Below are 576,716 nucleotides of genomic sequence, written 5' to 3'. Positions count from 1 at the left end.
TATGCAATGTTCGATCCGCCCCCTATTCGTCATCATTGAGTAAACTTTGACCCTGTATCTAACAGTCTGCAGACACATTTCAGCCAATCGGCAGCAGACACTCCCTGCCAGCTCCTGGACAGCAGCCATTTTAGATTCATTCAGAAGCTGCATTGTTAGTGAGAGGAGGGACAGTGTAGCTGCTGCTGATTTCATAGGGAAATTCATAGCTAGGCTAGTGTATTCAGTGTCCACTACAGTCCTGAAGGACTCATCTGATCTCTGCTGTAAGGATAGCACCCCAAAAAGCCCTTTTTAAGGCTAGAACATCAGTCTTTTTTTTTTTGCCTGTGTTATTTTGACTGTGAAACATCAGTCTGCTAGTGTAATCTAATTGCAGTTGCCTGCCTGCAGTGCCACCACTCATATCTGTTGTAATAGTAGTGTAAATTTAAAAAAAAAAACTTTTTGGACTGTGAAACATCAGTCAGCTAGTGTAATCTAATTGCAGTTGCCTGCCTGCCAGCATGTGTGCCAGGCTCACAGCGTATACTGTGCCCACTTGCCCAGTGCCACAACTCATATCTGGTGTAACAGTAGTGTAAATTTAAAAAAAAAACTTTTTTGACTGTGAAACATCAGTCTGCTAGTGTAATCTAATTGCAGTTGCCTGCCTGCCAGTATGTGTGCCAGGCCCACTTGCCAACTAGTGCCACCACTCATATCTGTTGTAACAGTAGTGTAAATTTAAAAAAAAAAAAACTTTTTTGACTGTGAAACATCAGTCTGCTAGAGTAATCTAATTGCAGTTGCCTGCCTGCCTGCCAGCGTGTGTGCCAGGCCCACTTGCGAACTAGTGCCACCACTCATATTTGTTGTAACAGTAGTGTAAATTTAAAAAAAAAAAAACTTTTTTGACTGTGAAACATCAGTCTGCTTGTGTAATCTAATTGTAGTTGCCTGCCTGCAGTGCCACCACTCATATCTGTTGTAATAGTAGTGTAAATTTAAAAAAAAAACTTTTTGGACTGTGAAACATCAGTCTGCTAGTGTAATCTAATTGCAGTTGCCTGCCTGCCAGCATGTGTGCCAGGCTCACAGCGTATACTGTGCCCACTTGCCCAGTGCCACCACTCATATCTGGTGTAACAGTAGTGTAAATTTAAAAAAAAAACTTTTTTGACTGTGAAACATCAGTCTGCTAGTGTAATCTAATTGCAGTTGCCTGCCTGCCTGCCAGTATGTGTGCCAGGCCCACTTGCCAACTAGTGCCACCACTCATATCTGTTGTAACAGTAGTGTAAATTTAAAAAAAAAAACTTTTTTGACTGTGAAACATCAGTCTGCTAGAGTAATCTAATTGCAGTTGCCTGCCTGCCTGCCAGCGTGTGTGCCAGGCCCACTTGCGAACTAGTGCCACCACTCATATTTGTTGTAACAGTAGTGTAAATTTAAAAAAAAAAAACTTTTTTGACTGTGAAACATCAGTCTGCTTGTGTAATCTAATTGCAGTTGCCTGCTTGCCAGCATGTGTGCCAGGCTCACAGCGTATAATGTGCCCACTTGCCCAGTGCCACCACTCATATCTTGTTTAATAGTAGTCTAAGTGTACATTTAAAAAAAAAAAACTTTTTTGACTGTGAAACATCAGTCTGCTTTTTTGTGTCAGGCTCACAGCGTATACTGTGCCCACTTGCCCAATGCCACCACTCATATCTTGTTTAATAGTAGTGTAAGTGTACATTTAAAAAAAAAAAACTTTTTGGATTGTGAAACATCAGTCTGCTTTTTTGTGTCAGGCTCACAGCGTATACTGTGCCCATTTGCCCAGTGCCACCACCAATCTTGTTTAATAGTAGTGTAAGTGTACATTTAAAAAAAAATGACAGGCAGAGGCAGGCCACCCCGCAGGTGCCATCGTGGTCGTGGTGTTGTGATTCCCTTTGACCCTACAATAATGCCCAGTGTTCAGAGGCCACGTACCATGAACGCGAAAAGTTCTGAGGAGGACCTAGTTGACTGGCTAAAACAGGACACCCAATCTTCTACAGCTTCCGCTCGGAACCCTGACGCACCATCCACCTCCAGCTTAGCTTTGGGCACCTCTTAAGTGACCACTCGCCCGCCTGCCGCCACCACCAACACTAGCACCACAGCCGCTTCACTTGATCTGTCAGAGGAGTTATTGACACATCAGTTTGAAGAAATGAGTGATGCGCAACCATCATTGACAGAGGATGTAGATAACAGTGATATGTCTCAGTCAGGCAGCATTACAGACATGGATGTACGGTGTGATGATGATGATGTTGTACCCGCTGCTGCTTCCTTTGTTGATTTGTCAGATACAAGTGAAGCGGTTGATGATGATGCGTCCGTGGATGTCATGTGGGTGCCCTCTAGAAGAGAAGAAGAAGAGGGGGAAAGTTCAGATGGGGAGACAGAGAGGAGGAGACGAGTTGGAAGCAGGGGGAGGTCGTCGCAAGGAGCTAGTGGCACAGTCAGACAGCATGCATCGGCACCCGGGGTCAGCCAGACAGCACGCCAATGAACGCATGCTGTTGCCACCACCAGAATGCCGTCATCGCAGAGCTCAGCAGTGTGGCATTTTTTTGTGTGTCTGCCTCTGACATTAGTGATGCCATTTGCAACCTGTGCCAAAAGAAACTGAGTCGTGGGAAGTCCAACACCCACCTAGGTACAACTGCTTTGCGAAGGCACATGATCTCACATCACAAATGCCGATGGGATGAACACATGAGCAGAAGCAGCACACAAACTCAAAGCTGCCATCCTCCTCCTGGTCCAGCATCTTCAGCCACGTCAACCACTGCTGTCCTCCTTGCCCCCTCTCAACCATCCGCCACTCCGTCTCTCTTCCGTAGCAGTTCCTGCTCATCTGCCCACAGTCAGGTGTCTGTCAAGGACATGTTTGAGCGTAAGAAGCCAATGTCCCAAAGTCACCCCCTTGCCCGGCGTCTGACAGCTGGCTTGTCTGAACTCTTAGCTCGCCAGCTTTTACCATAGAAGCTGGTGGAGTCTGAGGCGTTCCAAAAATATGTAGCTATTGGGACACCGCAGTGGAAGGTACCCGGCCAAAATTTCTTTGCACAAAAGGCAATCCCCAACCTGTATTCGATTGTGCGAAAGGAAGTAATGGCATGTCTGGCACACAGTGTTGGGGCAAGGGTCCATCTGACCACTGATAGCTGGTCTGCAAAGCATGGTCAGGGCAGGTATATCACCTACACTGCGCATTGGGTTAATCTGCTGACGGCTGCCAAGTATGGAATGCGTGGCTCTGCAGAGGAGTTGGTGACACCGCCACGACTTGCAGGCAGGCCTGCTGCCACCTCCTCTACTCCTCCTACTCCATCCTCTTCCAAAACCTCCTCAACTGAGTCCTCTTCTGCTGCTGCGTCTTGCTCCACATAAACGGCACTCCCCCAGCTCCCCAGGTACTATTCCACATTCCGGATACGGCAGTGTCACGCCATCTTGGGGTTGACTTGCCTGAAAGCAGAGAGTCACACTGGAACAGCACTCCTGTCCTCCCTGAATGCACAGGTGGATCAGTGGCTGACTCAGCACCAACTGGAGATCGGCAAAGTGGTTTCTGACAACGGAAGTAATTTGTTGGCGGCATTGAAATTGGGCAAGTTGACACATGTGCCGTGCATGGCACATGTGTGTAATCTGATCGTAAAAAACGCTTTGTGCATAAGTACCCAGGCTTACAGGATGTCCTGAAGCAGGCCAGGAAGGTGTGTGGCCATTTCAGGCATTCCTACACGGCCATGGCGAATTTTGCAGATATCCAGCTGCGAAACAACATGCCAGTGAGGTGCTTGATTTGCGACAGCCCGACACATTGGAATTCAACACTCCTAATGTTTGACTGCCTGCTCCAACAAGAAAAAGCCATTAACGAGTATTTGTATAACCGGGCTGCTAGGACAGCCTCTGCGGAGCTGGGGATTTTTTTGCCATGTTACTGGACGCTCATGCGCAATGCCTGTAGGCTCATGCGTCCTTTTGAGGAGGTGACAAACCTAGTCAGTCGCACCGAAGGCACCATCAGCGACATCATACCATTTGTTTTCTTCCTGGAGCATGCCCTGCGAAGAGTGCTGGATCAGGCCATAGATGAGCATGAAGAGGAAGAGTTGTGGTCACCAGCACCACCAGAAACAGCCTTATCAGCATCGCTTGCTGGACCAGCGGCAACGCTGGAAGAGGATTGTGAGGAAGAGGAGTCAGAGGAGGAATGTGGCTTTGAGGAGGAGGAGGAGGAGGAAGACCAACCACAACAGGCATCCCAGGGTGTTCGTTGTCACCTATCTGGTACCCGTGGTGTTGTACGTGGCTGGGGGGAAGAAGATACCTTCAGTGAGATCACTGAGGACGAGGAATGGGACATGAGTAGCTCAGCATCCAACCTTGTTCAAATGGGCTCTTTCATGCTGTCGTGCCTGTTGAGTGACCCTCGCATAAAAAAGTTGAAGGAGAAGGACCAGTACTGGGTGTCCACGCTACTAGACCCCTGATATAAGCATAAAGTGCCTGAAATGTTACCAAATTCCCACAAGTCGGAAAGGATGCAGCAGTTCCAAAATAAATTAAAAAGTATGCTTTACAAAGTGTATAAGGGTGATGTCACAGCACAACGGGAATCTAACAGGCGAAGAGGTGAAAGTAATCCTCCGACTCCCATGACCACACCGGCAAGGACAGGACGCTTTATAGACGTGTTGTTGATGGAGGACATGCTGAGCTTTTTAACTCCTATGCATCGCCACAGCCCTTCGGGGTCCACCCTCAGAGAACGACTCGACCGACAGGTAGCAGACTATCTCGCCTTAACTGCAGATCTCGACACTCTGAGGAGCGATGAACCCCTTGACTACTGGGTGTGCAGGCTTGACCTGTGGCCTGAGCTATCCCAATTTGCGATAGAACTTCTGGCCTGCCCCGCTTCAAGTGTCCTGTCAGAAAGGACCTTCAGTACAGCAGGAGGTATTGTCACTGAGAAGAGAAGTCGCCTAGGTCAAAAAAGTCTAGATTACCTCACCTTTATTAAGATGAATGAGGGATGGATCACGAAGGGACTGACATTGGGTGATACATTAGAGTAAAAAAGGCCTGATGAGATGAGCTGCCTTGGGCTATAAATGGTCCACAAGCTGCTGTATGTTATCTTCAAATGCCGGATGACTTGCGTGACTTATCCGCCACCAACTAGGGTTCAAGCCGCAATGTTTTAGGGCACTTTCTGCCAGGGAAACAAACATCAATTTTTCTGGCTGCTGCTACTGTAGCAGCGGCTGCAACCATACCTAATTTTTCAGGCATGTGTACATGCCAAATTTTTCTGGCCTCTGGTGCTACACTGTGGCTTCAAAAAACAAAACAAAAAAAGGCACGTAACAGGGATTAAAGTGATAGGAATAGTACTACTTAACACACCACTCCTATCTGGTGGCACATTAGATTGCACGCGCAGTGCCCCAATATTTGAAGTAGGAGGACCGACCAAGCATCTTTTTCCATCTCCCGGTTCCCAAAATCCATGCCATATACACGTCCCCTGATAGGGGACTTAACAGGGATTAAACTGATAAGAATAGTACTACTTAACACACCCCTCATATCTGGTGGCACAGTAGATTGCGTGTGCAGTGCCCCAAATTTGAAGTAGGAGGACTGACCAAGCATCTTTTTCCATCTCCCGGTTCCTAAAATCCATGCCATTTACAAGTCCCCTGATAGGGGACACCGCAGTGGAAGGTACCCGGACGAAATTTCTTTGCACAAAAGGCAATCCCCAACCTGTACTTGATTGTGCAAAAGGAAGTAACCTTACCATGGGTCCCAGACCGCACGTCTTGTAATTCTCTGTCTGGGAAATGATCTATCTATCAAATCTATCTATTTATCTATCAAATCTTTCTATCTATCGTATCTATCAAATGTATCTATTGCATCTATTGATCTATCTATCTAATCTATGTATCTATCTATCTATCTATCAAATCTATCTATCTCGTGGCCGGACCGACCAAGCATCTTTTTCCATCTCCCGGTTCCTAAAATCCATGCCATATACACGTACCCTGATAGGGGACGTAACAGGTATTAAACTGATAAGAATAGTACTACTTGACAGACCACTCATATCTGTTGGCACAGTAGATTGCACGCGGTGCTCTGACAAAATGCAGAAGGACATTTGGCAGATGGACATTTGGCAGACGGACATTTCGCCGACAGATAGAAAGCTAAAGAATGTTCCGATTTCGGCCGAGGGCAGATACGTTCCAGAGTGCTCTGTTCTAATCAGAGCCTTGGGCACCGCAACTGCATCTGGGAACCTTACCATGGGTCCCAGACCGCACGTCTTGTAATTCTCTGTCTGGGAAATTATCTATCTATCAAATCTATCTATTGATCTATCAAATCTATCTATTGATCTATCAAATCTATCTATCTATCTATCGTATCTATCAAATGTATCTATTGCATCTATTGATCTATCTATCTAATCTATGTATCTATCTATCAAATCTATCTATCTCGTGGCAATGGGGAGTTTGCGGTTGTGCAAATGGACTGTGAAGCGGGCGTAACCCTTACACTACCCGATCGATACAACATCATACCTGATGTTTTAAAGCACGTTATTCCAAACAATTTAGGAATGTTAGGTGATTTATGCCCTTTATGGATTAAAACCAGACTCTGCATCAACTATGTAATTTTCCGTGGGAGTTTTGCCATGGATCCCCCTCCGGCATGCCACAGTCCAGGTGTTAGTACCCTTGAAACAACTTTTCCATCACTATTGTGGCCAGAAAGAGTCCCTGTGTGTTTTAAAATTCGCCTGCCTATTGAAGTCAATGGCGGAAGTTCGCGTCCGCCGTTCACGAACGGAAAATTTTAAGTTCGCGACATCACTAGTAAGGGCTTGATGGCTAGTTTGGCTTGGGTGTGTTATGTGATAACAATGAGGTCACAGTCATTACTATGACATCACAAAACCATCCTATGTACATATAAAGAATACTTCTCACTCCTGCTACATATCTTTACTTGAGTTGCTGATAAGCTACAGTGAATACTGACTTCAATTACTATTGAGTTTTAGTGAATACTGACTACAATTTCTGAAGAACTTCAAGGAATACTGAGAGGTATTTATAACTGATCTACAATATTAATTTAAAAGCTAATTATTTCACCTGTGCCCCAGCTCAGATATCCTCAAAATATGTTATAGTTAGCAATGGCAACATATTACATTCTTGATGATTTTGGAAGCTAACACAATTGTTAATTACATATTTCATGTATGGTCTGGAGACCATATATACATAGATTCAGGAAACTGCTGTATACAGGCAGTTTAGTTAATGTATTTGACCATTGAAAGAGGATACTAAAAGACATTTCTTGACTTAATTGTAAGGGCTTAAAAAAGTTGGTGGGTGTGGTGTTGATAGGGCACATACAGTATATATGATATAGCAATGCTACTATATATGTACTGTATATGCAGGTATACATATACATGTGCTAATTCTTTGCTTGAATTTCAAGACTGATCTAGTATATCTGTTGAACTTTAGGGAACATTGTGTCTTTTGTGTACCACGTGTGTAATCTGTTATATATGTGATTTGTGTAGTGTATTTGGGTGGTTTGTGTTATGCACGTGCTGCACAGTAGTAAGGGCTTGATGACTAGTTTGGCTTGGGTGTGTTATGTGATAACAATAAGGTCACAATCCTTACTATGACATCACAAAACCATCATATGTACATATAAAGAATACTTCTCACTCCTGCTACATATCTTTACTTGAGTTGCTGATAAGCTACAGTGAATACTGATTTCAATTACTATTGAGTTTTAGTGAATACTGACTACAATTTCTGAAGAACTTCAAGGAATACTGAGAGGTATTTTTAACTGATCTACAATATTAATTTAAAAGCTAATTATTTCACCTGTGCCCCAGCTCAAATATCCTCAAAATCTGGCCTGTTATAGTTAGCAATGGCAACATATTACATTCTTGATGATTTTGGAAGCTAACATAATTGTTAATTACATATTTCATGTATGGTCTGGAGGCCATATATACATAGATTCAGGAAACTGCTGTATACAGGCAGTTTAGTTAATGTATTTGACCATTGAAAGAGGATACTAAAAGACATTTCTTGACTTAATTGTAAGGGCTTAAAAAAGTTGGTGGGTGTGGTGTTGATAGGGCACATATATATGATATAGCAATGCTACTATATATGTATATGCAGGTATACATATACATGTGCTAATTCTTTGCTTGAATTTCAAGACTGATCTAGTATATCTGTTGAACTTTAGGGAACATTGTGTCTGTTGTTTACCAAGTGTGTAATCTGTTATATATGAGATCTGTGTAGTGTATTTGGGTGGTTTGTGTTTTATACATGCTGCACAACTAAGGGCTTGATGACTAGTTTGGCTTGGGTGTGTTATGTGATAACAATGAGGTCACAGTCATTACTATGACATCACAAAACCATCATGTGTACATATAAAGAATACTTCTCACTCCTGCTACATATCTTTACTTGAGTTGCTGATAAGCTACAGTGAATCTTGACTTCAATTACTATTGAGTTTTAGTGAATACTGACTACAATTTCTAAAGAACTTCAAGGAATACTGAGAGGTATTTATAACTGATCTACAACATTAATTTAAAAGCTAATTATTTCACCTGTGCTCCAGATCAGATATCCTCCACATCTAGCCTGTTGTGGAGGCCTAAGGATAGGTTTATAAAACAGTGGTCCATACAATCATTATATGACTCTAACTGATCTAATTGTTTTATGCAAGTTTTATTTGTCTTTTATGTTTTACCATAAATCCAAGTTTTACTCAATGATAGGAGCAACTCTAGGGGAAATGTGGTTGCCTACCTTTGATTAGCAGTCACTATAAATCCTAAAAATCTGAAATCAATCCCTATTTATATTTCAGAAATAAGACTGACAATTCAAAGCTACATCCAAACCAACAGCACCATGTTTTATATAAATAGTAAAAAATATGATCATATGGCAAATCATTGTTTTACAATTTCTTGACTTAATTGTAAGGGCTTAAAAAAAGTGGTGGGTGTGGTGTTGATAGGGCACATATATATATATATGATATAATATAGCAATGCTACTATATATGTATATGCAGGTATACATATACATTTGCTAACTCTTTGCTTGAATTTAAAGACTGATCTAGTATATCTGTTGAACTTTAGGGAACATTGGCAAAATATTATCTGGCTAAGCTTTCATGGAATGCTGTTTGTACCTAACCTTTATATAATCTCCAATGCAGTCAAATGATAGTATAATTCTGATGGTTGTTATTGCTGATATTCTGTTACTGTTAGCAAAATATCTGGGGCCATAATGCCCCAGTTACCAAGATCCTTAATAACCCATCTATGTTCTCTTTCCTGCAGACGCAATGGCAAACAATAACGGCTTCGGCATATGCCGGGGCTTGTTAGCTTGCTGTGCCTCAGTGGTTCCATTTGATTCATTTGTTGGAAGCTACCTTCTCCTTGACACTCTTGGAAAAGGTGGCTTTGGTGTTGTGAAGCGGGCTCGGCACATGCAGACTGGCAGAGAGGTAAGTATATTGGAGGTCCTTATGAGTCACGTGCTCTTTTTTATCATTGAAAGCAAAGAGTGAACAGTGCCTTATATGGCAGTATATGTTAGTAAATCAAACTGTCATTTTTTAATATAGATATTGTAAAGGTAACTGTCCCTGACACTCTGTATATCTTCCTTCTGAGAATAAACCTTGTATTATATAACTGATACATATTTTATATTTCCAGGTTGCTATTAAAATCATTAAGAAAGCAAATAGGGACTCTGCTTGTCTGCAAAAGGTAAGGAATTTAGTGAAGCTCCCTAGAGAAATAGAAATCAATGGGCATCATTAGTATAACATTTAATTTACTGCTATACACTACTTATTTTTCAGCAGACGTTATAGGGATTTAGAAAACTACCATACACAATAGATCTGGGGGGCACCTGGGACTTTAAGACCTCAGCACACTGAGCTTTTATAAATAGAGATTGACACATTGATTTAACCAGTGTAGTCTGGGATTGCAGACTTGTTAAGCTTTTGTTGCTAAGCTATTTTATTTAAGGGGGCTTCAGTTTGTATTATTGTTATCATTTGATCCTTCTTTTGATAGTAATTTGACATCTCCTTTTCAGCTGTACAGAGAGGTGACCATCATGCAGATGTTGGACCATCCTAATATCGGTAAGTCAGAAGTTATGACCCATTTGAGATGTTCCTTATATACATCTTATTATAAATCCCCCTGTATTTATACCCATGTATCTCTCAACAATACCTTCTCTCTCTTTTACAGTAAAATTTTACGAAGTTATTGAGTCCAGTGACAAACTTTACATCGTGATGGAGTTTGTAAGAGGAGGTAACCAGTCTTAAAATCTTTTATTTTACTTTGATGTTATTCATTTATATTCTGTTTCTTGCTCTTTCATTTTTCTTATTCTTCTCTTTCTCCTGTCTTTAAACATATTTCTTAAGTTAACCCATTGCTATGTTAATTCTCATTCCTCTCATACCTTCTGTATCGATCTTCCCTTCTCATCTTTAAAACCATAAATATTTTTTACAATTATTGTTCTATCTTTACTTTATTTTTGACATAGGAAATCTCCAACAGCATCTGTTAAATCATGGCCCAATGGACGAGGAGAAAGCCCGTCTCCTGTTCCGTCAGGTAGGTGTTTAAAAATAATTATGATTTTCAATAATATGAAATAAAAGAATGATAATATACTACATGTAACAAAGAAAAAAAAAAAACATGATTTTTACTTATAATTGTGTAACAGACTTGTGATATGAACATAACCCAACTGACTTTCTTTTCAGATGGTGTCTGCATTACGTTACTGCCATCAGAAATGCGTTGCACACCGAGACGTGAAGGTAAGAGAGAAAATAGCAAGTTAAAAGCTAAAAATATATAAACTTTATTCATTTTCTATACAGATTTTTACAATACTATGTAGTAATAAACCTAGAAGATTGCATGCACAGTTAAGCTAATTGCACAAATGAGATTAACATTTTTCTAGATACATTTTTATTATCTATTAAATGCTATATGATATTATCTGTTGTAAATAACTGCACATTTTCTTGTTTTCAGTCTCCAAACATCTTGGTAGATTCAGAGGGCAACATCAAAATCTCTGATTTTGGTATCAGTAAAATATTCAATCCAGAGAAGAAGATGGCTAACTATTCTGGTACGCCAACTCACTTCCCTCCAGAATACTACCTACGATTGAAGTACTATGGGCCAGAGGTGGATGTGTGGTGCCTAGGAGTGGTTCTCTACCAAATGGTCACTGGCACCTTGCCATTTAATGAGCTATTCCAGGAGGTAAGTGACCAACAATAGCACAGTTTGTATGTGAATGTATTTTATAGGGACAAATAAGAAAATGGCACAGGAGATATGTACTTTTCATTACTAGATACAGACCTGTATGTGAAATAATTTATATGAGGACTGTGTTAAGTAACATAAAACTTGCTGACACTTGTTACCTTTTGATTTTTATAGTACCAGAGACATCGTGTACTTCAGGTTAATTTTGATATTCCATCCTCTATGACTGTTGACTGCATCCACCTACTGAATGTTCTTATGACACCAAACCCAACCAGGAGAGTCTCTCTGGCGGTAAGATACAGCCTGGCTTCATATAAATACACATATATTCTCTATGCACCAATACTGCTGTAAATATTTTGTAGTTCCTACTAATACTCATTGGCTTATATGTACTTTCTATTAATGCTCCTTGGTTGATTGATACTATGAGGCCGAATTATCAAGCGCCTTCAGGCTCCCCGGAAACAGCAGTTATGAAGCTGTGGTCTAAAAACCACTGCTCCATAACTTGTCCGCCTGCTCTGAGGCTGCGTACATCAAACCGCTCGATCCTATACAATCAGGATGATTGACACCCCCTGCTAGCGGCCAATTGGGCGTGAATCTGCAGGGGGCGGCAATGCACAAGCAGTTCACAAGAACTGCTTGTGCAATTATAAATGCCAACATCATATGCTGTCGGCATTTATCAATGTGCAGCGGACATGATACGCTACATCGTATCATGTCCGCTCGCACTTTCAGAAATCGGCCCCTGTGTGTTAATGCTCACTAGCATCATTGTATGTGGAGCAGGTACAAACTGTAGAAATTAGAAATTCGGACAACAATCATTTTGAGGTCAACCACAATCCTTTAGAAATGTTTATCTAATAATTATCTACATAATTTATCATAAAATCTATGGAACTTTTGGTAGATGAGTCATTTGAAAAGCTTTTTCTAAAGAATTATTATTAACCCCTTTAAGTTTTAATAAACAATGAAGGTTTTAGTCATTTTAATGCAATTTATTTTTGCCTTATTTTGCAGCCAATCATGAAGCATCCATGGTTCAACAAAGGGTATTTGGATGATATAGTAACAACTAATGAAGAGCCAGGTCCATCTAGTAATGGTTCTGAACCTGAATGCGCCAGAGAGAGGGCTGAATCTGTCTCATCAATGGTAAGCATTAGTGCATTTTAATACATAGTTCAAACCCAGCAAATGCAGGGCAAGTATATTTCTGTGCTTTAGAGACTCCTCCTAAATAAACAAAACCAGTTATCTTATGGATTGTTTTCACCCTTCTCCCTCTTTAACATTGTTTTATTTTCACACAACAGGTCAGTGACCTTGATGAGGCCCTCAAATTGCTATTTGAGCTACCCCAGAGTGAGAACAACAGGTAAGATATTTAATACCACCTAATACTACGTAACACTCGGTTTTCTACAGTACAACAATAAATACGGCACATATGAGTCTCCACAGAAGGTTTTTGTAGTGTCATGGGGGGTAAACTCAATAAAGTCCTGATCTTAAAGAGACAGTCAACACCAGAATTTTTTTTTTTTTTAAAAGATAATCCCTTTATTACCCAGTTTTGCATAACCAACACAGTTATATTAATACACTTTTTACCTGTGTAATTACCTTGTATCTAAACTTCTGCAGACTGCCCCCTTATTTCAGTTCATTTGACTGACGTGTATTTTAGCCAATCAGTGCTCACTCCTAGGTAAATTCACGTATGTGAGCACAATGTTATCTATGTGAAACACTTGAAATAATGCCCTCTAGTGATGAAAAACTGGCAAAATGTTTACAGATTAGAGGCGGCCTTCAAGGTCTATGAAATTAGCATATAAACCTCCTAGGTTCAGCTTTCAACTAAGAATATCAAGATAACAAAGCAAAGTTGGTGATAAAAGTACATTGGAAAGTTATTTAAAATTACATGCCCTATTTGAATCACAAAAGTTTTTTTGGACTTGACTATCCCTTTAAGAACATTTTGACTATCCCTTTAAGAACATTAATATAGACATATTTTAGATAGATATTAAATAATATATCTCCATTACCCTCAGCTTCATCTCCTCTGATGCCAAAGACCCATCTGAAGAACAAGAGCCTTCACAGTCCTCGCCCCCTATCGAGGACAACAATAACAGCATCTCACCAAAATCCTCCGGTGAAAATAGAAGGGTCAGCAGATGGCGTCGATTTTGGAACAGGTGTACAGGAGTTTTTTCTTGCTGTAACAAGTAACTTAACATCACGCTTGTATATTTAACATCAATAAACAAGTTTTTCTCCCATCAGACCTTGCTTTGTCTTTTATGTAATATAATAAATATTAAGTAATGTTGTGTATAACATAATAATAGAATCAATACATAAGATAAAGATACCATTAAATATTCAGAGAATGGCAAAAATTATAAAGCAAAACAGCATTATCATCCTTGCAGCAAAAGTAGCAGAGGCCATGGGTTGTATTAATTCCTCAAAATGCCTTTTATACTTCACTGGTAATGGAGAATTGTCACAGGTTGGGAAGTCTGCACTGCATTCTTCCAAGAGCCTTTTGGTGTCATGGTTTTATGGGACTGCCTGAGCCATCCCTACAGTCTACACAGATATGCTCATGGCCTACCTGCACCCCCATGCCAGTGACGTGCCGTCATAGGAGGCAGGTGAGGCAGGTCTCCTATGTGTGTAATTACACTTTTTTATTAAGTTTAATTTTAAAAAATCTTTTAAGTTTATATCTAAAAACAATGTATGTAGCCCCAAAGGTACCCCCCCATTACCCCCGTCATCTTTTCTGTCACCATAGTAAATTAAAGGCTGCCTAGCGACATCCATATCCATATTGTGCTAAGAAGGAGAGGCTGTGAGCCGTTCAGCTCCACCTCCATTGCACAATATCGTTGTCTTAGTATTTTTTGTATGGGGCGCTAGAGACTGCGCCACCCAGTGGTGCTTAAGTCTCTTCGCTGCCCATACCGCTTCCGATCAAGGCTGCTCTCTATGCAGCCTCTGGAGCCAATCAGTAGCCCACTCTCTTCTCTCTGATTCTAGAAGCCAGGTCTGGGTGGTAAGATCTGACAGCGAGCGGCCGTGGAGTGAGACAAGTGGTGTCACGTGTGGTGCAAAATGCGAAGGTGAGGAAAGGAGTCTGAGCCATTAGTTGTCCATTTTGTTACCTTGACTGACTCTCTTTGTGACGAGTCAACTGGCAGAGAAGAAGTTTGTTTAAGTCAGTCAGTGTGCACTACTGCACTGTGACTTCTCCCGGCCGAGTTACTACCAGTGAGTGGACGCCGGAGTGCTGTGCTACTAGTGTGCTGTGCTGCCTGTTACCGGTGTTAGGTTACCATAATACTGACCGTGTCTCAGTCTGAGTCTACAGTCTGACAGGTGAGGAAGACACAGTGTGGAGTGGACACCGATTTGATTCTGTCAGTCACAAATTCTGATCTAACCTAGGAGGATGATTGCCAATTGTTTGCTGTGGAATTATGAATAGTTCAGATTAGCTCCTGAATTCCCAACCACTTTAATAGCTTTTAGATTTCAAGGCTGGCTAAAACGAAACCTCTCTCAGCAATAATGTATTGCTATGTTCTGTTATAACTGACATACAGGTAGATTATGAGTTGTGCGCTATAGAGGGTAGTTAATGAACGCAACAAAATAATACCTGCGATCGCGGAATGCATAGCTCCATAACGCAGCCCCATTGATGGGGAAAAAAAATTACATTTAAGCCCAACACCCTAACATAAACCTCAGGTCTAAACACCCCTAATCTGCTGCCCCAGACATCACAACCACCGAAATAAAGCTATTAACCCCTAACTGCCGCTCCCGATATCGCTACCACTATACTAAAGTTATTAACCCCAATTCCCCTGCACCCCAACATCGCCCACACTATAATAAAGACATTAACCCCTATTCTGCAGCTTCCCGACAACACCGCCACTAAATAAAGTTATTAACCCCTAAACCTCTGGCCTCCCACCTCACTACCACTAAATAAACCTATTAACCCCTAAACCGACAGCCCCCCACAACGCAACAACCTAAATTAAACTATATTAACCCCTAAACCTAACCCTAACCCTAACCCTAAACCTAACACCCCCTAACTTTAACATAATTAAAATAGAGCTAAATTAAAATTACAATTATTAACTAAATAATACCTGTTTAAAACTAAATACAAACTTACCTGGGAAATAAAATCTAAGCTAGCTACAATATTACTAATAGTTATATTGTAGCTAGCTTAGATTTTATTTTTATTTCACAGGTAAGTTTGTATTTATTTTAACTAGGTAGACTAGTTAGTAAATAGTTATTAACTATTTACTAACTACCTAGTTAAAATAAATACAAACTTACATGTGAAATAAAACCTAAGCTGTTTTACACTAAAACCTACCATTACAAAAATAAAAACCTACCATTACAAAAAATAAAAAACACTAAAATTACAAGAAATAAAAAAACAAAATTATCCAAAACAATAAAAATGATTCCTATTCTAATACCCTGTTTAACAAAAAAAACACCCCAAAATAAAAAACCCTAATCTATAATAAACTACCAAGGGCCCTTAAAAGGGCCTTTTGTGGGACCTTAAAGGGGCCTCTTGTAGGGCATTGCCCTAAAGATATCAGCTCTTTTTCTACAAAAGAAAAACAAACACCCCCTAACAGTATACAAAACCCCACCCCCCAAATCCTCGAAAACCTAATCTACCCATTGCCCTGAAAATGGCATTCAGCTCTTTTGCTGCCCATTAAAAAAATGGCTATTCTAAAAAACACCCCCCCCCAAAAAAAAAAACTTTACACAAAATAACAAACGCCTAGATTTAGAGTTTTGTCGGTAAAGACTCGCGGTGCTAACGCTCCTTTTTTTCTTACCGCTCCCTTTAAACAACGCTGGTATTTTGAGTTTTCTGAATGGCTGCCTCAGAAAAGTGAGCATTTAGCAAAATTTAGCTCCACTTCTACTCTCAATACCAGCGCTGCTTACGGTAGCGGTAAGCTGGAAAAACGTGCTCGTGCACGATTCCCCTATAGGAAATAATGGGGCTGAGACGGCTGAAAAAAACCTAACACCTGCAAAAAAACAGCGTTCAGCTCTTAACGCAGCCCCATTGTTTCCTACGGGGAAACACTTTCTATGTCTGCACCTAACACCCTAACATGAACCCCGAGTCTAAACAACCCTAACCTTACATTTATTAAACCGTAATCTGCCGCCCCCGACATTGCAACCCCTGCATTATATTATTAACCCCTAATCTGCCGCTCCGGACACCGCCGCCACCTACATTATCCCTATGAACCCCTAATCTGCTGCCCCTAACATCGCCGACACCTACATTATATTTATTAACCCCTAATCTGCCGCCCCCAACGTCGCCGCCACCTACCTACAATTATTAACCACTAATCTGCCGCCCCCAACGTCGCCGCCACCTACCTACAATTATTAACCACTAATCTGCCGCCCCCAACGTCGCCACTAATATAATAAAGTTATTAACCCCTAAACCTAAGTCTAACCCTAACACCCCCTAAGTTAAATGTAATTTAAATACATCTAAATAAAATTTCTCTAATTAAATAAATGAATCCTATTTAAAACTAAATACTTACCTATAAAATAAACCCTAATATAGCTACAATATAACTAATAGTAACATTGTAGCTATTTTAGGATTTATTTTTATTTTACAGGCAACTTTGTATTTATTTTAACTTGGTACAATAGCTCTTAAATAGTTAATAACTATTTAATAGCTACCTAGTTAAAATAAGTACAAAATTACCTGTAAAATAAATCCTAAGTTACAAATACACCTAACACTATACTATCAATAAATTAATTAATAAACTACCTACAATTATATAAACTCAAATACAATTAAATAAACTAAACTATAGTACAAAAACAAACACTAAATTACAAAAAATAAAAAAATATTACAAGAAGTTTAAACTAATTACACCTAATCTAAGCCCCCTAATAAAATAATAAAGCCCCTCAAAATAATAAAATACCCTACCCTATTATAAATTACAAAGTAATCAGCTCTTTTACCAGCCCTTAAAAGGGCTTTTTGCGGGGCATTGCCCAAAAGTAATAAGCTCTTTTACCTGTAAAAAAAAATACAATAACCCCCCCAACATTACAACCCACCACCCACATGCCCCTACTCTAAACCCACCCAAACCCCCCTTAAAAAAACCTAACACTAACCCCCTGAAGATCACCCTACCTTGAGCCATCTTCACCCAGCAGAGCCGAACTCTTCATCCAATCCGGGCGATGTGGTCCTCCATCCGGGCGAAGTCTTGATCCAAGCGGCAAAGAAGAGGTCCTCCATCCAGGCGAAGTCTTGATCCAAGCGGCAAAGAAGAGGTCCTCCATCCGGGCGATGTCTTCCTGCAAGCAGCATCTTCTATCTTCTGGCTCCATCTTCAGACCGCCAACGCGGAACATCCACCTTCCCCGACGGACTAACGACGGTTCCTTTAAGTGACGTCATCCAAGATGGCGTCTCTCAAATTCCGATTGGCTGATAGAATCCTATCAGCCAATCGGAATTAAGGTAGGAAAAATCTGATTGGCTGATTCAATCAGCCAATCAGATTGAAGTTCAATCCAGTTGGCTGATCCAATCAGCCAATCGGATTGACCTCGCATTCTATTGGCTGTTAATTATAGTAAATGTATTTCGTTTTATTTAAATTATATTTAAGTTAGGGGGGTGTTAGGGTTAGAGTTAGACCTAGGTTTAGGGGTTAATAACTTTATTATAGTAGCGGAGATGTTGGGGGCGGGAGATTAGGGGTTAATAATTGTAGGTAGGTGGTGGCAATGTTAGGGAGAGCAGATTAGGGGTGAATAAAATTTATTATAGTGTTTGCGAGGCTGGAGTGCGGCGGTTTAGGGGTTAATACATTTATTATAATGGCGGCGATGTCCGGTCGGCAGATTAGGGGTTAATACTTGTAGTTAGGTTGCGGCGACGTTGGGGGGGGCAGATTAGGGGTTAATAAATATAATGTAGGTGTCGGCTATGTTAGGGGCAGCAGATTAGGGGTTCATAGGTATAATGTAGGTGGTGGCGATGTCTGGTCAGCAGATTGGGGGTTAAATAATTTTATTATAGGGTTTGCAATGTGGGGGGGGGCTCGGTTTAGGGGTTCATAGGTAGTTTATGGGTGTTAGTGTACTTTGTAGCACTGTAGTTAAGAGCTTTAAATTCCGACGTTAGCCCATAAAGCTCTTAACTACTGACTTTTTTATGCTGGTAAGACTCGTAATACCAGCGTTAGGCAAATCCCATTAAAAAGATAGGATATGCAATTGACATAAGGGGATTTGCGGTAGCCAAAAGTCGCGGAAGAAAAGTGAGCGGTACACCTTTACCTGCCTGACTCTAAATACCAGTGGGCGTTAAAAAGCAGCGTTAGGACCCCTTAACGCTGCTTTTCCCTTTATCCCTTCTTTATCCCTGTGGAGGCGGAGCAGTCAATGCGCGGAGGTGGAGGTCCAAGCTAAGGTCCAAGGCGGAGGTCCAGGTGAAGGTCCAAGGCGGAGGTCTAGCTACTGACAGTTCAGCAAAGAAAGAACATAGTGGGCTTGATTTTCTTTCCCTACGACTGCAGGTTCTCATGTCGGTTATTTGTGGGTTATTTCTATATCATTATGCTTCCCCACTCCTATGCTCTGCAAGTGTCTTATTTAGTCATTTTATCCTTGATGTCAATTGGGGTACATGACTACAACTGTTAGAGGTGGGTGGATCAGTGAGCAGCAGGTTTCACAGTGTCTAGTTAATCAGATAAATAACACCCCAAGCAAATGCCAATAATGTTCAGACATCAAATAACCCAGGTAAAATGTAGCAGTTTGAAAAATTATTTGGAAGATTATATTGGTTTAGTATCTATCAAATAAGGAAAATTACAGAGAGAGGTATTGATTTCTGAAGTAAACAGACATGTTTCTACAGAGCTTCTGTGGAAGAAAAAAAACTTTAAAAACTTGTTAAACCAGTTTTAAAGATCCCTAAATCAAAGGGTTGAGTATGCAACCCTCTGTATCTACAGTAAGAATAATTAGAACAGGATTTTTGATCCATGTTCAATGGCTTTAGGCCCAATCTTACAATGCACATCGGCCTCCACATCTGAGACAACCAGTGCTGTAGTGTTTGTGTGTATTATTCCCAACCAGTGCAGAGCAAATCTCTTCCCTTAGTCTGGTTGTATTGAAGCTGCAGTGAGAGTGACAATGCTGCACATTAAGTCTTAGATACCATCTTGGAAATATGCAAGAACTCATATGGATCACTACTGAGACATAAAGCTGGCAATGAGTCTCATGATATCACAGAAAATCTCTGCATCTTGACTGAGCTGCATGCCATAGCGCCCTTCAAACAAACCCCTTACTTTATTCATATGAAGAAAATTGCATATATATATATATATATATATATATATATATATGAATATATATATACCTATAAATATCCTCTATGTGTATATATATATATATATATATATATATATATATATATATATATATATATATATATATATACTTATAAATATCATCTATGTGTGTATATATATATATATATAAAATGTAGATTGGTTTAGCTGTTTTAGTGGCATCTTATAAAGGATAATACCAAAATTCAAAAACATGGAAGCATGACTATAATGACTTTAATGGATCATCTTGAATACACTTGAAGAAACAAGACTTTTAAATTAACGTCACATATGAACAAAATGAGAATAAATCAGCTGTGAATACACCACAATGGACCAAATTTTACTTTTTTGTTTTTTAAATCCCTAAAACCAAATTTTATTGGGGTAAATATCTTAAAAATATATAAAACTGAAGATAACCTTATTTATAATATATTTAAAATATATTTTGTCAATCATATTTATGTTTCTTTTGTAGGTATGTTTATATTTATGTTGTAGAAATTATACAAGGAATAAGTGTTGCAAGAAAAGGAAATAAATCATAGCACTGTTCTGTGAATAGATTATAGACCAATAAATAGTGGGGAAAACTATAAGATTATGGGAAAGAATATGAGTGCCGCACAATTATTTGCACGCAAGCGATATTGGGTTTTCGAGTTCATTTGCATGCAAGTTAAATTGCACGTTGAAAGTGAATGCGAATGCATGAATGCAATTGCGATTTATGCTAGAATGATTATTGCAATCTCAGAGCTAGCTGTATCGTAATACTAAAAAGGGTAAAAAAACACATTAAAAATACATCACACATCAGTTAAACTCATACACTAAAAAAAAAATATCATACAAAAAAGTTATAAAGGCTCCATGATATGAGATTTCAGGTGTTAGAAAAATAAAGTCAGGCAAAGGGCTTTAACATCGAGATACATAAATATGCATCTCTAAAAATGTTTGTGTGTGTGCACATATGTATTTATATGTATATATATGTATAAATACATATGTACACATGTATAGACATAGAAATATAAGTGCATTGAAGCCCTTTGCTGTCAAGTAGATGAAAACATATAAAAGCATATCTCTAACTATGTATTTACTGTAAATATTTAACATTTCAATGTTCTTCACATAGCAGAATATGGTCTATGTATTTATAAATATATATTCATATATATATATATAACAAAATTTATGCTTAACAGATAAATGTATTTCTCTTGCGATGTATCGAGTCCACGGATTCATCCAATACTTGTGGGATATTCTCCTTCCCAACAGGAAGTGGCAAAGAGAGCACCCACAGCAGAGCTGTCTATATAGCTCCTCCCTTAACTCCACCCCCCAGTCATTCGACCGAAGGCTAGGAAGAAAAAGGAGAAACTATAGGGTGCAGAGGTGACTGAAGTTTTATAATAAAAAATACTACCTGTCTTAAATAGACAAGGTGGGCCGTGGACTCGATACATTGCAAGAGAAAGAAATTTATCAGGTAAGCATAAATTTTGTTTTCTCTTGCAAGATGTATCGAGTCCACGGATTCATCCAATACTTGTGGGATACCAATACCAAAGCTTTAGGACACGGATGAAGGGAGGGACAAGAAAGGTACCTAAATGGTAGGCACCACTGCTTGTAGAACCTTTCTCCCAAAAATAACCTTGGAAAAAGTATGAAGCGAAGACCAAGTCGCCGCCTTACAAATCTGTTCAACAGAAGCCTCATTTTTAAAAGCCCATGTGGAAGCCACCGCTCTAGTAGAGTGAGCTGTAATCCTTTCAGGAGGCTGCTGGCCAGCAGTCTCATAAGCCAAACGGATGATGCTTTTCAGCCAAAAAGAAAGAGAGGTTGCCGTAGCCTTTTGACCTCTCCGCTTTCCAGAATAGACAACAAACAATGAAGATGTTTGACGGAAATCTTTAGTTGCTTGTAAGTAGAACTTTAAAGCACGGACCACATCTAGGTTGTGCAACAGACATTCCTTCTTGGAAGAAGGATTAGAACACAGAGAAGGAAAAACAATTTCCTGATTGATATTCCAATTAGAAACAACCTTAGGAAGAAATCCAGGTTTGGTACGCAAAACCACCTTATCCGCATGGAAAACAAGATACGGTGAGTCACACTGTAAAGCAGATAACTCAGAAACTCTTCGAGCCGAAGAGATAGCTACTAAAAACAGAACTTTCCAAGATAAGAGCTAAATATATATGGAATGCATAGGTTCAAACAGAACCCCTTGAAGAACTTTAAGAACCAAATTTAAACTCCATGGCGGAGCAACAGGTTTAAACACAGGCTTGATTCTAACTAAAGCCTGACAAAACGCCTGAACGTCTGGAACATCCGCCAGACGCTTGTGTAAAAGGATAGACAAAGCAGATATTTGTCCCTTTAAGGAACTAGCTGATAATCCCTTCTCTAATCCTTCTTGGAGAAAAGATAATAGCCTAGGAATCCTGATCTTACTCTATGAGTAACCCTTGGAATCACACCAGTAAAGATATTTACGCCATATCTTATGATAGATTTTTCTGGTGAAAGGCTTTCGAGCTTGAATCAAGGTATCAATGACCGATTCAGAGAAACCACGCTTTGCTAAAATCAAGCGTTCAATCTCCAAGCAGTCAGACGCAGAGAAAGTAGGTTTGGATGCTTGAATGGACCTTGAATCAGAAGGTCCTGCCTCAGCGGCAGAGTCCATGGTGGGACGGATGACATGTCCACCAGGTCTGCATATCAAGTCCTGCGTGGCCATGCAGGTGCTATCAAAATCACCGAAGCTCTCTCCTGCTTGATTCTGGCAATCAGACGAGGAAGGAGAGGGAATGGTGGAAACACATAGGCCAGATTGAAGGACCAGGGCACTGCTAGAGCATCTATCAGCACTGCCTGGGGATCCCTTGACCTGGACCCATAACAAGGAAGCTTGGCGTTCTGATGAGACGCCATCAGATCCAATTCTGGTGTGCCCCATAGTCGAATCAGTTGGGCAAACACCTCTGGATGGAGCTCCCACTCCCCCGGATGAAAAGTCTGACGACTTAGGAAATCCGCTTCCCAGTTCTCTACCCCTGGGATATGGATTGCTGAAAGATGGCAAGAGTGAGTCTCTGCCCATCGGATTATTTTGGAAACCTCTATCATCGCTAGAGAACTCCTTGTTCCCCCTTGATGATTAATATAAGCTACAGTCGTGATGTTGTCCGACTGGAATCTGATGAATTTGGCCGCAGCCAGTTGAGGCCACGCCTGAAGTGCATTGAATATCGCTCTCAGTTCCAGAATGTTTATCGGGAGGAGAGTCTCCTCCTGAGACCCTAACCCCTGAGCTTTCAGGGAGTTCCAGACTGCACCCCAGCCCAGCAGGCTGGCATCTGTCGTAACTATGACCCACTCTGGTCTGCAGAAACACATTCCCCGAGACAGGTGAACCTGTGATAACCACCAGAGAAGAGAATCTCTGGTCTCCTGATCCAGATCTATCTGAGGAGATAAATCTGCATAATCAGAACAGAAAACTGGAAAGCAGGCACTGTACAAATAGCCTTATATATAAAAATTCAAAATTTTATTAAGCATAGACTATGATTAAGCACCACCAGGGGGCGCGAAACATGTCAGACTGTCTGTATCCTTTGTCCTGCCATATCTGTCTTATGGACTTTTAATTTATGCTTAATAAAATTTTTAATTTTTATATATATAGGGCTATTTGTGCAGTGCCTGCTTTCCAGTTTTCTGTTCTGATTTGTTGCGGCCTTATCCACCGCTTATTACCGCTACGGCACTCCGGGTGTCCTTTTTGCACTTTATTTCTTACGCTCCGAGAGGGGCCTTGTAGTCCCGGCAGCAGTGGATGTGCGCATGTGTGCTACGGTTGCCCTTTGCTTACCAAATCTGTATAATCCCCATTCCACTGTTCGAGCATGCGTAGTTGCAGTGGTCTGAGGTGTAAGCGAGCAAACGGAACTATGTCCATTGCCACTACCATTAGTCCGATTACCTCCATACACTGAGCCACTGACGGCCGAGGAATGGAATGAAGAGCTCGGCAGGTGATTACGAGTTTTAATTTCTTGACCTCCGTCAGAAATATTTTCATTTCTACCGAGTCTATCAGAGTTCCTAGGAAGGAAACTCTTGTGAGAGGGAAGAGAGAACTCTTTTTTATGTTCACCTTCCACCCATGAGATCTCAGAAAAGCCAACACAATGTCTGTGTGAGACTTGGCTAGTTGGAAAGATGACGCTTGAATTAAGATGTAGTCTAGATAAGGCACCACTACTATGCCCCGTGGTCTTAGAACCGCTAGAAGGGACCCTAGCACTTTTGTGAAAATTCTGGGAGCCTTGGCCAACCCAAAGGGAAGGGCCACAAACTGGTAATGTCTGTCCAGAAAGGCGAACCTGAGAAATCGGTGATGATCTCTGTGGATAGGTATGTGCAGATACGCATCCTTTAAGTCCACAGTGGTCATATATTGACCCTCCTGGATCAGTGGCAGAAGTCCGAATAGTCTTCATCTTGAAAGACGGGACTCTGAGGAATTTGTTTAGGATTTTGAGATCCAAGATTGGTCTGAAAGTTCCTTCTTTTTTGGGAACCACAAACAGATTGTAAACCCCTTGCCCCTGTTCCGCTCTTGGAACTGGGTGAATCACTCCCATGGTATGTAGGTCTTCTACAGAGCGTAAGAACGCCTCTCTTTTTGTCTGGTTTGCAGACGATTGAGAAATGTGAAATCTCCACCTTGGGGGGGGGGGGGGGGAAATCTTTGAAGTCCAGAAGATATCCCTGGGAAACAATTTCTAAAGCCCAGGAATCGTGAACATCTCTTGCCCAAGCCTGAGCGAAGAGAGAAAGTCTGCCCCCTACTAGATCCGGTCCCGGATCGTGGGCTACCCCTTCATGCTGTCTTGGAGGCAGCTGCAGGCTTCTTGGCCTGTTTACCCTTGTTCCAAGCCTGGTTAGGTCTCCAGACTGACTTGGATTGAGCAAAATTCCCCTCTTGCTTTGCAGCAGGGGAAGCTGAAGCGGGACCACTCTTGAAGTTTCGAAAGGAACGAAAATTATTTTGTTTGGTCTTTAGTTTATTTGTTTTATCCTGAGGGAGGGTATGGCCCTTCCCTCCAGTGATGTCTGAAATAATTTCCTTCAGTCCAGGCCCGAATAGGGTCTTTCCTTTGAAAGGGATGGTCAAAAGCTTTGATTTTGATGACACATCAGCTGACCAGGACTTAAGCCATACCGCTCTACGCGCTAAAATGGCAAAACCTGAATTTTTTGCAGCTAATTTAGCCAGTTGAAAAGCAGCATCTGTAATGAAAGAATTAGCCAGCTTAAGAGCCTTAATTCTATCCAGAATATCATCTAATGGGGTCTCCCCCTGGAGAGCCTCTTCTAGAGCCTCAAACCAAAAAGCAGCTGCAGTAGTTACAGGAACAATGCATGCAATAGGTTGGAGAAGAAAACCTTGATGAACAAAAATTTTCTTTAGGAGACCCTCAAATTTTTTATCCATAGGATCTTTGAAAGTACAACTGTCTTCAATAGGTATAGTTGTACGCTTAGCTAGTGTAGAAATAGCTCCCTCTACCTTAGGGACCGTCAGCCACGAGTCCCGCATGGTGTCAGATATGGGAAACATTTCCTTAAAAGTAGGAGGGGGACCGAACGGTATACCTGGCCTATCCCACTTCTTAGAAACAATATCTGCAATCCTCTTAGGGACCGGAAAAACATCAGTGTAAACAGGGACCTCTAAGTATTTGTCCATTTTACACAATTTCTCTGGAATCACAATAGGGTCACAATCATCCAGAGTCGCCAATACCTCCCTGAGCAACAAGCAGAGGTGTTCTAGCTTGAATTTAAAGGCCATCATATCAGAGTCTGTCTGAGGGAGTGTCTTTCCTGAATCAGAAATCTCTCCCTCAGGCAGCAAATCCCTCATCCCTACCTCAGAACATTGTGAGGGAATATCGGATACGGCTACTAAAGCGTCAGAAAGCTCAGCATTTGTTCTTAACCCAGAGTTATCACACTTCCCTTGCAACCCAGGCAGTTTAGATAAAACTTCTGTGAGGGTAGAATTCATAACTGCTGCCATGTCTTGTAAGGTAAATGAAGTAGACGTACTAGAGGTACTTGGCGTCGCTTGTGCGGGCGTTACTGGTTGTGAAACTTGGGGAGAACTAGATGGCATAACCTCATTTCTTTCTGTCTGAGAATCCTCTAGTGCTACATTTTTAAGTGCTACAATATGCTCTTTAAAATTTATAGACATATCAGTACAAGTGGGACACATTCTAAGAGGGGGTTCCACAATGGCTTCTAAGCATATTGAACAAGGAGTTTCCTTGATGTCAGACATGTTTAACAGGCTAGTAATGAGACAAGCAAGCTTGGAAAACACTTTATTCAATGTAAAACAACAATTTAAAAAAAAACGGTACTGTGCCTTTAAGAGAAAAAAACATGTACACGTTCTGCAAAACTGCTTAAAAATGCAACAAATCCTTCGACTTTTTTACAGTATATGTAGTAAGCCTTAGTAAGGTTGCACCACTCGTAAAAAATGAAATGAACCCCTTAATAACCAAACCGGATTGACAAGAGTAAAAAAAAACGGAAAATACACAGTCAGCACCTTGCCACAACTCTGCTGTGGCGCCTACCTACCCTTAGGGGGTGAATTTGAGGGAATAAAGCTTCGTTTTGGCCCCAAAATCGAGTCAGGACCCTCCTGTGTTGCAGCTTGCTGTCCAGAATGAAAAAACAACTGCGCATCTAAGGCGCAAAATTAGGCCCCACCCACCTCTTACTCGATGTCTGTTGGGCCTTAAAGTAACACCTCAAGTGTTTCAAACAGCCATGTGGGATGAAAACCTCAAAATAAGCCAAATGAACCCTCTAAATAAAAAGTCCCAAAAACGTTTTACCATATGTCTCAAAAAAACGTTTGCTCTATTATATAAGTGTCAACCAGCAAAGTAACTTAGCCCTTATGCAAGCTTGTAATACTACCATAAGTCTTTGATTACAGCTTCCCCTTCCCCTCATGGGGATAATGTCAGCCCTTTTCTTGAAATATCACAGTCTTTCTAGAAAAAAAAATGACTAACCATACCTCGGTGCAGCATAGCCTGCAAACCGTTCCTCAACTGAAGTTTCCTGTACTCCTCAGTCTCTGTGGGAACAGCAGTGGATCTTAGTTACAAATGCTAAGATCATCATCCTCCAGGCAGAAATCTTCATCTTTTTTCTGCTTGAGAGTAAATAGTACACACCGGTACCATTTAAAATAACAAACTCTTGCTTGAAGAAAATAAAACTAACATTTTGTCACCACAATCACTTTACCCTTCCTTATTGCTTAGAGCTGGCAAAGAGAATAACTGGGGAGTGGAGTTAGGGGAGGAGCTATATAGACAGCTCTGCTGTGGGTGCTCTCTTTGCCACTTCCTGTTGGGAAGGAGACTATCCCAAAAGTATTGGATGAATCCATGGGCTCAATACATCTTGCAAGAGAAATATATATATATATATATATATATATGTGTGTGTGTATATATCTATACCTATAAATATTATCTGTATATATATATATATACATATACAAAACACAGAAGGGGACTGCACTCCAAGACCGGACCGGGTACACACCCAATGACACAGCAATATCTCAGCCCTGGGTGCTCAAATAGCACTCACAAAAAGCTGTGCTGTCACCAAGGTCACAGGCAGTTAACCCCAGTCCGGAGTAGGTGCAAGAAACATAGGGGGATTACAAACAAATAATAATACAACACATAGAGAAACCCAGCACTCACCAGCTAGCTCACAGCTAAGATTTAAAATCACAAATGGAAAGGTTAGTTACCACATCTGGCCAAATGGGAAAAGCTCAGGCACCTCGTCAAGGTCCTTTCCAATACCTGAGTCCCTAACACAGCCACACAATGCAAGCTCACAAAGCCAAACAACCTGGGAACAAGGGATGGGTGCACAGGTATATGTAATCACCCAGAAATATACAAAACACGGAAGGGGGCTGCACCCCAAGACCGGACCGGGTACACACCCAATGACACAGCAATATCTCAGCCCTGGGTGCTCAAATAGCACTCACAAAAATCTGTGCTGTCACCAAGGTCACAGGCAGTTAACCCCAGTCTGGAGTGGGTGCAAGAAACATAGGGGGATTACAAACAAATAATAATACAACACATAGAGAAATCCAACACTCACCAGCTAGCTCACAGCTAAGATTTAAATCACAAATGGAAAAGTTAGTTAGCGCATCTGGCCAAATGGGAAAAGCTTAGGCACCTCGTCAAGGTCCTTTCCAATACCTGAGTCCCTAACACAGCCACACAATGCAAGCTCACAAAGCCAAACAACCTGGGAACAAGGGAGGGGTGCACAGGTATATGTAATCACACAGAAATATACAAAACACGGAAGGGGACTGCACTCCAAGACCGGACCAGATACAGACCCAATGACACAGCAATATCTCAGCCCTGGGTGCTCAAATAGCACTCACAAAAAGCTGTGCTGTCACCAAGGGCACAAGCAGTTAACCCCAGTCCGAAGTGGGTGCAAGAAACATAGGGGGATTACAAACAACTAATAATACAACAAATAGAGAAACCCAGCACTCACCAGCTAGCTCACAGCTAAGATTTAAAATCACAAATGGAAAGGTTAGTTACCACATCTGGCCAAATGGGAAAAGCTCAGGCACCTCGTCAAGGTCCTTTCCAATACCTGAGTCCCTAACACAGCCACACAATGCAAGCTCACAAAGCCAAACAACCTGGGAACAAGGGAGGGGTGCACAGGTATTTGTAATCACCCAGAAATATACAAAACACGGAAGGGGACTGCACTCCAAGACCGGACCGGGTACACACCCAATGACACAGCAATATCTAAGCCCTGGGTGCTCAAATAGCACTCACAAAAAGCTGTGCTGTCACCAAGGTCACAGGCAGTTAACCCCAGTCCGGAGTGGGTGCAAGAAACATAGGGGGATTACAAACAAATAATAATACAACACAGAGAAACCCAGCACTCCCTAGCTAGCTCACAGCTAAGATTTAAAATCACAAATGGAAAGGTTAGTTACCGCATCTGGCCAAATGGGAAAAGCTCAGGCACATCGTCAAGGTCCTTTCAAATACCTGAGTCCCTAACACAGCCACACAATGCAAGCTCACAAAGCCAAACAACCTGGGAACAATGGAAGGGTGCACAGGTATATGTAATCACCCAGAAATATACAAACATGGAAGGGGACTGCACTCCAAGACCGGACCGGGTACACACCCAATGACCTCAATATCTAAGCCCTGGGTGCTCAAATAGCACTCACAAAAAGCTGTGCTGTCACCAAGGTCACAGGCAGTTAACCCCAGTCCGGAGTGGGTGCAAGAAACATAGGGGGATTACAAACAAATAACAATACAACACATAGAGAAACCCAGCACTCACCAGCTAGCTCACAACTAAGATTTAAAATCACAAATGGAAAGGTTAGTTGGCGCATCTGGCCAAATGGGAAAAGCTCAGGCACTTCGTCAAGGTCCTTTCCAATACCTGAGTCCCTAACACAGCCACACAATGCAAACTCACAAAGCCAAACAACCTGGGAACAAGGGAGGGGTGCACAGGTATATGTAATCACCAAGAAATATACAAAACACGATAGGGGACTGCACTCCAAGACCGGACCGGGTACACACCCAATGACACAGCAATATCTCAGCCCTGGGTGCTAAAATAGCACTCACAAAAAGCTGTGCTGTCACCAAGGTCACAGGCAGTTAAACCCAGTCCGGAGTGGGTGCAAGAAACATAGGGGAATTACAAACAAATAATAATACAACACATAGAGAAACCCAGCACTCATCAGCTAGCTAACAGCTATGATTCAAAATCACAAATGGAAAGGTTAGTTACCGCATCTGGCCAAATGGGAAAAGCTCAGGAACCTCATCAAGGTCCTTTCCAATACCTGAGTCCCTAACACAGCCACACAATGCAAGCTCACAAAGCCAAACAACCTGGGAACAAGGGAGGGGTGCACAGGTATATGTAATCACCCAGAAATACACAAAACACAGAAGGGGACTGCACTCCAAGACCGGACCGGGTACACACCCAATGACACAGCAATATCTCAGCCCTGGGTGCTCAAATAGCATTCACAAAAAGCTGTGCTGTCACCAAGGTCACAGGCAGTTAACCCCAGTCCGGAGTGGGTGCAAGAAACATAGGGAGATTACAAACAAATAATAATACAACACATAGAGATACCCAGCACTCCCTAGCTAGCTCACAGCTAAGATTTAAAATTACAAATGGAAAGGTTAGTTACCGCATCTGGCCAAATGGGAAAAGCTCAGGCACCTCGTCAAGGTCCTTTCCAATACCTGAGTCCCTAACACAGCCACACAATGCAAGCTCACAAAGCCAAACAACCTGGGAACAAGGGAGGGGTGCACAGGTATATGTAATCACCCAGTAATATACAAAACATGGAAAGGGACTGCACTCCAAGACCGGACCGGGTACACACCCAATGACACAGCAATATCTCAGTCCTGGGTGCTCATATAGCACTCATAAAAAGCTGTGCTGTCACCAATGTCACAGGCAGTTAACCCCAGTCCAGAGTGGGTGTAAGAAACATAGGTGGATTACAAACAAATAATAATACAACACATAGAAAAACTTAGCACTCACCAGCTAGCTCACAGCTAAGATTTAAAATCACAAATGGAAAGGTTAGTTACAGCATCTGGCTAAATGGGAAAAGCTCAGGCACCTCATCAAGGTCCTTTCCAATACCTGAGTCCCTAACACAGCCACACAATGCAAGCTCACAAAGCCAAACAACCTGGGAACAAGGGAGGGGTGCACAGGTATATGTAATCACCCAGAAATATACAAAACACAGAAGGGGACTGCACTCCAAGACCGGACCGGGTACACACCCAATGACACAGCAATATCTCAGCCCTGGGTGCTCAAATAGCACTCACAAAAAGCTGTGCTGTCACCAAGGTCACAGGCAGTTAACCCCAGTCCGGAGTGGGTGCAAAAAATATAGGGAGATTACAAACAAATAATAATACAACACATAGAGATACCCAGCACTCCCTAGCTAGCTCACAGCTAAGATTTAAAATCACAAATGGAAAGGTTAGTTACCGCATCTGGCCAAATGGGAAAAGCTCAGGCACCTTGTCAAGGTCCTTTCCAATATCTGAGTCCCTAACACAGCCACACAATGCAAGCTCACAAAGCCAAACAACCTGGGAACAAGGGAGGGGTGCACAGGTATATGTAAACACCCAGTAATATACAAAACACGGAAGGGGACTGCACTTGAAGACCGGACCGGGTACACACCCAATGACACCGCAATATCTCAGTCCTGGGTGCTCATATAGCACTGATAAAAAGCTGTGCTGTCACCAAGGTCACAGGCAGTTAACCCCAGTCCGGAGTGGGTGCAAGAAACATAGGGGGATTACAAACATATAATAATACAACACATAGAAAAACCTAGCACTCACCAGCTAGCTCACAGCTAAGATTTAAAATCACAAATGGAAAGGTTAGTTACCGCATCTGGCCAAATGGGAAAAGCTCAGGCACCTCGTCAAGGTCCTTTCCAATACCTGAGTCCCTAACACAGCCACACAATGCAAGCTCACAAAGCCAAACAACCTGGGAACAAGGGAGGGGTGCACAGGTATATGTAATCACCCAGAAATATACAAAACACGGAAGGAGACTGCACTCCATGACCAGACCGGGTAAACACCCAATGACACAGCAATATCTCAGTCCTGGGTGCTCAAATAGCACTCACAAAAAGCTGTGCTGTCACCAAGATCACAGGCAGTTAACCCCAGTCCGGAGTGCGTGCAAGAAACATAGGGGGATTACAAACAAATAATAATACAACACATAGAGAAACCCAGCAGTCACCAGCTAGCTCACAGCTAAGATTTAAAATCACAAATGGAAAGGTTAGTTACCGCATCTGGCCAAATGGGAAAAGCTCAGGCACCTCGTCAAGGTCCTTTCCAATACCTGAGTCCCTAACACAGCCACACAATGCAAGCTCACAAAGCCAAACAACCTGGGAACAAGGGAGGGGTGCACAGGTATATGTAATCACCCAGATATATACAAAACACGGAAGGGGACTACACTCCAAGACCGGACCGGGTACACACCCAATGACACAGCAATATCTAAGCCCTGGGTGCTCAAATAGCACCCACAAAAAGCTGTGCTGTCACCAAGGTCACAGGCAGTTAACCCCAGTCCGGAGTGGGTGCAAGAATGCCAGATGCGGTAACTAACCTTTCCATTTGTGATTTTAAATCTTAGCTGTGAGCTAGCTGGTGAGTGCTGGGTTTCTCTATGTGTTGTATTATTATTTGTTTGTAATCCCCCTTTGTTTCTTGCACCCACTCCGGACTGGGGTTAACTGCCTGTGACCTTGGTGACAGTACAGCTTTTTGTGAATGCTATTTGAGCACCCAGGGCTGAGATATTGCTGTGTCATTGGGTGTGTACGCGGTCCGGTCTTAGAGTGCAGTCTCCTTCCGTGTTTTGTATATTTCTCGGTGATTACAAATACCTGTGCACCCCTCCCTTGTTCCCAGGTCGTTTGGCTTTGTGAGCTTGCATTGTGTGGCTGTGTTAGGGACTCAGGTATTGGAAAGGACCTTGACTAGGTGCCTGAGCTTTTCCCATTTGGCCAGATGCGGTAACTAACCTTTCCATTTGTGATTTTAAATCTTAGCTGTGAGCTAGCTGGTGAGTGCTGGGTTTCTCTTTTGTGTTGTATTATTATTTGTTTGTAATCCCCCTATGTTTCTTGCACCCACTCCGGACTGGGGTTAACTGCCTGTGACCTTGGTGACAGCACAGCATTTTGTGAGTGCTATTTGAGCACCCAGGGCTGAGATATTGCTGTGTCATTGGGTGTGTACCCGGTCTGGTCTTGGAGTGCAGTCCCCTTCCGTGTTTTGTATATTTCTGGGTGATTACATATACCTGTGCACCCTTCCCTTCTTCCCAGGTTGTTTGACTTTGTGAGCTTGCATTGTGTGGCTGTGTTAGGGACTCAGGTATTGGAAAGGACCTTGACAAGGTGCCTGAGCTTTTCCCATTTGGCCAGATGCGGTAACTAACCTTTCCATTTGTGATTTTAAATCTTAGCTGTGAGCTAGCTGGTGAGTGCTGGGTTTCTCTATGTGTTGTATTATTATTTGTTTGTAATTCCCCTATGTTTTTTGCACCCACTCCGGACTGGGGTTAACTGCCTGTGACCTTGGTGACAGCACAGCTTTTTGTGAGTGCTATTTGAGCACCCAGGGCTGAGATATTGCTGTGTCATTGGGTGTGTACCCGGTCCGGTCTTGGAGTGCAGTCCCCTTCCGTGTTTTGTATATTTCTGGGTGATTACATATACCTGTGCACCCCTCCCTTGTTCCCAAGTTGTTTGGCTTTGTGAGCTTGCTTTGTGTGGCTTTGTTAGGGACTCAGATATTGGTTAGGACCTTGACAAGGTGCCTGAGCTTTTCCCATTTGGCCAGATGCGGTAACTAACCTTTCCATTTGTGATTTTAAATCTTAGCTGTGAACTAGCTGGTGAGGGCTGGGTTTCTCTATGTGTTATTTATATATATATGTATATATATATATATATATATATATATATATATCATCATTTATGTAAGAAATTACCTAATAAATTCATTTCCTTCATAGTGGCAAGAGTCTATGGGGCCCATTTATCAAAGGGCTTGCGGACCTGATCCGACACTGCGGATCAGGTCCGCAAGACCTCGCTAAATGCGGAGAGCAATACGCTCTCCACATTTAACATTGCACCAGCAGCTCACAAGAGCTGCTGGTGCAACGCCGCCCCCTGCTGACTCGCGGCCAATTGACCGCCAGCAGGGAGCTGTCAATCAACCCGATCATATTCGATCGGGTTGATTTCCGGTGATTCCTGTCCGCCTGCTCAGAGCAGGCGGACAGGGTTATGAAGCAGCGGTCTTTAGACCGCTGCTTCATAACTTGTGTTTCTGGCGAGTCTGAAGAAACACGGCCCTTCAAGCTCCGTACGGAGCTTGATAAATGGGCCTGTATGAGCTAGTGACGTATGGGGATATACATTCTTACCAGGAAGGGGCAAAGTTTCCCAAACCTCAAAATTCCTATAAATACACCTCCCACCTTACTCATACCTTAGTTTAATGAGTAGCCAAGAAGTGAGGTGTAAAAGAAGGAGTAAAAAGCATACAAAAAGAGGTACTGGAAAAAATAAAGTGCTTTATATAAAAAAGCATAACTAATAATGAATTTATCAGGTAAGTTTTAACATAAATTATGTTTTCTTTCATGTAAGTGGCAAGAGTCCATGAGCTAGTGACGTATGAGATATAATACCCAAGATGCGGAAATCCACGAGTCACTAGAGAGGGAGGAATAAAATAACAACAGCTAAATCTGCTGCTTTGCATATCTGATGAACTGAAGCTTCATTCTTTTTTTTTTTTTTTAAATAACTTTATTTATAACAAAGACAAAAAGATCTGTTACATACATGACCAAGAACAAGGAAAAGTAAAATGACAAGAGACTTTTGTTTGTTCCATAAGATCCATCATAACAATAGGTATGTTTAAAGTAACTCGTAGCAGGATCACTGGTTTGTCATGCAGAGGTAAGGATCCAAATTGTCCATAAGTTTTTGTTTTTACATTAAAGAAACAAAACAAACCAGTAAACATATATATATATATATATATATATATATATATATATATATAAAAATAAATATATATATATATATATACATATAAAACTTACCCGAAGTGCCTCCAGCTCACCCCCCACAGACCAGTGGAGATTACCTTTGTGTTTACATAGGGACCCAGTTGGACCTAGCTATTAGAAAGACACCAGTTGCCTCTGAGGTTCTCATTCAGAATATAAAGACTGTTTCTAAATGGAAAGATGACACTATCTCTAACACTAGTTGGTAGAAAGAACAGATAAGCCTCCCATTTATGAAGAAATCTCTTAATTCGTTTTTCTGTGTCCCCTTTTGTGTCTGCCTGTTCAATCAGCATTTGGGTGTGTACCGTACTGAGCAGCTGTTGAAAAGGAAGAATCTTCTCGCTAGCCCAACCTGCCAAAATGAGCTGCTTAGCTAGCATCAGGACTGTGGTTATAAAATGTTAGACTTATATACTCTGTCTCTAGGTATCAGGAAAATCACATGCTGTGCTGTGAGCATCACTTGTTGTTTCGTCACCCTTGTCAACCAGTAAGAGATTCTGTGCCAGATTTTTTTCAGTTTGGGACAGTCCCATAGCAAATGAGTCCAGTCCGGAAGTGAATATCTACATTTGTTACAAATGTTCTCAGCTCCCGGAACCCATTTGGAGTGAAGATTAGGGGTGATGTAAGAGTGATGTATAAATTTCATATGTGTCTCCCTCAAATTGCAGAAATTGTACTAATATGTACCTTTCTAAAGCTGGCATTGAGGAGTTCAGAATCTATCAAAAGATCTCTGTGATTCGACCATTTCATTAAAATCCCCTGCATTGTGTAATCTTCAAAGTGTCTAAGAAACAGGTCATAAGTATAGGAGATCTTATAAGATCCCAGCTTGGCTAGAGTACACAACCTATCAGTGGCAGAAGGTTTGTTAGTTAACAGCTTATCTGAGATCAACTTATGTATGTAGTGCCTACACTGAAAGTATGCGAACCTATGTGAGTTAGGGAGACCATACAAGTTTTGTAGCTCTTGAAAGGATGTAATTTCCAGAGTTAGTGGGTTAAATAGCTGATGAAGCCTAGTGAGATGTTCCCGTTGCCAGGCAACAAACACCTCCGTTGTATAGCCCGGAAAGAAATGCAAGTTACCTTGAATAGGTAGATATTTGCTCACTGAATTCTGTACCCCTAATATTTTACAGATCTTGGACCATGCCCTCAGGGGATCCCTAAATAATATGTGAGATTGTATACGTGGGGGAAGAGAGTTGAAGCCTGCATGGGGCAAAAAAGCCAAGTGTATTGGCTTGATGAGCCTAGTCTCCAGTTCAGGAATGGTGAAATGGCTATTACCCACCAGCCAGTTCAACGTGATTTTAGACAAGGCGACCCAGTTGTACCATAAAATATTTGGGAGAAGAAGTCCACCCCTACACAATGGCATAAATATAGAAGATTTGCTTATCCTATGTTTTTTACCCTGCCAAATAAAGTGTCCAAGAGAGGTTTGGAGTGAATCAGAGTCTCTCCGTGTCAGAAGGAGAGGCAACATCTGTAACGGGTAATGGAGCTTAGGCAAAGCAACCATCTTAAACAGCTGGATCCTACCCGAGAGGGAAAGGGGAAGCCTCGGCCAGTTTAAAAGCAATTGTTTGATGTTTGCAATAATGCAAGTGAGATTGAAGTGGTAAAACTTAGAAGGATTAACTTGTATTTAGATACCCAAATATTTAAAAAGACCCTCCGTAACCTTAAAAGCTGTGTCTGTCAATATAGTGTTATGAAAATTCTGCAACCAGGTAACCTCAGACTTATCAATATTAATTTTATAGCCCAAAAAGGAGCCAAAATTGTTGATAACATCCAGGAGGGGTTGTAAGTTATTATGAGGGTTACCAACAAATAATAATGTCATCCTCATATAGTGACAAATGGTATTTGTGACTAAGAATGTCAAGGCCTTCACAGTGCTGCCTAATATATGAAGTCAAGGGCTCTATGGCCAAGTCAAACAACAGAGGGGAGAGGGGGCAACCCTGTCTGGTGCCCGTCTGCAGCTCAAATGGGGGGAAAGCCCTCCATTAACCACCAGGGAGGGCGTAGGGGCACAGTACAATCTCCGGAGGAAATCAGAAAAGCTTCCAGTGATTCCAAATTGTTCTAACGAGGTGTGTAGATGGTCCCACTCTATCCTGTCAAATGCCTTTTCTGCGTCAAGCACCAAAAGACATGCATCCTTCAGCCTGGAGGGGGCTTGTGAGAGAGCATTATACCAGTAGTGTGATGTGATTGCTAATGTTTTCCTAATATTAACTACCGAAGATCTACCCTTGACAAAGCCAGTTTGGTCCGCGTGGACAACAGAGGGCAGAACTCCAGCTAGCCGATCCGCCAGAATTTTTGTCAATAACTTATAATCTCCATTGAGTAAGGAGATTGGACGTTATGACGATTTTTGAGTAGGGTCCCTATCTGGTTTGGGTATCAGACAGATGTTCGCCTCCGAGAAGCGCCCGTCCATCTGTGCAGTGCCTTCCAGGTATGCCGAATATAAAGAAGACAAGGTGGGAGCGATTTCCTCGCTCAACAGTTTAAAATATTCGGAGGGTAGCCCATCAGGGCCTGGGGCCTTCCATTGTTTGCTGTTTTGTATGGCTCTTATTACCTCTTGTACGTGTATAGGGGTGTTTAGGAGTGAGTTTTGCTCCTCGGAAATGGTGGGAAGCCTCACCGAACCCCAGAACTTCTGCTTCGCCTCATGGTCAACCATCTGACTAGTATATAAAGTTGTGTAATACTGCACAAATTCTGCCATGATTTCTTTAGTGTCTGAGGTTAATTTAAACTGAGAGTTAATGGCTGTTATAGAAGACTTAGGCTGATATGAATTGACCAATTTGGCCAATAATTTGCCAGCTTTGTTGCCATGTCGATAATATCTACCTTGTCTGTATGTATTAAACTTAATATCCTTTTGAGCCAGAAAAGTGTCTCTAGTCTGTTTAAGCTCATAATATGTTTTCTTGGATAAGGGGGTAGGATCAGAGAGGTAGTTATTGTATGCGTCAGTGAGTTGTAATAGAAAATCGTTATCCATCTTTTTGCTATTTTTATTATAGTGAGCTGTAAATGATGTGACCCCTCATCACCGCCTTAGAGGCATGCCAAAACAAATCTGGGGTAGCTTTGTGGAGGTCATTGTCAGATGCGTAGTGTAACCAAGAAGATTTTAAGTGTTGACAAAAGTTTATGTTGCTATAGAGGTAGGAAGGGAATCTCCATGATTTCTCAGGGGTTCTTTTTGGTGAAGGTTGTAGCCATAGGGTAATCGGGGCATGGTCCGAGACTGTGACCTGTCCTATATCTGTGGAGTGAACCTGGGGTGTTAGTTCGGGAGAAGTTAGGAAATAATCAATCCTCGACATAGTGTGATGTGTTTTTGATAAGCAAGTGAAGTCCCTCCCATCCGGGTTCCGTGCCCTCCAGACATCAGTCAAGTTTAGTGTTTCCTTGAATGAGTTAATTAAAGTCAGTTCTCTTTTATGTATTGATAAGTGTTTTTTTGACGTGCTCGCTATTGCAGGGTCTTTAAATCTGTCTAGGGGAAGAGCCTGAGCTAAATTGAAATCCCCTCCCATAATTATAGGAGCATTGTAAACCGATAGCTTTGCCAGCAGGGTTGACCAAAAGTCAGAGCTAAACGTTTGTGCCATAGACATTACAAATAGTGTATGTGAACGTATTGACATGTAAGTGGGAAATAATGTATCTGCCCTTCCGATCCAACTCTGTCTGTGAAAACGATATTGAAAGGCCCTTCCTAACCAAAATGGCTACCCCCTCTTCCTTCCTTCAGATGGGGAGTGTAAAACTTGTCCCACCCAGCGCATTTTTAATTTCTCATGCTCCTCCGCTGTTAATTTAGTTTCCTGGAGCAACGCTAAGACTGTGTGTAAGGAATTCAGATGTCGTAAGATGATACTTCTCTTTGCAGGCGAAGTAATGCCACCTACATTCCATGATGTTATCTTAATAGGTAAGGCCATCGATGGAATACAAAAATGTTGTGCGCGGGTATACTATGTGAGTGAGTTTTAAATGTGCAGAAAGTCTGTGACTAGTAACCTGTAGAATTGGAGTAAGTGGCATGTGATAAGCATGTAAATGAACGAGAAGACCCCTGGGACAGGCTAGACCTGTAGCAAAACTCACTGTTAGAGAGGAGGGCCAGTCATTTTTCATAAAATGATGGTCTGCAGAGGGTGTGGTCGGAGGCCCCCGAGGATCCATGTGGTAGTAGCTAAAAGAGAAACAAAGATCAATATAACGTTGTCACTGTCTTCCATAGTGCAACAATTTCAAAAATAGAAAACAACTGAGCAGTGTTGAAGTCACTAAATATAGAACAATAAAACCTTTGTCTATATAAGTATATAAAGGATGTAGGGTGGCATAGCGTCTTACACTGGGCGAGAAAAAAGGAAAACCAAGCGAGATGTGAGGTTAAGATTATGGGTTGGGGGTGTTGGCCCACCCTAGGAGCCAAAATGGGGAAGATGATTGTGCTTTAGGAGGTTAAGGATCCCAAGCTGCACTAATGGGGTGGGATAAGGCAGCATTTATGATAAGCCTGGGAAGTGCCTTGTGGTATTTGGGAGACAGACTCGTGAAGGGACAAGAACTCCTGAAGCTGCTGACTTCCAGTGTGTAACCTGTAGGGATACAAAAACAGGACAGTGCAAATAAAATAATGAACAACCTGAGGGGGAAAAACTTAGTCAATTGACGAGGTGCTATACGCCCCCAACAGCAATGAGCATATGATAATGTAAGTAATGATGCCAGTGCAAGGTGCAACAAGCATATGAAATTCAATAAATATGTCAGGGAAAGGCTCGAAGGGTTAAATCAGCAGCCTTGGGGCAAAGAATCTAATTCGCTATGGGGCATTAGACTATAGGTTTGACCACTCTCATATGTAAAGAAGAAAACTGCCAAAAATAGAAGTATCTGAAAGAAAAAGATGGCATACATCTCATGACAAAATATAGGCCATGATTGAAGATACAAACACACAACAAGGAAAAAACGTCAACTATTGCCTTGTCCTCGCTCAGATGTCAAATAGGCCTGCACCGCCGCAGGTGTATGGAAAATCTTGGGTCCAGAAGGAGTCTGTAGTTTAAGCTTGGCTGGGTACAGGAGAGCAAACCGCCGACCCTGTTCATGAAAGAGAGAGCAAAGTGGTGCAAAGTCTTTGCGTCGTCTGGTAACCTCCACCGAAAAGTCCTGGAAGAGTAAAAGGCGATGGTCTTCATATTTAAGTTCTTTTTCAGCTCTATAGGCCCTTAATATGGCAACTTTGTTTTGATAATCTAAGCATTTAAAGATCACTTGACGTGGTTTCTCTCTAGAATTTCCTAGATGCCTGTCAGGGCCAATACGATGTGCTCTTTCAATGTCAAGAGGCTGATAATCTTGAGACATTCCAAGAAGTGCAAGGAGGACAGAGGCTGTGAAATCAAGCAGGTCTTTATCTTTGACAGTTTCTGGCACCCCTACAATGCGTAAATTATTTCGTCTGCTGCGATTTTCTAAATCCTCCACCTTGTTCTGTAAATACTGGTTTTGCTTTAATAGATTTCTTAAAGATACTTCAGATTCCTGTTGCCTATACTCAACTCCAGAAATTCTCTGCTCTGCGGTCGTGAGTGTCTGTCCCTGGCTGGGATAACCTATGAAAATATTTGTCAACTTTCATAGAATATAATGCAGGGGGGGTAGTGTAGATGCAATATATCCTGCAGATCACTGGGGGTCTAACTTGGTTTAAACCAGGGACCTAAGCCCTTGGGAGATGGTGAACATAACACAAGACAGTCTTGAATAAGGATTCATTTTTATTTTTTATTTTTTTCCCCCTTTCTGCTATTAGGCAAGTGTGAGATCTTATTCAAGCCACTAGATGGCGTAGTTCACTCACTCTGAGAAGCTGGGAGTTATAGCAAGTGAAAGACCATCCATGTGCCTACACAGACAGTGAAAGGCAAAAGAGACAATTGTAGTACATAATATGCATGTTCCTTTTAGTTAACAACTCCTTTCTCCTCCTTCAACCTTCAATAAACAGTAAATTTGCAAAAACCAAGCCTCTGTTGAATTATTAGTGTAGTCAACGAGATCTGCTCCTAAGCAGATGTTCAAGGGGGGACACTGCAACACATTCAAAGCCGAACCAAAAGCAGATTTATAAGAGAGTCTATTGTATTTATTTTCCCCCTCTGTCTGTCCTGTATGGAGGCAACAGTCTGCAGTGTGCATCATAAAGCAAATGTGAAAATAGTGGAGGGCAAATGTTTCCCCGCACACACCTACTCTATAGTGCTGAGATCTGTAAATGAGACAGTAGTGGCGTATTTTACATTTGCAGCTGAGCGCCTTGCCCTCCTCACCCCACAGAAATGAAAGCCCTTGGAAGTATCCTCCGTGTCACAGAGCACTTGCGGTGCCTCTAGGCGCTGTGCCAACAGATCTGTGGTGGTAGCTGGGGCAGAGGATCATCGGAGCCGTTTCCAAGATGGCGCCTGATCGCTCCTTTACTTTGTTCCTCCCGGGGACCAGGACTAGTTATGATGTCCTACGTGCGTGGATTTCGGCCAGATGATGCCCAAGGTAATAAAGACCTCAGACCTGGCAAGAAGGAGAAGCACAGGGGGGCATGCAGGCAGCAATAATGTTTTTTCATGTGTGAGTTACGGAGCTCTATACTGCTGCTGCTTCCCAAATGCTCCGTCCACCGGAAATTCCGAAGCTTCATTCTTAAAAGCCCAAGAAGTGGCAACTGATCTAGAATGAGCTGTAATTCTTTGAGGTGGAGACTGCCCCACCTACAAATAAGCTTTGTGAATCAAAAGTTTCAACCAAGATGCCAGAGAAATAGCAGAAGCTTTCTGACCTTTCCTGGAGCCAGAAAAAAAAAAAATAGACTAGAAGTCTTTCTGAAATCTTTAGTAGCCTCAACATAATATTTCAAAGTTCTTACCAAATCCAAAGAATGTAAAGAACTTTCAAGAGTATTCTTAGGATTAGGACACAAAGAAGGAACAACAAATTTTCCTATTGATGTTGTTAGAATTCACAACTTTAGGCAAAAATTTAAATGAAGTCCGCAAAACAGCTTTATCTTGATGGAAAATCAGATAAGGAGACTCACAAGAGAGAGCAGACAATTCAGAAACTCTTCTAGCAGAAGAGATAGCCAAAAGAAATAACACTTTCCAAGAAAGTAATTTAATATCCAGAGAATGCATAGGCTCAAAAGGAGGAGCCTGTAAATTCTTCAAAACCAAATTGAGACTCCAAGGAGGAGAAATAGATGTAATAACAGGTTTGATACGAATCAAAGCCTGAACAAAACAATGAATATCAGGAAGCTTAGCAATCTTTTGAAGAACCTGTAAAATCCTAGGAATGCTGAAATAATGCCAAGAATAATTATGAGTGAAACACCATGAAAAATAGGTTTTCCAAACCTGATGATAAATCTTCCTTGAAACAGACTTACGAGCCTGTATCATAGTGCTAATCACTGAGTCAGAGAAACCTCTATGACTAAGTACTAAGTGTTCAATTTCCATGCCTTCAAATATAGAGATCTGAGATCCTGATAGAAAAATGGCCCTTGAGACAGAAGGTCTGGCCTTAAGGGAAGTGGCCAAGGCTGGCAACTGGACATCCGGACAAGATCCGCATACCAAAACCTGTGAGGCCATGCTGGTGTTATCAGAAACACATGAGATTGTTCCATTATGATCTTGGAGATCACACTTGGAAGAAGGCGGAAAAATATAAGCAGGTTAGTAAAACCAAGGAAATGCTATGGCATCTACCATCTCCCCTGAGGATCCCTGGACCTGGAGAGGTATCTAGGAAGCTTATTGTTTAGATGAGAGGCCATCAGATCTATTTCTGGAAGAACCCACATCTGTACAAGATGAAAAAACACATATGGATGGAGAGGCCACTCCCATGGATGTAAAGTCTGACGGCTGAGATAATCCGCTTCCCAATTGTCTCTACCTAGGATATGAATCGCAGAAATTAGACAAGAGCTACATTCCACCCAAGAAAATATCTGAGATACTGCCTTCATTGCTGAAGGACTGCAAGTCCCTCCTTGATGGTTGACATATGCCACTGTTGTGATATTGTCTGTTTGAAAACTAATGTAAAGTTCTCTCTTCAATAGGAACAAAGGGGATTGCGTCCAGTGCTGCAGTCATGAGACCTAAAACTTCCATGCACATAGCCAATGAAGGGAATGATAGAGACTGAAGGTTTAGACAAGCTAAAACTAACTTAATTTGTCTCTTGTCTGTCAGAGAAAGAGTCATGGACACTGAATCTATCTGGAAACCTATAAAGGTGACCCTTGTCTGAGGAATCAAGAAACTCTTTTGTAAATTGATCCTCCAACCATGTTTTTCCAGAAACCACACTAGTTGTTTCATGTAAGATTCTGCTAAATAAAAATATTGAGCTAGTACCAAGATATCGTCCACTTAAGAAAACACTGCAATACCCTGCTCTCTGATTACAGATAGAAGGGCACTGAGAACCTTTGAAAAGATTCTCTGAGCTGTTGCTAGACCAAACGGAAGAGCTACAAATTGGTAATGCTTGACTAGAAAAGAGAATCTCAGAAAACTATAGTGGTCTGGATAAATTAGAATGTGAAGATAAGCATCCTGTAAGTCTATTGCGGACATGAAATGACCTTGCAGAACAAAAGGCAGAATAGTCCTTATAGTCACCATCTTGAAAGTTGGAGCTCTTACAAAACGATTTAAAAATTTCAGATCCAGAATTAGTCTGAACGAATCTTCTTTCTTTGGGACAATGAATAGATTTGAATAAAAACCCAAAGTAAACAATACTTCCTTTAATAAAGAACAAATATATTAAATCTTAAAAAGAAAGTTTGATTTATCAATTTCAGTCTCTGAAGTAGGATCCTCTGAGCCAGAGAAATCCTTATTAGCAGAAGATACTTCAGTATGCTGTTGATCAATACAAACTTCATCAGATTTATGAGAAGTTAAGATAGACCTTTTACGTTTATTTGAAGGTGGAATAACAGTCATAGCCTTCTCTATGGCTGCAGCAATATAATCTTTTATATCTACAGGAATAGCATTTACATTAGACTGTGAAGGTTTACCAATAGATGTATTTGTACTAATAAAAACATTATCAGCATGTAATAATTTTTCCTAACAAGTGCCACATATTTGAGCTGAAGAAGTAAGATCAGCTAATTTACAACATATACACTTAGCTTTGGTAGAATTGTGTTCAGGCAGCTTGGTCCCTACAGTAACATCAGAGGCAGAATCAGTTTGAGACATCTTGCAAAATGTAACAAAAAAGAAAAAATAACATTTAAACAAAATATCCAATTTCCTCAAAATAGCAGTTTCAGGAATGGGAAAAATGATTATATTTTTTTTATACAAAAGTAAAATTAAAAGCAAGCAACCTAGCCCTCTATGAATCAAATGAGAGCAGAGAGCAAAAGAGGGAGAGACTTAATATAACAAATTTTGTCGCCAAGAATGGCGCAAATGCAGAGAAAAAAATGTTTGCCGCCAAAGCTTAACAAATTAAATGACGCGACTCGCGCCATGACAGGCGCAATTTTGTTCCAAAAAAACTTGCTTGCGTCAAGAAAGTTGCAAGAAATGACGCAACGCCTCATGGCAGATGTCACAATAAAAAGTAACATTCTGTGTCATCACGAGCCTAAGCCCACGAAAATTTGGAAAAAACAAACTTCAAGTTACAACTAACTGGAACCCCTGGTAAGCCTAAAAACTCCCATAAACATAATTTCCATGCTGAAACTGTTAGACTGCAAATGGAAATACACAGACATGACTCATGGCAAATATATACAATATACATTTAAAACTTTATAAGATAAAGTGCCAAACATAGCTGAGAGTGTCTTGATAAAATGATATATACTTACCAGAAGACACGCACCCAGAAGACACCCATCCACATATAGCAGACAGCCAAACCTGTACTGAAACATATCAGCAGAGGTAATGGTAGAGGAGTATAATGTAAATCTGTAAAGGGAGGCAGCAGATGAATCCCTGCGACCGATTTTACAGAGAGCCTTAGAATAGATTTCCCATAGGTGAAAACATGGTATCATTAGGCAATACTCCCTTGACATCCCTCAGACAAACACTGTACTTTGAGAGGAACTGGGCTTCAAAATGCTTAGAAGCGCCTTTCACAGAAGAAAATCAAGCACAACTTGCTTCACCACCTCCATGAGAGGCAAAGTTTGTAAAACTAAGGTATGGGTGAGGTGGGTGGTGTATTTATAGGCATTTTGAGGTTTGGGAAACTTTGCCCCCTCCTGGTAGGAATATATATCCCATACGTCACTAGCTCATGGACTCTTGCCACTTACATGAAAGAAATGGTGCTGACAATAAAGAAATCACACTGGCAACCAGTTAAAATGGTAAAAAATGTACTCAACCTTTGTGTTGTGTGTCACTGTATGCCACACTGAGCATGGATAAGAGAAAGAGCAGCAAAGAATTGTCTGAGGATTTGAGAACAAACATACGGCTAGATTACGAGTTTTGCGTTATGAGCGGTGCGGTAATAACTTGCACGTTATTGCACCGCTCATTTTTCTCTAGCGCTGCTATTACAGGTTTCTAAAAAGTTTGCAGTGTTAAGCTCCAAACCGCACCATAGCGCAAACCAATACCAGCGCTGCTGAGAGCTGGTTTTACGTGCTCATGTACGAGTAGGGTTTGGGCTGCAAAAGAGCTAAATGCCCTTTTAAGGGCAATGCCCATCCAAATGCCCTTTTCAGGGCAATGGGGAGCTTAAGTTTTTTAGATAGTATTTTATTTGGGGGGTTGGTTGTGTGGGTGGTGGGTTTTACTGTTGGGGGGTGTTTGTATTATTTTTTTACAGGTAAAAGAGCTGATTTCTTTGGGCCAATGCCCCGCAAAAGGCCCTTTTAAGGGCTATTGGCAGTTTAGTGTAGGCTAGGGTTTTTTTTTTGGGGGGGGGGGGCTTTTTTATTTTGATAGGGCTATTAGATTCGGTGTAATTAGTTTAAATATTTGATCATTTCTTTTTTATTTTTTGTAATTAAGTGTTTTTTATTTTTTGCAATTTAGATAATTGTATTTAATTAATGTACTTTAATTCTATTGTATTGTTAGGTGTTAGTGTAGAACAGGTTAGGTTATATTTTACAGGTAAATTTGTATTTATTTTAACTAGGTAGTTATTAAATAGTTAATAACTATTTACTAACTAGTATACCAAGTTAAAAGAAATACAAACTTAGCTGTAAAATAAAAATAAAACCTACGCTAGATACAATGTAACAATTAGTTATATTGTAGCTAGCTTAAGGTTTATTGTATAGGTTAAGTATTTAGTTTTAAATAGGTAATATTTAGGTATTGTAATTTTTATTTAGATTTATTTCAATTATATTAAAATTAGGGTGTGTTATGGTTAAGGGTTAGTAACTTTAGTATAGTGGCGGCGGTGACGTTGGGGGCGACAGATTAGGGGTTAATAATATTTAACTAGTGTTTGCGATGCGGGAGTGCGGCGGTTTAGGGCGGGGTTAATATGTTTATTATAGTGGCGGCGATGTCCGGAGAGGCAGATTAAGGGTTAATAATTTTATTTTAGTGTTTGCGATGCGGGAGGGCCTCGGTTTAGGGGTTAATTGGTAGTTTATGGGTGTTAGTGTACTTTTTAACATTTAAGTTATGAGTTTTATATTACAGCTTTGTAGCGTAAAACTCATAACTACTGACTTTAAATTGCGTTACGAATCTTGTCGGTATGGGCTGTACTGCTCACTTTTTGGCCTCCCAGGAAAAGCTTGTAATACCGGCGCTATGGAAGTCCCATTGAAAAAGGACTTTTTGAAAGTTGCGTTATTTAATTTGCGTTAAGGCCAAAAAAGTGTGCAGTACAGCTTTTTTTACAAGACTCGTAATAGCAGCGGTAGGTGAAAAAGCAGCATTATGACCCATAACGCTGCTTTTTCACGCGTAACGGAAAACTCGTAATCTAGCCAATTGTGTAAAAGCATGGACAATCTCAAGGTAACAAGTCCATCTCCAGAGATCTTAATGTTCCTGTGTCCACTGTGTGCCACATTGTCAAGAAGTTTACAAGGTGCAAGAAGTTTGGCACTGTAGCTAATCTACCTGGACATGGACGAAAGAGAAAAATGTATCAAAGATTACAACGAAGGATTGTTTGAATGGTGGCTAAAGAATCTCGATCAACTTCCAGACAAATTCAAGCTGACCTTCAGGCACAGGGTACAAATGTGTCAGCTTGCACTATACGCCGTCATCTGAATGAAAAGGGGACGCTATTGGTAGGAGACCCAGGAGGTCCCCACTACTGACACAGAAACATAAAAAAGCCAGATTGGAATATGCCAAAACGTACTTGAGGAAGCCAAAATCCTTTTGGGAGAATGTGCTGTGGACAGGCAAAACAAAATGACAGCTTTTTGCTTAAGCCCATCATTCTACTATTTTCAGAAAAATAAATGAGGCTTTTAAAGAAAATAATACAGTCTCTACAGTCAAACATGGTGGAGGTTCACTGATGTTTTGGGGTTGCTTTGCTGCTTCAGGCACTGGATGTCTTGACTGTGTGCATGGAATTATGAAATCTGAATGTGTAGAAACCTTGCGGTATGACCCTGGGTGCACTTGTACCAGATATAGTCCTTTATGTTTATTGAACAAATAGAATGACCCCAAACCTTGCCACTGCTACTATTGTGCAGTAATACTATTTTGCAAACCTGTGTGTAGAAAAAAAGTCTGCTTACCCCCGCTTCACGGCCCACGAAAAGTGGAAACTGCTTGAAAGTCTAAGGAGGTCCTCTCTCCCAAGTATCAGCTTTCCCTGGTTTTCTTCTGCTGGTGTGTATGCTTGCAGCGGCTCCTGCTCAACAAGTTAATCCTCTTTTAGCTTACGCAGGTTTGCCACTGCGTCCCTCGGAGTAGTCTGAACGCCGCTCTGGGTGATGACGTAAGCATTGGTGGCCAACTTCAGGGGGTAATGGTAGCAAATTTCACTGGTACTATTACCTGCAATGTAGCAGGATATACTCAGTAAGGTGTGCTGAGTATAGAAAGCTCGTCTGGAATCAGTGCTGCTTCTCTCCAAATTAGGCCATCATTTAAAGTGAAAAAATCGGAGGAGCAGCTATGTAGAAGTAAAACTTGAATTGTATTGTCATCTTTAAAACTTTTTACAGCATACAACATATGCCCATAGCGTAGTGAAAAGCAGCTTACGCGTTTCGGGTACAACACCATACTTATAGCTCGCTTAATAGTCCCTCTAGCATACAGGCTTTAAAAAGAGGTTAAAAACATCCTATTGGCTAATAGGCTAACAATATGGGCTTGTTATTAAAGGTACACTTCCTAGAAATACATTACCTCAATAACATACAACTGAAAGACTAATCTTACAGTGGTATAAACGCAAACTTATATTTGTAAATATGCTATAAAACTATACTCATTATTCCAATTGCATCCTTTGCATATTATAAATTAGATCATAAATTATAATGTTTTACAAAAAGCATATGTATATATCTCTTATACAAAATGGCCTAATTTCAGGGCTCAATCTACAGCAAACATTTTTGTTTTATTGGCATGTATACTTTATAAACATTCATTGTAATTTTGTAATTTATAAGAACATTTATCAAGATCAATACAGAGGATGGATAAAAGCTGAAATAAAAGCTAAATCTAAATGTCTAAAGATTGGAGAATATTGGATAAGGGTGTATGGACTTATCCCTTTTATTTTACCACATACTTAGCTCAAAACTTGTCTCAAATTTTGTTAAAAACTAGACTGCAGGAATGTTAAAAAAATAAAATATATATATATATATATATATACAGGGAGTGCAGAATTATTAGGCAAATGAGTATTTTGACCACATCATCCTCTTTATGCATGTTGTCTTACTCCAAGCTGTATAGGCTTGAAAGCCTACTACCAATTAAGCATATTAGGTGATGTGCATCTCTGTAATGAGAAGGGGTGTGGTCTAATGACATCAACACCCTATATCAGGTGTGCATAATTATTAGGCAACTTCCTTTCCTTTGGCAAAATGGGTCAAAAGAAGGACTTGACAGGCTCAGAAAAGTCAAAAATAGTGAGATATCTTGCAGAGGGATGCAGCACTCTTAAAATTGCAAAGCTTCTGAAGCGTGATCATCGAACAATCAAGCGTTTCATTCAAAATAGTCAACAGGGTCGCAAGAAGCATGTGGAAAAACCAAGGCGCAAAATAACTGCCCATGAACTGAGAAAGTCAAGCGTGCAGCTGCCAAGATGCCACTTGCCACCAGTTTGGCCATATTTCAGAGCTGCAACATCACTGGAGTGCCCAAAAGCACAAGGTGTGCAATACTCAGAGACATGGCCAAGGTAAGAAAGGCTGAAAGACGACCACCACTGAACAAGACACACAAGCTGAAACGTCAAGACTGGGCCAAGAAATATCTCAAGACTGATTTTTCTAAGGTTTTATGGACTGATGAAATGAGAGTGAGTCTTGATGGGTCAGATGGATGGGCCCGTGGCTGGATTGGTAAAGGGCAGAGAGCTCCAGTCCGACTCAGATGCCAGCAAGGTGGAGGTGGAGTACTGGTTTGGGCTGGTATCATCAAAGATGAGCTTGTGGGGCCTTTTCGGGTTGAGGATGGAGTCAAGCTCAACTCCCAGTCCTACTGCCAGTTTCTGGAAGACACCTTCTTCAAGCAGTGGTACAGGAAGAAGTCTGCATCCTTCAAGAAAAACATGATTTTCATGCAGGACAATGCTCCATCACACGCGTCCAAGTACTCCACAGCGTGGCTGGCAAGAAAGGGTATAAAAGAAGAAAATCTAATGACATGGCCTCCTTGTTCACCTGATCTGAACCCCATTGAGAACCTGTGGTCCATCATCAAATGTGAGATTTACAAGGAGGGAAAACAGTACACCTCTCTGAACAGTGTCTGGGAGGCTGTGGTTGCTGCTGCACGCAATGTTGATGGTGAACAGATCAAAACACTGACAGAATCCATGGATGGCAGGCTTTTGAGTGTCCTTGCAAAGAAAGGTGGCTATATTGGTCACTGATTTGTTTTTGTTTTGTTTTTGAATGTCAGAAATGTATATTTGTGAATGTTGAGATGTTATATTGGTTTCACTGGTAAAAATAAATAATTGAAATGGGTATATATTTGTTTTTTGTTAAGTTGCCTAATAATTATGCACAGTAATAGTCACCTGCACACACAGATATCCCCCTAAAATAGCTATAACTAAAAACAAACTAAAAACTACTTCCAAAACTATTCAGCTTTGATATTAATGAGTTTTTTGGGTTCATTGAGAACATGGTTGTTGTTCAATAATAAAATTAATCCTCAAAAATACAACTTGCCTAATAATTATGCACTCCCTGTATATATATATATATATACACATACACTTCAAGGTCAACCTCCACTCTAGTTCTTAGTATGAATGTGAATATAATTGTAAGTGTATAGGCGATTGTCCATGTATAGTAGGTCTATAGTCCCTGCACCCAGACTACTCAATTCAAGAAATTAATAAGGTCGTATTCCAAATTAAGACCCTTAGGATATCTTGTCTGCAGCTGAAATATCCAGTATACTTCCCTTTTGGCTAAAATATGATCTCTATTGCCCCCTCTTTTCCAACATCACTAGTTTCAATTATTTTCCATTTAAAACTTGAAGAGTCCTTGTTATGGACCCTATTAAAGTGTTGGACTAATGGAGTGGTAAATGTGTCTGCCTTTATATTGGATAGGTGCTCCCGGATGTGAGAATGCACCTCCCTGGTTGTCAAACCTACATACTGTAGGTGACAACTAGTACAACCTACTAGATAAACTGCATATGCGGTTCTACAGTTCATGCATCTTTTATGATTGAATGTTTTATTGGTGACATAGCGTGGTCACATGATTTACAGGTGGAATTACTGCCCTTGCAAACACCTTTAAATCTTAACCAAGAGCTCCTATTCTCTCTTTGTATTATTTTTAACTGTGTAGGTGCTAGGATATTACCCAGGGAGAGGCCTCTTCTAAATGAACATTTACAGTGGTACTGTTCACCATAATCTGTGACAAAGAATGCCCCTTTTTGTTATTTGGACCCTCTGATCCCTTACTACTTGGTTTGGTTAAAAGATCCTGTCTCCTGGCCTCTCCCACCTCCTTTCTTACCACTTGAATGATACTCTGTTTGTAGCCTCTCTCCTTTAGTCTCTCTGTCAAAAGATTAGCATGTACCTCATATTGCTGCTTCGAGCAACAATTCCTCTTCAACCTTGTAAACTATATATATATGTACACATGTTATTGCATGAAAGTTCTTGTATGTAGTGTGTGTGTATATATATATATATATATTAATTAACATTCCTGCAGTCTAGTTTTTAACAAAATTTGAGCCAAGTTTTGAGCTAACTATGTGGTAAAATAAAAGGGATAAGTCTGTACACCCTTATCCAATATTCTCCAATCTTTAGACATTCAGATTTAGCTTTTGTTTCAGCTTTTATCCATCCTCTGTATTGATCTTGATGAATGTTCTTATGAATTACAATAAATGTTTATAAAGTATACATGATGACAATAAAATTCAAGTTTTACTTTTACTTCTACATAGCTGCTCCTCCAATTGTTTTTTCACTTTATTATGAAATCTGAAGACTACCAATTAATTCTGTGGTGCAATGTAGGGCCCAATGTCGGAAAGTTGGGTCTCCTTCAGAGGTCATGGGTCTTACAGCAGGACAATGACCCAAAGCACACGTCAAAACGCACTGGCAAGAAGTGAGTCCAGATCTCAATCCCCTGGGGCATCTGTGGAGAGATTTTAAAACAGCAGTTTGGAAAAGGAACCCTTCCAATAAGGGAGACCTGGAGCAGTTGGCGAAAAAAGAGTGGTCCGAAATTCCAGCAGAGTGGTGTAAGAAACTCATTGGTGGTTACAGGAAGGGATTGATTTCAGTTTTTTTTTTTTAAGGGGTGTGCTACCAAATATTAAATTGAGGGTGCCAATAATTTTGTCCAGTCCATTTTTTGAGTTTTGCGTGAAATGTGTCAGATTTGCCTTTTTTTCCTCCACTTTTTTGGTGTCATACCAATACAAACTAAAGAAATAAACATGAGAATGTCTAAACATTTATAATTGCAACAATTTTCTGGGGGAAGTGGTGCATTATCTGACAGAAATGCAGGGGTGCCAATATATTTTGCCATTACTGTATATATATATACAGGGAGTGCAGAATTATTAGGCAAATGAGTATTTTGACCACATCATCCTCTTTATGCATGTTGTCTTACTCCAAGCTGTATAGGCTCGAAAGCCTACTACCAATTAAGCATATTAGGTGATGTGCATCTCTGTAATGAGAAGGGGTGTGGTCTAATGACATCAACACCCTATATCAGGTGTGCATAATTATTAGGCAACTTCCTTTCCTTTGGCAAAATGTGTCAAAAGAAGGACTTGACAGGCTCAGAAAAGTAAAAAATAGTGAGATATCTTGCAGAGGGATGCAGCACTCTTAAAATTGCAAAGCTTCTGAAGCGTGATCATCGAACAATCAAGCGTTTCATTCAAAATAGTCAACAGGGTCGCAAGAAGCGTGTGGAAAAACCAAGGCGCAAAATAACTGCCCATGAACTGAGAAAAGTCAAGTGTGCAGCTGCCAAGATGCCACTTGCCACCAGTTTGGCCATATTTCAGAGCTGCAACATCACTGGAGTGCCCAAAAGCACAAGGTGTGCAATACTCAGAGACATGGCCAAGGTAAGAAAGGCTGAAAGACGAGCACCACTGAACAAGACACACAAGCTGAAACGTCAAGACTGGGCCAAGAAATATCTCAAGACTGATTTTTCTAAGGTTTTATGGACTGATGAAATGAGAGTGAGTCTTGATGGGCCAGATGGATGGGCCCGTGGCTGGATTGGTAAAGGGCAGAGAGCTCCAGTCCGACTCAGACACCAGCAAGGTGGAGGTGGAGTACTGGTTTGGGCTGGTATCATCAAAGATGAGCTTGTGGGGCCTTTTCGGGTTGAGGATGGAGTCAAGCTCAACTCCCAGTCCTACTGCCAGTTTCTGGAAGACACCTTCTTCAAGCATGGTACAGGAAGAAGTCTGCATCCTTCAAGAAAAACATGATTTTCATGCAGGACAATGCTCCATCACACGCGTCTAAGTACTCCACAGCGTGGCTGGCAAGAAAGGGTATAAAAGAAGAAAATCTAATGACATGGCCTCCTTGTTCACCTGATCTGAACCCCATTGAGAACCTGTGGTCCATCATCAAATGTGAGATTTACAAGGAGGGAAAACAGTACACCTCTCTGAACAGTGTCTGGGAGGCTGTGGTTGCTGCTGCACGCAATGTTGATGGTGAACAGATCAAAACACTGACAGAATCCATGGATGGCAGGCTTTTGAGTGTCCTTGCAAAGAAAGGTGGCTATATTGGTCACTGATTTGTTTTGTTTTTGAATGTCAGAAATGTATATTTGTGAATGTTGAGATGTTATATTGGTTTCACTGGTAAAAATAAATAATTGAAATGGGTATATATTAGTTTTTTGTTAAGTTGCCTAATAATTATGCACAGTAATAGTCACCTGCACACACAGATATCCCCCTAAAATAGCTATAACTAAAAACAAACTAAAAACTACTTCCAAAACTATTCAGCTTTGATATTAATGAGTTTTTTGGGTTCATTGAGAACATGGTTGTTGTTCAATAATAAAATTAATCCTCAAAAAATACAACTTGCCTAATAATTCTGCACTCCCTGTATATATACTGTACATATTTATATTTAGACATGTGTATGTTTGTATCTATATGCTAAAGCCCTTAGCTTTCCTTTTTTTTTTCCAAACCCCCGAGACCACATATTTTTGAGCCTTTATAACTTTTTTGTGCAACATTTTTTTGAATAATTTTTATTACATGGTGTTATTATGAGTGTAACTATACTTTTATATGTAATTTAAATGTGTTTGGTGCAACTTTTTATTAAAGTTCTTGGAAACTGACACATAGACCTTGCTAGTTTGACAGTCAACCAGAATTTAAAAACAAAAAATACACCATATATACCTAATATGAACGCAAGAGTTGATGCAAGAAACTGTCCTTTTTAACATTCAGGAAAAAGACAGCACAAGAAACCTCCCTAATGGTCTATTTCAATATAGATAGTCTTACACTAGATATCCTTACAAATTAGTATAGCCACCCTTATTTTCTTCAAAGAAAATGAAGCCATTTTACAAATCTGAAAAAGGTGGGACTTAATGAAAGGGCAAACTCTATCCCTCAATCTGTGATTGGTTGATAGCTGTCACTTGATACTGGGGGCCAGCAAATTTCAGTACATTATGAGATTTGTCACATAAAATCTACTGCTCATTTTAAATTATTTTGCATTATCTTTTTATAATGCATTTGTTGATTATGCAATTTTACAAAATGTAATGGTCCTTTAATCGCAAAACAATATGTTCTGCATACTTTTCAAAGTAAGCTAAGTTTTATAAGCTGAAATGTATGCGGGAAGCCTCCTTTTATCTTATTGAGACCACTTGGGTAATGGCTTCCATTCTGAAGCAGATTGTCTTAGTTGCAGTCCAGTAGCTTCACAAGGAAGCTTTAGAGTCGGATTTGCAGGGATCAAGTCCCACAATTGCTAAAGTTCTCTCAGTTGCTGAGGGTAATAAATAACTTATTGCTGCTTTAGATATAATTAGCTGTACTAGGAATCCCCATACATACAGTACTTTAGGCCTGTGGCTCCAAATCATCTAGTATATTCAATATCGGAATATCTCAGGGCCAGTGAATGAGAGGATAGATCCAGGAATATTTGAAACACTCAAATATTCCAAATGAGGAGGCTCATCTAGTGATGGTTTGTGGATTCTGAGGACTTCCTGTTTATGGCGGAGCTTTGTCACACTGGTAGTGATTCTCCGTGGTGGTGGAAGCAACTCTTCTACCGCGCTGCCATCTCCCTCTGCGATTAGCCCCGTGGCCCCTCTCTTCATTGGGCTTGTCTTGGGCGTAAGCTTTGTTATTGCCTGTAGCTGTGGAAGTCGGAGTGCGGTGTGTCCCGCAAACATTTCCTGTGCCACACATGGAAACCGGAGAGGTCCCAAAAGGGAAAAATCCTTACGCTGGGAGCTGTGCTGCTGGTTATAAACCAGCTTGGTATAAAAAGAGGAAAAAGGGGGCGCAAAATTGGAGCTTGAAGTCCTGCTGGTAGGTTGGAGCAGGTGGTGCATGGAGGGATCCAGCATACATCTCCTCTGCCTTGCGGGTGGCGGAATACCCTTTCGAGCCATCGGCCCTCTCATCAGAGTCAGCTAGCCCAGCCTGAATGTATCTTCTCTTTCCAGTTTATCTCCCAGAGATACTTTGCTGCTAAAGATTTACCTTAAAAGGATTCACTGAGAAGTTCTGGGCGCTGTATCGCCCCTGGAGCCGCAAGTATTGTAAAAGCTTTGTGCTGGTATTATTTATATAATCCCTGGGGTTCAGTGCAGAATCACTCTGTTAAATTTTAAAGTCTTTAAATTACTCAGGTTTCAGGATAATATTGAGCTTTTGAGACTTACTTTTCGAGTGAAACATCAGCTAAAAGAAGGTTGATGGCCCCCTTTTGCACACAACTTATCATTAAAGGCTTAAAGGCTCATCTTATTTATCCAGCTAAGATTGTTATAGAAGATAAGGAAAATAGGCTGACTTTTAATAATGTAACTGAGGTACAAGATTATATTGCAACTAAGTAAAGGAACTGTTATGTATCCCAGGCCCTGAGGTACAAGATTATATTCCTATTAAGTAAAGATGCCCTTAAGTACTTTATAATTAAGATAAAGCTATATAGTGTTTTTGATTTTTTTACAATGTTGTTTTTAGGACATTTATTTTTTGTAGCCCACAATGGCTTCAGGCCATATATTGAGAAAAGGATAGTCCCTTACCAGTCCTACTTTGTGAATTTCTTGTGGCGGAGCCCACATCGTTTAGACAATGTTGAGAGTTTTTTTTATTTTTTTTATGAAAAAAAAGTTTTTATTGATTTTTCAACAGTTTACAAATTACAAGTAGCAAGTCAGACCAACCGCATTACATCTTCAAGTATTTTACAAATCTTCTTACCACCATCTAAGGTGACCAAAGGTACGTAACAAAAAGAAAAAAGAAGAACGAAAACAAAAGACAAAGAATAAACTCAGCACAACCTTTTTTTTGACAGCCATCTTTCATCAACCCTTTAGTGCTCCATCTCGAGCCCATATGGAGGAGGACCCGGCCAATGGAGATACTAATGTATTCCCTGAACAATTTATCTGAAATTCCAGCCCCTGCCTAAGGGAAAATTGGATTCGACTCTAAGAGAGAGGGAAAGGAAGTGTGCTGTGACCCACCCAGACTAGCTGGGCAGGAGCGGAGAGGGCAGGGGCTGTGTCTGTTGCCCCTATCATATCCTCCCTTATCCCTTTTATTTATTTCTGGCCTCACTGTACATTATCCAGGGTTCCCACATCTGCAAAAACTGTTCTTTATTATTTAATATATCTGCAGAGGCGCTGCTCATTTGATAATAGTAATAAGGTTTATTCCGAATTATCAAAAAAGAGGTGATCATGGTCTTCCAATACCTTGCAATGGTTATCTTAGTTATAGTGCAAATCAATGCCACTAACTTATTTGCTCTCGGGGACAAACCTGGAAGAGGTTCGTGTAATAATGCCTGAGTGGGGGTTAAATTAATCTGCTTGTCCATGACTTCACTAAGGAGTGCTGGTGTTTGGGACCATGTGTGTGATACATGGCAACAATACCACCAGATATGTGCATATGTTCCACTTTCATTGCAGCCCCGCAGACAACATGTGTTCACCCGTGCTGAATGTAATCTTGAAGGAAGGAAGTACCATCTATAAGCTACCTTGATAAAATTTTCCTTTAAGTGTGCACAAATAAAGAAGTGCCAGATTTTAAAATGTCACACCACCTTTCAGCGGTCCAAGTAAAGTTAAATTCCGCTTCCCATTTAACCATAAATGGTAATTTGCTCAGCTTAGATGGGGTGTTAAACTGTATGTATAAGTTAGAAATCGCCCCCCTTATCCTTTACGCGGCTAAACAGAGTCTCTCTAAATAGGAGCTAATGGTTAATTTATTGTGTCCAAGAATTTCGTTTACTCTTGCTCTTAATTGGAGGTAGTGAAACCAGCTCACTCTCTCCTGTCTATTTAATTCAGCATATTGTTGAAAGGTTATTAGCTTAGTACCTACAAGAGCATCTGCAATCCGATACAAGCCTTTATTTGCCCATTTCTCTTGTGTGGTCTGGTCGTAATTGGTGGATAATGTCACCAAAGGGGTCGCCTTCGACCCCTTCGGTATCAGAGAGTACTTGGATGTCAGTGTTTCCCACAGGATCAACGTATGTGATATGGTAATAAAACTTCTCCAATTAGGGGGCCTATCCTTTTTAGCAGTCCATAACAATTTATATATAGGGTGTATCCTCATCATATCTGATTCTATTTGAACCCATTGAATCTTGTCTAACTGGTTATGCCATAGAGCGGATTGTGCCATCCTGGCCGTGTAATAGTACGCTGCCAGATCTGGCATTCCCATCCCTCCTCCTATTTTATGTTTAAGAAGTGTTTGTTTATTGACTCTGGATCTACCATACTTCCAAATAAACGCTACCAGATCTTTCTGTGTTTTCTGTAATATGGAGACAGGTATATTTATAGGTAATGAGCGGAAGAGGTACAAAATTTTAGGTAAAACCGTCATTTTAATCGACGTCAGCCTACCATACAAGGAAATATTAAGCTTGTTCCACCTTAATAACAAATTTTTGATATGAGTGAACATGGGAGTGTAATTTAATTTGTAGAGAAGGTCTAAATTATTTGGAATTATGATACCCAAGTACTTTATACCTTTATCTGCCCAATTAAAGTCGAAATTCAAGGTTAATAGTTTTTTTGTGTGTTCTGGGAGATGTGTGCTGATCGCTTTGCATTTATCATTATTGATCTTGTATCCTGAAATGCCTTCAAATCTGCTAATGGTTAAGTATACCAGGGGAAGGGAAATCATAGGTTTGGTAATAGACAAAACGACATCGTCTGCGAATAGGCTGATCTTATGTTCTCTGTCACCTATCTTAATCCCACTAATATCTACATTTTGCCTAATACTAGTTGCCAATGGTTCAATGCATAAGGCGAACAATAATGGCGACAAAGGGCACCCTTGTCTGGTTCCATTAAGAATTTGTATGGGAGAGGACTTATAACCCGCTATTTTGATGAAGGCAGAGGGGTTAGAGTAGATTGCCGAAACTGCCGTACAGAAATTCCCCGTGAAGCCCATATTTTTTAACACCGCAGCTAGATACTTCCAGATTACTCGATCAAATGCCTTCTCTGCATCTAATGAAAGAAACAGAGAAGGCACATTTTGTTTTGAGTCAAAGTCCACAAGATTTATAATTTTCCGAACGTTATCCGGGGCCTCTCTATTGCGAATAAATCCCACTTGATCCTGATGGATAAGTTTTGGGAGAATATCGTTTAATCTGGTTGCTAAAATTTTAGTAAATTATTTAATATCTAAATTAATCAGTGAGATAGGCCAATAGTTTTTACAGTGTTGTTTACATTTTCCAGGCTTAGGAATTACTGATATACGAGCCTCTAAAAGTTCTTTGGGAATAACTCCCCCCTCTAACATATGATTAAATATTTTAAGTAAAATGGGGCAAAGATCCTGTACAAATGTTTTATAAAAGATACCTGAGTACCCATCAGGTCCAGGTGCCTTACCAATCTTCAATTTCGTATTGCTAGTTTCATCTCATGAATGGTTATTGGCGAATTTAGTTTATCTAGATCTTCTGTTGCTATCCTAGGCAAGTTACATTCCTGTAAAAATTCATTTGTGTCCTTATCTAATGTGATAGGATTTTTGAGCGAGGGCAGGGCATAAAGTTTCTGATAATACTGGGCAAAAGTGTCAGCAATGATCTGTGGGTGATTCGAAATCTGCCCATCTGTCTTTGGTATTTGTGGTACTGAGGACGTCCTAGTTATTTCTTTTAATTTAAACGCTAATAGTTTATCAGGTTTGTTGGCTTGTATAAAATATTGGGCATCAACAAGTTTTAGGGACCTGGTAGCTTCTTTTGTCAATAATTGATCCAGAGCATATCTTTTCTCCCCCAATAGCTTTAATGTGTTGTTATCAAGTGATATCTGGTGTTGTGATTGCAAATGTTTGATCTCATTTCTAAGGTGTTCTAGTTGCGCCAAATAGGCTTTATTCTGTTTACTGGATTCTTTTATCAAAATGCCTCTGGTGAAAGCTTTTAGGGCTCCCCATATATGTAACAAAATCAAAGAAAGTCCAGCAGCACCACAGTAGTTTATCTTTCAAACTTTATTAGTACCTGGAGGTAAAAACATGACGTTTCGGGCTCAATAGCCCTTAATCATATGACCCTCATGCTGTATACAACATCCTTAAATACCCCACACCACAGGTGTGTACAATCACATTTTAATCTTGTACCTGTTACAATTCTATACTACTCTCGCCACCTAGTGGTGTAAATCAATAAATACATCAAATAAACTATATAAAAAAGTCTAACAGTGTTACATACTCGTATTTCAACTGCATCTTACATTTCATATCAAAGTCACAGAACAATGCACAATTTAATATTTACAAGAATGGTAATGAGGGATAACTCTTCATCTTGGTCCTTTATATACAGAAAGGGAATTATTGTAGAATCTGCAAAATCACAAAAAGATATTAAAATCAATTTCACGGTTCATTCCCTTTGGATACAGACAATCTAGCCTATAAATCCTCATAGATTCTCTCTTTTTTAAGATCAGTTCTCTATTCCCACCTCTCCGTGGGACAGGGACATGATCTATAATTTGGAATTTTAATTGTGCAATTGAATGGCCAAAGGTCAGAAAATGATTGGAGACAGGGGCATTAAAATCTTTGCACCTAATATTGGACTTATGCTGTATGATTCTGTCCCTCACCCTTTGGGTGGTCTCTCCAATATAAATCCACCCACATGGGCATTTAATTAAGTAAATTGCATACTCTGTATTGCAAGTATAGGAGCCATTAATTTTAAATACTTTACCAGTTAGAGGATGTGTAAAATTACGGCCCTTAGCCATGTTATTACAATTACCACACCCTAAGCAGGGATAACAACCCAAATTCTTTCCAGAGATAAAACTTTGTTTCAATTTCTTACTCCCTACATCTGCTCTTACAAGTTTATCTTTTATACTGGTACCTTTCCTATATGCCGGCATTGGTCCATTAGCAAAAATCTTACAATCTTGGTGGCAATCTCTTAGCAAAAACCAATATTTATTCACAATTCTTTGTATTTTATGACTTTGATTGCTATACTCTGAAACAAAGATAATTCTATCTTCTCTACTGGCCACTTTCTTTTTATTGCCACTGTTGTCTTGCTTAGCTCTCTTTATTTCATTACTAATAAGATCAACCGGATAGCCTCTTTCTCTAAACTTTTCTCCCATCTCCTCTAATCTAGTTCCCATAAACTGTTCGTCTGATACAATTCTTTTTACCCTAGTCATTTGACTTCTAGGCAAAGATTTAATAAGCGACAGTGGGTGTGCACTAGTGTAATGTAGTAAGCTGTTCTTGTCTGTAGTTTTCCTGTATAAATCTGTTTTAAGGCCCCCACCTTCCTTATATACCAAAGTATCTAGAAAACTGATAGATTGCTCATCCCAAGTAAGGGTAAATTTAATACATCTTGTGGCTCTATTCAAATCTTCTACAAACTCCAATAGGGATCCAATGTCACCCCACCATACTCCAAAGACATCGTCTATATAACGCCACCAGGTGGCGCCATATAGAAGAAACATCTTATTCTGATAAACAAACTTCTCTTCAAATATTGACATAAATATATTCGCATAGGTAGGGGCGACATTGGATCCCATTGCAGTACCTTTAACCTGCATATAGAAATTGTCCTCGAAAAGAAAGTAGTTACAATATAAGATTATACTCAAAAGATTCAGCAAACATTCTTGTTGTTGGACAGTATAGATACCACTCGTTGCTAAAACATTTCTTACAGCGCCCAATCCGCCTTCATGTTCGATAGAGGTATATAGACTGACTACATCAAGACTATACAATATGCATCTATCTGGTACCATAAGGTTCTGTATTTTATCTAAGAAATCTCCAGTATCTTTTATGTAGGAAGTGGATTGTTCAACAAATCCCCTCAGGATTTTATCCAAATATATAGATATATTAGAAAAGATGGACTCTGTACTCGCCACTATAGGCCTCCCTGGTGGCTTGTCTAGTTTTTTATGTACTTTTGGTAAAGTATAAAAAACGGGTATTATCCCATTTTCTACAAGTAAAAACTTTTTAGTTTCATTATCAATTAACTCATTTTTAATGGCATTATCTAAGCAACTAGTAATTTCTCTCTGTATAGCCCATGTAGGATTAGAATTCAGTAACTGGTATACCCCTGTATCACATAATTGTGATCTTATCTCATCTACATAATATCCTTTGTTAAGTACCACTAAGGCACCACCCTTATCCGCCTGCTTATATATTGTATCTTTCTTATCCTTCAATGTTATTAAGGCCTCTCTCTCTGCTTTTGCAAGGTTATTTCTATTAATTGATCCCCTTTTATGATAAACGTTCTCTCTCAATTTGTCAATATCCTTACATACCAAATCTATATAGGTATCAACACAATGATTATAGCTGTTAGGTGTAAAATTACTTTTGTTTTTTAACCCAAATTTTCGGATGTTTAACTCAGTATATTCTTTCACATTCATCTGCAATTCATTACTCGAGAAAAAGGATTTCAATTTAATGTTCCTAAACAGTCTATTAAGATCTTGCTGCAAATCAAAGAAATTACAGTCTTTGCTAGGGCAAAAAGAAAGACCCTTACTCAGTACTTTTTCCTCTGCGGTCGTCAAGGGTGATCCTGATATATTCACTATCAAGTCCTGTTTTTCTGTCTCGTTTGGCGTTGTTGTGGCTTTTCCCTCTGCATTGTCCGTCCTCGTCCTTGTGGGCCCTTTGTGGTGGTGTCTCTTACCCCCGCGTCGCTTCCTGCGTCCGATTCCCCCGGAGAGCTATCCGTCTGTGAATCAAGCGTGTTCATCTCGCGTCTGGTGTAGCGGTTGCCCTGTCTGGCCCAACCGGAAGTGCGCTGGCGTTCCCTTCCGGTGCGCTCCCTGGTTTTTTAGATACTTTGGTATATAAGGAAGGTGGGGGCCTTAAAACAGATTTATACAGGAAAACTACAGACAAGAACAGCTTACTACATTACACTAGTGCACACCCACTGTCGCTTATTAAGTCTTTGCCTAGAAGTCAAATGACTAGGGTAAAAAGAATTGTATCAGACGAACAGCTTATGGGAACTAGATTAGAGGAGATGGGAGAAAAGTTTAGAGAAAGAGGCTATCCGGTTGATCTTATTAGTAATGAAATAAAGAGAGCTAAGCAAGACAACAGTGGCAATAAAAAGAAAGTGGCCAGTAGAGAAGATAGAATTATCTTTGTTTCAGAGTATAGCAATCAAAGTCATAAAATACAAAGAATTGTGAATAAATATTGGTTTTTGCTAAGAGATTGCCACCAAGATTGTAAGATTTTTGCTAATGGACCAATGCCGGCATATAGGAAAGGTACCAGTATAAAAGATAAACTTGTAAGAGCAGATGTAGGGAGTAAGAAATTGAAACAAAGTTTTATCTCTGGAAAGAATTTGGGTTGTTATCCCTGCTTAGGGTGTGGTAATTGTAATAACATGGCTAAGGGCCGTAATTTTACACATCCTCTAACTGGTAAAGTATTTAAAATTAATGGCTCCTATACTTGCAATACAGAGTATGCAATTTACTTAATTAAATGCCCATGTGGGTGGATTTATATTGGAGAGACCACCCAAAGGGTGAGGGACAGAATCATACAGCATAAGTCCAATATTAGGTGCAAAGATTTTAATGCCCCTGTCTCCAATCATTTTCTGACCTTTGGCCATTCAATTGCACAATTAAAATTCCAAATTATAGATCATGTCCCTGTCCCACGGAGAGGTGGGAATAGAGAACTGATCTTAAAAAAGAGAGAATCTATGTGGATTTATAGGCTAGATTGTCTGTATCCAAAGGGAATGAACCGTGAAATTGATTTTAATATCTTTTTGTGATTTTGCAGATTCTACAATAATTCCCTTTCTGTATATAAAGGACCAAGATGAAGAGTTATCCCTCATTACCATTCTTGTAAATGTTAAATTGTGCATTGTTCTGTGACTTTGATATGAAATGTAAGAAGCAGTTGAAATACGAGTATGTAACACTGTTAGACTTTTTTATATAGTTTATTTGATGTATTAATTGATTTACACCACTAGTTGGCGAGAGTAGTATAGAATTGTAACAGGTACAAGATTAAAATGTGATTGTACACACCTGTGGTGTGGGGTATTTAAGGATGTTGTATACAGCATGAGGGTCATATGATTAAGGGCTATTGAGCCCGAAACGTCATGTTTTTACCTCCAGGTACTAATAAAGTTTGAAAGATAAACTACTGTGGTGCTGCTGGACTTTCTTTGATTCTGATGTTTGGGAGTCTTTGAGCAGTGGCTCCTCCAGCTTTGCACACTTAATTTGTACCACTGGTGCTTGAGTCGTTTGAGACTTTGGACTCCCCATATATGTAAAGGGTTAGATACTGAATTATGGTTAAGTGTTAAAAAATGAGAAATTTCCGTCTGTAAATTCTGCGTAAATAGCTTATCTCTAAACAATGTTGAGTTTATGGTCCAGCTTCTGCCCCTATAAGGGTCAACTAAGCCAGTAAGCTTTGTTAGCACAACATTGTGGTCCGACCAAGTTGCCGGTATGATGTCAGAAGCTAGTATTAGAGGGTACATGATCTGACTAACTAAAATATAATCTATCCTAGAATATACATTATGTGGTGTGGAAAAGAATGAATAATCTCTTACTTTTGGGTTTATATATCTCCAACTATCCACTAAAGGAAAAAATCATACAGGAGCTTTTTGGAACTTTGAGAGGACATCGTAGATGGAATCGCTGACTTATCTAAATCAGCATTAGCTACTAAATTAAAATCTCCCCCTATGATTAGACAAGATTTCTTCCAAGTGGTTAACAATTTTCCTATCTTGGACAAAAATGAAGCCTGAGATTCATTAGGTGCATAAATGTTACCTAGAATAACATGTGTGTCGTGCATTCTACCCTTAATGATAATATATCTACCTGTCTTATCGATAATTACCTCATCTTCTTTAATGGACCAAAATGGATACCCTGCATTTCTTAGATTGACAAGTGGCATGAAATTGAGTGGGGTAGCTTTTATCCCAATATTTTGGTGTTTTTACTTTTGTGAAATGAGTTTCCTGCATAAGGATTATATGGGCCTTCATGGATTTATATGTGTCCAATGCTTTACGCCTCTTGATATTAGAGTGTAGCCCCCTAACATTATGTGAGACTATATTAATAGACATTTCTTACCTATAGATATAAAAAGAGAAAGAGACAAAAAACAATTCTTGAAACCTAAACTGAAACACTCACCAAGTGTTGTTCGGCCAGGTCCCCCTCCTTGTATGGGTTCAGAGCTGTCAAACCAACCCATTAGGGCACAAATATGTTGAAACATACCTCTATGAATTGTACAAAAAGCTGAGATGGAAGAATATTTAACAGTTAGTCTGAGCAATAAAAAATCAAATAACAGTTGACCTTGTTCGGTCTGAGCTAGGATCCAGGATCTTAAAATGCAATGTAATTTAGCGATAACAAATAAAATAACAAAAATAACAAACATAGAGAACCAATATAACAAAAGAAACTTCGGGCATACAAAATTAGCATATTAAATAACTATCAACATGGTATTTTAACTAGAATTGAGGGTGGATCCCCTATCTCTGGACCCAGATTAGTAACCTAATTATTTAATAACATACTCAAATGAAGTCCAGTGCTAAAGTCATATCATAATTCAAGCTTGCTCTCAAAAATCAAGCCCCCTTTGATGCACATATCTCCACTTAGGGAGCATGTGAGGTTACAGCTAAAACATGGGCTTTGATTCTATAGATCAAGTTAGACTCTCTGGCTCTTGGTTTCGCTTCTTGGTCTTCCCATTCTTTAGCACTGGTGTCCAGGTTTGTGTCAGAGCTTTTCTCTGCTGCTTAGGAGATTGAGATGGTGTATATGATGGTTTATCAATATGGAGCCTGTTTAAAATCGATTGTCCTTCTTCAATTGTGACACAGGAGTATGAAGTTTTGTCCACTGTAAAAGACAACTTAAAGGGGAATCCCCGTCTATATTTAATCTGAGCATTGGCTAGGGCTGCTACTATTGGCTTGAATTCTCTTCTTTTTTTCAGAGTGATAGGGGATAGATCTGCAAATATTTGGATTTTGTGGCCCTCAAAAGTGATCTCTGGAACTCCCCTCACCACTTGCATAATTCTGTCTTTGATATGGTAGTAATGGAGTTTTGTTATCACATCTCTGTGAGCTCCAAGAGTTGGAGGTTTTACCAAGGCTCGATGAACTCTATCCATAAGAAGGAATGATGCATCTTCCTCTGGTAGTAGTTGTTGAAAGATCTGTGTGATGATGTCTTGAAGATTATTATACTTTTCAGGTAAGTTGCGTATGCAAATGTTAGATCTACGAGATCTATTTTCCAGATCCTCTAGGTGATCCTCTAATATTTGTATTTGAGCTTGTTGTGAGCTCACTGTTGCTTGTAGTTCTGGGATTTCTTCCACTATTTCATCAACTTTATCTTCAATTGCTGAGGTTCTCTCACCTATATCAACAATATCAGCCGCTCTCATTTCTTCGTGAAACATTTGTTTTATCTGCTTTAGGAGAGCCTCATTTGAGGAGGTTGACTTTTGAGAGGAAGTGGGGATATCCCCTGTATCTTCTTCTTGTTCCATCTGTTGAGATAGGTCCAGCAGGGCCTGTTTCTTTTTCTGTTGTGATTTGGATAAACACTCTTTAACTGATTGCGTGCGACTTTTCATCTTCTGACTGTGGATGGTGATGAAATGTAGAAAAAAGAATCGTATACTCTTCACAAATTAAAAATCGATGGTTAGTTATTTAGTTTCTGTGCTTCAAAATCTTATCACCCTAGTGTTCGCGTAGCAGCCCAGGAGGCCTTAATCTGTCAGAGAGCCACCCTTCTTCTCTAGTTTATTCAGACATGCCCGAAAAATTCCTCAGTTAGGTCATTTAAGCTTTAACTGTACTCATTTGTGCTTGAAAATAAAAGGAGTTTACCATGCGTAACACAATTCTGATAAGGTGAGGTGAATCAGGGCCTGCAATAAGCACCTCTTCTGTATTCCCCGTTGTCCACAATTCGTTAGACAGCAGGATAAGAGGTCAGCGAGTGGAAATAGCCCTTTTATGTATTGGGTCACCCTACCAGAAGTCCATTAATCAGGAATGAATCACATAAGATAAAATATTGAAAGTCACTGTTTTCTGGGTTCTGTTATGCTTCCAATTAACACTCAGCTCCTCAGGGCAGTTTGTCCTCACAGGACCATCACGGGCAAGGAACTTTGGATATGACCCACCAGCAAGTTGGCTGGCAGGAAAGGGGTGAGGAGAGAGTGCCAATATTTACTGCAGAAAAAAATAACAGCAGACATCTGCTGGTTATGGCTGAAATAAGCTGTTTTAGACTGTTCCGGTTTTTCAGGCTAGCTTTTAATGTCTTTTTTTCCTATGAGAGGTTGTAACTTAAAGCTGGGCCCAGATTATATATCCAGCTCTGAAACTATTCCTGAAGGTGTGTAGACAGATGTGGTGTCAATGTTTTGCAAACTTATACAGCACTTCAGGGTCTCACTCCTTATTTATTTTCAGTTATATATAATGCCTCTCAGACCTCCAGTTTATATTTTATAATCATAGTACATCTGTCCATATAGTGTATGAGTTGTAGGGTGCCAAATAAGTAAAATTGTACCTGTAAAATGGCGGTTCGCACCAAATTCCGTTTTTTTCCCTTTGGCCCTCTAATGTGGATTAAGCAGGTCTTGTTGTTCTGATGAAGTCGTTTGCTTGCTAGAATAACTAGTTGTGGCCGGTATTGTGACCTCAGGGATGTTTAACTGCCTTCACTGCAACTTTCCGGCCCGGGGTAGGCCGCAGCCTCAGTCTTTCCTAGTTTTCTTCAGGTACTCAAGTCCGGATCGATTTCCGCCTTCCGAAATTTTGTAAAAAACAAGCTAAATTCCGTTGTTCTAGCTGAGGGCACTACCCAGTGCCTAAGGATGGCCTTGTTGGACTTTTAAAATAGCTTTTATGCCAGTTTTTGATCCTTTTTGGTCAGGAGCTCCACACAAACACTGCTGCCTCTATGGCTGGCTAGCTCTGCCCCCCGAGTTTTTTTATTTTTTATCCTTTCCCTTTTCTTTTTTTTTCTCTTCTCTCTCCTTCCCCCCTTTCTCACCTCCCTCTTCTCCATATATGCGCTGGCTGTTACATTATACTGCTGCAGATATTTGTTTATGATCTAAGATGAGCTTAGACCCAACCAAAAATTTTAACATTCTTTGATGGAATGTTGGAGGTATCACCTCCCCAATGAAGCATAAATTTATAATAAAAACTTTAGCTAAACATAATCCTGATGTAGTATTTCTGCAAGAGACACATTTAACCGAAATAGAGGTAGCAACGTTGATGATAAGATGGGTGGGAGACATAGTTGCTACCCCAGTTAGTAATAGGAAAGCTGGTGTACCACCTCATACTATGCAATATATATGATCCAAACGTTCATTGGGAAAAGCTTAAAGTTAAGTTATACCCCTTTATTGGCCAAAACCTCATAATAGGGGGCAATTTCAATATTTCTCTCTGTCCTAAGCTAGATAGACTCTCGAGAAAAAGGATAAAAGAATATAATAAAAGTGCAAAATACCTTAAATCCTTTTTGCATAAACTCAAGATGAATGATATATGGAGGATTGTGAATCCGGATGCTAAAGTTTATTCATGTGAATCAAAGGCCCATAAAACCTTTTCAAGGATTGACATGCTGATAGTTTCAGAAGCTCTTGCTATTATGAAGATAATCCCTGGGGTAAACGATATAGAAATATCAGATCATGCAATTATCTCTCTTTCCTTTTCTGCCATGGCAAGACCTAAAAATGGAAATCAAAATTTTGTTTTCCCGCATTTTTGGGTTAATAATCCTAGATTTATCTTCTGGCTAAGGCAGAAGTGGAAAGATTTTGTCATGTTTAATATTGCCCAATTTATTAAAATTGAGTCCTTCTGAGAGGCATCTAAAGCGGTTTTGAGAGGGGAAATCAAGTCCTATCTTTATGCATTGAACAAAAAAATAGGGCAGGTGAAATCCAAGCTGCAAATAGAATAAGAAACGCATATAGAAGATATTGTAATAAAAGATCTGAAGAAAATTGGAAGAAATATTGTCTAGCTAGAAGAGAGCGAGATATTTTCTTAAAAAAAGAAATCGCTTACGGAGGAGTTAAAGCTTAATATTCAATATAAAGGTTATCATGGATGTTCTGCTAAACATTTAGCTAGGTTAGTTAAAAAGAGAAAGAGCAGGAATTTTATCTCTGCAATTAAATCAGGTGATGGTAGACTCTTGGACACTGAAAATATAAGTCTAGCAGTTCATAGATTTTATCAAAAACTTTATAATAAGGTTGATGTTAACTTTAGCAATCTAGAAAATTTCTGGGCAAAAATTAATCTCCCCCAAATTTCGGATGAACAACTTAATACATTAAATTTACCAATCTCTGGAGGAGAAATTCTTAAAGTGATAGGAAAGATAAAAAGGAGTAAAGCAGCAGGACCTGACTTCCTTCCTGCAGAGTATTATAAAATCTTAGCTAATGAAATAACAGATACTTTAGAAAGATTGTTTAATAATTATTTTAGTTCAAATAAGTATTTTTACACAGCTAATGTTACTTTGATATTGGAGAAAGATAAAGCTGCAGAAGACTTATCTTCATACAGACCAATTTCTGTATTGAACACTGATTATAAAATGCTAACCTAAATGTCTGGATCATATTATACACCATGACCAGACAGGATTTATTGCAGCCAGGGACTCCTCCAAAAATATTCAGAAGGTCACCTCCTTATTAGATTATATTTGGAACTTAGAAAAAGCTGAGAATTAATATCTTTCCTGAAATTGCTCTTCTCACGCTTGACCCAGAAAAAGCATTTGATTCCATCACTTGGCAATATCTATTCAAGGCTTTTGAAAAATTTGGATTAAAGGATCAATTTGCTAACTTTGTATATAAAATATATAATAACCCAATTTCCTATTTAATTGTTAATGGTACTCAGTCACCTAAAATAATGCTTGGGAGGGGAACAAGACAGGGGTGCCCCTTATCTCCCCTATTATTCAATGTTGCTCTGGAACCCCTGGCAATCTAGTTGAGGGATAGTCTGTCGGGAATTGTTCTGGGTTCTCATAGTTTGAAAATTCTGCTATATGCAGATGATCTTTTATTTGTGCTGGACAATACCTCACAAACTATCCCGTTAATCTTACACATGTGATCGGACTTTAGTTCTTTCTCCGGCTATAAAATTAATTATGAAATAAGCGAGCTTATGTGGATAATCAAATCAAGGGCAAGCTATCAGCTTCATCCATTTAAGATAGTGGAATCTTTTAGATACTAGGTATTATTCTCCATAAAAACCCTCAAAAATTGTATAATTTAAATTTTATTCCAGAAGGCTAAAAAGGATCTTGAATTATGGGCCGCATTCCCACTATCTATTTCAGCTTGAATTAGTTTAATTAAAACAATCATTTTGCCATGTTTCCTATACTCACTCCAAAATGTACCACTCCTTCTCACAAATGTAGATAAACGAAAAGTCCAAACATGTCTATCCAGGTTCATATGGGGAAGAAAGAAAGCCCATATTTCTCTGAATAGATTAATGCAAAAACGCAGTGCAGCAGGACTGGCATTACCTAATCTTAGATTTTATAATATTGCCACGTTAGGTAAAATTGCGCTGGATTGGATTTCAGATTCCAATAATTTTGCGACTATTGATCTGGAAAGTTTTCTTATCCAACCTTTTTCATTAAAGACGAGTTCACATTGTTCTATGCAGAATATTACACCCAAAATCAAATCGCTGATTACAATTAAAATTTTTATTTTAGCTTAGCAAAAGTTTTGTATCATTCTGGAAGTTGTACCATATTTTTGAAATTTCTGCCTATAGTTGGAAATCCTGAATTTATCTCAGGAAATCTTTATAAAACCTTTAGATCATGGGAAGAGAAGGGGCTTAAATATGTGTCTCAAGTACTTTCAGAGAATATGTAAATCTTACCGCAAGATGTCCTTTTTCAAAAATTTGGTCTATCTAGGAATAATTTATTTGCTTATTTTCAACTCTGTCATTTTTTTATCCACGCGGAATTATATATCTGAGCCAACTAGTAACTGGGCAGAGATTAATATTTGTATTAATACATTTGTAACAGGTAATACCTCAATTTCTCTGATGTATGATCTTATGTTGGCCAAACAAAGTTTGCCTCTACTTGATAAATTGTTTAATATGTGGTCAGGTATGTTGCCGTGGGTTGAGGGGGACATGATTAAGCAGAGTTTTGCTTCTCTAGACAAATATGAGATTCCTATGAGTTGGAAAGAATCACATCTTAAACTTATCAATAATTACTATTTATCGCCTCTTAAAGGGACACTAAACCCAAACATTTTCTTTAAGGATTCAGATAGAGAATACAATTTTAAACAACATTCCAATTTACTTCTATTATATAATATGCTTCATTTTTTAGATATTCTTTGTTAAAGAAATAGCAATGCACATGGGTGAGCCAATCACACGAGGCATCTATGTGCAGCCACCAATCAGCAGCTACTGAGCCTATCTAGATATGCTTTTCAGCAAAGAATATCAAGAGAGAAGCAAATTAGATAATAGAAGTATATTAGAAAGTTGCTTAAAATTGCATGCTCTTTCTAAATCATAAAATAAAAAATGTGGGTTTCATGTCCCTTTAAGATGTCTCAGTTTTTTTCCTAATTAGTTCTTTGTATGTAAGCGATGTCGCTGTCCTAAAGCTAATACATTACATATCTTTTGGATCTGCCCCAAAATATCTAAATTTTGGCAGAAAATTCAGTACTGGTTTAATCATCTGTTTAAATGATCTATTCAGCTTACAGCAGAAGAGATAAAAAATGTTAGGGTTAGGTGATGATCTAGCCCCGCAACATCAATATCCCCTTAAGATTATTATATTGACAGCGAAATATCTGATAACTAAGAACTGGCTGGCTCATACAGCTCCTTCCTTTGTTACTTTTCTTAAAGAAATTCAATCACATATAATATTTGAATCATTCCATAAACGGATTGCTTCAGAAAAGAAAATCTCCAAATTTGTATACAGCTGGCTTCCAGTAAATAAGTCTTACCCCCTAATGGTTAAAAAAATATTCTCTCACCTTTTCTGAGCTCTAAGTGTTTCCAATTATAGAGAGGTGAGGTAGGGGGTTAGGAAAGGCTTCCCCACCCCTTTTTTTTTAAAATTGTCCCCCCTTTTCAAAATGCATTCTTATTTTATTAGTTAATTGTGAAAATACAAAATAATAGAAAAAACCCGACTCATTGTTGGGTCATCCTAATCAGATAAAACTCTATATACATATAAATAGTGATAGTTTGTAGGAGCTTCTCCTTCTAATAGTAGTAATACAAATATATTATATATTTAAAAAAAAAAAAAAACATTAAAAAAAAGTTTCATTATAGTTTTCTATATAACTTTGTTCTATGTATTTTCTACTATGGTTTTGAAATTTGTTCTTCCCTTTTCACTAAAACAAGTGATTTTAATTATTGTAAACCTGTCTCCAGACCAATGATTGACCGGAGGGAGTCAGGTGTTTAGTGCATGACTGTGAAAGAAACATATTGTAGCTCTTTGGAAAAGTTAATATTGCTCTTGAAAAATACATCAGGGTCTATTGAAATGTATTAGTTAAGTTTTTAGTACAGCTTTTTTTTCAGAAATAAATTGTTTTATTTATATAGTTGGAGCTTATCCTTGTTGTAAATAAAGACATCTTAGACAACATACACCTGTAAGTATTTTCCTTTTTAGTGTGTATTTTATATTTTATTATACTTTTGTTGTACTACTTCTTGTTTTGTTTTGTACTTGGGTAAACTTGGATTTGAAGTGAGTACAAGAATTATCATCTGCAGATCATAGAGATTCTGGGAGTTTGTCATTGGAGATTCCCTGAATATCCTAAGGTTGATTATAAAAATGATGTATTACTGTGAGATTAGGTATAGCTTATTATTTTTTCTTCAAGTGCTGTGACATACTAACTATGCAAAGTCTAACCACGCCAAATAACAACCACAAACAGCTATGTATTGTAATGCTCGTGGGATATTTCCCTATCAGACCAAACTTGGCCAGTAGTCTTCTTATCCCGGTGTCAAGTGGAAGGATAAGGAAATATACCAGAACAAAGTGAGTGTAAGAAATGAGGTAAGCAGTACTCACGGTAGACAGGGTAGTCCTTCATGGCAATAAGATTAAGGCAGAGTATGGTCAGAGACAGGCAGAGTTCGGCAACAGAAAGGCAATCCAGCAGTTTAGAAGTTCAGGGGTAAACCAATAGAGTGGTCAGGCAGGCAGAGTTCAATAATGATAAGGCAATCCAGCAATTCATGGGTTAAACAGGTAGAGTGGTGAGATGGGCAGAGTTCAGCAATGATAAGGAAACCCAGAAATTCAAGGGTTAAACAGGCAGAGTAGTCAGACAGGCAGAGTTTAGTAATAAGGCAATCCAGCAATTCAAGTAATAAAGCACATAGGAGCACACACAGTAACACCTATACTTGGGCAATGAATGCAGGAAACAGAGGTACTTACATAAGGGTGGATTTGTGCCAGGGAAGGCACCTAACTGCAATCAGGACTGGCATCAGAGTAACTTGACGTGCGGCGATGACGTCATTGCCGCTTGCCACAACCTCCGCATCCAAGGCAACGGCCGCTGCATCCATGGCAACGGCCATGACAACAGAGGGAAGCGGCGGCTGGAACCGTAGAGGCGTGACATGTATATCCTGAAGGACTGGGCAGTCAGCCAAAAGTTAACAAAAGGAGAGAGTTACATTACTTGTAGGCAAAAAAGCAAATCTTGCTCAAAGGGTAAGGGCAAAACCGCTAAGCTGAATTTTTTCACTTATTAAAAATTTCTCAGAAGGGAATGGATATTATGGCCATGCATTGAATCAGTTGTTCCTTAGTGACATACCCATACAGTGTGACAGAAGAGAAGAGGAGAGAGAATATACGCATTAATATCAAGAATATAGGCAGGAGGAAGAGAGTAAGACCCTGAATGGCAACCTAGCAGACAGTCCAACTGAGCATACATGAAAATCACCACAAACACACTGGAGTCACTGTGGGCCAATTCAACATATAGTTCTTCAAAAATCAGGTGATATAGAAGGCAAGCAAATATTTTTTAGTGTCTGTAAAAGTTCACTACTCCTACCAGTAAGAACAAGAGGGTAAATGTGGAGGGCCTTAACATATACAGATACAAAGATGGTGATAGATTCAATTCAATATATCAATAATGGTGCAACTAGTAAAGCGTAGTAGGAGGGGGAAAAGGTGCTACACCATCATCCATATTGGGGTGCCAAACAATAGTTTACTTCACAACTAGAGATGTGAAGCTGAGCAATGGGCATGACTTGCAGACCTTTACAAAGCATCAACAGTCTCCCTTTGGAAGTTGTAGAGACACAGGCCTCTACTTATCAAGCCGTCAACTTACCTGCATTCGACTGCCCCAATACGCTCGCCTAAGTTCGCCTAACATCGCTGCCGCGGACCTGAATACGTTCTCCAAAATTATCAAAAAAGCTGGCAAAAAGCCACGCACCAAGTACGGGGCGATGAGCAGGGGACTGTTGTTAACTAACAGTCATCAATCTCACTGCTCTTCGGCTTTTTCACAGCTTTATTGCTACCCTGTCACTAAGCACCCACACTATACTATACTGTTTTACCCCCTATACCGCCGCTCCCGGAGCCCGACGCAACTAAATAAAGTTATTAACCCCTAAACCGCCGCTCCCGGACCCCACCGCAACTAAAAAAGTGTTTAACCCCTAAAACGCCAATCCCGGAGCCCACCGCCACCTACATTATATTTATTAACTCCTAATCTGCCCCCCCTACATTAAATTTATTAACCCCTAAATCTAAGTATAACTCTAACCCTAACACCCCCTAACGTAAATATAATTTAAATAAATCTAAATAAATATTCCTATAATTAACTAAATTATTCCTATTTAAAACTAAATACTTACCTATAAAATAAACCCTAAGCTAGCTACAATATAACTAATAGTTACATTGTAGCTAGCTTAGGGTTTATTTTTATTTTACAGGCATGTTTGTATTTATTTTAACTAGGTAGAATAGTTATTAAATAGTTATTAACTATTTAATAACTACCTAGCTAAAATAAAGACAAATATACCTGTAAAATAAAACCTAACCTAAGTTACAATTACAATTTCAACAATAACAAATGAGGTGCACAGACAGCCGGTGGTAAGTTCCAGTTTCTTTTATTGCAAATAAAAAATCTTTGTCCCAACAAGGGTATAGGATTCACAAGCTGTGCAGCAGTTGGAGATAGCTTCACTTCAGTGACTGATTGCTTGAAGTTACAATTACACCTAACACTTCACTACAATTAAATTAATTAAATAAATTAACTACAATTAAATAAAATTAAATAAAATTAACTAAAGTACAACCCCCCCCACTAAATTACAGAAAATAATTACAAATTTTAAACTACTTACACCTAATCTAATCCCCCTAATAAAAAAAAAGTCAACCCAAAAAAATAATAAAATAAAAAACCCAAAATAATAAAAATCCCTACCCTACGCTACACTAATCTCTACACTACACTACTCTAAAACCCACCCAAACCCCCCTAAAAAAACCTAACATTAACCACTTGAAGATCACCCTACCTTGAGATGTCTTCACCCAACCGGGCCTAAGTCCTCAACGAAGCCGGGCAAAGTGGTCCTCCAGACGGGCAGAAGTCTTCATCCAATCCGGGCAGAAGAGGTCCTCCAGACGGGCAGAAGTCTTCATCCAGGCGGCATCTTCTATCTTCATCCATCCTACGAGGAGCGGCTCCATCTTGAAGACATCCGACGCGGAGCATCCATCCTGGCTGACGACTGCCTGACAAATGACTTTACCTTTAAATGACGTCATCCAAGATGGCGTCCCTTGAATTCCGATTGGCTGATAGAATTCTATCAGCCAATCGGAATTAAGGTAGGAAAAATCCTATTGGCTGATGCAATCAGCCAATAGGATTGAATTTCAATCCTATTGGCTGATTGCATCAGCCAATAGGATTTTTCCTACCTTAATTCCGATTGGCTGATAGAATTCTATCAGCCAATCGGAATTCAAGGGAGCCATCGTGGATGACGTCATTTAAAGGAACCGTCATTTGACGGGTAGTCATCGTCCAGGATGGATGCTCCGTGTTGGATGTCTTCAAGATGGAGCCACTTCTCGTCGGATGGATGAAGATAGAAGATGCCGCCTGGATGAAGACTTCTGCCCGTCTGGAGGACCTCTTCTGCCCGGATTGGATGAAGACTTCTGCCCGTCTGGAGGACCACTTCGCACGGCTTCGTTGAGGACTTAGGCCCGGTTGGGTGAAGACGTCTCAAGGTAGGGTGATCTTCAAGGGGTTAGTGTTAGGTTTTATTAAGGGGGGATTGGGTGGGTTTTAGAGTAGGGTTGGATGTGTGGGTGTGGGTTTTATTGTGGGGGGTATTGTAATTTTTTTTACAGGTAAAAGAGCTGATTACTTTGAGGCAATGCCCCGCAAAAGGCCCTTTTAAGGGCTATTTGTAATTTAGTATAGGGTAGGGATTTTTATTATTTTGGGGGGCTTTTTTTATTTTATTAGGAGGATTAGATTAGGTGTAGTTAGTTTAAAATTTGTAATTATTTTATTATTTTCTGTAATTTAGTGGGGTTTTTTTTGTACTTTAGTTAATTTTATTTAATTTTATTTAATTGTAGTTAATTTATTTAATTAATTTAATTGTAGTGTAGTGTTAGGTGTAATTGTAACATAGGTTAGGTTTTATTTTACAGGTATATTTGTCTTTATTTTAGCTAGGTAGTTATTAAATAGTTAATAACTATTTAATAACTATTCTACCTAGTTAAAATAAATACAAAGTTGCCTGTAAAATAAAAAATAAACCCTAAGATAGCTACAATGTAACTATTAGTTATATTGTAGCTATCTTAGGGTTTATTTTATAGGTAAGTATTTTGTTTTAAATAGGAATCATTTAGTTAATGCTAGTTATTTTATTTAGATTTATTTAAATTATATTTAAGTTAGGGGGGGTGTTAGGGTTAGACTTATGTTTAGGGGTTAATACATTTAATATAGTGGCAGCGGTGTAGGGGTTAATAAATGTAATGTAGGTGGCGGTGGGCTCCATGAGCGGCGGTTTAGGGGTTAAAAACTTTATTAGAATGGGGGCAGGGTCCAGGAGCGGCGGTTTAGGGGTTAATAAGTATAATGTAGGTGGCGGCGGTGTAGGGGGGCAAATTAGGTGTGTTTAGACTCGGGGTACATGTTAGGGTGTTAGGTGTAGACATTTACCATAGGAATCAATGGGATATCGGGCAGCAGCGAACATGAGATTCCTATGGCATCCGCCACCTCCAGGGCGGCGGATTGATAACCATGTACGCTGGGCTGGCTTGATGAGTAGAGGCCACATTCTCATCTAGTAAGCAACAGCACAGACCACCTTCCACTCATAGGAACACAGCATAAAAAATACTGGTTATGGGGGGCGGATCCTGGCCACACAAGGTGATGGCTGCTTGAATTTTGGCTCTCAAGCCCCACACCCGATTTTAGCTTAAAAACTAGGTGAATATTTATTATTTTCTTATATAAACCTTGGCAAATAACTGAGCATTAACCCAAACACCCCTGGAACCACTCGTATGGAGATAACTCACAGATTGAGGGGGTAGGAGGATTTTATGTGAGCAGCGGAAATTTGCGGCCTGGCTGGCATCGGGACCTCGTCCCTGACGTAATTACCTTGCGGTCAGCAAGAAGGAGCAGAGGATCAGCTGGATCTGCATGCTGACACGAGTGGCGTGGAGAGAGATATCTTGACCGCTACTTACATCACTTGGCAGAGGTGCTGTGCAGCTGGTAATCTGCCTCCTTCACTAAGGTGATTAGCGGTGACGGCATTAAGACGAAGAAATATTCACAGAAAAAAGATGAACCATTAACAGTGGAGGTCGAGTCCAGCAAACAACTATTAGAAGCCACGACATACCTTGATCTGCAAGTGAGAGGTGAGGATTGTGCTAGGGGGCTTAAGCAGTGATCCAGGGTTTGGGCCACAACCGATGCTTCACGTGGCGCACAAACTTTACATGCAGAGGAGAGACCGCATTTAGGCTTTAGTGCATGCCTACCGGAATACATAGACTGCACCCTGTCATAGAAATATTGGTATGCACACGCAATCCACACACATAGATTTCTCCCAAACAAGGGATTTACATTATTAAACATTCTGGCAAGCTGTGAAACAGGCATTTGGCTTGCGTGAAAAGATTTCTCACATAAGCACCGCGATATATCCCTGTTACAGGATATTTAAGAGGTATGCACTGCACATTATGTTAGTCAACGATATTCTATAGTCTGGATATTTTATGAGACTGTTGGTCGCAATAGAGTGCGTGAAGGTACCGGACTCTTTAATAGCAGTGATCTACATCAGTTTTATACCACACATGTGTTTTAGCAAGAGCTGTATTAACACCAATGCAAGAAAGTTGCATGTGGCTTCCTCAGAAATCCAAACTGTCATTACATATTGAAGATTGCTCTTGTGTTCCCCTTCTCCAGTTTAATTGGGGCTATGTCTAACAGGAAAAACAATAGGTCAGACAGGGGCCCTAAAAGTGCAAACCTGACCAATTACCTAAAACCAGCAACTCCAAACATTGACACAAGTTCTACAGACACGGTCCCACGTGTGCCACCGGAGCCCATGGCAGGTTCTACTTCAGATTTTCAACATCAGGAACCACTTACTAGAGAGGACCTCAGTATCATTTCCTCAAAAGCAGACATTCATGCAGTGTTAACAGAAATGAGATCATTATTTGGGGACCTGAAAAAAAGATCTGCACCAGGTCAGCCAGCAAGTCCTGATACTAGAAGGTAAACATGAAGCACTACAGAAGCAAGTAAATTCTAACTCTCAGCATATTCAAGATCAAGAAGGGAATATACAATTTTTATTGTCTAGAAATGAGGACGGGGCGGAGCCTAGCCATAGATGGAAATGGCTGCTTTCTAAAAAAGCTCTGAAGTCCCTGCCGAGCTTACACTAAAATAAGTGCATCCATACTATAAATCTAAGCATCAAATTGCATTTTTTTAACGTTTCAAACTTAGCCACTTAGTTTGGGATACCTTCAGACTCTTGGCGGTTTAACAGAGGACTGCTTTGAAAGAGTCGGGAACTTGCGACTCTGAGTTTAGACCCGGTCTCTCACGGAATCATCGGGTGATTACCCCTACGGCCTACGCTGCAAGATAAGAAGCTGACCCTGGTTTGGCTGTGTGGTGTGTTAGGAAAACAGAAGCGGAGGCTGCCTGGGTGTCACCGGTGCCTGTCTGAACTAATGTGGGCCTTTTTCTCTGACATAAGTGGTGCGGGGCCCGGCCGCTGCACTAGGTGAGCTTACCCACATTCGGCACCTAATAGAAACTACTTACCAGATCTTGGCCCTCCGAGTAGCGGTATCAAACAGTGCGACCAGAGAAATCAGCTGGCACGGAGAGGTGTAGGCCCCGACAAGGTGGCAGTAGCTGGTTCGCAGGGAGAAGAGATAGCCACGTGGCGGGAGGAGACATTGCCTGATACGCGCTCATATTAAGGTAACGCAGCTGCCTGCGATATCCCAGAGGCTAACCGGACTGTCCCTCGACACAAATTGATAATAGGGACATGGTGTAATGCAAAGCTGAAAAGGGGAACATAATAACTAGTCAATCGCCTAGCAACCTGGTTTGCGAGAATATAGGCCGCAGCACTAGTGAGAACACTCCCAACACAACCTGATTTGGCAGGTATTACATATCTTTGGCACTGAACTGTGGGTTACAACACAGTAGGGTATTTCTGGCAGCAACCTTATATTATTTCTACGTGTCCCTGGCCTAAGCTAATTACTAACTTATTGCTGAGAACTAGATATAGATATAGTTCCCAAACTGACCAGACCAAGGTAAGGCCTTCGATATAACTATAAATGTATTGTTAATTAGCCCCTATAGCTCTTCAATAATGGCTTAAGTAGCTACAACTATCTGCCACCAACGATAATAGCCTACTGAACTATCTAAGAGTTAGATATCCATTCGCTTCAGTTGGCTTATAACGAATAGACAGGTAGTAGGGAACTAATTTAATCGCCACAGGAACACTTGAAGAAGGCTAACTTTTAGCGCCAGACTTCAGAAGGGGGGTCGACTCCCATAAGGTACAGGTTACTGGTTTAATATAATGCTTGCCATAGTTTATAAAATTTACATCCTCGTTCTTAATATGTGTATTAGAAGATCATTATGTGAGTCTCCTCTTATATATATGGAGAGTAAGTCGTGAAAAATGCACTTTTCAAATGCACTTGTTACTGTTAATTGTTTTTCTAAAGAAATTATATGAAGTGTAAGTAGGCAGGGAACACTACCCCTGCTTTGTTATTTGTTGTTAGTGTCAGTTAATTCCTAAATTGACTTTTACCTGTGTAGGATAAGATACAGTTTAATACTTATATAAAGTGTTTAATACATAGGTTTGACTCTATTCACACTTATTGCATTGTGAAGTAAGTCGCTTTCTTTCTTCCTCACTTGCTTTGCACTTTTTTCTTTAACCTTGGTCTACTTTCCTCCTTCCCCTCCCCCTCCGCTCCCCACCCTTTTTTTTTTCTCTCTTCCCCCTCTCTACTAAAATGGCAAACCCACAGGTGGGAGTTATGTCCCGACCCATTGAACTGATCTCTATAAATGTAAAAGGCCTAAATGGTCCCGCTAAACGTTCTATGGTATTAAGAGATTTACACAGGCTCAGGGGCAATGTTATCTACTTGCAAGAAACGCACTTCGCATCAGGCCATAAACCTAGATGGTTTAGTCAGCAATATCCCACAGCTTTTTTGCCTCAGGCCCTCAGAATAAAATGGGGTGGGTATTCTTTTGGGTGCTGATGTGCCGTTCCAACTCACACAAATACATAGAGGGCAGGTACATGATTTTCATAGGCTTAATGTATGGTAGACCTATAACATTGGTCAATGTTTACTGTCCCAATCAATCTCAACAGACCTTTTTTCAAACGGTTCTGCAAAAAGTGCTTGAAGTACAATCCAGTATCATATTCTTAGGAGGCGATCTAAATGCCTCCCTGGAACCATCCTTGGATACCTCTAACGGGGTCTCTAGCATCCCCCATAGGACCCTCAAGCGCATGTCATCCTCACTTAGAGACGCAGCACTACATGACGTTTGGCGGTCACAACAACCCACTTCCAAGAATTTCACATTCTACTCCCACCCCCATAGAAAATACTCCAGAATAGACTACTGGTTTACAGACCCGACAGGACTTACGATCACCACGAGTAGTAAAATACTTCCTATCACATGGTCAGACCACGCACCGGTCACATGCACTGAATTATGGTCTAATGCTCTGGCCACACCTTATATCTGGAAGCTGGATGATCCGGTTTTCAGATTGGAAATAGAAAAAGCACTAACAGAATATTTTCAAATACATAGAGGGTCGGACTCTCAGCCCGCAGTGATCTGGGAGATGCATAAATGTACAATTAGAGGCCTTTTTAGAGACGTACCAAAAGTTGCTAGCTAGGGTAGAGGAGGCGGAGAATGCGCATAAGATAGCACCAGCGGATGACACTCTAAGCAAGACCTTGGCCCAGGCGAGAGCGGAACTCTTGAAGTTCCTTCAAGTAGATTACCAAAGGGCGGCTTTAATTTTAAGGCAACAATTTGATGAGAAAGGGGACAAGGCTGGGCGATTGCTGGCCAGGGCCATAGCACGTAAAAAAAAAGAAACATTATGTGCACAGTATGATCCACTCTGATGGGGAATCAAGAGAGGATGGGAAATTAATTGCCGAGATTTTCGGCTCTTATTATGAAACCCTATATAACATCCACAGTACTGATGGAATAGGGGATGATCTTTCCTCTCGAGAACGGGAGACACAAAGGATACATGAGTATCTTGCTGACGTTGAGGTTCCTAGACTCTCAGAACAAGACTCAGAAGCTATGGAATCTCCATTTACACTGGCAGAAATTAAACAAGCCCTTAAAGATTTAGCATCCGGAAAAAGCCAGGGTCCGGACGGATTTGGGGCCAAAGTTTTTAATCAACTTTCTGATGCCCCATTTTTGCCTCGCTCGATGCTCGAAGCCCATTATACGGTGATCCGCAAGCCAGGCAAGCCAGAAAACAAGCCGGAGAACTATCGTCCCATCTCGCTGCTCAACTCGGACATCCTAGCGAAAGTTATAGCCAATCGCTTCAATAGGTATCTCCCACAGCTGATCTCTACTGACCAAGTGGGTTTTTTGATAGGACAAGGCGGGCTTCAGTTTCCGCCAGAGTCCAGGAAACACAATAGAAATTGTTAAGTAGGTGGTATCTGACCCCCCAAAGACTAAAACACATATACCCACACGCGAGTGGGGGATCCTGGGGAGGATGTGGAGATGAAGGTACTCTTTTACACATTTGGTGGACATGTCCCCTAATACTGCCTTATTGGCATGGCATTATGGCTGAAATGAGTAGGGTCCTTGGAATCATAATTCCTCCTAATCCCTGCTATTTATTATATCATCAATTACCTAAGATTGTTGGGGAGGATAAGTACCTGCTTCTCTTGTTGATGCTCAATGGCACAAAGGGCTTGATTCCCTTATATTGGAAGAAACAGAATATCCCTAGTGTACAAGAATGGAAAAACAAAGTAGCTGACCTACTGAGACTTGAAAGGTATCATTACCTTAAAATTGGTAAACTGTGCACACATGAGCTGATGTTGCTGACTTGGGAAGGGAAGGGACTCTGATAAATTGGTAAAACATTAATAGTAGATATTGAAGAGTGCTGTAACTCCCATTATCTTCCAAATTAACCCCCCCCCCGCCTTCAATTTTTTTTTCTCCCCAAACATTTCCCTCCGCTTACTCTTCCCCCTTCTCTTCCAGAATTGACTGTTCTATCTTACTTCACTTTCCTTGTCCGCTTAGTTAGGAACCTTTATACCGAGTACATATTTACCCACAACTGTGTGTAGTAGGTAAGCTGTTGAAACATTACCTCTTTCATGGATCTGTGCTCGAAGATTTATATTCTTCTTTATGCTCCCCTTGTTGAGTATAAAAGGAAATATCAGAAATAAGAACTTATATCACTAAACAGCTGAAGTTAGATAGTTATGTAGTATAGTCAGTATACATTCCTGTAGTATCTGATGGAGTTTTCTAGGCTGTTTGACTTTAACCTCTTGCTATCTGCGAAATGTCCTGGATAATATGTACGACTGTATATTTTCATGTAATACTGATGGAAGTGTTGTACTCACACTATTTGTATGTCTTTTTCCACATTTCGCTAATAAAGCTTATTTGAAACTAAAACCAAATTAAGACTCCAAGGAGGAGAGATTAATCTAATAACAGGCTTGATACGAACCAAAGCCTGAACAAGACAGTGAATGTCAGGAAGCTTAGCAATCTTTCTGTGAAATAAAACAGAAAGAGCAGAGATTTGTCCTTTCAAGGAACTTGCAGACAAACCCTTATCCAAACCATCCTGAAGAAACTGTAAAATTCTAGGAATTCTAAAAGAATGCCAAGAGAATTTATGAGAAGAACACCATGAAATATAAGTCTTCCAAACTCGATAATAAATCTTTCTAGAAACAGATTTACAAGCCTGTAACATAGTATTAATCACTGAGTCAGAGAAACCTCTATGACTAAGCACTAGGCGTTCAATTTCCATACCTTCAAATTTAATGATTTTGAGATCCTGATGGAAAAACGGACCCTGAGATAGAAGGTCCGGTCTTAATGGAAGTGGCCAAGGTTGGCAACTGGACATCCGAACAAGATCTGCATACCAGAACCTGTGAGGCCATGCTGGAGCCACCAGCAACACAAACGAATGCTCCATGATGATCTTGGAGATCACTCTTGGAAGAAGAACTAGAGGTGGGAAAATATAAGCAGGTTGATAACACCAAGGAAGTGTCAACGCATCCACTGCTTCCGCCTGTGGATTCCTGGACCTGGACAGGTACCTGGGAAATTTCTTGTTTAGATGAGAAGCCATCAGATCTTTTTCTGGAAGACCCCACATCTGAAAACACATCTGGATGGAGGGACCACTCCCCCGGTTGTAAAGTCTGATGGCTGAGATAATCCGCTTCCCAATTGTCTATACCTGGGATATGAACCGCAGAGATTAGACAGGAGCTGAATTCCGCCCAAGCAAGTATCCGGGATACTTCTTTCATAGCTTGGGGACTGTGAGTCCCACCCTGATGATTTACATATGCAACAGTAGTGATATTGTCTGTCTGAAAACAAATGAACAGTTCTCTTTTCAACAGAGGCCAAATCTGAAGAGCCCTGAAAATCGCACGGAGTTCCAAAATATTGATTGGTAATCTCGCCTCTTGAGATTTCCAAACCCCTTGTGCTTATCAGAGATCGCCAAACAGGTCACCAACCTGAAAGACTCACATCTGTTGTGATCACAGTCCAGGTTGGACGAACAAAAGAGGCACCTAGAACTATACAATGGTGATCTAACCACCAAGTCAGAGATAGTCGAACATTGGGATTTAAGGATATTAATTGTGATATCCTTGTATAATCCCTGCACCATTGGTTCAGCATACAAAGCTGGAGAGGTCTGAAATGAAAACGAGCAAAGGGGATCGCGTCCGATGCTGCAGTCATGAGACCTAAAACTTCCATGCACATAGCTACTGAAGGGAATGACTGAGACTGAAGGTTCCGACAGGCTGAAACCAATTTTAAACGTCTCTTGTCTGTTAGAGACAGAGTCATGGACACTAAATCTATCTGGAAACCTAAAAAGGTGACCCTTGTCTGAGGAATCAAAGAACTTTTTGGTAAACTGATCCTCCAACCATGTTTTCGAAGAAACAACACCAGTTGATTTGTGTGAGATTCTGCAGAATGTAAAGACTGAGCTAGTACCAAGATTTCGTCCAAATAAGGAAACACTGCAATACCCTGTTCTCTGATTACAGAGAGTAGGGCACCGAGAACCTTCAAAAAGATTCTTGGAGCTGTCACTAGGCCAAACGGAAGAGCGACAAATTGGTAATGCTTGTCTAGAAAAGAGAATCTCAGAAACTGATAATGGTCTGGATGAATCGGAATATGAAGATAAGCATCCTGTAAGTCTATTGTGGACATATAATGCCCTTGCTGAACAAAAGGCAGAATAGTCCTTATAGTCACCATCTTGAAAGTTACTCTTACATAACGATTCAAAATTTTTAGATCCAGAACTGGTCTGAATAAATCTCCTTTCTTTGGGACAATGAATAGATTTGAATAAAACCCCAGACCCTGTTCCAGAAATGGAACTGGCATGATTACCCCTGAAAGATCTAGGTCTGAAACACACTTCAGGAAAGCCTGAGCCTTTACTGGATTTGCTGGGATGCGTGAGAGAAAAAAATCTTCTCACAAGAGGTCTTACTGTGAATCGTATTCGATAACCCTGAGAGACAATACTCAGAATCCATTGATTTTGGACAGAATTTGTCCAAACATCCTGGAAAAATCTTAATCTGCCCCCTACCAGCTGAGCTGGAATAAGGGCCGCACCTTTACGCAGACTTAGGGGATGGCTTTGGTTTCTTAAATGGCTTGGATTTATTCCAATTTGAAGAAGGTTTCCAATTGGAAACAGATTCCTTGGAGGAAGGATTAGGTTTTTGTTCCTTAATTTGTCTAAAGGAATGAAAGCGGTTAGAAACTTTAAATTTACCCTTAGGTCTTTTATCCTGAGGCAAAAAAAACTCCCTTCCCCCTAGTGACAGTTGAAATAATTGAATCCAACTGAGAACCAAATAACTTATTACCTTGGAAAGAAATGATAGCAATCTAGACTTAGAAGTCATGTCAGCATTCCAAGATTTAAGCCAGATGTAACTGCTGGCAAAGGATACAATTTTTTAAACCTTGAAGAAGGAATAAAATATGTACTAGGCCTATTCCATTCCTTAGAAATCATATCAGAAAAAGCATCAGGAACTGGAAAAACTTCTGGAGTAACCACAGGAGGTTTATAAACAGAATTTAAAAGTTTACTAGCTTTAATATCAAGAGGACTAGTTTCCTCAATATCCAATGGAATCAACACTTCTTTTAACAAAGAACAAATGTACTCTATTTTAAATAAATAAGTAGATTTGTCAGTGTCAATATCTGAGGAAGGATCTTCTGAATCAGATAGATCCTTATCAGAGGAGGATAATTCAGTATGTTGTCGGTCATTTGAAATTTCATCAACTTTATGAGAAGTTTTAAAAGACATTTTACATTTATTAGAAGGCGGGATGGCAGACAGACCCTTCTGAATAGAATATTTTTATATTCACAGGTATATCTTGTACATTAGATGTTGATGGAAAAGCAACAGGCAATGTACTATTATTGATGGACACATTATCTGCATGTAAAAGTTTATCATGACAACTATTACAAACCACAGCTGGAGATATAATCTCCACAAGTTTACAACAGATGCACTTAGCTTTGGTAGAACTGTTATCAGGCAGCAGGGTTCCAACAGTGATTTCTGAGACAGGATCAGATTGAGACATCTTGCAAAATGTAAGAGAAAAAACAACATATAAAGCAAAATTATCAATTTCTTTATATGACAGTTTCAGGAATGGGAAAATAATGCAAACAGCATAGCCCTCTGATATAGAAAAAAGGCAAGAGACATATAGGAATGGGGTTTTTAAATAATGAAATTATTTGGCGCAAAGTATGACGCACAACGTAAATTAATTTTTTTTGGCGCTAACAACATCCGGAAATGACACACTCGCGTCATTAACGACTCAACCTTGTGTAAGAAACTCAGCATCAACTAAGACCCTGGAAATGACGAATTTGCGTCAACGGACGTACCTTCGCGCCAAAACAATTCTCGCGCCAAGAATGACACAATAAACTTTGGCATTTTGCGCTCTCGCGAGCCTAATTTTGCCCACGAAATTGAAAAAAAAAACCCAGTAAATTTGAAAAAAAGACTAAAAATATTTCCTAAATATGTTTTTCCCTAAATATGAAACTGATAGTCTGCAAAAGGAAATACATAAACCTGACTCATGGCAAATATAAGTACAATACATATATATAGAACTTTATATTAATGCATAAAGTGCCAAACCATAGCTGAGGGTGTCTTAAGTAATAAAAACATACTTACCAAAAGACACCCATCCACATATAGCAGATAGCCAAACCAGTACTGAAACGGTTATCAGTAGATGTAATGGAATATGAGAGTATATCGTCAATCTGAAAGGGGAGGTAGGAGATGAATCTCCACGACTGATAACAGAGAACCTATGAAATAGATCTCCCGTGAGGAAAACCATTGCATTCAAAAGGTGATACTCCCTTCACATCCCTCTGACATTCACTGTACTCTGAGAGGAATTGTGCTTCAAACTGCTAAGAAGCGCATATCAACGTAGAAATCTTAGCACAAACTTACTTCACCACCTCATAGGAGGCAAAGTTTGTAAAACTGAATTGTGGGTGTGGTGAGGGGTGTATTTATAGGCATTTTGAGGTTTGGGAAACTTTGCCCCTCCTGGTAGGATTGTATATCCCATACGTCACTAGCTCATGGACTCTTGCCAATTACATGAAAGAAATAATGGTGGCCACAAGATATTGACACTTTGGGCCCAATTTGGACATTTCCACATAGGGGTGTACTCATTTTTGTTGCCAACGGTTTAGACATTAATTGCTGTGTGTTGAGTTATTTTGAGAGGACAGAAAATGTACACTGTTATACAGGCTGTACACTCACTACTTTACATTGTAGCAAAGTGTCATTTCTTCAGTGTCACATGAAAAGATATAATAAAATATTTACAAAAATGTGAGGGGTGTACTCACTTTTGTGAGATACTGTATAACTCTATGCTAAAGCCCTTTGCTTTCCTTTTTTTTCAAACACCTGAGACCTCATATTTCTGAGCCTTTATAACTTTTTTGTGCAACATTTTTTTCAATATTTTTATTACATGGTGTTATTATGAGTGTAACTTTACTTGTACATGTAATTTTGATGTGTTTGGTGCAACTTTTTATTTCAGCGTAACAGTTAACCAGTGCTCTAAGGATGCGCTAACTTGACACGTGCTAAATTTAATTGCGCTCCTTCAATCGCGTTTACTTTCAACTTGTAATACGCACACTACTTCCAATGTGCGGAAACAGGCACGATAAACACAATATCGCTCGTTGCTGTTAGCTCGCCACTCGAAATCTGGGTCAAAAATTGTGAAGAAATAATTATGAAACAGTAATTGCCTAGAAGTGAATATTCACAAAGAAGTCCGATACTTTTGGAAACCGACACATAGACCTTGCTAGTTTGATAGTCAACCACAATTAAAAAAAAAAAAAAAAACACTAGATGTCCTTACGAATTAGTACAGCCACCCCTATTAATGAAAGTGCAAACTATATCCCTCGATCTGTGATTGGCGGATGGCTGTCACTTGATACTGGGGGCCAGCAAATTTGAGTACATTTTGAGATTTGTCACATAAAATCTACTGCTCATTTTAAATTATTTTGCATTACCTTTTCATTATGCATTTGTTGATTATGCAATTTTACAGAATTTAATGGTCCTTTAATCGCAAGTTTTGTAAGCTGAAATGTATGCGGGAAGCCTCCTTTTATCTTATTGAGACCACTTGGGTAATGGCTTCCATTCTGAAGCAGATAGTCTTATTTGCAGTTCAGTAGCTTCACAAGGAAGCTTTAGAGTCGGATTTGCAAGGATGAAGTCCCACAATTTCTAAAGTTCTCTCAGTTGCTGAGGGTAATGAATAACTTATTGCTGCTTTAGATATAATTAGCTGTACTAGGAAGCATCATACATACTTTAGGCCTGTGGCTCATAATCATCTAGTATATTTAATATCAGAATATCTCAGGGCCAGTGAATGAGAGGAAAGATCCAGGAATATTTAAAACACTCACATTTTCCAAATGAGGATGCTCATCTAGTTATGGTTTGTAGGAGCTTCTCCTTCTAATAGTAGTAATACAATTTCCAAAACAATAATAACAATTTATAAAAAATAAAAAAATTAAAAATATATAATTATAACAAAATGTATAAAAAAATAGAAAATATGTTTCATTATTGTTTTCTATATAACTTTGTTCTATTTATTTTCTACTATAGTTTTGAAATTTGCTCTTCCCTTTTCACCAAAACAAGTTATTTTAATGATTGTGAACATGTCTCCAGACCAATGATCAGTGGTACATAACTTTTCTTTGTGCCGTTGTCTTGTTCTTCATTTGACATATTCACACCTGCTAGTTGATTATTAAACAATAACATGTATAATAATCACTTTAACATATTTAACATAGATAACTTGTAGCCATCCAGATGTCTTAGTGCACTCCAGTATTGACCTCCTGTTAAATTTAAGAGCAGTCAGACATGTACAGTACTCCATGGTCCACTGTTTCTTCTCTGACCACAGGGCCATTAGGTTTTCAGGGGAATAGGGCAATGTCTTTTTATCTGGCCCAGGCTCCTGGAGGCTGAACTGTGCCCTGCTTGAAAAGAGGATATAATGGGGGAACTTAGGGGTGCTTATATCACATGGAGAGATGAGATTTGTGCCTTCCCCACTGTAGTACAGCGGTGGGAATTTATTAAGTTAAAGATTTGCAGTTTCTTTCAGGTCAAGGGCAAGAATCTGGTGAGTCAGAGGAAGAGTGATTTTAGGAGTCTGCAGTCCCTTCAGGACCTCCAACTCTACAGATGGGACATGAGTGAGGAACTGGAGAAGACCAAGTTGTGCCTGAAAGGGCACTTAAAGGAGGAATCCAGGAGAATCATCTTCCGTACCAATGTGGATAACCTGGAGAAGGGTGAAAAGCGTAATTTTTTTTTCCAGGAAACTCCACTTTGTGCAAGCACCCCTGACTGTGCTACAAGATTCAGATGGTGACCTGAGGAAAGTAAAGCAAGGGGACCTTAAAGTGGTCACTGACTTCTACAGGGACCTCTACTCCCTGAAGGATACGGACAAAGCAGCAGTGAATAGGTTCCTGTTAGGTATCACTAACACTATTGATCCTACAGGTACCACCGCCATGGAAGCCCCACTCATTGGCGATGAACTGCTCTCTGTCACTAAATCCTTTATGTCTGGTATGACTCCAGGCAGTGAGGATCTCACAGCAGAATTTTACATAAAACTGTGGGACCTCATTGGCCTGGACTTGCTAGCGCTATATGAGGAGATGGTGTTCGAGGGCAGGATGCCAACCTCACTAAGGGAGAGTATACTAATGTTCTTGTATAAGCAGAAGGAGAGGCGCAACCTTAAAAACTGGCGGACCATCTTTCTCTTTAATGTGGACTCCAAGATCTTTGCTAAGGTGATGTCAAACAGGCTGAAGAAGGTTATAGGGCAGTTCATTCACCCGCAGATAGCCTTGCCCTTATTAGAGACACGGTCCATTTCATCAAGGACTGACGCTTTCGTGCGGCCGTGGTCTGTCTAGATCAGGAGAAGGCCTTTGACCGTGTCTTTAACTTTTTTATGGACTGTACTACTTAGGTTTGGGTTGGAGGATCTGTTCTGTTATTATATCAGCCTGATTTTCACAATGTTTTCAGTACGGTACAGGTGACGGACTGGAAAACTGACCACTTCCCAGTGCTGCCTGGAGTCAGAAAAGGCTGCCCTCTCTCACCTCTCCTTTTTCATGTTGTATAGAGATCTTCACCAAGTGCATCAGACGAAATCCATAGATCAGGGGGATCACTGTACTGGGACCTGTCAAACATGAGGTTAAAGGGACACTGAACCCAAATTTTTTCTTTTGTGATAGAGCATGCAATTTTAAGCAACTTTCTAATTTATGCCTATTATCAATTTTTCTTCGTTCAATTGCTATTTTTTTAAAAAAAAGAAGGAATCTAAGCTTCTTTTTTGGTTCAGTACTCTGGACAGCACTTTTTTATTGGTGGATGAATTTATCCACCAATCAGCAAGAATAACCCAGGTTATTCACCAAAAATGGGCCGGCATCTAAACTTACATTCTTGCATTTCAAATAAAGATACCAAGAGAATGAAGAAAATTTGATAATAGGAGTAAATTAGAAAGTTGCTTAAAATTGTATGCTCTATCTGAATCACAAAAGAAAAAATTTGGGTTCAGTGTCCCTTTAATTGCTCGCTCTACACGGATGATGTAGTAGATCATCAGTCAGTGAGGAGACTCATCCAGACGTGTGAGGACTTTTCAGTTCTTCAGGTGCAAAGGGAACTGCAGGAAATCGAAGATGATGCTCTTCGGTGATTGGCACCTGACTTCTGATCTGCCTTTTCCCATAAGGCTAGACTTAATAAAAATCCTGAAAATTTGATTCGGTGCACCACTGAAGTGCTGGGAGGAGCAACTTTACTGAGTAAATCAAAAGTTTGGATGTGCCTTCCTAGTTTGCCTTCCCAGACAGTCGAAACTGTCTGGAGGAACGTTTTTAAAGAGCCTCACCAACAGGAACAAGGACACTGCTTGGATGACCATTCAGGGAGGACTAACCCTCAGGATTTTCATACATGCAAGTGGACTCTCCCAGTACAGACACTGCCTCTGCGGTTGTGTAGCAGAAGAAACAGCTCCACATGTATTCTGGGAATGCTCTTTTGCCCAGGCCTTCTTGGATGAGTTAGAGACTAAGCTTAGAGACTCTGAACCAAGGAGACATTTCTCTTTTCACTATATGAGCTATTCCTGGGCACCACACTATGTACGCTATAAATGATGTATGGCGCCTGATGTACTGTGTCAAAGATTCTTTGTGGTTTGACAGAAACCGTATGACCCTGAAGAATGTGGAGTCAACTACTCAGAACTATCACAGACTTATTCAAAACCTGTTCAGAGACTAATCCATCACCGACAGCCCTGAAGAGTACTAAATACCCATCCATACTTCAGCCCCAGCCCCATCTCATCACAGTCTTATCCTTAGTCTTATCCTTACTATCCCCTTGCCCAGCCCTTCCAGCACCATTACCATTCCCTCACCACCAGACCTTTTTATAACATGCAAGCTGAATGATTTATTGTTCTGAATAATTTGCACTGCACTGTTTTTATAATAATGTAATGCAAATATGTATGTGTGCCACTGTCATTTAACTGTGCTGCATCATAGTATATTGTATTAACATTGATATAATTGTAATTTATATATTTTATTATATAATAAAGAATAGAAAAAAAATAAAAAAATAAAAAATTCAAAGGGTTCTGGTTATAATGGTTTGGAATACTATAAAAAAGCCAAAAACAAAATAATAGTCATAATTATAATAATAATAATTTGCAAAGCCAAAAAATAACAATACTTTTTGTATACTTTTTTCTTATCATATCAAATGGTTTATTTGTACATTTGGGCTGGGCCTGCTGAAGGATGAGTGTAAATAGCACATCCAGTGATAGTGAGTGGACCAGATTAACCCTTTGAGTGCTAATGACGGCTCTGAGCTGTCACAGAGTTTCTCACTCTGGTGCTAATGACAGCTCAGAGCCGTCATGAGCACTCTCTGAACTTAAGGGAGATCTGGGGGCTCCTAACCGCTCCTACCCCGGCGATCATGCCCGTAGAGTGACAAGCATCGCCGGGGATTCACATGATGCGCAGTGACGTCATGCATAATGACGCAATGACGTCACCGCACAACTTTATTTATACTGCTTAGAAGCCTGTATCTCAGGCATCTAAGCAGCTACAGACCCCCAAGACCCACTGTTGGAAAGGTAATCGCCTAACCTTCCCAACAGTGTAAGTCTTGGGGGGCTGTAAAGAAAAAAAAAAAAAGTTAAAACATTAAAAAAAACAAAAAAAAAAAAACTTAGAAAATATTAGCACCCAGGTGGGAAAGTGCTTAGCACTCAAAGGGTTAAAAGAGTGGAGTGAGAATTATTAAACCTCATATTAAAGTTTAGCCAATGACAGAGCGGATGAGAGTCAGCCTGTCACAAAGACAAAAGAGTGAGAGGTGTGCAGCTTGAGGAAGAGACTAGGCCAAACTTTAATGGTTAGACAGGGATGAATGTCCATGACAGGGAGATTCATCTTCAGAATGATTAAGGTAAACACATAAGGCCAGAGCGCTTCAAATACTGCAGCAAAATGTTTTGCAACATAAACAAAGGAAAGGTATGTGGAAATGTATGAATTTATCCAGTCAAATTTCCTTGCTTTGTGTGAGCTAGACAGTCTACTATAGAATTTGTATTGTTTCAAAATATAGATAATCCCTTTATTACCAATTCCCCAGTTTTGCATAACCAACACTGTTATATTGATATAATTTTTGCCTCTGTGATTACCTTGTATCTAAGTCTCTGCAGACTGCCCCCGTATTTAAGTTCTTTTGACAGACAAAATTTTAGCCAATCAGTGCTGACTCATAAATAACTTCACAGGAGAGATCACAATGTCCTCTATATGGCACACATGAATTAGTGCACTGAGATAAGAGGCGGCCTTCAAGGGCTTAGAAATTAGCATATGAGTCTACCTAGGTTAAGCTTTCAACAAAGAATAACAAAAGAACAATGCAAATTTGATGATAAATGTTAATTGGACAGTTGTTTAAAATTGCATGCCTTATCTGAATCATGAAAGTTTTATTTTGACTAGACTGTCCCTTTAAGGAGCACTTTAAAACACTGTTAAATGGTAGTATAAAAAGACGGTGTTCTCCTGGAAGAGAAAGAAAATCTTAAATTATGCTTACCCGATAATTTTCTTTTCTTCTGATGGAAAGAGTCCACAGTTACATTCATTACTTTTGGGAATTAAGAACCTGGCCACCAGGAGGAGGCAAACAGTGGATGCGCTGACACTTCCTTGGTGTTATCAACCTGCTTACATCTTCCCGCCTCTAGTTCTCCTTCCAAGAGTGATCTCCAAAATCATCATGGAACAGTCTTTTGTGTTGCTGGTGGCTCCAACATGGCCACACAGGTTTTGGTATGCGGATCTGGTTCGGATGTCCAGTTGCCCGCCTTGGCCACTTCCGTTACGGCCGGACCTACTATCTCAAGGTCCGTTTTTCCATCAGGATCTCAAATCATTAAATTTGAAGGTATGGAAATTGAACGCTTAGTTCTAAGTCATAGAGGTTTCTCTGACTCAGTGATTAATACTATGTTACAAGCTCGAAATCTGTCTCTAGAAAGATTTATTATAGAGTTTGGAAGACTTACATTTCATGGTGTTCTCATAAATTCTCCTGGCATTCTTTTAGAATTCCTAGAATTTTACAGTTCCTTCAGGATGGTTTGGATAAGGGTTTGTCTGCAAGTTCAGTGAAAGGACAAATCTCTGCTCTTTCTGTTTTATTTCACAGAAAGATTGCTATACTTCCTGATATTCACTGTTTTGTACAGGCTTTAGCTCGTATTAAGCCTGTCATTAAATCAATTTCTCCTCCTTGGAGTCTTAATTTGGTTCTGAAGGCTTTACAGGCTCCTCCATTTGAGCCTATGCATTCTTTGGACATTAAACTACTTTCTTGGAAAGTGTTGTTCCTTTTGGCTATCTCTTCTGCTAGAAGAGTTTCTGAGCTATCTGCTCTTTCTTGTGAGTCTCCTTTTCTGATTTTTCATCAGGATGATGCAGTTTTGCTGACTTCTTTTCAATTTTTACCTAAGGTTGTGAATTCTAACATTAGTAGGGAAATTGTTGTCCCTTCCTTGTGTCCTAATCCTAAGAATTCTTTGGAGAGATCCTTACATTCTTTGGATGTGGTAAGAGATTTGAAATATTATGTGGAAGCTACTAAAGATTTCAGGAATGCTTCCAGTCTATTTGTTTTATTTTCTGGTCCTAGGAAAGGTCAGAAGGCTTCTGCTATTTCCTTGGCTTCTTGGTTGAAACTTTTGATTCATCAAGCTTATTTGGAGTCGGGTCAGGCCCCGCCTCAGAGAATTACAGCTCATTCTACTAGATCAGTCTCCACTTTGTGGGCTTTTAAGAATGAAGCTTCAGTTGATCAGATTTGCAAAGCAGCGACTTGGTCCTCTTTGCATACATTTACTAAATTCTACCGTTTGATGTATTTGCTTCTTCGGAAGCAGTTTTTGGTAGAAAAGTTCTTCAGGCAGCTGTTTGTTTGATTCTTCTGCTTTTTGATTTAAGTTTTTTTCTTTCAAACATAAAAATAAACTTATTTTTTGGGTTGTGGATTGATTTTTTTCAGCGAAATATGGCTGTTTTTATTTTTATTCCCTCCCTCTCTAGTGACTCTTGAGTGGAAGACTCCACATCTTGGGTATTGATATCCCATATGTCACTAGCTCATGGACTCTTGCCAATTACATAATTTATGTAAGAACTTACCTGATAAATTAATTTCATATTGGCAAGAGTCCATGAGGCCCACCCTTTTTATGGTGGTTATGATTTTTTGTATAAAGCACAATTATTTCCAAATTTCCTTTGTTGATGCTTTCTACTCCTTTCTTTATCACCCCACTGCTTGGCTATTCGTTAAACTGAATTGTGGGTGTGGTGAGGAGTGTATTTATAGGCATTTTGAGGTTTGGAAAACTTTGCCCCTCCTGGTAGGATTGTATATCCCTTATGTCACTAGCTCATGGACTCTTGCCAATATAAAAGAAATTAATTTATCAGGTAAGTTCTTACATAAATTATGTTTTTTTACTCCAATTCCCAAAAATTATTGTGTTCCATAAATGCAAACATATTCCCTGCTTGGTTTCTTTGTCGTTGGGGTCTAAAGAAAAGGAAAAACCACAAACTTAAAGTAAATGTAAAATTTGATGCAAAAGTGCCCGGTTTTTAAAAATTCAATTAAAAACCAGAGGCACTTTAATTCATAAATACATTTCACTTACCTTTTTAACTTGACAGCCGCTCCAGCTTCCCCCGGTCGTCACAAGTCATTTCTGACATCAGAAATGATGGATCGGTCATCCTCCAGTCACGGCTTCCCCCCGGGGAATCAGTGTCTGATTCAAAGCCGGATTCCTCATTTTAGACCCAGGAAGAGGCTTTGCGACGGGCGGAGGAAGCTGGAGCGACTGTCAAGATTAAAAGGTAAGTTTTTTTCACAACACAAGTGAAATGTACATTTTTATGAATTAAAGTGCCCCTGTTTTTAATTTTTAAAAACCAGACACTTTAGCATCAAAATTTACATTCACTTTAAGGGGCAGTGTAGTCAAAAATTAAAGCTTCATGATTCAGATTAAGCATGCAATTGTAGGCAACTTTCCCGTTTAGTTTTATTATCAAATTTGCTTTGTCCTCTTGGTATTCTTAGTTGAAAGCTAAACCTAGGTAGACTCATTTCCAAACCCTCGAAGGCTGCCCCTTTTCTTAATGTATTTGACTTGGTTTGAATTGGGTTTTCATAGCTAAAGGGCATTAGTTCATGTGCGCCATATAGATAATGTGCTCATGCCTGTGGAGTTACTTATGAGGGGGCACGGATGATACAAGGTAATTACAGAGGTAAAGTGTGTATTAATGTGTGTTGGTTTTGCAAAACTGGGGAATGGGTAATAAAGGGATGATCTTTTTAAACAAATTTTGGAGTACTGTCCCTTTAAGCCTAGGCTAGTTTGTCTGACAACTAAAATCATAGCCATTGCTATGGTAGCAAAAGCCTGCTTTACCTGAGCCAGTAAGCCAGCTAAACAGAGCAAAGAAAGTACAAGAAGCGCAAACAAGCTTGAGTAATTTATTAAGTATATGTAATAAAAATAAACATAGTAACTTACACTTAAGTAAGCAAATTCAATCTCCAGATTAAATCAAATCAAAGACAGCAGCAGCCAGAGTCCTGATCGACAGGCAGAAGTATGTCCAAAGTTTTGCGGTAGACCGCCGAACACAAAGCCGGCGCCTGACGTCACTGTAGGATACAGGATCCAGAGCGTCCCCCTTTAGGCCTTAACCTCTCAGCTGCAAACACTGTTGATGAAGGCGAACCACACTTGACGATATTCCTACGCGTTTCGTCCGGAACCCGGCCAGACTTCTTCAGGGTAACTTAACAATAGTTCAGGTGGAATGTTCACTCTCATGTTAGGTTATGAATTTATACCAAGGGATAGAGCGCCCTCTAGTGATATATTACCATGTAAAACTTGTTAATAACCTATTGACCTAACTATACGGATTGCGATACAACAAAGTAAACCATACAAACAATTATCTAACAAACATAATTCATAGAGATAATTTTAACAATATATACTCTACCTAAAACATTTATAAATATAAAATCATAAACGCTCAAATATACATATAAATATGCACCATATTGACAAAATTTGATGTACACAAAAAATATATATAAAAAAACTTAAAATTGGGATTCATATACTAAAATTTCGTCTATTACATTCATATTCAACAAATTAATTTAAGAAACACTAAAAGGAAGGTGGACCGACAATCTGATAAAAAAAAAAACTGGGGATATAGAAGAACTTATTGTTAAGCTGACATACATATAAATAATACTACATAAGCACATTTCCACACATACCTAACATAACAAGACAATTCACTCAAACAAATCTCATGTGAGCAACTTACAGCATATTGCACCATAAAGATAATTTGATATAAAAAATGGAATGGGATTATCATACATAAATTCAAATTTCATCAAATTAATTTTATATTTATAAATAAGAAATTAATCAAAAAGGAATAAAATTTATATTAACTTTGAAAGTGAAAAAACTCAAATAGAATAACTTGTATGATCACTCTATACTGTAGACACCCAGTCTCATCAACAGAACAATAAAAATAAATAATGTTAAAGACCCATACCCTCATAAATACACATACACCGCGACATATATACACATGCCAGGACAAAATCTTAAATTAATTCATAGGCAGTTTGCAACCTAGAGGCTTGAATGTTGATTTGGATCTTGCTGCTTATATGTGAATTAATTTAGGATTTTGTCCTGGCATGTGTGTGTATATATATGTCGTGGTGTATGTGTTTTTATGAGAGTATGGGTCTTTAACTTTATTTTTATTGTTATGTTGATGACTGTGGGTGTCTAACAACAGGCTGATTTACAGTATAGAGTGATCATACGAGTTATTCAATTTGAGCTTTATTTCACTTTCTAAGTTAATATGAATTTTATTCCATTTTGATTAATTTGTTATTTATAAATAGAAAATTAATTTGATGAAATTTGAATGTATGTATGATAATCCCATTACATTTTTTATATCAAATTATCTTTATGGTGCAATATGCTGTAAGTTGCTCACATGAGATTTGTTTGAGTGAATTGTCTTGTTATGAGTATATATGTTGTTAGGTATGTGTGTTATGTGTGGAAATGTGCTTATGTAGTATTTTTATGTTTATGTATGTCAGCTTAAAGGGACATTAAACCCAAATTTTTTCTTTCATGATTCAGATAGAGAATACCATTTTAAACAACTTTCTAATTTACTTATATAATCTAATTTGCTTCATTCTCTTGATATTCTTTCCTGAAAAGCATATCTAGATATGCTCAGTAGCTGCACGTATTTGCCGCATGTTATTGGCTCACCAATGTGCATTGCTATTTCTTTAACAAAAGATATCTAAAGAATGAAGCAACTTAGATAATAGAAGTAAATTGGGATGTTTAAAATTGTATTCTCTGACTCATAAAAGAAAAATGTTGGGTTTAATGTCCCTTTAACAATAAGTTCTTCTATATCCTCAGTATATATTGTTAAAATTATCTCCATGAATTATGTTTGATAATTGTTTGTATGGTTTACTTTGTTGTATCGCAATCCGTAGTTAGGTCAATAGGTTTTTAACAAATTTTACATGGTAATATATCACTAGAGGGCGCTCTACCCCTTGGTATAAATTCATAACCTAACATGAGAGTGAACATTCCACCTGAACTATTGTAAAGTTACCCTTGAAGAAGTCTGGCCGGACGAAACGCGTAGGGATATCATCAAGTGTGGTTCGCCTTCATCGATAGTGTTTGCAGCTGAGGTTAAGGCCTAAAGGGGGACGCTCTGGATCCTGTATCCTAGCGACGCCGTCTGTGTGTTCAGTGGTCCCCCGCAAAACTTTGGACATATTTCTGCCTGTTGATCAGGACTGGCTGCTGCTGCCTTTGATTTAATCTGGAGATTGAAATTGCTTACTGAAGTGTAAGTTACTATGTTTATTTTTAATACATATACTTAATAAATTACTCAAGCTTGTTTGCGCTTCTTGTACTTTCTTTGCTCTACTTTCAACCTGACTCTGGTGATCACAGGAATTGTCACCAAAAAGAAGCTGCATCTGTTTGGGTACTACCTAGGACTATTTCTGAATCGGGACATTGTCTTTATCGTACTTGGGACTATTTATTGGAAGTACACGTGGTTTCTAGGTTTGCATTTACTTTGCTAAATTTTCTTGTTTTTATTACTATGTGTATGCTATGTTGGTTCGTTTCCTTGTTTTAGATAAGAGATGATTTTTTATATGTATTCATGCACCTTAATATTTGAGACACTGGAATATAAAAAAAGGAGCGTTCTTAATATTTTTAATATTAATTTATATAGAAAATTATATTCTAGATGATTAGCGCTGATATTCTGTTTCTAGTATGTTAAGCCAGCTAAACAGTTGACTATCAAGCAACAAACTGCTTGACATGCAGTTATGCTAGCGGGATGGTGGTTGCAATCTTCCATCTGCCCAAATGGATAGTCATATCCAAAGCTTGTAGCAGGGTCTCCAGGTTGTGTTAATGGCATACCTTTCCAATGCCTATTTCCAGCGCATGTGTATAGGGACCAAAATGCAAAGACTCAGTCATGCTACCAAGTTACTTTTGTCAGAATGTGGCTGCCACAATGGTTATACATACTTCAAGCAAAATCTCTTAACAGGCGTGTATTTTCCCTACCAATAACACCTGCACCGGGCGTTGACGCCAATCAATTTCCCTGAGGGCGGGCATTTTTGGGATTCTAAGATGACATGTTGGCAACGAGTTAAAAATTCTACTTATTCTGAACATGGGCAAACCGACTCCCTGTTTATCTAGGATTTAACTAATAGTAAACCAGCTTATGTGACCAAGTTGTTTTTCTTTTTAAATGTATTTAGGAAGTCTACTCCAGACCTTATTGTTTAGAGATAATCCCTTTATTACTCATTCCCCAGTTTTGCATAACCAACATAATATATATTTTTACCTTAAATTACCTTGCATCTAAGCCTATGCATAGTTCCCTTATTTCAATTATTTTGACAGACTTCATTTTAGTCAGTCCCGTTTCATAACTCTACAGGAGTGAGCACAATGTTATCTATATGGCACATTAACTGCCACTGTCTAAAAACTGCCCAAAAGCAGAGATAAGGTGCCCTTCAAGGGCTTAGAAATTACCATATGAGCCTACCTACGTTTAAGCTTTCAATAACTAATACCATGAGAACAAAGCACATTTGATAAGTAAACTGGAAAGCTTAAAATTGCATGCCCTATCTGAATCAAGAAGTTTAACTTTGACTAGAATGTTACAAGTCCTATCTGAATAATGAAAATTTAATTTTGACTAGACTGTCCCTTTAATACTGCTTTTAGTGGCCCTTTAATTTAAAAATTCTCTTGACAAATTACAGCAGGAAAAAAAAAAAAGTTAATGTAATAACCAGGTGAACTATTTTTTTAAAATGGTATATATAACCCAAAATAGTCATTTTTTTTTATCTGTAAAACTAAATCTAAAAATTAAACCATCTGGTTGAGAATATCAAAGGTAATACAATAAGCAGCAATAATGAATCTATGTAGAAAACCACAATTTACATCAAGTCTGCCTGGTTACAAATTGCTGGTAAAGGAGGGTTTACCTTTTTACGGTTGATAAAACATCTGTGCTTGTAATTTTACTTATAGCAAAGACATGAAGGCCTACTACTATTTCACTCACACAGGGAAGAAGAATACACTATAATGTGCAAGTGACAGAAGAAGAAAAGAAAAAAAATTTCCTGACAAATTGTTTTATTAAGACAAACTATTACAAGTAACAGATAACCATTGAGAATTAAGTGCAATATGTAAGTCTGAACACTGGCATAACAATACTAGAAAACCCCACACCAAAACTTTCCAGTACGATACAACAGGAACTGGCAGCGTAAGAAGACTGGAGCTGTGAAATGCCCTATTCAAGCAAACAGGGTGTAAGTTAACACTACATCATTACAGCTGCTAGCCATCTACAGAAAAGGGAGGGGACATCAAAAGTTAGATATTGGCTCAGTCTTCTTAACTGTCACCACCTTCTTTGGTTTCTTTTCCCTTTCGGATCTCTTCAACTTTCTTATCCTGGAAGGGGGGGGGGGGGGGGGGGGGGGAAAAAAAAAAAAAAAAAAAAAGTTAAGGGCAAATATGCAACAAGCCACCCAGCCCTTTGCTCTAACGTAGAGATTTAAACCAAGTTATTTCTCAATGACAGCCATTAAACTTCTATCCAGCATATAAATCCCAACACAACCAAACACTTCAGGACCAACGCTTAAGATACCTTCTCTCGTAGTCTCTCTAGCTTTGCAGCTATTTGAGCTTCACGGTTTTCTTTGTTGGCCTCCATTTTGTGAGAGAGTTTTTCTTCTGCCATTTTGCTGAAGTTATTGTTCTCCTCAATAGCTTTCTGCAGAACCTCTTTCTCGTGTTCTCTTTTCTCAGCAAGCTGCTTCAACAGTTCAGCCTCGTGCAACTGTGGAAAAAGATTTTAGGACCTTGAACTGACCTAGTATAAACATGCTAATTTATCACAAACACTGGAGCTTAGAAAAGAACCCATTTTTTAGATAAAACAGATCTCCAGAAACAGTTTATGCAATGTAAAGCTTATAGGTTTAATTAAACCACAATATGTTCTACCATGCCTATTGTTTAGCTAGGCAGTGAGTTCTCCTGGTTGGCTGTTTTGACTAAGAATTTTAAAAGGATCTAGAAGGTGGTTTGTTATTAGGACTTTATTATTCCTTTGCACTATGGGGGAACAAAAATGCTGCAGCCAATAGATTTATACCATTTATTAAAATAGATATTTTAAAAAGAAAGTGTTTGTTATTCAGATAGAACATATGGTTTTAAACAACGTTTCCATTATCACATTTGCTTCATTTTTAGTATACTTTCTTGAAGGAGCAGCAATATACTACAGCGAGCTATCCAAACACACTGGTTTAGCCAATGACAAAAAGGCAAATGTGTGCTGTCACCAATCAGCAGCTAGCTCACAGTAGGGTATTGCTGCTCCCGAGTCTACCTAGGTATGCTTTTCAATAAATTGCAAAGCAGTTTACAATCCCATGCTTTTTGAATCATAAGAGATTAAGTCCGACTTCAATGTCCCTTTAAGTAAAACTGATGGGAGCAGTCCAAAAAACAAACCCAAATTTTTTTTACTCAAATTAGGTAAGGTTATTGACCACTTTCTAATGTGGATTATTTCTTACTTGTTAGTTGCACATACACAAACATAGCTTTAGTATTTGAAGATGTAAAATAGAGCAGTCCAAGTTATTCACACCTAGGGCTTATTTTTATGATAACATTGCATCATAGTTGTAATAAAGGAACACTAAAAACCTGTCATAGTCACAGAAATTTAAAAACACTATAAGAATACAAAAAGGCATATGCCGCAAAAAACACACACAACCACCACAGTAATGAAGAAACCAACTACTTACTTTGCGCCTTTCTTCTGCTGCTTCCAGCTTCTTCTGAATTTCCTCCAATGAGCATTCCTTTTTCTTAGGAGAGGCTAGAGCAAGTTCTGGAACAGCTTCAGCTGATGGAGGGCTCAATATAAGCTCAAAAGCTTGGCCAGAGGCACGCTTTTCCAACTCTTTTACTTTAATGTCAGCTAAAGGAAAAAGGCAAGAGAAGAAAGAAATTATTTAACAGCACAGACAAACATCCACGAATAAAAATGGGCTAGTGCCTTTTTAGGATTGCAACCACAGTTATATATTTTACATGCAATCTAGGTTTCTCCCGTTATTGAAACATCACCACAATACAAGTTCCTATTAGACATTAAACTCTAAAAGATTGCCATACGTATAAAACACAATTACAGTATCAGATCAGTTTCTACAACACCCCGAGTACAAGCAGAAATGTTACAGGTGTACTATTTAGAGTTTGGACTTGTACTAATTAAAACAAGAGAAATAAAACCGCACACTGCTATAGGAGTTCATTACTTTAAGGGCGAATAAACCAAGTATGACTTGCTGACGATGCAAAAATAGGATGAGTGCCATTTCCGAGGCATATTTGTTAAGAAAATGATCAACCAATTTATGGATATTGGAATCTTTGAATATAAGCAAAGCCACCGAAAATATATCTATGATTATATCACTTGTTACATCGAACGCAATCAATTGTGTTGGGGGGGGGGGGAGACACTGAGTATGTGCGTGACATGATCACACACTGGTGCCCACCGCTCCAGATTTTATGCACACCCCACAGGCACGTTACACAATCCATTGCAGATACCGTTCCTACACATACATGTAGTCTATAACCTTTATGCTTACAAACCCATTCAGTAGACCACACCCCCCAGTTTTCCCATACTTATGCATTCTCCTAGGAAATGTATACTTTCATTGATAGTACTGCTCTGAAAACTAAATCCAAGCTTCTGTTTATTCAAATTACCCCTTTTTCCTACCTACTGTTACACAGTCCAGAATCTAGAAAAAGATTAAAAATAGTCTCAAACAAATCTGTTTTCTGCATATTAAAAGGGACAGGAAAAAAAAAAAACCCTCTCATGATTTCAATAGGGCATGCAATTTTAAACAACTTCCCAATTTACTTTTATCACCAATTTTGCTTTGTTCTCATGGTATTCTTAGTTGAAAGCTAAAACTAGGAGGTTCATATGCTAATTTCTTAGACCTTGACGACTGCCTCTAATCTGACTAGATTTTGACCCCTAGAGGGCATTAGTTCACATGTTTAATATAGACAACATTGAGCTCATGCACGTAAAGTGACCTAGGAGTGAGCACTGATTGGCTAAACTGCATGTCTGTCAAAAGAACTGAATTAAGGGGGCAGTCAGCAGAAGCTTAGATACAAGATAATTATTGAGGTAAAACGTGTTTTATAACTGTTTGATATGCAAAACTGGGGAATGGGTAATATAGGGATTATCTTTCTTTTTAAAGAACAAAAATTCTGGTGTTGACTGTCCCTTTAAGGAAGCACTAATAAAACTTCGGGAGAGATTATCCAAAAGCATTAAGTAATGTTTGTCACATTTCAAAACACTCCAAGGCAGAACATGCTGTGATCTGAGATGTCAGAAAAATACAGTATGTTAGCAGAAAGAATGGGATACATGCAGGAACTGTTAGCGGTAGCACTATCGCTTTGCAGTGGTGCGTTCTGGCTGTAATTTAAGTCTTGCTTAACACCGTAAAACTAGAGAAAAGAGAGCAGTCAAATTAAGAGCAGCGTTGCAAAAGTGACAGCCCATTGAGCGACGACTGCCTTTCAGGTATTTTTTCAATCCTACCAACTAGGCTTTCCTGGTCCGCACATTTTATTTTATAACTACATACAGGTATACCTCAGTTTACAGCGCTTCACTTTACAGCGCTTCGCTAATACAGTGCTTTGTGAAGCTGAAGTTCAACCTTCAAATATTTTGAAACAGTGTTGTAATCATCGTGAGACTGCGAGAAAAGTGACTGGCACCATTTTGTTATGCTTAGTTCACTCTGTTTACAGCATTACAGTGCAATCTGTGTCTCAGTGTTAGTCTGGCACATTTTACTACAGTAATTGTCACTTTTACAGGTACAGTATTTATTGAATACTAATTGAATACTGTGCTGTGCTATTGTTAAACTAAACTTGAACTAACATGTTAGTTCAAACATGTTTTTAAACACACTGGCAAGTGAAAAGAAAGCTAAAACTGCCTTGTTTCACTTTAAGGCGGTTTTCACTTTACAGCGGGGCTCTGGTCCCTAACCCGCTGTATGAGCGGGGTATACCTGTATTTACCTTATATTATGTGATGTTTGACCAAGAGCAAATGAAACCGATTTACTCGACATTTCTGTTGCAGCTATTTTGCAATGCAATTTGCAACTGCTGCAATATAGTATAAAACTTTAAAAATGACTCTACACCAGAATTTGTATTGTTTAACAAGAGATAATCCCTTTATTACCCATTCCCCAGTTTTGCATAACCAACAGTTATATTTATATATGTTTTACCTCTGATTAATCTGTATCTAAACCTCTGAAAACTGTCCCCTTATTTCAGTTTGACAGACTTGCATTTTAGCAAATCAGTGCTGACTCCTAGGTAACTCCACGTGCATGAGCACAATGTTATCTAATATGAGACATGAACTAAAGCCCTCTAGTGGTGAAAAGATGCATTAAGATAAGAAGCAACTTTCAAGGTCCAAAATATATATATATATATATATATATATATATATATATATATATATATACACATACACCTTTTATGCACTTATTTAGTAGAACAAATTACTTTCTTTTTTGTTTACTCTTATCTCGGCACCAATACAGCTAGTTTTGTATAGCTTAAAAAAATACCTGTTTCTCGGAAACCCGAAGTTAAATTACTAATTATTGTACCCCATCATCCATATTTTATTTATTGCCAATTTTAACATGTAACTGTAAATTGCCTGTATGAATTTTAAAACTATTTTAAGAGAAATGAAAGTTAAAATGTGGTGGTTCAGCTGTTGCAGACAAATTTATAGGGATTTGAAACCAGAATAATTTCATGGTTCAGCGCAATTTTATAATTTTTAATTTATTATAAAATGAGTATGTATATATATATATATATATATATATATATATATATATATATATATATATATATATATACACACACACCTATCTTCTGCAATAGAATTTCATTATTTTGTCCCCTTTTCCTGTAATTCCATTCTTAAATTAGGAGCTTTTAGTTTCCCGTTAGAAATAGAAGTGCAGAAGCCTTATATTTCCCACCGCCATTGGCTGAACACTCTAGTGACCTATTTATAACCGTCCATAATAGGCCCACAGCAGAGAAGGTAACCTAAGTTACGACATGGCAGCTCCCATTGCTTTATAGACCCTAAAACTTAACACTTATTTTGTCAATATTTAAAAAGCTAAAAAAAAAAAAAAAAAAAAATTTAATACATCTACATGTTATTCTCATACTAATCTTTTCTTTGAATGCATCATTCAATATAGTAGTTTTTTTTTTTTTTTTTTTTTTTTTTTAAATGTCCCTTTAAAAAAGGTGCAGCAATGCACTGAAAGGAGCTAGGCTAGCTGCCGATTGGTGGCTGCATATGCCCCTTGTCATTAGCTCACCAGAGGCATTTAAAGAGAGATGGTAAACTATGCCTACCTCGAATTAGCGATCTTAAATGAAGTCCCAAAATAATTTAAGTTTAACCTCTTAAGGATATATGACGGAATTTTTCCGTCATAAAACAATTGAGCAAACTGAAAGCTGTGTCCTTAAAGGGTTAATTCATCATATCCGCTGTATATATCTAAATATTGATGATTATATATCTTCATTTTTTATTTCCATCCTCCTCCCGTAGATCGTCTGCCATTGTTTTAGTCCAGTCACTTTTTGTCAACCAATGACAGACCAAGCCACTCAGTGACACACCCCTAACCAAATACGCTCTTCTAGACTTATGCACATGCCCTACCTCGTGTATCTCTGCATGAACACAAACTATACAATGACATAACATACATTTATCCAACGCATGCGCAGAGAGAGGAACGAAGATTGACATGCCAGAGTTGTGAAGTGGAGAGGGGCGTTTCAGCTCTCGCCGTCTTGAAGATAATACCAGGAAGTAATGCATGGGGAGGAGCAATGAGCGTTACAACTGAGTAAACTATTATACATACAAACATTGGAATTTAAAAATTATATTTGCGAATTGTTTGATCAATACTTGGAGAATATTAATTTATTGCTCAATTAGTAAAAATTTACCATCACTTTAACAAAAGGATAAGAAAATGAAGCAAATTTAAAACTAGAAGCAAATTGTGACATTTAAATTTGAATGCTCTGAATTATGAAGGTTTAATTTGGACTTTATTTTAGCGCTCATATTAGTGCTAACACAGTAGTAGCTATTTCATGTTATGCCACAATTAAATTTGACTGTGGCATATGTTGCTTAAAGGGCCATTGCAGTGATAAAATGGCATGCTTTAATTTGTTAGAGCATGTTATTTTATCAATGACCCTGGACCCCTGTGTTCAATACATGCAGGAGACAGAGCACTGCTGGTCCTAAGCGAAAAATGAAACTGACCCAATCAGCAGCGCTAGTCACACAAACCAGCTGTGCTACAAGCTCTGTTAGTAGTGTATTTTTCCCCACTCAGGACCAGTTGTGCTCTGTGGCTCCCAACTGTACTAACACATAGCATTAGAGAGTCACTTGTATTAAACTTAAAGTGACATTCAAGATTTTGAATTTAAAACAACTTTCTCATTTTGTTCTATTTAATCTTTCTTCTCTTGTTCTTTGCTGAAGTTTATCTAGGAAAGCTCAAGAGCAGCAAAGTACATAGGTTCTAGCTGCTGATTGGTGGATAGAGATATAGATATTACATACACACCAATTGAGCTTGGCTCACCCATGTGAGCAGTTAGCAACCAGTAGTGCATTGCTGGTTGATACTAAGAGAATGAAGTAAATTGTAAAGTTTAAAATTGTATTCTCTACCTAAATGAAAGAAATTAAGGCTTCCTGTTCCTTTAAATGCTTTGTGGGTTTCATGTACACACTATATATGCACACACGTATATCAACATGTTCTCTCTGTATAGCCTGATGTTGCTTAAATACATATTGCAGTGAAATTTGCGTGCTCCCCCAAGAAAACAGATTAAAATACTTTGTGTTTACACTGTTGTGTTAGGATGCATAAATAAGATTTGCCAACTGCTGCAAATTATACAAACAATCCTACCTGCGTCTGCCATGGTATCAGGATTTACTTTTCTGCAACAAAAAGAACAAATGGTCATATACAAACATTTTTTTTAACACATGTATACATAAAACTCCTGGATACCTAAGGCTACATTTCTCTCTGTATCTTAACATCCAAAGTCTGTAAAAAGAGAGCGCAGGCTCCACGCGGCCAAGGGATTAGCGAGAAACGGATACCGTGATTAATGCAAAAGAGGAACCTAAATGGTCTAGGAGAAAGACTGCCGAGAAGACCGTTTATTATAATTATATATATATATATATATTCTATGTTTTAAGCAATCAATATTACATATATAAATATTTCAGATGAGAGAAGGTAGACGTAATAAATAAACTAAACACAATCATATTTCCCTAGTGTATAGACCTAGATGCGCATGCAAAAATCACACCCTGTAAACCAGACACACGCACCTGTCAATGCTACTGAGAAAACACAAAGAAAGCGCGCGTCCTCTCGCTGCTAGAACCACTCCCTCACGTCTAATAAGAGAGTAGACAACAAAGCGTGAGAAAGAATGGCGGTAATTAGACCAAATTTAAACGGAAAAAAGGGGCGTTTTCACAACGTTCGATGCCAATATCTTGAAAGATCAAAGTGCCATTGCCAAGTGAAAACACACGGATTAAGAAAAAGGCGGAGCTGATTTGCGGAAACCAATAAAAAAAAAGTAGAAGAGGAAACCGACATAAATTAGAACCAATAGAAAGCAGAAGATAAAGTGGGGCGTGGGCAGAAATCAAAATAAGGAGGAGGGGCTAGACGTACAACACCTGGACAAAGGGAACGCGCCTATTATACACAAAAAATGAAGAATAGCGTATCGACATGTACAGAAATAAATGCACAGATTAAGAATTGCAGTTGTGCCAATATCAATAGCGACTATGCACACCATAAGTACATACGATACAAGCGCAATCAATTGTTGCGTGCTTACGCATATAAATCACTACGAATTCTACATAGCTCAGCTAGAAAACATTTTTAGTAACATGTATGCAAAGCTACAAACTGATGTGTATTCGTGAAGTAGATGGATCATACGCATATATAATATAAACCCCTAAATCCATGTTCCCCCATCTCACCTGTTCGCCTCTCGTAGAATAATCAAAGAGTGCTCTACACAGCTAGGAACAAAAGAGCCAACTACCCTTCACGTGACCCGATGGGTGCGACTCATTGGGCAAAGACAGTGGCACGCGACACTGGCAGTTGTCCCGCCCCCCTGGCTCGCGGGAGCCTGGGGAGGAACAATGACACTCCCAATGATGGGTCTGCTCTGTAAACACAGCAACTAATTCTTTTAGTTAGAGCATCAGCCTGGCACGGGGTATGCCATGGGCGAGCATAGAAACGTCTGGAATAACAGCAATGTGCCATATACCAAGCATAACAATACTCGTTAGTGTAAAATTGAAGCAAAAACAACCCACTAAACCTATAGCATGTATTTACACGCCCGCATTCTGAAAAATACTATAGACGTATTTTTGACGAAGAAATAATAAAAAAAAAATAGATGGCATTTCCTTTCATTAAACCCTTTCAACCAACTGGCAGAGTTTCATACGGTTGAACAGCCAATACTAGTTTCTGAGTAAAAACGACAGCCTTCCATAACACTCACCTACCACAGTGAGAATGAATCTAACAACTGTATCCTAATTGACATTTATAACTAATAATTAGATTCTGGTACATCCATTAATTCGCCAAAATCACGCTAGTACTATTAAATATAACAAATAGTGTCATACAGGTCCTGCCAGGCCAGGCCTATGATAAATCTGCAAACAACTTACACAATGAAACATCCTATTGAATCAATGCAGAGGCCTGATACTGACACCCAAATAACATATACAAAGAGTTAGATCTATGCAAACAATGCTAAATCCTTTGCCCTGACTTGTTTGTTTTTAGTTATGATATGATTGTGAACTACTTTTTTTCTGTATCAAATAACAGAGACTACAAGTTATTCATTTTATGCATAGTCTGCATGACATAAACCTGCTTTGCAAGTACTACAAAAATGGGGCTAGGGTACATGATACTATTTGTACATTTTAAAAATTCTTAGCAAACAGCATAAATCCTAGAGACCTTAAAAGGTCACTAAGCTATAAGGTGTTTGTGTCATAAGTGTGCAGGTTAGCCCCATGTCAGAATAACCAGTTGAAAAATTTTACAGAGCTCAATAAACATAAGAAATATTTTGATGTATCCATATATATATATATATATATATATATATATATATATATATATATATATATATATATATATATATATATATATATATATATATAGACTCTAAAGAGAGACAGACTCTAAATAAGTGCACTCTCACTCGCCAACCTCAACATAGACCAGGGTGCATGGCAGGATATTCAATCAAATTAGGGATAAGCACTCACTGGATTTAAGTACAATAACTATTTATTGGTAGTGACGTTTCGGGGCATTCACCCCTTCCTCAGACTGAGGAAGGGGTGAATGCCCCGAAACGTCACTACCAATAAATAGTTATTGTACTTAAATCCAGTGAGTGCTTATCCCTAATTTGATTATATATATATATATATATATATATATATATATATATATATATATATATATATATATATACATATATATACATATATATATATACATATAAGGGAGACCAATGCAAATTCACAGCAGATTACATGGTTAATCAATTCGTTTTTAAATAAACAACCCCCATAAAGAAAGTTAAAAAAGAACTCTCTTTGGACAAATATTGGTTCGGTATCACCTTAACAGAAAAGTTATGGTATGATTCCTGAATTTAGAACACATTACTATTGTAACATTTTTGCTTTGTAAAGAGTTTAGTCATTGGTGTCACAGAACAGGATCCTCAATTGATTAAAACATTGCTTCACAGAAGTGCAAAAGTTAGAAAGTATATTTGCATGTGACACCATTTTGGTGCACCCATGGAAGCACCAGACTCCATACAGCCTGGTTAACATGCAGAGTAGTACAATGTGAATGTGTAGCCTGACAAGGGTGCATCGCCGGTCTTTAGCACTTAAAGGGACAGTCTACACCAGAATTTTTATTGTTTAAAAAGCTAGATACTCCCTTTATTACTTATTCCCCAGTTTTGCATAACCAACATACAGTAGTTATATTAATATACTTTTTACCTCTGTGGTTGGCTTGTATCTAAGCCTCTGCAGATTGCCCCCTTATTTTGGTTCTTTTGACAGACTTGCATTTTAGCCAATAAGTGCTGACTCCTAGGTAAACCCCACAGGCGTGAACACAGTGTTATCTATATGGCACACATAAACTAATACCATCTAGTTGTAAAAAAAATGTGAAAATGCATTCATATAAGAGGCGGCTTTCAAGGGCTAAAAATTTACATATGTGCCTCCTAGGTTTAGCTTCCAACTAAGAATAGAAAGAGAACAAAGCAAAATTGGTGATAAAAGTAAATTGAAAAGGTTTTTAAAATTACATGCCCTATCTGAATTATGAACGTTTATTTTTGACTAGACTGTCCCTTTAAGGATCAGCATGGAGCTGATGTCCTGGGCTCTTACAGCAGCCATCTCACTGACAGCAGCGAGACCGCTCTATTTCCGCATGCCCCACAAGTGAGGCAGTATAGAAATAGCCAGGGCCGTCTTTAAAACACGACAAAAGGGGCAGCTGCCCAGGGCCCAGTCTCTGTTGAGAGGCGTAAGAGTCCTTAAAAAAGGACTTTTTTTATGGTTCATACCAGACTGCTGATGTGACATGGGGAAAGACACACATTCAGTCATAATACTGTCACAGTCAAAAGTACTCTGCTTCTATATATTTTTTTTAAAAACTGTGCCAGACCGTTCCGGTGTCATGTGACATGCCAAGCTATTGCCATATGCTGTTTTAGATGTGCACTGTGCAGCACTGAATGCAAAGCCCTAACTCGGCATCCAGCCATTCCCACTGCATCAGAAAAGGTCCTACTGGAGTTACCACTGTTACCAAGTAACTGCTCTGGTGGTGGGGATTGTTTCTGGGTAGGGCTGACTGTAGGCGCATGCAGCAGAAAGCTGGAGCGGCAGGCAGATGAGGATTTGAACATCTGTGCAGCTGCACACACTGCTCTCTTCAGTCTTGAGGCTGTGTGACTTATCTCACACTGTATCCATGCAGCCTTGGGCAGACACCATCCAGTCTGCTGGTCCCCTTAGCCCTGCTCTTTCTGCTGTGGCCCTAAGATCAACTAACTGAAGTTTGTTAGGGGAACAGTGCTTTGTAGAAAGGTGTCAGTGGGAATAATAAGTGAGTGCACACACGCCCCTCCCCATGCAGCATTGTCTAGTGCAGGGTGAGAGGGAACTTGTTCCTAGCAAAGTAGTGACATGTGCTGCTGTGGCTGATGTATAGTGTCATGCTGATACTTCACACATTAATGTAAGGTTTATTTTTATAGTTTTTGTTTTCTCTCTGTCTCAGCTGCTGTTTCAGTCAGTAAACTTATATTTGTCTGCACCTCCATGCTTCCTCCTCAGTCTTTAACTTGCTTTGCTCCAGTTCCAGTTGGCTGCCCTAAATCTCTTTAACCAGCTAACCTCACACCAGAATCACATTCAAAAGAATATTAAATAAATCCACAGTGGAGGAATTTATATATTTATTTACTTATTAATATTGCTTAGGTCAAGTTTCAGATATTGCAATTTATTTCATTTTTTTAAAATGATTAGCCCAGCAGTGGATGATCTTGCGCATCTGCTAATAATTTTGAAAACAATTATAAAATAAATTGATTTAGTTGTTTTTTGGGATGTTGGGGTGGAGAGCGAAATTGCATGGGGGGGGCAAGAATTTTTTTTGCCCAGGGTCCAGTCAATATTAAAGACAGCCCTGGAAATAGCAATAGGGAGGCCACCCCATGCTAACAATCACAGGGACAGGGTATGAGCGGATAATTAAGGTGAAACCAATAGTAAGCAAAACAAAACTTGGTCTTTAAAGGAATAAACTGGACAATTACTACTATAGCATACCAAAAACAGGGCTGTATTTTGTAGTATTTAAAGGGACATGAAACCCAAACTTTTTCTTTCATGATTCTGATAGAGCATACAATTTTATTTTATTTTCCAATTTACTTCTATATCTAATTTTCTTCAGTTTCTTGGTATCCTTTGTTAAAGGAGCAGTAATGCACTACTGTGAGCTAGCTGAAAGCCAATGAAGAGAGGCATATACATGCAGCCACCAATCAGCAGCTTCTGAGCCTACCTAGGTATACTTTTCAATAAAGAGAATAAAACAAATGAGATAATAGAAATAATTTGGAATGTTGTTTAAAATGGTACACTCTAGCTGAATCATGTCCCTTTAAAGGGACATGAAACCCATATTTTTTCTTTCATGATTTAGAAAGAGCATGTCATTTTATATAACTTTCTAATTTGCTTCTCTTATCTAATTTGCCTCATTCTCTTGATATCCTTTGCTGAAAAGCATATCTAGATAGGCTCAGTAGCTTCTGATTGGTGACTGCACATAGATGCCTCGTGTGATCGGATCACCCATGTGCATTGCTATTTCTTCAACAAAGTATATCTAAAGAATGAAGCAAATTAGATAATAGAAGTAAATTGAGATGTTGTTTAAAATTATATTCTCTACCTCAATCATGAAATAAACATTTTGGGTTTAGTGTCCCTTTAATGCAGGGATCACTTTGTTCTTAAGCAACATGTGGTTGTTATTTGATATTGTAAACCATCCGTCTTTTTTTTTCTTTCTTATTTTGAAAACACAATTCACTCATCCATATGAGTTATCCATGCAGCTTGTTGTAAAGTTGGAGGGAGTGTATATTTTCTCTGTAACAAGTCTCTTCCTGTCATTTCCGTGAAGAAAAAATTCAGTGTGTAGGGGTACAATGAAGAAGACAGACCTTTACGTTCAGAGTTATATTGACAGGGAAATAATGTCTTATAATTATGAGCCTGGATATAAATTTTTCTACCTATTCTGCATCATATACCAATGATAACAATCATACATAGCACTATTTTAATAATAAAAAACATTAAAACTGTTAAAAAATGATATTGTATGTTTTTGACTGAAAATGGTTCAAAAGTGTGTGTGCATGTGCGCACACACACACAGATATATATGTATTTATATGCCTATATATGTGTTTATATGTATGTATATACAGTATATGTTGCGTATTCATATTTACACATATAAACACATACATAGACATGCATACACACATATATTTAGATAAATTATATATAATTTTATATATATATATATATACACACACACACACACACACATATGCACACTGGAGCCCTTTACAGCCAAACACCTTGCCATATACCACATCCATTTTTAACCCTTTTAAAACCTTTCACTCAAGCAAATCCCATAACTTTCAACTTGTAAAATCAGTGCTATTTAGCAATGTCACAATATCAATTGAAAGTAATGGGTGCAATAGAGCAATGTCGTCCGCACTAAACCTTCTCTGGTAAATGTATTTTACCATGGACTTGTAATATTGATTTGCACGCTAATTTTAGCGCAGTCCAGCAATAGTACTATTGCGTTTTGCGGTAACATTAGCACACCACATTTTATTTGGGCCTACTATAATATATGGTTTCCTATGTTTAAAATAATATGTTTAAAATAGTGTATTTAGGGCTATAGTACAAGTCGTGCACTAATTTAACGTGCGCCCCTTAAACAGCAAATTCCCACATTTACGGGCACGTGATAAATAACCAGCCATTACAAGCTCCCAGTAGCAATTAGCGCTTCAAAAATTAACCAGAGATCAAATCTCTGGTTAAGGAGACACTAAACCCAATTTTTTTATTTAATGATACAGATAAAGCATGCAATTTTAAGCAACCTTCTAATTTACTCCTATTATCAATTTTTCTTCGTTCTCTTGCTATCTTTATTTAAAAGAACAGGAATGTAAAGCTTAAGAGCCTGGGTTATGCTTGCTTATTGGTTTGCTAAATGTATCCACCAATAAGCAAGCGCTATCCATGGTGCTAAACCTAAAATGGGCTGCTTCCTAAACGTTAAATTCCTGCTTTTTAAATAAAGATAGCAAGAGAATGAAGAAAAATTGATAGAAGGAGTAAATTAGAAAGTTGCTTAAAATTGCATGCTCTATCTGAATCATCATAGAACAATTTGGGTTTAGTATCCCTTTAATTTTCTAAATGTGCCCCAATTGTCCCCAAATTTCAATGTAAGGTTGTTGTTTTTTTTTTTTTTGTTTTTTTTAAAGGTAGCATTTAAAAAATAAATAAAAAAATAACTGCACAAAGCAGTTGTTAGGTGTTAAAGTGAACGGGTATGGGGTGCTAGAAAAACGGAACTGAAAAGTGCCTTTACATAGCGGTCTATGGGGAACTGTGCCTTCTCTATAAAAATACATGTATATGCTTATATACATATATATTTATGTGTTAATACGTGTATATACACACAAACATATAAATATATATGTATATATTCATATATATTTTTTATTTCTTTTTTTATTGAATTTTCAAACAAACATATAACATAGAAGAAAAACATAATAAGAAAGAAAAAAAAGGTCTCATTACCATTATTACACTTTTACCTTAAATAATACCTTACAATAATCTTGTTTCGACCTATAAATCATATTCTCTTTACAGGGATTACCTCATTACTTTCATTAGTACCTGCAAGCATAAATCCCATTTTGCGATTTACAACAAACAATACTTTAAATGAACATATCATGATATATTCTTCAGGTGTTACAAAATATATAAGAGGGGAGGAGGGAGAAAAAAAAAAAAAATGAACTTAGGTTACAGCCCCAAACTGAAATATTTCTATCCAATGGTATGGTAGCTCACTCTCTAAAACCAGAGAGAGGAATATTGGGGAGTTCTGAAATCTAGCAACAAATTGATGTTGTAGAGGTAGTGGCCAAGCACATAGAAATTTCTTCCATTTTGCAAAAAAGGCTCAGAAATGTGTTTCCAAGTTAATTTTAGCTTTATACGATTCAATTGTCATGTGTAGAGTTAATAAATTTACCAACTCAGAAATAGTAGGAATCTTTAATGTTTTCCATTCTTTAAATAGTTGGTTTCTAACCGCCAGTATGGTAAAGTTAATAAAAAGTTGCTCTCCTTTATTTCTTGTATCTGAGTCTAAAAGAAAAATTTGGCGAAAAGTGATGATGATTTTATTTTCAAGACACCTGTTTAACCAATAGTTAACTTTTCTCCAATATTGATTAATTTTAGGGCATGCCCATATACAGTGGATAATATCTGCCATCTCTTCTTTGCATTTAGGACAGCAACTCAATTGTCTAGTTTTAGAGATCTTATACATCCTGTATGGAGTAAAATAATAATTATTAAGTAATTTTATTTGAGATTCCCGCCAGCTAATATTACTAGTTGCTTGGGTTGAGAGAGATATACTTTTTACAATGTCCTGCTCTGTTATATTTGGGATTATTTTTGATATATTTTCTTTAAGATTTCTTATATTCTTTTGGCCGGATTTATCAATTAAGGATTTATACCAAAAAGAGGTTGATCTTCGACCTATCTCAAACAATTTAATTCCATTCGGAATCTCTTTGGCACCCCATTCAAGTCCACTTGTTCTAATTAGTTGCATTGTATAATTTCTTAACTTCAGATAGGCGTAAAAATTCTTAGACGGTAAAGCAAATCTGGCAGAAAGATTCTCAAATGACTGTAAAGTCCTATTATCTTCTTGAAAGAGTTGGCACACATTAACGAGTCCCTTCCTCTTCCATTCTTGAAAGACAAGATCCCTTATCCCCGGTATAAAGTCGGGATTACCTGTCACAGGTAATAGATGGAGGGACCTTGAATCGTGTCCCAGCTCTTTACAGTATTTCTGCCAAGCAGTAATAATATTGACAAAAGTCAATCTATGCACAACATTACTTGGTAACCTCTTCACTGAGCAATGTAATAAGGCTCTTAAGTTGAATGGTTCAACTATCTTTGTTTCTATCTCGTAATGAGTGACATAGTTTGCTTCAAGTACCCAATCTACCGCAAACTTTATCATACTAGTCCAATTATAGTATTCTATACTAGGTAACACTAGACCCCCATATCTTTTTTGTTGGATTGATCTGATCTTTGATATTCTAGGCCGGGTCTTTCCCCATACGAACAGTGAACATGCGGTATAGAACCTTTTAATATCTCGTTTCGTAATAAACAGAGGAAGACTATTTAACAAGAACAAAATTTGTGGAAAAAAAACCGTCTTTATCAACATAATCTTGGCAGAAATAGATAGGTAATATAGTTTCCAGTTTTTCATCTCATTTGCGATATTGGCAAATATATCCTCATAGTTAAGCTTGTACCATTCACATGGGTTTTTAGAAATTTTAATTCCCAGGTATTTCATATTTTCTACTTCCTTAAATACATGTGGTAATTTACTGCTCGAAGTCTTGTGAATCCACAAAATCTCAGACTTAGGGGGATTAATTCTGTAACCAGAGAATTTACTAAAACAATTAATTAGCCCCAGAGAATATGGTATACTATGTCTTGTATCACTTAAATAAAGTAAAAGGTCGTCAGCATACAGTGATAAAATAGCTTTCTGATCTCCCAATACAATACCTTCTAATTCTTATCTAAGCCAAACTGCTAGTGGTTCTAATGAGATGTTAAATAGAAGGGGTGGCAAGGGGCATCCTTGCCTCGTACCCCTCTGCAGTGTAATATGTTGAGACAAAAGGCCATTGACTAATACTTGTGATCTCAAATTTTTATATATTTTTCTAAGCATATTAACTACATTACCAGAGAATCCGAAATTTTCTAGCGCTAGAAACAAGTGTTCCCAAATAATCGAATCGAAAGCCTTTTCGGCATCTAAGGTAACTAGAGCAAGATCTGTCTTTATCGTGGCTTTCTCTCTTCCTTTATTGTAGTAATTATCTATATTCAAGAGTACTTTCCGAATATTACGAGCAACATTTCTTGTTGGTATAAAACCGGTCTGGTCACTATGAATTATTGCACAGATGACTTTCTTAAATCTTTGGGCCATTATTATCATTAACAATTTATAATCGTTATTTAAAAGGGATATAGGTCTATATCCACCTGGATCTTCTGGGTCTTTACCTTTTTTATGAATAAGCGTTATAATTGAGTCTGAGAAATATAAAGAGTTCATCTGATTTTCACTCAAATAATAGTTAAATAGTTTAGTTAAAGTAGTTGATACCTCTTTATTTAAGATTTTATAAAATTCTGTGGGTAGCCTATCTGGACCGGGAGCTTTATTTTGTTTCATATCTTTAATGGCACTTTCGCATTCTTCTACTGTTATTGGCTGATTAATTATCCTTAGGTCGTCATCAGTAATTTTTGGCAACTTAACTTTCTGCCAGAACTTCTCTTGCTCTACCTCATCTATTTTTATCTTGGAATACATTTTTTGATAATATTTATAAAATGTATTGAAAATTTCACTTGCCTGAGTATATTTTCTCTCTCCATCTCGAATACTTGATATTATATTTTTATTCTTCCTAATTTTATAGATTCTTGCTAAATGCTTAGCAGTGATACCTTGGAATCCTTGATAAAAGGCTCTGTTCTTAAAATCTTCTACTGACCAAGCTTCTTTCATGAAAAGCTCCCTAGCTTCTTTAGCTTGTTTATATTTATTCCAGTGAGTATTGTTCGGATCATTCAGATATCTCCTATACGCATTTTTCAATTGATTAGCTAGTTGAGTCTCTTGTTTATATTTCTTTTTTTTTTTTGACCATGTATGATTTTATCTCACCTCTCAGGACAGCCTTACTGGCTTCCCAAAAAATTTCTATTTTTTGTAAATACCCTATATTATTTCTATAGTACTGCTTCCAGGTTTCCACCAGCCAATTCCTAAACTGTATATTATTTGACATGTAATTTGGAAAATGTAAAATGTTATTATTCTTACCCTGTACTGTGAAAATCTGTAGTTTTAGACTCACTATCGCATCATCCGACAGAACAATATCCAGGATTTGTGACTCAACATCCAGAGATAGCAAACTCTCTTCTAAAAGAAACAAATCTAGTCTTGAAATTTTTTTGTGTGATTTTGATTCACATTTATAGCTACATGAATTGGGAAACTGTAATCGCCATATATCTTTCAAATTTAGGGTTTTACAAAAATCCCTAAACAATTTAGCTTCTCTAGCATAGTATCTTGTGGAGCTTAATCGAAATCGGTCCATCTCTGGGTGTTGAGTCATGTTGAAGTCTTCGGCGACTATTAAATTACAACCCAAATAAGGAATCAATTTATTTTTTATTTTATTCCAAAACTGAACATCCAGTTCATTTGGTCCGTATATATTACAAAGTGTCCAAATTTTATTATTTATTTCTATTTGTATGACAATATATCTGCCTAGTGGGTCTAAATCCTGTTTTATAATTTTGTAACTCAGGTTCCTATCAAATAAAATGGCTACGCCACATTTCCTACGATTGCATGGAGTGGCCACTACCTCTGCAATCCATCCCACCCTTAATTTATCAATTTCATCTGCCTTTAGATGTAGCTCTTGTAAAAAAAACTATATCAGGTTTTTGAATTTTAAGGCGTTTCAAGACATTCTTTCTTTTAATTGGGGACGTTATCCCTCCCAAGTTTAATCCATCAAATGTAATGAACATGTGCTATGACTTACTTTTTAATATAGATATGACATCCAAATACCTCACGCTTCGCCGCCCACTTTATAAGTCAATGCTTCTGTGAGCTAAAGGTTTTAATTGTTCTCCAGTCAGCGCTCTCTCCATATGGCACTTTTGTTGTAGCTAGAGCGCTGACTGGAGAACAATTGAAACCGTTAGCTCACATGTAAGTTATAGCACATCTTCATTACATCTGATCAATTAAATTCCATCTAAAATATCACTAACATTCTGCATCTGTTTTTATTAAAGGACCACTCAATGCAGTAGAATTGCATAAATAACAAGTCCATTATAAAAAGACAATGATTCAACACCTACTCTCAATTTTAAATAAGAAGTAGATTTTTTTCTGACAATTTTTTTTCCCTCCCATTTTCCGTCCCCTTGTATCATGTGACAGGCATCAGCCAATCACAGACTAGTATACGTTTACTCGGTGAGCTTGTGCACATGCTCAGTAGGATTTTGTTCCTCAGAAAGTAGGAATATAAAAAGACTGTGCAAAATTTGATAATGGAAGTATATTAAAACTGCATGTTCTATCTGAATCATAGAAGTTTATTTTGACTTGAGTGTCCCTTTAAGGGGAGAGTTTACCATCACTTTAAATACTAGTTTTAAACATAAATTGTGTGAACAGGATTGTTAAAATTTGAAAATCAGGCTTTGTATCTTTTGCATCTGTGAATGTCTGTTAAACTCCTTGCTGAATGCTTTTGAAATGCAACCAGCCCACAACACACCTGCCATACTTTACAAATGTAACATCCTGGATCTGTTGAAAAACATAATTTATGTAAGAACTTAACTGATAAATTCATTTCTTTCATATTGGCAAGAGTACATGAGCTAGTGACATTAGGGATATACAATCCTACCAGGAGGGGCAAAGTTTCCCAAACCTCAAAATGCCTATAAATACACCCCTCACCACACCCACAATTCAGTTTAACAAATAGCCAAGCAGTGGGGTGATAAAGAAAGGAGTAGAAAGCAACAACAAAAGAAATTTGGAAATAATTGTGCTTTATACAAAAAATCATAACCACCATAAAAAAGGTGGGCCTCATGGACTCTTGCCAATATGAAAGAAATTAATTTATCAGGTAAGTTCTTACATAAATTATGTTTTCTTTCATGTAATTGGCAAGAGTCCATGAGCTAGTGATGTATGGGATAGCAATACCCAAGATGTGGATCTCCACTCAAGAGTCACTAGAGAGGGAGGGAATAAAATAAAAACAGCCATTTTCCGCTGAAAAAATTAATCCACAACCCAAAAAAATAAGTTTATTTTCATAATTGAAAGAAAAAAACTTAAATCAATAAGCAAAGGAATCAAACTGAAACAGCTGCCTGAAGAACTTTTCTACCAAAAACTGCTTCAGAAGAAGCAAATACATCAAAACTGTAGAATTTAGTAAATGTATGCAAAGAAGACCAAGTTGTTGCTTTGCAAATCTGATCAACTGAAGCTTCATTCTTAAAAGCCCATGAACTGGAGACTGATCTAGTAGATTGAGCTGTAATTCTCTGAGGCGGGGCCTGACCCGACTCCAAATAAGCTTGATGAATCAAAAGTTTCAACCAAGAAGCCAAGGAAATAGCAGAAGCCTTCTGACCTTTCCTGGGACCAGAAACTAAAACAAATAGACTGGAAGTCCTCCTTAAATCTTTAGTAGCTTCCACATAATATTTCAAAGCTCTGACCACATCCAAAGAATGCAAGGATCTTTCCAAAGAATTCTTAGGATTAGGACATAAGGAAGGGACAACAATTTCTCTATTAATGTTGTTAGAATTCACAAACTTAGGTAAAAATTGAAAAGAAGTCTGCAAAACTGCCTTATCCTGATGAAAAATCAGAAAAGGAGACTCACAAGAAAGAGCAGATAGCTCAGAAACTTCTAGCAGAAGAGATGGCCAAAAGGAACAACACTTTCCAAGAAAGTAGTTTAATGTCCAAAGGATGCATAGGTTCAAATGGAGAAGCCTGTAAGGCCTTCAGAACCAAATTAAGACTCCAAGGAGGAGAAATTGATTTAATGACAGGCTTAATATGAACTAAAGCCTGTACAAAACAATGAATATCAGGAAGTATAGCAATCTTTCTGTGAAATAAAACAGAAAGAGCTGAGATTTGTCCTTTCTAGGAACTTGCAGACAAACCTTTATCCAAACCATCCTGAAGAAACTGTAAAATTCTAGGAATTCTAAAAGAATGCCAGGAGAATTTATGAGAAGAACACCATGAAATGTAAGTCTTCCAAACTCTATAATAAATCTTTCTAGAGACAGATTTACGAGCTTGTAACATAGTATCAATTACTGAGTCAGAGAAACCTCTATGACTTAGAACTAAGCGTTCAATTTCCATACCTTCAAATTTAATGATTTGAGATCCTGATGGAAAAATGGACCTTGAGATAGTAGGTCTGGCCGTAACGGAAGTGGCCAAAGCGGGCAACTGGACATCCGAACCAGATCCGCATACCAAAACCTGTGTGGCCATGCTGGAGCCACCAGCAGCACAAATGATTGTTCCATGATGATTTTGGAGATCACTCTTGGAAGGAGAACTAGAGGCGGGAAAATGTAAGCAGGATGATAACACCAAGGAAGTGTCAGCGCATCCACTGCTTCCGCCTGTACATCCCTGGACCTGGACAGGTATCTGGGAAGTTTCTTGTTTAGATGAGAGGCCATGAGATCTATCTCTGGAAGACCCCACATCTGAACAATCTGAGAAAATACATCTGGATGGAGAGACTACTCCCCTGGATGTAAAGTCTGGCGGCTGAGATAATCCGCCTCCCAATTGTCTACACCTGGGATATGTACCGCAGAGATTAGACAGGAGCTGGATTCCGCCCAAGCAAGTATTCAAGATAATTCTTTCATAGCTTGGGGACTGTGAGTCCCACCCTGATGATTGACATATGCCACTGTTGTGATATTGTCTGTCTGAAAACAAATGAACGGTTCTCTCTTTAACAGAGGCCATAACTGAAGAGCTCTGAGAATTGCACGGAGTTCTAAAATATTTATTGGTAATCTCGCCTCTTGAGATTTCCAAACCCCTTGTGCTGTCAGAGATCCCCAAACAGCTCCCCAACCTGAAAGACTCGCATCTGTTGTGATCACAGTCCAGGTTGGCCGAACAAAAGAAGCCCCTTGAACTAAACGATGGTGATCTATCCACCACGTCAGAGAGTGTCGTATATTGGGATTTAAGGATATTAATTGTGATATCTTTGTATAATCCCTGCACCATTGGTTCAGCATACAAAGCTGTAGAGGTCTCATTTGAAATCGAGCAAAGGGGATTGCGTCCGATGCTACAGTCATGAGACCTAAAACTTCCATGCACATAGCCACTGAAGGGAATGACTGAGACTGAAGGTGCCGACAGGCCGCAACCAATTTTAAACGTCTCTTGTCTGTTAGAGACAGAGTCATGGACACTGAATCTATCTGGAAGCCTAAAAAGGTGACCCTTGTCTGAGGAATCAAGAAACTTTTTGGTAAATTGATCCTTCAACCATGTTTCTGTAGAAACAACACTAGTTGATTTGTGTGAGATTCTGCAGTACGTAAAGACTGAGCTAGTACCAAGATATCATCCAAATAAGGAAACACTGCAATACCCATTTCTCTTATTACAGAGAGTAGGGCACCCAGAACCTTTGAAAAGATTCTTGGAGCTGTTGCTATGCCAAATGGAAGAGCAACAAATTGGTAATGCTTGTTTAGAAAAGAGACTCTTAGAAACTGATAATGTTCTGGATGAATCGGAATATCAAGGTATGCATCCTGCAAGTCTTTTGTGGACATATAATGTCCTCGCTGAACAAAAGGCAGAATAGTCCTTATAGTCACCATCTTGAAAGTTGGTACTCTTACATAATGATTAAAAAATTTCAGATCCAGAACTGGTCTGAATAAATTTTCCTTTTTTGGGACAATGAATAGATTTGAATTAAACCCCAAACCTTGTTCCTGAAGAGGAACTGGCATGATTACCCCTGAAGACTCCAGGTCTGAAACACACTTCAGGAAAGCCTGAGCTTTTACTGGATTTGCTGGGATACGTGAGAGAAAAAATCTTCTCACAGGAGGTCTTACTCTGAACCCTATTCGATACCCTTGAGAGACAATGCTCTGAATCCATTGATTTTGGACAGATCTTATCCAAATATCCTTGAAAAACCTTAATCTGCCCCCTACCAGCTGAGCTGGAATGAGGGCCGCACCTTCATGCGGACTTAGGGGCTGACTTTGGTTTTCTAAATGGCTTGGATTTATTCCAATTTGAGGAAGGCTTCCAATTGGAAGCAGATTCCTTGGGGGGAGGATTGAGTTTTTGTTCCTTATTCTTATGAAAGGAACGAAAACAGTTAGAAACCTTAGATTTACCCTTAGGTTTTTTATCCTGAGGCAGAAAAACTCCCTTACCCCCAGTGACGGTTGAAATAATAGAATCCAACTGAGAACCAAATAAATTATTACCTTGCAACGAAAGAGATAGTAATCTAGATTTAGATGTAATATCAGCATTCCAAGATTTAAACCACAAAGCTCTTCTAGCTAATATAGCTAAAGACATGGATCTAACATAAATTTTGATAATATCAAAAATAGCATCACAAATAAAATGATTAGCATATTGCAGTAAGCGAACAATGCTAGATAAGTCAGAATCCAATTTCTGTTGCGCTAAATTTTCCAACCAGAAAGTTGATGCAGCCGCAACATCAGCCAAAGAAATTGCAGGTCTGAGAAGATGACCTGAATATAAATAGGCCTTCCTTAGATAAGATTCAAGCTTCCTATCTAAAGGATCCTTAAAGGAAGTACTATCTTCCATAGGAATAGTGGTACGTTTAGCAAGAGTAGAAATAGCCCCATCAACTTTGGGGATTTTTTCCCAAAACTCTATAGATTTTTCTGGTAAAGGATACAATTTTTTAAACCTTGAAGAAGGAATAAAAGAAGTACCTGGCTTATTCCATTCCTTAGAAATCATACCAGAAATAGCCTCAGGAATAGGAAAAACCCCTGGAGAAACCACAGGAGGTTTAAAAACAGCATTTAAACGTTTATTAGACTGAACGTCAAGAGGACTGGTTGCCTCAATATCCAAAGTAATTAACACTTCTTTTAATAAAGAACGCATATACTCAATTTTAAATAAATAAGTAGATTTGTCAGTGTCAATGTCTGAGGAAGGATCTTCTGTATCAGATAGATCCTCATCAGAAGAGGATAAATTATTATGTTGTTGGTCATTTGAAATTTCATCATCTAAATGAGAAGTTTTAAAAGACCTTTTTTACGTTTATTAGAAGGTGGAAATGCAGACAAAGCCTTCTGGATAGAATCAGAAACAAACTCTTTAAAATTTATAGGTATATCATGCACATTAGAAGTTGAAGGAACTGCAACTGGCAATGTACTATTACTGATGGATACACTATCTGCATGTAAATGTTTATCATGACAACTATTACAAATGACATTCTGCGAAATAATTTCTACAATTTTACAGCAAATGCACTTAGCTTTGGTAGAACCGATGTCAGGCAGCAATGTTCCAGCAGAAACTTGAGGCAGGGTCAGATTGAGACATCTTGCAAAATGTAAGAGAAAAAACAACATATAAAGCAAAATTATCTATTTCCTTATATGACAGTTTCAGGAATGGGAAAAAATGCAAATAGCATCGCCTTCTGAAAGGCAAGAGGCAAACATCAATGGGGTATTGAAATAATGAAAAAGTTTGGCGCCAAGTATGGCGCACAACGTAACTTAAACTTTTTTGGCGCCAAAAATAACCGGAAATGACACACTCGCGTCACTAATGACGCAACCGTGTGAAAGGTCTTGGCGTCAAGTATGGTGCCGGAAATGACGAAATTGCGTCATAGATGTATTTTTTCGTGGCAAACATATTTCCGTGCCAAGAATGACGCAATAAAGTTTAGCATTTGACGCACCCGCGGGCCTAATACCGCCCGCAATTTGCAAGAAGTAGTCAATTGAAAAAAAGACTAAACCCCAGGTAAGAAATAAATTCTTAAAAAAATGTTTATAGTCCCCAAATATGAAACTGACAGTCTGCAGAAGGAAATACATGAACCTGACTCATGGCAAATATAAGTACAATACATATATTTAGAACTTTATATAAATGCATAAAGTGCCAAACCATAGCTGAGGTGTCTTAAGTAATAAAAAACATACTTACCCAAAGACACCCATCCACATATAGCAGATAGCCAAACCAGTACTAAAACAGTTATCAGTGGAGTTAATGGTAAATTGAGAGTATATCGTCGATCTGAAAAGGGAGGTAGGAGATGAATCTCTACGACCGATAACAGAGAACCTATGAAATATGTACTCCCTTCACGTCCCTCTGACATTCGCTGTACTCTGAGAGGAATCGGGCTTCAACAATGCTGAGAAGCGCATATCAACGTAGAAATCTTAGCACAAACTTACTTCACCACCTCCATAGGAGGCAAAGTTTGTAAAACTGAATTGTGGGTGTGGTGAGGGGTGTATTTATAGGCATTTTGAGGTTTGGGAAACTTTGCCCCTCCTGGTAGGATTGTATAGCCCATACGTCACTAGCTCATGGACTCTTGCCAATTACATGAAATAAATATCTTTTTGCTTATTTTGAGTGCCATTTCTTGGCTATTTGCACATTGTTCATATATATTAGTAAAATATCATCAATAATAAAATATTTATTGTGTTTTACTTTCACTTTGGCTAGAGTCTTTTTTACTGTAAAGATCTGTCAAAATCTTTGTTAAAAACCTTCTTGAATATCCTGCAATACACGTTATAGTTTTTGCGTGTTTTGTAGTGTAAAAATGACATGCTCTAAATTTAAATTGATTTTTCTGTTATGTCGTTAGTTATTTCTAAAGCTTTTTCATATTAAGTAGCACTAAAGTTTGAAATTGGTTAAAAAAACAAACAAAAAACATGAGCTGCTATATATTTCTGCTAACGTTTGTGATAATTTGGAATAGGGGCTGATGAAAGATTTTCAAAATGGCACAAATCCTTAAAGGGACAGTCTACACCAGAATATTTATTGTTTGAAAAGATAGATAATCCCTTTATTACCCATTCCCTATTTTTGCATATCCAACACAGTTATATAAACACACTTTTTACCTCTGTGATTATCTTGTATCTAAGCCTCTGCAAACTGCCCCTTATGTCAGTTCTTTTGACAGACAGAGTATTTTATCCAATCAGTGCGGGCTCCTAGGAACTCCACGTGCGTGAGCAGTGTTATCTATATGAAACATATGAAATAACAACCTCTAGTGGTGAAAAACTGTCAAAATGCCCTGAGCTAAGAGGCGGCCTTCAAGGGCTTAGAAATTAGCCTCCTAGATTTAGCTTTCAACTAAGAATACCAAGAGAACAAAGCAAAATTGGTGATAGAAGTAAATTGGAAAATTGTTTAAATTACATGCCCTAGCTGAATAATTAAATTTTGTTTTGGACTAGACTGTCCCTTTAAAGGGACTTGAAATGACAATTTTTTCTTTCATGATTAAGACAGAGCTTATCATTTTTTTAAAGTTTCCAATTCACTTCTATTATCAAATTTGCTTCCTTCTCATGTTATTCCTTGTTAAAGGGATATCTAGATAGGTAGTGTACACATGTTTGGAGCACTAAATGACAGGAAATAGTGCTGCTATCTAGCGCTCTTGCTAATGTATAACATTGTTGCAGAAATGCTGCTATATAGTGCTGCAAACTTGTGCACACTCATGAATTTACTTTCCTGATTTTCAACAAAGGATAACAAGAAAACAAATACAATTTGTAAATAAAGTAATTTGGAAAGCATGTGCACAAAATCACAGGATATACGTATACTAGTCGGTGATTGGCTGATGTCTGTCACATGATACAGTGATCCGGAAAAAAGGGGGGAAAAAAATTTAATTTAATTTCAAATAAGCAGTAGATTTTTTTTCTGACAGATTAAGTGCTATTGCATTGTCTTTTTATTATGTGCTTGTTTATTATGTAATTCTACTGCATTGAGTGGTCCTTTAATTAAAAATACTGGGAAATGCATATGTTTTTAATATAGTTTATGAACTTTACAGTAACCTCAATGGTTCCCTGAATCCTCAGAGGTCTAATAGGAGTAGAATCATCTATTTTGTTTATTCTTAAATATAACAGAAGTCAAACTGCATAGAACCTTGGATTGGGCCATTCCTCTGACAAGCCCCTTGGTTGACTGAAAACTTGAAAACTTCCTGAAGCCAGAATACAGAGCAAAATCATTGTATGTCCAGGTATAGCCCTATTAGCATGAACTCTTCAGTCCGGAGAGAAGTCACTCAAAATCTTTGTGAGCTTTTTTTTAAAAAAAAAAATCTATTGTAATGTATGTGTCTGTCCTTCACATTCAGAGCCCTGGATAGCTAGATAAACATCTCTCAAGCTAAAATCTGTCTTTCTAAAATTATTTGATGGAACTCACAGTATTGCTGAGACTTCTTAGATAATCTCACTAGAGCAGAGAGCATTATATAATCACGCCCTAAAGTCATCCTTAAAGGGACAGTACACTGTAAAATTGTTTTTGAGTTGTTATACCAGCTGCAGAGTATAAAATGTATGAGAAATTGCATTTTCAGGTTTAATTGTGTATATGAAGTAGCTGGTTTTGTGCTTTTAACCCCTTAGTGACCAGACCACTTTTCAATTTGTTGACCATCTGGGACCAAGGCTATTTTTGCATTTCTGCGATGTTTGTGTTTAACTGTAATTTTCCTCTTACTCATTTACTGTACCCACACATATTATATACATTTTTTCTCGCCATTAAATGGACTTTCTAAAGATATGATTATTTTCATCATATCTTATAATTTACTATAAAAAAAAATATAAAATATGAGGAAAAAATGAAAAAAAATGCACTTTTTCTAACTTTGAGCCCCAAAATCTCTTACACATCTACAACCACCATAAAATACCAATGCTAAACAGTTTCTAAATTTTGTCCTGAGTTTATAAATACCCAATGTTTACATGTTCTTTGCTTTTTTTGCAAGTTATAGGGCAATAAGTACAAGTAGCACTTTGCTATTTCAAAACCATGTTTTTTTCAAAATTGGCGATAGTTACATTGTAACACCAATATCTGTCAGGAATCCCTGAATAACCCTTCAAATGTATATATTTTTTAAAAGAAGACAACCTAAGGTATTAAACTTGGGGTATTTTGACTTTTTTCATGCAACCATTTTACCACCAATCTATGCCAAAGTTTGGGGGGGGAAAAAAATAATTAGATTTTTTGACAAAATAGCAATTTAAGAATACATTTACTGATAATGTTAAGGGTTACTGCCAAATAACACCCTAATATGTCTTCAGCAGCATCTCCTGGGTACAGTGATACCACCCATGTATAGGTGTGTCGGGTTCTCGGGGGGCTAAAAGCCCTTATTTTTAGAGAGCGCATTCCAGTTTTTCAACTTGGAATTTTCACATCGGTCATCATGCACCCATGTCCTATTTGGGACATTTCTGAAGCTGGCCAATGGAATTTACCCCCATCAAACCATATATTTTTGAAAAGTAGACCCCCTAGGGTATTTCAAATGCTGGTATTTTAACACTTTCCATGCACTAATTCAACCACCAGTCTTTGTCAAACTTTTGGGTAGTCATTTTTTTGTGTTATTTTTCACACACATTGTATTTTAGGCATGGAGTCTCAGTTCCTGTTATGTGTTACTGCCAAAAAACACCTCAATATGTGTTCAACAACATCTCCTGAGTACATTGATACCACCCATGTATAGGTGTGTCGGGTTCTCTGGGGGCTAAAAGGCGTTATTTTTAGGAAGCGCATTCCAGTTTTTCAACTTGGAATTTTCACATCGGTCATCATGCACCCATGTCCTATTTGGGACATTTCTGAAGCCGGCCAATGAAATTTACCCCCATCAAACCATATATTTTTGAGAAGTAGACCCCCTAGGGTATTTGAAATGCTGGTATTTTCACACTTTCCATGAACTTATTCAACCATTAGTCTTTGTCAAACTATTGGGCATTCATTTTTTTGTGTTATTTTTCACATACATTGTACTTTAGACATGGATTCACAGCTCCTGTTATGTGTTACTACCAAAGAAGACACCAATATGTGGTCACCAACATCTCCTGAGTTCAGTGATACCACCTATGCATAGGTTTGGTGGCTTGTTTGGGCGGTGCAATGCCAAATGTCTGACATGTGTTTGTGATTTTTTTTCACATTTAACATATTTTCTTTGCCTATCGTCTTTTTTGGGAGTCTTTTAACATACCCCAATTTATTTGTTTTCCATAAATGTGATTATATTTAAAAAGTTGACACCCCAAGGTATTATACATGGAGTGGTTTGATGACTTTGATGCAACCGTTTTAGCCCAAAAAATTAGAGAAAGTATATGGTGGTAATTTTTCAATTTTCATTGTTACAGACACATTGCTTTTTTACTATGATTTATGAGAGACTGTTGTAAGTTATTGCAAAAGAATACTTCAGGTTGTTTTCTGCAAGGCACCCTGAGTACACCTATGCCCCCCATGCATAGGTTTGCCAGGATTTTGGGAAGGTTATGTTACAATTTTATGACTTGTGATTTTAGTTATTAAAAATAAGAGTATTTCTTCTGATAGGCCTATCTTTAGTTTGGGGCCTATCGCATACCCCACTTTTATTTATTGCATTCAAAGTGTATATTTTTTTAAATGTTGACACCCCAAGGTATTGTATATGGTGTGCTTTGATGCCTTTGAAGCAACCGTTTTAGCCCAAAAAATTGGAGAAAGTGTATGGTGGTAATTTTTCAATTTTCATTTTTACAGACACATTGCTTTTTGACTATGATTTAGGAGAGACATACTTCAGGTTGTTTTCTGCAAGGCACCCTGAGAACACCTATGTCCCCCATGCATAGGTTTGACAGGGGTTTTGGTTAAAAAAAAAACAGGCCCAATTTTAGAAAAAAATAGAGTAGTGAAATGTAAAAATCTGGCACAGTAAAAGTAAAAAAAACAAAAAAACATCTAACAGTAAACATAACCAAAAAAAAAAAAATATATATATAACAGCAAATGTATTTATTTTTTTAAAAATTGACCATTGTATGGTACCGCTTGAAGCAGTCCCCAATGCAGAGTGCAGGCTGTCCAGGGCAATCAGGACAGTGATATATGGTGTCCCTTCTCTTCCCCCTCTTGGTACAGACTCTGCATTTTTTTTGTGGTTTCTGCTTTGCGGCAGTAGGGGGGATTTTAAAAATAAAATGGGTAGCCCCAACTCTGCTCTCTCCCATCACCGCCCGGGGAGCAGGTGCATCATGGTACAAAATCCCCGTAATAATCTGGAGCTGAAACTGTAAAAAAGTATTTTTAACTCTGGGGTTTGCTTTTTTGTACAACAAAAAAGCGTTGTGGGTTGCAATCTGCATTAGGTAAATTGCAACCTTTTTGTACCAGGCCCTTGTCTTCCGCATAATTAGGTAGGGCTGCAGCAGCTGATCAGCCAGATCAACCCCACCCATATGCCGGTTATAAGACTTGATGCACACTGGCTTCCTTATGATCTCAGCTCTGCCACGTACAGAAACCGCCACCGTCCTCTCTGTGTGGATGGTGGTAAGAAGGTATACATCCTTCTTGTCTCTGTACTTAAGTTCCAACAGCTCCTCTTGGCGCAGAGCTGAGGTCTCCCCCCTTCGTAGCCGGGTGCGTACAAGCTGTCCTGGGAAACCTGCGTGGTTCTTTTTAATTGTACCGCAAGCTACTGTATCAAAGCAATACAGTAGCTTGAACAAAAGGACACTTGTCTAAGTACAAGTGATACCCTTTGTTCATTAGGGGTAATATCAGGTCCCAGACAATCTTGCCAGTGGTTCCCATATGTTCTGGGCAACCTGGAAGGTCAAGGTGGCTATCCTTTCCCTCATACACCCGGAAGGCCTGAGTATACCCATTCTCGCTGTCACAGAGCTTATACACCTTTACCCCATATCTGGAGCGCTTGGAAGGAATAAACTGCTTGAATCCCAGCCTTCCCTTATACTTCATTAGGGATTCATCAACGCATATATTCCTTCCAGGTGTATAAGCCTCTGCAAACCTGGCAGAAAAGTGGGTTATCAGGGGGCGGATTTTATACAGCCTGTCAAATTGGGGATGCTCCCTAGGGGGGCACAGGCTGTTGTCGCTGAAGTGCATGAAATGCAGAATCATTTCATACCTCTTCCTCGACATAATCTGGGAGAAAATGGGGGTAGAGCAGATGGGGCTAGTACTCCAGTAGGAGCGAATGGAGGGTTTCTTTATGATGCCCATCAGCATGGTCAATGCCCAGAATTTTTTTAATTCTGTCACATTGATGGGGGCCCATTGCTGCTTTGCCAAATATGTTCCAGGCTTTGAAGCACGGAACTGATGGGCATATAAATCATCGCCCAGAAACACTTCCAGAAACTGCTGGGGGCTAAAACCTGCCACATCTATATTTATGCCAGCATTTGCTGTGAAGGGTGGGATATCTGGCCTCTGGAGATGAAGTGTTACCCACTCTTCAGCAGCAATGGCAGCAACACGCCTCCTTCTGGCAGGGGGGCTAGCAGGGGGGCTGGTAGGGGGTCTAGCAGCCACAGATACATCACTATCAGTTGAGACTGCATCTAGTGATGTATCTGAGCATATGGCAGGGTCAAAATTGGGGTCTGAGTCAGACATAGAGGCATCTGACTCTGACGCAAGGATGGCATACGCCTCCTTAGCACTATATATTTTCTGTGACATTTTTGTATCTGTCACAGAAAAAATGTACTATTTTTTTTTAAATTAAATTAATTAACTAAATTAATTAACTAAATTAACTAGCAAAAAAGTACAGCTATGCTACTGCCAGTGATTTATAGCGATCACTGGCAAGCTAGGGGTTAATGGCTTTGAAAATTAAATTAACTAAATGGTTCTGAAAAGAGCCTCTGGATTTTTAAAAAATTACAACAACAAAATTAACCCCTAAAAAAATGCACAGACAGCAAAAAAGTACAGCTATGCTACTGCCAGTGATTTATAGCGATCACTGGCAAGCTAGGGGTTAATGGCTCTGAAAATTAAATTAAATTAACTAAATGGTTCTGAAAAGAGCCTCTGGATTTTTAAAAAATTACAACAACAAAATTAACCCCCAAAAAAATGCACAGACAGCAAAAAAGTACAGCTATGCTACTGCCAGTGATTTATAGCGATCACTGGCAAGCTAGGGGTTAATGACTCTGGAAATTAGATTAGCTAAATGGCTCTGAAAAGAGCCTTTGGGTTTTTATAAAAAATACAACAAAAAAAATTAACCCCTAAAAAAATGCACAGACAGCAAAAAAAGTGCAGCTATGCTAATGCCAGTGATTTATAGTGATCACTGGCAAGCTAGGGGTTAATGGCTCTGAAAAGAGCCTTTGGTTCTATATTTTTTAACAAATAAAAGAATTAAATCTCTGCAAAAAAACAGGTCTCTCTCTCTCTCCAACAAAATCGCAAGTGAGGAGAGGGAGGGAGATCCACACTGATCAGTGTCAATATTTACAAATATTGACATGATCAGACAAATGGGGTATTTATTTTTTTTTTGGGTGGGAGGCTCAGATTGGGTGACCCTAGCTTGCCCCTATGATGAGGCAGGCTAGGGACACCCCCAGAGGCCCCATGATGCACTGGGCATCGCCATCTTGGATGCCTAGTGAAGGGGGAGGGGGGGGGCTATTTAGGGCTTTTTTTTTTTTTTACGTTTTTTTTTTTTTACTTTTAACTTTTTATTTTATAACTAACTAAGTGCCTCGACCCACCGAGGCACTTAGCACACAAGCAGAGCATCGGAAGCGTGTCCGATCGCTTCCGATGTTCTGAAACACTGCCGGGCTCCACGTGGAGCGAAACCGGAAGTGATCACTCGTGGGGGAGTGATCAATCCGGTCCCGGCACTCGGGAACAGTATTGCAGGATGCCTAGACATCAAGGCAAGCCTGCAATACTGTTAGAGCAGCTGGAAGCAATTTCGATCGCTTCCAGTGCTCTGTTTAACCGACGACGCATGCCATACGTCCTCGGTCGTTAAGTGCTTTTTTTTTGAGGACGTATGGCATACGTCGATGGTCGTTAAGGGGTTAAACCACAGCCTATTACAATGGGTTGAGCTTTAGGCAATATCATATCTCATTATGTTATCACTCTGTGTACACACACAGGCTTCCTTATCTTATATTTGTTTGGAAAACCAAAGCTCAATACATAGAGAGAACAATGGAAAAATATCGTTTAATTACTTAGTTATCCTGCACCCCACTGGGAGTGTTATTTCTTCTGCTGGCTGTGTTTACTTAAGCTATTCAAAAGCTGATACTCCAGTATCAAAACTTCCAGTATAGGTTGGGAAACCACAAGCTAAATCAGCTATTTCAAATGTCAAAATAGGGGTAAAGGAGCTACTTGTAAACAATGTAATTGGATCATTGGAAACAATTAAAATGGGAGAACATTTTTGGGTGAACTGTCACTTTAAGGAAGTCACACAAAACATGATTTAGATAGATCATCCTATACTTTCCCCCTATATACACATTCCTCAACTCCTTAAAGGGACATAGAAGCTAAAAAAAAAAATCATTATTGAAATCGAGAACACAATTTTAAACAGCTTTCCAATTTATTTCTATCTACTTTGCTTCATTCTCTTAGTACCCTTTATTTAAAAAACCCTACTGGGAGCTAGATGAATGCATTGGGGGAGCCAATAACACGAGGATATATGTGTAGTCACCAATCGGCAGCTCCTGAGACTACCTAGGTATCTTTTAAACAAAGGATACCAAAAGAACAAAACAAATTAGATAATATAAGTAAATTGGAAAGTTGTTTAAAATCACATGCTCTATCACAATCATGAAGGATACAATTTGGACAGAATCCTTTGACACAGTATTCAAGTTACTCTTTTGGACCTTATGTGGCTATTGTAAGTCTATTATACACTTCAGAACAGATCACCCAATCCATATTATCCACCTCTCCCCTACACTCACTAGATCAACCCAGTCACTTTCTGGTCTGCTCTCAACCCTTTTTCTAGCTGTATAAAGTATAATGTTTGTTTTGCTAAGTTATTCTGTTTCATTATAAAGACCAGAAGGGTTTGAATTGTGTATATTATTTTCTGCTATTGTTTAACTACTGGAAACAGCAGAAACAAATGTGAGTGAAATACCATTAGAATAATAAAATAAAGCACCAGTGAATTTTTTATTTTTATATTGAGTATGCAAATTTGAACTTTAAAGAATCTATAGAAAAAGGCAAACTTTGCAACTTGAACTGTAGAATTTGAAATGTACAAAAGCCTTAAAATGTACTCAATTTTCTTTTTTTCTGAAGGATTTGAATACTGCAGTCAAAGTATGCAGATGTAAGATATTGTGCCACAAAAACATTTGAAAAGCTTCTTGTAGGTAGGGAGCAATATTCACTGTGAAAACCCTGTAAAATTCCATGATATCTGCTTTGCACTAGAATTCAGATTGACTAGAATGGGAATTATTAGCAAATTTTGCAAAACCACACCCCATTTTATATATATTCGATGTTTCAACAAGGATTACAAGAAACACAGTTGACTTTAAACCTTTTTTTCTACTTTAAAGGGACAGTACATTTTGCCTAATTTCCACTGGTATCCTTGGTTAAAGAGTTATTCTAAATGAGCTCAGAAGAATGCACGTTTCCTTAGCCATCAGGGAAGTGTTTGCAAAAATGCTTAAAAAACAAACACTGCTGTCATAAAGTGGCTGTAGCATTATATAGCAGCAGTGCTTGTAACTATGTATAACATTGCTATAAACATTGTTGCAAACACTGATGCTAGATGGCTAAAGACACATGCACGCAACACATGCACGCTCCTGAGCTCCCCTAGGGTTACTCTTTAACAAAGGATACCAAGAGAACTAAGCAAAATTGGTAATAGAAGTGAATTTGAAATTTGTTTAAAATGCTATGCTATATCCAATCCATATAAGTTCAATATTTTATTTACTGTCCCTTTGATGTTGGAAATTATTAAGATCAAACTTTTTTGTGCTGGACCTTTTGAATTATATAACTGATATATGTACATATTAGGTCAACGTATGTTGAGTGTTTTTTATATTATATCTAATAATAAGTAAGTCATCATTATCATCATCATCATCATATTTATCAGTATCAAATTATTTTAATAAAATAAGCAATGGGTATTACAGAACCACAATTTAGCAACCATAGACATTTTTTTCTCCAGTAGGATAAGGTGGTTTTCAGAACTATACTTCATTTCTGACCATTGTGGCTTCATCTTCTTATAATGTGGTTCCTTTGTTCTGCCAGTATCCTAGGAATGACCAGGAGTCTTTTCCACCCTGGCAAGATGTTGTCAGAGCTCTGAAATATTATTTGGAGGTTACTAAGGCAATCAGAAAAGTTGATTTCTCTTTTGTTTGTCAACCATTCTGGTGCCAGAAAGCTTCCAAGGTTGCTTTAGGAAATTGCATTTGTTCTGCAATCCTAATAGCTCATTATCTTAATCGTAATCCACATTCCTCTAAGGAGGTAATGCCAACAGAGTTGTTCCAGCTGCCTGAACAAGACTTCCACCTAGTCCTTCATGTATGCTTTTGCTAAAATGTACAATTTTATTGTGTTTTTGGTCAGTGTAAGCAGCATTTGAAAAGAAGGTCTTACAGAGTGCACTTCTTCAAACCAAGGCTGAGCATTTCTTCCAACACTCGCCTACATTTGATGCAGCTTTGGTACTCGCCTAACATAATTAGTATGAATCTATAAGAGGAATGGAACAGCTAAGGAAAGTGCAGTCAAAGATGTATGCTATTACACCTATAAAGACAGATTAAGGTCCCAGTGAGTGCAACTTAATTTTGTATTCCCTTTATTTATCTCATTTTCATAAGTGTCACCCAAATCCAAAAAAATATGTTCTTTTAAAAAATAATCTTAGCTTACACTTGTATTTGGTACTAAGAATGTCCTTTGCACCACCCAAAAAAAGTGTGTTAGTCTTATCTACATAAATGATTCATCATCCTTATTTTCTTTTTGCCATCAACTCTCTTCCTTAACCATTCTCCTGCTCATTCTCACACTAAGGGCCTGATGATCGAAACCCTTCGATCTGGCAACATGGTCTAATACGTCTTGTCAGTACCGCAAGGTCCCTCAAAGACTCTCTCTTGAGAGTTGTTTATCTCTCTATGCAGAGTTCTTGATGTGAAGGAGAGATACCAACATTGTAACATAATGCTCAAAAATAGCTCCCAAAGATGTTGCGAGATTTCTCTCCATGCTGGCAAGTCTTTGATCTTCAGGCCCTGACTGTCCCCCCCCCTATTTCTCTGATTCCATTTTGTTATTTTTCCTCCTCATGCTCAAATTAAGAATAAAAAGGTTTGTGGAATTCTTATTGTATTCACAATTTGTTGTTTTGTTTATTTGTGTTAATTAAATATAATGGTACTTCACAATAAAAGATTGATAGAAGAGTCAGCAGCAATAAAGGCAATAATCACATGTATTCTCTTTTATGCTGTAAGTGGCTTTAGCAATGTTACATTTTATTTTCAATTATCCAACTTTATTTGTATTCTCAAATTGTTTTTCAAAACATTTTTTTTTTCCATTTTGAATTTCATCTTGTTATATAAGAGTCTTGCACTATTGATGATGTTCTATGTTTGGCACTTAGAAATTCTCTGCAGAGCGCGTAACTGTCACACTGATGACTGCAGCATGAGTGCACCCTGCAGCTTCATCTGTGACACCGGATACTATGGAATATACTTGCATAGAAATAGATAAAATCAAAGTTCAGATGTATTGTTTGCAAGTGAATGATTCTATTACAAAAGCTTCTCAGAGAGGCAACAATGAACCTTCCTGTTACAGTCCACCAGTGGTTGGTTCCAAATCATTGCTTACATCCTTTCATCTGCATGACTAGACGGAATTCTCAGTCTCAGAGTTTGCTAGACTTCAGTAGGGGGGAACCTGGAAAAATATGAGCTCTCATATCTTCATTTAGATCCTCCAATGATGGAAATTTCCCAGCTATGTCTGAAGATGAAGAAAGGAGACAAGTACAGTTGAAACTATATTCATGTTTAGAGGACACAAAAATAGAAAAAAAAGAAAGGATTTGGACATAAAAATGAACAAATTAAATTACTTCATCTACCAGTGAAATTCTTCCGCGAAAAATGTACACAATAAAAAGTTCCATTAAATGTTACACTGAGCATTATATTAACTTTGTCAAAAGCTGAAACGGTCCTTAAAGGGACATTTCAGCAAAAACTGAAAAGTATATCAATGCCTTTTACATTTTAATATGAGTATTTTTGCAATTTACTTGCATACACAAAAAGCTATCACTGTTTTAAATGAGAGCTTTTACTGTGCATGTGCACATCTAAATATACTTCTTGCACCAGCATTTTAAACAGTTTGTTGCTCAGATTGCTGTAGGTGCCTTATAATGTGCTTGCAATGACTTGATTTACATGATACAAGTCACTGAGCAGACACCTGCGGGTGCATGAAACATATTTAGATATGCTTCATCTGCATATGCACAAACAAAGCTCACACTAAAAAGCTGTACATTTTTGCTAAATGCTTCTATTCAAAGTGAAATGCATTGATGTGTATTTCATTTTTTTCTGGAAAGTCCCTTTAACTTAGCAAACCCTTGTTAACCTGATGGCTACCAGACAGGGCAGGTTAACCCAAAGCCTTATCATGTGCAGCTTGGAATGTTGCCCAAATAAAGGAGGCAATACTGAATTAGTGACACATCAAATGTGACATTTGAGTAGGATACTTGCTTTGGAAATCTAGAGACTGACAGCTCCATAAAGAGCCAATTTGCTTAAAAATGTTAGTGTAGCTAACTAGCTATGAGTGAGCACTGAACATGCTTGACTTGGCAAGGAGTTAAAAGAGAGAGCACAAACTGCAAGTTACAAAATAACAAAGATGGAGAACACTTCATAGTAGTACTACAAAGCACAAACCTTAAAGGGAATGTAAAGTTGAATGAATGAATGAGTGCCCGTTTTTTTAAAATACTATTAAAACCAGGGGCACTTTCATTCATTAAACTTTAAATTGCAGCATTTTTTTAAAATACTTACCTTTTTCTTTAGGAAACCCAGACCGGCGATCCTCCCCCCCGCATCTCATGCTGTACTTAGCATAGCGATGACGAAACTGGCTTCCTCCAATTGTTGCGTGGCCTCACAAGCTGGACACCTATGGGGTGCGCGCCATGATTGGAGGAAGCCCGTTTCATCATTGCTGTGCTAAGTACAGAGGAGCTGCGGGGGGAGGATTGCCGGTCTGGGTTTCCTAAAGAAAAAGGTAAGTACTAAAAAAAAACCCAGCTGCAATGTAAAGTTTAATGAATGAAGGTGCCTCTGTTTTTAATAATGTTTTTAAAAACCGGGCACTCATTCATTCAACTTTACATTCACTTTAAATAGATAGACAATAAACACTTTTAGATTTTAATATAAAATACTTAATTATGCATTGGTAATATAATGTGCCCTCTTTTCCTGTAATTTAATTCTGAATTGTGGATTTTCCAGTCCCCAAAAACTGAAAGAGCAAATGGCAAGCTTTACAAACTAAAGTTACCACTTATCTGTGTCTAATTGTACAGTATTTGTTTATTTTTTGTTCTGAAGCGAATGAACTGAGATTGTATTAACATAATGATACTGGCAAATCCTGTCATCTCCAAACTTAAAGGGGCAGTTTACTTGAAAATTGTTATTGTTTAAAAAGTTAGATAGTCCCTTTATTACCCATTCCTGAGTTTTGCATGACTAACATGGTCATATAAAAATAATTTTTTACCTCTATGATTATCTGTATCTAAGCCCCTGTAGACTGCCCCCTTATTTCAGTGCTTTTTTACAATCTTTTATTTTAGCCAGTCAGTGATGGTTAATGCAAAACTCCACGGGAGTGAGCACGTTATCTATATGGTACACATGAACTAGCACTGTCTGGTTGTCCAGGCAGAGATTTAGAGGTTTAGCGGTATAAATATATTAATATAAAAATGTTGGTTTGTGCAAAGCTGGGGAATTGGTAGTAAACACGTTATCTATCTTTTTAAACCATAAAAAATCAAGTAGACTGTCCAGATTGGCTACTCCAAATAAGGCAAATTGTGGATGGAGTTTGACAACTGGAAAAAAAAATGCAGCAAAATGATATTGAGTTCTAAATATGTCAATATACATCCAGATTAGAAAAAAAAGATTTATATTTCTATTTTCTCACTGCTCCTTATTATATGATTTATTTTCATATTTTACTTTTATCTGCCACTTTGTTTTAGTTTTGCATTTTTTTTTTCAACTCTCTGTGTTAATCTTTACCATTATAGTTCAGACTGCTGATATGTTACGAAAAACTACAGAAAACAAATATTGTAATTACATGTTGTTTAATCCCCACGCTCTGGTCGCCCACTTCAAAACTCATATTTTTTGTGAGCTAACGGTTTGAACTGTTCTCCAATCGGTGCTCTAGTCATACATTTTGTAGCTAGAGCACCAATTGGAGAACAGTTCAAATGGTTAGCTCACAAAAAAATATGAGTTTTGAAGTGGGCGGCCAGAGCGCGGGGTATAAGAGTAGCACAGCTAAATTAAAAATTAAGTTACAGCTCATCTTCATTAGAAGTGATCAATTAAAGTCCATCTAAAATATTGCTTAGATTCCGGACCTGATTTTAAAAACATGTAAATTTTACCATCACTTTAAATGGACCTACTGCAGTTTCTGATTGGCTGATCTGCTAGTATTTCTTTGTGGGTGTGGCATTAGAACAATGCTGGGTGTTCTCCTTTCAGGCACTTTTTTAATATATAGAAGTCGCTAACCAGACTGTGCAGGGGCTTGGTAATTATAAAATAAACTGCTCTGGCATTATATAAATGTTTTGTTTTTGACTCTTATGCCCTCTAATAACTATCTGCTTAAAGTGATGGTAAAGTTCAGACTATAAGAATGTTGCAATAAAAAAATATTAGTTTGCAAGTAAAACCACATAATTATTATTTTTTTAAAGTGTATAAATATTTTATAATAAAAGGTTTTTAATCCTAATTGGTATTGTCTGTTCCTCCGCACCCCTTTATTTCCTGTTTTGGCTGGGCTGTAATGTATAGAGCATTCACACCCACTCTCTTCATAGGCTTTCTAAGGGATTAAAGGGGCTTCAGGATTGTCATATGACACACATATTGATTGGATGTTCCCTGGAATTGTCATAAAAAAATAAATAAAAAAAAAGTTCATCCAAGTTGGCCGGCATTGCAATAGAAGCATTACTATATGAACTAGTTTAACCCTTTCACAGATGGATTAAAAACAAAAACAGGTACACATATACTTTTTTAATGGCAAATATTACATATATGGCATTTGATTAGTTAAAGTTTACCATCACTTTAATTGTGAGATATATGATATAAAGATAGTAGCACACACATATACATAATAGTGGTATTGTATTAAAGATGACTGAAAGGAGATCAAGCAATATAAAATACGCTACATAGAGATGAGTCTGCATAGATGCACTACATAGAAAGCTATATATATATATATATATTATATATTATATATATACGCATACACTTTTTATAGGATCTGAAAAGAAAAGCATCAAATGAAAAGAAACACTAAAACACAGCACTAATAACTGAAAAAAAGAGTCACAAGTTTCTATAATAAAACAGGAGAATATAAACGCAGGCTCTCACCTAAATGTTTTTGCAGAAAGTTCAATGTTGTAGTGACATTGATTTCCAGGCACTGTTGTGGATCAATTGTCCCACGAAGAAATAAAGATTTATCTATTAAAGACACATCCAGAAAAGCAAAATCTGACTGGTTCTCATGATCAGAGCCCCTAGAAACAGGAGACAGCAACAAGACACAAAAAAATTACTAAGTTGATAAAAACACAATTTTTTTCTTTCATGTTTCATGTTTAGAGCATGCCATTTTAAGCAACTTTCTATTTTACTTCTATTATCAATTTTTCTTCATTCTCTTGGCATCTTTATTTGAAAAGCAGGAATGTAAACTTAGGAGCTGGCCCATTTTTGGTTCAGCACCTGGGTAGCGCTCGCTGATTGGTGGCTACACGGATCCAGCAGTTTTCAGCAGGTCCTGATCAGGACTTTTAACTATTTGTCCCCTTTTTGGACTTGCAGGGTTGGTAGTGTTAAAAAATGACACGCTCTTATGATTTATAGCCTGTAACTGTTGCACTACAATATCTCTTTAAAGAGTAGGGGAAGGGGGAAGAGAGCAAATAATAGTAAAATAATGAAATGTGCTAGAGCATTTTATTACTGTACTATTGTTTGCAGAGAACTATGTGTCTAAGCTCTTTAAAGGCGTCACACACACGGTTATAGTTATAGTTCGCTCCAGAGTGGCAATGCATTGCTGGTCCGGAGTTTTGCATGGCCACCGAACCAATCAAAAACTGCATATATGCATAGTAACCAATCACCGTCTGTTCAGTTTAGGATTAGCAGTGCATTCCTGCACCAGAGATGACTTTGTTTCACCCCTAACACACAGTTTTGTTCAAACGAATGATAAAATGCATTAGACCATTTTATTATTTCTTCTTTATGTCCCTTAAAAGGGTTATGAAACCGAAAATTGTTCTATTCAGATAGAACATGTGATTTCAAACAATTTTTTTTTTTTACTTCTGTTATCAATTTTTCTTTGTTCCCTTGGTATCTTTTGATGAAAAGCAGGGCTAAATGCTTAGGAGCCCGACAGTCTCAGGAGCACTAGATGGCACTATTTCCTGCCATGTAGTGCTCTAATGCTTTAGATATATATTCAACACAAAATATCATGGGAACAAAGCAAATTTGATAATAAAAGTTAACTGGAAACTTTTTTTAAAATGGACTGTTCTGTCTGAATCACAAGAGAAAATATTTGGATTTCATATCCCTTTAACACTAAGTTGAAGAGTACATTTTCCTCCCTGGCTAGCAACCTATAGTGATATTTTCCCAGTTCCCACACATATGATTAAACCCACTGCACAAAAAAATAAAAATAAACTAACAGCACAAATTGAACAATGTAAAAAAACAAGTGCAGTGTTAACTTTTTTTTCCTTGTATGCACTATAACTTTATGTTATGTAATATGTGCACACAACAATTGCTATTAATTGTATAAATGTTATACATATTGTAAATGTATAGAAAGCAAAAACACATCTGCTGTAGCAGTTTAACAGAAAGCAACCGAATGTCATTACAAACCACCGTATATCACCACTGTAAATCAACAGGAAACACTCACTAGCAGGTCACAGAAACACATCAGAGATAAACAGCAGTATATCACACAGACATCTAAGCAAAGCCCTGGGAAGCAACAAACGATGTAAACAACCAGCATCATGTTTTAGTAACAAGGAACAGAGAAAACCCAAGATATCAATGGCAAATCAGCAGGGAACATGAACAATTAAAAAAAAAACATACAAATAAATATAAAATGACTGTACATAATTACATCCCAAAAAGAAAAATAAACAAAACTAATTACTGATAACTAATACCAAAAAATCATTTCAGCGCTGCGGAATCTGTTGGCGCTCTACAAATAAACGATAATAATTATAATAATAATAAAAAGTGAATGTAAAATGTAATGAATTAAAGCCCAGTATCAAATAATAATCTTAAAAACAGAGGCACTTTAATTCATTAAAGTTTACAAAGATGCTTATTTTTTTAAACGACTTACTTTTGCGTTATGGTAAACATAACGCTGATCCTCCGCCCATATCTCCTGCTTTCTTTAGCATATGAATCCGGCTTCCTCCAATCATTGCGTTGCCCCATGAGCTGGACGCCAATGGGGGCACACAAGGAAGCCGGATTTGTCATCGTTCTGCTAAAGAAAGGAGGAGCGGCAGGCAGAGGAGCGGCATTATGTTTACCACAACGCAAAGGTAAGTATTTTAAAAAAAATAATAAACGTCTTTGTAAAGTTTAATGAATTAAAGTGACACTGTTTTTAAGATTATTATTTGATAATGGCCTTTAATTTATTAAAGTTTACATTCACTATAAATAACTATTCAATAGTATCAGAAAACAAGGAGATCATAGACTTTTTTTTTTTTAGAGAAAAACAGAAAGACTCAGCACATCATCTGGTAATAAACCATAACACTGATATAGATATGCAGCTATTCATCAGACATTAATATACAGTAACATGTATACTCTCCCACTGACAGGACAGTCAGGATTTTGATCTCTTTGTCTCCTGTGTCCAGTCTCATCATTTTCTTGACATCCTGAGCTGTCTGGAAGGTTTCAGAGTTGATGATTAATACTGGTTTTTGAATGTTTGGATAAGCAGTATCTTCCAGAGGGCCCATCCAGGGGTCCAGAGCAACTACGCATCTGAGAGAGAGGCAAAGATGGAGAGAAAAACAGAGAAACTGAACGCAAGATGCTAGTACGAATACAAGGGAATGAAGACAGATAACAGATGGATGGTGACGGGGTGCAGGGTCATAAAAATAAAGAATGAAGGATATTCAGAAGTAAATTGACAATGTACTAGTTTATAAATTGCAAAGACACTTAACAATATTCAAGAGCTGAGAAAAAGAGTAGAAAGAAATTAAATAAAGAAAATATATTCAGGTAAAATGGCATATGGGGTCTATTCGGATCCATCAGCATAACTGTGCAAAGTGCTTTACATGGCTTCATGTAATTGTTTTCAGATGCAAACCTGTACATTTGAAAACCCTGCAATAACCCAACTATTAACAAGCAGTATTCCAATCCATCAGAAAATACTTTTCCAGCCGCTTTTCAATGGATTTTTTTGTCATTTTCAAGCCAACATCACACAATTTTTGTTTTTTTGTTTTAAGTTCACAATCGATAAACACAATCTTTCCCTAGTTAATTTATATATATCTATATATCTAGAGATAATATTTGTTTTACCTGCTGTGGGGAGGAGAGTAGTAAAAGCATATTTGAGAAAACAGTTAATCAGAAAGAGATCCCTGCATATACAGAGATATACGCCTCTGTTGTAATCTTGGGACAGAGCCCCTGGATAAGAGAGGAATAAGACACAGAAGTCCGTAGTAGGAACTACACCAAAGGGACCAGCAACAGACATCTTTAATCAAGTGTTTGCTCCATACCTCATACTGGATGAGGTAGAATCACGTGAGTGTGCATTCATATATTCTTTTGTAGTGATCCACACTGTTACAAACGATCTTCACTAGGAGTGCCCTTGTGCGCTTTTCCACTCTCTATCTTTATATATATATATATATATATATATATATATATATATATATATATATATATATATATATGTTTACATACCCTGGCAGAATTTATGATTTATTTGCCATTTTTCAGAGAATATGAATGATAACAAATAACACAAAAACTTTTCTTTCACTCAAGGTTAGTGTTTGGCTGAAGACATTTATTATCAATCAACTGTGTTTACTCTTTTTAAATCATAATGACAACAGAAACTACCCAAATGACCCTGATCAAAAGTTTACATACCCTGGTGATTTTGGCCTGATTAAATGCACACAAGTTGACACAAAGGGGTTTGAATGGCTATTAAAGGTAACCATCCTCATCTGTGATCTGTTTTCTTGTAATTAGTGTGTGTGTATAAAAGATCAATGAGTTTCTGGACTCCTGACAGACCCTTGCATCTTTCATCCAGTGCTGCACTGACGATTCTGGATTCTGAGTCATGGGGAAAGCAAAAGAATTGTCAAAGGATATGCGGGAAAAGGTAGTTGAACTGTATAAAACAGGAAAAGGATATAAAAAGATATCCAAGGAATTGAGAATGCAAATCAGCAGGGTTCAAACTCTAATCAAGAAGTGGAAAATGAGGGGTTCTGTTGAAACCAAACCACAGTCAGGTAGACCAACTAAAATTTCAGCCACAACTGCCAGGAAAATTGTTTGGGATGCAAAGATAAACCCACAAATAACTTCAGGTGAAATACAGGACATGTGGTGTGGCTGTTTCAAGATGCACAATAAGGAGGCACTTGAAGAAAGATGGGCTGCATGGTCGAGTTGCCAGAAGAAAGCCATTACTACGCAAATGCCACAAAGTATCCCACTTACAATACGCCAAACAGCACAGAGACAAGCCTCAAACCTTCTGGCACAGTCATTTGGAGTAATGAGACCAAAATTTAGCTTTTTGGCCACAACCATAAACGCTACATTTGGAGAGGAGTCAACAAGGCCTATGATGAAAGGTACACCATTTCTACTGTGAAACACGGAGGTGGATCGCTGATGTTTTGGGGATGTGTGAGCTACAAAGGTACAGGAAATTTGGTCAGAATTGATGGCAAGATGAATGCAGTATGTTATCAAACAGAACGCCTCATTTTCCACTTATTGATTAGAGTTTGAACACTGCTGATTTGCATTCTAAATTCCTTGTATATCTTTTTATATCCATTTCCTGTTTTATACAGTTCAACTACCTTTTTCCCACAGATCCTTTGACAATTATTTTTCTTTCCCCATGACTCAGAATCCAGAAATGTCAGTGCAGCACTGGATGAAATATGCAAGGATCTGTCAGGAGTCCAGAAACTCATTGACCTTTTATACACACACACTAATTACAAGCAAACAGATCACAGGTGAGGATGGTTACCTTTAATAGCCATTCAAACCCCTTTGTGTCAACTTGTGTGCATGTTATCAGGCCAAAATCACCAGGGTATGTAAACTTTTGATCAGGGTCATTTGGGTAGTTTCTGTTGTCATTATGATTTAAAAAGAGTAAACACAGTTGATTGGTAATAAATGGCTTCAGCCAAACACTAACCATGAGTGAAAGAAAAGTTTTTGTGTTATCATTCATATTCTCTGAAAAATGGCCAAGAAATCATAAATTCTGCTAGGGTATGTAAACTTATGAGCACAACTGTATATGTATATATATATATATATATATATTATATATATATATAAATAAATGGTACTCAAATCACACTTTTTTCAATTATGTAACTAATAGACAAATTAAATATGATCATCAAAATGGACATTTATGATTGCAGTTAAGTGTTCCGATGTATACACCTGTTAATTATATAGTTAGTTAGTTACCCATTGCACAGGCCATGAATTGATAATTGTTAAGTGTAAAGAACTGTGAAAATTCTAAAACAAAATAATGCGATATGCCTGACTGTTAGTTTTTTTATTTCTTTTTTTATATATTTAAAGGATAATGAAAGTCAAAATTAAACTCTCATGGTTCTGATATAGAATACAATTTTAAAGGGACATGAAACCAACCTTTCATTATTCAGACAGAATATACAATTTTAAGCTACTTTTAAATTTGCTTTATTCTTTTTGTATCCTTTGCTAAAAGAACAGCAATGCACTTGGAGCTAGGTGAACTGGGTCAATGACAAGAGGTATCATATATCAAATTTTCTATGTTCTCTTAATGTCCTTTATTGAAAACACATACAAATGGCTCAAAAATTGGTATCTGACGAAAGCGAGAGCAAGACTGTGATCAAACAAAAGTACAATGTTCAAATGCCCTAACAAATTATAGCTTTTTCTTTTTGCACTTGCATGTCCCTTTAACTAGATTTAGCTATCAGGGCCGCCACTATACATGTTGGGGCCTCTTACTTAACCATTGATCAGCCCCCCCCCCCGACATGTGCAATTTTTTACCAAGTGACTAAAACGTGTATGCACTTTATTCTTAAGTGTAGTCAAACTTGGAAATGTTGTAAAGGTAGCAACACAGAAAAACAGAAGCACACACACACACTCATACACTGAAACACACACTCACACATAAGGATTCACATATAGACACTCTAGCAAACAACTAGCACAGAAAGAAGCACACTCAAACACAGACACCCACACAGACACTCAGCGCTTGTTTACATTGACCTGACAAGTAATGAGGTAGACTACAGTTTTTTCAAAAAAGGAGATTTACAAGACAAAATATGGAGTTCTGATAATCTTTTTGTCAAGGAATATGCTAACTATATGATGACAACAGCATGCAGTGGCTGAAAGGGAGGAGCCTGAACTGCCTACACAATAATTTAAAGGTTAAGTGGTGGATTGGTGACTTCTGGAAAGGTCTCATTAAACTCTAAGTCTGTAGAAAGATGTGAATAATCAGTAGTAAGGTCAAAATGTCCTAAAAAGGAACAGACAATGGACACACAAACTCAAACACAAATTTGCACATACACCCACAGAGACAGCCTCAGAAAACACACAGAGACATACTGTACATACTCACAGACACCCACAGAAAACACAAAAAGACATACACACACACACAGAAAACACCCACAAAAAACACACAAAGACATACATACACACACCCTCACTGAGACATCCACAGAAAACACACAAAGACATACACACACCCTTTACAGAGACACTCAAAGAAAACACACAGACATATGCAGACACCCTCACAGAGAAACCCACAGAAAATACACAGACATATGCTCACACCCTCACAAAGAAACCCACAGAAAACACACAGACATATGCGCACACCCTCACAGAGACACCCACAGAAAACACAAAGACAAATGCACACCCAGCCACAGAGACATCCACAGAAAACACAGACAAACATACACACACACCCTCACTGAGACATCCACATAAAACACACAAAGACATACACACACACACCCTTTACAGAGACACTCACAGAATACACACAGACATATGCAGACACCGTCACAGAGAAACCCACAGAAAACACACAGACAAATGCACACACCCTCACAGAGACATACACAGAAAACACACAGACATACATACACACACACCCTCACAGAGACACCCACAGAAAATGCACAAAGACATATGCACATACCCTCACAGAAACATCCACAGAAAACACAGACATACACACACACACACCTTAACAGAGACATCGACAGAAAAAAACACAAAGACATTCACACCTACCCTCACAGAGGCATCCACAGAAAATACACAAAGACATACATACACACACACACTCACAGATACACCCACAGAAAATGCACAAAGAAATACGCACACACCCTCACAGAGACATCCACAGAATAGACACCCTCGCAGAGACACCCACAGAAAATGCACAAAGACATACACACACCCTCACAGATACATCCACAGAAAACACACAAAGACATACACACCCACCCTCACAGAGGCATCCACAGAAAATACACAAAGACATACATACACACACACTCACAGATACACCCACAGAAAATGCACAAAGAAATACGCACACACCCTCACAGAGACATCCACAGAAAAGACACACTCGCAGAGACAGCCACAGAAAATGCACAAAGACATACACACACCCTCACAGATACATCCACAGAAAACACAGACATACATACACACACCCTCACAGAGACATCGACAGAAAACACCCAAAGACATACACACCCACCCTCACAGAGACATCCACAGAAAAGACACCCTCGCAGAAACACCCACAGAAAATGCACAAAGACATACACACACCCTCACAGATACATCCACAGAAAATACAGACATACACACACACACATCCTCATAGAGACATCCACAGAAAACACACAAAGACACACACCCACCCTCACAGAGGCATCTACAGAAAACTCACAAAGACATACACACACACACAAACCCTCTCAGAGACACCCACAGAAAATGCACAAAGACATACGCACACACCCTCACAGAGACATCTACAGAAAATGCACAAAGACAGACACACACATAAACACTCATAGAGACACCAACAAAAGCACAAATACATAAACACAGACACTCACAGGAGGTAAAATTTCTGCACATTGCCATCCCCTAAATCAACAGTGTGTGACATGCTTGATAAAGAAATAGCAGAAAAATAGCTTTTTACATAATTATATTTGTAAATGTGCAAGCAAAAAAATACTTCTGTGAATTCAAAATTGTACATTAATGATCTGTCAGAATGGGTAGATAAAGAAAAGTACTTTTGAAAGGTTAACATATGTTTGTTTTTTTCCCCCATTTCCCCCCATTTCCCCCAACCAAGAGCACCACTTCAAATCTGGTGTAGAAATGTTCCCATCTGTCAGTTGTCCTTATGGATTTTAGATCTGGTTAAATGCAGGATTTAGGCTTGTTTGTATGTGTTTCAAAATTAAGTCAGCTGTAGTGTAAACTGAACAATGTTAAGTTAACCTGTTTCATTTAAAACACTGATCAATCTTAGCCTGAGAGTATAACATTTTATGCAGATGTAAACATCTTATATAAAATGCCTCATGGCATCTGGAAAGTCCTTGCATAAAGGGGCAGTAAACTGGAATGTAATTAAAATATATACATAAATTTAAAAAATCATATCTGCCAAAAGGGCACCCACCATTTGTGTATTGAGGAGGAGACATTTCTGCATGGTTTTTAATGTAGAATTTCTACAGCATTATCAAATAATCATAAATACACTGCTGCATATTGCTAATGTGTGTTTTTATGGACCCCTGGTCCCACCATACAACTACCACACTGAAGTTACAATCCAAAATTGCACAAAGAAATAAAAAACACATACTAAGTAAGTCCTACCTCCTCTGCAAATGGAAGTGATCTACCGTCTGACTCAGGCACACACTGTACAAACTGAAGTACCAAGTCTGTCTCACACTGTGCATAGTGGTTTAGTGCACACTCAGAAATCCTCTCAAATGCTAATGCTTTACTCCTTGTAATGACATTACCCGCACTCAATAGCACTCAACTGTAGCGCCTTCTGGTGGCTGCCAAAATGTAAAAAAAAAAAAAATGTAAAATAGTTGTGCTTGCCTCATGGAGTCACCCCTTTCACCCCCTGATGGAGGCACTATTAGCTATTATAGCCTTGACTAATTCAAGCAGTTTTACTAATACCAATTGTGACTCTTCTAATGGATTGCAATGGTTTAGAAAATCAAAAGCAACCTGTCAACCAAAGTCTTTGCACAGAAATTCTGATAGATTATAATGGGGGTTTATATAAGATGAATATATTTGCTATCAAAACCTATGGTCTTGGTAGGGGTAAAGAATGCTCAGTAAAGAAGAGATTCTGATTTTTTTTTTCTTCAAATATTTAATTACCTACCTGAAAGTATCATCTTTTGTAAGACTCAGCATAGCAGATGCTCCTCCAAAGGAATGACCCATTACAGCTACCCTACTGAAGTCTATCCTATCCTGCAAGCAAGGAGGAATGAAACGAAAGAAACAATGGTAGAAATATAGGATAGACAAATGGGTACAAAGACAAGGAAAGATAATGATGGAAAGGGAGTTAAAGGGACAGTATACACCAAATTTCATATAACTGCATTTAATAGACACTACTATAAAGAATAATATGCACAGATACTGGTCTAAAAATCCAGCATAAAACCTTTTATAAACTTACATAGAAGCTCCCAGTTTAGCACTGTTTAAAAGGGTAGTCTGGGACACCCAGTGAAAGTGTCAGGACAGCAAAAAGAGCAGACACCTCACCTCCTCTGCATATGAAAAGACCATTTACACAAACAGGAACAAGCTGGAGTAGGTAGACAACAGTCCACTTCTAAAATGTTGGGGCTTGGTTAGGAGTCTGAAATCAGCACAATGTTATTTAAAATAAGCAAAACTATACATTTAAAAAAAAAAAAAACCTGTATGGGCTATATAAATGGATCATCTACAAAACATTAGTGTATAAAGGAAGTCAGATAATGAGGAGCAGCAGTGGGGAAATAAAAAAATAAATCTGTATTTTGTTTAATCTGGATGTATACTGAATTATTTAGAACTCTCGGTATCAGAGTTTAAACACAGGAGTTCTAAATGTGACTTTAAGGTTCATTAAGGGGACATTAAACACCCTGTAGTTACACAAAATTTTTGTCGTCTTGCTATAGAATAACATGTCTGTCAAGTCTAAACATTTTATAACAAGTCAACATCTTGTTTGCTGCAATTGTTTTTGTTAATGGTTAAAATCCACCCACTCACGTTAAATCAATAGCTCTTTTATTGTTGCGTTCATATTACAAGTTAAAAGTAATATATAAGTGTTCAAGTGAAACAAATGAATGTCGGATATTGCATGTGCACTAAATCCTCCACATAATAGACATCTATGGGGGCCTGCCGAAAAACTCATGTGTATAATTGCTTGAGTGATCAATTAGTGAAGCTCTTCACTAAATTTGAATCTATAATTTACTATTGAACTATATCTTTAAATCACTGTACACATATATACATACATTGCCCTCCACTAATATTGGCACCCTTGGTAAATATGAACAAAGAAGGCTGTGAAAAATAGACTTTATTATTTAACCTTTTTGCTCTTTTGTTAAAAAAAAATTACACAAAAATACTCTGCTGTTATGGATATCGAACAAAGGTTTATCAAAAACAAACAAAAAACAACAACTTTTTGTTAAATAGATGGGTGGCATAATTATTGGCACCCATATGAATCCATAGGTGAAAAATAGATTTGAAGTATATTCCCATTGATATTTTACATTTTTTAGAACACCTGGGTCACTAGGAACATGAAATTGTTCAACCATAACTTACTGTTTCACTGTGATGTGTTGCAAAAGGTTGTTGAGCTTCACAAAAAGGGAAGTAGCTATAAGAAAATAGCAAAAGCACTGAAAATGCACATTTCCACCATCAGGGCAATGATTAAGAAGTTCCAGTCAACTAGAAATGTTTTGAATCATCTGGAAGAGGACGTGTGTCTATGTTGTCTCAACACACTGTGAAGGGAATAGTTTTAGTGGCCAACATATCTCCAAGGATTGCAGAAGTTAGTTGCATCTTGGGTTCAGAAAGTCTCCAAAACTACAATCCGACGTCACCTACATTACCAGAAGTTGTTTGGAAGGGTTTCAAGAAAAAAGCCTCTACTCTCCTCCAAAAACAAACTCAAAACTAGAAACTACAGGAACTTTAAATGGGATTGGTTTCTATGGTCAGACAAAACCAAAATAGAGTTTTTGGCAATAAACACAAGAGGTGGGTTTGGCACACACAGATAGTTAGCCATATGGAAAAGTACCTCATGCCCATGGTTAAATATGGTGGTGGCTCTTTAATGTTTTGGGGCTGTTTTTCTGCCAGAGGACCTGGACATTTTGTTAGGATACATGGCATCATGGACTCTATCAAATCTCAACAGATATTAAATGACCCTGCCAGAAAGCTTAAAATGGGCTGTGGTTGGATCTTCAAGCAGGACAATGATCCCAAACATATTTAAAAATCATCAACACAAAAATGGTTTACTGACCACAAAATTGTCAGAGCAATGGATTGTAACTGGAGATTATGGATCTCAACTGCAGAGAGGGAAAGAGTAGAGGAATTGAGTAGAGGTTATTTACCCCTGTTTACTGGTTACAGGAGAGAGTAGGTCATGCGAGTATTAGCAAAGAGTCAATTGTATATGAGCATCTGTTCAAGTGGGACCACTCTCCTGAGTTCAAGTTGCAAGTTTAGAGAACATGTGGCTGATCAACTCCGAGTTGAGAGTGTTTTAGGAGCGGTCTGGTATTATATACTGCTCAGGCTGGAATGGAGACAGAGCCTGTGAGGGGAGACGAGCCAGCGCTGCAGATAGCTGACAGCCTCAGAGGGGTGTGTGACGACTGTCCAATAGCGTGTGAGATCACGCTGACAGGCAGACGCTGTGTGAGAGGCTTCACAGCGCGGCTACAGTGCGGAAGGATGGTCGGTGAGTAAGTGTAAGGAATGCCAGGTAGCTGGAAAGATCGAGTTTGTTCAGAGGTGCAAAGGAAGTTCAGAGGAACATAAACTCACTGTGTTTGATGGAGGGAGTTGTCTGCAGGAGACTTTGGATATACCGGCAATGAAAGGCAGTAGTCCTGGTTAACAGTACAAACAAATTGGAATATAAGTCCTTAGGACCGTTAAATGTGTACGGTATAGTAGGTTGAAAATACCCAAAAGTATATTAGTTGTAATCCAACGATTAGGTAGAGGATAATCACTTAGCCAGGAGGTTTAGAACATGCAGCTAGTCGCAACTTTGCATGCTGAAAACTAACATTAATTGGCACCTGGAAGGGGGAGGTGTAGGTTTAAGTAAGGAGTGCTTAAAGGTGTACACACATGCACAAAGAACATGACAGATCCCCCCCCTCAAGGAAGCTGCACCGCAGCAGAGGGTCCGGGTTTGTCTGGATTTTTATGGTGGTAACGAGTAATCAGACGAGAGGCATTGAGATTGGTGGAAGGTTCCCAAGAATCCTCTTCAGAGGAGTAGCCCTTCCACCTAACCAGATACTGCAACTGCCCATGATGATGTCTGGAGTCGAGAATTGAAGATATTTCATAGACGTCCTCCACCAGAACCACAGGAGGCTGAGGTTGATTCGAAGATTGTAGTCTCGTTGGAACATAGGGTTTTATCAATGCCACATGAAAAGTGGGGTGAACCGGGATCTCTGGAGGGAGAGCTAAGGTCACAGCGTTTTCATTGACGACATTAGTTATCCTGTAGGGACCAATGTACATTTGTGAAAATTTCCGTGAGGGAGTTTTTAGTTTCAGATGTTTGGTCGACAGCCAAACCATATCCCCTGTCCGGTAGAGTGGTGGTTTGCTTCTTTTGTAGTCATAGTATCTTTTCTGGTTTTGCTGAGCCAAATGTATATTGTCTTTAAGAAATTTGAAGATGTCTGATAAAGAATTTGCTGTATCGTCGACATGAGGTGAGGAGGTGTTCAGATGTGGGAATAGATGGAACGGTGGATGGTAGCCATAGTTCGCATAGAAGGGTGAACATTTAGTAGATCCATTTAAGGAGTTATTGTAGGCGAATTCTGCCATAGGAATGTTGTTCTCCCATTCTTCCTGTTGGTGGGAACAGTAACAGCGAATGTACTGTTCAATCCACTGATTTACACGCTCTGTCTGACCATTAGTTTGTGGGTGGTATGCTGTACTATAGTGATGGTTGATTTTAAGCACAGCACATAGTTGTTTCCAAAACTTGGATGTGAATTGCGAGCCCCTGTCGGATACAATGATGGATGGTAGACCATGAAGTCGGACGATATGTTTCAGGAACAGGGATGCAGTTTCTGAGGCTGTGGGCAGCTTTTTGTAGGGAATAAAATGAGCCATTTTCGTCAACAAATCAACGACAACTAAAATGGTGTTGGCTTGATTAGATAATGGTAATTCAACAATAAAGTCCATACCAACGGTATGCCAAGGTCTTTCTGGAATGGGCAGCGGTTGGAGGTAGCTTGATGGTTTGGTCTTTTGTGACTTAGAAACAGTACAGGCATGACTTGATGTAGTTATGTACTGAATGTCTGAGGTTAGGCCACCAAAAATTTCTACCAATGAGGTCACTGGTTCTGTGGGTGCCTGGGTGTCCTGATAGAGGGGTATCATGATGGTCATGCAAGACCTCTTCTCTAAGGTTGGGAGGGATGTATATTTTACCCTTAACATGAGAAATTCCCCTGGTGTCGGTTTGTTGTATGTCCTTGGGGACCGTTGTATCAATCTGTTGTTGTGAACGTAGGGTATGAATGAAGTCTTTCGTGAGACCGAGGAACTGTTGAGGTGGAATGATGGTTTGTGGTTGTTTTTCAAGGTCCTGCCGAAGTAAATGTCTAGAGAGAGAGTCAGCCTTGCCATTCCGGGAGCCAGGCCGATAAGTAATGAGGAAGTTGAATCTGGTGAAGAACAAACTCCAACGAGCTTGTCTGGCAGAGAGGGTTTTACTGGACTGTAGATATTCTAAATTCTTGTGGTCGGTATAAATCAATATTGGGTAGATTGTACCTTCCAAGAGATGCCTCCAATGTTCAAGAGCTGACTTAATCACGAGAAGTTCTTTTTCTCCAACAGCATAATTTTGTTCGGCTGAGGTCATAAGTCTGGAAAAAAATGCTACTGGATGGATAGGTTCTGATGGACTTTTACGCTGTGAGAGAATTGCACCAAGAGCGTACTCAGAGGCATCAACCTCTAGGATGTACTGCAGATTTGCATCTGGGAATCGGAGGATGGGAGCAGTAGTGAAGCATTTCTTGAGGAAGTTGAAAGCATGTTCGGTTTCAGGTGTCCAAAGGAAACGGGTTTGAGTACCTGTGAGTCTACAGAGAGGTTTCGCAATCATTGAGAATCCTTTAATGAACTTGCGATAAAAATTTGCGAAGCCTAGGAAACGTTGAACCTGTTTCCTGTTGGTAGGGGTAGGCCATTTAAGAATGGTGTCGATTTTTCCATCTTCCATTTTAACACCAGATGAAGTGATTTTGTAGCCCAAAAAGGTGATTTCTTCAGTGTGGAAGGAGCACTTCTCAAGTTTGGCGTACAAGTGGTGTGTTCTTAATCGACTTAATACCCAACGGACATGTTTCTTATGGTCCTCCATGTTTTGGGAGTATATTAGGATGTCGTCTAAGTATATTACCAAGCAAACGTCCAGTAGATCTCTGAATATATCATTGATAAAAAACTGGAAGGTTGCTGGGGCGTTGCACAGCCCAAACGGCATAACAAGATATTCATAGAGTCCGTAGCGAGTCTGAAAGGCGGTGAGCCACTCGTCCCCCTCCCTGATCCTAATGAGATTGTATGCCCCTCTTAAATCCAGCTTGGTGTAAACAGTAGCTTTACTGAGGCGTTCCACTAATTCTGGGATCAGTGGTAGAGGGTACCTGTTCTTTTTGGTTCTTCTGTTTAACTCACGATAGTCTATGATGGGCCTCAAGGTTTTATCTTTATTCTTGACGAAAAAGATCCCGGCTCCTGCTGGGGAGGTGGATGGTCTGATGAAACCTTTCTTAAGGTTCTCCTCTAAGTACGCCTTGAGATGAGCTAATTCAGGTTGAGAGAGTGGATATATACGTCCGTAGGGTATGCTGGAACCAGGCAACAACTCAATAGGGCAATCATATATGCGATGAGGAGGGAGAGTCTCTGCTTGCTTTTTGTCGAATACATCCGAGAAATCTTGATACTCTTGTGGTATTGTTGCTGGGGAGACTTGTAGTACCTGTTGATGGGGATAGCAAGAAGTCTTGCAGTATGTTGAATCAAGTTCCACTTGTAAGGACTGCCAAGAGATCGTAGGCTGATGTTGTTGTAGCCAGGATAAGCCCAATACAATGGGGTATAAAGGAGAAGGAAGGACATCGAAGGACAAGTACTCTACGTGCCCGTTACCTGTAGTAACCTTAAGTGGAATGGTGTGGTGTGTGATAGGGCCAGAACTAACATAGGTTCCATCAATGACACGAATGGAGACAGGTATTGCTTTGACACACAGGGGTATTTTATTTTTATTTACAAGGGACAGATCAATGAAATTAGAGAATGCTCCGGAGTCAATGATTGCTTCCGCTCTGAACAGCTGGAGGTCCCACTGTAGGGATAGAGATAAGGTACAGTAAGCCACATCAACCACTTTATTTGTCAAACAATGAGTTATAGGTTTGCACTTACTTCTTTTTTGACGTAGTAGAAGAGGACATTCCTTAACTGGATGATTGGGAGAAGCACAGTACATACAGAGATTCTTCTGCTGACGGCGATGTCTTTCATCCAATGTTAAGGGCCCCTTGGTGAACCCAAGCTCCATGGGTACAGATGTATCCTTTGTGCTAGACAACCCAGGTGTAAACCTTTGGGACGTGTCAGATTGTTGTCTTTCTGACCTCCGTTCTCTGATTCTCCGGTCAATCTGAACAGACAAAGTCATAAGAGCCTCCAGGGTCCTAGGGAGATTGGTGCGGGCAAGTTCGTCCTTTAGAGCATCGGACAATCCCAGTCGGTACTGGTTGCGCAGGGCTACCTCACTCCATTCTGAATCCTTGATGTAAAGTTTGAATTCAGATAGATATTCCTCTACTGGGCGGCGGCCCTGTCTTAATGAGCGCATTTTGATCTCAGCTGTCAGTTGTTTCTCTGTGTCTTCATATAATAAACTCATTTGAGTGAAGAAATCAGATAACGAAGTGAGGATAGGGTCATTATTTTCGAAGAGGTTGTCAGCCCATACCCTAGGCTCACCAGATAGGAAGGAGATGACAGTCATCACCTTAAGTCTCTCTGTATGATATGTCTTGGGCCTCATCTGAAATAGGAGGTAGCAGGCATTTCTGAATTGTCTGAACAATTTCCTGTCGCCAGAGAATCTTTCAGGCAGACACACCTGTGGTTCTGGTGTGTTGTCTCTAACAGCTGCCCTAAGACTGTCATTCTGCAATTGCAGCTCTCTAAGTGCTTGTGACAATTGGTCAACCCTTTGGGAGAGGTTGTATACCACATTTGGGAGGTCTGCTGGATCCATGTATATTCTTTTATTAGGCCAATTAATATGTCAGAGCAATGGATTGTAACTGGAGATTATGGATCTCAACTGCAGAGAGGGAAAGAGTAGAGGAATTGAGTAGAGGTTATTTATCCCTGTTTACTGGTTACAGGAGAGAGTAGGTCATGCGAGTATTAGCAAAGAGTCAATTGTATATGAGCATCTGTTCAAGTGGGACCACTCTCCTGAGTTCAAGTTGCAAGTTTAGAGAACATGTGGCTGATCAACTCCGAGTTGAGAGTGTTTTAGGAGCGGTCTGGTATTATTTACTGCTCAGGCAGGAATGGAGACAGAGCCTGTGAGGGGAGACGAGCCAGCGCTGCAGATAGCTGACAGCCTCAGAGGGGTGTGTGACGACTGTCCAATAGCGTGCGAGATCACGCTGACAGGCAGACGCTGTGTGAGAGGCTTCACAGCGCGGCTGCAGTGCGGAAGGATGGTCGGTGAGTAAGTGTAAGGAATGCCAGGTAGCTGGAAAGAGCGAGTTTGTTCAGAGGTGCAAAGGAAGTTCAGAGGAACATAAACTCACTGTGTTTGATGGAGGGAGTTGTCTGCAGGAGACTTTGGATATACCGGCAATGAAAGGCAGTAGTCCTGGTTAACAGTACAAACAAATTGGAATATAAGTCCTTAGGACCGTTAAATGTGTACGGTATAGTAGGTTGAAAATACCCAAAAGTATATTAGTTGTAATCCAACGATTAGGTAGAGGATAATCACTTAGCCAGGAGGTTTAGAACATGCAGCTAGTCGCAACTTTGCATGCTGAAAACTAACATTAATTGGCACCTGGAAGGGGGAGGTGTAGGTTTAAGTAAGGAGTGCTTAAAGGTGTACACACATGCACAAAGAACATGACAAAAATCAAGGTCCGGCAATGGCCATCCCAGTCCCCTAGCTTTAACCCCATAGAAATCCTGTGGGGTGAACTGAAGAGGAGAGTCCATCATCATCAACCTCAAAATTGGAAGGATCTAAAGAGATTCTGTATGGAGGAATGGTCTTATATCCCTTGTAAAATATTCTCCTGTCGACGGGGGAAGTGCGCTGTTGCGTCATCACGCAGCACAATCAGCGCTAGCCCAGGTAAAGTGCAGACACGACGGCGGCAGAGAGAAAGCCGCGTCTGCTACAGAGGATGGGAGTGGTGTGTGCCCATTGAAGTTTTCCCCAGGAGGGCGAGGAGTGTTAGTGCGCTACGGCGGTAGAGGACATCAGGGAGCCGACACCCTCGTTCTAAGGAGAGAACAGCAAGGGGAGCGCTGTGGTGTGGGAGACCACGCAAGCTGCTGCAACAGCAGCACAAGAAGAGTCTAGCGGCTTTCCTGTGGCTGGAAGCTGCCGACTAACGCTGGGGCTCTTTGGTGCCTGAGAGGGTGAGAGCGGTGCACCCTAGAGCTGCAGAGCTGCCTCTGTTTGAGAGGTCTTCAACCCCCATAAAGGAAGCTAAAGTGGAGAAGACTTAGAAGGATCCCTGGGGTAAGGAGAAGCAGTTTTCACTTTGGAGAACGCAGTTGACCTCTTTGATGCCATGCTGATGAGGGGATAATGTGGCTAGGGATGATTAAATGAACTGAGGCTGCTGAGTTGGAGAGAAAACAGGTGCTTGGCCCCTTTTACCCCCTCAGAACTGTCGCCATCCTCCCACTGTATTACTATATTTCACCTCCCTAAGTACCCCCCTAAAGTATCTCCTAATAAGAAAACTCCCCTAGAGAGACTTGATATTGAGGAAGTAATTGGCACATGCTGCAAACTTTGTTATTTGCCATCAATTTACCACAGTAGGAGGAACATAAGTTTTATTGTACTACTTTTTATCTTAATGATACTTCTCTCTCCTATATGGGTACCTACTTGGAAGAATTTTCTTCACCTTGGGTGTAAATTGTATTACGAATTGAGCCTGAATTGCTGAAACTTATTTTTTGGAGGCTTTTTGCTGCAGCTGTGTCACACGAGCTGGGACTTTTGATTTATGCTACAGAAGGGCCCTTGAATGAATTGAGGAAGCAGTTGGTGTGTATTGCTAACTCTGCCACCTGTTAGCTAATTTTTATAATAGAGTGGCTACAAGTTTCCCTTTTGTTATCATCTATCTTGTTTGTTTCATATTTCTCTCCTATATGGGTATTCAGGAAAAAAAAAACTCTCTACACCTTGGGTGCAAGCTGTATTATAAATAAAAGCTTAAGCTGCGTAAAGAGCTGTAGATTGCTATACATGGATAAATATCTTACTCAGTCCAAAATGTCACCTAAATTAAAGCAATTGGAGAGGAAGAACAACAAAGCCACCCTTGCTACCTCCCCAAATAAATCTATGATGGAAGAAAGGAACTCTGAGGTCTCTAATGCCTTGAATGCCGGTGAAATTGCAGCTCTGGTGGCAGACCTAATTAGTCCTAAAATAGAGGAATTCTATAAAAGGGTAGATACAATTTTGGAAGAGTTAAAATCGCAAACAGAAAGGCTAAGAGAGGCTGAACAGAGAATCTCTAACTGTGAAGACATTCAAAATACTATACAGCTACAAATAGAAGCTCTACAAAAACAGAACACAGTTTTAACCAATAAGATTGAGGATATGGAAAACAGGTCAAGGAGAAGCAATCTGCCGGCTGCCAGAAGCTTTGAAATTTCAAGACCTCAAGAAATTTGTGGAGCACTCACTTCCGGAAATACTAGGCCTGAATCCTGAGAGTAACATCTTTACAATTGAAAGAGTACATAGGCTGGGAAGGAGAGGAAACCGAGGCCTGTGATTGCAAAATTCTTGAACTTTCAAGGGAAAAATGAGATTCTAAGGGCCTATAGGAAGAAGAAATCGCTACAATTTCAAGGAGTGAAAATCTTACTCTTTCAGGACTTTTCTATGGAAACATCGCTGAAGAGGAAGCAATTTTCATCAATATGTTCTCGTCTGGTGTCTGAAAACAGACTTTTTTCTCTTCTGTACCCAGCCAAGCTGAAGATCAAATCTGGGTCTGACTTCGTTTTTTTTTATTCTCCTGAGGCTGCCCAAATTTTTTTAGAAAATGAATCAAAAAGTTAATTTGTTTAATGAGAGTTCCCTGTTCCTTTTTAACTTAAGTTTTTTTTTTCTTATTATTAAAGCACTGCCTATGCTATTTGTGCTTAATTGCAGATAGATGTATAGATACTTAGAGGTATTCCTGCAGAGGAATGGCAAAGGTAAAAAAATAAGAAGAAATCAAAAAGTCAATCTGTTTAATGAGAGTCCCCTGTCCTTTCTTCATTCTGGGGTTTTTTTTTTTTTTAACCTCTTAAGGACATATGACGGAATTTTTCCGTCATAAAACAATTGAGCAAACTGAAAGCTGTCTCCTTAAAGGGTTGAAGAAGACATTGTTTACACTTTCTGTGTTCAATTGCAGAAAAAATGTGTGGTTTTTTTGGGTTTTTTTTTGTACTTTCTGTGTTCAATTGCAGAAAAAAATGTGGGTTTTTTTTTTTTTTTTAAACACGGTTCATACTTTCTGTGTTCAATTGCAAAAAATGTGGGGTTTCATGCCTGAATTCTGTATATTTATTGAACAGGTGGATAATATGTGCAATATGGGTTTAAGTAGAGACCAAACAATCACGGTAACAAAGTGTATTATTTGAAAAAGGCACATTCATGAAACAGAATGATATTATGTTTGTATTTTTGACCATTAAGGGTTCAACACTATATTCCCTTTTTTTTTTTCTTGTTGTGTGGAATAGTCACTGTTTGAATATAAAGTTTGAATCTTGTACATCTATGGAACAGATGGACAGCACATGCTCTATGGGCTTGAGTATAGAATTAAACAATCACTGTTATAAATTGTTTGAAGAAGACATATTTACTCAATAGAATGATATTATGTCTGTATCTTTGGTTAATAAGGGTTAAACACCATATGCAAACCTATTTTGTGTATATTTGTTTAAGTATAGAACAGTTAGTCACTGTATTATTGGTTGTAATATGCACAATCACTGGATAAGAGTATATTAAGTATAAACTTGTATTTTTTTTAATTTAATTTTTTTCTTCCCCTCACCCTTCTCTCTCCCGCTCCCTCCTTTCCTTCTTAATCGGCGCTTACTCTTCCTCCTTTATTTTTTGGGTAGTTAAAGAATGGTAAAGGTTTTAACCTGGAATGTAGGGGGGATTCATTCCCCAGTCAAAAGGAAAGCAATTCTAAATTATTTAGGTAAAAGCAACTTTGATATAGCTTGTCTTCAGGAAACCCACTTGTCAGATAAAGAGCACAATAAAATTAAAACAAAATGGTTGGGAGAGTCTTTTTTCTCTTCTTATATTAAAACATCTAGAGGGGTAATGATCCTATTTCATACCAAATTTGATTTTAAAATTCTTAGAGTCTTAAAAGATAAAGAAGGGAGGTATTTAATTAACAGGCTTATTATACAGAACCAGGAATACTTACTGGTTAATATTTATGGTCCAAATAACTTAGATGAAAGGTTTTGGTGGTCATTAACTAAAATTGTATGCAAATTCTCTAAAGCTAAATTGTTATTAACAGGTGACTTTAATCTGACTCCTAACTCTTATTTGGATAGGAGGAAAATGGGTCCGGACAGAAACAAGGGCAAATATAAATCTCAGATTAAATTTGAGAAAAAGATTTTTGGTTTATTGTCTGAGGCTTTAAATGTAGTGGATATATGGAGACTTTTGAATCCTAGTAATCTGGAATATACTTGCTGTTCAAAATCACATAATACCCTCTCAAGATTGGATATGTTCCTCATCTCTGAATCTTTGGTAACTAGAATTGAGAAGTGCAATATACATGATTTTGTGTTATCAGACCATGCCCCAGTATTTCTATCTTTTAAAACAAAGTTAAACTTCACTTATAATTGCTTCTTTTTCCCCACGTACCTAAGAGATTCGGTTAAATTCAAAAACTTCCTCTTGAATACATGGGAAGAATTTGGGACATTTAATAGTCATTGTAGAGAAAATATCCAACTATTTTGGGAGACTGCTAAAGTTTATATGAAAGCGGAAATTAATACTTATGTAGCAAGGCTAAAGAAGAAGGACAGGGTAGGGAAAGAGAATGATCTATCTGAAAAGCTTAGGGAGGCATATGCTTTGTATTTAAAAAATCCTAATAAAGTTAACACAGAAAGTTATTTTTCCATAAGGAAAGATAGAGAGACCTTTCTATTGGGGGAGGCACAGGAACTTCTTTATAGGAATGCTGCTAGATTTTCAAAGTTTGGCAATAAAGCTGGTAAATTGATGGCTGCAACTTTTAAGAGACAAACTAGGAGGAAACCAGTTGCAGCCTTGAAAATAAGGGGTACAACTTATACTGGGCAGGAGAAAATTACACAACTATTTCAGAACTTTTATAAAGAACTCTATTCAACTCAGAGCCCTGAAATGGGAAAAATTACGGAATTTCTGGATAGAACTGACATTCCTCAAATCTCAGAAGTAGATCGCGAGTGTCTGAACCAACCGATATCTGAAAATGAGATTCAGAAAACAATTAGTTTAATGGCTAGGGGGAAGACGCCAGGGCCAGATAATTTACCTCTGGAGTTCTATCAGATGTTACGGACTGAGATTGTCCCGGTTCTGGTAGATCTTTACAATGCGTATTTTGGATCAAATCTTAAAACATCAGACAATTTTAAAAGAGCTAATATTATTGTAATCCCTAAAAGTAACAAAGACCCTTCGGATATTGCTTCGTATAGACCAATTTCCTTGCTTGGTCTGGATTATAAAATCTTAATGAAAATTCTGGCCGACAGGTTGAAGTTAATTCTCCCTAGGATAATTCACCAGGATCAGGCAGGTTTTATTATGGGTAGGGCCTCGGAATTCAATATAAGGAAAATTCTACATGTAATTTGCCATTATGGGGGGGGCGGCTCGGCTCTACCGGAGGCCTTCCTGCTATCTTTGGATGCAGAGAAGGCCTTCAACAGAGTGGAGTGGCCCTTCCTTTTACAGGTACAGGTATTAGGGAGGTTTGGGATTGTGGGGAGGTTTGGGGATTTCGTGACTAATATTTACTCAGACATTAAAGCTTCTATCTTGATCAATTATGGGATTTCGGACGTTTTTTCTTTGACAAGAGGCACTAGACAGGGGTGTCCTATGTCGCCTTTGTTGTTTGATCTTAAATTGAGCCCTTAGCTATTAGATTAAGGAATCTGCTTACCGGAATTAACATAGGAAGGGAGACATTTAAAACTGCATTATTTGCGGATGATCTTTTATTATATGTATCCAACCCAAAAAAGCAGGTTGAAGAGATTGTGAACTTATTGGATCAATACAGTATAGTGTCAGGTTATAAGATTAATCTTGCAAAATCTAAGATCCTATTGTTAAAACAAGATGCAGAGGACCTCCAAACCTATCAATTTATGGAAACTAAGACTCTGCGCTATTTAGGGCTGAAGATCTCTGCCAACTCGGCTAATTGGTATAGGGACAATATTGGCACGGTTTTGAGAGACACTGAAGAGAAGATGAAATCGTGGGCGACACTCCCAGTCTCTTTGACTGGTAAAGTGGCCCTGTTTAAAATGTTTATTGTTCCTAAAATTTTGTATACATTAAGGATGCTCCCCTTCTTGATTAAGAAGACTGATCTTTTGTGCTTTAATCAAGCATTAAGGTACTATCTTTGGAGTGGAAGGAAACCAAGACTTAAGCTAGCCAGGTTATATCAACCGTATTGTAAAGGAGGTTTAGGGCTATCCAATTTAGAATGGTATAATCAGGCTGCCATCTTGCGTTTTCCAATAGACTGGTTAAAACGGTCCTTTATATATTCAGAAGTCTCTAGAAAGACAGGTTTGTTCCTCTCTCTCCCTGAACTTTGTTCTATTTGCTACCAACAAGGAGCTCAGTAGGGTTATTCTTGACCATCCATTATTTAAGGATATATTGCTGTGCTGGAGGAAGCTATCTAAACATTTGGGTTTAGCACAGAATGTTTCTAAATGGTTACCGATAAAAGGCAATACCCGATTTCCGCTGGGTAACATGACGGCTATTTATGAAAGATGGTCACCGGCTAATCCTTTGATTGTTAGTGATTTTTATGACTATAACCAGCATAAAGTATATCCATTTGATAATTTTCAAAAAAAGTTTCCAGTAATTCAGAGAAACCATATTTTTTATTTTCTACAAATTAAGAGTTATATTCTTGGTCTTGTTAGAATTTCTCCCCATATATGGGAGGATCATCCTCTTATTAACGTTAAATTATCAGAGAAAAGGTTATTGTCAAATATCTACAGATTTCTTCTATCTTTAGAAGAAAAGGATGTGTCACAGGAGTTAGCTAAACAGTGGGATAGAATAACTGACTCAACGGACTTAGATAAATAACTTATGAACAGCCTTAAACTTACTCAAAGACTTTTTTCGGCTTCCTATTATAGAGAATCACAATTTAGATTAATTCAGGGGGATTATTTAACCCCTCGTAGGGTGGCTAAATGGAATAAAGAAGTGACTAATGTTTGTCCTAAATGTTCTTTCCAAGATCCTAATTTGGGTAATTTGTTATGGGATTGTCCCAAGCTTAAACAATTTTCAGCGAAGTTAGAGTATTATCTCTCTTTAATAGGGAAATCGAGGATTTACATAGAAATGGACTCTATCCTCTTTCTGGTCGGCCATAACTCTTGGGGAAAATTAGCAAACTTCATACGTACGGCAATAATAATACTGAGGACACTTATCTTTAAATATTGGATAACTTCTAAAACTCCCTCTATGAGGGAAGTGAAAAATCTTCTGCTTGACTCAATGATTAAGGCAGCCTTTGAGTCTAAGCTGAGTGGGGGAAGAGGAAATTCCTTTCTCAAGAATTGGAGAGAGTTCGCTTGCTGTCAAAGCGAGGGTACTGTACTCTATATAGAGCAAATTATTAATCCTTTTTAAACCACATGGATAGTTAGTAATTGTGAAATAGATGGGGGAGGATAGGGGGACAGGGACAAGGAAAATGAACAATCTGGGAACTGGTAATTGGTTTGATTTAAATTTGTTGCTATTTTGGGGAAATTTGCTTTATGCAATTTGTTTTATGTGTTGAGTATTGTTTGTCTTCTTCTTTTTTCTTTTTTTTATGTATTTGTTTATTTTTTGGTTTTTGGATATAAATAAAAAGATATAATAAAAAAAAAATATATATATATATATTCTCCAACCTCATCAGGCATTATAGGAGAAGACTCAGAGCTGTTATCTTGGCAAAGAGAGGTAGCACATAAACCTGTGTTGTGTTTGCATTTGTTTGATATCCATGAGAGCAGAATATTTTTGTATATTTTGTGAACAAAAGTTCAAAATGTTAAAATATAAAGACAATGTTTCACAGCCTTCTTTGCTCATATTTACCAAAGGTGCCAATATTAGTGGAGGGCACTGTATGGTATACATCACTGCTAAAACATTAATTTTAATAATAAACTTTTATTTTACATTTAATACATACATACATATAGATAGATAGATAGATAGATAGATAGATAGATAGATAGAGAATTGTAATCAAAATTATTTAACCCCCATTGCAAATAAAGTTTATTGTCAAAATTTAGTTTTTCAGCTGTTTGCAATGAACAAATCAAACAAAAGCAATTGATATAGCTGAACACAACGAACGTTTCAAGTCGTTTCCCCAAATGCAACTGAAAATGCAACTCAAAATTAGTATCCATCACAACAGAACAACTAGCAAAACAGGTGTTGTCTCAAGCACACCTGATGCAACTAATCAAGGGCTTTATTAGTTGCACCAGGTGTGCTTGAGCTAGAACACATGAAATACCTCAACTGGCTAGGGGTTTTTTGAGTGTCACGTTTGACTGCATGTTAGAAATACAGGGAGTGCAGAATTATTAGGCAAGTTGTATTTTTGAGGATTAATTTTATTATTGAACAACAACCATGTTCTCAATGAACCCAAAAAACTCATTAATATCAAAGCTGAATAGTTTTGGAAGTAGTTTTTAGTTTGTTTTTAGTTATAGCTATTTTAGGGGGATATCTGTGTGTGCAGGTGACTATTACTGTGCATAATTATTAGGCAACTTAACAAAAAACAAATATATACCCATTTCAATTATTTATTTTTACCAGTGAAACCAATATAACATCTCAACATTCACAAATATACATTTCTGACATTCAAAAACAAAACAAAAACAAATCAGTGACCAATATAGCCACCTTTCTTTGCAAGGACACTCAAAAGCCTGCCATCCATGGATTCTGTCAGTGTTTTGATCTGTTCACCATCAACATTGCGTGCAGCAGCAACCACAGCCTCCCAGACACTGTTCAGAGAGGTGTACTGTTTTCCCTCCTTGTAAATCTCACATTTGATGATAGACCACAGGTTCTCAATGGGGTTCAGATCAGGTGAACAAGGAGGCCATGTCATTAGATTTTCTTCTTTTATACCCTTTCTTGCCAGCCACGCTGTGGAGTACTTGGACGCGTGTGATGGAGCATTGTCCTGCAGGAAAATCATGTTTTTCTTGAAGGATGCAGACTTCTTCCTGTACCACTGCTTGAAGAAGGTGTCTTCCAGAAACTGACAGTAGGACTGGGAGTTGAGCTTGACTCCATCCTCAACCCGAAAAGGCCCCACAAGCTCATCTTTGATGATACCAGCCCAAACCAGTACTCCACCTCCACCTTGCTGGCGTCTGAGTCGGACTGGAGCTCTCTGCCCTTTACCAATCCAGCCACGGGCCCATCCATCTGGCCCATCAAGACTCACTCTCATTTCATCAGTCCATAAAACCTTAGAAAAATCAGTCTTGAGATATTTCTTGGCCCAGTCTTGACGTTTCAGCTTGTGTGTCTTGTTCAGTGGTGGTCGTCTTTCAGCCTTTCTTACCTTGGCCATGTCTCTGAGTATTGCACACCTTGTGCTTTTGGGCACTCAAGTGATGTTGCAGCTCTGAAATATGGCCAAACTGGTGGCAAGTGGCATCTTGGCAGCTGCACGCTTGACTTTTCTCAGTTCATGGGCAGTTATTTTGCGCCTTGGTTTTTCCACACGCTTCTTGCCACCCTGTTGACTATTTTGAATGAAACGCTTGATTGTTCGATGATCACGCTTCAGAAGCTTTGCAATTTTAAGAGTGCTGCATCCCTCTGCAAGATATCTCACTATTTTTGACTTTTCTGAGCCTGTCAAGTCCTTCTTTTGACCCATTTTGCCAAAGGAAAGGAAGTTGCCTAATAATTATGCACACCTGATATAGGGTGTTGATGTCATTAGACCACACCCCTTCTCATTACAGAGATGCACATCACCTAATATGCTTAATTGGTAGTAGGCTTTCGAGCCTATACAGCTTGGAGTAAGACAACATGCATAAAGAGGATGATGTGGTCAAAATACTCATTTGCCTAATAATTCTGCACTCCCTGTATGGCTAAATCAAAAGAATGGCCCAAAAAGTTAATAGAATAGATCATCGCCCTTCACAAACAAGGAACAGGATACAAAAAGATAGCGAAGGCACTGAATGTTCCTAGAGACACCGTTGGAAGCATAGTTTGCAATTTCAAAGTTAAAGAAACAGTGGTTACACTACCTGGACGGTGCAGAAAAAGGAAGCTATCAATGGCTACAACCAGATTTCTGGGATGGCAGGTTGAGAAAAACCCTTGACTGACTGCAAAAGACCTGCAGCAAAAGACCTTGCACAGTAAGGTGCGTGCTAACAGCAGAAGGTTTCCATGCCAAAACTCCAAGATGTACACCACTACTGCCCCAAAAGCACAAGAAAAGTCAGTTCCAATATGCTCAAAATCATATAAATAAGCCACAAAACAATTGGGATTCTGTTCTGTGGAAAACTGGAACTTTTCGTCCCTATGGATCAGCGGTATATCTGGAGGAAGAAGAATGAAGCATGCGCTGAAAAGAACACTCTGCCTACAGTTAAGCTTGGTGGATCGGTGATGTCCTGGGGGTGCTTTGCATCCTCTGGCACTGGAAACCTGCAGCGTGTGGAAGGCAAGATGGATTCATTGAAGTATCAGGAAATCCAAGGAGAAAATGTCATGCCGTCTGTGAGGAATCTGAAGCTTGGACATCATTGGACCTTCCAACAGGACAATGATCCCAAGCATACCTCAAATTCCACCAAGGCTGGGTTGCAGAAGAAGTCCTGGAAGTGGCCATCACAGTCACCTGACTTGAACCCCATAGAAAGTATCTGGTGGGATTTGAAGAAGGCAGTTGCAGCACACAAACCCAAGAATATTACTGAACTGAAGGCCATTGCTCATGAGAGATGGGCTAAGATTCCCGAGGAACGCTGCCAGAAGCTGGTGTCTGGCTATGCATCTCGTTTGCAGCAGGTCATAAAAGCAAAAGGATGCTCTACTAAGTACTAAAGATTCTTGCCATAATAGGGTTGAATAATTCTGAGACTGCAGAATTAAATTTGCATTTTCAGTTGAATTTGGGGAAACCACTTGAAGCATTTGTTGTGTTGAGCCACTTTAATTGCTTTTGTTTGATTTATTCATTGCAAACAGCTGAAAGTCTGTAAATTTTGACAATAAACCTGATTTGCAATGTGGGTTGAATAATTTTGATTACAACTGAATATGTATATTTTTGCACTTTCAAAACAGCCTGGGTACACATCCCATGATCCTGCCAATCTCACAGCCCTGGGTGCTCACCAGCACGTACAGACAGCTGCATAGCTTTCAGGGACTCAGGTAGTTTACCCCTGGGTGCAAAGACCATAGGGAAAATTTAAAAACAAAATAATTAACACAACACATCAAAAGTCCGGCACTCTTTTGCAAGCACCCAGCTAGATCAAAAGTAAAATAACAATGGCCGCGGCTAGCCTTGTTGTCTGCAGGCTCAAGCCTGGTTTGGCTCCTCCAAATCTGGCGAATAGCAAGTTTGGCTATGCAGAAAACAAGATGTTAATTTATTTAGAAAATATATAGACTAGGCTAATATTTTATTTTACAGCAACATAAATGTCAAGTAATTACAAGGGCTTTTTCGTATTTGGAATTGCGCAGCTATTACAAGTTGCAAAATAATTTATTTTGCATGCGCGTTAAGCCACATAATCCAAACAGCCAAATCGCGTGCACGTTCACGTATCCCCCATAGAAGTAAATAGAGAAGACAAATTGAAAAAAAAAGCCCATGACATATTCTCCTCTAAAAGTGTACATGAAAATGCGAATATTTCATTCTGCAAAAATGTTTTTGTAACAGAATATGTTCTATTTATTTATAAATAAATATTTCTCTATATATGTGAAGATATGTGACTGATATATCTATTTATATTAAGATATGTATATGAAAATATATATATATATATATATATGTCTAGATATCTCGAGATTTATATGTGAATATCTCTTTGAAAAACATAATTTATGTAAGAACTTACCTGATAAATTCATTTCTTTCATATTAGCAAGAGTCCATGAGCTAGTGATGTATGGGATATACATTCCTACCAGGAGGGGCAAAGTTTCCCAAACCTCAAAATGCCTATAAATACACCCCTCACCACACCCACAATTCAGTTTAACGAATAGCCAAGAAGTGGGGTGATAAGAAAGGAGCGAAAGCATCAAAAATAAGGAATTGGAATAATTGTGCTTTATACAAAAAAATCATAACTGCCACAAAAAGGGTGGGCCTCATGGACTCTTGCTAATATGAAAGAAATGAATTTATCAGGTAAGTTCTTACATAAATTATGTTTTCTTTCATGTAATTAGCAAGAGTCCATGAGATAGTGACGTATGGGATAGCAGATACCCAAGATGTGGAACTTCCACGCAAGAGTCACTAGAGAGGGAGGGAAAAGACAGCCAATTCCGCTGAAAAAATAATCCACAACCCAAATCAAAAAGTTTTAATCTTATAATGAAAAAAACTGAAATTCTAAGCAGAAGAATCAAACTGAAACAGCTGCCTGAAGTACTTTTCTACCAAAAACTGCTTCTGAAGAAGAAAAAACATCAAAATGGTAGAATTTAGTAAAAGTATGCAAAGAAGACCAAGTTGCTGCTTTGCAAATCTGATCAACAGAAGCTTCATTCCTAAAAGCCCAGGAAGTAGAAACTGACCTAGTAGAATGAGCCGTTATCCTTTGAGGTGGGGACTTACCCGACTCTAGATTAAGCATGATGAATCAAAGACTTTAACCAAGATGCCAAGGTAATGGCAGAAGCCTTCTGGCCTTTCCTGGAACCAGAAAAGATAACAAATAGACTAGAAGTCTTTCTAAAACCTTTAGTAGCTTCAACATAATATTTCAAAGCTCTTACTACATCCAAAGAATGTAAAGATCTCTCCATAGAATTCTTAGGATTAGGACACAATGAAGGGACAACAATTTCTCTACTAATGTTGTTAGAATTCACAACCTTAGGTAAAAATTTAAATGAAGTCTGCAACACCGCCTTATCCTGATGAAAAATCAGAAAAGGAGATTCACAAGAAAGAGCAGATAACTCAGAAACTCTTCTAGCAGAAGAGATGGCCAAAAGGAACAACACTTTCCAAGAAAGTAATTTAATATCCAGAAAATGCATAGGTTCAAACGGAGGAGCCTGTAAAGCCCTCAGAACCAAATTAAGACTCCAAGGAGGAGAGATTGACTTAATGACAGGCTTGATACGAACCAAAGCCTGTACAAAACAATGAATATCAGGATGATTAGCAATCTTTCTGTGAAAAAGAACAGAAAGAGCAGAGATTTGACCTTTCAAAGAGCTTGCAGACAAACCCTTAGCCAAACCATCCTGAAGAAACTGTAAAATCCTAGGAATTCTAAAAGAATGCCAATAGAATTTATGAGAAGAACACCAAGAAATGTAAGTCTTCCAAACTCGGTAATAAATCTTTCTAGACACTGACTTACGAGCCTGTATCATAGTATTAATCACTGAGTCAGAGAAACCTCTATGACTAAGAATCAAGCGTTCAATCTCCATACCTTCAAATTTAATTATTTGAGATCCTGATGGAAAAATGGGCCTTGAGATAGAAGGTCTGGCCTTAACGGAAGTGTCCAAGGTTGGCAACTTGCCATCCGAACGAGATCCGTATGCCAAAACCTGTGAGGCCATGCTGGAGCCACCAGCAATACAAACGAACGTTCCATTAGAATTTTGGAAATCACTTTTGGAAGAAGAACTAGAGGCGGAAAGATATAAGCAGGTTGATAATTCCAAGGAAGCGACAACGCGTCCACTGCTTCCGCCTGAGGATCCTTGGATCTGGACAGATACCTGGGAAGTTTCTTGTTTAGATGAGAGGCCATCAGATCTATTTCTGGAAGTCCCCAGATTTGAACAATCTGAAGAAATACCTCTGGGTGAAGAGACCATTCGCCCGGATGTAACGTCTGGCGACTGAGATAATCCGCTTCCCAATTGTCTACACCTGGGATGTGAACCGCAGAGATTAGACAGGAGCTGGATTCCGCCCATACAAGTATCCGAGATACTTCTTTCATAGCCTGAGGACTGTGAGTCCCACCTTGATGATTGACATACGCTACGGTTGTGACATTGTCTGTCTGAAAACAAATAAACAATTCTCTCTTCAGAAGAGGCCAGAACTGAAGAGCTCTGAAAATCGCATGGAGTTCCAAAATGTTGATTGGTAATTTCGCCTCCTAAAATTCCCAAACCCCCTGCGCTGTCAGAGATCCCCATACAGCTCCCCAACCTGAAAGACTCGCAACTGTTGAGATCACAGTCCAGGTTGGACGAACAAAAGAGGCCCCTTGAATTAGACGATGGTGATTTAACCACCAAGTCAGAGAAGATCGAACATTGGGATTTAAGGATATTAATTATGATATCTTTGTATAATCCCTGCACCACTGGTTCAGCATACAAAGCTGGAAAATTTCCATGCACAAAGCTACCGAAGGGAATGATTGAGACTGAAGGTTTCGACAAGCTGAAACCAACTTCAGACGTCTCTTTTCTGTTAGAGACAAAGTCATGGACACTGAATCTATTTGAAAACCCAAAAAGGTTACCTTTGTCTGAGGAATCAAGGAACTCTTTGGTAAATTGATCCTCCAACCATGTCTTTGAAGAAACAACACAAGTTGATTCATATGAGATTCTGCAGAATCTAAAGACTGAGCAAGTACCAAGATATCGTCCAAATAAGGAAATACCGCAATACCCTGTTCTCTGATTACAGAGAGAAGGGCACCAATAACCTTTGAAAAGATCCTTGGAGCTGTTGCTAGGCCAAACGGAAGGGCAACAAACTGGTAATGCTTGTCTAGAAAAGAGAATCTCAGGAACTGATAGTGATCTGGATGAATTGGAATATGAAGATATGCATCCTGTAAGTCTATTGTAGACATATAATGCCCTTGCTGAACAAAAGGCAGAATAGTCCTTATAGTCATCATTTTGAATGTTGGTATCCTTACATAACGATTCAATATTTTTAGATCCAGAACTGGTCTGAAGGAATTCTCCTTCTTTGGTACAATGAATAGATTTGAGTAAAACCCCAGACCCGTTCCAGAACTGGAACTGGCAAAATTACCCCAGCCAACTCTAGGTCTGAAACACATTTCAGAAATGCCTGAGCCTTCACTGGGTTTACTGGAATGCGTGAGAGAAAAAAATCTTCTCACATGCGGCCTTACCTTGAAACCTATTCTGTACCCTTGTGAAACAATGTTCTGAATCCAAAGACTGTGAATCGAATTGATCCAAATATCTTTGAAAAATCGTAACCTGCCCCCTACCAGCTGTGCTGGAATGAGGGCCGCACCTTCATGCGGATTTGGGAGCTGGTTTTGACTTTCTAAAAGGCTTGGATTTATTCCAGACTGGAGAAGGTTTCCAAACGGAAACCGTTCCTTTAGGGGAAGGGTCAGGCTTCTGTTCCTTATTCTGATGAAAGGAACGAAAACGATTAGCAGCCCTATATTTACCTTTAGATTTTTTGTCCTGAGGCAAAAAGGTTCCTTTCCCCTCAGTAACAGTTGAAATTATAGAATCCAACTGTGAACCAAATAATTTATTACCTTGGAAAGAAAGAGAAAGCAAAGTTGACTTAGAAGTCATATCTGCATTCCAAGATTTAAGCCATAAAGCTCTTCTAGCTAAAATAGCTAAAGACATATACCTGACATCAATTCTAATGATATCAAAAATGGCATCACAAATAAAGTTATTAGCATGTTGAAGAAGTTTAACAATGCTATAAGCATTATGGTCTGACACTTGTTGCGCTAAAGCCTCCAACCAGAAAGTGGAAGCTGCAGCAACATCAGCCAAAGAAATAGCATGTCTAAGAAGATTACCTGAACATAAATAAGCTCTCCTTAGAAAGGATTCAAGCTTCCTATCTAAAGGATCCTTAAAGGAAGTACTATCCGCCATAGGAATAGTAGTACGTTTAGCAAGAGTAGAGATAGCCCCATCAACTTTAGGGATTTTGTCCCAAAATTGTAATCTATCAGATGGCACAGGGTACAATTTCTTAAACCTTGGAGAAGGAGTAAATGAAGTACCCAGACTATTCCATTCCCTAGAAATTACTTCTGAAATAGCATCAGGAACTGGAAAAACTTCTGGAATAACTACATGCGGTTTAAAAACTGAATTTAAATGCTTAGTAGATTTAGTATCAAGAGGACTAGACTCCTCCATATCTAATGCAATCAACACTTCTTTAAGTAAAGAACGAATAAACTCCATCTTAAATAAATATGAAGATTTATCAGTGTCAATATCTGAAGCAGAATCTTCTGAACCAGATAGATCCTCATCAGAAACAGATAAGTCAGAATGATAACGGTCACTTAAAAATTCATCTGAAATATGAGAAGTTTTAAAAGACCTTTTACGTTTACTGGAAGGAGGAATAACAGACAGAGCCTTCCTAATAGAATTAGAAACAAATTCTTTTACATTAACAGGGACATCCTGAACATTAGATGTTGAAGGAAAAACAACAGGTAAAGGATTATTACTAATGGAGACACTATCTGCGTTAGAAAGTTTATCATGACAACTAACACAAACTACAGCCGGAGGAACAGTTACCAAAAGTTTACAACAAATGCACTTAACTTTGGTAGAACCAGCATCAGGCAGCGTCTTTCCAGAAGTAGATTCTGATCCAGGGTCAGGTTGTGACATCTTGCAATATGTAATAGAAAAAACAACATATAAAGCAAAATTATCAAATTCCTTAAATGACAGTTTCAGGTATGGGAAAAGATGCAAAAATAAACAAGCCTCTAGCAACCAGAAGCAATGAAAAAGTGAGACTTAAATAATGTGAAAAAAAGGTGGAGACCAGAATGACGCCCACATTTTTTGGCGCCAAGTATGACGTCCACATTATTGGTGCCAAATACAACGCCGATATTTTTTGGCGCCAAGTATGACGCCACATCCTCTGACGTCAAAAACGACGCCCACATTTTTTCGCGCAAAAAACGTCTGTAACACACATACGTCAAAAAATGACGCAACCACGAACAAACTTCCGGTGTCAACTGAATTGAAAATTTTTAAGGTAAGAAAAAAATTATTTATTCATATGCATTATCCGAAATAATGAAACTGACAGTCTGAATGAAGGAATACTGATTATCTTGAATCATGGCAAATATAAGTTTAAACACATATATTTATAACTTTACATATAAAGTGCCCAACCATAGCTTAGAGTGTCATAAATAAAATAAGACTTACTTACCCTAAGACACTCATCTACATATAGTAGATAGCCAAACCAGTACTGAAACGAGAATCAGTAGAGGTAATGGTATATAAGAGTATATCGTCGATCTGAAAAGGGAGGTAGGAGAAGAAATCTCTACGACCGATAACAGAGAACCTATGAAATAGATCCCCTAGAGGAAGACCATTGTATTCAAATAGGCAATACTCTCTTCACATCCCTCTGACATTCACTGCACTCTGAGAGGAAAACCGGGCTTCAGCCTGCTGCGAAGCGAATATCAACATAGAATCTAGCACAAACTTACTTCACCACCTCCATGGGAGGCAAAGTTTGTAAAACTGAATTGTGGGTGTGGTGAGGGGTGTATTTATAGGCATTTTGATGTTTGGGAAACTTTGCCCCTCCTGGTAGGAATGTATATCCCATACATCACTAGCTCATGGACTCTTGCTAATTACATGAAAGAAATACATCTGAGATATTGTTTAATGTGTAATGTGAAATATTTCTCTTATCTCCATAGTTAAACATATCTCTATACATATAAATCCAGGTTTCTCTATGTATGTGTATGTATTTCAATGTAAAATCCCTGCGGCTGCTTTTTTTTTTCTAACACCCGAGTTCTCCTATCTTTGAGCCCTTATAACTTTTGTGTGCAATATATTTTTATAAAATAATTTTTATTAGACAGTGTTAATATCAGTGTAACTGCACTTGTAATGTATTTTTGAAGTGTTTTGTGAAACTTATTTTGCGCAAAACTGTTAACTACAGCTCTTCGAGGATTGTTGCTTAAAAGGCGAATGTGCGCACGCAATCACGATTTTTCCAGACTTGCACAATGGAAACTGATTGCAAAAAGACCCTATCGCGTGCGGAAAACTCATAACGCGCAACTTGTAATCTTGCCCAAGGTGTTTACTGTCCCTTTATGGTCACTTTAAGCCTGGAAAGACAATCTTTGTATCAGAGCTTAGCACCTTTAACGACTGCAGGACAAACCCAGACTGTAGCATGTTGGCCACTTCTTTTCCTATGTCAATCTCCCGTAGAATCTGTACAGCTCTGACACACTCAGTTGCTCTTTGGTGCAGCTGGAAAAAAACAAAAAGAGAATTGTTGATGCACTATGTACAAATAAATACAAATGCAGATATTCTAATCATTAATTGATTGATGTTCTAACTGTTAAGTTCACTAGCTCTAGTGTTACCTGAATCAAAAAAATATATTCTGTCATTCATATGAAAGAGCAGAGTCTAAACCTGTTCATTTTGTTTGTTGCATGAAAATATAATGATGTGAGTTTCTACACACTGATGAGTACTCTGCTCTTTATAAATATGATGACTAGGTATACTCTGATGAATATGCTGTGCTGTATAATGATGTGAGTTTCTATACACTTTACACTTATGAGTACTCTGCTCTGTATAAATATGATGACTATGTATACTCTGATGAATATGCTGTGCTGTATAATGATGTGAGTTTCTACACACTGATGAGTACTCTGCTCTGTATAAATATGATGACTAGGTATACTCTGATGAATATGCTGTGCTGTATAATGATGTGAGTTTCTACACACTGATGAGTACTCTGCTCTGCATAAATATGATGACTATGTATACTCTGATGAATATGCTGTGCTGTATAATGATGTGAGTTTCTACACACTGATGAGTACTCTGCTCTGCATAAATATGATGACTATGTATACTCTGATGAATATGCTGTGCTGTATAATGATGTGAGTTTCTATACACTTTACACTTATGAGTACTCTGCTCTGTATAAATATGATGACTATGTATACTCTGATGAATATGCTGTGCTGTATTATGATGTGAGTTTCTATACACTTTACACTTATGAGTACTCTGCTCTGTATAAATATGATGACTATGTATACTCTGATTAATATGCTGTGGTGTATAATGATGTGAGTTTCTACACACTGATGAGTACTCTGCTCTGTAAAAATATGATGACTATGTATACTCTGATGAATATGCTGTGCTGTATAATGATGTGAGTTTCTATACACTTTACACTTATGAGTACTCTGCTCTGTATAAATATGATGACTATATATACTCTGATGAATATGCTGTGCTGTATAATGATGTGAGTTTCTATACACTTTACACTTATACTCTGATGGATATGCTGTTCTGTATAATGATGTGCGTTTCTATACACTGATGAGTACTCTGCTCTTTATAAATATGATGACTATGCATACTCTGACGAATATGCTGTGCTGTATAATGATGTGAGTTTCTATACACTTTACACTTATGAGTACTCTGCTCTGTATAAATATGATGACTATGTATACTCTGATCAATATGCTGTGGTGTATAATGATGTGAGTTTCTACACACTGATGACTACTCTGCTCTGTATAAATATGATGACTATGTATACTCTGATGAATATGCTGTGCTGTATAATGATGTGAGTTTCTATACACTTTACCCTGATGAGTACTCTGCTCTGTATAAATATGATGAGTATGTATACCCTGATGGATATGCTGTGCTGTCTGTGTAATGAAAGACTATCTATGCAGTAATAGTGAACACACTGCACTATATAATGATGATGAGTATCTATACATAGATAATGACCACATAGGCACACATCTATGTATAGACTGGCTGCTATGCCCCCGCCCCAGCACTTGAGCCCTGGTGCCGCTGCACCAACGGAAGTCCCCCCTCTGTTCTACTGTATGTAATAGTTCTTTGATATGTGTTGACAGGATATGATTATTTTCAAATTATATAATGTAGATGGTGCTGAATATCTCCTTTAAACACTTTTTTTTCCATTAGGTTTCTGCCTGACATTTACACTAAGTAAAACATCCGATTACTGAAGTGAAGTGTATTGTGCTTAGTCAATGATGCAGAGAGAAGTTTAGATATTTTATGACTACATTATATTGTCAGTGAGTGAATTTGGCAGGGGATAACAGTTACCTGGTAGTTTCTAAAATAAAATTCTTTCATCCCCGGTATAACTTTTCTTAATGGGATCCAAACTTTGATTGGGTTAGACATATCTGAAAAATAGTACGATGCGCATGCTGATCCATCCCTGAAAAAGAATACTATATTAAAGGGACAGTAAATTCATAATTAGACATTCATGATTTAGACAGGGCATAACATTTTAAACAACTTTCCAATTTAATTCTATTATTTAATTTGCTTCCTTCTCTTGTTATCCTTTGATGAAAAGTGTATCTAGAAAAGCTCAGAAGCAGCATAGAATCTAGGTTCTAGCATCTGATTGGTGGCTGCATATATATACCGGTTGTCATTCAGTTAGAAACAAGTAGTGCATTGCTGCGCCTTCAACAAATGATACTAAGAGAATTAAAGGGACATGAAACCCAAACATTTTCTTTAATGATTCAGATAGAGAATACAATTTTAAACAACTTTCTAATTTACTTCTATTATCTAATCTGTTTCATTCTCTTGGTATCATTTGTTGAAGGAGCAACAATGCACTACTGTTTTTTTACTGAACACATGGGTGAGCCAATGAAAAATCGGTATTTATATGCAGTGACCAATCAGCAGCTAGAACCAAGGTTCTTTGCTGCTCATGAGCTTGCAAAGGATAACAAGAGAAGAAAGCAAATTAAATAATAGAAGTAAATGATAAAGTTGTTTAAAATTGTATTTTTTATCTGAATCATGAAAGAAAAATTTGGGGTTTCATGTCCCTTTAAGCCAATTTGATAATAGAAGTAAGCTGGAAAGTTACTACCTAAATCATGAAATAATATTTTTTGGGTTTCATGTCCCTTTAATGCACTCTAATGCACTCTACACATTACATAATAGTAATCATTATATTACAAACTGAACACATTACGCCATGCGTGTCAGAACTGGAGTGTGCAATCTATCGTTAATTGCTAAGAGTAAATCACAAGAGAGTTGCATAATTACAATGTTTCCTACAGCATTTACTGATAATACGGTGATTATATGGGTTAAAGTTAAACATGTATTCTTCTGTTTATATCATTTTAAAGACACAAATAAAAAGATTCCAGTTATATGTTTATACATATATATATAGTTATTTGTGTCATTTTATTCTTAACAGTGAAATCTTTTTTTTATGATTTGTTTCTAAGTCAGTACTCTGGGAGGATGTATCTCCTAGTGTCCAATTCTTTACCAAGTTTCCCCTGCAGGCTGCTGTGCTAAAAAAAGATTATATTTGCAAGAGCGTGGTTTAGGTTGGTCGCACTTCTGTACTCAGCATCGCAACAGTGCACAAACTGCTTTGGCTAAAGGGTAATTTAAAATAACCAAAAACATTGTGGGGCATCACATATCGACCAAGCAGAAATTTAAATTGCCACTAGCGGTAACAAATAACATCTTACTAAAACAATCAGTCAAATTGGATTCAAATTCCTTTAGAAATTATAATAAACATAAATTCCTTTAGGATACAGAGCATTGTAACTAAAAGGGACACTAAATAAATGTATTAAAAACAAAGATCAGCATATATATATATATATTTTTAATATTTTGGATATTTAAATATTGAAGAAATGTATGAAGTTCTAGTTAAAGGGTGTTGCCATGCTGTAACATAAATTTCCCTAAATTTAAAAGTCTGTTCTCCTTATCATATCTACTCTGCTGCAGACAGTTATGGGGGCCCCTGTTTCCGCGTGAGCCTTCAGGCTCGCCAGAAACAGTAGTTATGAAGCAGCTGTCTAACTGGTCCGCCTGTTCTGAGGCTGCGGACATCAATCCGCCCGATCCTATATGATCGGGCTGATTGACACCCCCTGCTAGCGGCCGCGAATCTGCAGGGGGCAGCATTGCACAAGTAGTTCACAAGAACTGCTTGTGTAATGATAAATACAGACAGCGTATGCTGTTGGCATTTATCGACGTGTGGCAGACATGATACGCTAGTATCATGTCCGCTCGCACTTTAATAAATTGACCCCATAGACTCTTATATAAGTTGATATAAAGTAACAATCTCAAAAGGTTAAGTCTCACTTTAACAGTGTAGATATGATAACCAATGGCTGTTCAAATAAAAAAATTGTTGGGATACACTTAGTTGACAGCTTCCTAGCCCTGCATAGAGCTTTATTAGACGGTATCTTCTATCTTCATCCATCCGAAGCGGAGTGGCTCCATCTTCAAGACATCCGACGCGGAGCATCCTCTTCATCCGGAGTCTTCTTACTGAATGACGGTTCCTTTAAGTGACATCATCCAAGATGGGGTCCCTTAGATTCCGATTGGCTGATAAAATTGGCTGTTCCAATCAGCCAATAGAATGCGAGCTCAATCCTATTGGCTGATTGGATCAGCCAATAGGATTGAACTTCAATCCTGTTGGCTGATTGCATCAGCCAATAGGATTTTTTTCTACCTTAATTCCGATTGGTTGATAGAATTCTATTAGCCAATCGGAATCTAAGGGACGCCATCTTGGATGACCTCACTTAAAGGAACTGTCATTCAGTAAGAAGACTCCGGATGAAGAGGATGCTCTGCGTCGGATGTCTTGAAGATGGAGCCGCTCCGCATTGGATGGTTGAAGATAGAAGATGCCATCTGGATGAAGACTTCTGCCCGTCTGGAGGACCACTTCGCCTGGCTTGGATGAAGACTTCTCCCGGCTTTGTTGAGGACTTCAGCCCGGTTAGATAAAGACTTCTGCCGCTTCCTTGAGGATGGATATCCGGTCTTCAGAAGAGTAAGTCGATCTTCAGGGGGTTAGTGTTAGGTTTTTTTAAGGGTGTATTGGGTGGATTTTATTTTTTAGATTAGGGTTTGGGCTGCAAAAGAGCTAACTGCCCTTTTAAGGGGAATGCCCATCCAAATGCCCTTTTCAGGGCAATGGGGAGCTTAGGTTTTTTAGATAGCATTTTATTTGGGGGGTTGGTTGTGTGGGTGGTGGGTTTTACTGTTGGGGGGGTGTTAGTATTTTTTTTTTTTACAGGTAAAAGAGCTGATTACTTTGGGACAATGCCCTGCAAAAGGCCCCTTTAAGGGCTATTGGTAGTTTAGTTTAGGCTAGGGTTTTTTTTTTATTTTGGGGGGGCTTTTTTATTTTGATAGGGCTCTTAGATTAGGTGTAATTAGTTTAAATATCTTGTAGTTTGTTTTTTATTATCTGTAATTTAGTGTTTTTTTTGTGATTTAGCTAATTTAATTTATTTAATTTATTTAATTGTAGTGTAGTGTTAGGTGTCAGTGTAACTTAGGTTAGGTTTTATTTTACAGGTAAATTTGTATTTATTTTAGCTAGGTAGTTAGTAAAAAGTTAATAACTATTTAGTAATTATTCTACCTAGTTAAAATATAAATAAAGGGGCGGAGCCTAGCCACTGAACGGAATGGCTGCAATCTGTTAGTGCTCCGTGGTCCTGAGTATACTTTGCCAAAACTAGGGATGATCATTTAGCTTAACTCAAACTAAAAGTACTCTGGAAAGCTCCCCTGACCCAAAGCTCACTACTGGTCAGGTCCTGGAAGGCAGCGATTAGCAGAGCGGAGGTGCCGACACAAAAAGGCAGCAATACAAGCCGCGCAGCGCGCCAACTACCCTCAAACCGACTGGGCCCTGCAGTAAACTAGGAGGCATCTCACTTGCGGGGCATCCCCCGGGACCCGCCTGCTTAGCCGAGACCACTAACGGCAGCATACCTGCACTCCTGACGGCAGATACAGCTCACCGCGATCTGGCCGAGAGCCGACGGGCCGCACCCATGTGGTTACCCGGTGATCCTGGATGGGTAGGCCTGTACGGGGAGATCGCGAAGCGAATGAGATCATCTTGGACGGAGCTCCCCCTCTGACTCCACAGAGGAAAACACCTTACCTGACTCCCGCTGACCTCGATCGGGGATTGCCACACGCAGAAGGCCGCATCCACGTGGCCGACCGGAGAAATTGGAGAGGTGGGCCTTAGCGGAGGACTGGCGCGGCATGCGCTGCTCTCATGGACGGAGATCCCTTCTGACCCCACCGAGGAGAGCCTTTTACCTGGATCACACTGACCTTCAATAGGGGTAAGATCAATACACGCTGGGGACCGCAGAAACTCGGGTGAGCTGGGCACGCACCATACACACTGCATTAGGGGAATACAGGACAGAACTGTCTAATACCCATTAAAGCAACCCCGTATAAGCACTGGTCCTGCAATATAGCAGAAGGGAGTTACCGTCTCACCCCTAACCTGAGCAGAAGAGAGACTCTTTGTGCCCAACATAAATCAACATAGTAGTCAGCCAGACACGCTGGTTGGAGAACAGGGTCACACAGAAAGCACTGTGCAATAACATTGCCTTAGAGCAACATGACAAGTAAAAAGACTAACAAACCCCAAAAGGGAACACACTCATCAGTAATGGAGAACTTCTTGATAGCTGCAGATCCCTCTAATAAGCCTGCACAAGATAGTACAGGTCAGCAGAACTTAGCACAAGCAAATGACCAAGCACACATTATGCAATCACACGGATATCTCACAAAAAACGACATTTTGCATCTCTCCTCAAAGGATGACATTAAAAACGCAATGTTGGACTTTAAGAATATGTTTGGGGAACTCAGGAGAGACATGGGAGCAGTAAGCAGGCGGGTCACACAGATTGAAGAAAAGCAGGAGACTCTCAGTTCGGATATGCAGCAGCAAGCTAGTTACTTACAGGCCCAGGAGGGCACTGTACAAGGCCTCATGGAGAGAATAGAAGACCTCGAGAATAGGAGTAGGAGGAGCAACCTAAGACTGAGAGGCATCCCAGAGACTGTGGACCCCCCTGCTCTGCAGCAGTATATACAAGACTTTGTCAAATATCTCAAAGCTGACCCCACTGTTCCAGATATACAAATTGAAAGGGCCCACAGGGCGCTGCGTCCCAAACCCCCTAATAGAGCCCCACCAAGAGATGTCATAATGAAATTCCTTTCGTTCAAAGAAAAAGAGGAAGTGCTTAAGCTTGCAAGAGCCAAGCATCCACACCCACTAAGGTTCAGGGGAACGGAAATCCAGGTGTTTTCAGACCTATGTCCCACAACGCTACAAAAAAGAAGGGACTTAAGGCACATTACCTCAGCTCTTCGAGAAAAACGGATCCCGTACAGATGGGGTTTTCCCACCAGTATTATAGCAACCAAGAACAACACCACCCACACTCTGAAGACCCCGGAGGATATTCCAGGCTTTGCGCAAGCACTGGGGCTTGATATCAGGCCACCTAGAGTGGAGGAGGCTGCCCCAAACCACAGAAATCAGGAAGACGCTCACCAAATATGAGCAGAAGAACCCACTCTTTCTACAGGTGACCTTGGTATGGTATCCATACCCCTACTGCCCTGAAATAAGTCCACCTCTTGTCACTAACATCAGTGAGCTAACCCTCCCACACAAGGACCTTGATCCCTGGACTGATGTTGAAGAGCATTCAGGTCGTATGTTTATTTGTACAGTTGTAATTATAATATATGCCGTGCCAAAGACTCTTTAAATCACACAGGACACTTGGACAACAGGCCTTGTAGAGATATTTTGCCTTCAGGGTGGAACTTTGTGCTAATGTTTAGTCTTAATCTACCACTCAGCCTCATGTTAGAATAATGTTATAGGAAGCAACGTTGCATTTTACTCTAACTATGTATCTGATATTTGTTACGTATGAAAAGTTATAACCTTTAGTTGGGACGGAATGTGACATATCCATTTGAGTAGGGAACATTGCCAGAGTCCCCTTGTCGGTAGACATAGTCAGGTAGCTCTCTTCAGGGGCATCTAACTTTAGAAATATAATAAAACGATAAGCAGAGAAGTAGGAGCCACAAAGCATCAACAACTTGTTTAACTGTCAGGGGGTTTTATTATAATATCTTAAGAATACAGGGTTGTACACATAGAATAGCACAACAGCTAAATAGGCCTCATATGGAGTATCTCTCAGAAGGCGGAAGCTCCAGCACAATACATAATTAGCTACTTCACGCTTTAAGAACATTTCAACCCACTAGATTATATGGCACATGCTTCCTCTGTCTGATGCCCATGAAGAGGATCCGACATAGGAAGGGTTGGACAAACATTATTAGACTATCACACAGAAATGCACACGCCTAAACTAAGGGTGGTAGGGGACAATAGCATAGATAGGTAATCTAGTTAATGATGCCCCCAGGGCTCCCCTACCGCAAGTACTTACTGTTAACACACTTAGATCATTCCTAGTTACAAAGTTATTTATATGTTTATGATTCAGGCAAGGTATACAGGGACAACTACCCCTGTTTGGTTTAGTAGTTGATATAGATTTTGCACTGTAAAATACAAAACTTGATTATATTGTTGTTTATTGCAAAAACCTTTTTTTTTCTTTATTCCTTCCTCTCTCTTCCTTCTTCTTCTAGTTCCCCCACCTCATCTTCCTCTTACTCTTGAACTGTTACATAGGTTGCGAACTTTTAGTAGAGCAACTCATACCCATCTTAAGAAGGACCCTCTTCTGTAACTGAACTAACCCTTTTACACATACTCTCTTCGCCACTTTTCACCCTTCTTCACCTTTCCCTCCCCCCCCTTTTTTTTTTTCTCTTCCTCTCCTCCCCCCTCTTCCCACTCCTTGTCAGCTCCCCTCCCCCTCCCTGTGCCCTCCCACTCCTCTTGCTGTGCGCCCTGCTACGCTCCCCTCCCACTTGCACGCACCTCCTCGGGGTGTTGCCTCTGACATTACCCCCTTTCTCCCTACTATTAGCCGGGGTCTACCCCACAACAAGATGCAACGACCCTGTAAAGCCCACCCATTGGAACTTATCTCCATAAACACGAAAGGACTGAACAGCCCTAACAAGCGTTCCATAGTGTTTAGGGATTTAAAGAGAATGGGGGGAGACATAGTATATCTGCAAGAAACCCACTTCTCGAATGCACATGAGCCTCAGTGGTTCAGTCGACATTACCCGACTGCATACTTCGCTTCGAGCCCACACAAAAGGAACGGGGTAGGAATCCTCTTTCGCGAAGGAATACCCTTTCAAATGGCACAGATTTACAGAGACCCAGAGGGTAGGTATTTGCTCTTAACTGGCACTCTATATGGTAGGCCCATAACACTGGTCAATGTCTACTGCCCTAACGCATCCCAGCATCTCTTCTTGCAGAAGGTCTCTAGTAAAATAATGGAACTTCGGACCGGCGTCCTCTTCCTTGGTGGGGACCTAAACGCGGCACTAGACCCCTTGCTAGACACTTCGAACGGAATCTCAAGCGCCCCTCAGAAAGTACGGAGGCGCATAACCGCTATCTTAGCGGAATTAGCGCTGCACGATATTTGGCGCACACACCACCCACAGCTGAAAAATTATACCTTTTACTCCCACCCGCACCGGAAATACTCTAGGATTGATTACCTGTTCACTGACTCCACAGGACTCATAATCACTAGGAGTAGCAATATCTTTGCGATCACCTGGTCGGATCATGCGCCGGTGAGTTGCTCTATACAATGGCCCACGGTTCCGATCACCCCCTTTGTGTGGAAGCTGGATGATACGCTTTTGGCAGATCCAATATTTCAATTAGAAATTCGAAAAGCCCTGACTGAATTCTTCCAAATCAATGGCTCTGAGCAACTAAAAGCCACTACCATCTGGGAAGCACACAAGTGCACCATCAGAGGCCTGTTGATTAAGCACAAGGCGAAGCTCAAAAGACTTAGTAGAGAACGATACAATAGCCTCCTCTCTCAGGTCGAAAGGGCTGAATTGGCCCATAAGGCCCACCCCCAAGATGAAGCACGGTTGGCTCATCTGCTCTCCACCAGGAAAACTTTATTGCAATTCCTCCAGGAAGGATATCAAAAACAAGCTCTTATACTCAAACAGCTTTATTTTGAGCAGGGCGATAAACCTGGCAAGCTTCTAGCCAGAGCAATTGCGAGAAAGAGAACAAAAGCTTATGTGCACCATATAACTGACGCACAAGGAATAGTGTGTTCCGACGGCAATTCAATAGCAGAAAGCTTTCGGACCTATTACGAGTCCTTATATAACCTGCCCTCCCCTAGCCAGAACGAACAAGCACCCCCAGCAGCTGAGGGTGACGAAGAACGCATCCTGACATATCTCGAAAACACTGAGCTCCCATCCTTATCTAAGCCAGACTCTGAGTCTCTGGACCTCCCGTTTTCTAACGAGGAAGTCCACAAAGCTATAAAAGATCTACCAACGGGTAAGTCCCCGGGGCCAGATGGCTACGGACTCAAATATTATAAACTCTACGCAGACCTTCTGGTCCCAAAACTAGCAAACATGTTCAACACACTCACAGATTGCCCCACTCTACCGAACTCCATGCTTGAGGCACACATAGCGGTGATCCCCAAGCCAGGAAAGCCTCAAGATAAGCCTGAGAGCTATAGACCGATCTCGCTGCTCAATGCAGACGTCAAAATACTGGCAAAGATCTTGGCAACTCGCCTAAACAGATTCCTGCCGGACCTCGTCTCCACCGACCAAGTGGGGTTTGTCCCCTTTCGGGAGGCAAGAGACAATACCCTCAAAGTACTGCAACTGATAACCCACGCCCATGTGAACAATATGCCACTGGCCCTGGTCACAACCGACGCTGAAAAGGCGTTTGATCGGGTCAGTTGGCAGTTCATTCGGAATACCTTGCTAAAATTTGGATTTGGACCTGGCTTCATCAACAAGGCTATGTCCTTATATTCAGCCCCAAATGCCAGGGTGAGAGTGAATGGTACTCTCTCAAACACCTTTCAAATAAGGAATGGGACAAGGCAGGGGTGTCCTTTGTCCCCCCTCCTCTTTGCCCTCTCTATTGAGGTGCTGGCGAGCAGAATTAGAGTCAACCGGGAGGTGAGGGGTTTTGTTGTAGGAAAAACGGAACACAAATTATCAATGTATGCTGACGACATACTTCTCACCCTCTCAGACTCCGTGGAATCATTGAGGGCAGCCTTGGAGGAGCTCGGGTCCTACGGACGGGTCTCGAATTTTCTCCTCAACCCATCTAAGTCAGAAATACTGAATATCACGGTCCCTGCGGACGCCTTTGCTGACGGTAAATCAAGCTGCCCAATAAAGGTAGCTGATCATAACATTACTTACCTGGGTATCACGATTACTCGGGATCTGACAGAGATTATTGAGCTGAATTACAAAAATATCAGTGTTGAGGTCATAAAAGACCTTAACAACTGGAAAAAGAAAACTATCTCGTGGCTTGGTCGCATCGGGGTGGTTAAAATGAACATCCTCCCCAGAGTTCTGTACATAATGCAGACAGTCCCGGCCCTGGCAGCAACTGGTTATCTTAACCGTATCCAAACTGCTATGGAATCATACATATGGAATGAGATCAGGCCCAGGATCAAGAAACGCACCATCTACCTCCCTAGGGAAAAGGGGGGACTGGGGGTACCATTGTTGAGGGAGTATAAGAGATCCATCTTTCTTCAGCATATTGTTGAGTGGTGCAGAAACTCCCCAAACAAGAGATGGATCCAGGTGGACAGTGAGATCCTTGGGAGGCGAAACACTGGAGCACTGGCTTGGATCACAGAGGGGAAACGCCCCCTGGAGGTCTCATCATACCCGTTGGTATCTGATACCCTTAAGACCTGGGACAAAATCCTGGCAAGGGAACCCTCTATTTCCTCCAGGACATCGCCCAATATACCAGTCCATGACAATCCGGATCTAGGTATAGAAACTGAACCACTAACCCGGAGAGGCAGCTACACTCTGGGAGAGACAGCAATCTCTAACATTTTGCACCAGGGGAAACTCAAACCGCTCTCAGAACTCATGGAATGGGATGGAAACATGTTCTCATCATGGTACAGGTATGCGCAGATCAGGCATTATTATGCTACGCACAAGGAACGCACTGCCCTGAGCAGGCACAGGACTCAGTTTGAGTCAATGTGCGCAATGCAGCAGACCCCAACTCACTTGATCTCAAGCCTATATAGGATGCTCCTGATGAGGGGAGGATCGGAACTCCCATCATACGCTATAGCATGGCAAAACGAACTAAATATAGAAATATCACCCAAAGACTGGGACAAAATCTTTATGAAAACCAAAAGGGCCTCGGTTTCGGCACGACTGCAGGAAATGCACTATAAGCTGCTGAGCCGGTGGTACCTCACCCCTTCGAGGCTTCACAGGATCTATCCCCAGGCGGGGAGGGAATGCTGGAGGGGATGTGGAGGTGAAGGAACTATACTACACATATGGTGGGACTGCCCGCGTATTCAGCCGTTCTGGGAGGAGGTGCTGGGTGAGATGAGTAAACGCCTTAAGATCATAATTCCCCCAAAGCCAACATACTTGATCTCCCATGGTTTCCCCAAGATAATTGGAGAGGATAAATACCTTCTCTTCCTTTTGATGATAAGCAGCGCCAAGGGGCTCATTCCAGCCCACTGGAAAAGTACACAGACCCCTAGCAGGAGGGAGTGGGAGGATAGAGTAGGGGAACTGTTGAGACTGGAACGCTATCACTTTCTAAAAATTGACAAACTTGCAACACACGAAATGATGACTTTGATTTGGGAGGGTAGAGAATTCTAGCCCATTTCATATAGACCCGGTGGGTTTTCGAGGAGAGAACCCTCTGACAAACACTCGGTGCCCTGATCCTTCTCCCCCAGCCCTCTCCTCCTCCCTACCATTCTCCCCTCCTCCCTCCCTCCCTTTTATTTTTTTTCTCTTCCTCTTCCTCCCCCTTCCTCTCTCTTCCCCTCAACATATACTTGCCTAGCACTACCCTCCTCCTAATCTTTTCTTTTCCATGACTTTGTTTCCGCTCATGTCAATGAGTAAACATCAGGTATCTAGAAATTTCCAGCAGTGTGACCCTGAAAAGCTGGAAACCTAAGCAGTGTATAAAAATTTGCCTGATGCATCTTTCAAAATGTTAATATTCAGTTTATCAGTTAATGTTTCTTAGGATAATGTAATCTTGCATAGAAATAACAAGCTCAATGGTCATGCTTAATAAGATAGAAGTAACGGACGAGGTTGAGATCTTAATGCATATTGGACAACATCCTCTCTATAACCACTATATTGTATAAATAACGGTAGACATATAAGAGGAACCAGTTACAGCACTTTATTAATATGTTAAAGCCTTTATGCCTGTTAATGATTTAATATGTAATGTATAACTCAACTTGTCTTCAATAAAGCTTGGTTTTACAAAAAAAAATATATAAATAAAAAAATAAATAAATACAAACTTCCCTGTGAAATAAAAATAAACCCTAAGCTAGCTACAATGTAACTATTAGTTATATTGTAGCTAGCTTAGGGTTTATTTTACAGACTATTTAGTTTTAAATAGGAATTATTTAGTTAATGATAGTAATTTTATTTAGATTTATTTAAATTTAAGTTAGGGGGTGTTAGGGTTAGGTTAGACTTAGGTTTATGGGTTAATAAATTTAGAATAGTGGCGGCGACGTTGGGGGCGGCAGATTAGGGGTTAATAAAAATAATGTAGGTGGCGGCGATGTTGGGGACATCAGATTAGGGGTTATTAAGTATAATTTTAGGTGGCGGCGATGTCTGGAACGGCAGATTAGGGGTTAATAAATGTAGGTAGGTTGCGGCGATGTTAGGGCGGCAGATTAGGGGTTAATAATATTTAACTAGTGTTTGCGATGAGGGAGTGCGGCGGTTTAGGGGTTAATATGTTTATTCTAGTGGCGGTGATGTCAGGAGCGGCAGATTAGGGGTTAATAATTTTAGTGTTTGCGATGCGGGAGGGCCTCGGTTTAGGGGTTAATAGGTAGTTTATGGGTGTTAGTGTACTTTTTAGCACTTTAGTTATGAGTTTTATGCTACCGCGTTGTAACATAAAACTCATAACTACTGACTTTCAAATGCGGTAGGAATCTTGACAGGAGAGGGTGTACCGCTTACTTTTTGGCCTCCCAGGACAGACTCGTAATACAAGCGCTATGAAAGTTCCATAGAAAAAAGACTTTACAAAGTTTACTTAAGTCTTTTTGCGGTAAGGCCAAAAAAGTGTGCGGTGTCCCTTAACCTGCAAGACTCGTAATACCAGCGGTAGTAAAAAAGCAGCGTTAGCACCTGTTAACGCTGCTTTTTAGCTTACCGCAAAACTCGTAATATAGCCGTATGTTACTTGTTACTTGCTCAGCTTACATGTCATGTATTCTTATTTTGTTAATATAGAAGTATTATTTAATATATTGCATCTCCTTTTGTGTAATGGGCTGATTCATAAGTACAGTAACTGTGCAAAAATATATTACTGGGATTTGAGGTACGTTATCTCATGTATAAACCTAAATAAAAAATATATACTTAAAAAATAAATAAAATCTATGTAACATATGATCAAGCATTATTAATACTCACCTATGTTCTATGGCAGCTACCAGAAAGCCATAGGATGCCAGTTCCATACAAAGCGAGGAGTATATTGTCCTAAGAGAAAAGAGGGAATAAACTCATGTTCTTAAAGGACATTAAGCTAAAAATAAAAATAAAATAAAAATCTTTCATACATATGAAAAACACTTCAAATATGTTACAAAAGTTTTTTGTTTTTGCGTAAAAAAAAGGGTTACGTTACAGATTTTTTTTATTTTTAAACAACATGTAATTCCTACAGACATATTGCTCACTAGCTAAAAAACAAAATCAATGTGAGCGCCCACTACTCAAAAGAGGGCTTAAAATCGAATCAAATGACAAGTAGTAAAATTAGTAATAACAATTGAGGGATATAATAAATTCCCTTAGTAGAAGTGGGTTTAAAAATAAATTTATTTTACACATAAATCATGGATATTAAAAAGTGAAAATCTAATAGGTAGACCTATATATCATGCATGATATTAAAAAAATTATAATAGCATTGGAATTCCTGTGGTGATAAAAAATTACGGTACCGTATAATAATTAGTGGTTATAGAGAATTACTATAGTATAAAAAGTTATAAGTAGCACATAAATCCTCAGCTGTTAGTCACTTGTATCTGTTTTGTATACGAATAACACATTTCTTCTCAGTTATAGGGTATCCTATATATAGCTTTTTAGTAGGAGTTGATAAACATGGATGCAGTGTGTCTCCGTATATGTACAACACTGTGATTTTCTACACCGTCTTTCAGAAAACGGGTGTTAATCTTACCGGATCAACCCAGTTCTGCACACTCCACGGTACAATATTTTTTTCTTTCTGCTCTTCATTTTTGTCTGCAATGATGATTTAATTGTTCACTATGGCAGAAGTACCTAGTTATGCTTCATTTTTTTTTCTAATTTATTTCTGTCTTTCGGTAGCTCTACATTTAACTGTTTTTTTGGTGTTTTTTTTGAGTAACTGAAATGATGACGCAGAGAAACCCTAGCTAATAACATTACTTACGGGTTGTGTACTATATGTCTGCATTTTAGGTACTAAAAGTGTCAGTTGCATTTTTTTAGTCTGGCTTTAGTTAAAAAAAAAATATATATACTATCCAAATAAGTTTCTGATTAATAGTATCCAAATAAGTTTCTGATTAATAGTATTCATCAATACTTTCATTCTACTATCATATTTCTGTTTCTTGTTTAATCCTATGCACTTTATTTTTAGCATTTGTTTTTTATTTTAAATTATATTTTGTAATAATGAATATCATTAGTAACTCATGACAATCTGTTAAAAATTATCCATTTAAAGGGACATGGAAGTCCAAACTAAGCATTCATGTTTTAGATAGAGAATACAATTTAAAAGGAAATTGACTTTTATTTTCAAGATGATCTCTTTATCTTGGCATCATTTGTTAAAACTGAGCTACTTGACAGCATACTGAGGTAGGCTCAAGAGTAGACTCAAGAATGTTTTGGATGGTGTAATTTCCTTCTGAAAGTACTTCTGAAAATTCCAAAAGCTTAAATATAAAAAAAAATGTATTTGTAGGTTCTCTTGCTATTGGTTGTGATATTCACACTGTCCTTTTCTTACCTGAAGCCTCCAAGCCCATGAGAGAAAATAATAAGTGGTTTTCTGTCTTTACCAGATACAAAAGGATCATTCCATGTGGCAGGAAGCATAGGTTGTCCTACAAATGACAAATATATACATAAAACATAAACATATTAAACTTAAGCGTTGCACAAAACATAGATTCTTTTAACCTTTCCCCCCTGAAATTTATGTACACTTTTTATTTTTTATTTTCATGAATCCTTAACTAAATTTTTATATTGAAATTGTACTTGGTATTGAGATCTAAGACTCATACCATGATATATATTTTTTCCAATGATAACTCTTTCAAATAAGGTGTGTCATGCTCATGCTATTGGTAGGTGTGTCTACCTAATGTATTTATAATATGTGGGATAACAGATCTAGAGCGACCCCTTTTCTCCTAAAGCATCATGCACCACACACACACACAATACCCAAATAGGGAACTACTTATATCTAGATGGAAAGTGACTGCTGTATGAATTGATTGGAATCTCCTGTCTACTGTTTAAAGGGATACTAAACCCAAAATTGATTCAGATTTTGTAATTTTAAGCAACTTTCTAATTTATTCCTATTATCACATGTTCTTCATTCTATTGCTATCTTTATTTGAAAAAGCAGGAATCTAAGCTTAGGAGCCAGCCCATTTTTGGTTCAGCACTCTGGGCAGTGATTGCTAATTGGTGGCTACTTTTATCAGTGCTGGTAAGACCCGTTAGCAGAAGACAGAACACATGCCTAGGTGGCAACAGTGATCAGCTGATAAAATCAAGTACATATTGAATAAATAAAGGGGTTGGGTAGTCCCTCTCTTGCGCTCAACAAAACAAAGAGGATGGGGAGACCCCTTACTTAAAATAAGCAATTCTTTTCCTTAAAATAACACTCAAGTAAAAATTAACTTTCACAATTTAGATAGAGCACACAATTTCAAACAACTTTACAATTCACTTACATTAACAAAATATGCACAGTTTTTTATTATGCACACTGTCACCAGCTCCTACTGGGCATGTGAAAAAATTCACAGAATATATACGTATATGCATTTGTGATTGGCTGGTGGCTGTCACATGATACAGGAGGAGTGAAAATAGACATAACAATTACATTTGTCAGAAAAAAATATTCTACTCATTTGAAGTTCAAACTAAGGCCCTGATATTTAAATATTCTCCAGCTTGGAGAGAAATTAAAGACATGCAAAATGCAATCTACTGTGAAGGCATAATCAGAAATGATAAAATCACTAACTACACTGCTGTATAAAAAATAAAATACAAAATATAAATAGTGAAGTTTAAATGTAATAAAATGTAATCTGAATTGTAAATTGATATAAATAGAAAGCACAAAGTGTAAATGCAGCATAACTGTCATGTCATGCAGTGCTATATTGCACGGGGCTTGTCTCTCCTCCAAATACAGAGAATGCAGGGATTGCCCCTTGGAGAAGCAAAACAAAATCTACTTTTTGAATATTTCACTAGGGATTTCGCATTGCTGGAGGATCATTTTAGAATAACTCACCTTAGCAGAGAAGTTTTGAATATCAGGGCCTCAGGGATATTGCATTTTCTTGTTACCAGGCATTTGTTGATTATGCAAATCTACTTTATTTACTGGTCCTTTAAAATGTGTAGTACCACTAACAACAAGCTACCAGCTAGTTGTCATAACACTGACAAATGCCTTACACCATTGATAATAATTTAGGGGCTTCAGAGAAATTTAACCAGCCCTACTACTAGGGTTGCCACCTCGGCCATGTTTTCATGGACGCTTATGAGTTACACATGCTGCAGGGTTTGTAGGAAGGAACATGAATAGTGCTGTCCAGGATCACTAGTTGTGTGCTGTCCAGGGGTGCAATTCATGTTCCCTTGCAACATGTGTAATTCATAAGTGTCCAGGAAAACCTGGCCGAGGTGGCAACCTTACCTACTACACTCACTATACAAATATATCATGAGACCTCTTATTTGAAAGATTGGTGCCTTACCATTAAAATAAATCATTTTCTGTTATTATAACTAGCAAGGAGTTGTTCTATCAATTATGGTTATATGGCATCACTGTTAGCCTCATTTTTTTGCTTTTGGTGTCATAGCCATAGATCCTTGTTTCTCTGAGCAAATACACATTTGCATGTATTTAATTATTTAAAAAAAACAACAAAAAACTAGCACTGTATGAAAAAAAAGGTGCCAATCAGGAGCGTATTATGGCCTAGGCCAACAAGGCCCGTGCCTAGAGCGGCAAAATTGTGGAGGCAGCACTTTTTTACATTACCGCTGGGTGCCTTAAAATATTCCCCATACACCCATCAGTGCCCTCCACTTATCCCCACCGATCACCACTTGCAGCGCTGCACATAAAATACAGTAGCCTATCTAGGACATGGGCAGCCAGAGGGGAGGACTCTGCTTCATTGACTTTCCTTACTACATGTGATTGAAGTAGGGCAAGGAGAGCTAGCAGTAATGTGCGGTGCGGACATGATTGATAATCCTCCTGCCACTCGGTGCGCCCAACTTGAGTGAGGCGACAAAGTGTCAGTACCGGCAAACGGACATGGGGTTGGACCAGAGCAAGCTGGATGAGCTCTTCCTAGTCGGCAGTGCTCCAACCATTTTCTCCTGCTAGTGTGGAAAACCAGGTATGCGATACTCCATTAAGCCACTCTGTTCTCATCTCAGTGCAAAGGTGAATAACAGCTTGTTAGCATTCCACAGTTATTACTTTGTTCATTTTTTATTTTTATTAGATATATTGCACAAAACTCCGTCTTAACTTATTGATTAGGTTAGTGGATCCCAATCTTTTCTGAAAGCAGATCTACACTAACATGTCACACTGTATGACTTGGCATTTCTGTAATCTAATATTTCCATACGTAATGCCCTAATTGTTATTTCAGATTTTATGTATATATATCCATCTCTATCTATCTATCTATCTATCTATCTATCTATCTATCTATCTATCTATCTATCTATCTATATATATATATATATATATATATATATATATATATATATATATATATCTATGTTTATTTATATATATATAAAAAAAACCACAAAACCTAAATATGGCACTGATGCCAATGTTTTTTGTTTTATTTATTCACAAAAGGCTATACAAAAGAATTAACAAGGCAAGCTATAGCATAGAATCCCACCCTATGCCAACAATTAACCAAACAAACAATTTGACACTTTGTAAAGAAAGGGAATTTAACCTTTCAAGGCACATATCCAACTAAAAAGCAACATCCAATGTTGCCAATCTATTACCAATTTCTGTAACGCACGATTCCATATAAACAAATCACAACTTAAAACATAGAGGTGCAATTTTAAACAACTTTCTAATTTACTTCTATTATCTAATTTGCTTCATTCTCTTGATATACTTTGCTGAAAAGCATATCTAGATAGGCTCAGCAGCTGCTGATTGGTTGCTGCACATAGAAGCTTTGTGTGATTGGCTCACCCATATGCATTGCTATTTCTTTAACAAAGGATATCTAAAGAATGAAGTAAATTAGATAATAGAAGTATATTGGAATGTTGTTTAAAATTGTATTCTCTACCTGAATCATGAAAGAAAAAAATTTGGGTTTAGTGTCCCTATAATGTAAAAAAAATGTTTTTGAAACAAATCAAAATAAACAAAGCAAAATATATAAGGCAAAATACAAATTTGCAGGTATTTAAATAAATAGGCAAAGATAGCAAGTGTAAAATTAAATGGAAAAAAAAATGCTGGCAACTACTTATAAGATATATATCCTAGGATTACCCAAGCAGCTCTGGGTAAAGTCAGAAGTAACATCATACATGTACTCAGAGCTGTGTGTAAAGCCCGAAGTAACATCATAAATCTACTCAGAGTGCATCGAGTGACTGTATCAAACATATATATGATGCACTGTAATTCCCACATCTTCTATATATTTGATTAAAAAAAAACAACTGCTTTTTAACACATTTCAATAACAAATACAATTATCAAACATATATACAATGCACTGTAATTCCCACATCTTCACTATCTTTTTTTGGCTCTGCCTGGGGGGTTCAAGGGGGGCGAGGTTCACTTGGGGTTGATGCCAGAGGATCGGCGGGGTGCCTTCCTTCAACTCCCCAGGCAGAGGCAAAAAAAATAGTGTAGATGGGGGAATTACATTACTTCGGGCTTTACCCAGAGCTGCTTGGGCAATCCTAGGATTATCCGGGTAATGCTAGGATTACCTGGATTTCTGACTTTACCCGTAACAAATATAAATATATATATATATATATATGTTTATATATGTGTACATATATATTAATGTATTTATATGTGTATATCTGTATTTACAGTCATATATACACATAAAAAACATTAATATATATGTACACAAAAAAATTTTCTCCTTTGACTTCTATGGGGAATGCAAAAAGGTGATGGCGTTTGCTCGATCTCGGGTGTTCGTTTTTTTTTCTCCATTGATCTCTATGGGGGAATAGATGCACGCGCACACAAGAAATTAAGTTAGGTTTTTCGTACTATTCACGTTAGCGCTAGCGCAAAATACGTTTTTTTTTTTTACTTGTAATAAGCACGCAATCCTAAAAGAGCAAACCCCGTGACTTGTAATCTAGCCCTAAGTGTGAAAATAGATAACTTTTTGTGAAAATGCATACAGGATGATTTTACTAAACATTTATGTTTTTAAAAAAAAATATTTTTGTATTGCTAAATTAATTTGTACAGTGGTAGTAGTGTACATGCATTTTCAAAACAGTTTTCACTCATCTGTTAAATCAGAATATATGTAAGATGGTGCAATGTAAAAAAAAACTTTTTTTTAGCAATTCTAAATGAAAAACATACATATATATATATAACTTTTTTGTTGTTCTGGGAAGGTAAAGCAGATGCTACAGGTTAAACCATAAATAGTTTGATCAATCTATCTGTCACTAAAACTCCACTCTTACATAAGACCTTGATAATTTAGCCCCTCCTACCATAGCTCACAAATCAAGCAATAATCCTTAGCCCTGGCATACTCCTCTAAGGCACTACATCTGCAGATTTTCCAGCACTACTGTGCAGCATTAGAGGAAGTCCTGGTGTTCAACTGACTTCATTTCAAGTTAATCTTAAAATCCTATTATGCCCTCAACCTCTCTAAAAAAAGAATACTTTTCTACTCTTATCTCTACCATTTCTTTAAACCCAAAACATCTGTTCTCCACTTTCAATACCCTTCTCTGCCCACCCCACCTCCTATTGCTACATCTCTTTCAGCTCTAGATTTTGCCAGCCACTTCAATGACAAAACTGATTCTATCAGAAACAAATTAATCTTTCAACATACTTCCAGTCTCCACCCCCCAACTGTTTGCAAACATCGAAAACCCACAAAGCCACATATTCAGCTTTTTTGCCCCTGTTACTGAGGATGAAGTTTCTGCCCTTATACCTTCCTCTGACCTCACTGCCTGTCCCCTCAATCTCATTCCCTCAAAACTACTGCCCTCCCTCTCTCCAATCCTCACAAATATTTTTAATCTCTCTGTCAGTACTGATATATTTCCCTCATCAGTTAAACATGCACTAGTCACACCTATCCTCAAAAAACAGTCTCTTGATAAACCTCCCCATCCAGCTACCGCTTTATTTACCTACTCCCCCTTCCCTCTAAACTTCTGGAAAGGCTAGTTTATACACGTTTATCACACTTCCTCACATTATACTCCCTCCTTGATCCATTTCAATCAGGATTTCGCTCCAACCCTCCACAGAGACAGCAATTATTAAGGTTACTAATTACCTACTTACAGCAAAATTACAGTACTTCTCTCTATTTAATCCTTCTCAATCTGTCTGCAACCTTTGATAATGTTGGCCACCCTCTCTTGTTCCAAACCCTCCAATCCTTCGGCATGTGCGACACAGCCCTCTTGTGGTTCTCCTCCTACTTGTCCAACCAGTCCTTTAGTGTAACCTTCTCTGGTGCATCCTCTGCCCCATTACCACTTTTTGTTGGGGTACCACAAGGCTCTGTCCTTAGTCCCTTTCTCTTCTTAATACATACATCTTCCTTAGGTTCCTAAATAAAGTTCCACAGGTTTTAAAATCATTTGTATGCTGATGTTATGAGCTGCTTATTATATTTTCATTATTTTATATGTTTAACCAAACCTTTCCTTTTCTTTTACTGAACTCTTCTCTGAAACTGCAGATATATTACTTCTGTATTTTCCAATAAGTGATGTATCTTTAACAACTTACTTTTAGCCTAATAAGTATGTATCAGTACATCATAAAGTTATGGCTTCTCCCATAGAAAGTTTTCTAAATATCTGAAACTCAAGGTAAAATCCAAGGCTTCTCTGTACAGTATCAACTTCTTAATCCAATTAGCCAACTAGCGTCTGGTCACATTCCAAGAAAACATATCTCCCAAATTTTAACAGAGGACCTGTTTTTTTTTTCCCTTTCCTAGTAACCACTAATCACGTGAGATTTATTGGCCAATCATTATCAGCCAATTAGCTCTCTGCTTTGTAAGGAACTGTAATAGTATAAAAATGCATGTATATGAAAATGTGTTAGTCTTGCGTTGCTGTTTTTTTTTTGTTCTGGGACACTGTTGCAACAGTGTAATAAAGATTACCTCTCCTGAGGTGAGCCCTTGTTTGATAAATATCTGGTCTGGACCTCTTTATTACTGCACCTGAGACGAGCTCACTCACGACAGTAACTTGGCAACTCTGGTGGGACGTGCTTCAGGTCGACCTTTCCGTGCCTCCCTGGCTGGGAACCAACATCTGCGTGCACCCATTTGATTCAGGTCTATAGCTTACCTATGGGAGGTTTTGCCTTGTTGGCCAGGGAGTCCCGGGGGGCGATAAGGGAGTACGTCCTGAGGAACAGACCACAAACAACGGACACAATCTACACCTTGGACCAGTCTGTGAGTGTCTTCTTGTCTTTTGTGTTCATGTACGTGTAATATATGTTGTGGGTCTTTTACCCTGTTTTTGTTTTATATACTGGATCACTATTAAATTCAGTGGGACATCTGTCTGGCATTTAAACACCATTAGGGTGCCAGCCCACTATAAAATAAAGTTTCAGGTGGTAGGGATTTTACAGAGGCAGAAATAGTGTTCCAAGACATATTGTGACTTGAGACTATAGTGCTAATCTCTCCCGCTAAGCAGGGACGTTGAGGTAGTGTCCGTCCGGTAACTGCAGGGACTTGACTTGACTATAGTGCTAATCTCTCCCGCTAAGCAGCGACGTTAAGGAAGTGTCCGTCCGAAAACTGCAGGGACTTGATTAGGGATTAAGGTGAGGTGTGGATTTTGAGGAGTTAAAGTGCCCCTGTTTTTTGTTGAATTTTTGTAGACTGGGCACTTTGTCATCAAAATTTACATTCACTTTAAGGAACAGGGATATAATAATGGGATCCCGGTTGTCTAAAGTAGACAAAGACTCTCCCCTTGCTAAAGTATATGCAAATTAGGGAAAACTCAGTACTGCTTGGTTATAAAAAAAATAGAATTTATACTTTGTGCACAGAGCTCTGAGTTTCCTATACTCACAGCCTTGATCCTGAATTAAGGTGGCCGATATTTGGGTCCTTTGAGCTCCCTAAATTAATTGCCCTCCGCAATCTTCTGGTTGATATATGCCCTGACCAGATGGACTACTATTATCTGTTTGAGAATAGTAGGGTTGCGGACATCAAAACCCAAATGAAAATGTGTTTTCTGTATTACTAAAAGTTTCATGTATGTTAACATTGCTTTAGAATAAATGCTGGGAGTGAAATATTTGAGATATGCGAGTTGATATGAATTCTGTGTACGATCGCTGCAAAAGAAAGCTGGCCTTGATGTTTGATGCAGGCTGGAGCTGTGTGTGTGTATCAGGGATTCTTAGCCAAGAAATTTGATGACGTAATGATTTGCTTGTTATTGCTGTAACTTGGTTTTAAAGTCATATGTATGTTCTTAATTTTGTGTGCCAATAATAGCATTTTTTTTTAGTTTTAAGTGATATTTGTTTTATGTATGGGCTGATAAGAGATTTAATGTGTTTCCATCTGTTTGAGGCATATAAAATACATGCAAGTGAAGTAACTAAGGACTTTGAAAGTGCAATGGTGTGAGTCATTTTTGTCACGCTCTAGTAAATATGAGAGTTTTTCTTGTATATGATTAATGGGTTAAGTATGTTTGTGGAAAAGATAATAAGGTAAAAAAAACTTGTCTTGTTTGCCATTGGAGTTCTGCTTCTTTGCTGTATTATGGACTGTGTGTCATTAGATGTATGTATTTGGGTCTGTTTCTTTTGCAATAAATATTTAAGTATACGCAGGTTGTGATGCAGTAGGGAGGTGGAGTTTTAATGGTAAATAAGACAATAAGGTTGAATATGTAATATACATGATAAATGGTCAGCCCTTATGGGCACAGTACACTGTAAAATTGTTTTTATATTAATGTATTTTCAATGACTTGTTATGCAAGCTGCATAATATAAAATATAGGAGAAATTGCATTTGCAAGTTTATTTGTATATATATATATATATATATATATATATATATATATATATATATATATATGAAGTAGCTGGTTTTATGCTTTCAAAACACAGTTGATTGCAATGGGTTGCATTTTAGATAATAAGAATATCTCATTGTGTTATATTTGTCTGTAAAATCGGAGCTCAGTGCTTAGACAGAGCAATGGAAAATTTTCATTTTATTACTTAAAGGACCAGTTCACTCATGGGAAAGGGGTTCATGAGTAGCAATAACACTGGATTAACAAGAAAAGAAGATAATACATAAAATGTAGTAGTTTGTAAAATATAATTTTTTTTACATTTTTTATCTTCTTCTTTGCAGTTCAGCTAAATGTCCCTGGAATGCCCTGATAAAAGGGCAGTGCTGCAATGCTCTATTACCCCGCCCCATGGCCAATCAAAGTGATTTAGTAAATGATATGCTAAAGACAGTAAACCTCCAATGTGCACACACAATCAGCAGCTAACAAAATAAATTTAAATATCACTCCCCACACTTTACATTTAAAGGGACACTCAGGTTTTATACAATTTTCATGATTCAGATACAGCATGTAATTTTTTTTGTTTAAATTTTTAAACAACTTTCCAATTTACTTCCATTAAAAATAATGTGCACAGTCTTTTATATTTACATTTTTTTTGAGTCACCAGCTCCTACTGAGCATGTGCAAGAACTCAGACTATACGTATATGCATTTGTGATTGGCTGATTGCTATCACATAGTACAGGGGGAGTGGAAATATACATAACTTAGAAATGTGTTAGAAAAGAATCTACTACTCATTTGAAATTCAGACTAAATGCTATTGTATTGTCTTGTTATCTTGCATTTGTTGATTATGCAAATCTGCTGCGTTTACTGGTCCTGTCTCTGGGAGCATAATAATTGCATAAGACCTGGATGATTTTCTATATTTTTACTTTAGTTTGTTTTATAATAGTTTGCTTACATAATCACCTTGTGCAGACCTTTCCTTGTATATATATATATATATATAATATAAAATCTGTGAGACTAGCAGTGGAAAAAAAAAAAAGTTACATTTGCTTTCCAGCTGATTGAGGCTTCATGCCGATGTGGATTTGACTTCTGAGTTGAATACATACAGGTCTGTGTAAAAGTCTGTTCTAATACAGGAGTGGAATTGCATGTTGCAAACATTTTCTTTTTCTCTTCAAATAAGTTGCAAACTGAGAGATATCACTGACCTGAATGTATTCAAGCTCTAAAAAAAAACTGCTCACTGCTCAACACCGAGTCAGGGGGTGGAGCAAGTGCTATGCACAGAAGGCAGGGAAAAAAAAAATATTTAAAGGGGTATAGGCAAACTGATATAAAATCTGAGATTTCAAAAAAATATTTACAGAGAAAGAAAATAAGGTTTATTGTATGCTCAGCACTAGTATATTTAACTATGTCAAGCAGTTTCAATTAAAAATTATTCTTAATTTGGGTAAACTGTCCCTTTAACTATCCTGCACCCCTGTGAGTGTGGTTTCTTATTACCATGGGCATTTCAACCTTTTGAACGTTTACAAATTGACTTTTCTGACATACCTCCCTGTAGGGGTTTCAAACATTTACTTGTGATAGTGGACCAACTTACTGGATGGGTCGAGGCCTTTCCTACTAGAACTGTGAAAGTCCAAGAAGTTGGCAAGTGAATGCTAAAAGAACTTATACCCAGGTTTGGCCTCCCCAGAGTAATTGAATCTAACAGAGGAACACATTTTACAAGTAATATTATTCAGCAACTGACATTAGCCTTAGGCTTTACTTGGCATCTCCATACCCCTTGTCATCCAGAAAAGCTCAGGCCAAGTGGAAAGAAAGAACCAGACCCTAAAACAGACTATTGCTAAAATGTGTTCTCAAGCAAGCCTTAAATTGGTAGATGCTTTGCCCCTAGCACTGTTTGGGACTCGCACAAATCATAGGGGGACCCTCAAGCTCTCACCATATGAACTATTGTTTGGTAGGCCACCTCCTTTGTATAGTGCCAACACTTTACACCTGCCTGACCTTGCAGTAGGTGATGTATAATTAACTGCCTATCTTTTGCAACTGCAAAAGCAATTACATTCTCTCCACAGACATGTCTCTCTCTCTCAGCCCTTGCCATTGGATGTGACTGCACACCCCTTCCAGTCAGGTGACTCCATTTTGGTCAAGACTTATCAAAAGAAGCCACTGCAGCCTCTCTGGAAAGGTCCCTTCCTGGTTTTGCTGACTACTCCAACAGCTATCAAAGTTGCCAAGGTCGACTCTTGGATCCACTACTCCAGGTGTAAAAGATACAGCCCAGAAAAAGAAGCAGCCTGCAACAAGCCAAAGAAAGAAGAAGCTGGGGCAACCAAGGCCTCTGAAGAAGGGGTAACCAAGACCCCTGACAATGATTGGTTAATTCAGACCCTTCTGGATTTGAAACTCAGACTAACCAGAAATAGTGAAATCTCACTAGCTGAATAAGTGAAACTGAAAGATCTGTCTTTCTTACTCTTGTTTTCATTGTCTCACTCCTCTGATATCTTGAGTAACATCCCTCAATATGTCTCCTTTGTTTTGTGTCACACTTTTGACCATGCTCTCTTACTCTATTTCCCAATATGTGTCTTCTGGTCAGTGTGTTTGTCCTAACCCCTTTACTAAATACTCTTGTTCTGGTAACCTTGTATCTGTGGCAGTTTTTCCTCCTACTACTAGCTGCCCTCAACAAGTAATTATACTCAAAGTTCGTATTTAAAGGTCCTAAGGGGTTTGTTATCCTGTCTATTTGCATAGCCCCACTAGTGAATGTGGTTTGAAAATTATGAAGTGGGTAGCTGAGAAACGAAAGTCACCCCTTCTTGCTTGACGTTCCCATATAACTACCTTTGCCACAACCCCTATTTACCCCCATGATTCTTTCCCCATTTACTTAATGCCCAATTGTCCACAGAGAACTATTCTTTAGGTGAATGGGGACTAAACTCACACGTTGTCCTACTCCAAACTATAGCCCATCACACTGAGGGCAATTGTTATATTTGTGCTCGCATTCCCACTCATCATAAGGGGGGTATTCCTCTTATGGGTATTAATGTTGATTTGTTTACCTTTGATTTGTCTACTTTTATTCCTCCAGGTACACCATTGTTCAACCTATCAGGTAATTTTATCTCTTTGGGAGGCACCTCATATGGTACTATCTGCAGGGAAATCGGCCAAGGTATGGTGCAGTTGGGTGCCTCCCTATGTGAGTATGTAATCTCCAGTAATGGCACTCATTTCCAGCTGGTAAATTTCTCTGGAATGATCCTGACTGTGAATCATAATCTCACTGCACTTTTTTTGTTTCCTCCAGGGCCCCAATTGTACTTTTGTTTCCCCATCCCTTGTACAATCTTTCCTCAGCAGACCACCCCCTTGGTTGTATTGGATATGTGGACAGACAGCGGTGTCAGTCCTCCCTGGTAACTATACAGCTATCTGCTTCCTGGGTGTGGTAACCCCAGCCATCCGTGTTGTCCCCACGCTGCCCTTGGGCCCAATTCCCAATAAACGTGAATCTGGAAGCTCGCTGCTCCCCCTTGTCCAACAGTATGCTGGAGATTCAACTGGTCGAGCTATCCTCCCGGCCGTTGGTGTCTACCTGAATCATCAGGACATCATCATGTTATCTGTGATACTACAGACCTTCATGAATGAGAGTGCAGGAGTTGTTCAGAGTGTGGCCCAAGAGTTGAAACAGCTTAGACAACTATCATTGCAGGATAGGATGGCCCTTGATTACCTCCTGGCATGCCAAGGAGGGGAGGGGGGGGGGTGTAGTCTTGTGAGCAAAGAATGTTATACCTATGTTACTGATCAATCACTTAATTTGAGTCACCATCTCACAGTTATTAGGTCCCTATCCCAGGATGTCCAAGATGTGATTGATGACAAATTTGGCCTTGGAGGTATTTTTAACCATCTCTTTGATTGGCTACCTAATTTGGGATGGTTACACTCCCTTTTTCTGTATGGCATTGTTATTATAGTATGCCTTATACTGATGTGTTGCTGTATACAATGTGTACCTGGTCTAATCTCTACATGCAAGAATGTTTTCACTGTGTCTCATTCTTCTCCCAAATACTTGTTTCCCTCTATCCGTTTTGAATCTCCCCACCATGTTGAGATCTCTCTTGACCCTGATTTCTTCTGAGTTCACCTACTTCTCTCCTACTCTATGTCTCTTTTGACCTCTTGATCTTACAATGTTATTGCCTACCCACCAGCTGTGCCCTAAAATTCCCTGTCTTATCCCTATGCAGGATGCACTACGTCCCTAGGATCGTCTAGAACTTTCCTACATTGGGAAACTGGCCACGGAGAGACCATGGACCATCATCTACCTTGATGGCCACCCCGGTCGTAGCCTGTATACCCATAACCCACTCCTTTTTCCCTCCCTGGTGGTTTCTATTTCTTCATTGTCTTTCTGTATTGTTTTATTTTGCTTTCATATTGCATTACCTTATACTTACACTCTCTATATTTCCTTCACAGGTGCAGAATTCCTTCACCTCCCAAACATGCCATGATACTGCCTGACAACCCACTATTCGCCATCAACTCTGCAAGAATGATGGGGATTGTTAATTGTTGTTAATAAATCTGGGAGGGGATGTTTCTGCACTATGTCATGCCACACACATATGTCATGCCACACACACATATACAGCATAGGAATGTTTAGGTAGTTGTCTACTCCACCCGATGGCGACTAGCGTCCGGTAATAGCGGAATTGCCTACTACCTAATAACTTCACTCCTACCTTGTTTTTGCTTACCCTCTTGTAATCCTGTGAACCATCTTGGACGCGAGCACCCATGTACTAATAGCATTGTGATTGTCAAACCGCCATGAGTCGCATTTACTTTTTGTGATCGCGGCACTTTGACGTTTGCGATCAAAGGGGGGAATGTTATGAGCTGCTTATTATATTTTCATTATTTTATATGTTTAACCAAACTTTTCCTTTTCTTTTACTGAACTCTTCTCTGAAACTGCAGATATATTACTTCTGTATTTTCCAATAAGTGATGTATGTTTAACAACTTACTTTTAGACTAATAAGTATGTATCAGTACATCATAAAGTTATGGCTTCTCCCATACAAAGTTTTCTAAATATCTGAAACTCAAGGTAAAATCCAAGGCTTCTCTGTACAGTATCAACTTCTCAATCCAATTAGCCAACTAGCCTCTGGTCACATTTCAAGAAAACATATCTCCCAAATTTTAACAGAGGACCTGTTTTTTTCCCCCTTTCCTAGTAACCACTAATCACGTGAGATTTATTGGCCAATCATTATCAGCCAATTAGCTCTCTGCTTTGTAAGGAACTGTAAGAGTATAAAAATGCATGTATATGAAAATTTGTTAGTCTTGCGTTGCTGTTTTTTTGTTGTTCTGGGACACTGTTGCAACAGTGTAATAAATATTACCTCTCCTGAGGTGAGCCCTTGTTTGATAAATATCTGGTCTGGACCTCTTTATTACTGCACCTGAGACGAGCTCACTGATGACACCCAAATCTATATTTTCTGCACCAGACCTATCCCCTTCACTTAACTGTCTTTCTAATATTTGATCCTGGGTGTCCTCACACTACCTCAAGTTAAATCTTTCCAAAACTGAGCTCCTTATTTACCCCACCTTTTCGAAAATCTCTATACCCCATCTTTCTAGAACTGTTGATAACTTAATTAACCCAACCTTGCATGACTGATCTCTTGGGGTCAAACGACTCAGATCTTTCTTTCACACCTCATATCCAGTCTTTGGCCAGTTCCTGCCACTTCCACCTTAAAAACATCTTCAGAATTCACCACTTCCTCACACAAAACACAATTAAGATTTTAATTCACTCTGTAATCATTTCCTGCCTTGACTATTGTAACTCTATCCTCTCTGGTCTCCCTAACTGCTGCTTATCAGTGTACCTCTTGGCAGAGTCCTCGATGCATTTGTCTCCTATAAATGCTACCTTTTCATATAAGATCTATGTTTATAGCGCTGTGGAATCTGTTGGCGCTCAACAAATAACTGATAATGAAAATAATAATAAATATTTAGAAAGCAATGCCTGCTTACTAAATAGGCTATAGAAAATGTCACAAAAGAAATAACTTTTTTTCTGCATTTTGTAGAGTGACTTTTTGCCAATTTGGGGATTTCCAAATGTCCCAAACATGTCACATCCTGTGGGATTGTCACAGGTTGGGAGGTAAGACCCACTGAGCCAGCCCATGGGTTGCCTGTAATGCTGCCTATCTGATCAAATTACCATTGCCCACAAGCTTTTTACCTCACACATCCTAGAAATCATCTGACAGATGTTAAGAGGGAAGGTATGGGTTTCTGCAAACTAAGTTATATTTTAAAAGTACTTGGTTGACAAAAAAAGAAAGAAAAAAAATATATCATTTTTGTAGGTAACTTACAGAAAAAGAACTGAAAACTGGTGCGCAAATACAATTAGTGCAAAAGTTGACAGGGGTGTGAAATAGCTCAGTGGTTAAAGGGTTAGGGGGATATTTATCAAAGCGTTAACTGATAATACGCTAAAATCTGAGATTGATCCGCCGTAGTTTACAAAGCATCAAGATCGTCAAATGTTGAAATGTGTGATGAAATATACGCTCCTGCGATCTCAATCCTACGCAGATCGATGCTTGCATCATTACAGATGTTTCGAACTCTTTTTTACCCTTTTCCCAATTTATCAAACATTTAACAGGTACGCTCGTGTCTATTCCGATGCAGCATACCTAGTTTTCAAACCGCCACCCTTGAGGCTGCGGATGCCATAGAAATCAATGGGAGTCTAAAAACACACGGCGAGATTACGAGTTTTGCGTTAGCCTTAAAAAGCAGCGTTGAGAGGTCCCAACGCTGCTTTTTAATGCCCGCTGGTATTACGAGTCTGGCAGGTACAGGTGTACCGCTCACTTTTCTTCCACGACTCGAGGCTACCGCAAATCCCTTTACGTCAATTGCGTATCCTATCTTTTTAATGGGATTTGCCTAACGCTGGTATTACGAGTCTTGGAGAAAGTGAGCGGTAGAGCCTCTACCTCCAATACTCCTACCGCATTTAAAAGTCAGTAGTTAAGAGTTTTATGGGCTAACGCCGGAACATAAAGCTCTGAACTACAGTGCTACAAAGTACACTAACACCCATAAACTACCTATTAACCCCTAAACCGAGCCCCCCCCCCACATCGCAAACACTATAATAAAATTATTTAACCCCTAATCTGCCGACCGGACACTGCTGCCACCTACATTATCGCTATGAACCCCTAATCTGCTGTCCCTAACATCGCCGACACCTATATTAAATTTATTAACCCCTAATCTGCCCCCCCAACGTCACCGCCACCTACCTACACTTATTAACCCCTAATCTGCCGACCGGACATCGCCACCACTATAATAAATGTATTAACCCCTAAACCGCCAAACTCCCGCCTCGCAAACACTATAATACATTTTATTAACCCCTAATCTGCCCTCCCTAACATCGCCGCAACCTACCTACAATTATTAACCCCTAATCTCCCGCCCCCAACGTCGCCGCTACTATAATAAAGTTATTAACCCCTAAACCCAAGTCTAACCCTAACACCCCCCTAAGTTAAATATAATTTAAATAAAACTAAATAAATTTACTATAATTAAATAAATTATTCCTATTTAAAACTAAATACTTACCTATAAAATAAACCATAAGATAGTTACATTGTAGCTATTTTAGGATTTATATTTATTTTACAGGCAACTTTGTATTTATTTTAACTAGGTTCAATACCTATTAAATAGTTAATAACTATTTAATAGCTACCTAGTTAAAATAATTACAAAATTACCTGTAAAATAAATCCTAACCTAAGTTACAAATACACCTAACACTACACTATCAATAAATTAAATAAATTAAATACAATTTTCTAAAATAAAATACAATTAAATAAACTAAACTATATTACAAAAAAAAAAAAAACACTAAATTAAAAAAATTAAAAATATTACAAGAATTTTAATCTAATTGCACCTAATCTAAGCCCCCTAATAAAATAAAAAAGCCCCCCAAAATAATAAAATTCCCTACCCTATACTAAATTACAAAAGTAATCAGCTCTTTTACCAGCCCTTAAAAGGGCTTTTTGCGGGGCATTGCCCCAAAGTAATCAGCTCTTTTACCTGTAAAATAAAATACAAGACCCCCCCAACATTACAACCCACCACCCACACACCCCTACTCTAAAACCCACCCGATCCCCCCTTAAAAAAACCTAACACTACCCCATTGAAGATCACCCTACCTTGAGCCGTGTTCACCCAGCCGGGCACCGATGGGCCAGAAGAGGACATCCGGAGCGGCAGAAGTCTTCATCCGATCGGGGAAGAAGAGGTCCTCCATCCAGCAGAAGTCTTCATCCAAGCGGCATCTTCTATCTTCATCCATCCAGCGTGGAGCGGGTTTATCTTCAAGACATCCGACGCGGAGCATCCTCTTCTTCCCGACGACTAACGATGAATGAAGGTTCCTTTAAAATGACGTCATCCAAGATGTCGTCCCTCGAATTCTGATTGGCTGATAGAATCCTATCAGCCAATCGGAATTAAGGTAGGAAAAATCCGATTGGCTGATGTAATCAGCCAATCGGATTGAAGTTCAATCCAATTGGCTGATTGGATCAGCCAATAGAATGGACCTCGCATCTTGGATGACGTCATTTAAAGGAACCTTCATTCGTCGTTAGTCGTCAGGAAGAAGAGGATGCTCTGCGTCGGATGTCTTGAAGATGGACCCGCGCCGGATGGATGAAGATAGAAGATGCCGCTTGGATGAAGACTTCTGCTGGATGGAGGACCTCTTCTGCCCCAATCGGATGAAGACTTCTGCCGCTCCGGATGTCCTCTTCTGGCCCATCGGTGCCCGGCTGGGTGAACACGGCTCAAGGTAGGGTGATCTTCAATGGGGTAGTGTTAGGTTTTTTTTAAGGGGGGATCGGGTGGGTTTTAGAGTAGGGGTGTGTGGGTGGTGGGTTGTAAATGTTGGGGGGGTCTTGTATTTTATTTTACAGGTAAAAGAGCTGATTACTTTGGGGCAATGCCCCACAAAAAGACCTTTTAAGGGCTGGTAAAAGAGCTGATTACTTTTGTAATTTAGTTTTTATTGTAGGGAATTTTATTATTTTGGGGGGCTTTTTTATTTTATTAGGGGGCTTAGATTAGGTGTAATTAGATTCAAATTCTTGTAATATTTTTTATTTTTTGTAATTTAGTGTTTGTTTGTTTTTTTAATATAGTTTAGTTTATTTAATTGTATTTTATTTTAGAAAATTGTATTTAATTAATTTAATTAATTTATTGATAGTGTAGTGTTAGGTGTATTTGTAACTTAGGTTAGGATTTATTTTACAGGTAATTTTGTAATTATTTTAACTAGGTAGCTATTAAATAGTTATTAACTATTTAATAGCTATTGTACCTAGTTAAAATAAATACAAAGTTGCCTGTAAAATAAATATAAATCCTAAAATAGCTACAATGTAACTATTAGTTATATTGTAGCTATATTAGGGTTTATTTTCTAGGTAAGTATTTATTTTTAAATAGGAATAATTTTTTTAATGATAGTAAATTTATTTCGTTTTATTTAAATTATATTTAATTTAGGGGGTTGTTAGGGTTAGGGTTAGACTTAGGTTTAGGGGTTAATAACTTTATTATAGTAGCGGCGATGTTGGGGACGGGAGATTAGGGGTTAATAATTGTAGGTAGGTTGCAGCGATGTTAGGGAGGGCAGATTAGGGGTTAATAAAATTAATTCTAGTGTTTGTGAGGCGGGAGTGCGGCGGTTTAGGGGTTAATACATTTATTATAGTGGCGGCAATGTCCAGTCGGCAGATTAGGGGTTAATAAGTGTAGGTAGGTGGCGGCGACGTTGGGGGGGGGGGCAGATTAGGGGTTAATACATTTAATATAGGTGTCGGCGATGTTGGGGGCAGCAGATTAGGGGTTCATAGGGATAATGTAGGTGGTTGCGGTGTCCGGAGAGGCAGATTAGGGATTAATAGTATAATGCAGGTGTCAGCGATAGCGGGGGGCGGCAGATTAGGGGTTAATAAGTGTAAGATTAGGGGTGTTTAGACTTGGGTTCATGTTAGGGTGTTAGGTGTAGACTTAGAAAGTATTTTCCCCATAGGAAACAACGGGGCTGCGTTAGGAGCTGAACGCTGCTTTTTTGCAGGTGTTAGGTTTTTTTTCAGCCAGCTCAGCCCCATTGTATCCTATGGGGAAATCGTGCACGAGCACGTTTTTCCAGCTTTCCGCTACCGTAAGCAACGCTGGTATTGAGGGTTGAAGTGGAGCTAAATTTGGCTTAACGCTCACTTTTCTGAGGCTAACGCAGCCATTCAGAAAACTCGTAATACCAGCGTTGGCTTAAGGGAGCGCTGAAAAAAAAAGGCTCGTTAGCCCCGCAAGTTTTTACCGACAAAACTCATAATCTAGGCGACAGAAAGCTTATGTTCGATGCTGCAAGAGAATGAAGCATATGACATAATAAAAGTAAATTAGAAATTTTATTAAAATTGTATACCCTTTCTAAATCAAACAATATTATTGCTCCACATTTGGTGCACTAGTAGATATAGGGATAAAAATGAAAAATACATTACTACTTATGGATTATGCTACAACTTTGTCTCTCATTACAAAGCAAGGGGACAATATTATTTCTCCAAATTTGGTGCAAAGTTTTGCCCCAAACTTGTTGCACTAATAGATATAGAGATAAAAATGAAATAAATACACAACATAATATAGCTAACTTCCTTTTTATTTTTTTGATAAATCTTTTTGCATCATGTTTAAGGCATATAATACAAGTCACACTCTCCACTTTGCACCAAATTTGACGCAACACTTTTCGCACCAATTATGACGAAAACTACGAAACAACCCACACACTAGTGAATTTTTCAACCACTTTTGATTAAATATGCATAATCACATGATTTATGACATCAGCCAATCTGATTCAAATATACATTTTAAACTATCACTAACAAATCAAATTGTTCAATGTCATTGAACACTCATCAGAACTTGTAAGTGCCATTTGTTACATTGTGTATTATACTTTGAAAGTATGTATATGCGAATTTAGTATTAAAGATAAGCATTGATGGTGACATTAGGACACACTGTGTAATATTTTAGACAATCGGCTAGATTAAGAGTTTTGCGGTAAGCTAAAAAAGCAGCGTTAACAGGTCCTAACGCTGCTTTTTTACGCCCGCTGGTATTACGAGTCTTGAAGGTTTAGGGTCGCCGCACACTTTTTTGGCCTTACCGCAAAACGACTTACGTAAACTTCGTAAAGTCTTTTTTCTATGGGAATTCCATAGCACCAGTATTACGAATCTGTCCTGGGAGGCCAAAAAGTGAGCGGTACACCCTACCCCGTCAAGAGTCCTACCGCATTTGAAAGTCAGTAGTTATGAGTTTTATGGTACAACGCCGTAGCACAAAACTCATAACTAAAGTGCTAAAAAGTACACTAACACCCAATAACTACCTATTAACCCCTAAACCGAGGCCCTCCCGCATTGCAAACACTAAAATTATTTTTTAACCCCTAATCTGCTGCTCTGGACACCGCCGCCACCTACATTATACGTATGAACCCCTAATCTGCTGCCACCTACATCATATTTATTAACCCCTAATATGCTGCCCCCAATGTCACCGCAACCTACCTACACTTATTAACCCCTAATCCGCCGCCTCCGACATCACCGCCACTATAATAAACATATTAACCCCTAAACCGCCGCACTCCCGCCTCGCAAACATTAGTTAAATATTATTAACCCCTAATCTGCCGTCCCTAACATCACCGCCACCTACCTACACTTATTAACCCCTAATCTGCCGCCCCCAACGTCGCTGCCACTATACTAAATTTATTAACCCCTAAACCTAAGTCTAACCCTAACACCCTTTAACTTAAATATAATTAAAATAAATCTAAATAAATATTAATATTATTACCTAAATTATTCCTATTTAAAACTAAATACTTACCTATAAAATAAACCCTAAGCTAGCTACAATATAACTAATAGTTACATTGTATCTAGCTTAGGTTTTTTGGGGTTTTTTTTACAGGCAAGTTTGTATTTATTTTAACTAGGTAGAATAGTTATTAAATAGTTCTTAACTATTTAATAACTACCTAGCTAAAATAAATACAAAAGTACCTGTAAAATAAAACCTAACCTAAGTTACAATAACACCTAACACTACACTATAATTAAATAAATTAACTAAATTAAATACAATTACCTAAATTAAATTAAATTAGCTAAAGTACAAACCCCCCCCCCCCCCCACTAAATTACAGAAAATAATAAACAAATTACAGATAGTTAAACTAATTACACCTAATCTAATAGCCCTATCAAAATAAAAAAATGCCCCCCCCCAAATAAAAAAAACCATAGCCTAAACTAAACTATCAATAGCCCTTAAAAGGGCCTTTTGCGGGGCATTGCCCCAAAGTAATCAGCTCTTTTACCTGTAAAAAAATACAAACACCCTAACAGTAAAACCCACCACCCACACAACCAACCCCCCAAATAAAATACTATCTAAAAAAACCTAAGCTCCCCATTGCCCTGAAAAGGGCATTTGGATGGGCATTGCCCTTAAAAGGGCAGTTAGCTCTTTTGCAGGCCCAAACCCTAACCTAAAAATAAAACCCACACAATAAACCCTTAAAAATACCTAACACTTACCCCCTAAAGATTGACTTACAGTTCTGAAGACCCGACATCCATCCTCAAGGAAGCGGCAGAAGTCTTCATCTAACCGGGCGGAAGTCCTCAACGAAGCCGGGAGAAGTCTTCATCCAAGCCGGGCGAAGTGGTCCTCTATGTGGGCAGAAGTCTTCATCCAGACAGCATCTTCTATCTTCATCCATCCAACGCAGAGCGGGTCCATCTTCAAGACATCCGACGCGGGGCATCCTCTTCATCCGACGAATGAAGGTTCCTTTAAGTGACGTCATCCAAGATGGCGTTCCTTAGATTCCGATTGGCTGATTCTATCAGCCAATCGGAATTAAGGTAGAAAAAATCCTATTGGCTGATGCAATCAGTCAATAGGATTGAACTTCAATCCTATTGGCTGATCCAATCAGCCAATAGGATTGAGCTCGCATTCTATTGGCTGATTGAAACAGCCAATAGAATGCGAGCTCAATCCTATTGGCTGATTGGATCAGCCAATAGGATTGAAGTTCAGAAGTTAGAGTAGGTGTAATTAGTTTAAATATCTGTAATTTGTTTATTATTTTCTGTAATTTAGTGGTTTGTTTTTTTTGTACTTTAGCTAATTTAATTTAGGTAATTGTATTTAATTTAGTTAATTTATTTAATTAATTATAGTGTAGTGTTAGGTGTTATTGTAACTTAGGTTAGGTTTTATTTTACAGGTACTTTTGTATTTATTTTAGCTAGGTAGTTATGAAATAGTTAATAACTATTTAATAACTATTCTACCTAGTTAAAATAAATACAAACTTGCCTGTAAAATAAAAAAAAACCCTAAGCTAGATACAATGTAACTATTAGTTATATTGTAGCTATCTTAGGGTTTATTTTATAGGTAAGTATTTAGTTTTAAATAGGAATTATTTAGGTAATAATATTAATATTTATTTAGATTTATTGTAATTATATTTAAGTTAGGGGTGTTAGGGTTAGGGTTAGACTTAGGTTTAGGGGTTAATAAATTTAGTATAGTGGCGGCTACATTGGGGGCAGCAGATTAGGGGTTAATAAGTGTAAGTAGGTGGCGGCGATGTTAGGGACGGCAGATTAGGGGTTAATAATATTTAACTAATGTTTGCGAGGCGGGAGTGCAGCGGTTTAGGGGTTAATATATTTATTATAGTGGCGGCGACGTTGGAGGCGGCAGATTAGGGGTTAATAAGTGTAGGTAGGTGGCCGCGACATTGGGGGCGGCAGATTAGGGGTTAATAAATATAATGGAGGTGGCGGTGATGTTGGGGGCAGCAGATTAGGGGTTCATAAGTATAATGTAGGTGGCAGCGGTGTCCAGAGCGGCAGATTAGGGGTTAATAAATATAATGTAGGTGTCGGTAATGTCGGGGGCGGCAGATTAGGGGTGTTTAGACTCGGGGTTCATGTTAGGGTGTTAGGTGTTAACATAAATTTTATTTCCCCATAGGAATCAATGGGGCTGCGTTACTGAGTTATACGCTGCTTTTTTGCAAGTGTTAGGCTTTTTCTCAGCTGGCTCTCCCCGTTGATTCCTATGGGGAAATCGTGCACAAGCACGTTACACCATCTCAGCGCTGACTTAAGCAGCGCTGGTATTGAAGTGAGATTTGGAGCTAAATTTTGCTCTACGCTCACTTTTTGTCTTTTAACGCCGGGTTTGTAAAAACCTGTAATACCGGCGCCGTTTGTAATTGAGCGGTGAGAAAAAACTGCTCGTTAGCACCACATAGCTCATAACGCAAAACTCGTAATCTAGCCGAATGATTTTAAAATTTGAATGATGTTTGATTCAATATAATCTTAAACTGATAGCTCAAAAGGGATAGCCCACCTAATATTAAACTGTCATGAATTAGATACAGCAGAAATTAAAATCACCTCTTTACTGTCATGCTATTTTCAGTGTATTTCTTCCTTCTCTTGAATTTCTTTTTCAGTAAGAAATGCCATCTTATATGCCAGCCCATTTTGTAACACCTCTGTAGGGGTGGTTTTTAAAACTAGATTGCAATCAGGAGGGGTTACACAGGTATAGAGAGAAAACTGGCCCAGCTCTTAAAATATCCATTGATTGCAAATAAATACATATAATACCCTGATTACGTTATATTCACAAATTATTCCTGCTAAGAATAATAATACATTTACACTATATACATATAGTGGTATAAATAAACACAGAGATATAAAAGACAACATTGTTTAGAACAAAAAAAGAAATTTAGGGACACGTAAATATGTTTGCAAATAATTTCTGACATAACACACATATGCATATGTGTATATATATATATATATATACATACACACACACAAGTATGTGCAAAGATATATGTACAAATTAATAATCATTTATAAAAAAAACATGAGATAAAAGCATATCATAACTTCTAGAAATACAAATACACATTAATTTATGTGAAAGTATCATATAACAGATTTTTTTTTGTATAACAAATAAATATAAAAATAACTATTAGATATTGTTTGTTCAGGTATATATCTAGCTAATTCTTGGACATTAACAGATGAAAAATAAACGATTAGCTTTAGAGAAATGTGCTTGTTCATGGACAGTAATGAAATGGTATAAATAAAGTTGGGAAAAAACAGAATAACCGCGACATCGATGACTGTTAGTTAACAACAGTCCGATGCTCATCGCGCCGTACTTGATGTTCGCGTTTTTGACTGTTTTTTTTAAATAAATACGCGCATGTTATGGAGATCCGCGTCAGCGATGTCTGGCGAGCGTATTGACACCGGTGAATGCAAGATTGACGCTTTGATAAATATCCCCCTAAGAATGCATTACAGTATTTCTTTAATAAAAATATTCACGTCATAAATAAAAATACTTTTTTATGACAATGGAGACATGTTAATGTCCACCAACTAAGGGCTAGATTTATGAACCTGAGGCGGACAGGGGCGTATATACGCGCCCCTGTCTGCCGCAGCTCGCCTCTGGTGGGGCGAATTTCCCCGGAGGAATTCACCATTGCACACTAGCGCTATTTTGCGCTTGTGTGCAATCCCGCCCCCTGCCCGCACACAGCCATTCACGCGCGGACAGGAGCTTTCAATCTCCCTGGTCGGACTAGACCGCGGAGATTGAATTTCGCCACCTTAGAGGTGGCGAAAAGTTATGAAAGTAGCGGTTTGATGACCGCTGCTTGTTAAATACGGTGAGCAGGTTCTCTTGTGAGAACCTGCAGCCAATGGGGCTCGAAGGCTGGCGAAAGCCTTTGATAAATCTAGCCCTAAGGGCTTGTTTCCATTGAGATTTTTTATGTTGCCACCATTTTCCAAACTTTACCACCTCAATGGAAACAAGGCTTGAGTTGGTAAGAGCTGTCTCCTTAAAGGCTGTTGGGTAATCGATTTCTGTGCATACCTGCTCTTCCTCTTAGTTTCAATATCAATTTATATATATATATATATAAAACATATTTAGCTGTCGTTCTTTCATATGCATGACAGAAATGTTTTGAGTTTAATATCCTTTTAATTGTAGGGACATTTCCCACCCCATCTTCTTTTTTTCCCGTGAGTCCAACAAAGGAAGTCACATGGCTTCCGATCTAGTGAAGATTTCAGGGCAGTGAGGCTTTGCAAAGTTCATGATGACAATAACAGATTTTTTTATATATAGAAACCTATGTTAACACTAGGAAGAGACTGATATAAATAGATATAATGTTTGAAGAAAGTCATTTAATTAATAACATTTATTCTATGGGTCCAAATCAAATAATGTTTAGGAAAACAACAGCTGACTTAAAGGGACATGATACAAAAAACTTTTTTCTGTTCCCAATAAGGTAAAAAAAATAGCTCTGTACATTTTAAAATGTTCTTTTTGTTTTGTTAAATTGATGTTTCTATAATAAAGAAAGCCAACTTTTTCTGTGTGAATTATCAATATCACCTAATGAGCAGTAGCGCCTCAAGATTCAGTTAACTTCACTTGTAATTTAAACAACTTTTAATTAAAGGGACATGAAACAAAAAAAATGTAAATATCTTTCTAATTTACTTTTATTATCTAATTTGTTCTCTTGGCATCCTTTGTTGATAAGCATACCTAGGTAGGCTAATGAGCAGCAATGCACCACTGGGAACTACCTGCTGATTGGTGGCTACACTTGCATGCCTGTTGTCATTGGCTCACCTAATGTGTTCAGCTAGCTCCCAGTAGTGCATTGCTACTTCTTCAACAGAGGACACCAAGATAATGAAGCAAATGATAACAGAAGTAGGTTGGAAAGTTGTTTAACATTTTATGCTCTGTCGGAATCATGAAAGAAAAAAAAATAGGTTTTTATGTCCATCTAAATCTTTTTTTTGCAAAAAAAGGCCACATTACGAGTGGAGTGCAAAATTGCACTTTCACAAGTGCGATATTTGCGCTCCACTTGTATTACCAGCACATGCAAATGTGCGCTGGTATTAAGAGCTGAGCACAATATGAACGCAACCTTGCGTTCATATTGCATTGAAGCTTTGCGCTCACGAGAGCGCGCTTTCATAAGCTCCTATGGGAGCCTCGTTCACAGCAGAGAACCTAGCGCAGCGTAGGGGCTAAGTCGCGCAGCAATGGACAGCAAAGTTTAAATATATATGTAGATAAGCATATACAGTACTGTACATATATATTTAGAGTAATAACACAATCCCCATAGACTGCAATCTAAAGGCACCTTAACTCCTTAAAACTGCTTTGTGCAGTTATTTAAAAAAAAAATAAAGATTTTATTTTAATAAAAGAACTGTCCACTTTATTTTGGGGAAAATTTTGGAACATTGTTTTCATTAGCCAGAGATCTGGTTAATGAATGCTAGCACGTCTCGTAATGGCTGGTTATTTAAATGGACAGTCAAGTCCACGATTCAAATAGGGCATGTCATTTTAAACAACTTTTCAATTTACTTTTATCACCAATTTTGCTTTTTTCTCTTAGTATTCTTAGTTGAAAGCTAAACCTATGTAGGCTAATATGCTAATTTCTTAGACCTTGAAGGCCGCCTCTTATCTGAATGCATTTTGACAGTTTTTCACCATAAGACAGAGGTTGTTCATGTGTGTCATATAGATAATGTGGAGTTGCCTAGAAGTCAGCTAAATTAGCTAAAATGCTGGGCTGTCAAAAGAACTGAAATAAGGGGGCAGTCTGCAGAGGCTTAGATAAAAGGTAATCACAGAGGTAAAACGTATATTAATAGAACTGTGTTGGTTATGCATTCTGGTGTTGACTGTCTCTTTAACGTGCGCCCGTAAATGGATACATTTGCCTGTTTACGGACGCATGTTAATTTAGCGCTCCACTTGTAAGCAAGCCCTAAATGCTGATCTTTCACATATATTATGGAATCATGTCCCTTTAATAGTCAAGCCGGGAAGGGTTGGTCTTTGAAGCAGCCAGGCAATGGCTCCCCAAATCAATATTGTATCGCCATATAAAATCACTATAAAGAATGGTCTAGGCCGCGGGATCTTGCTCTGGTACAAGAGAATTGTCTCTAGCCTGGAAGATGCCACTGTTTCTTTGCAGTCTTGTTACTTATAACTTGATGCAGAGATATATTATTAAATATTAATAACTATCCACTAAAAAACGATTTCATAAACTGTTCATATTACACATCTGACTTTAACCCTTTCAGCGCTGAAACATTTAAAACATTGCAGTTATTTTGTATTTACTTTTGAGTTATTTAAACATCAATATGTTTCTTTTTCTGAGAGTAACCCACAAAAGTCATAATAGCTTTTTTCTTTTTATATTTTATAGAGCGCAAAATGTAGAAAAGAATGACATTATATATATATATTTATTATTAAATTCTCTGGGTGTGGGGATTTAATTTTAGAATGCCCATACTTTGTAGCTGTTAAAGAATTGTTTTTTTTTTTTTTTTTTATCTATATATTAATATCCTTCACTTATGTAGTGTGAACATTTACAGATTTTCTACTTTTAGTGGTGGCAAAATCTCATTATCACCAGTTCATTTTCTTTAGGGATAATGAGATAGATTGTTAGCGCTGCGGAATCTGTTGGCGCTCTACAAATAACCGATAATAATAATAATTGTCCATGTTGGTTTTTTTTTGTTTTTTTTTACCAAAAACCCAATATAAAAGCCCTTAGACAATAAATAGCTCTGGAATATAAAGGGAGTGACCAAGTGCGAACAGAAAAGGAAACCAATCAAAATAAAAAAATATATAATAGCGATAACCGTTTTATATTTTTGTAAAAAAAAATGTCTCAGTCTTGTGTCATAGAATATTATTAAGGAAATAATAAGAGTATGTTAATAAGACATTTAGTGAAACACACGTGTTAAAGGGATATGAAACTCATTAACTTCTGTTATCAAATGTTCATCATTCTCTTGGAATCTTTTGTTGAAAAGCAGATAGGTAAGCTCAGGAGCATGCACGTGTCTGGAGTACTATGGCAGCAGTTTTGGAAGAACGTTATCCATTTGCAAGTCCACTACATGGCAGAACTATCTCCTGCCACCAAGTGCTTCAGACACCTGCCTATGTATCTCTTCAACAAAGAATATTTTGGGAATAAAGCACATTTGATAATAGAAGCAAATAGGAAACTTTTTTAAAAACTGTGTGTTCTCTCTGAATCACAAAGGAAAGTGTTTGCGTTTCATATCCCTTTAAGAGGTGAAACTAAGATTTACATATAGATTTGTCCATCAGTACACATAATATAATGGTGACAACCAAGGAAAACTGATGCAAAGGGGAAAGTTCCTGCCAGTCACAATGACCAAATTACACCAAGCCCAGAAGGGGTGACCATAAACTGACTCTGAAACCTGCAGCATCTCACAAACAAACGCCTAGATTACGAGTTTTGCGGTTATGTAAAAAAGCAGCGTTAACAGGTCCTAACGCTGCTTTTTTACGCCCGCTGCTATTACGAGTCTTGCAGGTATAGGTGTACTGCACACTTTTTTGGCCTTACCGCCAACCAACTTACGTACATTTCTTAAAGGCTTTTTCCTATGGGACTTCCATAGTGCTGGTATTACGAGTTTGTCCTGGGAGGCCAAAAAGTGAGCGGGACAGCCTCTACCGACAAGATTCCTAACGCATTTTAAATTCAGTAGTTATGAGTTTTACACTACAAAGCTGTAGCATAAAACTCATATCTAAAGTGCTAAAAATTACACTAACACCCATAAACTACCTATTAACCCCTAAACCCAGGCCCTCCCGCATCGCAAACACTAAAATAATATTATTAACCCCTAACCTGCCGCTCCGCACATCGCCGCCACTAGAATAAACATATTAACCCCTAAACTGCCGCACTCCCGCCTCGCAAACACTAGTTAAATATTAACCCCTAATCTGCCACCCCTAACATCGCCGCCACCTACAATATACTTATTAACCCCTAATCTGCCGTCCCCAATGTCGCCGCCACTATTCTAAATTTATTAACCCTTTAAACCTAAGTCTAACCCTAACACCCCCTAACAAATATAATTAAAATAAATCTAAATAAAAATTCCTATCATTACCTAAATAATTCCTATTTAAAACTAAATACCTATAAAATAAACCCTAAGCTAGCTACAATATAACTAATAGTTACATTGTATCTAGCTTAGAGTTTATTTTTATTTTACAGGCAAGTTTGTATTTATTTTAACTAGGTAGAATAGTTAATAAATAGTTATTAACTATTTAATAACTACCTAGCTAAAATAAAGACAAATTGACCTGTAAAATAAAACCTAACCTAAGTTACACTAACACCTAACACTACACTAAAATTAAATAAATTACCTAAATTAAATACAATTAAATAAATTAAATACAATTAGCTAAATTACAAAAAAACAAACAAACACTAAACTACCGAAAATAAAAAACAAATTACAAGATATTTAAACTAATTATACCTAATCTAAGAGCCCTATAAAATTAAAAAAGCCCCCCAAAATAAAAATAAAAAAACTAGCCTAAACTATCAATAGCCCTTAAAAGGGCCTTTTGCGGGGCATTGCCCCAAATAAATCAGCTCTTTTACCTGTAAATAAAAAATACAAACACCCCCCAACAGTAAAACCCACCACCCACACAACCAACCCCCCAAATAAAACCCTAACTAAAAAAAACTAAGCTCCCCATTGCCCTGAAAAGGGCATTTGGATGGGCATTGCCCTTAAAAGGGCATTTAGCTCTATTGTGGCCCAAAGCCCTAACCTAAAAATAAAATCCACCCAATATACCCTTTAAAAATCCTATCACTAACCCCCGAAGATTCACTTACCGGCAGAAGTCTTCATCCAAGCGGCAAGATGTCCTCAATGAAGTCAGCAGAAGTGGTCCTCCAGACGGGCAGAAGTCTTCATCCAGACGGCATCTTCTATCTTCATCCTTCCGACGCGGAGCGGCTCCATCTTCAAGACATCCAACGCGGAGCATCCTCTTCAATCGACGGCTTCTTCGGAATGAAGGTAACTTTAAGTGACGTCATCCAAGATGGCGTCCCTTAGATTCCGATTGATCCAATCAGCCAATAGGATTGAGCTTGCATTCTATTGGCTGATTGGAACAGCCAATAGAATGCAAGCTCAATCCTATTGGCTGATTGCATCAGCCAATAGGATTTTTTCTACCTTAATTCCGATTGGCTGATAGAATTCTATCAGCCAATCGGAATCTAAGGGACGCCATCTTGGATGACGTCACTTAAAGGAACCTTCATTCCGAAGAAGCCGTCGATTAAAGAGGATGCTCCGCGCCGGATGTCTTGAAGATGGAGTCACTACGCATCGGAAGGATGAAGATAAAAGATGCCGTCTGGATGAAGACTTCTGCCCATCTGGAGGACCACTTCTGCCCGTCTGGAGGACCACTTCTGCCGGCTTCGTTGAGGGCATCTTGCTGCTTGAATGAAGACTTCTCCCGGTAAGTGAATCTTCAGGGGTTAGTGTTAGGATTTTTTAAGGGTGTATTAGATGGGTTTTATTTTTAGGTTAGGGCTTTGGGCCGCAATATAGCTAAATGCCCTTTTAAGGGCAATGCCCATCCAAATGCCCTTTTCAAGGCAATGGGGAGCTTAGTTTTTTTTAGTTAGGGTTTTATTTGGGGGGTTGTTTGTGTGTGTGGTGGGTTTTACTGTTGGGGGGGTGTTTGCATTTTTTATTTACAGGTAAAAGAGCTGATTTCTTTGGGCCAATGCCCCGCAAAAGGCCCTTTTAAGGGATATTGATAGTTTACTTTAGACTAGGTTTTTTTTTTTATTTTGGGGGGGCTTTTTTATTTTTATAGGGCTCTTAGATTAGGTGTAATTAGTTTAAATATCTTGTAATTTGTTTTTTATTTTCTGTAATTTAGTGTTTTGTTTTTTCTTGTAATATAGCTAATTGTATTTAATTTATTTAATTGTATTTAATTTAGGTAATTTATTTAATTTTAGTGTAGTGTTAGGTGTTAGTGTAACTTAGGTTAGGTTTTATTTTACAGGTCAATTTGTATTTATTTTAGCTAGGTAGTTATTAAATAGTTAATAACTATTTAGTAACTATTCTACCTAGTTAAAATAAATACAAACTTGCCTGTAAAATAAAAATAAACCCTAAGATAGCTACAGTGTAACTATTAGTTATATTGTAGTTAGCTTAGAGTTTATTATATAGGTAAGTATTTAGTTTTAAATAGGAATAATTTAGTTAATGATAGGAATTTTATTTAGATTTATTTAAATTATATTTAAGTTAGGGGGTGTTAGGGTTAGACTTAGGTTTAGGGGTTAATACATTTAGAATAGTGGCGGCGACGTTGGGGGCGGCAGATTAGGGGTTAATAAATGTAGGTAGGTTGCGGCGACATTGGGGTAGGGAAATTAGGGGTTAATAAATATAATGTAGGTGTCGGCGATGTTCGGGGCAGCAGATTAGGGGTTAATTAGTATAATGTAGGTGGCGGCGATGTCCGTAGCGGCAGATTAGGGGTTAATAAATATAATGCAGGTGTGGGCGATGTCGGGGCGGCAGATTAGGGGTTAATAAGTGTAAGATTAGGGGTGTTTAGACTCGGGGTTCATGTTAGGGTGTTAGGTGTAAACATAAAATGTGTTTCCCCACAAGAATCAATGGGGCTGCGTTACTGAGTTTTACGCTGCTTTTTTTGCAGGTGTTAGACTTTTCCTCAGCCGGCTCTGACCATTGATGTCTATAGGGAAATCGTGCACGAGCACGTACAACCAGCTCACCGCTCACTTAAGCAGCGCTGGTATTGGAGTGCAGTGTGTAGCGCAATTTTGCTCTACGCTCACTTCTTGCCTGTTAACGCCGGGTTGATAAAAACCCGTAATACCAGCGCTGTAGGGAAGTGAGCAGTGAGAATAAACTGCACGTTAGCACAGCACAGCTCATAACGCAAGACTCATAATCTACCCTTAAGTATTTACATCTTCCAAATACTGATACTTAAGTTTAAAATAAGTCTACACAGTCATCCTTACACAGCATTATTACTGCAGTATAATATAAACACATTTACTTATTTTCCTTGCTCCCCATTATCTGTGATTAATGAACATTTTTTTAAACTAGTTCTTTTAATTTTTACAATATTTTCTGTTAACATGCTAGGTGAGTGCCAAAAGCTGAATGCATTAACACCTATTTTTTGCTGTAATTAGTTTTCAATAGCTAAAAACTACACCACCTCTTGTCTCATTTGGAGAAGCCAGAATGAACTTGCTTCCGGAATAGACATAGCTATCCATCTTCATTTTGTTTGCAAAAGTTCCAATGTTTTGTGTGTATGTATGTGTGTGTGTATATATATGTGTATATGTGTGTGTGTGTGTGTGTGGGGGGGGGAAGTACCAGACACTTGTGCATTTATTATTGTGATTGTCATTTTTATAAAATCATTGCAATTATTTTCTGCATATTTTGGTTTGCTTGTGTAGTGTGTATGTTCCATATGTGTAGTTTGTGTACTGTGGGTATATGTGGGGTATGCGTGTAGTGTGACTTCCACTTGTATATTTACATACTGCTGGTAACAGGACACTGCAGGTGCTCAATAGCCTAGATTTATAGAACCGTGTGAGGTTGCCGAGGGACCTCATAGTAAAGGCAAAATAAAAGTTATATGCACACTTTTTAAAGGTACCAGCTACTACTGAGCATGTGCAAGAGATGTCCGGACTTCAGAAACTGTAAATGGATAGTCGGGAGTTAGTGTTAGGTTTTTTTTTTTAAAAAACTTTTTTTCGGTGAGGTTTTTTTAGATTAGGGTTTGGGCTTTCCTTAAAAGGCAAGAAAAAGAGCTGAATGCCCTTTAAAGGGCAATACCCATACAAATGCCCTTTTCAGGGCAATGGGTAGCTTAGGTTTTTTTTAGAGTTAGGTTTTTTTATTTTGGTGGGTTGGTTGGCTGGTGGGTTTTACTGTTGGGGGGTCTTTGTATTTTTTTCAGGGAAAAGAGCTGATTTCTTTAGGGCAGTGCCATACAAAAGGCCATTTTAACGACTATTGGTAGTTTATTGTACGCTAGGATTTTTATTTGGGGGGGGGCTTTTTTATTTTTATAGGGCTATTAGATTAGGTGTAATTGTTTTTATTTTGGATAATTTCATTTGTTATTTTTTGTACTTTAGTATTTTTTTATTTTTTATAATTTAGTATTTTTTATTTTTGTAATTGTAAAAAAATTTTTTAGTAGTGCTAGTTTTTTTTAAATGAGTAATTTAATTTATTTAATTGATAGTTATTTTAATTTTAGTATAATAGTACAGTTAGTTTAATTTATAGTTTAAATTTCGCAGGTAAGTTTTTATTTATTTTAAGATAGAGATCTTGTAATTTTAATTTAAAGTTAGGGGGTTGTTAGGTTTAGGGGTTAATAGTTTAGTTTTTTGCGATGTGGGGGGCTGTCGTTTTAGGGGTTAATAATTTTATTTAGTGGCAGTGATGTGGAAGGCCAGAGGTTTAGGGGTTAATAACTTTATTTAGTGGCGGCGATGTCGGGGAGCGGTGGAATAGGGGTAAATAACTTTTATTGGTGGCGCGATGTCGGGAGCGGCAGATTAGGGGTTTAATAAGTTTAATATAGTATTTGCGATGCGGGAGGGCCTCGGTTTAGGGGTTAATAGGTAGTTTATGGGTGTTAGTGTACTTAGTAACAGTTTAGTTATGAGTTTTGTGTAATAGTTTTGTTGCGTAAAACTCATAACTACTGGTCTCAGATTGCAGAATTGATCGTGTCTGTATAGGGTGTAACGCCCGCTTTTTAGCCTCACGGCAAAACTTGTAATACCGGCACTATGGAAATCCCATGCAAACACATAATTTTTTTGAGTGCGGGACTGACGTTGCAATACAGGCTAAAATGCTTGCGGTACAGCTATACCGACAAGACTCGTAATGGCTGCTTTACTGTTTTAAACGCTGAAATGGCCATTTTTTCAGCGTTAAAACACGAACGCAAAACTTGTAATCTAGGTGTATGTTTTTAAAAAATAAATTTAAAAAAAATCAGTATTTTTCAATTTAAACCAGATTTTTTTGTTTTGTTTACTAGAGATAGTTTCTATTTAAGGTACATTATAGTTCAAAGGTTATTTATCCTGAAATAAGGATTAGTTTTGAATTATGTATGCTGTATATTCATATAGAATATTTCTCCTCTGTAAAAGGAATAGGGTCCGATTTAACATTGTGCGGACAGACATCGATAAATGCTGACAGCATACGCTGGCGGCATTTATCATTGCACCAGCAGTTCTAGTAAAATGCTTGTGTAATGCCGCCCCTTGCAGATTCGCCGCCACAATTGGCCGCTAGCAGGGGGTGTCAATCAACCAGATCATAACCAATCGGGCTGATTGCTGTCCGCCACCTCAGAAGTGGCGGACGAGTTAACGAGCAGCAGTCTTATGACCGCTGCTTCTTAACTTATGTTTCTGTTGAGCCTCAAGGCTCGCGCAGAAACTGCTGCATTGCAGAATAATAAATTGGCCCACAGTGCACTAAAAGAGACTGTACTCTGAGCAGCACTGGCCTCATGAACATGCACACAAGTTTTTCTAGCTTTTGTCTTAGTTGAGTGTGTCTCTCTATTTTCTTTTTTGTATGCAAATTTCTCTTGGGACTCCCTAAGAGTAAAAGGTGAAACCAGATGTGGACTCCTTGCACAAATGCCCTTCACCATTGGTTTTCAAACCTGTTCTCAGGCCTTCCTAACAGGACAGATTTTGAGGATTTCTGAACTGGATCTTAGGTGAAATAATCAGATGATTAGTAAACCTGGTTATTTTACCTGCTCTCACCCAAGGTAATCCTGAAAATCAGGCCTGTTATCAAGGGCTGAGGACAGGTTTGAAAACCAGTACCCTAGAAAGATGGAACTGCACCACATTGACCAAATTGGGTTTGTTGTTTTCTCTTGTTCAGAGGAGAATTGCCTAGTGTATTTCAGGGCTGGACTGTCATTGGGCTGGGTAAGATTTATATGCTGCAGGATATTTCTCCTCTGTGAAAGGCATAGTGTGCTAGACTGCACCCTGAGTGGTCTTATAAACAAGCACAGAAGTTTTTTATACTTCTGTTCTGCCTCAGTTGAGTGCGTCTCTTTTTCTCTTATTTTCTTTTTTTGCATATTCATGGCTGTAATGTTTAATTTTTTTGGTAAATTAATTCCATTAATCCATTCACAATTGCATGTTCTCCCAGAGGTTGCTGTAAGTTTATTTTTGGTATTTCTTTCTTCTGTCTAGAAGAGATTATCACATCTTTTTGGTTTTGTTGTTTTTAAAACTGTAAATTTGTGTCTGCAGAAATAGCGTACCGCTTATTCACAGCAAAATGTTATAAAATAAACAGAGAACGTTGAGAAATTGATCTTAAAAAGGGACAGTCAACACCAAAATTGTTATTGTTTTAAAAGATAGATAATGCCTTTACTATCCAGTCCCCAGCTTTGCACAACCAACATTCTTATATTAATATATTTATAACATTTAAACCTCTACATGTCTTTATCTCATGTCTTTATCTCATGATAATGTCTTATCACATGCTTTTTTATTTGCTTTTCACAACAGGAGACACAGCACAGCGCTAGTTGGCTAACATCCAATTTAATCCTATATAATAAAAGGCCAAGTGTGTTTGTCCGAAGCTGTCATGCGCAGTAGAGACTGCGCGCGAGGACAAACACACCTGGGGGCCTATCTATCAAGCTCCGAACGGAGCTTGATGCCCCGTGTTATGATGCCCCGTCTAAAGACCGCTGCTCCATAACCTGTCCGCCTGCTCTGAGCAGGCGGACAGACATCGCCGCAATTCAACCTGATCGAGTACGATCGGGTTGATTGACACCACCCTACTGGCGGCTGATTGGCCGCAATTCTGCAGGGGGCGGCGTTGCACCAGCAGCTCTTGTGAGCTGCTGGTGCAATGCTGAATACTGAGAGCGTATTACTCTCCGTATTCAGCGAGGTCTGGCGGACCTGATCCGCACTGTCGGATCAGCTCCGCCAGACTTTGATAAATATAGGCCCTGGCCTTAGAATCCTTACCTGAACAGCCGGTGCAGGCGCGGTTGCACGCGCAAGAGGGATAGAGGTTAGAGGGGAGAGAGATAGAAAGAGAGGGGGAGAGAACAAAATAGATGGGAAGGAGCAAGAAAGTGGTGAGAGAGAGCAAAATAGAGGGGAAAGAGCAAAAGAGATGGGAATGAGCAAAATAGAGGGAAGAGAGAGAGCAAAAGAGAGGGGGAGAGAAAAATAAGAGGGGGAAAGAGAGAGAGAGCAAAAGAGAGGGGGATAGAGAGCAAAAGAGAGGGATGGAGAGAGAGTGCAAAAGAGAGGTCGAGAGAGAGGGGGAGAGAGAGAGCGCAAAAGAGAGGGGGAGAGAGAGAGCGCAAAAGAGAGGGGGAGAGAGAGAGCGCAAAAGAGAGGGGGAGAGAGAGAGCGCAAAAGAGAGGGGGAGAGAGAGAGCGCAAAAGAGAGGGGGATAGAGAGAGCGCAAAAGAGAGGGGGAGAGAGAGAGCGCAAAAGAGAGGGGGAGAGAGAGAGCACAAAAGAGAGGGGGAGAGAGAGAGCACAAAAGAGAGGGGGAGAGAGAGAGCACAAAAGAGAGGGGGAGAGAGAGAGCACAAAAGAGAGGGGGAGAGAGCGCAAAAGAGAGGGGGGGAGAGAGCGCAAAAGAGAGGGGGAGAGAGCGCAAAAGAGAGGGGGAGAGAGAGAGCGCAAAAGAGAGGGGGAGAGAGAGAGCGCAAAAGAGAGGGGAGAGAGAGAGCGCAAAAGAGAGGGGGGGAGAGAGCGCAAAAGAGAGGGGGGAGAGAGCGCAAAAGAGAGGGGGAGAGAGCACGCGCAAAAGAGGGGGAGAGCGCAAAAGAGGGGGGAGAGAGAGAGAGGGGAGAGACAGTGCAAAAGAGAGGAGGGAGAGAGAGAGATAGAGAGAGAGCACAAAAGAGAGGGGGGAGAGAGAGAGAGGGGGCGCAAAAGAGAGGGGGAAAGAGAGCACAAAAAGAGGGGGGAAAGAGAGAGCGCAAAAGAGAGGGGGAGAGAGAGAGCGCAAAAGAGAAGGGGAGAGAGCGCAAAAGATAGAGGGGAGAGAGAGAGCGCAAAAGAGAGGGGGAGAGAGAGAGCGCAAAAGAGAGGGGGAGAGAGAGAGCGCAAAAGAGAGGGGGAGAGAGAGAGAGAGAGTGCAAAAAAGAGGGGGAGAGAGAACAAAAGAGAGGGGGAGCGCAAAAGAGAGGGGGGAGAGAAAGCAAAAGAGAGGGGGGAGAGAGGGAGCAAAAAGAGAGGGGAAAGAGCAAAAGAGAGGGGAGAGCCAAAGAGATGGGGTAGAGAGCGCAAAAGAGAGGTGGAGCGAGAGAGCAAAAAAGAGAGGGGGAGAGAGTAAAAGAGAGGAGGAGGGAGATAGCGCAAGGGGTGGGAACGCTGTACTGCAAAAAATGGCTTGTGTGAACGGGCTTTAGGACTAGTAGATAATAAATAAAAATTCATGGGATCAGGGGGCTGTCAGAAGAGAATTAGATACAAGGTAATCACAGAGGTAAAATGTGTATTAATATAACCATTTTGGCTGTGCAGAACTGGGGGATGGGTAATAAAAGGATTATCTATCTTTTTAAACAATAAAAATGTTAGTGTTGACCGTCTCTTTAAAGGGACATAAGCACAAAAGCTTTTCTTTCTTGATTCAGATACAGCATACAATTTTCAGATTTACTTCTTTTATCAAAATTGCCTCATTCTCATGATATCTTTTGTTGAGTAATGCTCAACTGGGAGCTAGGTGAACACAATGGATGAGCCAATGAAAACAAGATAGCTCACAGTAGTGCATTGCTCCTGAACCTACCTGTGTATGCTTTTCAGCAATGGATACCAAACAAACAAAGCACATGAGATAATAGAAATAAATTGGAAAGTTGTTTAACACTGCATGTTCTGTCTGAATCATGAAAAATTAATTTTGACTTTATGGTCCCTGTAATGCAATTTCTCCCCTGCAAATCTATGTACACAGAATTAACTCTTACTAAGTTTTATGAAGCTCAATTAATAGAAGATTGTTTGGAGTGGAAACATAATGGTATTGTTTTAGTTAAATAAAAAACTTTAATTTGTTATTATTAAAGGGACATGAAACCCAAAAATTTTCTTTCATGATTCAGATAAAGAATACAATTTTAAACAACTTTCCAATTTACTTCTATTATTTAATTTGCTTCCTTCTCTTGTTATCCTTTGCTGAAAGGTTTATCTAGGCAAGCTCAGGGGCAGCGGATAACCTAGGTTCTAGTTGTTGATTAGTGCCTGCATATATATATATATTGATTGTGATTGGCTAACCCATGTGTTCAGTTAGAAACCATTAGTGCATTGCTGCTCCTACAACAAAATGATTCCAAGAGAAAGAAACAGATTAGATCATAGAAGTAAATTAGAAAGTTGATTGAAATTGTATTCTCTATCTGAATCATTATTTTTTTGGGGGGGGTTTCATGTCCTTTTAAGGTAATCATTACTTTTTCTTCTTCTAATAAAGTACAGCTGACAAGTTGATCAAATATGAACCTATTGAACTAGATATAGTTCACTTCCCAATAATTTCATCCATTTCAACGATCTACCAATGTATTTCTAATGGTATATAAATAAATCAGTATTTTCTGATATAACTGGAAAAATAACCTGAATTATTATTATTTTTATTATTCAAATTAAACCTTTATGTAGAAAACCATGATTTAAATCAAGTCTTACTGCTAGTGACAACCTTAATTAAAATAAAGAAATGTGAATACAAAAACATAAAATAAAATGTGTCATGTTGAATCTACCGTCTTTTTATTTAGTTACATTTTTAAGTTTTGAGTCATTAAGAACATTGATAAATGAATGTAAAAAAATATATTTTTCTTTTTTGAACATAGAAAAAATGTAACTCATTAGGATATATTGATGCTAAGATACACACATGTACATAATATAGATACAATAAGAGATATGCAATCACACATTTAAATAAGTTAAATAAACAATTCGGACACACAAAAAATATTTTAATAGCTTAGAGAAAATAAAAAATAAATTAATAATGTTAGACAATGTGAAATTACTTTACCGTGTATCTTGACAGCATCACTTTGTATGATATTGTTATTTCTTAGCATCTCTCTGACATACTCTTCACGTGGCACCCACAAAGCGTGCTGCCCACCAGGGGCAGAGCTACAGGGGTAAAACAAGCGGAAGAAACTGCCCTGGTTAGAGTAAAGAAGAGAGGACTTTAGAATAATTTACACATTAATGCTAAACTATCGGCACTCCATGCACTGAATATATAATGCCATCTGCTGTCTCTACAAGGTATTGCACTTATGTGACAACCAATTAGGTAATGTTTGTTTTTTTTCAACCCCTTTCTACCTAACCTAATTTACCTCTTTTCCATATCCCACCATGACATCAGTGCAGCTCACAGTATGTGGCCCTGACAAAGGGGGGCACTTTAGGGACACAGAGAGCTCCATTCGTGCAGTGCAGCTATAATCATGCAGAACTTCCTAGTGTGGCAGTCTGGCAGAGTCAGGTGATAGCAACAATGCCAAAGTTCAGAGTAGGAGGAGGAGAGAAGGAGAGCTCTAGTCACTTTTCAATCTGCAGGATTATCACTGGTAAACATGGCACTATATATTAGCAACGTTATGCCAGGTCAAGAGGAGAGAACTTCCTGTGTTAATAAACACTGGGCCAGGGAGGAGGGACTGTCTGGTCACACTCTCAGAGTTAACATTTTTCAAAGAACTGTGATTAGAATTTGTTTTTGGAAAATTCCACAGAGTGCAGCAGATCCCAGTTCCAGCTGTTTTTCTTCTTCACTAAAATAGTGCTTGTTACTAGCAGGAAGTGCTGTCACAATACTGTGGATTCATTTGCATCTGAATTGTATATGCAATATGAGTATGCTTTTTTTTTTAATAAACAGTTTTGCAATATATTAGTACAGAAAAGTTTATTTGCAGTTTGCAGAAATCATGTGCTGTCTCACAAGAATAGAGTGTTCAAAGAACAGCAGCAGTAGATAGAGTTCAGAGATTATTCCAAAGTAGGAGCAGCACCTTGAGAATCCTTAAAGGGAAAGAAAGGTCAAAACTGAAATACGCATGGGTGCATTTCAATTTTAACCCCTTAACGACGTGATTTACCCTGTACATCGCTGGTCCTTAAGGGATTGTCTGGGTATAATAGCGCAGGTCTTGCCGCTGAAGGCGAGACTGCGCTATTAAAAACATCATCCCCATAGAAAAAGTTTAAATAGAAAAAAATTGCAATATATTTCTATTAATAAAAATACTTTTAGTAAAAACTATTACTGACTTTTAGCAGCATATGCAGATATGCTGTGTGGGCCTGTGCAACAGTATTCAAACATTACACCTCATATAGCCAGCAGTGGCACATATTATGGGGGGTAGTTATCAACGTGTCAACTTTCCTGCCTTCGCCGGCCCAATACGCCCGCCTAAGCTCACCTCACATCGCCGCCGCGGACCTGAAAAATTTCGCCTAAGTTATCAAATAAAGCTGTCAAAAAGCAGCGGGGCGATGAGCAGGCGAACTGTGAGAGTTATCACTCATCCGATCTCGCTGCTCTTCGGCTTTTTCCCAGCTTTATTGCTAGCCTGTCACTAAGCACCCACACTAACTACACTGTTCTACCCCCTATACCGGCGCCCCCCGCAACTAAATAAAGTTATTAACCCCTAAACCGCCGCTCCTAGACCCTGCCGCAACTCTGATAAATGTATTAACCCCTAAACCGCCGCTCCTAGACCCTGCCGCAACTCTGATAAATGTATTAACCCCTAAACCACCGCTCCTAGACCCTGCCGCAACTCTGATAAATGTATTAACCCCTAAACCGCCGCTCCCGGACACCGCTGCCACCTACATTATACTTATTAACCCCTATCATGCCCCCCCTACACCGTCGCCACCTATAATAAATTTATTAACCCCTATCCTGCCCCCCACTACACCACCGCCACTGTAATAAATTTATTAACCCCTAAACCTAAGTCTAACACTAACCCTAACACCCCCCTAACTTAAATATTAATTAAATAAATCTAAATAATATTTCTATTATGAACTAAATTAATCCTATTTAAAACTAAATACTTACCTTTAAAATAAACCCTAATATAGCTACAATATAAATAATAATTATATTGTAGCTATCTTAGGATTTATTTTTATTTTACAGGCAAATTTAAATTTATTTTAACTAGGTACAATAGCTATTAAATAGTTATTAACTATTTAATAGCTACCTAGCTAAAATAAAGAGAAATTTACCTGTAAAATAAAAACTAACCTAAGTTACAATTACACCTAACACTACACTATACTTTAATAAATTATTCCTATTTAAAACTAAATACTTACCTTTAAAATAAACCCTAATATAGCTACAATATAAATAATAATTATATTGTAGCTATCTTAGGATTTATTTTTATTTTACAGGTAACTTTGTATTTATTTTAGCTAGTTAGAATAGTTATTAAATAGTTATTAACTATTTAATAACTACCTAGCTAAAATAAATACAAAATTACCTGTAAAATAAATCCTAACCTAAGTTACAATTAAACCTAACACTACACTATCATTAAATAAATTAAATAAATTACCTACAAATAACTACAATTAAATACAATTACATAAACTAACTAAAGTACAAAAATTAAAAAAGCTAAGTTACTAAAAATAAAAAAATAGGTTACAAACATTTTAAAAATATTACAACAATTTTAAGCTACTTACACCTAATCTAAGCCCCCTAATAAAATAACAACCCCCCCCAAAATAAAAAAATGCCCTACCCTATTCTAAATTAAAAAAGTTCAAAGCTCTTTTACCTTACCAGCCCTTAAAAGGGCAATTTGTGGGGCATGCCCCAAAGAATTCAGCTCTTTTGCCTGTAAAAGAAAAATACAACCCCCCCCCAACATTAAAACCCACCACCAACATACCCCTAATCTAACCCAAACCCCCCGTAAAATATTGTATTTAATTGTAGTTATTTGTAGGTAATTTATTTAATGATAGTGTAGTGTTAGGTTTAATTGTAACTTAGGTTAGGATTTATTTTACAGGTGATTTTGTATTTATTTTAGCTAGGTAGTTATTAAATAGTTAATAACTATTTAATAACTATTCTAACTAGCTAAAATAAATACAAAGTTACCTGTAAAATAAATATAATTCCTAAAATAGCTACAATGTAATTATTAATTACATTGTAGCTATCTTAGGGTTTATTTTACAGGTAAGTATTTAGTTTTAAATAGGAATAATTTATTAAAGTATAGTGTAGTGTTAGGTGTAATTGTAACTTAGGTTAGTTTTTATTTTACAGGTAAATTTCTCTTTATTTTAGCTAGGTAAGCTATTAAATAGTTAATAACTATTTAATAGCTATTGTACCTAGTTTAAATAAATTGAAAGATGCCTGTAAAATAAAAATAAATCCTAAGATAGCTACAATATAATTATTATTTATATTGTATCTATCTTAGGGTTTATTTTACAGGTAAGTATTTAGTTTTAAATAGGATTAATTTAGTTCATAATATAAATATTCTTTAGATTTATTTAATTAATATTTAAGTTAGGGGGGTGTTAGGGTTAGTGTTAGACTTAGGTTTAGGGGTTAATAATTTTATTACAGTGGCGGCGGTGTAGTGGGGGGCAGGATAGGGGTTAATAAATGTATTATAGGTGGCGACGGTGTAGGGGGGGCAGATTAGGGGTTAATAAATTTAATATAGGTTGCGGTGGGCTCCGGGAGCGGCGGTTTAGGGGTTAATATGTATAGAGTAGCTTGCGGTGGGCTCCGGGAGCGGCGGTTTAGGGGTTAATACATTTATTATAGTTGCGGCGGGGTCAGGGAGCGGCGGTTTAGGGGTTAATATGTATAGAGTAGCTTGCGGTGGGCTTCGGGAGCGGCGGTTTAGGGGGTAATAACATTATTTAGTTGCGGCGGTGTAGGGGGGACAGATTAGTGGTGTTTAGACTCGGGGTACATGTTAGGGTGTTAGGTGTAGACAGTTCCCATAGGAATCAATGGGATGTCTGGCAGCAGCGAACTTGTACTTTCGCTATGGTCAGACTCCCATTGATTCCTATGGGATCCGCCGCCTCCAGGGTGGCGGTTTGAAAACCAGGTACGCTGGGCCGGAAAAGTGCCGAGCGTACCTGCTAGTTTTTTGATAACTAGCAAAAGTAGTCAGATTGTGCCGAACTTGTGTGCGGAACATCTGGAGTGACGTAAGAATCGATCTGTGTCGGACTGAGTCCGGCGGATCGAAGTTTATGTCACAAAATTCTACTTTTGCCGGTCTCTAGCCTTTGATAACTAAGGCGAATCAGCCTCGCCACAAATACGCTGTGGAATTCCAGCGTATTTGAGGTTGACGGCTTGATAACTAGGCCCCAATGTCTTCAGTGACACAATACACAAAAGAGCCAGTTCTCTGATACACATGGTGTTTGAATCCTGATGATCTAGTCACACGTAGCACATGTGCGTATGCCTCTGAAACATTAAAGTGATGGTAAATCCTAGCGTTTGTGAAACGCTAGGATTTACCATCGTAACAAATAAAGGGGACTTTCATTCATGAAGTTTAAAATATTTCATTTTGAAAGCCCCTTTATTTGTTAGCAGCGTTCGCTGTGCTAAGCTGCTAAAGGCAGCCCACAGCAGAACGCCATTTGGCTGAGAGGTGACGTTTTCATCTCTTAGCCAATAGCCGTGCAGGAAATTTAGCTTTTTTTTTTTTGCAGAACGCCAAGTTTTATACTTCATGAATGAAAGTCACCTTTAATTGTTATGATGGTAAATCCTAGCGTTTCACAAACGCTAGGATTTACCATCACTTTAATAACGTCTACTAATGGAAGTATATTGCAAAAACTCTTCTATTTAGAATTGAAATGTACCAATGCGCATTTTAATTTTGACTTTGCTATCCCTTTAAATCATATAACAGGTGCACACGGGAATAAGGGTACCTGCTTCGACTTTTTAACAATAGTCCACAGCACCATATATTGTCAAATCTCATTTATTAAAGGGACATTAAACCCAAAACTTTTATAATTAAAAAAAAAAAAGTTTACAATTTACTTCTATTATCAAATTTGCTTCGGTCTCTTGTAGAGATATCTAGATAGGCAGCGTGAACATATCTTGAGCACTACATGAAAGGAAACAGTGCTCTTTCAAATGTAGAACATTGTTGCAAAACTGCTACCATATAGTGTTGCAGACATTTCAGGAAAACGTGCCCTAATCATGCTTAAAGGGACAGAAAACACCTAGTAATTACAACACATTATTAGAACCTTGTTTGCTGTGATTGCTTATCAATGGTAAAAATTCCAGGACTTTCTATTTCATTGTGTTAACAAAATCTCCATTGCTTGGTTTCAGCAAAAATAATAAGACAACAAGCTGCAAATTAGAGACAGATATGAGGCATGGTTAAGTTTGTGATGGCTGCCAATTTCTACATACAGTATATCTGATGGTATTTTGGTACAATATATATCTATACCTATATATATATATATATATATATATATATATATATATATATATATATATATATATATATAGAGTGAAACCTGCTTAAAGGGCCATAATACCCAAATGTTTAAACACTTGAAAGTGATGCAGTATAGCTGTAAAAAGCTGACTAGAAAATATCACCTGAACATCTCTATGTAAAAAAGAAAGATATTTTACCTCAAAAGTTTCTCAGTAGCCACATCCCATTGTAAAGGACTTCTAAGCAGCAAATCAGTATGTCTGTCCCGGCACAGCGGAAGGAGAGAGCTTTCGTGCACAGTCATCTTATTTCCCTATTCAGTGTAAGGAAGTTTACAATGAAATCTCATGAGAGTTAAGTGAAATCTCATGAGATCACAGTAAAAGAGTTAATGAACTCAGCACTGTTGATGCTGATTGGCTGCTGTTCATTTCTTCATATTTTTTTTTTACCTGCAGCTGAGTATAACTTTTTACACAAAACTTACTGTGCTGAGCTGAGGAGATTGTGAGGTAAAATATCTTCCTTTTTTACATAGAGATGCTCAGGTGATATTTTCCTGTCAGCTTTTTACAGTTATACTGCATCAGTTTCAAGTGATTTAGCATATGAGTATTATGTCCCTTTAAGACGAAATGGCATCGGACAACGGAAATGTTCTGTCTTGGACAGGTTTTCCCCTTATACAGTTAGTGACTGATGGAGCGTCTTTTGACATGCGCAAAATCCAAAATGGCAGAATAATGTTACTGTATTGGTCATGATGCCAGTCTGACCTGCACTTCCGCAAGGGAGCGTGGGACTGGATTCCTGACCAATCAGGAAGTCGGGTGGCAGGTAATGACCTGCTGCCCAGCTTCCTGATTGGCTGGGAAGTAATTTCCATGTTCTCTCTCCGCACTGCTGGTCTTCCTCTGACCGTCAGTTCCGGTATCGGAGCATTTGGGCTCAAATGCTCGGGATCAGCACCATACCATACAGTACCAGTATCAGTATCAGTGCGTCCCTAATCAGAATCAATTTCTTGTTTTGCAAGTAACAAAGACAGTACAGTTTTTCTGCTTAATCATTACACCAGATTTTTATTTATTTTTTATCTGGATTTGCTTTATTTTTCTAAAACAGAAAATGGATGAGAAAACATCAATTGTATACAAACACAGTACAATATTAAAAGATAATTTGTTGCATCAATTACTGTCTTCGCTTTCCTCTTCACTTTGCCATTGCCAGCTAACCATTCTTCCATGATTTTCTCTTTATTTTCTCTTTATTTTTGTTACTTCATAATTTTTCGTTTTGCCCCACTTAAATTTCTTAATGCATTGGTTTACAGAAACTTATCTTTTGTGTAGGCCTCAATCACTTTCACTTTTGCAGCGAGAGTAAGAGTGTTGCACTTAGTAGGAGCCATTCTGTGTCCCACACCTCTTCCATTTCAGCGTCCGTTCCCACACCCCTTCCGTTTCAGCGACCATTCCCACACCCCCTTCTCTTTCTGCGTCCTTCCCACATATCTTCTGTTTCAGCGTCCGTTCCCACACCCCTTCCGTTTCAGCGACCTTCCCACACCACTTCCGTTTCAGCGTCCGTTCCCACACCCCTTCCGTTTCAGCGTCTGTTCCGTCGTTTCAGTGTTCCCACACCACTTCCGTTCCAGCGTTGCCACACCCCTTCCACGTTACATTTTATGGCTTATCCAGGTAGCTGAACATAATGTATATGCACTTAACACTTGGACTGCATCCCGTTTCCGCGTTGGACAGGTTCCGGCTTATCCAGGTAATTAAACAATGTAAGTATAACACTAAGCGCCAGGACTATGCAATATTTCCATCATTGACAGGTTTCCACGTTATACAGAGTCCGTCTTGGACAGTTTTCAATATATATATATATATATATATATATATATATATATATATAAATAAATATATATAATATATATAGATGATTATATATATATTTATACAAATATATATATATATATATATATATATAAATATTTAGTTTAAAAAAAATTAAAACATATTCTGCTATGTGCAGAATTTTGGAATGTGAAATATTTACAGTAAATACACAGTATAACACTTGCTTTAACAAGTTTTCATCTACTTGCCTGCAAATGACTCTAATGCACTTATATATACTGTATGTCTATATATGTATGCATATGCATTTATGTGTTTATATGTCTTTAAACACATATATACACATAAACACATAAATACATATGTACATACATATATATATATATATATATATATATATATATATATACATATTTAGATATGCATATATGATATTTGTTGAAAGAGCAGCAATGCACTACTGGTTTCTAACTGAACAAATGGGTGAGCCAATGACAATAGGCATATGCTTGCAGCCACCAATCAGCAGCTAGATCCAAGGTTCTTTGCTGCTCCTGAGCTTACCTAGAACAATATTTCCACATAGGATAACAAGAGAAGGAAGATTATTAAATAATAGAAGTAAATTGGAAAGTTGTTTGAAATTGTATGCCCTGTCTAAATTGTGAATGTTTAATTATGACTTTACTGTTCCTTTAATATAAATGTTTTACAACATCCCCTGGTGAGATCCGATAATATTCTGCCTAAACTAGGCCCTAATATTTATTTAGTAATTCCCTGTTTCAGTAATTATTTTCCTACATAAATGTTCAAAACTAAGATGAATAAGATAGAGTTGGCATATCGGGTAAGAATGGATATCTTTCACTTTCAGACCTTGTACATTTATTATAGTTACACAGCAGAGCAGCTCATTCCGGCATTGAATCTCAATTTGATGGCACAAACACATTTTGGCTGAAATATGGTAGATTTGCTTAGCTCTTTAAGGCCTAGATTTAGAGTTCGGCGGTAGCCGTGAAAACCAGCGTTAGAGGCTCCTAACGCTGGTTTTGGCCGCCCGCTGGTATTTGGAGTCAGTGATTAAAGGGTCTAACGCTCACTTTTCAGCTGCGACTTTTCCATACCGCAGATCCCCTTACGTCAATTGCGTATCCTATCTTTTCAATGGGATCTTTCTAACGCCGGTATTTAGAGTCGTTTCTGAAGTGAGCGTTAGAGCTCTAACGACAAAACTCCAGCCGCCGGAAAATAGCAGGAGTTAAGAGCTTTCTGGGCTAACGCCGGTTCATAACGCTCTTAACTACTGTACCCTAAAGTACACTAACACCCATAAACTACCTATGTACCCCTAAACCGAGGTCCCCCCACATCGCCGCCACTCGATTTAAATTTTTTAACCCCTAATCTGCCGACCGCCACCTACGTTATACTTATGTACCCCTAATCTGCTGCCCCTAACCCCGCCGACCCCTGTATTACATTTATTAACCCCTAACCTGCCCCCCACAACGTCGCCGCCAGCTACTTACAATAATTAACCCCTAATCTTCCGACCGCAAAGCGCCGCCACCTACGTTATCCTTATGTACCCCTAATCTGCTGCCCCTAACACCGCCGACCCCTATATTATATTTATTAACCCCTAATCTGCCCCCCTCAACGTCGCCGACACCTGCCTACACTTATTAACCCCTAATCTGCCGAGCGGACCTGAGCGCTACTATAATAAAGTTATTAACCCCTAATCCGCCTCACTAACCCTATCATAAATAGTATTAACCCCTAATCTGCCCTCCCTAACATCGCCGACACCTACCTTCAATTATTAACCCCTAATCTGACGACCGGAGCTCATCGCTACTATAATAAATGGATTAACCCCTAAAGCTAAGTCTAACCCTAACACTAACACCCCCCTAACTTAAATATAATTTACATCTAACGAAATTAATTAACTCTTATTAAATAACTTATTCCTATTTAAAGCTAAATACTTACCTGTAAAATAAATCCTAATATAGCTACAATATAAATTATAATTATATTATAGCTATTTTAGGATTAATATTTATTTTACAGGCAACTTTGTAATTATTTTAACCAGGTACAATAGCTATTTAATAGTTACCTAGTTAAAATAATAACAAATTTACCTGTAAAATAAATCCTAACCTAAGATATAATTAAACCTAACACTACCCTATCAATAAATTAATTAAATAAACTACCTACAATTACCTACAATTAACCTAACACTACACTATCAATAAATTAATTAAACACAATTCCTACAAATAAATACAATTAAATAAACTAGCTAAAGTACAAAAAATAAAAAAGAACTAAGTTACAAAAAATAAAAAAATATTTACAAACATCAGAAAATTATTACAACAATTTTAAACTAATTACACCTACTCTAAGCCCCCTAATAAAATAACAAAGACCCCCAAAATAAAAAATTCCCTACCCTATTCTAAATTAAAAAAGTTAAAAGCTCTTTTACCTTACCAGCCCTGAACAAGGCCCTTTGCGGGGCATGCCCCAAGAATTTCAGCTCTTTTGCCTGTAAAAAAAACACATACAATACCCCCCCAACATTACAACCCACCACCCACATACCCCTAATCTAACCCAAACCCCACTTAAATAAACCTAACACTAAGCCCCTGAAGATCTTCCTACCTTGTCTTCACCATCCAGGTATCACCGATCCGTCCTGGCTCCAACATCTTCATCCAACCCAAGCGGGGGTTGGCGATCCATCATCCGGTGGCTGAAGAGGTCCAGAAGAGGCTCCAAAGTCTTCCTCCTATCCGGCAAGAAGAGGACATCCGGACCGGCAAACATCTTCTCCAAGCGGCATCTTCGATCTTCTTGCATCCGGTGCGGAGCGGGTCCATCTTGAAGCAGGCGACACGGATCCATCCTCTTCTTCCGTTGTCTCCCGACGAATGACGGTTCCTTTAAGGGACGTCATCCAAGATGGCGTCCCTTGAATTCCGATTGGCTGATAGGATTCTATCAGCCAATCGGAATTAAGGTAGGAATATTCTGATTGGCTGATGGAATCAGCCAATCAGAATCAAGTTCAATCCTATTGGCTGATCCAATCAGCCAATCAGATTGAGCTCGCATTCTATTGGCTGATCGGAACAGCCAATAGAATGCGAGCTCAATCTGATTGGCTGATTGGATCAGCCAATCGGATTGAACTTGATTCTGATTGGCTGATTCCATCAGCCAATCAGAATATTCCTACCTTAATTCCGATTGGCTGATAGAATCCTATCAGCCAATCGGAATTCAAGGGACGCCATCTTGGATGACGTCCCTTAAAGGAACCGTCATTCGTCGGGAGACAACGGAAGAAGAGGATGGATCCGCGTCGCCTGCTTCAAGATGGACCCGCTCCACACCGGATGCAAGAAGATCGAAGATGCCGCTTGGAGAAGATGTTTGCCGGTCCGGATGTCCTCTTCTTGCCGGATAGGAGGAAGACTTTGGAGCCTCTTCTGGACCTCTTCAGCCACCGGATGATGGATCGCCAACCCCCGCTTGGGTTGGATGAAGATGTTGGAGCCAGGACGGATCGGTGATACCTGGATGGTGAAGACAAGGTAGGAAGATCTTCAGGGGCTTAGTGTTAGGTTTATTTAAGGGGGGTTTGGGTTAGATTAGGGGTTTGTGGGTGGTGGGTTGCCACGTCGGGGGGGGGTATTGTATGTGTTTTTTTTACAGGCAAAAGAGCTGAAATTCTTGGGGCATGCCCCGCAAAGGGCCCTGTTCAGGGCTGGTAAGGTAAAAGAGCTTTTAACTTTTTTAATTTAGAATAGGGTAGGGCATTTTTTATTTTGGGGGTCTTTGTTATTTTATTAGGGGGCTTAGAGTAGGTGTAAGTAGTTTAAAATTGTTGTAATAATTTTCTGATGTTTGTAAATATTTTTTTATTTTTTGTAACTTAGTTCTTTTTTATTTTTTGTACTTTAGCTAGTTTATTTAATTGTATTTATTTGTAGGAATTGTGTTTAATTAATTTATTGATAGTGTAGTGTTAGGTTAATTGTAGGTAGTTTATTTAATTAATTTATTGATAGGGTAGTGTTAGGTTTAATTATATCTTAGGTTAGGATTTATTTTACAGGTAAATTTGTTATTATTTTAACTAGGTAACTATTAAATAGTTCTTAACTATTTAATAGCTATTGTACCTGGTTAAAATAATTACAAAGTTGCCTGTAAAATAAATATTAATCCTAAAATAGCTATAATATAATTATAATTTATATTGTAGCTATATTAGGATTTATTTTACAGGTAAGTATTTAGCTTTAAATAGGAATAAGTTATTTAATAAGAGTTAATTAATTTCGTTAGATGTAAATTATATTTAAGTTAGGGGGTGTTAGTGTTAGGGTTAGACTTAGCTTTAGGGGTTAATCCATTTATTATAGTAGCGATGAGCTCCGGTCGTCAGATTAGGGGTTAATAATTGAAGTTAGGTGTCGGCGATGTTAGGGAGGGCAGATTAGGAGTTAATACTATTTATGATAAAGTTAGTGAGGCGGGTTAGGGGTTAATAACTTTATTATAGTAGCGGTGCGGTCCGCTCGGCAGATTAGGGGTTAATAAGTGTAGGCAGGTGTCGGCGACGTTGTGGGGGGCAGATTAGGGGTTAATAAATATAATATAGGGGTCGGCGATGTTAGGGCAGCAGATTAGGGGTACATAGGGTTAACGTAGGTTGCGGCGGTTTACGGAGCGGCAGATTAGGGGTTAAAAAAAATATGCAGGGGTCAGCGATAGCGGGAGCGGCAGATTAGGGGTTAATAAGTATAAGGTTAGGGGTGTTTAGACTCGGGGTACATGTTAGAGTGTTAGGTGCAGACGTAGGAAGTGTTTCCCCATAGGAAACAATGGGGCTGCGTTAGGAGCTGAACGCTGCTTTTTTGCAGGTGTTAGGTTTTTTTTCAGCTCAAACAGCCCCATTGTTTCCTATGGGGATATCGTGCACGAGCACGTTTTTGAGGCTGGCCGCGTCCGTAAGCAACTCTGGTATCGAGAGTTGCATTTGCGGTAAAAATGCTCTACGCTCCTTTTTTGGAGCCTAACGCAGCATTTGTTTGAACTCTCGATACCAGAGTTAAATTTATGGTGCGGCCAGAAAAAAGCCCGCGGAGCGTTAACAGCCCTTCTACCGCCAAACTCCAAATCTAGGCCTAAGTGTCTAAAAATGTTTCTACCTCCCTCCCCGATACACAAAAATGTCACTAAAAATACTAAACTGATTTACTTTAAATTTGGTTTTAGAGTAAGCTACAGAAAAAACTACTGCAAAAGTACTTTAAGACATGTTGTACAGAATAGTATTTTATAGTAGGATTTGACCGAATTTTTAAAAATCTAGAAGCAAGCCCAATCTATAATTAAACTTTCATGATTCAAATAGAGAATGGGATTTTAAACAACTTTACAATTTACTTTTATCATCAAATTTGCTTTGTTCTTTTGGTAATCTTTGTTGAAAGCTAAACCGATGTATGCTCATATGCTAATTTCTAAGCGCTTGAAGGCTGCCTCTTATCTCAGTGCATTTTGAAAGTTTTTTTTTTACAGTTTTGACTAGTGCTAAATGTAGCCACCAATGAGCACTTGCTTACCCAGGTGCTGAACCAAAAATGGGCCAGCTTCTAAGCTTACATTCCTGGTTTTTCAAATAAAGATACAAAGAGAATGAAGAACAAATGATAATAGGAGTAAATTAGAAAGTAGCATACATTTGCATGCTCTATCTGAATCATGAAATAAACAATTTGGGTTTCATATCCCTTTAATAAAATGTTATACTGTGTATTTACTGTAAATATTTACATTCCAATGTTCTTCACATACGGTAATATGTTTTAAGTATTTATATTTATATATATATATATATTTGTATACTGTATATAGCTATACCTTTATATAATCATGTATATATATATAGTTATACATATATATTTTATCAAAATACCTTCAGATATAATATATAAATATATATATATATATATATATATATATATATATGTGTGTGTGTATTTAAGAATAAATAGAACATATTCTTCTACGTGAAGAACACTAGAATGTGAAATATTTATATTTTCATGTTAGGTTTGCGCGTGGGATCGAGCGCGTGAGTAGGGAGTTTTTTCCCCACCTTTTTTTGCTCCATTGACTTCTATGAGGGAATAGGTTATTGCACGTGCAATATTGTAAGTTTGGCTTTTTGCACGCATTGGGTTAGTGCACAAGCAAAAACAACTTACTTTCGAGTGCAATTCGATGCATGCAAAAAACCTTACTTCTAGGGCAATTAACGCTCGAGCGAGAGCATTAGATAGCGCTCCACTCGTAATCTGGCCCTAAATAGGTGAACAGGAGTTGGTCTCTTCTTTTAAGATTTCTTTTTATGGCCTATTTCTTACAATTAAACTATTTGAGTTTGATTAAAAATAATATATTCAGATGCAATACATGCAAGAGTTATACCTTAAAGGGCATACATTTGTAAACAACCTTCCAATTTACTTCTACTATCAATTTTGCTTCATTTTCTTGTTATCCTTTCTTGGAAGAGCAGCAATGAACTAATGGGAGCAAGTTGAACAAATCAGTGACCCAATCACAAGAGGCATATACTGTATATGCAGCCACCAATCACCAGCTAGCTCCCAGCTTCTGAGCCTATAGGCATGACTTTCAACAAATGATAACAATACAAATAAGTATAATAAATTAAGTAAACTGAAAAGTTGTTTAAAATTGTATGCTTTATTTGCATTATGAAACCAAAACATTTGGTTCATGTCCCTTTAATATAGAATTAGAAAACATTTTTTTAAAAGGTTTCTTGAAGAGATGTGTACTAGTGCTGTATTTTATTTTCTTGAAGAGATGTGTACTAGTGCTGTATTTTATTTATTATACATACATCACACTTTAATAATGACATAGTGATTTATACAACCTCCTGTCTAATATAAGTAGGGAGAAATTTCCCAGAAGTCTTCATGCCCCCCCCCCCCTCCCCACTTACATATACACTTCATCTTCCTACTAGCTTGAATTATAATTCTACCTGTTTACTGCATCAGTTTGTTGTGTTGTGCAGCCATCTCCTGACCCAATTCATGGTTGTCTGATGACTGAACAAGAACATTCCTGAAGGCCATATGGACTGTTTTGTGTAACCTTTCAGAAGCAGTAAAGGAGGCCTGTGATTTGTATTAACATTACATTTCCCCTCACAGAATTCTTTGTTTTATACTGATTTGAATGTTGTAGCATGGCAGAGGTTTTTTTGTTTGTTAACTAACTTCCTCTGGACCATAAAGTATAAAATGTATTGTTAACACTTTCCTTGACAGATGGACATTACTGAATTAAAGGAAACGTGACATTTGAAGCAAAGCTCTGCTAAAAAAAAAGAAGCTAAAATAATGTGAGTTAGTAATAATTTTTAGTTTGGTCCTGTCAAATATACCTAATCAAGAGAATTTATTTTATGGCATTTTTTTTAACATTAAATGTAGTTTTCTATTGTATTTTGAATAAAACAAGTTTAGTGGGCAAATGTATGCTTAAAGGAACATGAAACATACATTTTCTTTCATTCTCTTGGTATCCATTATAAAAAGAGCAGCAATGCACTACTGAGATCTACATAAAACAATTGTTAAATGGACACCAGAATTTTTGTGGTTTAAAAAGATAGATAATCCCTTTATTACCCATTCCCCAATTTTGCATAACCAACAGTTATAATAATACACTTTTTACCTCTGTGATTACCTTGTATCTAAGCCTCTGCAATCTGCCCCCTTATTTCAGTTCTTTTGACAGACTTGCAGTTTAGCCAATCAGTACTAACTCCTAGGTAACTTCACGTGCGTGAGCTCAATGTTATTTATATATCACATATGAACTAACGCCCTCTAGTGGTCAAAATGCATTCAGATTAGAGGGGGCCTTCAAGGTCTAAGAAATTTGCATATGAGCCTACTTAGGTTTATCTTTCAACTAAGAATACCAAGAGAACAAAGCAAAATTGGTGATAAAAGTAAATTGGAAAGTTGTTTTAAAATTACATGCCCTATTTGAATCATGAAAGTTTATTTTGGACTTGACTGTCAGTTTAAAAAAATAGATAACCCCTTTATTCCCCAGTTTTGCATAACCAACACAGTTATAATAATATACTTTTTACCTCTGTGATTACCTTGTATTTAAGCCTCTGCAGACTGCCCCTTTATTTCAGTTCTTTTGACAGACTTGCATTTTAGCCAACCAGTGCTGACTCCTAGATAACTCCATGTGCGTGAGCACAATGCTATTTATATGGCACACTTGAACTAACACCTTCTAGCTGTAAAAAACTGTTAAAATTCCATGAGAACAGATGCAGCATTCAAGGGCTTAGAAATGAGCATATGAGCTTACATAGGTTTAGCTTTCAACAAAGAATACCAAGAGAGCAAAGCAAATTTGATGATAAAAGTAAATAGCAAAGTGGTTTAAAATTACATGTTCTATCTGAATCATGAACATTTAATTTTGACTAGACTGTCCCTTTAAGTCTAATCAGCAGCTTGCTCTTACACCTACCTAGGTATGCTTTCCAACAAAGAATACCAAGACAAAGATGCAAATTAGATAATAAAATTAAATTGGAAAATTATTTAAAATTGCCCTATCTGAAAGCAATTAAACCTATATGAGAAGTTTTAAATTGTTGTAATTGTTGACTCAATCTTTTCAAGGAGTATAGATTTTAAATACCAGCATGAAAAAGAGGTCAGTAGCTTTACTTTTATGGTCATTGACCTAGTTAAAAAGAAACCAAGGAGTGGTGATAGGATTAGAAATCTTTACAAGAAGAATCCTTTTGCATCTTCACATTACAAACTCTAAGGCCAGAAACTTAATATAGATACTGATATTATTCATTTTTGGTAAAATTTGAGAAGTAGTTGCCCCTTGAGAATAACTATTGGATCCATGATAAATGACAAGGTTTCTTAATCCTTTATTTGATTTAACTTTATTCAGTTTAAGATTTACTTATGAGACCTATGAATATCTCTTTATATTAAAGGGATATTGAACCACATTTATTTTTTCTCATGATTCTGATAGAGCATGCAATTTAAGCAACATTCTAGTTTACTCTTATTATCAATTTTTCTTCGTTCTCTTGGTATCTTTAGTTGAAAAGGCAGGAATGTAAGTTTACGAGCCGGCCCATTTTTGGTTCAGCGCCCTGGATAGCACTTTCTGCTTGGTGGCTACATTTAGCCACCAATCAGCAAACAGTACCCAGGTGCTGAATCAAAGAGTGGCCAGCTTACATTCTTGCTTTTTCAAATAAAGATACCAAGAGAACGAAGAAAAAAGTATGAATAAATTAGAAAGTTGCTTACAATTGCATGCTCCACCTGACACCTGAGTCATGAAAGAAAAAATGTGAGTTAAAGTGAAAGTAAACTATCAATCACCTCTATGCTGGAACGTAAAATACATATAAAATTATGTTGTTTAATTCATATTTTTTATATATATAATCTAATAAGGTCATAATTGTACCTTTCAATCCGCTTATGTTTATCGCCGTTCCTTCACCTGGATCAAAAAAAAAAATCTTTATTTTTAAGTGACGAATATCATCTTAAAGATTCTTATTGGTCCCCCAGTGGCGTCTGAAAATCATGACTATACGCCCCCAACTTCAACTACGCATGCGTGTCTCATTGGATTTTCTTCCCTGTATAGAAGAGCGTTCATGAGACACGCATGCGCATTGTCCTCAATAGGGAAATAATACAAGCAGGGGTGCCCACGGTGATGGAAGTGGAGGTCAGTCCAGATATTGCAGTGGAAGGCCGCTCTTCTGTAGCGTGTGTTGACGGTGAGAGAATCTGTAGTGGGGAAACAGGAAGGCGCCAATAGGGTGATAACGCAAATGACCCTGACAAGAAGATAAGGGGATTGTAGTACTCACAAGCAGAGCGGCACTTGAACGTGCCTAGCAGAGCAGGCCGGGACCTCAGCGTCGCCCGGAAGACTCTCAGCGGCAGCAACTAATCCTCGGGCCGGACCAAGTTCCGTGTGGCCAATCAGGATCGCTGGATACTCACACACCCTCCTCTTCGAATGCCGAAATCCAAACACTTGCAGAGGGATAAGTGGATAGTGATACACCGTGTGTGACGCTCCCGATTGCCGAGAGCTATATAGCAAAAGTCCAAATACTGGAAAGAGGAAGGAGCAAACTCCAGCAAAGTAGATTAAAACAATTTTATTAAAATGTTTTAAAAACAAAGCCTAAAAGCAACGCGTTTCTCGGCTACACAGAGCCGTTTCATCAGGCTGTTATACACATTCTAAGAAGCCTACTGCTTTAAACACTTCCTCTAACCAATCAAAACACTTAAAATTAACACACCCCCCTCACCTCGCAGCGTGCGTGTCAAACACAGCTGATATGGAGGCTGCAAAAATACATATGCGTTCCACTTAGGATCCACGAATTGATATCATATCATATTTTAGTAACTAATTTAATTCATATTGTATTCTTGCTCAAATCACAACTGGGATCAGTGACAGTAGTTACGGTTTTTTATCATACCCCTAAAATGTAATAAACGTAGTAGATAATCACAGATGGACATTCATTTCAGACCTTAAATACACCATTGATCTTAAATAATAACAATTAATCGGAACTAGACTAATGTGATATTCTTATTTGGCCAAATAATTGAATACATAAATAAATAAATAATGCTACTTCATAAGAACTGACTGATTATACAGAACAGTCAATAAATGACAATAAATATTCAAATCATAATAGATATATCAATACATAACAAACTCAGATTCATTACTTAATCTCTAAACTGATAATAATAGACAATGATATAAAGATATAATATCTCTACAAAACTTCAAATACTCATATCCCCAAAAAGAAACTAAATACAATATACTTAATAATTTTAAACGTAACAAATTAACCATGAAAAGCTGCAAGATCAATATTGGCATGGAGACCTGATGGATGTAAAGTCTGAAGCCTGTAGATCCAAAAGGTCTCTCTCTGTCTAAGTCTATAGAACCGGTTATAAAAGTCAGATCTTGGGATGTGTTCAATAGGAGTTATTTGTAGACAATGTAAGTCCCCACTATGTTTGGTGTTACAATGTCGTGGTACACTATGTGATTTAAAATTCTTTTTGATGTTTCTAAAGTGTTCTGACCACCTTATGCTCAAGCGTCTGCAGGTGCGCCCTACGTATTGAAACCCACAAATGCAGGACAATAAGTAAATCACATAATTCGACGCGCATGTCATCCGACTACTCATTTTATAAGTTTTGGATGTTGAGTTTGATTTGAAGGTATCAACATTATGTGTTATAAAGTCACACATTTTGCATTTTTTATGATTACATTTGAAACTGCCTTTTCTTTGAATTTTACAGATAGTGTCATTGGCCTTATTGATATTTCTGTTAGTTATGTTGTTCTTATTTTTGACCACTTTACTAGGTGCCAAAATCCTTTTTAAGTTAGGTGCTCTTTTGTAAACAATAGTGGGTTTATTATCCAACAGTGGACCTAAAATAGGATCTTTTAATAAAATTTTCCAGTGTTTCATAATACTCTTTTTAATTATACTGTGATTACAATTGTATTCAGTAATAAACATGGTCCGGTTGCCCAGACCAACCTGAGTTTGCGTATTTGCTACCTTTTTCTCGAAATATTTATTTCTGTCATCATTTTTTGCCCTATCATAGGCACTATTAATGATGTATTCTGGATATTTTTTCTCTTTAAATCTATCTTTAAGGATTTTACTCTGTATCTCATAATCTGTTAAACTGCTGCAGTTCCTGCGAACTCGCTTGAACTGCCCGTATGGTACATTTCTTTTCCAAGGTAGGTGGTGATTGCTTCTAAAGTCCAAATAACTGTTGCAATCAACCTGCTTGAAATGAGTACTGGTAGATATCCTACCCTCAGTGAAACTTAGCTCTAAGTCCAGAAATACCACAGTATTAGAATCTATTGTACTGGTGAACTTTAAGCCCCTATTGTTCCTATTCAGATGTTTCACAAAGTCTTCGGCTAGCAGTCTATCACCCTTCCACACCACCACCAGATCGTCTATATAACGGCCATAGTATACCAGGTTCGCCCCAAACGCAGAGTCATAGATGTATTGTTGTTCAAATGACCCCATGAAGAGGTTGGCGTAACTGGGGGCGAACCTGGTACCCATGGCCGTCCCCTTGATTTGGAGGTAGTATTCATCCTGATAGACGAAATAGTTGTGGTGTAAGATAAATGATATTAATGACAAGATAAAGTGTTTCTGAGTATCTGGTAAATAAATGTCTGTTTCCAGAAAACTGGAAACCGCTTGTAGTCCAAGGCTGTGTGATATATTAGAATATAAGGCTTGGACATCACACGTGATCCAAATCAAGTCCTGTGTGATATTAATCTGTTCTAGTTTATTTATTAGGTCTGAAGAATCTCGTATGTAAGATTCGAGACCAACGACATATTTCTGCAGAAAAAAGTCAACATAAGAAGATGCATTATCCGTTAGGCTGCCTATTCCCGATATTATCGGGCGACCAGGGGGACATCTGGGATCTTTATGCAGCTTCGGTAAGTGGTAATAAAATGCACGATTTGGCTCTATGGGGATAAGATAATCTTTTTCTTTTTTAGTGACAATTCCTTCTTTAAACGCACCCTCCACTAAATCCATTAAGGTCGCCAAAAATTTGGAGGTAGGATCGAAAGTCATTTTGGTATAGTAGTTCCTGTCATTCAGGATCCTATCGGACTCCAAGAGGTAGTCTCCAAGGTCCTGAATGACAATCCCTCCGCCTTTATCGGCTTGTCTGATCACTATAGATTTATTATTTCTTAACATTTCTAAAGCACGTTTCTCGTTCCCGAACAAGTTCCCTTTTCCATTGATACCCTTCGGCAACTGATTAAATTCATCGCTAACCAGCTGCCTGAAAATCTCTATGTGGGCATTATTTGCTAATTTAGGGGTGAAATTGGATTTGTTCCTCAAGCATGTATGTACAAAACCTTCACATAGATGATCAAGTAAGGATTCAGGTTCATACACCGGAGTTGTTTGATTATTAAGCCTAGAGTCCATTGAATCTGTCAAAATTGGCCTATTACCATCGTCTTTTATTTTCTTTTCTGCGAAATATTTCTGCATCGAAAGTTTTTGTGTGAATCTATTCAGATCTACAAAAAGTGAAAACATATTATGTGAATTGGACGGGCTAAACGAAAGCCCCTTTCCTAAGACCCTGATCTCATCATTGGTCAAAGGATGAGAAGACAAATTAAAGATCCCACTACTCAGGGCCTGTAGTCGTGCCTTTTTGAGGGCTGTGTTTCTTCCTCTACATCCTCGTTTATGTGAGGTCTTTTTCCTTTGTATGAAGGAGTGAGGCTGACTACCGGCTCTAGATAGCTCGCAATCTTTTTTTGTTTCCAGACGGGTTGTCTGGGGCGTTGATCTAAAAAATGTTGCTGTGAAGTTGTGGGTTGTGGTATACTGCTAGCTTCACTATTCTCAAAATGTCTGTCATATTCATGCGAATCTGGATTATTGAGGACTTGAAACCTATTAGAGGTACTAGCCTCAAAGCTGTAATCTCTCCTATCTCGAGGAGAACCAGAGTTCATCTCCCCTAATGTGGATCTTATATAGGTTTGCTGATTTTTGGGGGTAGATTTCATGTTATACCATTGCTCATTCTCATGGGGTTTGTGCCGATTAGATTGCTCAGAAGGGTTATTTACCCTATTATAATGTTGTTGATAATGTCTTGTGTCCCTATTATGCCCATATGGGGCAGAAGATGAGGGTCCATTATGGGACCAACTTCGATGGTATGCCTGGTGATAATGATCAGGGAATCTTTGTTGGTGATGTTGGTTTTGCCTATAATCCCTATCATGGTGGGGCATTGGTTGTCTATTATTATTATGCCAATTATTGGAATTATTTTTGTAATTACTTTTATTTTTATTTCTATTTTTATGATGGTTAACTACCGTCCACCTATCTTCTTGTTGTATATTAGATGTAAGTGGGGATGTACCTAAGGTCATCCTCTGTCCCTCATCTATGTGATTTGTCGTGTCAGGGGTTTCTATCTGTACTTTCTTTTTGTTGTATGTATATACTTCCCCTTTCAGATAGTCTTCGTTGTCCCTAGCTAATTTACGATTTTTAATCTCCATCAATTCTTTTTGATAGTTCTCAGTTTTTTGTAAAACTATATAATTAAGTTCTTCGTATTGCTTTGTATTTTTAAATTTATCAAGACTTTGTTGGACAATCTCTATTTCTTTAGAAATAGTATCCACTAAAGACTTACGATATGTGATCAAAATTTTCATGAGAGTCACAGAACACGTGGTGAGAGTTTCATCCCACTTTGTATTGAGGGACTGGTCATCCTTAAAAGAACAACTTTTAAAGACCTCTAGGGACTAAATTGGAATCCACATATTTTTGGAGCATTTCTGCATCCAACCAGTGTCTACATTCGTCATTGGTCAGATCCTCTAGTTTAGCAAACAAGGTATGAATGGGCATATTTTCAATTGCAGCATCTTCACTGGGGGCCACAACATTGGATCCCACATGTGAAACTAATAATAGCCTCTTATTTTGTCTTTCATTAATGGACAACATAATGAGGTTAAAAGTCGAAGATAATCCCAAAAAAATATATTATAATAAAGTGATAGACACACCAAATTAAAATAAAATTAATTGTGAGTGCTATATATAAAAAAATAAGAATATATGAATAAACGGGAATATTATAACAATCGTGATCAAAGGATGATGTTGAAACAAATATCAAGTGTGAAAAAACCTTTCGGGGAAAAATACTGAAAGTGTTATGTGTCAAGTGTATATATATGCAAACAAACTTATTTATGTATTTAAGTAATCTTCCTCAAAAATCTCTAAGTGATATGTGCTTACTAATATCTAATCAAAAACAATTCGACGGTGGAGGAATACATAAAACCAATCTACTATACCACAAAATATTTCACAACGTAGATGATCTATTGCAAAAGTCACCTATAGTAAATCTAATATCTTGCTTAAATATTAATGCACCTTTTTTGTTAGTGTAATTAAGGTGGATAAGTAAATAATACTAAACTCAAATGGAAACCAGTGCTGTGACCATGGAAACCACGTAGAAATGAACATACGTAAGAATTTATCTAACTAAAACATGTGCATAAATAAATGACCCATAATCAATGTTAGAAGCTCACACAAAAATAAGCCCAAATAAGCTGGTGCAGTTAGGCAAATAATAAATAATACTGGTGAAAGACTTGTTCAAACAAATAAATACTTAGCAAATAAAAAGTCCTTGATAGGGAACCCGGCAGCAACCTCAAGCTGATAACATCGGCACTTCGTATAAAAACAAACCAAAAACAGAGAGTTCTTGATAGAGGTGCGCCCACGGTGATGGAAGTGGAGGTCAGTCCAGATATTGCAGTGGAAGGCCGCTCTTCTGTAGCGTGTGTTGACGGTGAGAGAATCTGTAGTGGGGAAACAGGATCTGTAGTGGTGGTGTGGAAGGGTGATAGACTGCTAGCCGAAGCCTTTGTGAAACATCTGAATAGGAACAATAGGGGCTTAAAGTTCACAAGTACAATAGATTCTAATACTGTGGTATTTCTGGACTTAGAGCTAAGTTTCACTGAGGGTAGGATATCTACCAGTACTCATTTCAAGCAGGTTGATTGCAACAGTTATTTGGACTTTAGAAGCAATCACCACCTACCTTGGAAAAGAAATGTACCATACGGGCAGTTCAAGCGAGTTCGCAGGAACTGCAGCAGTTTAACAGATTATGAGATACAGAGTAAAATCCTTAAAGATAGATTTAAAGAGAAAAAATATCCAGAATACATCATTAATAGTGCCTATGATAGGGCAAAAAATGATGACAGAAATAAATATTTCGAGAAAAAGGTAGCAAATACGCAAACTCAGGTTGGTCTGGGCAACCGGACCATGTTTATTACTGAATACAATTGTAATCACAGTATAATTAAAAAGAGTATTATGAAACACTGGAAAATTTTATTAAAAGATCCTATTTTAGGTCCACTGTTGGATAATAAACCCACTATTGTTTACAAAAGAGCACCTAACTTAAAAAGGATTTTGGCACCTAGTAAAGTGGTCAAAAATAAGAACAACATAACTAACAGAAATATCAATAAGGCCAATGACACTATCTGTAAAATTCAAAGAAAAGGCAGTTTCAAATGTAATCATAAAAAATGCAAAATGTGTGACTTTATAACACATAATGTTGATACCTTCAAATCAAACTCAACATCCAAAACTTATAAAATGAGTAGTCGGATGACATGCGCGTCAAATTATGTGATTTACTTATTGTCCTGCATTTGTGGGTTTCAATACGTAGGGCGCACCTGCAGACGCTTGAGCATAAGGTGGTCAGAACACTTTAGAAACATCAAAAAGAATTTTAAATCACATAGTGTACCACGACATTGTAACACCAAACATAGTGGGGACTTACATTGTCTACAAATAACTCCTATTGAACACATCCCAAGATCTGACTTTTATAACCGGTTCTATAGACTTAGACAGAGAGAGACCTTTTGGATCTACAGGCTTCAGACTTTACATCCATCAGGTCTCAATGCCAATATTGATCTTGCAGCTTTTCATGGTTAATTTGTTACGTTTAAAATTATTAAGTATATTGTATTTAGTTTCTTTTTGGGGATATGAGTATTTGAAGTTTTGTAGAGATATTATATCTTTATATCATTGTCTATTATTATCAGTTTAGAGATTAAGTAATGAATCTGAGTTTGTTATGTATTGATATATCTATTATGATTTGAATATTTATTGTCATTTATTGACTGTTCTGTATAATCAGTCAGTTCTTATGAAGTAGCATTATTTATTTATTTATGTATTCAATTATTTGGCCAAATAAGAATATCACATTAGTCTAGTTCCGATTAATTGTTATTATTTAAGATCAATGGTGTATTTAAGGTCTGAAATGAATGTCCATCTGTGATTATCTACTACGTTTATTAAATTTTAGGGGTATGATAAAAAACCGTAACTACTGTCACTGATCCCAGTTGTGATTTGAGCAAGAATACAATATGAATTAAATTAGTTACTAAAATATGATATGATATCAATTCGTGGATCCTAAGTGGAACGCATATGTATTTTTGCAGCCTCCATATCAGCTGTGTTTGACACGCACGCTGCGAGGTGAGGGGTGTGTGTTAATTTTAAGTGTTTTGATTGGTTAGAGGAAGTGTTTAAAGCAGTAGGCTTCTTAGAATGTGTATAACAGCCTGATGAAACGGCTCTGTGTAGCCGAGAAACGCGTTGCTTTTAGGCTTTGTTTTTAAAACATTTTAACAAAATTGTTTTAATCTACTTTGCTGGAGTTTGCTCCTTCCTCTTTCCAGTATTTGGACTTTTGCTATATAGCTCTCGGCAATCGGGAGCGTCACACACGGTGTATCACTATCCACTTATCCCTCTGCAAGTGTTTGGATTTCGGCATTCGAAGAGGAGGGTGTGTGAGTATCCAGCGATCCTGATTGGCCACACGGAACTTGGTCCGGCCCGAGGATTAGTTGCTGCCGCTGAGAGTCTTCCGGGCGACGCTGAGGTCCCGGCCTGCTCTGCTAGGCACGTTCAAGTGCCGCTCTGCTTGTGAGTACTACTATCCCCTTATCTTCTTGTCAGGGTCATTTGCGTTATCACCCTATTGGCGCCTTCCTGTTTCCCCACTACAGATATATTTATTACAAAATATTAGAATATAATAATTAGAGAAGTATAATCTATATTGGTAATCTGTATCACGCATGCGCAATACATGTTGCTTCTCAGGAGCGTGCACGGATGAACACGTAAGAGCAAATGGGACCCAATAGCCAAACCAGGAAATGAGCGGGGGTGGAGGAATATCAGAGACTGTATGTTAGAAAAATCGATCATATATAAAAAATAACAAGGAATTTAAAAAAAAAAAAACTTAGCGACTACATAGAGTGTTATAAGAGGAATCCATGGTATTAAGTATGTTGGTAAAAATGTACTTTTACTTTAAGTATCCCTTTAAACTCCAACACACCACTTAAAATGTAGTATCTAAGTAACATTTTACATGGTATTCAACATTCAGTTATAAAGGTGTTAGTGTCTCTATGTGAAAGCATAATAAAAGACTATAAAGTTTTTAAATAGTGGATGGATAAAGTTCAACTAAATTACAATGTAATTAAATAAGTAACTGGTTTAATACTTTGTTTCCATCAATCTGAAAGAAACATCACAAATTATTTTTTAATCAAATGCTGGCACAATTGTTGTACCAGTGACATCTAGTGGTCATGTCCACAAAGCCTGTTAACTTTAACCCCTTAATGACCACAGCACTTTTCCATTTTCTGTCAGTTTGGGACCAAGGCTATTTTTACATTTTTGCGGTATTTGAGTTTAGCTGTAATTTTCCTCTTACTTATTTACTGTACCCACACATATTATATATCGTTTTTCTCGCCATTAAATGGACTTTCTAAAGATACCATTATTTTCATCATATCTTATAATTTACTATAAATTTTTTTATAAAATATGAGGAAAACAATGGTAAAAACACACTTTTTCTAACATTGATCCCAAAAATCTGTTACACATCTACAACCACCAAAAAACTCCCATGCTAAATAGTTTCTAAATTTTGTCCTGAGTTTAGAAATACCCAATGTTTACATGTTCTTTGCTTTTTTTGCAAGTTATAGGGCCATAAATACAAGTAGCACTTTGCTATTTCCAAACCACTTTTATTCAAAATTAGCGCTAGTTACATTGGGACACTGATATCTTTCAGGAATCACTGAATATCCCTTGACATGTATATATATTTTTTTTAGAAGACATCCCAAAGTATTGATCTAGGCCCATTTTGGTATATTTCATGCCACCATTTCACCGCTAAATGCCATCAAATAAAAAAAAATCCTTCACTTTTTCACAAATGTTTTCACAAACTTTAGGTTTCTCACTGAAATTATTTACAAACAATTTGTGCAATTATGGCATAAATGGTTGTAAATGCTTCTCTGGGATCCCCTTTGTTCAGAAATAGCAGACTTATATGGCTTTGGCGTTGCTTTTTGGTAATTAGAAGGCCGCTAAATGCCACTGTGCACCACACGTGTATTATGCCCAGCAGTGAAGGGGTTAATTAGGGAGCATGTAGGGAGCTTGTAGGGTTCATTTTAGCTTTAGTGTAGTGCAGTAGACAACCCCAAGTATTGATCTAGGCACATTTTGGTATATTTCATGCAACCATTTCACCGCAAAATGCGATCAAATTGAAAAAAACGCTAAATTTTTCACAAATTTATGTTTATCACTGAAATTATTTACAAACAGCTTGTGCAATTATGGCACACATGGTTGTAAATGCTTCTCTAGGAACCCCTTTGTTCAGAAATAGCAGACATATATGACTTTGGCGTTGCTTTTTGGTAATTAGAAGGCCGCTAAATGCTGCTGCGCATCACACGTGTATTATGGCTAGCAGTGAAGGGGTTAATTAGGTAGCTTATAGGGAGCTTGCATGGTTAATTTTAGCTTTAGTGTAGAGATCAGCCTCCCACCTGACACATCACACCCCCTGATCCCTCCCAAACAGCTCTCTTCCCTCCCCCACCCCACAATTGTCCCCGCCATCTTAAGTACTGGCAGAAAGTCTGCCAGTACTAAAATAAAAGTTTTTTTTTGTTTTGTTTAAAAAAAATAAAAAATCTGCTGTGTAGGACCCCCCCCCCCTTAGCCCCAACCTCCCTGATCCCCCCCCAAACAGCTCTCTACCCCCCTCCTCTGCCTTATTGTGCACCATATTGGGTACTGGCAGCTGTCTGCCAGTACCCAGTTTGAAATCAAATGTTTATTTTAAGTTTTTCTGTAGTGTAGCTTACCCCCCTTAACACCCAACCCCCCACCCTCTCCCAGATCATTAATATTTTTTATTCCCACCCTCTCTCCCACTGAGTCCCACCTAGTGCCTCTTCCACTTTAACTTTTGGCCAGGCAGTTTCACACGTGCACGCGCGCGCACGCTCCCGTGCACACGCGTGCGCACGCTCCCGTGCACGCGCACCCACACGCGATCCCGCCCCCCTCCTCTACTGATGGCTGCCTTCTCACCTCCCTGGACACGCTCCCACCCACCAACGATCATAGCCACCAATAGCCGATGCAGAGAGGGCCACAGAGTGGCTCTCTCTGCATCGGACTGCTTAAAAAAGTTATTGCAGGATGCCTCTATATCGAGGCATCACTGCAATAACATGACCACTGCTTTCAAAGACCAACGACGTACAGGGTACGTCATTGGTCGTTCAGGACATTTTTTTGGAGGACGTACCCTGCACGTCGTTGGTCATTAAGGGGTTAATTCTGTGGCAAAAATAGTATAACTCTTTACTAATACAGTGCTGAATTGGTAAGTAGATACAAGTTATTGTGATGTCCAACATGTCCATTGATTATTTAGCCTATAAATAACTTTGGAATCATACCTAACTGGGTTTTAGATGTGACCTTATCATGTGACTGCAGGTTACCTATTAGTAATAAGCAATATATAAACATGAAGAGAGCTGACTTTCGGCTAGATTTGGAGTTTGGCGGTAAAAGGGCTGTTAACGCTCCGCAGGTTTTTTTCTGGCCGCACCATAAATTTAACTCTGGTATCGAGAGTTCAAACAAATGCTGCGTTAGGCTCCAAAAAAGGAGCGTAGAGCATATTTACCGCAAATGCAACTCTCGATACCAGAGTTGCTTACGGACGCGGCCGGCCTCAAAAACGTGCTCGTGCACGATTCTCCCATAGGAAACAATGGGGCTGTTTGAGCTGAAAAAAAACCTAACACCTGCAAAAAAGCAGCGTTCAGCTCCTAACGCAGCCCCATTGTTTCCTATGGGGAAACACTTCCTACGTCTGCACCTAACACCCTAACATGTACCCCGAGTCTAAACACCCCTAACCTTACACTTATTAACCCCTAATCTGCCGCCCCCGCTATCGCTGACCCCTGCATTACACTTTTAACCCCTAATCTGCCGCTCCGTAAACCGCCGCCACCTACGTTATCCCTATGTACCCCTAATCTGCTGCCCTAACATCGCCGACCCCTATGTTATATTTATTAACCCCTAATCTGCCCCCCACAACGTCGCCGACACCTACCTACACTTATTAACCCCTAATCTGCCGAGCGGACCTGAGCGCTACTATAATAAATGTATTAACCCCTAATCCGCCTCACTAACCCTATCATAAATAGTATTAACCCCTAATCTGCCCTCCCTAACATCGCCGACACCTACCTTCAATTATTAACCCCTAATCTGCCGACCGGAGCTCACCGCTATTCTAATAAATGTATTAACCCCTAAAGCTAAGTCTAACCCTAACACTAACACCCCCCTAAGTTAAATATAATTTTTATCTAACGAAATAAATTAACTCTTATTAAATAAATGATTCCTATTTAAAGCTAAATACTTACCTGTAAAATAAATCCTAATATAGCTACAATATAAATTACATTTATATTATAGCTATTTTAGGATTAATATTTATTTTACAGGCAACTTTGTAATTATTTTAACCAGGTACAATAGCTATTAAATAGTTAAGAACTATTTAATAGTTACCTAGTTAAAATAATTACAAATTTACCTGTAAAATAAATCCTAACCTAAGATATAATTAAACCTAACACTACCCTATCAATAAAATAATTAAATAAACTACCTACAATTACCTACAATTAACCTAACACTACACTATCAATAAATTAATTAAACACAATTGCTACAAATAAATACAATTAAATAAACTATCTAAAGTACAAAAAATAAAAAAGAACTAAGTTACAGAAAATAAAAAAATATTTACAAACATAAGAAAAATATTACAACAATTTTAAACTAATTACACCTACTCTGAGCCCCCTAATAAAATAACAAAGACCCCCAAAATAAAAAATTCCCTACCCTATTCTAAAATACAAAAATTACAAGCTCTTTTACCTTACCAGCCCTGAACAGGGCCCTTTGCGGGGCATGCCCCAAGAATTTCAGCTCTTTTGCCTGTAAAAAAAAACATACAATACCCCCCCCCCCAACATTACAACCCACCACCCACATACCCCTAATCTAACCCAAACCCCCTTAAATAAACCTAACACTAATCCCCTGAAGATCTTCCTACCTTGTCTTCACCATCCAGGTATCACCGATCCGTCCTGGCTCCAAGATCTTCATCCAACCCAAGCGGGGGTTGGCGATCCATAATCCGGTGCTCCAAAGTCTTCCTCCTATCCGGCAAGAAGAGGACATCCGGACCGGCAAACATCTTCTCCAAGCGGCATCTTCTATGTTCTTCCATCCGATGACGACCGGCTCCATCTTGAAGACCTCCAGCGCGGATCCATCCTCTTCTTCCGACGACTAGACGACGAATGACGGTTCCTTTAAGGGACGTCATCCAAGATGGCGTCCCTCGAATTCCGATTGGCTGATAGGATTCTATCAGCCAATAGGAATTAAGGTAGGAATATTCTGATTGGCTGATGGAATCAGCCAATCAGAATCAAGTTCAATCCGATTGGCTGATCCAATCAGCCAATCAGATTGAGCTCGCATTCTATTGGCTGATCGGAACAGCCAATAGAATGCGAGCTCAATCTGATTGGCTGATTGGATCAGCCAATCGGATTGAACTTGATTCTGATTGGCTGATTCCATCAGCCAATCAGAAAATTCCTACCTTAATTCCGATTGGCTGATAGAATCCTATCAGCCAATCGGAATTCGAGGGACGCCATCTTGGATGACGTCCCTTAAAGGAACCGTCATTCGTCGTCTAGTCGTCGGAAGAAGAGGATGGATCCGCGCTGGAGGTCTTCAAGATGGAGCCGGTCGTCATCGGATGGAAGAACATAGAAGATGCCGCTTGGAGAAGATGTTTGCCGGTCCGGATGTCCTCTTCTTGCCGGATAGGAGGAAGACTTTGGAGCACCGGATTATGGATCGCCAACCCCCGCTTGGGTTGGATGAAGATCTTGGAGCCAGGACGGATCGGTGATACCTGGATGGTGAAGACAAGGTAGGAAGATCTTCAGGGGATTAGTGTTAGGTTTATTTAAGGGGGTTTGGGTTAGATTAGGGGTATGTGGGTGGTGGGTTGTAATGTTGGGGGGGGGGGTATTGTATGTTTTTTTTTACAGGCAAAAGAGCTGAAATTCTTGGGGCATGCCCCGCAAAGGGCCCTGTTCAGGGCTGGTAAGGTAAAAGAGCTTGTAATTTTTGTATTTTAGAATAGGGTAGGGAATTTTTTATTTTGGGGGTCTTTGTTATTTTATTAGGGGGCTTAGAGTAGGTGTAATTAGTTTAAAATTGTTGTAATATTTTTCTTATGTTTGTAAATATTTTTTTATTTTCTGTAACTTAGTTCTTTTTTATTTTTTGTACTTTAGATAGTTTATTTAATTGTATTTATTTGTAGCAATTGTGTTTAATTAATTTATTGATAGTGTAGTGTTAGGTTAATTGTAGGTAATTGTAGGTAGTTTATTTAATTATTTTATTGATAGGGTAGTGTTAGGTTTAATTATATCTTAGGTTAGGATTTATTTTACAGGTAAATTTGTAATTATTTTAACTAGGTAACTATTAAATAGTTCTTAACTATTTAATAGCTATTGTACCTGGTTAAAATAATTACAAAGTTGCCTGTAAAATAAATATTAATCCTAAAATAGCTATAATATAAATGTAATTTATATTGTAGCTATATTAGGATTTATTTTACAGGTAAGTATTTAGCTTTAAATAGGAATCATTTATTTAATAAGAGTTAATTTATTTCGTTAGATAAAAATTATATTTAACTTAGGGGGGTGTTAGTGTTAGGGTTAGACTTAGCTTTAGGGGTTAATACATTTATTAGAATAGCGGTGAGCTCCGGTCGGCAGATTAGGGGTTAATAATTGAAGGTAGGTGTCGGCGATGTTAGGGAGGGCAGATTAGGGGTTAATACTATTTATGATAGGGTTAGTGAGGCGGATTAGGGGTTAATAACTTTATTATAGTAGCGCTCAGGTCCGCTCGGCAGATTAGGGGTTAATAAGTGTAGGTAGGTGTTGGCGACGTTGTGGGGGGCAGATTAGGGGTTAATAAATATAACATAGGGGTCGGCGATGTTAGGGGCAGCAGATTAGGGGTACATAGGGATAACGTAGGTGGCGGCGATTTGCGGTCGGAAGATTAGGGGTTAATTATTTTAAGTAGCTTGCGGCGACGTTGTGGGGGGCAAGTTAGGGGTTAATAAATATAATATAGGGGTCAGCGGGGTTAGGGGCAGCAGATTAGGGGTACATAAGTATAACGTAGGTGGCGGTCGGCAGATTAGGGGTTAAAAATTTTAATCGAGTGGCGGCGATGTGGGGGGACCTCGGTTTAGGGGTACATAGGTAGTTTATGGGTGTTAGTGTACTTTAGGGTACAGTAGTTAAGAGCTTTATAAACCGGCGTTAGCCAGAAAGCTCTTAACTCCTGCTTTTTTCAGGCGGCTGGAATCTTGTCGTTAGAGCTCTAACGCTCACTGCAGAAACGACTCTAAATACCAGCGTTAGAAAGATCCCATTGAAAAGATAGGCTACGCAAATGGCGTAGGGGGATCTGCGGTATGGAAAAGTCGCGGCTGAAAAGTGAGCGTTAGACCCTTTAATCACTGACTCCAAATACCAGCGGGCGCCCAAAACCAGCGTTAGGAGCCTCTAACGCTGGTTTTGACGGCTACCGCCGAACTCTAAATCTAGGCCTTTGAGTCTATAAGGCTGTGTAGTTCAGAAACGCGTAACACCACCCAGCCTGTTGGTCTTATGGAAATTTTATATTTTTTCTTGTGAATCTAATAAAGAAGGAGTTTTTAACAAATTCTTAAAGTATCGTTGTTCATGGTCCACATTAGCGAAGGAGATCGCTGCAAGGATTTTATACTAAGCTCCTTAAAGATCTGGTACCTTTATTTAAAATGTTTAGCCGAGTTTTAGCTTATTTACAAGGGAGAGCTACATGAGGCAAAGCTGTGACATCATCAGATGGCAATGGTCGGAAGATCACTGAGTTGTGGTTAATGATCAACATGGACATGGAGGACTTCCAGAGGAAGCCCCTTCTGATAAAGTGAGTACCTCTACCTATTATTCTTATATTTGAGAGACCACATATGATTGAGTCAACTCCCAATGAACATTTATTTATAATAGGGAAAATAGGCTGACTAACGAACTTAGATTTTCATCTCCCCTTAGAAACAGCACTAAATGATGTTGTAATAGATCTGCTTCAATGGGCTTTGTAGCTGAGGTTGGGGATTTTGTGTTGAATACACCTTCCCCTGGAACCCACTTACAATATCACTGATAAACATGCTAAACAAAAGAGGCCCAACAACTGACCCTTGGGGAACAAAACTAGTAACTGACCCCTCATTTGAATGTACTCCATTAATTGAAACCCTCTGTTTTTATCCTTAAAGGGACAGTATACACCATTTTCATATAACTGCATGTAATAGACAATATTATAAAGAAGAATATGCACAGATACTAATATAAAAAAAAACCTAAAATTAAATTAAAATAATCTAAAATTTCAAAAAATAAAAAAGTCTTACGTTACAGAAACTAATAAACCAAATTATCAAAAGTAATTTTTTTATCCTAATCCCTATGAAAATAAAAAGCCCCCACAAAATAAAAACACCCCCTAACCCAGTGCTTTCTAAACTGTTTGCCGTCACACATTATTGTGTCGGCAGCAGTGTGTAGGTTTGTGTTTTTTTTTGCTTTCCGACTTACCGCCTGTTTGCTACGCATATCACATGGTTGACTCGTGATTGATACCTAGTTGGTCACAGATCATCTTAACCTATTGGCACAGCTCAGTGGGAACTGAAAATATTTCCATTGGCGGCACATTGGCTCCAGACTGCACGTGTAGTCATTGAGTGGGACAGCAGTGTGTTTGCAGCGCAGGCAGTAGTCAGTGCAACTCGCAGAGCTCTGAGGGCGGCAGCTTAAACACTGAGCTGAAGTCAGAAGTCAAATTGTTTTTATTTGTTTGCAGCAAGCTCCCAGTAGTGCATTGCTGCTCCTGCTCTTGATATATGGATAGGAAGTGGAAGCTTAAAAATGCTTTATGATGAAATGTGAGTGTCTTTATCTAATATTCCACCAAATTTTTTTTTTTAATTCTTGCACATACATACTGTTACTTGTAAATACATTCTGTTATTATATTATTTATGTATGTGTCCGTATCTCTTAAAACAAGTTAGTTTCACCTCCTGTTTGCTAGTACAACTGAATTACTGTGTCGCAAAATGATGTAGGTGTACAAAGTGTGTCACCAACATGAAAAGTTTGGAAAGCTCTGCCCTAACCAAAACTAAACTACCAATAGCCCTTAAAATGGCCTTTTGTAGGGCATTTCCCTAAGTTAAACAGCTCTTTTGCATTAAAAAAAAATACTAAGTTCCCCCTCTAACAGTAAAACCCCCCACCCACCAAACCCCCAAAAATAAAAAAACCTAACACTAAAAAATCCTAAACTATCCATTACCCCTAAAGGGACATTTGTATAAGCATTGCCCTTTAAAAGGCATTCAGCTCTTTTACAAGTGCCCATTAAATCCCTTATCTAAAAAAAAAAATCCTAACTCTAAGCTCCAAATAGGTACTCACCGTTCCTGAAGTAAAGCGGGGAAGGTCCTTTTCCACACGGCGGTGAAGTTTTCTTTGAACTGGCGACATCTTCCATCTTCATCCAGGTCCAAGCCGGCGCGGAGTGTAGATGACCGTGGAACTGAAGACCGGCGACTGCGGAGCCATGGAGCGTTGAGGATCCTCTTCGTACGATCACGTCCATACACTAAATATTGAATGCAAGTTACGCGTTTAAATATGGCGTTACTTGCATTTCTATTGGCTGATTTGAATCTTCAAATTAAAATCAGCCAATAGGATGAGAGCTACTGAAATCCTTTTGGATGATTTGAACAGCCAATAGGATTTCAGTAGCTCTCATCCTATTGGCTTGATCCTGGATGAAGATGGAAAATGTTGCCGGTTCCAAGAAGTCTTCACCGCCGCCTGGAAGAGGACCTTCTCTGCCGGACTTCAGGAATGGTGAGTACCTATTTGGAGCTTAGAATAAGTTTTTTTTTTTTTTTAAGATTAGGGATTTAGTGGGCCCCTTTAGGGCCAATGGGTAGTTTAGGATTTTTAGTGTTAGGTTTTTTTATTTTAGGGGGTTTGGTGGGTGGGGGTTTTGCTGTTAGAGGGGGAACTTAGTATTTTTTTAAATGCAAAAGAGCTTTTAAGGGCTATTGGTAGTTTAGTTTAGATTAGGGGGTGTTTTTATTTTGGGGCAGCTTTTTTATTTTCATAGGGATTAGGATAATTTGTTTTATTTTTGATAATTTGGTTTATTATTTTATGTAATGATTTTTTATTTTTTTGTAAGTTTAAATTTATTTTTAAAGTAGTTTTTTTATTTTAATTGTAACTTAGTATTTTTTAATTTAGGTAATTGGGGTTAATTTAGGGGGTGTTCGGTTTGGGGGTTTAGTAATTTAAATAGATTAATTGTGTTGTGGGGGTTTGGCGGTTTAGGGATTAATAGATTTATTAGGTTAATTGCGATGTGGGTTAATGGTGGTTTAGGATTTAATAGATTTATTAGGTTAATTGCGATGTGGGTTAATGGCAGATTAGGGGTTAATAGTTTAATTAGGTTAATTGCGATGTGGGTTAATTGTGGGTTAGGGGTTAATACATTTATTAGGTAGTTTGTGATGTGGGTGAATGGCGGGTTAGGGGTTAATACCTATATTAGGGAGATCGCGATGTGGGTGAATGGTGGGTTAGAGGTTAATACATATATTAGGGAGATTGTGATGTGGGTGAATGGTGGGTTAGGGGTTAATACATATATAAGGGAGATTGCGTTGTGGGTGAATGGCAGGTTAGGGGTTAATACATATATTAGGGAGATCACAATGTGGGGTGAATGGCGGGTTAGGGGTTAATACATATATTAGGGAGATTGCGATGTGGGTGAATGCCAGATTAGGGGTTAATAGTTTAATTAGGCATATTGCGTTGTGGGGGTTTTCGGTTTAGGGGTTAATACTTTTATTATTAGTTTCGATGTGGGGGGGATTGTGGATATAGGGGTTTTTATGTGTCGGGTTTATTTTTGGGAGGCGGGTTAGACTTTTACGGGAGATTTAACTTTTTATTTTTATTTTCGTAGGCGCCGGCAGTTTCTAACGTGCTGTAAGTCACTGGCGACTTCAGAAATTTGTATTTTTGCACATTTCTGGACATCGATAGTTTATCTGACTTACGGCACTTTATGAACTGCCGGCGGGGTTTATGTGATTCCCTGATGTGCTAGGGGAAATTACAGGTATCTCGGGTTTCAGCAGTTACGCTGAAGCCTGCGCCGCATATGTAATCTCGCCCAACATCTACCCCATCTTACTTTAGTTCTTCAAAAGCACTGAATTTTACAGAAGAATTTTGGATTGGGCTTGAGTGCTATTAAGTAAAAGCACAAGGCGCTAACAATGTTTCAGCTGCAGTAAGGTGCTTTAGTTGACATATTTAAAGGAACATAATACTTAAATGCTTAATTACTTTAAAATGATGCAGCATAACTGTAAAAAGCTGACAGGAAAATATCACCTGAACATCTCTTTGTAAAATATTTCTTCAGCTCTCCATGGTAAATTAATGCTAAATAGCAGTGAAAAATGTACATAAAGATGAGACCAGAAAAAGAGAAAAGAATACAACTTAATCTTTAATTCAACCAGAATCAAAAATTGGTATACAAATACCCTTAGTAAAAAACTTTAAGACGTTTACAGTATAAAAAACAAAAAAAGACTGCTGAATATTCCATACAAGTGGATCTAATTTAAAAATTCACTAACACACTAGTCCAATTTAACAGGGTAACTGGCCTACAACTGAGAAGCCCATTGGTGCACACTCTGCGAGTAAAAATGATCCCTGTAGTAATTACCACTATGATAAGGTGAGCCCCACAAATGTTAACACATATATACTCTCACAGTATACTTTAACGAATAAGCACAATTATTGTCACAAAAAAAGTTCAAGAGCAACAGTCTTCAAGGATGCGAAGTTCCTATTGCCCGACGCCCGGGACATGCAGTTCTCGGTGCAGGGCATGTGTTTTTTTTTCACGTTTATCCATGCTGTGGGCAAGCAGACTGTTAAAACTTTTTTTTTTCTCCTTATTAAGCAGACCATTAAAACTTTTTTTTAATTTTTTCCTTATTAGGCAGACCGTTATAATAGTTTTTTTTTCCTTATTAAGCAGACCGTTATAGCTTTTTTTTTCCTTATTAAGCAGACCGTTATAGCTTTTTTTTTCCTTATTAAGCAGACCGTTATAGCTTTTTTCCCTCTTATTAAGCACACACCGTTAGCTTTTTTTTTTTCTTTGAAAAAGCAATTAAAGTAAGCGCAAAAAAAACACTCAGTGGAACTATTAAAGTCTTACTTGATGTTTTCTTATGATAGTTTCTAATATGAAACAATTTGCCAAATTGGGAAATGTTATTAGCTCCAATGTATATAAAATGTAACAAGTTCTCAGGCTTTTAATGTAATCCCCAGCTGCAGCTCCTCTAAATGCTGCTTGTCTTGCAGCTTATACGAACAGTTGATTTTTCCCAGATCAAAGAGCGCAAAAAGCTGAGAAACTAAAGAAAGCCCCAAATGGTGTAATATCGTTTTTACACAACAGTTTATTCACACAGATTAAGGGTACTCACAAGCATAAAAGTTAAAAGTGCACATAAAGGTATCTTTATCTTTTTTCAGAGTCCTCACAGACACCAGATTTATCCAGATTCAGCTCAAACAATCTCCCTGGTCGGAGTGTGATGTCACCACCTGACACAATTTCACTTCTTGATTGAGGTCTGGAGTCTCAAGGGCTCAAACATACTGCCCCAACACGTTTCTCACACGCTACTGGGTGCTTTCTCAAGAGGTTGTGTGTTATCACTATGACTCATCACTTAAATAGCCAAGTCGTTAAGCGCCATCTATCTGTCATTTAGTTAATCATTTTTCAAAATAAAACATTCCAATGAAACTCAGCGCTCGTATTTCTAATAGAGAAATACTTGTAACATATCTTATAAATACATAAAAAAACATATTTTAGTTGTTTCCCAAAACTTATAATTTTATAAATATAAACACAATCAGCACAAACCTACTTAATTAATTTAAACTTCTGAATGATTTGATTATTGAATTTATAACAATAATAACATGGAATTTATGAAAGATTTCAACCTGACAGCATATAAGAATTATCATTGTGCAATACAAATACTTTTTATAAATAATCAATAAAATATTAAAAGAATACATTTTCATAAAATATATAACTATTTAAAAGAAACCATACATCTCACTTGTCAGGGGTTTTTTTTCCCTGTTTTACTTGCCATGTGCTGCTGGCAGCCATTTTACTCACCTCTCTTCCTGACTATGGTGCATTGTGGGGGATACTGCTCATTTCCTGCACTTCCTTTTATGGCCAGACTGGTGTGCATCATCCGTGTGAGACAGGATGCAGTCTCAGAATTGTGATGTCATCACTTATTATTTAAAGGGCCTCTGTTCAGTATGCTTTGCCTTTGCGTTGTCTCAGACATGTTTGTGAGAGTTCCTGTGTATTACTTGGCTGCCTGATGTCCTTCCTGGTTCCTGATCCCTGGCTTGTTCCTGACTCTGCTGTTTTCCTAATTGCTGATTCCGGCTCGTCTGACAATTCGCTTTGGCTCCTGACTCGGCTCGTCTGACTACCAGCTTTGGTTTTGACTCCTGGCTTGTTATTTGACTTGTGGACTTTTTATTATTTTTTGCTATTAATAAAGGTGTGATTATTTTTGCACTTCTCGTCTCAGTCTGATTCCTGGCACCCTGACATTATGCAAAGGCCATGTATCCTGATGGTGCTAATAATCCACCTTTACCTGCCATAATTTCCAGGATGGATGTACAGGATCACCGCTTGGATCAATTTGCACTAGCCCTGCAAACCCTGCTAACTCGCACTGCACATTTGGACCAAAGTGTCCCACAAGTTATGGCTGCTCCTGTTTCTGCTGCTGCACCTATGACTACCAGGAGCATGTCCCATTCTGCACCTCTACCTCAGCGATATGGAGGCGATCCTATTCAGTGCAGAGGGTTTTTGAACCAGTTGGGCATTTACTTTGAGATGTTACCTCAGGCGTTTCCCTCTGACAGAGCTAAGGTGGGATTTCTCATCTCGTTACTCTCTGACACAGCTCTTGCCTGGGCTAATCCCTTGTGGGAGACAAATAAACCTGTGATTTCAAATTACCCTGAATTTGTTGCCTCCTTTCGAAGAGTATTTGATGTTCTGGCTCGCTCCTCCTCTGCTGCTAAACCACTCATGTCCATTCAGCAAGGTACAAGATCTGTTGCTCAGTATGCTATTGAGTTCCGTACGCTTGCCGCAGAGGTAGGTTGGAACAATGAAGCCCTTGTTGCCGCCTTCTTTCATGGGCTCTCTGATGTGATTAAAGACGAAGTTGCTGCCAGAGATTTACCAGAGGATCTCGAGGCATTGGTGTCTTTTTTGATCTTAACTGACATCAGACTCAGAGAGAGGCCCTCTTTCAAGGAGCGCTTGCGGAAGCCTCCTGTTCCGTTGTCTCCTACGTGTTCGTTCCCACCCATGCCTCCCTCTCCTCCCATGCCTCCTGGTCCCGAGTCACCAGGTACTGCTGAGCCAATGTAGTTGGGATTCACACGTCTCTCCGTGGCGGGGAGGGCCTTTAGGAGGAGGGAGGGGCTCTGCCTCTATTGTGGGTTACAGGGCCACCTTTTGAAGTCTTGTCCTACATGGCCGGGAAACGCTCACACCTAAGGTCCTGTCGGGGGCAGACCTTGGGTGGTTTATTCTCATCCCTGGAACTGCTTAAGGAGAAACCTTTGGTCACGGTTGTCCTTTCCTGGGTGGACTCCTCCATAGTCACTCAGGCTCTTGTTGACTCCAGTGCTGCAGGCTATTTCATTGACAGTGCTTTTGTATCAAAGCACTCCATTCCTGTTTTGCCTCGGTCCGTTCCGCTTGCTATTGAGGCCATTGATGGCAGGCCCCTTCAGCCCGCACTCGTTACTCACGAAACTGCTCCGTTGTCCATGGCTGTTGGGGCTCTCCATTTTGAAACCCTCCAGTTCCAGGTGATAAACTCTCTGCATTTTCCGGTTGTTCTGAGTTATCCCTGGCTCCAAATCCACAATTCCAGTCTCGATTGGCGCAGGTCCGAAATTTTGTCGTGGTCCCCGCAATGTATTTCCACTTGTCTTCGCAAACCAGTTAAAGTCTTGTGCACTTCTTCGGTATCTCAATTGCCAGAGGAGTACCGAGAGTTCCTAGACGTTTTTGACAAGGTGCGTGCTGTTACGTTGCCTCCTCACCGGTCTTACGATTGTGCCATAGACCTGCAACCCGGAGCCATTCCTCCTCGGGGCCGAGTGTACCCTCTGTCTGTTGCAGAGAATTGTGCTATGAAGGAGTATGTTGCCGATGCTCTGTCGCGGGGGATCATCCGCAAATCCTGCTCTCCTGCAGGGGCTGGCTTCTTCTTTGTGAAGAAAAAGGGTGGCGAGTTAAGACCATGCATCGATTATAGGGGTCTTAATCGTCTTACCATTAAGAATGCTTACCCTATCCCGCTCATTACGAAACTCTTTGACCGCCTCAAGGGAGCTACGGTCTTTACTAAACTTGATTTGAGAGGAGCGTACAATCTCGTTAGGATTAAGGAGGGCCACGAATGGAAAACAGCATTTAACACCAGGAGCGGGCATTATGAGTATCTTGTAATGCCCTTTGGCCTATGTAATGCTCCTGCTGTTTTTCAGGAATTTATTAATGATGTCCTACGAGATATGTTGCAACAGTGTGTTGTGGTGTACTTAGACGACATCCTCATACACTCACCCACACTTGAGGCTAATCGTTCTGATGCTACACAGGTTCTTCAGAGACTGAGAGTGAGAACAGCCTGTTTTGTGAAATTTGAGTTCCATCAGACTCAAGTAACCTTCTAAGGTTATGTTATCTCCATTGCAGGGTTCTCCATGGATCCTGACAAGTTTTCTGCAGTGGCCTCGCCCAGTTGGTCTTCGGTCTATTCCAAGTTTTTTGGGGTTTGCCAATTACTATAGAAAGTTTATTAAAAACTTCTTCCTTGGTCAAACCTATCACAGACATGACCCGTAAAGAGAATGATCCACTCCATTGGTCACCTACTGCCATTAAGGCCTTTGATAGTCTTAAGACTGCCTTTGCTGCCACTCCAGTTCTGGCTCATCCTAACCCTGTCCTGCCTTTGTTTCTTGAGGTCGATGCATCTGAGACTGGAGTAGGTGTCCTCTTGTCTTAATGTCCTATGCCTGAGGGTTCCTTGCATCCGTGTGGTTTCTTCTCTAAGAAATTGTCTCCAGCGGAGTGCAATTATGAAATTGGCAACAGGGAATTACTGGCCATAATTTTGGCACTCAAGGAATGGAGGCATATTCTTGAGGGTACTAGTGTGCCAGTGCTCATTCTTACTGACCACAAGAATTTAACTTATCTATCTGAAGCAAAATGTTTGTCGCCTCAACAGGTCAGATGGGCACTATTTTTGTCTTGGTTTAATTATGTGGTCTCCTACCTGCCTGGTAGTAAGAATGTTAGGGCTGATGCCCTCTCTCGACAATTTTCGCCTCTGTCCAAGGAGGAGTCTGTACCTACTCCTTTTATACCTCCTGACCATATTTTGGCTACCATACGTACTAATTTGACTTCTCCCTTGGGGGAGGAGATCCTGGCTGTACAAACCAATGCACCTCCTGAGAAATCTAGTGGTAAGTGTTTTGTTCCTGAGAGTCTTCGAACTAAACTTTTGCACACTTACCACTATCCTAAAGCCGCAGGTCACCAAGGCAAGAACCAAATGATTTGGTCTGTCACTCGACAATTCTGGTGGCCAGGTCTTCGTTCTGATGTTGCTGCGTATGTTGCCTCCTGCTCAGTTTTTGCACAGAATAAGACTCCTCGACGTCTTCCTGTGGGTCTTCTTCAACCTATTGCTAATGGTGAGCGTCCTTGGACACATCTTTCCATGGACTTCATTGTCGAGCTCCCTGTTTCCAATGGCAATACTGTTATCCTTATGGTGGTTGACCGTTTTTCTAAAATGTCACATTGCATTCCTTTGATGAATGTCAGGGTGCCAGGAATCAGACTGAGACGAGAAGTGCAGTGCAAAAATAATCACACCTTTATTAATAGCAAACAATAATAAAAAGTCCACAAGTCAAATAACAAGCCAGGAATCAAAACCAGAACTGGTAGTCAGACGAGCCAAGTCAGGAGCCAAAGTGAATAGTCAGACGAGCCAGAATTAGGAACAAGGAAAACAGCAGAGTCAGGGAACAAGCCAGGGATCAGGAACCAGGAAGGACGTCAGGCAGCCAGGTAATACACAAGAACTCTCACAAACAGGTCTCAGACAACGCAAAGGCAAAACATACTGAACAGAGGCCCTTTAAATAATAAGTGATGACATCACAATTCTGAGACTGCATCCTGTCTCACATGGATGATGCACAGCAGTTTGGCCATAAAAGGAAGTGCAGGAATTCAGCAGCATCCCCCACATTGCACCATAGTCAGGAAGAGAGGTGAGTAACATGGCTGCCAGCAGCACATGGCAAACACAACAGGGAAAAAACCCTGACAGTACCCTCCCCTCAATGACCCCTCCCCCGTGGGAGGACAAAAGGCTTATTGGGGAAACGGGCATGGAAGGCACGGAGGAGGGCGGGAGCATGAACATCAGAGGAGGGAACCCAAGAACGCTCCTCCGGACCGTAGCCTCTCCAGTGAACCAAATACTGTACACAGCCCCTGGACATACTAGAGTCAATAATGCTGCTGACCTCATACTCCTCATGGTTGTCAACAAAGATAGGACAGGGACGAGGCAACACAGTGGTAAACCGATTACAAACCAATGGTTTCAAGAGGGAGACATGAAAAACATTGGAGATGCGCATAGCAGGAGGAAGGTCAAGAGCGTAGGCCACAGGATTAACCCGTCGGAGTATTTGAAAAGGACCAACATAACGGGGAGCCAATTTATTGGAAGGCACACGAAGGTTCAAGTTGCGGAAGGACAGCCAAACTCTCTCACCAACCTGGTAGGAAGGTGCAGGCAGACGCCTATGATCAGCCTGGAACTTTTGGCGCTGCATAGAACGACGAAGGCAATCCTGAATCTGCACCAACGTGGAATGGAGTTGCCGGAGATGCTCCTCCAAAGCCGGAATACCCTGAGACAGGAATGAATCAGGCAACAAGGATGGTTGAAACCCATAATTCGCCATGAACGGGATATCTTGGAGGAAGCATTAATAGCACTATTACGAGCAAATTCTGCCCAAGGTAACAGTTCAGACCAATTATTGTGGTGATCTGAGACATAGCAACGGAGGAACTGTTCCAGAGCTTGATTAGACGGTTCCGCAGCCCCATTGGATTGAGGGTGATATGCCGAGGAGAAGGAAAGCTGGATCCCCATTTGAGCACTAAAGGAACACAAAAATCTGGAGAAAAACTGGCTACCCCGATCCGACACTATCTCCTTGGGTAACCCATGTAAACGGAAGACCTCCCGGGCAAAAATTTAAGCAAGTTCCTGAGCGGTAGGCAGCTTAATCAAGGGAATGCAATGTGACATTTTAGAAAAACGGTCAACCACCATAAGGATAACAGTATTGCCATTGGAAACAGGGAGCTCGACAATGAAGTCCATGGAAAGATGTGTCCAAGGACGCTCACCATTAGCAATAGGTTGAAGAAGACCCACAGGAAGACGTCGAGGAGTCTTATTCTGTGCACAAACTGAGCAGGAGGCAATATACGTAGCAACATCAGAACGAAGACCTGGCCACCAGAATTGTCGAGTGACAGACCAAATCATTTGGTTCTTGCCTCGGTGACCTGCGGCTTTAGGATAGTGGTAAGTGTGCAAAAGTTTAGTTAGAAGATTCTCAGGAACAAAACACTTACCACTAGGTTTCTCAGGAGGTGCATTGGTTTGTGCACCCCCCAAGGTAGAAGTCTAATTAGTACGTATGGTAGCCAAAATATGGTCAGGAGGTATAACAGGAGTAGGTACAGACTCCTCCTTGGACAGAGGCGAAAATTATTGAGAGAGGGCATCAGCCCTAACATTCTTACTACCAGGCAGGTAGGAGACCACATAATTAAACCAAGACAAAAATAGCGCCCATCTGGCCTGTCGGGGCGACAAACGTTTTGCTTCAGATAGATAAGTTAAATTCTTGTGATCAGTAAGAATGAGCACTGGCACGCTAGTACCCTTGAGAAGATGCCTCCATTCCTTAAGTGCCAAAATTATGGCCAGTAATTCCCTGTCGCCAATTTCATAATTGCACTCCGCTGGAGACAATTTCTTAGAGAAGAAACCACATGGATGCAAGGAACCGTCAGGCGTAGGACGTTGAGACAAGAGGGCACATACTCCAGTCTCAGACGCATCGACCTGGAACTGGAGCGGCAGCAAAGGCAGTCTTAAGACTATCAAATGCCTTAATGGCAGTAGGTGGCCAATGGAGTGGATCATTCTCTTTACGGGTCATGTCTGTGATAGGTTTGACCAAGGAAGAAAAGTTTTTAATAAACTTTCTATAGTAATTGGCGAACCCCAAAAAACGTTGAATAGACCGAAGACAACTGGGCGAGGCCACTGCAGAACTGCAGATAACTTGTCAGGATCCATGGAGAACCCTGCAATGGAGATAACATAACCTAGGAAGGTTACTTGAGTCTGATGGAACTCACATTTCTCGAATTTACAAAACAGGCCGTTTTCATGTAGTCTCTGAAGAACTTGTGTAACATCAGAACGATGAGCCTCAAGTGTGGGTGAGTGTATGAGGATGTCGTCTAAGTACACCACAACACACTGTTGTAACATATCTCGTAGGACATCATTAATAAATTCCTGAAAAACAGCAGGAGCATTACATAGGCCAAAGGGCATTACAAGATACTCATAATGCCCGCTCCTGGTCTTAAATGCTGTTTTCCATTTGTGGCCCTCCCTAATCCTAATGAGATTGTACGCTACTCTCAAATCAAGTTTAGTAAAGACCGTAGCTCCCTTGAGGCAGTCAAAGAGTTCCGTAATAAGCGGAATAGGGTAAGCATCCTGTCAGCCGCTCAGGAATCAATCCGGGATGTAACCCAACTGCTAGCGTGAATTGAAAGCACACGCTAGCACACTGAGAAATATCCAGGACGTGACCCACTCAGGAAGCAGATTAGAAGATAACAAAAATGAATATTGTTCCAGAATGCAGGAAAGCCACAAAGGATAAAACGTCCCTTTAAGTAGTACAAAGAACAAAAAGGAAATGCTCTTACTTGAAGCTTCTGAAAAAGGTCCTCTTTAGCAGGCTAGTAAAACAAAGGAAAAGTTCTCTTTTGCAGCTTGTAAAAGTATAATGTCCCTTTAAGCAGGTTTATAACAAACAGAAAGGCAAAGTTCTCTTTTGCAGCTTGTAAAAGTAAATGTCCCTTTTAAGCAGGTGTATAACAAACAGAAAGGCAAAGTTCTCTTTTGCAGCTTGTAAAAGTAAATGTCCCTTTTAAGCAGGTGTATAACAAACAGAAAGGCAAAGTTCTCTTTTGCAGCTTGTAAAAGTAAATGTCCCTTTTAAGCAGGTGTATAACAAACAGAAAGGCAAAGTTCTCTTTTGCAGCTTGTAAAAGTAATTGTCCCTTTTAAGCAGGTGTTGTTTAACAAAGAATAGGTTTAAAGGTAAAGGCCAAAGCAAGGTCAGGCAGGCAGAAGTCGGCATCCAAATATCAGCAAAAGGTATAGGCAAAAGACAGGGTCAGGCAAGCAGAAGTCGGCATCAAAGTATCAGCAAAAGGGTAATAGCTACAGGCAAGGTCAGGCAGGCAGAAGTCAATGTCCAAATAGCAGCAAGTAGGGATTAGGCAAGAGGCTTGGTCAGGCAGGCAGAAGTCGGTACACAGAAGAACAAAACTGATATGGTACTCACAATTCAGGGATACAACAAACGGGCCCAGATTCAGATCTCCCGCCGAGATTTAAAGGGCAGAGCGTAACCGTCATCAGAGGGGTGTGAGAGAAAGCGTCATGTTGCTAAGCAACATGACGTCAGAGACACAGAGGAGTTCCGGGAGCCGCGGCGACACGGCGATGAACGGAAGCGCTCATGACAGCACCCCCTCCTCAAGGACCCCTCCGGGGGACAGGAACAGGTCTATCAGGATGTGTCTTGTGGAAGGACTTGACCAATATAGGAGCATTTACTTGATGAGCAGGTTCCCAAGAACGTTCCGTGACTGGATAACCCTTCCAATGAATGAGATAATACAATTTCTTGCCCCGCAATTTGGAATCTAGAATATGGCTGATCTCAAACTCAGGATGTCCATGCACCAATAACGGTGGAGGTTTAGAAAAAGGCTTAGAATACCTGTTAAACATCACAGGTTTTAAAAGAGAAACATGAAATACCGGATGGACTTTGAGAGACTTGGGTAAAGCTACCCGATAAGCAGTGGAACATACCTGACCCAGTATTCGGAAAGGACCCACATATCGTGGTCCCAATTTGTTAGAAGGTTGTTTCAGGCGAAGAAATCGAGAGGAAATCCAAACTTTATCACCAGGGCGATATTTGGGAGCCTTTTTCCGTCGAAGATCCGAAAAGAACTTGTAACGTCTAGAAGTTACAGAAAGAATACGATGTATCTTCTGCCAATGTCGAGTTAATCTTCGGGCTGTAAGATCAGAAGCAGGATTCACTGTGGAGGAAGTATGCAAAGGGAATGTCCTAGGCTGATATCCATAAGCTGCATGAAAAGGAGAAGTCTGAAGGGAGGAATTGTACCGGGCATTATGGGCCAATTCAGCCAAAGGAAGGTAAGAAGTCCAGTTTGAATGATAATGATCCACATAATGTCTAAGATACGTTTCAAGACACTGGTTTACTCTTTCAGTCTGACCATTCGATTGTGGGTGGTGAGAAGTAGAGAGAGATATAGTAGTACCAAAATGTTTACAAAGTGACCTCCAAAATCGAGAAACAAATTGTACCCCTCTATCAGAAACAATATCTAGAGGAAATCCATGGATTCTTACAATATGTAGAATAAAAAGTTCAGAGAGTCTTTTGGCAGATGGTAATCCTGGCAAGGGTACAAAATGAGCCGTCTTAGTGAACCTGTCGACCACCACCCAGATAGTATTGTTCCCAGTGGACAAGGGAAGATCGGTAATAAAGTCCATGGATACATGAGTCCAAGGCTGGTGAGGTATAGGCAATGGTTGGAGTAATCCTGAAGGAAGTTGGCGTGGGGTTTTGTTCATGGCACATTGTGTGCATACTGAGACGTAATCCTTCACATCTTGAGAGAGTGTAGGCCACCAGACATGTTGTTTGAGGTTTCGAGTGGTAATACTGATGCCAGGATGTCCAGAAAGGGGACTATCATGAGCCCAAAATAAAATCTTGGAACGAAGGCGTTCAGGAACAAAGAGTAAACCATTGGGAGGTTTACAGGACAAAGGAAGATGCTCTTGAGCGGACTGTAATTCTTGTAACCAAGAAGTTGTTAACTGGGCAATGACTTCATGAGGTTGGAGAATGGTACCAGACTCAGGAACTGGGGTATCTTGAAATTGTCTGGAAAGTGCGTCTGCTTTAATATTTTTTGATCCAGGTATGTAAGACAAATTATAGTGAAACCGAGAGAAGAATAAGGACCAGCGTGCTTGCCTGGAATTTAGTCGTTTGGCTGTTTGGAGATACAGAAGGTTCTTATGATCAGTAAGTATAGTAAATGGCAAAGAAGTACCTTCCAGCCAATGTCTCCATTCATCCAATGCCATCTTGATGGCAAGCAACTCTTTATTCCCTACGTCATAGTTAAATTCGGAAGGAGTGAATTTTTTAGAGAAAAAAGCAACAGGATGAATCCTTCCAGTCTCTGGTATTCGTTGAGACAGAACCGCTCCAGCAGCAACAGAGGAAGCATCCACCTCCAGAATAAATTGAAACTCAGGATTTGGATGACGAAGGATAGGAGCTGAGGAAAAAGCTTCTTTGAGAGATTCAAAAGCTTCTATAGCCTCAGACGGCCATACTTTACAGTTTTGTCCTTTTCTTGTGAGAGAAGTAAGAGGAGAAGTAATAGTAGCAAAATTCTTGATGAACTTTCTGTAATAATTGGCGAAGCCTAGGAAACGTTGTAAAGCCTTCAAAGAATCAGGTCTAGGCCAATCCAAAGTGGCAGAAAGTTTAGTAGGGTCCATTTCGAATCCAGATGCCGATATTACATAACCCAGAAAGGGTATGGATTTTTGATGGAAAGAACATTTCTCCAGTTTAGCAAACAGATGGAATTCTCTTAGACGTTGAAGTACTTTCTTGACGTGGTGCACATGATCTTGGTGGTTCTGAGAAAAAATTAAGATGTCGTCCAGATATATGATAACAAAAATATTCAAAAAATCACGAAAGATCTCATTTACAAAATGCTGGAAAACCGCTGGAGCATTGCATAGCCCGAAGGGCATGACCAAATATTCATAATGCCCAAATCGAGTGTTAAAGGCAGTCTTCCACTCATCTCCTTTGCGTATACGGATCAAGTTGTATGCACCACGTAGGTCGAGTTTGGTGAAAATGGTGGCTCCCTGAAGATAAGTAAAAAGTTCAGGAATAAGGGGCAGAGGATAACTGTTCTTGATGGTAATCTGATTCAATCCACGATAATCAATACAGGGTCTTAATCCGCCATCCTTTTTTCCCACAAAAAAGAAACCAGCCCCTACAGGGGAAGAGGAGGGTCGAATAAATCCTCTAGCCAGATTGTCTTTTATATATTCTTCCAGAGCCATGTTTTCTGGTTTAGAAAGTGGATATGTCTTGCCTCGAGGATAGGCAGCCCCAGGAAGGAGGTCAATGGGACAATCAAAAGGGCGATGAGGAGGAAGACGTTCTGCTTCTTTTTTGGAGAAGACATCCACAAAGTCATGGTAATGCATAGGTAAGGATTCCGGAGTTTCAACTGTGAGAGCAATAGTGAGTGGTAACTTAGTAATCTTTTGAAGACATTTAGTCTGGCATGTAGATCCCCAGGAAGTGAGTTCACCGAAAGTCCAAGAAAAAATGGGATTGTGAATCTGGAGCCAGGGTAATCCCAAGATAATGGGAAATTGCGGAGTGGGAATGACATCGAAACAAATTGTCTCAGAATGAAGTATTCCTACGGTGAGGATTAAGGGTTGAGTAGAAAACTGAATGTATCCAGAACCCAAAGGATCTCCACTGACCGTAGAGACTGAAATGGAATACTCCTTCTTTAGTAAGGGTATAGAATGAGTAGAAACAAATGTAGAGTCAATGAACACACCTCCAGCACCAGAATCAATTAGAGCTTGGGTATAGATCTTCTTATGTCCAATTAGAAGAGTTACTGGAACAAAGAGTTTCTTGTATAGGGAATGATCACTATTTTGGCTTAACTCAGTTCCCTGGACTAGAGTTAAGCCCTGGCTTTTACTGGCCTAGTAGGACAATCCCTTAATAAATGTCCTTTAAGGCCACAATACAGACATAAGCCAAGAGTCCGTCTTCTTAAGCGTTCAGTCTCAGTTAATTTTATACTTCCTACTTCCATGGGTTCAGCCTGATCAGTAGTAGGAGAGGCTGGAGTGACTGGATTAGAAAAACGAGGAGCTAAACGAAAAAGAGTTCGAGTGGAAGTCCTCTGTGTTCTATCCTTTTCTTGTTGGCGTTCACGAAACCTGGCGTCGAGACTGATACAGAGATTTATTAAGGCTTCTAAGGACTCTGGAAGTTCACGATACACCAATTCATCCTTGAGACGCTCAGAAAGTCCTTTACGGAAAGCGGCTCTGAGTGCTCCCTGATTCCAAGTGGTTTCAGAGGCAAGGGTGCGGAACTCAATTGCATATTGAGAGACTGGTTGATTTCCTTGACGTAAATCCAGGAGAGTTGCTTCAGCAGCGGATGACCTTCCAGGTTTATCGAATACGTTTGAGAATGTAGATAGAAATGTATCAACATCCAACAGTAGAGGATCATTCTTTTCTAGCAAAGGTGACACTCAAGCCAAGGCTTTTCCTTTCATTAAGGAAATAAGAAACGTGATTCTAGAAGAGGCAGTAGCAAAGAGAGTAGGGCTATTTCGGAAATGAAGACGGCATTGATTCAAAAAGCCTCTACATTCTTCAGGATTCCCATCATATTTATCCGGAAGAGGAATCCTGGGACTTAGTTGTACCTGAGACTGATTGTTAGGAATCGGAGGAGGTAATGCCTCAATCGGATTTGGATTGGGATTAGGATTGGGAGGTGCGGTAGCAACCAAATTTTGTAATAGAGCAGTAATTTGATCAAGTTTAGTGTCCAGAGACTGCAAGTGAGTGGCATGAGAACCCAAGAGCTGTCCCTGGTGAGCCACGGCCATAGATAATTCAGTGGGGTCCATTTTTATGGCCCGTTTGTAATGTCAGCCGCTCAGGAATCAATCCGGGATGTAACCCAACTGCTAGCGTGAATTGAAAGCACACGCTAGCACACTGAGAAATATCCAGGACGTGACCCACTCAGGAAGCAGATTAGAAGATAACAAAAATGAATATTGTTCCAGAATGCAGGAAAGCCACAAAGGATAAAACGTCCCTTTAAGTAGTACAAAGAACAAAAAGGAAATGCTCTTACTTGAAGCTTCTGAAAAAGGTCCTCTTTAGCAGGCTAGTAAAACAAAGGAAAAGTTCTCTTTTGCAGCTTGTAAAAGTATAATGTCCCTTTAAGCAGGTTTATAACAAACAGAAAGGCAAAGTTCTCTTTTGCAGCTTGTAAAAGTAAATGTCCCTTTTAAGCAGGTGTATAACAAACAGAAAGGCAAAGTTCTCTTTTGCAGCTTGTAAAAGTAAATGTCCCTTTTAAGCAGGTGTATAACAAACAGAAAGGCAAAGTTCTCTTTTGCAGCTTGTAAAAGTAAATGTCCCTTTTAAGCAGGTGTATAACAAACAGAAAGGCAAAGTTCTCTTTTGCAGCTTGTAAAAGTAATTGTCCCTTTTAAGCAGGTGTTGTTTAACAAAGAATAGGTTTAAAGGTAAAGGCCAAAGCAAGGTCAGGCAGGCAGAAGTCGGCATCCAAATATCAGCAAAAGGTATAGGCAAAAGACAGGGTCAGGCAAGCAGAAGTCGGCATCAAAGTATCAGCAAAAGGGTAATAGCTACAGGCAAGGTCAGGCAGGCAGAAGTCAATGTCCAAATAGCAGCAAGTAGGGATTAGGCAAGAGGCTTGGTCAGGCAGGCAGAAGTCGGTACACAGAAGAACAAAACTGATATGGTACTCACAATTCAGGGATACAACAAACGGGCCCAGATTCAGATCTCCCGCCGAGATTTAAAGGGCAGAGCGTAACCGTCATCAGAGGGGTGTGAGAGAAAGCGTCATGTTGCTAAGCAACATGACGTCAGAGACACAGAGGAGTTCCGGGAGCCGCGGCGACACGGCGATGAACGGAAGCGCTCATGACACATCCTTAATGGTAAGATGATTAAGACCCCTATAATCGATACATGGTCTTAACTCGCCACCTTTTTTCTTAACAAAGAAGAAGCCAGCCCCTGCAGGAGAGCAGGATTTGTGGATAATCCCACGCGACAGAGCATCGGCAACATACTCCTCCATAGCACAATTCTCTGCAACAGACAGAGGGTACACCCGGCCCGAGGAGGAATGGCTCCGGGTTGCAGGTCTATGGCACAATCGTAAAACCGGTGAGGAGGCAACGTACCGGCACGCACCTTGTCAAACACGTCTAGGAACTCTCGGTACTCCTCTGGCAATTGAGAAACCAAAGAAGTGCACAGGACTTTAACTGGTTTCCGAAGACAAGAGGAAATACATTGCGGGGACCACGACAAAATTTCGGACCTGCGCCTGGGATTGTGCTTTTGGAGCCAGGGATAACCCAGAACAACCGGAAAATGTGGAGAGTTTATCACCTGGAACTGGAGGATTTCAAAATGGAGAGCCCCAACAGCCATGGACAACGGAGCAGTTTCGTGAGTAACGAGTGCGGGCTGAAGGGGCCTACCATCAATGGCCTCAATAGCAAGCGGAATGGACTGAGGCAAAACAGGAATGGAGTGCTTTGATACAAAAGCACTGTCAATGAAATAGTCCACAGCACCGGAGTCAACAAGAGCCTGGGTGACTATGGAGGAGTCCACCCAGGAAAGAACAACCATGACCAAAGGTTTCTCCTTAAGCGGTTCCAATGGACGAGGATAAACCACCCAAGGTCTGCCCCCGACAGGACCTTAGGTGTGAGCGTTTCCCAGCCGTGTAGGACAAGACTTCAAGAGGTGGCCCTGTAACCCACAATAGAGGCAGAGCCCCTCCCTCCTCCTAAAGACTCTCTCCGCCGCGGAGAGGCGCGTTAATCCCAGCTGCATCGGCTCAGCAGTACCTGGTGACTCGGGACCAGGAGGCATGGGAGGAGAGGGAGGTATGGGTGGGAACGAACACGTAGGAGACAGTGGAACAGGAGGCTTCCGCAAGCGCCCCTTGAAAGAGGGCCTCTCTCTGAGTCTGATGTAAATTAGGATAAAAAAAGACACCAATGCCTCGAGATCCTCTGGTAAATCTCTGGCAGCAACTTCGTCTTTAATCGCATCAGAGAGCCCATAAAAGAAGGCGGCAACAAGGGCTTCATTGTTCCAACCTATCTCTGCGGCAAGCGTACGGAACTCAATAGCATACTGAGCAACAGATCTTGTACCTTGCTGAATGGACATGAGTTGTTTAGCAGCAGAGGAGGAGCGAGCCAGAACATCAAATACCCTTCGAAAGGAGGCCACAAATGCAGGGTAATTTGAAATCACAGGTTTATTAGTCTCCCACAAGGGATTAGCCCAGGCAAGAGCTGTGTCAGAGAGTAACAAGATGAGAAATCCCACCTTAGCTCTGTCAGAGAGAAACACCTGAATTAACATCTCAAAGTAAATGCCCACCTGGTTCAAAAACCCTCTGCACTGAATAGGATCGCCTCTATATCGCTGAGGTAGAGGTGCAGAACCGGACATGCTCCTGGTAGGCATAGGTGCAGAAGCGGAAACAGGAGCAGCCATAACTTGCAGGACACTTTGGTCCAAATGTGCAGTGCGAGTCAGCATGGTTTGCAGGGCTAGTACAAATTGATCCAAGCGGTGACCCTGTACATCCATCCTGGAAATTATGGCAGGTAAAGGTGGATTATTAGCACTATCAGGATTCATGGCCTTTGCATAATGTCAGGGTGCCAGGAATCAGACTGAGACGAGAAGTGCAAAAATAATCACACCTTTATTAATAGCAAAAAATAATAAAAAGTCCACAGGTCAAATAACAAGCCAGGAATCAAAACCAGAGCTGGTAGTCAGACGAGCCGAGTCAGGAGCCAAAGCGAATAGTCAGATGAGCTGTAATCAGGAACAAGGAAAACAGCAAAGTCGGGAACAAGCCAGGGATCAGGAACCAGGAAGGACGTCAGGCAGCCAGGTAATACACAGGAACTCTCACAAACAGGTCTCAGACAACGCAAAGGCAAAGCATACTGAACAAAGGCCCTTTAAATAATAAGTGATGACATCACAATTCTGAGACTGCATCCTGTCTCACATGGATGATGCACAGTCGTTTGGCCATAAAAGGAAGTGCAGGAATTGAGCAGCATCCCCCACAATGCACCATAGTCAGGAAGAGAGGTGAGTAAAATGGCTGCCAGCAGCACATGGCAAACACAACAGGGAAAAAACCCTGACAATGAAGCTGCCTACCGCTCAGGAGCTTGCTTCAATTTTTGCCCGGGAGGTCTTTCTTTTACATGGGTTACCCAAGGAAATAGTGTCGGATCGGGGTAGCCAGTTTGTCTCCAGATTTTGGTGTTCCTTTTGTGCTCAAATGGGGATCCAGCTTTCCTTCTCCTCGGCATATCACCCTCAATCCAATGGGGCTGTGGAACGGTCTAATCAAGCTCTGGAACAGTTCCTGCGTTGCTATGTCTCAGATCACCACAACAATTGGTCTGAACTGTTACCTTGGGCAGAGTTTGCTCGTAATAGTGCTATTAATACTTCCTCCAAGTTATCCCTGTTTATGGCGAATTATGGGTTTCAACCATCCTTGTTGCCCGATTCATTCATGTCTCAGGGTATTCCGTCTTTGGAGGAGCATCTCCGGCAACTCCGTTCCACGTGGGTGCAGATTCAGGATTGCCTTCATCGTTCTATGCAGCGCCAAAAGTTCCAGGCTGATCGTAGGCGTCTGTTCGCGCCTTCCTACCAGGTTGGTGAGAGAGTTTGGCTGTCCTCCCGCAACTTGAACCATCGTGTGCCTTCCAATAAATTGGCTTCCCGTTATGTTGGTCCTTTTCGAATACTCCGACGGGTTAATCCTGTGGCCTACGCTCTTGACCTTCCTCCTGCTATACGCATCTCCAATGTTTTTCATGTCTCCCTCTTGAAACCATTGGTTTGTCCTATCTTTGTTGACAACCATGAGGAGTAAGAGGTCAGCAGCATTATTGACTCTTGTATGTCCAGGGGCCGTGTACAGTATTTGGTTCACTGGAGGGGCTACGGTCCGGAGGAGCGTTCTTGGGTTTACTCCTCTGATGTTCATGCTCCCGCCCTCCTCCGTGCCTTCCATGCCCATTTCCCCAATAAGCCTTTTGTCCTCCCGTGGGGGAGGGGTCGTTGAGGGGAGGGTACTGTCAGGGTTTTTTCCCTGTTTTGTTTGACATGTGCTGCTGGCAGCCATTTTACTCACCTCTCTTCCTGACTATGTTGCATTGTGGGGGATGCTGCTCATTTCCTGCACTTCCTTTTATGGCCAGACTGGTGTGCATCATCCGTGTGAGACAGAATGCAGTCTCAGAATTGTGATGTCATCACTTATTATTTAAAGGGCCTCTGTTCAGTGTGCTTTGCCTTTGCATTGTCTGAGACCTGTTTGTGAGAGTTCCTGTGTATTACCTGGCAGCCTGACGTCCTTCCTGGTTCCTGATCCCTGGCTTGTTCCTGACTCTGCTGTTTTCCTTGTTGCTGATTCCGGCTCGTCTGACTATTCGCTTTGGCTCCTGGCTTGTTATTTGACTTGTGGACTTTTTATTATTTTTTGCTATTAATAAAGGTGTGATTATTTTTGCACTTCTCGTCTCAGTCTGATTCCTGGCACCCTGACATCACTAAAATATTTATACATCTATTTCTAACATGACCCATAGTAATAAAAGAAAAATATTTCCTTTTTATTCTTTTATCATACTTCTCTGAAAGCCATTCACATGCATATTAGATCTATTATTGATGTGTGTCAATGTGCTTCAAACAGGGGACTAATCACATCTATATTTTATAACTATTGGATTATCAGAAGATTATTGGTTGTTTAAAACCATCCTCTCTAAAGTACCTCCAACTATATATAAGAATCAATGATGACTAATAACTATACCACAAATGCTGCAATATTTGGTGTCAGTGTCCCTAGCTTGTGTATCTAAAATGTCTCTCTACGCCTGAGTAGAAGTAATCTATCTCCCCCTCTATTGCTAGGTAACACTATTTCAACTCCTTTAACTTTTTTTTTCTTTATTAAGCAGACCATTTAAACTTTTTTAATTTCTTTATTAAGCTGACAGTTAAAGCTTTTTTTCCCTTATTACAGAGCCGCCGTTTCACAGCATGTCTCACGCTGCTCAGCTCCTCCCTTCTATTCCCTGCGTGCGGTGTTAGAGACTTGAAGTGGAGGTGAGTGGTCGACTAAGTTCTGTGTCCCTCTCAGTGATTAAATCCCCCTCCTGCTCACAGATTTCATTTGCTAACAGCAGCGCAGGAGCAGAATCAGAGCAAGCCGATCTCTAATACTGTTGTAATATAGCTGCGCAGCCATATTACAACAGTATTAGAGATCAGCTTGCTCTGATTCTGCTCCTGCGCTGCTGTTAGGTAATGAAATCTGTGAGCTGGAGGGGGTATGTTTATACGACTATATGTTGCCTAGAATGGGATTTAATAAGCAAAAAATGTAAACAAAATAAAATAAAATAGAAAAACTATGCAACCATATATTTTTACTTTTCCCTTATTTTTACTTTTCCCTTATAACATAATATAATCTAAGCAAGTATCATTATACTACACACATCAATATGCTTAGATTAATAGCTTGTAAATCATATATTTTCAGATTGATAGACAGGTATCTGGGCACTGGGTTCCATCTATATTACACGCCTCTGTCAATGGTCGATTAAAGATACAAATGGGTTGGCCTCTGTATTTTTATTGCTTGATGTGATATCAGATATTTTATTTTAATATAGCATTTAACAGCCATTGGGGCATATTTATCAAGCTCCAAATGGAGCTTGATATCCCGTGTTTCTGGCGAGCCTGCAAAAGCTGTCTATATAGCCCCTCCTCTGGCTCCACCCCCAGACGGTTAGGAGAAAAAGGAGAAACCATAGGGTGCCGTGGTGACTGTAGTGTATAGAAATAAATTTTTTTAAACCTGACAAAAAGCCAGGGTGGGCCGTGGACCGGACACACCGTAGGAGAAAGAAATTTATCAGGTAAGCATAAATTCTGTTTTCTCCTACATTGGTGTGTCCGGTCCACGGCTTCATCCTTACTTGTGGGAACCAATACCAAAGCTCTAGGACACGGATGAAGGGAGGGAACAAGTCAGGTAACCTAAACGGAAGGCACCACGGCTTGCAAAACCTTTCTCCCAAAAACAGCCTCTGAAGAAGCATAAGTATCGAATTTGTAAAATTTGGTAAAAGTGTGCAGGGAAGACCAAGTCGCTGCCTTACAGATCTGATCAACAGAAACCTCGTTCTTGAAGGCCCATGTGGAAGCCACAGCCCTAGTAGAGTGAGCTGTAATTCGTTCAGGAGGCTGCCGTCCGGCAGTCTCATAAGCCAATTGGATGATGCTTTTCAGCCAAAAGGAAAGAGAGGTAGCAGTAGCTTTCTGCCCTCTCCTCTTACCAGAATAAACGACAAACAAGGATGATGTCTGTCTGAAATCCTTTGTTGCCTCTAAATAGAATTTTAAAGCACGGACCACATCTAGGTTGTGTAACAAACGTTCCTTCTTTGAAACTGGATTCAGACACAGAGAAGGAACAACTATTTCCTGGTTAATATTCCTGTTGGAAACCACTTTTGGAAGAAAACCAGGCTTGGTACGTAAAACTACCTTATCTGTATGGAACACCAGATAGGGTGAAGTACACTGCAAAGCAGACAATTCAGAAACTCTTCTAGCAGAAGAAATAGCAACCAAAAACAGAACTTTCCAAGATAGTAACTTAATATCTATGGAATGTAAGGGTTCAAACGGAACCCCTTGAAGAACTGAAAGAACTAAGTTTAGACTCCATGGAGGAGTCATAGGTCTGTAAACAGGCTTGATTCTGACTAATGCCTGTACAAACACCTGTACATCTGGCACGGCTGCCAGTCGTTTGTGCAACAATACAGACAGAGCAGATATCTGTCCTTTTAAAGAACTAGCTGACAAACCTTTATCCAAACCCTCTTGGAGAAAGGAAAGTATCCTAGGAATTTTAATTTTACTCCAAGAGAATCCCTTGGATTCGCACCAACGGATATATTTTTGCCATATCTTATGGTAAATTTTCCTAGTCACCGGTTTTCTGGCTTGAACCAGAGTATTTATAACCGAATCTGAAAACCCACGCTTAGATAGAATCAAGCGTTCAATTTCCAAGCAGTCAGTTGCAGAGAGACTAGATTTGGATGTTTGAATGGACCTTGTACTAGAAGATCCTGCCTCAAAGGTAGCTTCCATGGTGGAACCGATGACATATTCACCAGGTATGCATACCAAGTCCTGTGTGGCCATGCAGGAGCTATTAGAATCACAGAGGCCTTCTCCTGCTTGATCCTGGCTACAAGCCTGGGAAGGAGAGGGAACGGTGGAAACACATAAGCCAGATTGAACGACCAGGGCGCCACCAATGCATCCACTAGTGTCGCCTTGGGATCCCTGTATCTGGACCTGTAGCGAGGAACCTTGGAGTTCTGACGAGACGCCATCAGATCCATATCTGGAGTGCCCCATAGTTGGGTTAACTGGGCAAAGACCTCTGGGTGAAGTTCCCACTCCCCCGGATGGAAAGTCTGCCGACCCAGATAATCCGCCTCCCAGTTGTCTACTCCTGGGATGTGAATTGCAGATAGATGACAGGAGTGATCCTCCGCCCATTTGATGATCTTGGATACCTCTCTCATCGCCAAGGAACTCCTTGTTCCCCCCTGATGATTGATGTACGCTACAGTCGTCATGTTGTCCGACTGAAATCTTATGAACCTGGCCTTCGCTAGTTGAGGCCAAGCCAGGAGCGCATTGAATATCGCTCTCAGTTCCAAAATGTTTATCGGGAGAAGAGACTCTTCCCGAGACCATAGACCCTGAGCCTTCAGAGAGTCCCAGACCGCGCCCCAGCCCAAGAGGCTGGCGTTGGTCGTGACAATGACCCACTCTGGTCTGCGGAAACTCATTCCCTGAGACAGGCGATCCTGAGTCAACCACCATAGGAGTGAGTCTCTGGTTACCTGGTCTACTTGAATTTGGGGAGACAAGTCTGCATAATCCCCATTCCACTGTTTGAGCATGCACAGCTGCAATGGTCTTAAATGAATTCGAGCAAAAGGAACCACGTCCATTGCTGCAACCATTAGTCCTATTACTTCCATGCACTGAGCTATGGAAGGCTGAGGAATAGAATGAAGAACTCGACAAGCTTTTAGAAGTTTTAACTTTCTGACCTCTGTCAGGAAAATCTTCATTTCCACAGAATCTATTATTGTTCCCAGAAAAGGAACCCTTGTGGACGGGGACAGGGAACTTTTTTCTATGTTCACCTTCCACCCGTGAGATCTGAGAAAGGCTAAAACAATGTCTGTATGAGCCCTTGCTTTGGAAAGGGACGACGCTTGGATTAGAATGTCGTCTAGGTAAGGTGCTACAGCAATGCCCCTTGGCCTTAGGACCGCTAGAAGGGACCCTAGCACCTTTGTGAAAATTCTGGGAGCGGTGGCTAAACCAAACGGAAGAGCCACGAACTGGTAATGTTTGTCCAGAAAGGCGAACCTCAGGAACTGATGATGATTTTTGTGGATAGGGATATGCAGATACGCATCTTTTAAGTCCACGGTAGTCATATATTGACCCGGGATTGTTGGTAAAATCGTCCGAATGGTTTCCATTTTGAATGATGGAACTCTGAAGAATTTGTTTAGAATCTTTAAATCCAGAATTGGCCTGAAAGTTCCCTCTTTTTTGGGAACTACAAATAGGTTCGAGTAAAAACCTAGACCTTGTTCCGCTGTTGGAACTGGGTTTATCACTCCCATCTTTAATAGGTCTCCTACGCAATGTAAGAATGCCTGTTTCTTTATCTGGTCTGAAGATAAGCGAGACATGTGGAACCTTCCCCTTGGAGGAAGTTCCTTGAACTCTAGAAGATACCCCTGAGAGACTATTTCTAGTGCCCAGGGATCCGGAACATCTCTTGCCCAAGCCTGAGCAAAGAGAGAAAGTCTGCCCCCTACTAGATCCGGTCCCGGATCGGGGGCTACCCCTTCATGCTGTCTTGGTAGCAGCAGCAGGCTTCTTGGCCTGTTTACCCTTGTTCCAGCCTTGCAATGGTTTCCATGCAGGTTTAGGCTGGGAAGCGTTACCGTCTTGTCTAGAGGCTGCAGAGTTAGAAGCCGGTCCGTTCCTGAAATTGCGAAAGGAACGAAAATTAGACTTGTTCTTAGCCTTGAAAGGCCTATCCTGTGGGAGGGCATTGCCCTTTCCCCCAGTGATGTCTGAAATAATCTCCTTCAATTCTGGCCCGAAAAGGGTCTTACCTTTGAAAGGAATATTAAGTAATTTAGTTTTGGACGACACATCCGCCGACTAGGATTTTAGCCAAAGCGCCCTGCGCGCCACTATTGCAAAACCTGAGTTTTTCGCCGCTAATTTCGCCAATTGAAAGGCGGCATCCAAAATAAAGGAATTAGCCAACTTTAGTGCGTGAATTCTGTCCATGACTTCATCATATGGAGTCTCTCTTTGGAGCGAATTTTCTAGTTCCTCGAACCAAAAAGACGCCGCCGTAGTGACAGGAATAATGCACGAAATTGGTTGAAGAAGGAAACCCTGCTGAACAAAAATCTTTTTAAGCAATCCTTCCAATTTTTTATCCATAGGATCTTTGAAAGCACAACTGTCCTCTATAGGAATAGCTGTACGCTTGGCTAGCGTTGAAACAGCCCCCTCTACCTTAGGGACCGTTTGCCATGCGTCCCTTCTGGGGTCGACAATGGGGAACATTTTCTTAAATATAGGAGGGGGAACAAAAGGTACACCTGGCTTCTCCCACTCCTTAGTCACTATGTCCGCCACCCTCTTGGGTATCGGAAAAGCATCAGCGTGCACTGGAACCTCTAAGAATTTGTCCATTTTGCACAACTTCTCTGGAATTACCAAAGAATCACAATCATCAAGAGTAGCTAGTATCTCCTTAAGCAGGGCGCGGAGATGTTCTAGCTTAAATTTAAATGCCACAATATCAGGTTCTGCCTGCTGAGAAATTTTACCTGAATCAGAAATTTCTCCCTCAGACAGCCCCTCCCTCACTGCCAACTCAGATTGATGTGAGGGTAAAACAGATAAATTATCGTCAGCGCCTACTTGCTCATCCTCTGTATTTAAAACTAAGCAATCACGCTTTCTAGGAAATGCTGGCAGTTTGGATAAAAGAGCTGCTATAGAATTATCCATTACTGCTGTTAATTGCTGCATAGTAATAAGCATTGGCGCGCTAGATGTACTAGGGATCGCCTGCGCGGGCAAAACTGGTGTTGACACAGAAGGAGAGGATGATGAACTATCCCCACTACCTTCATTAGAAGAATCATCTTGGGCAATTTTATTACATGTGACAGTACTGTCCTTACTTTGTTTGGACGCCATGGCACAATTTTCACATACATTTAAAGGGGGAACCACCTTGGCCTCCATACACACAGAACATATGCTATCTGAAGGTACAGACATGTTAGACAGATTTAGGCAGGCTGTTAATGCAATGAAAACAATTTTAAACAAAACCGTTACTGTCTCTTTAAATAATAAAAAGAGCACACTTATTTCTGAATGTTCAAAAACCTTCAAAGAAAAATCCGATCTTTCTGAAATTTACACCCCAGTGTCTTAATGCTTTGAAAGTATTGCACACCAAATTTCAAGTCTCTAAACCCTTAAATAAGCAAACCGGAGCTAATAGTTCAATTTACCGGTTTAAACACACTACAGTCCCTGCCACAGGCTTTGCTGCGGCTTTTACCTTCCTTAGGGGTGATTCAATATAGGATTAAGCCTCCCTGGATCCTTTTCTCAGCTACAGGACCCTCTCACATGAAGCTGCATGCACTGCCTATTGAAGTAACTGCGCAACTGAGGCGCGAAAATGAGGCCTCCTCCCTCTGTACCAGAGTGAAGGGGCCTTTCTGACTAGAATAGTCGTCTAAAACAAATGTCAGGCGCAAATAAAAACGTTCCCAAAAGTGTTTTCAAGTTCACAAAACACTTCAATTGCCATATAATGAGCTAAAAAACTAATCGATTTAGCCTACAAAGGTGTCAACCAGCATAAAGCCCAATTTTAAAGCCTTAATTCTGTTACTGCGTCTAAGAAAATGGCTTACCGGTCCCCTAAGGGAGAACTGACAGTCTTCTAGCAATACTGGGTCTTGTTAGAAAAGAGACTGAATGTACCTGAAGCAGATAAGTCTGCAAACTGTTCCCCCCAACTGAAGTTCTCTGGATTCGACAGTCCTGCGTGGGAACAGCAATGGATTTTAGTTGTTAGTGCTAAAATTATACTCCTCTTTAACAGAAATCTTCATCATTTTCTGTTGCAGAGTAAATAGTACAAACCGGCACTATTTTAAAATAACAAACTCTTGATAGAAGAAATAAAAACTACAACTAACACCACAAACTCTTTACCATCCCCGTGGAGATGCTACTTGTTCAGAGCGGCAAAGAGAATGACTGGGGGGCGGAGCCAGAGGAGGGGCTATATGGACAGCTTTTGCTGTGTGCCTCTTTGCCATTTCCTGTTAGGGAAGAGAATATTCCCACAAGTAAGGATGAAGCCGTGGACCGGACACACCAATGTAGGGGAAAAACAACAACATATTGGCACAGTGCAGTACAACATTCAAGCATATGAATGCTGGAAAAAGTCCCATTTACTTTAAAGCTGTAAATAAATATTAAAGAGTTATGGTTTAGAATGTTCACATTCATGAGACAGAGCTATAAACTAGCTAATAAAATGTGTTCTAAAAAATTATTTTGGATGCAAATCTTTTCCAGTAAGTTACTTAATGCACATACATCACACTTGACAAATTTGTTGAAAATCTAGGACACAGGCCAAAAGTTTAATAGTCAAAAATTAAACTAAAATTGAATAACTCCATAAAAGCCTAGATTACAAGTAGAGTGCAGTCCTTACAGTGATAAGCGCAAAAGCGTTTCCTATGTGACAGATATATTGGTCCCATTACATTTGCGTGTCAGGACAAGTAGATTGTCATAAGGGACAAGTAGACTGGGCTACCACTTTTAGTCATATGGACAAGTAGATTTTTTTTTTTAAATTTCCACACCCCTGGTCTTACTCGAATGCATACTAGTGTTATCAAAATATAACAGATTATTCAGACATACCTCAGCAAGCACCTTGACAGCCGTTTTACCAAAGCTTCATCGTAGAAAGTTCTCTGTGAACAGTTATACGTCAGCTGCTGTCCAGCTGCAAATTGAAAAAAATAAAAAAAAAATTATAGCCAATCAGTATCAGCAGTGCTAAGGTCATGCTATGTTTAGCAAACTTCCTTAAAGGGACAGTAAACCTACCAAATAATGTTATATAATTCTGCACATAATGCAGAATTATATAACATTAGCTTAGCACCAGCTTTCTAAAGCAAAGGGCTGCAGAGATATTTTACTAAGAAAATTTAATTTTACAGAACGCCGCTCCTGGCTCTACTGAACGGGTCTGTTTTTTTTCCTAAGCGCATTGCGGGCACGCTGTCTAGTAACAGCCGGCCCGATCGAGCTATTAAACTCAATGTAGCTCGCTCCCGCTCTGGTCTGGTAGCGAGCTACATTGAGTTTAATAGTGCGATCGGGCTGGCTTTGACTTGACAGCGTGCCCGCAATGCGCTTAGGAGAAAAAAACAGACCCGCTCAGTAGAGCCAGGAGCGGTGTTCTGTAAAATTTAATTTTCTTAGTAAAATTTCTCTGCAGCCCTTTGCTTTAGAAAGCTGGCGCTAAGCTAATGTTATATAATTCTGCACTATGTGCAGAATTATATAACATTATTTGGTAGGTTTACTGTCCCTTTAAACTGAATAGGGGAACAACATGACTGCTCCTGCACATGCCAGATGCACCCTACCTTGCAAGTCCTGGGACTAGTATCCTGATTGGCTGCTTAAAGTCCCTTTACAATGGGGTGTGGAGAAGTTCAGGTGATATGTTTTAGTTAGCTTTTTACAGCTATGCTGCATCATTTTCAAGTATTTCAACATTTTGGTATTATGTCCCTTGAATTATTTACTTGTAATACCAGATTGTGTGTTATTCTTTGCCCAAGGTTGGGCACCCTGCTTTATTGATTGGACTTCACTTGTAATCGAGCCCAGTTAATGTGGTTAGCAAGGGGAAGGAATGTAAGAAGTACAGTAAGGCAACAGCATATCATATACTCTGAAGGCCACCAAAATACAAAATCAAGTGTATGGCTAACAAATACTGACATTGCTGTTTAGCCAGACATTTCTTACTCCTCAACTTGCCCTGAGCCAAAGCAGATCAGTCAATTTGCAGCTTTGGAAAGCCATGTGCAGACAGCATATATCTTTAAGATATACCACCTCAAAGAGTGTTATAGTCCTTCCTCTTCCATAGCATTGGCATAAAACTCATAATGTTACACATTGCCAGTATCCAGATTTACAGCATTCTAATCATGAAGTGAATTATCGTTCATGGAGATAAAGGACAGTGATTATAATGACAAACAGATATTGCGGCCGAATGATCAAATTCTGGCGGACATGATACTATGCGGCGTATCATGTCTGCCAGACATCGCTGAGTGTGGACAGCATACGCTGTTGGCATTCAGCATTGCACAAACAGTTCTTGTTTGATTTCTGTTTGCCGGGTTGATTTCTGTTTGCCGCCTTAGAGACCGCGTATGAGTTAAGGAGCAGCGGTCTTAAGACCACTGCTTTTTAACTCTTGTTTCCGGTGAGCCTGAAGGCTCGCACGGAAACAGTTACATTGGGGCCGATACGGGGGTTGTTAAATCGGCCCCAATATATGCATATATATGCAAAACACTGGCTTTCTGGATATTTATTGGAAGTTGAAATGTTTTTGTTTCCAAGGTTATCTAGAATTTATTAGTGATTAAGAACTACATACTTTTAAATTATATTAGGTTAACATACGGACATATATATTGTTTTTTATTTTAGCCCCTCTCTCTTCATGAGTTTTAAAACATTTTTTTGCACAGATTGATTGCTAGCATATTGCTTCTATGATATAATTTTAATATACAGCTATATCTGATATTTTTAGAGACACGTTATACAGTATGGCATATAACTTGAGGTGATTTTTCTTACATTACAAAAAATGCATTAGAGAATTTTAATTATTGCGCAGGGCTTGACAAACCCAGGAGTCTGAGAGTTACTGGCTCCTGTTTTCTTACCCCTGGCTCCTAACTTTTGGGTTTATCCTCCATATATCTATACACAAATACAAATGTCAGGCTCCTTGAAGTTTGTCTGGCTCCTAAATATTCTTACTGGCTACAAAATTTTAAACAGATTTGTTGACCGTAAGGAGTTTGAAATAGCAACAGCTTTCTATCTCAGAAACACAAGTCTTTATGTTAGCAATACTAGAATTACAGATACCCAAAAAGGTTGAATTAGCACATGGGAACCCATGTGAGCAGTAACGCCACGCCAAGGCTTCAACCTGTGTTACTGACCATTCACGCACCTTTCATACCCACGTTTATTCACAGAATCACAAACCATTCTCACATTAGTAATGATATACATCACATATTTTAGTCAAGTCTTTAGTTATTGCAGGATGACCTGGCTATTATATACTATTGTGGTATTTTCCAAGTAACGCGAGCATTATTTAAAATATGTAAAAATTACCTGCAATAAGCTAAACGTCCTTTTATGTCTTACACCATTAACATCTATTTTTTAATATAACGTTTTAATGATTTATTAAAAGCTGTGACAAATGTGATAATAAAAGTATTGGTTTACCAAAAACGTGAAAAAGGTGTGTGTTTATTTGTATGTATGTAAGTTTGCATAAATATGTGTGTGGAAAATTGAGGCCTATGAAACTTATGTTTTTGGTTAAATGATTTCCTTCCTCAAAGACTTCTGTGATATTTTGGTTGTTCATTGCCCTTTTGAAAGAGGTACTTCATCCTTTGAACCCTTGCTCATTTCACCTGAACGCATCATAATCAAATCCCTTTTAAAACCGTTTTAGAACTGGATTCTGGGCAGCCACCATTAAGTTCATCCTACTTATGTTTTCAATTCTGATTACAATAACCTCTGAGTGAACGGCGCAACGGTGTGATTTCGCATCTGACTTTGTTCATAATGACATTCTTAAGATGGAATCTAGATGCTCGCTTCTTACGGACTTTTTGTTAGCGACGCATTTATTGTCATTGCAACACTTTATGACTTCATATTTTATATAATCTTTTCTGCATAATATAGTGACCAAGAGCTCTACCAGAATAAGAGCAATATACACAATACTTGTTTTAATGTATCATGCCTCAAAGTGCCACAATTATTACCGTTAGAGAAGCCAATGCTAAAACATTGAACGTATTCTGTTCCTTACCTGCTGCTGGACTTACCTGTGCCAGGATATATATGTGACAAGATGTGAGTTGATAAAGGAAACAGGCATTTTGTGTGAATTTAATTCTCTCCCAGGCTATGAATTTACTAAATCAAAAACTGTAAAAAAAATATATAAGATATATAAGTTATTATTTACAGAAGACCAACTTTGTTCAGTCATTAATTCTAGACTTTATGCTGGACCTGTCAGAAAAAAACTTGCTGAGAAATAACACTACAGTATACAGGCAAATCATATAGTTTTACTTTGAGGCAGTAAAAGTGGACAATAATGAATTAAGTTTTCTAACATTTCCTCTAAAAAAACAGACCTTAGAAGTATCGCCAAATGTGGCTTATGGCCAGCTGCTCCCTAGATTATATGCCCACAACTAGTGACAAAGGAAAGGCAGAAGCAGAATGGCAGAAGTGGATAAATGAAAAAAATAATGGCAAGGGATGAGGTATTTCAACAAGCTATGAACAGCATAAACCCTAAATGCAATAAAATAGCACTGTTTAAATAGACACTTAAGTCAAAATAAAACTTTCATTATTCAGATACAGCATGTCATTTTAAAAATTTTTCCAATTTACTTCCATTAACAAAATGTGCACAGTCTTTTTATATTTACACTTTTGAGTCACCAGCTCCTACTGAGCATGTGCAAGAATTCACAGACTATACGTATATGCATTTGTGATTGGCTGATGGCTGTCACGTGATACAGGGGGAGTGGAAATAGACATAACTGAAATTTGCCAGAAAAAAAATCTACTGCTCATTGGAAATTCAGACTATGGGGCCGATTTACCAAGCGGCCCCAATGCTGCTGTTTCCGTGCGAACCTTCAGAAACAGCAGTTAAGAAGCAGCGGTCTTCAGACTGCTGCTCCTTAACTGGTCCGCACCACTGAGGCGGCCAACTGCAATCATCCCGATCAAATACGATCGGATTGATTGACACCCCCTAATAGCGGCCAATTGGTTTTGGTGAACTGCTTGTGCAATGTTAAATGCCGGCAGCGTATGCAATGTCCGCCCCACATATGATAAATCGGCACCTAAGTACAATTGCATTGTCTTTTTATCATGCATTTTGCTGATTATGCAAATCTACTGTATTTACTGGTCCTTTAGTTGTTATACTGCTGTGTTACCTTCCTTCAGTGACTGATGTGTACCACACGTTTGTAGATTAACAGAGACTTTACCTCATAAAGAGCAGTTAAAGGGACATGAAATACAATTTTTTTTTCTTTTATGATTAAGATACAGCATGTGACTTTAAACAAGAAGTAAACTGGAAAGTTTTTTTTTTAAATTGTATGATTTATCTGAATCAAGAAAGAAAGATTTTGGGTTTCATGTCCCTTTAAGAAATCAGTAAAGCCTTGTGGTAACAACAAATGAACTACACATTAGATTCTATATTTATGTAATACTAATGCTTTAATGCTTGTGTCACCTGTGCATACAGAAGAACAGCAAGAATTTGATACATTTTACAGATTAAAAAATATGCCTCTTCTAAAGGATTGGAAAAAAAGACATAAATCACGTAAGGTTAAAAACAATGTCTTAGGGGCATATTTAAGAAGGTGCGAGCGGACATGATCCGATATTGCAGATCGTGTTCGCTGCACATCGATAGCTTAGCTGGTAACTTGCACATAAGACAAGGAGTGGGTGCAAATCTTTATGATTTCTGCAATGTGTGAATTGAGATGTGGAACGTTTTGTTTTTTCCACAAGACATTAGTTTCATGGGCTTTATTGAATGTAAGGTTAATGATTTAACACAAAAATTCTTATAATTTCAAATAGGGCAAAAAATAGAAATGGTAAAACAAATTGGATTTACCCTGACCTTGAAAAGCAAAAATAGTTTTAGTAAGCACAAAAGCATCATATATATATATATATATATATATATATATAGAATAGGGGGCGATAGTAAGCGCTGAATAGCTTAAAAGGCTGGAAACTAAATTCTGGCGAATAATTTATTCCATATACATTCAAATTAAAATCACAGATAAAATGTTAAAACACAATGTTCATATATAAATACAGTAAAATTCTGTTCATGGATCCATGAAATATTCCAGGAGTTTTGTACCTGGCTACTTTAGTTATACAAAACCTTGAATGTAGCTATCTTCAAAGTTCTTATGTGTGTTTAGGATAGATTAATAAGTCGGTTACCTGACTTTGGCGTTCTAGATATGGTTCTATTGTCAGTGGATGAAAAAAATGTGTGGACTGTGGTTCAGATCAGACCAATGTGATGTGTGACAATAAACAATATATCAACTTTCAAATAAACATTAAAATCTCAGCACATGATGGTGTAAAAACATTCGTTCAAACTTCAATATAAAATGAAAAAAATAATGCAATAATCAAAGGCGTGTGAGATCCGTTACCAGACCAAGTGGAGGAGGGGCTGTGAAAGAACGTGACGTTGATGCAAAAGTAGGTGTTTAACCCCAGATAAAATGTGAATCCACACTAGCGCTAGTGAAAAAAAAAAAAAATTTCAAAAAGAAAAAAATATATAAAAAATATATATAAAAATAAAGAAATATAGAAAAAAATATATATATATATAGTTCAATGTAGATCAATCTTGAACAGATGAAAAAATGTGAGACAGATGAAAATAATGTGAATCTTCAAAAATAAATGAACAATCCCCTTGAAAAATAAAACAAAATTATCCGCAATCCAAAAGTGTAAAATTACGTAAAACAAATATAAATTTTGATGGGCAAAAGTCTAAATTGGCAGAGATTCTATATAGGTGCTCCTAAACACAGAGCCGCTTCAGCACCCTAGGTGCCAGATCCGGAGGTCGTAGTTACCAACTGGTAAGTGATATTGTTAGTGTCTATGATGGAAGTCCATATAGTATATATAGAAATGTTGTTCATACAGTCAATATCACAAAAATGTAAAAATATAAAATGATGAAAAGCCTGAAAGAGAAAAAAAGAAACAATAGTGCAACACTGTATATAAGGGACAATAGTGGTATAAGAATCAAGCTCACCAGTATGTCTGTCAATGCGTTTCGGCCACGATTTGGCCTTTCTCAAGACTACATATAGTCTTGAGAAAGTCCAAATCGTGGCCGAAACGCGTTGACAGACATACTGGTGAGCTTGATTCTTATACCACTATTGTCCCTTATATACAGTGTTGCACTATTGTTTCTTTTTTTCTCTTTCAGGCTTTTCATCATTTTATATTTTTACATTTTTGTGATATTGACTTTATGAACAACATTTCTATATATACTATATGGACTTCCATCATAGACACTAACAATATCACTTACCAGTTGGTAACTACGACCTCCGGATCTGGCACCTAGGGTGCTGAAGCGGCTCTGTGTTTAGGAGCACCTATATAGAATCTCTGCCAATTTAGACTTTTGCCCATCAAAATTTATATTTGTTTTACGTAATTTTACACTTATGGATTGCGGATAATTTTGTTTTATTTTTCAAGGGGATTATTCATTTATTTTTGAAGATTCACATTATTTTCATCTGTCTCACATTTTTTCATCTGTTCAAGATTGATCTACATTGAACTATATATATATATATATTTTTCTATATTTCTTTATTTTTATATATATTTTATATATATTTTTTTCTTTTTGAAATTTTTTTTTTTTTTTTTCACTAGCGCTAGTGTGGATTCACATTTTATCTGGGGTTAAACACCTACTTTTGCATCAACGTCACGTTCTTTCACAGCCCCTCCTCCACTTGGTCCGGTAACGGATCTCACACGCCTTTGATTATTGCATTATTTTTTTCATTTTATATTGAAGTTTGAACGAATGTTTTTACACCATCATGTGCTGAGATTTTAATGTTTATTTGAAAGTTGATATATTGTTTATTGTCACACATCACATTGGTCTGATCTGAACCACAGTCCACACATTTTTTTCATCCACTGACAATAGAACCATATCTAGAACGCCAAAGTCAGGTAACCGACTTATTAATCTATCCTAAACACACATAAGAACTTTGAAGATAGCTACATTCAAGGTTTTGTATAACTAAAGTAGCCAGGTACAAAACTCCTGGAATATTTCATGGATCCATGAACAGAATTTTACTGTATTTATATATGAACATTGTGTTTTAACATTTTATCTGTGATTTTAATTTGAATGTATATGGAATAAATTATTCGCCAGAATTTAGTTTCCAGCCTTTTAAGCTATTCAGCGCTTACTATCGCCCCCTATTTTGTTACCTACTATTTAGCCTGCTAGGAGGCTAATCTGTTAGTAAGCTTAAGGCCTTTTTATAAACTTTAGCGCTCGGTACACATACCTAAATATATATATATATATATATATATATATATATATATATATATATATATATATATATATATACACACACACACACACAAAGAGAAGCCCGTTCTCAGGAACGAAAACCAGCTCAATACCTTGTTAGCTTGTTCTATGGCTATTTACTATCTGGGTACAGCTTCTTTAAAGGGCCATAATACCCAAATGTTTAAACACTTGAAAGTGATGCAGCATAGCTGTAAAAAGCTGATTAGAAAATATCACCTGAACATCTCTATGTAAAAAAGAAAGATATTTTACCTCAAAAGTTCCTCAGTAGCCACCTCCCATTGTAAAGAATTTCTAAGCAGCATTTTAGTGTGTTTGTCCTGGGACATCTGAAGGGACTAGCATCGTGCACTCTCATATTATTTCACCAATCAGGTAAAGGAAGCTTACTATGAAATCTCATGAGAGTTAAGTAAAATCTCATGAGATCACAGTAAGAGTTCATGACCTCAGCACTGCTGATGCTGATTGGCTGCTGTTCATTTCTTCATTTTTTTTTAATTTTTTTACCTGCAGCTGGGAGCAGCTGAGTATAACTTTTTACACAGAACTTACTCTGCTGAGCTGAGGAGATTGTGAGGTAAAATATCTTCCTTTTTTACATAGAGATGCTCAGGTCATATTTTCCTGTCAGCTTTTTACAGTTATACTGCATCAGTTTCAAGTGATTTAGCATATGAGTATTATGTCCCTTTAAGCCCAAGCCTTTATGTATGTGTATATATACAGTAAGTCACAATATTCTCTGCCTGGGTCTTGGGTTTGGGTTTTGTATTCTAAACTGCAAATGAGAGTCTATATTTATTTAAAACAACTATTACCTTTCTGAGTACAGTGCTGTACTATCTTTCTGACGGTAATATGTAAACAAAAGTATTAAAAATGATATAAAACTACATTTGGGTTGCAAGTATAAGCTGTATTATGACCTGTAAATATTGCCTAAATGACATACAAATAACATACAATATTGCTGTTTACACTTGGTCCTCCTATCCCCTCTCCAACCTGTCCCATTTAACAGAATGCAGATATACAAATATTCTGAAATCCAAACAAATATTTATGTTTCTATGTCTGATACTGTATGCTAGTATTACAGTTAAGATATGTGTATACAGACCTTACAGCAGTCCTCTGTGTATAAGTCACAGTAGCGAAGGCTGAAGAAGATGTTGGACGAGGATTTATTTACAAACAGCTGTGTATTGATAATGAGTGTTGAATATGTAAGTCCCTTCTTTAATTCATATGACACATACTGAGGGTCAGTGACCAGTCTAAAACAGACATTAGAAATATACAAGGATAATATTACATTATAATGACTATGAGAAGGCAACATATAGTTCCTATAAAAATAATAAGCAAATTCAGAGACCACAAAGAAACAGTAATACTTTATAATCTGTAGCCAACATAGATGTCACGTAGGAAGAGGGTACCATTTGAATAACAACACAGCCATACAAAAAGCTAAGACTTCTATTATTGCATTTAACTTTTCCTTTTGGTATCTTTTGTTGAAATTTGGGCGATTTCCATAAGGCTAGCATGAGCAGTATTTACAATGGTGGGGTCAATTGCAATCTTCTTTCTTGGCTGTTTTTTTTGGCTCCCTGTCTATGCTTTTATGTTCTGAGTGATCACAATCCAAGGGTTAATAACATTTCCATATTGGGAAAAGTTCAGATAGGATCCAAGCAGACAGCAGAAAAAATGTCTATGGACAGCAATGGCTTTGGTAATCACAATTCTCCTTACCATAAGTTGTGTACTTTATTTTGTCAACAAAATGGACATATCGGGGTAAATTTATTAAAAGGCGAGTGAGATGTTCGCTCAACATCGCTAAATGCCCACAGTATACGCTGTTGGCATTTAACATTGCACAAGCATTTCTAGTGAAATGCTTGTGCAATGCCGCCCCCTGCTCACTGGTGGACAATCAGCCGCTAGCAGGGGCAGTCAATCATCCCGATCGCCACCTAAAAGGCGAGCCTTAAATGATGATCCTCAGAAGCAGAATCCGCTCCATCAAATTCAACACACAAAGGTTGTTGATAAAGTTAAAAAAAATAATTTTTGATGTTTGTTTGTATTATATAAATATTTGGAATAATTATATTACCTTACAGAAGTGCAATACACTCTGAAACAGATACAGACGCCATTTTAGATGTATATAGGAAAATTTGGTCTAGATTGATCAATCCGGCATTCAGCAGCATTGTATAGCTTAACAGACAGATAAGTAAAATAGAAATCATAAACTGCAACATCAAAAAATAGCGTCTAGCAGTCACGCTCTTAAGATATTTGTTTTTATTTCATACTCACATTTTTGTGATTGTAAAGTATAGTATTCTTGTCTGTAGGAACAGGGTTTCTCTCTGCAATCACGTTGTCGAGATCGGGAGTTAAGTATTTGTACTTGTAGAAATGTGGCAAAGAGAAACCATGTTCTGTATAGTGATAGTGAGGCTCTGTACAGTGGGTTTTTGAATTGTGTGTCATAGTACTCTAATCAAAGTGCCTTGATACAAAAAAATTGTTCAAAAGCATTGACATGTACTTGAAAAATGTAATCCTACTATCTCAGAATTTAAAGATATGCCTATGCCTGCGTATAAATGTAGCAGTATTTTGTGTGATAGACTGATAAGAGCTAATTTAGGTTCCCCTAAAGTCCTAAAACAAACCTATATTATGGGGTTAAATAAAGGCTGTTATCCATGCGTGCAGTGCTATAGCTGTAACTCAGTGATCAAAGGTGCTCAGTTTTTACATCCCCTCACTGAGAAGAAATTTAATATCAAGGAGCACTATACATGTGCAACAAAATATCAGCTAGATTACGAGTTTTGTGGTACAGCTTTACCGCTGAAAAATTAACCAATGCGCGTGGAATGGCCGGAAACGCATATTACGAGTTCCTTCAGTATAGCTATATCCTAAGCATTTTAACCTGTAATGCAACGTCCATTCTGCACTCAAAAAAATGAAGTTTGAGTGCAGGATTTTCCATAGCGCTATTCCTATTGGCTGATTTTATTCTTCAAATTCAAATCAGCCAATAGGATGAGAGCTGCTGAAATCCTATTGGCTGATTTGAACAGGGGAAATGCGTAGCGTAGGATTTTTTAGACTTAGGTTATTTTGGGGGGTTTGTGTGGGGGGGGATTTTTCGGGGGGGGGGGGCTTAGTCATTTTTAAGGTAAAAGAACTGTTTAACTTAGGGCTATTGGTAGTTTATTGTAGGTTAGGGAGTGTTTTTATTTTTGTAATGTTAGATTTTTTATTTGGTAGTGTTAGTTTTTTTTAATTTAGGGTTTTAATTGTTAGTTTTTTTTTATTTTACTAGAATAGTTATGCTAGTTTAATTTAAACTTAGTTTTTTTTTATTTTACAGGTAAATTTTTATTTTTTTAAAGATATTTATATTGTAATTTTAATTTAAAGTTAGGGGGGTGTTAGGTTTAGGGGTTAATAGTTTCATTTAGTGTTTTTTGCGATATGGGGGGCCGGCGGTGTAGGGGTTAATAGGTTTATTTTAGTAGTTACGATGTGGGGGGCTGGAGGTTTAGGGGTTAATACTTTATTATAGTGTTGGCAATGTGGGGGGCCAGCGGTTTAGGGGTTAATAGGTTTCTTTAGGTGTCGGCGATGTCGGGGTGGAATAGGGTTTAATAACCTTTATTAGTGTCGGTGATGACGGGGAGTGGCGGAATAGGGGTTAATAACTTTTATTAGTGTTGGCGATGTTGAGAAGCGGCAGAAAAAGGGTTAATAACTTTTATAAGTGTCGGTGATGTCGGGGGCGGTGGTTTAGGGGTGTTTAGACTTCGGGTTTATGTTAGGGTGTTAGGTTTAAACGTAACTTTCTTTCCCCCATAGACATAAATGGGGTTGCCTTATGGGGATCTCCATTCCGCAATCGCAGGTGTTAGTTTTTTTTCTAACACTCTCTCCCCATTGATGTCTGTGGGGGAAAGCGGGCATGAGCATGTAAACTCAGCTTAATGCTCCATAACACACAGCACAAGGAGGTTTTTCAGTAACTCGTAATGGCAGCGCTATGGAGAGTGCAATAACGCAAATTTTTTGGCGTTCTTTTCGCACCCTGTTTAGCGCAAAACTCGTAATCTAGATGTTTGCTATTTATATGATTTAGTGTCCTTGTGGGCAGGCCTATGTTGGGGAGACCACTAGGATAGCCATAGTTGAGCACAAAAGCAATAGCCGCTGCAAATGATTGACATCCCATGTTGCGGGACACTTTATAGAGGCTGGGCACTCAGTGAGTCAGTTCCAGTTCCAAATAATGGACCAATTAGGGAGACCTAGGAGGGGATTTTTACTCTTGATACCCTATCCCCTAAAGGTATTAACAAAGAAATTGATTGGTCTGTATTCTATTAAAAAATTATGACTAAAAAAGTGACCTTGATAGATTGATTTAAGTTGAATATGTACATAGTTGTTGCTCTAAAATTGATATATATGATTCTTACTGCCCCTAATATATATATATTTTCTATTATCACCTGTCTATTAATATTATTGTAATTACTTTGAGTGACCACTAGGTGGGGTGAGTGCTCAGGTGTGTTGAGCACTTATGGTTAATTTCATGCTATTTAAGGTAGACTGGATGTGATGTTTGTATGCATGATTAAGGGTTTGACCCCCGAAACGTTGCAGTTCTTTTACTTGACTCTCCAATAAAGCCTTGAACTACATTGGGGTGCTGCTGTTTTGTTTGGTCAAGTATTTGTTTGGGAATTGGCCAGTGGCTTCTAACAGCTTGCACCTCTCATTTATACTCAGCTGATAAACCAATATTGTGGTGGGTTTTTGTCACTTACCGATTTCACAATATATAGCATTAGAACTGTTAAAATCACATTGAGATAAGTTGTGATCACTTTCTTCTTATGGAAATTAATATCCCGCAATGTTCTTTATTTTAAATATTTTTTTTCAAACATTGATGCCCAGTATACTCATCATGCCCATATAAAAATGTAATTCGTATTGCTTAACACGTATTATAAACACCCCTCTAACCAATAGCAAAACACACACAGACTCCATTAAAGGGACACTGTACCCAAAAATTTCCTTTCGTTATTCAGATTGAGCATGAAATTTTAAGCAACTTTCTAATTTACTCCTATTAGCAAATTTTCTTCATTTTCTTGGTATCTTTATTTGAAATGCAAGAATGTAAGTTTAGATGCCGGCCCATTTTTAGTGAACAACCTGGGTTGTCCTTGATGATTGGTGGATAAATTCATCCACCAATAAAAAAGTGCTGTCCAGAGTACTAAAACCAAAAAAAAGCTTAGATGCCTTCTTTTTCAAATAATGATAGCAAGAGAACAAAGAAAAATTGATAATAGGAGTAAATTAGAAAGTTGCTTAAAATTGCATGCTCTTTCTGAATTACAAAAGAAAAAAAATTGGGTTCAGTGTCCCTTTAACCCCATTTACTCATTTGGTATTTCAGTGACCAGAATCCATTATTGGCAATTCCGAGTGCCATTGTTGGAAAATGGAGATCAAATCTCATGTATGTTAAATATCTTGCGGTGTTTGATGTGGAAAGATTGTGATCACTTTGTTAATGAAAAAAAAAATCAATTTCCATTTTTCCAACAGAAAAATTGGAATTGACCTCAGAGTTATACATATAATGCTCAAGTCATGTGCACGTTCCTGAGCTTACCACAGTATACTCTCATGAAAAGGAGCTACATTTTAGCAAAGGATACCAAGATAAAAGAGGGATAGACTAAGCAATGGACACAAACAGTAATTGTCTTAGAGAGGGCTTTTCTATGTTATCATTCAAAATATGATCCACTTAATGTGCCATATGAATAACTGTGTTTTGTATTGTAATTTTGTATTGTAATAACATTATGTACTGGGGGATTGGTACAGTAGCTCTTCAAACAGGATCTGATGGGGAAAAAAACAGTTTTTTCCATGTTGTGACTAAGATAAAATTACTATTCTAATGTAAATATAAGGACATCAGTTTGGCTGAAACCATAAACTGAATGCAGGGGAAGCTAGAATGATACATCCTAAGTATATTGTTTTTTTAGTTTCTTGTTATTTTACACTAATCTAATATAGGTTTTCTACTAATACATCATTTAACAAGTATGCTCTAAGGTCTCTGCCCTATATTGGCCTTTCAGAGGATGAATTTACTTGTTCTGTTGTATCTAAGGTGCTTGAGGATTTGGTTTAGCTCACATTATCAGTGAAAGAAACAGGAGACATCTGCCTCCTAAAAGGGATATTATACACTAAACAAATGCTATATAGAATGATGCATTCAAAGAAAATATTATACTGAGAATAACATGTAGATGTATTTTTAAACTCTCATTAGCTGTTTAAATATTGACAATATTGTGGGGCCGTGTTTCTGGCGAGTCTTCAGACTCGCCAGAAACACCAGTTATGAAACAGCGGTCTAAAGACCGCTGCTCCATAACCCTGTCCGACTGCTCTGAGCATGCGGACAGACATCGCCGCAATACAACCCGATCAAATACGATCGGGTTGATTGACAGCTCCCTGCTGGCGGCTGATTGGCTGTGAGTCAGCAGGGGGCAGCATTGCACCAGCAGCTCTTGTGAGCTGCTGGTGCAATGTTAAAGGCGGAGAGCGTATTGCTCTCCGCATTTAACAAGGTCTTGCGGACCTGATCGGATCAGGTCCGCAAAACCTTTAATAAATAGGGGCCCTAGTGTCTCTAAAACAATGGGAGCTGCCATGTTGTAACTTAGGTTACCCTCTCTGCTGTGGCCAATTAGAATCAGTTATAAATAGGTCACTAGAGTGTGCAGCCAATGGCTGTGTGGAATATAACAGTGTTCTGCACTTCCATTTCTAACAGGAACTGAAGAGCTCACAATTTCAGACTGGATTACAGGAGAAGGGGACAAAATAAATAATGAAAGTATATTGCAGACTTATATATATATATATATATATATATACTGTATACTATTTATCATTTTATATTACAATCTCAAAATGTTTAATATCCCTTTAACTGTTCCTTAACTGATCCTGCGTCCTTTGCTTGAGTTGGCATATATATATATATATATATATATATATATATGTACAGTATATACTGTAAATATATATGGAAAGAGAATACATATTAGAAGCTTTGCACTTACCCTTTGGACATAAGTTGACTACGTGATGTAGATGTAGATTTTCTATCTTGAGATATGAACAGTTCTTCAAGTTTCACCATGAACCTTTGTTGGTCAGGGTTGTATCTCATAATATTAACTGATAGATTTGTGTTCTCCTCCAAAGTATCACCCGGATCCAGTGAATACCGATAGTCGACATTAATGGCAAACGTTGCACAGAGATTATCTGTGCATTTAAGAGCTTCACTTACTCTTAATGTCCTAAAAAAAACAGAGTGGTGTGAGGATTGAAGTTATGCAGTAAATATCAATGTATCTATCTGTAATTATATTTGAAATACTTAAACAATGTTTTTTGTAAAGTTCCATTCAACCGATGTTAAAGGGACAGTCAAGTCCAAAAAAACATTCATGATTCTAATAGGGCATGCAATTTTAAACAACTTTACAATTTACTTTTGCTTTGTTCTCTTGGTATTCTTAGTTGAAAGCTAAACCTAGGAGGTTCATATGCTAATTTCCTAGACCTTGAAGGCCACCTCTAATCTAAATGCATTTTGTCAGTTTTTCACCACTAGAGGGCGTTAGTTCATGTGTTTCATATAAATAACTTTGAGCTCATACATGTGAATTTACAGAGTGAGCACTGATTGGCTAAAAAGCAAGTCTGTCAAAAGAACTGAAATAAGGGGGCAGTCTGTAGAGGCTTAGATACAAGGTAATTACAGAGGTAAAACGTGTATTATTATAACTGTGTTGGTTATGCAAAACTGTGGAATGGGTAATAAAGGGATTATCTATCTTTTTAAACAACAACTGAAGGTTCCTTTAAATGACGTCATCCAAGATGGCGTCCCTTGAATTCCAATTGGCTGATAAAATTCTATCAGCCAATCGGAATTAAAGGTGAAAAAATCCTATTGGCTGATGCAATCAGCCAATAGGATTGAGCTTCAATCCTATTGGCTGATCCAATCAGCCAATAAGATTGAGCTCGCATTCGCTCGTTAGTCGTGGAAAGAAGAGGATGCTCCACGCCGGATGTCTTGAAGATGGAGCCGCTCCGCGTTGGAAGGATGAAGATAGAAGATGCCGTCTGGATGAAGACTTCTGCCCGTCTGGAGGAGCGCTTCTGCCGGTTTGGATGAAGACTTCTTCCGGTTTAGTTGAGGACTTCTTGCCGCTTGGATGAAGACTTCTCCCGGCTTCGTTGAGGATGGATGTCCAGGTGGATCTTCAGGAGTTAGTGTTAGGTTTTTTAAGGGTTTATTGGGTGGGTTTTATTTTTAGATTAGGGTTTGGGCAGTTGAAAAAGAGCTAAATGCCCTTTTAAGGTCAATGCCCATCCAAATGCCCTTTTCAGGGCAATGGGGAGCTTAGGTTTTTTTATTTAGGATTTTATTTGGGGGGTTGGTTGTGTGTTTGGTGGGTTTTACTGTTGGGGGTTGTTTGTAAATTATTTTTACAGGTAAAAGAGCTGATTTCTTTGGGGCAATGCCCCGCAAAAGGCCCTTTTAAGGGCTATTGATAGTTTAGTTTAGGTTTTTTTTTTATTTTGGGGGGGGGGGGCTTTTTTATTTTGATAGGGCTATTTGATTAGGTGTAATTCGTTTAAATATTTGATAATTTCTTTTTTATTTTGTGTAATTTAGTGGGAGTTTTTTGTAATTTAGGTAATTGTATTTAATTTAGGTAATTTATTTAATTGTAGGGTAAGGTTAGGAGTTAGTGTAAGACAGGTTAGGTTTTATTTTAAAGGTAACTTTGTATTTATTTTAACTAGGTAGTTAGTAAATAGTTAATAACTATTTAATAACTAGTCTACCTAGTTAAAATAAATACAAACTTGCCTGTAAAATAAAAATAAACCCTAAGCTAGCTACAATGTAACTATTAGTTATATTGTAGCTAGCTTAGGGTTTATTTTATAGGTAAGTATGTAGTTTTAAATAGGAATAATTTAGGTAATGATAGTAGGTTTTATTTAGATTTATTTTAATTATATTTACATTAGGGGGTGTTAGGGTTAGGGCTAGACTTAGGCGATGTTAGGTACGGCAGATTAGGGGTTAATAATATTTAACTAGTGTTTGTGATGCGGGAGTGCGGCGGTTTAGGGGTTAATATGTGTATTATAGTGGTGGTGATGTCCGGAGCGGCAGATTTAGGGGTTAATAAGTGTAATGTAGGTGTCAGCGATGTTGGGGGTGGCAGATTAGGGGTTAATAAGTGTAAGATTAGGGGTGTTTAGACTTGGGGTTCATGTTAGGGTGTTAGGTGTAAACATACATTTAGTTTCCCCATAGGAATCAATGGGGCTGTGTTACGGAGCTTTACGCTGCTTTTTTGCAGGTGTTAGGCTTTTTTTTCAGCCGGTTCTCCCTATTGATGCCTATGGGGAAATTGTGCACGAGCACGTAAAACCAGCTCACCGCAGCTTTCAGCAGCGCTGGTATTGGAGTGCAGTATGGAGCTCAATTTTGCTCTACGCTCACTTTTTGCCTGATAACGCCGGGTTTATGAAAACCTGTAATACCAGCGCTGTAGGGAAGTGAGCGGTGATAATAACGTGCAAGTTAGTACCGCACCCCTCATAATGCAAAACTCGTAATCTAGCCGATCATATGTTGCTAGGGAAAAATATCTAAGTGGATGGCATGGAACACAATGTTAACAGATGGCCTGATGATATAACTCTCCGCTCAGACGAGATGATATAAAATGATACTCCAGCACTGTGAGGTCCCTAAAAGTCTAAAAATCCAGAATTTGCAATACTTCTCCAAGTGGTATTCCCTGCATTTCTGTATATGAAGGAGAGACAAATCCAGTGTAATATAGCACTGCATGACATGAGATCTGCTGCATTTATACTTTATGCTATATATTTAATATTACTTTAGACTGCAGATTATGTTTTATTAGATTTAAAATTCGATTTTTCTATTTTGTATTATATTTTGTATACAGCAATGTATTTAGGATTGTGATTTTACAAATTCGGAGTATTCTTTCATGGTTTCTGCAACTTTAACAAATTAGGCTCATACTTTGTATATTTATGTGTATATTTTACAAATTACATTGCACTTTGTATTTTTTTTCTATGTAAAATACAACTGAAAAATTGATAGCTTCAGTTTCCCAGAGAGCTTTATTATTTCTTATGGACCCAAAAAGCAAAGATTCACTGAATTTAATAAGAAAAAGTGTGGAACTTAGAAGTCCCAGAGAGATGAGAAGTGCCTTCAATAGAAAGTAATTAGGCTCTCTGGGATACAAAATGTCAAAGAGGAGAGGTTAACAGGAGAACACATGCGGCTGATATAAAGAGGCATATTTATCAAGCCGTCAACTATGCTGAATTCGATGGCACCAATATGCTCGTCTAACATCGCCTAACATTGGGTCCGCGGACCTGAATATACTCTCCTTATTTATTAAAAAAGCTGTCAAAAAGCCTCGCACCAAGTACGGGGCGATGAGCAGTGGACTGTTGTTAACTTACAGTCATCGATTTTGCTGCTATTCGACTTTTTACCAACTTTATTTATACCCTGTCACTAAACACCGCCACTATATTAAAATGTTTAACCCCTATCCCGCCGCTCCCGAACCCCACCACAACTAAATAAAGTTATTAACCCCTATCCCGCTGCTACCGGAGCCCACCGCAACTGTAATAAAGTTATTAACCCCTATCTTGCCACTCCCAGAGCCCACCACAACTGTAATAAAGTTATTAACCTAGGGGTTATTAACCCCTATCCCGCCGCTCCCAGAGCCCACCGCAACTCTAATAAAGTTATTAACCCCTATCCCGCCACTCCCAGAGCCCACCGCAACTAAATAAATGTATTAACCCCTAAACCCCTGGCCTCCCACATCACTACCACTTACAAAACCTATTAACCCCAATCAGCCAATAGGATTGAGCTTGCATTCTATTGGCTGATTGGATCAGCCAATAGGATGAAAGCTCAATCCTATTGGCTGATTGCAACAGCCAATAGGATTTTTTCCACCTTAATTCCTATTGGCTGATAGAATTCTATCAGCCAATCGGAATGTAAGAAACTTCATTGTTCAGAAGACGTCGTAAGAAGAGGATGCTCCGCGCCGGATATCTTGAAGATGGAGCCGTTCCGCGCTGGATGGATGAAGATAGAATATGCCATCTGGATGAAGTCTTCTGCCGGCTTGGATGAAGACTTCCGCCCGCTTGGATGAAGACTTCTGCCGGCTTCGCTGAGGACTTTTGCCGCTTCGTTGAGGATGGATGTCGGGTCTTAAAAAACTGTAAGTGGATCTTCGGGGGTTAGTGTTAGGTTTTTTTAAGGGTTTATTGGGTGGGTTTTAATTTTAGATTATGGGTTTGGGCTGAAAAAGAGCTAAATGCCCTTTTAAGGGCAATGCCCATCCAATTGCCCTTTTCAGGGCAATGGGGAGCTTAGGTTTTAGGTTTTTATTTGGGGGGTTTGATTCTGTTGGTGGTGAGTTTTACTTTTTGGGGATATTTGTATTTTTATTTACAGGTAAAATAGCTGATTTATTTGGGGCAGGGTAGGTTAATGAATAGTTTAATATAGTTTAATGTAATTTTAGTATACTAGTTAGGGTAGGTTAATTAGTAGTTTAATATAGTTTAATGTAATTTTAGTATACTAGTTAGGGTAGGTTAATTAGTAGTTTAATATAGTTTATTTTAATTCTAAAGGTAATTTTAAATTTATTATAAGATAGGCATGAGTTTATATTTAATGTAAAGTTAGCGGGTTGTTAGGTTTAGGGGTTAATAGCTTAATTGAAAACCAGGTACGCTGGGCCGGAATAGTGGCGAGCGTACCTGTTAGAAATTTGATAAATGGCAACAGTTGTCAGATAGTGCCGAATTTGTATTCGGAACATCTGTAATGACGTAAGCATCGATCTGTGTTGGATTGAGACCGGTAGATCGTTTGTTACGTCACAAATTTCAACTTTTGCTGGTCTGTAGGCTTTGATAAATAGGTTGAATCAAGCTCGCCACAATTACGCTGCAGAATTCCAGCATATTTGCGGTTGACGGCTTAATAAATAGGCCTCAAAGGCTCAGTTTGCATCAATTACAAATTAGACTAAATGTTTTTACAATTTAAACTTGCTTTTGTCTATATTTTAGCATATATTACTCTTCTGTAACTTAAATAATTGTATTATGAATTTTGATCAAACTTCACCTGCATACAGTTGGCAACATAAATCAGTGAGACCAGCTTTCTGTTTCTTAGATTTGTTAGAGAATGAAGCAGATTATATAATAGAAGTAATTTAAAAAGTTGTTTACTATGTATCTGCATCATGAAAGAAAAAAATTGTGTTTCATGTCCTTTTAAATGTAATAATATTGAAGAGATATGGGGGCCTATTTATCAAAGCGTCAACTATGTTGCATTCGCCGGTGTCAATACACTCGCCAGACATTGCTGCGGCGGATCTGAATACGATCCGCTTATTTATCAAAAAAGCCGTCAAAAACACGTGCGTTAAATACGGTGCGAAGAGCATCGGACTGGTGTTAACTAATAGTCATCGATGTCGCGGTTATTCAGGTTTTTCCCAACTTTATTTATACCATTTCATTACTGTCCATGAACAAGCACATTTCTCTAAAGCTAATCTTTTATTATTCAACTGTTAATGTCCAAGAAATAGCTACATTTATACCTCAACAAACAATATCTCATAGAAAATTATTTTTATATTTATTTGTTATACAAAAAATCTGTTATATGATACTTTCACTGGTGCGAAAAGTGATGAGTCAAATTTGACGCGAAGTGGAGAGTGTGACTTGTAATTACATGGCTTAAACATGGTGCACATAGATTTTTCAAAAAAATAATATTGTTCCCTTGCTTTGTAATGAGAGACAAAGTTGTAACATAATCCATAAGTAGTAATGTATTTTTCATTTTTATCCCTATATCTACTAGTGCACCAAATTTGTAGCAATAATATTGTTTGATTTAGAAAGGGTATACAAATTTAATAAAGTTTCTCATTTACTTTTATTATGGCATATGCTTCATTCTCTTGCAGCATCGAAAATAAGCTTTCTGTTTTTTACAGACTCCCATTGAGTTCTATGGCGTCCGCGACCTCAAGGGTGGCGGATTGAAAACTAGGTACGCTGAGTCTGAAAAGACGCAAGCGTAAATGTAGAATTTTTGATAATTTAGTGAGAGGTTCGAATAGTGTCGGTTAGGAGGGCGAATGAACAGAATTCCGCTCGAATACCACTGTTTTCCACTCGCATCGATCTGTGTTGGATTGAGATCGCGGGATCGTATATTACATTGCAAATTTCAACATTTGCAGATCTTGACGCTTTGATAACTACGGCGGATCAATCTTGCGATAAATATGACGCAGAATTCCACCGTATTTTCAGTTGATAGAAGATAGAAGTTAACGAGCAGCGGTCTTATGACCTGAAACAATGGGGCTCCAAAGCAGCATCCACTGCTTAATAAATGGAAGCCAAAATCGAAATATAAAGTAATATAAAATAAAAAGCACATAGTGTAATAAAACTCTCATATCACACAGTGCTTTTGTCATGATTGAGGGGTGTTTAGGTTGGAGGTCAGGGGTGGTGCTTTTAGGCTCAGGAAACAGAACAGCTTCTTTTACGTTAGAAGAATTTTGCCTAGCCATAATTATGCAGTAAAACAAAGAAGCCTTATTGAAACACAAACATAGTAAGAACAGTCAGATATCAAACAGAAGCAAGGTTCAATGCCACAGGAAACTCAGGTACTTGGGATAGCAATGCAACAGGATACTCAGGTACTTGGGATAGGAATGCAACAGGATACTCAGGTACTTGGGATAGCAATGCTACAGGATACTCAGGTACTTGGGATAGGAATGCAACAGGATACTCAGGTACTTGGGATAGCAATGCCACAGGATACTCAGGTACTTGGGATAGCAATGCAACAGGATACTCAGGTACTTGGGATAGCAATGCAACAGGATACTCAGGTACTTGGGATAGCAATGCAACAGGATACTCATACTTGGAAAAGCAGATTACAGTACTGACTGTCTTGTATAACAGGTTGGAATAGCAAATCACAGTACTGACTGACTTGGATAATAGGTTGCAGGATACACAGACTTGGAATAGCAGATCACAATACTGATTGGCTAATATAACAGGTTGTAGGGTACAAAGACTTGTAAGATGTAATTCAAACTTGGGAGTCTTGTAAACTGCATTCCAAGACTCACATGTTTGGATTGTAACTTACAAGACTCACAGGCTTGGATCAAAGCTTACATTACTCAAAGGCTTGGAGAGGGCTCTCAGGACAGACTGGAAACAGAAAAAGCCTTAATGTCAGAGTACCTGAATGGGGTAAGGTTCAGCCCATTTATAGGAGAGCAGCAAGACAGATGCAAGCAACCAGTAATCACAAAATGGATGAGCCCTGTAGTGGCCAAGGAGTAAGCTGCAGCAGAGGAAATTAAAGGGACGGAAGCCACCTAGGAACAGACAGCAATATTACACTGGGCTTTTCTCTCCTTCACAAACAGAAAAGAGATATCACAGTGCTGGAAGATTCTGTCCTTTTATTTAGCATTCAGTGAGATCAGCTCCTGTGAAGTCTGCACTACAATTTCTCTCCAAGCAGGAGAATCTTTTATCATCATTCCCAGATTGTTCAACAAAGTTGATATCACAACTAATGAGACTAAATAATAAGGAAAGTGACTGTATATTAGAACAGATATGAGATTTGCAAACTAAAATAAAAAGTTGTTAAATCATCCCAAACAAATTGTAATTTGATCAGCCATTAGAAGAAGTATTGGTGAAAACAAGAGATATGCTAAGGAAGGATTACTCTTTGAATAATGTGTATTATGGGAATACGGATGTTAGATTGTATAAAAAAAAATAAACAAGGAGACATAAAAAAACAGAAAGAACAAACTCCTTGTGGACAATTGAGAAATAGGAGTGATACAATACTAATAATAACAACATCAATAAGAGCAAGAATGAATCAAGTGTAAAAAGAAGAAAGTACGCTCTAAGCGGTCAGTTTATCGAGCTCCGTATGGAGTTTGATGTCCCTTGTTTCCGGCGAGCCTTCTTAAGACCGCTGCCTCTTAACTCATACGCTTTCTCTGAGGCCGTGGTCTGCAATCTGCCCAATCGTGTACGATTGGGTTGATTGACACCCCCTGCTAAATCTGCAGGGGTGCGGCATTGCACAAGCAGTTCACTAGAACTGCTTGTGTAATGTTAAATGCCGACAGCGTATACTGTCGGCATTAACCGATGCCTGGCGGACATGATCCGCTACAACCAGACATTGATAAATCGGCCCCTATGTGTCTAACCACAGTGTGCCAGACAGTGCTGTTAAACTATATGTAGCGCGCTCCCGTGCTGGGTAAAGCTGTCGGCTGCTCTACCCCGCTTGTGAGCACATTACATAGTTAAAATAACTGAGTAGCTGAAGAGGATGACGAGGAAGGAAAGCTAAGTAAAGCTTTGGGGGTTAAAACTTTAATATGCCTCCTTTTTTACAGACATCGCTAGGTTAAAGAAACACTGAACCCACATTTTTTCTTTTGTGATTCAGACAGAGCATGCAATTTTAAGCAACTTTCTAATTTACTCCTATTATCAAATTTTCTTCATTCTCTTGGTATGTGTATTTAAAAAGCAAGAATGTAAGTTTAGATGCCGGCCCATTTTTGGTGAACATCCTGGGTTGTCCTTATTAATTGGACAACACCAATAAACAAGTGCTGTCCATGGAACTGAACCAAAAATTTGCTGGCTCCTTAGCTTAGATGCCTTCTTTTTCAAATAAAGATAACAAGAGAACAAAGAAAAAATGATAATAGGAGTAAATTAGAAAGTTGCTTAAATTTGCATGCTCTGTCTGAATCAAAGATTTTATTTGGGTTCAGTGTCCGTTTAATGGTACATAATTCTGCACATAACAACACTGACTGGTCCTTTAAATTTCATTAGTAGTATTTTAGAAAGATCATCTATGTTTGAAAAACTGGAAGCGAAATGTGCCAGATGACGATGTGGGGGGTCAGTGGTCTGCAGACAGTGAATTATATGGAGTTTTAATTTTTTGTTACTAAAATTGAAATTTTAACCAATTCTTTTTACCTGATTGCTAATTTTGTTTATGACACTACTAAGCTTGGTTTAAAATGTTGAGAAGAACGTTATGTTATTAAGTGAGGAACCACTGCTTATTTGTGATTATTCTTTGTTGAAGAGCATACCAAGGTAGGTAGTGTGCACATATATGAAGCACTACATAGAAGCACACACTGCTGCCCTCTAGTGATCTGGAAAATGCAAAACTGCCATATAGTGCACTATACACTTGCAAGTTTCTGAGTCTACCTACAGTCTTTTTAACAAAGGATACCAAAAGATTTAAAGTAAATTTAATAATGGAATCAAATTAGAAAATGGTATGCTCTATTTGAATCATGAAAGGATAATTTTGAGTTTCATGACCCTTTAATTAAATGCTTAATCCCTTTGCAGGGCTTAAACATATTGTTATATGCAATACTTTCTATTTGCATTTTTTTATGCCCCTTTAATATTCGAAAATTGTACTTTTGAGATCACATGAATAAATATATATTTTATTGAAATGACTTAAAATTTAAAAGAAAGAGACATATGTTTATAGCCATAATATGAGAATCTTCCTGAGAAGCATATACAGAAGATTTTTCGTTGTAAAATGCGTGTTGAAATATTCTTAAATTTAAATTTTGAAAAAAACGTAAATAAACAATAATCCATTGGGGGATATTTATCAAGCCATCAACTGCAAATACGCTGGAATTCTGCAGCGTAATTGTTGCGCGCTAGATCCGACCTAGTTATCAAAACCTACAGACCGGCAAAAGTTGAAATCTGTGACTTAACATACGATCCAACGGCCTCAATCTGACACAGATCGATGCTTATGTCATTACAGACACTTTTTCAAGTTATCAAAAAGTTAACAGGTACACTCGCTGCTATTCCGGCCCAGCGTACTTGGTTTTCAATCCGCCACCCTGGAGGCCACAGATGCCATAGGAATCAATGGGAGTCTGAAAGCAGCGAAAGCTTATGTTCGATGCTGCCAGATATTCCATTGATTTCTATGGTTGAAAACCAATAACGTTAAGCCCCGAGTCTAAACACCCCTAATCTGCCGCCCCGACATTGCTGCAACCTAAATAAAAGTATTAACCCCTATCCCGCCGCTCCCAGACCCTGCTGCAACCGAAATAAAGTTATTAACCCCTATCCAGCCTCTTCCGGACCCCGCCGCCACTGAATAAATGTATTAACCCCTAAACCTCTGGCCTCCCACATCACTACCACTAACTAAACCTATTAACCGCTAAACCGCCAGCTCCCCACATCACCATAAACTAAATTAAGCTATTAACCCCTAAACCTAACAAGCCGCTAACTTTAAATTAAAATGACCACATCCCTATCTTAAAATAAATTTAAACTTACCTGTAGAATTAAAATAAACTATTTTTAAACTATTAATTAACCTACCCTAACTATTATACTACACTTAAATTAAACTACCAATTAAATTAACTAAATTACATATTAAAAAAAAACTAACCCTACTCAAATTATTTAAATCTACTATTTAACCTTATTAAAAATTACTAAATTACAAAAATAAATAAACGCTAAGTTAAAAAAAATAAAAAACTTTAAATTACGAAAAACAAACAAACCACATTATCAAAAATAAAAAAGAATTACACCTAATCTAATAGCCCTATCAAAATAAAAAAGCCCCCCCAAAATAAAAATAACCTAGCCTACAATAAACTACCAATGTCCCTTAAAAGGGCTTTTTTTTGTGGGGCATTGCCCCAAAGAAATCAGCTCTATTACATGTAAAAAAAATACAAACACCCCCAACAGTAAAACCCACCACCCAACCAACCCCCCAAATAAAAACCCTATCTAAAATAACCTAAGCTCCCAATTGCCCTGAAAAGGGCATTTGTATGGGCATTGCCCTTAAAAGAGCATTTAGCGCTTTTACTGCCCAGACCCACCCAAAAAAACCTTAAATAAACCTAACCCCTGACGATCCACTTACATTTATTGAAGTCCCGCTTGAAGGATCCATCCAGCCGGCAAGAAGTCTTCATCCGGGCGGACTCTTCCATCTTCATCCAGTCGGCGAAGTCTTCATCCAGACGGCATCTTCTATCTTCATCCATACGGTGCGAAGCGGGTCCATCCTGAAGACATCCGGCGCGGAGCTCCTCTTTAATACGGTTGCCGCCGTAAACTGGAACTTGAATGCAAGTGACATCATCCAAGATGGCGTCCCTTGAATTTCCTATTGGCTGAAAGGTTCCAATCAGCCAATAGGATTAGAGCAGCTCTCATCCTTTTGTCTAATTGGAACAGCCAATAGGATGAGAACTGCTTAAATCCTATTGCCTGATTGGAACAGCCAATAGGATTTTAGCAGCTCTAATCCTATTGGCTGATTGGAACCTTTCAGCCATTAGGAATGCAAGGGACACCATCTTGGATGACGTAACTTGCATTGAATTTCTAGTTTATCGTGGCGACCGTATTGAAGAGGAGCTCTGCGCTGGATGTCTTCAGGATGGACCCGCTCCGCGCCGAATGGATGAAGATAGAAAAGTCCTTTTAACAAAATTTATGATTTTCTTTCATAGCATTTTAAAGATTTGTAAACTTTGTTAAAGTAAGGTACCTTAAACGTACATTGTACACAATTTCTTTTATTTTATCATTCATATGGAAGAGTAGCATTTAAATATAGTGCATTTTTGATATAGCTGTATCAGTTGCACACTGTCTGGATGAGGTTAATTAGCTGTACAAAGGCTCATGACCTATCAAATGAGCGTTATCAGGAAGTGCCTGTTTGCCAACAAACATTAACAGGAAGGCCAACTGCTATATTTTGTACATTTGAACAGCTTTCACATTGTTTTCTGGCAAACAAAAAAGTTTAAATGTTGTGTCAAAGATGCAACATATTTATACAGCATTAATGGCGGTGCATATGTATATTTACCCACTGTCTTGCCAAACTGACAGAAGAAACTGTGGCTCCAAATACAAGGCATATTCACATGAATAGGGGACACTTTCTTCTCCAGTGGAATTTGTTCCATTTGAAATGGGTTTAACATACCAAAAGTTTGAATAAACCACATGAGAGGCATTTACCTGCAGAAGAGACAGAAATAAGTTAAAATATTAAAAAAAAAGTTTTGTATACAGAAATACTTAAAGGGACACTGAACCCAAAATTTTTCTTTTGTGATTCAGATAGAGCATGAATTTTTAAGCAATTTTCTAATTTACTCCTATTATCAAATTTTCTTTATTCTCTTGGTATCTTTATTTGAAATGCAAGAATCTAAGTTTAGATGCTGGCCCATTTTGGTGAACAACCTGGGTTGTCCTTGCTGATTGGTGGAAAAAATCCATCCACCAATCAAAAATGCTGTCCAGAGTTCTTAACCCAAAAAAGCTTAGATGGCTTTTATTTCAAATAAAGATAGCAAGAGAACGAAGAAAAATTGTTAATAGGAGTAAATTAGAAAGTTGCTTAAAATTGCATGCTCTATCTGAATCACAAAAATAAAAAAAATTGGGTTCAGTGTCCCTTTAAAGAGACATGAAACCTATTTTTTTTTTTGTCGGGATTTAGATAGAATATACAATGTTAAACAACTTTCCAATTTATTTCTATTATTTAATTTGCTCTTGTTATCCTTTGCTGAACGGTTTAACTAGGTAAGCTCAGGAGCAGCAAAGAACCTAGGTTCTAGCTGTTGATTGGTGGCTGCATATATATACCGACTGTCATTGGTTCACCCATGTGTTCAGTTATAAACTAGTAGTGCATTGCTGCTCCTTCAACAAATGATACCAAGAGAACAAAATAAATTAGATAATAGAAGTAAAATGGAAAGTTGTTTAAAATCACATGTTCTATCTGAATTATGTCCTTTTAAAGTCAAAACTTCCATGATTCAGATAGAGCACACAATTTTAAACAACTTTCCAGTTCTCTTTCATTATCTAAATATGCACAATTTTTCATATGCACACTTTCTGAGGCACCAGCTCCTACTGAGCATGTGCAAGATTCACAGAATTTACGTATATATGTGTTTTGTGATTGGTTGATGGCTCTCACATAATGCAGTGGGAAGGAATATAAAACTAACTGAAATTTATCAGAAAAAATGACTACTTGTGGAATTCATACTAAGGGCTTTTGCATTCTCTATTTCTGATATATTTATTGATGTTATTCTACTGTGTTTAGTGGTTCTTTAAAGAGACAGTAAATTCAAAATGAACTATTATGATTAAGACAGAGGGGCCGATTTATCAATGTTTCAACTAATAATACATTGGAATTCCGCATCAAATTAGATGCAAAGTTGATCCGCCGTATTTAACAAAGCGCCAAGATCGTCAAATGTTGAAATGTGTGACATAATATACCCTCCCGCGATTATCAATCCGACGCAGATTGATGCTTGTGTTATTCGAGTGGAATACTGATCATCCGCCGTCACATTCAACTCTATTTGACCCTCTTGCCAGTTTATCAAACATTCAACAGGTACGCATGTGTCTATTCCGACGCAGCGTACCTATCGTTCAAACCGCCATGCTTGAGGCCGCGAATGCCATATAAATCAATGGGAGTCTGAAAATACACAAAGGTTATGTTCGATGCTGCAAGACAATGAAGCATATTAGATAATAAAAGTAAATTAGAAACTTTATTAAAATTGTATACTCTTTCTAAATCATAAGCCAAAATATGGGTTTTGTGTCCTTTTAAGTTGATTTTATTTAACCCTTATTACTAAATAAAATCAAGTAGGGAGATGTTACCCTACTTATGGATTATTTTACATCTTTGTCTCTCATTACAAAGCAAGGGGGCAATATTATTGCTTCAAATTTGGTGCTAAGTATTGCTTTAAATTTGGTGCATTAGTAGATATAGGGATAAAAATGAAATAAATACATTACATAATAAAGCTAACTTCCTTTTTTGGATAAATCTATTTGTACCATGTTTAACGCATGTAATACAAGTCCCACTCTCCACTTTTCACCAAATTTGACGCAACATTTTTCGCACCATATTTGATGCAATACTCAAACTCCTAAACAACCCACAAACTAGTAATGTTTTCCACAACTTCTAATTGGTAAATGCATAATCACGTAAATAATGAAATCAACCAATCTGATTGAAATATACATTTTCTACTATCACTAACGAATCATATTGCTCTATACTTAAGTCATTGATCACTCATCAGAACCTGAAAGTGCCATTTGTTACATTGTGTATTATACTTTGAAAGTATGTATATGTGAAATTAGTATTAGAGATAAACATTGATGATGATATTAGGCCTCACAGTGTAATATTTTTGACAATGATATTAATAATCGAATGATGTTTGATTCGATATAGTCTTAAGCTGAAAGCTCAAAGGAATAGTCTAGCTAATATTAAAATGTCACGAATTAGATACAGCAGGAATTAAAATCACCTCTTTACTGTCATACTATTTTCAGTGTTTTTCTTCCTTCTCTTGAATTTCATTTTCATTAAGAAATGTCATCTTATAGGCCAGCCCATTTTTTAACACCTGTGTAGGGGTGGTGTTTAAAACTAGACTGCAATCAGCAAGGGTTACAAAGGTGCAGAGAGAAAACTGGCCCTGCTCTTAAAATATCCATTGATTGCAAATAAATACATATGATACCCTGGTTACATGTTATATTCACAATTTTTCTTGCTCAGAATAATAATACATTTACATTATATACATATAGTGATATAAATAAACACAGAGATATGAAAGACAACATTGTTTAGAACAAAATATGGAATTTAGGGACATGTAAATATGTTTGCAAAATATTTCTGACATAACACACACGCACACACACACACACATATATATATATATATATATAGATATACACACACACAAGTATGTGCAAGGATATATTTACAAATTCTAGCATTAATAATCATTTAAAGAAAAGAAGAAAACATGATATAGGCCTATCATGATTTCTAGAAATACATATACACATTAATTTATGTGAAAATATAATATATCATATTTTTTTGAATAAAAAATAAATAGAAAAATTACTTTCTATGAGATATGATTGTTTGTTCAGGTATAAGTCTAGCTATTTCTTGGACATTAACAGATGAAAAATAAAAGATTAGCTTTAGAAAAATGTGCTTGTTCATAAACAGTAATGAAATTCTATAAATAAAGTTGGAAAAAACAGAATATCCGCGGCATCGATGATTTATTTTTCAACAGTCCGATGCTCATCGTGCTGTACTTGACGTGTGTGTTTTTGACAGACTTTTTAATAAATCTGGCGAACGTATTGACTCCAGCGAATGCAAAGAGATTGACGCTTTGATAAATCGGCCCCTTAGCGTGTCATTTTAAACAACATTCCAATATACTTCTATTATCAAATTTTTAATTAGCTCACCCAATGCATTCAGCTTGGTCCGAGTAGTAAACTGCTGCTCCTGAGCCTATCTAGGTGTATTTTTCAACAAAGAGGTTTATTCCTCAACAAAGGATACCAAGAAAACAAGCAAATTTGAGAATAGAGGTAAATTGGAAAGTTCTTTAAACTTGCATGCACTATCTGAATCATGAAAATTTAATTTTTACTTTACTGTCCCTTTAATACACTAATCTGGAGTACTGCTCCTCAGACCGTTACATGCAATATTAATATTTATTTAATCACAGAATGGTAGAAATAAAGTGCATGAAATATTACTCAAATACATTTACATATTTTAGTTTCTACTGTATAAAATCTATTTTTTTGGACTTATTTGATAGCTTTGCATGAAGTAAAATTCACTCTGCTTCCTTCATACTGTACATTTTTTAGATCAAAAATATCTAAAAATATGTGTATAATAATATGTATATTTAAAGGGACACTGAACCCAATTTTTCTTTTGTGATTCAGATAGAGTATGCATAATATACTCCTATTATCAAATTTTCTTCATTCTCTTGGTATGTTTATTTGAAAAGCAAGAATGTAAGTATAGATGCCGGCACATTTTTGTTGAACAAACTGGGTTGTCCTTGCTGATTGGACAGCACCAATAAACAAGTGCTGTCCATGGTTCTGAACCAAAAATTTGCTGACTCCTTAGCTTAGAGTCCTTCTTTTTCAAATAAAGATAGCAAGAGAGCGAAGAAAACTTGATAATAGGAGTAAATTAGAAAGTTGCTTAAATTGCATGCTCTATCTGAATCATGAAAGAAAAAAATTGGGTTCAGTGTCCCTTTAAATGAATATTCCCGGGGGCGGAGCCTGACCGGGAATAAGAATGGTCGCATAGCTGTGTAGCTCCGTGCAAGACATATGGCAAAAGAGTGTTAATCAAGGTCCAGCCTGACATACAAACAACAAGCACCATAACCAACCCCCAAGAATGTAGTGGGACCTCAAAGACGACTTTTGACGTCGGACCGGTAAGCCTACATAGAAGCTGAATTGAGGAAAGTCTCAGATGCGCATGAAGTTAGCGCCATTTTGATTCTTCAGAGACAGAGGCACAGAGACACATTGAGCCAACACCAGGGCTCGGCAAATGAAGATGGAGACCTCAGACACAATAATCTGCTATCTATGTCTTAGTGGCAGCAGGCTCTGGTATCAACTAAACTGCGCAATTACGGATGGCGCCATTACTGCTAACCTGACACAACTGCGCTACCACACTATGTAAGTCGAGCACTACAAGCTCTCACAATATTTACATAAAATACTGGCTAACTGTATAGAGGATAGAAGGGAACCCTGAGAAGCTGTAGAGTTGATAACTCACAAGGGAGCACAGAAAATCACTTAGCGGGCCCCGCCATAATCAAGGAGTTTTGTGACATACATACGATAAAGTTAGGTTGTGGCCGGATCTGTTAAACAAGAGGAGCAGTAATAAATACACTACGACTTAAGGGTTAAATAATAATACACGGCCTAACTTCATTTGAACCTCAATTACTACACATAAACAATAGTCACCCTATGCTGTGGCAAATATGGCTGCTAGAAAGCCAAATAAAACTCCCTCTGCAGGAAAAGCAGTAACAGCTAGTCTGTTTTTCAAGCCTTCTAAAGGGGAAAGGGCAATAGAACCACAAGAAATGGATCAGGAAACTGATGCAGAAGCGGACATAGATCCTCAAAGCAGCGCCAGAGATTTAACTCCAGTTACAAAAGATGATATCAAAGCCCTAGTCTCAAAGCAGGACATTACTAACAATTTCGAAAAAATGTGGGACAAGATGGACTCTTTTCAAACCACAATAACTAACAGCCTGGCAGAATTCAGGCGTGAAATATCAGACCTGGGCACAAGAGTGATGGCACTAGAAGATAATGAAGACACAATGGAAGAAAATATCTCAGCTATTTCTCAGAAAACCCAAGATCATCAACAGGAAATAGATATTCTCCACGACAAAATGGAGGATTTAGAAAATCGTTCCCGCAGAAGCAATATACGCATTAAAGGAGTCCTAGAAACCATAAATCAACCAGACTTGCAAAACTACCTCAGGGGGCTATTCCAAGCAATCACGGGCAGCATGGCGGAAGACAACTTCCAGATGGAGAGGGCACACAGGGCCCTTAAAGCCAAGCCAAAAGGGGACTACCCACCCAGAGATATTATAGTTAAAATGCTCAGGTTCCCAGAAAAAGAAGCCATTCTCCAGGCGGCGAGGAAAAACCCCACCTTCAAGTATCAGGGAGTAGTGGTCCAATTTTATCAGGACTTGTGTGTACGCACGCTACAAAGAAGGGGTTCACTAAGACCACTCACTTAGCTGCTCCGCAAGAACCAAATAAATTATCGATGGAGTTTCCCTTTTGCTCTGTCTATCCTGCATGAGGGCAAAATCCTTACGATAAGAGACAGACAAGATATACCGGATATCTGTGCCTACCTTAATCTGGAGGTTCCGGAGCTGCCTTCTAACCAAGCAAACTCGGAAAAAGAAGGCAACACGCAAAAGGCAGACGCCGATAAGAAATCAAAGTGGACAAAAGTCCCCAAGAAAAAGCCGAAATGAAAAAAAAGAAGAGGCAGCGACAATAGGGAGGCATCCCTGGCTTCTCTGGAAGGTTCCGCATGGAGGCAAGATGCAGATGAGTATATAGAGAAAAACTGTTCAAAGACTATTTATTTTCCCTGGAGCAGAGACTTTTGACTTTTCTTTTTTTTAGTTTAGGGAATGCTCCATGGAAATATCATCACCAAATCTGTTTCTGTTTTAGATAATACCTCATATGGTAAAACCAGTATAATGTTACAAATTCAACATGAGAGTGAGAATATTGGGGGAGGGGGGGGAATCCCCATAATAGGGGGAATTTATGTGGTAAATCATATACTATAGATTAAGAAGATATGTTAATAATTGCAAGGATTATATCACGAAAAAATGGTTTGATGTCTTAAGATAGAGATTACCCTTTGCTATTTCAGTAGGTACTATGATATATGTGTTACAAATGCACCATTAGTTATTTAAGATGTGTATGCAAAGTCTAAATTATGTTCAGGAGTTATTCCTGAAATCTAATTTTTGTTATTCCTGGTTTTTTGTTAAGTTGAAGTTCGTTATTTATTGCTATTTATGTATGGTCATTGAGGTCTCGGGAAGGAATACAACAGTTAGTCAGACCAATAGGGAGCAATTCCACACAAAATCCTACAAAACTAGAGTGTCTTACAGACATATATGATGCAGACAACACTCACTATTCTCTCACATAATGTGAGAGGTCTCAATACCAATGTAAAACGTAGGGTAGCTCTTAATCAATATATAAAACTGGGAGCGAAGATCATATTTCTACAGGAGACCCACTTTACACAAACCCTAATACCCAAATACTGGCACAAATATTACCCCACTCACTACCACTCAACCACAGATAAAAAAATTAGAGGTGTCTCTATCCTTATTCATTCATCCCTTCAGTTTGCAACCGAAGAGGTAATAACAGACCCAGAGGGCAGATATCTAATTGTTAGAGGGAGAATACAAGACACAAAGGTGACCCTTTGTAACATATACACACCAAACGAACAGCAACATATATTTTTTCGCCAGATTTCACACCTTATCACCCAGTGGTCCCAGACCAGAACAATTCTGGCTGGTGATTTTAATATTACATTGACAGCTAAAACGGGAGACCCTGGGAAGAAAACCTCACATAAACAACTTAGGAAAAACTCCATTGCAAAAACAATAAAAGAAATGCTAGATACACATAATTTAGTTGACACTTGGGAAACTTTATTTGGCAACACTACAGACCACACTTACTACTCACATGCACATAACAAATACACCAGGCTGGATTATATTATGGTGAGTCAGACTCTCATCCCAAACATCATAAATGCCCGCATACATACATCCGTGTGGTCTGACCACTCGGTGGTTCAGGTGGAGATGAGGGGTATAGTAAACCTCCACAGACAGAGATCCTGGACTTATGACCCGAACCTATTAGGCAGGGAATTCATCCACAAAGAAACACTTAAAAGCATGACAGAATACTGGCAAAAGAATGAAAACTCCACTATTAACCCGATTTTTACCTGGGCAGCACACAAACCTTATCTTAGGGGAATTCTGATTAAAGAAAAGGCGAAACTCACCAAACAAGCTAATAAAACCATAGACCAGCTACAGTCGGAGATTCAGTCTTTAGAAACACAACACAGGCAAACACAATCCCCTACCATATTTAGATTACTCCAAACTAAGAGAAAAGTTCAGGAAAAAGTCTTAAACGAATCAGCCATAAGAGCCATTCAGAGACTAAGGACTAATTATTTCATGTACTCAAATAAACCCGATAAATATCTAGCTAACAAGTTAAGAGAAAGGGTCAAGACATACTCTATCCCTGTTATACAACACGCAGATGGTTCAAAAACTGCTAACCCACAAGACATCTCAGACACCTTTGCCACATACTATGAGATACTATATGATGGTCAGAAGGTCCAACACTCTAGTCAGACAAGAGACTTGTTAGCATCATTTCTACAACACACTGAACTTAAGGTAATTAGCCCATCTGACAAGGACATTCTAAACAGAGAAATCTCCACCCAGGAAATAATTACTGTCATAAAAGAACTCAAGATAGGTAAAGCAGCTGGCCCAGATGGCCTACCCAGTGAATACTACAAACTCTTTAAACATACACTAATCCCTCATCTCAAAGAATTCTGCAATAATGTAATGCAGGGAGTGGAGATTCCAGTGGACATACTCAGAGCCAAAATAATAGTGATCCCTAAACCAGGGAAAGACCCAATCAGATGTCAAAACTACAGACCAATCTCCCTTATTAATCAGGATATAAAAATACTTACAAAAATTTTAGCCAACAGACTTAAACATATACATCCAGATATAATACATCCAGATCAGGTGGGGTTCATTCAGGGAAGGGAGGCACCGGATAACATTAGGAGGACAATAGATCTGACAGAATTCCTAATGGCGGAGGGAACGCTTTCTCTGCTCCTATCGCTGGATGCGGAGAAGGCGTTCGACCGAGTGGACTGGCCCTACATGTTTGCAGTTCTTTCCAAAATGGGGTTTGAGGGGGCTTTTGTACAAGTGATCAAGTGTTTATACTCTACACCTACGGCCACGGTTAGTGCAGCAGGGTATCAGTCGAGGCCTATAAAAATAATGAATGGTACTAGACAAGGCTGTCCATTGTCCCCACTCCTGTTTGCGATCTGTATAGAGCCGCTAGCATCTCGTATTAGATATTCAGGAGACATCAAGGGGGTCAATATAGGGCAATCAGAATATAAATTATCGCTTTTTGCCGATGATGTACTGCTGACGCTGACTAAACCTATGGGCTCTTTAACACATCTATATGGAATTCTGCAGGAATTCTCTAAAATATCAGGTTACAAAGTTAATCTAGATAAATGCGAAGCACTGCCATTATCGCTCCCCCCCCAACAAAAAAATTAATAGAGATTAATTTTAACATTACTTGGGTGAAAAATTCTATCTCATACCTAGGAACCAAAATTTCAGATTCATTTGATAAATTATATAATTTAAATTACATCCCATTATATAAGACTATAAGGAAAAATATCGGGAAATGGAAGGGAGGGGGCTTCTCCTGGTATGGTCGTTTATCAACCATTAAAATGAATATTTTCCCCAAGATATTATATTTATTTCGGGCCTTACCGATTAAGATTCCCTCTACAGATCTACAAAAATTACAATCCGATCTCCATTCCTTCCTCAGAGGAGATAGGAAAGCCAGAATAGCATCACAAATTCTTACCCAACACAGACAATTAGGAGGGGTAGGTCTACCTAATTTAACTGACTACTATCAGGCATCACGACTTGCCCAGGCTACCCTCTTAAGTAAACAATCCAATAATGTTATATGGACAGAGATTGAAAGGGATATACATGGACAGGAATACTCGGATGATATCCTATGGAAGTGGGGTGGGCAGACACACCATAATAAGGTTAGACTTTCAGCCACTCTACACACTATCTCTATCTGGAAAACAGCAACCACGGGCCAGACTCTCATACCAGCACACACCTGGGCCAAACCTATAAGGCTTCTTATACCAAATGAGATTCAGAGACCTCTGGGGAAATGGGCGAACAAAGGGCTCTACAGAGTAGCAGAGTTTTTACTGAGAGGACGTTTAATATTATATAACCAACTACAGGAAATCCTTCACCCCTATAAACTGCACTGGTATATTTACTTACAAATATCATCAGCTCTGAATAGATACCTCGTACAACATACAAGAAGCCCGAAAACAAATTTAGAGAGAATCTGCATGTCACCGAATAGGGAGAAACACACAATTTCTAAACTGTATACAGATATTCAAGAAAGCAAATGTAACACCAAATCTAACTTAATGTTGAAATGGGAGACAGATTTAGGGTTTACTATCCCGAGGGAAGAGTGGAATCAGATCCTCTATGACTCATGTAGAGGTTTGATTAGTGCAGACCTTATGGAGAACACCATTAAAACCTCATTTAGGTGGTATCTGACCCCTATAAGAACATCCCACTTCTCATCTACTGATTCTAGGCTCTGCTATAGGGGACGTGGAGAACAAGGCTCGTATATCCATATGTGGTGGACCTGCCCTATAATAAAAAACATATGGTCCCAACTAAATAATTTATTAGGACACCTACTTGACGAACACATCTCATTAACAATACCTCAGGCACTCTTAAATAGAGGGCTCGATCAATTCAATCCAACAATTAATAAATTTATTAAAATCTTATGTACAGCAACTAGGACATGTATAGCGAGACATTGGAAGGTTGGAACACCTACATGGAAAGAGGTGATAGATAAGATACAAGATATATACATAATGTCAGAAGGGACGGCCCGAATACAGAGTAACATGGACCAGTTTCATAAGGTGTGGTTCTATTGGATCATGAATAGCAGCCCAGGTAGGGAATGATAATGTACAGAAATAGAGATAAACAGTTTGGATGCTCTAATCCATTATAATATACATGAGATAAGGATGTGATTGCGAACCTATAACCCTAAGGATGTAATCCAAGAGACCTAACAGAAGTTATTCATTAGATACTATTAAGAAGAAATAAATGACCATACAGTATAGTTTAGTTCCCGTTAAAAGGTTTATTTAGTTTTAACAAGTTTGAAGTAGATACATAAAAGTAAGAAAATAATCTTAAGGCAATAGAAATAGCCAATCATAGCTCAATTAATCCCGACTCAACTACTCAACACTTTTAGGTGGAATGTCAGGAAGATAATTAAATACATTTTAGAGGGATGGTCAAAGGGTTATTATTATCAAAATAAGTCGACCACCATTACTTTGCTTGACCACCATTGTTATCAATATGTAATTGAACTGAAAAGGAATACTCATGTATTGATATGCTTTTGTTCTATAGCTTGTTGGTAGAACACTGTTTGTAAATATATGAATCCTGTACATGAAAATGTGGGACAATTGAAAATGTTATGTTTACATGCCTTTTGAAACACAATAAAAATTATTTTAACATAAATGAATATTCCCATTTGATTGAAATCTTATGACTTACGGCTAGATTTAGAGTTTGGCATTAGCCGTCAAAACCAGCGTTAGAGGCTCCTAACGCTGGTTTTGGCCTACCGCTGGTATTTAGAGTCAGTCAGGAAAGGGTCTAACGCTCACTTTGCAGCCACGACTTTTCCATACCGCAGATCCCCCTACGCCATTTGCGTATCCTATCTTTTCAATGGGATCTTTCTAACGCTGGTATTTAGAGTCTTGGCTGAAGTGAGCGTTAGAAATCTAACGACAAAACTCCAGCCGCAGAAAAAAGTCAGGAGTTAAGAGCTTTATGGGCTAACACCGGTTTATAAAGCTCTTAACTACTGTGCTCTAAAGTACACTAACACCCATAAGCTACCTATGTACCCCTAAACCGAGGCCCCCCCACATCTAATCATTTTTTTTAACCCCTAATCTGCCGACCGCACATCGCCGCCACCTACGTTATCCCTATGTACCCCTAATCTGCTGCCCCTAACACCGCCGACCCCTATATTATATTTATTAACCCCTAATCTGCCGCCACCAACGTCGCTGCTACCTTACCTACAATTATTAACCCCTAATCTGCCGACCGGACCTCACCGCTACTATAATAAAGTTATTAACCCCTAATCCGCCTCACTCCCACCACAATAACACTATAATAAATAGTATTAACCCCTAATCTGCCCTCCCTAACATCGCAGACACCTAACTTCAAGTATTAACCACTAATCTGCCGACCGGACCTCACCGCTACTATAATAAATGTATTAACCCCTAAAGCTAAATCTAACCCTAAAACTAACACCCCCCTAAGTTAAATATAATTTAAATCTAACGAAATAAATGAACTGATAGAATCAGCCAATCAGATTCAAGTTCAATCCGATTGGCTGATCCAATCAGCCAATCAGATTGAGCTCGCATTCTATTGGCTGATCTTACAAGTGCAGCTCATTCAAACCCATATTAAAAGTGGCACGTAATTTACGCTTCCCATATTTGCTATAAGGCGCACTCGTATCACAAGTTAAAAGTAAAGGCGATCACGCAAACGCAATCTCATTAACCGCTCAAACTTTTTATGCAACCTAAATGGTCGCATAAAGAGTTTATCAGGAGGAAACAGTTGCACTAAACTAAACCTCCACCCCCACGTTGCAAACTACCTCTCTACACTATTAACCCCTAACCTACTACCCCACATCGCAAAATCCTCACTACACTATTAACCCATAAACCGACACCCCTACATTGCAAAGTAACCTACCACTATCAACCCCTAAACCAGCAGCACCCCCAACACAAAGCAACCCACTAACATCTAAAGCCCTTAGCCAAACAGCCCCTACGTTAACCCAAAACAGGGCTTTAACAAAAAAACGAAATAAAAACTTACCTGAGAAATTAAAAAAAAATCTAACCTTACTTTTTTTAAAGAAAAAACAACAACCAACCACTACTGGAACAAACAAAATACCATTACTGGGAAAAAATGTTTTTTAAAAAAGGTTAAGGTAGGGATAGTCTATTTTGGGTTAACTTAGGGGGCGGTTTAGGGGTTTATTGTGTAGGTTACTTTGCGATGTGGGGGTGTGGTCATTTATGGGTTAATAGTGTAGTGGGGACTTTGCAATGGGGTGTGGCAGTTTATGGGTTAATAGTGTAGTTTGGACTTTGTGATGTAGGGGTGACGGTTTAGGGGTTAATAGTGTAGTATGGACTTTGTGATCTGGAGGTGTGGCAGTTAATGGGTTAAAGGGACAGTCAACACCAGAATATTTATTGTTTTAAAAGATAGATAATCTCTTTATTACCCATTCCCTAGTTTTGCATAACCAACACAGTTATATTAATGCACTTTTTACCTCCATGATTATCTTGTATCTAACACCTGTCACGTATCCACTTTGTCAAAGTCCGTCTATAAGCCCCACAACTTCCAATACAGTGACTTTTGCTCTTTGCCGCTATTCAGTACACACACAACTCTGACCAGATTTACATGTATTTCACTCACATTCGCCTTTACCGAAGTTCATCTCCAGATAAATGTATTCCCAAGCAAACTAAATGCAAACACCAGCTTTGTTCACCTGTCTTCTGGAGACTCCACTGTCGCGGATAATCCGGCTTTTCCTTTCTCTGCGTTTCTGTGTGTCTCTGACGTTCCTCGTGTCTGTACGCTAAGGCGTGCCGGGCGTTCCTCCGTCACTGGGTCTGCAGTGGGGCGTGGTGGAGACCGCTGTGCTGTGTGTGCTCACCAATGATTACTCAGATACTTCTTGACCACGAAAATGAAGCACCATCACAAACAAACTTGCTTTATTTCTTTTTCTTGAATAGCAATTAGATGTTATTATATTCTGTTTAGGTTGGAAAGTACTGGGACATTCGCTGGCCGTAATCGTAGTGTGGTCTGGTAGCCTCTTTCAGCTCTTTTTAAATCTATAGGGCTTTGCCTATTGGTTAAAACCAAAAACTGGGAATTAACCCATTGCTTTCCAATATTATGCATGCGAAAATATTATCTTACTCATCTTTCCTGTGGACAATGTGTTTATATCTGACTAATATCACTATACAAAATGCACAATAAATAGTAACAATAGTAACAATATTAGTTACATTCTTTGAGCTAACAATAAATAGTAACAATAGTTCTCAATTTATAGTAAGACACTTAAGCCAGTTTGGAATAAATTTGTGGAGGAAAAAGCAAACAAAGCATTGTTTGGTCATTTGACACTATGTATTGTTATACAGGCAGTTTATTATTATTCTATTATATAACTAATCATTGGATGAGGAAGGAATTGACGATTATCCAAATTACCTATAATCTTAAAAAATGTTACCAGTATTGTTACTATTGTTACTATTTATTGTGCAAATTAGCTCAAAGAATGTAACTAATATTGTTACTATTGTTACTATTTATTGTGCATTTTGTATAGTGATATTAGTCAGATATAAACACATTGTCCACAGGAAAGATGAGTAAGATAATATTTTCGCATGCATAATATTGGAAAGCAATGGGTTAATTCCCTGTTTTTGGTTTTAACCAATAGGCAAAGCCCTATAGATTTAAAAAGAGCCGAAAGAGGCTACCAGACCACACTACGATTACGGCCAGCGAGCCGAAACGCGTCAGTGGGTCACTGGGAATGTCCCAGTACTTTCCAACCTAAGCAGAATATAATAACATCTAATTGCTGTTCAAGAAAAAGAAATAAAGCAAGTTTATTTTAAATGGCATAACTGTGATGGTGCTTCATTTTCGTGGTCAAGAAGTATCTGAGTAATCATTGGTGAGCACACACAGCACAGCGGTCTCCACCACGCCCCACTGCAGACCCAGTGACGGAGGAACGCCCGGCACGCCTTAGCGTACACACACAAGGAACGTCAGAGACACACAGAAACGCAGAGAAAGGAAAAGCCGGATTATCCGCGACAGTGGAGTCTCCAGAAGACAGGTGAACAAAGCTGGTGTTTGCATTTAATTTGCTTAGGAATACATTTATCTGGAGATGAACTTCGGTAAAGGCGAATGTGAGTGAAATACATGTAAATCTGGTCAGAGTTGTGTGTGTACTGAATAGCGGCAAAGGGCAAAAGTCACTGTATTGGAAGTTGTGGGGCTTATAGACGGACTTTGACAAAGTGGATACGTGACAGGTGCTAAGCAAAGGAGTGAATATAGAGGAGCGGCTGATTGCCCGTATTAGCTGGAGCACTGTACATATCTTGGAGTAGTGTTAAGCCACATAAGTGGTGGACTTATATAACAACACATAATTTTGCATTGAGCAGCGTGTACTATGGAGTTAGAAGTTAATAATGAAGGAACTTTGCAATATTATTCACTTAAACCATCTGTGGACAGAGTGAGTGATCGGAGTGATTTGGAATGTGTGTTTACCACGGACTGTTCCATGTTCTCTTTAAGCAAGTTGTTTGAAACAATTGAAGATTTATTGATAAAGGAGACCAGACTTAAATGGGACGTATGGACTCTGGAAAAGTATCTAGATGCTGGGTTGATTCCCAGAGGTCTGAGAGTAAACAAATTCCCCACTTTTGTAATAGATGATGCAGAATTTGTGAAAAATTGGAACGAAATATTGTCAGAATGTTCCATAAGATTAATGAGAATGTTATTGGAATTTAAACGTAAAGCTTTGAATCAAGTTTCCAATGAGATTGATGTTTTACAGATTGAATGCAATCGTAGAAAAGGGGAATTACAATTTTCCAAATTTGATAAAATACTACACGACATCATAGCTGACACTAAACGCACTATTATGGAAATTAAGCATGACAAATTTGTTAGAGATTCCATAGATTTTGAAACAAACAAAGTATACATTTTGAACAGAAAGCAAAGATTTAATTACAGAAGGGAAAATGATTTCCCTGGTAATAAAGGTAACAAACAAGGGAAAGGTAAAAAGAATAAGAATAGAAAAACAAAAAAGGTCACTTTTTCAGATAGTGAAGGGGACTCTCAGGAGGAGGGACATACATCAGGTGAAGGGTCCAACTCAGGAGATTAGGATAGACAAAATCTTACTAATATGACAGAATTAGGAGCAAAATCTAAGAAAGGCTCTATATTAAGAAATAACGCAATGCAAGGAGTCTCCAAATATGAGGGACCCCCAAGACCAGGGACATCAACAGCTACACCCAATAGGGAAATCGATCAAGAAGTAGCACAGGTTTTTCAGATAAACACAAAAGAATCAGAAGGGGGGGGAGTAGATGGAAGAATAAGAGAGAAACAATTGCCCCCACGGAGGGGGAGGTCACAAACCAAATACAAGTGAATTCAGTAATTAATCTATCCTCCTCAGAACTGAGCGAAACGGAAACCAGAGTATTGAGTCTTGGTCTAAATTTTGTCCCAAGTCAGGATTTCAATCTCTTCCAGACTCTAATTGACACAAACAAACTGATTCGTAATTTAACGTTAAAAAAACATTTTAAAAATGATGACAGTGGAGATGTTTGTGATCATTTGCAGTCTGGAGGAGAAAGACAGTCTGTTAGTAGGAACCTTAGCTATCAGGAGGAGTGTGACCTGGTAATTCTAGAATCACTGTATGATGAAAACAATATTGAAAATGTTACAAAGCAAATAATAAAAGGACCAATACTAAAAAAGGCTTCCTCTTTTTATCCGATCCAATCAAGGGGGGAGATTTTAGAAAAATTCCAAAAACGAATTGAAAGGGATTTGAACGAACTGGCTTATAAAGTTAATTATAACAAAAGAAAAAATTTGACCAAAGAAGAGTATTTGGCGTTAAAAAAATTAGGGGACAGAAAAGATTTAGTAATTAGGGCGGCTGACAAGGGAGGCTCGGTCGTGGTCATGGACCGAGCCATCTTTGTCAATGAAGCCCATAGGCAGTTGAACAACATCTATCAATACACAAAATTGGCATTCAACCCTACACTACGTTTCCAAAAGGAACTTGGGCATTTAGTTGATGACGGAATAGAAGGTGGTTTTGTAGATATCAAAACCAAGGAATTTCTGATGGTAGAACATCCGGTAATTCCGATCTTCAAATTCTTGCCCAAAGTCCACAAATCTTTGGAAAATGTGGTGGGAAGGCCTATAATAAGTGGCATTAATTCAATCTTTGAACACCTTTCAGAATGGTTGGATGAAATTCTCCAACCATTGGTGAAACAATTACCAAGCTATTTAAGAGACACTACACAGTTATTACTTGAAATAGATTCAGTGGAATGGAAAGAAAACTACTCATGGCTCACCATTGATGTAGTTTCATTATATTCTTCGATTAAACATGGAAAAGGCCTGGAAGCAATTAGTTATTTCCTACGTAGAAATAAAACCTTTGATGAGGATTTTTGTCAATATATTTTGCGGGTAACAGAATTTTTGCTTAGCCACAACTTCTTCGCCTTCGAGGGGGATCTTTACCTCCAGAGATGTGGGACAGCCATGGGAGCGAAATTTGCGCCATCCTATGCGAATTTATTCATAGGATGGTGGGAGCTGTCACACATCTTTGGGGGTAAGAATACGAATAGGGACCACATTGTTTACTACAAACGTTATATAGATGATTTGATATTTATATGGAGTGGTAGCCCCAAGGAGGCGGAGGAGTTTGTGGCTGAGCTTAATATAAATGATGCAGGAATAAAATTTACCTGTGAAATAAATAAAAATAGTATAAATTATCTAGATGTCAACCTAAAAGGAGGGAAATTAAGCAATATAGAGGTAGAGTTATATAGAAAACCCATATCGGGCAATACAATCCTGCATGCCCGTAGTAATCACCCCCAGAGAGTCTTCAAATCTGTTATAAAAGGCCAATATATAAGGCTTAAAAGAAATTGTACGGAAAGGGAAGTGTATCAGATACAAGCAGATGAACTCAATAAAAGATTGAGAGAAAGAGGTTATTCACAAAAAGACATAGATCTGGTCAGAAAGGATATAGATGATAAGGATAGATCGTTATTTCTGAACTATAGAGTATCATCAAAGAAACAACACAAAAAAGAAGAGAATGTAGTTACTTTTGTAACCCAATATAGTAATCAATATGAGGAAATTTGCGAAATTATTAAAAAGAATCTATCCATGTTGAAAGCTGATGATAGGTTAGAGGAAATAAATCCAAGAAGGTGCAGATTTGCATTTAAAAGGGGATTGTCTATTGGGAACAGGATTGCTCCTACACAATTGAAACCTGAGACTCCAAGAAGAAGCTCATGGTTAGAGCACAGAGGAGTGTTTAGATTTAGTAATTTACATTGCAAGGCCTGTGAAAAGTTAGATCCCAGACAACAGTTTAATAGCTGTGTAACAGGAGAGACCTTTGAATTTAAAAGATGTACGAATTGTAGAGCCACATATTCAATTTATCTCTTAACCTGTATTGAATGTGAAGTACAATACACTGGACTCACTACAAGGGAAGTACGATACAGGATTAGAGAACACTTATCCAATATTAAATTAGGTAAATTATCCACACCACTAGTACTCCACTTTAAGAATTATCATAATAAAAGCAGTAAAACCCTTAGATGGACAATAATAGATGATGTACATATGGGCTCTAGAGGAGGGGACAGGGAGTCAGTTTTAGCCAAAAGAGAAATTTTCTGGATACACAGACTAAAAACCAGATTGCCACAAGGTTTAAATTCAGAATATGATCTGATAAATTTCTGGCAGTAGTCTGTGTATCAAAGAAGTAAATAATATGATTTTGATTGTCATGTGTTAATTAATTGTAATATCCAATGCAAGAACAATAGTTCTCAATTTATAGTAAGACACTTAAGCCAGTTTGGAATAAATTTGTGGAGGAAAAAGCAAACAAAGCATTGTTTGGTCATTTGACACTATGTATTGTTATACAGGCAGTTTATTATTATTCTATTATATAACTAATCATTGGATGAGGAAGGAATTGACGATTATCCAAATTACCTATAATCTTAAAAAATGTTACCAGTATTGTTACTATTGTTACTATTTATTGTGCAAATTAGCTCAAAGAATGTAACTAATATTGTTACTATTGTTACTATTTATTGTGCATTTTGTATAGTGATATTAGTCAGATATAAACACATTGTCCACAGGAAAGATGAGTAATATAATATTTTCGCATGCATAATATTGGAAAGCAATGGGTTAATTCCCAGTTTTTGGTTTTAACCAATAGGCAAAGCCCTATAGATTTAAAAAGAGCCGAAAGAGGCTACCAGACCACACTACGATTACGGCCAGCGAGCCGAAACGCGTCAGTGGTTCACTGGGAATGTCCCAGTACTTTCCAACCTAAGCAGAATATAATAACATCTAATTGCTGTTCAAGAAAAAGAAATAAAGCAAGTTTGTTTTAAATCGCATAACTGTGATGGTGCTTCATTTTCGTGGTCAAGAAGTATCTTGTATCTAAGCCTCTGCAGACTGCCCCCTTATTTCAGTTAGTTTGACAGACTTGCATTTTAGCCAATCAGTGCTGACTCCTAGGAACTCCACGTGCGTGAGCACAGTGTTATTTATATGAAACACATGAACTAACACCCTCTAGTGGTGAAAAACTGTCAAAATGCCCTGAGATAAGAGGCGGCCTTCAAGGGCTTAGAAATTAGCATAAGAACCTCCTAGGTTTAGCTTTCAAATAAGACTACCAAGAGAACAAGCAAAATTGGTGATATAAGTAATTTGGCAAATTGTTTAAAATTACATGCCCTATCTGAATAATGAAAGTTTGTTTTGGACTAGACTGTCCCTTTAATAGTGTAGTGGGGACTTGCAGGGGGGGGGCTATGTGGTAGTTTAGGAGTTATTAGAGTAGGGATCTTATGGTGATTCAGATTAGCGTTTGAGTAGGGTATATTTTCCACTTTTTTGCTCCATTGACTTCTAAGGGGGAATAGATTATCGAAAACGCAATATTGTAAGTTTGGTGTTTAGCACGTGTCGGGTTAGCACTTGGGTAATAACTTTTTACTTTCAAATTGTAATACCAGCCAACCTGACATGCGCAAGTTTACTGCTAGTGCAGTAAGCATTCTAGCAATAGTGCTCAACTCGTAATCTAGCCCTAAATCAGTTTAAGCCAATGTTTTTCAATATCAGTCCTTGGGACGCCTAATAGGCCAGATTTTCATCATATCTCAACTAGAGCACAAGTGAAATAATTAACGGATCAGTAACCATGAGATAAATTGTGGCCACATCCATCTAGTAGAAATCCATAGTGTTGTTCTTGATTTCAGATGTAAATTTCGCCAACCCGGAAAATGGTGTTTTCTTTATCATTAATGGGAAATAATGAAAAATGCAAACAAAGAGAGAAGCACTCTACCATAAACAAACAACGGCTCAGTAGCTTGTTCTATGGTGAATTAGCAGCCTCTTTTAGCCCAGTTGTGCTTTTCACAGAGGAAAACTTTCCTGAAGTATATCAGTCTGATCCCGCCAAGTAAGGTCAGTCCAGCCCCAAAATACTAGGCAATTCTCTAAACAAGGCACATGACAACGCCAGATGATTGTTTTGGCCTTCATAATTAATGAAAAAACAATACTTTTAAAATGACTGTAATCCTTGAGGAAACATGTCCGATATACCCATCATGCCCAGATTCAAATGGCATTAATTATTTTTACCAGATATCAGGAAGGATTCAGATTGTAATAGATTAATCTCACACATATGAGTATTTCTCTTTCACACAATACAAAGGGGTTAATTATAAATAACCGTAACCTTAAGAGGTGTGAAAGGGACATTGTATATGTCAGTTTTAGTTGGATCCCCAGTTTCGATCCTGATAACAAGTATTTAACAACTGAAAACCTGTTTTCAGGAACTTTTCTAGTGAAGTTGCTTGCGGCTGTGAACTTCTAGCAGCTAAATCCATTTTGGATTGTTATTTAGTATCTCACTAAAGGTCACTACATAACAGAGACACATGTCAGTAGGAATATCCAGTGGTACGTATATTATATAGGTTACCAGTTTTTACCTATATATTGGGGGATTCTTTGACTGACACACACACACATATATATATATATACACATACACACACACACACATATATATATATATACACACACACATATAGGTATACACACATATACAGTATATATATATATATATATATATATATATATATATATACACTGTATATACATACTGTATATGTGTAATTTAATGTTTCTTACCTTGACCTCATTTCCACACCAGTTTGTAATGGGTGCTGCGAGAATTTTTTCAACCCTTGTATAATTAATTATGATTGATTCAGTGCTGTTTCTGCAGGAACTGAACTGCAGACTCGATGGATCATATCCAATTTGTATCAGCTGACACTTACTGATGAGCAGTGTTATATTTGTGATCTCACATTGACGAGCTATAACAACATCATTTAAACCTGTGAGTAAAGGACAAAAATATGTTATAAACCCTATTGATGCAGGTAACAAGCTGTTTCATAAAAAAAAATGTAAAAAAATGCCAAGATATTGTAAAGATCAATATGCCTGTAAAAAGATTATGCAGGAAGCGTGTTATCTACAAATACATTATAAAAAGGCTAAGCACAAGTCAGTTGTACATAATACTATGGGGCTGATTTATCATCGATCTGTCCGACATGATCTGCTCAGCGGATCATGTCCGACAGACATCGGTGAATGCCGACAGCATATGCTGTTGGCATTTATCATTGCACAAGCAGTTATTATGAACTGCTTGTGCAATGCCACCCCGATCGTGTGAGATTGGGAGGATTGATGTCCGCAGCCTCAGAGGCCGCGGACCAGTTAAGGAGCAGCAGTCTTAAGACCGCTGCTTCATAACTGCTGTTTCCGGTAAGCCTGAAGGCTCGCGCGGAAACAGGGACATCATGTGCCATTCTTGATAAATCGGCCCCCTTGTGCCTATGTATATATGTCACAGGAAGAAGTGATTTATCTGGTCATTGATGGAAGAAGTGATCCTTCAAGAGTTTGTTCTCATGTATATTATTTTATTAACTTACTCATAGTATGAGCTTATTTAGGACCTTTGTTCTCTGTTATATTCACTCTATTTACAAGTAAATGGGAAATCAAGAAGGAAGCCTATAATAACAACTCTTGAAATTGGATTAATCTGTCTAATGTATCTATCTATCTATCTATCTATCTATCTATCATTATCATCTATCCACAGAGACACATCTGTTAAATATTTTATACTTCAGTTACTTTCTTAAAGTAGCATCTGTTTTACACAAACTTGTTACCATTAAAGGGACACTGTACTATAAAATGTATTTTCTGTTAATGTGTTCCAAATGATTTGTTATACTTACTGCAGAGTATTAAATGTATGAAAAAATATTCATTCATGTTTAATAGACAAGCTGTACACAGATGGCAACTAAAGCAACACAGGTACCTATAAGAGGCGCCACGTAATAATGGGAGCTATATATATATATATATATATATATATATATATATATATATATATATATATATATATATATATATATATATATATAAAAGAAAGGGTCATAAAGAATAAGATGAGTAAAAAATGAGTAAAAAATGAGTAAAAAATGTGCAATTGACTCCAATAGTCACAATCAAAGACACATATATATCTAAATCATCAGAATATATGTATCTTTGTAGTTCAGATGGTACAAACTTGCATATAATATATAAGATCACAAACCTAGCACATAAGCTAGTTAGCATACATATACACATATACACATGTGAACAGAAGGATAAAATGGAAAGTCCAACAATAAATAATCAAATAAGGAAGTCCTGCTAATATGATTTCGTGCAGTCTCAAAACACTGATCCCAGGCTGGAGGCAGCTCCTCTAGAGTGTCACGCCACAACACAGGATATGATGATCTAGAACGGAGAAGATAGAGGGCGCCACATAGTGCAAATCAGACTATTCCACAAAGGGTGATGGTAGATATTAAGAATCTTACTCACGTGGTGAAAGGCACTAATGTGCGGTATAGGCAGTCCGGAACCAACCGGTCGTCCGGTAGACCCAGTGGTAAAACAATCAGCAAATGGAGTCCTCGTCCCACCAGGGGGAGTCCAGAGATCCCAGGTAAAAAAAGGATGAGTGATTCTTCCTCAGCTTTCTGCACTGAACTTTTAGCTTCCTTCTTTTCCAGGAAGTTGTTTCTCGCCACAAGTGCCTCTAGTGGTGAATAAAAAAACCACATAATCCTTTTTGTACCTGGGATCTCTGGACTCCCCCTGGTGGGACGAGGACTCCATTTGCTGATTGTTTTACCACTGGGTCTACCGGACGACCGGTTGGTTCCGGACTGCCTATACCGCACATTAGTGCCTTTCACCACGTGAGTAAGATTCTTAATATCTACCATCACCCTTTGTGGAATAGTCTGATTTGCACTATGTGGCACCCTCTATCTTCTCCGTTCTAGTTCATTCATGTTTATTTCTGTATTTGAAATAGTTGTCTTTTCTTATTAAAGCCATGACATGCACATAACAATGGGCTGAGCATGCAAATAAAGCAGATCAGCTAATATTTATTTTTGTTATTGAAATGCTGACTATGGCTGGGAGGTTGAATCCACACAATAAGTTATTTTTCATACAAAATCTCTTTCTCCTACTAGGAGATTAATCAGTGCTATTGTCTTCTCTTTACTTATCTTATCTACAGAGAAAACTTTTGTCACTCATATTTTTAGTATAGCTGGAGATAAAACAGGCAAAAGTAACTATTTAAAAAAACAAATAAAAGTAAAGGATCTGTTTGAAAATAATTAAATATAATCCAGCAGGGGAGAACAATTAGCGTACAGTGTCCCTGCTGCAAAATGTAATCCTTAGATTAATTCCTGTGCTCATCAAGTTTTTTTCCCTTCCAACTCAATCTGTCACCATCTACCTTTTTGGTTGATATTAAATCAGCCCCAGAGGAGCATAAATTATATTTTGAATTCACTTGTCTGGTTCATATCTGTCTAATATGTTGTGCAGCCCATACTTGCTTAATGTGTCATACTGGCAATATCTGAGCTATAATTGCGTCTCTATTTGGCTTAAGAACTACTGGACTCCATAGTTACTGACCTATAACTTAATAATAATCAACCCTAGCCACTGTCTTATTACTGTCCTTGGCTTTGTCATGTCTTCTGTAGTCTGTTGTCACAGCGTGCTTGCGACCCTCTTTCACAAACTTGATGTGGTTAAACTTTCCAATATATATTTGTTAATTATTTTGTAATTTAACTTTAAAAGTTGTTGGTTTCTGAATTCCACTGAGTTTCCATTAAATAAACTTTAAGCACTAAATACATTGTATTTTGCGCCACTAGTTTCTGTCATCCTTCCTGTCTCTCTCCGGAGCTTTTCTCCGGCTACTGAAATTTTTCCTTGCTTGTGAGGCATCCACAGTCTCTTGTGGTCTGGTGTGTGGGACTTGGTCTGTTTTTCCCTGCTCACTGAGGTGGTTTTTTTTCCTTCCCATCCTCGTTTATAAGGTGACGCGTGTCCACGCTGTCTCACTGTTTTTGCGTTTGCTGGTCCTTGAGATTCGTTTGTTTCTCTTCTGGTCCTTTCCTGACTTTTCATATAGTCTGTTCGGGTGTAGCCTACTGAGTGGTTCCGGGTTGTCTCCTTGTCACCCTGGATGTTGTTCCTTTTCTTTTGTCTTGTATCTTCCCTCTGGGAATTTTTAGTAGGGGTCCCTTGCTTGGTTGAGGGGCTGCAGCGGGGTTGTTGCTCCTGACAGATGCTGTCCTTGAGGTAGGTGCTCTCGGTTGGGCCCACTCGTGGTTCTATCTAGGTTCTTTGGACTGTTGGTAGATTTGTGTTTCTGGGACCGCTTTTTTCAAAATGTTTGTTGATCCCTGTTTTGGACGAACTGGGACTTTGCTTTCTTGGGAATCTGTTTTTAGGTGGGTGCCTTTATTGGTCCGCCTCTTACTCTCCCGTTTTGGCATTCTGTGTCCTCTTTGGCTTGGGTATAAATTTCCCATAAGTAATAATTGCGACTGTGGACTCTTTCCCATTAGGAAGGAAAACATAAATTATGCTTACCTGATCATTTCCTTTTCTTCCGTGGGAAAGCGTCAACAGCCCCCCGCCCGTTTTTTTTTTTAGGCGTTGTTGTTTTTTATCTTCTGGCACCCTTTCACCTTGATGCTTCTTCCACTGTTCCTTGTTCCTCCTCGGATGAATGACTGGGGGATAAGGGAAGTGGAAGGAATATTTATGCCATTGGCTGTTGGGTCTTTGCCTCCTCCTGGTAGTCAGGTTCTTATTTCCCATAAGTAATGAATGCGGCTGTGGACTCTTTCCCACGGAAGAAAAATAAATTATAAGGTAAGCATAATTTATGTTTTTTCTTTGCATAAATGTTTTGTAGATGATCCATTTATATAGCCCATGTGGCAGTGTTTTTATAAAAATATATATTTTCAGGCTCCTAACCAAGCCCCAAAGTGCCAGATGTATACACGCGTTTATAGACTCCTGCAGGCTCCTGTTTATGTTATCTGTCTTTTCATATGCAGGGAAGGGGGTGGTGGGGAGTGTCTTCTCTTTTTTTTACCCAGTCCCTTTCAGTGGGTGTCCCAGACTACCTCATCAACAGTGCTAAACTGGGAGCTTCTAATTAAGTTTTTAAAATGTTTTATACTGTTTCTCTTGTTAAGTGTAGTCAGTCCACGGGGCATCCATTACTTATGGAATATATCTCTTCCTAACAGGAAGCTGCAAGAGGATCACCCAAGCAGAGCTGCTATATAGCTCCTCCCCTCACATGTCATATTCAGTCATTCTCTTGCAGCCTAACTAAAGATAGGTCGCTGTGAGATGTCTGTGGTGTTTTTTAACTTAGTTTATTTCTTCAATCAAAAGTTTGTTATTTTAAATGGCACCGGAGTGTGCTGTTTGTTCTCAGGCAGCATTAGAAGAAGAATCTGCCTGCGTTTTCTATGATCTTAGCAGACGTAACTAAGATCCACTGGCTGTTCTCATCTGAGGAGTGAGGTAACTTCAGAAAAGGGGAATAGCATGCAGGGCCCCCCTGCAAATGATGTATGTGCAGTAAATTATTTTTCTGAGGAATGGAATTGACTGAGAAAATACTGCTGATACCAATGTAACGTAAGTTCAGCCTTAAATGCAGTGATAGCGACTGGTATTAGGCTGATGAGTGTGTGTACACTGAATGTATTTTTCTAAGGAATGGAATTGACTCTGAAAATACTGTTAATACTGAAGTAATGTATGAGCCTTAACTGCAGTAAAAGCGACTGGTAGCAGGCTTATTAATAACACTTCATAACTTTTAAAATGTATGTTTAAAACGTTTACTGGCATGTTAATCGTTTTTTGTGAGGTACTTGGTGATAAAACTTATTGGGGCATGATTTTTACCACATGGCCATCTTTGTTTTCTGCATAGAAACAGTTATCTGAGCTTCCCCACTGTTGTAATATGAGTGGGAGGGGCCTATTTTAGCGCTTTTTTGCGCAGTAAAAATTCAGTCACAATCTGTCTACTTCATCCTCCATGATCCAGATCCTCTCTAGAGAGCTCAGGGGTCTTCAAAATTCATTTTGAGGGAGGTAATCAGTCACAGCAGACCTGTGACAGTGTGTTTTGACTGTGATAAAAACGTTAATTATTAAATTGTTATCCGTTTTTGGGTATTAAGGGGTTAATCATCCATTTGCTGGTGGGTGCAATCCTTTGCTAACTTAATACATTTACTGTGAAAAATTGGTTGCTATAACTATTTTGGTTCATTGTTATTTCAACTGTGACAGTTTTTTGTGCTTCTTAAAGGCACAGTAGCGTTTTTTATATTGCTTGTAAATTTATTTAGAAAAGTATTTCCAAGCTTGCTAGTCTCATTGCTAGTCTGTTTAAACATGTCTGACACAGATGAATCTCTTTGTTCACTATGTTTAAAGGCCAATGTGGAACCCAATAGAAATTTGTGTACTAATTGCATTGATGTTACTTTAAATAAAAGTCAATCTTTACATGTAAAGAAATTATCACCAGAAACGAGGGGGAAGTTATGCCGACTAACTCTCCTCACGTGTCAGTACCTTCGCCTCCCGCTCAGGAGGTGCGTGATTTTGTGGCGCCAAGTACATCAGGGAGGCCCTTACAAATCACTTTGCAAGACATGGCTACTGTTATGACAGAAGTATTATCTAAATTGCCAGAATTAAGAGGCAAGCGCGATAGCTCTGGGTTAAGGACAGAGCGCGCGGATGAGGTGAGAGCCATGTCAGATACTGAGTCACAGTTTGCAGAACGTGAAGACGGAGAGCTTCATTCTGTGGGTGACGGATCTGATCCAGGGAGACTGGATTCAGAGATTTCTAATTTTAAATTTAAGCTTGAGAACCTCCGCATATTGCTAGGGGAGGTATTAGCGGCTCTGAATGATTGTAACACGGTTGCAATTCCAGAAAAATTATGTAGGTTGGATAGATACTATGCGGTACCGGTGTGTACTGACGTGTTTCCTATACCTAAAAGGCTTACAGAGATTATTAGCAAGGAGTGGGATAGACCCGGTGTGCCTTTTTCCCCTCCTCCCATATTTAGGAAAATGTTTCCTATAGACCCTACCACACGAGACTTATGGCAGACGGTCCCTAAGGTGGAGGGAGTGGTTTCTACTTTAGCTAAGCGTACCACTATTCCGGTGGAGGATAGTTGTGCCTTTTCAGATCCAATGGATAAAAAATTAGAAGGTTACCTTAAGAAAATGTTTGTTCAACAAGGTTTTATCTTACAGCCCCTTGCATGCATTGCACCTGTCACTGCTGCGGCGGCATTCTGGTTTGAGTCTCTGGAAGAGGCCATTCGCACAGCTCCATTGGATGAAATTATGAACAAGCTTAAAGCACTTAAGCTAGCTAACGCATTTGTTTCTGATGCCGTCGTACATTTAACCAAACTTACGGCTAAGAACTCCGGATTCGCCATCCAAGCACGCAGAGCGCTATGGCTTAAATCCTAGTCAGCTGACGTGACTTCTAAATCTAAATTGCTTAATATTCCTTTCAAAGGGCAGACCTTATTCGGGCCCGGCTTGAAAGAAATTATCGCTGACATTACGGGAGGTAAGGGCCATGCTCTACCACAGGACAGGGCCAAATCAAAGGCCAAACAGTCTAATTTTTGCGCCTTTCGTAACCTCAAGGCAGGAGCAGCATCAACTTCCTCCGCTCCAAAACAGGAAGGAGCTGTTGCTCGTTACAGACAAGGCTGGAAAACTAACCAGTCCTGGAACAAGGGCAAGCAGGCCAGAAAACCTGCTGCTGCCCCTAAGACAGCATGAAGAGAGGGCCCCCTATCCAGAAACGGATCTAGTGGGGGGCAGACTTTCTCTCTTCGCCCAGGCTTGGGCAAGAGATGTCCAGGATCCCTGGGCGTTGGAGATCATATCTCAGGGATATCTCCTGGACTTCAAAACTTCTCCTCCACGAGGGAGATTTCATCTTTCAAGGTTATCAGCAAACCAAATAAAAAAAGAGGCGTTTCTACGCTGTGTACAAGACCTCTTACTAATGGGGGTGATCCACCCAGTTGCGCGGACGGAACACGGGCAAGGATTCTATTCAAATCTATTTGTGGTTCCCAAGAAAGAGGGAACCTTCAGACCAATCTTGGACTTAAAAATCCTAAACAAATTCCTAAGAGTTCCATCATTCAAAATGGAAACTATTCGAACCATCCTTCCCATGATCCAAGAGGGTCAGTACATGACCACAGTGGACTTAAAGGATGCCTACCTTCACATACCGATTCACAAGGATCATTATCGGTACCTAAGATTTGCTTTCCTAGACAGGCATTACCAGTTTGTAGCTCTTCCCTTCGGATTAGCTACGGCTCCAAGAATCTTTACAAAAGTTCTGGGCTCACTTCTGGCGGTACTAAGACCGTGAGGCATTGCGGTGACTCCGTACCTAGACGATATTCTGATACAAGCGTCAAGTTTTCAAACTGCCAAGTCTCATACAGAGATAGTTCTGGCATTTCTGAGGTCGCATGGGTGGAAGGTGAACGTGGAAAAGAGTTCTCTATCACCACTTACAAGGGTTCCCTTTCTAGGGACTCTTATAGATTCTGTAGAGATGAAAACTTACCTGACAGAGGCCAGGTTATCAAAACTTCTAAATGCTTGCCGTGTCCTTCATTCCATTCCACACCCGTCAGTAGCTCAGTGCATGGAAGTAATCGGCTTAATGGTAGCGGCAATGGACATAGTACCATTTGCGCGCCTGCATCTCAGACCGCTGCAATTATGCATGCTAAGTCAGTGGAACGGAGATTACTCAGATTTGTCCCCCCTGCTAAATCTGGATCAAGAGATCAGAGATTCTCTTCTATGGTGGCTTTCTCGGCCACATCTGTCCAAGGGGATGACCTTTCGCAGGCCAGATTGGACGATTGTAACAACAGACGCCAGCCTTCTAGGCTGGGGCGCTGTTTGGAACTCCCTAAAGGCTCAGGGACTATGGACTCAGGAGGAGAAACTCCTCCCAATAAATATTCTGGAATTAAGAGCAATATTCAATGCTCTCCTAGCTTGGCCTCAGTTAGCAACTCTGAGGTTCATCAGATTTCAGTCGGACAACATCACGACTGTGGCTTACATCAACCATCAAGGGGGAACCAGAAGTTCCCTAGCGATGTTGGAAGTCTCAAAGATAATTCGCTGGGCAGAGTCTCACTCTTGCCACCTGTCAGCGATTTACATCCCAGGCGTGGAGAACTGGGAGGCGGATTTTCTAAGTCGCCAGACTTTTCATCCGGGGGAGTGGGAACTTCATCTGGAGGTCTTTGCACAACTGATTCATTGTTGGGGCAAACCAGATCTGGATCTCATGGCGTCTCGCCAGAACAGCCCCTTGGGTCTTCAACATGGCTTATGTGTTTCCACCATTCCCGATGCTTCCTCGTTTGATTGCCAAGATCAAACAGGAGAGAGCTTCGGTGATTCTGATAGCACCTGCGTGGCCACGCAGGACCTGGTATGCAGACCTAGTGGACATGTCGTCCTGTCCACCGTGGTCTCTGCCTCTGAGACGGGACCTTCTAATTCAGGGTCCTTTCAACCATCCAAATCTAATTTCTCTGAGGCTGACTGCATGGAGATTGAACGCTTGATTCTATCAAAGCGTGGCTTCTCGGAGTCGGTTATTGATACCTTAATGCAGGCTAGGAAGCCTGTTACCAGAAAAAATTACCATAAGATATGGCGTAAATATTTATATTGGTGCGAATCCAAGAGTTACTCATGGAGTAAGGTTAGGATTCCTAGGATATTGTCCTTTCTACAAGAGGGTTTAGAAAATGGCTTATCTGCTAGTTCGTTAAAGGGACAGATTTCTGCTCTGTCTATTCTTCTACACAAACGTCTGGCTGAAGTTCCAGACGTTCAGGCTTTTTATCAGGCTTTAGCTAGGATTAAGCCTGTGTTTAAGACTGTTGCTCCACCGTGGAGCTTAAACTTAGTTCTTAACGTTCTTCAAGGCGTTCCATTTGAACCCCTTCATTCCATTGATATCAAGCTGTTATCCTGGAAGGTTCTGTTTTTGATGGCTATTTCCTCGGCTCGAAGAGTCTCTGAGTTATCTGCCTTACATTGTGATTCTCCTTATCTGATTTTTCATTCAGACAAGGTAGTTCTGCGTACTAAACCTGGGTTCTTACCTAAGGTAGTTACTAACAGGAATATCAATCAAGAGATTGTTGTTCCATCACTGTGTCCTAACCCTTCTTCAAAGAAGGAACGACTTTTACATAATCTGGACGTAGTCCGTGCACTGAAGTTCTATTTTCAGGCAACTAAAGATTTTCGTCAAACTTCTTCCCTGTTTGTCGTTTACTCTGGACAGAGAAGAGGTCTCTTTTTGGCTTCGTAGCATAATACGTTTAGCCTATGAGACTGCTGGACAGCAGCCTCCTGAAAGGATTACAGCTCATTCTACTAGAGCTGTGGCTTCCACCTGGGCCTTTAAAAATGAGGCCTCTGTTGAACAGATTTGCAAGGCTGCAACTTGGTCTTCACTTCACACTTTTTCAAAATTTTACAAATTTGACACTTTTGCTTCTTCGGAGGCTAATTTTGGGAGAAAGGTACTACAGGCAGTGGTTCCTTCTGTTTAATGTTCCTGCCTTGTCCCTCCCTTCATCCGTGTACTTTAGCTTTGGTATTGGTATTCCATAAGTAATGGATGACCCGTGGACTGACTACACTTAACAAGAGAAAACATAATTTATGCTTACCTGATAAATTTATTTATCTTGTAGTGTAGTCAGTCCACGGCCCGCCCTGTCTTTAAGGCAGATCTAAATTTTAATTAAACTCCAGTCACCACTGCACCCTATGGTTTCTCCTTTCTCGTCTGGTTTTGGTCGAATGACTGAATATGACATGTGAGGGGAGGAGCTATATAGCAGCTCTGCTTGGGTGATCCTCTTGCAGCTTCCTGTTAGGAAGAGATATATTACATAAGTAATGGATGACCCGTGGACTGACTACACTACAAGAGAAATACATTTATCAGGTAAGCATAAATTATGTTTTTTTTAGATCAGTATCTGTGCATAAATTTATAGCAGTGTCTATTACATGCAGTTATATGAACATTGATGTATACTGTCCCTTTAAAGGGACAGTATACACCAATTTTCATATAACTTCATGTAATAGACACTGCTATAAAGAATAATATGCACAGATACTGATATAAAAAATCAGTATAAAACTGTTTAAAAACTTAAGTTTAGCTCTTTTGAAAAGGTAGCTGGAACACCCACTGCAAGTGGGAAAAAGCAGACACTCCCCCCCCCCCCTTCCTTTGCATATGAAAAGACCCTGCCTTTACACAAACAGGAGCAAGCTGGAGTAGGTATACATAAGTATTCTCCTAAAACTTTGGAGCTTGGTTAGGAGTCTTAAAATCAGAGCAATGTTATTTAAAAATAAGCAAAAATATACATTTAAAAAAAACAAAAAACCTGTATGGGCTATATAAATGGATCATCTACAAAACATTTAAAAAAAAAAATCTAGTGTATAATGTCCCTTTAAGTATTCATTAAGAGGAATAATCTGATGTTTATTTTATTGTATGACAATGGAGAAAAATAACTCTTGAAGTGTATCATATACTTTAATAAAGAAATATGGGACTGAATATAATTTAGGAAGATTCTAGCTTTTATTTTCTCTGTCTCTTACATATACTCACTGGCATTTGTTGTGGCCACATCCACACAAAGCTCTTCTGAAGCACATGATTTCACCACATCTGCAAGAGGATAGAAAGTATGAAATCTAAATCTGTTAGTTAACAACAATAAAACTTCTAAACTAGGCCAGGATTGGTGATGATGCAGTTTACACCATTTAATTAGCAAGGAACCATGATAATGAGCAATGTAGACATTACATAAAACAACTAGATTATGTTGCATAAAGAACTGGATGATTCTTCTACCACCCTCTCTGCTTGAGCCAGAGGTGCAAGGTTCATGATCAATGAACTGTAATATATATAGTACAATAGGAGATCCTTGCCAGAGCCAGAATGATGAGTGACCATAGCTAGAGAGATAATGGTTAAAAACATAATAGATATTGCTGGGTCAGATAAGGGGGGGTACAGACTCTACATTGGACCTAGTACACTGTGATTTGTAGAAACATATATAGCTCAAAAATCAAACAGACCCAAAGGCTTACCAATATGTATTTAATAAAAGGTTTACTCTTATCAATGCATACTAATGCCTTCAATATTAAAGTGAATGTCAACTTTCATGAATCAGTGCCCGGTTTTTAAAAAAAAAAAGGATTAAAAACAGGGGCACTTTCATTTATGAAAGTTTACATTGCACCAGATTTTTCAAATACTTACCTTCTTCTCCTGAAACACTGGATCGCCGATCGCCCCGCCTGCGTCTTCCTGCTGCACTAACACAGCAATGACGAAACTGGCTTCCTTCAATCACGGCATGGCCTCACCAGATGAACGCTCCTGGGGTGGAAGCGGTGGAGAGAGACGATTTCGCCATTGCTGACGAAGTACAGAGGAGCTGCAGGCGTGGGATAGGCAATCCGGTGTTTCAGGAGAAGAAAGTAAGTATTTGTAAAATCCAGTGCAATGTAAACTTTCATGAATGAAAGTGCCCCTGTTTTTAATAGTTTTTTCATTCACTTTAATGTGGAAATCTGCCTCAAGTATCCAGAGTAGGAGGCAAACCCTTTGCACTAAATGATAATGAGTAATATCTGAAATGACACCTTCTATGTAACTACACTTTAAATGTTATGAGATGGGGAAATGTATTCTCTGGCATTGTTGGTGGTAAAGAGAATAATGTGGGTTGTTAAAAGCCTGACAATGGATATAGAGACCGTTTCTTGTGCCGAAAAAAAAGGACATAAATCCTCACACTCTTCCGAAAATTGATAAGGAATATAAAGCCAGCCCATGAACATTAGCACACATCAAATCAAGTGTCTACAATGAACAGACAATTGGTGGAAAGTGCAGTAATGCCGGAGCCCAGGGATTTGTATGTGGCCCTGAGAGGGGCATGGTTTACATAGTTTACCAATAACATGCATTGCCATTATATTAAGCAGAGCTTCAGATTGTAGGTCTTCTTCAATTGTTAGAACATTGAAACTGAGGATATGAAGAAGGGGGTGGTTATCTGCAGAATGTATGATGTTTCTTATGTGATTTTTTTACTTTTCTCTGATGTAGTGGAAACTTTATTAACTTATCTGTATTGAATTGGTACTGTCCTTACATGCTATCATGATGCTAGAGGAAATAGGAATTCTGATATAATTATGGCATAATAAACTACAGTATAGTCCCTTCAGCTAAGTGTAGATCCTTAAAGGGATATTAAACCCAATTGTTTTCTTTCATGATTCAGATCGAGCAGGCAGTTTTAAGCAACTTTCTAATGTACTCCTATTATCATTTTTCTTCATTCTCTTGGTATCTTTATTTGAAAAGCAAGAATATTAGCTAACGAGCCGGCCCATTTTTGGTTCAGCATCCTGGGTAGCGCTTACATTTAGAAGAAAATGACGAAAAATTGATAATAGGAGTAAATTAGAAAGTTGTTTAAAATTGCATGCTCTATCTGAATCTTGAATGAAAAAAATGGGTTTAATATCCCTTTAAAGGGACATAATACTCATATGCTAAATCACTTGAAACTGATGCAGTATAACTGTAAAAAGCTGACAGGAAAATATCACCTGAGCATCTCTATGTAAAAAAGGAAGATGTTTTACCTCACAATTTCCTCAGCTCACCAGAGTAAGTTCTGTGTAAAAAGTTATACTTCAGCTGCTGTCCAGCTGCAGGTAAAAAAAAAATAAAGAAAAATAAAGAAATGAACAGCAGCTAATCAGCATCAACACTGCTGAGGTCATGAACTCTATTACTGTGATCTCATGAGATTTGACTTAACTCTCATGAGATTTCATAGTAAACTTCCTTACACTGAATAGGGAAATTACAGGAGTGTGCAGGAGGCTCACTCCCTTGCCTGTCCTGGGACAGGCATACTGAATAGCTGCTGAAAGTCCTTTGCAATTGGGGTTTGAATACTTAGAACATTTTTAGGTAAAATATGTTTCTTTTTTACATAAAGATGTTCAGGTGATATTTTCTAGTCAGCTTTTTACAGCTATGCTGCAGCATTTTCAAGTGTTTCAACATTTGGGTATCATGGCACTTTAAGGTTAATAGGTAATGCACCTTTAAGATTTAGATTACATCCTTATATTAAGCTTAAAGGGACATGAAAATAAAAATTTAAGTTTTTTCAGGCATGCAATTTTAAAACTCTTAAATAAACTTTCTTGGAGAGCAGAACATTTTAAAAATGCTTCTGTTGCTGAAGCCCCTCTGACAGCTTAAGACATAATCCATTTTCCTATCAAACAATAGAAATAGATGTAACAGGTTTATTAGGAACACATGAAATAACATTTTTAAAAGGGGACAGATCTCTAAGAGGAAACGTTCTAAGTTTGTATTCTTCAAAACAGTTAAATACACATCAATTAGGTTGGTCAAGAAAATAATGATAGAAGATAGTCTTGGACCTACATTTAGTTATTCTGGAAAAGTAACAACGAAAGGAGAGTAGATTTTAGAGTTAAAGTCTATGGGGCTGATTTAACATTGTGTGGGCAGACATGATCCGCTGTAGCGGATTATGTCTGCCACACATCGATAAATACCGACAGAATACGCTGTCGTCATTGATCATTGCACAAGTATTTCTCGTGAAATGCTTGTGCAATATCGCACTCTGCAAATTTGCGGCCAATCGGCCAGTACCAGGGGGTGTCAATCATCCTAATTGTATCTGATCGGGATGATTGCTGCCCACCACCTCAGAGGTGTCGGACAAGTTAAGGAGCAGCGGTCTTAAGACCGCTGCTTCTTAACTCTTGTTTCCGGCGAGTCTGAAGGCTTGCGCGAAAACTGCAGCATACGGGGCATGATAAATCGCACCCAATATCTCTGACATCTGACACCCTGAGAAAGGAAAGCAGGCATAGAAGGGTAGCAAATTTAGCTGGAAGTTGTTTAAAGAAGTTTAAGAGTCATTGTTTTGTTAAATATACCAGTGGTTCCATTTAGTCCCAGCTGAAATAGCATTTTGTAGTTCCAGGAGCCCAGGATTCTTCTACGAGGAGCTTAGCGCTTTTGGGAAAGGCCTGGGAGGGAATAGGATTTCTTAAAATTGACCAAATTATCAGAGAAAGAGTTTGATTCTCTATGAGAGGATGCAGATTGTCCAAGTGATCGAGGAGGAGATTGTGAAGATGAGGAAAAAGAATAGAAGGACAAAAGGAGAGCACTAGAAGAGAGAGAGGTACCAAAACTGATTTGGCCAAAGGGAATTTATGAGGAGAAGGTAATTAAGGTTTCTTGCGGATAAAGGCAATAGTTTGAGGAATTATTGCAATGGGGAGGCATATGCTCCTGGAATTGACTATTTCTGAAGGAATGCATCTGTAGCCGCTGCTCCTGAATCTGGGAACCAGCTGTAAAAGGGTTTTAGCTGATAATTGGAGAAAGATGCAAATAGATACAGAGAAATTGGCCCGCTGAGAATAGAGATTTTTTTTTATATATATAAAATAAAGCTGCTAAGTTTCTTATAAATGGTAAGAACTTCAGTCTGAAGCAGAAATGTCCTATCCTGGTAAGTAATCTGAATACACACACATTTTTTTTGTAATTGTCATAGTAAATAACAGCATAACTACAGCTGTATTTAGTTGTCCTATTTTACTTTACTGATTACTTTACCCATAACATTATATATATATATATAAGACAAAACAATAAATTAGTTTCTCCAAAAATCATCCTATATACCATTTTACAAAATACAATCATTTGTACTTTCACCTAGTTATCCCAATTAATTTTGATTCCAAATTGTTTTATTCGTCCTAACATTAATTAACAAAATGTGTCAAACAGCTTCCACCAGGTTATAATTATTACTATCTCAATCACTTCACCCATACGTATACTAACATGAAACATTGTATTTGAATGGTAGAATCTCATAACACATTGATGCTCAGATCATAATGAACCTGATGAACTCTTATGACAGAGAGAAGAGTTAGGATGAGGATAAAAAGTGTCATGGATCAGTTCCACATTTTTATTAAATAAAAGGCTTTACCTGTTAAATTACTCCTTTGGGTGTGGTTGGAAATAACTTCCTGATTAGTAGTGCACTGTAAGAAAACAGAAGACATATCATGGTAGTGAACTAGTTTATAAGACCAACATCAAAGTTCATTTTTTTTGGCATATCTCAATGTTTGCCTATGTTTTTATATTCGTTAAGGTGGTGGTAAATCTATGGTAAGAGTGACCAATGTGGCACTGATACATTTACAAATACTCCGCCTCTAGACTATCTCCATGTTTGCTTAGTTTAAAGGCACAGTCTAGTCAAAATTAAACTTTCATAATTCAGATAGGGCATGCAATTTTAAACAATGATCCAATTTACTTTTATCATCAAATTTTCCTGGTTTTTATGGTATTCTTTGTTGAAAGCTAAACCTAGGTAGACTCATATGCTAATTTCTAAGCACTTGAAGGCTGACCTCTTATGTCAGGGCATTTTGACAGTTTTTCGCAGTTAGAGAGCTTAGTTCACTGAGTTAAAAAGTGTATTTACTATATATCAGCACAATTAACCTTAATTTATATATATAATATGGATTTAAAAGACAAAAGCAAATTAAGGGCCAAATAAGCTTATTGCTTGCGTCGGGTGGCGTTTATATTAAAAGTTGAAAGTAAAAATGTATTACACGCGTGCTAACCCGATACGCGCAAAAAGCTGAAGTTAGAATATCAGGCAAGCATTATCGTATTCCCCCATAAAAGTCAATGGAGCAAAAAAAGTGGAAAAAAAACCAACACCCTACTTGCGTGCAAACCCGATTGCATATTCTCAAGTGTGCTAACCCGACATGAATATATCACATTCCAATGTTCTTCACATAGCAGAATGTTATATTTATTAATAAATACATATATATATATATATATATATCAAGCAGAAAAAATTATACTCTCTGGACTTGAATAAAATGTTACCTTTATTAATACCAATTAAAAAGCGGCCTATACATGATTCACCTCAGTGTTTTTAGATTCACTGAGGTGAATCATGTATAGACATTTTACAAAGGGATTATAAGAATCCCGAAAAGTATTTTGATTCGGAACGAAACGCACATGTCTAATATACACATGATTATATATACATGATTATATATAGGTATAGATATATACGGATATATAGGAATATCTATTTATAAATACTATAAATGCTATGTGCGGAATATTGGAATGTGAAAGATTTACAGTAAATACTTTATTAAATATGAATATTGCATAAATATGCTTTTACATGTTTTCATCTACTTGATAGCAAACAGCTCCAATGCACTTATGTTTATGTCTATATATGCATACATATGAATTTATGTGTTTATATGTGTATATATGTCTGTAAATACATATAAACATAGGTACACACACATAAATATATATATATATACACACATACATACATATACATCTTTAAAGATGTATATGTATGTATCTCTAAGTTAAAGACCTTTGCCTCTCATTTTTTCTAACACCAGAGACCTCATATCTTTGAGCCCTTATAACTTATTATGCAATATTTTTTTTAATAATTTTTATTACATGGTGTTATCATAAGTGTAACTGTACCTTTCAATGTATTTATGATGTGTTTTGTGACCCATTTTTGTTTTGCGAAACAGTTAACAAGAGTTCTGAGGTCACACTATCCCGACGCTCGTTAACTTCAATTGCACTTATGCGATTGCGTTTACTTTTAACTTGTAATTCGAGTGCTACATCTGACGCACAAACAGCCGCAATATACCCTATATCGCTTGCACATATCTGTTAGTGCATCACTCATCATCTGGCCCTAAATGTTTTAATGTCTCTTTACATTTTATACAAAGGTACAATTGGCCCAAGAGAGGATTTCTTTTTTAGAACATTATTGCCAATTGGTTGTACAATCTCAAAAAGTTTCACACAAAAATAAAATATTTTTAGTTTTAAGTTTTCCTTAAATTTACAAAGGAAAAGTTATATGGATTAGCCATTACTAAAACCATATGCTGATAACAAGCTGCTGTAAAACACACATCTGGAAAAGTTTTCTTACATTCTCTAAGTGTACCTGCACGGCTGTCATGGCTAATTTTATATTTTTTTATCACCCTTTTCATGATTGTTTCTTTTATTATCATTGGTGTTCAATTTCTGGCTTTAAAAAACAATTTTAAACAACTTTCCAATTGAATTCTATTATCATATTTTCTTCATTCTCTTGTTATCCATTGCTGAAGGGACAGCATTGCACTACTGACAGAAAGCTGAACATATCTATTTAGCCAATCACAAGAGACAAATGTGTGCAGGCACCAATTAGTAACAGCTCCCACTAGTGTATGATATGTGCATATTCATTTTTTTAACAATGGATACTAAGAGAAAAAAGCACATTTGAAAATAGAAGTGAATTTAAAAGTGTCTTAAAATGACATGCTCTATCTGAATCATGCAAGTTTAATTTTGACTTTCCTATCCCTTTAAACTACCAGATACAACCTTGGATCCAGAACCAATGCAAAAGCAGCTAAGCGAGAAATGCAGCAAACAGTCTCACAGCATATTTCAAGAAACAATAATCAAAGGATTGTCCAAACCTCCAGGTAAAAAAGAGTGGCCATTTTGGAATCTGTACTTTAGCATACTTGCCACCATCTATTTAGTGAAATCAAATATAATTTTCCCTCTAACCTAAGATTTGGAGATTCAGAAGAATGGAGGTGCCATCAGTATTATTGGCCTAGTTGTGTGTGATTTAGAAAAAGACTGAGATGTGGGTTAAACACATAGTAAAAGTACTCTTGTGAGCCACAGAGAACTGCTTGCCCTGAGCAGATACAGCCACTGAGCCAATCGTGCTTCTGATTGGCTTACTGGCTGTCTCCTTTTGGGACCAGCAGTTTAACTGATACCTGGAATCATTATTCTAAAAGGAATTAGGAGAGGAACTTACATACTTTAATAACAACATCAATACTTTATTAAAACCATTAATTATTAAGCAGATTGCCTAATTCTGCTTGATTAAAAGACACCATATTTTTCAGCATTACACTCAAGTCACATTTTGAGCATCAAATTGAAAGACAGCTTGGGGGCTTCAACATTTTAAAACTGGACATATTATTTTGGTTTAGTTTGAATTTACTCTTAATTGTAATTGTATTATACCTTATTTGCATAGTGTGGCCAATAATTCTCTAACTGTTCACTTACCACAGAGCAGTTTTCAGATATTTTGTCACACAACCGAGCATCACAGAAAATGTACACGTGATCATATCCTGTAAACTTGAATGTGCTGATTTGGATTTTAGCCATCAAAGATTCTCCATTTGATATAATTGTTGAATTGATATCATCATTGACACAGCTGTGAAATGAAATAGTTTGTATTTGTGACACAAATATTACAAAAAGTACTCTTCAATTACAAGTTCCTGTGGTGTTTAGTTGTGTGTGCATCTATTCAGCCCTTCATTGGATTTTATTTGCTTTCATTAACCAAAGTGTATAAATTATATACATATAAATACAGTGTGTGTGTGTATATATATATATATATATATATATGTGTGTGTGTATATATGTGTATATATATATATATATATATATATATATATATATATATATATAAAACAATATTTATTGTGAGGGGGAGGGTGGAAGTCTTGGTGAGTTCCCACACTTTTATTTGTAGGACTTGACCCCTGCCATAGGCTGTACGCATTTATCATTGCACAAGTATTTCTAGTGAAATGCTTGTACAATGCCACCCCCTACTCACCGGCAGCCAATCGACCACAAGCAATCGTATCAGATTGGGATGATTTCAAGCCGCCACCTAAAAGGTGGCGTACAGGTTAAGGAGCAGCGCTGCTTCTTAACTTCTGTTGTAGGCCTGAAATGATGGGACTCCGAAGCAGCATTCGCTGCTTCATTAAATAAAATGTTCACTAAACACATCAAAACATGAAAATAAACTATTACACTCTTTACACACTTTTTGTTAAAATATTTCATATAAATATTTATAAAAAGGATTAAAATGTATATGGTCTATAGCAAGGTATTTGGCTAGAAAGGGCTATAATGTATATATTGTGTATACATATATATTTATATATATATATGTCTATATATTTGTATACAAATGTGTATTTGTGTTTATATGTGTAAATATGTATATACATATATACACATATAAACACATATATACACATATATACACGTTTGAACCCTTTCTAGTTAAACAGTTGTGGTGTAGACTGTACACTTAACACATGACATATAATTTTTGATCAATTTTGATATTTTTAAATGTGTTTTATTGAGTTTTGACTATAAATACTTTACATTTTAATGTTCTTCACATAGAAGAAAATATTATTTTTATTTATATACATATATAGATTGCACTCTCACAAACTTAGTGACACAGGACCGGGGTGCAGTAATAAACAATATTACAATATAAAGCAATTGCTGCTGCTCCTTAACACATCTGCCACCTCTGAGGTGGTGGACTGCAATCATCCTGGGGTGCGATCCGATATATGGCGTACTTTTCGGCGCAAGCGAGGTAACCCGCGCCGCCCGTAGTTTCACCTCGCACATCGGGGTATTACATATACCCCGCCGGCAGTTGCTAAACTAGCGATGTCCAGAAATAAGCGTAAGTACAAATTTCTGGAGTCGCCACTTTAGAACGGCACTTTAGAACCTACCGCCGCTTCAAGTATTAACCCATAATCTGCCGACCGGACCTCACCACTACTATAATAAATGTATTAACCCCTAAAGCTAAGTCTAACCCTAACACTAACACCCCCCTAAGTTAAATATAATTTAAATCTAACTAAATAAATTAACTCTTATTAAATAAATTATTCCTGGTAAGGTAAAAGAGCTTTTCTATTTTAATTTTAGAATAGGGTAGGGCATTTTTTTATTTTGGGGGGCTTTGTTATTTTATTAGGGGGCTTAGAGTAGGTGTAATTAGTTTAAAATTGTTGTAATATTTTTCTAATGTTTGTAAATATTTTTTTATTTTTTGTAACTTAGTTCTTTTTTATTTTTTGTACTTTAGTTAGTTTATTTAATTGTATTTATTTGTAGGTATTGTATTTAATTAATTTATTGATAGTGTAGTGTTAGGTTTAATTGTAGATAATTGTAGGTATTTTATTTAAGTAATTTATTGATAGTGTAGTGTTAGGTTTAATTGTAACTTAGGTTAGGATTTATTTTACAGGTAATTTTGTAATTATTTTAACTAGGTAGCTATTAAATAGTCATGAACTATTTAATAGCTATTGTACCTGGTTAAAATAAATACAAAGTTGCCTGTAAAATAAATATTAATCCTAAAATAGCTACAATATAATTATAATTTATATTGTAGCTATATTAGGGTTTATTTTACAGGTAAGTATTTAGCTTTAAATAGGAATAATTTATTTAATAAGAGTTAATTTATTTCATTAGATTTAAATTATATTTAACTTAGGGGGGTGTTAGTGTTAGGGTTAGACTTAGCTTTAGGGGTTAATACATTTATTATAGTAGTGGTGAGGTCCGGTCGGCAGATTAGGGGTTAATACTTGAAGTTAGGTGTTGGCGATGTTAGGGAGGGCAGATTAGGGGTTAATACTATTTATTATAGGGTTATTGAGGCAGGAGTGAGGCGGATTAGGGGTTAATACATTTATTATAGTAGCGGTGAGGTCCGGTCGGCAGATTAGGGGTTAATAATTGTAGGTAGGTGGAGGCGACGTTGGGGGCGGCAGATTAGGGGTTAATAAATATAATATAGGGGTCGGCGGTGTTAGGGGCAGCAGATTAGGGGTTCATAGGGATAACGTAGGTGGCGGCGGTGTGCGGTCGGCAGATTAGGGGTTAAAAACATTTATTAGAGTGGCGGCGATGTGGGGGGACCTCGGTTTAGGGGTACATAGGTAGTTTATGGGTGTTAGTGTACTTTAGAGCACAGTAGTTAAGAGCTTTATGAACCGGCGTTAGCCCAGAAAGCTCTTAACTCCTGTCTTTTTTCTGCGGCTGGAGTTTTGTCGTTAGATTTCTAACGCTCACTTCAGCCACGACTCTAAATACCAGCGTTAGAAAGATCCCATTGAAAAGATAGGATACGCAATTGACGTAAGGGGATCTGCGGTATGGAAAAGTCGCCGCTGGAAAGTGAGCGTTAGACCCTTTCCTGACTGACTCTAAATACCAGCGGAAGCCCAAAACCAGCGTTAGGAGCCTCTAACGCTGGTTTTGACGGCTACCGCCAAACTCTAAATCTAGCCGTTAGGGTTTATTTTATAGGTAAGTATATAGTTTTAATTAGGAATAATTTAGTTAATAATATTAATATTATTTAGATTTATTTAAATAATATTTAAGTTAGGGGGTGTTAGGGTTAGACTTAGGTTGGGTTAATATAGTTAATATAGGTGGCGGCGGTGTAGGAGGCTCAGATTAGGGGGTAATATAGTTAATATAGGTGGCGGCGGTGTAGGGGGCTCAGATTAGGGGTTAATATATATAATATAGGTGGCGGCAGTGTAGGGATTGCGGTTGACAGGTAGATAGACATTGCGCATGCGTTAGGTGTTAGGTTTTATTTTGCAGGCATTTTAGGGAGTTACAGGGCTCCAATACTCAGCGTAGGGCCTGCTACGCCTGCATTTTGTGGCGAGGTGAAAATGGAGTAAGATTTCTCCATTTTCGCCACTAAGTCCTTACGCTGTATATTGGATACCAAACTGCGCGGATTTTGTATGTTAGCCTATGGGTAAAAAAACTACGGGCAAAGGCAGAAATATACGAGCGTAACTTCTATGTTACGCCGTATATGTGATACCAAACCCGCGCAAAATTTGGGCGTCGCCGGCTTCTGCGGGCGACGCTGCATATCGGATGGGTCCCCTGATCGGATACAATCAGGAGGATTGACACCCCCTGCTAGCGGTCAATTGGCCGAGAATGTGCAGGGGGCGGCATTATGATTTTTTTTTTTTAAAGTAAAAGATATTGCACTATTTTTAATCTAGCCCTAAACACCTATTGCCTTATTTTTTATTATAGATACATCTTTCAATCTAGTGCATCCTTGGATTCATAAATGTAAAAATGATTACAAAATATTTTCTCTTTTATTTAATTGCATTTTAATTATTACAAAATGCTTCTTAAGATTAAGCAAAAATACATTTAATCATACATCACAGAAGATTCACAGCATCATCTCTAAATTCGACAAATTATATATAATTTTACCTTGCTAAATATGGAGTAGAAATAATAGAAACTGGTACAGTTTATGACAGAGCACACAATTTTTTTAAAAAAAGTTTTCTTTTTTTTTGTCAAACTGACATCTTTATTTTGGCATCCTTTGTTAAAACTTAGCTTACTGCCTTTGCTGCTATATAGTGCTCTAGACATGAGCTTACAACAATTATTTCTCATAGAAATTAGCTTTAGTTTATCAAAGGATACCAAGAGAGTAAGGTTAAATTTAATAGCAAAACTATATCAAAACTTTTTTTTTTTTACAATTGTTATTTTTAATTTATGTCCCTATGTAATGTTCTTAGCAAAGTAATCATGGGAATGAGCATGAAATGTTTTACATACTTGATAGTCGCTAATAAGTGGTGCAATGGGACAGATTAGAGTATCATAATTAAAAAAAACGTACCCTCCGCTCATTAACAGAACATAGTTGGGATCATTGCGATTATTATTAGGAGTCGCAAAACACTGCATTATTCTTAGAGCAAACCTCTTCAAAGAAAAATCTAGAATATCGAAAACCAAGGATATTTCTGATCCGACAGGTAAAGTATCACCCTGGTATAACTGTTCAGTTTTTTCAGAATTCTTGTAAGCTTCCAAAGAAAGGGAATATGAGCTTTCTCTGCTGTCTGCCGTGAAGTGGATGGAGCTATGAGGATAAAAAAAAAAATCACTGGTGAAAGTGCTATAGTGATCTAATAATTGTTACAAAGCTGTTGCAGTCACAAATAAATAGTAACAACCATTAAAACCATTTAGATAGTGCATATGATTTTAAACAAGTCTTCAATTTGCTTCTAATAGCTAATTTGTTTTGTTCTCTTGATATCATTTGTTGATAAGGATACCTAGGTAGGCTCAGGAGCTGCTGATTAATGACTGCGCATATATCCACCTCATGTTATTGGCTCACTCAATGCGTTCTGCTAGCTCTCAGCAGTGCATTGCTGCTTCTTCAACAAAGGATAACAAGAGGATGAAGCAAATTAGGTAAGTGAAAAAAAAAGTTGTTTTAAATTGTATTCTCTATATAAATCATGAAAGAACATTTTTGGGTTTCATGTCCCTTTAACTTAGAAGGGCACGTGACCACTCATTGGTAAGAAGAATAACTCATTTTTCTGCTGAAGGGTCACATGATACTCTGGCTATCATATGGTTAATGTGAAACCTTTTAGACACCAAGGGCTAGATTTATCAACGCTGAGGCGTACAGGGGCACGTATACGCGCCACTGTACGCCTCAGCTCGCCTATGGCGGAGCGAAATTACCCGCAGGTAATTAACATTGCACACGAGCGCAATTTTGCGCTTGCGTGCAATCCCGCCCCCTGCCCGCGCACAGCCAATCATGCGCGGGCAGGAGCTGTCAATCTCCTCGGTCGGACTTGACCGAGGAGATTGAATTTCGCCACAATAGAGGTGGCGTAGATGTTAGGGAAGCAGCGGTCTGGTGACCGCTGCTTGATAAATCCCGGCGAGCAAGTTCTTGAGAGAACTTGCTGCCATAGTGGCTTAATAAATCTAGCCCCAAGTTTTAGACGAGTAAGGGATGTAAAACTGTTCCATTGTCTCAGTTAAAAATAAACCCATTATTCCATGTGACTACTAACTTAAAAGAGGATTGTCTTTGTTTTAAGTAAGGGTCAGACAACCCAATAGATAACATTATAAAAATTGCAAAATATTAGCACATTTTACATCCATTTTAGAGCAATGAATGGTTACTTTAGCAGAGTCGTGTTATCTTAACAAAAGTTAGAAAAATACATCCACAATATACCTTAAAGGGACATATGACCCTAAAATGTTTTGTTTTTTATTATTCAGATAGACTTTCTAATATACTTCTATTATCAAATTTACTCTTTCTTTTGGTATCATTTGTTGAAAAGCAGGTAGGAAGGTTTAAGAGCATGCACATGACTGGAATATATAGCAGCAGTTTTATAAATATGTATATGAAATGTGCATGCTGGTTATCTAGATATCACTTTGACAAAGAATATAATGAGAAAGAAGTAAATTTGATAAAAGAGGTATACTGGAAACTTTTATGAAATTGTATTCTCTATTTAAATCATGAAAAAAAGGTCTTTATCTCCCTTTAATACAAAAGAGTAGTAGGAAACATGACCCTCAAGTTGTCATATAGTTTGTGATTATTTAATTCTCTTCACATTAAAGTTCAGAGAAATAAAATCAGTTGGTTAAAGGGACATGAAACCCATTTTTTCTGTCATGATATAGAAAGAGCATGCAATTTTAAACTACTTTCTAATTTACTTCTATTATCTAATTTGTTTTATTCTCTTGATATTCTTTGCTGAAAAGTATATCTAGATAGGCTCAGTAGCTGCTGATTGGTTGCTGCACTTAGAAGCCTCATATCCCTTATTTGAGTCTAGAATAGCGCAGATCTTGTCGGCAATAACACGCTATATCTGTATGTCTAAGGAAGTGAGGGCACATCAGTCATTAAGGGTTAAAGGGACATTTAAGTAAAAAATAACTAATGATTCAGACAAGGAAGGCAATTACATTTTTTTTCCAATGTACTTTTATTAGCAAATTTCCTTTATTTTCTTGGTATGCTTTGCGAAAGAATAAACCTAGTTAGGCTCGAAAGGTTGCAGAAGAGTAAACCTAGGTAGGCTCAAAAGTGTTCTACAGTAGCAATGTTTGCAATATTGTATAACATTGCCACAAATGAGGTTGCAAACACTGCTGCCATGGAATTCTAAAGGCAGGTGCACACTCCTAAGTCTATCTAGATGTACTTTTGAATAAATGATACCAAGAGAAAAAATTTGATCATGGAAATAAATTGGATTCTTTTTTTTTTAAATGCCTGCTTTGCCTGAATCACAAATGTTTATTTTTCATTTTAATATTACTTTAAATTAAAAAAAAATTATGAAGCTTTTAAACTGCACAAATATCCAACTTACACTTAACCTATGATTGCAAAACTAGAGGGACTCAGTTAATAGATATACTTTGACACATACTTAAAGGGACATGAAACCCACATTTTTTCTTTCATTATTTAGAAAGAACATACAATTTAAAACAACTTTCTAATTTATTTATATTATCTAATATGCTTCATTCCCTTGATATAATTTGTTGAAAAGCGTATCTAGATAGGCTCTGTAGCTGCTGATTGGTAGCTGCACATAGATGCCTTGTGTGATTGGCTCACCCATGTGCATTGCTATTTCTTCAAAAAAGGATATCGGAAGAATTAAGCAAATCAGATAATAGAAGTAAATTGGAAAGTTGTTTAAAATTGTACCGCTATCTAAATCACAAAAGAAAATTTGGGGGTTTACTGTCCCTTTAAACTTTACTCAGAAATGCATCATAATACCCAAACTAAAGCAACATACACATATGCATAGTTGTTCCAAGCATAAAAAGTAACCAAACAACAAATATGTAGAGCTATTTACAACGCACCATGAAATGTGATGAGAACTAGAATACGCAAAGCATTTGTACTATGACAAGTTGTAAACTATGGTCAGCAGATTTATATTTCCTGAACCATCTCCACTATGGATTTTGGTTATTAAAATGACCCTGAACTGATCCAACTGGGGTGACTGCCAAGAAATGCTCTCACACGAGAGCAGGGGGAAGCATACTGGTGTAATGATAAATACAGGGTGCAATCTTGAGTGGACACTACCTGTGAAACTTGTCTGTCCAGACAATAATACATCTGGCCCTTTATCTGACATGTAAAGTGCTCACAGGTTTCCTAAAAGGGCATTAATCTCAAAATTAAATCCATCATAAAATGTTTAATTCAGCACAGGAAAAAACACCCCCCCCCCCCTCCCACACAATATTATACCACACTGCTAATAATTTTTTTTCCAATTTTCATAGCTCTGATTTGTAAATGTTGGTAATATAATGGTTTTAGAACTATTTTCTTTGCAGACCTTTTGCAAAGTATTGTTTATTTGCTAATACTATCTATATATAAAATTAAAGGGACATTAAACCCATTTTTTTCTTTTATGATTTACAAAGAGTGTGTCATTTTAAACAACTTTCTAATTTACTTCTATTATCTAATGTGCTTCATTCTCTTGATATCATTTTCTGAAAATCATATCTAGATAGGCTCAGTAGCTGCTGATTGGGATGTTGCTTAAAATTGTATTCTCTACCTGAATCATGAAAGAAACATTTTGGGTTTAGTGGCCCTTTAACTTAATTTAACCAGTGTAGCCTTCTTAATTATCATCTCACCAGCAGGAATCATCAGTACAGAGATACCCAGAATGAACAGGTTGACTTGCTACTGGACTAGTATATGTTGTATCCCAGAGACTTGCCATTGTGGTGCTGTAAGATAAAGGAAATTGTTGGATTAATATAAGCACATACCAAAATATATTACAATCTAAGAATGTTTCTGAATTTTAGTTAATTACATTCAGTCAATTGCACTCAAGTATGGACACATACAAATACTCTGATTACAGACCGTGGAGGCTCCTCCATATGTGCACAGCCACCCGTGAACCCCCAGCCCAAATGAAGGAAAAAAAACAACTTTTTTAGAAAAATTATATTTAATTTATAGCCCAAAAAAATAAAAGCCAACGTCTTTTTTTTTTTAAAATAAAAAATGTATCTTTTTTTTTTTATTTAACTGCACGTGCAGTTAGCCTGATGCCTGTCATAGTGCTCTCACTAGATTTGCCTGCAGCCTGCTCCCAGCCTCCCAGCCCATCCCTATACTATCTTAATCACACAGTTCAGCCTGTGCGATAGACAGTGCGAGTGAGCAGAGAGGTGGTGCTAACGGTCATCACTACAGTCACGGGATGACGCTGCGGCTTAATGAGGCTCCACTCGCTCAACAGCGCGAAATTTCAGTGCAGGCTAAGGCTAGTCTTTAAGCTGTGAGGTGCTCCTTGTAGCAGCAGCATGTAGGAGCCTCATTCCCTGCTGTGGAACGGATGGAGGCAGCTTGCTACGGTCTGAGCAGGAGTGGAATCCGTTGAGGGAGTCATTTTTCATTTTGAAAATGTAGCTTTGAAAAAGTTTGTAGAACCTGAGAGCCTCTTATCATTACAGATGAAATTTGTAAATGTGGCCATGATCACAACTCAGATCAGACCCAGTAGCCATATAACTACTGTCAGCCCTATATCCATATTGTTTGGAGACCCTGTTAGTTACATACTCAACTAGCACTACATTTAGACCATGACCCTGGAAACCCAATCAATTAAATACCCATATTAGATCCCATGACCCTTTAGCCCTATCAGAAACAAGCTCAAATCAGTCCTCAGATCAAATGCAGAAATAGGGTGGACTATGGTTGTGACTATGGTTGTAAGCAGATTGTAAAATATAGTAAGTAATATGTTGAAACATATACTCTGGCTAGTGCTAAACACTTAATTCAATACTAACTCTTAGTGTAAAGCTCAATTTTATACCATAGAATAATAATATTTGTTGCTGGCCTCAAGCCATATAAATCAGCCAGGTTGTCAGAAAATACTAAAACAATGGTTCCAGCACCTGGGACTTATCATTGTGGTGTCTGCTACTGGGGCCACAATCCCAATAAATATCCAAATAAAAATTCAAAATGAAGCAGCACCAGCTTTCACTTGAAATCTTCTTTATTTTTAGACATAGAGATGATTTATCATGTTCGGGCGGACATGATCCGCTGTAGCGAACATGCAGACAGCATACGCTGTTGGCATTTATCATTGCACAAGCATTTCGTGTGAAATGCTTGTGCAATACAGCCCCCTGCACATTCACGGCCACTTGGCTGCTAGCAGAGGGTGTCAATCAACCCGATCGTATCCAATTGGGCTAATTGCTATCCACCACTTCAGAGGTGGCAGACGAGTTAAGGAGCAGCGGTCTTATGATGCCTGGAAAGTATGGGGCTAGATAGCAACATATGCTGCTTGGTAAATCTACCCCATAGAATTAGCCAGATAATGTTTTAGACATATGCCCTTAATCATGTCCTAAATTCAATAATAATTCAGCATACAAATAAGCCCCAACACCACATCCCCTTCAATTAACCTCTTAATGACAAAACAATGCTTAAAAGTACAGTCAAGTTAAAATTAAACTTTTAGGATTCAGACAGAGCACACAATTTTAAACAACTTTACAATTTACTTCTATTTTCTAAATGTGCACAACCTTTTCATATACAGGGAGTGCAGAATTATTAGGCAAATGAGTATTTTGACCACATCATCCTCTTTATGCATGTTGTCTTACTCCAAGCTGTATAGGCTCGAAAGCCTACTACCAATTAAGCATATTAGGTGATGTGCATCTCTGTAATGAGAAGGGGTGTGGTCTAATTACATCAACACCCTATATCAGGTGTGCATAATTATTAGGCAACTTCCTTTCCTTTGGCAAAATGGGTCAAAAGAAGGACTTGACAGGCTCAGAAAAGTCAAAAATAGTGAGATATCTTGCAGAGGGATGCAGCACTCTTAAAATTGCAAAGCTTCTGAAGCGTGATCATCGAACAATCAAGCGTTTCATTCAAAATAGTCAACAGGGTCGCAAGAAGCGTGTGGAAAAACCAAGGCGCAAAATAACTGCCCATGAACTGAGAAAAGTCAAGCGTGCAGCTGCCAAGATGCCACTTGCCACCAGTTTGGCCATATTTCAGAGCTGCAACATCACTGGAGTGCCCAAAAGCACAAGGTGTGCAATACTCAGAGACATGGCCAAGGTAAGAAAGGCTGAAAGACGACCACCACTGAACAAGACACACAAGCTGAAACGTCAAGACTGGGCCAAGAAATATCTCAAGACTGATTTTTCTAAGGTTTTATGGACTGATGAAATGAGAGTGAGTCTTGATGGGCCAGATGGATGGGCCCGTGGCTGGATTGGTAAAGGGCAGAGAGCTCCAGTCCGACTCAGACGCCAGCAAGGTGGAGGTGGAGTACTGGTTTGGGCTGGTATCATCAAAGATGAGCTTGTGGGGCCTTTTCGGGTTAAGGATGGAGTCAAGCTCAACTCCCAGTCCTACTGCCAGTTTCTGGAAGACACCTTCTTCAAGCAGTGGTACAGGAAGAAGTCTGCATCCTTCAAGAAAAACATGATTTTCATGCAGGACAATGCTCCATCACACGCGTCTAAGTACTCCACAGCGTGGCTGGCAAGAAAGGGTATAAAAGAAGAAAATCTAATGACATGGCCTCTTTGTTCACCTGATCTGAACCCCATTGAGAACCTGTGGTCCATCATCAAATGTGAGATTTACAAGGAGGGAAAACAGTACACCTCTCTGAACAGTGTCTGGGAGGCTGTGGTTGCTGCTGCACGCAATGTTGATGGTGAACAGATCAAAACACTGACAGAATCCATGGATGGCAGGCTTTTGAGTGTCCTTGCAAAGAAAGGTGGCTATATTGGTCACTGATTTGTTTTTGTTTTGTTTTTGAATGTCAGAAAAGTATATTTGTGAATGTTGAGATGTTATATTGGTTTCACTGGTAAAAATAAATAATTGAAATGGGTATATATTTGTTTTTTGTTAAGTTGCCTAATAATTATGCACAGTAATAGTCACCTGCACACACAGATATCCCCCTAAAATAGCTATAACTAAAAACTACTTCCAAAACTATTCAGCTTTGATATTAATGAGTTTTTTGGGTTCATTGAGAACATGGTTGTTGTTCAATAATAAAATTAATCCTCAAAAATACAACTTGCCTAATAATTCTGCACTCCCTGTATACAATTTCTGAGGCACCAGCTCACATGTGCAATTTTCACAGGAAATACATATATGCAATTTGTGATTGGCGTATGGCTGTCACATGATGCAATATGAAGGAAAATGTAGCTAACTGACATTTGTCAGTAAAAAAATCTATTACTCATCTGAAATTCAAATTTAAGGGACACTCAAGTCAAAGTTAAACTTTTATTATTCAGATAGAGCATGCAATTTTAAACTACTTTCCATTTAACTTCCATTAATAAATTTGCAGTCTTTTATATTTAAACTTTTTGAGTCACCAGCTCCTACTGAGCATGGGCAAGAATTCACAGAATAAATGTATATGCATTTGTGATTGGCTGATGGCTGTCACATGGTGCAGGGGGAATGGAAATAGACATAACTTTTAATATTGTCAGAAAAAAATCTGTTACTCATTGAAGTTCAGAATAAGGGCGGGATTACATATGTGGCGCAAGCTTCAGCACAACTGCTGAATCCTGTGCCGCCAATAATTTCACCTCGTACATTGCGGTATCACATAAACTACGCCGGCAGTTCATAAAGTGCCGTAAGTCGGATAAACTAGCGATGTCCATAAATGAGCATAAATACAAATTTCTGGAGTCGCCAGTGACTTACGGCACTTTAGAAACTGCTGGCTCCTAAGAAAATGACAAATCTCCCGTTAAAGTCTAACCCGCCTCCCAAAAATATACCCGACGCGTAAAATCCCTCTATCCGCCATAAAACCCACATCGGAACTAATAATTAAAGTGTTAACCCCTAAATCGAAAACCCCCCACAACGCAGTATGCCTAATTAAACTATTAACCCCTAATCCGCCATTCACTCACATCACGATCTACCTAATAAAAGTATTAACCCCTAAATCCACTAACTCCAACATCACAAATTACCTAATAAATGTGTTAACCCCTAATCCGCCATTCACCCAAATTGCAAAGTCCCTATTAAAACTATTAACCCTTAATCCACCATTAACCCACATCCCAACAAGCCTTATAAATACATTAACCCTAATCCGCCAAACCCAGGGGTTAATAGGTTAATTATGTTTATTGCGTTGGTGGGGGATGGCGGTTTAGGGGTTAATAGTTTTAATAGGTATTGTGATATGGGTGAATGGCGGATTAGGGGTTAAATAGTTTATTAAGGTATATTGTGTTGTGGGTTGATGGCGGTTTAGGGGTTTATCACTTTATTAGGTATATAGCGTTGTGGGGTGTGCGGATTAGGGGTTAATAGGTTAATTAGATGTTTAGCGATGTGGGAGTTGGCGGATTAGGGGTTAACATAGTTTATTAGTTATTGCGGTGGGGGTTGGCAGTTGACAGGTAGATAGATATTGCACATGCGTTAGGTGTTAGTTACTATTTTCAGGGGGTTATGGTGCTCACATACTCAGTGCAAATTTTGCTATGCCTACCTATGTGTGGCGAGTTGCGCTGAATATGTGATACCGATTTGCGATGCGGTTCTATGTTAGGTTATGGGAGTAAAAATTGCGGGCGACGGGTGAAATATACGCTCCACATTTATATGCAGTGCTGTATATGTGATACCAAAAACGTGTAAAAACCGGCATAGCCGGCTTTCGCGTGCGACACTGCATATATAATCTTGCCCTGAGTGCTTTTGCATTGTCTTGTTATCATGCATTTTTGATTATGCAAATCTACTGTGTTAACTGGTCCTTTAAGTGTTTTTGCATTGTATTTTTGTTATGCATTTATTAATTATGTTATTCTATTGTGTATAGTGGTCCTTTAACCATCACTAGGGCCCAGTGCCCACTACTGGGGAAGTTGTTTTTTTTTATTTTTCTTATTATTTATTTATATAGCGCCACAAATTTTGTAGTGCTGGGTACACAATAACAACATTTTTGTGGTAAGATACAATAACATAACAGACCAAACAAATAAGTTACAGGAAGGGGAGGGCCTGATCCGAAGAACTTACAGTCTATACACTGAGGGTGCATAGACATAATGTTTGGGGTAGCTTGTCCTTTGGATTGTAGTTGCAGCAGCGAGTCAACACAGTTTAAGATTTATTTTGGTTAGGATAAAAAGCAGAATAGAGATGGTAAACCACTCTAAATAGATGGGTTTTCAAAGAATGCCTGAAACTGTACAAGGTTGTAGACAGTCTGGTGGAGCGGGGTAGAGTTCCAGAGGACAGGAGCAGCACTTTAGAACTTTTGGAAGAGAGAGAGGGAAGAAGAAATAGGAAAGGAGAGATGTACTGTAGGTCAGAGATTAATTAATGAGAGTGGGTCGGGAGTATTTGGAGATAAGTGAAGAGATATAGTGGGGGGTGGGGGTTGTTGAGTGCTATGTAATAAAACTAAAATAAAAAAATATATTTTATATGTTAATTTTTTATAGACCTGTGCATTCAGAGGTTTCGGATACCTCCTAATTCAGAAGGTGGCCTTCATGCCATTCGGCTATTTTCGGGGGGGCAGCTCTGAAAATAACGGAATGTCAAGAGGGGCCGCCTTCTTCTGCATTCGTCTAGTTATTTATATAAAAGAAACAAAGAAAAAAAGATTTGTCTAAATAACAGGATGTCAAAATAAGATGTTACCCAAACAAGTTAGAGAATAAATTCCAATTAATGCAATAAATAAAATAGGGAGAAATCCAATTATTTACATAAATTAATGGTTATAGTTTAATAATCTAAAATAGCTCCTGTTTTCCTATTACCATAATCCTTGGATATTGGACCTTCTCAATTATGTGAAACATCAATTATCTAAAAATGTCTGGCTTTATGACCAGCCAATAAAAAAACTGTGTGCCAGAAGTGCTTCTATATTTTTGCCATGAATTTTTTTTCCCCATCAATAATAAATATTATTGAAAGGCCTGATTATTTCCCTACTTAAATGATGCCGCATGGACATTTGGTAAGATAAATAGTAATGTCTGTGTTACAAATATAGGGTATAGTTATGGTTAAGAAAGCGTTTGCCATTCTGTTGTTAAATATAGTGGGGTTGTGGTCTCTGAGGTCTAAATGTAAGATGATCTGTTTAAATTTAGGACATTATGTCCGAAGTGTTTTAAGGTTTATGCTTTGTCTTTGCACTATCAATAAATAACCTTTTTAGGTTTTCAGAATATCCCTATGAAAGCACATTTGACCCAATAAAAATGACAATAAAAGTATTGGCAACATGTTTTTAAAAAAAATGGAATTCACGTCCCTTTAAGAATTTCCACATTAGAGCATGAAATTATAAACAATTTTCTAATTTACTTCTATTTTCAAATGTTCTTCATTCTCTTCATATCTTTTGTTGAAAAGCAGGGACCTCAGCCGAGGAGCATGCATGTGTTTGGAGAACTATATGGCAGCAGTATTACAAGAATGTTATACATTTGCAAGAGCACTAGATGGCAGCACTATTTCCTGTCATGTTGTGCTCCAGATGCCTACCTAGGTATCTCTTCAACAAACAACACCATGGGATAAAAGCAAATTTGATAATAGAAGTAAATTGGAAACTTTAAAAAAATATTATGCTCTTTCTGAATCACAAAAGAAAATGTTTTGGTTTCATATACCATTAAGTACTAGTTTGCTTGTATTACTTTTTATTCCCTTATTTAAGACCCATACAATGTCTGTATAGGTCTTAAATAAGGAAGCTGGACAGATAGCTCAGCATGCTAAGGCACTGTGGCTGAGCTCTGTAGCAACCCAAGGGTTGCAGGTTCGATCCCCAGCGAGGTCCTTTCATCCTTCCGAGGTTGATAAAATGAGCAGTGCCTTGAGACCCTTACGGGTTATTAGCCGCGCTTTACAAGTACCCAATACATACATAACTAGACAAAAATGATTTTTATTTTGAATAATCCTTCATGTTTGCCATTGCTCTCACTTCCCACATAAAAGAAAAATATCCATGCACTAATAAATAAACCATCACCTCTTTTATTTTATTTTTGCTTTAATCTTATTGTGGATTCTTTTACTTATTTATAGGCATTCTCCCACATAGTTTACCTGGGTATGTTGTTTGCTTCACTATTTCCTGCACACGCTGACATCTGGAGAGGGACAATGAGATTTGCCTGAAGGTTTAAGCTGTAGGCACAGGTAAAATTAAAGGTGATGGGATTCACTCTGATGATTGTATTTTTCTTTACACCAATATAAAGTGTGTTTGAGTAATATAGTTTGTCTGCATCTACCTGAAAAAAGCAGTGCAAATAGATTAAGAATTTGGCAATGCTGGATGAATTAAAAATACCCAAAGTGCATTCCACTAATTTTAGTAAATAACAGAAAGGAAAGATTATAATTTATTTATAACACAGCAGCAGTTGGTGTACATCTGCACAGATTTCAGCATCTGTAAGATCAAATGAATACCAAACACATAAATATGTTCCCTTCTTTTACAATCAAGGCAGTATTATGACAAAAATATCTGAAACTGTGTGAAACAAAAGATCTGTTAGTGAAAGGCTTGAGGTTGCATCCACCAGAGAGCTGACATAGGCCCAGATTACAAGTGGAGCGCTATTGAAACTGCAGTGTGTGCACAATCAATATCATAGGTCAGCTTTAAGCACAGGGCACAATCTGGGATAACAAGTGAAAGGTTAAAAAGTTTGACCATAAAAATGTTAGCGCGGCCGACATATTTTTTAGCGCGCCCTAAACTTTTAATGAAGCTCTAACATAGCTTGCATCACAAGCTGTGAGTTATATTTTACATTTGAGTGTAACACATATTAGTGCTTACATTTTTTTAGTGTAAATGGAGACCTCAGTTCCCATAGTGAGGCTAGTTGTGCTGCTTACGGGACGCCACGTGGGTAGCACAGCGGCAGGAGACTGAGAGGGGAGAGAGGCTAAAGCAGGGCCGCATAGAAAGTATTACAAGTCACAAGGCATAAGCATCAGGCGAGGAGCTGGGCGGACACAGGAAATTTAAGCTCCTATGCAAGCATGTTCTAGCCATAAATCAGATACGCTGGACAACATTAAACAAAGTAGCCACCGTTATATTAGACTAACAACACAGGCATCACAGAAATCAACTGCCTACATAAGAGCACGGCCTGACAACACAGAGGATACTACAGATACCTGATCATAAATAAACTGCACTGTATCAGCACAGAGACAGAATAAAGGCCTTCCACTTTCTGATCAAGAGTACTTTGCTGGGTATTTAACAAAAGAGAGGGGAAGTGCTAGGCAGTAACATTATCTGCTAGTGCATGTATAAACATTATCTCGCCCAAAAACTTCAAAATAATAATTTATCCTCCCCACGAGGGCATGCCAGCCAAAAAGCAGCAAAAAAACTGACACACCTGCCAAATCCAAACCAATTAATCAATACCTTAGACAGGTAGACAACTCACACCCAGAAGCCATAAATCCCCCAGCACCACTACCTTTGATAACCCCCCCCAGTGATGGCGCTGACATCTGCAGTAACGGACTCACCCTCCCCCCTAGAAATCACCAAAGAGGATCTAAAACTCCTTGCTACTAAGGATGACATACGCACAGCCATGTCAAAGCTCTGCCACGGGACATAATAGTAAAGTTTCTCAACTATGGGGACAAAGAAGAAATCCTGAGGCATGCAAGGCAGAAGCAACAAATTATGCACGCGGGCATTCAAATCCAAATCTTCCAAGACTTAAGCCCTGTAACATTACAAAAAAGAAGGGACCTGCAATTTCTCACATCCCTACTAAGAGCTCAAAAAATTCTGTACAGGTGGGGCTTCCCTGTAAGCCTAACAGCCACAAGGGGAGACACAACAGTGACTTTTCGCTGCATGGACGACCTGTCAACATTTTGTGACGCTTTGCAAACACAAACCCCAAAATTATTTGACCCTCCGCAATCAGGAAGAGATAAGATACCTTCAGAACAACGCAATATCACCCAGATGGCGCGAGCTGCGCCCTCACCGGACTGCAACTGATACCCCTATGAACATATCTTTGGTGATTCAGGACTCAGACGATTATTGATCTGAAGTAACAGTTAGATAAGTATGATTGTTGCATATTTAAGCTTTGAGATATGTAGAATGTAATGATGCTATATGTACAAATCACCTGTGACGCCATTACAAATTTATTGCATATACATACAGATGCAACAGCACACAAACACTATACGGCCTACATATTTTGAGACCATAATTACATAGGACTATGGCCATACACCACAACATAGACGTCTAAAGGAAACATGCAACACAACACACTAGTTGGTAAGCATAAATCACGTTGTGTCAAGAATATAGCTTCACACGGAATTGTAATAGATACATGTACTCATACACAAACGCATCACAGGCCCAGTGAGCAGACAGGTAAGGAGCCACCATTTGCTCACAGGTACCTAACATACACATCAAAAGGTTGCTGCGGAGGGGGAAAAAGACTCTACCCTCCTTTGTTTTGTTCCACTACGGTAAATACTGTTTGAAATTCTGTTTCAACTAAGTTTGCTATTTAATTATTTGTTGAAAGAAGTGTTAACTACGTTCAGTATACTGTCTATATTATTTGTTGCTGACTTATATTTCCGATGGTCCACACAACACACACACGGACAGTGCCACAGCTAACGTATTGCCCATACCCCACTTCATCACCTACACCAAACAGGTGTCCTGCGGTGTAGGTAGACTACACAAAACCTTGTGTCTCATATACAACACATAACACACCAAAGGACGCTAACCTACAAATTTCAATATGCCAAATACCCCAACTGCACACCCTGTCAACATTATAACAGCAAATGTCAAAGGGTTTAATACCCCCCACAAACGTTCTATAATACTAAACGATTTGCATAAACAAAAATTGTCAATTATTCTAATACAGGAGACACATTTTAAAAAAGGCCATGAACCCAAATGGTTTCACACAAAATACTCTACAGCTTATTTCTCCACCGGCCCCTCCAAAAAGAATGGAGTGGGCATCCTGATCAGAAATGATGTTCCACTGGAACTTGACAGGGCTATTACATGGACGACCTATCACTTTGGTAAATGTGTACTTCCCTAACAAACAACAGCTTGTTTTCATGCGCAAGCTCTCTAACAAAATCCTTGAACATGCTAAGGGCCCACTCATAGTAGGGGGCGACTTCAACACACCCTTTGACCCAGCCTTAGACACCTCAGCTGGCACCACTAATATCCCTAAAAGAGACATCAAAGGCATCTATAACCAAATTAGGTCACTTGCCCTGCATGACACCTGGCGTATTTACCACCCTGCCACTAGGGACTACACCTTTTACTCACACCCCCACAGTGTGTATTCAAGAATAGACTATATTCTTACAGATTCCGTCGGTCTCACTACCATTATAAAAGTATCCATACTGGCCAAGACATGGTCAGACCATGCACCAGTTCTATGCCAAATAGAATGGCCCAACAGCCCCCTGACACCTTTCGTGTGGAGACTGGACGATAGTTTACTAGACCACCCACTCCTACAGCCCAAAATAGAGAAAACATTGGTTGATTATTTTGAGAATAACATTACTCCAGACATGCCATGGTCTACTATCTGGGAAGCGCACAAGTTTGTAGTAAGAGGGGAACTACTAAAATATAAAGCTCATTTATTACAACAAAACAGAAATAAATATAGATCCCTGTTGCAAGAGTTATATCAGAAAGAGCAGACCCACAAAAAAGACCCTCACAATGTAGAACTCACTAATAGCCTTAATCAAACTAGGAGAGAAATAAACACATTCCTCGACCAGGAACAGCAAAAAAGAGCGCTGGCCATGCAACAGAGGTATTACGATCAGGGAAACAAAGCTGGCAGAATGCTAGCCAGATCGCTCAAACATAAACAAATGAAAACGCACATACGCCTTCTTAAAAACAAGACAGGTCAGGCCCAGTACGACAGCAAATCCATAGCAGAAACATTTCGCACATACTACTCGGCATTATATAATATTGCAGAGACTGAACCCAATGACATAACATCGGACAATAAGAGAGAGGCTATTTCTAAATACTTACAAAATATAAACCTACCCAAACTGAACGAAGAACAATCCTCAGCCTTAGACCTACCCATTAGTGTAACTGAAATAAAAAAGGCGATAAAAGCCCTCCCTAATGGAAAGAGCCCAGGCCCAGACGGGTTTAGCACCAAATACTATAAAAAATTTGTGGATGCCCTAGGCCCAAAACTTGAAAAGTTATTTAGCACGATTGACCAGGGAAAAGATCTCCCCGATTGCATGTTAGAAGCCCATATCACGGTGCTGCCAAAACCAGGCAGACCTCCTGACATACCTGAAAACTTCAGGACAATATCCCTCCTGAACACAGACATCAAGATAATGGCAAGAATACTGGCCAACAGTTTAAACCCCCTGCTGTCACATCTAATTGCCCCAGACCAAGTAGGCTTTATACCAGGGAGAGAGGCCAGGGACAATACGCTAAAACTTTTACAACTAATGGCGCACGCAAAAAACACAAACCAGGCTATGGCCCTCATATCCACAGATGCTGAAAAGGCTTTTGACAGGGTGGACTGGGACTTCCTCAGGTCCGCAATGAATATAGGTGAAGGCTTTCTGGACAAGGTTTTTTCTCTATACACCAACCCCACAGCAAAGGTCAGAGCTAACTCCATCCTCTCTGACTCATTCAGCATTAGAAATGGCACAAGACAGGGATGTCCCCTATCGCCCTTATTGTTCGCACTTTCAATAGAGGTTTTAGCCAGTAAGATTAGAGCAGACCCAAAAATTAGAGGAGTACACACGACAAAAACAGAATACAAGCTAGCAATGTATGCAGATGATATCTTGCTCACTTTGACCAGCTTAGAAACATCATTACCCGCGCTGCTGCATATCTTCAGCATATCTTCAGAGAATATGGCAAAAGTATCAAATTTTCACCTTAATCTAACCAAATCTGAAGTTTTAAATGTGAATATCCCCACACAAGAAATGGCTAAATTAATGGATAACTGTCCCCTTAAATTACAGCAGACTCAAATCAAATATCTTGGGATACTTATTACCAAAAATTACCAAGACCTATACACGGCCAATTTTAAATTACTACTTAAAAATACAACAAGAGACATGTCAAATTGGAAGGGTAGACCATTGTCATGGATAGGGAGAATCCACACGGTGAAGGTGAACATCTTACCCCGCATATTATATGTCTTACAGACACTGCCTATCGCATTGCCAAGGGAATACCTTAGTCAAATACAAGGTAATATAGAATCATTTATATGGAATGGCATTAAGCCTAGAGTACCTAAAAAAACACTTTACCAAACGAGAGAAAGGGGTGGCTTGGGATTACCGCACATTTCCCAATATAGGCAGGCGACACTCTTTCACAGAATAGTTGACTGGAGTCACAACTCCATAAATAAGCAGTGGATCCAGCTAGATAAGGAAATCCTAAAAACAGAAAATGTAGGAGACTTGGCTTGGTTACAGCCATCGCATAGACCAGAAATCATATGAAAATATCCGCTATTGTCTGAGATTTTCTCGCAATGGGATGCAGTCGTTAACACCAGTACACATATTACCACAAGACCTGCACCACTGACCCCATTCACTGAGAATCCTGAGTTATCTTTCATTCCACATTGTACAGCAGAGGGAGACACCCCCCCACAACTAAGAGATAGAACACTAAGGTACATTATACCGAAAGGCAAACTTCTCTCGATGCAGGAGATCTCGGATTCAATACCATATGTACTATTCAATTGGTACACACATGCACAATTAACGCACTATTTAAACACGCACAAGCAACAAAGTAGCATATTAAGACCACTAACACCCTTCGAGAACCTCTGTATATCACCAAACTACCCATGCCATACTATATCAATTTTGTATAGATGTCTGTCTAACATAAGCCAAGATGATCTCCCGTCCTACTGCCATAAATGGGCCTCAGAACTAGGCACTGATATAACCCCCAAGGAATGGACAAAGATCTTCTTATTAAATAAAAAAGCATCATCCTCGGCCAAAATGCAAGAAATGAACTACAAATTTCTGTCCCGCTGGTATCTCACACCACAGCGCCTACAGAAAATATACAAGAATGCCAGCAAGCATTGCTGGAGGGGATGCGGCGTTTGCGCAGACATGTTACATATATGGTGGCAATGCAATAAATTAGGCACTTTTTGGAGAGACGTAATCACACACATTAACAAAACCCTATCTACACAAATACCAGTTGAACCATGTATTCTGCTACTCCATAAGCTTCCGAACATTAAAGATGAGTCAAAGCAATCGCTGTTGCACATAATGTTGAATAGTGCTAAGATGTTAATCCCACAGAGGTGGAAAACCATGGAGATACCAGATATCTCCCCTTGGAAAAGCCAAGTAGACAGCACACTCTTAATGGAAAGGTACCACTTCCTCCGAACTAGCAAACTGGAACAGTTTGAATACATGACAATGAGATGGAATGCACACAGAAACGACCAATAAAACACATTAACAGATAGGGAGGGGGACACAATAGAAATCTTGAAGTGATAAGCAAAACAGAAGACACACTGCACACACAAGGACCACCGGAGATGCTTTGATTTCATTATAATTTTTGTTTATTTATTTGTATTTAAATGGAGCCATATAACAAGATAGCATCATAGTAGTCATAATTCCAACTAGATAAACGCCAGCAATAAATATACAACTGTAGTATGGGGACAACAAACTTGTCCAGCAGACGGGAAGTATACTGTGCAATATGTAATACTTATGGACTGGATAACATGTTTTATATGCCTATTAACAACTATTGTGATTGCTGCAACAAGCTGGTTCTACCTTTTGAGTATATATACTTGTAAGCAATAAGGCTGCTGCTATAACCGTTGATGGAGCTGCGCCTCCAGGCTATGTTGTTAATCTTTTCTTTTTTTTATCATCAATAAAGATATTTAAAAACCAAAAAAAAAAAAAAAAAAAAAAAGGAAAAGAAGAAGTGGTATAAGAACAAAAAGAAGAACCCTGGACAGAGAAAAGTCACTTTCAGTGAAAGTAGTATAAGCACAGATTGCTCTGTCAATACTGCAGAAGAATTGTCGGTTTCTTCAGATTCAGAACAAGTTTTCGATCCTAACCAACTAAGTACAGAGATTAATACTGTGGAAACAACTAAAGAACAGTACCAAGAAAAAGAACTTGGAGCAAGACCAAAGTAAAATATAAAATGTAAATCTTTCTCTGAAATGGTTAAGAAGGATTCCTTACCATCTACCAGTAATACTACAAAAATAGATTCTAATACGTCCACACCCAGATATCCCAGCAGAGCCAATAAGGGATCCAAAAATGGGAAAAGCCAGAGGGGCAAAATGTAATCAATCTTTCAAGTTTACAGCTTACAGATGATCAACATAAGTTTCTGGCCAAAGGACTTGGTTTCGCTCCCTCTAATGACTTTGACCTATTTGATGAACTTCTGGACTTTAATAAGTTCATGAGAAAAGTGACCCTAAAAAAACATTTTTCTGAAATGAATGATGTTAAGGATTCTGATAATTCTGTAACTAATGCAAGATCTGATATTGATGCTACTATATTTAAGAATGTTGAAGAAATGAATTTCAGTGAACTATGTGATATAACTGATCTAGTATCTTTACATAGAGATAGTCTTAGACATAGTGAAGAAAATATTGTGGTTCCTAGAAGTAACATGAAATATACGAATAAACATTTTTATCCCTCACAATCTAGGGGTGAAAATATAGGTTTGTTTCATACCATAGTTGAACAAGAACTTACTAAATTAAATAATTGTGAGAGAAAACAATTTAAACATACTAACAATTTATCTAGAACAGAATGGCAAGCACTTCAGAACCTACAAAGAAATTAAAATATAGTGATTACAAACTCAGACAAGGGTGGATTTATAGTGATTCTAGATAGAATAGTCTATGTAACAGAGGCCTACACAACTGAGTGATAGAGATACTTCTAAGGCTCTTACATTTAATCCTACCACAAAATTTGTGAATGAATTGGATAAAATACTGACAGAGGGATTAAAATTATGTATACTAGATGATAAAACTGTAGATTCCCTTTTAGTCAAATTTCCAGTAGTATCTACCTTTAAACATTTGCCTAAGATCCACAAAAATCCATTAAAACCCCCGGTGAGGCCCATTATTTCTACCATTGGCACCCTAGGTGAGAAACTAGGTGAATGGATAGATGGATTTTTGCAGCCTATTGTTATCAATATGCTAGGACACCTGCGAGATACTAAACAGTTGCTTAGGAAGTTGGATGGGTTCTTTTGGGATGATTCATATTTCTTATTGACAATATAGATGTAGTTTCATTATATTCTTGTATTCCACACAGCCAAGGCCTTTTAGCCTTGGAAGAGATTTTGAAATTCTACACTAATTTTGATGTTGTCTTTATTAGTTATTTGGTTGATGTGGTTAAATTTCTACTCACCCATAATTATTTTGTGTTTGAAGGTAAGATGTATTTGCAGCACAGAGGTATAGCTATGGGGGCAAAATTTGCCCCCTCATACGCGAATATATATTTGAGTTATTTTGAACTTTTTAAAATATTTGGGGACCTAAATGACTTTAAAGACAACATCAAATTTTATACTAGGTTCATCGATGATGTACTAATAATCTGGCATGGTAGTGTTATACAGATGGAAAATTTTGTCAAGAAATTAAATGATAATAGCATGAATCTAAGATTTACTTGTAATTGGGCAAAAGATAGCATTAATTTCCTGGATTTAAAAATTAAATCAGATAAAAGAAACCAAGTCTTAGCTATGGAAGCTTTTAGAATAAGAAATCGCTGGTAATACCATTTTAAGAGCAGAATCAAATCATCCCAAACATCTTAAAAGGGCAATCCCCAAAGGTCAATTTATGAGGCTCCACTGGAATTGCAGTAGCATTGAAGATTATGACAAACATGCAGACCTATTAAAAGAACGCCTTATTGACAGAGGTTACAGTAAGAGACTCTTAAAAGACACTCAAGATAATGTGAGATTAATGTATTGAGATAGCCTACTTAAAGATCAATCCAAGACAAAGAACATAGATAAGAATCTTGTTTTTCTACTCAGTATAATAACCAATATAACAAGATATGTAGCATAGTCAAAAGATATCTTCCTATCTTAGAAAAGGAACCTTCACTAATGAATATATCAGCTGTTATCCCTGATGAAGTGCTTTTTGTAAGCAGAAGGTGCACTCGCCGTGTATCAAAGTGTTTTTTTAAATACAAAGTACTTTGTATTAAAAAACACTTTGATACACGGCGAGTGCACCTTCTGTATTATTTTGCTGTTTACTTCTGGGTGGCACCCCGGGAATTATGAACATAACTCAGGAACAGAGAGTGCTGGCTTATTAAATTATATATATATGTTGCATATTACCCAAGCGGCTGAGGGAAAAGCCTGATGTAAGATCATAAATCCGATGTGCTTCATCTAGTCACTGCATCAAACATATATACGATGCACTGTAATTCCCCCATCTTCATTATCTTTTTTGCCTCTGCCTGGGGGGTTCAAGGGGGGCAACGCACCCACTTGTTAAACCTCATTCCCCAAGGTTCACTTAGGGTGGATGCCAGAGGATGGGCATTGGGGCCTTCCTTGAACCCCAAAGGTGGAGGCAAAATAAATAGTGTAGATGGGGAATTACAGTACATTGGGCTTTACCCACGGCTGCTTGGGTAATGTCCGTTTTATCCGGGTTATCCTAGGATTACCCAGATTTCTTACTTTTCTTGCAACATATGATAGGAAAATTAGAGGATTACAGATGTTGTAGCTTCCGGAACAGAATGTTCAGCAATCATACAGGATGTGCAGTGGGTCAGAATATCTGAAATAAGAGTGGTAATACTGTATATGGGGAGTCAAGTCATAGAGAGCTTAGGATTTTAATAACAGAATTTCAAATTCCTTTTAGGAATAAAATAGCCGATAATGCTTGTCAATTAAATAAAGGAATCAAGTTGACGGATTCTGGGTGGAATAGACAAGGGAAAATGGAGACAGTGGATTATTAACCAGAGGAAAAATGTATTATTTAAAGAGACTGTAAGTGAAGTTACATTGAGTTGTAAATATACAAAGAGTGAAATATTACATACACATTGATGCTGTAATTTATTTCTTATCAGTAAAGATCAACATGTGGCGTTACAAATGATATCTTATGAAAATACATTTAAAATAACATATTAATGCAAAGCTAAAATGTTCTAATTTATTAGTGCTTTTTATTATTATAAAAATGCTCCACGGATAACTATTTGCAAACTCCTGCAAAACAGTGAGACTCAAATTGTTGGAAACTATTTGATACGCTGTGCATTTTAGTTCATGTTCCTCTCTAGATTTCTACAACATCTGAGAAGATTTTTGGTTGGCAGATGCTCTGTATAGGACTGTATTGCAGAATGTCATCAGTAGTCAGGCCAGATTGACTGGAAGAAGAGAGCTCTCAAAAGCTAAATTCAGCTACGACTTTCTGATGTCTTAAAGGGATATGAAACCCAAATTTGTCTTCCATGATTCAGATAAAGCATGCAATTTTAAGCAACTTTCTAATTTAATCCTATTATCAATTTTTCTTCATTCTCTTGTTATCTTTATTTGAAAAGCTGGAGTGTAAGCTTAGGAGCCGGCTAATTTTTGGTTCAGCACCCTGGGTAGTACTTATTGACTGGTGGCTACATTTAGGCACACTGAGCAACGGGTCCATATCTGGTTTCCTGCATCACCCTTAGGCTGCTCCTAGGTAGTAACTCGTCATAGAACAAGCTACTGAGCTGTTGTTCGTTCCTGGTTGAATGCTTCTCTTTTTGTATGCATTTGTATTATGACACTTTGGGAGGTCTCCCTAAGGGTGATGGGGGAAAACAGATGTGGACTCCTTGCCCAACGTGCTTAGAGGATTATGGCTGTACATCACTGGGGTTGTCATGTTCCTTGTTCACAGGAGAATTGCCTGTTATTTTGGGGCTGGACTGACCTCAGACTGATATACTACAGGAAAGTTTTCCTCAGTGAAAAGCACAATTGGGCTAAAAGAGGCTGCTACTAGGTTGTAACTCGCCATAGAACAAGCTACTGAGCTGTTATTCGTTCCTGGTAGAGAGCTTTTTTTCTGTATGCATACCAGAGAAGCATCCTACAATTGGTCCGACATATATAAGCTTGTAAGAAGTGCATAAAACTTTTAAATATTCATTGTTTGTCAGGAGTGGAAAACGACCGCAAAGCTCCACCCAACTATTGCGTGTATATTTTGGTATGTTAAGTTTCTGCAATCACAATCAACTTTTAAATACCTTTTCCTTCTTGCACAAGCTGATTTGTGCATATGCAATTTGAAATATAAAACTGAAAAATATTAAACATGTACTGCTAAATTGTCATACAAGAAAACAGTTACATGGACAATGAGAAAGTTATGGGTGGAGCTTGGCAGCCATTTTCAGCTGCTAACAAACAATGATAATTTAAAAGTTTTATGTAATTCTTACAAGCTTATATATATATGGAAGCCGTTGCAAGATGTTTGTCTGGTATGTAACAATAAGTAATAAAGAATAAGTATTGTCCCTTTAATAAATAAACAGTACTGTGCAAAAGTCTTAGGCCACCATTAGATTTGTTGTTTTAGCAAAGTTTTAATGACCATCCATATTTATTAATATACAAATAGAAAACACAGGAAATATGTACACAAAATATAAAAAACCTCCACAATTTTCAGAACAAAATGCCTTCTTCAGGCAGAAATTTGTATTTAGTGTGACCTCCCTTGGCACCAAGCACATCTTGAACTCTTTTGTGGAGACTGTCCTGAAGTTTTCTGAAAAAATCTTCTGGTATATTATACCAGGCTTCATTCAGCACTTCCCAAAGTTCTTCTTTAGATTCAGGTTGTCTTTTATTTCTTTCTCTGTCCAGGTGATACCATACTGCCTCTATAATATTCAGGTTGGACTTCTGTGGAGGCCAGTCCATGACTGTCAGTGTTTTATCAACTGTTTTTCTCCTCAAATATAATTTCACTGCATTAGCAGTGTTCTTGGGATCCTTATCATGCTGAAAAATAAAACCATTACCAGTCAGGCTCTTTCCAGAAGAAATGGCATGATGAATTAAAACCTGTCTGTACTTTTCAGCATTTATTATACCATCAATTTGGGCAATATTGCCAACAACACTGGCAGAAATGCATCCCCAAACCAGGACAGACATGGCAGAAATGCATCCCCAAACCAGGACAGAACATGGTTCACCGAAGGCCGCAAGCACTAATTCTTCCATCTCTCTCCAATTCTTCTTCTCACATATTGTTCAACAATTGGCTGCTATCCTTCCGCAAAGACCGTTCCTGATCAAGATTCTTTGGAATGTAGAAGGGTCAACTTGGCATCCTGATGAAGCTGCCAGAGACTGAGCCAGGTCCTTGCTGGACTTCATCCAGTCTCTCAAAGAAAAAAACTCTGAGAGACTTCTCATCAGATTTGGAAAGTTTTCTTGGCCTTCAAGTCCTTTTTTTGTCCTTGACCTCTCCTGATTCTTAAAATTTCTTTATAACAGCTTGAATACCATGGGGTCAATTTATTAATGTGCGAGCGGACATGATACAATGTAGAGTATCATGTCCGCCGCACATCGATAATGCATTTATCATTGCACCAGCAGTTCTTGTGAACTGCTGGTGCAATACCGCCCCTGCAGATTTGCGGCCAATCGGCCGCTAGCAGGGGTATCAATCAACCCGATCGTATTCGATCGGGTTGATTTCTGTCCGCGGCCTCAGAGCAGGCTGACAGGTTATGGAGCAGCGGTTTTCTGTTTCCGGCAAGCCTGAAGGCTCGCTGGAAACATGGGGCATCAAGCTCTGTACGGAGCTTGATAAATTGACCCCCACATCTTGAGTATTTCCCTTTGAAAGTGACCTTGCTGATGCAAAAGTATGATTTTACATCTGTAAAATTATGTGATCTTTGGCATTTTGAATGGAATGATGTGATTAAAAGTAGGTCTTATTAGCAAGCTTCTAATTAAATAAATTCATACCACATGTGTATGTAATGCTCAAGCATGTCTTGCATAAACCTGGTGGAATAGACCTTTTTTACAGCAGTCATTTTGACATGAAATAGTAGGACAAATACAGGTGTTAGCAATGACATTAATTAGGGTTCCTGCTACAGGGAGTGCAGAATTATTAGGCAAGTTGTATTTTTGAGGATTAATTTTATTATTGAACAACAACCATGTTCTCAATGAACCCAAAAAACTCATTAATATCAAAGCTGAATATTTTTGGAAGTAGTTTTTAGTTTGTTTTTAGTTTTAGCTATTTTAGGGGGATATCTGTGTGTGCAGGTGACTATTACTGTGCATAATTATTAGGCAACTTAACAAAAAACAAATATATACCCATTTCAATTATTTATTTTTACCAGTGAAACCAATATAACATCTCAACATTCACAAATATACATTTCTGACATTCAAAAACAAAACAAAAACAAATCAGTGACCAATATAGCCACCTTTCTTTGCAAGGACACTCAAAAGCCTGCCATCCATGGATTCTGTCAGTGTTTTGATCTGTTCACCATCAACATTGCGTGCAGCAGCAACCACAGCCTCCCAGACACTGTTCAGAGAGGTGTACTTTTTTTCCCTCCTTGTAAATCTCACATTTGATGATGGACCACAGGTTCTCAATGGGGTTCAGATCAGGTGAACAAGGAGGCCATGTCATTAGATTTTCTTCTTTTATACCCTTTCTTGCCAGCCACGCTGTGGAGTACTTGGACGCGTGTGATGGAGCATTGTCCTGCATGAAAATCATGTTTTTCTTGAAGGATGCAGACTTCTTCCTGTACCACTGCTTGAAGAAGGTGTCTTCCAGAAACTGGCAGTAGGACTGGGAGTTGAGCTTGACTAAATCCTCAACCCGAAAAGGCCCCACAAGCTCATCTTTGATGATACCAGCCCAAACCAGTACTCCACCTCCACCTTGCTTGCGTCTGAGTCGGACTGGAGCTCTCTGCCCTTTACCAATCCAGCCACGGGCCCATCCATCTGGCCCATCAAGACTCACTCTCATTTCATCAGTCCATAAAACCTTAGAAAAATCAGTCTTGAGATATTTCTTGGCCCAGTCTTGATGTTTCAGCTTGTGTGTCTTGTTCAGTGGTGGTCGTCTTTCAGCCTTTCTTACCTTGGCCATGTCTCTGAGTATTGCACACCTTGTGCTTTTGGGCACTCCAGTGATGTTGCAGCTCTGAAATATGGCCAAACTGGTGGCAAGTGGCATCTTGGCAGCTGCACGCTTGACTTTTCTCAGTTCATGGGCAGTTATTTTGCGCCTTGGTTTTTCCACACGCTTCTTGCGACCCTGTTGACTATTTTGAATGAAACGCTTGATTGTGCGATGATAACGCTTCAGAAGCTTTGCAATTTTAAGAGTGCTGCATCCCTCTGCAAGATATCTCACTATTTTTGACTTTTCTGAGCCTGTCAAGTCCTTCTTTTGACCCATTTTGCCAAAGGAAAGGAAGTTGCCTAATAATTATGCACACCTGATATAGGGTGTTGATGTCATTAGACCACACCCCTTCTCATTACAGAGATGCACATCACCTAATATGCTTAATTGGTAGTAGGCTTTCGAGCCTATACAGCTTGGAGTAAGACAACATGCATAAAGAGGATGATGTGGTCAAAATACTCATTTGCCTAATAATTCTGCACTCCCTGTATTGCTAAAGTGTAACGGGAGATCACACAAAATACTTGCTACTTTAGCCTATAGAAGCTGTTTTGTCTGATTTTTAATACTGCATAGAAATTACTGGGGGGGGGGGTTCTAAAAAAGAGATTGAGAAATAATTATATATGGTAATTAAACTATTGGTAAAAAAAAACAAATCTAATGGTGACTTTTACACAGTACTGTACATATGTTTCATGTATGATATGTTCAGAAGCATGCATAGAGCAAATTATTTGAACTTCAGTATATTGTAACTCAATATGTTAGAAAGGATAGAATGGAAGTGAAATGTGATTGAATATAAATACCTATGGCTAATCCAAATGTGATCATAGCAGGAGTGCCATATTGGGGATTAACAAACATTTATATCCTCACAGGTACATTAAAGGATCTATTTAAGTGATGAACTCTTTCAGATCATGTAAGTAAATATATTGATCAGGGGGCATAAGGGAACCTGTTGAAGAAGCCAATTTGGATACACTAAATTTTAGGACTAGCAACTATCTAATTGATATAGCACTTACCTTCATTGGACCACACAATCCTCCCTGAAGGTTGACCTGAAGGACTACTACAGCCCGACTATCTATACCAACAGTATTATCTACAAAGCAGGTTTTGTCAATAAGATGAATAAGGTTGTAGTCATAGCCAAGGGCAGTCAGAAGACATTTGTTAATAGAGATGTATATTAAACTACCATCGCAGGTCAGTGATGAGAATAGGTCTGCAACAGCTGAAAATAAAGAATCTCATGTTAATGACAATAAATGGAATGTAATGGAAATGTTATGACAATGTAAAAAGTCTTTTGTTATTACTATAGTCAAAGTATTGTGTAAAAACAACATATGACTAATAATAACAACATCTAAGAGGGACAACACATTTAGAGAGATATCATTTTGTACATGAAGCATGGGGAATGGATTTAAAGGGACACTCAAGTCAAAATTAAACTTTCATTATTCAGATAGACCATGCAATTTTTTTTTTACATTTTTATTTTAGATCCATTTTCAATAACAGGGAGAAAAAAACAACACAAAAAAATATATAAATCATAACATTAATACAAAACGTTGCTAGTACATTGCTCATAGTACCTTCTTACAAGTATTTTTCAAATAGAAAAGAAAAACAAAGTTGTACCACTTAACCATTTATCTTAATGTATAATCTATCATACTATACGATGTCCCAAAAAAACGGAAAATGGATAATTTTGTATACATATATCTTCATGATTAAAATAAAAACAAATCTAAACAATTCAAAATAAAACAAACCAAGGCAAAACAAAAATTAAAAACCATCCACACCCAAAAAAAAAAAAAAAAAAAAAAAAAAAAGGAAGCGGAAAACCCCACCCCTCTTATACAATGATTAATTTAACCATTTTTCTTTAAACAACCTAAGCAAAATTTTAAAAGTCAGCCATGTCGTTACATTCTTGTATTCCAAAATGCACAGTGTTTTAGTAAAAAAAAGAAAAAATAGTGAAAGAATTACATTGAAAACAAATAGACCTATACTCTTCCTTAAAGGGCCACTAAACCCAAAATCTTTCTTTCATGATTCAGATAGAGAAAAGAAATTTAAACAACATTACAATTTACTTCCATAATTTATTTTGCTTCATTTTTTAAATATCCTTATTTGAAGAAAAAGCAATGCACACGGTGAGCCAATCACATGATGCTTCTATGTGCAGCAACCAATCAGCAGCTAGTGAGCATATCTAGATATGCTTTTCATCAAAAAATATCAAGAGAATAAAACAAATTAGATAATATAAGTAAATTAGAAAGATGTTTAAAATTGCATTCTCTTTCTAAATCATAAAAGAAAAAATGTGGGTGGCATGTCCCTTTAAGTTATACTTGATTCATCTTAAAGTTAAACACTGGAAATAGCCTTGTCACTGGAGGGATAATGTCATATGAGCCATTATCTGTGCCATCCCTGGCCCTGTATATTAAATCCTCCAATCTCTATCGCAAATTGAATCATTTCTTGTTAGAGACCCAGCTTCAGGAGAAGAAATTCAGGATGACCAATCCTACTGACCATACATATCACCCCCAAGGAGAAACTGAACCCCCACCATGGAGGGAAGTGAAGAGGGGAAGGGAAAAAAAAAGTGAAAAGTAATAACTAAGTTTAATCTTGAGCAAGGAAGATTACCAGACCCCCAATAGCACTAGCTCTGAATTCCTGAATGGGTAGGTCAGATATTCTATCTCATTAACCGACAGCGTTTTAATAAATACTGACCATTTTAAAAAAAAAAAAAAACTTGAATATCTACTTCCTCATTCATATCAGTATCCCTTTGTTCTAGCATACACTGCTTCTTTAAACAATTTTTAAGCTCAGTTATACTGGGACTCGCACTTCCTTTCCATTTCTTAAAAATTAAATATCTTGCCGCTAAAATAATCATGTTAACTATAGACCATGCAATTTTAAACAACTTTTCAATTTACTTCCATCATCAAAATGTGCACAGTCTTTTTATACTCAAACCTTTTGAGTCACCAGCTCCTACTGAGCATGTGCAAGAATAAATGTGTATGCGATTGTGATTGACTGATGGCTGTCACATGGTACATGTATGCATTTGTGATTGGCTGATGGCTGTCACATGGTACAGGGGGCGTGAAAATAGACATAACTTTTAAAATTATGAGAAAAAAAATCTACTACTCATTTGAAGTTCAGAGTAAGTGCTATTGCATTGTCTTGTTATCATGCATTTGTTGATTATGCAAATCTACTGTGTTGACTGGTCCTTTCACTTTTTTTTAGGATAAGAACATAATATATGGAACAATAGATAACCGAGGAAAAGAGATATTAGGCTGAACGTTCTCCATAGAATCATTAGTTAAAAGAACAGATCTTCAGAGTTATTTACTACGTTGGTAGAGATCTTCCTGGTCATAAAGTTATTATGTTTGTTAATACCATTCACCAGTGTGTAGATTATTTCTGGACTAGATCTCATGCTAAAATATTGTTTTGAGAAATGTGATGCTGTTCAGCTTGTACTCTAAACTATCACTATAGAAATTGGGAGAGGCCAGTGGGAAATTAAGCCATACATCTCATTAATACATTACGTCTGGCACGTTTGCCAGATGTAAAATGGAGAAAAAAAGGTGGATATTACATTTGCTTTGTCATGGAATACTGGAGTAGAAAGTCACAAAACAAAATGTTTACATAAGTATATTATATATCACACTTATGTGTTCATTATGTAATCATGCATACACATACATATACAGTAAATGTCTATATGTGTGTGTTGTATTTGATTTAAAAATAAAATGCTGCTTTTTAGCACATTTCAGTAACAAATACATTTGTGAAACATATATATGATGCACTGTAATTCCCACATCTTCATTATTTTTCCACATGGGGGTTCAAGGGGGGCAAATCCCCCCTTTTAAACCTCATTCTCCAAGGTTCACTTGGGGTGGAAGCCAGAGGATCGGTGGGGCGCCTTCCTTGAACCGCCCAGCAAAAAAACATTGTGTCGATGGCTTTACTCAGAGCTGCTTGGGATTTCAGACTTTACCCATAACATATATATATATACAAAACACGGAAGGGAACTGCACTCTCATACCGGACCGGGTACACATCCCATGACCCTGCAACATGCTCAGCCCTGGGTGCCACTGGCACTCACAGGAAGCTGTGCTGTCCCCAGAGCCACAAGCAGTTAACCCCAGACAGGTCTGGGTGCAAGAACCATAGGGAAAATTACAAAACAAATTAATACAACACACAGAGAAAACCCAGCACTCACTTACAAGCTCTCAGCTAAGATTTAAAAGCAAAAATGGAAAGGTTAGTCACCGCATCTGGCCAAATGGGACAAGCTCAGGTACCACGTCAAGGTCCTCTCCAATACCTGAGACCCTAAAACAGCCACACAATGCAAGCTTTCAAATCCAAACAAACTGAAAACAAGGGAAGGGTGCACAGGAATATGTAACCACCCTAGACATATACAAAACACGGAAGGGAACTGCACTCTCATACCGGACCGGGTACACATCCCATGACCCTGCAACATGCTCAGCCCTGGGTGCCACTGGCACTCACAGGAAGCTGTGCTGTCCCCAGAGCCACAAGCAGTTAACCCCAGACAGGTCTGGGTGCAAGAACCATAGGGAAAATTACAAAACAAATTAATACAACACACAGAGAAAACCCAGCACTCACTTACAAGCTCTCAGCTAAGATTTAAAAGCAAAAATGGAAAGGTTAGTCACCGCATCTGGCCAAATGGGACAAGCTCAGGTACCACGTCAGCTTGTAAGTGAGTGCTGGGTTTTCTCTGTGTGTTGTATTAATTTGTTTTGTAATTTGAGGGCTGATAGGATTCTATCAGCCAATCGGAATTAAGGTGGAAAAAATCTGATTGGCTGATGGAATCAGCCAATCAGATTCAAGTTCAATCCGATTGGCTGATCCAATCAGCCAATCAGATTGAGCTCGCATTCTATTGGCTGTTCCGATCCCTTAAAGGAGCCTTCATTCGTCGTAGTCCGTCGGTGAAGAAGGATGTTCCGCGTCGGCGGGAGGAAGATTCAAGACCCGGCTTGGAAGATGACATCGCCCGGATAGAAGACCTCTTCAGCGCCTCTTGGAAGATGACATCGCCCGGATCGAAGACTTCTTCAGCGCCGCCTGGATGATGACTTCATCGGATGGAAGATTTCTTCAGCGCCGCTTGGAGGATTACCTTCTTCCGCTCCGGATGTCCACTTCGGTTCCATCGCTGCTCGGCTGAGTGAAGACGACTCAAGGTAGGATGATCTTCAGGGGATTAGTGTTAGGTTTTTGTAAGGGGGGTTTGGGTTAGATTAGGGGTATGTGGGTGGTGGGTTTTAATGTTGGGGGGGTTGTATTTTTCTTTTACAGGCAAAAGAGCAGTTTTCTTTGGGACAAGCCCCACAAATGGCCCTTTTAAGGGCTGGTAAGGTAAAAGAGCTTTGAACTTTATTTAATTTAGAATAGGGTAGGGCATTTTTTTTATTTTGGGGGGTTTGTTATTTTATTAGGGGGCTTAGATTAGGTGTAAGTAGCTTAAAATTGTTGTAATATTTTTAAAATGTTTGTAACTTATTTTTTTATTTTTTGTAAATTAGCTTTTTTTATTTTTTGTAACTTAGCTTTTTTTATTTTTTGTACTTTAGTTAGTCTATGTAATTGTATTTAATTGTAGTTATTTGTAGGTAGTTTATTTAATTAATTTAATGATAGTGTAGTATTAGGTTTAATTGTAACTTAGGTTAGGATTTATTTTACAGGTAATTTTGTATTTCTTTTAGCTAGGTAGTTATTAAATAGTTAATAACTATTCTAACTAGCTAAAATAAATACAAAGTTACCTGTAAAATAAATATAAATCCTAAGATAGCTACAATATAATTATTATTTATATTGTAGCTATATTAGGGTTTATTTTAAAGGTAAGTATTTAGTTTTAAATAGGATTAATTTAGTTAATAAGAGTAATATTATTTAGATTTATTTAATTAATATTTAAGTTAGGGGGGTGTTAGGGTTAGTGTTAGACTTAGGTTTAGGGGTTAATAATTTTATTACAGTGGCGGCGGTGTAGTGGGGGGCAGGATAGGGGTTAAAACATTTATTATAGGTGATGACGGTGTAGGGGGGGCAGGATAGGGGTTAATAATTTTATTATAGAGGGCGACGGTATAGGGGGGGCAGGATAGGGGTTACTAGGTATACTGTAGGTGGCAGCGGTGTCCGGGAGCGGCGGTTTAGGGGTTAATACATTTATCAGAGTTGCGGCAGGGTCTAGGAGCGGCGGTTTAGGGGTTAATACATTTATAAGAGTTGCGGCAGGGTCTAGGAGTGGCGGTTTAGGGGTTAGTAACTTTATTTAGTTGCGGGGGGCTCCGGGGGCGCCGGTATAGGGATAGAACAGTGTAGTTTAGTGTGGGTGCGAAAAAGCCGAAGAGCAGCGAGATTGGATGTGTGATAACTCTCACAGTCCGCTCCTCATCGCCCCGCGGCATTTTGACAGCTTTATTTGATAACTTAGGCGAACGTATTCAAGGTCCGCGGCGGCAAAGGTAGGCAAGCTTAGGCGGGCGTATTGGGCCGGCGAAGGCAGAAAAGTAGACGGCTTGATAACTACCCCCCTATGGGGCCGATTTATCAAGCTCCGTATGGAGCTTGATGCCCTTTGTTTCCGACGAACCTGAAGACTGCTGCTACATAACTTGTCCACCTGCTCTGAGGCAGCAGACAGAAATCAACCTGATCGAATACGATCGGGTTGATTGACACCCCCTCCTAGTGGCCGATTGGCCGAGAATCTGCAGGGGGCGGCATTGCACCAGCAGTTCACAAAAATGCAGACAGCGTATGGTGTTGTGCAGCGGATATGATACGCTACATTCTAAATTCTCAAGTTAGTGTGCAACGGCTTTTGCGCAAGCACTACCTGCGCACTTTAAGAGTTTACTTATGGAGGTGTTTGCACACAAAAGCACTAAATAGCATGCCACTTGTAATCTGGCCCATGTATTTTATTGGAATCAATATTATTGATGGTGTACAGAGAAGCAATAGATGGACATATACATATTATACAACTGCAATAGGCAGTTTTAAAAGAGACATATATAGAGGCCTACGTATCAGACCGTCAACTTACTTGCATTCAACGGCATCAATACGCTCGTCTGACATCGCCTAACATCGCGGCTGCGGACCTGAATACGCTCTCCATATTTAACAAAAAAGCTGTCAAAAAGCTGCGCACCAAGTACGGGGCGATGAGCAGCGGACTGTTGTTAACTAACAGTCATCGATCTCGCTGCTATTCGACTTTTTCACAGCTTTATTTGTATACTGTCACTAAACACAGCCACTATACTAAACTGTTTAACCCCTATCCCGCTGCTCCCGGACCCCGCCGCAACTAAATAAAGTTATTAACCCCTAAACCGCCGCTCCCGGAGCCACAGCATCTCTAATAAAGTTATTAACACCTACCCTGCCACTCCCGGACCCCGCCGCAACTAACTAAATGTATTAACCCCTAAACCTCTGGCCTCCCACATCACTACCACTTACTAAACCTATTAACCCCTAAACCGCCAGCCCCCCACATCGCCATAAACTAAATTAACCTATTAACCCCTAAACCTAACATATTAACTCATCCCTATCTTATAATAAATGTAAACTTGCCTTTAGATTTAAATTAAACTATATTAAACTAATAATTAATCTACCCTAACTGTTATACTAAAATTACATTAAACTATATTAAACTAATAATTAATCTACCCTAACTGTTATACTAAAATTAAATTAAACTATATTAAACTATTAATTAACCTACCCTAACTGTTATACTAAAATTACATTAAACTACAAATTAAATTAACTATATTATATATTATACACCTAACCCTACCCAAATAATTTAAATCTACAATTAAAAATTACAAAGTTACAGAAAACTAACAACTAAGTTACACAAAATAACAAACACTAAGTTACAAAAAAAATAAACACTAAGTTACACAAAATAAAAAATAAATTATCAAATATTTAAACTAATTACACCTAATCTAAGAGCCCTATGAAAATAAAAAAGTCCCCCCAAAATAAAAAAAAATCCTAACCTACAATAAACTACCAATGGCCCTTAAAAGGGCCTTTTGCGGGGCATTGCTCCAAAGAAATCAGCTCTTTTACCTGTAAATAAAAAATACAAATACCCCGAACAGTAAAACCCACCACCCACACAACCAACCCCCCAAATAAAAACCTAACTAAAAAAACCTAAGCTCCCCATTTCCCTGAAAAGGGCATTTGTATGGGCATTGCCTTAAAAGGGCATTTAGCCCTTTTTCAAAAGCCCAGACCCTAATCTAAAAATAAAACCCACCCAATAAACCCTTAAAAAATCTTAACACTAACCCCCGAAGATCCACTTACAGTTTCTGAAGAGTCGACATCCATCCTCAAAGAAGCGGCAGAAGTCCTCATCGAAGCCGGCAGAAGTCTTCATCCAAGCGGCCGAAGTCTTCATCCAAGCCCGCAGAAGTCTTCACCCAGACGGCATCTTCGATCTTCATCCATCCGGCACAGAGCAGCTCCATCTTCAAGACATCCGACGCAGAGCATCCACTTCTTACGATGTCTTCTTCGGAATGAAGGTTCCTTTAAATGACGTCATCCAAGATGGCGTCCCTTAGATTCCGATTTGCTGATTGAATTCTATCAGCCAATCGGAATTAAGGTTGAAAAAATCCTATTGGCTGTTGCAATCAGCCAATAGGATTGAGCTTTCATCCTATTGGCTGATCCAATCAGCCAATAGGATTGAGCTTGCATTCTATTGCCCATTCCTATGATAGATATTAAATATATATTTTACATACACTCACACACATGTGTGCACACACACATTATATAATAAAATAACTTTATAAAGAAAAACAAGAAACATAAAGTATATATATATATATAGATCAATTCTTTTTTAGTTTAAAATATATTGCAAAAATTATTTTATTCAAAATTGAAATATGCTCATGTACAATTCTATTTTGACCATTATGTCTTTTTAAGCTACCATTTAGGGGAGAATATTTTTCACAGCTTAATTCAAATATAAAAAAGCAAATACTTACTCTTGTCTCTGTATGTTGTCTCGTTGCATACACAGGTAGCCACACCGCCACTGTAAACACAAATTTCATCACTCAAACATGGAGGACTGCAGGTGATTTTATCTGTAAGAAATAATAAGAAAAAAATTATATTTTTCAGGAACCCCCCCTCCCCAAAAAAAGTGGTACATTTCTATGTTCAGCCTTAAAGGGACACTAAACCCACATTTTTTCTTTCATGATTCAGATAGAGCATGCAATTTTACTGAACTTTCTAATTTACTTCTATTATCAATTTTTCTTCGTTCTCTTGATATCTTTATTTTAAAAAGCAGGAATGTAAGCTTAGAAGCAGGCAGAATTTTTTTAGTCAGCACCCAGGAAAGCTCTTTTTTGTTATGGTTTATAGAAACATCATATAAAGTATATGAACATTCATTTGTATATTTGTTAACAGGTGTCTCTGTATTATGTCATGTTCTCTTTGGGGAATTATTTATTAAATCAAATAAAACATAAAAATAATAATAATATACAAATAAGGACAAATATGCTATGAGTAAGTGACTTACTTTCAGGATTTGTCACTTGAATAAAGTTTGAATTGTCATTTGTACACTAGGAATAAACAAAGAAAAAAACATCATCATTTACAAATCTAATTTATAGTTAAAATTAAGCTAATAAGAATTTGTAGAAAGGTTATTCCTAAATTTTACTCTTGCATTTAATTTTCTTTATCGATAAATTCAGTTCTATTCCATTAAAGTCATATTTTATATTTACTATCAACTTTAAAATATAACACAAAGTAACTTTTTGACCTTGCAACATAAAACAAGCTTACCAAAATGATATTGTCCTTTACACAGTTAAATGGACATTAAACTAGACTTGTGCGCGATAAAAAAATTCGGTTCGCTTCGTTTTGATTCGGGTTGTAATAAAAATTGGGTTTCAAACATTTGTAATAATTTGGTATGTGTCGGTAATTCGGTTTTTATTTATTCGTGTCATTCCGAATTTTTAAATTCGGATGCATTTCGAAACTGTTACGGAATTATTATTAAAGGGACACTGAACCCAATTTTTTTCTTTCATTATTCAGATAGAGAATGCAATTTTAAGCAACTTTCTAATTTACTCCTGTTATCAATTTTTCTTCGTTCTCTTGCTATCTTTGTTTGAAAAAGAAGGCATCTAAGCTAAGGAGCCAGCCAATTTTTGGTTTAGCACCCTGGAAAGCACTTGTTTATTGGTGGGTGAAGTTATCCACCAATCAGCAAGAACAACCCAGGTTGTTCACCAAAAATGGGCCGGCATCTAAATTTACATTCTTGCTTTTCAAATTAAGATACCAAGAGAATAAAGACAATTTGATAATAGGAGTAAATTAGAAAGTTGCTTAAAATTGCATGCTCTATCTGAATCACAAAATAAAATAAATTGGGTTCACTGTCGCTTTAATGTCAGACCGAATCTTTATTACGGACTGAATAGTTATTCCTAACTAATGTTCCAGCGATTGCCGACACAAAATTATGTTAAACCGCTGCAGCCACCCACGCCGCCACTAAATAAAGCTATTAACCGCTTAATCACCGTCCTCACACATCACTAACACTACCTAAACCTATTAACCCCTAAACCTTCGCCCCCCACATCTCTGACACTAACTAAACAACGAAATAAAGTTATTAAACCCGAAACTGCAGTTCCCCGACATCACCGACACAAGCTAAAACTATTAAACCCTAAACCCCCCAGATCGTCAACACTACCTAAACCTATTAACCCCCTAAACCGCCATTCCCAAACATCGCCAACACTAACTAAATCACTAAATAAAGTATTAAGCCCTAAACCGCCGTTCCCCAACACTAACTAAAACCATTAACCCCTAAACTGCACCCCCCCACATTGGCAACACTAACTAAACCTATTAATTAACCCCTAAACCACCGGCCCCACATCGCAACAACCTTAATTAAACGATATTAACCCCTGAACCTAACCCTAAACCTTACACTCCCTTACTTTAACATAATTTAAATAGACCAAAATTAAAGTTTAAATTATTAACTAAATAATACCTATTTAAAACTAAATACAAAGTAACTTACCTGTGAAATAAAACCTAAGCTAGCTACAATAAAACTAATAGTTATTTTGTAGCTAGCTTAGGTTTTATTTTTATTTGACAGGTATGTTTAAAAAAAAAAAAAACACCCCAAAATAAAAATTTTTCCTAATCTATAATAAACTACCAAGGGCCCTTAAAAGGGCCTTTTGTAGGGCATTGCCCTAAAAAAAATCAGTTATTTTTCTAAAAAAGAAACACAAACCCCCCCTAACAGTATACAAACCCCCACCCCCCAAACCCACAAAATAAAAATAAAGTTAATAAAGGGCATTCAGCTCTTTTACTGACCATTAAAAATAAAAAATGCCTATTCTAAAAAAAAAACACCCCAAAATGAAAAAAAACACATTACACAAAATAACAAACGAATTATCAAAAATAATAAAAAATGATTCCTATTCTAATACCCATTTAAAAAAAAAAACTACCAATAACCCTTAAAAGGGCCTTTTGTGGGCATTGCCTTAAAGTTTACAGCTCATTTGCTCACAAATAAATACAAAGACCCACTAACATTACAAACCCCCACCCCCAAATCCACAAAATAAAAAAACTATCTAAAAAAACCTAATCTACCCATTGCCCTGAAAAGGGCATTTGTATAGGCATTGCCCTGAAAAGGACATTCAGATCTTTTACTGCCCTTACAAGGGCATTCAGCTCTTTTAATAGTGCCCCCTCCAATCTAAAAAATCCACCCCAAAAAACCTTAAAAAAAACTTACACTAACCCCTCTTTAGGTACTCACAGTTGTTGAAGACCTGCTTGAACGATCTTCATCCCGGTGGCTCCATCTTCATCCAGGTGGCTCCATCTTCATCCATCGAGGGACCGGCATCTTCTTCATCACTCCAGAGGTGGAGCAGCGATGCACACAGGCGATGGTCCAGGCCGAAGTCCGGAAGGAGGTCCAGGTGGAGGTCCATCGATCTGACGTGGAATTCCTCTTCATGCGTTCGTCCAGCGCACACTGAGGATTTAAATGCAAGGTACACCTTTTATATTGGGGGTACCATTGCATTCCTATTGGCTGAAAAATTTGAATCAGTCAATAGGAATAAGAGCTGCTTAAATCCTATTGACTGATTTGATGCACACAGGCGATGGTCCAGGCCGAAGTCCGGGAGGAGGTCCAGGTGGAGGTCCATCGATCCGACGTGGAATTCCTCTTCATGCGATCGTCCACCGCACACTGAGGATTTAAATGCAAGGTACACCTTTTATATTGGGGGTACCATTGCATTCCTATTGGCTGAAAAATTTGAATCAGTCAATAGGAATAAGAGCTGCTTTAATCCTATTGGCTGATTTGATCAGCCAATAGGATTTAAGCAGCTCTTATTCCTATTGGCTGATTCAATTTTTTCAGCCAATAGGAATGCAATGCAAGGAGTATCTTGCATTTCAATCCCCAGTGTGCGGCGGATGATCGCATGAAGAGGACCTCCACGTCGGATCGATGGACCTCTGCCTGGACCTCCTCCCGGACTTCGGCCTGGACCTCTGCCTCCACGCATTGCCACTCCACCTCCGAAGGGATGAAGAAGATGCCAGTCCCGTGATGGATGAAGATGGAGCCACCGGGACGAAGATCGTTCAAGTGGGACTTCAACAACTGTGAGTACCTAAAGAGGGGTTAGTTATAGGTATTTTAAAAAATTTTTTGTGGTGGTTTGCCCTTTTAAGGGCAGTAAAAGAGCTGAATGTTATTTTCAGGGCAATGCCCATACAAATGCCCTTTTAAGAGCAATGGGTAGATTCATTTTTTTAGATCTTTTTTTTTTTTTGTAATATTTTTTTTATTGAGGTTTTACAGGAAAAAGAAACATAACAGAAATCGCCTGTGTGCATCATAAATAAAAAATACAGCGAGAATTGAACATAATTTTTCAAAAATTATACAGTATGCAATAAGTAGGCAAATGGAACCTCGTTTTTATAATAAGTAACATAAATGACTAACCAGTTAGCAACAAACTCTCAGGCCATACAGCCACTAAGGATATAGAGAATAAAACTGGTAGATAGGTAAGTAGCTTTAGAGTATGGGGGGGGGGGGGATATTCAGCGGATAAGCACCGCTAGTCAAAGATGGGGGTGTGTGTGTGGGGGGGAGGAGCCTTGTATAAGTTCTTGGAGGTGTCTACAAGCAGTATCTTTGTTACTAGCTACTGCAAAATACATAATTAGTACTTGTCATCTGGGGACACTGTATTAGTCTCATTGTTCTAATAAGTAGGAGATGGCTACTTAAGGTCAAAGTCTCTGTTAAGGAGATGACTAGATTAACTAGTGGTATGACTATTTTACAAGTAGCTAATGGTATTGACAAATACTTGTGTATCTTGGAGCAGAAGTCCAGAAATATACAGGGGGTAAAGTTATATTTGGGTGTGCGTACATAATAAACCTGCGTTTCCGCCCTGTATTACGATATATATCTTTAAACTTAGTAGAGACAGCAATAGACAGAACTATTATTTATAGTAGACCAAAAGGACAGCCCAGACACAAAACTAGGAAGGAGAGGGCTAGCAACATGTCGAAATAATCATCACTTATATGGTTCAGATCTACTCTATTCTAACGATTGAGTGACGTAAGAGAGTCTCAAAATATAAAGGTTAAGTAGTACCTCCTCAAAATGTTAGGAATCCTAAAATGTTTTAATCATAATAAAAAAAGCAATACAACATCCCTATGTGTTGTGAGTAAACTGTTGTTCAGAGACTGTTAACCATGGTTCAAAAGTCCGTGCAGAGCTCTATGTACATATGAAGGTTTACAGTAGTAATTAAAGCTAAAGTCCAGCAAGCCACTCGGACATAAAGAGGTGCATATATAGATGTACAGTTACTTTTACTTTTGAGCCCAAATCTAATAATGGGAACTGAGCCTGCTACCATTAAGGGCTAAAGTGCCGCCTGGTATTGGTTGTTATTGTTTAAGCTTAAAAGGGCAGCCAAAGAAGACCATAGCTGTCATGTAACTATAAATAGGGCAATGGGCAATGTAACCAATGTGGTAATGAGTAAACTTTGCTAGTGGGTATCCCCACGGGCCCATCTCTTCCCAGCTGAAAAATTATAGACTTTATAGTGTTATGTGCCTGCTTACAGATCTTGATATTTAGGCAGCAGGAAGATTAACAAACACATAATTTCCCTAGATAAAACAAACTAATTGTAGTCTGATAGAGGATAACACATTTATGTAACATAGTTGGAGTACTGACTGCTAAATAGTATAGAATAAGATAAGGCCAGTGTGGGCAGACTAAGTTATAAGCTTGCAATGTTATATGAACACAGGTTTCAAGACCATAGTAAGTAGGAGAGCAAACATCATTACATTTGTACATTTGAACAGGCAAGCTTGAACAAATATATAACTATTACATAACAGGGCATACATAGTGAGTTTGGGAATGTAAATCCAACTTCTGAGGGTGCAGAAGTGTAAAAAAGTAGATATCAAATTTTATGAGTGAACAAGAAAAAATAGTCAACAACAAAGTAATATAGCAGAACGTTCTACTGAGCCTAATTCAGTCAATAAACAGCATTGAGCAACATCTATTAGTTATTCGTCTGATTAGCCAAGTTCTGACCCAAGTATGAAAAGTAATAAGCTTCCTCAGATTACCCTATTCCAGAGCGGCAGCTACTTTGGATAAATTTCTGAGAAGCAGTGTGAATGGCCATAACAACATAAGCAAATAGCTAAAGCAATATAATTTCTGAAAGAAAAGCCCATGTTAGTAGTGGGAAGGGACATATAATTAGCTTGCAACATATAAAATGGGGCCATTGTCAAAACATCTGAGAATCAATGTTATGGCTATAACAGTAGTCTTGTGTGAGGAACAAATTACGTATATAATAGAAGTATAATGTTGTGAAAGTCTAAAATAAGCTAGCCAGGTTATGAGTCAATGCATTGTAACCGTTATCAGGCTTATGGTCCTAGACTTTAGTAGGACTTATGTATTTACCCAATGCCAGTTTTAAATCCACGCAGAGACGGTGAAGACAACAAGTGGGCTAATCGATGCAAGCACTGCATTAAGGCCATTAGCGAAAGTGAACTGAGAGAGTCCCTGGCTATCAGGACACAGCAGTCAAATGACCCCTTTACGGGATATTTTATCTTGCAGCTCCTGATGCGATACTGAGCTCCTCTGTTTTCTCGCAGATCATCTAGTGTTTGAACTGCGGCCCCTAACTTCTTAAATGTCTTGTTATCTCCTATTAAAATGCTGATCTCACCATCCTGAATTTTGGGTTTACCGGATTCTGCGAGTGGGCCCCTGGTCTGTGCACTTGGGTCATATCTTTCTGTCATACTGAGCTCTCTGAGCCGTTGCGCAGCTGCGTCTTGGATTGATTCCACTTCCACCGCAGTAGCCCATGATAAGTAGTTCTGCACTTGCACCGCTGAATGCAATGTATCCTCTATTTCTGAGGCAGTGGGCTGCAGAGAACTATACTGTTCACAGTAATCCAATATGTCCGGTGTACTAGGTTCAGTATTCAGTTCGACCGCACATCTTTTTTCCCCCTCTAGGTTTTGAGGTGTGTCTCCGCTGTGGTGCGGTATACTGTGGGCGCAGAGTCCATCAGTTTCCTCTGTCCCACATGGTATCGATGTGTCTCCGCTTAGGCCCACTGCTTCTCTCAGGTCTGCAATGAGAGCTTGGTGATGGGCTTCCATAGAGATTAATAAGTTGCGAAGTGCTAATATAATTTGCCTCTCCATTAGTTGACTTGAGTCCACGATCGTGAGTGAGAAAAGAAAGGTAATTCTGATGATAGCCACAGTACCTAGATGCTTCAGAAAATGGCGGCTTACTCCATGCCGTTATCCCCTCAGGCCAGAAAGATTCCTGTACTATTGCGACGTCCAACAAACCAACTGGGTAACTTATATCAGTTGCTTAACCTTCTCGAGTTTTAGTAAGGAAGGAATTACAGTTTAGGATTCTATTTCATATGTCATATAATGATTTATTTGATCCTACAGCAGGAGCTCAAGAAAGAGACGTCTTGCTGCTTCGGCTGTAGGCTCCGCCCCCATTTTTTTAGGTCTTTTTTAATTTATTTTGTGTAATTTTTTTTTTGTTTTGGGGTTGTTTTTTTTGTTTGTTTAGAATAGCCATTTTCTATTTTTAATAGACAGTAAATGAGATGAATGCCCTTTTAAGGGCAATGCCCATACAAATGCCCTTTTCAGGGCAATGGGTAGATTAGGTTTAACTTTATTTTTATTTTGTGGGTTTGGGGGGTGGGGGTTTGTAATGTTAGTGGGTCTTTGTGGGTTTTTTTGTAGCAAAAGAGATGTAAACTTTAGGGCATTGCCCTACAAAAGGCCATTTTAAGAGCCTACAAAAGGCCCTTTTAAGGGCACTTGGTAGTTTATTATAGATTATGGATTTTTTTATTTTGTGGTATTTTTTTAAAAAAAATGGGGTATTAGAATAGGAATAGTTTGTATTATTTTGGATATTGTTGTTTGTTATTTTTTGTAATGGTATTTTTTTTAAATTTTTTTTAATTTTAGTGTTTATTTTTTGTAATGGTAGTTTTTTTATTTTGTAATGGTAGGTTTTTTTATTTTGTAATGTTAGCTTTAAGTGTAAGGCAGCTTAGGTTTTATTTTTATTACACAGGTAAGTTTGTATTTATTTTAACTAGGTAGTTAGTAAATAGTTAATAACTATTTACTAACTACTCTACCTAGTTAAAATAAATAACTTACCTGTTACCATGTTAAAGTTAGGGGGTGTTAGGTTTAGGGTTAGGTTTAGGGTTATGGTTTGGGTTAGGTTTAAAGTTAGGGGGTGTTAGGTTTAGGGGTTAATATAGTTTAATTTAGGCTGTTGCAATGTGGGGGCCGGCGGTTTAGGGGTTAATAGGTTTAGTTAGTATTGGTGATGTTTGAGAACGAGGTTTAGGGGTTAATAGCTTTAGTTAGTGTTGGTGATGTTTTGGAACAGCAGTTTAGGGGTTAATAGGTTTAGTTAGTGTTGGCGATTTGGGGGTGTGTGGTTTAGGGGTTAATAGCTTTATTTAGTGGCAGCGATGTGGGAGGGTTGCGGTTTAGGGGTAAATAGGTTTAGTTTGTGTCTGCAATGTTTCGGAACAGTGGTTTAGGGGTTAATAGGTTTAGTTAGTGTTGGCAATGTGGGGGGTGCGGTTTAGTTCATGTCGGCGATGTGTGGGGGTGCAGTTTAGGGGTTAATAGATTTAGTTTGTGTCAGCGATGTTTCGGGACAGCAGTTTAGGGGTTAATAGGTTTAGTTAGTGTCGGTGATGTCAGGGAACAGTGGTTTAGGAGTTAATACCTTTATTATAGACTTAGAGTTAATGTCGGGGAACTGTGGTTTTGGAACAATGAATTCCGAATATGAATAATGGATCCGAAAATTCGGAAACTAATTTATTCATTTTCTGAAATTTTCTGAATTTTTTGGGATGTGCCAATTCGGATGCATCCGAATCGCCGAATCGGGCAAAATTCGGCCGAATTTCAAATTTGTCCGAAATGAAACGTACATGTCTACATGAAACCCATTTTTTTCTTCCATGATTCAGATAGAGGATACCATATTAAAAAAAAAAAAAACATTTTTTTTCTATTACCAAATTTACTTCATTCTCATGGTTTTCTTTATTGAAGAGAATACACAGGTAACTAGTGCACACTTGTCTGGAGACCTTTATGGTAGCAGTTTATGGTATCCCCCTTCTCTGGTACAACCAATTACACGGGAGCAAGGTTTATCAATCACCCCAGTTAGATCAGTTCAGAGTGATTTTAATCTGCCACCTTTTAGGTAGCAGAGATTTTGGAAGCTGCAGTCTAGATCAATGCTGGTTCTCTTATCAAAGAATAGGGCCATTTGCACTTTGATAAATCTACCTTAAAGTGTCTATCACCAGGCCCAAAAGGGTGCAACCTCTTACCTTAGTGCAGCTGCTAGAATTTCTCTCACATAACCAGGCGTCACAGAAGATGTTTACAGTGTTATATCCTTGAAATGCAAAAGCACTGATTCTTATTCTGGCCTCCAGGCTTTCTGCATTTTGTTCAATCACTGTTTTAACTTCATTTACTGGACAGCTAGAAAAATTGTGAGATAAATGTTGAGGAATTAGTATTCAACACATAACACTGCAAGTGTAAACATCTCTTTACAGTTATATAAATTGGAATATCATCTCAGAAATCAACATAAGAAACCATATAATTGTGCTGGTTTTCTTTATTGCTTATGATATTGTTCATTTATGGGAATTTGCAGTTTATGCACAGGACAATTTTTAAAAAACATGATGGTCTAGATTACAATTGTGCATTATCAATATCTCTGGACCGCACTAGGATTAGTGTGAATATCTGATACTACAAGTCCAGGATAAAGAAGAATTATGAGAGAATGTGTAGCACAGACAATATCCCTTTAGAGCACCCTATACTTTCAATGGATATCGTGGCTGCGCTAAACATCACTCATATTACAACAAGCTGAAAGTTTTGTGTTGTGCACAAGATCAACACATAACAGAGCTAAAAACATTATTGCAACTCAAGACCTAAAGTAAAGCGTTAGGGCTAGAATAAAACGATCACAGAAGGCATTTAAAATATATATTTATTATTGAAATTAATTTCAGGCTTGCCGGAAACTGTAGTTAAGAAGCAGCAGTCTTAAAGGGACATTCTACACCAGAATTGTTATTGTTTTAAAAGATAGATAATCCCTTTATTACCCATTCCCCAGTTTGCATAACCAACACAGTTATAATAATATACTTTTAACCTCTGTGATTATCTTGTATCTAAGCTTCTCCAAACTGCCCCTTTTTTCAGTTCTTTTGACAGACGTGCAGTCTAGCCAATCAGTGCCTGCTCCCAGATAACTTCTCGTGCATGAGCACAGTGTTATCTATATGAAATACATGAACTAACACCCTCTAGTGGTGAAAAACTGTTAAAATGCAATCTGAAAGAGGTGGGCTTCAAGGTCTAAGAAATTAGCATATGAACCTCCTAGGTTAAGCTTTCAACTAAGAATACCAAGAGAACAAAGCAAAATTGGTGATAAAAGTAAATTGGAAAATTGTTTAAAATTACATGCTCTATCTGAATCATGAAAGTTTATTTTGGCCTAGACAGTGTATATACAGTATGTGTGTGTATATATATATATATATATATATATATATATATATATATATATATATATATATATATATATATGTGTGTGTGTGTGTATACATGTATATACACATGTACAAACACTTTTGAGCCCTTCCCAGTCAAATCTCTATTTTAACCAAGTGAATATGGATAATAAAATATGAAAAGCTATTGACATTTCCATCGCTCCTACTTAAAAAAGTAATCTAATCATTTGTCTTTAAATACATACATATCAATGTTTCTTAAAAATTCAGGAGTTCCTCCACCTGATTTTTTTATTGTCATAGAATAAAATGTAAAATGTACTTCCTTGTGCAGTGAGGGTTAAATATACATTGAGATAAACTCCTAACCTACTTAAAGGGATATAAAACCCATTTTTTTTTCTTTTATGTTTCAGATAGAGCATGCATTTTTAAACAACTTTCCCATTTACTTCAATTAGCAAATTTACATAATTATTTTGGTATTCTTTGTTGAAAGTGCAGCATTGCACTACAGGAAGTTAGCAGAACACACTGGATAAACCAATAACAAAAGGTAAATTTGTGCAGCCACCAATAAACAGCTTGCTCCCAGTAGTGGTATTTTTTCAACAAAAGATGCCAGGAAAACAAAGCAAATTAGAGATTACAAGTAAATTGGAAATTTGAGTAAAATTGTATGTTCTATCTGAATCTTAAAATATTTTTAGTTTTCATATCCCTTTAACCCCTAAATTGAAAGCATCCCCCACAGTACAAAATGTCCATGATGAAGTTTTCAAATGCCTTCCCTGCCACATTTAACCCTTTATACTCCCACCTTCAAAGTCCACCACCACTTTAATCCCTAATCCAACAAACCCCACCATCATTAACATCATTCCCAATAAAAGACTACCTAATCTAATTAACCTGTTAACTGCCAACATCATCCTATAGCATACCACTTAAACTAATAAACTCCTAAATTATCCCCTATGACTGCCCTACTCAGCAACTCTAAACATTAAATATCTATCCTCTTAATGCTAGACCCCCTCCACAACACCCCTACTGCAATTATCTGTCTTCCCCCAAAACAATTTCAACACAAGGACCCTCCACCAGTAGAGACCATCTATATTAACATTCCCGCTATCCTAACACACATCACCCAAGTAAACTCTTAGCGCAGAGTAAGAATGTTTGCTCCCACTACTATGTTCTGCTGTTCCTTCATTCTTACTTGACGTCCTGATTTCTCATATTTACTCCCCAAATGGTCACATATAGAATAGAGGTCATCTTTACTAAATTACTTTGCTAGAGATTTAGCATTAATTGCATTACATTTTTACAAAATCTTGATTACCTAATTGTTAAACATTTAACAATCATTTAGATGGACAGAAAATAAGACTTTCCATTTGTTGTGGTGTGTGTGAGGAATGATTGCTTAAATGATAAAAAAAAATAGCAGATGATGGGATGAAGGTTAAAGGGACAAAAATACAGTTTTATGATTCAGAAAGAGCATGCAATTTTAATACACTTTCCAATTTACTTCCAGTATTACATTTTGCATAGTCTTTATATATACACACTGTCTGGAAAGCTTCTACTGAGCATGTGCACAAGTTCACAGTTATACATATACTAGTTATTGTTCGTTCCTAGGTTGAGCGCTTCTCTCTTTTTATATATAGTAGTCTGTGATTGGCTGATGTCTGTCACATGATACAGGGGGCCGGAAAATGTGAGAAACAATACATTTGCAAGACAAAAATCTACTGCTTATTTTAAATACAGAGTAGGTGTTATTACATTGTCTTTTTGTTATGCAGGGACCTATGTTTGTAAGGGGGGATGAAATAATGTACTAGGTTGGGGTCCCTTGGCAGGGGGTTATTAAATAAAGGGATCACTATGAGGGATGCCTGCTGCCAATACAGAGATAATTTTGGCTACAATTCATGGAATTATACTTTTCTTTTTAGTAGGAAGTTCCAGAAAGGTGTGCACCTTCAAAGACTTCAAAGGCGACTTTTTGAAGGCACCACTTTTATTCAACTTTCATGGTGCTGCAGTTTTGTTAGCAGCATATTTTCACCTAGTATATTTACCATAATATAGTAAGCACTATGTGAATCTACTGCATATTGTTTGGTTTTGGTGTAAAATTAAAAGTGTACTTTTTTTAGTTTTGACATACTTATAATTGCCCGTATTAATTTTTCTTCATTAAGGGGAATATTCTTATAGAGAGAACTTATCCATGCACCTTTGATGCCTCCTGAGCAGCATTGGCAGTCGGAATTTAAAATTGCACGAGCAATTGCTTGTGCAACCCCGCCCCATGCTCTCAGGCAACCAAATGTGGGAGAGGAGGGCTTGTCAGCCATTCCAGACAAACAAGTCCAAGTTGTCTGACATCTGCAACTTTTGGGGGTTTGGGGTTATGTTTACACATTAAGAAACAGCGGTTGTACATGCCGGCCATACTTGAATATGAAAATATTTAGTATTTTGTATTGATCATTAAAACGGGTGATGTTTTATTGAAAGTATTTTAATTAGAGCCTTGTTTTTTCCCCTAAGAGTAGTGCTTGCTCACCTCAAAGAATGTTTCCTGGCTAAAGTCATAAAAGGCTACATCTTAAAGGGAACATTACACTGCTGTGTACAACTACAGTAGCATGATTACTACTCACCATACTATAGTATTACCTCTTGTACCTGCCGCTGTCTTCAAAGTTGTTCTCTTATTTTAACCCATTATAATTACCAGTTAGTGAATCTCTGCATCTTCACACTGGGCGCCGCCATCTTGGATCTTATATTTGATGTGACTTTAAAACTATGCAACAAAAACTGCAAAAATGTAATGCTTACACTTTCTATTATGTGAGATAAACTGAATTGCAAGGAACAGCTTTCAAAAAAGCCAGTCTGTGAAAGTGCACTGCTTCTGTCATGGAAGGAAACAATACATAAGCTACAAGATGGCGGCACCCAGTATAAAATGCAGAGCTTTGCTGCTGGATTCTGTAATAAGTAAAGAGAACGACTTCAAAGACAGCTGCAGGTACAAGAGGTAATGCTATAGTATGGTGAGTAGTAATCATGCTACTGTAGTTGTACACAGCAGTGTAATGTTCCCTTTAAGATGTATCCTTTTATGACTTTATCCAGGAAACATTCTGTGAGGTGAGCAAGTACTACTCTTTGGGGAAAGGGACAGTAAAATCAGTATTAAACTTTCACGATTCAGAGAGAGCATGCAATTTCCAATTTACTGTTCTTATTTAGGTCTCTTTTTTGAAAAGCAAGACTAGGTAGGTTCAGGAGCAGCAATGCACTTCTGGGCGCTAGATGCTGATTGGTGGTTGCATGCATACACCTCTTATTATTGGCTCACCTAATATGTCCTGCTAAGCTCCCAGTAATGCATTGCTGCTCCTTTCACAAAGAATACCAAGGCCTAGATTTAGAGTTCGGCGGTAGCCGTCAAAACCAGCGTTAGAGGCTCCTAACGCTGGTTTTGGGCGCCCGCTGGTATTTGGAGTCAGTGATTAAAGGGTCTAACGCTCACTTTTCAGCCGCGACTTTTCCATACCGCAGATCCCCCTACGCCATTTGCGTAGCCTATCTTTTCAATGGGATCTTTCTAACGCTGGTATTTAGAGTCGTTTCTGCAGTGAGCGTTAGAGCTCTAACGACAAGATTCCAGCCGCCTGAAAATAGCAGGAGTTAAGAGCTTTCTGGCTAACGCCGGTTTATAAAGCTCTTAACTACTGTACCCTAAAGTACACTAACACCCATAAACTACCTATGTACCCCTAAACCGAGGTCCCCCCACACCGCCGCCACTCGATTAAAATTTTTAACCCCTAATCTGCCGACCGCCACCTACGTTATACTTATGTACCCCTAATCTGCTGCCCCTAACCCCGCCGACCCCTATATTATATTTCTTAACCCCTAACTTGCCCCCCACAACGTTGCCGCAAGCTACTTAAAATAATTAACCCCTAATCTTCCGACCGCAAATCGCCGCCACCTACGTTATCCCTATGTACCCCTAATCTGCTACCCCTAACACCGCCGACCCCTATATTATATTTATTAACCCCTAATCTGCCCCCCTCAACGTCGCCGACACCTGCCTACACTTATTAACTCCTAATCTGCCGAGCGGACCTGAGCGCTACTATAATAAAGTTATTAGCCCCTAATCCGCCTCACTAACCCTATCATAAATAGTATTAACCCCTAATCTGCCCTCCCTAACATCGCCGACACCTACCTTCAATTATTAACCCCTAATCTGCCGACCGGAGCTCACCGCTATTCTAATAAATGTATTAACCCCTAAAGCTAAGTCTAACCCTAACACTAACACCCCCCTAAGTTAAATATAATTTTTATCTAACGAAATAAATTAACTCTTATTAAATAACTTATTACTATTTAAAGCTAAATACTTACCTGTAAAATAAATCCTAACCTAAGATATAATTAAACCTAACACTACCCTATCAATAAAATAATTAAATAAACTACCTACAATTACCTACAATTAACCTAACACTACCCTATCAATAAAATAATTAAATAAACTACCTACAATTACCTACAATTAACCTAACACTACACTATCAATAAATTAATTAAACACAATTCCTACAAATAAATACAATTAAATAAACTAGCTAAAGTACAAAAAATAAAAAAGAACTAAGTTACAGAAAATAAAAAAATATTTACAAACATAAGAAAAATATTACAACAATTTTAAACTAATTACACCTACTCTAAGCCCCCTAATAAAATAACAAAGACCCCCAAAATAAAAAATTCCCTACCCTATTCTAAATTAAAAAAGTTACAAGCTCTTTTACCTTACCAGCCCTGAACAGGGCCCTTTGCGGGGCATGCCCCAAGAATTTCAGCTCTTTTGCCTGTAAAAAAAAACATACAATACCCCCCCCCCAACATTACAACCCACCACCCACATACCCCTAATCTAACCCAAACCCCCCTTAAATAAACCTAACACTAAGCCCCTGAAGATCTTCCTACCTTGTCTTCACCATCCAGGTATCACCGATCCGTCCTGGCTCCAAGATCTTCATCCAACCCAAGGGGGGGTTGGCGATCCATAATCCGGTGCTGAAGAGGTCCAGAAGAGGCTCCAAAGTCTTCCTCCTATCCGGCAAGAAGAGGACATCCGGACCGGCAAACATCTTCTCCAAGCGGCATCTTCGATCTTCTTCCATCCGGTGCGGAGCGGGTCCATCTTGAAGCAGGCGACGCGGATCCATCCTCTTCTTCCGATGTCTCCCGACTAATGACGGTTCCTTTAAGGGACGTCATCCAAGATGGCGTCCCTCGAATTCCGATTGGCTGATAGGATTCTATCAGCCAATCGGAATTAAGGTAGGAATTTTCTGATTGGCTGATGGAATCAGCCAATCAGAATCTAGTTCAATCCGATTGGCCGATCCAATCAGCCAATCAGATTGAGATCGCATTCTATTGGCTGATCGGAACAGCCAATAGAATGCGATCTCAATCTGATTGGCTGATTGGATCAGCCAATCGGATTGAACTAGATTCTGATTGGCTGATTCCATCAGCCAATCAGAAAATTCCTACCTTAATTCCGATTGGCTGATAGAATCCTATCAGCCAATCGGAATTCGAGGGACGCCATCTTGGATGACGTCCCTTAAAGGAACCGTCATTAGTCGGGAGACATCGGAAGAAGAGGATGGATCCGCGTCGCCTGCTTCAAGATGGACCCGCTCCGCACCGGATGGAAGAAGATCGAAGATGCCGCTTGGAGAAGATGTTTGCCGGTCCGGATGTCCTCTTCTTGCCGGATAGGAGGAAGACTTTGGAGCCTCTTCTGGACCTCTTCAGCACCGGATTATGGATCGCCAACCCCCCCTTGGGTTGGATGAAGATCTTGGAGCCAGGACGGATCGGTGATACCTGGATGGTGAAGACAAGGTAGGAAGATCTTCAGGGGCTTAGTGTTAGGTTTATTTAAGGGGGGTTTGGGTTAGATTAGGGGTATGTGGGTGGTGGGTTGTAATGTTGGGGGGGGGGTATTGTATGTTTTTTTTTACAGGCAAAAGAGCTGAAATTCTTGGGGCATGCCCCGCAAAGGGCCCTGTTCAGGGCTGGTAAGGTAAAAGAGCTTGTAACTTTTTTAATTTAGAATAGGGTAGGGAATTTTTTATTTTGGGGGTCTTTGTTATTTTATTAGGGGGCTTAGAGTAGGTGTAATTAGTTTAAAATTGTTGTAATATTTTTCTTATGTTTGTAAATATTTTTTTATTTTCTGTAACTTAGTTCTTTTTTATTTTTTGTACTTTAGATAGTTTATTTAATTGTATTTATTTGTAGCAATTGTGTTTAATTAATTTATTGATAGTGTAGTGTTAGGTTAATTGTAGGTAATTGTAGGTAGTTTATTTAATTATTTTATTGATAGGGTAGTGTTAGGTTTAATTATATCTTAGGTTAGGATTTATTTTACAGGTAAATTTGTTATTATTTTAACTAGGTAACTATTAAATAGTTCTTAACTATTTAATAGCTATTGTACCTGGTTAAAATAATTACAAAGTTGCCTGTAAAATAAATATTAATCCTAAAATAGCTATAATATAATTATAATTTATATTGTAGCTATATTAGGATGTATTTTACAGGTAAGTATTTAGCTTTAAATAGGAATAATTTATTTAATAAGAGTTAATTTATTTCGTTAGATTTAAATTATATTTAACTTAGGGGGGTGTTAGTGTTAGGGTTAGACTTAGCTTTAGGGGTTAATACATTTATTAGAATAGCGGTGAGCTCCGGTCGGCAGATTAGGGGTTAATAATTGAAGGTAGGTGTCGGCGATGTTAGGGAGGGCAGATTAGGGGTTAATACTATTTATGATAGGGTTAGTGAGGCGGATTAGGGGTTAATAACTTTATTATAGTAGCGCTCAGGTCCGCTCGGCAGATTAGGGGTTAATAAGTGTAGGCAGGTGTCGGCGACGTTGTGGGGGGCAGATTAGGGGTTAATAAATATAACATAGGGGTCGGCGATGTTAGGGCAGCAGATTAGGGGTACATAGGGATAGCGTAGGTGGCGGCGTTTTACGGAGCGGCAGATTAGGGGTTAATAATATAATGCAGGTGTCAGTGATACCGGGGGCGGCAGATTAGGGGTTAATAAGTGTAAGGTGTTTAGACTCGGGGTACATGTTAGAGTGTTAGGTGCAGACGTAGGAAGTGTTTCCCCATAGGAAACAATGGGGCTGCGTTAGGAGCTGAACGCTGCTTTTTTGCAGGTGTTAGGTTTTTTTTCAGCTCAAACAGCCCCATTGTTTCCTATGGGAGAATCGTGCACGAGCACGTTTTTGATGCCGGCCGCGTCCGTAAGCAGCTCTGGTATCGAGAGTTGCATTTGCGGTAAAAATGCTCTACGCTCCTTTTTTGGAGCCTAACGCAGCATTTGTTTTAACTCTCGATACCAGAGTTAAATTTATGGTGCGGCCAGAAAAAAGCCCGCGGAGCGTTAACAGCCCTTTTACCGCCGAACTCTAAATCTAGGCCCAAGAAAATAAAGCAAATCTGATAACAGAAGTTGGAAAGTTGTTTAAAATGGTATGCTCTGTCTGAATCATGAAATAAAACATTTTAAAGAGACATTCCCTGTCTAAATATGAATAAACATAGATGAATTACATCTTTAAATAAAAGCATATTTGCGATATTCATTTATTGGCAAAAATGCTTCTAGTAAAAGTTATTACTGTTATAGTGTTAACATTTTTCTATGCACGTGCATGTGAAGCATAGCTAAATATTTTCAGTGCACCAGCATTTTAAGTACTGCAGCTGCGCAGACGCCAGTGGGGCTTGTATAATGTCAGCAATTAACAAAATAAGTTATTGCCAGATGGTACAAGCACCTTAGGCTCTCTGAGCAAGTGATGTGTAAAAAATGCTCGTGCATGGTGCATACTTAAAAATACACTTTTGAAACAGCTCTGGCTTTAATTATAAGTATTTTTGCTAATACGTGTATATTACAAAAATTATTCTATTCAAAAATTAAATACATCCATGTGGATTCCGATTTTAGCTGGAATGTCCCTTTAAGTTTCATGTATCTAATATAATCACTGGCATGTTGTAGTTACATTGCACACACTTAAAGGGACACTGAACCCAAAACTTTTCTTTTGTGATTCAAATAGAGCATACCATTTTAAGCAACTTTCTAATTTACTCCTATTAGCAATTTCCCTTCATTCTCTTGGTATCTGTATTTGAAAAAGAAGGCATCTAAGCTTTTTTTTGGGTTCAGAACTCTGGATAACACTTTTTTATTGGTGGATGAAGTTATCCACCAATCAGCAAGGACAACCCAGGTTGCTCACCAAAAATGGGCCGGCATCTAAACTTACATTCTTGCATTTCAAATAAAGATACCAAGAGAATTAAGAAAATTTGATAACAGGAGTAAATTAGAAAGTTGCTTAAAATTTCATGCTCTATCTGAATCACGAAAGAAAAAAATTGGGTTCAGTGTCCCTTTAAGGTTGCATAATATGCAGTGTAAAAGGGCAGATAAACATCAGGGTACATAGCAATCATCAAACTTACCCATTACGAACTAACTGTACAAACATGGGATCACTGCGATCATTGGGAGTGGCAAAGCACTCACTGACTTTTAGCACAAAAGTATCTTCATCTGCACCCATAACAGACAAGGCCAGGTAGACGTCTATTCCAACATATACATAATCAAGGTCTTCAATTGGCATGGTGTAATCTGAATTCTTATAAACAGCCATGGTAATTGTATATGAACCTTCTCCCCTGACTGATAAGAGGTTTATAAAGCTATGAAAAAAGGGCAAGGTCAGAAAAGGAGCATGGGAATAATTACATGAAGTAAAACAAACAGAAACATGATGTTTAAGGCTCATTAGCTGAATTAGTAATTATATTGGAGCCCTTTGCAGTTAAGTAGATGAAAACATGTTAAAGCATATTTATGCAATATTCATATTTTTTTAAGTGTTATAGTGTGTATTTACTGTATATATTTCACATTCCAATGTTCTTCACATATCAGAATATGTTCTAAGTATTTATAAATAGATTTTCCTTTATATATCTGTATAGATCTATACCGATATATAATTATATATATATATATATATATATATATATATATATATATATATATACCAAAATACAATATCAGATCTATGTAGAAATATGTATTTAAGATTGAATAGAACATATTCTGCTATGTGAAGAACATTGGAATGTGAAATATTAAAATTTTCATGTTGGGTTAGCGCACATAAGAATATGAGTTCAGGTTTGCGCGCAAGTGGGGTTGCTCCATTGACTTCTATGGGAGAATAGGTTACCACAAGTTTGGCTTTTTGCGCGCGTTGGGTTAGAGCGAGAGCAATAACTTTTTACTTTCAACTCATGATGTGAATGCAACCCGATGTGCGCAAAATGTATACTTCTAGCGCAATTAGCGCTCAAGCGAAAGTGCTAAATAACGCTCCACTCGTAATCTGGCCTAAAATGGAATGTCATACCAGTAAAGATTTATAATTTTGTTTAGCTAAAAGCCTCATGCTCTTATATATTGATATTTAGAGAGCAGAAGGCTGTGATATATATACAGTATATCTATATATACACTTTTTATAAGTCAACTCACAAGCAGGAATTGTCAATGCACTGATTCACAGGAAGAATTTGAGAATAAATCGCTGGATTAGTAAACACCGGATGGCTGGAAAAAAAGAAAAGCAAATTAATGATTGACATAATTCTTTAAATACTCCCATTGCAAAACATGACACATAATGTTGTAAACCCATGTATTCGCTCTCATTCTCTCTGTTTCCTCTCTTCTAATTTAATATTTTATAGGATCTCATGGCCATCTGTCTCATCTCTGTTAGGGTCTGGTGAACCAAACTCGCTGGTATGGTTGAGAAATCAGGCAAGAACATTGGGGGCCCGAGCACACAGAACACAGAACCTTGGACAGTATTGCTATATAAACGTCTGTTAATCTAAAAAATGCCTTTCTAAAATTATTTGAGAGACTTTGCAATACTGACAAAACTTGTTAGATAATCTTGCCAGAGTGGACAGCCTTAGATCAACGGGCCCTAAGTCACTATGAGTTGCGGAATTACAGTATATAGATGCACACTAATGATAAATACTTTCACAATGCATAAAATTCCAGGAATGCACAATGTTATGTTAAAGTGACTTTAGCTTAAAGGGACAGTCTACACCAGAATTTTTATTGTTTTAAAAGATAGATAATCCCTTTATTACCCATTCCCCAGTTTGCATAACCAACACAGTTATATTAATATACTTTTAACCTCTGTGATTATCTTGTATCTAAGCCTCTGCAAACTGCCCCTTTATTTCAGTTCTTTTGACAGAATTGCAGTTTAGCCAATCAGTGCCTGCTCCCAGATAACTTCACGTGCACGAGCACAGTGTTATTTATATGAAATATATGAACTAACACCCTCTAGTGGCGAAAAACTGTTAAAATGCATTCTGAAAAGAGGTGGCCTTCAAGGTCTAAGAAATTAGTATATGAACCTCCTAGGTTAAGCTTTCAACTAAGAATACCAAGTGAACAAAGCAAAATTGGTGATTAAAGTAAATTGGAAAATTGTTTAAAATTACATGCTCAATCTGAATCATGAAAGTTTATTTTGGCCTAGACTGTCCCTTTAATCTATATGTAGACAACATCTAAACAACTGGTTTTAATATTGTCCTTAGCCCTCCCTAACAGGCCACATTTTGAGGATATCTGAGCAGCAACACAGGTGAAATAATCAGCTGATTAGTAAATTTTATTATTATCTGCTCTTTTCAAAGCTAATCCTGAACACCTGCCTTGTTGGTAAGGTCTGAGGATAGGTTTGAAAACCAGTGATCTAAGGTATTAAAATTATGAATGAAATATTAGACCATTGTGGTTTATAAAGTAATTTTGAGTATAGCTAGGATTTGTTAAGGGAACCACATTATCAACATGTGCAATTGTTTTAAGGTATAAAATGGGGATTGTTAATAACAATGTAGGTTTGATAAATGTAGGATTTGTATGTTTGTATCTGGGAACAATAAGTAAGTATGGGTAAAACAAACAAAATATTTCACCATCAGCTACAATACTGAAATGTACAAAAGACAAATGAATCAGAGATGGTCACGCAGATCAAAACAGAGTTAGTTTTCAGTTCCTGAATAATGTAAAACATGTTTATTTCAGTAGCAACTAATGGCCCTGATTTCTTTCCACTTGAATTCGAGTTTAGGTGATTTTTATCTAATTTTCAAAGCTATTCCAATGCATTAGAATAACCACCAATTTAATTTGAAAAATAATTCATGTTACCTTCATAATATTTCCATGTTTGCTTCTGATTAGGCAAACACACAAATACACATGTCTAAAGGGTGTTATCACATATATTATATTTTCTTTAATTGTATTTTCAGTTTCCTTTGTTTGTTATTGTTATAAGCTTGATAGAGGAAGGTACTGACAAGTAATCCACAAACTAAGTTACAGTGCTTGGGTGCAGATGCTACAAAACTATTACATGGTGTAAAAATGAGGGGTTTGAATTTTTAGAGCACTGGGCTGACTTTTCACTTGGGTACAATTTGTACAGTAAGGATGGATTGCATCTGAATGACATGGGTGTAGGTGTGTTGGGGGAAAGGATGGTAGCACGTTTAGAGAACCTTTTAAACTAGGCAAAGGGGGGAGGGTCAGTTAGAGCACAATAGAATAGAGAGATCAGTCTGTGAGTCCTTTAATATCTCAAGGAAAAGATGACTTAAGAAATGTCACATTAGAAATTATGGAGGAAAGCACACCAAGTATCAGCAGAAAGCACATGAAAATTAAATGTATGACAGCAAATGCAAGAAGCATGACAGGTAAAATGGGGAAGCTGACGCTCTTAGTTGCAGAAGAGGACTATGATGTTATCAGTATAACTGAAACTTGGTGGGATGATTCACATGACTGGGCAGTTAACTTAGAGGGGTATACTTTACTTAGGAGGGACGGAAATAAGAAAAGGGGTGGAGGAATCTGCATGTATATTAAACCTAACCTTAAACCTACAATAAGGGAAGATATTTCTGATACAGGCGACAATGTAGAGACCCTGTAGGTGGAAATAAAGAGTGGGGGGAAAAATCCTAAAAAAATATTACTAGGAACATGCTACAAGCCCCCCCAACATTAGTGACTTGGATGAAACTCAACTACTAATACAAATAGGTAAGGCTGCTAATAACAGTGCTGTAATTATGGGAGATTTTAACTACCCTGATATAAACTGGGCCAATGAAACTAGTAATTCAGCTAAGGGGGTAGATTTATAAATGTTCTCAGGGATAACTTCTTGTCACAATTAATAGAGGAGCCAACTAGGAGTAACGCTATATTGGATTTAGTGCTATCAAATAATACATTTATAATATCAAACATAGAAGTCAAAGAACATTTGGGTAACAGTGATCATAACATGGTCACATTTGAAATTTATTTTCATAAGCAGTGTCTTAAAGGTTTAACCAAGACTTTTAATTTTAAGAAAGCAAAATTCAAAGATTTAAGGAAATCATTAAATAATATAAATTGGGACAAATTATTCTCTAATAAAAATACAGAGGATAAATGGATAACATTTAAAACTTTGTTAAATAAATATACATATCAACAAATACCATATGGTTATAAAAATAAAAATAAAAAATCGAAGCCAATGTGGCTGAATATAAATGTGTTAAGAGAAATTAGGAAAAAATGTAGGGCATTTAAATTATTCAAAGAAAATAGTACAGACTCAAAATTCCATATTTATAAGGAATGTAACAAAGCATGCAAAAAAGCAATCAAATTAGCCAACATTGAAAATGAAAAATGAATTGCAAAGGATTCTAAATATAACCCTAAAAGGTTCTTTAAGTACATAAATAGCAAAAAATCTAAGAAAGACAATATAGGTACATTAAAATGCGGGGAGGGTAGCATGATTACCAGTGACAGCGAGAAGGCTGAGAAACTAAACCAGTTTTTTTCTTCAGTATACACAAGAGAGGAACCATTGGATGATACTTTGGAACAAAATAGAACATGCCAGCCCATACCATTAATTGGTTTATGTATAGAGGATATCAGGAACATATTGGATAATATTAAGGTAAATAAAACTCCAGGCCCAGATGGAATACACCCAAGGGTGTTAAGGGAACTTAGCACTGTTATAGACAAACCTCTACTCTTAATTTTTCAAGACTCATTATCCTCAGGCATGGTACCCAAGGATTGGCGTAAAGCTGATGTGGTGCCACTCTTCAAAAAGGGAAGTAGGGATGATCCAGGAAGCTATAGACCAGTTAGTCTGACATCAATAGTGGGGAAGATATTTGAAGGGATTATAAAGGATTATATTGATGAGCATATTGTGTAAACAAGATTATGAGTTCTAATCCACATGGTTTTAGGAGAAATAGATCATGTCAAACTAATCTAATTAGATTCTATGAGGAAGTGAGTAAAAATATAGATAAAGGGGAATCAGTTGATGTGATATATTTAGATTTGGCAAAGGCGTTTGATACAGTGCCACATGAGAGATTAATGCACAAAATTAGGAGACTGGGAATAGGTGATGTTAGTTTGTGGATAAATAACTGGATAAAAGATAGGGAGCAACGAGTAGTAGTAAATGGATCATACTCAGATTGGACAAAGGTAATCAGTGGAGTACCCCAGGGATCAGTGCTAGGCCCTATTCTTTTTAATATTTTTATAAATGACTTGGAGCTAGGATTAAATAGCGACATCTCTATTTTTGCAGATGATACTAAGTTAAGTAAGGTTATTAGGTCAGAGCAGGATGAACTTTCGTTACAAAGGGACCTGCAAAAATTATAAGTATGGGCAGGTAAATGGAAAATGAGATTTAATACAAGAAAATGCAAGGTTCTACATTTTGGAAGTAAAAATAAGCAGGCAACGTATTATTTAAATGGGACACGACTTAGCCAAACACAGGAGGAAAGGGATTTGGGGTTAGTAATAGATAACAAGCTAAAGATGGGTGCACAATGCAGGGCAGCAGCTTCAAAGGCTAATAAGATACTAGCATGTATTAAAAGAGGCATTGACTCAAGGGAGGAAAGCATAATTCTGTCACTATATAAAGCCCTGGTAAGACCTCACCTTAATTATGGAGTGCAGTTCTGGGGACCAATCGCAAAAAAAGATATTGCAGAACTAGAAAAAGTCAAGAGAAGGGCCACAAAGCTAATAAGGGGATTGGAGAATTTAACCTATGAGGAGAGGCTAGCCAAACTGGGTCTGTTTTCTTTAGAAAAAAGGCACTTAAGAGGTGACATGATTACTTTATATAAATATATTCAAGGCCAATATACAGAGATGGCAGAAGCTCTGTTTATTCCAAGAAAATTGTTTGTGACCAGAGGTCACAATTTAAGGTTGGAGGAAAGGAGATTCAATCTCCTGCAACGGAAACGTTTTTTCACTGTAAGAGCAATAAAAGTGTGGAACTCATTACCAAAGGAGGTAGTGAATGCCAATACCCTAGATACATTTAAAAATTATTTGGATACATTTCTGTCTATAAACAAAATTCATGGATATGATTGCTAGTTTTAAATGGGTCACCTTTTAGTGGGATTATTTAAGTTTAACTGGAGCTTTTTTGTATATATTTTAGATTTGTATAGGTTGAACTCGATGGACTTCGGTCTTTATTCAACCTTATCTACTATGTTACTATGTTACATTTTTCTTTTTTGTCTTATTTGACAGGAAGGTTAGTAAACACTGTTAACAAGACTACATTTCCTGTGATAGAAGCTGTTGATCTAACTTGCTAAGCTAGAAGCTAACCACATAATGTTCCAGCGATCTAAGACAGATAGTGCTTTATTTCTGTAATAAAAATATTGCTTATATCTACAGGAATTATAATGTTGTTCATACCCATATTTCTACAATCCTCTAACTAGATGAAAACCTGTTTTAGGGCACTTGGGAAATTTTGCCAGACAAATAACTAACAACATTTTCCTTTATCCAGATATCTGATCAATAAACCTGCAAAATGAGTAGCATACCTTGTTTTTTATTTGCATTACCACAGTATACTACTTTACCTGCTCACTGGTTGACTTGTATCTGTTGCACATGCCGGTACTTTAAGAAGGACATCAAGACTGGTCTGCAGGGTCAAGTTGTAGGCGCATGTAAAACTAAAGCTAAAGGGATTCACAGTTATGATGCTTTTTTTCTGAACACTAATGTTAAGTGTGTTTGAGTAATATATTTTGACTGCATCAATCTAAAAAAAACAACACAAGAAACATTTCACTTAGTTTACTGAATGACTTGATTAAAAAGTGGCTTGTATTTTACAAAGGGTTCTATCATTTATGTATATAAAAATCTGGTAATGTTCTGCAAGTAGCACACTATTTAGTGCTCCCACTTGCGTGTTAATTTTTGCGTAAGTTGGGTTGCACTTGTATTATGCGCTGAAAGTAAAAAGTTAGAGCGTGAGCGAAAGCCCGTATTCCCACATATATTTCAATGGAGTGCGCAAACTGCAAAAAAACTTCAGCAATTCCTTAAAGGGACACTAAACCCGCATTTTTTTCTTTCATGATTCAGATGGAACATGCAATTTTAAGCAACTTTCTAATTTACTCCTATTATTTATTTTCTTTGTTCTCTTGCTATCTTTTTTTTAAAAAGCAGGAATGTGATGCATAGGAGCTGGTCCATTTTTGGTTGAGAACCTGGGTTATGCTTGCTTATTGGTGGGTAAATGTAAGCCTCCAATAAGCAAGCGCTATCCATGGTGCTGTATCTAAAATGGGCTGGCTGCTAAGATTTACATTCCTGCTTTTAAACTAAAGATAGCAAGAGAACGAAGAAAATTTAATAATAGAAGTAAATTAGAAACTTGCTTAAAATGTCATGCTTTGTCTGAATCATGAAAGAAAACAATTGGGTTCAGTGTCCCTTTAAGGATTTGGCATTGACTGATAACCATCACAGCGTTGACAGGAGCAGGCAGCAGAGTAACTGAAATAGGCCTCTGATAATAGTACAAAAACTCTAAAAATAGTCAACATCCAGCCACAACAAAAAAATATTATTATTATTGTATTTATTATTTTAGACAAAAAAATGTAAAAGTGTGATAGACAACAAAGCCTAGCATATAGAGCAAATTATCAGGAGCCCATGGGGCCCCCAATGCAACAAAATACATTATTTTAATTATATTAGCAGTACTATTATATCTAATATATATTAATATTACTACTAACTATAGTATAGACAATATGCATGCACTGTGTGCAATAGCCAGCCCCTAAAAACTATATATATATATATATATATATATATATATATATATATATATATATATATATATACATTTATAAATACATTGAAAGCTATACTGCTAGGCGACTAAGCCTATCTGAGCTCTACCAGTCCACTATTGCCTCCACTGCAAAAGAAATTATAAATTAAGTGATAAAACTGATGCTCAGAATTAAAAAATTATAGGAATCTCTGTTCCTTTAAAAAAAAAAATGAATGCACTGACACAGTATTGTGGAGTTGCACTGTGATGATGAAGCTTACTGCAAAAACAAAAAATACTTCTGGCACAGAATGTAGAAGTCTGTAGAAGAAAAACAAATGAACTTTTTCTTCAAGAAAAAAACAGCACATACTATAAATAGTACTAGCACTAGGACTGGGAAAATAAAATATATACAATGGGGCCTATCTATCACGCTCTAAAGAACGCTACTTCATAACCCTGTCCGCCTGCTCTTATGAGGCGGACAGTAATCGCCGGAATTCAACCCGACTGAGTACTATCGGGTTGATTGACACCCCCCTGCTGGCGGCTGATAGGCCGCGAATCTGCAGGGGGCAGCGTTGCACCAGCAGCTCTTTTGAATACTGTCCGCACTGTCAGATCAGGTCCGCAAGACCTATGATAATTAGGTCTCAATGTATTTGAGGCAATGACACAAAACTGCGCTTTCCAAGAGCTGAATGCAACACAATTATAGCTTGCTGGGATTCCCCTAGTCTCCCACCTCCTTATGATAAGTTCAAGGTAGATTAGACAAGCCTTTATGGAATTGAATGCCTGCCTTGTTGTAGCTGATACATATCATTTAGTTATACATTGCCAGGGTTGGACAAGGGAAGTTTGACATATGAATGGTCAGACCCCCTGTAATAACTGCAAACAAAGGAACTGATTAGACAAACTATCTCGGCTCTCTTCTGCCTCCATTTTTCATGTCTACAGTTATGAAACAAACGTAAGTAATAAACATGCAAATGTTAGTAGTAAACATAAAAAGGGTGCTTTCTGGTGAGAAATATTGTCTATGCTATAGATGGGATAATTATTGTACAAGGCAAGAGGTGTGGTTAAATAAAAATGGGGTATTGGCGTGGAGTCATATAGGATTTGTATTGTATATCAACCTAAAGACTTACTATTCTTTTTCAGAAGATGCAATTAATGAATAAAGAAATCTGAATAGCACAGCAGCTAGTCAAGATTGACTAATTAGGAAAATACATTATAATTGTAATATCAACTTACATAAATTAGAAAAAAGGTAAGAAAATATGCTTTTTAGGTATAGCTGAACAATGGCTAAATGTGAGGGTATAATCAGAGGTAGAGTTAAATATACTGTAATTCAAAAACATCATTGCGGTAAATATATTGATGAACAGTAGGAGCAAGCATAGCTACTGTTTTATAAAGAAGGGAAGGTTGGGAAAGGAAGTGTTCAGCAGCCGGTTTTACCGAATCTCTGCTCTGGGGGAAAAAAAAAAATATATGAAATGGAGAATGAAATAATGAAGGCTGTAGTGATAGTAGTTTTTAAATATTTATTTATTTTATTTAATTATTCATTAAAGAGTGAGACTTGTCTACTTTTGTATCAATATGTATTAAAATGCATTTCTCTTCTAGTATTAGACTATTGCTCATCACGGTGCTTTGACAGAATGCCGACGGACATAATTACGAAGCATGTTCCGAGTTTGGCCAAGGGCAGATACGCTCCAGAGTGCTCTGTTATATTCAGAGCTATCTATCGAATCTATCTATCAGATGTATCTATCTATTGAATCTATCTCTCTATCTAATCTATCTATTAAATCTATCTATCTTGTGACTGGACTGTTATCCGATAATCTGTTGGACAAATGTCCATCGGATAACAGTCCGGCCACGGCTCAGCACATATATAATTAATTATACATTTTTATTTATGTATTATTGTAAACCCTCAGAGTGTGGCAGTACTTTCAAAATTAATTATAGTAATAATACACATTGGGATAGATTACAAGTGGAGCACAAAAATGCATGCAATAAGGTGCATAAGCATTACTATTGCACAATCCTTAACGCAAGTCCAAAGTTATTTTTTGTGTGAGCGCTAGTCTAGTGTGTGCTAACATCTGTATAATTAATATCACAGGTGTGTTATTTCCCGAAAATAACAGACTTCTATGGGAGCATGCATTAAAATCCATGTCGGATATTGCTTGAGCACTAAGCAAATGGAGTGCAAAAAATGAGCTTAAAGTAGCAGTAAAGTAAAAATTCAACTTATCTGATTCAGACAGAACATGCATGCGCAATAATGAAAATTAGAAATCGCATGCACACCGATTATAAATCTTTCTGTCAGACATCTTTGTTTCTCTGAATTAGCGCATATACAGTTGAGATGCAGCTGGTGCTTTGTTAAATAGCGATGGGCAAATATTTTGCAACATTCGAAAAATGAAATTAATTTGAACATACAGGGAGTGCAGAATTATAAGGCAAGTTGTATTTTTGAGGATTAATTTTATTATTGAACAACAACCATGTTCTCAATGAACCCAAAAAACTCATTAATATCAAAGCTGAATAGTTTTGGAAGTAGTTTTTAGTTTGTTTTTAGTTATAGCTATTTTAGGGGGATATCTGTGTGTGCAGGTGACTATTACTGTGCATAATTATTAGGCAACTTAACAAAAAACAAATATATACCCATTTCAATTATTTATTTTTACCAGTGAAACCAATATAACATCTCAACATTCACAAATATACATTTCTGACATTCAAAAACAAAACAAAAACAAATCAGTGACCAATATAGCCACCTTTCTTTGCAAGGACACTCAAAAGCCTGCCATCCATGGATTCTGTCAGTGTTTTGATCTGTTCACCATCAACATTGCGTGCAGCAGCAACCACAGCCTCCCAGACACTGTTCAGAGAGGTGTACTGTTTTCCCTCCTTGTAAATCTCACATTTGATGATGGACCACAGGTTCTCAATGGGGTTCAGATCAGGTGAACAAGGAGGCCATGTCATTAGATTTTCTTCTTTTATACCCTTTCTTGCCAGCCACGCTGTGGAGTACTTGGACGCGTGTGATGGAGCATTGTCCTGCATGAAAATCATGTTTTTCTTGAAGGATGCAGACTTCTTCCTGTACCACTGCTTGAAGAAGGTGCCTTCCAGAAACTGGCAGTAGGACTGGGAGTTGAGCTTGACTCCATCCTCAACCCGAAAAGGCCCCACAAGCTCATCTTTGATGATACCAGCCCAAACCAGTACTCCACCTCCACCTTGCTGGCGTCTGAGTCGGACTGGAGCTCTCTGCCCTTTACCAATCCAGCCACGGGCCCATCCATCTGGCCCATCAAGACTCACTCTCATTTCATCAGTCCATAAAACCTTAGAAAAATCAGTCTTGAGATATTTCTTGGCCCAGTCTTGACGTTTCAGCTTGTGTGTCTTGTTCAGTGGTGGTCGTCTTTCAGCCTTTCTTACCTTGGCCATGTCTCTGAGTATTGCACACCTTGTGCTTTTGGGCACTCCAGTGATGTTGCAGCTCTGAAATATGGCCAAACTGGTGGCAAGTGGCATCTTGGCAGCTGCACGCTTGACTTTTCTCAGTTCATGGGCAGTTATTTTGCGCCTTGGTTTTTCCACACTCTTCTTGCGACCCTGTTGACTATTTTGAATGAAACGCTTGATTGTTCGATGATCACGCTTCAGAAGCTTTGCAATTTTAAGAGTGCTGCATCCCTCTGCAAGATATCTCACTATTTTTGACTTTTCTGAGCCTGTCAAGTCCTTCTTTTGACCCATTTTGCCAAAGGAAAGGAAGTTGCCTAATAATTATGCACACCTGATATAGGGTGTTGATGTCATTAGACCACACCCCTTCTCATTACAGAGATGCACATCACCTAATATGCTTAATTGGTAGTAGGCTTTCGAGCCTATACAGCTTGGAGTAAGACAACATGCATAAAGAGGATGATGTGGTCAAAATACTAATTTGCCTAATAATTCTGCACTCCCTGTATTTGTTAGTTTGTTTCAAATTTCTAATGTCTGTACAACATTCTAACATTCATTTAATGTAACACTATTTCTAATTAGTGATGTCGCGAACCTAAAAATTTGGGTTCGCGAACGGAGAACTCGAACTTCCACAAAAGTTTGCGAACCAGCGAACCGGGCGAACTGCCATAGACTTCAATAGGCAGGCGAATTTTAAAACCCACAGGGACTCTTTCTGGCCACAATAGTGATGGAAAAGTTGTTTCAAGGGGACTAACACCTGGACTGTGGCATGCCAGAGGGGGATCCATGGCAAAACTCCCATGGAAAATTACCTAGTTGATGCAGAGTCTGGTTTTAATCCATAAAGGGCATAAATCACCTAACATTCCTAAATTGTTTGGAATAACATGCTTTGAAACATCAGGTATGATGTTGTATCGATCAGGTAGTGTAAGGGTTACGCCCGCTTCACAGTGCGCAGTGTAGGTGATATACCTGCCCTGACCATGCTTTGCAGACCAGGTATCACTGGTCAGATGGACCCTTGCCCCAACACTGTGTGCCAGACATGCCATTATAGCAGACTTATATGGCTTTGGCGTTGCTTTTTGGTAATTAGAAGGCTGCTAAATGCCACTGCGCACCACACGTGTTTTATGCCCAGCAGTGAAGGGGTTATTTAGGGAGCATGTAGGCAGCTTGTAGAGTTAATTTTAGCTTAAGTGTAGTGTAGTAGACAACCCAAAGTATTGATCTAGGCCCATTTTGGTATATTTCATGCCACCATTTCACCGCCAAATGCGATCAAATAAAAAAATTGTTCACTTTTTCACAAACTTTAGGTTTCTCACAGAAATTATTTACAAACAACTTATGCAATTATGGCATAAATGGTTGTAAATGCTTCTCTGGGATCCCCTTTGTTCAGAAATAGCAGACTTATATGGCTTTGGCGTTGCTTTTTGGTAATTAGAAGGCTGCTAAATACCACTGCGCACCACACGTGTTTTATGCCCAGCAGTGAAGGGGTTAATTAGGGAGCATGTAGGGAGCTTGTAGAGTTAATTTTAGCTTAAGTGTAGTGTAGTAGACAACCCAAAGTATTGATCTAGGCCCATTTTGGTATATTTCATGCCACCATTTCACAGCCAAATGCGATCAAATTTAAAAAAACTTAAATTTTTTCGCAATTTTAGGTTTCTCACTGAAATTATTTACAAACAGCTTGTGCAATTATGGCACAAATGGTTGTAAATGCTTCTCTGGGATTCCCTTTGTTCAGAAATAGCAGACATATATGACTTTGGCGTTGCTTTCTGGTAATTAGAAGGCCGCTAAATGCTTCTGCGCATCACACGTGTATTATGGCTAGCAGTGAAGGTGTTAATTAGGTAGTTTGTAGGGAGCTTGCAGGGTTAATTTTAGCTTTAGTGTAGAGATCAGCCTCCCACCTGACACATCAGACACCCTGATCCCTCCCAAACAGCTCCCTTCCCTCCCCCACCTCACAATTGTCCCGCCATCTTAAGTACTGGCAGAAAGTCTGCCAGTACTAAAATAAAAGGTTTTTACATTTATATTTTTAGCATATTTACATATGCTGTGGTGTAGCATCCCCCCTTAGCCCCCAACCTCCCTGATCCCCCCCAAAACAGCTCTCTAACCCTCCCCATTTGCCTTATTGTCTGCTATTATTTCACAGTCAAAAAAGTTTTTTTTTTTTAACTGTACACTACTGTTACACCAAATATGAGTGGTGGCACTGGGCAAGTGGGCACAGTATACGCTGTGAGCCTGACACACACGCTGGCAGGCAGGCAACTGCAATTAGATTACACAGGAAAAAAAAAAAAAAGCAGACTGATGTTCTAGCCGTAAAAAGGGCTTTTTGGGGTGCTGTCCTTACAGCAGAGATCAGATGAGTCCTTCAGGACTGTAGTGGACACTGAATACACTAGCCTAGCTATCGATTTCCCTATTAAATCAGCAGCAGCTACACTGTCCCTCCTCTCACTAAGAATGCAGCTTCCAAATTAATCTAAAATGGATGCTGTCCAGGAGGTGGGAGGGTCTGGGAGGGAGGGTCTGCTGCTGATTGGCTATAATGTGTATTCTGACTGTGAGGTACAGGGTCAAAGTTTACTCAATGATGACGAGTAGGGGGCGGATCGAACATCGCATATGTTCGCCCGCTGAGGCGAACGCGAACATGCTATGTTCGCCGGGAACTATTCGCCGGCGAACAATTCGCGACATCACTATTTCTAATGCTTTCTTTAAATGTAATATTCAATTCAAATTTCTCTAATTCGAATATTGCATATTTTGAATCGAATTTTAAAAATTGTAAATGATATATTTGTAACAATATTTCTAATGCTCTCTTTAAACGTAATATTCAAATTATGCAATATTTGAAATTGAAACATTTTAATCAATATATTTGTTTCTATTATATATCAATTTACTGAATTCCCTACCACATGAACTATTTAACTTTGTAAATAGTATTTGTTAAATCAAATGTTACATTCAACATTTCAAATGTGAATATTCAATGTAATTATGTAACATTTGAAAACTCTAAAATAACATTTGACTACCGAATTTTAATGGATTTTCATTCTTATCAACATTCAATTATCCAAAACGAATGTCCTCAGGACTATTCATTCTACCAAGCGAATTGCACTTTCAACACATTCGCCCATCCCTATTGCTGACATTCCTCAATATAAAGCACAAATGTGATCCACTGAGACTACAATGTTCTACAGCTGCGCTTGCGGGCTGCCATGATGGTTCTACCTAGGTAAACCATTGTTATAGATCCCGCATAATGAGAATAACTGTGGGTCTGGCAGCAAAAATTAATTTAACAATTAAATAAAGGCAAGCGGTAGAAAACATTTAATAGTTATTAATTATTAATATTTTTTGGGTTTCCTGTCTCTTTAATGGTAGCAGATAAGCCTTTTTCAAAATTTAAACAAATCAAAATAGAGGGCGCCACATAGAGCAGATCAAAAGGTAATTCAAATGTAAATACAGGAATGGTAGAAGAATCCTACTCACAAAGTGTAAAGCACAGATGTGCAATACCAGCAGTCCGGAACCACACGTCGTCCGGTAGACCAGTAGGTAGAAGAGGAATCCTCGTCTCGCCAGGGAGAGTCCAGAGAAACCACAGAGGAGTTCTGTACAGCGATGGTCAGTCCCACAAGTCCAGAGGCCTGGGAAGAGAGTCCACAGCTCCAAAAAGGAGGATGAGTCCCAAATTTGGGAAATAATGGTCGGCAGCAGAAAGAGGGTTGATAAACTAATTTAAAAAGTTTATTAAAATGATAAAAACAACAGCAACGCGTTTCTCAGTGTAACACACTGTTTCATCAGGCTATATACAAACACACTCTAAGCTGCCATATTTATACCATAACAGACCAATCAGGCTGCAAGAAAAATTACACTCCGCCAACAGGTCATACCAAAATACATGGGGGTGATAGATTTAAAAGATATATCAGTATAATGCATAAAATGTATATATAATACATAAATACTGTGCTTTCTCCAATGTCAACAAATCCATAATTATGAAATTTTAAAGGAGGTGGAGAATACCCAGGAATTGCAGCAAAAATTCAAGACAAGATTAAAAGAACCTGTAGCACTCTAATAATGGTACCTTCCTAATCCTTGAGAGACAAACTAACATCGATAGTATTAATGAGCTGCTTAGTTAAAATTAATTTCATGATATTAATATTTAGTATATTGGCTCCTAATAATGTAATGAAATAACAGGGAGAAATCAATTTTATTAAAATATTTATTCGAATTCATGTATTATTAGTACTAGCATGTTGATGTGATGTCAGGTGGTCAGAGGCGTGTCTAGACACGTAAGAAATAAAAAGTATCCAAAGTTTGAGAAAACGATCTCAAAAAAACCAAACAAGTAACACCATAAACTAGCACCAGAGTGGATAATAAAACTCATAAAACAAAACTTGTATGTTGGAATTTTAATAAACACCACTATCGTGGGTCCTAATAGTGTGTGTAGAGGACCTTGGTTGCCATAGCGACAAGAGGCATATAATCCCGAATTAGCATATAGTGATGTCATTGTTTATGGGGGTGGCCAGTCACAAGGAAATACAATTCACTGAGAATGAGTGGCAATTGGAATATATCGAAGCATCTTATACACTTGTTGAGAAAAGGAGGTGGATAGTATCCAACGATCAGAATTGGCTGCGATTGGCTGCCTTTCTGAACACTATAGTATAGACTGTATGTCCATTGGTAGACACACACACACACACCCTTTTTTTCGTTGGATACTATCCACCTCCTCTGTGGTTTCCAATTGCCACTCATTCTGTTAAAATTCTCGCTAATAATAAACTTGCACATTAATATTAAAGGGTCGCTATGGGCACTTATATTTGAGCGTGTCGGTTCACACATCTCCCCATCGGTCTGGCCACATTACATTAGAGACTGTTACCCCGATTTTCTTGACATTTATTTAACACCTGATGGCGAGGCTTGTGTGGTAGCGCATGTACCGTGTAGTTAAACTAGTGATCTGACACTGTTGCGATCAACGTGAATATACACTACGGGCAGTGAATTGTATTTCCTTGTGACTGGCCACCCCCATAAACAATGACATCACTATATGCTAATTTGGGATTATATGCCTCTTATCGCTATGGCAACCAAGGTCCTCTACACACACTATTAGGACCCACGATAGTGGTGTTTATTAAAATTCCAACATACAAGTTTTGTTTTGTGAGTTTTATTATCCACTCTGGTGCTAGTTTATGGTGCTACTTGTTTGGTTTTTTTGAGATCGTTTTCTCAAACTTTGGATACTTTTTATTTCTTACGTGTCTAGACACGCCTCTGCCCACCTGACATCACATAAACATGCTAGTACTAATAATACATGAATTCGAATAAATATTTTAATAAAATTGATTTCTCCCTGTTATTTCATTACATTATTAGGAGCCAATATCCTAAATATTAATATCATGAAATTAATTTTAACTAAGCAGCTCATTAATACTATCTATGTTAGTTTGTCTCTCAAGGATTAGAAAGGTACCCTTATTAGAGTGCTACAGGTTCTTTTAATCTTGTCTTGAATTTTTGCTGCAATTCCTGGTTATTCTCCACCTCCTTTAAAATTTCATAATTATGGATTTGTTGACATTGGAGAAAGCACAGTATTTATGTATTATATATACATTTTATGCATTATACTGATATATCTTTTTAATCTATCACCCCCATGTATTTTGGTATGACCTGTTGGGGGAGTGTAATTTTTCTTGCAGCCTGATTGGTCTGTTATGGTATAAATATGGCAGATTAGAGTGTGTTTGTATATAGCCTGATGAAACAGTGTGTTACACTGAGAAACGCGTTGCTGTTGTTTTTTATCATTTTAATAAATTTTTTAAATTAGTTTATCAACCCTCTTTCTGCTGCCGACCATTATTTCCCAAATTTGGGACTCATCCTCCTTTTTGGAGCTGTGGACTCTCTTCCCAGGCCTCTGGACTTGTGGGACTGACCATCGCTGTACAGAACTCCTCTGTGGTTTCTCTGGACTCTCCCTGGCGAGACGAGGATTCCTCTTCTACCTACTGGTCTACCGGACGACGTGTGGTTCCGGACTGCTGGTATTGCACATCTGTGCTTTACACTTTGTGAGTAGGATTCTTCTACCATTCCAGTATTTACATTTGAATTACCTTTTGATCTGCACTATGTGGCGCCCTCTATTTTTATTTCTTTAGATTTTCTGGACCTGTGTCACGGCACGACACCCTAGAGGAGCGGCCTATTGTATGAGAGCAACATCATCTGGGACAATCCAGTACTAAAATAAAGGACTGCCTCACCATAATTTACCACCCTTTGGACTATTAGTTTGTATACTTATACATATATTTTTCTGTGTTATATATATATTTTTACAATTTTTCACTTCTATCTATTGGTCTATCATTAGCTTATTAGTATAATATTGTATTATATCATATCATATATTATATTTTAAGGGTTCTTTTTCCCTGACCCTAGGCGCCTCTTACAAGTACTGTAGTGACGGTTCTTGCCACTAGAGTATTTTTCTATACTTTTTCAAAATTGATGCATCACAGTCAGACATTGTCATTGTATTTCAGAAGCACTTTTTTTATATTCCGTTTTATGAAAAATAACCCAATATTTAAATTGTTTCAGTCCATTTTGGCTCATTACAATCCAAATTCTCAAAACTTAAAGGGACACTGAATCCATTTTTTTTTTCTTTCGTGATTCAGATAGAGCATGACATTTTAAGCAACTTTCTAATATACTTCTATTATCAAATTTTATTCATTCTATTGGTATCTTTATTTGAAATGCAAGAATGTAAGTATAGATGCCGGCCCATTTTTGGTGAACAACCTGGATTGTCCTTGCTGATTGGTGGATAAATTCATCCACCAATAAAAAAGTGCTGTCCAGAGTTCTGAATAAAAAAAAAGCTTAGATGTCTTCTTTTTCAAAAAAAGATAGCAAGAGAATGAAGAAAAATTGATAATAGGAGTAAATTAGAAAGTTGCTTAAAATTGCATGCTCTATCTGAATCACAAAATAAAAAAATTGGGTTCAGTGTCCCTTTAAAGGGAAATGAAACCCAAAATGTTCTTTTAGGATTCAGTGAGGGCATACAATTTTGAACATCTTTCCAATTTACTTCTACTAACAAATTTGCTTTGTTCTCTTACTTTCCTTTGTGGAAAAGCATACTGCACCTAGGTAGATTCAGTAGAAGCAATGCACTACTGGGAGCTAGCTTCTGATTGGTGGCTGCACATATATGTCTACTGTTATTGGCTTACTAATGCATTGTTGCTCCTTCAACAAAGAACACCAAGAAAATGTAGCAAATTTGATTATAGAAGTAAATTGGAAAAAAGTTGGTTTCATGTCTCTTTAAGTGCTGGAGTTCTTCATTTATTTTTGTGCAATACTGTTTTAACACACACATACACCTTTGACCCCTTCCCACATACCATATCCCTTGTCATTATTAAACCTTTGTTTCCTAAGCATTAAGTCTAAATATAAATAAATCCTTTATTTCCATAACATGTTCAGGTGTTTTGTTATGCAAACTAGCAAGCGATAATCATTTACTTCAGGGGTGCGATCACATATACGGCGCAGGTTTCGGCGCAAGCATGTGAACCCGCGCCGCCCATAATTTCACCTCGCACATCGGGGTATTACATATACTGCGCCGTTAGATGCTAAACTGGCGTAAGTAGGACAAATTGGCGATCTTCTGAAATGTGCACAAATACACATTTTAGTTGTCGCAAATAACTTACGCCAGTATTTTATCCACGGAAAGTGTCAATAAAGAGTAGTTTTATGCAAATTAGGCTTACACTCGTAAAAATGAACCGCGATTTCATATAAAAATGTGACACGTAATTATGATAGTTAAAATTCATATATAAACCCATATATATAGAGATGAAGGTAATACAATTATGATTTCCCATTGTTCTCTCCTCCAAGTATTGTTGATTGTTTTGAGAAGAAATTTAAAGTAAATAAGCAAGTATATGTCCACAATGTGATAAAGTACCTACAAGCTCAATCCATTTGATTATGTTGTGGCTTCAAACTATTTCAAATACACAAATAAACCTTAAAAAAACAATATCATAGTATACTGTCCCTTTAACCTTGAGATGCTGCTTAAATGTATGTGTTTGTTAAGGCTTCCAGGGAGTTACGTTGCTTTTTTAGTCAGTGCAAGGGTTGCTGCGCCTGCAATTTGTGGCGAGATGAAAATGGAGTAGATTTTATGAATTCTGCGAGCGTAAGTCCTTACGCTGTATATTGGATACCAAGTTGCGCGTCTGTTCTATGTTAGTCTATGGGTAAAAAAAAATACGTCCGAAGGGTGAAATATACTCGCGTAACTTGTATGCTACGCCGTATATGTAATACCAAAATCGTGTAAAATCTGGCGTCGCCGGCTTTTGCGGGCGACGCTGCATATGTAATGGAGGCCCAGGTCTTTTAAGTCTGGTATTTTGGGCTGTGCACAAGCGCAACACTTAAAGGGACATGAAACCCAAAAATGTCATGATTCAGATAGAGCACTGGTTTTCAAACCTGTCACATTTTGAGGATATCTGAACCAGAGCACAGGTGAAATAATCAGCAAATTAATAAACATGGTTATTTTACCTGCTTTCATCCAAGGTAATCCTGAAAATCTGTCCTGTTTAGGAGGCCTGAGGACAGGTTTAAAAACCAGTGAGATAGAGCATACCATTTTAACAGCTTTCCATTTTACTTCTATTATCAGATTTTCTTGGTATCTTTTGTTAAAAAACAGGGAAGTAAGCTCAGGAGCGTCCACGTGTCTGCAACACAATATGGCAGCAGTTCAGCAAGGATGTTATACATTTGCAAGAGCACTAGATGGCAGCACTATTTCCTGCCTTAGTACTCCAGACATGTGCACATTACCTACCTCGGTATCTCTTCAACAATGGATACCACAAGAACAAAGACAATTTGATAATAGAAGTAAATTGGAAACATTTTTAAAATTGTATGCTCTGTCTGAATCATTGAAATTTTTTGGGGGGTTTCATGTCTCTTTAATTGACCACTTCTAATAAGAGTGCAATGAGTCTGCTAACACCACTATCCATTAAAAATATAAGATGCACTAAAAAAAGTTTTGGCAACGCTAAAATCTGTTTACATTTTTGTCCACCCACTTGTAAGATTGTGCATTACTATTTGTATGAAGCCAATCGCAAGATAATGCACCCTCTCTATTGTTTACGCCAGTGTTTTTCAACTCCAGACCTCAGGTTTCCCAATGAGATATCTGAACTAGAGCACAAGAGAAATAATAACTCGGTGGGTGAGAGCAGGTTAGTTACCATGGTTACTAATCAACTGATGGATTAGAGCAGGTTAGTAACATGGTTACTGATCAGCTGACTATTTCATCTGCGCTCTAGTTCAGATATCATGAAAATCTGGCCTGTTAGGGGTACTTGGGGACTGGAGTTGAGAAACACTGGTTTACACTCAACTTGTAATCTAGCCCATAATAAGTAAATGTCTTAACAAAACAGTAGATAGAAAAAAGATGCAGGTTATATAACAAATCCACATGCCAAAGATTGTGAGAATTATACAGTATTTAAGCCTATGGGCTCCATTACATATGCCGTTTTTTACGCGATTTTGCTATTACATATACAGCACCGCATATAAATGCGGCACGTATATTTCACCCGTTGTCCGCAATTTTTACTCCCATAAGTTAACATGGGACCGCGTCGCAAATCGGTATCCAATATTCAGTGCAAGGACTTACGTGGTGAAAATGGAGACATTTTACTCCATTTTCACCTCGCCAAACAAGGCAGCCGCAGCAGGTCTTGCGCTGAGTAAGGGAGCACCGTAACTCCCGTAACTGCCATGTAAAATATAAACTAACACCTAAAGCATGCACAATGTCTATCTACCTGTCAACCCCCCACCGCAATCACTAATAAAGTGTATTAACCCCTATATCCGCTATTAAACCTCCAGTGCAACTAATAAAAGTATTAACCCCTAAACCAACAACCCACCACAGCGCAATATGCCTAATTAAACTATTAACCCCTATATCCGCCATCAAACCCACATCGCAATTACTTATTAACTATTAACCCCTAATCCGCCATTAACCCACAACGCAATAAACCTATTAAAACTATTAACCTCTAATCCGCCATTAACCCAAAATGCAATAAAGTTTAGGGGTTAATAGTTTTAATAGGTTTATTGTGTTGTGGGTTAATGGCGGATTAGGGGTTAATAGTTTTAATGGATTTATAGCGTTGTGGGTTAATGGCGGAATAGGGGTTAATAGTTTTAATGGGTTTATTGTGCTGTGGGTTAATGGCGAATTAGGGGTTAATAGTTTTAATGGGTTTATTGCGTTGTGGGTTAATGGCGGATTAGGGGTTAATAGTTTTAATGGATTTATTGCGTTGTGGGTTAATGGCAGATTAGGGGTTAATAGTTTAATTAGGCTTATTGCGTTGTGGCGGGTCGTCGGTCTAGGGGTTAATACATTTATTAGTAGCAGTGAGAGGGGGGATTGCGGATATAGGGGTTTTTACATGTCGGGCCTATTTTTGGGAGGCGTGTTAGACTTTTACGGAAGATTTGTTATTTTCTTTACTTTTCTTAGGCGCTGGCAGTTTCTAAAGTGCCGTAAGTCACTGGGGACTCCAGAAATTTGTATTTATGCTCATTTCTGGACATCATTTTATCCAACTTACGGCACTTTATGAACTGCCGGCGCCCTATATGTAATAGCCCGATGTGCGAGGTGAAATTACGGGCGGCGCGGGTTGCAGCCCTTGCGCTGAAGCCTGCGCCGTATAGGAAATCGCGCCCAATATATTCCTTGACATTAAATTCTAACCACTGAATGTTTCTATGAAACAGATATTACATTCATGTATTTTAAACGTATCATTCATTTAAAAGAAATGTTAAATTTCCCCATATGTATAAGGGAATGTAACATTCATGTATAACTTCAAATTTCAGAATGTTTGAAAACTATTTTAAATAAATCTATGATGAATAAATATACCCAACATTCATTGCTTCAGACAAATGTGTCTGGAACAAGTAGGCAAGCGTGTGATGATATATAAAAATTATTTAAAATAAATATTGCACACAAAAGTTATATGGATCTCAGGTGTTAGAAAAAAAAAAGCCGGCAAAGGGCTTTAACATAGAGATACATACATATGTCTAAAGATGTATGTATGTATGTATGTATATATATATATATATATATATATATATATATATATATATATATATATATATATATATATATACACATATATATATATACATATATATACATATATATATATATATATATATACATACACACATATATATAGTTTAGCAAAAATAAGCACTCATTGGTCTTTGCAATAAAACTTCACATTTAATATATCAAGATTAAAAATAGCGCATAACATTTCAAGACCACATTGGTCCTTTTGTCAAATGCAGATACAATCAAACAATCTTACCTGATTGTATCTGCATTTGACTAAGGGACCAATGTGGTCTCGAAACGTTATGCTCTATTTTTAATCTTGATATATTAAATGTGAAGTTTTATTGCAAAGACCAATGAGTGCTTATTTTTGCTAAACTTTTTGGATTTATTATACAGCACCGTGGCACTGATGAACATTTTTATATGGAGTGCATCTATTTGGAATATTTACATATATATATATATATATATATATATATATATATATATATATATATATATATATATATATATATATATTGAGCGGAAACTTTAAAGGGACACTGAGCCCAAATTTTTTCTTTCATGATTCAGATAAAGCATGACATTTTAAGCAACTTTCTAATTTACTCCGATTATCAATTTTTCTTTGATCTCTTGCTATCTTTATTTTAAAAGCAGGGATGTAAATCTTAGCAGCCAGCCCATTTTAGGTTCAGCACCATGGATAGCGCTTGCTTATTGGAGGCTTACATTTACCCACCAATAAGCAAGCATAACCCAACCAAAAATGGGCCGGCTCCTATGCATCACATTCCTGCTTTTTAAATAAAGATAGCAGGAGAACAAAGATAAATGGATAATAGGAGTAAATTTGGAAGTTGCTTAAAATTGCATGCTCTATCTGAATCATGAACGAAAAAAAATTGGGTTTAGTGTCCCTTTAATTAGCACTTCACTTGTAATCTAGCCAAAAATGAGGGATGCTATTAGATGTCAACAATAATTAAATTGATTCATCTTGCCCTATTAGTAAACCTGGAAGTTACAATACATGCAGCAAAGTTGAGAAACTACTAGATAAACCTCTTACCTCCATTAGTGTCCCACACCATCCTCTCATAGTTTTCACCTCAGTAATCACCACAGCACTATTGTTGATCACCTCAATATAGGATGGAGCACAGCTACTGTCAATCAGAGAGATATTGTTGTAGTCATAGCCTCGGGTGCTCAGAAGACATTTGCTGACAGAGATGAGAATTTTACCAGCATTACAGGTCAGTGATGGGATCAAGTCTGCAATAGTTTAAATAAAAAAATAAAAAGCCATCATTTAATGCACTGTTAACTTTTATAGAAATAAACACCAAAGAGCATATATTGAAAATGTTTTAATAAAATATGGGTTGCGCATAATCTAGCATTTCATAATTATCTGCAGGTTAATGGCAGCAGATTAGCACCTTTTTCAAATTTGATGCAATCACAGTCGGCCATTTTCATTGTATATTAGAAGCACTTTTTTTCATAATTCTATTGAAAATGACCCTGTTCAGCTGCTAATTTAAACATTAAAGAGACTTTAAACCCAAAATTTTTCTTTAATGAATCAGATTGAGAATACCATTTTAACAACTTTCTTATTTACTTCTATTATCTAGTTTGCTTCATTCTCTTGATAATCTTTCCTGAAAAGCATATCTAGATAGGCTCAGTAGCTTCTGATTGGTGGCTGCACATATTTCCCTTATGTGATTGGTTCGCCCATGTGCATTGCTATTTCTTTAGAATTAGATAATAGGATTAAATTGGAATGTTGTTTAAAATTGTATTCTCTGTCTGAATCATGAAAGAAATTTTTTGGGTTTGATGTCCCTTTAATATTATTACCAAGCACTTGTTTTGTACAAGGGAAAAACATACTGACAATACCCCGCCATATTGGATGCCATTAGAAAACAACGTTACCAAACAGACAAACGCTACCACCTGCTCAATCAATTTAAGTTAAAAAAATTAATAAGTACTTTTATACTAATAAAAAATAGCTAAATCTAAAATCCAGCAAACACTCATGCCCACTATCGATAATGCCTGTGTTCAAATCCTTAGAGAGACAAACATATGTCTATTGTTTTGGAAAACAACAGGTTAATAAAAATGTAATTGCTAAATATATGTATTTGCTAAACTTACAGATTTGGGGCGAGCTTCTGAGTGGCGGCCATGAAAGGCTGCAAAACTGTGTGCTGGAGATAGCTTTATTTTAATCGACCTATATTCTCAGGACCATCGTTCCATCCCTACCATTGCTATAAACCTTTGGACTATCCAAATTATGCAGAGAAAGAATATAGCTTTTTCTGTCCTCCCAGCATCTTTGTTCTGGAACATCTATAGAGGCCTAGGTGGTAGAGTGGTGGCGGCCTCAACTACCCCCCCCCCCTCTGCGATTTTTTAACCTACCATTGAGAGAAGTGTTTTCTTGCATGTCACTGCACAATAATCCTATTTGTATTGCCTGTAATTGCTGGGCGACATTGGTTCCATTTGGGACTTTGTAAACCAGTTAAATAGTGCAACTACACATATAATTTAGTCTGATATATAGTGAGGAGAGCCTTGAATTTCTACATACTAAGATTTATAAATCTGGATATGGCTTTGAGACACACTTATATGTGAAACCCACTGACAAGAACAATTTGTTACATTTTAAAAGCTTTCACCATGAGACCCTTAAAAAATTGCTGCCTCGCAGTCAACTCCTGAGAGTTAGGAGAATTGTATCTGATGAAACATTAGCTAAACAAAGGCTCTTAGAGATGGGTGTTTAAATCTATGGGTTACCCTACTGAATTGGTAGACAAAGAATTTTTGGAGATAGCATCTACAAAACGAGAAAAATTGTTGGATTTATCCAAACCTAAAGTTAAGCTTAAGAAAAATCAAGATCTTTTATTTTTTTCACTCACTATAACAATTTAAGTAACAAGATAAATTACATATTAATAAAACACTGGCACATTCGGAGTACCTGTAACCCTTCTGTCAAGTCATTCTAGTTTAGTTTTATGCCAGCATAAAAGAGAAGCAGTAATCTGTGCGATAGATTAATTAAGGCTGACATAGGTTCCAGTAAATCAAACACACAAACATACATCACAGAAAAAAATCTAGGCTGTTATCCTTGCTTGGGGTGTTCAAGCTGCAATAGCATGACAAAGGGCAGATACTGTTTCTATCCCCGCACTGGTAAGAAATATAATATCAAAGGTCTGTTTCACTTGTACTACCAACTATGCCATTTATATGATTAAATCCCATGTGGGCAGAGTTACTTTGGTGAGACGACAAGAATGGTCCGTGATAGGATGAGTGAAACACAGATCTGATATTAGAACAAAAAAGATCAAAAATCCAGTAGCAGAACATTTTATTCAGGCAGGTCACAATATCTGCCAATTAAGCTTTTAGATCATTAATCATATAGCTGTTCCCAGAAGGGGAGGTGACAAAGAATTATACTTGAAGCAATAATAGGTATTTTGGATAAATAAGTTAGAAACCTGCAGTCCTAGGGTATAAATAAAGAATATGATCTTTTTGTCTTCATTTATTTAACTACGTGCCTTTTTTGCGCTATGTTATATTATGAAATTATTGTGATATGTACTCGGTATATACATTGGTATAAACTGTATATTTTGTAAATATTGTTACTTTTGTAATTATGTATGTATTTTGTATCTTTCAGCCACTAGGTGGTGCAGTTTTTATTGCATTGGTCTATCAAACAGAATATAGTTGTGATTATGACTGGAATGGGTTAAACTTAGAGGCGGGGTCAGGTATTCCTACCCCTTTATAAAGGTGTGATATTTGCATTATGTGTACTGACATGACTAAGGACTAGAGGTCCGAAACGTTGTCTTTTTCACCTTAGTGTCCCCATAAATCTGGAAGTTTGTTAATTGGTGAGTGCTGCTGTATTCTTTAAGTTTATTGAATTCCTTTGGGGGTGTTGTGTGGAACCATCTACAGATTGCCCAACCACCATTATCTACCATTGTGCTGTACCGTTTTTTGAACAATATTGCTTGTAATTGCTACCAGAAAACTGTTTTTTTCTACTATGGTGCCAGCTGCTTCTATTGTAGTGGAGTTCAGCAATCTCTTAGACACTTTCTGAACTGCTTTTGAGAAAGTTGTGTTTAATCCTCCCTCAGCCGGCAGTCTTGCTGAAGATCCCCAGATGGATTCGGCTATCATGATTGAGGGTGGTGGCAACGCTATGGTGCACCTGTGTATGCTACCTACCCTCCCAAGCAGTATACATGCCCCTGAGAAGGCGGGCTGTGTGTCTTCCATTGAAGTTTGTTCCGCTTATGGTAGCCAGAAAGAGACTTTCCCTACTAGCCTACAAGGGCCATATGAACGGTTGATAAGCAATCGACTTACTTCTGCTTTGAGCTGGCAAAATCAAGTGTGGAAAGTCGACAATATAACAGCTACTCACGATTGTTTTGAGAACAAATCACTTGGGGAACTGCCATGGACTCTATTCCTAGTATCATTTAGAAAGGTCTCTTACACACTTATTTGGATTGACCGGCATATACCCAGCTTATTCTTCTACAACAAGCAGGATTTCTTTTTAGCTTGCTTTTGGTCCCAGCTAACGACAGTATCTAAGGCTCTCTGACTTGCCAGAAAAATAACTGGGTGAGAATTTGTTGCCACCAAGGCTGGCACTTCCACAGTAATGCCCTGTAAGAACCAAACTTAATGGTACCACTTGTCAGGTTGTATGTATGAAAATGGGACTTTTTGATAGCTTTAAGCTTGAACGTTTATGTCCTGCATTTTATCTGTTTCTCTGTCATTGACATCAAAACCCTACACATTAGAAGAAGGGTTATATCTAACCGAGAAAGACATATTAATTATTGTTTTTCATTTTTGGTTTATTTATACTTTGCTGTCTCCCCCCCCCCTCTTTTTTCCCTCCAAGTCCTGTTACCTATAAGCTACTTCATTATATATCTGACAAGGTACCTCAAAGGGTATTTATTCTAAGTACTGTCTGGGTTACACCCACACCTGAACACAGCTTAATTTAAAATCTAAATTGTGAAACACTCTATGTTCTTCACATAGAAAAGAATGTCCTTTTTATTATTAAATATATATTTCTATATATATATGATACTGTTCATGTAAAATCCATATCTATACCTATATAAATATTGGAATAGATGTATAGGTATATACACACATATATAAAAATATGTATTTAAGAATAAATAGAACATTATCTTGTAAGTGAAGAACATTGGAAGGTGAAATATTAATATTTTCATGTCGGGTTAGCGCACTTGAGAAAATGCGATTGGTTTTGCATGCGAGTTGGGTGTTTTTAACCACTATTCCCACTCGATTAAGTTCTATGGGGGAATGCATTAATGTTATTGCGATATTCTAATTTCATCTTTTTGTTCATGTCGGGTTAGCACGCGATCGAAAACCTTTTGCTTTCAGCTTGTAACACATGTGGTATCCGACGCGCACAAAAAGCTTATTTCTAATGGAGTGAACACTCGAGCAGGAGTGATAAATAGAACTCCATTTGTAATCTAGCCCTGTATCAGGGAGAATATTTAATAATAATCACCTAGATTATAAGTTTTGCGCTAAACTGGGTGCGAAAATAACTTATTGCACTTTCCATAGCACTGCCATTACGAGTTACTGAAAAGCCTCCTTGTGCTGTGCATTATGGTGCGTTAAGCTTCATACTGCACAAAAGCCAAGGGATGATTTGACGTGCTCGTGCACACTTTCCCACATAGACATCAATGGGGAGAGAGTGTTAGAAAAAAACTCACACCTCCGATCGTGGAATGGAGAGCGCCGTAACTCAACCCCATTGATGTCTATGTGGAAAAGAATGTTACGTTTAAACCTAACACCCTAACATAAACCACAAGTCTAAACACATCACCGACACTAAATAGGATGAGAGCTACTGAAATCCTTTTGGCTGTTCAAATTTCAGTAGTTCTCATCCTATTGGCTGTTTTGAACAGCCAATAAGATTTCAGAAGCTATCATCCTATTGGCCAATTTGAATTTGAAGAATCAAATTAGCCAATAGGAATGCAAGGTACACCATTTTGAGACGGCTACCTTGCATTCAACTCCAGTGTATGGCGGTGACCATATGAAGAGAATGTTCCGCGCAGGATGTCTTCTCCTTCCAGGATAGCTCCGCTCCTCCGGGATGAAGATAGAAGACGTCCCCGAGATGGATGAAGGTGTCGCCGTCTGGATGAAGACTTCTCACAACCTGGAGGAAGATGAATGTCCGGACATCAGGAACAGTGAGTAGAATTTATGGAGTTAGTGTACAGCTTAGGAGCCATCCCATTTTAGGTCCAGCACCCTGGAAAGTGCTTGCTTATTGGTGACTACATTTAGCCACCAATCAGCAAGCGCAACCCAAGTGTCGAATCCCAAGCTTTGCATTCCTGCTTTTCAAAGACAATTTGATATTAGGAGTAAATTAGAAAGTTGTGTAAAATTGCATGCTCTATCTGAATCATTAGAGAAACAATTTGGGTTTAGTATCCCTTTAAAACCCATTAAGTCTCCAGCCCTTGGAGAAAAAGGCGGAACAGGTCTGGTTTAAAAGCTGTTCATACATACAATGATCTCTGATTCCCCCAGCTCTCAAAGTTCTCTGCATGCTTCTCTTTTAACTCTATGTACAAGAAACATTCTTATTTTCTAATACTGTGGGATACATTTATTAAAGCTCAGACAGATAAGGTCCCCCCCTTTAACATTAAACAAGCAATTGCTTCTGCAGCCGCGCCCCTGATCTTGTGCAGACATCAATGCATGAGCGAGTCTTGTTAATCATCCTGATCAGGGTTCCTTAACTCTGCAAGTCTTGAGGTGGAAGAGAGGTTACATAGCAGCAGTCTTAAAACTGCAGCTACTCAAGTAGCGTTTCAGGCTTGCTTGTGCAACACTTGGGCCCCAAAGATGCATCCCCAGCTTCATAAATGGGGTCCTGTGTTTTAACACTCATATTCTCATATTATCTTGCTGTATGCAATTTACAGTCGCACAACTCTTCCTTCAGAGTGATCATTGTCATACAGGGGCAAGATTACTTTTGCGGCGTTGCCCGCAAAAGCCAGCGACATCGGTTTTTACGTGGTTTTGGTATCACATATATATGGCGCCGCATATAAATGTTGCGTGTATATTTCACCCGTCGCCCGCAATTTTACTCCCATAAGCTAATATAGAACTATGTTGCAAATCGGTATCACATATTCAGCGCAAGGACTTACACGGCGAATATGGAGAAATTTTACTCCATTTTCACCTTGCCACACATAGGCAGGCGCAGCAAGCCTTACGCTGAAAATGTGAGCATCATAACTCCCGTAACTGGCTGAAAAAACTAACACTTAACGCATGTGCAATGTCTATCTACCTGTCAACCGCCAACCCCCACCGCAATAACTAATAAAATATATTAGCCCCTAATCTGCCATTAACCCACATCGCAATAAACCTAATAATTACATTAACCCCTAATCCACCATTCACCCACATCGCAATAAACCTAATAAATGTATTAACCCCTAATCCGTCATTAACCCACATCGCAATAAACCTAAAAAATAAATTAACCCCTAATCCGCCATACACCCACATTGCAATAAACCTAATAAAACTATTAACCCCTAATCCGTCATTAACACACACCGCAAAAACGTAATAAAACTATTAACCCCTAATCCGCCAAACCCACACAACACAATACTCCTAATAAATCTATTAACCCCTAATCTGCCAAACCTCCACAACGCAAATAACTAATTAAATTACTAAGCCCCCTTACCTAGCACCCCCTAAATTATTCCCAATTACCTAAATTAAAAATTACTAATTTACAATTAAAATAAAAAAGATAACATTATGTAAAAATAAAACAAAAACAAAACAAAACAAAATTAAATTAATCTAAGATTATAAAAAATAAAAAGTCTAACATTACATAAAATAATAAACCAAATTATCAAAAATAAAAAAACTAAACCAAATCCATATGAGAATAAAAAAGCCCCCCAAAATAAAAACACCCCCTAAACTACCAATAGCCCTTAAAAGGGCCTTTTGTAGGGCATTACCCTAAGTTAAACAGCTCTTTTACCTTAAAAAATACTGTCCCCCTTCTAACAGTAAAACCCCCCACCCACCAAAATAAAATAACTAACACTAAAAAATCCTAAACTATCCATTGCCCCTAAAGGGGCATTTGTATGGGCATTGCCCTTAAAAGGGCTTTCAGCTCTTTTACTGCCCTTAAAAGGGCATTCAGCTCTTTTAAGAGTGCCCAATAAATCCCTAATGTAAAAAAAAAAAAAAAAAAAAAAAGCCTAAGTCTAACCCCTAAATAGGTACTCAACGTTCCAGAAGTCCGGCAGAGAAGAGGTCGACATCTTCCAATTGGGGACGTCTTCCTTCTTCATCCAGGACCAAGCCGGTGGATGAGTGTGGAGCAGGACCGCGGAGCCATGGAGCAGGAGGAACCTCTTCATATGATCGGCGCCGTACACTGAATAGTGAATTCAAGGTACGCGTTTAAATATGACGTCCCTTGCATTCCTATTGGCTGATTTGATTCTTCAAATTCAAATCAGCCAATAGGATGAGAGCTACTGAAATCCTATTGGCTGATTAGAAACTTAGGCGTCGGCAGTTTCTAACGTGCAGTAAGTCACTAGCTTTTCCAGAAATTTGTATTTACGCACATTTCTGGACATCGCTAGTTTACTCGACTTACAGCACTTTATGAACTGCCGGTGCCGTATATGTTATTCCCCAATGTGTGAGGAGAAATTACAGGTGACGCAGGTTTCAGCAGTTATGGCGAAGCCTGCGCCGTAAATGTAATCTCGCCCCAGGTCTGACTATTTACCTAGAGGTATGATAGAATAAAAACTTTTTTTAGATTTGCATAATCTCATTAACACAAGTGTTTTTTTTTTTTGTATTGTATATGCAGGAAAAAATAATCTATAAAACATTATCTAATGAAACCATTTAATAGTATTATGTGATTACTGAACAGTGAAACTGTGAATAATATTTTCTTTTTAAAGAGCAGTGACTTACTCTGGGTCTTGTACAAATTCTTATTACAGATGCAGGTTGCCACATATGAAATATAAACACATACTTCATCACTGAGACATTGAGGGGAGCACAGTGGTTCATCTGTTAGAAACAAATAATGATTAGAACATAGAAAAACTAAAGCGTAAAATTATATAATCTTAAATATATCTTAGATAAATGTATAGTCATAAGGTATTGAAAATAAACAGTGGTTTAACATAAAAATTAAAAAGACAGTATACACCAATTTTTATTTAACAGCATGTAATAGACACTACTATAAAGAAGAATATGCACAGATACTGATATAAAAATCCAGTATAAAACCTTTTAAAAACTTACTTAGAAACTCCCAATTTAGCACTGTTGATGAGGTTATGCAGGGACACCCACTGAAAGGGGCTGAGAGCAAATCTTCCCCCCTCTCCCCCTCCCCTGCATATGAAAAGACCCATTATACAAACAGAAGCAATCTGAAGTTTGTATACATCAGTATACATCTGATACTTCGGCCGAATTATCATTGTGCGGGCGGACATGATCCGTTGTAGCGGATCATGTCCACCGCACATCGATAAATGCCGACAGCGTACAATCATTTCTAGTGAACTGCTGGTGTAATGACGCCCCCTGCAGATTCGTGGCCAATCGGCCTCTAGCAGGAGGTGTCAATCAACCCTATCGTATCCGATCGGGCTGATTGCTGTCTGCCGCCTCAGAGGTGGAGGATGAGTTAAGGAGCAGCGGTCTTACAGCTGCTGCTTCTTAACTCCTGTTTCTAGTGAAAAAAATATGTTTTGTCTAATGGTAACTGTAATAAACCAGACAGTTTTATACTAAAATAGCACTGTTATTTAAAGGGACAGTCTAGTCCAAAAAAAACTTTCATGATTCAGATAGGGCATGCAATTTTAAACAACTTTCCAATTTACTTTTATCACCAATTTTGTTTTGTTCTCTTGGTATTCTTAGCTGAAAGCTAAACCTAGGTAGGCTCATATGCTAATTTCTTAGATCTTGATGGCCGCTCTCATATTTGAATGCATTTTTACAGTGTTTCACAACTAGAGGGCGTTATTTCATGTGTGTCATATAGATAATATTGTGATCACACAAGTGGAGTTACCTTGGAGTCAGCACTGATTGGCTAGTCTGTCAAATTAACTGAAATAAGGGGCAGTTTGCAGAGACTTAGATACAAGGTAATCACAGAGGTAAAAAGTGTATTAATATAACCATGTTGGTTATGCATAACTGGGGAATGAGTAATAAAGGGATTATCTATCTTTTAAAACAATAACAATTCTGGTGTAGACTGTCCCTTTAATATGATTGAAGGAGGCATCTTAAAGTATTAATTTGTAAAAAATAAAAAATAAATGCTTATTTAGATTTGTTAGCCTTTGTGAGTTTCCTGCACATTTGTAGCGTTTGCACTCTATGAATATTTATGCTAAGTATTTAATTATGATGTTCATTTTTCCCTCAGGGATGTTATGTTATTGTTTAAAAAGATAGACAACACCTTTCCTACCCATTCCCCAGCTTTGCACAACCAACATTGTTATATTAATATACTTTATAAAATTTAAACCTCTAAATTTAAGCTACAACAGACAGCCTCTTATCACATGATTTTTTATTTGCTTTTAACAACAGGAGACTGCTAGTTCATGTGGGCCATAAAGACAGCATTGTGCTTACTCCAGTGGAGTTGTGCAGGATACAGCACTAATTGGCTAACATGCACGTCAATAGATGAAAAATACATATTCCTGAGATAAGGGGACATTCTGCAGAGGCTTAGATACAAGGTAATAACAGAGGTAAATTGTATATTAATACAACCATGTTGGCTGAGCAAAACTGGGGAATGGGTAATACAGGGATCATTTATCTTTTTAAACAATAACAATCTCGGAGTAGACTGTCCCTTTAATTTCCAATTTGCACCCAAATATAAGTATCTCTTAATTGGTATCAGTTATTATTATTGCTTTATATAATTGTTTTATTAGTTATATTAACAATTTCCATCTACTTATTAGCAACACAGAGTGCTCACCAATGTGTCTTTAATCGATGTGTTTAACCAAATCACCTAGATTACAAGTTTTGCGTTAGAAGCTGTGCGGTGCTAACGAGCAGTTTATGCTCACCGCTCACTTACACACAGCGCTGGTATTACAGGTTTTTAGAAACCTGGCGTTAACCGTAAAAAAGTGAGCGAAGAGCAAAATTTAGCTCCACATGTCACCTCAATACCAGCGCTGCTTACGTTAGCGGTGAGCAGGTAAAACGTGCTTGTGCACGATTTCCCCATAGGAATCAATGGGGGAGAGCCGGCTGAAAAAAACCCTAACACCTGCAAAAAAGCAGCGTAAAACTCCTAACGCAGCCCCATTGATTCCTATGGGGTAATAAAAGTTATGTCTACACCTAAAACCCTAAAATGAACCCCGAGTCTAAACACCCCTAATCTTACGCTTATTAACCCCTAATCTGCCGCCCCCGAGATCGCCAACACCTGCATTATATTATTAACCCCTAATCTGCCGCTCCGGACACTGCCGCCACCTACATTATAGTTATGAACCCCTAATCTGCTGCCCCCAACATCGCTGAACCCTACATTATATTTATTAACCCCTAATCTGCCACCCACAACGTCGCCAGCACTATAATAAAGTTATTAACCCCTAAACCTAAGTCTAACCCTAACCCCCCCTAACTTAAATATAATTACAATAAATCTAAATAAAATTACTACAATTCACTAAATTATTCCTATTTAAAACTAAATACTTACCTATAAAATAAACCCTAAGCTAGCTACAATATAGCTAATAGTTATTGTAGCTATTTTAGGGTTTATTTTTATTTTACAGGCAACTTTTTTATTTTTACTAGGTACAATAGTTATTAAGTAGTTATTAACTATTTAATAACTACCTAGTTAAACTAAAGACAAATTTACCTGTAAAATAAAACCTAACCTAAGTTACAATTACACCTAACACTACCCTATAATTAAATTAATTAACTAAATTAAATACAATTAATTACAATTAAAAAAAATATCTAAAGTACAACCCCCCCCACTAAATTACAGAAAATAATAAAATAATTACAAGATTTTTAAACTAATTACACCTACTGTAATCCTCCTAACAAAATAAAAAAGCCCCCCAAAATAAAATAAGCCCTACCCTACACTAAATTACAAATAGCCCTTAAAAGGGCCTTTTGCGGGGCATTGCCCCAAAGTAATCATCTCTTTTACATGTAAAAAAAAGTACAAATACCCCCCCAACATTAAAACCCACCACCCACACAACCAACCCTACTCTAAAACCCACCCAATCGCCCCTTAAAAAACCTAAAACTAACCCCCTGAAGATCACCCTACCGGGAGACGTCTTCACCCAACCGGGCAGAAGTGGTCCTCCAGAAGGTGAGAAGTCTTCATCCAACCGGGCAGAAGTGGTCCTCCAGACGGGCAGAAGTCTTAATCCAGACAGCATCTTCTATCTTCATCCATCGGGCGCGGAGCGGCTCCATCTTCAAGACATCCGACGCGGAGCATCCTCTTCCTCCGGAGTCTTCTTCAACAATGATAGTTCCTTTAAGTGGCGTCATCCAAGATGGCGTCCCTTCAATTCCGATTGGCTGATAGAATTCTATCAGCCAATCGAGATTAAGGTAGGAAAAGTTCAATCAGCCAATAGGATTGAGCTCGCATTCTATTGGCTGTTCCAATCAGCCAATAGAATGTGAGCTCAATCCTTTTGGCTGATTTCATCAGCCAATAGGATTTTTCCTACCTTTATTCCGATTGGCTGATAGAATTCTATCAGCCAATTGGAATTGAAGTGACGCCATCTTGGATGACGTCACTTAAAGGACCCGTCATTGTTGAAGAAGACTCTGGCCACCTCTGCCCGTCTGGAGGACCACTTCTGCCGGCTTCGTTGAGGACTTCGGCCCGGTTGGGTGAAGACTTCTCAAGGTAGGGTGATCTTCAAGGGGTTAGTGTTAGGTTTTTTTAAGGGGGGATTGGGTGGGTTTTAGAGTAGGGTTGGTTGTGTGGGTGGTGTGTTTTAATGTTGGGGGGGAATTGTAATTTTTTTTACAGGTAAAAGAGCTGATTACTTTGGGGCAATGCCCCTTTTAAGGGCTATTTGTAATTTAGTATAGGGTAGGGCTTTTTTATTTTGGGGCTACTTTTTTATTTTGTTAGGGGGATTAGATAAGGTGTAATTTGTTTATTATTTTCTGTAATTTAGTGGGGGGTTTCCGTACTTTAGATATTTTTTTTAAATTGTAATTAATTGTATTTAGTTTAGGTAATTAATTTAATTATAGTATAGTGTTAAATGTAATTGTAACAGGTTAGGTTTTATTTTACAGGTAAATTTGTCTTTATTTTAACTAGGTAGTTATTAAATAGTTAATAACTATTTATTGCACCTAGGTAAAATAAATACAAAGTTGCCTGTAAAATACAAATAAACCCTAAGCTAGCTACAATGTAACTTATTTAGTTTTAGATAGGAATAATTTAGTGAATTGTAGTAATTTTATTTAGATTTATTGTAATTATATTTAAGTTAAGGGGGTTAGGGTTAGGCTTAGGTTTAGGGGTTAATAACTTTATTATAGTGGGGGCGAAGTTGGGGCGGCAGATTAGGGGTTAATAAATGTAGGTAGGTGTCGGCGATGTTAGGGCCAGCAGATTAGGGGTTAATAATATTTAAATAGAGTTTGCGATGCGGGAGTGCGGCGGTTTAGGGGTTAATATATTTATTATAGTGGTGGTGTCTGGTTTGGCAGATTAGGGGTTAAAAAATGTATTTTAGTGTTTGCGATGTGGGGGGCCTCGGTTTAGGGGTTAATATGTAGTTTATGGGTGTTAGAGTCCTTTTTAGAACTTTAGTTAAGAGTTTTATGCTACGGCGTTGTAGTGCAAAACTCTTAACTACTGACTTTAAAATGCGGTACCAGGCTTGACAGGAGAGGGTGTACCGCTTACTTTTGGTCAGACTCGTAATACCGGCGCTATGCAAGTCCCATTGAAAATATAGGATACGCAACTGACGTAAGTGGATTTGCGGTATTTCCGAGTCTGGCCAAAAAAGTGAGCGGTACACCTGTAGCTTCAAGACTCGTAATACCAGCGGGCGTTAAAAAGCAGTATTGAGACCGGACAATGCTGCTTTTTAACCCTAACGCACAACTCGTAATCTAGCCAAATGTTTCTTAAATGCTTTACCTTCAAATTGCGATAAAACATATTTTTATCCAAATTACACCACATTTTTGGCTATTTATACAATTAAGTTTGCCTAAAAAGTTTTGCAATCCTAATATTTATACAACATTTGGTTTATTTTGTTTCAAAGTTAAACTAAAGTGCCACTAATAACATGAGAATGGTTACATAATCAAATATTGTGGGCTGTTTGAGGTAAAAAGATTGGTTGTGCAACAATGCAGCAGTCTCCGTGTATAAATACGCCAGGAGAGATTCACAGTATTAAAAGTTCAATTTATTGAATATATAAGTTTAAAAACCATAAGGACACAGCAGCCAGGTTCTGCAGCTGACGCATTTCATGCCTCAAGGGTGCTTCAGAGCTACATTGTTGTTTTACATGGATGCTTATTTCTTAGGGGCATAGTGGAGAACCCCAGCGGTCTTAGTGTAACAGCCTAAGCCGGCTATACATGGTTGCCACCAAAATGAGGCTGCACGCTATGGCCTCTAGTTATCAAGGTCTGTCGGACCTGATCCGACAGTGCGGATCAGGTCCGACAGACCTCGCTAAATACGGCAAGCAATACGCTCGCCGTATTCAGCATTGCACCAGCAACGCTGCCCCCTGCAGACTCGCGTCCAATGGGCTGCCAGCAGGGGGGTGTCAATCAACCCAATCGTAGTCGATCGGGTTGATTTCCGGTGATGTCTGTCCGCCTGCTCAGAGCAGGCGGACAGGTTATGGAGCAGCGGTCTTTGTGACCGCTGCTTCATAACTGCTGTTTCTGGCGAGCCTACAGGCTCGCCAGAAAAACACAGGGCATCAAGCTCCATTCGGAGCTTGATACATATGCCCCTTTGAGTACATTTGCTGATACACACCGCACAAACTTGGAAGTGGTTACCGGTCAACGGACGGAGCTCAGGTGAAGAGAAAGTTCCTTACCTGGTAAGATCTATACAGAGATTACGGTGATACTCCTAACGGAACCTTTTCCATAAGCGGTAAGCCTTTCTTTGATAGTATTGTGTGATCTTGGGATTAGTGATGTCGCAAACCCAAAATTTTGCAAACCGCCATAGACTTCAATAGGCAGGCGAATTTTAAAACCCACAGGGACTCTTTCTGGCCACAAAAGTGATGGAAAAGTTATTTCAAGGGGGCTAACACCTGGACTGTGGTATGCCGAAGGGGGATCCATGGCAAACTCCCATGGAAAATTACATAGTTGATGCAAAGTCTGGTTTTAATCCATAAAGGGCATAAATCACCTAACATTCCTAAATTGTTTGGAATAACGTGCTTTAAAACATCAGGTATGATGTTGTATCATTCAGGTAGTGTAAGGTTTTTTTTTTTTTTTAAATGTACACTACTGTTTTAGCAGATATGACTTGCACTGGTGTGACACTGTGCCCTGGCAGGACCTGAAACGCACACGTGTGAAGGAAACTGACTGCTATTATTTCAAATTAAAAATTTTTTATTTTTTTATTTTAAATGTACATTACTGTTACACCAGATATGAGTGGTGGCACTGGGCAAGTGGGTACAGTATACGCTGTGAGCCTGACACACACGCTGGCAGGCAGGCAGGCAACTGCAATTAGATTACACAGGAAAAAAAAAAAAAAGCAGACTGATGTTCTAGCCCTAAAAAGGGCTTTTTGGGGTGCTGTCCTTACAGCAGAGATCAGATGAGTCCTTCAGGACTGTAGTGGACACTGAATACACTAGCCTAGCTATCGATTTCCCTATTAAATCAGCAGCAGCTACACTGTCCCTCCTCTCACTAAGAATGCAGCTTCCGAATGAATCTAAAATGGATGCTGTCCAGGAGGTGGGAGGGTCTAGGAGGGAGGGTCTGCTGCTGATTGGCTGTAATGTGTCTTGTGACTGTGAGCTACAGGGTCAAAGTTTACTCAATGATGACGAATAGGGGGCAGATCAAACATCGCATATGTTCGCCGTCCGCTGCGAACGCGAACATGCTATGTTCGCTGCAAACTATTCGTGGCAGAACTGTTCGCGACATCACTACTTGGGATATCTGTCACAAATATATCTGAAGGTTTTCATACTTGGTCTATAATATTGCTGGTTCATTTAAAATGATTGGTTATGGTGTTGTGGCATTTATACCCATCACCCTTATGTATTGGATATGGTGAGACACTTTTGTATAAGTCTAATGTTACCAAGTAATTAAAAAAAAGACACCTCAAACCTAAACATTCATTATTTTTTCATTTATTGTCGTTTTACTAGAAGATGCAGAAGAGCTGGTATGTGGCTGCTGAAATATTTTTTTATATTTCAAATTTATTTCCACGTGAAGCAGGTCTGTTGTGATATTGTGTTTTATAATGGTGTGAAATCATTTAACACTGATACTGGAGATAAAACTACACGTGATGTTGCTACAAAATGAGTACTCTACACTTTAAAATGTGTCAATATATGCTTTGTCTCATTTTCTAGTTGCATATGTTATTGTACTGTATGTGTCTGCTTATGGGTAGATTTTTTATACTGTAATAATGTAAAGATAGATAGATTAGATAGATAGATAGATAGATAGATAGATAGATAGATAGATGAACAACAATTGCTTTTATAACTGGCTTTTAGATCTTCCTTAAAGGGACATTAAACACTTTGAGATGGTAATATAAAATGAAAAATAGTATATATAAAAAAAAACCTCTGCAATATACTTTCATGATTTATTTTGTCCCCCTTTCCTGTAATTCCATTCTGAAATGGTGAGATTTTAAGTTCCTGCTAGAAATGGAAGTGCAGAACACTGTTAAATTCCACACAGCCATTGGCTGCAAACTCTAGTGACCTATTTATAACTGTCCCTAATTGGCCACAGCAGAGAAGGTAACCTAAGTTACAACATGGCAGCTCCCATTGTTTTATAGACACTAAAACAATACACTTATTTTGTCAATAGTTAAACAGCTAATGGAACTTTTAAAAAATAAATCTACACATTATTCTCAAACTAATCTTTTCTTTGAATGCATCATTCTATCTAGCATTTATTTAGTGTTTAATGTTGCATAAATTTGGCATTCATTTGACAGAAACTTTTTTTCTGGCCTACATTCTTCATAACAATTGAGATAGTCAAAAGAAACATTATTGTTAGCTTCTATGCAAATTTTTTGTTGTTGTTTTAAAGGTATTAAAATCTAACAACTTGATCAAACAATCAAGCTGAAAAGTCCACATTAAGGCCCCATTTAACCCCTTAAGGACTGGGCATTTCAGACAAATTTTTTTAATCACTACATTAAACAGAAATAGAGCCTTTTTTATATTTACCTATCAAAACTATATATATTTGTTTTAGTAGACAACACAAAGTATTGATCTAGGCCCATTTTGGTATATTTCATGCCACCATTTCACCGCCAAAGGCGATCAAATAAAAAAAATCATTAACTTTTTCACAATTTTAGATTTCTCACTGAAATTATTTACAAACAATTTGTGCAATCAAGAAACAAATTGTTGTAAATGCTTCTCTTTGTTCAGAAATAGCAGACATATATGGCTTTGCCATTGCTTTTTGGTAATTAGAAGGCCGCTAAATGCTGCTATGCACCACACTTGTATTATGCCCAGCAGTGAAGGGGTTAATTAGTTAGATTGTAGGGTTAATTTTAGCTTTAGTGTAAAGGTCAGCCGTAGAGGTCAGCCTCCCACCTGACACATCTAACCCCCTGATCCCTCCCTGACTCCTCTCAAACAACTCTCTCCCCCACCCTCAAAGGTCACCCCCATCTTAAGTACTAAAATAAAAGGCTATATATATATATATATATATATATATTGTTTTTTTCTTCAGTGTAGGATCCCCCCTTACCCCCAACCTCCCTGATCCCCCTGAATAGCTCTCTAACCCTCCTCCCTCTACCTATTACTACCTCTTGAGGAAATTTATTCCATAAATAAGTCACTCTTTCTGTAAGGAAGCACTTCTCTTCTTTACAGAAAGAGTGATTGATTTATGGAATAAACTTCCTCAAGAAGTAGTAATGACAAACACTGTGGGGGACTTTAAAAATGCTTGGGACAAGCATAAAGCTATCCTACAAACTAGATAATTTTATACTTTTAGGTAATATCGGGCAGACTGCTGGGCCTATGGCTCTTAGCTGCCATCAATACCTATGTTTCTTTGTTTCTGTTTGCAGCCATCATAGGTACTGGCAGCTGTCTGCCAGTACCCAGTTGCTGTAAATTAGGCCAATTTATTTTAAAAAAAATTAAATACCCATTTTTCTGCATTGTAGCTGCCCCCTCTGAATACCCTACCCCTCTCCCCCTCCAAGATTGACTTCCCACCCTCTTATCCCATCCCTCAGTATTATAACTAGGATTCCCCCTCTACCTCCCTCCCTCCTCCCCCCTCCCTGCCACTCTCAGTGGGTTTTTTTTCCTAACCATTGCGCGCAACTCCCGCCCACCTCCCGCTTCCTTCTAGCGATGGACCGCCCACCCGCCTTGCTCCTTATAAACACAATTGTGTGTGTAATCTTCAATTCTAGCAGCAGATTCTGATCCGGAGGATTAAAATCATTCAACTGAAACTGAATCAAATAATCAAGCGGGAAATTACATATATTGCATCTAACTTAATCAGGTTCTTAGTTTGAGGGTTGTTGGTATTGTCATAAAACAGTTTTAATTCTTCTAATAAATTGTACAATGTAATGTTTAAAATTAATTTAAAGGGACATAATACTCATATGCTAAATCACTTGAAAGTGATGCAGCATAACTGTAAAAAGCTGACAGGAAAATATCACCTGAATATCTCTATGTAATAAAGGAAGATATTTTACCTCAAAATTTCCTCAGCTCACCAGAGTAAGTGCTCTGTGAACTGTTATACTTCAGCTGCTGTCCAGCTACAAGTAAGAAAAAATAGGAAGGAAGGAAGGAAGGAAAAAAGAAATGAACAGCAGCCAATTAGCATCAGCAGTGCTGAGGTCATGAACTCTTTTACTGATTTCATAGTAAACTTCCTAAAACTGAATAGGTAAATAACATGAGTGTGTATGATGCATGCTCCCTTGCAGGTCCCGGGACAGACATACTGATTTGCTGCTTAAAGTCCTTTACAATGGGGTGTGAATACTTAGGACATTTTGAGGTAAAATATCTTCCTTTTTTACATAGAGATGTTCAGGTAATATTTTCTAGTCAACTTTTGTCAGTTATGCTGCATCACTTGCAAGTGTTTCAACAAAGGTAAGCCTGCTTAAAAGTCAATGTCGATCTGATTATCCATTTGTAGTTAAATCTGATTATTATTATTTTTTGTCTTGCAATGTGAAGCTTATTTTCAATAGTGCTTGTGGTTTTCTGAATAAGGATACAATTTGTTGTTTTTTTGGTGCTGAATCTGTTTTTTCTTGTGTGTGTGTTTGTGAGAATTGAAGCATTTTGTTTAATACTTTTGTCCTATGCTCTGAGTTAAAGGGACAGTCTACACCAGAATTGTTATTGTTTTAAAAGATAGATAATCCCTTTATTACCCATTCCCCAGTTTTGCATAACCAACACAGTTATATTTATATATTTTTTACCTCTGTGATTATCTTGTATCTAAGCCTCTGCAAACTGCCCACTTATTTCATTTTTTGACAGATTTGCAGTTTAGCCAATCAGTGCCTGCTCCCAGATAACTTCACGTGCACGAGCACAGTGTTATCTATATAAAAAACATGAACTAACACCCTCTAGTGGTGAAAAACCTGTTAAAATGCATTCTTAAGAGGTGGCCTTCAAGGTCTAAGAAATTAGCATATGAACCTCCTAGGTTAAGCTTTCAACTAAGTATACCAAGAGAACAAAGCAAAATTAGTGATAAAAGTAAATTGGAAAATTGTTTAATATAACATGCCCTATCTGAATCATGAAAGTTTGTTTTGGACTAGACTGTCCCTTTAAGATGGTGGCATATTCATCAGGGCTTATGCAAACTCAGATACTGTGTGAATGTGTAAAACAGTGTGTGGGTGTCTATGTATGTGTTTTTGTATGTGTTGTTACCATTAAAACTTTTTTTAAATTTGACTACACTCATGAATAAAGTGTGTACACATTTTAGTCAATTAGCCGAAATTTGCACAGGTAAAAATGTTTGCGCACACTGCTCAAAAAAATTAGGAGGGAACAATGGTGAGGAGACTCAAGTTACCAAAAACTTACCAGGTATGTCTACACTTGGGGGTTTTGCTGTACTTAAATTAGTCATTTGGTCCATTTGACACTGTGGAGAAATATATAAATATAACACATTATACTTATGTTCATCTCCTGCCTCAAGTAAATGTTAGAAAATTTGCAATTTATAAGTAAGCAGTAGGAAAAGCAGACAGTTGCATATGGTCACCTTCTCTTACATACAAGCAACATATCTGGCTAACAAACTTGTAAAACTTTTATCTACTCCTCACTGCATTTCATCTCCTACGCTGTAAATGAGTGTAGCCAAACTAAGGCCTAGATTTAGAGTTTTGTTGGTAACGACCCGCGTAGCTAACGCTGGCTTTTTTCTGGCTGCACCTTTTAAATACCTCTGGTATTGAGAGTTCACAGAATGGCTGCGTTAGGCTCCAAAAAGGGAGCGTACAGGCATATTTAACGCCACTGCAACTCTCGATACCAGAGTTGCTTACGGACGCGGCCAGCTTCAAAAACATGCTCGTGCACGATTCCTCCATAGGAAACAATGGGGCTGTTTGAGCTGAAAAAAAAACGAACACCTGCAAAAAAGCCGCCTTCAGCTCCTAACGCAGCCCCATTGTTTGCTATGGGGAAACACTTCCTACGTCTGCACCTAACACTCTAACATGTACCCGAGTCTAAACACCCCTAACCTTACACTTATTAACCCCTATTCTGCCACCCCGCTATCGCTGACCCCTGCATATTATTATTAACCCCTAATCTGCCGCTCAGTAAACCGCTGCTACTTACATTATCCCTATGTACCCCTAATCTGCTGCCCCTAACACCGCCGACCCCTATATTATATTTATTAACCCCTAATCTGCCCCCCACAACGTCGCCTCCACCTGCCTACACTTATTAACCCCTAATCTGCCGAGCGGACCGCACCGCTATTATAATAAAGTTATTAACCCCTAATCCGCCTCACTAACCCTATAATAAATAGTATTAACCCCTAATCTGCCCTCTCTAACATCGCCGACACCTAACTTCAAACATTAACCCCTAATCTGCCGACTGGAGCTAACCGCTATTCTAATAAATGTATTAACCTCTAAAGCTAAGTCTAACCCTAACACTAACACCCCCCTAAATTAAATATAATTTAAATCTAACGAAATTAATTAACTCTTATTAAATAAATTATTCCTATTTAAAGCTAAATACTTACCTGTAAAATAAATCCTAATATAGCTACAATATAAATTATATTTATATTATAGCTATTTTAGGATTTATATTTATTTTACAGGTAACTTTGTATTTATTTTAACCAGGTACAATAGCTATTAAATAGTTAAGAACTATTTAATAGCTAAAATAGTTAAAATAATTACAAAATTACCTGTAAAATAAATCCTAACCTAAGTTACAATTAAACCTAACACTACACTATCAATAAATTAATTAAATAAAATACCTACAATTACCTACAATTAAACCTAACACTACACTATCAATAAATGAAATAAATACAATATCTACAAATAAATACAATTAAATAAACTAACTAAAGTACAAAAAATAAAAAAGAACTAAGTTACAAAAAATAAAAAAATATTTACAAACATTAGAAAAATATTACAACAATTTTAAACTAATTACACCTACTCTAAGCCCCCTAATAAAATAACAAAGCCCCCCAAAATAAAAAAATGCCCTACCCTATTCTAAATTACAAAAGTTCAAAGCTCTTTTTCCTTACCAGCCCTGAACAGGGCCCTTTGCGGGGCATGCCCCAAGAAATTCAGCTCTTTTGCCTGTAAAAAAACACATACAATACCCCCCCCAACATTACAACCCACCACCCACATACCCCTAATCTAACCCAAACCCCCCCTTAAATAAACCTAACACTAAGCCTCTGAAGATCTTCCTACCTTATCTTCACCTCACCGGGTATCACCGATCTGTCCTGGCTCCAAAATCTTCATCCAAGCCCAAGCGGGGGCTAGACATCCATCATCCGACAGCTGAAGAAGTCCAGAAGAGGGTCCAAAGTCTTCATCCTATCCGGGAAGAAGAGTAGATCCAGACTGGCAACCATCTTCTTCCAAGCGGCATCTTCTATCTTCATCCGATGAGGACCAGCTCCATCGTGAAGACCTCCAGCGCGGACCCATCTTCTTCCGACGACGTCCAACTGAAGAATGACGGTTCCTTTAAGGGACGTCATCCAAGATGGCGTCCCTCGAATTCCGATTGGCTGATAGGATTCTATCGGAATTAAGGTAGGAAAATTCTGATTGGCTGATGGAATCAGCCAATCAGAATCAAGTTCAATCCGATTGGCTGATCCGATCAGCCAATCAGATTGAGCTCACATTCTATTGGCTGTTCCGATCAGCCAATAGAATGCGAGCTCAATCTGATTGGCTGATCGGATCAGCCAATCGGATTGAACTTGATTCTGATTGGCTGATTCCATCAGCCAATCAGAATTTTCCTACCTTAATTCCGATTGGCTGATAGAATCCTACTCTTCTTCCCGGATAGGATGAAGACTTTGGACCCTCTTCTGGACTTCTTCAGCTGTCGGATGATGGACGTCTAGCCCCCGCTTGGGCTTGGATGAAGATTTTGGAGCCAGGACGGATCGGTGATACCCGGTGAGGTGAAGATAAGGTAGGAAGATCTTCAGGGGCTTAGTGTTAGGTTTATTTAAGGGGGGTTTGGGTTAGATTAGGGGTATGTGGGTGGTGGGTTGTAATGTTGGGGGGGGGTATTGTATGTGTTTTTTTACAGGCAAAAGAGCTGAATTTCTTGGGGCATGCCCCTCAAAGGGCCCTGTTCAGGGCTGGTAAGGTAAAAGAGCTTTGAACTTTTGTAATTTAGAATAGGGTAGGGCATTTTTTTATTTTGGGGGGCTTTGTTAATTTATTAGGGGGCTTAGAGTAGGTGTAATTAGTTTAAAATTGTTGTAATATTTTTCTAATGTTTGTAAATATTTTTTTTATTTTTTGTAACTTAGTTCTTTTTTATTTTTTGTACTTTAGTTAGTTTATTTAATTGTATTTATTTGTAGATATTGTATTTAATTCATTTATTGATAGTGTAGTGTTAGGTTTAATTGTAGGTAATTGTAGGTATTTTATTTAATTAATTTATTGATAGTGTAGTGTTAGGTTTAATAGTAACTTAGGTTAGGATTTATTTTACAGGTAAATTTGTAATTATTTTAACTATTTTAGCTATTAAATAGTTATTAACTATTTAATAGCTATTGTACCTGGTTAAAATAAATACAAAGTTACTTGTAAAATAAATATAAATCCTAAAATAGCTATGATATAATTATAATTTATATTGTAGCTATATTAGGGTTTATTTTACAGGTAAGTATTTAGCTTTAAATAGGAATAATGTATTTAATAAGAGTTAATTTATTTTGTTAGATTTAAATTATATTTAATTTAGGGGGGTGTTAGGGTTAGGGTTAGACTTAGCTTTAGGGGTTAATCCATTTATTACAGTAGCGGCGAGATTCGGTCGGCAGATTAGGGGTTAATAATTGAAGTTAGGTGTCGGCAATGTTAGGGAGGGCAGATTAGGGGTTAATACTATTTATTATAGGGTTATTGAGGCGGGAGTGAGGCGGATTAGGGGTTAATAACTTTATTATAGTAGCGGTGCGGTCCGCTCGGCAGATTAGGGGTTAATAAATGTAGGCAGGTGGAGGCGACGTTGAGGGGGGCAGATTAGGGGTTAATAAATATAATATAGGGGTCGGCGGTGTTAGGGACAGCAGATTAGGGGTACATAAGTATAACGTAGGTGGCGGTCGGCAGATTAGGGGTTAATTATTGTAGGTAGCTGGCGGCGACGTTGTGGGGGGCAGGTTAGGGGTTAATAAATATAATATAGGGGTCGGCGGTGTTAGGGGCAGCAGATTAGGGGTACATAAGTATAACGTAGGTGGCTGTCGGCAGATTAGGGGTTAAAAAAATTGAATCGAGTGGCGGCGATGTGGGGGGACCTCGGTTTAGGGGTACATAGGTAGTTTATGGGTATAAGTGTACTTTAAAGCACAGTAGTTAAGAGCTTTATGAACCGGCGTTACCCCAGAAAGCTCTTAACTACTGACTTTGTTCTGCGGCTGGAGTTTTGTCATTAGATTTCTAACGCTCACTTCAGACACGACTCTAAATACCGGAGTTAGAAAGATCCCATTGAAAAGATAGGATACGCAATTGACGTAAGGGGATCTGCGGTATGGAAAATTCGCGGCTGAAAAGTGAGCGTTTGACCCTTTCCTGACTGACTCCAAATACCGGCGGTAGCCTAAAACCAGCGTTAGGAGCCTCTAACGCTGGTTTTCACGGCTACCGCCAAACTCTAAATCTAGGCCTTAGTTCTATGCAGGATAGACAGTGCTTTCTTAATTAGATATATTCTTGTAGTATGTGCATGTTATTAGTGATGTCACTGGGTACGAGATTAGTACAAATGCACTGGGTACCTATATTTATAAATTCAACCTACAAGAGATGATCTTTTATGATAACGAATACATGCTCAGAACAAAACAGTACCTCCAAACAAAAGTCCAGAGTAAAATGAAGGCAGCAAGAGAGGCACATAACCAATAGGGAAAAGTTAAAGGTCAAAATACAAATGGGCAGAATAGGCAAATCCGTTAGGCAAAAGAATGGTTCCAGGTTCAGGCAGAAGAAAGAAGAAGAGAAAAATGTCACAAAACAGAGCAGTCTATAAATGGGTGTCATAGAATGCTTAACAACACATTTTATACAAAAACGTGTTTAAGAAACATCCATGTCAAGCTTCATGTAACACCCAATATAGTCATAACAATAATGACACAAACATATCGACACAACCTGAAAGTTCATTCAACAATGACAGAAGGGACAAATGTAAACAGGACGCATGGAAATTAGATAATCAAAATGCTTCTTTTATGACTGAAGTTGTGTTTTGATGTTAAAACAAAATAAAATATAAAATTACTTAAAATAATGAGCCAAATATAAAAAAAATCCCTATATAAAAAATATTTGTTGATTATGTGATAGCGTGTATAGCTAAGGGGATCTGCAGCAAAAGTCACTGCAGGACTCCAACATCTACAATTTTTTTACATTTTTATTTCAATGTTCGATTCTAAGTCACAGTCGAACTGTTGAGTTTGGCACTTACAGTACTGGCATCTTCAAAAACGGTTTTAAATCAGGCTGGGAATGACTTTCCTAAGAATCTATAGTAATCTGTTTCCAACTGCACCACTGCAAAACCATTTGAATGCATATTGTATGCTGTCAGCATCGGCAGACTGTGCACTGAGTTTCTATTGCTGTATGGTCACTTTTAAACGTTGACAAGTATTGTGGGTTTTTTTTTACAATATTTATTTGTATTGCTTGTTAAAGAACCATTTCCATTTTGGCTTGATCAGAAAACAAGATGGTGGAAACGGGTTTCTATGGATAGGGCTTTAATATCTTCTTATACTGCATTTTAACATAACTGAAATTGTGAACCTGCTCTATTGCAACATTGTATCTGCCTAGGGAACCTTCAAACCAGATTAAATCTTTATGATCCGTTTTTATAGGGGATGCGCCTCCATGCACACTAATTCCAACTAAAGTCACGGCAGTGCATTTTAAAGTGCTTGCTTCTACATTATTAAACTTGTAAACTGGAATGTGCCTTCTTGACCGTGAGTTCAGTGCATTCAGATGGTTTAGCAGTGGTTCAGATGAGAACAGATTATTATCATTATCATTATTATCAGTTATTTTCAGCGTGTCAACAGATTCTGCAGGGCTAGATTACAACAGAATACAATAGGTTCCTTTGAAAGTCGTGATTGTGTAATGACATTTTTTGAAGACGCCAGTACTGTTAGTGACAGTGGGAGTTTGACTTAGAATCACATATTAAAATAAAAATGCAAAACACATTTGTAGATTTTGAGTTCCTGAAGTGACTATTAAACTATGTCCATCATGACAACATACATATGTTATTCATATGGTAGATCAGTAGTGAGGATGGATTCGGTTTATAATAGGTTAATGTTACACATGTATATGGGTATTTGCCTTGCAAAATTAACAAAGGTGTTACTTTAATAAACCTTTACTGTAACCATAAGAGGTGTGAATGGGCTATAGTATCAGTCAGTTTTGGGAGACCTCACCATTTCTATTTCGAGAATGTTAACGCACATAAGTACTTACGTACTTTACACACGTAAAGGCCCTTTTTGGGAGTTTTTCTGTTTAAGAGGTGATCACTGCTGCGGGCTTTTAACAAAGTGATCGGATTTAGACGGAAAGACAAAAATCAACTCAATTTTTAATTACATTTAGAAGAATAGCATTAAAATGGATTTGGTTGTTATTATTAAAGTAAGTCAATTAGCTGGCATGATTTATTTTCTCGTTTTTTTTCATTTTTTTTTCAAAAAGTTCTGTGAAAACTTGCAAAATCTCTTAAAAAGCCAAGTTCTTCAACTTTAAAGGGACACTGAATCCAATTTTTTCTTTTGTGATTCAGATAGAGCATGCCATTTTAAGCCACTTTCTAATTTACTCCTATTAGCAAATGTTCTTCATTCTCTTGGTATCTTTATTTGAACAGCAAGAATGTAAGTTTAGATGCCGGCCCATTTTAGGTGAACAATATGGTTTGTTCTTGCTGATTGGTGGATAAATTCATCCACCAATAAACAAGTGCTGTCCAGGGTTCTGGACTTTCTTTTTTAAATAAAGATTAGCAAGAGAACGAAGAACAATTGATAATAGGAGTAAATTATAAAGTTGCTTAAAATGGCATGCTCTATCTGAATCACGAAAGAAAAAATTTGGGTTGAGTTTTCCTTTACCTAGATTTTCCTGTATATTATTTTACATAATTTGAGAGGTTTTAATAAAAATAATATAATTGATTGGGATGACCTGCATGCAGTGCTTTTTCACTAAACATATGTTGGATGAAAATGAGAGCCCTTAGCCATTAAAGTAATTCTACTTCACTTACCAAGTTGCATATTTTATTTTCTTCACACAACCGCACGTCACAGGAAATGAAGACTTCTGAATGATTTTGAATGGCAAATGAACTAAATGCAATCTTAGCTTCAAGAGATTCTCCATTCTGTATTACATTTACATATAATTCTGCCTCCTTATTTGGACAACTGTGAATAAAATTACATGCTTTATCATGAACAAATACATTACAAGAATTTGGGAAACTGATTTTTTTCAACAGCAAAAAGGTTAAACCTGCACAGGGCTTTGTCTCATTAATTTCACTTATAACAGTCACAGACTTCAAAAGGATCACAATAACTGATAAACACACACACACACACACAAAAAAAAACACCCACAAAAAAAAAAAAAAACACAAAACAAAACAATGCCATAGCACTTACTTTGGTTTTGAAATGAGCAGAATCTTTTTTGGTAACTTTCAAAGTTAATCAAGATGAGATTTCAGTACTAAAAATGTGCTGTGAGTCAGTGCAACAACGCTGCAAATAGCAGCTAAATATATGTAGTATCTGGCTAATATGTATTTAAAAATATTTTAATACAAATAATTAATATTAAAACGTATACATAAGACCCATTTAGGGGTATATTTATTAATGTGCGAGCGGACATGATACGATGTTGCGCTGTCGGGATTTATCATTGCACCAGCTTGATAAATCGGCCACAGAGTGGCAAAACACATACAAAATATAAAATCATACAGTTAAACGTCTGTAATTGGTCATATCCACATGCATTAAACAAAGCTGAAGAGCAAGTCCGTCAAGCATAAGTGGATTAGTAATGCTTCAAAAGATGAATAGCGATGGCGTTGGGATTTTAACTGTTGTTAAGCTGCAGACGAAAACAACAGAAAAGGCTTGAGAAAGGCTGTAAACGGCACTTGTTTTTGTCCTAATCCGGCCACCGTAGTTTCAAACGGCTGTGAACTATATTACCGAAAAATGCAGAGAAATCTTTGGAAGCCAATGGAGTGAGCGATTCTATTCGGAAGGTCCCTGCAAATGTGGACAGCATACTTTTGGCAGCCGGTGTATGTAAGGGCTAGATTTATTAAAGCTGAGGCGTACAGGGGCACGTATACACGCCCCTGTACGCCTCAGCTCGCCTGTGGCGGGGCGAAAATACCCGCAGGTATTCGGCATTGCACACGAGCGCAATTTTGCGCTCGCGTGCAATCCCGCCCCCTGCTCGCACACAGCCAATCATGTGCGGGCAGGAGCTGTCAATCTCCTCGGTCTGACTAGACCGAGGAGATTGAATTTCGCCAGATTAGAGGTGGCGAAGAGGCTCAGGAAGCAGCGGTCTGGTGACCGCTGCTTGATAAATGATGGCGAGCAAGTTCTTGAGAGAACTTGCTGCCGTAAGGGCTTAATAAATCTAGCCCTAAAAGTGTGCACCTTATGCCTGTGAACTTATTTTGTCTGTGTAAAAGGACCTCTTCCTTTTCTTTGGTTTTTGTCTGCAGCCAGATGCACACTCCCTTGCAGGTCCAGGGACTAGTATTCTGATTGGATACGGAAAGTCTCTTTACAGTGGGGAAAATTTTAGGTAAATATGTTACTTTTTTACATACAGATGTTCAGGTGATATTTCTAGTTAACTTTTTACAGCTACTGTATGTTGCATCACTTTCAAGTGCTTCGACATTTGGGTATTATGTCCCTTTAATTATCATGATTTATTAAGCACGAAAACATTCCACAGTGCTGTTACAATGGGAAAGATGAGTACCTGGCAATATATTTACCAAACACAATTACATTGTGGGGAACAATTAAGACAAAAAAAGGAAGAAGCTGAGCATAAACTATGTTAATGCTGTATATTTTTTATTCATCTCTAAATAAATGTGTTTTAAAGGAACACTTGAAACTATAAGGCCTAGATTTGGAGTTTGGCGTTAGCCGTGAAAACCAGCGTTAGAGGCTCCTAACGCTGGTTTTAGGCTACCTCCGGTATTTGGAGTCACTCAAAAAAGGGTCTAATGCTCACTTTTCAGCCGCGACTTTTCCATACCGCAGATCCCCTTACGTAAATTTCGTATCCTATCTTTTCAATGGGATTTTTCTAACTCCGGTATTTAGAGTCGTGTCTGAAGTGAGCGTTAGAAATCTAACGACAAAACTCCAGCTGCAGAAAAAAAGTCAGTAGCTAAGAGTTTTCTGGGCTAACGCCGGTTCATAAAGCTCTTAACTACTGTACTCTAAAGTACACTAACACCCATAAACTACCTATGTACCCCTAAACCGAGGTCCCCCCACATCGCGCAACTCGATTAAATTTTTTTAACCCCTAATCTGCCGACCGCCACCTACGTTATCCTTATGTACCCCTAATCTGCTGCCCCTAACACTGCCGACCCCTATATTATGTTTATTAACCCCTAATCTGCCCCCCACAACGTCGCCGCCAGCTACCTACACTTATTAACCGCTAATCTGCTGTCCGCACGCCGCCGCCAGCTACATTATCCCTATGTACCCCTAATCTGCTGCCCTAACATCGCCGACCCCTATATTATATTTATTAACCCCTAACCTGCCCCCCACAACGCTGCCGCCACCTACCTACAATAATTAACCCCTAATCTGCCGACCGCAAAGAGCCGCCAGCTACATTATAGCTATGTACCCCTAATCTGCTGCCCCTTACACCGCCGACCCCTATATTATATTTATTAACCCCTAATCTGCCCTCCCTAACATCGCCGACACCTAACTTAAATTATTAACCCCTAATCTGCCGACCGAATCTCGCCGCTATTCTAATAAATGTATTAACCCCTAAAGCTAAGTCTAACCCTAACACTAACACCCCCCTAAATTAAATATAATTTTAATCTAACGAAATTAATTAACTCTTATTAAATAAATTATTCCTATTTAAAGCTAAATACTTACCTGTAAAATAAATCCTAATATAGCTACAACATAAATTATAATTATATTATAGCTATTTTAGGATTAATATTTATTTTACAGGTAACTTTGTATTTATTTTAACCAGGTACAATAGCTATTAAATAGTTAAGAACTATTTAATAGCTAAAATAGTTAAAATAATTACAAATTTACCTGTAAAATAAATCCTAACCTAAGTTACAATTAAACCTAACACTACACTATCAATAAATTAATTAAATAAAATACCTACAATTACCTACAATTAAACCTAACACTACACTATCAATAAATAAAGTAAATACAATACCTACAAATAACTACAATGAAATAAACTAACTAAAGTACAAAAAATAAAAAAGAACTAAGTTACAAAAAATAAAAAAATATTTACAAACATAAGAAAAATATTACAACAATTTTAAACTAATTACACCTACTCTAAGCCCCCTAATAAAATAACAAAGCCCCCCAAAATAAAAAAAATGCCCTACCCTATTCTAAATTACTAAAGTTCAAAGCTCTTTTACCTTACCAGCCCTGAACAGGGCTCTTTGCGGGGCATGCCCCAAGAAGTTCAGCTCTTTTGCCTGTAAAAAAAAACATACAATACCCCCCCCAACATTACAACCCACCACCCACATACCCCTAATCTAACCCAAACCCCCTTAAATAAACCAATAAACCTAACATAAGCCCCTGAAGATCATCCTACCTTGTCTTCACCATACCAGGTTCACCGATCCATCCTGGCTCCAAAATCTTCATCCAACCCAAGCGGGGGCTGGCGATCCATCTTCCGGCGGCTGAAGAGGTCCAGAAGAGGCTCCAAAGTCTTCATCCTATCCGGGAAGAAGAGTAGATCCGGACCGGCAACCATCATCTTCCAAGCGGCATCTTCTATCTTCATCCGATGAGGACCGGCTCCATCCTGAAGACCTCCACAGCGGACCCATCTTCATCCGGCGACGTCCAACTGAAGAATGACGGTTCCTTTAAGGGACGTCATCCAAGAGGGCGTCCCTCGAATTCCAATTGGCTGATAGGATTCTATCAGCCAATCGGAATTAAGGTAGGAATATTCTGATTGGCTGATGGAATCAGCCAATCAGAATCAAGATCAATCCGATTGGCTGATCCAATCAGCCAATCAGATTGAGCTTGCATTCTATTGGCTGATCGGAACAGCCAATAGAATACGAGCTCAATCTGATTGGCTGATTGGATCAGCCAATCGGATTGAACTTGATTCTGATTGGATGATTCCATCAGCCAATCAGAATATTCCTACCTTAATTCCGATTGGCTGATAGAATCCTATCAGCCAATCGGAATTCGAGGGACGCCATCTTGGATGACGTCCCTTAAAGGAACCGTCATTCTTCAGTTGGATGTCGCCGGATGAAGATGGGTCCGCGGTGGAGGTCTTCAGAATGGAGCCGGTCCTCATCGGATGAAGATAGAAGATGCCGCTTGGAAGATGATGGTTGCCGGTCCGGATCTACTCTTCTTCCCGGATAGGATGAAGACTTTGGAGCCTCTTCTGGACCTCTTCAGCCGCCGGAAGATGGATGTCTAGCCCCCGCTTGGGTTGGATGAAGATTTTGGAGCCAGGACGGATCGGTGAACCTGGTATGGTGAAGACAAGGTAGGATGATCTTCAGGGGCTTAGTGTTAGGTTTATTTAAGGGGGGTTTGGGTTAGATTAGGGGTATGTGGGTGGTGGGTTGTAATGTTGGGGGGGGTATTGTATGTTTTTTTTTACAGGCAAAAGAGCTGAACTTCTTGGGGCATGCCCAGCAAAGGGCCCTGTTCAGGGCTGGTAAGGTAAAAGAGCTTTGAACTTTAGTAATTTAGAATAGGGTAGGGCATTTTTTATTTTGGGGGGCTTTGTTATTTTATTAGGGGGCTTAGAGTAGGTGTAATTAGTTTAAAATTGTTGTAAGATTTTCCTTATGTTTGTAAATATTTTTTTCTTTTTTGTAACTTAGTTCTTTTTTATTTTTTGTACTTTAGTTAGTTTATTTCATTGTAGTTATTTGTAGATATTGTATTTAATTAATGTATTGATAGTGTAGTGTTAGGTTTAATTGTAGGTAATTGTAGATATTTTATTTAATTAATTTAATGATAGTGTAGTGTTAGGTTTAATTGTAATTTAGGTTAGGATTTATTTTACAGGTAATTTTGTTATTATTTTAACTAGGTAACTATTAAATAGTTCTTAATAGCTATTGTACCTGGTTAAAATAATTACAAAGTTACCTGTAAAATAAATATTAATCCTAAAATAGCTATAATATAATTATAATTTATAGTGTAGCTATATTAGGATTTATTTTACAGGTAAGTTTTTAGCTTTAAATAGGAATAATTTATTTAATAAGAGATAATTAATTTCGTTAGATGTAAATTATATTTAAGTTAGGGGGGTGTTAGGGTTAGGGTTAGACTTAGCTTTAGGGGTTAATACATTTATTAGAATAGTGGTGAGCTGCAGTCGGCAGATTAGGGGTTAATCATTGAAGTTAGGTGTCGGCGATGTTAGGGAGGGCAGATTAGGGGTTAATACTATTTATTATAGGGTTAGTGAGGCGGATTAGGGGTTAATAACTTTATTATAGTAGCGCTCAGGTCCAGTCGGCAGATTAGGGGTTAATAAGTGTAGGCAGGTGGAGGCGATGTTGTGGGGGGCAGATTAGGGGTTAATAAATATAATATAGGGGTCGGCGATGTTAGGGCAGCAGATTAGGGGTACATAGGGATAATGTAAGTAGCGGCGGTTTACGGAGCGGCAGATTAGGGGTTAATAATAATATGCAGGGGTCAGCGATAGCGGGGGCGGCAGATTAGGGGTTAATAAGTGTAAGGTTAGGGGTGTTTAGACTCGGGGTACATGTTAGAGTGTTAGGTGCAGACGTAGGAAGTGTTTCCGCATAGCAAACAATGGGGCTGCGTTAGGAGCTGAACGCGGCTTTTTTGCAGGTGTTAGGTTTTTTTTCAGCTCAAACAGCCCCATTGTTTCCTATGGGGGAATCGTGCACGAGCACGTTTTTGAGGCTGGCCGCGTCCGTAAGCAACTCTGGTATCGAGAGTTGAAGCTGCGTTAAATATGCTCTACGCTCCTTTTTTGGAGCCTAACGCAGCCTTTATGTGGACTCTCAATACCAGAGTTATTTTTATGGTGCGGCCAGAAAAAAGCCAGCGTTAGCTACGCGGGTCCTTACCGACAAAACTCTGAATCTAGCCGTAAGTTTGTAGCTAGTTTTATGGAGTAAGATATGAACTCCCTTATAAAGTGTGCGGTGTAACAACAGTCCTTTAGATAGGAGTATCAGAAGTAGATATTGCAGAGAGAAAAAGGCTTGTGTAGTGGAATACGGTAATTACAGACAAGGGCAGAGATATTGGAGGGTGCAATATTTTTGAGAACTGCAAATGTTAGGGTCAAGATTTTGAATTTATTCTGGAGAACCAGGGATAATGAATAAAAAGACTAATGAAAACGTGCATCAGATGGCAAACGGTAAGTAAGACAAATATTCGTGATGCTCTGAAATGGAGACAGATGGTGGGATTGGGAGGAAAAACATTAATAGTAATGTGGGATTTGATAACTGTATGAAAAAAATACATTAGTTGTCTTATGTGTGAAAATGTTGAATTTTGGCAATACGTTTCACGACTATAAACAGCAGGATTTAGCCAATGGCATCTATTTATCAAGCCATCAACTTACTTGCATTCGGCGGCACCAATACGCTCGCCTAAGATTGCCTAACATCGCTGCCGCGGACCTGAATACGTTCTCCACAGTTACCAAAAAAGCTATCAAAAAGCCGCACACCAAGTACAAGGCGATAAACAGCAGACTGTTGTTAACTAACAGTCATCGATCTCGCTGCTCTTTGGCTTTTTCCCAGCTTTATTGGTACCCTGTCACTAAACACCCACACTATACTATACTGTTTACCCCCTATACCGCCGCTCACAGACCCCGCCACAACTCTAATAAATGTATTAACCCCTAAACCGCCGCTTACGGATCCCGCCGCAACTAAATAAAGTGTTTAACCCCTAAACCACCGCTCCCGGAGCCCACTGCCACCTACATTATACTTATTAACCCATAATCTGCCGCCCCCTACACCCCCTCCACCTACATTATACTTATTAACCCCTAATCTGCCCCCCCTACACCCTTGCCACCTACATTATACTTATTAACCCCTAATCTGCCGCCCCTACACCGCCGCCACTATATTAAATTTATTAACCCCTAAACCTAAGTCTAACCCTAACACCCACTAACTTAAATATAATTTAAATAAATCTAAATAAATATTCCTATCATTAAATAAATTATTCCTATTTAAAACTAAATACTTACCTATAAAATAAACTCTAAGCTAGCTACAATATAACTAATAGTTACATTGTAGATATCTTAGGGTTTATTTTTATTTTACAGGCAAGTTTCTATTTATTTTAACTAGGTACAATAGTTATTAAATAGTTATTAATATTATTTAATAACTTCCTAGTTAAAATAAATACAAATATACCTGTAAAATAAAACCTAACCTAAGTTACAATTACACCTAACACTACACTATAATTAAATAAATTCCCTAAACTAAATACAAAAAAAAGTACAAAAAAAGTACAAAAAAACAAACAAACACTAAATTACAGAAAATAATAAACAGATTACAAGATTTTTAAACTAATTAACCTAATCTAATCCCCCTAACAAAATAAAAAAGCCCCCCAAAATAAAAAAAGCCCTACCCTACACTAAATTACAAATAGCCCTTAAAAGGGCCTTTTGTGGGGCATTGCCCTAAAGTAATCAGCTCTTTTACCTGTAAAAAAAAATTACAACCCCACCCAACATTAAAACCCACCACCCACACAACCAACCCTACTCTAAAAACCCACCCAATACCCCCTTAAAAATACCTAACACTAACCCCTTGAAGATCACTTTACTGTGAGAAGTCTTCATCCAACCGGGCTGAAGTCCTCAACGAATCCAGCAGAAGTGGTCCTCCAGACAGGCAGAAGTGGTCCTCTAGACGGGCAGAAGTCTTCATCCAGACAGCATCTTCTATCTTCATCCATCTGGCGTAGAGCGGGTCCATCTTCAAGACATCCGACGCGGAGCATCCTCTTCTGACGACGTCTTCTTGTTGAATGAAGGTACCTTTAAGTGACGTCATCCAAGATGGTGTCCCTTCAATTCCGATTGGCTGATAGAATTCAATCAGCCAATCAGAATTAAGGTAGAAAAAATCCTATTGGCTGATGCAATCAGCAAATAGGATTTAAGTTCAATCCTATTGGCTGATCCAATCAGCCAATAGGATTGAGCTCGCATTCTATTGGCTGTTCCAATCAGTCAATAGAATGCAAGCTAAATCCTATTGGCAGATTGGATCAGCCAATAGGATTGAACTTAAATCCTATTGGCTGATTGCATCAGCCAATAGGATTTTTTCTACCTTAATTCCGATTGGCTGATAGAATTCTGTCAGCCAATCGGAATTGAAGGGACACCATCTTGGATGACGTCACTTAAAGGAACCTTCATTCAGCAAGAAGCCGTGGAAAGAAGAGGATACTCCGCATCGGATGTCTTGAAGATGGACCCGCTCCACCGCCGGATGGATGAAGATAGAAGATGCCGTCTGGCTGAAGACTTCTGTCCGTCTGGAGGACCACTTCTGCCCGTCTGGAGGACCACTTCTGCCGGATTCGTTGAGGACTTCGGCCCGGTTGGGTGAAGACTTCTCATGGTAAGGTGATCTTCAAGGGGTTAGTGTTAGGTTTTTTTTAAGGGGGTATTGGGCGGGTTTCAGAGTATGGTTGGTTGTGTGGGTGGTGGGTTTTAATGTTGGGTGGTTTGTATTTTTTTTTTTACAGGTAAAAGAGCTGATTACTTTGGGGCAATGCCCCGCAAAAAGGGTAGGGCTTTTTTATTTTGGGGGGGCTTTTTTATTTTTTAGGGGGATTAGATTAGGTGTAATTAGTTTAAAAATCTTGTAATTTGTTTATTATTTTCTGTAATTTAGTGTTTGTTTGTTTTTTGTACTTTAGATAATTTTATTTAATTGTATTTAATTGTATTTAGTTTAGGGAATTTATTTAATTATAATGTAGTGTTAGGTGTAATTGTAACTTAGGTTAGGTTTTATTTTACAGGTATATTTGTATTTATTTTAACTAGGAAGTTATTAAATAGTTAATAACTATTTAATAACTATTGTACCTAGTTAAAATAAATACAAACTTGCCTGTAAAATACAAATAAACCCTAAGATAGCTGTAATGTAACTATTAGTTATATTGCAGCTAGCGTAGGGTTTATTTTATAGGTAAGTATTTAGTTTTAAATAGGAATAATTTATTTAATGATAGGAATATTTATTTAGATTTATTTAAATTATATTTAAGTTAGTGAGTGTTAGGGTTAGGGTTAGACTTAGGTTTAGGGGTTAATAAATTTAACATAGTGGCGGCGGTGTAGGGGGTGGCACATTAGGGGTTAATAAGTATAATGTAGATGGAAGCGGTGTAGGGGCGGCAGATTAGGGTTTAATATGTATAATGTAGGTGGCGGCGGTGTAGGGTGGGCAGATTAGGGGTTAATAAGTATAATATAGGTGGCGGTGGTGTGTGGGGGGCATATTAGAGGTGTTTAGACTCGGGGTACATGTTAGGGTGTTAGGTGTAAACTTTCCCATAGGAATCAATGGGATATCGGGCAGCCGCGAACATAAGCTTTCGCTGCTTTCAGACTCCCATTGATTCCTATGGCATCCGCCACCTCCAGGGCGGCTGATTGAAAACCAGGTACGCTGGGCCGGAATAGTGGCGAGCGTACCTGGTAGAAAATTGATAACTAGCAAAAGTAGTCAGATAGTGCCGAATTTGCATTCGGAACATCTGTAATGACGTAAGCATTGATCTGTGTAGGACTGAGTCCGGTGGATCATATGTTATGTCACAAAATTGTACTTTTGCCGGTCTGTAGGGGTTGATAACTAAGGAGAATCAGGCTCGCCACAAATACGCTGCAGAATTCCAGCGTATTTGCGGTTGACGGCTTGATAAATAGATGCCAATGTCTCTATTAATGTTGTGGGTCAAATATGTTGCAAGGCAGCAATCGAGCTGAAGTGATGATTGAGTTGTTAACAATTTTAGAGATTTTGCGGGTGGGGTTAGGAGACAAAATGAGGGTGAGGATGAGTTCAATTTAAAAAACAATGTTGAGCTTTTCGTAACATTAAAGGGATAGGAAAGTCAAAATTAAACTTGCTTGATTCAGATACAGTATGTCAATTTAAGACACTTTTAAATTCTTTTATTCTTTTTAACTTCTATTTTCAAATGTGCTTCGCTCATTGGTATCCCTTGTTGAAAAAGAATACACACATATCCTACACTAGTGGGAGCTGATTGGTGCCTGCACACATTTGTCTTTTGTGATTGCCTAACTAGATGTTTTCAGCTAGCTGCCAGTTGTGCAATGCTTGCTGTTCCTTCAGCAAAAGGATAATAAGATAATGAAGCAAATTTGATAATAGAAGTAAATTGGAAAGTTGTTTAAAATTGAATGTTCTATCCAAATTATGAAAGAACATTTTGGGGTTTCTTGTCTCTTTAAGACATCAACAATCAATAAGTCAGTGCATAGTTTGCTGGTGACACAAACAAGGATAGAAAAAGATACAGATACAGTGTTAAAAACCATAAAAGCATTATGTCAGTACATACAAAAGTCTTTGAAAGAATAGAAGGCAGCAAACAGTGTCAAATGCTTCAGATAGACAAAGAAGAATTAGCAGGGGAAATAACAATTGCCACTAAGCAAATTGATTACCACCTTAGTGAGTGCTGGGGACAAAAATATTACAGCGGAATTAGAAGGTAACTTGTTCATAGGAAATCTGTTAACCTTGGTGTGACTGCATGTTTACAGGATTATGGCCATTTGCCTGTTTTAATGAAGGGATTGAATATGGGTGTGAGGGTTGGCGTAAAAGTAGTTCGAAAAGAGGCAGCAGGTTTAAGGAAATAGGATCAAGAAGGAAGGTTGGTGGAAGTATGAGTAGAAATACTCCATCTCGTGTAGCAGGTGTAAAGAAGCTGAGTTGGGGTTTGTAGGTCTGCATTGACTGACCTTTATGGTTTGTGATCAGCTGGTGTGGTAGAAGCATTCATTTTAGTTTTTATTTTAGAAGTGACTTGCAAATTATTGTGCTGAGAATGGAACTTTGGTGTTGGACAAAAATGATTTGACAGTAGAATAGTATTTCTACTTAAAAGTAGCAAGCAAAAGTACTATGTTTGTGGGGACATTTCTGTATGTAGCATATCTCTTTATTTTGCAGCTCTTCTGGACCAAGTATAGAAAGGGTAGACATCTGAGAAAAGAGCCACATTGCATTGATAAAAGCTATTGTTAAATTATTGTTAGAACGAGAAACTGACTGTCATGAGTTTTCTTTTGTCTTAGTGAGTTTTTAAAAAATAATTAAAGGGGTACTAAACCTTAATTTTTTTTCAGGATTCAGATAGAGCATGCAATTTTAAGCAACTTTCTAATTTACTCCTATTATCAATAGTTTTTCGTTCTCTTGCTATATTTATGTGAAAAGCAGGAATCTAAGCTTAGGATTTGGACCATTTTGGTTCAGAACCTGGGTAGTGCTTGCTGATTGGTGGCTAAATGTAGTCACCAATCAGCAAGTGCTACCTAGGGTCTGAACCAATAAAAAAATGGGTTTAATATTCATTTAAATAACTACTGAAAGATTTACTGTTTTTTTATGGTTTTTAGTGACTGCTAGGGCACTGCAAGGTAAATGACTAAATTCCAGTCTTTACCATAGAATGTCAGAGAGAACAACATTCATTATGTACTATAATAAGTAATTATGAGTAGCAGAGTATTAAAGTACTTAATATACTTACCCATTCCTCAGCAGATACACACTGTTTTCATTGTTTACGTTGCCATCTGGTGTAGCAACACAACTTTCTACTCTCAATTTAAATGACTGTTTGTTGTAAACTTCAGCATTCAATTGTAGATAGATTACTTTCCCCAGTGGAAAAGCCTCATCAATTGTTATTAGAGTTGTCAGTTTTTCGTCACTATACGCTGCCATGAATGTTCTGTAAAGAAACAGTTTCATACAGTTAAATAGGAACTCGCTTTATTTTTAGGGGGAAAAAAAAACAGATTTATGTTTTATTTAATGAAGTCTGTGCATATATCTGTGTAAGTATGAGTGACTCATTAAACACACACAAACAAAAGAATTAAAATGTTTTTTTTTTGTAGAAATTTGCTTCACCACATGCGGTTTACATAAGGACAGATTTGTTATTCTCCTGATGAACAAGGTTGGCAAATAGGGAACCTGTCCATCTGGTATCACAATTAGCAGGCAGCATTCACTGCTTATATGTATTGTATGGGAGGATGCTCGTGCAACACCATAGGCACCTCCAATGCAATCAATGGTGCAAGAACATGGCTTGTCAATCACCCTGGTCAAATATGTTGGGGGGGACTTTCACTAACAGACAACTGAATTAAACAGCATCTGATTATAAGGAGGGTGCTTCAAATTCTTATATATTCTTTTAAAGCTATTTTTATATCATGTTTTGCTTTAAAATAAACATTAAAGGGATAGAAAGATCAAAATTATAATGTATATGAGAGCATTTCAATTTGAAATAGAAGGATTTTTGCAATATACTCTCATTAGTAAAAGGCTTTTAGTAAAAGTTATTACTGTTTATATCAGTGACATACGCACATATGTAGTATGGGCCAGTATTTAAACTCAGAGAGATGGCGGTAGTGTGTGTTGTGTCTGTGAAGACTTAAAGGAACATTCCAGGAAAAATTGGAATACACATGAATACATTTCAGTTTTGAATAGAAGCATTTTTGCAATATACGTGTATTAGCAACATGTTTCCAATAAAAGCTATAGCAGTTTAAGTATGCACCGTGCATCAGCATTTGGAACACAGCAATTGCTCAGAGAACCTAAGGTGCTTGTAACATCTAGCAATGACACAATTTGTTAATTGCTGACATGATACCACCTCCACTGGTGCTCTGAGCAGCTGCAGTATGTATAATGCTGGTGCACTGAAAATATCTAGCTATTCTTCACATGCACATGCATAGAAAAATGTTAAAACTAAAACTGTGATAACTTTTACTAGAAGCATTTCTGCCAGTACATGTATATTGCAAATATGTTTCTATTTAAAGGGACACTCAATTCAAAATTAAACTTCATGATTCAGATACAGCATGTCCTTTTAAACAACTTTCCAATTTACTTCCATTAACAAAATATATTTACACTTTTTGAGTAACCAACTCCTACTGAGCATGTGCAAGAATTCACAGCCTATACGTATATGCATTTGTGATTGGCTGATGGCTGTCACATGATACAGGGGGAGTGTAAATAGACATAACTTGGCAATTTATTTAACAAAAATCTACTACTCATTTGAAGTTCAGACTAAGTGTGTCTGCATTGTCTTCTTATCATGCATTTGTTGATTATGCAAATCTACTGTATTGACTGGTCGTTTAACTATGTAATTCATCTATCTGCATTTACATTTTGACCAGAATGTCCCTTTACATTGCGTCATACAAACTGTGACTCTCCAAGAAGGTGTAATGTTTGAATACTGGTGTATGGGCCCTCACAGCATATGTGCATATGCTGCTGAAAAACAGTAATGCATTTTGGTAGAAGCATTTTTAATAATGGAAGTATATTAGGGAAATGCTTCTATTTAGAAATGAAAAGCACCCATGCAAATTTCAGTTTTGATCTTTCCATCCCTTAATAAATAATTTGCCAAACATAAATGTATAAAGGTATATCATATCTATTTTACATTGCATATATCAGAATAAATAAACATGTCAAATACCAGGAGTTGCTCCTAAACAGTTACTCCATTGTTTACTTCAAGTAAAAAACAAAATACAACACTAACAGGTTTTATGGCACAATAACACAAAAAAACTAAACCTATCTCATAGAAATAGTTGGGATGGGGGGTATTTTATCTCACAGTTTAAGGCTGTTTCTAATAATCCATGTTAAACCAAAGTGTTTGACTTCCAAGAAGATATTGACAAGGCTGCAGGTGTTGTCTGGTATTTCTTGACCTAATGTAAAACACATCTGATCGTGGCTGACCAAGGAGAACAATATCCTATTTTGTTAGGAGGCACAGACCTTTGCACACAATTTAATGGCTATGTTTAAGAGGAAAATAGGTCAGTAGCTAACACATTTCTAGTGGTCCTAACCCTGTTTTGGAGTTGTAATGACCAAGGCTTAAATATACTTGAAAGGAAAAGATGCGCTGACTCAAAGGTAGAAATGCTGGATAACAAAAGGTTGGTGGCGGATCCCATAGGAATCAATGGGAGTCAGACCATAGCGAAAGTTCAAGTTTGCTGCTGCCTGAAATCCCATTGATTCCTATGGGAAGTGTGTACACCTAACACCCTAACATGTACCCCGAGTCTAAGCACCCCTAATCTGCCCCCTACACCGCCGCCACCTATATTGAACATTTTAACCCCTAAACCGCCGCTCCCGGACCCCGCCACAACTCTAGGAAATCTAAATATTAACCCCTAAACCTCCGCTCCTAGACCCCGCCGCAACTCTTATAAATGTATTAACACCTAAACCACCGCTCCCGGACACCGCCGCCACCTACATAATACCTATTAACCCCTATCCTGCCCCCCCTATACCGCCGCCACCCCTAATAAATGTATTAACCCCTATCCTGCCGCTCCTGGACCCCGCTGCAACTAAATAAATAGTTTAACCCCTAAACCACCGCTCCCGGACCCCGCCGCCACCTATATTAAACTTATTAAACCCTAATCTGCCCCCCCTACACCGTCGCCACCTATAATATTTTTATTAACCCCTATCCTGCCCCCCCTATACCGCCACAACCTATAATAAAATTATTAACCCCTAAAGCTAAGTCTAACCCTAACACCCCCCTAAATTAAATCTAATTTAAATCTAACAAAATAAATTAACTCTTATTAACTAAATTATTCCTATTTAAAGCTAAATACTTACCTGTAAAATAAACCCTAAACTATCTACAATATAACTAATAGTTACATTGTAGCTATTTTTGGATTTATTTTTATTTTACAGGCAACTTTCAATTTATTTTAACAAGGTACAATAGCTATTGAATAGTTATTAACTATTTAATAGCTACCTAGTTAAAATAAAGACAAATTTACCTGTAAAATAAAAACTAACCTAAGTTACAATTACACCTAACACTACACTATCATTAAATAAATTATTCCTATTTAAAACTAAATACTTACCTGTAAAATAAACCCTAAGATAGCTACAATGTAATTAATAATTACATTGTTGCTATTTTAGGGTTTATATTTATTTTACAGGTAACTTTGTATTTATTTTAACTAGGTACAATAGTTATTAAATAGTTATTAACTATTTAATAACTACCTAGCTAAAAGAAATACAAAATTACCAGTAAAATAAATCCTAACCTAAGTTACAATTAAACCTAACCCTACACTATCATTAAATAAATTAAATACAAATTCCTACAAATAAATACAAATAAATACACTAACTAAAGTACAAAAAATAAAAAAAGAACTGTTACAAAAAATAAAAAAATAATTTACAAACATTATAAAAATATTACAACACTTTTAAGCTAATTACACCTACTCTAAGCCCCCTAATAAAATAACAAAGCCCCCCAAAATAAAAAAATGCCCTACCCTATTCTACATTTAAAAGATACCAGCTCTATTACCTTACCAGCCCTTAAAAGGGCCTTTTGCGGGGCATGCCCCAAAGAAAACAGCTCTTTTTCCTGTAAAATAAAAATACAACCCCCTCAACATTAAAAACCACCACCCACACACCCCCTACTCTAACCCACCCAAACCCCCCTTAAAAAAACCTAACACTACCCCCCTGAAGATCTTCCTACCTTGAGTTGTCTTCACTCAGCCGAGCCGAATTCTTCATCCAATCCAGGCGATGTCTTCATCCAAGCGGGGGCTGAAGAGGTCCATCATCCGGCTGAAGTCTTCATCCAAGCGGGGGCTGAAGAGGTCTTCCATCCGGCTGAAGTCTTCTATCAAGCGGCATCTTCAATCTTCTTTCTTCCGGCTCCATCTTCATCCCGCCGACACGGAACATCCTTCCTCCACGACGAACTCCCGACAAATGAAGGTTCCTTTAAATGACGTCATCCAAGATAGCATCCCTCGAATTCCGATTGGCTGATAGGATTCTATCAGCCAATCGGAATTAAGGTAGGAATAATCTGTTTGGCTGATGGAATCAGCCAATCAGATTCAAGTTCAATCCGATTGGCTGATCCAATCAGCCAATCAGATTGAGCTCGCATTCTATTGGCTGATCGGAACAGCCAATAGAATGCAAGCTCAATCTGATTGGCTGATTGGATCAGCCAATCGGATTGAAGATTATTCCTACCTTAATTCCTATCAGCCAATCGGAATTCGAGGGACGCCATCTTGGATGACGTCATTTAAAGGAACCTTCATTCGTCGGGAGTTTGTCATGGAGGAAGGATGTTCCGCGTCGGCAGGATGAAGATGGAGCCGGAAGAAAGAAGATTGAAGATGCCGCTTGATAGAAGACTTCAGCTGGATGGAAGACCTCTTCAGCCCCCGCTTGGATGAAGACTTCAGCCAGATGATGGACCTCTTCAGCCCCCGTTTGGATGAAGACTTCAGCTGGATGATGGACCTCTTCAGCCCCCACTTGGATGAAGACATTGCCCGGATTAGATGAAGAATTCGGCTCGGCTGAGTGAAGACGACTCAAGGTAGGAAGATCTTCAGGGGGGTAGTGTTAGGTTTTTTTAATTGAAATAAATTTTTATTAATCACACTTCTCCATCAATAACATCACAAAAAAAAAAAAGAATGAAAAGGTACAGACTTTCAATCATTAGAGAACATCAGATCTTAGGGAACAATAATCACATTTCAAAAAGAATGTCTTTCAATAGCACTTCTAATTTCAAAAAGTCTCTTCTTTACTTGAAAATGCACCTAAGCTACTATATAAAGCTACTTCAGAGGTCAGCAAACAGGTTTCCATATGTTTGTTTTGATGAGATTAGTCCCTTTCACTATGTGCAGTGTGCTGCACAATTTCAAACAGGAGTGTGTATTTTAAACATAAACACATGATCCCTCAAACATTTTCTCAGTGAAGCCCATCATATATTATTTGCTTGGGGAGCATGTAATGTACAGAAGGCATAGTCTACGTAGATTCCCAGCCTCAATAACAATAACTTAAAACTAAAACTATGTAAACATAAAAACAATAATCAATGCACGATTCCAACTTACACCTTAACATTTCAGCGTTGTATTTTGTAATTTTAAGATTTCAATTAATTGTTTACTCATCTTGTCTTGCTCCTAAATTTAGCAGCTAGCTTTGTTCCTCACCACCTCTACTCTCCCCTTGAACACTACCTCTCACTTCTCTCCGCTCCACCTCCCCTTCCGCTACCACCGAAGTCAGGCTATTCTCCCCTGCCAGCATCCAATAAAACCAGACTTTCTGAAATTGGGCCTCTGTGTCTTGAATTTGTGCTGCTGATTCATACATCGAGTACACCAATTTAATTCTAGCTGTTACCTCTAACCATGACGGTACCTCCGTCTTCCAGTATTTGGCGATCACTATCCTGGTTGTGGTGCACAGTATTCTAATAAACGTATTAATGTGTTTATTCAGTCTAGGAATGTGCTCATGCAACAGAGCCTGAGCGGGGGTGAGATTAATCCGCTCGCCCAACACTCTTTCCAGTAGTGAAGACAGCTCTTGCCATACTTGATATACTTTGGGACATTCCCACCACATGTGTAGATATGACCCTACTTCTCTGCACCCTCTGTAACAGAATTTAGAACTCCCTTTTCCCATATGGGCCGTCTTAGTTGGGGTTAAGTACCATCTGAAAGACGTCTTTAATGCATTTTCTCTCAAATCAGCACCAATGAGGCCCTTACAGGTTTGGTGCAATATCTCTTGCCATCTATCCCATTCTAATTCTTTATCTATGTCTACTTCCCATTTTGTCATTATTGTTGTTTTAGAATCACTTTTAGATTCCTGGATTGAAATGTATAACCTAGATATTGCTCTCTTGGGACGAGTGGACGCCGTGCAGAGGTGTTCAAGCTCAGATTGTTTAGTGTGTGTCGGGGATTTGTCCATGTATGTACGTGTAGCTGATACTACTTGGAGGTATAAAAACCATGGCAATGGAAGAGGCTCAAGTTTCTGCTGAAGTTGGGTGAAAGTCAACAGAGTACCCTGGGAATATATGTCTGCTACCCTATATAGCCCTTTGTTTTCCCACTTTCTAATGTGATATTTAAATTCTCCATTAACAATGTATTTCAAGGGTAGTACCTTTGAGCGCAAGGGGAGAATTCTTTCCATATTTCGTGAGGTTGGCCACTGTTGTCTAGAGAGTAGTGTGATTTTGTTTTGGTATATGGCGTGTCCACTAAGCAGCTCTTTACACCAAAGGATGCCATCCGGAGTCTCCTGTCCCATCATCTCTGCCTCTAAAAGAGGCCATATTACGTCCTCCTGTCTCCTGCTTAAGAGGGAATCTTGGGCCAGTCTTGCTGCCCTATAGTAATCAAGTAGATTGGGGACACCTATCCCTCCCAGTTGCCTGTGTCTGTTTAAGATAGTGTGGGGTATTCTCGGGTGCTTATTATCTCTTAGGAAGTTATGTATGTCTCTCTGAAGGCTAGCTATTTCTGCAGTATTAATTTTGATCGGGAGCACCCTGAATAAGTATAGTATTCTAGGCAAAATCGTCATTTTTATCGCAGATAGTCTCCCATACCAAGAAAAACCCATTTTCTTCCATTTTCCCAGATCAGATCTAATCACTTTAAATAAAGGGGTATAGTTTGCTTCATAAAGCTTCGAGGAGTGTGGCATTAACTTGATGCCTAGATATTTCAACCCATCTGGAGCCCAATTAAAGTCAAAGTTTGCTTCTATCGATTTGATAGTATGTTTAGGGATAAAAAGGGGAAGCGCCTCACATTTGTCTATATTAATTTTATATCCTGATATTTGAGAAAACTGCTGTATTGCTTGATATACATATGGTAGTGAGTGTAGAGGTTTAGAAATAGTCAGCAGCACATCATCCGCAAATAAGGTGATTTTATGATGGAATTTTCCTACCTCTAGGCCGGTTATATCAGGGCAGTTGCGTATATATGCTGCCAATGGTTCAATGCATATGGCAAAGATCAGAGGTGAGAGCGGACAGCCTTGTCTAGTGCCATTAAGTATTTGGAAATTGTCTGATTGGTGCCCTATCGCCCGAACAAATGCCGTGGGCCTGGAATATAACCCTTGAATCGCCTTCAGGAAATTGCCCTCAAACCCCAGGCGTGACAAAAGATCTATCATGTATTTCCAGTCGACCCTATCAAATGCCTTCTCCGCATCCAGTGAGAGGACCAGAGAAGGCATTTTTCTATCTCGTAAAAAATCTATTATCGATACCATTCTGCGAATATTATCAGGAGCTTCCCTATCTTTAATGAATCCCACTTGGTCAGGGTGAATAATACTGGGTAGAATATGTTTAAGTCGGTTGGCCAGGATTTTTGTCACTATCTTAACATCTTGATTGATGAGGGAGATGGGCCTATAGCTGCTACATAAGTTAGGATTTTTTCCTTGTTTTGGTATAACTACAATTTTGGCTCTAAGGAGTTCCTCTGGTATTTGTCCCCCTTTCATAATGTGATTTGCAAACGTTATCAAATGCGGCACTAGGACTTCCCTAAACGCCTTATAGTACTCCCCCGGGAATCCATCAGGTCCCGGGGCCTTCCCAGGCTTAAGATCTTTTATAGCTGCTATCACTTCAGCCCTTGTGATCTCAGCATTTAGATTAGTTCTGTCTTCTTCAGTTATCCCTGGCAAGTTCGCCTTGTCCACAAAAGAGTTAAAAGCCTCCTTTGTCTCTGGGTTATGTTGCACTTTCGTGCCATCATATAACAGCTGATAGAACTTGGCAAACGTGTCAACGATGTCTTGTGGGTGAGTGGTAGTCTGGCCAGTCGGTGTCTGGATGCATGGAATAGAAAGGGATTGGTAGTTGTCTCTAAGTTTTTTTGCTAAATATTTGTCAGGTTTATTGGCAAAAATAAAATAATTCGTTTTCAGTCTATGTGCAGCTTTTATGGAATGCTCGTTCAATATAGATTGTAGGGTTTGCTTTTTTTCAACTAGCTTAGTAAGTGTGGCTCTAGAGTGGTTCAATTTATGCAATGTTTCTAATGTGGCAATTTCAGTGTTCAGTTGGTTAATAAGGTCGTTGTTCTTTTTTTTATATAGTGTCTTTTCTTTGATTAGGACCCCTCTGATCACCGCCTTATGTGCTGCCCAGGGCATAGCCGTGTTTTCTGTGGTCCCAACATTAATTTTCCAGTACTCTTGTATGCTATGTAAAATCCTGCTCTTAACGAGTGGATGTTTGGTGCTTGATGCATCATATGTCCATATCCTAGTTCTCTTGGGGTCTGTGAAATTTCCCAATGTAAGCACAGTCAGAGAATGGTCTGACCAGACACATGGGTGAATATCTAAGGAGTGTATTGCTGGCTGTAATATCTGGCTAGTAAATACGTAGTCTATTTTTGAGTAGCTGTCGTGCGATGCAGAATAAAAAGTAGTGTCTCCCAACCCTTCATGCATTACCCGCCAAGTGTCTTGTAGTGTATGTTGAGCCAGGGTGTCTAGAATGTGTTTAGCAGTACTTTTCTGTCTCTGTTTTTTCTTAGACTGTTGGGTACTTGTTTGTCCAGTCAGTGATTGCAGGTCAATGTTAAAGTCCCCCGCCAGAATTATTCTTAATCTAGACCAGTCAGTCAACAAATTTGAAATAACAGCAAAGAATTTATCTTGTTGTTCATTTGGGGCGTATATGTTGCATAGAATAATCTCTGTGTTCCCCAAACTCCCAAAGACCAAAAGGTATCTACCTTCCTTATCTGAAATAGTCTCTCTATGTTTAAAGGGCAATGATGAGTGTATTAAGATAGAAACCCCTCTTTTTTTGGAGTCTAAGGCAGAGTGATACTGCTTTGAGTAGTCTCTTGCCCAATATTTTGGGATAGTATTTTTCAGGAAATGTGTCTCCTGAAGATAAATAACGTTGGCCCTCAGTCGTCTGTAATGTGACATGGCTGTCCTCCTTTTGACATCAGTGTTTAGACCTCTCGCATTATGCGAGATCAAAACTATCTTAGGGACAGTCATCGCAATTTTTGTACCAACATTTCCTCTCAATCCTACCTTTGGCATCAGGGACCCCGGGCGGCATATCTCTCTCTAAGCCTCGGAATCTAAATTTATACCTTGAAAGTAGAAGTCTATAAACCTCTCTATTCCTCCTCTGCCCCTCTAACTGTTTCTTTTTGGTCCTATAACCCTGTAGAGCATTTCCACAAGATGAGCATAGTAATTTTGTACAACAATGCGTGCATTTAGGTATTAACAGTATAAACAAACAAATATAACAACACAACAGTAAATAACAACTAAACAATTGATTGCAATTATATCGAAACCAGCACATAAAATTTGTACTGTGCAATTCCGACATGGAATTACAAGTTTGCATCACTTACACTAAGTGAGGAGTCCCAGTCCCCATCTGTGAATTCAAGGCTTATTCAGCTTTCTGGTCACATTCATTGACCTCTAGGTCCAAGGGCAGACCACAAAATGCAAGAAAAAGGATAGGTGTTCTTGTCCAAGACATTCACTGATTACCTGGATGTCTCATGTTTTAGATTTCTTTTTATTTATCACCCTCTTCCATTTTGATCTTTGGGGTTTTGCCTTCAATGACGGCATGGCAGAAGAAGCAGATGTCGAATCCTCTCTTGAGATGTCTGGAGGTTCTAAGTCCAGGAGCTTACAGATTTCCGGGATCTCATCAGCGGTTTTAATATTAAGCATTTTGCCATTTCGCATCACTTGCAGCGCGAAAGGGAAGCCCCATCTGTAGGGGATGTTGTTTTTCCTTAGCAGAAGAGTGAGAGGTTTCAGCGCATATCTTCTCTGTAATGTTTTAATGCAAAGGTCTTGAAAAAACTGGATAATGTTGCCCTGGAACTTGAATGTGGGGTTGTTTCTTGCAGCCAATAGAATCCTTTCTCTATCAGGGAACCGTAGAAGTTTAATTATGACATCCCTTGGTGGTTGGTCTGGTTTGGGCTTCGCTTTGAGGGCCCTATGTGCTCTTTCTATTGGGCACTCAGAGTCCATCGGTCCTCCCAATATAGCATGGAATAATTGCTGGAGATAACTGTGTAAATCTTCTGCTCCAATGGACTCAGGGATACCTTTGAGTCTAATGTTAGAGCGCCTGCTTCGATTCTCCAGATCTTCAATTTTTTCTTCTAGATCTTGTATGTGTTGGTTGTGGGAGTCAAGAGTCTGTGAGACTGCTGTAATTTCCTCTCCCATTTCCTCTGTGATTGTTTCCAGGGAGTCTACTCGGGATCCCAACTCTAGTATTTCTGTTTTGATATCCGTGAGACTATTAGTGACTGTAGTTTGGAAGCTATCCATCTTTTCCCACAGTTTCTCGAAGTTAGAAGCTATGTCCTGTTTGGACACTAGACCCTGCAGGTCTGCTTTAGTAACGGGGATGTGTTCTGCAGATTCCTCCTCATTTTCAGATTCCATATCTTCCTCAATTTCCGCCTGGGCGGTTTCCTGAGATTTGGCGATTTTGGAGGCTTTAAAAAAAGTGTCCACTGATAAGGGTTTTAGACTCTTGTCTCCCTTAGGTCCTTTTCTTGTAGCCATAGTGTGTACGGTGATAAATCAGCTGTTTTTAACTACTTTTATTTTTGCGGGTTTTTTTTTTTTTGTTTTGTTTTTTTGTTTTTTCTTTAAGTTTCCAACAGGTGCTTCCAACTTTCTTTTTCCCTACTTTGGAGAAGTTCCAGTTTCCCCGAACCTCTACTGGATATTAGGGTGTGCTAAGTCACTTCTGCGCCCTCTCTATCTCCTCTCACTCTCTCCAGAGATATTTAGTAGATAATGGGTGTCACGCCTCTCACAACTTGTATGAGCATTTCTGCAAATATATCATCTTTATGGTAGAAATATGTGAAAAGCGATGACACTGCAAGTGATGCAATAATGGATATAGGGTTAGTTATAGTTATCCATGTCAGAGTGTCCCAGCACAGTGTGCCTTTGGCAGCTACATCTTCTTTATTGACTTTCTCTAGATCTTTGTCAAGCACTCAGAAGAATAGCTAAAATGGTTGTTAGACGTTCTCTCTCCCCCAGGGAAGCTGTCCTCACTGGACGTAGTCGGGAAAGGGAGTTGGGGTATGACCTGCTGATTTTTCAGTCAGTAGGAAATGGAGGGGAGAGAAAACCATTCAGCAGCCCACACACACAAAAGATGTATAGAATGGTGAGCAGAGAGAGAGTTGTTGCAGGTGACTCTCCTTTCCTTATTATTGCATCCCTTTTCCCCCTCTCTGCAGTATCAGCAGCTTGTTGCGGCAAATTAAATATTTTCAACACGGGTAGTGCATTGCCCTGCAAGCTTCAATTTATGTGTCGAGTGACTTAGTTTATTTATTGTAGAGCAGCTGAGGTTTGCTCAATATGCAGGAATGTTTTTTGGTGTCCACAGCTGTAATAAAGATATTGGGTGGATAGCTATGAAGCAATCATACTGCATATAAAACCCACGTGGAGATGCTGCTACTGTGGTTTGTGTTTTGCTGGCTGATGGAAATCAAGGTAAACTAAGTGTGGTCAGCAAGAAGATGCATACACAAGTGTAGGAATAAATGACTGCACTGTATTGCTCCGTGTGGGGCACAAGCTGGGGTTACAGGTTGTAAGGGAAATAGAAAAGTCTAAATCTGCAGGCTGATTTATGTGAGTAAAGAGTCAAGTAATCTTCTGTGTCTGCTCCTCTCTGAGTCCCAAGTATATCTCAGTATTCTTTTATATAGATGAATCTGGGGTCTTGGGTGTGGGTGTCCTACTGTAGACTTATATGATATATGTATTATTGATCAGCTCCTTATCTCTGGTGACCTCATACCCAGCCAACTTCGGTGTGTAAATCAGTGCTAGGTGAGGTTGTACTTCAAACAAATACTGTCTTGCAGCGTTATCTGGTAGCTTCTGTAGGTACTGGAAGTAAAGAGGAGATTTAACTGATAGGAGGTCAGTAGGCATGCAAAGAAGATCCCTCAGCTAATCAATATGGTGCAATCTACACAATTATAAAGCCTCTAGACAGGACTAATGTCACAAGGTTCAAGAATTCTCTGATCCTATGTGCGGTAGTGTTTAGTCGCTATGTAGGATAAGCTGTAGTTCATAGCCGCAAATTATGTATAGAGTTCTTTCCGTGTAGTGAGCTGAATGGTGTCGTGTACAGATGAAGGGGTGTTAGGTTTTTTTAAGGGGGGTTTGGGTGGGTTAGAGTAGGGGTGTGTGGGTGGTGGGTTTTAATATTGGGGGGGTTGTATTTTTATTTTACAGGCAAAAGAGCTGTTTTCTTTGGGGCATGCCCCGCAAAAGGCCCTTTTAAGGGCTGGTAAGGTAATAGAGCTGGTATCTTTTAAATGTAGAATAGGGTAGGGCATTTTTTTTATTTTGGGGGGCTTTGTTATTTTATTAGGGGGCTTAGTTCTTTTTTTATTTTTTTGTACTTTAGTTAGTGTATTTATTTGTAGGTATTTGTATTTAATTTATTTCATTTATTTAATGATAGTGTAGTGTTAGGTTTAATTGTAACTTAGGTTAGGATTTATTTTACAGGTAATTTTGTATTTCTTTTAGCTAGGTAGTTATTAAATAGTTAATAACTATTTAATAACTATTCTACCTAGTTAAAATAAATACAAAGTTAACTGTAAAATAAATATAAACCCTAAAATAGCTACAATGTAATTATTAATTATATTGTAGCTATCTTAGGGTTTATTTTACAGGTAAGTATTTAGTTTTAAATAGGATTCATTTATTTAATGATAGTGTAGTGTTAGGTGTAATTGTAACTTAGGTTAGTTTTTATTTTACAGGTTAATTTCTCTTTATTTTAGCTAGGTAGCTATTAAATAGTTAATAACTATTTAATAGCTATTGTACCTAGTTAAAATAAATTGAAAGTTGCCTGTAAAATAAAAATAAATCCTAAGATAGCTACAATATAATTATTATTTATATTGTAGCTATATTAGGGTTTATTTTAAAGGTAAGTATTTAGTTTAAATAGGAATAATTTAGTTAATAAGAGAAATTTTATTTAGATTTATTTAATTAATATTTAAGTTAGGGGGGTGTTAGGGTTAGTGTTAGACTTAGGTTTAGGGGTTAATAATTTACAGTGGCGTCGGTATAGGGGGGGCAGGATAGGGGTTAATAAATTTATTATAGGTGGCGACGGTGTAGGGGGGCAGATTAGGGGTTAATAAGTTTAATATAGGTTGCGGCGGGGTCCGGGAGCGGCGGTTTAGGGGTTAAACTATTTATTTAGTTGCAGCGAGGTCCGGGATCCGCAGGATAGGGGTTAATAAATTTATTATAGGTGGCGGCGGTATAGGGGGGGCAGGATAGGGGTTAATAGGTATTATGTAGGTGGCGGCGGTGTCCGGGAGCGGTGGTTTAGGGGTTAATACATTTATAAGAGTTGCGGCGGGGTCTAGGAGCGGCGGTTTAGGGGTTAATATTTAGTTGTGGGGGGCCGGTATAGGTGGTAGAACAGTGTAGTTAGTGTGGGTGCTTAGTGACAGGCTAGCAATAAAACTGTCAAAAAGCGGAAGAGCAGCGAGATCGGATGAGTGATAACTCTCACAGTCTGCTGCTCATCGCCCCGTACTTGGTGCGTGGCTTTTTGACATATTTATTGATATTTATTGATAACTTAGGTGAAATTTTGCAGGTCCGCGGCGGCGATGGTAGGCGAGCTTAGGCGGGCGTATTGGGCTGGTGAAGGCAGGTAAAGTAGACGGCTTGATAACTAGGCCCCATGGAAACCTATATTGTATTTAGCTATAGTAGACTATGATGTATATAGATATATATGTAACTATTGAGACATGAAATATAGTGTAGCGGGGGGGGGGGGGAGAACTGATATGTATAAAGTGTTAAATATTATACTGAATACCCTATATGCTGGGTCTACTAAGTTGGCTACTAGGAATGTCTCAAATGTTAGGCCCAAACTAGTATTAGGGAGGAACCATGGGTATTCCAATATACACCCCCATATTGCAGATCTAAAAGAGATCTACACATATAAATCCACATCTAGGCGTTTGTTAATACCATGGGGATGTCTGGTATTCAATTTGACTATCCAGAACACTTCTCTTTTTAGGAGTTTAGCTGTTCTTATTATATAACTGTTGAACACAAATTATATTTATCCCATTCTCCAGTCTCATCATTGTGGTCTGACTCTGTTGGGCAGGTTTTTAAGTTGCCATTTGGCCGCTTTCTACTTAGAAATATATTTTGTTCATATGGCTCATTAACCTGGCACACAGATTGACAGACCACTCTTTTTGATACGTAATGAATTTAGGATTCATTTACTTATTGATGTTTATTTATTTATTATTGTTTTTATACATATCATTATTATTTTTTGCATTATTTTTTGTATAGTTTGTATTTGTATTTTATTCATTGTTATTTATTTATTTTTTACTCTTATTTTTTTCTAGCCAAGGTACTGTATATTTCCAGTACATTTTATGTTAGTCTTACTTACTCATATGTGTCATTATTATTATCATTATTATTGTTTTTTGTTTAGAGTACCACATTGTGACCTCTCTGAACCAACATTTATTATTAACCTTCCTTGCAATTACAGTGAGGGTTTAACATTTGGCACGTTGTGCTGTGGTTCGGTGACGCCACACTGATTGGCCCATACCATTGCTTCTCTAGGATTGGTGCAAACACAGTTTAAAAAGCTTTCACAGTCCCATTCTAACTAGCCTCCGAAGAAGTGCATCCACGCATGCGCAAAACACGTCAGGCGTTCCTGACTGTGACCTAATTCACTTGTTACTGATTTTGGACTGCAAATAAACCTTTTGTTATCCAGCATTTCTACCTTTGAGTCAGCGCATCTTTTCCTTATAAGTTTTTCTGCCAGCGGTTGGGCATACCGCTTTGCATTTCTGCTCAGTTGCTGCTATCCCAACTTGGATCCCGATTCCCGGGCTCACACTCCACTCCTCTGTGTCCTGTTACTCACATGAGCCTATCAACGTCAGGGGTGACGCACTAGGTAGTACATTCTCACGAAGCCAGATCTCTTTGCACGCCAGGAAGGACATGCATACTGCACCCTCCCGGGAAGGGTCTCATCGCCTATCCGAGAGGAAGTACAGCAGCGTGTCCAGGCACCCCACCAGACCAGTGGAGGGTAAGAGTCGACGGCACCTTTTGACCTTGTGTACACAATATCACCCCTGACACTTAGGCTGAAGCGGACTGCCTTATACAGGAACTATATTGGCATCCATTGTTGTGGACACTACAAGCATATTAACTGTTTGTCCCCTTACATACAAATAGTCGGGATTGTACACACCCCACTTTTGAGGATTCTTACATATACTTTTGAAGAAACCAAGGAGGACTTTTTCCTGAACACACTTTTGTCATTTTTATTCCCAGTGTTCAGGTTTGGCAGCTTAATTACTTTGTTGCTGGACATTATACTTTGTATTAGCAGACCATATTACTTTGCATTTTGCTACTGGTTTATTTTGTATTCCTAATATGGCTACCATACTTACTACCACAGGGGTAATAGATGAACAAAAAAGGAAACAAATTATGACAACAGCACTTAGAGGTCACAGTGAAGTCTTAGAATCTATTAAGGAAGACAATTTAGACACTGTTTTTTCTAGTTTAGAAAAATTAAGATATAAAGAAACAAACTTATGGTGGGACATTGAGTTTTTAGATCTTTATATTTCTGAGAACAAAGTCCCTAGAGGACTTTGTATGCACAAATACCCCTCTTTTGCTTTAGACAACCCTGTATTTATGGAGGAGTGGAATACCAACTTAACCAATTGCTCCATCATATGCATGAAGCAACTCCTCAGACACAAAAAAAGAAAAGAGGGATATCATATTATTGGAAATTAATAAAATCTTTGACAAGTTAAAGATCTTTGAAACCACACAAAAATATATTGACTATAAATCTCAATTAGATACCACTATTGACCAATTAGATACCACACTGTCAGATAGAAAGGTACAGAAATACAACAGAGACAAGAAAGACTATGATTTAGATATAGTATATTCTTGGCAGAATTCATGGAGAGGTACCCATAAAAATAGTCAAAAGAACAAAGACAAAAGTAAGTCTCAACACACTAAGAACCAGACGCCAAGAAAAGTCAACTTCTCCAGTACTGTATAGATACTGATAATATAGATGGTGAAACAATGGAAACCACTAATGAAGAGTTAGAAGCAGTAGCGACTACATCCAGTAATACATCAACTGAGAGAAAAAACTTGAAATCTCTTGTTAAGCTACCCCAGCAAACTAGCACTCCTAAGAAAGGGGAAAATACATATAGATACCCCAGCAGGGTCAGGAAAAACATGAAGAAATAGCAACAATAAATCTCTCTGACTTCACTCTATCACCCCACCATATTAACTTACTTAATAAAGGATTAACTTTTGCACCTACAACAGATTTTGATTTATTTAGCACCCTTTTAGACACTAATACATTTGTGAGAAAAGTTGTATTGAAAAAACATTTTTTTTTGGCACTGATACACAATCACAGGTTCCTGCTATTACTGACACACCCCCTAATACTATAGGGCTTTTATTTTCAGATCTCACTGATCTCACCACCCTTACTTCACTCCAACAAAACACATTCCGCTCAACTGGGCACTCCCAAAGCACTTTTCAGCAGTATCCATTTAAGGCTAAATCACACTTTTATCCAGTTAATGCACGTGACCATTTAATAGATCTTTTTCAGAGATCAGTAGAAAAGGAACTAACTGATCTCATTAAGTCACTCCACTCCACCACAACATGTAAAGTCAGAGACAATTTGAGTTACAATGAGAGAAAACACTCAAGGAACTGCAAGATAACCCTAATATAGTCATTACTAAGGCGGACAGGGGGGGGGGGTAATTGTCCTCCTCAATACCATTGATTATCTTGATGAAATACATAAACAATTAGCGGATCATGACCAATACATGAAATTAACTTTTAACCCCACTATATCATTTAGTAACAGATTGAAAAGTCACTTAGACACAGCTAGGGAAATGGGCTACATGACGGATGAACTTACATCTTTCATCCTGATTGAAGCCCCTATCATACCTAGTTTTAGAGTTGTCCCAAAAATCCACAAAAGCCACATTAAACCACTGGGGAGACCAATTGTGGCCAGCCAAGGATCCCTATGTGAAAGATTGGGAGGCTGGCTAGACCACATATTATAATCCATTGTTCAATCCCTACCAGGTTATATTAAAGACAGCGGTCACTTAATCCAACAACTCAGTAATGTAAAATGGAATTGTGACTATACCTGGCTCACAATATATGTAGCTGCTCTTTATTCAAGCATACCCCATACAACAGGCCTCATAGCACTTAATGAAATGCTACTTAGACACACAGATTTTGACATTGGTTTCATCACATTTATAGTAGAAACCACAGAGTTTTTACTAAAACATAATTATTTTGTACATGAGGGTGATTACTATTTACAAAAACGTGGCACAGCCATGGGGGCTAAATTTTGCCCAGGCTTATGCCAATATTTACATGGGCTGGATGGAATTTTGTCTTATTTTTTCACCGGAGTTCCCATTTAAGAATAACATCAAATTATATGGTCGCTTTATTGATGACCTCATAATCATCTGGGATAGAACACAATATGAACATACTATTGAACAATTTATGACTTACATTAACAACAACCAATTCAATCTAGTCTTTACACACAAGAGTGACACCCAGTCCATAGACTATTTAGATTTGAAACTCAGAGCTGACTTACTTAATTTAGATATAACCACATCTACATATAGAAAACCTACGTCAAAAAATACCATCTTAAGAGCTGATTCATGCCATGTCCCCCATCTAAAGAAGGGCATACCCAAAGGCCAATACTTGAGGCTCTGCAGAAATTGCTTGAACTTAGAGATGTATAAGCTAGAAGCTAATGAATTAACAGTCAGGCTTGAGAAAAAGGGTTAGAACAAATTTAAACTTGACCAAATTAACAAGGAAGTAGAAAAAATGCAGAGATATACTTTGTTTCATAGAAAAGATAAAACACAAAGCAGGGAAAATATTGTTTTCTCTACCCAGTTTAGTAGGCAATATTACAAAATCTGTAATGTCATCAAGAATAATCTTACTATACTGAAGAGTGATGACATATTGAAACAGGTTGTCTCTAAAGGAATAAAATTTGTAGCAAAAAAAGCACCATCAATTGGTGGTTTAACTAACAAAAATTTTTCAGAGAAAATGCAAACCCAAACCAATTGGTTGAGTCTTAACCCAGGCTCATTTAAATGTGGCCGTAGGCCTTGTAAAAGTTGTGATTTTACTGATAAAATCCATACTTTCACCTCAACCAATACCAATGAAACCTATATAATTAAACAGAGAATAGATTGTACATCTCAACATGTGATATACCTCATTACGTGCCAATTTTGCTTCCAGCAATACATAGGCATTACAACACGCCCGCTAAAAGACCGCATTAGGGAGCATTTACTATCTCTAACTGAAAAAGAAGCCAGGACCCCGGTGCCGAAACATTTTCGCCAACATGGCATAGGCACTGGTTATTTTTCCTTTCTGGGAATTGAAAGGATAGTAAAAGATGCTAGAGGAGGTGATAGAACAGCTAAACTCCTAAAAAGAGAAGTGTTCTGGATAGTGAAATTGAATACCAGACATCCCCATGGTATTAACAAACGGCTAGATGTGGATTTATATGTGTAGATCTCTTTTAAATCTGCAATATGGGGCAACATATGGCATGGTATCAATAGATTACTAGATATGGATCTATATGTGTAGATCCCTTCCAGATCTGCAATATGGGGGTGTATATTGGAATACCCATGGTTCCTCCCTAATACTAGTTTGGGCCTAACATTTGAGACATTCCTAGTAGCTAACTTAGTAGACCCAGCATATAGGGTATTCAGTATAATATTTAACACTTCATACATATCAGTTCTCCCCCCCCCCTGCTACACTATATTTCATGTCTCAATAGTTACATATATATCTATATACATCATAGTCTACTATATCTATATACAATATAGGTTTCTATATCTTTATATCTTTATGTACCACACTTGTTTGAATATCTTATTAGGATTGATTTCCTTACTTCCATCCTTGTCTTCCTTTCATTTAATTTTTTTCATCTCTTAGCTTTTTTTAGATACATTTATATGTCTCCTCTAGTGTTTGTGTTAATATCGTTTATTTAGTAACATCACACACTTTGAGCTACACACTTTGTATTGCTCTTACTTTGTAACACTAGGACACATATTTTCGTTTCTGTATTTTTTATTCTTTTTGTTATTTTTTCATATTTCTCTTATGTATCTTTTTTACTTATTTTTTTTTATTGGCCCTTAGCTGTCTTCCCATTTAAATACATTTAGGACATACTCATTTTTATATACTTCCATTTTTTAGAGTCTAGCCAACAACATGCCTATTTACACTTTTTGGCATTCCACTTTGGGCTTTTCCCCAATCCTTTTCTTTCGTTTGTTCTTATAATATAACTGTTGAATACAAATTATATTTATCCCATTCTCCAGTCTCATCATTGTGGTCTGACTCTGTTGGGCAGGTTTTTAAGTTGCCATTTGGCCGCTTTCTACTTAGAAATATATTTTGTTCATATGGCTCATTAACCTGGCACACAGATTGACAGACCACTCTTTTTGATACTTAATGAATTTAGGATTCATTTACTTATTGATGTTTATTTATTTATTATTGTTTTTTTATACATATCATTATTATTTTTTGAATTATTTTTTGTATAGTTTGTATTTGTATTTTATTCATTGTTATTTATTTATTTTTTGTCTTTTACTCTTATTTTTTTCTAGCCAAGGTACTGTTTATTTCCAGTACATTTTATGTTAGTCTTACTCACTCATATGTGTCATTATTATTATCATTATTATTGTTTTTTGTTTAGAGTACGACATTGTGACCTCTGTGGTTCGGTGACGCCACACTGATTGGCCCATACCATTGCTTCTCTAGGATTGGTGCAAACACAGTTTAAAAAGCTTTCACAGTCCCATTCTAACTAGCCTCCGAAGAAGCGCATCCAGGCGTTCCTGACTGTGACCAAATTCACTGGTTACTGATTTTGGACTGCAAATAAACCTTTTGTTATCCAGCATTTCTACCTTTGAGTCAGCGCATCTTTTCCTTATAAGTTTGTCTACCAGCGGTTGGGCATACTGCTTTGCATTGCTGCTCAGTTGCTGCTATCCCAACTTGGATCCCGGGCTCACACTTCGCCCCTCCGTGACCTATTACTCACATGAGCCTATCAACGTCAGGGGTGATGCACTAGGTAATACATTCTCACGAAGCTGGATCTCTTTGCATGCCAGGAAGGACATGCATACTGCACCCCCCTGGGAAGGATCTCATCGCCTATCTGAGAGGAAGTACAGCAGCGTGCCCAGTCCAGACCAGTGGAGGGTAAGAGTCGACGGCACCTTTTGACCTTGTGTACACACTATCACCCCTGACACTTAGGCTGAAGCGGACTGCCTTATACAGGAACTATATTGGCATCCATTGTTGTGGACACTGCAAGCATATTAACTGTTTGTCCCCTTATATACAAATAGTCGGGACTGTACACACCCCACTTTTGAGGATTCTTACATATACTTTTGAAGAAACCAAGGGGGACTTTTTCCTGAACACACTGTTCTTTGTTATATTTTGTCTTAAATATACTTGGCCAGGAAAGAGCCATAGAGAACACTTAAAAAAGGAGGGATGCCAAGAGACCTCAAACTTTTCTGTAAAAAAAGATTGGTGAACCCATCCATTCCTGGGGATTTGTGCAATGTCAATTATTTAATCTTACAATATCTTGGTAGCAGTAACTGGGGATTCTAGAGACTCATTTGGGTCTCGAGTCTAACACTGAAGATTAAACAAGGAAAGGAAATCAAACTATGGATGGCCGTGGTAGTATTAGGATGAGAGCTAGGAGCCAATTTATCAAGCAGTCAAGCTGCTTATTCCACGTGAGCCTTCAGACTCATCGGAATTAGGAGTTAAGAAGCAGCGGTCATAAGACTGCTGCTCCTAAACTTGTCCGCCACCTCCTTAACTTTGCCGCAGATGTGAAGTGGGCGGCATTGCACAAGCATTTCAGCATACTACAGCGGATCATGTCCGCCCGCACATTGATAAATCAGCCCCGTAGAATGCTGCATATTATGAAGATCAGTTCAGTTTCATGAAACCTTTCCACTTTCATGATCTCCATTGAGATAGAAATGGTTTATACTTGGTCTAAAGGTGTCTCACATCAGGGTATAAATACTGCTGAATGTATTTCTATGTGTTTAAAAGCAATAATTTAATAATTAACTTCTCTGTATGTTGGTGAGAAACATATATGAGTCCAATATGAATTCAAATTGGAAGGCAGCACAAAAACTCAATACGACCTTTGTTAAAGGCATTCAATTAATTAATTTGTTGTTTAAAACAGTGTCCAAAATAAGCTACATCTAGTGCTCCACTAGGGACTATTATTTTAGATATGCAGTCAAAGAAATCGTCCAGATCTGTTTTCCTGCAATAAAATCATGCCATTTTTTATCCTGTACATTGTTTGACAATATATATGTAAGGATAAAATCATGAAATAATTTTCCCATAAAAGAGAAGAAAATACACGCTTTTATAGAATACTTTATTTAAGATCTATTTCCAAAATCCCAAAGGCCATACCACATAAAATTGCATCATATTTCCTTTAACTCTGAAGTTGTGCTGCAAGAATTGAAAATACACACTCTATAATTCAGAAGCCTAACATTGCTATGTTCTACACAGTGATTAGACCACTGTAGTATCTGGACCTAATCTGGCGTCAGTAGAGGAAACAAAATACAGTAAGAGGCTATGCTAAAAGCTATTTGATCATTATCTACCTTCAATATATATTATATAATAATAATAATAATTTGCGTCAATAGTCTTGCTGCTGCGTTTTGTACTGTCTGAAGGCGATGGAGTTCTTTTTTTGGGAGGCCCAAGTAAAGTGCATTGCAGTAATCTAGCCTAGAGGATACAAATGCATGGATTAATGTTGGCATATCATCCGGTGGAATTAAGTGTTGTATCCTGGCTATGTTTTTCAGATGAAAGTAGGCAGATTTTATTACGGAGGAAATCTGCTGTTTAAAAGATAGTCCAGCGTCAATCAGCACTCCGAGGTTTCGTACCTTTGCTGAACTAACGAGTTCAGAGCCTCCAAGCTCCAGGCCAGTTGGGTGATCGTGGGATATTTTTGATGGCCGGGGTCTCCTCACCAAGAGTAACTCTTTTTTGTCCGGGTTCACTTTGAGACAGCTAGCATTCATCTATTCTATGAGGTCTGTTAAGCAACTGTTTATGCGGCATGCTGGGTCTGTAGTATCTGGAGCAAAGGAGAAGTAGAGTTGTGTGTCATCAGCGTAACAATGATACCTTAGGCCATGTCGGTTAATGATGTCCCTCAGTGGTAGTAAGTAAATTGTGAATAGCATGGGAGACAGGATTGATCCTTGTGGAACTTCGCAGGCCAGTTCTGTTGGTGCTGATGAGCTTGATCCTGATATCACTCTCTGTGTTCTACCAGCGAGGAAGGATTTAAACCAGTTAAGGACTGTGCCTCCTAGACCACAGATGTACTGCAAGCGCTCTATTAGAATCCTATGGTCAATGGTGTTAAATGCAGCTGAGAGATCCAGGAGGATTAGAATGGAGTAATCACCTTTGTCTCTTGCCATGAGGAGATCATTTAGCACTCGGACTAGCGCTGTTTCAGTGCTGTGGCGGCATCTGAAGCCTGACTGGAAAGGATCGAATATGTTTAGGCGTGATAGATGAGCTTCCAGTTAAGTTGCCACTACTTTTTCAATTATTTTCCCCAGAAATGGGAGGTTGGATACTGGTCTGTAATTAGTCATGCAGTCTGGGTCTAATAAAGGTTTCTTTAGGAGTGGTTTTACCACAGCTTCTTTTAGAGGATCTGGAAAGTCTCCTGTTTTTAGTGAACACTGCACTATTTTTGTGAGGACTGGGGCGAGTGTTTCAATGCATCCAGATATGAGCTGAGTTGGAGCAGGGTCTAAGTCACACGTAGTAGGGTGCAACTTTTGTATGGTGTTTTTAACTTCTTTTATATCCACATTTGTAAAAGTGGACCATAAACTGGGGCAGTCTGGCTTTCCATTGTAGTGGTTCTGGTGTGTAACTGTTTGGCCTGCTGTGATAGCGGTTCAGATTGAGGAAATCTTGTCTCTGAAGAAGTTCGCAAATGCTTCACATTTATTCTGAGAAAAGTTGGTGGGGCTAAGCATGCATGCTGGTTTGCAGAGCTTTTCTACTGTGCAATTTCGCTTGATAAAAATTAAGATTTTTTTCTGAGTTATCTTGGATTGATATTTATTTAGATGTTTGGTAAGAGCGGCTTTATCCTCTGGATCATGTGTTCTGCGCCACTTTCTCTCAAGCTTACGTCCTGTTCTTTTCATTTCTCTGATGGAGCTATCAAACCACAGTGCATTGTTGTGGGTTTGGACAGTGCGTATGCGAGATGGTGCAATGCTTTCTAGGGTGTCTCTCATGGTTTTGTTGTAGAGTCAGACTAAGGAGCTGGGGTCTTCGCAGGTGCCCATTAGTTCACTTAGATCCATATGTGATGCTACATCCAGTGGTGTCACCCCTTTTAATGAGCGGTGTTTGACCAGGTTCTGAGGCTGGTGTCTGGTTGATTGTGATACAATGGAGAAGTGAATGGAGTGGTGGTCTGATCAGGTAACTGGGTTTACAGTTACTGGTGACACTTCTAGTCCAGACTGAAACACTAGATCAAGTGTATGACCTTTTCTGTGGGTGGGAGTGGTGACGATTTGTGTAAAGCCGAGTGTACTCATCAAGCTGATGAGATCCTGCCCAAGCAGGGATAGGGTGTTGTCAATCCAAGTGTTGAAGTCTCCTAATATAAGCCATCTGGGGTGTTCAAGGATTAAGCCAGCCAAAAGGTCTGGGAGTTCCTGAAGAAATCTCTTCCCATCTCCTGGGGGTCTGTATATTAGCAGTATTCGGAATCCTCTCTCTATTGAGAGGCTGGCAGCTACACATTCAAATGATTGGGTTTTGTGGACTGATATTGGTCTGGGATTTAAGGATGATTTTGCACAGATCATAACTCCACCTCCCTTGCGATCTTGTCTCGGGCGGTGGAACACTGTATAATTGTCTGGAATAGCTGCCTCTAGAATAGGCCCTGCATTTTCATCTAACCATGATTCTGTGATGCATGCTAATTCGCATGTTTCAATAAGGTCAGAAATAATAGCTGTTTTGTTCTTTATTGATCTGGCATTGCATAGGATTGATCTGATAGGACAGTCTTGGGATTCTGAGTTTTTGCTCTCTACTTTGGAGACAATGTGTCTTCTAATAGGGATCACACAAAGAGATTTTCTTGATTTGATAGTGCGGTTTTTGTGGCTTTTAGGTTGGATCACTTCAATTGGGCTTGCGGGTGGACAGGGTGGTGGGGCAGCTGTGATACTGTCAGGATATAGAACCACTTTTTGGGGTCTTAAGGAGTGCAGATGTGAGGGTGTATAGGTGGTCATTCCCTCTGCAGTGAAGGGGTTAAAATAGCTTCTAGTATTTGTAGGAATGTTAGCAGTGGGGGCTGGTTACATTGCCCTGCTCTATAGAATTCAGGCCAGAGTGAGGTGTGAGATTTTGCACTTCAGGCTGCATTGTAGATAACAGATAAGAAAGCATGCAGGGGATTTAAAACCAATATATTTTAGTAAAATAGACTTAATCAATTATTTTTTCTTGTGTTTAGAAATAAAATCTGAATGGATGATGAAATCCAAAACCCAATTTGTGCATGGGTTGAGTCTTTTTTTTTTTTTTTTTTTAGTTTAAGTGTACCTTGTTTGTGGTGTTCAGCTGAAGGTATCTTTTTCTGGTAGTAAGATGGTCCGGTGGGAGTACATTTCCATCCATTGAGTATCTCACTTTAGTAATGTCATCGTTAAATTTTTATGAGTCTATTTGTGCGTTATGTGGAGTCGGTATTGGTACTTGAAATAATTATGATGAATTTTGAATGTAAGAAGGTTAAAATTAAGATAAATCCAGAAGAGGTCATGAGCCTGAGGAAAGTGTGGCAGCCAGCAGCGGCGCCTCCCCCTTACCCGAGCAGTATTCACTAATTATAGTCAGGTACCTTTAGTATTAGTAAATAATTTATTTTTTACATTAACTATTGAAGTCTACATTTTTAGCCCTAATCTCAAACATTTTTTTATTTCTATTTGTTTATTGTTGGTGAAGCCATTGTTTTTTTTAATTGAGGAGAGAGGCAGGCAGCAGGCTTGTATGCCCCCCCCCCCCCCCCCCAACAGGAAGAAACAATATTTCTGTTACATATTGGCCTAGACACAAGTGTAACAGTATTGATAGTGCAGGGTGTGATATCCATATCAAACATGCACTAAGAACAGCACACAAATTGGTATTACAAATCATGTTAAAATACCATCAGGGGCGTATTAAGGCATAGGCCAACGAGGCCCGTGCCTAGGGCGGCAGATTTTGAGGGGCGGCACTTGCAGTGGCTGCACTGAATATGCGGCTGATGATCATTTAAAAAAAAAAATTAAACTTGAAAGTGCGGCTAAGTGGCTTCATACACTCAGTCTCAGCCAATCAGGCCCGTCGCTTGCATAAGGGCGCCCCAGCAGGGGGGCGTAAAGTTAGAGAGCTGCACTTAACAGTTGCACTTAACGAGTGAGAATCAATTTCAGACAGTCTTTATGTGGCTTGCTTCAGATGCAAGTATTCTGCGCACCCGCCGCTGCACTGCACGTGTAAAGTGATGGCAGTTTTGGTCTCTAGCCCTGGGTGGTATGTCAGTGCGGCTCTGTTCAGAACAACTCCGGTCTCAGTAAGGATTCATTGCACGTCACCCTGACAGAGTGTGAGTGAGGACGCGGGAGGAAATGGAATCCTTGCTTCATCTCTCAGTGGAGTCTGAGACTAGTAAGTCAGTAAGTTACTATGTGATTGTGATCCTTTCCTTAGGCTAGCTGATCTACTGTATGTGGCGGGGGCGTGGCGGCCGCCAGCCAGCAGCCATCCATGGAAAAGGCTGCCTTGGCCGGGAGATGTATTGTTTATTTATGTTATGTAAGGGAAAGCAGCAAGCAGGGACTCAGAGGGAGGAAGCTCAGGCAGTGCCGGTCACGGTGTGAGACAGTGTCTGAGTAAGTTGAACTTGGTCAATAAGGGTGACCGGGTGGGAGGAGGTGCTGCTTTGACTGAGGCTGCGGTGCGTGAGAGTATTAGGCTTCACTTGCGGTTTGGGGGCAGTAATTATCTAGTTCACGCGATGTGCCAGTGTTGCTGAGCTGGGGAAATTAAAATAAATATTTTTTACTAGCACAACAGCTCAGCAGAGGTGTCCTTGACAAGGCAGTGCGCTGAGTACACATAGGGTAGAGATGCATATGTGATTACAATACAGTGGCATGTGAAACAATAACATATAGACATATAGTATATATTTGTGCAGAGGCTGCATGACATCACTTCAGTTCAGTGTTTTTATCTTCTAACTAAAATAAAGGGTTAACATTGTTGTTTAATATGAAGGAGTCTCACTTAAGAGACTTATACTTATATATATACACACACACACACACACAAGCAAGTCCTGGGGTGTAAAAATATTATGGCCAAAAAAAAGCCTAAAACCTAGGGGGGTAGGGGGTGGGGGGGCAGCAGAATTTTGAGTGCCTAGGGCAGCACAAAACCTAAATACGCCTCTGAATACCAGAGAATGTCAGTGCAGCCGACATATTTTAAAGGCCCTCTATATATTCAATAGATAGTATTCCCATTCCAAAACCTTGCCATATACTCTATCCCTTTAAATTAATGTTAAAACATTTTTATTAATAAACCACACACACATACACACATATATATGCAGTGAAGGGTCTCCAAAGCTGCACACACAGCTTGATAACTGGAGCCCCTAAGATTGTTTTAGACTTTTATTTTCCTTTTTTAGAACACCTTTGACTTTGTGCACCTTCAAGTTAGCAAACACCAGGACCTGAGTTTTGTAGTGTGCTCCATAGACATTTACTAGTTGAGGGATTTAGCTCACCTACTCTTTTTAACCTCCATATCTTAGCACCCTAGGCTTTTGCTTGAGTGCAAACATTTTACTTTCCACTTGTAATATGGGAGTACGCTAGCTATGTGGCTTGCACGCTAGCGATGTTAGTGCACCATAGTTCTAACGGTGCAAACAGTTTTACCCTTCACTTGTAATCTGGGCCATTTTAATGAAGGCAAATTAGACATAATGGGGGAGATTTATCAAGCAGTGGATGCTGCTTGCTCCGCCCGATGTTTCCGGCTTGATGGAAACATAAGTTAAGAAGCAGCAATCGTAAGACCGCTGCTCTTTAACTCATCTGCCACCTTTTAGGTAGCGGACTGAAATCATCCCGATCAGATACGATGGGGATAATTAACACCCCCTGCTAGCGGTGAATGTGCAGGGGTGACATTGCACGACCATTTCACCAGAAATGCTTGTGCAATGTTAAATGCAGGCCGGACATGATTCGCTATAGCAAATCATGTCCGCCCGGGGTTTGATAAATCTACCCCATTATCTCAACAAACAATTGTATAAGTGATATTATAGTAAAAATTTAAACTGTTGTAATAAGTAATGATACACTAACACCACACCCTTATGCAACACACACACACATCACTCACATACAACACACACAAAGAGACCTATTTATTAAAGGTGTATCAGGTCCGACAGACCTCGCTGAATGCGGAGAGCAATACGCTCTCCGTATTCAGCATGGCACCAGCAGCTCTTGTGAGCTGTTGGTGCAACGCTACCCCCTGCAGATTCACAGCCAATCGGACGTCAGCAGGGAGTGTCAATCAACCCGATCATACTCGATCAGGTTGAATTGTGGCGATCTCTGTCCGCCTGCTCAGAGGAGGCGGACAGGGTTATGGAGCAGCCGTCTATAGACCGCTGCTTCATATGTGCTGTTTCTGGCGAGCCTGCAGACTCGCCAGAAACACGGGCCCTTCGGAGCTTGATAAATGGGCCTCAAACTCTCATATAACACAGACACCCTTATACAACACACATTCAAACTCTCATATAACACACAACCTCATACAACACACATGCACACCACACACACTTTCATACAACACACACACACACCACATACACAAACTCTCATATAACACACAACCTCATACAACACACATGCACACCACACACACTCTCATACAACACATACACACACCACATACACAAACTCTCATATAACACACAACCTCATACAACACACATGCACACCACACACACTCTCATACAACACATACACACACCACATACACAAACTCTCATATAACACACAACCTCATACAACACACATGCACACCACACACACTCTCATGCAACACACACACACCACATACACAAACTCTCATATAACACACAACCTCATACAACACACATGCACACCACACACACTTTCATACAACACATACACACACCACATACACAAACTCTCATATAACACACAACCTCATACAACACACATGCACACCACACACACTCTCATGCAACACACACACACCACATACACAAACTCTCATATAACACACAACCTCATACAACACACATGCACACCACACACACTTTCATACAACACATACACACACACCACATACACAAACTCTCATATAACACACAACCTCATACAACACACATGCACACCACACACACTCTCATACAACACATACACACACCACATACACAAACTCTCATATAACACACAACCTCATACAACACACATGCACACCACACACACTCTCATGCAACACACACACACACCACATACACAAACTCTCATATAACACACAACCTCATACAACACACATGCACACCACACACACTCTCATGCAACACACACACACACCACATACACAAACTCTCATATAACACACATACCCACCACACACGCTCTATTACAACACATACACTCTTATTCAATACACACAACACACTCTCATATATCTCATCTCAACCCAGTAATAGGTTGCGACCTGTGGTTTGAAGAACCCTGCTTTAGATGAAACAATTACCTAGTGGCCACAACATGTTTTTCTTTCAATGTTTCCATTACATATAACAATACCAGCAAAATTGCAGTCATAAAGATCCATTTCTTTTTGTGGTAAATTATTACATTTTCAATCAAATTATTTTGTTAAACATACCACACTGAGATATTTTAATTTCCATGATGCCATAAATTATGTTTTTTTCCAATTCTGAGAATTGGAAGTGTACACTGCAGACTATTAAAAGCACTTGACAAACTTTGCTTCATATATTTCACAAATTGGCCTAAGTGGGGGAATTAGTAAATACTACATTGTTTTTCAGTATCTTATCTAACAAAATAATAGCGACAAGCCTTATCTCTTTCAGTAACAAGTCTGGATTGACTACTCAAAATAAAGTAAGTTGATTTTGGCCATTGAAAAATAAGTGCAGCAAACAGGGTTTTAAAGCTTTCATATTGGGACTGTATGTTATTTTTTAATCCTTGTGTACCCCATCTGGTTAAATACTATATTTCATCATCATCATTATTATTATTATAAGCAATATTATTTTTCTGTTTACATACTGTACCTGAATAAGGTGTTGAGCTTGCTGTCTGTATTCTGTGTTGCATAATCTTCCGATAGGCTTGTACCGTTTGCTTGTAGATACTGTGACACATAGAGCGGTTTCATGGAGCTAATTTGCATTTTTAGACTATAGGTACAAGTGAAATTGAAGCTTATGGGATTGTGATGAATGACCGCATTCTTCAACTGATCAATGTAAAGTGTGTTTGAGTAATATATATTGGGCTCATCAATCTGTAAAAAAATATATAACCAATTGCAATATTAAAGATAAAATTAACCTTACAAGCCACCTAATTAACCTCTTTACTACTGGAAATAATAGAAATGTGGTGCGCAGCTGCATTTAGAGGCATTCTAATTACCAAAAAGCAATGGCAAAGAACAAAGGGGATCCCAGAGAAGCTTTTACCATGATTTCACAAGCAGTATGTAAATAATTTCAGTGAGAAACCCAAAGTTTTTGAAAAAGGTTAATGATTTTTTTTTTTATTTGATCGCATTTTGCGGCAAAATGGTGAAATTAGGTTGTCTACAGATATATATGTATATATATATATATATATATATATATATATATATATATATACACAGTATATATATATATATTCTGGTGAACTGCTAGTGCAATGCTTCCCCCTGCAGATTTGCAGCCAATTGGCCGCTAGCAGTGGTTTTCACTTATCAAATTGAACAGCTGAAATGACTTGATAAACCCAAGAAACACTTACGGCTAGATTTAGAGTTTTGTCGGTAACGACCCGCGTAGCTAACGCTGGCTTTTTTCTGGCCGCACCTTTTAAATAACTCTGGTATTGAGATTCCACAGAATGGCTGCATTAGGCTCCAAAAAAGGAGCGTAGAGCATATTTAACGCAACTTCAACTCTCGATACCAGAGTTGCTTACGGATGCGGCCAGCTTCAAAAACGTGCTCGTGCACGATTTCCCCATAGGAAACAATGGGGCTGTTTGAGCTGAAAAAAAACCTAACACCTGCAAAAAAGCCGCGTTCAGCTCCTAACGCAGCCCCATTGTTTGCTATGTTGTTTCCTACGTCTGCACCTAACACTCTAACATGTACCCCGAGTCTAAACACCCCTAACCTTACACTTATTAACCCCTATTCTGCCGCCCCCGCTATCGCTGACCCCTGCATATTATTATTAACCCCTAATCTGCCGCTCTGTAAACCGCCGCTACTTACATTATCCCTATGTACCCCTAATCTGCTGTCCCTAACACCGCCGACCACTATATTATATTTATTAACCCCTAATCTGCCCCCCACAACGTCGCCTCCACCTGCCTACACTTATTAACCCCTAATATGCCGAGCGGACCGCACCGCTATTATAATAAAGTTATTAACCCCTAATCCGCCTCACTAACCCTATAATAAATAGTATTAACCCCTAATCTGCCCTCCCTAACATCGCCGACACCTAACTTCAAACATTAACCCCTAATCTGCTGACTGGAGCTCACCACTATTCTAATAAATGTATTAACCCCTAAAGCTAAGTCTAACCCTGACACCCCCCTAAGTTAAATATAATTTAAATCTAACGAAATTAATTAACTCTTATTAAATAAATTATTCCTATTTAAAGCTAAATACTTACCTGTAAAATAAATCCTAATATAGCTACAATATAAATTATAATTATATTGTAGCTATTTTAGGATTAATATTTATTTTACAGGTAACTTTGTAATTATTTTAACCAGGTACAATAGCTATTAAATAGTTAAGAACTATTTAATAGCTAAAATAGTTAAAATAATTACAAATTTACCTGTAAAATAAATCCTAACCTAAGTTACTATTAAACCTAACACTACACTATCAATAAATTAATTAAATAAAATACCTACAATTACCTACAATTAAACCTAAGACTACACTATCAATACATTAATTAAATAAAATAACTACAATTACCTACAATTAAACCTAACACTACACTATCAATACATTAATTAAATAAAATACCTACAATTACCTACAATTAAACCTAACACTACACTGTCAATAAATGAATTAAATACAATATCTACAAATAACTACAATGAAATAAACTAACTAAAGCACAAAAAATAAAAAAATATTTACAAACATCAGAAAAATATTACAACAATTTTAAACAAATTACACCTACTCTAAGCCCCCTAATAAAATAACAAAGCCCCTCAAGATAAAAAAAATGCCCTACCCTATTCTAAATTACTAAAGTTCAAAGCTCTTTTACCTTACCAGCCCTGAAAAGGGCCCTTTGCGGGGCATGCCCCAAAGAATTCAGCTCTTTTTCCTGTAAAAAAACACATACAATACCCCCCCCAACATTACAACCCACCACCCACATACCCCTAATCTAACCCAAATCCCCCTTAAATAAACCTAACACTAAGCCCCTGAAGAACTTCCTACCTTATGTTCACCATACCAGGTTAACCGATCGATCCAGAAGAGCTCCTCCGATGTCTTGATCCAAGCCCAAGCGGGGGGCTGAAGATGTCCCTGATCCGGCTGAAGTCTTCATCCAAGCGGGAGCTGAAGAGGTCCATGATCCGGCTGAAGTCTTCTATCAACGGCATCTTCCATCTTCTTTCTTCCGGATCCATCTTGCAGACCTCCGACGCGGAACATCCTGCTGGCCCGACGGACTACCGACGAATGAAGGCTCCTTTAAGGGACGTCATCCAAGATGGCGTCCCTCGAATTCCGATTGGCTGATAGGATTCTATCAGCCAATCGGAATTAAGGTAGGAATATTCTGATTGGCTGATGGAATCAGCCAATCAGAATCAAGTTCAATCCGATTGGCCGATCCGATCAGCCAATCAGATTGAGCGTGCATTCTATTGGCTGATCGGAACATTGAACTTGATTCTGATTGGCTGATTCCCTCAGCCAATCAGAACATTCCTACCTTAATTCCGATTGGCTGATAGAATCCTATCAGCCAATCGGAATTCGAGGGACGCCATTTATATATATATATATACACAGTATATATATATATATTCTGGTGAACTGCTAGTGCAATGCTTCCCCCTGCAGATTTGCAGCCAATTGGCCGCTAGCAGTGGTTTTCACTTATCAAATTGAACAGCTGAAATGACTTGATAAACCCAAGAAACACTTACGGCTAGATTTAGAGTTTTGTTGGCTGATCGGAACATTGCCGCTCTGTAAACCGCCGCTACTTACATTATCCCTATGTACCCCTAATCTGCTGTCCCTAACACCGCCGACCACTATATTATATTTATTAACCCCTAATCTGCCCCCCACAACGTCGCCTCCACCTGCCTACACTTATTAACCCCTAATATGCCGAGCGGACCGCACCGCTATTATAATAAAGTTATTAACCCCTAATCCGCCTCACTAACCCTATAATAAATAGTATTAACCCCTAATCTGCCCTCCCTAACATCGCCGACACCTAACTTCAAACATTAACCCCTAATCTGCTGACTGGAGCTCACCACTATTCTAATAAATGTATTAACCCCTAAAGCTAAGTCTAACCCTGACACCCCCCTAAGTTAAATATAATTTAAATCTAACGAAATTAATTAACTCTTATTAAATAAATTATTCCTATTTAAAGCTAAATACTTACCTGTAAAATAAATCCTAATATAGCTACAATATAAATTATAATTATATTGTAGCTATTTTAGGATTAATATTTATTTTACAGGTAACTTTGTAATTATTTTAACCAGGTACAATAGCTATTAAATAGTTAAGAACTATTTAATAGCTAAAATAGTTAAAATAATTACAAATTTACCTGTAAAATAAATCCTAACCTAAGTTACTATTAAACCTAACACTACACTATCAATACATTAATTAAATAAAATACCTACAATTACCTACAATTAAACCTAAGACTACACTATCAATACATTAATTAAATAAAATAACTACAATTACCTACAATTAAACCTAACACTACACTATCAATACATTAATTAAATAAAATACCTACAATTACCTACAATTAAACCTAACACTACACTGTCAATAAATGAATTAAATACAATATCTACAAATAACTACAATGAAATAAACTAACTAAAGCACAAAAAATAAAAAAATATTTACAAACATCAGAAAAATATTACAACAATTTTAAACAAATTACACCTACTCTAAGCCCCCTAATAAAATAACAAAGCCCCTCAAGATAAAAAAAATGCCCTACCCTATTCTAAATTACTAAAGTTCAAAGCTCTTTTACCTTACCAGCCCTGAAAAGGGCCCTTTGCGGGGCATGCCCCAAAGAATTCAGCTCTTTTTCCTGTAAAAAAACACATACAATACCCCCCCCAACATTACAACCCACCACCCACATACCCCTAATCTAACCCAAATCCCCCTTAAATAAACCTAACACTAAGCCCCTGAAGAACTTCCTACCTTATGTTCACCATACCAGGTTAACCGATCGATCCAGAAGAGCTCCTCCGATGTCTTGATCCAAGCCCAAGCGGGGGGCTGAAGATGTCCCTGATCCGGCTGAAGTCTTCATCCAAGCGGGAGCTGAAGAGGTCCATGATCCGGCTGAAGTCTTCTATCAACGGCATCTTCCATCTTCTTTCTTCCGGATCCATCTTGCAGACCTCCGACGCGGAACATCCTGCTGGCCCGACGGACTACCGACGAATGAAGGCTCCTTTAAGGGACGTCATCCAAGATGGCGTCCCTCGAATTCCGATTGGCTGATAGGATTCTATCAGCCAATCGGAATTAAGGTAGGAATATTCTGATTGGCTGATGGAATCAGCCAATCAGAATCAAGTTCAATCCGATTGGCCGATCCGATCAGCCAATCAGATTGAGCGTGCATTCTATTGGCTGATCGGAACATTGAACTTGATTCTGATTGGCTGATTCCCTCAGCCAATCAGAACATTCCTACCTTAATTCCGATTGGCTGATAGAATCCTATCAGCCAATCGGAATTCGAGGGACGCCATTTTGGATGACGTCCCTTAAAGGAGCCTTCATTCGTCGGTAGTCTGTCGGGCCAGCAGGATGTTCCGCGTTGGAGGTCTGCAAGATGGATCCAGAAGAAAGAAGATGGAAGATGCCGTTGATAGAAGACTTCAGCCGGATCATGGACCTCTTCAGCTCCCGCTTGGATGAAGACTTCAGCCGGATCATGGACACCTTCAGCCCCCCGCTTGGGCTTGGATCAAGATATCGGAGGAGCTCTTCTGGATCGATCGGTGAACCTGGTATGGTGAAGATAAGGTAGGAAGATCTTCAGGTGCTTAGTGTTAGGTTTATTTAAGGGGGGTTTGGGTTAGATTAGGGATATGTGGGTGGTGGGTTGTAATGTTGGGGGGGGGTATTGTATGTGTTTTTTTTACAGGAAAAAGAGCTGAATTCTTTGGGGCATGCCCCGCAAAGGGCCCTGTTCAGGGCTGGTAAGGTAAAAGAGCTTTGAACTTTAGTAATTTAGAATAGGGTAGGGCATTTTTTTATTTTGGGGGGCTTTTTTATTTTATTAGGGGGCTTAGAGTAGGTGTAATTAGTTTAAAATTGTTGTAATATTTTTCTGATGTTTGTAAATATTTTTTTATTTTTTGTACTTTAGTTAGTTTATTTCATTGTAGTTATTTGTAGATATTGTATTTAATTACTTTATTGATAGTGTAGTGTTAGGTTTAATTGTAACTTAGGTTAGGATTTATTTTACAGGTAATTTTGTAATTATTTTAACTATTTTAGCTATTAAATAGTTCTTAACTATTTAATAGCTATTGTACCTGGTTAAAATAAATACAAAGTTACCTGTAAGATAAATATAAATCCTAAAATAGCTATAATATAATAAGTATATAGCTTTAAATAGGAATAATTTATTTAATAAGAGTTAATTAATTTCGTTAGATTTAAATTATATTTAACTTAGGGGGGTGTTAGTGTTAGGGTTAGACTTAGCTTTAGGGGTTAATACATTTATTAGAATAGCGGTGAGCTCCAGTCAGCAGATTAGGGGTTAATGTTTGAAGTTAGGTGTTGGCGATGTTAGGGAGGGCAGATTAGGGGTTAATACTATTTATTATAGGGTTAGTGAGGCGGATTAGGGGTTAATAAGTGTAGGCAGGTGGAGGCGACGTTGAGGGGGGCAGATTAGGGGTTAATAAATATAATATAGGAGTCGGCAGTGTTAGGGGCAGCAGATTAGGGGTACATAAGTATAACGTAGGTGGCGGTCGGCAGATTAGGGGTTAATTATTGTAGGTAGCTGGCGGCAACATTGTGGGGGGCAGGTTAGGGGTTAATAAATATAATATAGGGGTCGGCGGTGTTAGGGGCAGTAGATTAGGGGTACATAAGGATAACGTAGGTGGCGGTCGGCAGATTAGGGGTTAAAAAATTTAATCGAGTGGCGGCGATGTGGGGGGACCTCGGATTAGGGGTACATAGGTAGTTTATGGGTGTTAGTGTACTTTAGAGCACAGTAGTTAAGAGCTTTATAAACCGGCGTTAGCCCAGAAAGCTCTTAACTACTGACTTTTTTCTGCGGCTGGAGTTTTGTCATTAGATTTCTAACGCTCACTTCAGACACGACTCTAAATACCGGAGTTAGAAAGATCCCATTGAAAAGATAGGATACGCAATTGACGTAAGGGGATCTGCGGTATGGAAAAGTCGCGGCTGAAAAGTGAGCATTAGACCCTTTCCTGACTGACTCCAAATACCGGCGGTAGCCTAAAACCAGCGTTAGGAGCCTCTAACACTGGTTTTCACTGCTAATGCCAAACTCTAAATCTAGGCCTTACCCTATTAATAACAAGAAACTCAAAATGTTTTGCTTACAGGCAAAACACGCTGAAATTACCCGATGCCATCTTGGATGTCATTAGGAAGAAACAGCACGAGATACAAACACTACCTGTTCAATAAAAGTTAAAGGGACATAAAACAAGTTAGGATAGAGACAAAATATAATAATATGTACTTTAATTACTTTTCCTGCAGATTTATACTGCAGTGCCTCGCCAATTACCCTTTCTTTTAAGTTTCTGAATTGTACAGCTCTAACTCCCCCCACACAATTCCTTTTATGCTTGCATCTATATCCACCATTGATATGGCAAAATTCAAGACTTTAACAGTCATTATCTGCTGGAGCATGCCTAGAAGCAAATAAGTTGCTGTGAACTCAGTTGAAATACAATGCCTGTGTTTCTAATGCTAAACAATGATAAGGGGGTGCGGTGGATCATACTAATCCATACTGCATGGCTTTATAAGCAATTTTGCTTATTTTTGAAAATTATTTTAAAATACTTGCCAGCAATTTTTAATAAAAAAATTTATACAAACTATTTTTACTTAATTAGCCCTTAGAATATGCACAGATCTCAACATGTTTTATGGCACTTTAAAAAGCTAATAAGTGCTTTTACAATAATAAAAATTAGCTAAAAAAACTTACATGCCCATTATGACAATTTTTCTGTTGCTCGCATCCCTTAAAATGACATAGACACATACAGTACATACGCAAGAGAATAATTGCATATAGTAAATGTTACCTATTAACATCGCTCACTACACATTATTTAAAAGGAATCAATCAACATACAGGTCCTTCAACCTATGCCGTAATGGCAAACCCTGAAATTGTCATGTTGTTTCTCCTTAATTCTGAACATTTGGCTTTGGATTATGAAATCGGAATAGTAATAAAAAAGAGAACAATTTCAAGCTTCAGGATTATCAATGTCAAAAGCATTTTAATATAGTGGTCACGGGAAAAACACTCCGAAAAATAAGGGCAATATTGTGATCAATGCCAGAGTGTTTGTGTTTTTGCAAGGGTTAGCAACTTTGGCACCTCAGATGCGATAAAGTGTGTCTGAGCATCATGAGAACTGTAGTTCCAAAACATCTGGGGTGCCAAGGTTGCTGACCCCCTGTGTTATAGTGTCTCAAATGCACTTGAAAAGCTTGTGATAAAAGGTTACCTCAGGGTTTTTCAAATGTATTGTAAGTAGGGATGGGCGAATGTGTTTATATCCGAATTCCAATGTTAGAACGAATGTTATTGTAGAAATTCGATTTACATAATAGAATGTTGATAAGAACGAATATTCTTAAAAATTCGATTTTCAAATGTTATTTACAGTTTTCGAATGTCACATTCGAATTCGAATGTCACATTTGAATTCGAATATTACATTTATGAAACACAATTGTAGACTAGAAATACTATTTAGAATTTGAATGTCACATTCGAATCGAATATCACATTCGAATCGAATATCACATTTAAAACACAGTATTAGACTAGAAATACTATTTCAAATTCGAATGTGACATTCGAATTTGAATGTAGCATTCGAATTTGAATATTATATTTATTAAACACAGTTGTAAACTAGAAATACTATTTCAAATTTGAATGTCACATTCGAATTCGAAAGTCACAGTCAAATATTACATTTCGAAATTGAATACATAGCTAAATATTCTATTATTCAAACAAATATTTTCGAATTTTATTGAAAAATTCAAAAACGAAAATTCGAAAATAGAATGTTAGAATGTGATATAAACATTTGAAATTCGATTCGAACAAACTAATGTATCAAAATTCGTTTTAAATTTCGAATTTTTAGAAACATTCGCCCATCCCTAATTGTAAGTCATTTATACCCTGTGAAAGCCATGGGATACACTTTACTGAGGAATTCTAACAGGTTGGAATAGACCCAAATGTCCTGTTACATACTGTACATCTAAGGTTTGTTTTTATAGGAAGTAGCCAGGAGACAGTAAAAATAAATCAAAACTCTCAAAACAATAAAGAAAAATGTGGTTATTTTACCATGACTGTGGTTCCGCACCAGCCTTCCTGTGGTAATACTACAATAGAGAGTACTCTCTGATCGTTGATAATGTCAGAATACATCAATGAGCAGTTAGCAGATTTATCGTTCAGCTTAAAAGTGTTGTAGTCATATCCAAGGTTGTTTAGTTGACAGATAGCGATGGAGATGATCATTATATCACCAGAACACTCTTGTAGAGTATTTAAATCTTTAATTGCTAAAAAAAAAAAAGAGAATATTTTATTAGTTGATTGCCTTATCTGCAATGCATTATTCCCATCTACATAAAACACAGACCTAAGAAAAGTAAAACGTAAAATTAAGAATGTTTCTAAAACTAAGGAGTCTATTCAATATAACGTCAATCTCTAATGTCATATTATCTATTTTTTTGGCATCTCTGCGAGGTTCACATTAGAATGGCAATGGGGAATATTTAAATCTTCAAAGAGATATGGTATTAAAAAAAATATAATCAATATCAAAGAGCAGCATTTAAACAGGTTAATTTTATTTTCTTTATTTTTGCCTTAAAAATCTATTAGTTTACTAACAAATTGAAACAGATTTTGCCTCACAACTGTATCAGGTATGTACTTTAATGCTAATATATTCATTGGTACAAATACTCATCAGCCAACGAGCACTGCTAGGAAAGCACCTATCAGCTAGGGAACATTAGCAGGAAGTGATCTGATAGTTGTATTTTTTTTTATTTTTTTTTTATTTAAACAGCTTTTACTTAAAGGGACACTGAAACCATTTTTTTTTTCTTTCGTGATTCAGAAAGAGCATGCAATTTTAAGCAACTTTCTAATTTACTCCTATTACAATTTTTTTTTCATTCTCTTGGTGTCTTTATTTGAAAAGCAAGAATGTAAGTTTATATGCCGGCCCATTATTGGTGAACAACCTGGGTTGTTCTTACTGATTGGTGTATAAATTAACCCACCAATAAACAAGTGCTGTCCATTGTCTGAACCAAAAACTGGCTGGCTCCTTAGCTTAGATGCCTTCTTTTTCAAATAAAGATAGCAAGCGAACGAAGAAAAATTGATAATAGGAGTAAATTAGAAAGTTGCTTAAAATTGCATGCTCTATCTGAATCACGAAATAAAACATTTGGTTTCAGCGTCCCTTTAATTTTTTTCAGGTAAACACAAAGGCCTAGATTTAGAGTTGGGCGGTAGCCGTCAAAACCAGTGTTAGAGGCTCCTAACGCTGGTTTTTACCGCCCGCTGGTATTTGGAGTCAGTCAGGAAAGGGTCTAACGCTCACTTTCCAGCCGCGACTTTTCCATACCGCAGATCCCCCTACGCCATTTGCGTATCCTATCTTTTCAATGGTATCTTTCTAACGCCCGGTATTTAGAGTCGTGGCTGAAGTGAGCGTTAGAAATCTAACGACAAAACTCCAGCCGCAGAAAAAAAGTCAGTAGTTAAGAGCTTTCTGGGCTAACGCCGGTTTATAAAGCTCTTAACTACTGTGCTCTAAAGTACACTAACACCCATAAACTACCTATGTACCCCTAAACCGAGGTCCCCCCACATTGCCGCCACTATATTAAATTTTTTAACCCCTAATCTGCCGCTCCGTACACCGCGGCCACCTACGTTATCCCTATGTACCCCTAATCTGCTGCCCCTAACACCGCCGACCCCTATATTATATTTATTAACCCCTAATATGCCGCCCCCAACGTCGCCTCCACCTACCTACAATTATTAACCCCTAATCTGCCGACCGGAGCTCACCGCTACTATAATAAATGTATTAACCCCTAATCCGCCTCACTCCCGCCTCAATAACCCTATAATAAATGTATTAACCCCTAATCTGCTCTCCCTAACATCGCCGACACCTAACTTCAAGTATTAACCCCTAATCTGCCGACTGGAGCTCACCGCTACTATACTAAATTTTTTAACCCCTAAAGCTAAGTCTAACCCTAACACTAACACCCCCCTAAGTTAAATATAATTTTTATCTAACGAAATAAATTAACTCTTATTAAATAAATTATTCCTATTTAAATCTAAATACTTACCTGTAAAATAAACCCTAATATAGCTACAATATAAATAATAAGTTATCTAGTTAAAATAATTACAAAATTACCTGTAAAATAAATCCTAACCTAAGTTACAATTAAACCTAACACTACACTATCAATAAATAAATTAAATAAAATGCCTACAATTATTTACAATTAAACCTAACACTACACTATCAATAAATTAATTAAATACAATACCTACAAATAAATACAATGAAATAAACTAATTAAAGTACAAAAAATAATAAAGAACTAAGTTACAAAAAATAAAAAAATATTTACAAACATTAGAAAAATATTACAACAATTTTAAACTAATTACACCTACTCTAAGCCCCCTAATAAAATAACAAAGACCCCCAAAATAAAAAAATACCCTACCCTATTCTAAAATTCAAATAGAAAATCTCTTTTACCTTACCAGCCCTGAAAAGGGCCCTTTGCGGGGCATGCCCCAAAGAATTCAGCTCTTTTGCCTGTAAAAAAAAACATACAATCCCCCCCCAGAACATTACAACCCACCACCCACATACCCCTAATCTAACCCAAACCCCCCTTAAATAAACCTAACACTAAGCCCCTGAAGATCTCCCTACCTTGTCTTCACCTCACCGGGTTCAGCGATCGGTCCAGAAGAGGGTCCGAAGTCTTGATCCAAGCGGCGGCTGAAGAACTCCATCATCGGGCTGAAGTCGGAAGTCCATCATCGGGATGAAGTCTTCTATCAAGCGGCATCTTCAATCTTCTTACTTCCGGAGCGGAGCGGAGCCATCTTCTTCCCAGCCGAAGCGGATCCATCCTCTTCAACTGACGCCTACTCGCCGAATGACGGTTCCTTTAAATGGAATTAAGGTAGGAATGACGGTTCCTTTAAACGGAATTAAGGTAGAAAAATTCTGATTGGCTGATGGAATCAGCCAATCAGATTCAAGTTCAATCCGATTGGCTGATCCAATCAGCCAATCAGATTGAACTCGCATTCTATTGGCTGTTCCGATCAGCCAATAGAATGCAAGCTCAATCTGATTGGCTGATTGGATCAGCCAATCGGATTGAACTTGAATCTGATTGGCTGATTCCATCAGCCAATCAGAATTTTCCTACCTTAATTCCGATTGGCTGATAGAATCCTATCAGCCAATCGGAATTCGAGGGACGCCATCTTGGATGACGTCATTTAAAGGAACCGTCATTCGGCGAGTAGGCGTCGGTTGAAGAGGATGGATCCGCGTCGGCTGGGAAGAAGATGGCTCCGCTCCGGAAGAAAGAAGATTGAAGATGCCGCTTGATAGAAGACTTCATCCCGATGATGGACTTCCGACTTCAGCCCGATGATGGAGTTCTTCAGCCGCCGCTTGGATCAAGACTTCGGACCCTCTTCTGGACCGATCGCTGAACCCGGTGAGGTGAAGACAAGGTAGGGAGATCTTCAGGGGCTTAGTGTTAGGTTTATTTAAGGGGGGTTTGGGTTAGATTAGGGGTATGTGGGTGGTGGGTTGTAACGTTGGGGGGGGTATTTTTTTTTACAGGCAAAAGAGCTGAATTCTTTGGGGCATGCCCCGCAAAGGGCCCTTTTCAGGGCTGGTAAGGTAAAAGAGCTTTTCTATTTTAATTTTAGAATAGGGTAGGGCATTTTTTTATTTTGGGGGCTTTGTTATTTTATTAGGGGGCTTAGAGTAGGTGTAATTAGTTTAAAATTGTTGTAATATATTTCTAATGTTTGTAAATATTTTTTTATTTTTTGTAACTTAGTTCTTTTTTATTTTTTGTACTTTAGTTAGTTTATTTCATTGTATTTATTTGTAGGTATTGTATTTAATTAATTTATTGATAGTGTAGTGTTAGGTTTAATTGTAGATAATTGTAGGTATTTTATTGAATTTATTTATTGATAGTGTAGTGTTAGGTTTAATTGTAACTTAGGTTAGGATTTATTTTACAGGTAATTTTGTAATTATTTTAACTAGGTAACTATTAAATAGTTATTAACTATTTAATAGCTATTGTACCTGGTTAAAATAATTACAAAGTTGCCTGTAAAATAAATATTAATCCTAAAATAGCTACAATATAATTATTATTTATATTGTAGCTATATTAGGGTTTATTTTACAGGTAAGTATTTAGATTTAAATAGGAATAATTTATTTAATAAGAGTTAATTTATTTTGTTAGATAACAATTATATTTAACTTAGGGGGGTGTTAGGGTTAGACTTAGCTTTAGGGGTTAAAAAATTTAGTAGAGTAGCGGTGAGCTCCGGTCGGCAGATTAGGGGTTAATACTTGAAGTTAGGTGTTGGCGATGTTAGGGAGAGCAGATTAGGGGTTAATACTATTTATTATAGGGTTATTGAGGTGGGAGTGAGGCGAATTAGGGGTTAATACATTTATGATAGTAGCAGTGAGCTCCGGTCGGCAGATTAGGGATTAATTATTGTAGGTAGGTGGCGGCGTCGTTGGGGGCGGCAGATTAGGGGTTAATAAATATAATATAGGGGTCGGCGGTGTTAGGGGCAGCAGATTAGGGGTACATAGGGATAATGTAGGTTGCAGCGGTGTACGGAGTGGCAGATTAGGGGTTAATAATAATATGCAGGGGTCAGCGATAGCAGGGCCGGAAGATTAGGGGTTAATAAGTGTAAGGTTAGGGGTGTTTAGACTCGGGGTACATGTTAGGGTGTTAGGTGCAGACTTAGGAAGTGTTTCCCCATAGAAAACAATGGGGCTGCGTTAAGAGCGGAACGCTGCTTTTTTGCAGGTGTTAGGTTTTTTTTCAGCTCAAACGGCCTCATTGTTTTCTATGGGGGAATCGTGCACGAGCACGTTTTTGAAGCTGGCCGCGTCCGTAAGCACCGCTGGTATTTACAGTTGCAGTGGCGGTAAATATGCTCTACGCTCCCTTTTTGGAGCCTAACGCAGCCATTCTGTGAACTCTAAATACCAGCGGTATTTAAAAGGTGCGGGAGAAAAAAAGCACACGTAGCTAACGCGCCCCTTTGGCCGCCAAACTCTAAATCTAGCCGAAAATGTTTAAATGCCACTCTTTAGCAATTAAACATTTTTAATGCACGAAATAAATGCTACGGAGCTCCTAAGTGGCTATAAAAAGTCAATAAATCATGCATATGATTAATGGGACACTGACCCCAATTTTTTTATTTTATGATTCAGATAGGAGCATGCAATTTTTTTTTTTTTTTAAATTGTTTATTTATATCCAGCAGAGGATGCATTGAAACTCAAATACAGATTTTGCGCCTCGCAGGGCCAATTATTTCATATTAAACAACCATGTAGAAAAAAAGAACAGAAAAGTTGAAAAAGAAAACAGGCCCATTTTAGGCAATGTGGATATATGACAACAAGAAGGAATAATAAATAAAAAACATCAAAAACTGCATGCTCTACTGGAGTTTTTCCATTTTAAACATTTTTTTCTATACATCTCAGTAAGAAATTACCTGCAAAATTGAATAACAAAACAAATAAAAAAAAAAAAAAAAGAAAAAACCCATTTAGAAAGGGGAGATATAAGGAAAGAGAGAATGAACGAGTCAATCACCAAATTCCCAACAGTACTAGTTCAGTGTTTCTGAATAGGTATATTAAATGTTCAATTTCCGTGAGGGGAAGAGTTTTTATAAATAGAGACCACTTTACGAAGAACTTCTTTACATCTGCATCAATTTGCAAGTCAGTATCCACTTGTTCAATCATACATTGTTTCTTTAAGCAGTTTTTGATTTATTTTACGCTCGGAACGGCTCCAGTCTTCCATTTCTTTAAAATTAAATATCTGCCTGCTAATATTATCAAGTTAACAATTTTCATGTTGTTAGGGGAAAATTCCCCATCATGGGCTAGTAAGACCACCTTCAGCGGTGAGAAAGAAAAGGAGGGGAGACTCAGCGTATTTACCATCCAGTACTGAACCTTCAGCCAGAAATTTCTTATTTTTGGGCACTCCCAGAACATATGTACTAAGTTAGCTAAAGGCAGAGAACATTTAGGGCAGATATTAAAACTAGGGTTCACGCACTGTGAGCCCTTTTTCGGTGTAAAATATGACATGTGGAGGAGCTTGACCTGTGCCTCCCTCCATGTTGCAGAAAGAGTTGCCCTAGCAACCGCTTGAACTGACGAGATAATTACAGCGGTATCAAGAGTTTCCATTCTTAACATATCTGCCCACTTATCTCGAATTTTTTCAATAGTTTCTGAGCCTTTAATAGAAACCAAGTTTTTGTATATATGAGATTGAAGTTAAGCCATTTCTAACTAATAAAAGCCAATTTTCTACCTTTCCCAGAGACCAGTCCCAACCATAGTCCGCTGTAAGACTGACAGCATAATGTCTTGCCTGTAAATAGGCAAAGAAAAATTTGTTAGGTATATGGAATTCTTCTTTTAAGGAGCTGAAGGTTCTAGTACATTTACTCTTAAAGTCTAATAATTGGTGTACAAATACGAGCCCTTGAGTCTCCCATTGCGTAAAAGGAGCTGATTGCATGCCAGCTTGAAACTGCGGATTATTTAGTAATGGATTATATCTTGATACCCTAGATTCTATAGATAGTAGATTACAAACCTTTTTCCACATAACAAGTTGATTACATATTGACCTCATTTTTTTTATTGCTAGGGGGAGCGCGTTTTTATTACAATGTACTAAAGCTCTTAAGTCGAATGGATGTATTATGTTAGAATCCAACTCTATATTTGTAATATAGTTACTGCTAGATAATCAGTCTGCTATAATACAAGCTAAAAAAACCTGATTGTATATGCGTAGGTCAGGAAGGGAGAGTCCTCCGAGTTTTGTAGGTAAGGCTAATTTAGCTAGAGAAATTCTAGGCGTTTTGTTCTGCCAGATAAATAGACGTAAAGCCGAATTGAAAGAGAGGATATCCTTAGATTTAAGGATAATTGGAGTGTTCTGAAGAACGTATAATATTTTTGGTAAGAGAGTCATTTTATATAAAGCTATACGGCCTGATAAAGAGAGGGGGAGCGTCTGCCAATTTTTAAATGCTTCTTTTACCTTTTTGAGAACCGGAAGTATATTCAAGTTATACCAATTATCAGGGTTACCCGATATCCATAGTCCTAAGTACTTAACTGCATCTTGGACTATACTAAAAGTAATTTCTATAGCAGAGTGTTTTGTTTGTTTGATCCAGAGTAACTCTGATTTTGTAGTATTAACCCTATAACCTGAGAATAATCCGAATTGATCAATTATTTTAAGCAGTTTGGGGATATTTTTGGAAGTATTTGAAATATATATTAGCACGTCATCGGCATAAAGTGCCATTCGCATTACCTTCTTATTGATCCTTATTCCTTCTAGTTGTTGCTGGATTAAGATGGCCAACGGTTCTATAGCCAGGTCAAATAAGAGTGGGGAGAAAGGACACCCCTGCCTTGTTCCTCTACCTAGTTTTATATCGCGAGATAGATCCCCATTTACTATAATTTTGGTTGAGGCATTTTTGTATAGATTGTCGAAAAAACGAAGAAAGTTGCCCCCCAAGCCGAATTTCTTCAGAGTAAAAGACAGATGGTCATAATGCACTGAATCAAATGCCTTTTCGTCATCGATAAAAATAATAGCCTTATCAGGAGCATCCTCTTCCCCCAGGTTCCCCAGTTCTCCCACTACTTTAAAGTACTTTATGGTGAGGAATACTTCCCTGATTTTAGCAGAAGAATTACGCTTCGATAAGAACCCAGCTTGGTCTGTATGAATGATGTTGGGAAGAATGTTGGGGCTTGAAGCCTTCTTGCCAGATTCGTCATTAATATCTTATAATCTGTGTTCAGTAATGCAATTGGTCGATAGGATTCTTTCCTCATCGTTTCTTTTCCTGTTTTTTAAAATAAGAACTGTATTTGAAGCAACAAAATCTGGTGATGGGGTTGTACCTTTAACATATAATTAATTAAATAGTGAGGTTAGATGAAGTGTTATTTCAGGGGCCATTATTTTATATATTTCATTGGGGAGAGCATCTGGCCCTGAAGCTTTATTTGAGGCTAAGTTTTGAATAGTTAATAGAGTTTCTTGTTCAGTAATGGGAGAGTGTAACTTATCCAAAATATCAGAAGAGTTAGAGCTGGATTTTTAATTTTATTTTCTTTATTTTTGCCTTAAAAATCTATTAGTTTACTAACAAATTGAAATAGATTTTGCCTCACAACTGTATCAGGTATGTACTTTAATGCTAATATATTAATTGGTACAAATACTCATCAGCCAACGAGCACTGCTAGGAAAGCACCTATCAGGTAGAGAACATTAGCAGGAAGTGATCTGATAGTTGTATTTTTTTTTATTTTGGTTTTATTTAAACAGCTTTTACTTAAAGGGACACTGAAACCAATTTTTTTTTTCTTTCGTGATTCAGACAGAGCATGCAATTTTAAGCAACTTTCTAATTTACTCCTATTTCAATTTTTTTTTCATTCTCTTGGTGTCTTTATTTGAAAAGCAAGAATGTAAGTTTATATGCCGGCCCATTATTGGTGAACAACCTAGGTTGTTCTTAATGATTGGTGTATAAATTAACCCACCAATAAACAAGTGCAGTCCATTGTCTGAACCAAAAACTGTCTGGCTCCTTAGCTTAGATGCCTTCTTTTTCAAATAAAGATAGCAAGAGAACGAAGAAAAATTGATAATAGGAGTAAATTAGAAAGTTGCTTAAAATTGCATGCTCTATCTGAATCACGAAAGAAAACATTTGGTTTCAGCGTCCATTTAATTTTTTTCAGGTAAACACAAAATGTTTAAATGCCACTCTTTAGAAATTAAACATTTTTAATGCACAAAATAAATGCTACGGAGCTCCTAAGTGGCTATAAAAAGTCAATCAATCATGCATTTGAATAAAGGGACACTGACCCCAATTTGTTTTACTTTATGATTCAGATAAAGCATGCAATTTTAAGCAACTTTCTAATTTACTCCTATTATACATTTTTATTTGTTCTCTTGGTATCTTTATTTGAAAAAGCAGGAATGAAAGCTTACGAGCTGGCCTATTTTTAGTTCAGCACCCGGGGGGGGGGGGGTAGCGCTTGCTGATTGGTGGCTACATTTACACAATATAATTTTAAAAATGAAGGTTCAATTTTGAGAGGGAGTTTAAAAAGAATGCAAAGCGTCTGGAAACAAACCCCCTTACAGCACCTAATAAACATGCTGGACCCTGGAAAGGCCTGCACTCATCCCTATGATACAGACACACCTAAAATACCAGGTCTAGTATAACTCATATCATAAATACCTAGGAATGGCATATACTGAGCCTTGTGACCAGGCTGCCCTATACTTTTTTATACTTGAATTTTTAACCCTTAAATTTAGTTATGGATCCTCTGGTAATTAAAGTGTTAACTGGGAAACTCATACTGCTGTTTTTTCTTCATTCTCTTGCTATCTTTATTTGAAAAAGAAGGCATCCACGCTATTTTTTTGGGTTCAGAACTCTGGACAGCACTTTCTTTTATTAGTTCACCAAAAATGGGCCGACATCTAAACTTACATTCTTGCATTTCAAATAAAAATGCCAAGAGAATGAAGAACATTTGATAATAGGAGAAAATTAGAAAGTTGCTTAAAATGTCATGCTCTATCTGAATCACAAAAGAAAAAATTTGGGTTCAGTGTGCCTTTAACAAAGGCATTCCGCCATACCCAGTCATCGCAAGGGCTTCCAGGGGCTGTAAGGAGAGAGACTCACACTATTTCCGCATCACTCACTGCTGTTAATAAATTACTAATGTTGAAAAATCCTGATAGCACTACTCTGTTATACATTTAAAAACACCAATTGATGTGAAGTTATGCTTCTCTTGTTTTTAGAGTCCAACATTAAGATTAAGGGGTTGTTCACAATCTTCTGCTTGTATTTGGTATAAAACAATTTCTAAACTTCAGCATGTTTGTCGATCAATCCTTTTTAATAGTGTTTAGTCATACTAATAGGTGATGGTAGTGCAATTAACCTGTTTTGCTTCATAACTATAATGATATATCTTTTTAAAGAGACATGATACCCAAAATTGAAGCATTTGAAAGTAATGTAGCATAGCTGTAAAAAAGCTGGCTAGAAAATATTACCTCAACATCTCTATGTAAAAAAGGAAGATATTTTATTTCAAAATTTCCTCAGTAGCCACATCCAATTGTAAAGAGACTTTAAGCAGCCAATAAGGATGCTAGTTCGGGGACTTGCAAGAGCGCAAGCATATGGTACATGCATGCTCAGCCATGTTATTTCCGTCCTCGGTTTAAAGGGCCAGTCTAGTCAAAAATAAAATTTCATGTTTCAGATAGGGTATGCAATTTTAAACAACTTTCCAATTTAGTTTTATTGTCAATTTTGCTTTGTTCTCTTGGTATTCTTAGTTGAAAGCTAAACCTAGGTAGCTCATATGCTAATTTCTTAGCCCTTGAAGGCCGCCTCTTATCTGATTGCATTTTCATAGTTTTTCACAACTAGAGGGCGTTAGTTCATGTGTGCCATATGGATAAGATTGTGCTCTTGCACGTGGAGATACCTAGGAGTCAGCACTGATTGGCTAAAATCCATGCCTGTCAAAAGAACTGAAATAAGGGGGCAGTCTGCAGAGGCTTAAATACAAGGCAATCACAGAGGTAGAAAAGTATATTAAATTAACTGTATTGGTTATGCAAAACTGGGGAATTGGTAATAAAGGGATTATCTATCTTATTATACACTAACAATTCTGGTGCATACTGTCCTTTCAAGGACATTTACTATGAAATATTGTGGGATTTCTGTGAAATCTCAAGAGATCACAGCAAATCAAAGTTTACATCAGCACTAAAGAAGCTGATTGGCTGCTGTTGTGTTTTTTTTTCTCAACATGCAGTTACAGTAGCTGAAAACATTTTGAGGTAAAATATCTTTCTTTTTTACATAGAGATGTTAAGAAGATTTTATTTCTTGTCAGCTGTTTACAGTTATGCTGCATCACTTTCAAGTGATTTAGCATATGGGCATTATGTCCCTTTAAGGGATTTGAACATGGGCATTATTAGTGTAATGGGCATGCATGTTTGTTAGGTTATTGAATTTGCTAATTTTTAGTAGCGTAAAAGTGCTGATTATTATTTTTTTTTACTTTAACAGCAGGTAATGTTTTGACTTGGTTCTTCACTTCATCCAATATGGTGGACGCAATTTTACTGTATTTTGTCCATGCTCAAAACCAATGTTCCATTGTAAAAAATTTTGAGGTTATAGGCGGAAAAGTGTTTTCCTGGGTTAATCTGGCTTTTAGCTTTTGGAATTTGATAAGTTAAAAATTGCCTTTTTTAATAGGCTGACCATATTGCCGCTTTAAAAAGGGACACATATGTTAGGGCTGTTTAAAGAAATGTTTTGTATAAGAACCCTGACATGTATTTTTCATATGTGTCCCTTTTTTAAAGCGGCAATATGGTCTCCCTACTTGTAAATCTATCTAGAATTTGGATTGGGATCAGCAAAACAGGACTGGCACATAGTAAGTATAGGGCTATTTTTTACCAAACTGATAATGAAAACCATGCAACCGATAAACAATGAAAATGACTGATTGTCTTTAGTGCAAAGGGCTTATCTGCTAACATGCAGATAATTATCAGATGATAGATTGCGATTAAAGGAACATTAAACCCCCAAATTTTCTTTTATGATTCAGATAGAGAATACAATTTTAACAAAATTCCAATTTACTTCTATTACCTAATTTGAGGCAATCTTTAGATATCCTTTGTTAAAAAAATACCAATGTACATAGGTGAGCCAATCACATGAGTCATCTATGTGCAGCCACTTATCAGAAGCTACTGAACCTATCTAGATATGCTTTTCAGGAAAGAATATCAAGAGATTGAAGCAAATTAGATAATAGATGTGAATTAAAAAATTGTTTAAAATGGTATTCTATATCTGAATCATAAAAGAAAAAAATTGTGTTTAATGTCCCTTTAACCTCTATGTATTAAAGGGACATGAAACCAAAAAAATTCTTTCATTATTCAAATAGAGAATACAAATTTAAAAAAGTTTCCAATTTACTTCTATTATTACATTTACTTCATTCTCATGCTATTCTTTATTGAAGAGATATCTAGATAGGTAGTGTGCGCATGTCTGAGTGTTGCAGTAATCTGCACACTAATGAACTTACACTCCTGCTTTTCAACAAAGGATAGAGAAGAAAATGAAGAAAAATGAATTATAGAAATCAATTGGAAAGTTGTTTAAAATTTTATGCTCTATGTGAATCATGAAAGGTCAATTTTGAGGTTTATGTCCCTTTAAATGACCAGCGGCAATGCACTTTCACTTCAGAGCTGAACATGAGCCAATGATTGCTGGCTACATCCATATGTTACTTGTGATTGGCTCACCAGGCAGTGTGCAGCATAACATCAGCAGCAGTGCATTGCCACTGTATGCATTAGTCCTGTTATTTGCATATATCTGTATTAACTCCTGCAATAGAAAAATGCTCCATCACTTTTATGTTTCTCTAAACGTTTAAATACCTTTTTTAATTGCAATCATAAACATGTAGAAGATTATATGTAAGTATATGAGACCTCAATATTTCCCCATAATTCAGATAGAGAATGCAATTAAAAAAAAAAAAAAATCTTTCAAATTTATTCCTATAATCATATTTTCTGTAGTGATGTTGCGAACAGTTCTGCCGCGAATAGTTCGCAGCGAACATAGCATGTTTGCGTTCGCAGCGGACGGCGAACATATGCGATGTTCGATTCTCCCCCTATTCGTCATCATTGAGTAAAACTTTGACCCTGTAGCTCACAGTCACAAGACACATTCCAGCCAATCAGCAGCAGACCCTCCCTCCCAGACCCTCCCACCTCCTGGACAGCATCCATTTTAGATTCATTCGGAGCCTGCATTCTTAGTGAGAGGAGGGACAGTGTAGCTGCTGCTGATTTAATAGGGAAATCGATAGTTAGGCTAATGTATTCAGTGTCCACTACAGTCCTGAAGGACTCATCTGATCTCTGCTGTAAGGACAGCACCCCAAAAAGCCCTTTTTAGGGCTAGAACATCAGTCTGCTTTTTTTTTTTCCCTGTGTAATCTAATTGCAGTTGCCTGCCTGCCAGCTCAGGCTCACAGCGTATACTGTGCCCACTTGCCCAGTGCCACCACTCATATCTGGTGTAACAGTAGTGTACATTTAACCCCTTAATGACCACAGCACATTTCCATTTTCTGTCCGTTAGGGACCAAGGCTATTTTTAAATTTTTGCGGTGTTTGTGTTTAGCTGTAATTTTCCTCTTACTCATTTACTGTACCCATACATATTATATACAGTTTTTCTCGCCATTAAATGGACTTTCTAAAGATACCATTATTTTCATCATATCTTATAATTTACTATAAAAAAATTATAAAATATGAGGAAAAAATTGAAAAAAACACTTTTTCTAACTTTGACCCCCAAAATCTGTTACACAAAAAACACCCATGCTAAATAGTTTCTAAATTTTGTCCTGAGTTTAGAAATACCCAATGTTTACATGTTGTTTGCTTTTTTTGTAAGTTATAGGGCCATAAATACAAGTAGCACTTTGCTATTTCCAAACCATTATTTTTCAAAATTAGCGCTAGTTACATTAGAACACTAATATCTTTCAGGAATCTCTGAATATCCATTGACATGTATATATTTTTTTTTAGTAGACATCCCAAAGTATTTATCTAGGCCCATTTTGGTATATTTCATGCCACCATTTCACCGCCAAATGCGATTAAATACAAAAAAATCGTTCACTTTTTTACTAATTTTTTCACAAACTTTTGGTTTCTCACTGAAATTATTTACAAACAGCTTGTGCAATTATGGCTTAAATGGTTGTAAATGCTTCTCTGGGATCCCCTTTGTTCAGAAATAGCAGACATATATGGCTTTGGCGTTGCTTTTTAGTAATTAGAAGGCTGCTAAATGCCACTGCGCACTACACGTGTATTATGCCCAGCAGTTAAGGGGTTAATTATGGAGCATGTAGGGAGCTTTTAGGGATACTTTTAGCTTTAGTGTAGTGTAGTAGACAACCCCAAGTATTGATCTAGGCCAATTTTGGTATATTTCATGCCACCATTTCACCGCCAAATGCGATCAAATTAAAAAAACGTTACATTTTTCACAATTTTAGGTTTCTCACTGAAATCATTTACAAACAGCTTGTGCAATTATGGCACAAATGGTTGTAAATGCTTCTCTGGGATCCCCTTTGTTCAGAAATAGCAGACATATATGGCTTTGGCGTTGCTTTTTGGTAATTAGAAGGCCGCCAAATGCCGCTGCATTTCTCACGTGTATTATGGCTAGCAGTGAAGGGGTTAATTATGTAGCTTGCAGGGTTAATTTTAGCTTTAGTGTAGAGCTCAGCCTCCCACCTGAAACATGAGACCCCCTGATCCCTCCCAAACAGCTCTCTTCCCTCCCCCACCCCACAATTGTCCCCGCCATCTTAAGTACTGGCAGAAACTCTGCCAGTACTAAAATAAAAGCGATACTGTTTTTTTGTGTGGCATATTTACATATGCTGCTGTGTAGGATCCCCCCTTAGTCCCCAACCTCACTGATCCCCCACCAAACAGCTCTCTAACACTCCCCCTCTGCCTTAATGGGCACCATCTTGGGTACTGGCAGCTGTTTGCCATTACCCAGTTTAGTAACAAATGTGCCTTTTTTTAAAAGTAGTAGTATAGCACCAACGGGTATCAATACTTAGGATAAATTTCTGTGAAGTCTAGCAGATATAAAACCATTACAACGGGTCTCAGTTTTTTAACATATTGCAAAATAAGGATCCATTCATTGTAAGGATTATGGATTTAACAACAAATGCACTTTGTCGATTATCTGATGCTATGTCTGGCTTTAGGAATTGTTTTTGTACCGTTTAATGTTGGTTATATTTATCTCAATTGAGATGGATTAAGCATAAGAGGTTCTTTATATATATTTTTACTTTAGTGTATTTACTTGCATTATGCCACTTTTATTGCATGTTTGTGATATTTATTGTACTATAATGAGATATGACATGTTGGATACCATTTTATCTATATGTGTTTACAATGGTTACCCAAACAACCACACAAAGGTGATTACAGACAGGTGCAGTAACTTAATTGATTATCCAATCACAATAGTTTCTTGTTTTTTAGATTTCTGTTAAATAGCAAGTGTATTACAATGTTTGTTATAGCCTGATGAAACAGCCCTGAGTAGGCTGAGAAACGCGTTGCTGTGTTAATAAAGACTTTTTCATTTTTTTATATACACTTGCTTTTGTGGTTTTTATCACCTTCTGTGATAATTTTTTACTGTTCCTGACCATTGCTGAGGATTATCCTACATTAGTCTACTGGGCGACGATTTGGTTCCAGTTTGCTGAATTTGCACCTGCAGGTGCTTACCTTCTAGTAAGTGCTTTCATTTGGGGCTATTATCTCCTTGTCCTGATGATACTGGACCATGTTGGTTTGCTTTTTCACACACTTATAGGCACTTGAACATTGGATTTCCAGAGGATACAGGACTGTCTCTGTGCCAAGGATTCAGTGTGCTGGACCACTGTGAAGTTTCAGCCTGCTCCACTAGCACCAATTGGGTGCTTTTTGTTTGTGAGTATTCACATTCCCTTGTGCTGTTATTTTCTCTTGTATGGGCGATATTGGGCCATGTTGGCGCCTCTGTTTTTTATTCTTTTTTAGATTACAATTATCAGGATAGCCATCCTTTGTCAGAGTGCAGCCTAAACGTCTGGATCATCAACACTTTGGTTATAAGGACTATCACAGTTATTTTTGATTTTATGTCTTTTTTAATTTATTCTGTCAAAGCCAACAGTGACAATATCATTGTATGTCATTAATATTGTTTTTTATCTATTTTTTAATGTTTTTATTTTCTATTGTATATTGTTAACATAGTTCTATATCTGCTGTCATCTACCTATGCTAAGGCTGATAGTCTACCCCACCGAATGACCCTTTATATCAGACATATTTTTATATCTACTCCTTAATATAAAGTTGATACTGAGGAAGCGCCCCCTAAGGGCGTTGTGTGTGGTTGCATACACACACCACTCTCTCCATATATTCACTTTGTAAAGGAACTAACTTTAATTGGTATGGATTCTAATTAAATATGTATTTAAAAATACCATGTAACTTACATGCAGTTATATGAAAATTGGTGTACGCTGTCCCTTTAATAGACACTACTATAAAGAAGAATATGTACAGATACTGATCTAAAAAATCCAGTATAAAACCTTTTAACTTATTTAGAAGCACCCAGTTTAGCGGAGGTTAGGCTGGGACACCCAGTGAAAGGGGCTGGGAAAACAATAAAAGCAGACCCTCCCCCTCCCCACTTCCCTGCATATGGAAAGACAGATAACATAAATGGGGGTCTGTAAACACGCGTAAACTTCTGGCACTGTAGGGCTTGGTTACGAGTACACCAATTTGTTAAATGTGTATATATATATATATATATTATATCTATCGATCTATCTATCTATAAAATATATATATATATATATATATATATATATATATATATATATATATATATATACATCATACACTCTCCTCCAGGAGAACACTGAATTTTTTTATTGTGTGGGTCTTTACTAAAAACAATATTTATTTAAACAAATAAGACATTTGATTGATCTAAATAATGAAAGTATATATATAGAAACTTACATTGCTTTACAACAGCACTGGTATTGCAGACACAAACTGCCAAACCCTTCATATCTGTACAAATTTCATCCCTAAGACAGGGAGGAATGCATATCAACTCATCTGAAATAGACACAGCAGCATTAGAGAAACAACATTTAGTATTCAAATCATTCATTAAAATGTACCACATAGCTCCTTACATGTACAGCAGGACTCTGACGGATTCCAATACAGCCCAGCAGGGCAACATTCAGAAGGCGCAAGATCACACAAGGTAGGGATACAGACAGTCGCGTCATCGATACAGAAACAACCATTGCCAGAAGTACAGAATCCAGAACAACTGTCGCACAAAGGTTCATTGCCGTCTGCAAAGAAAAGCAATGTTAGGTCACTTAATTACTATAATATGCTAGGAAAATAGCACAAAATGCTACAAAAAAATCCCATAAAGGAACATGAAACAGAAAATTTGTCTTTGATGATTCAGAGAGAGCATAGAATTTTAAACAACTTTCCAATTTATTTCTATTATCAATTTTGCTTTATCTATTTGGTATACTGTATTGAAAAAGCGGCTATGCACTACTGGGTTTTCGCTGAACACGAATAACAACAGGCATATATGTGCAGCCACCAATCAGCAGCTAGCTATTAGCTCCTGAGCCTACCTAGGTGTGCTTTTTAACAAAGGGTACCAAAAGAACTAAGCAAATATGATAATAGAAGTGAATTGGGAAGTTTTTAAAAATGGTATGCTCAAAGAAAAATATTGAGTTTCATGTTCCTTTAAAGTGGCAGTAAAGTGAAAATTAAACTAATGATTAAAATATATTTATTTTGTTAAATTTGCTTTCTTTTCTTGTTATCCTTTGTTGAAGAGTAAAGCTAGGTTAGGCTGAAAGGAGCTCAGGTGTGTGCAAGTCTCTATAGCAGTATATGGCAGCAAACACTTCTGTTAGATTGTTAAAGACACATACACACTCCCAAACTCTCCTAGGATAACTCCTCATTAACAATGGATACCAAGAGAACTATGCAAAATGGATAATAGAAGTAAATTAGAAAGTTGTTTAAAATGTCATGCTCTATTCAATTCATTTAAGTTTAATTTTGACTTTACTGTCCCTTTAAGTAGTGTGGGATAAAGAAATAAACAGAGAAAGTTCCATCAATGGAATGATAGATGAGCAATGGAATTTTAGGTCAGTGTAGTTAGTAGTACTCACCATAACATGTAGATGATGCACCTGCAGAGCAAAAAAAACAATTTTTTAAAAGGTTTTACACTGAATTTTTATATTAGTATCTCAGTATCTCTGCATATTATTGTTAATAGTAGTGTCTATTACATGTAGTTCAATGAAAATTTGTGTATACTTCTCCTTTAAGTGTTCAAAGATATTTACCTCAAGATTTCCTAAGTATTCACACCCAACTATAAAGAGGCTTTAAGCAGCCAGTCAGAATGCTTGTCCCAGGACTTGCAAGGGAGTGTGCAGGCACAGTCATGTTATTTTCCTATTCAGTTTAAAGGGCCATGATACCCAATTATTGAAACACTTGAAAGTGATGCAGCATAGCTGTAAAAAGCTGACTAGAAAATATCAACTGAACATGTAAAAAAGAAAGATATTTTACCTCAAAAGTTCCTCAGTAGCCACATCCCATTGTAAATGACTTCTAAACAGCAAATCAGTATGTCTGTCCCGGGACAGCTAAGGGATTGAGCCTTGTGAACTCTCATGTTATTTCCCTATTCAGTTTAAGGAAGTTTACTATGAAATCTCATGAGAGTTAAGTGAAATCTCATGAGATCACAGTAAAAGAGTTCATGACCTCAGCACTGTTGATGCTGATTGGCTGCTGTTCATTTCTTCATTTTTTATTTTTTTTTACCTGCAGCTGAGCAGCAGCTGAGTATAACATTTTACACAGAACTTACTCTGCTGAGCTGAGGAAATTGTGAAGTAAAATATCTTCTTTTTTTACATAGAGATTCTGATGTGATATTTTCCTGTCAGCTTTTTACAGTTATACTGCATCAGTTTCAAGCAGGGTCGACTCCAAGGGGGGGGGCATTGGGGGGCAATGCCCGTCCCAAATGGAATGTTGTGCCCCCTCCCCCGCCCCACTGCTGACATAGCAACAATTCATTAATTTTTTATTTATTTTTTAAGCCGGGCCCAGTTGTGCCCGATGACATCACTGTCTCCAAGCTCCGCCTACCCACCCTCGCCCGAGACTCTGGCTGACTGCCTGCCTGGAGTGTCACAAACGTCACTGACTCCTACTCTACGCTACTCCTCCTAGTTGGAATTCTTGATTAGTTAGGGGGTGGGGACTCAGGGAGAAGAAGGGGCGGGACGTTAGCGTGCGCCACTGCACAGGACTACTGGCCAGGCACACAGCACACTCAACGACAAGCAAATCAACTTGAGTCTCAAGGTCTCAAGTGGTCAGATCATCATCATACCAGCCATCAGATATTAAGATATGAAGTAAGCGTGGGAGTGTCCCTCAGTGTGCCAGGCACAATCCTCAGGGATTTAATGAGACAAGCACTGAGCTGCATTCAGTCAGATGACGCAGGGTGCACTGCACAAACCACCAGCTAGTAGTGGCTGCATGTCTTCTATTTAGCTAATATTGTTCTTAGGAATTCTGCACAATCCATTCAAACCCCAGTTGTTAAGTTGTTTATATGGTAATACAACATATACTGAAGTACATTTGTCATTTTGTGAGCAGAATATTTATTCATCCTTACAGCTATAATGAATGTATTCCTAACATATTCTAAATTTAGAAGCCCTACCAAACTATGCCAGTTTTTTAGAGATCAGCAGCATAAATTGCTCATACAAAAAAACTGTGCAAAATGAATTGGCTCTATTAATGCATTCAATGGGCTGCAGCAATATAAAATCATCATAATCCCCATGTGCTGCAATAAAAATGCCCCCCCCCCCCATTTCATTTGTTTTGGAGCCGACCCTGGTTTCAAGTGATTTAGCACAGGAGTATTATGTCCCTTTAAATAAGTTCTATGAAATCTCATTAAAAGTGCAGCAAATGCAAAGCATTACCTTAGCATTGCTGATACTAATTAGCTACTGTGTTTTTTTTTTTCCAACTTGCAATTGGACAGCAGCTGAAGTATAACTGTTTACACAGCATTTTGGTGAACTGAAGAAATGTTAAGGTAAACTATCTTCCTTTTCTTACATAGAGATGCTCAGGTGATATTTTCTTGTCAGCTTTTTACAGTTATACTGCATCACTTTCAAGTGATTTAGCATTTGAGTATTATGTCCCTTTAAGATCAACTCCAAAATAAGCAAGGGAAAGGACACTAAGACAAAACTAACATGCTCTGACAAAAATAGCTATTACAGGTAGCCCTCAGTTTACGCCGGGGTTAGGTTCCAGAAAGAATGGTTGTAAATTGAAACCCAGTTTATAATGTAAGTCAATGGGAAGTGAGGGAGTTAGGTTCCAGGCCCCTCTCAAAATTGTCATAAGTAACACCTAATACATTATTTTTAAAGCTTTGAAATCAAGTCTTTAAATGCTAAAGAGCATTATAAACCTAATAAAATAATCACACAACACACACTTTACTTGCATTTTTCTGCAAACAATTCTTTCTATGCATTCCAATCTGGACTGATTTATAGACCGGAAGATCTTGTTCCTATGAAAGCTGCTCGATAGCTCAGGTCTAGTTATACTGATTCATTTTAGCTTGCTTGGCTTGCATATCTTTGCTGCAACACAAGCGGACAGCTCCACCTACTGGCTATTTTAATCAATGCACTGCTTCTCAATACTTTTCAATAGCAGTCACATGACTGAAAATGGCAATGGCTAAACAGATAGAACAGGTGTTAGTAAAAAAAAAAAAAAACTGTTCTAGTGAAATCAGTTTTTTCTAGTGAAGGCAGTTTTTTTCCCTTGAATGAAATACCTCTTCTTTTTAGTTTTTCTAATCTCACTCATTTTGTGATAAAATTCACTACAGGAAGCCAATTCTAGAACTTTTCTGATGAATCCTGTTTCTCAGATCCCTTCATCGTAATGCCTTAAGGGTCATCTTTTTTGGTACTGCCATTCCCTTACACACTGCATAAACCCATATATTCATATACAAGGTTTACATTTTTTTTTTGGAGAGAGCAATATTTAAAGGGATATGAAACCCAAAAAATGTTCTTTTATGATTCAGATAGAGAATACAATTTTAAACAACATTTTAATTTACTTTTATTCTTTAATTTACTGTATTATTCAGATATCCTTAGATTAGATATGATCTTTTAACAAAGGATCTCAAGAGAATGAAGCAAATTAGATAATAGAAATACATTGGAAAGATGTTTAAAATTGCATCCTCTTTCTAAATCATGAAAGAAAAAAAAAATGTGGGTTTCATGTCCCTTTAACACAGTTTTTTTTCCAGAAAAGGTGATTTGTGTCATTTGTACTGGCATGAGGGAATCCATGTTTAAAATTGGAAGTGAAAAGATGAGGCATTATTTAGCTCATTTGCATTACCTGACCTTAACCACAGTCCCCTGTTCAAATGTAAACACTGTTACATGGGAAGGGCTTTTTTTTCTCACCATAATTTATTTTGAAACTTTTATTTTTTGAATTCCCCTCTATCAACACTCTCCTTGGTCTGAGTAGAACACTGGACATGGTTAAACAAAACAATTTTGAGGTTTGGGGGCTCCAGAGTAATGAATGGGGTTTCAAAACTGGCTATAACTCTCTACCATTTTAAGCACATCTCCCATCTATTTCTCCTCGAATCTCTAATCTTTTAACAAGACATTCACATTTTTTGTATTATAAAAGGCAATAATAAAAATCTGTGGATGTTTAAGTTAATATGAAATACAACCCGAATTCCGAAAAAGTTGGGACAGTATCGAAAATGTAAAAAAACAAACAGAAAAAGATTAATTTGAAAATCCAATTCACCCTGTAATATATTGGAAACACATTCGGCTAGATTACGAGTTCTGTGTTAGCTTTAAAAAGCAGCGGTAAGGGGTCCTAACGCTGCTTTTTGTCTAAAGCTGGTATTACGAGTCTGACAGGTAGAGGCTCACCACTCATTTTTCTTCCGCGACTTTTGGCTACCGTAAATCCCCTTACGTCAATTGCGTATCCTATCTTTTAAATGGGATTTGGCTAACGCTGGTATTACGAGTCTTGGAAGAAGTGAGCGGTAGAGCCTCTACCTCCAAGATACCTACCGCATATAAAAGTCAGTAGTTAAGAGTTTTATGGGCTAACGCTGGAACATAAAACTCTTAACTAAAGTGCTACAAAGTACACTAACACCCATAAACTACCTATGAACCCCTAAACCGAGGCCTCCCCACATCGCAAACACTATAATAAAATTATTTAACCCCTAATCTGCCGACCGGACATCGCCGCCACCTACATTATCCCTATGAACCCCTAATCTGCTGCCCCTAACATCACCGACACCTACATTATATTTATTAACCCCTAATCTGCCCCCCCCCCAACGTCGCCTCCGCCTATCTACACTTATTAACCCCTAATCTGCCAACCGGACATCGCCGCCACTATAATAAATGTATTAACCCCTAAACCGCCGCACTCCCGCCTCGCAAACACTATAATAAATTGTATTAACCCCTAATCTGCCGTCCCTAACATCGCCGCCACCTGCCTACAATTATTAACCCCTAATCTCCTGCCCCCAACGTCACCGCTACTATAATAAAGTTATTAACCCCTAAACCTAAGTCTAACCCTAACACCACCCTAAGTTAAATATAATTTAAATAAATCTAAATAAAATTACTATAATTAAATAAATTAATTAGGGGTTAATAAGTGTAGGTAGGTGGCGGCGACGTTGGCGGGGGCAGATTAGAGGATAATAAATATAATGTAGGTGTCGGCGATGTTAGGGGAAGCAGATTAGGGGTTCATAGGGATAATGTAGATGGCGGCGGTGTCCGGAGCAGCAGATTAGGGGTTAATAATATTATGCAGGTATCGGCGATGCCAGGGGCGGCGGATTAGGGGTTAATAAGTGTAAGGTTAGGGGTGTTTAGACTTGGGGTTCATGTTAGGGTGTTAGGTGTAGACTTAGAAAGTGTTTCCCCATAGGAAACAATGGGGCTGCGTTAGGAGCTGGACGCTGCTTTTTTGCAGGTGTTTTTCCAGCCAGCTCAGCCCCATTGTTTCCTATGGGGAAATCGTGCACAAGCACGTTCAGCCAGCTTACCGCTACCGTAAGCAACGCTGGTATTACAGGTAGAAGTGGAGCTAAATTTTGCTCTACGCTCACCTTTTTGCGGATAACGCAGCCATTCAGAAAACTTGTAATACCAGCGTTGGCTTAAGGTAGTGGTGGAAAAAAAAGGAGCGTTAGAGCCGCAGGTCTTTACCAACTAAACTCGTAATCTAGGCGATTATTAACACATTGTTTGATGTTTTAATTTGTGAATTTAATGTATTTTTGAAAATATACACTTATTTCAAATCTGATTACTGCAACACACTCTGATAACCCAATTAAAATACAAGAAAAGGAAAGTGTGGAGTGATATGTAGATAGGACTCAACTAGCTTCCCCAAATCTGATATGCTCCCAATATCAGATGTATAGAAATGTGCGATTAAAATACCCAAAATTAAATTAAAACTATTCTAACTACCTTTAAAAAAATAAAACCTTACCTGTAAAATTAAATTAAAAACTAATCTTACCCTAAAATAAAAACTAACATTGGTTAAAAAAAATAAATCAGATTACAATAAATAAAAAACTTAACATTACCAAAAAATAAAAAACCTACCCTTTACAAAAAATAAAAGACTTAATATTACCAAAAACTAACATTTGCACAAAAAAACTACCATTATAAAGAATAACGAAATTACCAATAATAAAAAAATATTCCTATTCTAATACCCCTAAAAAAAAAATGTCCCCAAAATAAAAAAAACTATTCTACAAATAAACTACTAATAGCTCTTATAAGGACCCTTAGTAGGGCATTGTCCTAAAGAAAACAGCTCTTTTGCATAAAGAAAATACCCCCTAACATTACAACCCCCCCCCCCCTGAAAATAAAAAAGACCTAACTTAAAAAATCCTAAACTACCCATTGCCCCGAAAAGGACATTTGGGTGGGCAGGATATTCAGCCCTTTTTCTACCTAAATAAAATTAAAAAATAATAATCTAAAAAAAAATATCACAGCTTTGTGGCAGCAAAGTCTAATTGTCCTAAAATCTATGTAGGTGAAACTACAAGAGAGTTTAGAGTAAGGAGTAGATTTATTAAATGCCGGGCAGACAGGATTGCTGTCGGCATTTAACATTGCACAAGCATTTCTTGTGAAATGCTTCGTGCAATGCCTCCCCCTGCACATTCGTGGCCAATAAGTCGCTATCAGGGAGTGTCAATCACTTTAAAGGTGGCAGACTAAAAAGCCAACTCTCAGATGGGCTGAATGAAGCACTTTACTGCAAATGATTTTTGTAAAAAATTTAATTTTTGAATATGTCACATACAGAAGCTCAATATGACATTCACACTTGTTGCATTTGATTTTTATGATTGGATACAAATTCTTATTAATATATTGAAGTATATTGAATATATAACAAAAGTGAATGCAGATACATGTACCATATGAATATAATTGAAATAGGATTAAATAAAATATATTCATCCATCAAAAATCACATACTTGCAGACTATTAAAATATGAGTTTTTAGGTACTATATACAATCAGGATATGTATTAACCTCTGAAATAAGTACATTAATTGGGAAACAAACATTTTTAAAAAAAAAAAATGTTTTGCTATTTCATGTCTAAATAAAGTTAGTCAGCTTTTGAATACATGTAGAAAAAAAGCAAATATATGATACTCTATACTGAGTCAAAGACGTCAGAAGTTGCAATGGAAACCCACCGCCTTATAAGAAGGAGTACACACGACAAGCACCCCTCACCCTGACGAAATGACATTGATGACGAAAGATGTCGATGGGGGGGACTAACACACGCAATGATATAAATGTTTGCAGCATGTAGACAATTGTTTGTGCAACTTTGTAACTGATTACGGCAATATAGCAACATAGAATAACAATAAATGCGAATACGTTGCCTATTTAACTGTATAGAAACTAAATGAAAGTGATATTAGCATTAGGGGCATTTAGCCAGAAATGAACAGAAGGGACCTTACAAGCAGGAGGTTGCCTTTGAGCACCTAGGAATAAATGCATGTTGTCATAGGGTAATCCATTCCCCGCCCCTCCCATGCTCTATGCTGAATGATGTATATGGAATTTATTTACACTTGATCTTTTTACTTGTGTTGGCCCTGCAGTGTCCTTGCTTTTAAAGTTATACAGGGGATTCTTTGTGAACAAATAGATGGGATAGTGGAATTTCCTCATCCATAATCTCCCGGTATATTCTTTTTCTATTATCTAATATGTTTTATTCTCTCTGTATTCTTTGTTGAAAAGGATACTTAAGTAGGCTCATGAGATCAGGGGTGGAACTACAGGGGGTGCAGAGGGCGCAACTGCGACCGGGCCCCCCGAGGGTGGGGGCCCAGCTTAAAAAAAAAAAATTACAATAAAAACTGCTGACCTGCCACTGCATGCACTGATATCATGTGAGTGTGACGTTATGCTTCACTAGTGTCTCTGTCTCTAACCAAAGAAATCCAAAAGGAGTAGCAGCAAAAATAAGTGTTTATTAGGCACAACACAACATTATCAGCAACGTTTCGGTATTGCTACCTTATTCATGCTAAACATCATACTCAAATAATTCTATTTATAACTTAACACCACTAGGTGGCGCTGCACATGCAGCTTCCTATTAACCCTTTATATACAAAATTATTAAAAACAATAATACAGTGTATTCATTAGGATCTAGTTACAATCATAATAACACATATAATACAATGTATTCATAGAATCATATTACAATCTCAATAACAGACTGATATACAGATAGAAAACTGCTTATAGAAAAACAGACATATCCAGATCCTTATTTAACCCATTCGGTTCCATAGTGCCTAATTTCCAAATCCAAAAGCACTCTCTCTGTTTAAGGAGGAGTTCTCTATTACCTAACCTTCTTGGCATTTCTATTTTCTCAATAATTTGAAAACGCAATTGCCCAATTGAATGGCCCTTTTCCACAAAATGCTGTGCTACTGGTGCTTTTAAGTTCTTAGTTCTAATGGAGCTTTTATGTTCAATTATCCTATCTTTGATAGTTCTAGTCGTCTCGCCGACATAGCCCCGCCCACATGGGCATTTAATTAAGTAAACTACATAGGTGGTTAAGCAAGTGTGAAAGCCATTAATTTTAAACTTTTTTCCAGTGGTTGGATGAACAAATATGGGCCCTTTGGTCATGTTATTGCAGCATGAGCATCCCAAACAGGGAAAACACCCCTCATTCTTACTTTCGATGTATTTTTGTTTTAATTTAATGTTTGTCCCTATGTCTGCTCTAACTAGTTGTTGTTTTAAATTAAAACTTTGCTTATAAGCTGGCATAGGTAAATTTTTAAATTCCTTAATTTGGGGGTTACATTCAGATAGTATAGACCAATGTTTCCTCATAATGCGTTGGATTTGGTTAGACTGGGAATTAAATTCAGATACAAATATTAGCGCTCCTCTTTATTATTTTGTTTCTGTTTTACATTCAATAAGCTTTCTCTAGAAATTGATAGCGCATGATTAATTTCAGCTTCTAATATATCTGATGGGTATCCTCTCTTAGTAAATCTGTCAGCCATTTCTATCATTCTTGTTTTTAATAGGTTATCAGTAATAATTCTGCGGGCTCGTAAAAATTGACTACGGGGGAGGGCCTTAAGGAGAGATCCAGGGTGAGCACTATCAAAGTGCAATAAACTATTTCTATCTGTCTCCTTCCTAAACAGATCTACCTTCAGCTCTCTTCCATTTTTAATAATCTTAGTGTCAAGAAAAGTAATGTCACTTTCACTCCAAGTCAACTTGAATTTTATATGACCAGATGCTCCATTTATATCTTCCATAAACTTCAATAGGGATCCAACGTCGCCCCACCATATCCCAAAGATATCATCGATATAGCGCCACCAACAGGCGCCATACCGATGAAACCTAGGATTGGAAAAAATAAATTTCTCTTCGAATACATTCATAAAAATGTTAGCATAATTTGGGGCGACGTTGGACCCCATCGCAGTGCCCTGTATTTGTAGGAAATACTCATCTCCAAATAAAAAATAATTACAATAAAGAATCAATTCCAATAGCTGAAGAAGAAAGTGAATCTGAGCTTTAGAATAGTTTTTATCCATATCTAATACCATCTTAACTGCGCCCATACCGCTCTCATGAGTAATTGATGTATATAAACTTTCTACATCTAAGCTATATAGAATGAACTTGTCAGATACCAAATCCAAGGTGTCTATCTTTCTCAAAAAATCACTTGTATCTTTCAAAAAGGAATTGGATATTTCAACAAATGGTCTAAGAATACGATCCAGAAAGATAGACACATTGGTCAAGATAGATTGAGTGCTTGCCACTATTGGGCGGCCTGGGGGGGGTCTGTAAATTTTTATGCACTTTTGGTAATGTATAAAGCACCGGAGTGCAGGGATGCTCTATATACAAAAACTATGTGTCTATCTTTCTGGATCGTATTCTTAGACCATTTGTTGAAATATCCAATTCCTTTTTGAAAGATACAAGTGATTTTTTGAGAAAGATAGACACCTTGGATTTGGTATCTGACAAGTTCATTCTATATAGCTTAGATGTAGAAAGTTTATATACATCAATTACTCATGAGAGCGGTATGGGCGCAGTTAAGATGGTATTAGATATGGATAAAAACTATTCTAAAGCTCAGATTCACTTTCTTCTTCAGCTATTGGAATTGATTCTTTATTGTAATTATTTTTTATTTGGAGATGACCAAATTAAGGAATTTAAAAATTTACCTATGCCAGCTTATAAGCAAAGTTTTAATTTAAAACAACAACTAGTTAGAGCAGACATAGGGACAAACATTAAATTAAAACAAAAATACATCAAAAGTAAGAATGAGGGGTGTTTTCCCTGTTTGGGATGCTCATGCTGCAATAACATGACCAAAGGGCCCATATTTGTTCATCCAACCACTGGAAAAAAGTTTAAAATTAATGGCTTTCACACTTGCTTAACCACCTATGTAGTTTACTTAATTAAATGCCCATGTGGGCGGGGCTATGTCGGCGAGACGACTAGAACTATCAAAGATAGGATAATTGAACATAAAAGCTCCATTAGAACTAAGAACTTAAAAGCACCAGTAGCACAGCATTTTGTGGAAAAGGGCCATTCAATTGGGCAATTGCGTTTTCAAATTATTGAGAAAATAGAAATGCCAAGAAGGTTAGGTAATAGAGAACTCCTCCTTAAACAGAGAGAGTGCTTTTGGATTTGGAAATTAGGCACTATGGAACCGAATGGGTTAAATAAGGATCTGGATATGTCTGTTTTTCTATAAGCAGTTTTCTATCTGTATATCAGTCTGTTATTGAGATTGTAATATGATTCTATGAATACATTGTATTATATGTGTTATTATGATTGTAACTAGATCCTAATGAATACACTGTATTATTGTTTTTAATAATTTTGTATATAAAGGATTTATAGGAAGCTGCATGTGCAGCGCCACCTAGTGGTGTTAAGGTATAAATAGAATCATTTGAGTATGATGTTTAGCATGAATAAGGTAGCAATACCGAAACGTTGCTGATAATGTTGTGTTGTGCCTAATAAACACTTATTTTTGCTGCTACTCCTTTTGGATTTCTTTGGATTGATGTTTCAGAGACTGGAGTGGGTCTCTTGAGTAGCTGGCAAAGGGGCCGTTCTGTGCTGAGTCATTGACTTTGAATTTTGGTCTCTGTCTCTAACTACAGGGGTTTGTGTTTCTGTTTTAACCATTGGTGTGTATGTATGTGACTGTGTGTGTATTTATGCATATATGTGTGTGTGTGTGTGTATGTTTGTGGAACCAGCAAATTACAGACCTTGTAACTACAGCATGAGGGGGCAGGGGTTAATTAGTGTCACTATACAGTACCACTATATACAGTACAGGGGCTGGGCCATGTCACAGACTACTGTGGTCACTATATAAAGTACTGGGGCAGGTAGGGGCAGGCCAGCCATCTCACCAGCAGATTACAGACTGTCACTAACTCACTATATACAGTACTGGTGGGATTAAACAGTGTCACTATATACAGTAATAGGGGGTCAGACCATCTCACAGACTGGGGGCACAGGGTACCTCCTTTTGCAGACATGTAATCTGATTCACATTTTCTGTGTTAAATGTTAAAAAATAAATAAAAACATGTATCAAAGCCACCTTTTTTTTTGGGGGGGGGGGCCTCTTAGATTCTTGCACCTGGGCTCTGTGGTTTCTAGTTACGCCTCTGCATGAGATGCTGATTTGTGACTGCACATATAAGCCTCGTGTTATTGGCTCACACAATGTTCGAAGAAGTGCATTGCTGCTTCCTCAACAAAGGATACCAAAATAATGATGCAAATTAGATAATATAAATAAATTAGAGAGTTGTTTAAAATAAATTGTGTGCTCAGAATCAAATGTGGGTTTCATATCCCTTTAAGTCCCTTAAAAGGACATGTTATTTAAATACTGAATCACTTGAAGTATTTTGCCTACAAGATATTTTACCTACAAATGTCCTCAGTAGCCACATTCCATTGAAAAGGGTCTTTAAGCATCCTATGAGGGCCTTGTAAAGGGGCATGCAGCCAACATATGCACCCACAGGGTCAATTTATTAAGCAGCAGATGCTGCATCGACATCCCATTGTTTCTGCTCCGCCAGAAACGGAAGTTAATAAGCAGCGGCCATAAGACTTTTAGGTGGTGGACTGAAATCATCCCGATCCAATCTGATTGGCCAAGAGTGAGCAGGGGGCAGCATTTCACAAGCATTTCACCAGAAATGCTTGTGCAATGTTAAAGGGACAGTCAAGTCCAAAAAAAACTTTCATGATTTAAATAGAGAATGTAATTTTAAACAACTTTCCAATTTACTTTTATCACCAATTTTGCTTTGTTCTCTTGGTATTCTTAGTTGAAAGCTAAAACTAGGATGTTCATATGCTAATTTCTTAGACCTTGAAGACTGCCTCTAATCTGAATGCATTTTGACCACTAGAGGGCATTAGTTCATGTGTTTCATATAGATAACATTGAGCTCATGCACGTGAAGTTACCCAGGAGTGAGCACTGATTGGCTAAAATGGATGTCTGTCAAAAGAACTGAAATAAGGGAGCAGTTTGCAAAGGCTTAGATACAAGGTAATCACAGAGGTAAAAAGTGTATTTCTATCACAGTGTTGGAAAACTGGGGAATGAGTAATAAAGGGATTATCTTTCTTTTTAAACAACAAAAATTCTGGTGTTGACTGTCCCTTTAAATGCCGACAGCGTATGCTGTTGGCATTTAGCGAGGTCGAGCATGCATGATTAACTACAGCGAATCATGTCCGCTCAACCTTTGGTAAATGTACCCCACAGCAGTGACGTGCAGTAATAGGAGGCAGGGGAGGTGGAGCCTCCCCTGTCCAATCAGAGAAGAAATATTTAAAATACTGTTTATTAAAATATATATATATATATATATATATATATATTGTCTTCTTCTTTTTTTTTTTTGGGCCACCCCCACCCCTAAGGGTACACCCCCCACCCCCTGCCGGTGATTACCCACATGATGTCATCATCATCATTTTAATATTTCCTACTGCGCTTGCGCTGCGCCGCCAAATTAAATTCAGCATTCATGTTGCGCAATTAGGAGGCAGTAAGTCAGTCCGCTGCCCTCCATAAATTGCGCAACATGGATCTGAATATAGTTCCACTTTAGCGCCACCCAGTGGTGTCTCGCCGGACCCATACAAGCTTTAATGGAGGCGGTTCTCAAAACCACCTCCATGATGGAGCTAGCTCACTCAGCCAATCAGCATCAGCACTGCCGGGGAGGCGTGTCTGCTGGGCTGCTGGGTGACGTCATGCCGACACAGACTTCAGGCGGGAAGAAGAGCTGCTTCAGGTGGGGATCTGCTGAGAGTAGTGTGTGGCGTGCCTGCCCTGTGAAGTTAGTGGTCTACTACTACTGGATGTGTGCAGTGTGCTATGCGGTCACGTCAAGTGCCTGTGTGGAGTCGGACTTGGTCAGGGACTCAGGAGACAGTCACTGGACTATTACAGTAGCAGCTCCCTGCTCCCCCTCCTCCTCCCTCCCCAGTGCGGTGCCTAATATCATGCTATGTAAGTGCTTAGTTAGTGCATGATAACACTTCTGGATGTCGGCAGCTCAGCTGGGCTTATTGGCTATTACATTTGCAGCTCCCTGCTCCCCCTCCTCCCTCCCCAGTGCGGTGCCAAATATCATCATGCTATGCAAGTGCTTACTGCTTTAGTGCATGTCATGAAAAATACTTCTGGATGTCGGCAGCTCTAGCATTGGCTACATAAAATTTGGAAATGCATTAAAAAAAGTCATATTATACCCTGACCAAAAAATATTATAGCCTAAAACCTGGGGTGGGGGCAGCAGAATTTTGAGGGCCTAGGGCAGCACAAAACCTAAATACGCCACTTGGTTGTTGTCTGCTAATCATTATTTCCTGAATTGTGTTTGCTTATTTGTTTGTTTATTTTTTTGTCTGTGCCATGACTGGCTAGGCAGAGTAGCTAGCAATAAAGTTAAAAACTCTTACTGCTCAACTCTAGAGAGTTGAAAGGTGAAAGGTTGCAACCTTTTGTGGGGGGTGGGGTTTGCAGAGTCAAGAGTAAAAAACAAGTGAAAATTTAGCAAGGAGCAGACAGAAGTACTGTATATTAGGAGCAGTAACATCCACATGCTTATCTGTTTATCTCCTGTAAAAACAGATCAAGTAACCCCTTACTGTCTTCTATTTTATGAACTGCAGTACACTACAAGTGTTTGTTTTACTAGTAATCAATTCATTGTTGTGATTTTTTGGCAAAAAAGTTTCATGTGTGTGATATATAATATATATATAATATATATAATATATATAAATATATATATATATATATACACACACACACAGCACAGATAGACATACATATGCAGAAACTCTAAGTTAGAAAATGTATTTGTGAGAGGCTGAGCTGTTCTGAGGTGCACAGATATTAAGGCTGTATCGGGTCCACATATTTGTTTCTCGGGCTTATCATAAGTGCCTCACCAGCCTCTGACCTCACCACACGTCACTGCCCCACAGTCTCTTTTATTTCCCTCCTCAGTTTAAGTAAATTTACTAACTAACCTAGCAGGGTTATAGTGAAATTCCAATTAGATCAAAATAAAGCAAAAATGAACTTAGCACTGATGATGCTGGTTATTGTTTTTTATTTCTGCCATGTAGATAGGGTTACCAGGTGTACAGTATTCAACCGGAGAGTCCAGTAATTTAGTAGACTGTTCAATAAAATCTTCACAAAAATACTGGACACTTAAATGTCCATTTTTTTTAAAGACTCTGAGAATTAGCTAAATGTAAAAGCCTCCTATGTCTCAATGAATTACAAATATGGAGCAGAAAGTAATGAAGGGCAGTCAAGAGAGTCAAATCACTTCTGTTTACATGTGTTACAGTAAAAATATTTATGTGTATGCTACTGGCAGCCAAGAGGTGAAATCACTGCTCAGTTTTTAAAAATATGCATGGGGGCTAAGGTAGAGCTTTCGGTGGGACATTATGTGACCCCCCAAAGACTATATTGCTCAGTCATCGATAGATTGTTCAGTATTTTTGTGGAGGACAGATGGAAACCCTACATGTAGATGAAAGTAAAATAGTAAATGAAAAATAACTTCTCCAGAAGACTTACTCTAGTGAGCCAAAGTAATGTGAGTTAAAATATAGTATATTTTACATAGAGATTCTAGACAGCTTTTTACAGATGTACATCGTACAGGAAATAGTAGAACTCAGGATCTAATGGACGTGTTTTTTCATTATTGTATACTACATATTTCCTTTATAAACATGCTACTTATAGAGATGCTGACATTATGGCCTCTATTTTACAAGGTCTGGCGGACCTAATCCGACAGTGCAGATCAGGTCCGACAGACCTCGCTGAATACGGAGAGCAATACACTCTCCGTATTCAGCATTGCACGAGCAGCTCACAAGAGCTGCTGGTGCAACGCCACCCCCTGCAGACTCGCGGCCTATGGGCCGCCAGCAGGGGGGTGTCAATCAACCCGATTGTACTCGATCGGGTTGATTTCCGGCGATGTCTGTCCGCCTGCTCAGAGCAGACGGACAGGTTATGGAACAGCGGTCTTTGTGACCGCTGCTTCATAACTGCTGTTTCTGGCGAGTCTGAAGACTCGCCAGAAACACGGGCCGTCAAGCTTCTTTCGGAGCTTGATAGATAGGCCCCATTGTGTCTATTTAATATGTGTACAGCTGTTCTACAGATGTTGCATTTTACACTTGTAAACACCAGACTTAGATTAATATCTTACAGATTGCATTTCTTTCCTATTAACTTCGAATTGCTCTCATATATACTGTACACTTCTTTGTAGGATAATGAACCCAAAATGTTTCTTTCATGATTATGAAAGAGAATACAATGTTGGACATGTTTCCAATGTACGTCTATGATCAAATTTGCTTTATTCTCTTGTTATCCTTTGTTAAAAGGTGCAGCAAGGTACTACTGGGAGCTAGCTGAACACATCTGTGAGCAAAGGACAAGAGGTATATATGTGCAGCCACCAATCAGCAACTAGTTCTCAGTAGTGCATTGAAGCTCCTCCTGAGCCTACCTAGGTATGCTTTTCAACAAAGTATATCAAGGGCTCCATGTATGAAGCAGCGAGAGCTGCTTGGGAGCACTTGCGCGGGAGCTTAGCATATGCAAACCTGCTTCCTGCAATGTAAGAACCAGCGTTTTTTTAGACCCTACGCCACCTCTGAGGTGGTGAGGGAAAATCACAGAGTGCTTGCTCGCTCGCTCTCGCTGATTGACAGCCCCTTCAGTCGCACAAATGAAGGGGCGGGAATTAAACACTGCGATGAGTGTTTAATGATACGTACGGGCCAGCGGATGAACAGATCTGCTGCCCATATGTAGCGAAGGCGGGCGGACAGCTTCGCAAGTTGAGAAGCTGACCGCCAGCCTAAGTACATGGGGCACTAAGAGAAAAAAATAAACGACATCATAGTAGAAAATTGGAAAGTCGTTTAAAATTGCATGCTCTATCTGAATCATGAATCATCAATTAATTTTGACTCTTCTGACCCTTTAAGAAACCCACAGGCTGAAACTGTAAAATTCTTTTGACACCTCCATCCTGCTAATGTAATATAAACGTATGCAAAATGCTGACATTGTGAAGTCGTGAGAATTTACAGACAACATAACACAAGTCAGAGTTTTTGTACAAAATGTACTATAGTATAGAACATGTCAAATATTTTTCTTAGTCTTCTGTGTGAAGGCTATAACCCACTGGGCTGTCCTGGGGTAAGAACAACTCTCCTTTATTATATACACTTCAGCAACATTCAATTGCATAACTGCACATTCTTTTGTTTGCATTACATTCTTGTAATTTCTTTATTATTATTTTTCCCACCACTTCTCTGGGTCATATTTTCATATAATGCTTTTTTGTTAACAGTATATGCTGTATGTTTCTTTTCTGTCAAGTGTGGTTGATTCATGGAAAATACTTCCAGTAGAGGTGGTAAGGAAATTCCTGAATGTCTAGGGATATGCAAAATGCTGTTATTATAATTAATTAAAGGGACACTGTACCCAAATATTTTCTTTTGTGCTTCAGATAGAGCATGCAATTTTAAGCAACTTTCTAATTTACTCCTATTTTCAAATGTTCTTTATTCTCTTGGTATCTTTATTTGAAATGCAAGAATGTAAGTTTAGATGGCGGCCCATTTTTGGTGAATGTCATTTTTGGTGGTGTCCTTGCTGATTGGTGGATAAATGCATCCACCAATCAAAAACTGTTCTCCAGAGTTCTGAACCTAGAAAAAAGCTTGCATGCCTTCTTTTTCATATAAAGATAGCAAGAGAATGAAGAAAAATTGATAATAGGAGTAAATTAGAAAGTTGCTTAAAATTGCATGCTGTATCTGAATCACAAAAGAAAAAAATTTGGGTTCAGTGTCCCTTTAAGGTTACAATTTAGATGGACATAATGGAAGACTTAACAGATATTTTAGTTCTTGTATTCTATCAAAATGTATGCTTTTATATATAATATGTTAAATATTCTTTATGTGCAGTTTGTTTCTCTTTATACCATAAGCCATCCTCCAATTATATATATTTATATATATATATACAGTATATATATATATATATATATATATATATATATACTGTATATACATATATATATTTCCAAAAATGACCGCACTCCAGGTTTACAACTTAACACAGCAGCTTCCAGGGTGCAAAAAAAATCAATAATAATGCAGTATTCAGAAAAATGGTCTGGTTTTCCATAAAAAATAACTTTTCATTATAAATGGTTAAAAACAAGGAGAAAACATGAAGTTTCGATGCCTTACTGGCATCTTTATCAAATGTCCCCAAAGGTCAAAAACAAACACCATCGTAGTGATGTCCCAAAGGAATGGTTAAATAACTTTAAATGTATTATCACTTGTTATTCCTCTTATGAACAGTAATAGTGTATACAACACCACAAGCACTAGAATACTTTACAATACTTTCACCATATGCTGCCTTCACTGCTCTTAGTGTACTGTAATTTTCCCTCCTGCTTGTACTGATTTATTTCAGATTGTACACTAGTTTTTTTTTTTATTAAAAACAAAACTACTGTCCCCCCTCCCCAAAAAAATATAATTTTAACATATATAAAAATATAATGATATGTATCTTATCCATGTGGTTTTGCATGAAACTAATTTACTAGGGACTAGATTACAAGTGGCGGGCTGTTTTGAACAAGTAATATCGGGTTTATCGCGGCTGTGTGCATGAATCCGAAAGAGCGTGCATATTATGAGTTGTAAGTAAATACAAACATGTGAGCGCAATCATGATTTATCCTCAACAGGTTAGCCTGTTTTCAGAGCTCTGGTTAACTGTTACACGAGACAAAAGAAGTGTCACAAAACACATCAAAAATGCATTTAAAAGTACAGTTATACTCATAATAACACTGTCTGCTAAAAAATATGTAAAATAAATATTGCATAAAAAAGTTATAAGGGCTCAAAGATATGAGGTCATGATATCCTTACTTTGACTTTTTGCGCGCGTCAAGTTAGCACACAAGCTAAAACAAATTACTTTCAACTTGTAAAACGCACGCTCCCTGATGCAAGCAAAAAATTAACTTCTGACGGAGTTAGCACACCAGCAGGATTGATGATATACAGGGCTCCATGTACGAAGCAGTGAAAGCTGCTCTGGAGCCTTTGCGGGGCAGTGTCGCATATGCGAGCCTGCTTCCCGCAATGTAAGAAGCAGCGGTCATTAGACCGCTGCTTCTTAACCCTATGTCACCTCTGAGGTGGCGAGGGAAAATCACAGAGAGCTCGCTCGCTCACTCTCGGTGATTGACAGCCCGTTCAGTCGCGTGATTGGTTGTGCGAATGAAAGGGCAGACATTACACACTCCGATGAGTGTGTAATGATACATACGGGCAAGCGGATCAACAGATCCGCTGCCCGTGTGTAGTGAAGGCGGGCCGGACAGCTTCGCAAGTTGAGAAGCTGTCCGCCCGCCGCTTAGTACATGGAGCCCATTGCCCTGAGAGTTCAACAGTAAGTTCATTGTTTAGTTACTCAACTCTATAGGACATTTCTTAGAAATTAGAAAAGTCATTTGTGAATAACAAATGTTGTGTGAATCAAACACTGATTTTATCCATTCTACACCTTATGACAAATAACTCTCTTTACTTTTGTTGAATTTATTTTCATCCCCTCTTAAAATGCTTTCACCCTTCCTCATATATGTAGCCCAAAGATAAATTACCTTTACTTCCCATGATGCAAAAGAAAAGCAGCAGTAGCATGTCTGCCCATTGGAAGGTTCATCCAAAGTGTGAGTCTATTGGAATCTGAGCAGGTTAAGTCAGAAAGAACAAGTCTCCTCCCAAAAGTCTTATAGGAGGAACTAGACACTGACACTTGCATGACATTCAGAATTAAAAAATCCATACAGTGATTGATATTCTCATGCAGAACATAGCTGCCAAAAGCTTCAGTTTAACCTATGCAAAAAAATCAGAAACATGTTGCAGCAAACTTACTTCATATCAAGAAGCAGGAATAAATGCTGTGCAACTAAAACTAAACCTTACTGGCATGCATGATACATAAACACAACTATCTGAGCACTAGACCAAATATGGCCACGTTTACAATACAGGTACAAATTTCCAAATCTGGAATTCCCAAATCCAAACTATTTTTTTGTAAGGATAAAATGATTAAAGATTACTATTTTTGACATCTATAAGTCACAATCTTCTTTGCCTTTGTATTTGGTTTAATTTTTGTTGTGTTCTAAAATGCAAATAATAGTCTATATCTATTTAAAACAACAAATATTACCGTTCTGATAACAAAATACTGTACTACTTATGTATACAAAAGTTTAAAAAAATTATATAAAACTAGCTTTAGATTGCATGTATAAGCTTATTATGACAAATAAATATTGACTAAATGACATAGGCTATTGTTGTTTACACTTGGTCCCATCCCTTCTCCAAACTGTCTCATTTTAAAGATGGAAATAATTATAATAATAAAGTAATTCTTATGTCCCTTTAACAAAAGGAACACTTAGGCTTGTTAAGCATTCCCCTGAAGTATAATAAGACCTAATAATAATTATTACCCAATAAAAAAGTTTTATATGGGGGTGGAGCTAGCATCCAAAGTGAGTGGACGTCTTTTTGCAGAGCTCCGTCTCGATCCTAAAAATATGTAATATTTTCTTCCCTTCCATTTACCCACAATCTATTCTGCACACCGTATTATAACTCTACCACAGCCCTGCACAAGACGAAATATAGCTGCCTGTTGTGTGATCGAGTGAATCGGACATAGACCGTAGCGCCGATGAGCTGACACATTACTGAGGCCACAAGTCACGCTAAGTCCAGGTGGCAACAACTACCCAGTTTACCGCACCTCGCACTGGAACCCCAGACACTGGCTGACTAAATCCCACCCAGCTGGATAAATATTGTAGCAGCCAGCACAGGCCTTAACAGTAGGCCACAGCAAACGCACACCCGAAAAGCCTCAGTGCCGCAACTGAGAACGCTGTCTTGACACAGCGATATCCACTTCGGCATTAGTTGAGTGCATCTCTGTTTTTTCTGTGTTTATGAAAAAGCTCTTAGGTCACCCTAAGAGAAAAAGGGGTAACCAGACGTGGCCTCCTTGCACACATGCCTTAGAGGGATGCAACTGCACCTCACTGACGAGCCCCATAGAGGCTGACGTCTGTGGTTTGTTTGTTTTCCCTTGTTTAAAGGAGATTTGCTTGGTATTTCGGTGCTGGACTGTCATTTGGCAAGGTCAGACTGATATGCTACAGATTTTACCTTTGTGAAAGGCATAGTGTGCAGAAAGAGTTTGTACTCTGGGAGTAAGGAGGGACTTAGCAAGGACATATTTCCAGCTTCAGTTCTAAGCCTAGTTGAGTGCATCTCTATGTTTTTTCTGTGTTTAAACAGAAGTTATGAAGCAGCAGTCTAAAGACCGCTGCTCCATAACTTGTCCTCCTGCTCTGAGGCCACAGACCGAAATCAAACCGATTGGCCGTGAATCTGCAGGGCGAGGCATTGCACCAGCTGTTCACAAGAACTACTGTTGTTATGATAAATGCCAACAGCATATGCTGTCCGCCTTTATCAATGTGCAGCAGACATGATACTCTACATCGTATCATGTCAGCTTGCACTATGATAAATCTACCCCATTGACTGTCTTGCCTAACCCATCACCAATGTACAAGATCCAAATCATATTAGCATCAATGCCCGAAAGCCATATTCATAGATGGACCGAAACAACAAATTCTCCAATATCCTCCTTATACAGAGATAATCATATCATAGATTTCGAAGCAGCTAGAAATAAATTTTCCCTCCCTTGTCACTTCAGTTTGAGTAAATGCGTCTGTCTAGCATTCTTAAGTCATGGGGGCTAGCGTGACAATCAGTAAGGAACCCTACAGTTTGGGAACAGAAATGTGCTTCAGGATCTCTATTTAAAGGGTCTCATTTGTACCACTACAACATATTAATCACATCCCCAGAACTCACTAAACATAACTGCAGTTTCTAAAGTAATATCTATTATGGATTTATTAAGAATATGGGAACATATTTAAGATATTTAAGACCCTGAAATAAGTAGATTTATACTATGACATTTGGCACTCCTGCAATGCCTTTGGATTAAATAAATAAATAAATAAATAAATAAATAAACTTTCATTCATATATTGTCTTATCTCTCCTCGATTTCCCTCTTGGTTCTCATTCCCCTTCCTGAAGGATACAGATGGTAAATCCCACTACATTACCTTATGTCATCGCAACATGCTAGACTCATATGTCATTAAAAATTAAATAAATATAGGTCATGTATGTAGCTATCAAGTGTATGTATTTTCTTCATGTTCCAGTTGGTCCAGAAGTGGCCAAATCATTAGCTACTTTCATATTGCAGAGTGTATATGTATAAAGTGAGGTTTCCAAATACCCAGGTAATGACAGAGTATGCCTATATCGCTTTATTATACTCTACCTTGTTATTATATTACTATGTACTTTATTTATGACTGCTCATGGTTGTAAAATGTCAATTTCTACTTTGTTAACAAACCTCAATAAAATATTCAAATTTTAAAAAAAAGTTTTATATAATAATAAATATATACAACAGATAATTCAGTTATTACTAAATAATAGTCTAAAATGTCTAGTACTCAAATTACTTGAAGAGAAATAGCTTAAAGGAGGAATGTCTCACATCAAGCACCCTAAAGAATATCTGACTATAATTGACTTAAATATGACTATTCCTAAAGCAAAACCACATACCAGCCAACATTCTGTCCTGAGATGTGAAAAATATTTTGGACTGGTGAGGCTAATGCAATTTCTATGAGTATTTTAGGGTAGGGTAATGACAATAAATGCTTTTTAACAAGAGCAAGGGTTCACAGTGATTCTGCAACTTACTTACATTGCTTTGTTTTAATGGTGAATGCCTTCTAAAGTATAAGTGCTTAAATGCCAACACATGGCTACAGAGGGAATCTGCGCAAGCACTGATTGGTTGATTCATATGTATGCTGTTCTTTGGCCAAGCCCCAGTGTAAACCCTGTTCATGAATTTGTCTATGTGTTTAACCCTTGAGCAGGGGTGGAGCGCTATTTAGCATGCTCCTGTCACACATTAACTCCACTCGAAGTAAGCTTTTAATATATATATATATAAGTTCAGGAGTGTGCTCTAGTCTACACTACTATATAGCAGCAGTTTTACCACAATGTTCTACATTAGCAAGAGCACTAGATGGCAGCACTGTTTCCTGTCATGTAGTACTACAGACATGTGCACGCTACCTATATCTAGATATCTATTCAACAAAGAATAACAAAGCAAATTTGATAATAGTAAATATGATTTTTTTTTATTTTATTCCCTATCTCAGTGTTTCCCAAACTCAGGACCCTTACTCAGGCCAGATATGATTTTTTTTACTTAAAGGGACATTAAACACTAAATACATGCTAGATAGAATGATGCATTCAAAGAAAAGATTAGTCCATGACTAACATGTAGATGTATTTTTTAAAGTTTCATTAGTTGTTTAAAACTAATGAAACTAGTTTTAAAATGAAAATTAAAATATGCATTCAAACATATTAAGACATTATTTTCAATATTGAATTAATTAGCTGTTTTTCTTTTTTGCTTTGGTTACATATTTTGTGTTCCTGTGATGATCTGTAAAAATCTTGGTAAAAAAATGTCCTTAACTCCTAGAACCCATGCCATCCTAAAAGCACCTAGCTTTAACTCTGTTAGAACAGCATTGAATGTCCTAACTTGTGCGGCGTCCTGCCTCCCTTCCGTGACAAAATTAGCGCTGGATCCAACTGGGGGACTTGCCTGGCAACTCAGGCAGTCCAAGCAACAACAAAGTTCAGCAGCACTTAAAGGGACAGTAAACATACAAAATAATGTTATATAATTCTGCACAAAGCGGCAGCTTTATGAAACTAAAGCATTTCCTATTTTTTATTTCAAAGTTGGACTCCGCTTAAGGTTGTACTGAGCGAGTGTTGTTGTTCAAAAGTGCTTTGCGGGTACGCTGTCTAGTCACAGCCCGCCCGATCGTGCCATTGAAGTGAATGTAGCTTGCTCCCGCTCTGATCTGGTAGCTTGAGCGAGCTTACATTCACTTCAATGACGCGACCAGGCGGGCTGTGACTAGACAGGGCGCCTGCAAAGTGCTTTTGAACAACAAGACCCGCTCAGTAGAACCTTGAGTGGAGTCCAACTTTGATCTAAAAAATCAGAAAATGCTTTAGTTTTATAAAGCTGCCGCTAAGATAATGATATATAATTCTGCACTATGTGCAGAATTATATAACATTATTTTGTATGTTTACTGTCCCTTTAAGTAAAAGAACTTTATTTCACAAATTAGTCACCAGCATACAAAAAAAGCGACGTTTCGGATATTCAATCCTTAATCATGCCTGATCAGTAACAGGAAATTTAACAATTTATACACCTGCAATAATAGTAACAACCAATCCCAGGTGAATCACCTCTTTGATTCCTCTAGTGTACAGGTGTAGTATTAAACTTAATATATACAAAGTTAAAACATCCTAGCTAACTATTAATTTATAATATTGAAATACTATCTCAATAAGACATAATACCAAACCTAAATTTTAAATATGAAATATAAACTGATCATATACATGCAGAGAGCTGCAATATAGAATCACAAGTACACTGATAAATCTAATTCCTTGTTCATTCCCAAAGGTTACATACAATTTAATTTATTGATCCAAAAAGCCTCTTTTCTTTTAAGAAGAGTTTTCCTATTCCCCCCCCCCCCCCACGTGGATGTGGCACAGTATCAATAACCTGAAATCGTAATTGACTGATATTATGGCCAAATTCCAAAAATTTAGCAGAGGCAGGCAGTCCCCCAGGATCCAATCACCATGTAGATATAGTGACAATGGGTCACTGATACAATGTGACAGCCAATGAGTGCAATCATTTGCTGTCAGCACTGTCTCTGCTTCCTCTCCTACTTCGATCTGAGGCGAGAGAGGAAAACAGATCAGTGCTACGTAGTGTCCTAAAGTATCCCATTGTTCTTTGCATTTTTTGTATTAAAAAAATATATAAAAAAATACATTAACCCTTTCAGTGCTCATCACAGTGTTATTGCTGTGATCACTCTGATTTCTTTCCAAAGGCATGGAGAGTCCACAAATCCATTCAATTACTATTGGGAATTCAACTCCTGGCCACCAGGCGGAGGCAAAGAACACCCCAGCTAAACTTCAAGTATCCTCCCACTTCCCACAATCCCCATTCATTCTTTGCCTGTGTAAAGATGGTGTCTGAAGCAAGTTATTAATCCTTTTATGTGTACTTTTCCCTGCAAGCAAGGATTGGGGTTATGCTGTGTTCATGTAATTCTCATTAGTAAGAGTAATGGTGGCTTTTAGCAGTTGAAAGACTGCGAGGTGGTCTTTGCTTACCTTCCAACATTTTTGCTACCCCTATATTGAAAACCAGGGTTGATTACTCAGTTTTTTCTTTATCTACAGGTCTATGTCAGTGAGGATTCTGTCACACCTGTTGCTGTACCTGCCCTACAGCGGATCCAGCAAGGATGCAGCACTTAGGAGTTCTTTGTTTAGAAAAAAAAGGATATTTAGATCACAAGGTGGATCCTTATGGGACTGAATATCCCTTTTAATATTGGGGGATTTATTCGGGCAGAAGTTCAGGGCACTGTTTTGCCATAAGAAGGCACTTTTTGTGGCTATGGGGATTTGTTTGCACAGTTTCTTTATTTTTAATTTAGGGCAATATCTCTTTAAGGAGTTTGTAAGCGGTTCTTTTTATCTCATCTCACAATCTCACAATCATGTAACTGCTCAGTTTACTTCCTGTTTGCTGAGCGGTTTGTTTCTAGTCAGCTGTTTGGTAGCCGGATTACAAAGGCCTGGTGTTGGATCATTTTTTCTGCCTGTCGCTTCTCTCTGATGTTTGCAGCTTTCTAGGATCTGCAGTTTTAACAGGATTGTTATATCTGCTGGTGTGGATTTTATTCCTGGTTACTGGTGGGGTGAGTCTCTCCAGTGTGGCTGGGGTGTAGAGGTGCCAGTTATAATATTTAATTGATGTTTATGTAAACATTTTCTTATTCTATTTTTTATATAGAAATTAGAGTATAAGGGAAAAAAGGGGTAATTTAATCTGCTATGGATGCTGATCCTAAGCTTTCTCTGTCCTTTGATAAATGTCTTTATTGTGCAGATGCCCAGGTTATACCTCCTATGCAGTTTTGTTCCCCTTGCCTTAATAAGGTTTTATTATCTAAGGATAAGGGTTCCCTATCTGAGACTTCTTTTTCTCAGGATAATGCTGTTCAGGGTTTGTCTCAGCCTTCTTCTAACATGTCCCAGTCTTTGACAGATTCACATGCAGTGCCCTGCGGTTCCTCTCAGTCAGTCTCTAGGGGTGTTTGTTTGCCTAAAACTTTTGCTGCACAGTTGACTTCTGCAGTGTCTGCAGCCCTAAGTGCTTTACCTAGTTCTGATAAAAGAAAGAGAAAATCTAAGAACTTTTCTATGGGTTCTGACTCCGCCAAGACTGATTTGTTTAGTCTTTCTCAGCTTCTGAGGGTGATATCTCTGATTCTGAATTTGTGGTTCTTAGTACAGTAGATTCTGAGGAGGTAATTTTAAATTTAAACTGGAGCATCTCTGTTTGCTTTTGAAGGAGGTTTTAGCTACCTTGGATGACAATTGCAGAGGCTCCTAAAAAGGCTAATAAGCTGAACAGAGTTTTTGATGTCAAACCTAAAACTGTGGAGGTTTTTCCTGTTCCAGATTGAATGTCTGAAGCCGGGGTTTCCTTTAACCCGTCTCCTCTGTTTAAAAAGATGTTTCCTGTGGCTGATTCAGTGCGAGATCGTTGGTGCATTGTTCCTAGAGTAGAGGGTGCTATATCTACCTTAGCCAAGAGAACTACTATTCCTCTTGAGGATAGTTCCTCTTTAAAATATCCTATGGATAAGAAACTGGAGGGTTATTTAAGAAAGATGTTTCTTCATCAGGGTTTGCAATGGCAAACAGTTTCTAGTATTGCGACAGTTGCTGGTGCAGCCTCTTTTTGGTTTGACTCATGTCTGATCTAATTTCAGAGGAGACTACTATAGAGAAATTCCAAGATAGAATCAAGGCTCTAAAGTTGGCTAATACTTTTATCTGTGATGCCATTATGGAAGTTGGCAGGCTGGGAGCTAAGATTTCTAGTTTTGAGATTTTAGCTGGCAGAGCCCTTTGGTTAAAATCTTGGTCTGCGGATGTGACTTCCAAATCCAAGCTTCTATCTCTACCTCTTAAGGGTAAGACGTTATTTAGTCCTGGTCTGGCGGAGATCATTTCCATGGTTACTGGTGGTAAAGGAGTTTTTCTACCACAGGATAAGAAGAATAGGCCCAAGGGTTGTCAGTCTTCTAATTTTCATTCCTTTCGTAACTTCAAGGGACAGAAATCTTCTTTGTCTTCTAAACCTGAGCAAGCCAAGACCTCAGGGAGAGCTAGCCAGTCCTGGAATAAGGGTTAGCAATCCAGAAAGCCTTCCGCTGATGCTAAATCAGAATGAAGGGGCCGCCCCCGATCCAGTTCTGGATCATGTAGGGGGAAGGCTTTCCTTCTTTCAGCAGGCTTGGATTCACAACGTTCCAGATAAGGTAGGATTCAAATCTTGTCCCAATAGGGACAAATTTCTACTATTAAGATTATCTGTAAACTAGGTAAAGAGAGAGGCTTTCTTAAACTGTGTAAATGATCTGTCTTCTCTGGGAGTGATTGCACCAGTTCCTCTAGCAGAACAGGGTCAGGGATTTTATTCAAATCTTTTCTTGGTTCCCAAAAAGGAGGGAACTTTTCGACCCATTCTAGACTTCAAATCTCTCAACAAGTTTCTCAAGGTTCCATCCTTCAGAATCAAGACTTTTATTCTATTCTCCCTCTAGTTCAGGAGGGTGACCACCATAGACCTGAAGGATGTGCATCTTCATGTGCCTATCCACAAGGAACATTTCAAGTTCCTGAGGTGTGCCTTTTTTGGATCAACATTTCCAATTTGTATCCCTTCCTTTTGGCCTTGCCACTGCTCTGCGAATCTTTACAATGGTTCTAGGGGCTCTTTTGGCTGTGGCCAGATCTCTAGGGATTGCGGTGACTCCTTACCTGGACAATATCTTGGTTCAGGCACCATCTTTTCAGTTAGCAAGGTCCCATACATATTCTCTGTTATCTATTCTTCGCTCTCACGGGTGGAAGGTAAATCTAGGAAAAAGTTCATTGGTGCCAAGTACCAGGGTATGTTTTCTGAGAACAATCATAGACTCAGTATCTATGAGGCTTTTTTGACGGAGGTCCTCTTTTTGTTCATCAGTGGCAGTGTGTATGGAAGTAATTGGTCTCATGGTGGCATCCATGGACATTATTCAGTTTGCTCGCTTTCATCTGATACCTCTACAGTTATGTATGCTCAGTCAATGGAACAGAGACCATTCGGATATCTCTCAGAGGATAATTTTAGACTCTCAGACAAGGATTTCTCTGTCCTGGTGGATCTCCCAAGACCTTTTGTGTCAGGGCACTTGTTTCCTGGGAGATTGTGACCACGGATGCCAGCCTGTTAGGCTGGGTATCAGTTTGGGGCTCCTTAAGAGCTCAGGGACTCTGGACTCAAGAAGAGTCTACTCTCCCTATAAATATCCTAGAATTGAGAGCAATTTTCAATGCACTAACAGCTTGACCTCAACTGAGTTTAGTCCGGTTTATCAGATTTAAATCGGACAACATCACTTCGGTGGCATATATCAACCACCAAGGAAAAACTCTGAGCTTATTAGCTATGAAGGAGGTGACTTGCATTCTTCAGTTGGCAGAGTCTCACAATAGTCATTTCTCTGCCATTCATTTCCCAAGGGTGGAAAACTGGGAAGCGGATTACATGAGTAGGCAGACTTTTCACCCAGAAGTATTTTTGATGTTAACCCTCAAATGGGGAGTTCCAGAGCTGGATCTGATGGCATCTCGTCTAAACGCCAAGCTTCCAAATTACGGAGCAAGATAAAAGAGATCCTCAAGCAGCTCTGGTTGATGCCCTGGCAGTGCCATGGGACTTCGGAATTTATCTGTTCCCTCCAGTTGCCCTCCTTCCTCGGGTGATAGCTCATATCAAACAGGAGCAGGCTACGGAGATTCTAAAAGCTCCAGCGTGACCTCGCAGAACTTGGTTTGTGGACCAAGTGAAGATGTCGTCATTTCTCCCCATGGAAATTGCCTCTGAGAAAGGATCTTCTGCTTCAGGGTCCCTTCCTCCATCCAAACGTAGTTTCTCTGAAGCTCACTGCTTGAAGATTGAACGGTTAGTCTTGTCCAGACGAGGATTTTCTGTGAAGGTTTTTAGACTATGATTCAGGCTTGTAAGCCTGTTACTTGCAAGATTTATTATAAGGTATCACGTAAATACCTTTATTGGTGCGGATCTAGGGTTTTTTCTTGGAGTCAGGTGAGAATTCCCTGTATTCTGTTCTTTCTTCAGGAGGGTCTGGAGAAAGGTTTATCAGTCAGTACTCTAAAGGTTCAGATTTCGGCTCTGTCGATTCTTTTACAGAAGTGTCTGGCAATTTTGCCAGATGTTCAATCTTTTGTCCAGGCAATGGTTAGAATCAGGCCTCTGTTTAGGCCAATTCCCCCTCCTTGGAGTCTTAATCTTGTCCTCGGGGTTCTGTAGCAGACTTCTTTTTGAGCCTATGCATTCTGTTGATATTACTGGCTCTACAGTGTGAAACTCCTTATCTTATTTTTCATGTGGATAAGGCAGTCCTCCATACTAAATTAAGATTCCTACCTAAGGTGGTTTTGGAACACAATATTAAGCAAGAAATTGTTGTTTCTTCATTTTGTCCTAATCCTTCCTCTTAGAAGGAATGGTTGTTGCACAATCTGGATGTTGTGCGTGCTTTGAAGTTTTATTTGCAGGCTACTAATGATTTTCGTCAATCTTCTGCTCTTTTTGTTGTATTTTCTGGTAAGCGGAAGGATCAAAAGGCGACTTCTTATGCTCTCTCCTTTTGGCTGGGAAGTGTTATTTGATTGGCTTATCAGACAGCTGAACAGTAGCCTCCAGAAAAAGTATGGCTCAGTCCACTAGGGCTGTCGCTTCTTCTTGGAATTTTAAAAATTATGCTTATATGGAACAGATTTGCAAGTCGGCCACTTGGTCATCATTGCATACGTTTTCTAAATTTCACAAATTTAAAGTTTTTGCCTCAGCTGAGGCTTCTTTTGGGAGGAAAGTTCTTCAAGCGGTGGTGCCTTCTGTTTAGGTTCGTCTGTCTTGTGTATCCCTCCCTTTCATTCTGTGGACTCTAGCTTGGGTATTGATTCCCACTAGTAATTGAATGGATTTGTGGACTCTCCATGCCTTTGGAAAGAAAATATAATTTATGCTTACCTGATAAATTATTTCTTTTCCTGACATGGAGAGTTCATGACCCACCCTTAAGACGGCTTTTGCTATTTTCTAAACCTCAGACACCTCTATACCCTTTGTGTCTTCTTCTCTTTTCATGATTCCTTGGCTGAATGACTGGGGATTGTGGGAAGTGGGAGGATACTTGAAGCTCTGATGGAGTGTTCTTTGCCTCCACTTGGTGGCCAGGAGTTGAATTCCCACTAGTAATTGAATGGATTTGTGGACTCTCCATGCCAGGAAAGAAAATAATTTATCAGGTAAGCATAAATTATATTTTTCTCTCTGTTTCTGATCACCACCCAGTATGATCAGAATGTTCTGTCTGATTAACCTTTTTCTTTACTCTTTTTTTTACTGTTAGTTTACTTAACCTTTTCGGTGCTCTTTAGATTTTAAAAAATCAAAAAACTTTCAGTTCTGTTTAGGTCTGGTAACAGCTTTTTATATTGTGATCAGTACTGGGAATTGGGATGGAAGTGGGAATCGGTGGATGAGTTGAGGAAGGTAGTGCTAGGTAAAAAAAAAAAAAATAACACATTTCCCCTTTTTCATCAGGGCATCATACTATACCACAGAAGAGGCTTACGCCATTCATGCTGGATTTAGAGAGTGACACCTTTGCTTTATCTGATAATGACACTGACATTCTAAGACTATCATTCTAACAGTGTCAGATATAGAACCCATAAGTGAGACTTCTAGTGATGGTGCTCCCAGCCTATCACCATCATAAAGGAGGCGTCCAACAATTTCCAACAAAATTGCATACCCACAAACTTAACAGCCCCTGAAATACCCCCGTTTACAGCAATTCCTGCCATCACAACCAGCATTTCAGTTTGTGAGCCAATAAATTATTTTAAACTGTTTCTCAATGATAACATGTTTTAGAACATAGCTACTCAAACAAATTTATATACCAGCCAGTATCTGTGTCAGCAAATCCAAATTCTCAACACATTAAAAAAAAAAACACCTGGCACCCCACTGACCTAACACAAATTAAAATGTTTTTGGCACTGACCTTGGTAATGGGTATAGTGGAAAAAAACAAGCATATGATCCTACCAGCACCCCATCTTGGATACCCCTCTTTCCCCAGGGATTATGAAGAGGGATAGATACGAACAGCTGCTGTGGTTTCTGCATTTTAATGATAATGCCCAGTGCCCCCCTAGAGATTACCCCTTGCATGATAGGGTATACAAGATACAGCCCCTGAAAAAACACCTGTCTGACCCTGACCAGAACATCTGAGATGAATCCCTCATGAAATTAAAGGGAAGATTGATTTTTACTCCATCTAAGTGTTCACGCTACTGAATAAAATCTTATTTATGAAGGGAAAGATAGCCATCTTGAACCACCTGGTTGCCCAGATTCTATTGGCACAAATAGCAAGATTGTGTGGGATCTCCTCCTACCCTTGCTGAACAAAGGCTACAATCTATGGCTGGACAACTAATACACCAGCATAGATTTGTTTAAAGATGGATTTTATTTTGAAACCCTGGCCTGTGGATCCATGCACAAAAATTGCACAGGTTTTCCCCAGATGCTGACTAATGGCAAAAAAACCCATTTAGAATACCCTGGGATATCTACTCTTGCAAATAGTATGCCATCACGGTGGAAAATTTCTTTCCAAGGCTGTCATACTGTATTCAAAGGAAGTGAAACAGGCATGCCCCATATTTGGCTCTAAATTCACATTCAACCTATTTATGGCAGTCATCGCTGGATGTTTTATAGCAGTTAAACATATAAGGATGATGATATAAACAGCAAAAGAGCAGTTTTTTGTGAAAAATGCAAAATAAATACATAACCAATAAATTTGGCCAGGTTTTGTGACTAAGTGGCTGCAAAAACAGACTGGGCATTCCCATTTTGGAGTGCCCTGGGTTGTCTACTTTTGCAAATGGTATGCCATGATGGAGGTAATGTCCATTCATGTGCTGCCATAATGTCTCAAATGTGAAATAGGCCGAAAAAATCAATGTATCAAATTTACATGTATGAAGAATGAAATGGGCAGACCCCATATTTGTCCCTGTAACTTCAGAAAGCCTCAAAAAATCCATAGATGGGGGTATCCGTTGGGACTCTTGGGACATAACTGAACACAAATATGGGTGTTTATAGCAGTAAAACATATAAACAGCAAAAGTGCAGTGTTTGTGTGAAAAACACATACAATATTTATAAATATATATATATATATATATATATATATATATATATATATATATATATATATATATATATAAATATCCACTAAATTTGGTCAGATTTTGTGAATAAGTGGCTAAAAAAAAAAAAAAGACTGGACATACCCATTTTGGAATACCCTGAGTTGTCTACTTTTGCAAAAGTTATGCCATGATGGGGTAATTTGCATTCCTGGCCTGTCATACTGTCTCAAATGTGACATAGGCCCAGAAAATCAATGTGTGATTGAAATGGGAAGGCCCCATATTTGGCCCTGTAACTTCCCGAAACCCCATAAAAACTGTACATAGGGGTTTTTGTTGTACTTAGGGGAACTCCGTGAACACAAATATGTAACCACCAATCAGCAAGCACTACCCAGGTGCTAAACCAAAAAGGTTGGCTCCCAAGCTTTACATTCCTGCTTTTTCCAAATAAAGATACCAAGAGAACAAAGAAAAATTGATAATAGGAATAATTTAGAAAGTTGCTTAAAATTGCATGCTCTATCTGAATCATGAAAGAAAAAAAATTGGGTTTCATATCCCTTTAAAATAGGCAATATTTAAGATATGAGTATAACCTATATTGGATTATTAAAAGTCTTGAGTAAAAAAAAATGTAATATTTGCAGTTGATTTAAAAAGATTATAATTTGGTATGATCCAGCTTCAGTCTGCTGTTAGCAGAATCATTGTTCAAGCCATACAGCAGATTTTCAAAGTATTTTATTGCTTTCCCTTCTTGTAAATAAAGACATCTAATGATTCATTTGTCTACAAAATGAGAAATTAAAATATATGACAGTTTTTGTGGATTAAATAATTTGTAGAAAGTTTATTAAAAGACACACTAATGACAAATGTTTACTCATCTTTGTGAATGATCTTGAATGTATGGAAAAAGTACATTTAAAATATATTATTTCACAAATTTTAGTAGTAAATAAAAATATGTATAAGGGTGGAAAAAAATGACTGCTATTTACAAGCCTGAACAAAACATAATAGTTTGCTCTTTATTAAGCATTATACTAAGTGGTTAAATAATGATAACAGCATTAATAAAATATATTTATATTTTTCTATTACAGTTAATTACTTCAAAACCTGAAAAGCCTCATTCTAAGCCTAAATATGACACATCTCTTGTTTCAAACACTCCACACTCCCTTTCACCTTCAAGGGTTTGCATAATTCAGTACATTTTATCCTCATTATGTCAATTCTCAGAATTATTATCATAGAATATTCAGCTAAAATATATATTGTTTTGTACCCTTAATATAATGCTTAAAGGTACACTGTACCCAAAACATTTCTTTTGTGATTCAGATAGAGCATGCAATTTTAAGCAACTTTCTAATTTACTCCTATTATCAAATGTTTTTTATTCTCTTGGTATCTTTATTTGAAATGCAAGAATGTAAGTTTAGATGCCGGCCCATTTTTGGTGAACAACCTAGGTTGTCCTTGCTGATTGGTGGATCAATTCATCCACCAATCAAAAACTGCTGTCCAGAGTTCTGAACCAAGAAAAAAGCTTAGATGCCTTCTTTTTCATATAAAGATAGCAAGAGAACGAATAAAAATTGATAATAGCAGTAAATTAGAAAGTTGCTTAAAATTGCCTGCTCTATCTGAATCACAAAAGAAATTTTTTGGGTACAGTGTCCCTTTAAAGGGCATTGAAGTCTTTTTTATCTATTGATATTGTATATCAACAATTTAGCATGGCATTGCATACTTTCTTTATAAAAAGGTAATGTTTAAATAACAAAATGTGTAGGTTTTTGCAGCCCAGGTATTCACTCCTTAAAATAAACCTATGTAAAGACACTTCAGAAATCACTGTCTAGCAGGGTTAGGGGAACAGCTCCACACTGAAAGGGAAATTATACAGCAGTCAGAAAAGCAAAGTCTATAATCTTGTTTTTCAAAATGCGGCAAATGTGCTAAACCTCATTGGAGGCTCCTTAATGTAGACAGCATGGGTATCGCTCCACCCAATAAAATAACCCACAACAATAAAATTGAATCATATACGTATACATGATACATTGGTTTAATGCAATAAAACAAATGATGGTAACTTCTATGTGGTCAATATTGGAAGGAGAAGGCAGGCACAATTAGAACTATAGACAATGGCTTGGTTAATAGTAGGTTGAGTGACAGCTAAACTTGCAGACAGGACTGTCTGTAGAGCACCCTGTAATGCGTGCTATAGAATTTGGTGCACCACAAAGACCTAATCATCACAACAAAGAGCTGTGTAAACTGTGATGTTAGGAGCTTATTTCTAGAGTATAATCACAACAGCTATTGCAGCATTGCAGACTCTATATCTCCCCCATTAACCGTTAACAGAACATACTGCCTGTAAATACAGGCGGCATCCAAAAGACTGTAAGGTAATGGAGCTTTTTCACTTTGGAAAAAATGTACATACATTTGATTCTTTGTTTTTAACTCTTTCATTTCTGTTTTATAAAGCAGAGATGCAGAAAATGTATCACTCCAAATGATACATTATAAGAAAAGACATTAAAAGGTTTAACGTAAACATCAAGCTAAACAAATTAAAAAATAAATAAATGGTGCAGCTCACAAAAGATGTCTGATTTATTTCTGTATAATGTTTAGAAGAGTGTTTATCTATTATCAGTGGCATATAAATATTACATGTCCTTTCCTGATTTTTTTTTAATGTTGTTAATTAAGGGGGTATTTTTTTACTGGGTCTGAGGTTGTTGTAAAGAGCAAGGTTTACAGGGGAAGAGTTTGGAAGGAGCCCAGCTGCCCTACCGACTCAAAACTTCACAAACTACCACTGCTATATCTGCTATAATTGTCAGCATTTGCAGCTCACATAAGTTGATTTTTGACCTGTATAGAGAGTGTGGGGCAAGACCATTTTTACACAAAAGCAAGGCGCTGGTCATTTAGCTCTTAATAATCAGCCGTGTACCTTGTACAGCGGCTGTGTCCTGGTCTGTTAGCGTGCCTCTTTTGCTCCTGTCAGTGCGCCTATGCTATTTCCGCACGTCTAGATACTAGCATGCCACAGTGGTTATGTGATTTTTATGTGATTAACTGGAATAGCCAATCACAGTGATCACCAAAAATGACAAACCATTGTTTGTTATAATGGCTTGTCTTGGCCCCTCCCCTTCTGTCCCAGTGAACACGTACTGTGAAAAAAAGAATAAAATTAATGTGTTTTTATGTATTTTTTTTAATACATTAGATTCAAATAAAGTTTATTTTTTATAATTTTATTTTAATAAATGATATTTTTGTGCATTTTACCCCTAACTTTTATTTTCTGTCCTTGGGATAAAAGGGTTAAACATAATGTAAGATGTGTTTAGAAATTATGATGTGAACATTATTGGTGCTGTATTCAGTAATACATGGTATTTAAATCTTTGTTTTCACATCAATTGAATCACTTATACCTAGATTACAAGTTTTGCGTTAGAGGCTATGCGGTGCTAACGAGCAGTTTATGCTCACCGCTCACTTACAGGCAGCGCTGATATTACGGGTTTTTACAAACCCGGCGTTAAAAGACAAGAAGTGAGCGTAGAGCAAAATTTTGCTCCACATCTCACTCCAATACCAGCGCTGCTTACGTTAGCGGTGAGCTGGTGTAACGTGCTCGTGCACGATTTCCCCATAGGAATCAACGGGGAGAGCCGGCTGAAAAAAGTCTAACACCTGCCAAAAAGCAGCGTTTAGCTCCTAACGCAACCCCATTAATTCCTATGGGGAAATAAAAGTTATATTCCAATAATCCAGTCAGACCAGCTCTAAGAGCACCTCATCTAATCAAATGATGATAGAATTACCTAAGACTACAAATGTATGAGTCAAAGGGTACAAGGGGGAATCAAAGAATTACAAATATCTCATAAAACAGCATGAAAGTACAAGATAAAGAAAAAGATCAGAAAAAATACAAGGATTCCTTAGCCAGCACTATCCTATTCTAACTGCATATTATTCAAATTTAAGGATGCTTGAACTGCTTTGACTCATTAATGATCACATATATGTGCACTTTCCATGCTTTAACAGCTACTAATATGCATGAACTGCTTTAACTCATTAATGACTACATCCATTCAAACTATTTATGTCATGCTGCAAATTGCATTGTCCTTCCACAGCTATACATAACCACAGGACATTATTAACCTGTCTCTTACTATATTGTATGTTTTTTATACCTTCATTACATATTATGCATTTTATGTGATTAGATTTTTTAGTATGGTATCAACATCTAAGAAATTAGTAATGGTATAAATTAGATAGATATTTAGTTTTCCCCTATGGCCATAGGTCTGTTCTATATATTTTTTATTCTTATGTAATTCAGGGTATTACCAGTATGCCTTTTTTACTCTAGATGTAGGTGATTAATAAAGTGTTATATTTTGCAACTGGAAATGTGCATGTGTGAATCTTTGCTGTGTACATGGCTCCGTTTGTCTCTTTGGTGCCATACTTCCAATGTATAGATTGTATTAGAATAGGATAGTGCTGGTTAAGGTATCCTTGTATTTTTTCTGATCTTTTTCTTTATCTTGTACTTTCATGCTGTTTTATGAGAAATAAAAGTTATGTCTACACCTAACACCCTAACATGAACCCCGAGTCTAAATACCCCTTATCTTACATTTATTAGCCCCTAATCTGCCTCCCCCAAATGTCGCCGCAACCTACCTACATTTATTAACCCCTAATCTGCCGCCCCCAACGTCGCTGCCACTATAATAAAGTTATTAACCCCTAAAACCTAAGTCTAACCCTAACCCCCCCTAACTTAAATATAATTTAAATAAGTCTA

The 576,716-nt window shown here is 38.4% G+C and overlaps 3 protein-coding genes across 6 annotated transcripts; all 3 read right to left on the bottom strand.

Annotated features, from left to right (window-relative positions):
• Window positions 1–100,903: 100,903 nt before the first annotated feature.
• On the bottom strand, window positions 100,904–109,200 carry STMN1 (stathmin 1). 2 transcript variants are annotated; one of them, XM_053706957.1, is made up of 5 exons: window positions 109,079–109,200; window positions 107,961–107,992; window positions 102,624–102,799; window positions 101,447–101,638; window positions 100,904–101,247 (listed from the first exon to the last, which is right to left on the bottom strand). In XM_053706957.1, the coding sequence occupies exons 2-5, from the start codon at window positions 107,971–107,973 to the stop codon at window positions 101,188–101,190; spliced, it is 441 nt and encodes a 146-aa protein (XP_053562932.1). In that variant the 5' UTR covers window positions 107,974–107,992; window positions 109,079–109,200; the 3' UTR covers window positions 100,904–101,187. The 2 variants fall into 2 exon arrangements, with proteins under 2 accessions (XP_053562932.1, XP_053562933.1); XM_053706958.1 differs by lacking the exon at window positions 109,079–109,200 and adding an exon at window positions 108,401–108,574.
• Window positions 109,201–137,352: 28,152 nt separating this feature from the next.
• Window positions 137,353–249,008, bottom strand: PAFAH2 (platelet activating factor acetylhydrolase 2). 3 transcript variants are annotated; one of them, XM_053706956.1, is made up of 10 exons: window positions 248,046–249,008; window positions 232,412–232,550; window positions 193,300–193,396; window positions 191,694–191,762; window positions 179,226–179,343; window positions 177,216–177,329; window positions 151,209–151,300; window positions 144,266–144,436; window positions 141,737–141,885; window positions 137,353–138,008 (listed from the first exon to the last, which is right to left on the bottom strand). In XM_053706956.1, the coding sequence occupies exons 2-10, from the start codon at window positions 232,458–232,460 to the stop codon at window positions 137,911–137,913; spliced, it is 957 nt and encodes a 318-aa protein (XP_053562931.1). In that variant the 5' UTR covers window positions 232,461–232,550; window positions 248,046–249,008; the 3' UTR covers window positions 137,353–137,910. The 3 variants fall into 3 exon arrangements, 2 of the variants coding, with proteins under 2 accessions (XP_053562931.1, XP_053562930.1); XM_053706955.1 differs by lacking the exon at window positions 248,046–249,008 and adding an exon at window positions 232,731–234,198; XR_008401364.1 differs by lacking the exons at window positions 137,353–138,008; window positions 141,737–141,885; window positions 177,216–177,329; ... (3 more) ...; window positions 232,412–232,550; window positions 248,046–249,008 and having other exon boundaries at window positions 144,380–144,436; window positions 151,209–166,864.
• A 48,433-nt stretch (window positions 249,009–297,441) lies between these two features.
• On the bottom strand, window positions 297,442–558,899 carry LOC128653573 (uncharacterized). The gene is made up of 29 exons (XM_053706954.1): window positions 558,826–558,899; window positions 539,880–539,900; window positions 538,851–539,018; window positions 538,669–538,770; window positions 521,816–522,036; window positions 512,951–513,183; window positions 482,612–482,815; window positions 470,704–470,863; window positions 463,675–463,735; window positions 452,183–452,284; window positions 444,075–444,280; window positions 426,827–427,011; window positions 421,296–421,370; window positions 420,209–420,451; window positions 410,331–410,487; window positions 401,795–401,840; window positions 401,244–401,345; window positions 393,063–393,274; window positions 377,669–377,856; window positions 370,132–370,227; window positions 366,269–366,514; window positions 361,780–361,936; window positions 358,568–358,622; window positions 354,073–354,132; window positions 342,997–343,208; window positions 322,068–322,222; window positions 309,955–310,197; window positions 303,867–304,023; window positions 297,442–298,464 (listed from the first exon to the last, which is right to left on the bottom strand). The coding sequence occupies exons 1-29, from the start codon at window positions 558,863–558,865 to the stop codon at window positions 298,453–298,455; spliced, it is 4,119 nt and encodes a 1,372-aa protein (XP_053562929.1). The 5' UTR covers window positions 558,866–558,899; the 3' UTR covers window positions 297,442–298,452.
• Between the last annotated feature and the right edge of the window lie 17,817 nt (window positions 558,900–576,716).

Source organism: Bombina bombina, chromosome 3 (genome assembly GCF_027579735.1).
Source record: "Bombina bombina isolate aBomBom1 chromosome 3, aBomBom1.pri, whole genome shotgun sequence".
Taxonomy (NCBI): domain Eukaryota; kingdom Metazoa; phylum Chordata; class Amphibia; order Anura; family Bombinatoridae; genus Bombina; species Bombina bombina.
The sequence above is the reverse complement of the archived record's forward strand: the minus strand, read 5'-3'. Positions and strand labels throughout refer to the sequence as shown.

Coding starts and splice junctions, on each gene's coding strand:
- STMN1 (XM_053706957.1), bottom strand. Junction 101,639..102,623: donor CAGCAGAAGAAAGGCGCAAA/GTAAGTAGTTGG, acceptor CTTTTTCCACAG/TTGCACGAGGCTGAACTGTT. Junction 101,248..101,446: donor TAGAGAGACTACGAGAGAAG/GTATCTTAAGCG, acceptor CCCCCCTTCCAG/GATAAGAAAGTTGAAGAGAT.
- PAFAH2 (XM_053706955.1), bottom strand. CDS start 232,820: ATGGAGCTCTCTGTGTCCCTAAAGTGCCCCCCTTTGTCAGGGCCACAT. Junction 179,344..191,693: donor GTAGCTGCCATAGAACATAG/GTGAGTATTAAT, acceptor ATTCTTTTTCAG/GGATGGATCAGCATGCGCAT. Junction 151,301..177,215: donor TTGTCCTGCAGTCGTTAAAG/GTGCTAAGCTCT, acceptor CCTTGCTTGCAG/GATAGGATAGACTTCAGTAG.
- LOC128653573 (XM_053706954.1), bottom strand. CDS start 558,865: ATGCTACTGCTGCTTTTCTTTTGCATCATGGGAAGTAAAG. Junction 539,019..539,879: donor TGCATCATCTACATGTTATG/GTGAGTACTACT, acceptor TTTTCTTTGCAG/ACGGCAATGAACCTTTGTGC. Junction 538,771..538,850: donor GTCAGAGTCCTGCTGTACAT/GTAAGGAGCTAT, acceptor TGTCTATTTCAG/ATGAGTTGATATGCATTCCT.